Source organism: Phytophthora ramorum, assembly GCF_020800215.1.
Source record: "Phytophthora ramorum isolate Pr-102 chromosome Unknown Phyram_PR-102_s0004, whole genome shotgun sequence".
Lineage (NCBI taxonomy): Eukaryota > Oomycota > Peronosporomycetes > Peronosporales > Peronosporaceae > Phytophthora > Phytophthora ramorum.
The window spans coordinates 2,840,577-3,353,582 of NW_027150650.1; the positions used below are offsets into that span (position 1 = coordinate 2,840,577).

General features: G+C 53.2%; 138 protein-coding genes across 140 annotated transcripts; 80 read left to right on the forward strand and 58 right to left on the reverse strand.

Moving 5' to 3' along the window:
• Nucleotides 1-1,840: 1,840 nt before the first annotated feature.
• On the forward strand, nt 1,841-4,410 carry KRP23_5348 (uncharacterized protein; the record flags this gene model as incomplete). The annotated part of the gene is made up of 2 exons (XM_067890403.1): nt 1,841-2,375; nt 3,362-4,410. 2 exons carry the CDS (start codon nt 1,841-1,843, stop codon nt 4,408-4,410), a joined length of 1,584 nt encoding a protein of 527 aa, XP_067746954.1.
• Nucleotides 4,411-5,070: 660 nt separating this feature from the next.
• On the forward strand, nt 5,071-6,622 carry KRP23_5349 (UPF0565 protein C2orf69-like protein; the record flags this gene model as incomplete). Its single annotated transcript, XM_067890404.1, has 8 exons — nt 5,071-5,219; nt 5,284-5,379; nt 5,447-5,628; nt 5,703-5,780; nt 5,843-6,015; nt 6,092-6,186; nt 6,268-6,396; nt 6,472-6,622. The coding sequence occupies 8 exons, from the start codon at nt 5,071-5,073 to the stop codon at nt 6,620-6,622; spliced, it is 1,053 nt and encodes a 350-aa protein (XP_067746955.1).
• A 6,532-nt stretch (nt 6,623-13,154) lies between these two features.
• On the forward strand, nt 13,155-13,529 carry KRP23_5350 (uncharacterized protein; the record flags this gene model as incomplete). The annotated part of the gene is made up of 1 exon (XM_067890405.1): nt 13,155-13,529. One exon carries the CDS (start codon nt 13,155-13,157, stop codon nt 13,527-13,529), a length of 375 nt encoding a protein of 124 aa, XP_067746956.1.
• A 138-nt stretch (nt 13,530-13,667) lies between these two features.
• On the reverse strand, nt 13,668-14,981 carry KRP23_5351 (uncharacterized protein; the record flags this gene model as incomplete). The annotated part of the gene is made up of 1 exon (XM_067890406.1): nt 13,668-14,981. The coding sequence occupies one exon, from the start codon at nt 14,979-14,981 to the stop codon at nt 13,668-13,670; it is 1,314 nt and encodes a 437-aa protein (XP_067746957.1).
• Nucleotides 14,982-15,233: 252 nt separating this feature from the next.
• KRP23_5352 (Protein transport protein sec1) lies at nt 15,234-17,449 on the reverse strand (the record flags this gene model as incomplete). Its single annotated transcript, XM_067890407.1, has 5 exons — nt 15,234-15,330; nt 15,388-15,530; nt 15,607-15,678; nt 15,745-15,784; nt 15,852-17,449. 5 exons carry the CDS (start codon nt 17,447-17,449, stop codon nt 15,234-15,236), a joined length of 1,950 nt encoding a protein of 649 aa, XP_067746958.1.
• A 13,994-nt stretch (nt 17,450-31,443) lies between these two features.
• KRP23_5353 (DNA primase large subunit) lies at nt 31,444-32,995 on the forward strand (the record flags this gene model as incomplete). Its single annotated transcript, XM_067890408.1, has 3 exons — nt 31,444-31,896; nt 31,963-32,184; nt 32,261-32,995. The coding sequence occupies 3 exons, from the start codon at nt 31,444-31,446 to the stop codon at nt 32,993-32,995; spliced, it is 1,410 nt and encodes a 469-aa protein (XP_067746959.1).
• A 171-nt stretch (nt 32,996-33,166) lies between these two features.
• KRP23_5354 (uncharacterized protein) lies at nt 33,167-34,467 on the reverse strand (the record flags this gene model as incomplete). Its single annotated transcript, XM_067890409.1, has 8 exons — nt 33,167-33,256; nt 33,331-33,428; nt 33,488-33,605; nt 33,671-33,769; nt 33,844-33,919; nt 34,005-34,194; nt 34,261-34,336; nt 34,408-34,467. 8 exons carry the CDS (start codon nt 34,465-34,467, stop codon nt 33,167-33,169), a joined length of 807 nt encoding a protein of 268 aa, XP_067746960.1.
• Nucleotides 34,468-34,695: 228 nt separating this feature from the next.
• KRP23_5355 (uncharacterized protein) lies at nt 34,696-35,843 on the forward strand (the record flags this gene model as incomplete). Its single annotated transcript, XM_067890410.1, has 4 exons — nt 34,696-35,285; nt 35,364-35,418; nt 35,496-35,587; nt 35,654-35,843. The coding sequence occupies 4 exons, from the start codon at nt 34,696-34,698 to the stop codon at nt 35,841-35,843; spliced, it is 927 nt and encodes a 308-aa protein (XP_067746961.1).
• Nucleotides 35,844-36,411: 568 nt separating this feature from the next.
• KRP23_5356 (Peptide methionine sulfoxide reductase) lies at nt 36,412-37,008 on the reverse strand (the record flags this gene model as incomplete). The annotated part of the gene is made up of 1 exon (XM_067890411.1): nt 36,412-37,008. One exon carries the CDS (start codon nt 37,006-37,008, stop codon nt 36,412-36,414), a length of 597 nt encoding a protein of 198 aa, XP_067746962.1.
• Nucleotides 37,009-37,586: 578 nt separating this feature from the next.
• KRP23_5357 (Peptide methionine sulfoxide reductase) lies at nt 37,587-38,093 on the reverse strand (the record flags this gene model as incomplete). The annotated part of the gene is made up of 1 exon (XM_067890413.1): nt 37,587-38,093. The coding sequence occupies one exon, from the start codon at nt 38,091-38,093 to the stop codon at nt 37,587-37,589; it is 507 nt and encodes a 168-aa protein (XP_067746963.1).
• Nucleotides 38,094-38,844: 751 nt separating this feature from the next.
• Nucleotides 38,845-39,975, forward strand: KRP23_5358 (Alpha-ketoglutarate-dependent xanthine dioxygenase xanA; the record flags this gene model as incomplete). The annotated part of the gene is made up of 1 exon (XM_067890414.1): nt 38,845-39,975. One exon carries the CDS (start codon nt 38,845-38,847, stop codon nt 39,973-39,975), a length of 1,131 nt encoding a protein of 376 aa, XP_067746964.1.
• Nucleotides 39,976-40,224: 249 nt separating this feature from the next.
• KRP23_5359 (SPRY domain-containing SOCS box protein 3) lies at nt 40,225-41,166 on the reverse strand (the record flags this gene model as incomplete). The annotated part of the gene is made up of 1 exon (XM_067890415.1): nt 40,225-41,166. One exon carries the CDS (start codon nt 41,164-41,166, stop codon nt 40,225-40,227), a length of 942 nt encoding a protein of 313 aa, XP_067746965.1.
• A 293-nt stretch (nt 41,167-41,459) lies between these two features.
• Nucleotides 41,460-43,982, forward strand: KRP23_5360 (F-box/LRR-repeat protein fbxl-1; the record flags this gene model as incomplete). Its single annotated transcript, XM_067890416.1, has 8 exons — nt 41,460-42,350; nt 42,416-42,585; nt 42,661-42,948; nt 43,038-43,316; nt 43,390-43,533; nt 43,614-43,720; nt 43,793-43,864; nt 43,945-43,982. The coding sequence occupies 8 exons, from the start codon at nt 41,460-41,462 to the stop codon at nt 43,980-43,982; spliced, it is 1,989 nt and encodes a 662-aa protein (XP_067746966.1).
• A 316-nt stretch (nt 43,983-44,298) lies between these two features.
• On the forward strand, nt 44,299-46,308 carry KRP23_5361 (outer dynein arm-docking complex subunit 3; the record flags this gene model as incomplete). The annotated part of the gene is made up of 2 exons (XM_067890417.1): nt 44,299-44,344; nt 44,420-46,308. 2 exons carry the CDS (start codon nt 44,299-44,301, stop codon nt 46,306-46,308), a joined length of 1,935 nt encoding a protein of 644 aa, XP_067746967.1.
• An 83-nt stretch (nt 46,309-46,391) lies between these two features.
• On the reverse strand, nt 46,392-47,339 carry KRP23_5362 (NADH-cytochrome b5 reductase 3; the record flags this gene model as incomplete). The annotated part of the gene is made up of 1 exon (XM_067890418.1): nt 46,392-47,339. One exon carries the CDS (start codon nt 47,337-47,339, stop codon nt 46,392-46,394), a length of 948 nt encoding a protein of 315 aa, XP_067746968.1.
• Nucleotides 47,340-47,520: 181 nt separating this feature from the next.
• Nucleotides 47,521-47,907, forward strand: KRP23_5363 (Mitochondrial zinc maintenance protein 1, mitochondrial; the record flags this gene model as incomplete). The annotated part of the gene is made up of 1 exon (XM_067890419.1): nt 47,521-47,907. The coding sequence occupies one exon, from the start codon at nt 47,521-47,523 to the stop codon at nt 47,905-47,907; it is 387 nt and encodes a 128-aa protein (XP_067746969.1).
• Nucleotides 47,908-48,218: 311 nt separating this feature from the next.
• Nucleotides 48,219-48,461, reverse strand: KRP23_5364 (uncharacterized protein; the record flags this gene model as incomplete). Its single annotated transcript, XM_067890420.1, has 1 exon — nt 48,219-48,461. One exon carries the CDS (start codon nt 48,459-48,461, stop codon nt 48,219-48,221), a length of 243 nt encoding a protein of 80 aa, XP_067746970.1.
• Nucleotides 48,462-49,213: 752 nt separating this feature from the next.
• KRP23_5365 (Ribosomal oxygenase 1) lies at nt 49,214-50,668 on the forward strand (the record flags this gene model as incomplete). The annotated part of the gene is made up of 1 exon (XM_067890421.1): nt 49,214-50,668. The coding sequence occupies one exon, from the start codon at nt 49,214-49,216 to the stop codon at nt 50,666-50,668; it is 1,455 nt and encodes a 484-aa protein (XP_067746971.1).
• Nucleotides 50,669-51,443: 775 nt separating this feature from the next.
• Nucleotides 51,444-51,752, reverse strand: KRP23_5366 (uncharacterized protein; the record flags this gene model as incomplete). The annotated part of the gene is made up of 1 exon (XM_067890422.1): nt 51,444-51,752. The coding sequence occupies one exon, from the start codon at nt 51,750-51,752 to the stop codon at nt 51,444-51,446; it is 309 nt and encodes a 102-aa protein (XP_067746972.1).
• A 1,790-nt stretch (nt 51,753-53,542) lies between these two features.
• KRP23_5367 (Myotubularin-related protein 1) lies at nt 53,543-56,425 on the forward strand (the record flags this gene model as incomplete). The annotated part of the gene is made up of 1 exon (XM_067890424.1): nt 53,543-56,425. One exon carries the CDS (start codon nt 53,543-53,545, stop codon nt 56,423-56,425), a length of 2,883 nt encoding a protein of 960 aa, XP_067746973.1.
• Nucleotides 56,426-56,937: 512 nt separating this feature from the next.
• KRP23_5368 (Guanylate-binding protein 6) lies at nt 56,938-59,417 on the reverse strand (the record flags this gene model as incomplete). The annotated part of the gene is made up of 3 exons (XM_067890425.1): nt 56,938-57,120; nt 57,187-58,262; nt 58,340-59,417. 3 exons carry the CDS (start codon nt 59,415-59,417, stop codon nt 56,938-56,940), a joined length of 2,337 nt encoding a protein of 778 aa, XP_067746974.1.
• Nucleotides 59,418-59,597: 180 nt separating this feature from the next.
• On the forward strand, nt 59,598-60,868 carry KRP23_5369 (Presenilins-associated rhomboid-like protein, mitochondrial; the record flags this gene model as incomplete). The annotated part of the gene is made up of 4 exons (XM_067890426.1): nt 59,598-59,951; nt 60,019-60,481; nt 60,551-60,624; nt 60,698-60,868. The coding sequence occupies 4 exons, from the start codon at nt 59,598-59,600 to the stop codon at nt 60,866-60,868; spliced, it is 1,062 nt and encodes a 353-aa protein (XP_067746975.1).
• Nucleotides 60,869-61,119: 251 nt separating this feature from the next.
• Nucleotides 61,120-62,304, reverse strand: KRP23_5370 (Proteasome subunit alpha type-2; the record flags this gene model as incomplete). Its single annotated transcript, XM_067890427.1, has 6 exons — nt 61,120-61,221; nt 61,294-61,371; nt 61,441-61,850; nt 61,917-62,057; nt 62,198-62,224; nt 62,286-62,304. 6 exons carry the CDS (start codon nt 62,302-62,304, stop codon nt 61,120-61,122), a joined length of 777 nt encoding a protein of 258 aa, XP_067746976.1.
• Nucleotides 62,305-62,387: 83 nt separating this feature from the next.
• On the forward strand, nt 62,388-64,030 carry KRP23_5371 (putative protein S-acyltransferase 17; the record flags this gene model as incomplete). Its single annotated transcript, XM_067890428.1, has 9 exons — nt 62,388-62,450; nt 62,532-62,626; nt 62,699-62,866; nt 62,938-62,997; nt 63,077-63,102; nt 63,161-63,219; nt 63,314-63,373; nt 63,449-63,538; nt 63,599-64,030. 9 exons carry the CDS (start codon nt 62,388-62,390, stop codon nt 64,028-64,030), a joined length of 1,053 nt encoding a protein of 350 aa, XP_067746977.1.
• A 193-nt stretch (nt 64,031-64,223) lies between these two features.
• KRP23_5372 (Calcium/calmodulin-dependent protein kinase type 1) lies at nt 64,224-65,342 on the reverse strand (the record flags this gene model as incomplete). Its single annotated transcript, XM_067890429.1, has 1 exon — nt 64,224-65,342. One exon carries the CDS (start codon nt 65,340-65,342, stop codon nt 64,224-64,226), a length of 1,119 nt encoding a protein of 372 aa, XP_067746978.1.
• Nucleotides 65,343-65,917: 575 nt separating this feature from the next.
• KRP23_5373 (uncharacterized protein) lies at nt 65,918-67,750 on the forward strand (the record flags this gene model as incomplete). Its single annotated transcript, XM_067890430.1, has 1 exon — nt 65,918-67,750. One exon carries the CDS (start codon nt 65,918-65,920, stop codon nt 67,748-67,750), a length of 1,833 nt encoding a protein of 610 aa, XP_067746979.1.
• A 282-nt stretch (nt 67,751-68,032) lies between these two features.
• Nucleotides 68,033-69,688, forward strand: KRP23_5374 (uncharacterized protein; the record flags this gene model as incomplete). The annotated part of the gene is made up of 1 exon (XM_067890431.1): nt 68,033-69,688. One exon carries the CDS (start codon nt 68,033-68,035, stop codon nt 69,686-69,688), a length of 1,656 nt encoding a protein of 551 aa, XP_067746980.1.
• A 517-nt stretch (nt 69,689-70,205) lies between these two features.
• KRP23_5375 (uncharacterized protein) lies at nt 70,206-71,879 on the forward strand (the record flags this gene model as incomplete). The annotated part of the gene is made up of 1 exon (XM_067890432.1): nt 70,206-71,879. The coding sequence occupies one exon, from the start codon at nt 70,206-70,208 to the stop codon at nt 71,877-71,879; it is 1,674 nt and encodes a 557-aa protein (XP_067746981.1).
• Nucleotides 71,880-71,950: 71 nt separating this feature from the next.
• On the reverse strand, nt 71,951-73,645 carry KRP23_5376 (Cytochrome P450 94A2; the record flags this gene model as incomplete). The annotated part of the gene is made up of 2 exons (XM_067890433.1): nt 71,951-71,981; nt 72,936-73,645. 2 exons carry the CDS (start codon nt 73,643-73,645, stop codon nt 71,951-71,953), a joined length of 741 nt encoding a protein of 246 aa, XP_067746982.1.
• Nucleotides 73,646-74,371: 726 nt separating this feature from the next.
• Nucleotides 74,372-76,018, forward strand: KRP23_5377 (Cytochrome P450 86A7; the record flags this gene model as incomplete). Its single annotated transcript, XM_067890435.1, has 2 exons — nt 74,372-75,343; nt 75,800-76,018. 2 exons carry the CDS (start codon nt 74,372-74,374, stop codon nt 76,016-76,018), a joined length of 1,191 nt encoding a protein of 396 aa, XP_067746983.1.
• A 188-nt stretch (nt 76,019-76,206) lies between these two features.
• On the forward strand, nt 76,207-77,517 carry KRP23_5378 (NLR family CARD domain-containing protein 3; the record flags this gene model as incomplete). Its single annotated transcript, XM_067890436.1, has 1 exon — nt 76,207-77,517. The coding sequence occupies one exon, from the start codon at nt 76,207-76,209 to the stop codon at nt 77,515-77,517; it is 1,311 nt and encodes a 436-aa protein (XP_067746984.1).
• A 140-nt stretch (nt 77,518-77,657) lies between these two features.
• Nucleotides 77,658-85,878, reverse strand: KRP23_5379 (ABC transporter B family member 2; the record flags this gene model as incomplete). The annotated part of the gene is made up of 7 exons (XM_067890437.1): nt 77,658-80,787; nt 80,871-81,048; nt 81,126-81,384; nt 81,471-81,617; nt 81,706-81,751; nt 82,721-83,751; nt 84,706-85,878. 7 exons carry the CDS (start codon nt 85,876-85,878, stop codon nt 77,658-77,660), a joined length of 5,964 nt encoding a protein of 1,987 aa, XP_067746985.1.
• A 1,335-nt stretch (nt 85,879-87,213) lies between these two features.
• On the reverse strand, nt 87,214-88,491 carry KRP23_5380 (Esterase; the record flags this gene model as incomplete). Its single annotated transcript, XM_067890438.1, has 1 exon — nt 87,214-88,491. The coding sequence occupies one exon, from the start codon at nt 88,489-88,491 to the stop codon at nt 87,214-87,216; it is 1,278 nt and encodes a 425-aa protein (XP_067746986.1).
• Nucleotides 88,492-89,556: 1,065 nt separating this feature from the next.
• On the reverse strand, nt 89,557-91,047 carry KRP23_5381 (Phosphoethanolamine N-methyltransferase; the record flags this gene model as incomplete). Its single annotated transcript, XM_067890439.1, has 1 exon — nt 89,557-91,047. The coding sequence occupies one exon, from the start codon at nt 91,045-91,047 to the stop codon at nt 89,557-89,559; it is 1,491 nt and encodes a 496-aa protein (XP_067746987.1).
• A 1,110-nt stretch (nt 91,048-92,157) lies between these two features.
• KRP23_5382 (Phosphoethanolamine N-methyltransferase) lies at nt 92,158-93,705 on the reverse strand (the record flags this gene model as incomplete). Its single annotated transcript, XM_067890440.1, has 2 exons — nt 92,158-93,595; nt 93,653-93,705. The coding sequence occupies 2 exons, from the start codon at nt 93,703-93,705 to the stop codon at nt 92,158-92,160; spliced, it is 1,491 nt and encodes a 496-aa protein (XP_067746988.1).
• A 2,306-nt stretch (nt 93,706-96,011) lies between these two features.
• On the forward strand, nt 96,012-99,391 carry KRP23_5383 (Retrovirus-related Pol polyprotein from transposon 297; the record flags this gene model as incomplete). The annotated part of the gene is made up of 3 exons (XM_067890441.1): nt 96,012-96,938; nt 97,061-97,204; nt 97,280-99,391. 3 exons carry the CDS (start codon nt 96,012-96,014, stop codon nt 99,389-99,391), a joined length of 3,183 nt encoding a protein of 1,060 aa, XP_067746989.1.
• Nucleotides 99,392-99,754: 363 nt separating this feature from the next.
• On the forward strand, nt 99,755-100,351 carry KRP23_5384 (Transposon Tf2-8 polyprotein; the record flags this gene model as incomplete). The annotated part of the gene is made up of 1 exon (XM_067890442.1): nt 99,755-100,351. The coding sequence occupies one exon, from the start codon at nt 99,755-99,757 to the stop codon at nt 100,349-100,351; it is 597 nt and encodes a 198-aa protein (XP_067746990.1).
• Nucleotides 100,352-108,478: 8,127 nt separating this feature from the next.
• On the forward strand, nt 108,479-109,165 carry KRP23_5385 (Lysosomal beta glucosidase; the record flags this gene model as incomplete). Its single annotated transcript, XM_067890443.1, has 1 exon — nt 108,479-109,165. The coding sequence occupies one exon, from the start codon at nt 108,479-108,481 to the stop codon at nt 109,163-109,165; it is 687 nt and encodes a 228-aa protein (XP_067746991.1).
• A 775-nt stretch (nt 109,166-109,940) lies between these two features.
• KRP23_5386 (Phosphoethanolamine N-methyltransferase) lies at nt 109,941-111,880 on the forward strand (the record flags this gene model as incomplete). The annotated part of the gene is made up of 2 exons (XM_067890444.1): nt 109,941-110,084; nt 111,725-111,880. The coding sequence occupies 2 exons, from the start codon at nt 109,941-109,943 to the stop codon at nt 111,878-111,880; spliced, it is 300 nt and encodes a 99-aa protein (XP_067746992.1).
• A 225-nt stretch (nt 111,881-112,105) lies between these two features.
• KRP23_5387 (Lysosomal beta glucosidase) lies at nt 112,106-114,956 on the forward strand (the record flags this gene model as incomplete). Its single annotated transcript, XM_067890446.1, has 4 exons — nt 112,106-112,904; nt 112,970-113,197; nt 113,722-114,248; nt 114,663-114,956. 4 exons carry the CDS (start codon nt 112,106-112,108, stop codon nt 114,954-114,956), a joined length of 1,848 nt encoding a protein of 615 aa, XP_067746993.1.
• Nucleotides 114,957-115,257: 301 nt separating this feature from the next.
• KRP23_5388 (DNA repair protein RAD51-like protein A) lies at nt 115,258-116,687 on the reverse strand (the record flags this gene model as incomplete). The annotated part of the gene is made up of 6 exons (XM_067890447.1): nt 115,258-115,381; nt 115,447-115,535; nt 115,611-115,674; nt 115,745-116,220; nt 116,311-116,517; nt 116,637-116,687. The coding sequence occupies 6 exons, from the start codon at nt 116,685-116,687 to the stop codon at nt 115,258-115,260; spliced, it is 1,011 nt and encodes a 336-aa protein (XP_067746994.1).
• A 190-nt stretch (nt 116,688-116,877) lies between these two features.
• On the forward strand, nt 116,878-118,731 carry KRP23_5389 (uncharacterized protein; the record flags this gene model as incomplete). Its single annotated transcript, XM_067890448.1, has 1 exon — nt 116,878-118,731. The coding sequence occupies one exon, from the start codon at nt 116,878-116,880 to the stop codon at nt 118,729-118,731; it is 1,854 nt and encodes a 617-aa protein (XP_067746995.1).
• Nucleotides 118,732-118,742: 11 nt separating this feature from the next.
• KRP23_5390 (uncharacterized protein) lies at nt 118,743-119,579 on the reverse strand (the record flags this gene model as incomplete). Its single annotated transcript, XM_067890449.1, has 4 exons — nt 118,743-119,098; nt 119,164-119,276; nt 119,350-119,431; nt 119,498-119,579. 4 exons carry the CDS (start codon nt 119,577-119,579, stop codon nt 118,743-118,745), a joined length of 633 nt encoding a protein of 210 aa, XP_067746996.1.
• Nucleotides 119,580-119,713: 134 nt separating this feature from the next.
• Nucleotides 119,714-122,701, forward strand: KRP23_5391 (uncharacterized protein; the record flags this gene model as incomplete). The annotated part of the gene is made up of 1 exon (XM_067890450.1): nt 119,714-122,701. The coding sequence occupies one exon, from the start codon at nt 119,714-119,716 to the stop codon at nt 122,699-122,701; it is 2,988 nt and encodes a 995-aa protein (XP_067746997.1).
• A 4,608-nt stretch (nt 122,702-127,309) lies between these two features.
• KRP23_5392 (Transmembrane protein 41B) lies at nt 127,310-128,255 on the reverse strand (the record flags this gene model as incomplete). The annotated part of the gene is made up of 3 exons (XM_067890451.1): nt 127,310-127,648; nt 127,722-128,094; nt 128,152-128,255. 3 exons carry the CDS (start codon nt 128,253-128,255, stop codon nt 127,310-127,312), a joined length of 816 nt encoding a protein of 271 aa, XP_067746998.1.
• A 4,638-nt stretch (nt 128,256-132,893) lies between these two features.
• KRP23_5393 (Major facilitator superfamily domain-containing protein 12) lies at nt 132,894-134,435 on the reverse strand (the record flags this gene model as incomplete). The annotated part of the gene is made up of 1 exon (XM_067890452.1): nt 132,894-134,435. The coding sequence occupies one exon, from the start codon at nt 134,433-134,435 to the stop codon at nt 132,894-132,896; it is 1,542 nt and encodes a 513-aa protein (XP_067746999.1).
• An 8,921-nt stretch (nt 134,436-143,356) lies between these two features.
• On the forward strand, nt 143,357-145,348 carry KRP23_5394 (Mitogen-activated protein kinase kinase 3; the record flags this gene model as incomplete). Its single annotated transcript, XM_067890453.1, has 3 exons — nt 143,357-144,411; nt 144,474-144,534; nt 144,602-145,348. 3 exons carry the CDS (start codon nt 143,357-143,359, stop codon nt 145,346-145,348), a joined length of 1,863 nt encoding a protein of 620 aa, XP_067747000.1.
• Nucleotides 145,349-145,386: 38 nt separating this feature from the next.
• KRP23_5395 (uncharacterized protein) lies at nt 145,387-153,225 on the reverse strand (the record flags this gene model as incomplete). Its single annotated transcript, XM_067890454.1, has 10 exons — nt 145,387-148,359; nt 148,419-148,589; nt 148,651-149,883; nt 149,940-150,144; nt 150,210-150,337; nt 150,402-150,806; nt 150,880-151,245; nt 151,313-152,160; nt 152,220-153,044; nt 153,117-153,225. 10 exons carry the CDS (start codon nt 153,223-153,225, stop codon nt 145,387-145,389), a joined length of 7,263 nt encoding a protein of 2,420 aa, XP_067747001.1.
• Nucleotides 153,226-153,608: 383 nt separating this feature from the next.
• Nucleotides 153,609-154,517, forward strand: KRP23_5396 (uncharacterized protein; the record flags this gene model as incomplete). The annotated part of the gene is made up of 1 exon (XM_067890455.1): nt 153,609-154,517. One exon carries the CDS (start codon nt 153,609-153,611, stop codon nt 154,515-154,517), a length of 909 nt encoding a protein of 302 aa, XP_067747002.1.
• Nucleotides 154,518-156,172: 1,655 nt separating this feature from the next.
• Nucleotides 156,173-157,066, forward strand: KRP23_5397 (uncharacterized protein; the record flags this gene model as incomplete). The annotated part of the gene is made up of 1 exon (XM_067890457.1): nt 156,173-157,066. One exon carries the CDS (start codon nt 156,173-156,175, stop codon nt 157,064-157,066), a length of 894 nt encoding a protein of 297 aa, XP_067747003.1.
• Nucleotides 157,067-157,312: 246 nt separating this feature from the next.
• Nucleotides 157,313-157,732, forward strand: KRP23_5398 (uncharacterized protein; the record flags this gene model as incomplete). Its single annotated transcript, XM_067890458.1, has 1 exon — nt 157,313-157,732. The coding sequence occupies one exon, from the start codon at nt 157,313-157,315 to the stop codon at nt 157,730-157,732; it is 420 nt and encodes a 139-aa protein (XP_067747004.1).
• A 157-nt stretch (nt 157,733-157,889) lies between these two features.
• On the reverse strand, nt 157,890-158,648 carry KRP23_5399 (uncharacterized protein; the record flags this gene model as incomplete). Its single annotated transcript, XM_067890459.1, has 6 exons — nt 157,890-157,920; nt 157,987-158,057; nt 158,142-158,162; nt 158,243-158,306; nt 158,382-158,504; nt 158,590-158,648. The coding sequence occupies 6 exons, from the start codon at nt 158,646-158,648 to the stop codon at nt 157,890-157,892; spliced, it is 369 nt and encodes a 122-aa protein (XP_067747005.1).
• Nucleotides 158,649-158,773: 125 nt separating this feature from the next.
• Nucleotides 158,774-160,152, forward strand: KRP23_5400 (uncharacterized protein; the record flags this gene model as incomplete). Its single annotated transcript, XM_067890460.1, has 8 exons — nt 158,774-158,874; nt 158,945-159,080; nt 159,153-159,191; nt 159,260-159,308; nt 159,377-159,492; nt 159,562-159,633; nt 159,711-159,884; nt 159,958-160,152. 8 exons carry the CDS (start codon nt 158,774-158,776, stop codon nt 160,150-160,152), a joined length of 882 nt encoding a protein of 293 aa, XP_067747006.1.
• A 123-nt stretch (nt 160,153-160,275) lies between these two features.
• KRP23_5401 (TBC1 domain family member 5-like protein B) lies at nt 160,276-162,212 on the reverse strand (the record flags this gene model as incomplete). The annotated part of the gene is made up of 2 exons (XM_067890461.1): nt 160,276-162,018; nt 162,084-162,212. 2 exons carry the CDS (start codon nt 162,210-162,212, stop codon nt 160,276-160,278), a joined length of 1,872 nt encoding a protein of 623 aa, XP_067747007.1.
• A 142-nt stretch (nt 162,213-162,354) lies between these two features.
• Nucleotides 162,355-164,217, reverse strand: KRP23_5402 (DNA-dependent metalloprotease WSS1-like protein 2; the record flags this gene model as incomplete). The annotated part of the gene is made up of 7 exons (XM_067890462.1): nt 162,355-162,677; nt 162,740-162,791; nt 162,857-163,270; nt 163,338-163,374; nt 163,444-163,593; nt 163,655-163,843; nt 163,916-164,217. 7 exons carry the CDS (start codon nt 164,215-164,217, stop codon nt 162,355-162,357), a joined length of 1,467 nt encoding a protein of 488 aa, XP_067747008.1.
• A 1,139-nt stretch (nt 164,218-165,356) lies between these two features.
• Nucleotides 165,357-168,944, reverse strand: KRP23_5403 (putative ankyrin repeat protein L93; the record flags this gene model as incomplete). The annotated part of the gene is made up of 1 exon (XM_067890463.1): nt 165,357-168,944. The coding sequence occupies one exon, from the start codon at nt 168,942-168,944 to the stop codon at nt 165,357-165,359; it is 3,588 nt and encodes a 1,195-aa protein (XP_067747009.1).
• Nucleotides 168,945-169,645: 701 nt separating this feature from the next.
• Nucleotides 169,646-171,473, forward strand: KRP23_5404 (Cilia- and flagella-associated protein 53; the record flags this gene model as incomplete). The annotated part of the gene is made up of 6 exons (XM_067890464.1): nt 169,646-169,902; nt 169,977-170,063; nt 170,138-170,224; nt 170,282-170,390; nt 170,460-170,726; nt 170,790-171,473. 6 exons carry the CDS (start codon nt 169,646-169,648, stop codon nt 171,471-171,473), a joined length of 1,491 nt encoding a protein of 496 aa, XP_067747010.1.
• Nucleotides 171,474-171,578: 105 nt separating this feature from the next.
• KRP23_5405 (DDRGK domain-containing protein 1) lies at nt 171,579-172,742 on the reverse strand (the record flags this gene model as incomplete). The annotated part of the gene is made up of 4 exons (XM_067890465.1): nt 171,579-172,175; nt 172,255-172,321; nt 172,381-172,565; nt 172,644-172,742. 4 exons carry the CDS (start codon nt 172,740-172,742, stop codon nt 171,579-171,581), a joined length of 948 nt encoding a protein of 315 aa, XP_067747011.1.
• Nucleotides 172,743-184,171: 11,429 nt separating this feature from the next.
• KRP23_5406 (putative aminoacrylate hydrolase RutD) lies at nt 184,172-185,188 on the reverse strand (the record flags this gene model as incomplete). Its single annotated transcript, XM_067890466.1, has 1 exon — nt 184,172-185,188. The coding sequence occupies one exon, from the start codon at nt 185,186-185,188 to the stop codon at nt 184,172-184,174; it is 1,017 nt and encodes a 338-aa protein (XP_067747012.1).
• Nucleotides 185,189-185,732: 544 nt separating this feature from the next.
• KRP23_5407 (Paladin) lies at nt 185,733-188,716 on the reverse strand (the record flags this gene model as incomplete). Its single annotated transcript, XM_067890469.1, has 2 exons — nt 185,733-188,074; nt 188,146-188,716. The coding sequence occupies 2 exons, from the start codon at nt 188,714-188,716 to the stop codon at nt 185,733-185,735; spliced, it is 2,913 nt and encodes a 970-aa protein (XP_067747013.1).
• A 217-nt stretch (nt 188,717-188,933) lies between these two features.
• KRP23_5408 (uncharacterized protein) lies at nt 188,934-189,828 on the forward strand (the record flags this gene model as incomplete). Its single annotated transcript, XM_067890470.1, has 7 exons — nt 188,934-188,954; nt 189,021-189,075; nt 189,137-189,155; nt 189,224-189,283; nt 189,353-189,485; nt 189,554-189,661; nt 189,736-189,828. 7 exons carry the CDS (start codon nt 188,934-188,936, stop codon nt 189,826-189,828), a joined length of 489 nt encoding a protein of 162 aa, XP_067747014.1.
• A 980-nt stretch (nt 189,829-190,808) lies between these two features.
• Nucleotides 190,809-198,826, reverse strand: KRP23_5409 (uncharacterized protein; the record flags this gene model as incomplete). Its single annotated transcript, XM_067890471.1, has 17 exons — nt 190,809-191,220; nt 191,287-191,492; nt 191,718-191,870; nt 191,935-192,421; nt 192,494-192,624; nt 193,597-193,652; nt 193,716-194,094; nt 194,166-194,417; nt 194,505-194,710; nt 194,782-194,847; nt 194,927-195,033; nt 195,109-195,160; nt 196,123-196,146; nt 197,102-197,147; nt 197,212-197,313; nt 197,398-198,260; nt 198,331-198,826. 17 exons carry the CDS (start codon nt 198,824-198,826, stop codon nt 190,809-190,811), a joined length of 4,038 nt encoding a protein of 1,345 aa, XP_067747015.1.
• A 190-nt stretch (nt 198,827-199,016) lies between these two features.
• KRP23_5410 (putative aminoacrylate hydrolase RutD) lies at nt 199,017-200,084 on the forward strand (the record flags this gene model as incomplete). Its single annotated transcript, XM_067890472.1, has 2 exons — nt 199,017-199,456; nt 199,526-200,084. 2 exons carry the CDS (start codon nt 199,017-199,019, stop codon nt 200,082-200,084), a joined length of 999 nt encoding a protein of 332 aa, XP_067747016.1.
• A 294-nt stretch (nt 200,085-200,378) lies between these two features.
• On the forward strand, nt 200,379-201,435 carry KRP23_5411 (putative aminoacrylate hydrolase RutD; the record flags this gene model as incomplete). The annotated part of the gene is made up of 2 exons (XM_067890473.1): nt 200,379-200,809; nt 200,877-201,435. The coding sequence occupies 2 exons, from the start codon at nt 200,379-200,381 to the stop codon at nt 201,433-201,435; spliced, it is 990 nt and encodes a 329-aa protein (XP_067747017.1).
• A 251-nt stretch (nt 201,436-201,686) lies between these two features.
• KRP23_5412 (putative 2-succinyl-6-hydroxy-2,4-cyclohexadiene-1-carboxylate synthase) lies at nt 201,687-202,766 on the forward strand (the record flags this gene model as incomplete). The annotated part of the gene is made up of 2 exons (XM_067890474.1): nt 201,687-202,117; nt 202,190-202,766. 2 exons carry the CDS (start codon nt 201,687-201,689, stop codon nt 202,764-202,766), a joined length of 1,008 nt encoding a protein of 335 aa, XP_067747018.1.
• A 127-nt stretch (nt 202,767-202,893) lies between these two features.
• Nucleotides 202,894-204,006, forward strand: KRP23_5413 (putative aminoacrylate hydrolase RutD; the record flags this gene model as incomplete). Its single annotated transcript, XM_067890475.1, has 1 exon — nt 202,894-204,006. The coding sequence occupies one exon, from the start codon at nt 202,894-202,896 to the stop codon at nt 204,004-204,006; it is 1,113 nt and encodes a 370-aa protein (XP_067747019.1).
• Nucleotides 204,007-204,300: 294 nt separating this feature from the next.
• On the reverse strand, nt 204,301-206,307 carry KRP23_5414 (putative beta-lactamase HcpE; the record flags this gene model as incomplete). The annotated part of the gene is made up of 1 exon (XM_067890476.1): nt 204,301-206,307. The coding sequence occupies one exon, from the start codon at nt 206,305-206,307 to the stop codon at nt 204,301-204,303; it is 2,007 nt and encodes a 668-aa protein (XP_067747020.1).
• A 359-nt stretch (nt 206,308-206,666) lies between these two features.
• Nucleotides 206,667-207,686, reverse strand: KRP23_5415 (putative non-heme bromoperoxidase BpoC; the record flags this gene model as incomplete). Its single annotated transcript, XM_067890477.1, has 1 exon — nt 206,667-207,686. The coding sequence occupies one exon, from the start codon at nt 207,684-207,686 to the stop codon at nt 206,667-206,669; it is 1,020 nt and encodes a 339-aa protein (XP_067747021.1).
• A 237-nt stretch (nt 207,687-207,923) lies between these two features.
• On the reverse strand, nt 207,924-209,080 carry KRP23_5416 (Bifunctional epoxide hydrolase 2; the record flags this gene model as incomplete). The annotated part of the gene is made up of 3 exons (XM_067890478.1): nt 207,924-208,621; nt 208,696-208,831; nt 208,913-209,080. 3 exons carry the CDS (start codon nt 209,078-209,080, stop codon nt 207,924-207,926), a joined length of 1,002 nt encoding a protein of 333 aa, XP_067747022.1.
• Nucleotides 209,081-209,438: 358 nt separating this feature from the next.
• On the reverse strand, nt 209,439-210,637 carry KRP23_5417 (Bifunctional epoxide hydrolase 2; the record flags this gene model as incomplete). Its single annotated transcript, XM_067890480.1, has 4 exons — nt 209,439-210,166; nt 210,224-210,313; nt 210,380-210,425; nt 210,491-210,637. The coding sequence occupies 4 exons, from the start codon at nt 210,635-210,637 to the stop codon at nt 209,439-209,441; spliced, it is 1,011 nt and encodes a 336-aa protein (XP_067747023.1).
• A 141-nt stretch (nt 210,638-210,778) lies between these two features.
• Nucleotides 210,779-213,979, forward strand: KRP23_5418 (Exosome RNA helicase MTR4; the record flags this gene model as incomplete). Its single annotated transcript, XM_067890481.1, has 1 exon — nt 210,779-213,979. The coding sequence occupies one exon, from the start codon at nt 210,779-210,781 to the stop codon at nt 213,977-213,979; it is 3,201 nt and encodes a 1,066-aa protein (XP_067747024.1).
• Nucleotides 213,980-214,123: 144 nt separating this feature from the next.
• Nucleotides 214,124-215,143, forward strand: KRP23_5419 (putative non-heme bromoperoxidase BpoC; the record flags this gene model as incomplete). The annotated part of the gene is made up of 1 exon (XM_067890482.1): nt 214,124-215,143. One exon carries the CDS (start codon nt 214,124-214,126, stop codon nt 215,141-215,143), a length of 1,020 nt encoding a protein of 339 aa, XP_067747025.1.
• A 1,437-nt stretch (nt 215,144-216,580) lies between these two features.
• Nucleotides 216,581-217,674, forward strand: KRP23_5420 (putative aminoacrylate hydrolase RutD; the record flags this gene model as incomplete). Its single annotated transcript, XM_067890483.1, has 2 exons — nt 216,581-217,029; nt 217,113-217,674. The coding sequence occupies 2 exons, from the start codon at nt 216,581-216,583 to the stop codon at nt 217,672-217,674; spliced, it is 1,011 nt and encodes a 336-aa protein (XP_067747026.1).
• Nucleotides 217,675-218,371: 697 nt separating this feature from the next.
• KRP23_5421 (uncharacterized protein) lies at nt 218,372-219,727 on the forward strand (the record flags this gene model as incomplete). The annotated part of the gene is made up of 1 exon (XM_067890484.1): nt 218,372-219,727. The coding sequence occupies one exon, from the start codon at nt 218,372-218,374 to the stop codon at nt 219,725-219,727; it is 1,356 nt and encodes a 451-aa protein (XP_067747027.1).
• An 836-nt stretch (nt 219,728-220,563) lies between these two features.
• KRP23_5422 (RING-H2 finger protein ATL65) lies at nt 220,564-222,964 on the forward strand (the record flags this gene model as incomplete). The annotated part of the gene is made up of 8 exons (XM_067890485.1): nt 220,564-220,626; nt 220,710-221,830; nt 221,916-221,969; nt 222,044-222,175; nt 222,253-222,393; nt 222,485-222,681; nt 222,758-222,845; nt 222,913-222,964. 8 exons carry the CDS (start codon nt 220,564-220,566, stop codon nt 222,962-222,964), a joined length of 1,848 nt encoding a protein of 615 aa, XP_067747028.1.
• Nucleotides 222,965-223,417: 453 nt separating this feature from the next.
• On the forward strand, nt 223,418-227,124 carry KRP23_5423 (uncharacterized protein; the record flags this gene model as incomplete). Its single annotated transcript, XM_067890486.1, has 5 exons — nt 223,418-223,494; nt 223,597-226,568; nt 226,635-226,726; nt 226,785-226,889; nt 226,954-227,124. The coding sequence occupies 5 exons, from the start codon at nt 223,418-223,420 to the stop codon at nt 227,122-227,124; spliced, it is 3,417 nt and encodes a 1,138-aa protein (XP_067747029.1).
• Nucleotides 227,125-227,438: 314 nt separating this feature from the next.
• KRP23_5424 (uncharacterized protein) lies at nt 227,439-229,106 on the reverse strand (the record flags this gene model as incomplete). Its single annotated transcript, XM_067890487.1, has 1 exon — nt 227,439-229,106. The coding sequence occupies one exon, from the start codon at nt 229,104-229,106 to the stop codon at nt 227,439-227,441; it is 1,668 nt and encodes a 555-aa protein (XP_067747030.1).
• Nucleotides 229,107-230,157: 1,051 nt separating this feature from the next.
• Nucleotides 230,158-231,825, forward strand: KRP23_5425 (uncharacterized protein; the record flags this gene model as incomplete). The annotated part of the gene is made up of 1 exon (XM_067890488.1): nt 230,158-231,825. The coding sequence occupies one exon, from the start codon at nt 230,158-230,160 to the stop codon at nt 231,823-231,825; it is 1,668 nt and encodes a 555-aa protein (XP_067747031.1).
• A 696-nt stretch (nt 231,826-232,521) lies between these two features.
• KRP23_5426 (uncharacterized protein) lies at nt 232,522-234,910 on the forward strand (the record flags this gene model as incomplete). Its single annotated transcript, XM_067890489.1, has 2 exons — nt 232,522-233,895; nt 234,887-234,910. The coding sequence occupies 2 exons, from the start codon at nt 232,522-232,524 to the stop codon at nt 234,908-234,910; spliced, it is 1,398 nt and encodes a 465-aa protein (XP_067747032.1).
• Nucleotides 234,911-234,939: 29 nt separating this feature from the next.
• Nucleotides 234,940-235,692, reverse strand: KRP23_5427 (Triosephosphate isomerase, cytosolic; the record flags this gene model as incomplete). The annotated part of the gene is made up of 1 exon (XM_067890491.1): nt 234,940-235,692. One exon carries the CDS (start codon nt 235,690-235,692, stop codon nt 234,940-234,942), a length of 753 nt encoding a protein of 250 aa, XP_067747033.1.
• Nucleotides 235,693-237,006: 1,314 nt separating this feature from the next.
• KRP23_5428 (Superoxide dismutase [Mn], mitochondrial) lies at nt 237,007-237,666 on the reverse strand (the record flags this gene model as incomplete). The annotated part of the gene is made up of 1 exon (XM_067890492.1): nt 237,007-237,666. One exon carries the CDS (start codon nt 237,664-237,666, stop codon nt 237,007-237,009), a length of 660 nt encoding a protein of 219 aa, XP_067747034.1.
• A 769-nt stretch (nt 237,667-238,435) lies between these two features.
• On the forward strand, nt 238,436-252,952 carry KRP23_5429 (Dynein gamma chain, flagellar outer arm; the record flags this gene model as incomplete). Its single annotated transcript, XM_067890493.1, has 1 exon — nt 238,436-252,952. The coding sequence occupies one exon, from the start codon at nt 238,436-238,438 to the stop codon at nt 252,950-252,952; it is 14,517 nt and encodes a 4,838-aa protein (XP_067747035.1).
• Nucleotides 252,953-253,465: 513 nt separating this feature from the next.
• KRP23_5430 (uncharacterized protein) lies at nt 253,466-257,101 on the forward strand (the record flags this gene model as incomplete). Its single annotated transcript, XM_067890494.1, has 1 exon — nt 253,466-257,101. The coding sequence occupies one exon, from the start codon at nt 253,466-253,468 to the stop codon at nt 257,099-257,101; it is 3,636 nt and encodes a 1,211-aa protein (XP_067747036.1).
• Nucleotides 257,102-257,839: 738 nt separating this feature from the next.
• On the forward strand, nt 257,840-260,197 carry KRP23_5431 (RxLR effector protein Htp1; the record flags this gene model as incomplete). Its single annotated transcript, XM_067890495.1, has 1 exon — nt 257,840-260,197. One exon carries the CDS (start codon nt 257,840-257,842, stop codon nt 260,195-260,197), a length of 2,358 nt encoding a protein of 785 aa, XP_067747037.1.
• Nucleotides 260,198-260,622: 425 nt separating this feature from the next.
• On the forward strand, nt 260,623-264,209 carry KRP23_5432 (putative serine/threonine-protein kinase; the record flags this gene model as incomplete). The annotated part of the gene is made up of 4 exons (XM_067890496.1): nt 260,623-260,673; nt 260,750-260,800; nt 260,892-262,505; nt 263,469-264,209. The coding sequence occupies 4 exons, from the start codon at nt 260,623-260,625 to the stop codon at nt 264,207-264,209; spliced, it is 2,457 nt and encodes an 818-aa protein (XP_067747038.1).
• A 2,631-nt stretch (nt 264,210-266,840) lies between these two features.
• On the forward strand, nt 266,841-267,356 carry KRP23_5433 (Transcription factor GTE10; the record flags this gene model as incomplete). The annotated part of the gene is made up of 1 exon (XM_067890497.1): nt 266,841-267,356. One exon carries the CDS (start codon nt 266,841-266,843, stop codon nt 267,354-267,356), a length of 516 nt encoding a protein of 171 aa, XP_067747039.1.
• A 130-nt stretch (nt 267,357-267,486) lies between these two features.
• On the forward strand, nt 267,487-279,831 carry KRP23_5434 (Dynein axonemal heavy chain 6; the record flags this gene model as incomplete). The annotated part of the gene is made up of 1 exon (XM_067890498.1): nt 267,487-279,831. One exon carries the CDS (start codon nt 267,487-267,489, stop codon nt 279,829-279,831), a length of 12,345 nt encoding a protein of 4,114 aa, XP_067747040.1.
• A 62-nt stretch (nt 279,832-279,893) lies between these two features.
• KRP23_5435 (uncharacterized protein) lies at nt 279,894-280,612 on the reverse strand (the record flags this gene model as incomplete). The annotated part of the gene is made up of 2 exons (XM_067890499.1): nt 279,894-280,004; nt 280,061-280,612. 2 exons carry the CDS (start codon nt 280,610-280,612, stop codon nt 279,894-279,896), a joined length of 663 nt encoding a protein of 220 aa, XP_067747041.1.
• Nucleotides 280,613-281,632: 1,020 nt separating this feature from the next.
• On the forward strand, nt 281,633-282,526 carry KRP23_5436 (Aquaporin-10; the record flags this gene model as incomplete). Its single annotated transcript, XM_067890500.1, has 1 exon — nt 281,633-282,526. One exon carries the CDS (start codon nt 281,633-281,635, stop codon nt 282,524-282,526), a length of 894 nt encoding a protein of 297 aa, XP_067747042.1.
• Nucleotides 282,527-283,677: 1,151 nt separating this feature from the next.
• Nucleotides 283,678-287,974, forward strand: KRP23_5437 (Protein transport protein SEC31; the record flags this gene model as incomplete). The annotated part of the gene is made up of 5 exons (XM_067890502.1): nt 283,678-284,776; nt 284,838-284,945; nt 285,022-285,131; nt 285,202-285,357; nt 285,440-287,974. 5 exons carry the CDS (start codon nt 283,678-283,680, stop codon nt 287,972-287,974), a joined length of 4,008 nt encoding a protein of 1,335 aa, XP_067747043.1.
• A 155-nt stretch (nt 287,975-288,129) lies between these two features.
• KRP23_5438 (Ankyrin repeat domain-containing protein 50) lies at nt 288,130-290,943 on the forward strand (the record flags this gene model as incomplete). The annotated part of the gene is made up of 1 exon (XM_067890503.1): nt 288,130-290,943. The coding sequence occupies one exon, from the start codon at nt 288,130-288,132 to the stop codon at nt 290,941-290,943; it is 2,814 nt and encodes a 937-aa protein (XP_067747044.1).
• Nucleotides 290,944-291,180: 237 nt separating this feature from the next.
• Nucleotides 291,181-292,284, forward strand: KRP23_5439 (uncharacterized protein; the record flags this gene model as incomplete). Its single annotated transcript, XM_067890504.1, has 1 exon — nt 291,181-292,284. One exon carries the CDS (start codon nt 291,181-291,183, stop codon nt 292,282-292,284), a length of 1,104 nt encoding a protein of 367 aa, XP_067747045.1.
• Nucleotides 292,285-292,338: 54 nt separating this feature from the next.
• Nucleotides 292,339-292,803, reverse strand: KRP23_5440 (putative N-acetyltransferase san; the record flags this gene model as incomplete). The annotated part of the gene is made up of 1 exon (XM_067890505.1): nt 292,339-292,803. One exon carries the CDS (start codon nt 292,801-292,803, stop codon nt 292,339-292,341), a length of 465 nt encoding a protein of 154 aa, XP_067747046.1.
• Nucleotides 292,804-292,947: 144 nt separating this feature from the next.
• On the forward strand, nt 292,948-293,456 carry KRP23_5441 (uncharacterized protein; the record flags this gene model as incomplete). Its single annotated transcript, XM_067890506.1, has 4 exons — nt 292,948-292,976; nt 293,030-293,183; nt 293,250-293,321; nt 293,388-293,456. 4 exons carry the CDS (start codon nt 292,948-292,950, stop codon nt 293,454-293,456), a joined length of 324 nt encoding a protein of 107 aa, XP_067747047.1.
• Nucleotides 293,457-293,585: 129 nt separating this feature from the next.
• KRP23_5442 (Protein phosphatase 2C and cyclic nucleotide-binding/kinase domain-containing protein) lies at nt 293,586-297,795 on the reverse strand (the record flags this gene model as incomplete). Its single annotated transcript, XM_067890507.1, has 14 exons — nt 293,586-293,705; nt 293,780-294,096; nt 294,164-294,249; nt 294,317-294,396; nt 294,470-294,892; nt 294,965-295,121; nt 295,182-295,708; nt 295,781-295,873; nt 295,954-296,096; nt 296,163-296,544; nt 296,631-296,792; nt 296,885-297,085; nt 297,156-297,376; nt 297,447-297,795. The coding sequence occupies 14 exons, from the start codon at nt 297,793-297,795 to the stop codon at nt 293,586-293,588; spliced, it is 3,261 nt and encodes a 1,086-aa protein (XP_067747048.1).
• A 704-nt stretch (nt 297,796-298,499) lies between these two features.
• KRP23_5443 (uncharacterized protein) lies at nt 298,500-301,392 on the forward strand (the record flags this gene model as incomplete). Its single annotated transcript, XM_067890508.1, has 2 exons — nt 298,500-300,402; nt 301,361-301,392. The coding sequence occupies 2 exons, from the start codon at nt 298,500-298,502 to the stop codon at nt 301,390-301,392; spliced, it is 1,935 nt and encodes a 644-aa protein (XP_067747049.1).
• A 1,187-nt stretch (nt 301,393-302,579) lies between these two features.
• Nucleotides 302,580-307,130, forward strand: KRP23_5444 (DmX-like protein 2; the record flags this gene model as incomplete). The annotated part of the gene is made up of 6 exons (XM_067890509.1): nt 302,580-302,659; nt 302,732-302,855; nt 302,926-303,372; nt 304,327-305,778; nt 306,736-306,912; nt 306,975-307,130. 6 exons carry the CDS (start codon nt 302,580-302,582, stop codon nt 307,128-307,130), a joined length of 2,436 nt encoding a protein of 811 aa, XP_067747050.1.
• A 186-nt stretch (nt 307,131-307,316) lies between these two features.
• KRP23_5445 (uncharacterized protein) lies at nt 307,317-308,946 on the reverse strand (the record flags this gene model as incomplete). The annotated part of the gene is made up of 3 exons (XM_067890510.1): nt 307,317-308,037; nt 308,102-308,759; nt 308,829-308,946. 3 exons carry the CDS (start codon nt 308,944-308,946, stop codon nt 307,317-307,319), a joined length of 1,497 nt encoding a protein of 498 aa, XP_067747051.1.
• A 275-nt stretch (nt 308,947-309,221) lies between these two features.
• On the forward strand, nt 309,222-311,756 carry KRP23_5446 (Laminin-like protein epi-1; the record flags this gene model as incomplete). The annotated part of the gene is made up of 1 exon (XM_067890511.1): nt 309,222-311,756. One exon carries the CDS (start codon nt 309,222-309,224, stop codon nt 311,754-311,756), a length of 2,535 nt encoding a protein of 844 aa, XP_067747052.1.
• Nucleotides 311,757-312,562: 806 nt separating this feature from the next.
• Nucleotides 312,563-321,969, forward strand: KRP23_5447 (GRIP and coiled-coil domain-containing protein 2; the record flags this gene model as incomplete). Its single annotated transcript, XM_067890513.1, has 4 exons — nt 312,563-312,608; nt 312,732-321,346; nt 321,425-321,520; nt 321,595-321,969. 4 exons carry the CDS (start codon nt 312,563-312,565, stop codon nt 321,967-321,969), a joined length of 9,132 nt encoding a protein of 3,043 aa, XP_067747053.1.
• Nucleotides 321,970-324,375: 2,406 nt separating this feature from the next.
• KRP23_5448 (ABC transporter I family member 20) lies at nt 324,376-325,326 on the reverse strand (the record flags this gene model as incomplete). The annotated part of the gene is made up of 1 exon (XM_067890514.1): nt 324,376-325,326. The coding sequence occupies one exon, from the start codon at nt 325,324-325,326 to the stop codon at nt 324,376-324,378; it is 951 nt and encodes a 316-aa protein (XP_067747054.1).
• Nucleotides 325,327-326,269: 943 nt separating this feature from the next.
• KRP23_5449 (uncharacterized protein) lies at nt 326,270-327,115 on the forward strand (the record flags this gene model as incomplete). Its single annotated transcript, XM_067890515.1, has 1 exon — nt 326,270-327,115. One exon carries the CDS (start codon nt 326,270-326,272, stop codon nt 327,113-327,115), a length of 846 nt encoding a protein of 281 aa, XP_067747055.1.
• Nucleotides 327,116-330,652: 3,537 nt separating this feature from the next.
• On the forward strand, nt 330,653-332,844 carry KRP23_5450 (putative serine/threonine-protein kinase; the record flags this gene model as incomplete). Its single annotated transcript, XM_067890516.1, has 3 exons — nt 330,653-330,733; nt 330,801-331,209; nt 331,274-332,844. 3 exons carry the CDS (start codon nt 330,653-330,655, stop codon nt 332,842-332,844), a joined length of 2,061 nt encoding a protein of 686 aa, XP_067747056.1.
• Nucleotides 332,845-333,042: 198 nt separating this feature from the next.
• KRP23_5451 (uncharacterized protein) lies at nt 333,043-333,432 on the reverse strand (the record flags this gene model as incomplete). Its single annotated transcript, XM_067890517.1, has 1 exon — nt 333,043-333,432. One exon carries the CDS (start codon nt 333,430-333,432, stop codon nt 333,043-333,045), a length of 390 nt encoding a protein of 129 aa, XP_067747057.1.
• Nucleotides 333,433-336,389: 2,957 nt separating this feature from the next.
• Nucleotides 336,390-336,671, forward strand: KRP23_5452 (Crinkler effector protein 8; the record flags this gene model as incomplete). The annotated part of the gene is made up of 1 exon (XM_067895781.1): nt 336,390-336,671. One exon carries the CDS (start codon nt 336,390-336,392, stop codon nt 336,669-336,671), a length of 282 nt encoding a protein of 93 aa, XP_067747058.1.
• Nucleotides 336,672-337,055: 384 nt separating this feature from the next.
• Nucleotides 337,056-337,544, reverse strand: KRP23_5453 (uncharacterized protein; the record flags this gene model as incomplete). Its single annotated transcript, XM_067890518.1, has 1 exon — nt 337,056-337,544. The coding sequence occupies one exon, from the start codon at nt 337,542-337,544 to the stop codon at nt 337,056-337,058; it is 489 nt and encodes a 162-aa protein (XP_067747059.1).
• Nucleotides 337,545-338,740: 1,196 nt separating this feature from the next.
• KRP23_5454 (ABC transporter I family member 20) lies at nt 338,741-339,691 on the forward strand (the record flags this gene model as incomplete). Its single annotated transcript, XM_067890519.1, has 1 exon — nt 338,741-339,691. The coding sequence occupies one exon, from the start codon at nt 338,741-338,743 to the stop codon at nt 339,689-339,691; it is 951 nt and encodes a 316-aa protein (XP_067747060.1).
• A 273-nt stretch (nt 339,692-339,964) lies between these two features.
• Nucleotides 339,965-340,456, forward strand: KRP23_5455 (uncharacterized protein; the record flags this gene model as incomplete). The annotated part of the gene is made up of 1 exon (XM_067890520.1): nt 339,965-340,456. The coding sequence occupies one exon, from the start codon at nt 339,965-339,967 to the stop codon at nt 340,454-340,456; it is 492 nt and encodes a 163-aa protein (XP_067747061.1).
• A 220-nt stretch (nt 340,457-340,676) lies between these two features.
• KRP23_5456 (DExH-box ATP-dependent RNA helicase DExH1) lies at nt 340,677-347,310 on the reverse strand (the record flags this gene model as incomplete). Its single annotated transcript, XM_067890521.1, has 2 exons — nt 340,677-345,034; nt 346,023-347,310. The coding sequence occupies 2 exons, from the start codon at nt 347,308-347,310 to the stop codon at nt 340,677-340,679; spliced, it is 5,646 nt and encodes a 1,881-aa protein (XP_067747062.1).
• Nucleotides 347,311-349,226: 1,916 nt separating this feature from the next.
• On the forward strand, nt 349,227-349,898 carry KRP23_5457 (uncharacterized protein; the record flags this gene model as incomplete). Its single annotated transcript, XM_067890522.1, has 1 exon — nt 349,227-349,898. The coding sequence occupies one exon, from the start codon at nt 349,227-349,229 to the stop codon at nt 349,896-349,898; it is 672 nt and encodes a 223-aa protein (XP_067747063.1).
• Nucleotides 349,899-350,466: 568 nt separating this feature from the next.
• On the forward strand, nt 350,467-351,429 carry KRP23_5458 (uncharacterized protein; the record flags this gene model as incomplete). Its single annotated transcript, XM_067890524.1, has 3 exons — nt 350,467-350,621; nt 350,710-350,950; nt 351,025-351,429. The coding sequence occupies 3 exons, from the start codon at nt 350,467-350,469 to the stop codon at nt 351,427-351,429; spliced, it is 801 nt and encodes a 266-aa protein (XP_067747064.1).
• Nucleotides 351,430-351,481: 52 nt separating this feature from the next.
• Nucleotides 351,482-355,364, reverse strand: KRP23_5459 (uncharacterized protein; the record flags this gene model as incomplete). The annotated part of the gene is made up of 4 exons (XM_067890525.1): nt 351,482-351,991; nt 352,063-352,683; nt 352,741-354,835; nt 354,907-355,364. The coding sequence occupies 4 exons, from the start codon at nt 355,362-355,364 to the stop codon at nt 351,482-351,484; spliced, it is 3,684 nt and encodes a 1,227-aa protein (XP_067747065.1).
• A 3,699-nt stretch (nt 355,365-359,063) lies between these two features.
• KRP23_5460 (DNA polymerase alpha catalytic subunit) lies at nt 359,064-363,963 on the reverse strand (the record flags this gene model as incomplete). The annotated part of the gene is made up of 3 exons (XM_067890526.1): nt 359,064-359,126; nt 359,206-361,071; nt 361,147-363,963. The coding sequence occupies 3 exons, from the start codon at nt 363,961-363,963 to the stop codon at nt 359,064-359,066; spliced, it is 4,746 nt and encodes a 1,581-aa protein (XP_067747066.1).
• Nucleotides 363,964-364,129: 166 nt separating this feature from the next.
• Nucleotides 364,130-364,850, forward strand: KRP23_5461 (putative ubiquitin-conjugating enzyme E2 33; the record flags this gene model as incomplete). Its single annotated transcript, XM_067890527.1, has 3 exons — nt 364,130-364,474; nt 364,547-364,594; nt 364,689-364,850. 3 exons carry the CDS (start codon nt 364,130-364,132, stop codon nt 364,848-364,850), a joined length of 555 nt encoding a protein of 184 aa, XP_067747067.1.
• A 259-nt stretch (nt 364,851-365,109) lies between these two features.
• On the forward strand, nt 365,110-365,847 carry KRP23_5462 (putative ubiquitin-conjugating enzyme E2 33; the record flags this gene model as incomplete). The annotated part of the gene is made up of 2 exons (XM_067890528.1): nt 365,110-365,454; nt 365,518-365,847. The coding sequence occupies 2 exons, from the start codon at nt 365,110-365,112 to the stop codon at nt 365,845-365,847; spliced, it is 675 nt and encodes a 224-aa protein (XP_067747068.1).
• A 123-nt stretch (nt 365,848-365,970) lies between these two features.
• Nucleotides 365,971-370,791, reverse strand: KRP23_5463 (the record flags this gene model as incomplete). 2 transcript variants are annotated; one of them, XM_067890529.1, is made up of 13 exons in its annotated part: nt 365,971-366,669; nt 366,731-366,861; nt 366,925-367,012; nt 367,072-367,162; nt 367,230-368,351; nt 368,442-368,668; nt 368,761-369,069; nt 369,157-369,285; nt 369,352-369,576; nt 369,664-369,853; nt 369,943-370,089; nt 370,152-370,380; nt 370,449-370,791. In XM_067890529.1, the coding sequence occupies 13 exons, from the start codon at nt 370,789-370,791 to the stop codon at nt 365,971-365,973; spliced, it is 3,930 nt and encodes a 1,309-aa protein (XP_067747069.1). The 2 variants fall into 2 exon arrangements, with proteins under 2 accessions (XP_067747069.1, XP_067747070.1); XM_067890530.1 differs by lacking the exons at nt 365,971-366,669; nt 366,731-366,861; nt 366,925-367,012; ... (3 more) ...; nt 368,761-369,069; nt 369,157-369,285 and having other exon boundaries at nt 369,518-369,576; nt 369,648-369,853.
• Nucleotides 370,792-370,929: 138 nt separating this feature from the next.
• On the forward strand, nt 370,930-371,262 carry KRP23_5464 (uncharacterized protein; the record flags this gene model as incomplete). Its single annotated transcript, XM_067890531.1, has 1 exon — nt 370,930-371,262. One exon carries the CDS (start codon nt 370,930-370,932, stop codon nt 371,260-371,262), a length of 333 nt encoding a protein of 110 aa, XP_067747071.1.
• A 309-nt stretch (nt 371,263-371,571) lies between these two features.
• On the forward strand, nt 371,572-372,043 carry KRP23_5465 (DNA polymerase alpha catalytic subunit; the record flags this gene model as incomplete). The annotated part of the gene is made up of 2 exons (XM_067890532.1): nt 371,572-371,901; nt 371,981-372,043. The coding sequence occupies 2 exons, from the start codon at nt 371,572-371,574 to the stop codon at nt 372,041-372,043; spliced, it is 393 nt and encodes a 130-aa protein (XP_067747072.1).
• Nucleotides 372,044-372,719: 676 nt separating this feature from the next.
• On the forward strand, nt 372,720-373,298 carry KRP23_5466 (Receptor expression-enhancing protein 6; the record flags this gene model as incomplete). The annotated part of the gene is made up of 1 exon (XM_067890533.1): nt 372,720-373,298. One exon carries the CDS (start codon nt 372,720-372,722, stop codon nt 373,296-373,298), a length of 579 nt encoding a protein of 192 aa, XP_067747073.1.
• A 247-nt stretch (nt 373,299-373,545) lies between these two features.
• KRP23_5467 (uncharacterized protein) lies at nt 373,546-375,263 on the forward strand (the record flags this gene model as incomplete). The annotated part of the gene is made up of 4 exons (XM_067890534.1): nt 373,546-374,415; nt 374,481-374,559; nt 374,623-374,855; nt 374,925-375,263. The coding sequence occupies 4 exons, from the start codon at nt 373,546-373,548 to the stop codon at nt 375,261-375,263; spliced, it is 1,521 nt and encodes a 506-aa protein (XP_067747074.1).
• Nucleotides 375,264-375,323: 60 nt separating this feature from the next.
• KRP23_5468 (Epsin-3) lies at nt 375,324-376,117 on the reverse strand (the record flags this gene model as incomplete). Its single annotated transcript, XM_067890536.1, has 2 exons — nt 375,324-375,770; nt 375,833-376,117. The coding sequence occupies 2 exons, from the start codon at nt 376,115-376,117 to the stop codon at nt 375,324-375,326; spliced, it is 732 nt and encodes a 243-aa protein (XP_067747075.1).
• Nucleotides 376,118-376,407: 290 nt separating this feature from the next.
• Nucleotides 376,408-379,809, reverse strand: KRP23_5469 (Nucleolar protein 6; the record flags this gene model as incomplete). 2 transcript variants are annotated; one of them, XM_067890538.1, is made up of 1 exon in its annotated part: nt 376,408-379,809. In XM_067890538.1, one exon carries the CDS (start codon nt 379,807-379,809, stop codon nt 376,408-376,410), a length of 3,402 nt encoding a protein of 1,133 aa, XP_067747077.1. The 2 variants fall into 2 exon arrangements, with proteins under 2 accessions (XP_067747077.1, XP_067747076.1); XM_067890537.1 differs by having other exon boundaries at nt 376,408-377,736.
• A 16,901-nt stretch (nt 379,810-396,710) lies between these two features.
• Nucleotides 396,711-397,235, forward strand: KRP23_5470 (bZIP transcription factor 1; the record flags this gene model as incomplete). The annotated part of the gene is made up of 1 exon (XM_067890539.1): nt 396,711-397,235. One exon carries the CDS (start codon nt 396,711-396,713, stop codon nt 397,233-397,235), a length of 525 nt encoding a protein of 174 aa, XP_067747078.1.
• Nucleotides 397,236-403,781: 6,546 nt separating this feature from the next.
• KRP23_5471 (Phosphatidylinositol glycan anchor biosynthesis class U protein) lies at nt 403,782-405,476 on the reverse strand (the record flags this gene model as incomplete). The annotated part of the gene is made up of 6 exons (XM_067890540.1): nt 403,782-404,041; nt 404,116-404,240; nt 404,313-404,473; nt 404,551-404,697; nt 404,761-404,864; nt 404,927-405,476. 6 exons carry the CDS (start codon nt 405,474-405,476, stop codon nt 403,782-403,784), a joined length of 1,347 nt encoding a protein of 448 aa, XP_067747079.1.
• Nucleotides 405,477-412,500: 7,024 nt separating this feature from the next.
• KRP23_5472 (putative methyltransferase C3B9.04, mitochondrial) lies at nt 412,501-413,349 on the forward strand (the record flags this gene model as incomplete). The annotated part of the gene is made up of 1 exon (XM_067890541.1): nt 412,501-413,349. One exon carries the CDS (start codon nt 412,501-412,503, stop codon nt 413,347-413,349), a length of 849 nt encoding a protein of 282 aa, XP_067747080.1.
• Nucleotides 413,350-421,947: 8,598 nt separating this feature from the next.
• KRP23_5473 (putative methyltransferase C3B9.04, mitochondrial) lies at nt 421,948-422,712 on the reverse strand (the record flags this gene model as incomplete). The annotated part of the gene is made up of 1 exon (XM_067890542.1): nt 421,948-422,712. The coding sequence occupies one exon, from the start codon at nt 422,710-422,712 to the stop codon at nt 421,948-421,950; it is 765 nt and encodes a 254-aa protein (XP_067747081.1).
• Nucleotides 422,713-427,433: 4,721 nt separating this feature from the next.
• On the forward strand, nt 427,434-429,209 carry KRP23_5474 (Mini-chromosome maintenance complex-binding protein; the record flags this gene model as incomplete). The annotated part of the gene is made up of 2 exons (XM_067890543.1): nt 427,434-428,990; nt 429,060-429,209. 2 exons carry the CDS (start codon nt 427,434-427,436, stop codon nt 429,207-429,209), a joined length of 1,707 nt encoding a protein of 568 aa, XP_067747082.1.
• Nucleotides 429,210-429,331: 122 nt separating this feature from the next.
• Nucleotides 429,332-429,711, reverse strand: KRP23_5475 (Dynein light chain roadblock-type 1; the record flags this gene model as incomplete). The annotated part of the gene is made up of 2 exons (XM_067890544.1): nt 429,332-429,384; nt 429,459-429,711. The coding sequence occupies 2 exons, from the start codon at nt 429,709-429,711 to the stop codon at nt 429,332-429,334; spliced, it is 306 nt and encodes a 101-aa protein (XP_067747083.1).
• Nucleotides 429,712-440,250: 10,539 nt separating this feature from the next.
• Nucleotides 440,251-444,516, reverse strand: KRP23_5476 (Serine/threonine-protein kinase GRIK2; the record flags this gene model as incomplete). The annotated part of the gene is made up of 1 exon (XM_067890545.1): nt 440,251-444,516. One exon carries the CDS (start codon nt 444,514-444,516, stop codon nt 440,251-440,253), a length of 4,266 nt encoding a protein of 1,421 aa, XP_067747084.1.
• Nucleotides 444,517-445,891: 1,375 nt separating this feature from the next.
• On the forward strand, nt 445,892-448,094 carry KRP23_5477 (uncharacterized protein; the record flags this gene model as incomplete). The annotated part of the gene is made up of 3 exons (XM_067890546.1): nt 445,892-446,359; nt 446,695-447,090; nt 448,050-448,094. The coding sequence occupies 3 exons, from the start codon at nt 445,892-445,894 to the stop codon at nt 448,092-448,094; spliced, it is 909 nt and encodes a 302-aa protein (XP_067747085.1).
• A 5,419-nt stretch (nt 448,095-453,513) lies between these two features.
• KRP23_5478 (Acyl-CoA-binding domain-containing protein 6) lies at nt 453,514-458,745 on the forward strand (the record flags this gene model as incomplete). The annotated part of the gene is made up of 1 exon (XM_067890548.1): nt 453,514-458,745. The coding sequence occupies one exon, from the start codon at nt 453,514-453,516 to the stop codon at nt 458,743-458,745; it is 5,232 nt and encodes a 1,743-aa protein (XP_067747086.1).
• Nucleotides 458,746-458,852: 107 nt separating this feature from the next.
• Nucleotides 458,853-460,547, reverse strand: KRP23_5479 (Syntaxin-18; the record flags this gene model as incomplete). The annotated part of the gene is made up of 9 exons (XM_067890549.1): nt 458,853-458,969; nt 459,044-459,173; nt 459,235-459,356; nt 459,436-459,703; nt 459,772-459,848; nt 459,929-459,984; nt 460,055-460,124; nt 460,198-460,323; nt 460,446-460,547. 9 exons carry the CDS (start codon nt 460,545-460,547, stop codon nt 458,853-458,855), a joined length of 1,068 nt encoding a protein of 355 aa, XP_067747087.1.
• A 171-nt stretch (nt 460,548-460,718) lies between these two features.
• On the reverse strand, nt 460,719-463,370 carry KRP23_5480 (uncharacterized protein; the record flags this gene model as incomplete). The annotated part of the gene is made up of 1 exon (XM_067890550.1): nt 460,719-463,370. One exon carries the CDS (start codon nt 463,368-463,370, stop codon nt 460,719-460,721), a length of 2,652 nt encoding a protein of 883 aa, XP_067747088.1.
• An 872-nt stretch (nt 463,371-464,242) lies between these two features.
• KRP23_5481 (Parafibromin) lies at nt 464,243-465,733 on the reverse strand (the record flags this gene model as incomplete). The annotated part of the gene is made up of 5 exons (XM_067890551.1): nt 464,243-464,332; nt 464,416-464,492; nt 464,567-464,655; nt 464,725-464,941; nt 465,004-465,733. The coding sequence occupies 5 exons, from the start codon at nt 465,731-465,733 to the stop codon at nt 464,243-464,245; spliced, it is 1,203 nt and encodes a 400-aa protein (XP_067747089.1).
• A 99-nt stretch (nt 465,734-465,832) lies between these two features.
• Nucleotides 465,833-467,214, forward strand: KRP23_5482 (uncharacterized protein; the record flags this gene model as incomplete). Its single annotated transcript, XM_067890552.1, has 3 exons — nt 465,833-465,874; nt 465,954-466,163; nt 466,237-467,214. 3 exons carry the CDS (start codon nt 465,833-465,835, stop codon nt 467,212-467,214), a joined length of 1,230 nt encoding a protein of 409 aa, XP_067747090.1.
• Nucleotides 467,215-467,842: 628 nt separating this feature from the next.
• On the forward strand, nt 467,843-468,454 carry KRP23_5483 (uncharacterized protein; the record flags this gene model as incomplete). The annotated part of the gene is made up of 1 exon (XM_067890553.1): nt 467,843-468,454. One exon carries the CDS (start codon nt 467,843-467,845, stop codon nt 468,452-468,454), a length of 612 nt encoding a protein of 203 aa, XP_067747091.1.
• Nucleotides 468,455-503,320: 34,866 nt separating this feature from the next.
• KRP23_5484 (Esterase OVCA2) lies at nt 503,321-504,010 on the forward strand (the record flags this gene model as incomplete). The annotated part of the gene is made up of 1 exon (XM_067890554.1): nt 503,321-504,010. The coding sequence occupies one exon, from the start codon at nt 503,321-503,323 to the stop codon at nt 504,008-504,010; it is 690 nt and encodes a 229-aa protein (XP_067747092.1).
• A 148-nt stretch (nt 504,011-504,158) lies between these two features.
• KRP23_5485 (putative valine--tRNA ligase, mitochondrial) lies at nt 504,159-508,031 on the reverse strand (the record flags this gene model as incomplete). Its single annotated transcript, XM_067890555.1, has 10 exons — nt 504,159-504,415; nt 504,487-504,671; nt 504,744-504,829; nt 504,902-505,330; nt 505,397-505,720; nt 505,788-505,940; nt 506,015-506,146; nt 506,223-506,654; nt 506,729-506,928; nt 507,002-508,031. The coding sequence occupies 10 exons, from the start codon at nt 508,029-508,031 to the stop codon at nt 504,159-504,161; spliced, it is 3,228 nt and encodes a 1,075-aa protein (XP_067747093.1).
• Nucleotides 508,032-513,006: the final 4,975 nt, after the last annotated feature.

Genomic DNA, 513,006 nt, shown 5'->3' on the forward strand with positions numbered 1-513,006 from the left:
CAGAGAGGATATCCGCCATGACTCACATGTAAATCTGTAATCCCCACCGAAAAAGCGCAAGCATTCTACGTACTCGAACGATAGTTTACGAAGCACGGCCACGCTCACGATATTCAGAAGGTCGACGGCGCTGTGTCCTACGACTGCAGTCCACCCAAGCAGCATACAACTCGTACAACTCATGATCGAAGCTGTACTATCCGTGAAATGCCGTACCACACCACACTACGTTTAACGATAGTGGATTTTGGTGGTAGACTCCCGCGAATGGCTCACATCGAGTGCGACTTCCACATGGACCATGATACAGGAGGTCTCCTGTCCTCGGAACCGCACTAATGCGATCCGACCGAATTCGAATCGGCACTAACACTCGGCGTGTGTCTTTGCCGTCTGTCGTGTTGATGCAAAACCAACCACTGAGCTGTTCTGCTGCGAAATCCAATCCGCCACGCGCGAAATGCTTCGTCAACACCTTGGCGCGCGGCAATATTCGACGTCCGGTTTTGTGCTACTATCGACAACTCCATCGGGCGTTGGGGGTGCTGATCGCTTTCAATGTTGCCTTCGGAGGTGAATGCGAAACACGCAGTGCATCGTCGGTTGAGACGTAGCACGAACTCGGCTAGACCTAGCTTCAACTTGCACATCTCATATTGATTATTGCAGGTGGTGCGGTTTGCGAGCAAGCCTGCCTGGGCAAAGGACACTTCAAGCGATGCCCTTCCTGCCTGGCAGTGCAAGCGCAAATGGGAGGATGGCATTCAGCGACTAGCCTGGTTCGAGGCACGTTGCTCACTTGTCGCGGGCGGGCCAGTCAGTTGAAGACGGCAATGGAGCATCCGTTGTGGAGGCTTTCAGGCGGCAATCTGAGTTACGCAAGGTGATTGCTGCTGCGTGCAATGCCAAGGGCCCCACCGTGAAACAAGGTTTGCAGCTCGGATCTCCGTATATCGGGCGACAAGCAACTCAGGTTGACACGCCAGTATCATGCGACGCTTCAGCCTTTCGTCGCGTTCTCGCGGCGTTCGCGAAGACGAACGAGTTAAACAGAGGACATCGTTGCATACATATGCAAATGCAGGCATGCACTTGTACCACCAGCGCCACCAGCGACGTCGGAATAGCAGCTAGGAGGGCATCGCGCTCTCATCAACGAACGGGGCCTATTAACGAGCTTTAGTGCCCCAAACTCCGTTCGAGCTAAAGCAAGGCGATTGCCATTTTGGTGAATATACTGCTGGTGATGACTGGCCGCCACAAGAGCGGGCAGACTTTCGACGACACGAGTCTCGCATGAAAGCCACCTCCCAAATATTTCCCGGTATTATATTTTACGAGGTAGTTGCAACAGAACCGCCGTGAACCTCGCCACTTCAATTTCAACCGTTATTTACTGATGCAGGTTTTACCACTAAGACGCGCGGTGATGAGGCTCACACCGGCCAGGCATTTCCTGCGGCTGTATTAGTATAGCGCCTGAAAACCAAGCTCTCGCTATCAGCGCACCTGTACGCCACCATACATCCCGCCAAACCGACTTTATGATTTGGTGTCCACAATGCTCGACAGCCAGTAGTGTTCGGAGGCTTCGCGCCTTGATACGCTGACACCCTTCCGGGGATACGGTACAAACGCTTCGCTTCGAGCCAAGCAAGATCGCCGCGAGGAGCGACCGAGCCATTGGATCTTGCTCCTCCTCCTCGGGATGCTTGCTCCCGTCTACAGGAACGGCATCTTTGCTGCAGTGGCACCCAAAATCAGCCCGACCGCAGTCTCATTCTCCTATTTGCTTCCTCGGCAATACCTGCGACTCAACTTCTACCACACACTCGCCAGCATGGGCATCCACGCGCAGTACCAGCAGCAGCAGCACCACCACCAGCTCCACAGTCTCAAGCTCACGGCTACTATTCTCACCCACTTGGCCACGCACGTTCCGACCATCCCTGGACGACACAATACTAACCTCACACGGCTGCCAGGCATCCGATCGCTGCTTACCGCCAACGTACCGCACTCTATTGCCACCACGCTGCCACCGCTGCAGTGTGCCATGGGCCTCGTGGACCTTGGCACCCCGCTAACCGGGCAGTCTTCTGTCGGTTCCCCCACCAAAGCTGCAATCGGATCTCCGACCAGTCCCGGGATGACACCTGCCAGTCCAACGTGCCAAGCCGTCGTTACACCTTCCCAGTTCTCCATCAGCCCGAAGACGCGTCGTCCGCTGTCACTGCACGACTTGCTGTCTACCGAGACGTCGTCTTCACCCTCCACTCAACGAAGCAACAACACCCACTACCGCCGCCAATGCGGCATCACCGACTGCCACAAGTACGCGCTCACCGGAGGGTTCTGCATCCGCCACGGGGGCGGTAAACGCTGCAACTTCAACGGCTGCCAGACGGTGGCGCAGAGTGGCGGGCGCTGCAAAGCCCACGGCGGCGGCAGCAAGTGCAAAGTGGCTGGCTGTGGCAGCGTTGCTCGTCGCAAGGGCTTCTGCATGACTCACGGTGGCCGTCAGCAATGCAAAGTTGACGGCTGCTGCAAGTGCGCGCACGGTGGAGGCTTCTGCATCTCCCACGGAGGCGGCAAGCGTTGCTCCGCCAAGGCCTGCCACAAGAGTGCGCAGGCCGGAGGCTTCTGTTACAGCCACGGAGGAGGCAAGCGCTGTGCCGCGCCCGAGTGCTTCCAGGCCGCGCGCAAGGGCGGACTTTGCATCCGGCACCGCAAGGCCGCACAACGCGCCTGAGTTTGACTTCGACGTCGCAGTGACGTCAGACCACTGCTTTTCCAGCCAATTAAACGACACCGACCTTCACTCACCGTATTAGTAATGCGTATCAATTTTTAAAGTGCGTTCGTCAATCCACTTGGTTTCTTCATTCCACGTATACCACACCACGTATGCATTATGCAAGGATTTAGAAAAGGAACGCCCCGACCGTCATTTCCCCTTTTGACTCAAAACAGTCAAGACTCCGAGCCGCCGCCTGCCCAGACCGAAGAAGCCAACGCGTGTGTGGCTGTCTTTGCTCGTCCTCTGACCGCCCTCGCCGCTTCTCCGCCCGCTCGCGTCGCTCCCGACCGAGTTAGACTCTGCAACCTTCGCTCGCCCGACTCTCTTCCGTTCGCGAGCGCCATCAAGATGAGCGCCGCCTCAGCCGTCTCTACTACTCGCCGCACTGCCTGGCCGGGCATGCGGCGCAAGACCACGACGCCCATGGGTCACCCAGCGCGGCGTCTTCTTCTGGGCGCCTAGGCGCCGAGAAACCGCCTCCAGACGCGCCTTTGGAGCCGTGGCAGGCCCGGCACTCGCCCCTGTATTGGGACGAGAGTGTTGGTCTGTCACGGTTGCCAGAGCGCGAGCTGGGGGCGGCTGCCGCTTGTCGGGACACCGTCCTGGACAAGATCAGAGAGAGGAGGGGGCATGTGGAGGAAAAAGAGAGGGAAAAGGAAGACGTGGAGGATGTGGAAGACTCGCTCAATGTGGACGAGATGAGCGAGTTGTTCTCGTGCGTGGAGCAGGAGGAGACGTCCGGTGTGGACTTTAGTGTGTTTATTCAAGACGAAGATGCCATTAATGTGGAGGAGATCAGTCAGCTGTTCTCGTGCCAGGAATCCAGCAAGGAGATAACGGTGGCGTCTCCTGTGGATGTGGTCGACACGAAGGAACTGGAGACTCAGCACAAGTCGCTGGACCTCTTTGACTCGTTCGATGGCGTCGCAGTTAGCCATGAAGAGGATGAAGTGTCAGCTCTTTCTGATGTAGAGAACGTGGACATACTGTCGGAGATTTTCTCAGCGACGCTGGAGGATAAGAACGCAGTGGAGCCGGCCCCAGCAGCTTCGACGCCGACATTCTCGCGCGCGGATCGTGAGGACGCCACGAATGTCGATTTGGTGGCAGATCTGTTCGCCTCGTTAGAGGCGAGCAGTGGCGCTAGCCAAGATGAAGTAGCTGACCGATTGACTACGCGCGACTGGATCGACGCGCTCGAGGTGGACAACGTGGCCTCGTTGTTCGCAGACCTGGAACAGACAGAGATGATGCAGATGAAGACGGTGGTCCCAGCAGCCCCCGTCAAGGTGGACTCGCGAATCTTCGTGCCAACGTTCTCGGTGCGAATCGACGGGCTGCGATCTGAACGTCCAGCAGTGGGTCCCAACAGCAACCTGCTCGTTGGCCCGCCGGGCGTCCTGCTTGCTGGTCCGCCACCCCCGACCCGCAACGATGGCGTAGACCACCGGAAGCCCAAACGGACGCGGCCGTCCGCGGCAAAGCCGCCGCCGCAGGACATGTCGATCTCCGACACGCGACGCGCCAGCGCCGCCAAGCGTCAACGCGTCAAGGGCCGCTTCGTCAGCGACACGCACACCTTCGTCTCCATCACCGCGCTCCAGAAGTGAACACCTCCCGCGTCAAGTTCTCCCACACCCGACCTTCCTCCTCTTTATACCTGAAATGCATGCACGTTCCATCAAGACCATGTTACCGTGCTCCATGTAGCTAGACCTCCTCACTACCTCCCTCAGTCACCACCCTAACTACAATCTGGTTCTCCGCGTCGTATACGGCCACTGCGAATCCGTCGGGGTCATAAATGGAGATAATGTCTCGTACGCCAGGATCGATGGCACAGACGCGAGAGCTACTCGAAATCTCGATGTCTCCGGACGCACAGGTAGAACTTGCCTACTGCAGACGTACGGCTGCAGTCGGCTGTGGGAAATCCTCTTCGGTGTCGATGACTTCATCGGTGCTCCGAAATGTCGAGGATGGGAGCGAGCACCCATCTAGAGAAGCTAGGTTCCTTGGATCGCGATTGACGTAGAGTTATCCTCCTTTCTGTTTCCGACAGATATCTCTAGATGCGCTGGCCGGTAGTTGCAACTGTCGAAGTGCACGATAGGAGGCCACTTGCAGTTTTGAAGTCTCCATTGCGATCGTCGTCTTTCTTGTCTGGTTCTTATAAAATGTTGCAGACCTACGGGTTTGAGCTAATTATGCGTTCTTGGAAGTTCTTGTAGTGATTTTCTCGCACACACTCTCACACATTCCTCATCAAAATGTGGAGTTACATGGTGTCGGCGTTGGGCGTCCTGGGCGCCAGTGAACCTTCGCGTGGCGCCGCATCGCCTTGTTCGTCTCCCAGTAATCAGGACAGTGACGTCGAGCGCGCGTCCATCCGTCTGCGCAGTCGTGGCTGGCTCGACAGGTAAACAATGCGGTAGAGTCCATTCGCAACACCATATTCTCATTGTGTCCTGACATTTGCATAGAGAAAATGAGCTCTACCTGTCGGTCCCCAAGAGCGCTACTGCGCGCTGCAATGTCATTTTTTTCCCGGGGGACGTGCAGGATTTCAAGGCAGCCATGTACGCCGCAAATAACTGTTTTGCTGCTAATAATTTCACTCATGTGTATTTGCATAATGTTTCCTAGGTTGGATGGACCTTTTGCAGACTACAGTGACTACGCCTACGAGGCGGTGGCCGAGCTTCTGAGTGAAAAATTCGGAGACACATGCAACGTGTGGGTCGTGCGGCCCAGCCGCTTCAAACACGGAGCTTACAGTAGCTTCGACAATTTCGTGACGACCAATAACTATGGAGCTGCAACGGAGTGTACGGTAGAGCGACTGCAATGGTGCAGTGGTGCAGACACTTAACTGTAGTTTGATGTCGTGTTTATTTTGCAGATGACACGACAGCGTACGCTACAAAACACTTGGCTTCATTGATGCAAAACACACAAGCGACTCTGAGGCGCCAAGGAGGTGCGACACAGTCGTCTGTTTTTTTTTGTAGGGGATTTTATAACACGGTGTATCTATTGCAGTGAATGTGTCGACAGCACTCTCGATGCATCTTCTGGGCTTTAGCAAAGGAGGTATCGTGCTGAACCAGCTCGTGACGGAGTTAGTGCGGTACTCGTTCAACAAGAAACGGTCAAACAGCGGCCAAGTGCGACAAGGGTCTGCGTTTGCTAGCACGCGGCAATTTTTTTCAGCTGTGGGTGACTTTCTTAGTTGATGTTGACTGATTTGTTATACTGACGGCGCACAAATTGCTTGTATGTTTGTGGTAGATCAACTCGATCCACTGGTTGGACTCTGGCAATGGCTCATTGGAAGGTGCCTTACCTACAGAAGAACTGGCGTTGTCGGTGCTTGCGCGTTACGAGTAATCTACTATACGAGTACTGCGATTGCAGCTGTCGTGCTTGCCTGCATGCTAACTGATCTTTGTTGTCGTGATGTTTAGCCAACTGAGGCTGTTTGTACACGTGACGCCATACCAGTATGATGCTAGCAAACGACCATGGATCAAAACTGAGGTGAACAACTTCGTGAACAGGATGAATCTACTTGGCGCAGACGTTCAACTCATTATGTACGTGCGGGGTGTGGCAGCAAAGCCAAGGCTGTTTACTTGTCTAACAGGACGTGTGGGTTGAATTATTTGCAGATATCACGAAGGTGACGAGGCTTCAGTGTCATCCCACTTCCACATTTTGCAAGATTTTGAGGCTAGTCGCTCCTTTAAATCGAAGGGAGAAGGAGCCACGAACTCGACGGAGCACGCCGTCCTACCCGTTCGGATCCAGGTGTACAAATAAGCCTGTACGCGATATTTATTTATTCATGAACACCCGACCTGGCTTAAAACCTGTGCTTTTATTCTGCACGCGCTTATATGAGTTGGCTGCCCACGACTTCGCGTTGCGGACATGACCAACTGTGTAGGACCAGAGCCAAGCCACTCAAGCAAGAACAACGCATACTGCTAATGCGTCGGCTTGTATACGCTCTACTGCTGTGAATAGTTATCTTTACACCAAGCGTTCCTGCAGTTAAAGATCGGGTCAGACTTCGTTGGCTAGAGCGAAGAAGCTAGCCCAGCGCGAGGTTGAAAACTGGTGCGCCGCTGAAGAACTCATTTAAGCGGAAACTAGAATAGGGAGAAATATGCTGATCCTGAACAGCTCCACGCAATGGAGATGATTCATCAAAGAAAATATCTAGGAATGATGTAGAAGACAAAGCGAGAGCAATCATATGTTCGAGTAAATCACGAATGTGCGAGCGAGATCAGTGAGGACAGCTCAGAGTGTGGTTGAGTTGTACTACCTTGTCATCATAAAAAGCGTGCGCTATCGATGATGACTCATAGCATCGCTGATGAAGGACATTTTCGTCACTACTCGGTTATACCGCAGTTGATTTGTGTTACCTTAAGCGATCACTGGTACTCGTCAAACCATGAACTATGCAACTACCTCGACCCTTTCGCGGCTCAATCCGTTGAGTAGTAGTTTGCGTACGATATGACATCAGCAGCAGCCACGCACAAACGGATGATAACTGGACACTACCTTCTCAACAGCTGCCATCAGCACTGGGTTCTTCTCGAAGCCAAAAAAACTTCTTTCGCATTTCAGCCGTCGACCAATTCATCAGTAGCACCTCCGTAATGTGCTCGCACTCCCATTTCGGAGGTATGGCAAAACATGTCGAGCCATTTGTGCCAATTCTACCCTGTACACTTTTCGAGTACTTTGTCGAGAATGTGACAAGCCCGAATTTCTCGGACAACTTGCCACGCTCTCGGCCTTTTCCTTCCACTCGCGTTGGATTCCTATTGACCCGAAACCACCGTTCCTCATAACCTTCACGGCTATCGCTACCGTAAGCGTACGCACATTGGAATCAGCATTTTCATGCTCTGTTCTGCTCAACGCGCTATTGATTTGAGACATTCAAGCGGTATTCGCGAACGTAGAGTTTGCGGGTGGTTTTACGCACACACTCTGGCCTTCAGTATTCAGGAGCTTTTCAAGAATACACGCCATCAAATTCGGCCAATTATTCGGGTGTGCATTTGCTGATTCCGTGGATACTTCACCATACTTTGGGCTGGCCGATGTTGCGATCTCTGCCCACCCCTCTCGGGAATGAAATGCTTTCGAAGCCATCAAATACTTTCGTACTACCAAAGAACAATGACTGGGCCGCCACCACTGTTCCTGAAGACCACAACTCTTGTAGTAGTCTCAGACACAACCACCTCATTGACTCCGAGTGATCCAAGGAATCATCGTTATAGCGCCAGCAAGACGTTCAACATATTCACGTAATCCGCTCACAATAGTCACAATCACATTCCAGGTCGACAAATTAGCATATGGCCGAGCTCTTTCCAGGATACCTTCTCAGCTAAGGTGGCACTGTTCGAGCACCAGTGCTAAAAACTTCCTTTCCGTCATCATTTTCTACCATTTCGGTAAGATTGAGAACTGGACGTGTCTTGGCTCCGATCTCGAGCCACTTCTTGAGGGTCTTTTGCCACACGAGCACATGACGTCTAAGTTCTTCTCCATCGCTCACACTGAGCTTGACACCTTCTCCTTCACGTACAACCTTCTGGAATTCAGCGAATGTTGTGTGTTCTTTCAGCATGGTAACCATCGTTTGAGGATGCCTTGAGGTTATCTTGAACAAAAGCTCAGCTGCCATCTCCAGGTCTGCCCCCATCGATAGTTTCCAACGTTTACTCAGCGTTCTCTTATCGGTATGGGAAATTTCAGTCTTTAAAACTGCCAGTTTGATCTCTTCTGGTCGAAGCAAGTACAACGGCACTCGCACAACATCCCACGATCTGTCTTGGACTTTCTTCAGGAAGGGTGTATCCCGCAGCAACAAGAATTTTTTTTTGGAACCTTCGCCCATTGACCCTGCACGTGGTCCGAAAACTGCACGAACAATTCATGCGAGTCCCTTTTCTCGCGAGGATCAGTAAATGCTTCGCCAAAGTTATCAAGAACGATAAAAAGTGGCCCTAGCGCACGCACCAACTCTGCTGCAAAATCCTTCGTTGGCGTATCAAGAGATATTGCCGGTACACCCCCTTGTTTGGCTGTTTGATTGATGGCATCCATGAGAGAGTGATTAATGGTGCTCCCGGCAAAATATCCAGGTTTTCCATTGATTAGTACTGTACGACATTTGCACAATTCCTCCAAGAAAGCGTGGTGCTTTGGTTGGTCGTCAGAACTCTCATCGCGAAGTGTTTTTCGGCATTCATCGATGAACTGAAGAGCAAATTGAGTTTTCCCCATCCCTTTCAGATTGTCGACCAAACGAAAGTGGCAATTTCTGGACATGCAGTCGCTTTGGACACAATGGAATTGGAATAGTGGATATCCTACAGCTTCTTCGAGGCATATCTTCGACGAACATAGTGTAAGTGGCTCTCATCAAAACTGTGCGGTATTGTGAACTAGGCTTCGTAAAAACCCAAAATACCAACTGTTAGACTAACTTCTAAGCTGATGGATGGAGACAAGCTCTTATCGCTTTCAATCGATCCTGTCAGCGCTCGGTCTTACAAGCTGGTCCTTCTTCCTGGAATTCAAACGCACCTCCATTTACGGTAGTTGTCGTGTCGGGGATGACGATGGGGCAATGGGAAGCACGCACTTCCTAAGATACGGCCATACGTGTGCTTGGAAAACTGGGACATACATGTACCCTGAGTGATTATGGTCACTACACTGGACGTGACGATCATTGTTTGCTGCTCATACATGTACCGTACTGTACAGTACACTAAACTGTCAGTTGTCGCTAATACAGCGTCATCATTTTCGGTGCGGGTGATTTTCAGCCATAGAAAGATGCATCAAAGGATTGGAAATTGACACAATGCATTGAGTGCATGTACATGTACATGTATACTCTATTACACACGTATGCTGGATTATCGATTCGTTGGCACAACAAACGTACCTCGCCATAAACTCAATAGACGGTGTAATGTGCTCTAAGCATTGCTGTGCAATTACTCGACGATCGTAAACAACTTCGCCTCCGCCGTCCATGTACGCAATGAGAACTCAAACGTTGACGCCAAATTGGTGGCACTTGTCAATTTGCGCCGAAGTACCGCAGCAATGGCTCCTACTCCTCGCTTTTCACCACTTCATATGCGTGGATTGGTATGCGTCCTACTAGTACTGGCGATGATCCTCGTTTCAAGCATCAATGCAGCATCCGCCGACAGAAATCCAGACCAGCTCACGCATTTCACGATTACCGGCGAACGGCGATATCTTAGAGCCGACCGTGCCGCTGCTCAAGGCGAACCCGCGTCGGGCAAGAAGCGATTTTCTGATGCAAAGCTCAAAAAGACCCTGAATCGCGTCAAGCTTCCTCCGGTATCGATGAAGAACAGGATGTGGAACAAGATGCTAACTCCAATGTTTGAATCGCTATATGCGAAGGAGATCGATCCATCCCAAGTTTCAACGTATTTGGCAAAAGTAAAGTATCGCCCAGCGCGTGACCAGATCGCTGTGCTGTACAAAACATGGCATAGTAAACGCGCTGCGAACGAGCGTGACATTTTTCGTGGTGTAGCTGCAGCTTTAGAGCAGGAAAATAAAGTTCAATAATGCAGTCTAAATTTATCGTTCGACCACGAAGCACCAATGCTGGCGAGGCAGACAGCCAAATCCACCAACTTGACATTGTTTGAAACACAATGTTCTCCGTCATTCACCACAAAGCTCAGCCTGATCGAAGGACATTTTGTCGTCAGCAAGCCAGTTGTTTCGATCTGGGGTCGTCACCGACACTTTTTGACATTGCGCTCTCAACCATTTTTTCGTTTTAGAAAAAAAATCCGACGATGGGTTAGTCACAGCTGGGAATTCTCCAGCTCAAATGCTTCGTCGTCAATAATGGCACCTCCCTCTCCTTATCCGCCAGCGAGGATAATAACGGGCGAGAGTTGAAGGCTATCATCAAGCAACAGGACCCAGTGTAGTGCTCGGAGCCACCATTGGGAAGACAGCTCTCTTAGAGTGCGTGACGGTGTCGGCCGTGGCGGCCGGGAAGTGGCTGCGATCATGGCGAGCGCTGGGGCGATGTGCTGCCAAGGCAGCAGACAAATCGACGTGGTGTTTGACTACTGGTGCAAACAGCGTTGGAGAAGCAATGACATCTGCACGGTGGCAGTGCAGGCAAGGCTGGGGCGACGTGGTGACAGCTAAGAGGAGGAAGACAGAGTCGATCAGTCGATGGGAAAGCAAGGGAGCATGAGATGGTGAAAGGCACGCTGAAGTAGCGTGCATGTACATGTACGTGATGGACAACGTAGTGATGGAGGAGTAAGAGGGTCATAGGGAGCCACCGAAGGTAGCGGCTCTGGAAACCAAGCCAACAAGGCAATCTAACTGTAATGTCACTTCGCAATTTACTTTCAAGCGCTTAACCAGCTACACCCAGGCTACGTCAACTGTAGCGCCTACCACCTGGACATTCGCGTTGCCAAAACGGCAGACAACTCGTGGCTTAGTGTCACTGAAGCGCAACGTCAACAAGCTCAATGAGGCGTGGTGCCTTTCGAGATGTACAAGGTAATGACTACAAGAACAACCATTTCCTCGATGTTTGGAGGGGTTAAAAATGTCGGAGTACGAATTCCCGAGTGGCGACCCGACGAGCATTATATCCTGGTTCGGAAACCGGGAACTCTTGTTGCTGAGCCGACGTGGAAAGATTATACTCCGCCACCGCGCACTTTACTAAGCGGGATGGTGTTCTGCGTCCCATGCGTTGGCACTATTCGACAATTGTAGGAGGCTCATTTCACAACTACAGTAGTTTCGACGATGCAAGTGATCGCATCGTTCCGTTCGCAGCCAACATATCTGGAATGGGGATAACGACACTTGCAAGCAACTTCATCCGTTGGTGCCGCGAGACGTGGCCTGATGAAGCGAGTTCCAGCGAGAGCTGTGCGCGTGTCATATCATCTGCCCTACGAAGCCACTCGACGACGGAGTTACCCTTGCTCTCGCCAAGAAGGGGATAGAGAAAGCTGCCAATCAGGAGCTGGAGCCTGAAACCAAACTGGACATGGAATCTGAGTTAACGATGGATTTGAAATCGCTCATGGAATATCTGGTGGAGACGGTGGGGCCTCTGTTTATCGTCTTCGACGAAAACAGCGACTGGTTCAGTGGTTCGGGTGATCGGACACCATGTGCGAGGTTGTTCGCGTTTTATAATGACATTTTACGTGAATTGATGAAGGTCCGGCGCGTGTATATCGTTATGTCGGGCCACTCGGGGGTGTTGCAGCTTGTAAAAGACGGTACCACCGCACCGAGCAACCGAGTTTTAGACCGACCTATCATCTTCAGACGATTGAGTTTGCACGTGCTTCGGCCGACCGAGATTGAAGAAGTGCTGCGCAAGACACAAGTACGAAGGGGGAGCAGTAAAACGATGCTGCACCGATGGGGATTAACAACCGACAAGGACGTAGCAGAAGCAGCGCAATATCTGCTGATAAAGTCCTCGAGTAACCCCTGGGTCCTAATCAACCTTTTGATGACTTATCCGACATACGAGTTTTGAAGAAAGAGAAATATCCCGAGCTGAGCTTTTCGAAACGGAAAGAACTTCACCGTGAGCTGCGCAGGTACCGACCCCAGCTTCAAGAATGGCTCGTTGAAGGCAAACGGGTCGAGCTCACAGAAACGATTGATGATATCGAGAACGAGCGTGTGACGCCTGGACGAATTTCGCAGTGCTGCCGGCTCGGGTGGGAAGGCACCCAGGAAAACGCTAAACTATTCACTCCACCAGAGATCAAGCACGAGATTGCCACCGTGGTGTTTCCGTTGTGTGACTATGTGACCTACATTACTGAATCCTCGGATATCTGTCGCCCGATATCAATGACGTTTTCCTGTGGATGTGCCTCAAACGCTGGAGTGAGCTGTTTTCGGAGTCAAGCGAACCCAAGGACAAGTTGCTGGCGTTTTTCAAGGAAGAAACCATCTTCGGTGAGTACGATTCTGTACACTTCTCAGAGGATATTGCCGTGTTACCGAGAATTCGACCTGGCACACGTTGTGGTACTCTTGTGTATGCGTCACTTATTGACGATGCCGAGGCAGCGTATGCAAAGCACTGACCGCAGCTCGTGCGGGAGATTAGTGACATGCTTGATGGCAAGGATGACGAGTCTTTTTGCTTCAAGTTCCATCCGCAGTCGCGAAACATCTAAGACATACTTTCTGAGCCACGCGCACACTAGCAGTGGGGATATGTCATGAGGAATGCAAACAGTTCGACGGGATGTTCGGCAAGTTCGACTACGACACGAAGTTCTCTTTTGGCGTGATGACCAACGTGCTGGTGGTGTGTCTTATTGGCGGCTCTGGCAAGCTGAGAGCCAATGTAAAGGAGGATGGTACAATGGCGTCACCGACTGATTGTAAGCACATCAGTGAGGTGCTGCTGTCGGATCTAACGACGTCGGAGAAGCGAACAGATTTCTTTGGATCCGATTGCCAAGCGTGCTTTGAGAAGAAGGAAACACAGTTCTTGATGGACACAGTCGAGAAGGTCGTCGTGGAAATGGGTCCTGAGGTAACTGAGAGGCCTAAAGCGGTGAAAGTGCACTGGGGGTACGAAAGCAAGGAACTTGGGGCGAAGAGAGCGTATACCTGAAGTCCACCGTAGCATGGGGTGAATCGAGAACGCACAAACTATCGATTTCTCAACGCTCTTGATAAACAGAATACACTAGTACTTCGTGTTGAACCTTCGTTTGGCCCGCAAGGTGCATCCAGCATGAGCAAACACGTCTTAATTCTTGCCCTTCTTGCTGCGCTTCTGGGAAGTCGACGTCGTCTTGCTAGTGGCGGTCTTCTTCGTGGGCCCACTCAGAGGCGCGTTCGAGCTTGCATTCACGCTAGCCGTCTTCTTGACAACTTTGCGCTTCGTCTTGGAGCTGCGCTTACGTGTACCGCAGCATAAACCGCACGTCAGTAGGCACAGCGTCGTCGTGAAGAGCCACCACGCCAGTCGCAGCGCCAAGCGGGTCTGGAACAGCACGAGCGGCACCGCCAGCACGACCAGCACTCCATCAATCACCTTCTGTGCATGTCCAGCGACATGTTCATTCTGCTCCAGCAGCGTGATCGCTTCGATCCGCGCCAGCTTGGCACGACGAAGCGCCTCCTGCGAGTACTGCACCGCCTGCTCCTTGGCCTTGGTCACTTCGTTCTGCACGATCGGCAAGAACTTCTCTACGTGGGGGTTCACGGCCTTGTGCACATCTGCCAAGATGGGGTCCACCGTCTTGCGGACATCCACAAAGATCGGGTCCAGCGTCTCGGCCAGATTTTCCTGGTAGAACCTGCTGGTGGAGTCGCACGCCGCCTTCTTGGCCTGTGTGAGCTGGATCTGCACCTGTTCCAGCGTCTCCGACTGCTCGTCGAGCTTCTGCTGGGCGAACTCCACGGCCTGCTCCGTCAGTACCAGCGCGTCATCGTAGTACGACGACAGCAGCGAGGCCAGAGTAAGTTCCACTGTTTTGGCTTCACTGAGCTCCTTGAGCAGCCCCTGGTGCTTCTTCTCCACACTCTGGTGGCTCTTCTCGAGCGCCGAGACGCGCTTCGTCTGCTCCGCCACTTTGGCCAGCGCGGCCTTCAACTCGGCGTCATTTTGGGCCGCCGTAGAGCGCTCCTTGGCCAGCTCCTTCTCCAGTTTAGTGATGTCACTGTCTCGGGAGGCCGCGCGCGCCGCCTCGCCAGTGAGCTTGGCCAGCGCCGCCTTGAGCTCCTTCTCGGCCTTGTCCCCTGTCTTACGCTGGCTCTCCACGTCCTTCTCGAGCGCCGCCACGTCGGTAGAGAGCGCCGCGATCTCGTTCTGCAGCTTAAGTACGATTGTCTCGTGCTCCTGGGCCACATCGGCCAGCAGCCGCGTCTTGTCGGCGGTCTGCGTCTCGACCTGCAGCTTCAGCGCGGTGTTGGCCTGTTGCAGGCTGCCGATCTTGGCTTCGAAAGCGGCGACTACCGATGGAGCAGCGCACTCGGCGTCAGCTGGCGCCTTGGTGTCTTTGGCGTAGACGGAGACTGCGAGCGCCGCGGCGAGCAGCGTCCAGCGGGTTACACGCATGGCGAACTGAGAGTCTAGTGAGCCTTGGGGGGAATAAAGGTAAATGAGCTGTCGCGGATCGGGTATACAAAAATGAAGTGCGGGATGATGGAGCGCTCTGATTGGAACGTTTCGACCAATGAGATAATGGACGCCACGTCACGGGCGACGTGATAGATCTTGCTGCATTCGTGCTAGAAACTTCGTGGTTCTGTGCTATGATAATTGCTTGTAAATGAATGGCATGTTGGGGACTTGGTGCCTATGGATCGCTTACTGCAGTGCCGACTTCGGCTTTTCCATCTGTTGCGCTTCAACTTGAAGGTGAATTTCGCCGCTCGTCAGGGGCATCACCTCGGCTCCCTGCCCACTGTTTCAGATCGGCAGTCGTCAGAATGACAACGAGTTTTCAAAACGTTCAACTTACCTTATCGGTGGCGAAGGCAGCATCGGGTGGGCCTCCTTGAGCGTCGCGAGGAGCTCAATGAATGTCGCCGGTGCCAACAAGGACGTCGAGCCCAAGAGGACGTCGCGCTTTTCTTCGGTGCGAACTTCGTAGATGCTGCGGAGCTGCACCACCGTAATGAATAGCGCAAAATCAGTGTCGTCGTCTGAACCAATGAAGGGGTTAAAGTTATTGGCGTACCTCCGAGTAGGTGGCCCCACCGCTCACAAACACGATCATCTTTTCGCCAGAAAGAACTTCACTCTCCTGAACCTGTTCACGTGCACGAGTAAGCTACCAGCAGATGCTATCTCAGACAATCAAGATAATTCTACTCACCGGTGCAGCTTCCTGGGCCTTACCCTTGCCAGCGATTTTCCTGTAAACACGGTAAGACGTTAGCCTGCGATAAAGTAGGCGGCTATGGGTTCGAAAGCTGTGCATACTTCCGCAGGGACACTGGGCCAGCCTTCTTGTCATCCGCTGTAGGACTCTTGGGAGGTGGTGTGATAATGTACGGGTATTCTGTCTCGCTGAGGGTACGCTTTAGTGCATTCGTCACAATTGCTTTGATCTTCGGGTCGTAGCGTGCGTTGGAATACTCCACCGCCTCCGCCTTCTTCGTCGCCAGCTTCAGGTCCTCGCTCGAGATTAACGAATTGCCACTCTGCTTGTACAGCGCAGTGCCAGCCACCAGCTGCATATTTTCGAGGATGGTCTCGTGCTTCTTTGACAGCATTGCAGACTGCATGACCTTGTTGCGCTCGGTTTCCTTCATGGTATCTTGTGTCAGCGCAAACACGGCTGCAACTCGGAAGCGGTCTTTCTCAGTAAGCTTCGGGTCCTTGAACAAGTCTTCGAGCTGTTTGGAAATCGTAGAGTGTTTTAGCTTCTTTCCTGACGCTTCCACACCTGTGGCCAAGGACTGCTCGATGTTGGAGGCATCCAGTAGAGCCGTCGACGTAAAGATGTCCATGGCCTTCCCTGCCAAGAATAAGTGCTGCGACAGCTTTCCCAGCATCTCGCGGTATTCCGGTAGCTCACGAAGACCGGCCGCCATAGCGTGCAGATCCGTGCTTTTCCCTCGACCAAGTGCAGATCCTGCGTTCGAAGCCGACAACGCCGTCATACGTTTGCCAATCTCCGTGCTGACTTTCGCGATATGGGTGTGTCGGAATTCTACCCACTGCTTGTCGTTCTCGTTCAAGAATGCCGTTTTCATGGTCGTTCCAGCGTTCGTCTCCGCCTCATACGAGATCTGGTCGTCCTTCACCTCCAGTAAATCGTACGTCATGGCCTGGAACGTGCTCTCATGCATCAAGGGCGTCACCATATCCTGTCCGCGATCAATAAACAGCAGTGTCCCTCGTTTTGGTGCGTACGAGAACGTGCCGTTTTGTGCCAAGTAGTTGTTCATCTTGTTCTGGAACATCTGCGCCAGAGTCTCCATGCGCGGGTGACCCGCTTGATACCTCACGTACGGATACTCTTCCATCGTAGCACACACAGACACCAACTTAGAGCTAATCAGCTGCAGCAACGCAGTACTCTCATCTCTCTTCACCGTCGGAGAGTACAGTGTATGGAACGCTGTGGGCATCCCAAAGGTGAACGCGCACTTCTCTAGTGCCAGAAAATCCACATTGACTTCTTGCAGAGCCTTGAGTCTCTGCAGCAACGCAGGAGGGGCGTTCTTGAGCTCATTTAATGCGTCCTCCCCCGCGTGGTGCAGGAAGTAGAGGTACACGTCGTTGTATTTGGGTTTCGTGGCATCTTCAAAGTCCCTCGCTAGGCGACGCACGTTAGCAGCCGTGGGGGCCATGAAGTACACGACGTTCATCTCTGGGAAGGGCTGACGCTCGAGCTCCAGCCGCTCCAGCAACGACACACCACAGTCCGTGAGCTCGCTCATGCGTGCCACCTGCGTGAGCGTGCGCGTGGCTTCATCGTCCACGACCATGACGACCCACCCGCGCGTGAGCTGCGTCACGTGCTTTACCATTTGGTGCAGCACCTTGTCCTGCACCACCTTGCGCAGATCCATCGTCGCACCCGCTGAATCTTGAAGAGGCACTCGATGACGCTCGTGCAAAAAATGAATGCGTGCAGAGCTTTTTTTTAGATTGAATAGCTAGCGTGGTTCTGCTAGTAGTGCTGTCGACGTCAAGAGTCGGGGTGAAAACTGGACGTTGACGTCGGCGACGTTGACGTTAGATAGCTTGACATCCGCCAACACCCAGACAGTCCGAGTCCGTTTATTGGACAAACCAATTATGCTGGGCCCAATCAAAGAGAGGAGAAGATATTCGATTATTTTCGGACCGAATCTAACACTAAATTCGGGTTTGGAGAATTTCGACTTTAACACCCCGTCTCTGACTCAATCGGAACGGAAAACAGCACGTAGTGGGGGAGTTAGGCGAAACGAACTCCGCAGCTATGCAATTCAACCTAAATGAAAGTGTACCCACAAGCTTGTTTGTTTCTGCTCGAATTGGTGTTCGTCTCGACACAGAACACAAAGTAGTTGCTGAAATATCGCATCCTGAACAATGGCAACACTGCGGCGAGACCGCTTCACCTAGCGTACCATTTTCATATGAGTACCACCATTACGTGGACCACCTAGTAAATGGGAATTCCCAAAGCGCACAACAACACACGACACTGCCGCGAAGGTACTCCCTTTGACGTTCGAAGCAGGTTGCACACGTGTACAGCATATGCTCCCACTTCCGGTATCGTGGTCCGACACTATCCTAAGATTTGCTATGCATTATCGTCGGCTACTTAAAGACTCAACTGTGAAGCCCGGATGATGATATCATCCAGATCAACGTCGGTTCCATAGCTAGTGTCCTCCTTGTCCCTCTCATCTACAGCATTAAACACTATTCCAGTGTGGTGGAAACGGTTTTGAATGGTGGTCTTACCTTGTATTTCGAGCCAGATCTCCTTGCTCCATTGCATTGGCTGTAGCTGGTCGACAGTGTAAACGTCCTTCTTTAGCTCTTCACCGCGCTTGACCTTCTCGTACGCCCAACGAAGCTGCTTTCCCCTGTACGCGCGCTTGAACGCGGCGATGATTCCTGCGTCCATGGGTTGTAGGAATGCCGTGGTATTCGGTGGCAGGAACTATACGCGGACGTTAGTACACACGATATCGCCCAAGTGATGGGACGGTGCGTTGTCAAGCAGCAAAATGATCCGACGGCCCTTCGCACGCATGTCGTGATCCAGATCGAGAAGCCACTCCCGGAACAGTAGTCCTGTCATCCAGGTTTTCTTGTTCGAGCGGTACAAGAAGCCTAGTTGTGCCGCCGTGCTTTTGTTGAAACAGTAGGGCTGCTTTGCGTGACCAAGAAAGAGTGTCGGATCCATCAGCATTTGCCGTAAGCGCGAGAGTAATCCGCGTCTTCTTCTTCTTCACACCACACGCTGTCTTTGTGCAGATCGATCGAGCGGGGCCATTGCGTAGCACAGCCCCGTCTCGTCCATATTGTAGACGTCTTCGGGAGAGTATAGGTCCGTCAATTCCTGAAGCCGTTGAAGACCAACGCCAACGACTTCAGGGTCGACCGATGCAGCTTCTCCAGGTCGCGAGCGAGAACGAAGACCATGCCTGCGCTCGAACGCAGTGGGCCACCCGTCCGAAAAGAACAGCTCCCAAGCATCACATAGCTCCTTTTGTAAATCTCGCGTTTTCATTTTGATCAGCTCCCGAGAAAGACACACGTTCTGCGCCTCTACTTTCTGTATCCACTCGCATAGGCGCTCTTCCAGCGCCTCCGAGGTCACCTTCAGCGGTTTGCGCCGCTTGCCGTCCACATACGCCTTGCTCATGATTGTCGGGGCCATATTGAGGATGTCGGAAATGGTTGTTTGAGCTGGCGCCCGCTTCAGCTTGTAGGTAACTTTGGCCCAGGCAGAGAGCGCCACCTGGGTCATCGCCGGACACGCGTGTGCCTTCTTGATAAGACCTGTCTTCTGCTCTCTCTTCATCCAGCCCATGGGGCGGAGCGTGCGAGGAAGTGCTTGTGTTGTGATGTGAGATGAATGGTGCGTGGCGATTCCCGCCATAAGTGAAGCTGTGTCACCTGTCTAAAACGATTCTATCAGACGATTCGGGGTATTTTTCATAAGTGGTACCGGAACAGAGAGCGCTTACTGTAGCTGCTTGATGAGCCTGGAATGTACGTGGACGTGTGGTGAAGACTTCTATCAGGGAGAAGAAGGAGACCCAGACGGTCTTTCTCTCAGCGTATCCACGAGGTACCAATAGGGCTAGGTTAAGAAAATGGAATGTGAGAACAGCGACCTCTGCTCGTGATTTCAACGCATTTGGATGGAGACATCTTTTTAGAGACCCTAGTTCATCAGAAAAGTGCGCTCGACACCTTCAACAGACAACACATAGTCTTAACCCTTTCGTGGTCAAACGCGGCAAAATGCCGCGTTTGACGTGTTTTGCAAAAGAGGGTGGAAAACAATCCCCTCAAACGCGGCATTTTGCCGCGTTCTATAAAAAAAACCACATTGTTTTGTTTCTGCCAATCAAGCCTTCGGATAAATGTGGTTAGGTGCTACTTCTGCATGATTTTGGCTCGACTAATGAAACTAAATGGAGAATATTGTGGTACAGCGTATCGTTTTCGTCCACTTTGGTGTAATTATTGCGTTAAGCTTGTAGCTGCATGAAACGCAAGTGGGCACGCGTGTTGCGTTTCGCATGCTGACTTGATGGCTGGGCATCCAGGAGCCATCAATTGGGGTTGATATACACTATACTGAACTCAAGTGTCATACTAGCCTCCATTTATCATTCTGTTTTGCTATGCGGACTAGCTTCACCGACGCACAAGACAAAAGAATCGTTGCGCTTGCGCCTGAGTACGAGTCCCAGCGAAAAGGAGTCAAATGGAAGGAGATTGCACACGCCATGCGGGGCAAGCATTCGGCCAAGGCGCTTGAGAGTCGACTGCGTGTGCTCAAGCGCACCTACGGAAGGGATCTTGCGCGGTTCCCACGCTGCTTTTTCTCCACGGTGAGAGCAGCATCTCCTCACACGACCCTTTTTCATCCTCAAGCCCCTAGTCAAGCGGAAAGAACTGTCCGTGATGTTTTCAGCGCTGTATCGGCAGTGGACGTTCGACAACAAGCTGAAAAGACCGATGAGAACGCAGGTGAGCTGCTGCCTGCAGCGGTTTCCAGTGTAATTCAAATGATTGGGAACGTGCAACGAGATGACGTCTTCCTAGATGTTAGAGCTGGGTTGGGGAATGTTGCGGCTCAGTTTGCGGTCCAGACGAATGCGCGTCAGTGTTTGGGCATCGAAAAACGACCGGAGTTGGTCAACAGAGGTGTCTTCGGCTTGCAAACACATGCGTCTCGAACGCTACTACTTCATAAAGTTATCCTGCGCCAGGGGAATGTCCTCGACACGCCTCTTTCGACGACACCACCTTTCCAAGACGCGTCAGTGATTTTCCTGAATGACTTCCTGTTCGATGAAGCAGCAAAGCTCGTCGTTCAACGGGAGCTGAGCCTGATGCGAAGAGCGCGTTTGATTATATCTACCTCTCGCTATTGCCCGTGTCATCGTGAATCCTGCCGAAGAAGTTTTTGCGCTAAGTGGAAACTGACGGACACTACATACGGTCATGCAAGCTGGAAGTCCCCGCCGGTCCCGATCTACATGTACAAAATGCGGCAGTAGAACAAGACGGCGATGGACTGGTGGTCATGGCGTTCATGTCGCCGCTATGGAAGAAGCGACGTCAACGAGGTGAACAAGTCGCTGCTGCTGCCAACCACGTACATGAACTGATCGGGCACTGCTGTGCACGTGTTCATGCAGTTGCACCCACTGGCCCTCAACCAGCAGGACGAGCTGCTCGTGGTCACGGACGACGTGGCGCATCCGATCGGAGAGTGCCGCTTCAAGACCAAGGGCGGCCTGCGCGGTCAGAACGGTGTGCGAGATATCATCAAGTGCGTCGGCATGGAACGCTTCGCTCGTCTGCGCATTAGCGTTGGGGTGCCCTAGTGGTTAGCAGGAGGCAACAGCAGCACGCCGTTCGCACTCGTTCTAGGCCGATTCAACGGCGTCGAGCAGGAAGATGCAGGCCTCGGACGTCCCCATCGATAACTCCAAGCATGTGCTCAAGGCGCCCAAATGCGTGATCTCCTCCAGTAAACAGACGGGCGAGCTGCTGCTGCGTCGCCGCCGCGAGCGTCTGGCTCAGAGACGGCAGGCCGTGGCGGACGAGACGGAGCTGCTGCGCACCCATATCCTCGAGAACGTGCTGGTGCAATCCAGCAGCTGCGTGAGGACCTGGAGCAGGCGCAGATGTTGGACCAGCCCGAGCTGCTCAAGGACCTGGCCGACGAGCTCAAGCTACTGCGCCGCGAGGACCAGCGCGAGGAGCTGCTGCTGAAGAATTTCAAGCACACGCTGCGAGCGCGTGTGCGTGTGCGCGTCAAGAAGCACTTACAGGAGCTCAAGCACGCGGCCGACGAGAACGTCGTGGTCTTCAACTGCAAGCACAGCCTCATCCAGTCCGTAGTGGTCACGTGTTCCTAGACGACCTTCCTCTCAGCCTCCGAGCTGGGCTACGAGGAGAAATGCTACGTCGAGGAGGATGGCGACGAGGATGGCGACGAGGACGCCGAAGCCGACGACGAAGGGTGCAGCAGCAGCGCCAGCCAGAGCGACCTCGACCTCGGCGAGTTCATGGACGCCGACAACATCGACGTGGACTTCGCGGCCGCCCACGACGGTGAAAATGACTGCCCCAAGCTGCGCGTGATCCAGCCTGACGACGAGGAGACGGACACCATCGGCGAGGAGTCCAGTGTAAGTGCGGGGTCCTTCGACAGCGACTCGCAGGCCAGCTCCTTCGTCAAGGACAACCGCCGTCGGGCCGTGTCGTTCGGGCCGCTGCCGCTGTCAGGACTGGTCGAGGAGAACGTGGTGGAGAAGGGGATGACGTTGGAGGAGAGGAGCGACTCGGGCGAGACAGAGGAGGTCGGCGACAGCAACCCACCGTTGTCTGAGGATTGATCGGCTCGTGTTTGTTGGGGGGGGGGGGGGGGCGCTACTGCTTCACCTCCGCCTCGCTCGTATAAAGAGGAGCGCCGCTATGCATTGAAGCTTCGTTCTCCATTTACTATATTTTAATCAAGATATATACTCGGAAGCTGAAGATCGTGTTTCCGACTGGAGGAAGTTGCGCCTGTTCATTGAAAAATTTGCCTTGCGACCCTACTCTGCGGACTTGCTGGACATTGCTGGCTCGTTGTAAGTTGCAGACTCGAAGCACTTGACTGGCTTGGCGTACGTCGCTGGCTCGACCCACTTTGCTGGCTTGACATGCGTTGCTGGTGCGCTGAATCTTCAGGAGCCCGTCGTGTTGCAGTGTTGCAATTGGATTGATACTGCGACTTGAGCGTGGCCAACATTGACGACCTGCGGATGTTCCCATTGTTGCTGAAGAGTCCATTGGGGAGATAGAGCGGTGGTACTTATCCCAGCAAGTCCAAGTGCTCTGAGGACAGGTGAATGGAGTGCTGGCGTCACCATGTGCAACCCTGCACAGGCTCGCCGAATGTGTAAGACAGTAATCGGTTACCTCCGTCGGGTACCTGCCTTCGTAGCGACAAACTACGCATTCTCGCTTTCGTCTGCTCTTGCCCTTGAAAAGTTGCTTTGAAGACATCACCTCACATTGCATGTGGGGGCTTTGCTCTATTGCCACAGCGTAGCCACTGCTTGGCGGGGTAGCAGTGGCTGTTGCTACTGTTTCTCTAGCGACGCTGCTACCAAACGCCGTCCTGCCGTCACTCGGTGCTGCTTTCCACCTACCCGAAATGAGCTCTGACACTAATTCTGTAAGAAACGTCCTGTGGGGGTCTCGATCTCTTGAAGTATCAATTGCCATCCGTCGTGACAAATAGGCGTTGGTGCGCGCGATATCGACGAGTGCCAGAGCTAATTTTTTTATGCCACCGTCTGTAGGAATGGCCGTCGGCGAGAGAAAATCTTGCACGTATCAGGTCTAACCGGTCAACGCCTTGCATGTTTTGGTTGTACTCTGAGATACAGGTTGGGGCAGGGAACTGGAGACTTGTAGCTCCAATTCGCCGAGTCACCGTCGTTGTGGTGGACGGATCAGCATTGATGACCATTGTCACGATGCTGCCGTCGCACCATGACGCTGCGAGCACGCTATGCTCAACAGCAACTGACTGTTGATAATCGCCTCGAGCTGACTCCTCCTTTTGCAGGATAGTGTGATTCGGATAATGCTTGCTCCCCCCCCCGCACTGTTCCTCGTCCGTACAGTCCTTTCAGCCGTATATCCATCAGCAATTGGACACTTGTGTAGTAGTTGTCCATGTTAATGATCCGGCGGGTACAGAAGTAGGGCCGTACTACCTCAAGTACATGCTTCCGCGCTTGTTGGACACCATCTAACTCCTCGCGTAGCTGCTGCATCTCGGCTGGGGTCACCACATGCTGCAGGCGGTCGGCAATTTCACTGGAGACGATAATTCAAAGCAATCCACGTGGTCGAGCAGCACACCACGTTTATTCTGAAATGATACTTTCCACCAGGCTTTTGTGGATTGTAGAAATGAGATGCCGCCCGTGGCGAGACCGGCAAGCAATGCTGGCTTCGTCCAATGCAAGATCACGTCCTACTTCAACGTATCGCCCGCCGGTACATTTGAGTAGATTCAGCAAGGGTCGAATTCGGGCTGCTGGGTCTCGTGCAACCGCCACACCAGGCTCAGCGCGAAAACTCAAACAGCGGCGAATCAACTTGAATCTGCGCAGACTCATAACCGTATCCAAACTGGTAGATACCCCACCTAAAATCGCGTCTTCGGTCTGTTGCACCCAGTAGTTAGAATATTCTCCTTTGTCGGTGAGGGTAATGTAAAACATGATGCCGAGAAAAGTCATGAGCTCTTCCGTTGTGAACGGTTTGGTGACTCGAATCTCCTTTGCAGCTGCATACTGATTAGTCTCCAAGACAACTTGCTTCCAAAAGTAGACTGGGATGTAGGCGAAGAAACTCGAAGAGGCTGAGTGAGCAAATAGATGACTGTATTCAGGTAGTAATCGTGTCGTGATGCTGTCATCTGGGTGCGTGAACAAGTCGCTGGGGGCTTCCATTTCCAGTTCGGGCTCGAAACGCATACTCTTCACTGCCTCGACCTCTGAAAGACTCGCTGGCAAAAGCCGGTCGGGATCCCACCGCTCGTAGTCTTCTTCATCCGACGCTATTTCGAGCTCGTCAAGTGGCAAGTCCAGATTCAGCTCCCCTTCCACCACCGTATCGGTTAAATCACGCCATGCCGGCTTATTCGGTAGGCGTACCAGGGCCTGGTAATTATCGATACCCCGTTGTATAGTCGCTATTGGGAGCGCTTACACAGCATTTTGAAACTGAGTATCCAGCCACATAACTTGCAGAACAGCCCCGTTCTTTGGTTTCTTGACACGACGACATACTCGGCCCACAATATAGGCGGTGCCTACACACCTGTAGATCTTGGTTTTGTGGTTCTGCATCCACGGTTCTTTGGATGGCGAACATGCCACCAGCTGCTTCAGCAAGAGGTTCACAATGCTTGGTGTGGTTGGGGTGCTATTGCGAGGCGTAGTACTTGTTGCGGCGCTAGTCGATGTAGTTGGGGTCGCACTGCTTCGATCTGCACGAGGGGCGTTTTCTCGTCTTGGTGGCGCTGCCGCGCTACCAGCGCGAGCATTTTGAGCTGTAGCGCGCTGGTCACCGCCAGCACCTTCGATGCTGCCACCATCTTCAGCTGCCCACAGGGCATGAACACCATGACCAGGAACATGATGTGGCCACCAGTCTCCACGACCCGAAGAACTCGAAGCCCCACCTCCTTCCCAACGCCACCAACATCACGAGCTTGCACGCTAGCAGCCCGACCACCACGACCACGGCCAGTGAGCCGCTGTCCGCCCGCAACACCGCCATCACGTCCACGACCGGGAGCATCCCCCACGCTACCATCAGCAGCACCGCCACCAACATCACGAGCTTGCACGCTGGCAGCCCGACCACCACGACCACGGCCAGCGAGCCGCTGTCCGCCCGCAACACCGCCATCACGTCCACGACCAGGAGCATCCGCCACGCCACCATCAACAGCACCACCACCAGCACCACGAGCTTGCGGGTTGCCTGCATATACACAGTTGGTAGACATACGGATCAGGCTCCAAACTTGACGTAATTGCAGGGAAGTGGTGGTACCGACATTGTTGCATGAAGAAACTCAACACAGTTTCCTCCCCGAGCAAGAAATCTTGGCCCTCTCGTCCGTTCGCAGCGCAACCTGGGAGAACATATCGGTGCCTGTTGTCAAGTCCGCGCGGTGGCTTGGACGTCCACCCAGCCGCCTTCAGCTCTCTCCACACACCATGAAAGTCTAGCGTTGACACCAAATGGGGAGCGTGGCTGCTTTGAGCGCCAGCTTCTTCTCGTGTCCGGCGTCGCTTCCGTGTGGTGTTCTGTGCTTCCGCTAGCGCGCGCTTTCCCGGCATGTCGGGCAGGGGAAAAATCAGGAAATGAACGGCTCTCCCGGTTGTCGCAAATAGTATCAATTATAGAGGTTCGAACGTGATATGCTTCCAACTGAACTTAACATCTAATGTGTACAAAAGTTTCCAGTATATTATATTCTACGATTAGATCTGTCACTGACTCGAACTGATCGATGCAATACTTAGAACAAGATATATGCTCGGTTATGTATCAAAAGGAGGGCGATGAGTTGTGAGGCCCAGTTTGACAGCAGTGATTCAGTATGTCGACGTTAGCAGACGTATTTGCACTATAGCGGTCAATGAACAACTCTAATTGTCGTGTTACAGCCGGAAGGTGGCCGCGATTTCGCGCCATTATCCAAAATAGTGGCGCGCCTTTGGACTGCGGCCGATTCACACGTCTGCATTATCCTCAGATACCATATGGGATGGGAAATTTGACGTTGGGAACTCATCGCTTTTCATTGTTCTCATTGGCCAATCTTGACCAATCTGTGAAGCACATTGTTTTGTCCAATCAGCAACGTGGATATTCCAACGCAAAACGCGGCATTTTGCCACGTTCTACAGGCAACTTACCGTAAAATGAAACAGCAAGTGTCACGTCGTCAAGGAGCGTACTGTCTAGGAGCGCCCATCACCACGTCAAAACGCGGCATTTTGCCGCTTTCTATCAACTATTTGGATTTGCATCGAGACGCATCAAGGCGCGTGTTCACGAGGGGTTAAGAACATAATGAAATGTTTAAATTGGCTGGTTTTAAATCAATCACTGCCACTACGGGATTCGTTGTTTCGATTCCCCCCACTCCCAGTTCCGGTTGAGTCGGGTATAGTGTGTTAACTTCAGCCGGGGGCATGAAAACACCTCGGCTGACTGAAGACGATTCTCCAAACCTACGACCACACTAGCAACCCCGTACTGACATGGAGGACGCAACAACTGCGGAGGTACCGGCTGCGTCACCAGCTGGAGCCTCGTCACACGCCGGTGCTGACATGCCTGCTGGCTCTTCCGCCACCCCGCCTCCTGTCTCGGAGCAGAGTGTCCTGATGCAGATGACGCAGATGATGGCTATACAGCAGCAGGTCTTGCAGCAACACCAGCACCAATTCCAGACCTTTGTGGGGAGCGTTATTTTTTGGGGTCAAATTCGGTCAAGGTCAAATTCGGTTAACCCCTTTTCTGGTTCAACTGGCGGGCCAAATTTGAGATTGGTAAATCGGATCAAATTTTATCATGATAACAAAGGTGGATGGGTTTCGACCTATAGTGTGTATAGTATATGTTTGACAATAACGTGGCCAAAACTCTTTTCTGGAATACGTGCTAAAGCATTCCATTACGCTGTCACAACATCGCAAAAGTCCGGTTATTTGCTATCACCGCCTCCCAGAAAGACCACGCGAAGCTACGAGCAATGTCACGACCAGCGTAGTAGCGAGCGAAGTTACAGTAATGACAGTTTGTAACAACCTCCAAGGAGGAGGGAACACCTCATACTAGCTCGAGCGCGAATAAACTCGCTTTCGAATTGCCTTCGTACTTCGCAGGCACCAAGTTCAGGGCCTCCCATCCGCTAATCTTCAACTACAATGGCCAGCGAGCTACCTCTGACCGATTGCCAATTCGACCAATTCAGTTACGACGGATCTGATTGTAGTGATGCCTCAGATGAGACGATCATCCTTAAGTTGACACCAGGCGAAGCGTTGCGCTCCACGGGGGGTATACGAATGGAGATCGCCGTCGTCTGAGAGAAGGATAGCTTTAACTTCCAGACGTGAACAAGTCCATTACCTATCAAGGGTATTCCTATGACTGGTACTACGCGGAGACTTCTTCCACGAACTATCGGTGCAGTAACTACCGACGAACGGATTGTAAGGCCAAGTTGTTTGCGACCGACGCTAGGACCAAGGTGTCTGGCGAGCATGAGTTATATTGTTCTTATGATGTCCACTGTCCGAAAAGTTCAAGGTCGACTGTCGTCAACTGGAAGGAACAAATGATGTTGGCGACTGATGAAATTGGATTGGCCGACGTGACGCTCACGCCTCAGGACGTTTGTATTGAGAGTTACCGGTTTGGTATCGGTTATTAACCGTGAACCGGTTAACCCGAACCGGTCCAATCCGAACCCGCGCCGATTACGCCACCGACGGTTACGCCACCTGTGGGTACAAGATTGTAGGTACAAGATGGGCTTCGACGTGGCGCTCTCTGATTGGCTGAAGTAATTCAGTATCCAGTAAAGAATCAAGTAAAAGTGTGTATCCAGTAGGTTTAGAGATAGCGAGATGGATAGCGAGCTAAAGACCTCAATCAATCACTTTCGAATCTTCATCCTACCCCTCAAGTGGTTTCCAGTCTCCGCTCCGGTCTCGCCCAGAGTGCTGCCATCCCTCCGCTCCGTCAAGCTTCACAATGCCCAAGATCCATACCTTCCATCACTCTGCCAGACGAATACGTTTGATAAGCATTGTGTAGTGGAAGGGCAGCATGTCTACGAGACGAAAGTCTTATTGGATAGAATCCGTCTTGCTTTGCTGAACCTGTTTGAGAAACGTTTCGACGAGGTGGAGACCAAGATATTGTGAATTTGATTTCTGGATTTTAGTTTAACGGAGGCGACTCTTTCTCCGAGACAGAGATGGAAGTTGCGATGACGCGGCTAGTGGATGCCGCTACCGAATTGGAATAAATGGCGCGCCACGACCCCCAGTAGCTGAAGGCGAGGTGTCCGCCCCCAACACACCGGTTGTGCTGAATAGGAAGAAAATGAAGTCTGATGTCAAATCGATGGTTTACAGGAAGCGAACAGGCTGATTGGCCAAATGAGCTCAATCAATTAATCCAGCCGTACACGAAAAGCTTCTTTGCATCCAATGTCAGGCTGAGGTGAATAACTACCTAGCTTTAACGTCCCACTTCGACGGCTCTTGGAATGGTAAGTCTCTGCTGTGGTGGAAACTGAAGGCACCCAGCTTTCAGGTTCTCTCCATTCTTGCCAGAAAATGGCTGGGTTGTGTGTCAACGTCAGTGCCATCGGAACGCGCATTTTCCACCACGGAGAATGTTGTGATGGCGAACCGATGCTCTTGATTCAAAAGTGATCCTCGAGTTGATTTTCATTCATGAGACCTATGTCATAGAAACGGGTAGCTAAGTTTGCAATGCAATACGCATTTGTTTCGTTATATTTTCTCCACTTACTTGTCCCTACCATGCCACTACCCACACGCCAAAGGAGTGCGTGGCCCATGACGCAGAGCTCGTCCACTTGAGCACGTACAGTCTTGCACACCTGTAGCGCGACGTTTAAGCACCACCGCCGGCTGCGGCTCCAGTATTTTACGGGCATTCTCCACATCGGTGAGCTCAGCTCTCGTGGTATACCGGTAGGCGCCAAGGATGTAGTGCAAGCGACAGTGTTACAAAGGGTATGAGCCTCGAGCGTGCTAATGGGGCTTGTCCGCATCAATCAGAGACGTCGCAGAGGCACGGAGCTTGTCAACTATTTATTTCATCGACACCGTATCGTTCGTGAACACCATCGTATGCGGCTAAGCCGACAAGTCCGTCACCACGCCGCTATGAATCGCCAACAATCACCGTCATATTTTAAGGACATTCTGCCTGTCGTTTTAACACCAGCATCACTACAGACTCCTCGCTGTCAAACGAAAAATGACGCTGCATCCGCCGTTGATGTCCGGGCACATGTCCCCCAAGTCCATGTTCGCAATGTTTCTTCGACATATCACGTGTCTTTGCGTAAACCTGAACGCTGGGCTGGTCGTATGCCCGATGTGCCGTCGCGATCGAAATCGTGCTCCGTGTGTTGGCCGCCAGGGGCCAACTGATGCCCCTGGACCGGCATTCGTCCCGTTGGACAAGCACCTCCTTTATTACGCCGCCAACTACTTTGTGTCCTTCGCCTACTCCGTCCGTTGCTAAGCTGCCACGGACACTTACTGCGGCATTCCACCTAGCGTCAGTAGCTGCGCTCGTCTAGCCACTCGGGCGTACACACAGTAATGTCTGCCCTACGTATAGCCGTCAACCAACTCGGGCAGCTCGCACCCCTTGCTCGCTGCGTTCGTTGCTGGACAGAAGTCCACCGTTCTCTGCTCCCATTTTCATCGTAGTCGACAGGAAGTCCGCCGTCTGCATATTTTATCCTCTTGCGCTCCAGGCTGCAAATTCGAGTCTGAGCCCTTTGCTTCAGCTGCTGTTCGCCGACTGCGATCTAGTCCAGGTTCTCACTCGCACGCACGCACGCAGTATCCGCTGCGCCTGACCTGCCTGGACCTCCGGTACTTCTCTCCCGTCCGCCGCCGTCTAGCATCAATACCTCCTCCCCGTCCGCCTTTTCGCTCACTGCTCCTGCTCCAGTGCCGTACTTCTTCCTGTCAGTTGCGCCTGCTCCGCCGCCACTCCACCACTGTGCCATCCATCTTGCCCGATGGCCGCTGCCGCCATCGACCTGTTACAGACAAACTCGTCTGCAGAACTTCTTATTCCGATTCAAAACATATATCATTTCAAGCGGGCTTCCGAAGACAGTTGCTTTTGAGTGTTGTTTGAACATCACTTGGTCGTCGCTTGGAATCTACTGAACCGATCAAAATACAGTTTTAGTTCGTTTCGCCTTTTTACCAACGTTGGCAGGCCTAATTCACAGTCCAGGTTCCAATCAAAGGGAACGTCATATACTTTCATCCGCTCCTATGGCGCCGAAATGGAAGCGCGCCCCAGTATATCTCGTCTAAACTAGCTCGTCGAGCCAAGGAAAGACCGGATTCCATGAACATCCTGCGGTCTTGCGACGTTCATCCCGGCTTTGACCTTCTCCGGGCTCAGAACAATATCGGTCGGAATCGCGCAATTTGGCCGAGGAGCACCACTTGCTCCGATGACACTTCTTCATCTTCAGTTTGAATCCAGCCTGCTAAAACCGTGTAAAATCCTGTCGGACTCGGATCAAGTACGATGGAAAGCTGGTGCTAATAATGACGCAGTCAAAACGCCATGTAAGATTCACTATCACGGACTCCCTCAACTGCTCAAAAGCAGGCACGGCGTTGCAGAGGCCAAGACGTGTGACCAGCCACTCATAATGGTTGCCATAATTAGTTGCTGCAGCGCAAGTTTGTGAAGCAGCCGTTCACCCGGTTTGGATCACTCAGCAATCTTCGTTCATGTAGTCAATGACTAGATTCACACCAAAGACTTGACCAGCGCCGTGTTGCGGCTGCTGTAAGCGGCTATCAATTCGGTGTTGACAGCCTTCGTCATCCGAATCGCTCGTTCATGCACTTGGTGTATAGCACACTAATAATATAGTGGTGTACAAACAAACAAAAAGGTTACGTTCAAGGGGTACGTTCGGGTGGTTTTGGCGGGAAAGCGATCGCCAGCCGAGGAGCATTTCTTTATTGAGTGAGCGATGCAGAACGTGGGCAATAGTCGTCGGCGCGATGCGCAGGGTCCGCGGCAGGGTCTGTCCATGTTGTCTCTGTACAATGAGGCGCCACTGGTGGAGGTGTCGCTGGAACAGTTTGAGGAGTTCGCGATTGACCGGCTGCATGTGCTCAAGGCTGTGGAGAATTACCGCCTGCGCAGCGTGCAGATGAAGGATCGCGAGGCGAGGCTGGAGAAGACGCTAAACAAGCACATGCCGCTGCGATCAGCGGCCCCCAAACGCACGGGGCAGGCCGAGAACGACACGGCCAAGGACGTCCTGTCGCACTTCTTCCTGCGTATGGCCTTCTGTCAGACAGAGGAGCTGCGGCGCTGGTTCCTCACGCAGGAGAGCACACTCTTCCGCTACCGGCTGGACAAACTAACGAGGGAGGAGAAGATCCTGTTCATGAAGCAGAACGGACTGTCGTACGAGGAGGTAAGGGATAGTTTGATTCTTTATAGTGTGGTCAAGGGTGTTTTCTGATGTTGTGAGTGTTACTAGGCGACGATGAAGGAGATTGAAGTACGCCAGAGCAAGCTCAAGGCTGTTCGAGATGCCAACGACCTGAAAGTGCGAGGTCAGCCGCTACCGGCCTACTTCAAGGTGCCGTTCACAGAGGCGCTGGACCTCGTTGCTACTCGACGAGTGTATATCGAGGCGGGGACGGCCTACGTACCATTCGAGCACGTCGTGTCGATCCTATTCGCTGCCTTCCGTGCCAACGTACGGTGGTATTACTTTTTCAGGATATTGCAGTAGTTTGTGCTCACGTGAAATTGGTCCTGGTTTGTCTGCACAGTTGTCCAAGGAATTGTCGGGAGCTTTCCGCAAATATAACCGTTCACTGATTAGCAAGGACGACCGTCTTGCACCGGTGCTAACCAACCTGGCCAAGCACCATATTGATGCCGATTACTCGTCGACGCCTGTGCCTGGATCGGAGAATGCTATTAGGCCGGATATGATCGATGGCCTCGCGGCCGCCTCCATGCCGCTGTGCATGCGCTCGCTACACAAAGGACTCAAGCTCAGCCATCACTTGAAGTTTGCAGGACGCCAGCAGTATGGTTTGTTCCTCAAGGGTGTTGGCCTTCAGCTGGACGATGCCATCGCGTACTGGAAGCAGGAATTCTGCAAAAAGATGTCGGTGGACGACTTCAACAAAAAGTACGCGTACAACATCCGTCACAACTATGGTAAGGAAGGTAAGCGAAAGGACTATGCCCCTTCCAACTGCATGCGCATCATCACTGGTGACCCGCCCAAGAACGGCGAGTATCATGGCTGCCCATTCCGACATTACGAGCAGGAGCACCTTCGCAAGGCTCTGCAGGGTGTGCCGGAAGGTGATAAACAGGAGATCCTGTCTCTCGCAGAAAACCACCACTACCAGATTGCTTGCAAGAAGTATTTCGAAGCCACGCATCCTGGAAGTGACCCTGACGTCCTCATCAACCACCCCAACGGATACTTCGAGGAGAGCCGCAAGTACTATGCCGCAAAAGAGAAGGGGGTCACTGTCACAGCTACTTAGAGTGGCGACCCAGGTAGATTGGATTAGGCAGAAGAGAGACAGAAGGTTCGCATGCATTTTTTTAAAACTCAAATGTACACATTTGATGGTAATGTGATCATGGGTAATGTGATCATGCCTCGACGGCAAATCGTTCACTTCATCTGAGCAGGCACTTGGGTAATTGTGGCCTTATTGAGCGCCAGTATTGTTCAAATCAGCGTTCACAACTTCGCGCTTGTATTTCCTGATGGCCATGTCCGCGAAAATGCGGAACATCACCTAAGTCATGGAACAGTAACATGTGTAAGCTACAATTTTACCAGCATCGTGTTCAAGCAGTACGATTCACGTACCAGACGAGCCAGGCGACGGTCCGAGCGAAAGCTCTGCACATTGTTCTCACTCTTGGTTTGTTCAGACTCTGCCTCACTTTTCTCGTTGGCGTTGCGGGCTGGAAAATCGGGATGACATCAGATACTTATGTAAAGACACTAGCATCTTAAAACTTACTCGTCCGAACAGGGAGCAGCTTGGGGCCGCCGAGAATTTTCAACATTTCGAAGAAGTTGGTGTCGCCAGCTTCCATCACAACGTATTGGGGGTCAAGCACAAAGCTCTCTCGCTGGTGCTGTAAGGTCCAAACGAATTAGCTGACCTTCACAAGCCAAACGCACTAGATAGTTTTCACCGTACCACAAGGTTCTTCTCAAAGAAAAGCTCAGCAGCAACTCGGCCGTCAGTGTACCCGGTGTCTTGGAAATGACGGATTTGCTCTAGGATAGCGCAGAGCAGCTACTTTTCGGCACACCAATCGATCAGCACACGTAGATATGCAGCAGTCTACTCAAAGTACAGTGAAGACGTACGATTTCGTATGAACCCTTAACTTTGGTGTGGACGCGGAAGTAGCTGAGCACCTCGTCGTCCGGCAGCTGGAAGATCCTTCACAAATCCACAACCACTATCATCAGAACTCTGAGTGGCAACCAGCAAATGCAATACAAATAGCAACACTAATTCAACACACCTTGCTTTGGCGTTCTCTCCGAGTCGCGACCACCAGGCCATGAACCCCTTCAAGTGCTCGTCCACGAACTCCTTGTACTTCTTCATGTCGGCCTTCATAGCCATCCGGAGTCGAGCACGCTCCGTTAGGATCTCCTCATGGATGAACGTCGGCCACGGAGAAAACTGCTCCTTCTTCTCATCATCCGTCTCTGCAAGTGTATCACCTCCAATAAGCACCACGACAACCATGAACTGCAGAGTGCAGAAGTTCATACCCCAGTCCGAGCACTTGCTGGCAAACTCCGCCAAGTTCATGATGGTATGCGTCACGCCACAGCAGCTGCAGCCACCCTGCAGTCCCAAAAAAGCAGCAGGGAACTAGTCAGAACCATTGCCAGCAGCATTGATATCAACAGACAGACCTGGTTGACATATTCGAACATGGTGCGATCTACCACCCACGTGTCTTCGTACTTCTTCATTTCAATTGACTTATTCTCTTATCTTGCTTCCCCCGTGGCAGAATGGCGAATGAGATCATGCAAATGCGAGGCTGCCTCATACAGCAATAAAGTTCTTCCAAAGAGGAAAGGCGTCGAACTATAAGCAGCACCACCAGCCAAAACCGACCACTTCAACTATGTCACTAAAACGAAGCCCCCCCATTATGGCCTTCACGTCCTTTTCGACGAGATATTTTTTTGTCAGTCATGGCGAACGCGACGCCTTCTTCAGCCCGTGACGCTACAGATCACGAACTACCAAGCAAACACCCCGACAGTAACACTGACACCCAAGTACAGCCACCACCTTCATCTGACAGTCGCAGCGTTGATAATGACGGAGATCTGCGACGACAAGTTGGTCGACTGGTAGTTGACACCCAACAGACCATCGACTCGCACTTGACGCTCTTCCGCGTGGGTCTATTGGTGACTGTAGCGGCGTCCATAGCAGCGTCAGTCAAACTCAGCGGCTTGCTGAACAGAGTCAACAGCGTGGAGGAGATCCCGTTGTGGCAGTTCGCGAGGCGCAAGAAGCTGCGCGTGCGGATGGTCCGCCAATCGCGACGAGACCCGAGCGTGTTCTACGTGTACCACACGCCGTTCGTTCGACGTACAGTGCTGCAGGATGTGCTGCCACCGAGTTCTGTTGTGGGGGTTACCACTCAGAAGAAGAAGGAGAACGAGTTACTGGCGATTCGACTGTTTGGCGTGCAAATTGATGAGAGCTCGGAGGAGTGGGTCTGGTCCAATTTTGTGTCTTCGCATCGGTTCATGACCGTTCAACTGTTGCAGCGGTGAGTTCGCGCCGACATCATAAAAAGTATCAATGCCAGTTGCAATGACAGCTTACTGGTGTATCTTGCGGCCTACAGTATTAACATGGAAGGCGGCGAGAGCGTAGCTACGTGCAATGCCGCGTTGAAGAGGGTAAGTTGTACATTAATACGTCAGTAGGGTAAATTGGAGCTGGGGTTGATTTTGATGGTTGTTTGTTGCCGCTGAAGCCACCTTTCGGAGGCGACTTCGCTCAAGAGCTGGTATCCCATGGCTACGCAGAATGTATTCCTGAGATCCTTGAAAACTACGACAACGGATCGTAAGTTTCTTGCCATTATTTTTTTGCTTTCGCTCGATCATTTTCCTAACATTTGTTGATTCACAGTGAAACTGCCATCTTGTCGCTCGCCCAGCGTCTCAAGAAGCTGGAAGCCGCTCAGAAGTACGCTCAAGTTATGCAGTATGGTATTTGGAAAGATTGGCAAGACGAGAAGCTCTCAGAGCGCATGTTATCCGCCGGCAAACGTGCCACCACAAAAGGATTTAAGAAACTCGTCGACAGTATTCGGCATTAAAAGGCTTCAATTTTCACCTATAATCGGTGTACGTTGTAGTGTAGACTGTTATTCGGTGCGAGACGCATCGTCTTCTGATTGTACGGCTTTGACATTTTCGATTGCAGAGGATTTGTTCCTGTTCTTTTTACGTGGATATATTGTATCCTTATGCTGGAAAGTGAAAGCAATCTTCTCGTGCTGGAATAAATGTCCTTCGTGTCCGTCGAGCTGTTTTGTCAATTAAGTAATGTGGGTATACTTCATGAACGTACCAGTGCAATTCTCTCGGAAGGGTTTTGCTCCTACTCCGGAATACTGCGAAAGCAAGGCTCACATCCCATTCATTGCCAGCATTCCAGCTATCGAAATCTTCGCCACCGAGCAGTGAGTCATTTGTCACAATGCGGCAGCGTATCACGCGCAAGCTGATCATTTGTTCATCGATTGCTGTCGCTCTCGTCATACAGACGCAGAGGTGAATGCAGCCTTAGCTTAGGAGAGTCGACAAATAAGTACAATCGCGTTAAAAAGCTTCAATCTCATTCAAACTACAATGCACTTCCTCTCTCAGTTTTTTCCCCTCTCCCTAACCGTAGCAACGGATCGGAGTCTCACAGCCCTTGTCAGCGCACTGTCCTCCCTTCTCCAGGTACTTCTGGTGGTAGTCCTCGGCGGTCCAGAACCGTGTCGCCTCCTCAATCTCCGTCACAATAGGCTGACTCAGCGTCTTCTGGTACTTCTCTTTCGAGGCCAACGCGGCTTTGCGCTGCTCCTCGCTGTGGAAGTAAATGCCTGAACGGTACTGTGTGCCCCGGTCGTTCTTCTGCCGGTTGAGCGTCGTGGGGTCGTGGATGGCCCAGAACTTGCTCAGCAACGCGTCGTAGCTCACTGTCTGCTCGTCGAACACGATCCGGATAGCCTCCGCGTGGTTCGTGCGGCCCGAACAGACCTGGCGGTACGTGGGGTCGTCCACGCTGCCCTGGGTGTAACCCACGGACGACTCCAGCACGCCCGGGACGCGCTCGAAGGCCAGTTGCACGCCCCAGAAGCAGCCGGCGGCGAAGGTGGCTACGCTCTTCTTAAGCTCGCTCTCGGACTGGTTGTCGACCATGGCAAACACGCGGGACGAGTGCAGCACGCGTCTGATGCGGAAATGAGGAGCCCAGACGCACCGAGCGAACATCTTTTGAACTGTGGAAGAGGCCGGAATGATGGTTCTCTGCCGCTTTATCAACAGCCAATCAGAGCCGCTTTTTTTACTGGCGCTTCAACACAAGGACACTTGTTCGTTCTGGTCGCTGCCGCCTCGCCGCGATCTCGTTGAACGAGCCGTTCACGCGCACGAGTATAATACTTTGTATTAAGAATACACGCAGAGCTAACCTTTGAATGGGCAGCTGCAATGCAAATGTCGAGCACGCCACTGAAAATGAAGGGAAACATCATTCTCCGTGAAATACATCCCATTTTGCTGCTGCCGTTCGTGCAAAGTGCACGAAGATTTCCAGTGAAGCGGTTTCTTTTTAAGTGTATGCCTGCGCAGTCTTGCATTTCGCAAAAAGGTTCATCTGCACAAGGAGAAAATCCTACGAGCGGTTCGCCGGTTTTGAACAACTGAGCGAGGGGTTCCTGAGAAGTATGCATTTACATGTACCAAGCGTCCCCACGTATATATTTATTAGATGCTCGATTGTATTCGCCACGGACCGTACCATGGTATATGACTGCGAGGCGTTCAGCCGCATCTAGCTGCCTGTCGGATTAAGCACCACACTGGACATCGGAACCCTTGTCAGAGCAACTGCCGCCGTTTTCCAGGTACTTCTGGTGGGCCTCTTCGGCATCCCAGAATTGCTTGGCCTCCTCAACCTCCGTCACGATAGGCTTGCTCAGTATCTTCTGGTGCTCCTCCTTGGACGCCAGCGCGAGCTTGTGCTGCTCCTCATTCTCGTAATAGATGCCTGAGCGGTACTGCGTGCCCCTGTCCTCCTCCTGGCGGTTGAGCGACGTGGGGTCGTGGATGGTCCAGAACACCTTGAGAAGATCGTCGTAGGACACCTGACTCGCATTGAAGACGATCTTGATGGACTCGGCGTGGTTCGTACGTCCCGTGACCACCGTCTTGTACGTTGGATTGTCGGTCTTTCCTTGCGAGTAGCCCACCGTCGTCTCAATCACGCCCGGCACGCGGTCGAAGGCGCGCTGCACGCCCCAGAAGCAGCCAGCGGCGAAAACGGCGACGCTGTGCTTGGTGTTGTCGGTGGTCATGGCTATTATGGGGTGGGCACCTGATGCGTATCAAGCAAGAAGAGGAAATGAACACGTAGCGGGGGCGCTGCAGTATCAGCAAGCACGCTTGGTGTCCAATGAGAGCAAGGCGCCGTACTGGGTCAGGGTTCCTGCCCGCGTGATTGGCATGTTGGTGGCAATCTGTTCGAGTCTACATGTACAGACCGTACAGTACGGTACTTATTGTGCATGCGCTTTGTGCCCCGGGTTTGGCGCTCTGATAGGTGTTTTCCAGTGGGCTGTTTCCCAGTGTCCTGCAGATGGAGATGAAACCTTGATGAAAGCGTTCGATCCCGGACACGAGGAGCTCAACATTGGCGGAGAGTGCAACCGCCTTGGTCTCCGCTCCTCTTGCTGTGTACAGTTGGGCTGACTGACCCAGCCCTCAGTAATTTAGTGGTAAATTGGTGTGCGTGTTGTTGACGTTTAACTTTGGTTTGGAGGAGAAGGAAGAGAGAGCTGGCGGAGGAAACCTGGGTGTATTTGTACGCCACCCAGGAATGGATATTAGAGTTCGGTGCCGCAAGGCGTCAGGAACACAATATACCTCGTCGTGAATGCGATGCAGTGCCGTCGCTGCGCGTCACGCCAACTGTGACGTGTTTCCAGTCCAATGCGTCGCTGAATGCGAGAAACTGTCCGTCGGTTGCTTCAATGTTATCTATCCGATCACTTTGCAATTCGCACTCCAGCGCTCAAGTGCCTCCTCAACCTGACCGAATCTTCACCAATGACGGTGCAGACGATCCAAGTGACGCCGATCCAAGCGCCCGAGGGCTCCGCTGTCGACTTCGGCGCCGTCATCACCAACGTGGACCTGGAGAACCTCAGCGACACCGATTTCGAGGTCATCCGCAACGCGCTCTACACCTCGCACGTCGTCGTGCTCAAGAACCAGCAGGGCGTCTCTGCTCGCGCGCAGTACGAACTGACCCAGCGCTTTGACCCTGCATCGTCCACCTACGGCCACGGAAAAACGCTCGACGTCAAGCGCTCGGTGCTGCATCCAGATCTCAAGACCGTCCCGCACCAGCCTCAGGTTCAAATTATCGGACACGGGCACTACGATGAGTACGAAGGACTCAAGGACTTCACACTCAAGCACCCGCACCACAAGGTGTTCCACAAGACGGCGATACCCGAAAAAGACGATCTCGACTTCACGCGGTTCTACCGCTGGCATATTGACGCTGCGCTCTACGCGCTCAACCCGCCCAAGGTGACGTCTCTGCTGGCCGTGAAAGTGCCGGCAGGTCGTCGCCAAACGCTCCGTTACGACGACGGAACGGGCGACAAACTTGATGTGTCGCTCGGAACGACTGCGTTTGTGTCAGGTCAGAGCATGTACGCGCTGCTGTCCGACGAGGACAAGGAGTTTGTGCGTGGCGCCAAGGTTGAGTATGCTCCGCACCCGTACGTATGGATGTCGCCTGCTCGCTCGCGCTCGGACGGACTCGGCATAGTGTCTGAAGGACTTGAGTTACCACTGGATCAACTGCCACCCATTGACAAAAAAGACGTCAAGATCCTGCCCATATGCTGGAAGAACCCGGTCACCGGCAAGCTGGCACTTCAGATCCACCCGAGCGCTATCCGCACCATTCATCTTCCAGGCGGGAGCAAGATGACCGACCTGGAAGAGGTGCGTGAGCTGGTGCATCGCCTGCAGCGGCCTGCAATCGCGCCCCAGTATGTGTACGCCCATGATTGGGAAGAAGGAGACTTGGTGCTGTTCAACAATCAAGGAGTGATCCACTCTGTTGTTGGTGCATTTGGACCGGAGGAGAAGAGGCTGTTTCGCCAATGCAACCTCGCAAGCAGCGAGGGCGTCATGGGGCCTGATGGGAAGCTGTACGACTAATCAGCGAAAGCGTGTGTGAGCGAACGTCGTAAGCTATAACATGATCAATTTGAAGAAATGCACATGGATGCAATTTGGCGTGTAGCGTCGCGCGTGCACTGTAACCTCTAGCACCGGAATGATTCGATCGACTAATGTACAGTGCATGCGGCTTGGTATTTAGGTTGTGGGTATGTATGGACTCCTTTCGAGTCCCGAGAGCCGCATTAACGGGAGTAGATATGGTCAAACAATCAGCGCCGCTGGGTACTACGGCATCGGAGGCGACGCAGTCGGCAGCAATTTGATGTTCTGTCCGATGAACGTAAGTGAGAACACTGGACACAGCCGCTTGGCCTGGATACCGCTAAAGGCGACGCCGAGATTCCGTCCGTTAACGTAAAAGCTCAGTCGCCCGTACTCCATATCCAGTAGCACGCCCACCACGTCTCCGTCCTTGCACGGGTCTGCATAGTACTCAATTGTGTCGTGGAACTTGTGTCCGGTAGCACAGGAAATCCCCCAGAAGATGCCGCGACTCAAGATGCTGCTATTCAGCGCCACATCCGCCGCTGCCACGCCGACAAACACCCCGTCTCCCCCGCGTGCGCTTTGCAGCTTCACCTCCCAGTACTTGATGCCGCACGCCACCTCGCAGTTGCCCAGCACGGAGCCGCAACCTTTAGCCACCTGCACGGCGCGCGTGGCATCCTCCTGCAGCAGCATGTAGAAAGAGCACTTCTTCTTATCGAACTGCACCATGGGCGTCTGTAGCACCAGTACAGGGTGCTCCGGTCCCGCGCCAATGGTGGATTCCCCCAGCTTGAGCTGCGGCTGGATCTCGTGCTTGCGCACCGAGTCCGTCTGCACGAGTGCGACGGCGATGTTGGGGCTCAGCTCTAGCCGGTGTCGCACCGCGTCCACCATCTCCTGGCCCGAGCTCGTGAGCGCGAATGGCAGCGAGAACTTGACATGCTGCGTCTTGGAGAGCGCATAGAACGTGAACACTGGCACGGCCGCCACCAAGTCCGCGTGGACGTAGGCATGCCCCCAGGGGAACTCGACGTGCGCGAAGCCCCGACGGGCGTCCGGGTTCGCTCCTTCGGGGGACGCGGCACTCTGCGGCTCCTCCTCCTCGCTGTGCAGCGACCCGTAGCCGAAGGGCGTCGCCACGCGCGGCAGCGGCGGAGAACCTGGGGCTCGAGACACCATCAACTTGGTCTTGAAGTAGCCGTTTTCGTTTGATGCTGAAGTGTCGCTTGTCGAATGCCTCTCGCACGGGAGTCGTACTTAGTAGAAATCATCGCGCAGAAGGTGAAAAGACATGAGCCGACACCATGCAATATTTAATCATGTTCCACATGTGCCTCTTGCTTTACCGCGTCAATCCTGTTCTAACAAACCTGCAATATTCTATTTTCCTTATTTGAAGTGGTAACCCGCTGGTTGAAGCTGCCGGCTCCATACAAACCGCAAGTCACGTGCTTGGCATTCAGCAAAATCTAATGGGCGCCGTGTGCTGCCGCTACCAGCACCTGGAGGACCCATTGCTGTCGCTGCCCCGCGTTTCCGCCTCCGCCATGAGCGCCAACTTCAACCAGTTCTACGTGCCCGCACCGTTGGCTGCCGCCTCCTCCTCCTCTTCTTCTCTCTCTTCCTCCTCTTCCTCGTCCTCCGTAGGCCAATCCCTGGTCAACTACATCTCGTTCCCCTTCCCGTTTGTCTCCAAGCCCCCTACCGCCCAAGCCCATGCCAAACGCAGCAAGAGCAAGGCCAAAACCCACGACAAGAAGCCCCACAAGACGCAAGGTGGGCGCCACTCTACCGGTTCTACCGTGCCCTACGTAGGCGAGCACTGGCGCAAGACTCCGCGCGGGAGATTCGCCCCACTCACTCTACTCGAGCTGAGTGCGCGTAGTTTGTGTGCTCAGTTATTGGTACACCACCAAGATGCATTGCAAGCTGCCGTTCTACCGCCGGAACTCGCGGCCAGTGTGTTACAGTGGCTGAAACGGCACCACGTGCTGGATAAGCCGCAGTTCCAGGCTCTGGTGCCCTACCTGCTTCTGGAGTGGAACTTGGTCGACCAACAGGAAGTCGAGGACTCGTGGTTCGATGGTGTACCGGAGAAGACCCTGCAGCAATTGAAGAGCATTGATGTGTCGGGGTGTATTCATTTGCAACAGTTGGGCTCGGAGTGGGAACATTCGATGGTGAAGCTTCCAGAGCTGGTGGTCGCGGCGTTCCGAGGATGCACTGCCTTGACTGTAGAGTCGATCAAGATGATCAAGTTCTCGACAAAATTGACCTCGCTGGACTTGTCGGGGTGCATCAATGTGGATGACGGTTGCATCGAGGCGCTAAGCAGCTTAGCACATTTGAAATCGCTGCAACTGGTAAGCTATATGGATTTGTGTGTGTATGTGTGTGGTTTGGTTTGACTGATTGCAGCTTTCGTTAGAGTGGCTGCCGCAAATTGACTGATAGGGGGATCAAGCACCTGTCAAAGATGACAAAACTGGAGAAACTGCGCCTCGGACGCTGTAAAAAACTGACGAATGACGCCTTTGAAGGATTCGCTGGGTCGTTCCCGTATTTGCGCGAGCTGGATGTTGCGAACTGTCGTTTGAGGTAAGCAGTGTTCTGTTGTGGCAGTGCAATTTGGAAGAATGACTCACGGCTTGAAATGATTTGACTTTGGAGTAGTGAACGAGCTATGGAGCAGATCGGCCAGATCCAAAGTTTGGAAGTGTTGGTGATCCGGGGCTGCCAAGATATTTCTGATGACGGCATGGCACCGCTTTCTTCGCTGACTAACTTGAGGTACTTCGATGCACGACACTGCAGCAGGATCCATTCAATTCCCACCGAGTGGATCCAGCTCCAGGTTTTGCTACTTGGATACACTGCGTTTGCCGAGTCCGATGCAGCCGTTTTGCAATACCTGACCAACTTGCATGAGTTGGAGCTCCGCAAGTGCCGGATCATGAAAAGGTATTTACTACTGCGGAGTAACCAAATTCGCCAATGTAAAGTAGCTGATGTTGCTCACGTGCTTGGTTTTTTGTCGGTGTGGTGTGCAGAGGATTCCAATTCATTGGCCGCCTGAAACACCTTGAACGCCTTGAACTCGATGAAACAGCCTTGACGGATTCTGGGCTGCTGGAAATTTGCAACGGAGCTCAAAACCTACAAGCACTCAGCATGTCCAATACCGAGATCAGCGATACTGGAGCAGCAGGACTGGCAAAATTGAAGGAACTACGCATCCTTCGTCTAGATACACCGGGGATCACAAATAGAGCGCTGGTGAACCTGTCGTTTCTTTCACGGCTTGAACGACTGGATTTATTCGGCGCAAAGTACGTCGATTGAGGTGGGAGTGTCTGATGTTGGATACTACAGTACTCAATGTTTTTACTGTTGTGTTCTCAGCATTACCGATAATGGGATCATGCACCTCGTGTCGTTACACAGACTCCAGGAGCTGACAATTTGTGGAGGCAACATTGGAGACCGAGGTGTGGGGCTCATTTCGAGGTTGACGTCACTGACGTCTCTAAATCTGAGTCAAAATAGGTACGTAGTATGCTTGCTACACAGGAAATAGTTGCTGTTGCTCAGTATGGATGTGCTTGCTTGTTGTCACTGCTCACTAGAAATATCCGGACCAAGTCCCTGTTTTATCTTCGGTCGCTGACTGGTCTGCGATGCTTGAATTTATCCAACACGGGCATCTCGGCGCTATCACTTCGCCACCTGTCTCGTAAGGCTTCATGCCGAATCCTTCAGTCGTTTTGGTTCTTACTTTTTTGCTTGGTTTGCACGTGTGGAATAGCTTTGAAGGAGCTGCAGTCTCTGTCCGTCTATGGGTGCTCGCTGTCGCAGGGCCACATCGAAGTTCTGAGAGGTATGCCATTTCGTGTCAAGCTCGCCGGATCAGGCGTCTTCATTGGGCATCCACATCATTTAATTCTGTTGCGTGTGTAGAAATCTTGCCCGAGCTCAAGTGTTTGCGGTGCACTTGATGGAGATGACCGCTGTGACGACGGAGGACGCTTTATTCCAGTGAAGATACTTTTATGTATGTGTGGACGCGTTCGTGAAATATACTTCGAAGTACGTAAGCTTATGATCACTTGGCGTGGCAAGCGAGACTGCCGCGGGGGTTTCGAGTTTTTATATAGAGTGATGCATGAAGCGCCGCCTCGCATTCAGCTCCTGTCTGCTTGAGAGCAGCTTGATGAACCCTGGCTAGTGTCCGAGGTACACGCGGCGTTCCCAACGATGCAAGCTCGACAAGAGAATGCGCTCAGACGCATGGAACAAGACTATGACAGCCGTATGGAGGAGCAGGTCGAAGACCTCCGTGACAAAATGAGGCTACTGCGTACGTTTCTCATACTGCTGTGCAACAGTGTCTTGCTGTGGACTTATGTTATGATCGCATTATGCTGTGGAACAGAGGTAGACAGGAAAAGTAACGTCGATCTCCTCGAGTCCAGCAAGCAGACCAACAAAGACTACATCCGACAGCTCAAGAATGAGAACCGCGAGTTACGTAAAGCTCTAGCAGACTTGAAGCGATCGACCTCGTCGGTGACTGGGCCCGGAGGAGCTTCACAAGTACTGGGGCAATCTGCTGCTGTGGGAGGAGGTGGTCTGGTCGATGAAGCTGATGAAATTGCGGTGGCGATGCAGCAGGTAAACAAAATTCGCAAACAGCATGATGATCTAAGGCATCGGGTGCAGTCACAAACGGCATTGCTGGAAGAGCTGAAGGACGAAGTGAAAGATCTCGAGCTTGAGTCTAAGAAACCGAGTTTAGAGGACACACCAGAGACGCGTAAGATTCGCATGCTGGAGAATCGTCTGGACAAAGCTATGATCAAATTCAATGAGGCGCAAAGTATCCGCAAGACGTACGAGCAGATCGTGAAGCGCCTGAAGGATGAACGTATTGGCTTCGATAACCAGCTAGCCGCTATTGAGCGTGCTCTCGGTGCCAAGCAGCACGACTATGACGAGCTTGTGCTGCTATCGGCAGATGCTACGCATGCACGCGAAACGATTTTGCTGGAACTAGAGAAGGCGCGTAGTCAACACGAAGATGAAAAACGGCATCGCGAAAAAGAACTTCGAGAAAAGCAGCAATACGTGAAGATTCGCCTCGAGATGACCAATAGACTGGACAAGCGCGACAAACACAAGAGCTCTGTAGTAGCACGCGAGTCTGGAGACTTGAATTTCGAAGGTGAAAGTCAGTTGAAGGCGTCGTTGATGGCCACAATGATGCAGCAGGGTGTTGCTGGCGAGGAGAAGAAGGAACACCGTAGCAAGATCGATATCTTCGAGAGCGCTTTCCGCAAGATCAAGGAAGCGACTGGCGTGAGCGACGTGAACGAAGTTATTCAGAAGATCACGAGCCAGGAGAGCACCACAGACAATTTGCTGAACCTATCGAAGGAGAATCAGGCCCGATTGGAGAGATTACAGGCAGAGCACACAGTACTGAAGGCTCGTGTCGAAGAACTCAAGTACAGTGGTTCAGGTGGTGGCCACCGTCGGAAGCTCGTGGATGACCACGAGCAGAACCTTGTGCTAGCAAGTACCAAGCTGGAGCGTGCTAAGCTCAAGTATGAGAGGCTTGCCAAGGTGCTCATAGGTGTGAAGGCTGGCGTTGAGCATCTCGTGGATAAGATGGAAAGTGTGCGCGAAGATGACCAAGTTATCGTCGTGACGGACGAGACCATTGTGGAAGCGTTGCAGGAGAGTGAGACCACGTTAGCTCACCTGCTTAGTCAGATCAAGCTCATAGGCGCCGCCCACCCACCAAGCTCGACCTTGATGGACTCGTCGGCTATGACGCAGCAGAAGAAACAAGAAGGCTCGCGGTCAACAATGGGGCGGCCATCCCTGAAAAGCATGATCGCCAGTGGCAGTCTCATGCCGGAGGGGCTTGGGCTGGATTCCGACCTGCTTGTCGCTCGGCCATACAACCAGCGTATCTCGTTGCCAGGCACCGATGGTCTCACTGCAGAGGAATTGGAAATGGACGATATGGGAGGTGGTGCTGCGATCGGAGGCATGCTGCTTGACGACACAGAAGAAGCACTAAGCCGCGATCGTGTCAAGCGAGCGTCGTCTCAGGTCATCATGGCCCAGGACAAGAAGAAGAAGCGGGTGCTCAAGAAGAAGTTCAAAGAAAGTGGCAACGATTCGTCCGACGAAGAAGGCAGCGCTGGCAACGCGTTAGGCTCCAGCATCAACGGCGGTCTCGTTGGTCCCAACCAAGGTGACGGTGGGTCACGAGCTCCTCTGACACAGCGCAACCAGTCGCCCAAGAAGAAATAAAACTTGACGTCTTCAGTTCTGTTCTCCCACGGCGTTCCTTGTTTGTGTTTGTCCCTATCTACCGCTGTTCATAACCAAACCTCTTAGAAACTGAAGTGCTGGTCCGGGGTAAAGCCCAGCTCCTCGAGCGCCGGCAGCACCGCGAACTTGAGCATGGGCGGGGGTCCGCACATGAAGATCTGCACGTCCGGTGCAGCCGCAGGCAGATGCTTCTTGATCATCTCTGCGGACACGAAGCCCGTCGAGTACTGCCATCCGCCCTCGGCGCGGTCCACAGTGTACCAGAACTTGACGTTGTCATGCTTCGCCGCCATGGCCTCGATCTCCTCGCGACACAAGATGTCCGCCTCCGATTGATTGGCAAAGAGCAGGTAGAACTCCGTTTTGTCCTCGGGATCCTGCAGCGCGCGACGCACCACCTGCAGCATGGGGGTAATACCGGTGCCCCCCGCAATCATGCCGATCTTGGTGGCCTTGCGGATCTCAGGCACCACATCACGGACGCGATGTTTGATGTGGATCTCGCCCTTGCCCATATACGACAGCTTGCCCTTGGGGCCCGAGACCTCAATGGAGTCTCCAATAGCCAAGTTCTCCAGGTGCTGACTCATCTTGCCCCCGTCCGGGAACTTGGGGTGCACATTCTTGAAGTAAACCTTGACCACGAGGTCCACATACCCCTTGGTGTCGTCCGAGCTCACGGGCGTGTACGAGCGCATCACGAGCTTGTCGTTCTCGTCCGTGTAGCGCAGAGAGATGTGCTGGCCCACGGGAAGCCCCAGAACATGCTGCTCAGATGGCAGCGCGAAGCGGAAGCGGCGCGTGTCGTGCGAGAGCTTCTCCTTCTCGATGAGCGGCAGGTGCACAGTCGGGGGCAAGTCCCCGGCAGTCGCGGGTGCCTGCAACGTGACGGGCGTCGAGTCGCGCGGCTTGAGACGCGACAACAGCAGCAGAATCGTCGTGCCCGCCACTAGCGCAACGCCCAACAGCACGCGGAAGTCACCGCCCACCAGCTCCAGCAACGCGTCCATCGTTTCTCAAGTGAAGATTCCGATTGTGAGGCGGTCTGCGATGGCGTCATAGCATGCAAAAGATTGTGACATCAGAGGTAGAAGGCACTCGATCGAGGTGTCACTGTTGTATGTCACTAGATACCCTCGGGGTAGCGACGCTCTTTCTTGACGGCCGCAGAATTCATTCGACAGAGTGACCATGAGCGTGCGAGTGCAGGTTCTGGGAGGCTACCGACGTTTATTGCGCGCGAGTCGCCAGGCGTTCCGTGGGGACGCGTATGCGCTGCAGCAGGCGCGTGCGGCGCTGCGAGAGAACTTTGTGGCCAACCGCGACGTGAACGACAGTGAGCAGCTGGACGGATTGGTGAAGGGCATTGACGAGGCCGAGGGCATGCTGCTGCACCACATCGTACAGGGCCGTGCCAAGCAGGAGGAAGGCAAGGACGTCCCGCGCTTCGAGGTAAAGCTCACAGACCCGCAGCGCCAGGCCATGCGCAAGGACGAGGAGATCACGCCGCTTACGGAGAAGTCGGCTAGCGAGCCACTCGTCATGAACTCGGGCAATGTCTGCCAGCGCCCGTCGTAGACGAGACTCGGCGAATATATGCAGCTTTCTTCTTGCATTTTTGGGGTCAGTTGGTGATCTTGCGCTGCTAAGCAAGCTTGATGGAAAAGATGGAGGTTGTATTTCGCTGGTTACACGGCAGCTTCCTCCAGTCACGCGACGCACGCACTCCGCAACACATATCGACCTACATATAAAGCATCTATTCGCGAGTAATATTGGGAGGGCTGTCGTAGCTCCCTCCATAGCTGAGAGAAGCGTCGATGAGTTCCGTCTTTCTTCTTAAAGGTCTTGGTCCGTCCTTCGACCGCCGCGCTCGGATGTCGCGGATTTTAGTCCACCTTGATGGCGGTGCCGCGGCTGATCTTCCAGGCGTCGTACAGGTACTTGCCATTGAGCATGTCCACGAGCGTGCGTAACGTCGACTGCTGCTGCTTCTTGTCCTTGCCGCCGCTCTTCTCGTCCTCGCCGTCCTCCGTGAGGGCCGAGACCTCCTGGTCCGTCATGGCCTGCGACAGGCCGATCATAGCCACCAGCAACGACAGCAGCAACAGAATGTAGCGGAGCGGGCACATTGTGGATCGAGCGAGGCTTGAAGATGTAGGGCGGACTGTGCACTGCCAGATCAATCGCGAACTGAGCGACTTGAGTGCGACGTAAACGGCTGCGTAGAGGCGATGTCCCACCTCCAAGTAAAGGAAGCTGGTTGTCTAACACCTGGCTGGACGGAAATAGGCTGCTTCAAAATGTAATACCTGACTTAGCCGCTTACATCCGTTTGGGAAGGGTACATTGTGGAGATCATATGATCAACCTGCAATAATATATGAACCTATGCTGGAGCGTCTCACCGGGTTTTGTAGCCTTACAGTTTACAACTGGACAGGTCTGATCACGATCGTATGAAAATCCAGACGCTGCTTGCGAAAGATGGTCAGGAGGCACGCTTACGGCACGCGCGAGCTGAACACGCCGGTTTATACAAACTCCAAGTGGTTCACCAGCGGCGTTACTCATTCGAGCAAGCCGGTGGTCCAGGCAAGCGGAATGCGTACCTAGCAGAGCAATAAGGGTAAATGGCACGGACACTTTGTGTAGCTCCACGACAACATATTACGAATCAGCGTCTTCAATGTCTAGTAGTACTTCTATGTACTAGACGAGGGCGCGTTGCTCGAATACCGACTGCAGCCTACTCCGGTCGTACATCCAAACCTGCCCGAGGTTTCACAGCACTTCATCTAAGAATCGTGTTCCAACACCAAATAGTACCTACCCCATCACTCACTGTACATCTCTATCAATCCATCATGGTCGTCACAAACCAATGGCGGGCAAGACTGCAGCCAAGCCTCCGACTGCCGCTCCCCCGGCCAAGAAGCGTAAGGCTTCCTCGAGCCCCGTGCCTCTCCTCATCCAGAAGGAAGTGAATGCAGACAATGTGATCGACGCGCACGGCCTCGTGACGCAGACGGACGTGCACAGCGCCACCAAGGGTCGGATGCTGCTTACTTGGCTGCTGTACCCCGTGACGCCCGAGGAATTCTACGAGAACTATTGGGAGCAGCGCCCATTGGCCATTAAGCGCAGCTTCCCCAGCTACTACGACGGCTGGTTCACCAAGAAGGAGATGGATCGCATCCTCAAGACGCACTCGCTCGAGTACGGCGCCGATCTGGACCTGACCAAGTACGTGGACAATACTCGCCACACGCTCAACCCCGCGGGCTCGGCGACGGCCAAACAGGTGTGGAAGCACTTCGATGACGGTTGCTCCGTGCGGCTTCTGTGTCCTCAGAAGTTCTCGGACGATGTGTGGAAGCTGCTGGCCACTCTGGAGGACGAGTGGGGCTGCATGGCTGGAGCCAACACGTACCTGACCCCAAAGAACACGCAGGGCTTTGCACCTCATTTTGATGATATTGAAGCATTCTTGCTGCAGACTGAAGGTTGCAAGCACTGGAAGGTGTACCAACCGCTGAATGACAGTGAGATGCTCGCTCGGCACCCGAGCGGAAACTACAAGCCGGAAGATTTGGGCAAACCGGTGCTGGAAGTGGATTTGGAAGAAGGTGATCTGCTGTATTTCCCGCGAGGTTTCATTCACCAGGCACGGGCACACAAGGAAAAGCACTCGTTGCATTTGACAGTATCGACGGGACAGCAGAATACGATGGGCAACTTCCTCGAGGTACTTCTACCCCAGGCGCTCGCAGGTGCTATTAGTACGAATGTGGAACTGCGACGATCACTGCCCCGTGACTATTTGGACTACATGGGTGTCATGCACTCGGACCGGAAGGGCGACCCGGAGCGACAGGCATTCGCGAACAAGCTGAAGGGTGCGCTGAAGGTTGTGCTCGGTGAGGCCATGGGCATGCTGGACGCGGCGTCCGATCAGATGGCCAAGAACTTCCTCGTTGACCGCCTTCCACCTCCGCTTGAGGACGAGGAGGAGAACTGCACGAGCGACAACAGCCCGCTGCAGAAGATAACTGTGAACACCCAGCTGAAACTTGTTCGGCACGGCGTCGCTCGTCTCGTGATTGAAGACGGCAAGGCTGTTATGTACCATTGCCGCGAAAACTCGCGTATGCACCACGAGGTCCCTATTTCCCCGCTTGAGTTCGAGCTGGATGATGCGGAGAGCATTGAATTCATCCTGAGCAGCTACCCGGACTACTTCCGCGTGGGTGATATGCCGCATGAGGACCCACAAGATCAAACGGAGCTTGCCAAAGCACTGTACAAGGAAGGTATCCTCATGTTCCAAAAGTCGTAAGCTCGCCTACCAGAAACTACAGTTAGTCATTTTAGTCTACATGTATTTCGAACGTTTTAGCCAAACCGTTTTATTGTTTTATCCTCCACGACCAGATAAAGCTCAAGTCGACGGGAAAAAAAATAAGAAAAAAATAAACACACACACACCGCAACAGATGATGTTAGTGTACTTGCACACCCCAGACTTGAAGGCATTGATCAAATGACAGAATCCGTGGTAATCGGCCTACTGACGATTTTTGTGTCAGTAGGCGTGGCGAACAAATTCATAATGTGGCGTGTTCAGCCGTAGGCCACGTGCTGTATTGGCTATCGGTGTAAGCTTACTCGCTGGGCAGTGAGCCGCTTCAAGTAGTTGATACAGTGAGGTACGACAGCTTGCTCGCTACCAGTGAGTTGAAAAAGGCAAAGGCGTTCGAGACTGCGAGCATTACCTGCAGTGGTGTCCACTTGTAAACACCAGAGGACGTTCTCTACATGTAGTCGGGTGGCGGTCATCAAACTTAGTGGAGGGACTTCGGAACGCAATTGGTTACTGGCATTCATATCATGCACGTGCTCACCTATTTCGAGATATGTAAGCAATTTTGTATTCTGTTACAGTTCGTTCACACAACGTGCACACTTCGCGAATATGTGTGTCACAAATCGTAGTAATTTGACACAACTCTGTCATTTGCCCCTTTGTATTTCACCCAAGACTTGAAAACCACCTGAAAAAAGCGCTGCTCACCGATTGCTCGTAGCCAACGACTCGTTGTTTACGAGTAGTTTTAGATGGTGTAGTAGTTGGCGCTGTAGCGCTCCCAAAGATCTTTGTACTTTTTGCCGTACAATCGTGTCAGCTTGGTCTGGAAGCTGCTTGGAGTGTACCCGTACGCCTTCAGATTCTTGTATCTCTTGAACTCTTTAATACCGCTCAGCATCTGGTCGAGTTTCCACTCCTTGAAGAGGTCAACACCTTTAATCCTCTCTTCCTCGTCTTCGTCTTCGTCTTCACCGTAGTGGGATCGCAAGCGTCTCTTTTCGTTGGCCGCACCGATTGCATGGACCGAGAGCCCAGCAGCATCAGGAGAGGTCATCTTCGACAGTTTGGTCTGGTCGACGTCCGCACAGACTACGTCACAACTTGCAAGGAGTGTGGCGGCTGCCAGGAGCATGAAGTAGCTGAAACATATCGAGCTTGGGTACTTGGAAACAAAAAACGCCGTCATCAGTCTTCCTGAATTCATCGAAAACTCCATTTCCCTGTCGTTTCCTGGCGTTGGAAGGAGATCGGCAATCGATTCGACACCATAATGAGTCGACACCGCGCAGCCATCGTAAGCGGCATGATCTCTTCCTGCGGCTTGCCCGTCACCACCATGGACAGTTGGCGCTGTAGCACCTGAATATTCACCAAAAGCTCATGTTCCATCGCATTCATCTCCATCACGTCCTTCTCCTCTGCCCCAAAGCCTTCAAGTGACGACAACGAGCGTGTGGATGTGGGAGGGGGCTCCGCTTCCTCACTTGGCACAACATATCCTCCTCCTCGTTTTGCATCTCACAGGAACCTCATCGTCTTCGTCGTAAGTCGATTGGGAGACGAGATAGCAGATGCAGATGCAGACTGCACACGAGGAGGACTCCAAGTGACGCAAACCATTCTCCAGGACACGACCTGCTACACCTAATATTATATGAAACCAGACAGGTTTACCATGTATTGAGTACAACAATGTATCTACTGTGCGCTCTATCCTATCATATATCGCAGGATTATCAGGTTAGATGGATCTCTGCTTATTGTAGCTGCCCACAAGTCGACCCGACCTTCACGCCAGCATAAGCGCTGCCAGTTCTTCGCTCCCTGTGCGCCATGCAACCCACGCCCCGCGTCCGCGTGCGGTCCGCGGACGCTCGTCATCCTCTACCAGTGTCTCCAGTGGTCACAGCGTCCAGTTCGTCCCCGCGCGCGCCACAGTCGCTGCATCTCGAGCCAAGACCCAAAACACAGGCCCAATCCAGATCCGCCCCCAAGCAGTACCGTCGTCATCGCCATAATGAAACTCACCGCCGTAACGTCGTGGCCTGGGTACCCGACAGTCTGGCAGAGAAATGCTACAATTGTCAGGCCTCCTTCGGCCTCATGCTGAGACGGCACCACTGTCGCCGCTGTGGAAATGTTTTTTGTGATGCCTGTTCTTCCTCCAGGATGCCCCTGGTGAATTCTGGCTTTTTTGCACCTGTTAGGGTGTGTCAAAAATGTTCTGTCGCTGCTAAAAAGGCTCATGCCAAGATGGTGCAGGACCGGCAGAAAGCGAGAAATTACCAGCCCAGAAGACACAGCGACACGGCAGATCGAGAACGGGAAGCTACAAACAGGGGATTCTTTTCTTCTGCAGATGGGGTGAAAGATCGACAATGGGCGTCCAAATCTCACACGAGCACGAGAAATGGACGTAGTGGCTCCGCGGCGGATTTAGGATACTACAGACCGTCGACTTTTGGTGCTTTTCCGTTGACGGTGGAGAATTCAAGTCCGGGGAGTGATGTGATGGAAGGAGGGATCATCACGTCCAATGGACGGAGACATGTACCCATCTCGACCTCACCCCCATTTGCTAGAGGAGCGAGTAGTGGGAGCTACAGTGAACGGGAACGAACAGGCAGTGAAGATACGGATTATGCAGGTGGACACAACAGCAACGATGGATTTCTGCAGACACTGGCGGGGGAAGCGGTGCTCGTGAGGAATGAAAATGTCCGTGTACGATTCATGAATCGGCTGGATCATGTCGGGAGACTATACGTGACGAACTACCGACTTGTATTCAGCCCGGCACCCGACGGTGTTTTGAATGGTGAAGGTATTATGGGACGATTTCCGATGGAAGGCGCTAATGTCCGTGAAGATGAGCTGCCGTATGCGAGTGACTTACACACGGAGTCGCTAGTGGCTTATCAAGCAATTCCGCTGGTATCAATCGAGCGTGTGAAGCGCAAAGAGATGGTGGAGACTGATAGTGGGCTGCTCGAGGTAGCCTGCAAGGATTTTCGACGTTTGCAGTTTATATTTGAAGGCTTGGTATCGAAGCAAACGTTCAGCCAATTCGACCGCACATACTCGCTGGTACGAATGCATGCGCTGGGCGAGCCGGAGGGCAAAGTAGACGAGTTTGCCAAGTTTTCACTGGAAAGATTTGATGGCGTTAACGGTGCTGTGGATGGCTGGAGGGTTTATGACGCTGTAGCTGAATTCCACCGTATGGGTATTTCATCTTCGACCAATCGATGGCGATTGAGCTACATCAACGATCAGTATGAGTTGTGTCCGACGTACCCGTCCATTTTGGCCGTACCAGCATCTGTCTCTGATAGCGTGCTCGCGGTGGCCTCCAAGTTTCGCTCTAAAGGCCGCATTCCAGTGCTCTCGTGGCGTGACCGTCACACAGGCGCTGTGATCTGCCGTAGTAGCCAGCCGCTTGTTGGGCTCGGTCAAAAGCAATGTGACAAGGACGTATTCCTCATCCAGGCTATTGCAGCGACAAACCCCTCCTCCACCAAACTGGTGATCATCGATGCGCGGCCCTGGAAAAATGCAGTAGCACAAAAAACCGTTGGACGCGCTGGGTACGAGCTCACGGAGCACTACGAAACTCGGCACGCCACAGCCTCGTTAAAGTATGCTGACATGGTGGCATCGGAGCAGAACGCAGCGGCCGTCGCTGCTATATCTGCCGGAGTTCCGGCGACAGCTTTTGCCGGAGGTACGACTGTGACATCCATCAACGGGGATACGAATGAATGCAGTGCTTGGGATGATCGCGGTGGACAACATCGGGTATTGGAATCGATGGAGTCGTCATTAGTTCTGACGGAGTGCAAGCTAATTTTCATGGGCATCGAAAACATACACACGATGCGCAAAAGTTTCCACAAACTGATGGATCTGTGTACCACGAAACAGAGCAATGACAAGTGGCTGGACCAGTTGGCCTCGACCCACTGGTTGGGCCACATTTCTCGCATTCTGGACTCGGCTGTTGAAATTGTTCGTATCGTTAAGGAGCAAAAGTCGAGCGTTCTGATTCACTGCAGCGATGGTTGGGATAGGACCGCTCAACTCACAGCTTTGGCAGAGCTGCTGATCGACCCGTACTATCGAACCATAACAGGCTTCGAAGTGCTTATTGAGAAGGAGTGGTGCAGCTATGGTCACAAATTTCGAGATCGCACAGGACACGGAGCCAGCAACAACGCAAATGAAACCTCTCCAATTTTTTTACAGTGGATTGACTGCGTGTGGCAGGTCATGGCCCAATCTCCGAGCGCATTTGAATTCAACGAACGGTACCTCATACTAATTCTCGACCACTTGTACTCCTGTCGGTTTGGCACGTTCCTTTATGATTCTCAGCGAGAACGTGTGGAGCAGGAGGCTCGTCACCCGACGCAGTCGCTGTGGTCGTTTCTCAGCACGCTGGATCGCTCGGTTGTGCGGAACCCTTTCTACCAACCTCAGAATGCCCCGCGTATGAAATGGAAGGCAAGCGTCACCGCAACACGTCAATGCTTTGAGAGGACATTGGGAGGGGAATACGATAAGTCTCCCCGCTTGATTCCCCACATGACTCACAATGACTGCGACGTCCACTCAGTTACGGATGAGCATTATGATTATGGGAAAGTCAGGCGAGGTTTTGAGTCATCGGATGATTCTTCTGCTTGTTCCAGCCCCACCTCAATGGCATTTGGTAGCACGGTTGCTGTCGCCTCGTCACCAGCGCACTCAAAATATGATGCGACGGATGTAGAGGTGAATGCGGCCTTGGAGTCGACACATGATCAGTTTGCGCGTGAATTAGAGCGCCGTCGTATCTACAGCAACGACTCACTCGAAGATTTCGACAGCTGGGATGCTGACAGTGAATCGGATATGATGCTTGCGCAACCGTCTTGCTTTCATAAACTTGTACGGGATCTGGATGCTGGGTTCTCGTTTCCACATCCTCTGGAGGCCTCTGCATTGTCCAGCTTCCCGTCTTCCCCAGCACTTGCGCCGCGTTCCCAGTCTTTCTTCTTCGGACGTAACGTCGAAGACGGTGGCAATGGCGCGAGACCGTCGACCCCGAAGTCGCGCTCGTCGCTTACGTCACTTTTCATGCCAATAGTTGACCGCCCACCGTTGTCGGACGGACTGTGGAACACGTCCGATACGGATGCCATATCGGAGGGTGACGAAATGGGTCGCTATGGAGCCCTCGCGTCCTGCGAGGATGTGATCGTACCATCATGTTCCATGAAGTCGCTCAAGTTCTGGACCCACTACTATCTGCGATGGGATCCCGCTAGCCACTTTGATCGAGACGCATGTGTTGAGATTGAGACGCTGCACCTTGATCTGTTGATGCGACTAGAGGCATTAACGAAGCGTGCCCACACGATTCGAGACGATGAAGCTGAAAAGTGGGAACGTAAGGCCCAAGCCCAGTCCAACGACGTTCAAGACCTTTGTTCTGATGAAAGTCCTTCAACGAGTTTGTCGCCGCCGAGAGAGCCACCACGCCGCGAGCGGAAAGCAACCTCAGAAGGAAGCACGTCTTCTCAGGACTCAGGGCTCAGTGCAACTGCTGCTTTGACTCTTGAAAAGCAAATTGCACAGTTGAAGGAGCAGAGGCGTCGTAGTCTAGAGGAAGTAGACGCAAAGTTTCAGGAGCAGCTTGCTCGATTGCTTCAGGGGGGCTCTCCAGCTGAAGGGAATACCATGTAGAGATTCCTGTGGAGACTACGTGCATGTACAAATGATAAAGTTAACTTGAAATATACATAACGCAGATAAAGTGAGTATATTGCAAGCAAAGTGCACCCGATATGGCAATTTGCTCCACTTGGTGAATTCTTCGTATCTCTTACTTCGAAGTATAAGATTAAAAAAGTTGGGGCGAGACGTCACCCTGAACCTCAAAGCTGCTGCCTGTAGTGTCCACCGGGACTACATGTAGTGTCCTCCACACACATGTTCGTGAATTTTACCACGTGTTGTGCTTGCAAACTCGTTGGTACAGTTATCATGCGCAGCTTTTGGATGCAGCACCACCAATGCGTTAGCTAGATTTGCTATATCCTCCTCCTACTTATAGAAGTACTTCGGAGTAACAAACTGTTCGCAACCAGTGAAATTATACGTATAATAATGTACCAGGCAGTACAATTGGTGGGCGCGTACAGAGGCCAAGAAGGTTTCCGCTCTGCTTCGATGGGATTATAAATGTTTTTTCACTGTTACTGGATAACGCATTCCTCTCCACCAAAAAGCTGGCTGGCCTTGGCTTTTCTTCTCGCAGATTCAGCTTCTTTCTGACCTAGTTGTTCGTGAAGGGAGGCCACGAGTGCTTTCTTTTCCTCCAAGTCGCTTTGAAGAGCTCCAAGCTCATTCTCTTGCTCGCTTTTCAACGCGCGGATGTCCTGGAAAAATGAAATAAATTAGTTTCTCACGCATTCAGTCAGCACAACTGACAAGAACCACAGCACCTGAATTGCACTCTCCTTCAGCACTTCCTGCTCATCTTGGGTCTGTAGAGTAAGCTGCGAGATTTCTTCCTGGTTTTCTTTTTCGATACGGTAAAGCTCTGCAATCTGATCCGTATCTTGTTCACCGAGCTGACGCTCCAGCTCGAGGACCTTCTGCAGAAACTGTTGCTGGCCCTGTAACAAACCCTTCTCTTCATTGTGGAAGTTGAGCTCGTTCTCAATGAGCTGACGCTGGGCCTCTTGTCGTTCGTTCTCACGGCGAGCTTCGGCATCTCGGATGTCAGACTCTAATCGATTCCGCTCATTTTTGGCTTCCTCAATTTGCACGTCTAACCGATCGAGAGCCTCCTTATGAAGTGCACTCAATCGCTCAACTTGCAAGTTCGATCTATCAATTTCTGCCTGCTTGCTCTGAATCTCGTCATGAAGAGTTCCTCGCTCGCTAGACATTCGTTCAAGGATCGACTGGACTGCCCTCTCATAAGATTCTTTCTGTTGGCCAAGCATTTCTTGTGCTGCGAGGACTTTCGCCTCGACTGATCGTAAGCTTTGTTGAGTAGACGCAATTTCACTCACCAACTTGGACTGATTCGACCGAAAGAACATTTTCACCATGGAACCCCACTCGAAAATGCCCTCCACAATCTTTTCGATGAGAACACTGTTCAGAACAGAGTCTTTGCTAGGACCCAAAGCTCGCGCTTTGTATTGTGTCACCAACACGTCCAGCATGTCTCCAGAAGCTGTCAGCTGGTCCTGCAACGGTTGAGCTCCATTCCCAGCAATTGATACTGTGTCGTCAAGTGATTCCAGTTTTGGCTTGTACATGTTCAACTCCTGGATCAACGCCTTGTTGTAGGATGTCGAAGCTATATCATTTTCGGCGTACTTGCTCCGCAGAAATTCAAGCGTATACTCTGATAGCTGGAGCAAATATGTCTCGATGGACGAGAATGACGCGATATCTTCTCGCACAAGCTCTTTCTCAGCGACTTCGCGCGCTGCCTGATAAATAGAAGCCAACTCAGCATCTTCTAATGGGCTTGGACGGAACACTCCATTCACCATCACTGGGTCTGCATATAAAGATGGTCGAGATATTTAGTACTCCGTAGAATCTGAAGCTCATCAATTCATGTACTGCAAAACGTACTTGTCTTTTCGGCGATTGAAGTCTCCATGGATGTTTGAAATACCTGTTTGGCTGAATCCAGCGCTTGGTCACATTGCGACTCTAGTACTCGGTCCCACACAGACGTAATCACTGGGCTAGATCCACTATTGAAAGCTGCAACATAGTTTTCCGTCAGCGACACCAGCATCGCGCCGTTCAGCACCTTGGACATCATGGTCTTCGGTTTCAGCAGCGTCGACAATTTATTCCTCAACACGTCCATCTGCTCACGGAACTCCGGTCTCAGCGACTCGTACGGTTGTCTGATCAAGTCTCTCAGTAGCGCTTCGTCACTAAGTGGCCGCACCATCGTCACACAGTCTCTTGACGGGAAAAATGTCGACAGCAAAGATCGAATCCTGTTCTTCTGTACCACCTCGTCCGTCAAGGGTGGCTGCTGCTTCAGAGCACTTTCAAAATAATCCCTCGACGTCACCTCCCTGCCTTCTTCTTGCAATTGAAGCGTAAAATCTCTCACGACCCACAGAAAGTCCGGGAAAAACACGGATAGGTCGCTGCCGTCCTCTGTCTGGTCAGCATGAGCCTTAGCTTGGATGTACTTGGTCAAGTTCACCACCAGGGACAAGTCCTCGATAGCACTGGCGTCAATGACGCCTCTGCTGTTGTAAATGAACATAGAAGAGAGAAGCAAAGCCAAGGCGAAGATCCTCGTGTCCTGGGTCTGGGAGCGCTGGGTCGAGCCCAGTCCCTCCGTGTCCATGAAGACGATAGTAGTTTCTTTGCTAAGGTGTTTAAAGGCCGGGTGGCGTCTCTGATTGGCTGCGGGTTGACCCCAGATCCAGATGCCCTTGGTGCAGGCGTTGACCGTGGCTCCCACGTCGAACATGTCGCTCTCTTGATCGCGGCCCAGCAACAGATTCAGTAGGTACGACTTGCCCGTGCGGTAGAGGCCCGCAATGGCCACGACGGCGATGTCGCCGCGGATCTCCTGCAGATACGCGACGGCCTCGGGTGCGACCTCGAACGTGCCATCGTCACTCAGCGTCACGAAGGGCAGCGGCGCCGACAGCGCCGGAGCAGGAGTGCTGGTTGCCATCGCAATGGGGAATTAGCTGATTTGAAAAAGGCAACCAAGTGATTGGTATGATGTATGGTGGTTTGGAAATTGGATAGGTTTCAGTGCCAGATATGTACTATTCTATAGCATAGGCTTATAGAACCCATCGAAACGCCTACTTTAACTTCATCCATCATTTCATTGTCCAGGACCGTCGGCATGATGCTCCACGTCGCCCGAGGGCTGCGCGGACCTCGCCCGCTGGCTTCCCCCACTCGCTTCCGCAGCGATGTTCTACTGAGAACGTCCCACGTGGATACGCTCACAGCTCGTGGCACTGAATTGCGTGCTCTGGCGCGTCAGCAGCAGCAGAAAACGCTGCTTCTCAATCGCGCAGGTCGTCACGACCGCCTCCTGACGGCGAGTATGGGCCTCGTGTCTGGTGGGATCGTCGTCACTTCACTGGTCAATAAGCAGGAAGAATGTGGGGACTTGAAGGGACTCGTTAAACATTTGTACGGAGACGCCAACGACTTGTTCTACCGTGGGAATGGACGACAATTGGATGAGTCGGTACGGTTTTGTTTGGATAATTGAGTTTTGGGGCTATGCCTTACGAGTTTTTCGGAATGCTTTGTAGTGGTACGAAGACAATAACAAGAAGGCGGTGGCATCGCTGATTGCAGCTAATACGCTCGTGTTTGGATTGTGGCGTGTGTCGTTCCGGAATGCGAGACTGCACCAGTTCATGTGGAGACATTTCGCCAGCTCGTACGACGCGGTGGTGTATGGCAAGCGGTTCCATACGTTGTTGACATCTGCATTCAGTCACATCACGTTCCCGCACTTTGGTATCAACATGTTCATGCTGTGGGAGTTCGGACCTCACGTTTTGGCACCGAGTAACAACAATTCGGGGACGTGGTACAATCGAGCGGTTGCAAATTCGAGGGTGGCTGGGTTCGTGAAGGAGAACTATTACAGCTTCAACAGGGGCCCGGAACTTATGACAATTGAGAAGTTCATGGCACTGTACTTCACTTCGGCTGCCACGTCGTCTGCGCTGAGTGCATTGGTCTCCAAGCTGCGAGGCAATGGAGGAGGTAAGTGATCAATTCTGTCCTACTTGAGGGATTAGCGCACGTAGTCTAACAATCTTGTGCCCCCTGCAGTGTTCTCTATTGGCGCAAGTGGTGCTGTGTCGGCTGTCTTCACTTTTTCATGCCTCCTCTTTCCTGACCAGCGGGTATGCCTTATTTTCGTTTGTGAGTTTGCCTGAACTCCGCTGACATTGTGAGCATTGTTTATTTCTCTTGCAGCTACTGCTCTACGGGCTCTTTGATATGACTTCGGCACAGATGCTGCAACTGTACACCGCTCTCAATATCGTCGGTGCAGCCTTCCAGCGCAACCTGCGTGTTGACTGTGTGGGCCACTTGGGCGGTCAGGCTGCAGGTATTGCCTTTCACCAAGCTCCATTGAGCGATTAGACTCGTTACTACAGCATCATCAATAATTGGTTGACCGCTGGAAGGTCGAAACAAGCTTCGCGTTCTTCTTTATTGCGTCGTTGTTATTACTGCAGCCGCAAGAATACCTGTCTGTCACCACAGCTTGGCAGCCACACGTACTTTGCCAGAGCAACTGCATCACAAGTGACACAATAACCTCTGGGTCTAGCCTGCGCAGCGCTGAACCATCAAAACAAGGTGTCGGTCGACGCTGCCATTTGTCAACGAGCTTACTCCGCCTGCTCCAGGTAGTCCTTCACCTCCGCGGGTGTCAGCACGTGGAACTTCTTGTCCTCCTTGATGATGCCCACCTCAATGTTGGTCTCATCCATCTACAACAAACAAAAATCATCCTCAGTATCCAACCACCACCAGATCAATGGGAACGTCTCAACAACACCCACCTCGCCTTCAAAGCCTTCACGGAGAGTCAGCAATGCCGTGTGGATGGCATCCTCAATCTCCAAGTCGTCATTGTAACGCTGTCACCACCATAACCATAAAAGTAAGCAACTTACTCCAGCACTAACCCTCCCCATCTCTCAACGCACCCGCTCTAAGAACGTCTTCGCGCTGACCGAGTCCTTGCCAATAGCCGTGGCCTTCCAGCCAAAGTAGGCTCCGGACGGGTCGATCTGATACAGTTGCGGGCCATCGTCGTCGTAGCCCGCGTACAGGATGGACACGCCGAAGGGGCGCACACCACCCGACTGGGTGAACTCCTGCATGACAGCTGCAATCTCGCGCACAAGGATGGCGGCGGGAGCGTGCTCCTTGTACTTTTGGAAGTAACTCTGCGCTTTCTTGCGCGCCTTACGCACCAGCACGCGGTAGTCGGGGCCCAGGCCGCTGTACACGATACCCGCAGGCTCCGACAGGATTGCGATCTTCTTGTGCGAGTCCTCATCCACCAGAATCGTCGGCAGCTTCTTCTCCGTGGCAATCACGACGCCGTTTTTGCCTAAAAAACATAAGGTTCCACGTTAATACCCGGAAAACGCGAGTTTTCGAGGGGTTTGCGACGCACAGCGGATTCCCAGCGATGTCTTGCCGCCTGTATTCACGGCGTTGAGCGCGTATTCGATCTGCAGCAGCTTGCCCGATGGGTTAAAGGTCGTGAGACTGAACGAGTACGCAGAGTCCGCCATGGTCGATTTTGAAGTGGGTACTGCGCATCAGAGAGAGAGAAGGGTATGTGTCAATAGAGCAGACGACGAGCTACAAAGATGCTCTAAAACGCGGCGGTGGTAACCCTTCTAATAGTCGAGATACAAGCCGCGCTAGTGGCGCCTTGAAGCGCGATCTTACCTTGGTCGAAATCCTTCTCCTCGCTGACTGAAAGGGGGAGTGAAGCCTCAGATCGCGTGTACCCATTACATGGTACGAAATAGCACACTTGGATTTAGTATTAACATTGTTTTGTGTCGAATAAGGAATCTTAGGAGATGTGTTTTACTCTATTCCTACGAATTTTGCGACGCAACGTCACTTGGCAATAATGGGCGGCGCATTGACTCGGGTGCGGGACTATGTCGTCTTTGAGCGGAACCCGCTGGTGCAGGTGCGAGGCGCCGAAGCTTACCATAATTTCCATTCAATTCTGCGTCTAATGCTATCTTTGCACGTGTATTACCATCGCTAGATCCTGTACTTCGTGGCTATGGGCTCGTGCTACTTTTTATACCTGCGCGAGGCCCACCCGCTGCTGCCGAACGAATACGTGGCTTGGTATCACAAGTGCGAGGGCTAATAAGTAGGGGAAGTATTGGTAATGAAGAGCTGAGAGGGGTTATTGTGGCTACTTTGCAGATGGGTGGCGACATTCCTGTTCGTGGCGTCGATCGTGCTGTATGTGGTCATGTGCGTGAGCGACCCGGGCGTGATCCGATGTGACAATATCAGCGACTTCGAGCAGTATGTGAACCATCCAGTGCTGTATCCAGAGGGGAAATTCTGCCGCACCTGCAAGACGCTGAAGTAGGTTGACTGAAGTCGTTTTTTAGAGCTGAAGTCATTTTGATGAGGTTTCGTGGCTGATGTGTCTGTAGGTTGCCGCGGTCGAAGCACTGTCGGATGTGCAACCAATGCGTTGGCAGATTTGACCACCAGTAAGTTGGTTGAAGGGTGCGCACTAATTTGTGGCTGGTGCTGGTTCTTACGAGCATGTTTTGTTGTTATGGCGTGCAGCTGCAGTGAGTTCAGATTGAGGACACGTCATTGTTTGCAGATTTGTTTTGGAACTCACAGTGGAGGCTACTGTGTGATGTGAAGTTTGGTTTAACGGCTGTGTCGGAGAGAAGAACTACAAGTACTTCCTCGCGTATCTGTTGGTAAGGTGTAACAAACCGTAACTTTCGATTCGTGCACTTCGAGCGGCGATGGTGGTATGGTGCTCATAAACCGTGACAAACTCTTGCTGTATAGGTCCAGCTTGCTGTTTGCCTTGAAGGATTCTACGTCACAAGCAGTGTTTTCCTCGTGCAGGTACAACTCGTTCACCTCGGAGTCTTGATAGTTGAGTGCTGATACTGCTCTTACCTTTGAATACCACATTTACAGACTGAAGACTATCTTCACTCTACACGCGGAGCAGACATCGATGGCGTTGACAGAACTGAGAAGGCCAAGATTTTGCAGTCACTGATTGGAGTACGTTTGTCTCTCGGGGGTCCTTGTACAAAGTCGATTTTAATGTTGGACTTCCTACAGAGCAACCAAGCGCTGGGGTTCGTCACCGCTATGTGCCTCATGACGAGCGTTATCCTGTGGGTGTTCATCCTCATGCAGCTAAAGCGCATTGCTCAGAACGAAACGGCGAACGAGTCCTTTAAACGCGAGGACTTGCGGGAGGAAGCTGAGCTCGACGGTGAAACATCAGGTCGCCGAATGTTCCGCTTTCTCTTCAAGCGTTTGAGCTTCCGGAAGCGGCCAAAGCTGTCTGTTCCTCGCCGCGAGCAAAAGAAGACGCTGGACGCGTCGTGGGGAGGACTGTTCTCGCCCGACTCCATCATGAACACTGAGGAGAGTTTCTCTGTGGAAGACGTCAACTTCAATCCGTACAAGCTTGGCTCGTTCAAGGAGAACTTGTTGGATGCTCTGCACCTCCGCCGCAGTGCTGACAAGAAAGAGAAAACAAACTGAGCACGTCACGACTGGTTCAAAACGTCACAAATCAATAGAGAATGACGGAATAAATTTTGTGCAGAGCAGCAGCCAAGCGGTCCGAGAGGAGGCGTCGTGGTCATCTCCGGGCGCCGTCAAACAAGCAGTGTGCCTTCCTCTCGCACGCGTCTTCGTTCCTGCTTATAGGCCGATGGGTCGTCTGTCGTACGATCTAAAGAGAGACTGCAGAGTTGCTGTTCCTGGCGGACTCGCCCAGCCCGGACAATGCCTTGTTCATGCTGATGGTCGCCTGCACGGAGTGCACGGCCGCTTTGAATTTCTTGCGCGCGTGGAAGCGCCGCAGTTCGGTCAGTGCGCTGGTGAGCGGCACCGTGGCCACGTCCGTGCCTGTGATCCACTTGTGCTGCAGCAGCTCGGTCGCCGTGGCGCGGTCCTTGGGGTTCACCACGAGCATCTTGCTGATGAACTCCTTGGCGTCCGTGGACACATTGTCCCAGTACGGCGAGTCGTAGTAGTACTTGCCCTTGCGGATCTTCTTGAACAGGATGGGCTGCGAGTCGTCGTGGAACGGCGGGTAGCCGGCCAGCAAAATGTACGTGATGACGCCAATGCTCCAAATGTCGACGGGTTTGCCGTACGACGCGCCTTCCAGGATCTCGGGGGCGACGTACCCCGGGGTACCACACGTCGTCACGAGTCCTGCGTCGTCTTTGGTTACGGTCTTGGCAAAGCCAAAGTCGGCGAGCTTGATGCTGGCGTCGTCGTCCGCCGACATGAGCAGCAGGTTCTCGGGCTTTAGGTCGCGGTGCACCACGTTCTGGTCGTGGCAGTACTTGATGGCGTCGATGAGGATCTTGACGAGGTCGCGGGCCTCCTTCTCCGTGTAAAAAGTTTTCTCCACGATGCGGTCGAAGAGCTCTCCGCCGCCCACGAACTCGGTCACGAGGTAGTAGTACTCTGGCTCGACGAAGAACTCCTCGAGCGTCATGATGTGCGCGTGCTTCATCTGCTGCAAGATGGAGACCTCGAACTGGATGGCCTCGTCGTCCTCGTTCGACAGCTCGGCGCGCTTGATGCACTTGATGGCGAACTTCTGCTTGCTCTTCTTATGGACGCTCTCGCGCACGACCGAGTATGAGCCAGAGCCGATGACTTTGCCCAGCGTGTACGAGTCAGTCACTTTGCCTGAGCCTTGGCCCGTGGGCGTGGAGGACACGGCGGAGGATACGGCAGCGTCCTCCACGACGGTTTCGGTGGACACGTCGCCTTTGGGCGTCGAGAGCGCGTCGCCCCGGTGGAAGCACGAGTAGAAGCAGTCGAAGCAGCGCATTTGAACTCGCGACGGGTGAAGGTGGCGGGTCGGCGACTGCAGGTGGAGGAGCTCAATTGCGAGAGATGCGAAATAAATCAGATGATACGCGGACCCAGATTTATAGACGGGTGTAGAGGGGAATTGAGGGGGTATTAGGTGCTTGAGTTGAGTATGTGGATACAAATTGGGAGTATGACTGATGGTTTTAGAGACTGATTTAAAAGTGCAGCCATCCTGAAAAAAGGGCAGCCATCTTGAAAATCCATTCGTGCGCATGCATCGAATTCCCGGTAATCCAACCATCGACCACGAGGACACCCGTGGTCATGAATGTCCACCTCCTCATGCTGTGGCAGCCAAACAAAACCATTGCCGCCTCCAATGGCTATACCGTCAGCGCTACATGATCGATGGCCAGCGCCTTGGTGGGTGTGTGGCCTGCAATACTGTCGGAGCGTGGGAGCGTGCGCAAGACATATCTTCGCTTTGACGACCTCTCAGCATGTGCTTAGCATGCCTGTGCCACGCCGGGCTCGCCTTATTCGTCTCTGCAGAGTCACCGCCCGCTTCTCCACTCGAGAACTTGCAGCTGGATGCCTCCGACTCCCAGTTCCGATTCGAGGCCGGCACGCAGCGGGGTCGTTGACGACGAGTTTGCGGCAGATTCCATGCCTTCTATGCGCTCCCCATTGCCTGCAGGCTACTTCGGAGACGTCCAAGTCAATGAGACCAAGAGACAGGAGTACAGAGAGATCGTGCGCTGTCGAGTGAACTCCATGCTGGCAGACGAGCACCGCTACGCGGAACGCCGGGCCCAACAGCAACCGCTAGTGCAAGAGACGGAGTGGAAGTTCTTCCGACGCATAGGCGGTCTGAAAGTCTATCAACGGCGATTTCGAGGACGAACGAAGCAGGAGGTGGCGGTGGAGGAGGATTTCCCAGAAGCGGCGATTGCGGTGGAGAGGGGTAACCCGAGTATGCTGGCGGACGGCAGTGTGGCCGGCACGATCGAGGACATGCTGTACGGGTGGAGTGCCACGACGCAGGAGGAGATGATCACCGGGTTGTCGTACACAGCTCCGCCTCAAGACGCAGTTCTGCTTAATGTCGTGGAGAGGTCGACACTTGAAGACCCGCTGTATTCTACTGAACTGCTGTGGGTGCTGACCAAGCTCCCAATCCTGAATCCGAGAGATGTGTGTTTTCTCAAAGCTACGGGTGTGGGGGTCGATGGAAGGGGGAGGCCGTATGGCTACCTGGTGCTGCACTCGGTTGACATTCCCGAGTGTCCTCCATTCGACTACCGCAAGACCAAAGTTCTGCGGGCCAAGATGTTCTTCTCGTTCCTGCTTCGAGAAGTCACTCCGGGTTATGTGGATGTAATGGGGCGAGGCGTGTTCGACTTGGCCGGAGGCGAGCTGTTGAAGTTAGTGCTGCCACACGCCACGACGTCCGTCATGGACGGATTGCTCCGAGGTGTGGGTTGTGCCGAAGCCAAGAAGCTCACGTTACTAGCGCTTAGGAACCGCGACGAACGGCGGCAGGCCAAAGCCATCTCGAAGCAGAGCGTGTGCTCCATGTGCATTCGAGGGAAGAAGGGCATGCTGTCGACTGTGCGCTTGCGCTCGTGCGACGTGTGTGGAGTTCCAATCTGCAAGAGCTGCAGGCTCAAGGACAAACGCATGTTTGTCGGGAGCAGGCAGCCGAGTTGTGACGTCGTGTGTTGCCAGACTTGTGCCCAGCAGGCGAGGTGCATCACTGGAGTGCGTCTCGGGGAACCAGAGTTCGTTGTCGTGGCGGAATATTACCGCAAGAAGCGTCCGTCAGCATCGTCGCCGTCTTCTTCTGGTTTCTCTGCGGCGGCGCCTACGCTCTCCACGCCTTCGCTGCGAGCCTTCGATCGACGAACTACTCTGGACGCAGTGGTGGGCAACGAAGACGATGAAAAACCCGAGCCCAAGTCGTTGGTCTCCGATGGAGGTATCGCCCATTCGTCGGTCGAGATGACCAACTCGACGCTTGATGATAGCTGTGCGGGCTTCGACTTCGACGTCAGCTACTCGGGGACGCTGAGCGACCTGAACTCCGGCGAGTTCCAGGTCGATTCGTACACGTACGCCAAGCCGTACGACGAGCTAGAAGAAGAACCTGAGCCAGGTCATGGAGTCTCAGCGGAGTTGCTGAAGGAATACGCAGAGCTCGGCCACACACCGCAGAGTACGACATCAAGTGGAGTGAGGGCTTGGAACGAGAACTACCAGGTGAAAACCGACGCTACCACCCACGACTTCGGAGTGAACACGTCATCGTTCAAGCGGCGACCCAACAGCATGTTAGAATGGATGATGGAGCTGCAGTCCTCGGCCGAGGAAGCGTACATCACGGCGAAAGCCAACGAGGAGATCATGAAAAGGTCCATGCGGTAGGTAGGTTTAGATAAGCTCCGATCCAGCGATCCTGGACAATGGTTAAAACGTTATGCTTGACTCGATTGAACTTTGCTGCGCATCACGACATGCCCTCTCGATCTGCTACCACAGCACTGACGCAAGTTGCTGCACTCCTCGTCTGCTATGTCGAGAGAGCTTCCCGTGTGCTACATTATCTGCGTCATATCGCCGCTCCCTTCCCAGTGCAACTGCAGCAATTGCGGTTGCGGCACCAAGTCGCTCACCATTGACACGCATCACTCACTATCCAACATCCAAATGAGCCCGAGCCCGGAGCAACTGCAGTCCGACGTGAGGCCCGTGGGCATTCGACTATCTCCGGGCTGCTTCACGCCTACAGACCTCGAGCGCCGAACGTTCACCGAGCTGGTTCGCCATCAAGTACAGTCCCTCCTGCGAGAAGAGGCTCGCTACACTGAACGTCGAGCTCGACAGCAGCCATTCCTCCATGCAGGGGAGTGGAAGCAGGTCAAGAGGGAGCAGGGTCTCACGTTCTATCGACGGCATCCTAGAGGACGGTCCCTGCGTGAATTGGCGCTGCAAGAGGACCTCCCTGAGATCCAACGAGCGGTGGAGCGGGGCTACACGAGCATGATCTGTGACGGGCATATCGCCGGCACGATTGAAGATATGATGTACGGCATGACGGCGTCCTCGCAGCTCGATTTGATGACGGGGTTCTCGTACAAGAACCCGCCCAAGGACTGCGTCTGGCTTGGGACGGTGGAGACCGCCACCCCCAACGACCCGTTCCACACGGCCGACTTGATCTGGGCACTACCCAAGCTGCCACCGTTTCTTGTCGACCAGGTGGACGTGTGCTACCTCAAAGCGACCGGCGTACAGTTCGATGAGAACGACGAACGCTACGGGTATTTGGTGCTGCATGGAGTGCACATTGCTCAGTGTCCTGCATTCGCAGCACACGGGATCGCTCGAGCCAAAATGTACTTTGCCTGCCTGTTCCGAGAGCACGAGCCTGGCATTCTGAAGGTGACGGTCCGCGGCATCTTTGATTTGACCAGGAAGGTGAAGATGCTGACGGGGCTGGTGTCCGCTGCAACGACATCGATCATGATCGGCCTTCTCAATGGGGTGGGGATCGGAGAGGCCAAGAAGCTCACATTACTAGCTCGCCGCAGTTCCTACGGTCTTCGAAGCCTCGCCGATTCCCCCAGAGAGAACGTCTGCTACATGTGCACCAAGCGCGCGTCGTTCTTCGGTCGTGTGCGCATGGGTGTGTATTTGGTTGTGTGTCAAGTGTGTGGCGGCACTGTCTGCTCCGACTGCACGCGCGGCATTAAGCAACGCATTTTCCTAGGTTCTAAGCCGTGCTCCTTAGTCGACTGCTGCCCTAACTGCATCCGCGAAGCAGTAACCAAGACCCGCGTGCGTCCTGCCGAACCGGAGTTTCAGGTCGTGGCCGAGTACTACCTCAGAAAGCGCCCGCGGTCGTCGTCGGCACCAAAGGAGGCTGCAACGTCTCCGACTCACAGCGAAGAGATGAAAACCAACTCGTCGTCAGCAGATCTACCGACGAACTCAACCGCCGATGAGAGCGTGGGGGAGTATCGACTTGAGTTTGACGACGACCCCTTCTCCCTCGGGCTCTATTTGCCTGAGCTTCGCCGCAGCTCCAATGACGACGACAATGACTCAAGGTATGACAACCAGTCGGAACCAATTCACGACGCGGTGGACGGTTCGTCCACCACCCAAGTCTCGGTCTGGAGAGGGAATCACCACCTTTCCACGGAAACCGATTTCGTCCCAGCCTCCAACACAACCACTAGGGGTTACACGAACGGCACGCTGGCGGAGAGCATTGAGCAGCAGCTACGCGAGCTAAACATGCAGGCTGAGCGCACATACGTACGGACACTGGAGAGCATGAGGAGTTTACACAATGAGTGAAGTCTGTACGATCACAGAATAGGAACCAACTTTTGTGGAAAAGCTTCAACACCAGTTTGCAAGCTCAAAAGGGGTGCAGAGCCCTGGCCCAGTACGCGGAGTTCCCCAGCTCGAAGCAGGCGCCTGCACCTTCACTGGGGACTCAGATCTCGGAACAAGCTGACACTGATCACAGCGTTGTCCCACAGTCTCGTAGAATGGCTGGCGAAGCTACAGCACAGACCAGCGAAACGTAGGCAGCGAAACGATTTAGCGTAACCAAAGGATTACACAATTGTAGTTGTCGAAGCTGTGGGTAGCTACTGTGTAGCAGTCATCTCGAAAAAGAGATGTTTACCCGTCTTGGTGAGTCTACTCGATTAACGTTTGCATGGAGCATCTCGGGATGCTACACGGGAGCCCACATACCGGCAGTGCCACGCTACCCTCGCGTCATATTCAATTCCCTTCCCGTGGCCTGGCGGTGCTGGTGCTACCTCGTTTCCGCCACTCTGAAATTCGCCGTCTGGACGCCAATATGAGTCCGAGTCCTCGTCTTGCCGAGACCTACGCGACGGATGAATGGCGACCGGAAGATGCAGAAGGCAGGTCGCCCATGCTCCAGTTCCCGTTGTCGCCGGGGTGTTATCACCCCACCGAAAGCCAGCAATACTACTACGCTCGACTCGTGCGAGAGCGCGTGGACTCCCTACTAATCGATGAAAAGGACTACACGCAGCGTCGAGACCAGCAGCTTCCGTTCCTGGACCCGAGCGAGTGGAAGCAGGTGGAAACGAGTGAGGGGCTTCGCTTCTACCGACGACTTCGACGAGGCAGGTCACTGTCTCGATTGGCTCGAGAGGAGGCGTTCCCCGAAGTCCAAGAAGCGGTGGAGCATGGTTACACCAGTATGATCTGTGACGGACACGTCAAAGGTTCTATGGAGGACATGATGTACGGGATGACTGCAGCGTCTCAAGAGGACCTCATGACGGGTTTCTGGTTCAAGAACCACCCGAGAGACTGCGTGTGGCTGGGCACCGCTGAGGGCCCAACGTCCGAGGACCCGTTCCATTCCGCAGACTTCATTTGGGCGTTCCCGAAGCTGCCGTACCATGTTGATCTCTGCTACCTCAAAGCTACGGGGGTGGAGGTCGATGACAGCGGAGGACGCTACGGATACATGGTGCTGCATTCCGTGGACTTGACACAGTGCCGGCCATTCGAAGCTCGCAAAATCGCGCGGGTCAACATGTTCCTCACCTGTTTGTTTCGAGAGACCACGCCGGGGCAGTTGAAGGTGACGGTGCGCGGCATCTTCGACCTGGGGCAGAGTCGAGGGAAGTTCACCAAGAAGTTGGTGACGGCTGCTACCAAGTCCTTCATGGCCGGACTATTGAACGGCGTGGGGATCGGAGAGGCCAAGAAGCTTACGCTGATGGCACGTCGCAATCGAGACGCTGTCCGAGCTCCCAAGCTGTCTGCGTGCTCCGTGTGCTTCAAGACCAAGAAAGTGCTCTCGTTCAGGCACTTGCTCCAGTGCGGCGTGTGTGGAGCGACAGTCTGCTCCAGCTGCATCGCCAAGACCAAGCAACGTCTGTTCCTGGGAGCTACTGCCCCGTACTCGGAGCACGCGTGCTGTCGGAACTGTGTGCACGACGCAAGCATCATGAACGACGTCCGTCCGGCTGATCCAGCGTTTCAAATCCTCGCCGCCTACCACATCAAGCGCCTTCAGGTATCCTCATCGTCGGCATCCTCAGTGGATCCTCCGTCTCCATCACCTCGGTCATACGCGCTCGACACGATGTCTCACAACCGCAGAAGTAGTCGGCACAAGCATACACCCAAAACCACTTCGTCTGTAGACATGCCCACCAACTCCACAGCCGATGAGAGCTTGGACACGAACCCGTTCTCGAGAGAACTGGATGGCGCAGACTTCTGCTTCAGCTCCGACGAAGAAGAGACCCACAGCTCCGTTGTGGCTGAGCCCGACCAAAGTCCACCGACGTCGGACTCGGACAGCACGTTGACGGTCTGGAAGCGGCAAGGGCTCCCGGAAGACGACGACTTCGTACCTCGCTACGGACGTGCGCAGCCACGCACCAGGTTGGAGGCGATGCTGTTCCAGCTGAACGTCACGGCCGAGATGACGTACGCGCAGACACAGAACACGGCGATGCTGCTGCAGAGCGGTGAACTTGATTAATGGGATACGTACACTGGAAAATGAATGCAGGAACTGCAAAATAGCGTAAGGAATATACATGTTTATTGGATTCAACCGAGTGTTATTGTAGCGAACGAGCCGCTGGAAGTGATGATGTACATTAGGAAGCGAGCAAGAACGAGGTTCCTGCCACTTCAGGCTCGAATGGCGACGCCAGGCGTTCTCTGTACGTTCACCTTCATGCCGTACTTCATGCCGAGGCTGATGCCCATGGTGCCGCGGATGTCCTGGCCAGGCACTTGGACGAGGTGGAAGCGGCTCAGCAGACACGCCGTCACGACCTTCATCTCGATCATGGCGAGCTTGCGGCCGACGCATTTGCGTGGGCCCGCACTGAACGCGATGAATTTGAGCGGCGGCAGAACGAGGAGCTTGTCGTTCTCATCCAGGAACCTCTCGGGCTTGAACTCTGCAGCGTCCGGACCCCAGACACTCGGTAGCAGCGCCGAAGCGTGATACAGCAGAGTCGTGTCCGTGCCCTTGGAGACGAAGGTGCCATCCGGGAACACCGTGTCTTGTGTGCAGTGCTGCGTGACGCACGGAGCTGGAGGCTTCAGCCTCAGACTTTCACGAATCGTGGCCTCCAAGTACGTTACACCATCCAGTTCCTCCATCGAGGGCACGTAGCTCTCGTCCACCGCCAGCTTGGGCACTTCAGCCAGCAGTATTGTTCTCAGCTTGTTCTCCACTCGCGGGTTCTCATGCAGCATATGCATGAGCCAGCTCGTGGCGTCTCCAGTCGTGTCTTTACCAGCCAAGACTCCAGCCAGGGAGATGTTGAACACGTCTTTAGGAAGCACGGGCTCGCCGATCGTGTCCTCACTGTCCAGCAAGATAGACACGATGTCCTTGGCGACAGGTCCCAGTGGTTCTCCGCGAGCTGCAGCTTCCTGTCGCTGCTTGCGACGCTCCATCGCCCCGGAGATGCAGCTCATGACAAAGCTGGAGATTACGGCCATATCCTCTCGAAGACGACGCTCCGAGCCCACGTTGAGCCAGCGCTTGAGCTTCCAGACCCACATGGGCACCGCAAACCGCTCGAGCGAGATGTGGTTGGCGTCGTCAATGGCCGTCTCGAACGCGTGCTCTTGGCCGGACTCCAGCAGCCCCAACTGACTGCCAAACTCGATCTCGGCAAACGTTTCCAGCGTGAACTTGCCCATGACATGGTGCACGTCGATAGCTTCTCCGCTCGTGGCCGCCTGAGCGAACACCCGTTGCAGCGCCAACGCGCACTTTTGCACGATGGGCGTCATGTGGTCCCGCAGGGCTCTGGCCGTGAATAAATTCACCAGAGCCTTGCGCTGGAACTTCCAGCGGTGGCCATTGATGATGACGATGTTCTCGCCCATGAAGTCGTCCAGCAGCTCTCGCACCTGCGGTCCCTTGATGAACGTGTCGAAGTGCACCCGCAGAATCTGCTCAAAGTCCTCAGGTCTCGCTGAGAACAGCCAGTCGTTCTTGCCTGGTTGGTGCAGCACGAACGGTTCTCCATTGCGGGCGACGCTGGTCTCGACCAGCCAGTCCTGGAACCGGTCGAGGTTCTTAGCCATGAGCAGCGTGTGGCCTAGCACGGGGTGGGCCCCAGGCAGGTAGGGCACCGGTTTGACTGGCTTGGTGTCTTCATCGCCCGAGTCGGCGTCGGCTGCGTAGCTGGTGGCGACCGACGAGAGCGCGGCGACGGCAGCTGCGGTCAGCAGTCCGACCACAAGCGGGTGGGTGAGTACGGCGGAGGGCGACAGCATCGTGACTGGCCGATGCACGAACGCGAATGAGGTCTGGTGTCGGCCGTGGTGGTGGTGGGGGGGGGGGGGGGGGGGGTCATCCATTCAGACCAGAAGCGGAAGCGAAGTGTCCAACTTGGGCATCCGAGCCATTGATGACTCGAGGTGGATGGGGACTTGATGGCGCAGACTGCGCGGAGCGTTCCCCTTGGAACTGAAGGCGAAGTGGCGACGTGTCAAGTTCGAGGAAAGTGGCGTGCAACGTGGACTGTAGCCATCTCACAAACTTCAATGGTGTGTCACGCTGAAAGATCCGCCCCGTTCATGGTGACGATCTGTTTGTCCGTTGTGGACCACAACAGGTCGACTAGCAAAGATGGACACTTGTCCTTGTAGAAGTCGGCGCTGCTCTGACATAGCCAACGCTGCATTTGCCCGTGGCTTCCGACGTTGGTCGCGACCACGACACCTCAAGTGACCCCAGCCAAGTGGAACAACTACGTGAAGGGCAGAAGGACCATGATGTTGCTCAAATCCGTGTTGACTGCATGCCACTTTGGTCACCTGCGCCGTCTAGTGCAAAGATGCTGGCAAAGATGCCGGGCAATGACGCCACGGACGGCGTGATCCTCCTCACGAGATCGGCGGGCTCCGCTAATCCTCGGTCCTTCGTGTCCTTCGTGGCGAAGCTTGGCCACATCAAAATTCGCAGCTTCGAGCACAAGTCACACCTCACCATCCATTGTCATGCTGCGCCAGTGGCTCGTCAAGCATCGAGTGCTGTCACCGCTCGGACCTGCTGGGCTCGTGCTGCTCGCTGGAGCTGCGGCCGTGGCCGCCTACATCTCAACTCGGTCGAGTGGAGTGGAAGTCAAGGAGTTCGACCTCAAGGAGGAGGAGTCGACGGACAAACCCAGAGTGGTGCCCTACCTGCCGTCCAAGGTGCCGCTGCTGGGCAACATGCTGGAGCTGGCGGGCAACGCGCACCGCTTTCACAGCTGGATGGCGGAGCAGTGCGTCATCCACAACGGTGTCTTCAAGCTGTACCTGCCCGGCCAGAGCGATATGCTCGTCACTGCTGTCCCCGAGCACTACGAGCACGTGGTCAAGACACAGTTCGAGCACTTTAGCAAAGGCAAACAGCAGTACGACATGTTCGTGGACCTCATGGGCCACAGCGTCCTCATTATTGAAGGCGAGCGCTGGAAGTACCATCGTCGTCTACTCGTCCGGCTTTTCAGTGCTCGCGCGCTGCGTGAACACATGACGCCCGTGATCCAGCGCCATACGCGGATGTTGCAGACGGTCTTCCTCAAGGCCGCGGTGGCCAAGAAACCCGTGGACGTCTACATGCTCATGCACCGCTTCACCTTCAAGGCGTTCGCCGAGATGGTGTTCAACAACACTCTGGACAGCATCGACTCGGAGCACGAGCACCCGTTCGAACAAGCGTTTGACGAGGCCCAATCCATCGTGGCTGGGCGGCTGCAGCAGCCCGTGTGGTTCTGGAAGCTCAAGCGCTGGCTCAACGTGGGCTTGGAACACAAGCTCCGCGAGGACGTCGCGCTGATCGACGAGTTCATCATGAGCATCATCTCGACCGCCATCGAGACGCGCCGACGACGCCAAGAAGATCTCAAGGCCGGCAGACCAGTCAAGCCTGCCGACAAAGATATCGTGTCTATTGTTCTCGAGTGCATGGAGCAAGACGGCGACATGGTCTCACCTACGGACGTCCGCAACATCGCGGTCGCCGCTCTGGGCGCCGGTCGTGACACTTCAGCCGATGCCTTGAGTTGGCTGCTGCATACTCTTACGCAACACCCCGAGGTGGAGAACAAACTGCGTGCCGAGTTACTGGAGAAGCTTCCCAAGCTGGCCGTGAGCGCAACGTACGTGCCGTCCATGGACGAAGTGCACGGTCTAGTGTACCTTGAAGCGACCATCCGCGAGTTGCTTAGGCTGCAGACGCCGGTCCCCTTCACGCTTAGGGAATGCATCCATGACACAGTCTTCCCAGACGGTACTTTCGTGCCTAAGGGGACGAACGTAGGCATGTGCCACTTCGGAGCTGCTCGACGCACGGAGGTGTGGGGTCCCGACGCCGCTGAGTTCAAACCCGAGCGCTTCGTCGACCCGGTGACGGGAAAGCTGCTGCACACTCCGATGGCCAAGTTCAACGCCTTCAGTGGCGGTCAGCGCGTGTGCGTGGGCAAGGCATTGGCCATGCTGGAGATGAAGCTGGTGATCGCGACGCTCGTGGGCCGCTTCCACTTCTCCGAAGTCCCTGGGCAGGACGTGCAGTACGCCATGGGCATCACCATCGGCATGCAGAGCTCCCTCATGATGAACGTCCAACCAGTGATCAGAGGAGCTGCAGGCGCCGCCGCATAAGCCAACAATAAGCCGTTTTATATTTACCATGTATCCATTTGAAAGTTGCCGTTGATGAAGCGAGTCATTTTCACACGTTGCATAAACCTCTTGCACGCCATTAAAACGTCACAAACGTTCGTTAGATCGAATTGCTCCCCAATCGCTCCATATAATGACTGGTGTGTCACTCCTCGACTGTATCAATCATGGCGTGGGGTAGGAAGGCCGGTGTGGACGACTTGCTGCAGAAGCTGCTGCAGCCCAAGACGGCTAAGAGCCTCTACGTCATGAGCACGCGCTCCATCACCGACTCTGATGCCGTGCAGCTCGCGTCCGCGCTCCGCAGCAACGAATTACTCGAGGAATTGTACCTCTCGGGCCACGAATTGGGGCCGCAGGGGCTGCAGGCTTTTGCCGAGTGCCTGGCAATAAATTCCACCATGAAGCACTTGAGTCTCGGCTCGGAGAAGCTCGGGGACGAAGCGGTGAAGGTTTTAAGCGCCGGTTTGGCTCGGAACAAGCAGTCAGCACTGCAGAATTGGGACTTGGAGTTCAAGTCGCTCACTGTGGACGGCGCGGCGGCTCTCGCGGAGCTGCTCAAGACCAACACGTCGTTGACGACGTTGACGCTGTCTAGGAACCAGATCGGGGACGAAGGAGTGCAGAAATTGGCCGACGGGCTGGCTGGGAACGCCCTCGCGGCGTTGGAAGAGCTTCACGCGACGGACGTAGGCGTCACGGGAGCTGCTTTGGACCATTTGGCAGTGCTGGTGGCCAAGGACCAGTGCTCGTTGAAGACTCTGCAGTTGTCGTTCAATGCGCTGGAGAGCGCGACGAACAAGTTCTTTGAGGCACTGACGACCAACAAGTCGCTCAAGAAGCTGCAGCTTAAGGAGTGCAAGCTCACGGACGAGCACGTGGTTGCCCTATCGACTGCACTCAAGCAGAACAAGACGCTGGTGGAGGTGGATCTATCGGACAACGAGCTGACGCACGTTGCTTGTGCTGCTCTGGCTGAGGGTCTTCGTGAGAACAAAGCACTAAAGGTCTTGCGACTGGGTAACAACAAGTGCCTAGATGAAGGCGCGATGCTCCTCGCAGAGGCACTGGAAACTCACAACACGTCGTTGACGTACCTGGAGTTGAGCAACAATGGACTCACGAGTGCCGGCATGACGCCGTTGCTCAAGGCGCAGGCTGTGACGGAGCTGCACTTGTTCAACAACAAGCTTGGCGAGGGTCTGCGTGCGCTGCTGCCTGCGCTGCTGGCCAACTCGGTCATCGAGAACTTTGATATCGGAGCCAACCAACTGCACGAAGCTTTGAGCGTCTTGCTCTTTAATGCGCTGCACTCCCACGCGTCCCTCAAGACGCTCGAGATGGGAGGAAACAGTCTAGGCGACGAGGGACATAAGGCTCTCGACAAGCTGAGGGAAGCGAACCGCTCGCTGGATGTCGCTGTCGACAAGAACGCTCAAAACGAAGACGGCAGCTTTGATTTCCAGAACCAGCAGTAAGAGACTTTGCATTAGGGGTGCCTTGCTTTCGTTCAAGGCGCACTGTTTGATTAAATAGATGGACATGCAACGACAGTCGCTGTGTCCTTGATAACGGCAAAAGTTTCCTTGAGCACTGCTGCGTGATTCTGCCGGCAGTCTTAGTTCTCAATTTGCGGCGTATTGTTCACGCGCAAAGTCGCAAATCCAGCCTCAATGGACTCCACCGACAAAGCCTGCCGGAATTCCACGAGGTCTGCTTTCATTTCCTGCTGCCATTTCTGCACTTCGAGTTGAATCGCTTCCAGCTGTGTCAGTGCATTCACTTCGTCGTCTTCGGTAAGCTTGCGCACGTACTCGCTCCAAATAGCATAATCTTCTTCCAGCCTGAGCACCTTCTCGTGGGACTCAGTAATACTCGCCTCGAACATGTCAATTCGCGACTTCAGAGCCAGGTGGTATTCGTGAGAATCGTGCACCTTCTTCGCTGCTCGCATAATGCCAGCCATGCAGAACATCGCCGCTAAGAACACGATGACCGTGATGCCAACGGAGCCAGCCCAGCCGAGCTTAGCAGGAGGGGCTCTCCTTTCAGACACAGTGGACAACGGTTCTGGGGAAGGACTAGCTGCGTTCTCAGGAATCACTGAACTTGCGGCAGCCATACCATTGCCCGGTGTTGACATTTCCACCGTTTCAACGAAGCTGGGCACGGGCTGGCTATGCTTTGGTGACCCCTCTTTGACATCCTGATCTAGACGTAGCTTCGGAGTATCTTCAACTTCGTCGTTCCCGCTCACAGCTTTGGCAACCACATTCTTTTGAGCATTTGCAAAAGCGGGATTTAGTTTTGCACCCATCGACGTTGGAGGCGCGCGCGCCTGATAAGGCTCAGAATGCATATAACTCCCAGGCTCTGGTGATTGCGGTCTGTCGTAGTATCCATGAGGCGAGACGGGCTCATTCGCAGCAAACAGCTTCTCTGCAGCATCAAAGCGTCCGGCTTGACCATGATCAAGGAACAACTTGTGATCCTGGGAAATCTCTTTCCGATTTTCTGTGTACTCTTCCGGGGGCTGACTGCAAGCTTTGGCTGGATGCGGTTCGTTATCAAAGTCAAATGGCCCAGGCTTCAGCTCATCAAACTTCGGGCTAGCTTGCTCAACCATTTGTGGGCGACTGGAGGATCGATTTTGTAAACCACGGAAGAAGTTATGTTCTTCTAACTCTTCCGTAGTATCAGCATTTGCTGCCAAGTACAAATCTTGCTCAAAAATTTGCGAGCTAGTTAGCCCACCGTGGCTTTCACGTTGGCCAAGAAAGTTAATCTCCTCCGGTTGCTCATGTGGAGCATAAATTGGCGAAGCTTCACGTTCAAAACGGTCAGCGTGCATCAGCCTCTCAAAATATGAAGACTGTGCCCGTTTAGGCTCCTCCCATATTTGTTCATCGATCTTGTGCGATTCCCCAGCTGTGCTTGGAAAATCAAGGGGGAGTTGCTTGGAAGCAAATCTGTCTTTCACCGAGAGGTGATAGCTGTCTTCTTCTTTTCTCGTGATAGCGCGAAGGCGAGTCATTTCATCACGAACGTTCTGTAAACCTTCCACCGCATCCTTGGGAGGGCTGTTAGGTTTTGCCTCTGCAATGCTGTCTTTCTTTGAACTTTCATTTTCAGAATCGCTCGACATCGCGAGATGTTCCTCCGGTGGTTGTTTGGCCCGTTCGTACCAATCCACTTCCAGAACTTGAGGCCCATTCGTGGCAATTGGATGTTCATCTTCTACCCCCGCAGCATCATGCGTTTGATCATCGCTGAAGTGGTCACCGGTTTCATCGGCACAACCGAACTTATGTCGGGGCCCCTCATCAAGACGCCATTCGTCCAAAAAGCTGTGTTCGCCACTCTTTTCCAGCTGATCAATGTTGTCTTCAGGCACATTGTCGCTTTCACCACTTTGAGACCGGCTATCATCCAATTGGCGATGATTCCACTCGCTATCAGACTCGACCCGATCACTTCCATCTGTCAGATGACCCAAATCATCTACCTCGTCCGAGGTATAGCCAGCGTATCGGTTTCCACTCAGAGGAGGAGATGCCTCGGGGTCAAATGAGTTGCTGGGCACCATCGACTCGGGTGCTATTTCTGCTTGCCAAATTTGGGTCAAATTGTCGGCCGCTGGAAGCTCAGGGGATGACAGTTCAGGGGCATACGCTTGTGATGATAAATCCTCGCGCTCGTGACGAATAAACGTTCGTCGCCTGGGTCGAAGCGTTACATTGTCGGTGGATGGTGGTGGTGTCGGAGTTGCCATTGTACTCGGAATAGGCTTGCTGAAAAATTCATCGCTGGCACTTAACGGCTTCGACTCCATGTGATCTTCTTCGACGTTTGCCGTACTAGTGTCTGCGAATGGCCCGGTACTTCCGCTAAATGTTTTCAACTCAACTTTTTCTTCGTCCATGTTTGCCGCGCTGACAGGTGTAGATGGGCCATTACTTCCTCGCGCTTTCAATGAAAAGGTATCTGAGCGAGGGAGAAGAGATGGCCGTAGCTCTGAAGAACTGCTAGCTCTGGACGGTGAGTCCAAACGCTTCCTTCCGAGTAGACTGGGACTCCGATTTAAAGGACTCGGAATCTTCGATTCCTGGAGCTTCTTGATATTAGGATGCGGCAGTGACACCTCCCCAACGCCAGATGCACCTCCAGACCCCGCGGCGGTCAACCGGCTCGAAACCACAGCTGAAATGCTTGAAATCTCCCCAACTTTCGATTCCAACGGCGGTGTGGCCGCGGTCCCTGAATTACTTGTCGACTTCGAAAGGTATCCATGCATTTGTGAACCATCAAATGTCCCGGGGATGTCGTCCTGATTTCCATCGTCAAAGTTCGAAACAGTTGAGTCGACAAATAGCTGTCGCGGAACTGCAGTCTCGTCACCTCGAGTACTGGAAGGTGTCGCGACTGTGGTTTCGGTGTGCGTATACAGATCGTTGCTGCTGGTGTCTTGAGCCATGGTTTCTTTCTGGTCCCGCTGCGTAGGAGGAGGGGTCGCTGACACGTGAATCTCGATATTGTGCTCGCGCTTGTGTCGAGGCGACTTGCGAAAACTTGAGCGCTTATCCATAAAAGACGATCTTCTGCTGCGCGAGAGCACATCTGTCTTATTCGCCAGCTCCGGGAATTTCTTCAGAATTGCCATAGCCAATGGCGAGTCCGGATGCTCACTGACCAGCAAAGCCTTTGACTGTGTCGTTGGCATGTCCACCAATTCATCCACACGTTCACTCCTGTAGTTCACATCAAAGCAGTCGTCAGCCAAAGGTATTTAGCAACTAACTACAGCTAGTAATACAGTAAGTGACATCCTTACCACCGTGAAGAGAACGTCGTCAACACCTCACGAGCAGTTTTTCGGACATTGACATTCTGATCGTCCAGTCCTTGCCGAATCATCTCCAGCACGTCCGACTCCCACGCCATCACTTCGTCATCCGACCAGTAGACGAAAATAACCCTCAGCTGCTCCAGCAGCAGCACGTGAACTTTATCTTCAATTAACAAGTCAAAATAAAACCCGTCAGTACTATACAGAAAAAGTATCTTTCAGGATAAACGCCCACTCCACCTTGCGTCAACTGTGCGAAGATCTTCCTCATGAGCGACACGTCGTATCTCACCAGCTCCGACACTTTGCACAACAGCTTGGCCCCCGGCTGTCGGACCGCCGCCGACGAGTTCTTGGCCGTGTGGACGATCTGAGGTAGCAGGGCATTGGCCAGGTCCTGGAAGTCCCTCCCCGTGACTTTCACGATCCTCAGCAGGTGCTCGCACACGTCCTTCACCAGTCTAGACCGGATAGAAATAACCTGCATCCCAATATCTCTCTAGAAAATAATAAGTAATACAAGAAAACACAAATCTTAGTCAAAATATCATAAAATAACGGAGAAAGGGGCGTGAAACCGCGCACCGAGACGCCCACGAGCAGCCGAACCGCATCCTTGTAGCTATCAGCATGTCCGAGCGTCTCCACGGCCGTGGCCAGTTCCTCAATGGCCGCGGAAGCGTCCTTCCAGTCGAGATCTGGCTGTTGGAGCAGCTTCTGCGTCTCTTGAACCTAATGCGGAAATCGACGTATAAAACGATAGAAAGGTGACGTTAGACGGAGAGCAAGGGGTCGGTGCGCAGAGGAGAAGACACTGCACCTGTCGAGCGAGTCGCTCCATGCTTGCACGTGCGTCCTGGGGCCTCCTGGTAGCCGCCGTGTCTCGCTCTCCGCCTGTCCTTCGGAGCGTTCCGCTCTGGTGTCCGTGCGCGCGCAGTTTGAAAACGGATGTTGTGCGAAGATGGTTGTGTTACATTCGGACAACATGACCTATGAAACAGCATGAACCCTTTGGCTCGGAATATGGCTACAGACAACTTCAACGTGGTCAAGTTAGTGTATTGGTCGCCTTCATAGTGTACGTGAACTGTTGGTTCAATGCAATGGGCGAGAGGTCTATCCGTTAGTGTGCGTTCATCTGGCGCGCCACGAGGCCCTTGTAGATGCCGTTGGGCAGCTGCATGAGCTGGTCGTGCGTGCCCTGCTCCACGATGGCACCGTCATGGGTCACGGCGATGAGGTTCGCGTTGCGGATGGTGGACAGGCGATGTGCCACGATGATAGTAGTGCGTTGCTTGAGCGCCAGCAACCGATCTAGAGATGCCTGCACCACTCGCTCGCTTTCGTTGTCCAGCGCGCTGGTCGCCTCGTCTAGCAGCAGCACGGCCGGGTCGCGCAAGATGGCGCGGGCAATGGCGATACGCTGCTTCTGACCGCCTGAAACCTGCGCACCGCGGTCGCCAACGTCCGTATCAAATCCGTTCGGGAAGTTGCTGATGAAGTCGAACGCGTTCGCCTTCTTAGCAGCCTCAATGATCTCCTCACGAGTCGACCCGGGCTTTCCGAGCTCGATGTTCTCCGCGATGGTGCCAGCGAACAGCACGGGCTCCTGACTCACGAGAGATACATGCTCACGCAGCCACTTCAGGTTCAGCTCCTTGAGGTTGTTCCCGTCCAGCGTCACCACGCCGGCAGAAGGGTCGTAGAATCGCTCCATCAGCGAGATCGCCGTGCTTTTGCCACTACCACTGGCACCGACAAGCGCAACAGTCTGGCCGCGTGCTATCTTCAAGTTGTACTTCTTGTAGATCTTGGCATCTGGTCGAGCCGGGTACGAGAACTGCAGGTTGCAGAACTCGATATCGCCGTCCACGTGATCCAGTGAGCGGCCCGTGCCAGAGGTAGCGTCGATCAACGGCTTCCGATCGATAACCTTGAACACACGCTGGGCTGAGCGTCTGGCCTTCGCTCCATCCGAGGCGCCTTGTGCAGCCATACCCATAGCAAACGTGCTGAGCATGATCACCATGAGCACCATGAAAAACTCCTCGAATGTGATGATTCCGCGTGAGATCCAACGTCCGCTGACGAAGAAGAGGAACGCCAAGACCAAGAACATCGCTCCCTGCGATACACCAAATGCCATGCCTCCGACAATGCCGATTTTGATGTCGGCTTCCTTTGAGACGCTTAGGTAGCCCACGTACAACGAGTTCAGAGCCACCTCCATGCTGAACGAGGCCACCGTTCGAATGGACCCAATTGCCTCCGACAGCAACGACCCTGCTGCTGTATCCGCGTCATTGTTCTTCTTGTTGCCCGACGTGCCGGCCATTTGCTGGGCTTGGACATATGAAGACAGCACAAGCACTGGGAAGGCTGCCAGCAAAATGAGCGTCATTTGCCAACTGTAGAAGAACGCGATTGCGAAAGCGATCGTGAGCGTGGTGATGTTCACCAACCCTCTGTTCAGTGTTTCCGAGGTCATGGCCTGCAGCACCGCCGAGTCCGTGGCCAACCGAGACACTAACGCACCGGACGAGTTCTCATCCAAGTCGAACCAACCGATCTCCTGGTGCAGCATCGCATTGAACGTGGACAAACGCACTCGAGTAACGAGCTTCTGCGAGACAACTGCGAAGCCATAGTGTTGCATCGTCATGGATAGAGCGAACGTGATTCCCAGACCAACGAAGCCTAGAGACCACCAACGCGCGTGATCGAGCATCTCACTCTTCGTGTAGTCGAGCCGGAAAAAGAGCACCGTGACCTTCACTAGAATAACACCCCACACCGGAAACACGGCCGCATTTATCATAGCGCCGAGGGAACCAGCGACCAAAAACTTCCATTCAGGAAGCGACATCTTCCAGACTCGAGCCATTGAGAATGGAGGAAGGTTGGCATCACCCAATTCAAGATCATCGATCGGAGCAGCACCTTCCTTCTCAGACACGCTGTGTCGGCTAATCGACCGTCGAGTGGACCGACCAGAGCGAACGTTGTGGTCATCAGGGGACTCAAGGTCTTCGACCGTCATTACATCACTAGTGCCTTCTTCTTTCTCCTCGATCGCAACGCGGTTCTGGGCTTCAACCAGGAGACGGTAGTGACCATTTTCCAATTTCATCAATTCGTCGTGCGAGCCAATTTCCACGATGGCACCACCGCTGTGCACAGCGATGCGATTCGCGTTACGGATGGTCGACAGTCGGTGGGCAATGATGACCGTAGTTCGGTGTGAGTTGGCGAGAAGTTGGTCCAGTGAAGCTTGCACGATGCGCTCGCTCTCGGTGTCAAGAGCACTCGTCGCTTCGTCAAGTAGCAGAATAGCCGGGTTCTTGATGATCGCACGGGCGATGGCAATCCGCTGCTTCTGCCCGCCAGAAAGCTGCGCACCACGCTCGCCCACCTCCGTTTGAAAGCCTTGGGGGAATTCCTTGATGAAGTTGTACGCATTGGCCATTTTGGAAGCTTCGATTACTTGATCGTCCGTTGCCGAGGGGCAACCATAGCGAATGTTCTCCATAATAGACGTAGCAAAAAGCGAAGGCTCTTGGCCAACCAGTCCGACCTGGGAACGAAGCCACTTCACGTTCAGTGTCCGCACATCCACACCGTCGATGCTTACCGATCCGTTAAGCGGGTCGTAAAAGCGCTCGAGAAGCGACACCATCGTACTTTTACCGCTGCCACTGGGGCCAACAAGCGCCACCGTCTCACCAGGCTCGATTGTCAACGAGTAATTGCTGCAAACGTGAATCTCGGGGCGTGAAGGGTAGGCGAAGGAGACGTTCTCGATCTGAATACGACCCATGACCTTGTCCAACTTCTTGCCGTCTTCACTCAGCGGGTCAATCAGTGACGGACGCTTGATGGTCTGGAACACGGGGAACGCTGCAGCACGAGCCGAAGTGATCGCCTCGGCACTGGGAGCAGCCTGGCCGAGCGCCATAGCTCCCATGATAACAGCAAAGAAGACCGTGAGCACTCGCCCGCCATCGTAGCATCCGTAGTGATCGCATGTGTTGCCGTCCAGATTGTCGTTAGCCACCATGAGCGCGCCAAAGTACATCCCACCTGCGTATGTGCAGAATACCGTCCCAAACATAAGCCCCGTACCCCACCCGACGGCGAGCCCTTTCTTGATGCCAGCCTGTGTCGACAGACCCAGCGCTGACTCATACTTGGCTACGAAGTGGTCGATCGAGTTGAACATGTGCACCGTGCGGACGTTGCTCAGAGCCTCCTGCGCCACGGCACCAGCTTTGCCGTACGACTCCAACCCCGCCTGAGTAGCTGTGGACAAGACCTTCATGGCCAAGAAGGCCGTGAACGCGATGAACGGGGTGAAGGCCAGCAAGATCAACGCTAGTTCCCAGCCTTTGATCAGGCCGATGGTGAGACCGGAGACAGCCATGGAGAAGAAATTGAGACCGTCGCCGACTTTGCGACCCATGCCTTCCTGGATTGTCACCGTCGCTTCTGCGACTCGCGAACCCAACTGCATCGGTTCGTTCACGTCGAACCAGCCGATCTCCTTCGTCATGATTGCACTGACGTACTCGCTCCGAATACGTTTAGCCTGACGCGACGCTGTGATGGTCCAGCACGCAACTTGGAAGCTACCAGCGATGAAGACGGCGATGCCGACGAAGACGAAGTTGAGGGCGACGCTTTTGATGCCGGTCTCAATGTCGGCGCCCGGGTCCGCCGGGTTGAAAGTGTTGAGGACGTCGCCGAAGAGCACGATCTGAATTGGCTGCGAGATTCCTGCAGCCAAGGCTCCGATTGTGCCGAGAAACATCAGGAGTTTGTCGGTCCGATCAGCGTACGAAAAGAGCTCGCCCATGGACACCAATTGGCCTTCGGGCGCAGCTTTGTCCTTGGACGGCGACTCGTCCGGGTTCTCGACGCGGTTGAAAGCGGCATCCAGTCGATTGGTCGTGTCTGCGCTCTTCGGGGTCTCCGACGCCACGTACGCGGCCGCCATTTCTCAAGGTTGGCTCAGAGGTGAGACCGTGGACTGGGGAAACGGGACTGGGACCTCTCGACGCGTCCGAGGTGAATTGCAAAGTGATGCAGCTGTCGCGTCGTGAGCGCTCAAAACTGACGTGTATTTTTGGCAGCGCCGCAACCGGCATGCGGCTGATGCTGACAGCTGAAGTAATCCGACATCTTACCGCACGATCGTCCAACGGACGCCAGAATATAGGGCAAACTTGGTTTATATTGAGACGCTGGGGCGTAATCAACGGCAACACCACACCGACCGGGCTTTTATTGCTTCAGGCCAGCGTCAGTTAGTTCGATCGGTTGCGGCGCAGCGTAATCGTTGCCGCTCGAACAGCTGACCATCATTCATCTTGGTGGTAAGATCGCAGCTTACCACGGCAGCGAAGGATAGCGCAACTTGTCATGTGGTGGGTGGGTTGATTTGCAGGACGTGCACAGACGACGATGACCGCGGCCAGCCCAGTGCATGCACTCCACGGCTGCGTTTGGCCATCGAGGAAAGGCACGCACGTTTCGCTAAGCGACACGAACGAGGTTTTCACCAGCGTGCCGCATAGCGCCTTCCTCGAGGCTTCCCCGCGGACCCGGACAGTAACGGATTGGCCTCAGTCAGAGAAAAAAGGTGTCGTTGTGTGGTGCGTTTCCAACTTCTGGCCGAGCCATGCCCAAAGACCTTTATTTTTACCTGGTGCAGGCAGCGCTCATGCCAAGGACGGCTATGTGAGCATTAGACATACATCGGCAAATAGCAGGTTATAAAAGAGCAACACAACCTGCGCTGAGATCTCCGCCTCTTTCATCTATGGGTAGAAATCACCGGAAGGGTACGATACACTCTGTTTGGATCCACCACCGCCTTTAAGATACCATCAAGAGCTGCACCGACAGCGCCACCGTCAACAACCCCCTCAACAGCTTCGGCCAGCTTCGCCTCCGGCAACCGATGCTGGCTTAGCTGTGGAGATTTTTATGGTAGAAGCCGAGACAGGCCTAATGCTTTGACACTGTGTCCGTTTAGTACGAAACGAGATATTCTGGGCAATTGTTCGCATCAGCGACCATGCGGCCACGCAGCACTGTGTCATTAATTGGGAAGCATGAAATCGAAAATGGAGGTTGGAGGGGGGGGGGGGGGGGGGGGGGGGGGCTCTACACTTAACGTGAAAACTTCGCCAACAGCAAACAATCATACAGCGAGCGAGTTCGCCTTGACAGCTAGCTCAGTGCTATTCAATTACCGTTCGACAGCCCTGTGCACAATTCATTTTGCTCGAGCTCCTAAGAACCAGTCAGCTGACACCAGTGCACTAGTTCACATTTCCGGCTCCTGCTCGGCACCAGCACCAGCACGCAACACCGTGACCAGGTGCTTCGCGGCAAACTCGCACGCGTGAGTGATAGCCTTTTCCGCAGCAGGACTCACCGCAGTAGGGAACATCACAGGGTCGTGCACCATGTTCTTCAGAATATCAAACTCCATGTTCCTTACGCCTTCAGCCTCCGCCTTCGCCTTGAAACGAAGACCTTGCTCATAGAATCGCTCCAGATCGCCCCACTGCAGGAAAATGGGAGGCAGGTTACACAGGCTGTGGTTGATCGGGGACACCAAATGACGTTCCTTCGGGTCCGTCACGCTGCGCAGGTACGTTGCCAGGCAATTGTCGGCGAAGTTGGCTGCCAAGATGCAATACGGTGTCTTCTCGTCGTTGTCCGTCTCGCTGAAGTCCACCACGGGTGAGTAACACAGCGCCGCCGCGGGCTGCAGCTCCGGATTCTCCTTGCGCAGACGCATGCAGTTCGCGATAGACATCTCACCGCCAGCGCTGTCGCCACTGAATATGACGTGGTTCGGGGCAACGTTCTCGTGGTCAAGCACGTACTTGTACATGTCGAAGCAATCGTTCAAGGCCGTTGGGTACAAGAACTCTGGCGCCTTCCGATAGTTGGCAAGCAGCACATCCACCGACACATCGCATTCGTACTTCTCTTTGAGAATCTGCTTCAGCTTGGTGTGCTCCAGATTGGCCAACTCTACGTCCTGCAGTGGGTCCGCAATGCAGAACCCCCCTCCGTGAAAGTGGATTACCACGACTCGATGCTGCTTCATCTCGGGGTCTCGCATCCACATGTGCTCCATCCCGTTGGCCACCAACTTCTCTGGGACGGTGTTGTGCTGGCGGCAGCTCGACTTGAGGATCATCCTGCCGTGCATGGCGAAGGGCTCCCGCATCAAGTGGGTGTTCTCGTTCACGATGGTTTCGCCATAGACCACGGACATGTACCGCATCATCAAAATGGTGAGTTCGTAGGCGAGTGTCCATTCCGAGAAGATTGGCTTAAATCCTCTTGCAGCGTAAGCGAAGCACAGGGAGACCAGCTTGAGCTGCAACTTGACAGCGATGTACGGGACTGCCACGAACGATGTGGTAAGCGACCTCGCAACGAAGCAGAACCCAGTGAACAACACAAGGTACGCAATGACGAGTGATACAGTCAGGATTGGGATGGTGAGGTTCAACACGTTAAAGTGCACCAACAGGACGCCGATAATTGCCGTGTGCAAACCTAATTCCACTACGGCATCACCCATGGTTGTCGTAGTCAGACTCAGGTTGCTACTGAAGAAGGAAAAAATATAAATGAGCAAAACGAAAGCAGGGGCCGTCCCAACGAGCCTTACTGCATGCACTTCGTTATTACTGTACCGGGCCCGGAATCGACCATTTCAATGAGTCGGCGCTATATTGCTATGTTGTTGACGCGGAGTCTCGTGCCGCATCAACATGGCGCTGGTTTCAATATTTACGGTTTAATGGTACTCAGGTCACGTAAATGGTTCCTTGTCTCAACGTGGTTCTGTAGCACATAGCATGCGGAGCTTGCAGAACAGGAGGACCCTTGCATAGTGCAACTGATCCCGTTTGATCAGCGTGCAGTATTCAATTTTAATTCTGCATTGTTCTGTCTTATAATACGGGAACGGTAAGATAGATGTCCCATGTACACGTAGTATAAAGCTCGTGGGCCTTCCTCAAGAACCCCTCTCTTCCTCAGATTTATGATATCCTCTGTTGTCCCCATACTCCAGCATCACTATTTAAGATAGCGAAACTCTCCAGTCTGTCCAGGATCAAATCTTCAAGACTGCCTTGCGAAATTGGCAGTCGAGTGTGTTTACTACTGCACTGTGGATACGTGCTACCAGGTATTGTTCAGCTAACATGCAAGGTAAATCCTAAATATTCACCGTACTGGCCTTCCTGCCCAGTAAGGGCGGCATTCGAGGCCAAGGTTTGTGTAAGACCTACATGTAGTATATAATACTTCGCAGTACAGCGTGCGTTGTTTACTACAAGCACTGCAGCTACAGTAGAAGTTGAATCTTTCCATCGCAGTCCGTCTCCGGCTTGCAGACAACCACGTAGTCCGCGTCCCCCGCGAGCGACACCATCTCCGACGCACCCGCCTCCAGGCTGATCTTAGAGAACTTTTTCAGCTGCTTCACCTCGCAGAGGAAGTAGGCATAGTCCGTCAATTCATTCATGTTGAGGCTGAGACTAACTTTGATCTTACAGTCGACACCATGCAATCGCTTTCAGCAGCGCCGGCAAATGCTTTCACGCTCACCCCACCGCTTTGATACTCTGTTATCACCTTACTCCTTCTTGCCGTAGAACAGGCCCCACTTCTGGTCTCCCTCGCCGCAACGAACAATCTTCGCCTCCCAGCCGTCCACGATGTACTTGAAATCCGACTCGCTCGTCTCCGACACGAATTCATCCTTGTGTGCCAACGTACGACCCAGTTCCTCCTTCAACACCTCCACGAAGTGCTGCGTGCGGTCCTCCGCCACGACAGACGTGAAACCCACGGACTCCAACACCTTGCCGTACTGCGACGGAGACAGCAGGTGGTAACCGCGGCCTGCCACGTACGCCTTGAAGCGGTCGGTGGGATCCTGCTCGCCCTGGCAGTAGTCGGAGATCAAGACGCGACCGCCAGGCTTGAGCCAGCGGAAGAACTTGGCGAACAGCGCCTGCTTGTCCTCGATGTGCAGGATCGTGTCGCGAGAGTAGACGACGTCGAAGGAGGCGTCCGGGAATTCCTTCTCAGTGGCATCGCAGATCTCGAACTCGACATCTGCGCTCGCGTCTTGCATCGACGTCTCGAGCGCGCGGTGCACCATGTTGGTGGAGAGGTCGATGCCGACGACGGAGACGCCGAACTGTCGAGCCATGTAGAAATCGCCGCCACCGATGCCGCAGCCCACGTCGAGCACGCGCTCACCGGGCTTGAGGTTGAGTTTCTCGACAAACTCGGTCGTGGTGGTCTGTCCTCCGGTGCTCACGTATCCCTGCCCAAAGATCTTCTCGTAGCGTGTGATACTCTGGCTGGAGTACTGCTGTTCGTCGAGGAACTTCTGGAAGGTGGCGACAGAGTGGTCGTTGTTGTCAGCCGAGGTGTGCTTGATGGTCTTGGTGTAGCTGAAGAAGACTTGTCCGTTGTTCTTCTTGACCTTGCGGTAGACGGCGATGCTGCCAGAAGACTCTAGGTTGAAGTACCCGAGGTCTCCGGTGTCCTCGTTCGAGACGACGGAGCCGAAAGCTCCGACATAGAAAGCAGGGTGGCGATAATACGTCGGGTTTGAGTTGCGTTTAACATCTCCAGATTGCCTGAAGCACGACTCACGGAAGAAGAGTTTGCCGCCGGGGCGCAGCCACTTGATGGCCTTTTTGGCAAACTCCTTTACTTCGTCATCCCCCAGGTACATGAAGATCCAGTTGGAGAAGATGACGTCAAAGGAGTTGGGCTCGGCCTCGAGGTTCACCACGTCCTTGCAGAGGAACTTTATGTGCTCGAGATGGCCGTTGGTGGCGACGTTGGCCTTGTGGAAGTCCTCGATGAACTCTACCGCCGTGACACTCTTGGCTCTTTTGCCGATGATGGACGTGAAGCGGCCGATACCAGCAGCCAGCTCCAGGACGTCCTTGCCCTCCATAGTGGGGGCACGCTGCATGATCTCGGGCATCTCCATCTCGTGAAGGATCTTGGCGTTCGAGTCCAGCATCATGGTCTCGATGCACGTGTTGGAGCTGTGCTCCTTCCAGTAGGACTTCATCTGCTGGCGAGTGGTGTCGATCGTCATCTTGAATTGGCTTGAGGGTGCTTGATCGCCGCGTGGCAAGTTGCGAAGTGATCTGCTCTATCGACTAGATAGAAAAAGAGGTTTGGTCTCACGAGGGACCGGAAATACACAACCACCACGTTTGACTGGGCTGAACTATGGAGATTGACCCCCCAGCGGTAATTTCATAAAAATGGCCAGCCGCTCTACGCTTTTTGCTCAATGAGTACAATACGCGGCAAGCGGTTAGCTCAGCGCTGGACCCGCCTCCGCAAATACCGCTTGTCCTGTTTTGCGGCTCCCGGTGCATGTTTGCAATGGCTACGCTCGCTACGGAACCACTGCGTCGCCCCGCCTCCTGGGTGTTATCGGAGGAGTTATTTGGGCACAATTCGAGATTACTGTACCAGCTCGACCTCAAATTGTGGGGAATCCTGCTCGCTCATCACCCTGGCGTTTGCGTGTTTGAGGGTTGCCACTTGGGGGATTAATTCGCATTCATTTTGTCGGCCTCTTACAAAAATATAGATATAAGTAATCATTACCGTGAGAAACCGAATACTGGACCCACCTCGATGTGGCAACTGCGTGTTCGATGTACCGTCCATCACCCTTGAATTTCGTCCGGCAACTTCAGCGCATTGTTGAGGCTTGCTGCGGAATTACAAGATTCGATTGCAGAGGCGAGCCATCGCACCGGCAATTACCGCCGTGGATCACTTTGCGTGTGGCTGTCGTTGGACTGGCCTCGGAATGGAAAACCGAGTCTTCTGCGTCACCTTCGAGCTTGGCGGCGGAAATCCCTTTCTTCACGCAGAGTGCCTTCATTTACATGCGTTGGCCGCGCTGGATTGGCTCGCAGCACTTCTGCGTACGAGAAGAGGCCCGCAGCAGTGCAAGTGACGTCATGTAGCTCTGGTCGTCGTGTCAAGCTTTGCAACTCGACCACGATGCCGTCAATACCGGAGTATCGTCTAAAGAAGACCGCACACAGTAAGATTGACGATGATACGGTACGACCCAGCTGAAGCCTTACGGAGTTGGTCAACTTTGAATAAAAGAGTAGTTTCGATTGAAAGGCTTCGTGCTGGGCGAAACTATCTACGATCCTAGCAGGATCAAAGCCTGAAACTATGCCTTCTTGCCGTAGAACAGGCCCCACTTCTGGTCTCCCTCGCCGCAACGAACAATCTTCGCCTCCCAGCCGTCCACGATGTACTTGAAATCCGACTCGCTCGTCTCCGACACGAATTCATCCTTGTGTGCCAACGTACGACCCAGTTCCTCCTTCAACACCTCCACGAAGTGCTGCGTGCGGTCCTCCGCCACGACAGACGTGAAACCCACGGACTCCAACACCTTGCCGTACTGCGACGGAGACAGCAGGTGGTAACCGCGGCCTGCCACGTACGCCTTGAAGCGGTCGGTGGGATCCTGCTCGCCCTGGCAGTAGTCGGAGATCAAGACGCGACCGCCAGGCTTGAGCCAGCGGAAGAACTTGGCGAACAGCGCCTGCTTGTCCTCGATGTGCAGGATCGTGTCGCGAGAGTAGACGACGTCGAAGGAGGCGTCCGGGAATTCCTTCTCAGTGGCATCGCAGATCTCGAACTCGACATCTGCGCTCGCGTCTTGCATCGACGTCTCAAGCGCGCGGTGCACCATGTTGGTGGAGAGGTCGATGCCGACGACGGAGACACCGAACTGTCGAGCCATGTAGAAATCGCCGCCACCGATGCCGCAGCCCACGTCGAGCACGCGCTCACCGGGCTTGAGGTTGAGTTTCTCGACAAACTCGGTCGTGGTGGTCTGTCCTCCGGTGCTCACGTATCCCTGTCCAAAGATCTTCTCGTAGCGTGTGATACTCTGGCTGGAGTACTGCTGTTCGTCGAGGAACTTCTGGAAGGTGGCGACAGAGTGGTCGTTGTTGTCAGCCGAGGTGTGCTTGATGGTCTTGGTGTAGCTGAAGAAGACTTGTCCGTTGTTCTTCTTGACCTTGCGGTAGACGGCGATGCTGCCAGAAGACTCTAGGTTGAAGTACCCGAGGTCTCCGGTGTCCTCGTTCGAGACGACGGAGCCGAAAGCTCCAATGTAGAAGCCTGGATGGCGGTAATGTGTGGGGTTGGAGCTTCTCTTCAAGTCCCCTGACTGGCGGAAGCACGACTCACGGAAGAAGAGTTTGCCGCCGGGGCGCAGCCACTTGATGGCCTTCTTGGCAAACTCCTTCACCTCCTCATCTCCCATGTACATGAAGATCCAGTTGGAGAAGATGACGTCAAAGGAGTTGGGCTCGGCCTCGAGGTTCACCACGTCCTTACAAAGGAAGGTAATGTTCCCCAGATGGCTGTTGTTGTCGGCGTTAACTTTGATGAAGTCCTCGATGAACTCCACTGCTGTCACAGACTTGGCTCTCTTGGCGATTACAGATGTGTATCTCCCGATACCGGCAGCCAGCTCCAGCACATCCTTGTTTTCCATGTACGGAGCCTTGCCCAGAATCTCAGGCAGCTCCAGCTTGGTCAGCGCCTTGGCGTGCGAGTCCAGCATCATGGTCTCCACTGTGGCGGCCGAGCTGCAAAGGTACAGGACGTCAACAACGGTAATACAGGTTAAACGGTGAGTTAGTTACCTGTGGCCTTCCCAGTACGCCTTCATCTGCTCACGCGCGACTTCGACAGTCATGTTTGTGGTGCTGCAACCGGTTTGAGCTTCTTGGACTCTCGCGAGAGGATTGGAAATGGGGCTGCATGCATGCCGGTTGAACCTGCGAGTGCGTGCTCGCACCTGGAACACGTCTGATAACGGAGACTGTGGATTGGGTAGGTCTCACCAATCACATTGACAAACATCGCCACAGCAGCTTCAACACAGAAAACGCCCTTGCAAGGCAAAAGATATGGGATTGCATGATTGCTTGTGTTGACGCAGGCACGCTTGCTGTGATCCTGTCTCATTTTTTTCGTCCACAGAGAGTTTTCGTCTACAAACAGTAGACCAACACTCTGCCTATCATACTGAAATCAAGCCACCGTGCCCATCCCCAATGCTACGTCAGCACGGCCAACGCCCCAAGAACGTAAAGATCATGGGACAGAGTTTGCCTTGCGTGATCGTCTCCTCAAGCGAGGTAGATATACATGTAGGTCTATGTGATGCTGCACATATATTGACGGATAGGCAATGTACTTCCAGTGCCGCAAGAACGAGCTCGTCAATGGATCGTGACGGCTGCGCTTCACGCCAAAATTTGGGGCCAGCAGCGCCTGTGAGAGCACGAATGAGTGTTCGCGCTCATCAGAAATGAGCTCAGTCATCATTGCTACAGCAAAATTCATCTTCTCGTCGATTCGCGGCTTGGGCTCTCTTCTAGACCGATAATGCATCGTGATCACTTTACCAACACGAGTATTGAGCAACGGCATGTCGGAGACCAGGTGTGGGAACACGGAGTAGATTGTGTGGAAAGCAATACGAAGGATATGCCTTGCTATCATTTGAACTACATGTAGACACAAGATGTTGCTGTTGTAACATTGCCAGTGGCAATTGGTGCGCACCACGCCCTTCTGCAGCATCCTCCAAGTGCATCGATCTCTTTTTCACGAAGGGGGATAACAACAATCCATCCATTACCTTGCAAAGTTAGCACCAATTGTATCATCATAGACTTGCACTGTTTTTTTTAAAATACAAATCCACGTGCAAATCTTTTAATATGGGACCATTCTCTATGTACCGATATCTTTTGTCTGGTGTGCTGGTGTGAAGTTGCGCGCTCAATGGAGAAGACGGCGTGTTACACTTGGCACCCGAAAGTCCCCATGAGGCCAGTCCAGCGTTTTGTTTTTTATTAACGTTGTCCAAATTCGGATCTCCTATTGGCCAGAAAAGCACCCACATTTCTTCCACTTTTCTTTTTTATTCCAGCCCCCGCCGCCATGCGAAGAAGACTCCACCGGTTACAAGACGAGCACACACAAAACACGCAAGGGGCGGCACGGCACGACCAAGCCACGATGAGGGTTGGGTCCGTATCGCTCGGTGCTCAATGAGCGCCCCGTCGCCTTCAACTTGTGCGTCCCAAGGACCAACTCCTTGGCGTCCACAAGTTCTGCAATCTTGTGACTGATCTTAGCATAACGCTTGACGCCTTCGTAGTTCCCCACAGTCTTGCACACCTTCAGGGCGCTTTGATTGTCCATGAACAACTTCGATCCACAGACAGCGAACTCTTCACGGATTCTCCGGTTCCAGTTCTTACGCTTTCTTCTGCCACATACTCCACCGGCAATGGCACAAACGGAATCTTTTCTCCTCCGCTTTTCCCCATCAACAGCGCCGAAATGTACTTCCTGCTTACTGTGATGTCCTCGCAAAACTTCACGTCACGAGCCTCGACAATCTTTCCAGTTCGCAAATGAAGCAAACGATATCCAGTTGTCGAGCGGGCGAACCCCAGTAGTAAAGCTGGTTCCGCCTTGGGACATAATTTGTCCTTCCGCTTTGCAACGTACACAAAGCCCACAGAACCACAAACATGTAGCGGGGCTACACATTCGGTTCACCTCCTACCTTAGTGCAACATGCACTAAGGCATACATTCAGGTGACCACCACAGGGTGGTCCACATTCATAGCAAGAGGCATATGACTGGTAGAAAGTAACACCTTTCTACCAATGAGAGTCATTCAATAGATAGGGGTTCTGCCAGCCATCCAATGGCAGAACCTCTCATTAGAAATATCAGTTTTAGGAGGAAACCCCATTTACAATCAATACAGTTCTCATTTACCACCAAAGCTTCCGTTTGGTTCATTTATCTAGGTTTAAGTATACTTGTGGATACAAGTATACTGAACTTAAGTAAACTACTCCTACGCTTCCTCCTACACGTGCGCACACGTGTAAGCTTAAGTAGTGGGTCTAAGCAGACCCATTACACCTGGTAGCACTTTGTAGTCCGTCCAACCACCGACTAACACGTTCGTATGGAATACGAACGCGGGGCTGAGAACCTGCCCTCGGACAGTAACATGTCCGTGGGTAGCCCAAACACGTCTGCAACGCATGTTGCGCGTGCAGACTGCCCCCACCTGTCGGAACCAGAGTGGGAGGCCCTCCAACGACTGTCAACAGTCATTGGGGAAGCGGCGGTAGCAACGATGTTGCGAACGCTATCACCGACGGAGCAACACGGTGTTGCTCTGGGTTTCATCGTGAAGGAACAGCGTGAAACCGCTGCTCGAACTTCGGTGTCGCCATCGGCCACACCGCGCGTGGAGTCATTAAAACTCCACGTAAGCAGCTACGTTGGAAGAGAGGGCGAACCTCTCCTCCGTTGGCTTGTCGAGGTCGACACTGCCATTACGGCTCGACGTATCGTCGACCCGTTGTCGAAGGTTGCGTTCGCCATGTCATGTCTTGGCGGACGAGCGAGGTGTTGGGCGTACGGACGCCGACTCACAGATCCTACGTGCTTTAGCACGTACGAGGATTTCAAGGAGGAGCTCAAACAAGCGTTTGAGCCCCCGCAGAACGAGTTCCGATCGAGGGCGGAGTTCCTCGATCTGCAACAGGGCAAGCATGACGTGCATGCTTACGCCCAAAGAGCACGGTACTTGGTCTCGAACATCGTGACCAACCCGATTGACGAGGCGACAAAGGTCGTCACATTCATGAAGGGCCTTAGAGATGGGCCTGTGAAGACCTATCTCTTCCGAGAGTATCCAAATACTCTCGAGGCTGCAATTGCGCTTGCAATGCAAGAAGAGTTTAGCCTGCGGCAGGCTAAACTGCACGTGAACGCCCCACGGCAAATGCCACGACCGGTGGCAAGGCCGTCGGGAGGTCCCGAACCAATGGACCTCTCGAGTGCGACCGCTGCTGGTTCCCAGCAGCGTCGTGGATCAACGAATGTGCGTTGTTTCCGTTGCGGAAACATCGGTCACTATGCCCGCGAGTGCACAGCACCTGTGCACGCGACGAGGAGCCGTCGTGGCGATACTGGGTATCGTCACGGACAATAAAAAAACTAAAGGGACCAGCAGGCGCGGGGCGCCCTGCTGGTGATGCGATCGAGCGTGTCGACATCGGACACGCTGCAATGAAGATCGCTGCCCCCAGTGAGAGTCAATCTCACTGCAAGAAGCAAGATGACAAGCCGAACCTTGTCATCCTGAAGGTAAGCTCGAAGAGAGAGAAGTCTCTTCGTGCTCTAGTGGACTGTGGTGCGTCGAACAACTTTGTTCGACTGCAGAGCCTTCCAAGGCTTGACTTCGAGGAGGTGGAAACACCTCGAAGTCTATTGGAAGTGAGGCTAGCAACGGGTGTCGTTGTTAGAACCGAGAAGCGTATCGTACGCGTACGCTTCTCTTATCAAGAGAAGGAGTTCGTCGACGAGCTTATCGTCCTCGAACTGGACGATAAGTTCGATATGGTGTTGGGCATGCCGTGGCTTGCACGGCATGATCCGGTGATCGACTGGACGAAGCGCACGATCGTGCGCTTCGGGAGCAGCAGCAGCGCGACAGAGAGCGATGGCCCTGTCGGCGCAGCACATGCACCGCGTGGTGCATGCGGCCCTCCACTAGAGACAGCGCGGAATGCGGCTGTCTCCGGTCACCCCAAGCGAACGCCAACGACTGCGAGAGTCGTTGGGAGAAGATGTGAACCGAATCAGCAGGGCCTGGTTCAATCCGATTCGAGAGGGTCTCGAAGCGTCCGGGGCGACGCGGTAGTGTCGACAGGCAATGTCGACACACAATTGGTCGAAAGACACTCCGCCGTTAGGCGTAGAGGTAAAGAAGACGCGTCGGCTCTGGGAGCGGACGCTGCAAGCAGTGCGGACGGTTGCAAACGTCCCGCACCGGAAATGCTTGCGAGCTCGCGTGCAGCCGGGCTGCACGACGAAGCGGTGCGCGATCAAGCCGGGCTTGAACGCGTGCGCCCGCGGGTAGAACCCGCCGGCGAATACAAGGAACAACTGTCCACGGCCGGGCCTGGACAAGAAGAAACTCGCGGAGCCGGGCTCCGCACGAGAAGTGAACGGCGCAAGCGAGAAAAGCTGCGCAAGTCTCGGTCAGGGACCGAGACGCTACAAGCAGTGTCTGCCGGGCAGACACAGGAGTTGGAGACGACCGTCGAGACATTGAATGTCTTGACGCGTACGAGTATTGGTCTCCAATACAAGAAGATGAGGCTGAATAATCCTCCGACGTTAGCGTCGGAGTTGATGTCGCTCCCAGTCACAAGCTGGAAGCGTTTCGCTCGCGAACTGCACGATGGACGCATCGAGCAGATCTGCATCCTCTCGGACGTCGAGAGGATGACGTGTGAAGCAGAAGAGCTGAATCAGCTCATCTCTGAGGGCGCGGACGCCCTCAGCGCGAAGTCGAAGAAGGAACGCTTCGACGAGCAAGGCTGGGACTCGCTCAAGGCGAGCCCCTTTTACAAGGTCTTGCGTGAGTACAAGGATGTACTCCCGGACGACATTCCTGCGGAGTTACCGCAGGATAAGGGTGTTCAGCACGAGATTGATCTCGTGCCGGGAACGAAGTACTGCGTCACGCGACAGTGGCCACTGCCGCGTGAGCAAGTCAAGGCAATCGACGACTTCTTTGAAAGTCGTCGCAATGCAGGACAAGTGCGGGAATCGAAGTCCCCGCACAGCGCGCCTACGTTCTGTGTGAAGAAACCACAGGGCGGGTGGCGCATCGTTCATGCGTACAACAAGCTGAACGATGCGACGGTACCGGCACAGACGCCGATACCTCGAAAAGATGTGATCATCGATTCGATGACCTCGAGTACTATCTTCAGTACTCTGGATCTGAGAGACGGGTTCTATCAGATCCTCATGCGTGAGAGTGATATCCCTCTCACGGCGGTAAGCACTCCGAGCGGCATGCTCTGGGAGTGGCTCGTGATGCCACAGGGGCTGAAGAACGCCCCAGCGACGTTCAACAGGTGCGTCACGCACTTGTTGCGCTCGGTGCGCGACTTCGCACCGAGCTATTTCGACGACGTGTTCATTCACAGCCGGGCTGTGAATGGGAAATCGGATGTGGAGATGCATACAGAGCATCTCCGCAAGTTGCTTGAGCTCATGCGAAAGCACAAGCTCTACGCGAACCTGAAGAAGTGTATCTTCGGGGCGACCGAGATACCCGTACTTGGGTGTCTCATGGGGAAGAACGGCGTACGCCCTGACCGAGGAAAGGTCAGAGTGATCAATGAATGGCCTACGCCTTCAAACGTAAAGGAACTGCGGCAGTTCCTTGGACTCGCCACGTACTTGTGCAAGTACGTGAGCAACTACGCGGGCAAGATTCGCCCGCTGTCGCAGCTCTTAAAGAAAGAGGCTGCATAGGAATGGACTGCTGATTGTCAGCAGGCCTTCGAAGCAGTCACGCAGGGCTTGACTGAGGCGCCGATCTTGGCGGTGGCCGACCAAGATCGCCCATTCCACGTGGTGTGCGATGCATCCGATTTCGCGATCGGATGCGCACTGATGCAACTCGATCACGAAGGTCGTGATCGTGTGGTTTACTACCAATCGCGTCAGCTGAAGCCAGCTGAGCGCAATTACCCGGTACATGACAAGGAACTCCTTGCCATGAAGTATGCACTCGCAAAGTTTCGAGTGTATCTACTTGGGAGTAGACCATTCGTGGTCTACACCGACCACGCATCGTTGCGTACGGCGATCAAGTCGCCGCACATATCACAAAGAATGGCACGGTGGCTGTCATTCTTTGCTGAATACAACTTCCAGGTTGAGTACAAACCTGGAAGGTTGAATGTCGTGGCCGACGCGCTTTCGCGTCGACCAGATTATGCGGTGCAAGAGGCCGACGCCAACGCAGTTGGCGTCGTCAGGACGACTACACCCTCGTCGTCCTTGCTGGACGAAGTGAAGGCCGCATACGCACATGATGCGGATGCGAAGCAGTTGTTGGAGTACTTCTCCACACCTTCTGACAAGTCTCGTCAGAAGCTGGCCAAACACCTTCGTGCCCGTGTACACCGCTATCGTGTACACAATGATCTGCTGCTTTACAGCGCAGTCGACGACAACGCAGATCGCATTGTCGTGCCGGATGATCACGAGCTGAAGCTCAAGATCACGTATGAGTACCACGATGCCCCGACATCGGGACATCCTGGCCGTGAGAAGACATATTTGCTTCTCACGCGTGACTTCTATTGGAGTCACCAGTACAAGTGGGTACGCAAGTACGTTCGTGCTTGCGAGGTATGCCAGCGCGTGAAGCCTGCGCCCAACTCGCAGGCTCCGCTTCAATCACTACCGACTCCGTCGGAGTGCTGACAGTCCATTTCAATGGACTTTGTTTTTGGTCTTCCGCAAGACAACAAGCGGAGGACTGGTATTGTGGTCTTTGTTGACCGCTTCAGCAAGATGGTGCATCTTGCTGCAGTACCAGCCGAGGTGACAGCCAAACAGACGGCATGTCTGTTTGTCGACATGGTGTTTAGACACCATGGTATGCCACTCGACATCGTGTCGGATCGGGATCCGCGCTTCACAGCGCGATTCTGGCAAGAAGTGTTTACACTTCTTGGGACGCAGTTGTCCATGTCGACTGCGGATCACCCGCAGACCGACGGACAAACAGAGCGTGTCAACCGCGTGTTGGTTGACACCATGAAGAGCTACGCGCACTCGTTCCATCAATGGAGCGACTGCTTGCCGATGGCGGAGTTCGCCATCAACAACTCGGTGCATGTCTCGACAGGACACACACCGTTCTACGTGAATGCCATGAGGCACCCACGCGTACCGAGCGTACTCGGTGCGGTAGCTCCTTCCTTAAGTGGGGGAGGATATCCGGTTAATTCAAAACAACCGGATAAGCACGCTGATACAAGCAATGTATCAACTGTGACGACTCGCGCACGTACTGCGCGCAGTCATGGCGTCGACAACGCAGTGTCTACGACGGGCGTAGACACTTTAAACCACAACGGACATCACGCGCAGGCCGGGCCTGCTGCGAACAAGGAGCACGAACTGAACCAGGGGTTCAGCTCGGATGCAATGGACTTTGTCCAGCGTCGACAAGCCGTAATTCGGTTTGTCCAAGATGCAATAGCAGCTTCTGTCGATCGACAGAAGCTGAATGCCGATAACATCGGCAGGGGAAACACAAATGAATTCAAAGTTGGTTCATTAGTTCTGTTAGCTACTCAGAACCTAGCTAAACATGCAGTTTCCGATTTCGGAGCAAGCAAGCTTGCTCCGCGCTTCATTGGGCCATTCACCGTGTTGGCGAAGCATGGCAACGCGTACACACTGGACATACCGTCCAGCATGCGCTTGCACCCAACGTTTTACGTTGGGCGACTGAAGCCGTACGTGCAGCACGAGTCACCTACGTCTGGTGACTCGCCAAAGCGCTCTCGAGCGCGGCGACGCGCTTCGAGACGCCAGAGAGTCTCGTCCCGACCTCGACCTTTACGTTCGAGGTCGTCTGCGCAACCTCCGCGAGCTGAGCCTTTAACAAGCTCAGCTCCTGACGCAGAGCAGCGAACTGCGACGCTTGGAGACGCTCAACAGCCTCCAAGCGAGACTCAAGGTTTGGTTGACCAAACCCGGGGCGTCTACCCGCCCCCCCCACCCCCGTTGCGAGACGCACGCGGGGCAACTCGCTGGATCGTCCAGCGAATTGTTGGTCATCGGAACCAGACCCAAGGTCCGGTTCATTTTCGTATTCGTTGGAGAGGATTTCCTCCCCAACACGATACGTGGGAATCACGGAATGTCCTGATGGAGGACATTCCGGAAATGGTGACGGCGTACGAAGGCCGCCACCGCCACCTCCGCCGAAGGGCGTAAAACTTGGGCGAGCGCTGTAGTCGCCTACAGCACTCGGATAAGTGCTGCGATTATCCGCAGCACTAGAAGACGCCTGCGCCTGAAAACTGGCGCGCAGGGTCTTGAGGTCGTCAGGTACACACATGGACGTGTACCCGTTGACGTCCCGCTCGGTGATGCGTACTGCTCCGGGGTAGCAGTACTCACAAGCAGTGTCATAAGGCACTGCGCAAGGAAGTCCAATACCGACTGCACCATGGTGCAGTCGTTCAAGTTTACCACGCTTCGAGAACTTCTCGTAGCGCTCCCGCGCCTGGCTAATCCGGTCGCGATAGCCAGCGGGGTTCTTGTTGAAGTTTTCAACAAAGGCACTCCAACTTTGACAAAGTGCCTGCCACTCGGGCACTTTGCTTCTGCGAGAAGTCTTCTTGCTCGCAAACCATCGGAGCTCATGGAAGAGCCCGATGTAGTAGTCGCGCCTTTGATTCGTTAACGGATCAAAGTGTACTCGCTTCGCGACGTCATCGTCAACGATGGCGTTGCACGAATACAGCGCGTACAGATTCGGTGGCGCGGTCGCACCGAATCGGCTGCCGATCTCAGACTGAGACGGCATCCACGGCTCGCGCACTGGCTCAGTGTGCGAGGCCGCAACAACAGCGGATGGAGCAGAGTCATCTCCATCCCGCGGAGTCGTTAAGGCTCCAGCGGCAGCGAGCGGTGTTCCACTGCCGCTGCGCGAACGCTTCGAGCTCGAAGCGTTCGGGTCGTCCTCGCGTGGACGACGCACACCCACATTGGGGTCAGTGTGGCCCGGAGACAAGATGTCCTTGTCTCCTTCGAGTTCCCCCTCCTCGACTTCACTCCCGTAGTCGAGGGGAACTCCCTCTCCACCCGGAGAGTAGATACCCACTCCGGTTTCGACAGCAATGATCTTGCCTGTCTTGTTTCGGATGGCATGTTTCTCATGCCATCTCGAGTGGTATCCAGCAACAGAGAGGCGACTCTCTGTTGCCGCGCTTGTCGACATCGCCGTCGAGGCGATGCCAGTAGCGGTCGTGGCTGAGGCAGCGGCCGTCGTCGCCTTGGAGGCGACGACAGCACTTGCTGTTGCTGAAGCGGCCGGCGTCTTGGACGAAGACGTCGTTGGCGTGCTCATTGGGAATGAGCACGTGTTCTCCCGAAGAAAATACGGATTGACGTGTCGAGACCGGCACGTCAAATCCTAACGGGGGGATGGTGTAGCGGGGCTACACATTCGGTTCACCTCCTACCTTAGTGCAACATGCACTAAGGCATACATTCAGGTGACCACCACAGGGTGGTCCACATTCATAGCAAGAGGCATATGACTGGTAGAAAGTAACACCTTTCTACCAATGAGAGTCATTCAATAGATAGGGGTTCTGCCAGCCATCCAATGGCAGAACCTCTCATTAGAAATATCAGTTTTAGGAGGAAACCCCATTTACAATCAATACAGTTCTCATTTACCACCAAAGCTTCCGTTTGGTTCATTTATCTAGGTTTAAGTATACTTGTGGATACAAGTATACTGAACTTAAGTAAACTACTCCTACGCTTCCTCCTACACGTGCGCACACGTGTAAGCTTAAGTAGTGGGTCTAAGCAGACCCATTACAAAACACGTACCTTCGCCACATTCGGCACTGTCCCCAGCAATTTCTCCGAAGGAGTCTTGCCTTTCAGCGCCCTGGTCGGGCTCATGTTGTCGATGTCCACAATGTACTGCAACACCTCAGGCCATAGCCGGTTTGGCAAGTCCGCAGCATGCATTGCCGCCCGCATCTTGTTGACCAAGACGCCGTTCAACTTCTCTACCAGAGCGTTCTCCTCCGGTGTGTACGGATGTGTTGGAACAAAACGGATTCCACGCGTCTGCATGAATAGCTTCAACTCGGAGTTAACAAACTCACCGCCACCATCACTCGTAAAGGATTTGATCTTATGCCCAGCCGCAAGCAACTCGGTTATCAGCTTGATCGTGTTCGCGTTAGCATCACTCTTGTTCTTCAACGGGAAGCACCATTTGTAGCGTGAACCTTCGTCATGTATGAGCTGGAAGTAGCGCACATTACCGAGCCCCGGCAGAAACTTGCCCATCTCACACGTGTCCGACGTGAGGCGCTCGTAGTTGACCTTAGTACGCTTCTCTGCTGCGCTCGCCTTGTACGACATTCTCTTGCGTTTAGCCGACATGCAACTCAGGCACGAAAATGGCTTCTTGAACAATGCAACCGGGATTTTCATACCCGCTACCGATTTGTTATCAACCATGTGTTTTATAGCTGCCACGTGAAGGTGGCCCAGGCGTTCATGCCACAGCATCAGCTCGTTTGCATCCGCATTGACAGTCATCATCGCCATCCCCGTATCCAAGACGTCAAACTCCACAGTCTTCAGCCAATAGTGTTTGCCTCGCTTGACAAACACCAGACGCTTATGCGCTTTTGGTTGTTCCAGGAAGATTTTCCGCGGCGACTCCCCATTGGGGCTACTCGACATCTCCCAACCATTGTCCTCCATGACACCCAAGCTGATCAAATTCACCGAACCGCGCGGCGAGTACTCCACGTTCGAGAGCTCCAACTTCACCAACCCAGCAATGTTCTGGTTCTTCGTGTAGATCACCACTTGACCACTCATAACACCACGCGTTACCTGTCCATCCCAAACCTTGAACATCGTCTTCGATTGCTTCTGTGTAACGAAGCTGTCCCGATTGATGCAGACATGCGTTGAGGTGCCAGTATCAAGCATCCACTCACTAGCGTTTTTGCTCACTGTTGCCGGCTGAACCATGCCGACCATGACGTCATCCTCACTGCTGCTGCTGTCCTCGTCGCCGTCGTTCAGGAACTCCATATGCTCGATGATGCCGGGCTCCTGCTTCGTCTTATCCTTGGACCACGCCTTCTTCTTCACTTCTTTAGACTGGTTTGCCTTCACTTTAGCGTGCTTGTTCTTGTACTGGTAGCAATCCCTCTTCAGGTGCCCTGGCTTCTTGCAGTGATAGCACTTTGGTAGCGACTTTCGTCCGCTTCTACCACCTTGACTGCCACTACCCCCACCACCATTCATGTTCATCACTATACCACCATCTTGACCAGCTTGACTTCTGTTGGCCATTCGGTCACGTTCGTCACGCGAACGTAGCGCATTTGTCACTTGCTGCAGCGTGGGTGGATTGCCCTGTCGTGTCGGCAAGTCGAATTGTTCCACAAGTTCGCGGTGAGTCATAGCCACACCCATCAACAGCAGGCGAGCCATCTCATCGTCGCTAATCGCATGCTCACTCCCGACATTCCTCAACTGCTGCCTCAAATGCGTCATCGTGCGCAAGTAGTCCGCCATCAACTGGTCTTGTTGGTGAGAGCACTGGTAAAGCTGACGCCTCAACAGCACTGCATACGAGAAGTCCCTTTGCGTGTAGTCGGACACCAACGTCTCCCACATCCCGTGCGCCGTTGACAAACCACACACTTTTGCAGCATCCTCAGTCTTCCGCCCACCGCGCAGTCCTCGCAATATTGTAGCCCGCGCTAGACGGTCACGCTTGTCGAACCCCGCTTGCTCCACTTCTCCCGTAGTCGGTCGCTGCTCGTCGCCAGTCACGATGTTCCACGCGTCACGCTCGTCCAGAAAGAGCTCCAGCTCTGCCCTGTACAGCTCGAACGCTCCCTCGAAGAAGGGTGCCTTGCTGCTGCCTCGAATCACAGTCTGGTGCTGCGCAGCTCCGTTGTCCGCAGCTTGACCGCCTGCATTCGCGTTTCCACCTCCGGTATTACTTCCAGTATTACCACCGGCATTTCCATCATTGTTACTCATGTCGACTCAGTACAATTGCGTTAGGCCTTGGGCTCATAACCTTAGCAGCTTTAGCGCGTTGAGTGAGTACTTGAACGAAGAGAAGGAGAGGACGAACGCTTGTGCAGTTGCGAGTAAAACTCAAAGTGATATTAGTTTAGCCACGTGCCATGCACGAGGAGGAAAGCATCAAGCCCAAAACCCCCTTTCACTCGCAACCCAAGATACTTGGTTGCCATCCATGAAGGATGGCGAGCTCCAATCAATCAAGGTTGGCAAGTGGATTCCCAGCCGTACTGGGACCTGACCAGAGCGTGAGTCGCTAGGAGACATAGACTAACTCATAGTTGCGCGCTCAATGGAGAAGACGGCGTGTTACACTTGGCACCCGAAAGTCCCCATGAGGCCAGTCCAGCGTTTTGTTTTTTATTAACGTTGTCCAAATTCGGATCTCCTATTGGCCAGAAAAGCACCCACATTTCTTCCACTTTTCTTTTTTATTCCAGCCCCCGCCGCCATGCGAAGAAGACTCCACCGGTTACAAGACGAGCACACACAAAACACGCAAGGGGCGGCACGGCACGACCAAGCCACGATGAGGGTTGGGTCCGTATCGCTCGGTGCTCAATGAGCGCCCCGTCGCCTTCAACTTGTGCGTCCCAAGGACCAAAACTCTGCTACAGCCACACTTGCTCGAAGACGAGTGAGCGGACAAGTAGTTTTTTTTAATGTTCAGGAAAAGAGAAGTGCTACAAGACTCGTGAATGGGACCAGGAAGTGTTCATGCACGGTGTCGTGGAAAATGAGGTGGATCCGGGCCGCGGGGTCTTCGAAACCGACGTCATGATGTAGCAGACGAGGTACTCTCTGCTCCGTTCTATTTGCATGGGCAGGCAAGGTCGACAATATTCTCGTGGCTGTTGAATCTGTCATGGTCGAAAGCAAGGGCATGTGCCAGTTCCAAGTCCTGTGCCGCACAATCGAGATGATTTTCCCGCACGTCATGGACAACGAGGCGTTTGTGCCACAGCTCATGGTACAGCTAGCGGAGGCGCCGGACCACTCGCTTCTACACTTTATTCAGCTGGCAAGTGCTTCAGGTATGATATCGATGTGGACATCGGCGTAACGTTGTGAAGGACCTACATATTATGGACATTCTGCTGGGACGAGCGCTCATTTCAGAAATTGCCTTTGTTGGCATCCTTGATAGACATTATGAGCAGAAGGTGTGCCAGCAATGTCTTCGTGAAGAGAAATTTCGATGAGTCAGAAGACGAAGAGAAGATGTGCACGCGATGACAGATCGACTGATGATGGCTCGTGCTGCTGTCGACCGGAGCCAGATGTAGTCCCGCAAAGGACGATGTAGAACGACGTGTAGCGCTCGGAAATTTTGCCAACAGGTTGTGGAAACCCTTATCGAAGCCTACTTCTACACGTTCACGGGCGGCTACCGAGAAGATTCAGTTCTACCTTCGTAAGTGAATTGTTCTGCATTGGATCGCTTCTCAGATGCAAACTGGTGTAGCGACAACTGCGAATTGTGTGCACGAGCGATGGAGCACACTTTGTGAAAGCTTTGAGGTGCTGAGCGTGCAACAAAACGGTGTGAAGCAAACGGAATGTTAAGAACTGCGTTGATTGCCATTCTGAATAATCGGCTGCGTACGTCTTACGTATCACGTTCTGCACGATTCAGTCCGTGCTTCCGCACCTGGTATCCAACGAGCCGCTCCTGGACATTCTTGTCGGAAATATGATTGTGGTGCCATCCCAGATCTTGTTTTTGGTTGTGAAGATCGCAGACCGTTTCTCTTGCGTCAATGAGTGGATGGATTTCGCTGTAGCCATGCCGGACTGACAAAATCTTTCTTATGCCGTCTCACAAGCACTTTTGACACGAGACGGCGTGGACTATGGTAGTTGCATGCCATCAATGTCCTTCGCGCCTCCACCGACGCAAGTACAATTTAGCCGACTGAGTCAAATTGACGGAGGACAACATGATGGTTTACACCCCACTACGCGAGAATGACTGATGCATGTACATACTTTGGCCAATGGCCAGTGACCATGCAGCTATTGAAACCATCATCCAATTTTCGCGATTATAACCGACATCATGTCTTGGTGCCACTTGATCTTTTCTCCACGCGGGCTTGATGATGATCACGTCGCGACGATGCTCGCTGTTACCTCTGCGGTGATTTATCAACGGACGCGGCTGCATTGGACCTGTAACGCTACATGCGTTTGTTGCTGCAGCGTTCAACCAGCTGCTTGCAAAGCGCCGGCGATTTCCCTCCGACTTCCCGGTGCGTCCCCTCATGCACTACAGGTGAGCTCCAGTCTCAAGGAGCCAAGCACCAAAGCAGCTCTCGGCGATCGGGCTCGAATTGATACTGTACCAAAGAGAACCTCGAATATGCAAGTGGAGTGCAAATCCTGATTTCCGCGTGCTTTATGAGCACTCATGCGCACGTGATGAATTAACGTGAGAGATTAAAAAGTGCAGTTGCGACTAAAGAACAAGACCGCCTTGCGTCTTGAAGACGTGACCCTTTCCGGCTTGATGCACGTCGTGCCCTCCGAGGTTAGCCGGGCCGTTCAGCTTGCGTGGTTGAAGTTTCTGACGCCTTTACTTGAAGCACATCGTGCGCGATTGGCAAGACCGAGTTTGGTTTGATCTACTACGCAGGTTAATGGAGTTCAGAAGCTCCACGAGAAAGCTCATTCCCCAATTTCCAGTCGAGCGCAACACCGGTTCAAGCGAAAGGAATCGCAACAACAATGCTCAAGTCTTGGTTCGCCGCCGTGGCTTGCCTCGCCGTGGGCCTTGTTGCCCATGAGAGCACCCCGTTCGTCGCCGCTGATGAATGGGACGCCCAGACCGATGTGATCATTGAAAGCATGGACGAAGACCAGCTTGTGGGTCAGATGGTTCAGGTCGCCTTCTCGCGCTTTTTCAACAAGGACAAGACGTTCGACGAGGACAAGTTCCGCGCGTACGCCAAGCTCAAGATCGGCTCCTACCTCAGCGGCCCGTGGCAGTCGGGTTCGTACAACGGCAAGTACGGTTGGACTGCTCAAGAGTGGCGCGATGTTCTATCGCGAGCTCAAGAGATCGTCAAGGAGGAGAACGAGGGCCACCCGTTCATCTTTGGCATTGACTCGCTTCATGGTGCCGGATTCACCTCGGGTGCCGTCCTGTTCGGGCAGCCCATCAACGGAGCTGCTACCTTTAACCCGGACCTGGCCTACACCATGGGTCATATTGCTGGCCGTGACACGCTTGCTGCTGGCACGCCCTGGATCTTCGGCCCCATGCTCGAGATCTCGCAGAACCCGCTGTGGCCGCGTGTGTACGAGACGTTCGGCGAGGACCCGTACCTTGTGTCGACCATTGCTGAGTCGCTGATCAAGGGCATCCAGTCCAACAACGGATCAGCGGCCTGCATGAAGCACTGGATCGGCTAGCCCGACTGGCAGAAAGGAGCGACATTGATCGGCAACCGCATGCTGGAGGGCACCTCGACTTCCTGACGTACCAGCTCGAGTGGGTCACTGGCGAGGAGGGCTACGTGCGCTGGAGTCTGGACGGCAGCCCCATCTTCGAGGTCACCACGGACGCCTTCTCCAACGTGCCGCAGAACAGCAAGAAGAACAACCCGCAGAAGGTCATGCTGGAGGAGCCCATGTACCTCATCTACAACGTGGCGCTCTCGAGTTCGTGGGGGACGACGCCTCCGAACGCTGGGCGCGAATGCCGCGGCGACGGCAACGACCCTGTGGCGAACGCAATCTGCGACTCGTTCCCCATGTACATGAAGATCGACTACATCCGTCTGTACCAGGACCTGGGCGACGACCTCCCTGCTGACAGCTACATGCAGGTCGGCTGCGACCCTGCCAGCCACCCGACCAAGAAATGGATCGACGCGCACATTGACGAGTACGTGGACGACGACAACACGTGGAAAGAGGTGTCGGGCAAAGCTTTCTACACAAAGGACAACGACTGCACCATCGGTGGCAACGTCGGCACGACGGCGCTGAAGACGGGCAAATGCGTCAAGAGCCGCTGCCAGTGCACGTACTCCACGTCGTGGGGCGGTCCGCGCTGTACCACCGCGCTGGCGGGCTCGACGAGCACCAGTGCGAGCAGCCTGCCCAGTCGTGCGTACGGCCCGCCCATGGGCTTGTCCCTGGGTATTGCCGGGATTATCGTCTTCTTGTCCTTCATTCGGTGTACATGGCCATGATTGCCGTCAAGAAGGAGGCCGCGGCGCTGACCAAGACGAACGCGCAGGGCAAGATGGCAGGGAGCATGGTCGACGAGAACGGCCTCAACCACTCTACGAACCAGAGACCGAAGGACAACTACAGCCAGAACTTCGTCTAAGGTGCTAAGAAATGTAAATAAACTGCTGTGTATCTCCCATGCCAGTCTGGCCCTCTGAGCTGGTACACATCCGGTTTTTCGTCTCTCCACGTGTTTGTGGCTGCTTTTGCTAGGCGTCCGCTGTTCGAGCCTGGGGTGGCTTCACAGATGGCTACTGACGCTAGTGAACATAGGCTTTCATCTCGCTGCGCGGCTGACCAGTTGCGGTACGAGCAGAGAAATCCTGACCTGCGCTGGTCACTTCTCAATTCTCGTGACGGACAAGTCGAGTCGAATACGCCCCCACTCAGCACTGGAGGATGCGTCTCACAGCAGCTTTAGCTACTGCGGTGTCCGTCGTCGCTGTTGCCACGGCCAAGAGCAGCTCTTCCCCAGCCAAGTACCCCACCAAGTCCGGGATCAAAAGCTGGGTCGACCCTGACACTCCAGACGATCGCCAGACCTTCGTCAACTCTCGTGGTCGGAAATGGGACCTCGTCATGAGCGACGAGTTCAACGTGGCCAACCGCAGCTTCCGTCCGGGCGACGACCACATTTGGACTTCTTTGGGCAAACCCGACGGTGTGAACGGCGCGTTGGAGATCTACTCGCACAACATGACGAGTACCAAGTGCGAGGGCGACACGTGCTACTTCTACATTGAAGTGTCGGACGAACCGCAGACGATCTCGGTGTACAACATGTACAAGTACCCTCCTGGCTACGAAGACGCTCATTTCTACTACCGTGCCGGCATGGTGCAGTCGTGGAACAAGTTTTGTTTTCAGGGTGGAATGCTCGAGGTGCGGGCTCAGCTACCAGGTGCGGTCTCCGATAAGTCTGGATGATGGGGAACCTCGGTCGCGCTATCTTTTCGGCGTCGACGAACCGCATGTGGCCCTTCTCCTATGACAAGTGCGAGCCAGACGTGTTCAATCCGGACAATCAACGTATCAGCGCGTGTGACGATGACCCTGGCTACGGTTTGAACCCGAACCAAGGCCGTGGCGCACCAGAGATCGATGTGCTCGAAGGAGGTGGCTTGGCCATCTCTTCGTCGCTGCAGATTGCACCGGGGATGCCGGACGACTTCCGTCTCTTCCCTGCTGATGCAAAAGGAGCTGATGCGACCAACCCGTACTGTGTGTACACGTACGATTGTTTGACGCCTGGCGCGAACATGATGGACGTCCCGACGGCTTACTACAAGAAGGAGCGTGGCCACAAGTCGTGGTACCAGGGGCTCCGATACGGCGCCAACAACTACTGCCAGCAAGATGCCACGCTCAAGCAGGACTACGACACGGTCGTTGCCGCCGTGAAGGCTGGAATCACCGAGAACACGTGCACGGTCGATACGTGTCCGGCCTCCGCAGATGTGAACGGCGACATGAGCGTCATGGGGGACTCCAAAACCGCTCACTGGGGCATCAACTCGAACGGCACGTGCTACCCGCTCATGAACTCGTACATGGGCGCCTACCTGTGCGACCCAGACAACACCGACTCCAAGTGTACCAGTCCTCGCAACTCCACTACCCCCAAGTCCAACTCGATGAGCGAGTTCAACTACCAGATGGACGCTATCTCGTCCAACTGGCCCATTCACTTGGGCGGCTTGCCCCAACTGGATGGCCTTCGTGGAGGTGTTGAAGGAGGAACTGGGTCGTACGTTGGCACACAAGGATGAATTCGTGTCGGAGACGAGCGAGTCGGATTTCAAGTACATCGTGGACGGCTGGGAGGCGAAGATTGTTCGTTGCGGCGAGGGAGACCAGAAGTGGGGCCTGTTCTACGGCAAGAAGGCATAGTTTCAGGCTTTGATCCTGCTAGAATCGTAGATAGTTTCGCCCAGCAGGAAGCCTGAATAAAAGAGTAGTTTCGATTGAAAACGCCGCCAAGCTCGAAGGTGACGCAGAAGACTCGATTCTGCAATCGAATCTTGTAATTCCGCAGCAGCCTCAACAGGTTCAATTTATGGGTTCATTCGTGAGAAGCGTGGCAAACGACCCTCATTCGAGATTTTGCTTTGCCGAATGAAGATGCCACGCCAGCCCAAGTCGAAGAAGGCGCCGAGCGCTAAAACTAAAATGGCCTCTGTCGTCGCGCAGACGACGGCAGCAGAGCGCACGAAAATCGTCAGGAAGCTGATGGTTTTCGTGCGCTCCAAGAGGAAAATTGACTTTGCTGCTGTCGGACGCTCCTGTCAGCCCGTACGCTCCGGCAAAACGGTGAAAAAAATTCACGACAAGTTCCTACGAGGTGAAGTATGGGACCAAGTGGGTCCTAGGGTTATACCAGAGCACCAACCGCTACGCGTGAACCGCCAGCTGCACGATCTGTTGAAGACAAAACCTAGCCTCACCAAGCGGCAGCAAGCAGAGCAGCTGGGCATCAAGGCGTCCACGTTTTCGGAAATTACGTGCAAGATCAAGAGGATTCCGCCATCTGAAATCGTGTTCTCTTACGGGAATGCCGAGTTTGGAACCAGGTTTAAGCGAACGCTCGCGTTAGCGCAGGATACTATCAAAGGTATGGTGTATTCGCTTACAGAGTTAAGTATCGGTGGAATTCTGCTTTCTAAAGCTGAGACCGGCAAGATCTCGCTGCTGCTGGATAGAGGGCAGTTGCTGGCGCCTTACGAGATGCCACTTGTGGAGAAATTGCTAGACGCCAGCATCGACATTTTCGTTCAAGAAAGGGACTACAAGGTTACTCATCAGAAAACGTTCATCGTCGACAACATCTGTGCGATCACGGGATCTGCAAATCCAACAAAGAACGGTATGGAGTTATCATCAGAGAGTTTGACATATCATTCCCAGCCTGATCAGAGTGAGTATGGATTTGATTTGCTATCGTTAGCATGACTAATTTTTTCTTGTAATTTGTTTTCACAGTCGATCGTTGCATTCTGCAGCACGAACAAGAAACAAGAGAAGCAATTAAGATTGACAAGGCCTGGCTTGCAGCGGAATACGCACGTGTTGTTCAGAGCAAAGCGGGTACCAAGCGTCAAAGCTTTACTTCTCTTCTCACGGATGGCACGGCCTGCACAGTCTGCAAACAGCTGTTTGAGCCCCAAGTGAAGCCGAACGGCGCTCTGTACAAGACGTGCACCAAGTGTCGTAAGTCAATTAGCAAACGCCATGCAAAGAAGATGTCTTCGATTGACAAGACCACGTACTGCCGGTGCGGTGGGAGGCTTCCGTCGACTCTCCGAGACGACGGCAAGCCCTTCAGAACCTGCCAGGCTTGCCGGAAAAGATACCTCCACGATTGTGATCGACGGATCGCCCTACATAAATGCCGGAAGTGCGGCAAGTCACTTCCAACGCGCTACCGGTATACCCGCTGCGAGAAATGCTTAGCCAGGGCTCGGGAGAGCAGTAAAGCGAGGTACGAGAAAGCCAAGGCCGAGAAGCATTGTCACAGGTGCCATGGCAATCTGGCGAAAAAGGCCAGCGGTGAGGCGTACACCCTCTGCGAGCCGTGCAGGATCAAGATCAATGAAAGCATGAAATCGAGATACATTGCTGAAAAGGAGAAGGGTGAGATCGCCAAAATGCACCCTAGCTTCGCGGCAGAATATACCATCGCTCTGTAAAAAAAAAAAATTGTGTTTTTTGGAGTTTTTTTTTGCGTTGCACAGTGAGCACTTACTATCTTGAGAAAAGTAAAGTCGACCGCTTTCTGTCTCGCCGACATCGCCAACGGAGTCAACCGTATTTCGTTCCAAAACCCGTTCAAAAACGGGTAAACTGGGGCACAACAAGGCTGCTTCAGAACAACGACAGCGTGCTCCCAATCCCAGAGACATCGACTGTGTTCCTTACTGGTCACTCGGCCGACAATGTCGGCTACCAGTGCGGAGGATGGTCGCTCAGTCAACAGGGATACTCGGGCAACGGCATGTTCCCGAACGGCATCAGCGTGAAGGACGGTTTCCAGGCGATTGCCAACGAGACGGTGACGTACTTTAACGGCCTGAACTACACGGGCACCTACAACGAGAGCGACCTGGCTCAGGCCAAGGAACTTGCGAGCAAGGCCGAGTACACCATCGCGGTTATCGGTGAGCACTCGTACACGGAGAAGACCTACGGCGACATCAACGACCTCGACCTGCCCGCCGGTCAGATCGAGTACGTCAAGGAGCTTGCGTCGACTGGCACCAAGGTGATTGTTGTTCTGGTTGGCGGTCGCCCGCGTCTGCTTGGTGAACTGCCCAGTACCGTCCACGCTGTTGTGAACGCCATGCTGCCGTGCGAGCTCGGTGGCCAGGCCCTTGCTGAGATCGTTTACGGACGTGTGAACCCTAGCGGCCGCATGCCGATCACCTACCCGAAGGACGCCGGCAACATCCTCATGCCGTACAACCACCGCGTGAGTACGCAGTGCGCGTCGGGCGCCTACTGCGAGATGCAGTGGGAGTTTGGCCACGGCTTGAGCTACACGAACTTCACGTACTCGGATATGACCATCAGCCGGTCCAACGTGACGTCCATCACGGAGACAATCGACGTGTCGGTAGTTGTCACCAACTCGGGCTCTGTCGACGGCAAGGAGACGGTTATGCTGTTCCTCACGCAGCCGTTCCGCACGATCTCGGTTCCGGAGGTGAAGCAGCTCAAGAAGTTCACCAAGGTGGACCTGAAGGCTGGTGACTCGACCACGGTCAACTTCACGCTGTCCGCGGATGACTGGAGCGTGTACTACCCGCAGATCGGCAGCGGCCTGAAGAAGGTGGCGGAGGACGCCGACTACGTGATTGCCATCAAGCCGGAGACGGATTGCGATGTGTACAACGAGACCGCCGTGGCAAACCCGCTGTGCGCTACCTTCACGCTGGAGACGGGCGAACACCCGTACGGATCCTTCGAGTAAGTGGAAGTATTGCGAAGGTGTTGCTAGTGAACACACACAGTGATCGTATGAAATCCATGAAGTAATTGTACTTGATCTTCTTACCTATGAAGAAATGGTAGTCGGGTTGTTGTCCACTGCAAACTACTACTTCCATCCACTGACAGCTTTGATTCCCATGTGCGCGTCGCTGGAGAAGGAATATGCTGCGCCTGGTACGATTTACAACATCATATCGCCAACTGTGCAGTTTGTTCATATTAGTCCATTTCAAAGACCGACGAAACGCAGGAACATCTGAGGGTACACGCGTGTATTATCGCTAGTTGAGCTCGTCCTGAATTCCTTGCTCTGTGATGGAGTAGATGGCCTCCGACTCGGGCAGGATGGGGGAGTCAACGACCTTCATCACGCGGTTTTCACCACGACCCTTTTTCAGACGAAGTCTGCACGACCCGCGTATCATAAATGTTAGTTTTGAATTCCTCAGCAGATAGTGAGCGTGACATACCTAGTGCATGACGCATGGGCCATGATGTTGCCACCGATAGGCTGGAGCGGGTCTTTGGCGAACATACCGGAGTCGGGGTTTGCAGTCATCTGCACACGAACACAAATTATGATTAATATCCTTTCCGTGTACCTAGACACCAAGTCCAAAATGTGAAGACTAACCTGGTTGGTGATGACGACCGCAACACCGAACTCGTCCGCCATTCTGGTTAGCGCACGCAGGAACCTAGTATAAACGGATGAAGCAGTAAATACATCAGGACCAACCCTCATAACACATTCCGCCAGCAACATACTTAGCCAGCTCCTGCTGCCGAGCTGCCAGTTCTCCTCGGCCGGAGTAATCTGTCCTGAACAGAGCCGTCGCACTATCAACGATTACAAGTGCGAATCGTGACTCCGCCATCATCGCTGAGGCTTGCACCAACAACTGCATCTGATGCTCCGAGTTGTACGCGCGTGCAAAGGCAACATTGTCCAGCACACTGTCGCCATCCAGGCCGTATCTCTCTGCAATCGCCTGCAGTCTCTGTGGACGGAAGGTGCCTTCGGTATCAATAAACAGCGCCTTGCCCTCGCCGCCACCGCGATCCACAGGCAGTTGGCACGTCACACAGAGCTGATGACACAGCTGCGTCTTGCCCGTCCGGAATTCCCCGAACAATTCTGTTATGGACCCCGTCTCCACTCCCCCCTTCAGCAGTTCATCCACAGCATTCGATCCTGTAGACAGCGTAATTAAATCTTTCCTGCTCTCCAGCACGTCTGCCGCCTACATAGATAAAATAATAACTTTAGTAAAAAATAAAAATAAACTGGCATGGGCTCCGCCGCGTCGGCGTCGAGGTGAATAAATTCTCACCGTTGTAAATCCCACGTTGACCATGTCTCTGGCCGCTTTCAGCATCTTTTCGGCCTTCACTTCGCTGATTCCTTTGATACCCACGAGCTGCTTTTTCGTAGCCATGGCCACGGCGTCCACCGTGTACATCCCCGCGTCCTTGAGCTTGTTGACGTCCGTGGCATTGATACCCGCTTGTTCCAGGATGTTCACGAGGCGCGGGCCTTGCTGCAGTAAAAATAATTTAGAAATAAGAAATAAATACGCAATCGACAAAAACTTGCACTTGGCGATACAAACTCCAGGTCGCAAGTGCTCAAGCCCCGCAACGACAGAGACCAACGCACCATCTCGTGCTGCTCCACACCCATGTCCTGCTCCTCCTCCTGGTACTGCATGGCGATACTCTCGGCTCTCGCTGGAGACTACTGACGTCCACGACGCTTCCTACGTCAGTGGTGGAATGCGGAATGACACACTTTATCCCGCCAGCCATACTGACCATCACTCGTGCTCGTACTTAACAGTGATATCTTGAAGCGGCGCGGAAAAGGTTGCAGATAGCGAGCTGCAGGGGGGTTGAGCACAATGCACTGGATTGCGACGCTGTGTGTGCTGTGCATCGCATGGTGCGGCGCTTTTGCAGCGCCTATCGAAGAGATTGAGGTCGCGCTGGGTGTCGACGGCTCCGTAGTGGACGAGAACCGCCCGGTTGCAAGTGCTTTTAGCGCAAAAAGCGAAGAAATGCAGCCACAATCGACTGCTGCGATACCAGAGAGTGTAAATTTGCAGGATAATGTGGCAGCTGTGATGACGACGTTGCAGCAGGAGTTGACGGCGGTGGAGGGGATGGTGAAGCTGCAGGAGAAGAAGCTGCAAATACTCGAGACGATGCGAACTGCTTGGCTGCAGGAGATGCACATGCAACAAAATACAGAGGTGCGACGTAGAGCGAAGGTGGACGTGGCTCAAGTGATCGAGAGGAGGTTAGACACTGCCATTGCAGAGCATGTAGCAGAGCTCCACGACTTTGATGAGGTTTTCGTTGAACGAGCGGCGATGGAGCTACAAAGGCACGTTGCCGACGTCAAGATGGTGAAAATTCGCGCAACGAGTGCAGTGGAACTCATTGCAGTTGCGTATACGGACGGATTGGTGGTGTTTAGCACGTCTGCGGGGGAGGAGCTACTGAGGATTCGTACAGAGAGACAAGGGCTCAAGTCCATTGCGTTGGCCTTGCAGGATGACCAGCCGTGTGTTGTTGTGACCTTTGAGGCCCCGGCGATCGCGCTGTATGCGTTGAATCTCATTGAAAAGAGCCACGGAGTTGAGAGGGATACCGATACCACTCAGCCATTTACGATATCGACTGGACCTGAATACCTCCTGAGTGTAGGAGAGCAGCAAGACGTGCAGATGTCAGCGCCGGCCACAGCTGTAGCGATTGCGAGGTCATCTCGACAATTAGTGGTGGCAGTAGCGCAAGTTGATGGGGTCATCGATTTCTTGGCACTCAATGGGACGAGTTTGCGCCAGATGAAGACGAATGCTGTCATCAGTGCAATGGAAACGAGAAGGAACCTCCTGGCATTCAGCAATGGGACATATGTTGTTGTTTCATCCATGACGCGTGCTCAAGGGTCTATCTATCATACATGCCCTGGATCGTCAGCGGGTGTGTCATCGATTGCGTTCGATGCGGTGCACCCCGACATTATGTACGCAGGCACCTACCGAGGTGAAGTTCTTGTGTATGCTGTTAACGCTGGAGCACCCGCTGACGGTCAAGGCTGCCGGTTGCTCTCTCGGTCTACTCTCACGAAACGCCCTCGTGAACTCACCCCGGTAGCGCTTGCCACTACGAGGACGTACGTGGTTGCAACAGGACCACAGGACATCACTGTTTTCAACGTGTCGATATCTCAAAAAATTGGTGTCTCGCTATCACGAGTGTGCACGAACCATCTAGACAAAAGGGTTGATTTACAACAAGATTTGCAGTCAAACCACGGAGCTACCCTTCTTGCGATGGCATTTTCAGAGGGGATATTGGGCTCGCACCTCGCCCTCCTCACTGCAAATAGTGATGGATTGAACAAGTTGGTTCTCTTCCACAGCCTGCTGCCCAACGAAAGGGAAGTGCCTGACTCCCAGTGGACGATGTTTCTGTATGCAGGCACCGTCATCGTTGCAGTCGTTGGCTCCCAGCTTTTTATTCGATGGCAAAGGCAATCAAGTGTGAATCCTTGGGACTCGATTGGGAAAACGCACGATAAACCCTACGGAAAATACGGTGGTCTAAAGGGCAATGAAAGCGTGTCTGGCTTTGACGGAGAGGATTTCGGTCGCTACAACTCCCTCAGTGATGAGTTGAGGAGAAAGATTACACAGGCGAAAAGAGAGACTACCCACCGACCGATCGATGATGAAGCCGATTACTAGATATTCGCACTTCAGTCGGAAGGGTGCGCTGCAGCTGCTTGATTATATCGCACATTACTCTCTTGAGTCATCTTGATGAATGGTGCGAGCTGAAACTTCAGGTGCGATAGAGCGGTAGGGTGTGCCTGGAGCAGTTCCAGCGCCAAGTTTTCGGGTAGAAAGCCGCATCTCGCTTCGTCATAAAGAATGAAATGCTTCTTGAGCCACGTGTAGAGCTTGTCAAAGTGCCGCGGATCCGTAACATGCAGCAGTTTGTCATCTTTCATGACGATATTGGCAACTCGCTCTGAATGGTCTTTGAGCAGTTGAAACAACTCTGACCGGTCAATGCCACGCTCATTTGAAGCAGCGTACGTATGGTAGAGATCTTGGAAAACAACAGGTCCGTGAACTGTTTGAATACCTACAGCACACACATATCGGGCGACGTACATCTAAACTGCTGCTGCGCCGACCCATATTGAATCATCGTGCTCAGTGCAACACAGTACTGATGAAAGGAGAGCTCAAAGCTTGCGGCGGATCCATCTTCATCGTCTGCCCGACTGCATTGAACGGAGATGCAAACAGTGAGGGGCCAAACGTACTGTGTGAAGCGATTTGACTTTGATCACTTACGCTTCTGGATCATATGCATTAGCGCAGAAGATGTTGAGGGTCGCATGATGCTCTTCCAGGACTTCTAGAGCCGCAACAGGGACTGTGCATTCAAAAGTAGTTGTCACGTTAGAAACAAAAATCACAACTTTTACAAGGCGATGCTTACACGAAGTCTCCGCTGCGAGATCTTCCCAACGTGAACGCGCTGGTTTCTGTTGCTTCTTTTTCCTTGCTATTGCTTTTGGCATCGTAACTTGTTGTGTGAAAGTTTCATCCGTTCGAGGGGTGGTTTCGCTGATCCCACAGGACAGCGGAAAATAGTTAAAGGCCAAACACACGTGAAGCTCTCCATGAGAAGTTAACTACCTAGCGCACAATAACTATGAGTCGAGTGCACGTGGTTGTTGTCCCGACTGAAAACGAGAAGCCTGGTCTTCAGCAGGATGAGTCTGACCCAAGACTACAGAAGTTCATTAGCTGGATTCCGTTCGACTATTTAGTGGACCAACTGAAGCAAGACATGGGGCGCTACTGGCAGCTGAAGACTACCAAGTACGAGCTTTGTGACCCTCTTGGCAACGTGCTACCAGACGACAAGCCATTGGAGTCCTCGAATTTTTACCCCGCGGTGCTACAATTGAGAAGACGTGAACGTCCCGTCCCGATGACAGCTAACACGACTTCCTGCAGCACGAATGCGATGGACCCCTTCTGGATCCACGACCAACTCTTTGATTTGTTCGTCTTCAACGCGCTACAGAATCGTCAGAGCAGTACACTTCGAATCACAAGCTTTCAATTCAAGCAGATTCTTCAAAAAGCTACATCAAAGACTGTATACCAGCAGAAGAAAAAACTATTGTTCGACAAGCGCGTGACGCTGGCTTTCCGTGGAGCCCAGCCAAATCCTAGTAGTAGTGGCGATGGAGGTGCAGGTGCAAACTTCGATGAGTTTCTGGACGCACTTGTGGATGTGGCATGCTTCATGAACCCGAAGGAACTATCCAAAGAGTCATCCCTCGAGAAACTCGCTACGGAGCACATTATTCCATACCACGAAACGGAGCAGTGTTCCGGTGGCACTGATACGCTGTCGTGGGATCAAATCGAAGACCTAATGACTCGCGACAAGGTAAAGTGGGTCACGCAGAGATTCACAAAGTCAATCGGAGACCTGGCAACTTCGTACAGCCCCAATGTTGGTCTTGCGCACCACCGTTGCATACTGGGGTATCACGAGTTCCAAAAGTTTGTCCGTGATGTGATCCCAACAACCGTGCCGATTTCTTCGACGGAAGTATGCAAAGTCTTCATGCGATACTGCCGAAAAGAGCAAGTTTACGATAAGGAGGTAACTGCAGTCGCAGAGTCAAGTGTCCAAGGACCCGAGTACTCCCCTGTGAAAGAAGAAGTGTCTGCAAGCAACACTTTGCCTCGTTTAGGAGCTCCAGTGCTGGAGATCACTTGCACCAAGATGATAGATGCCATTGGATACATTGCGCTTTTTGCGGTTCCTCGCCTCGTCAAGGCGAAGAAAAAATTGCCGCCAAACTGTGCTAACATCGCGCCGACAACCAAGCTCGGCATTCAATCACTAAAAGCTCTTCTTCACCACATGTCCAACAATCTAGGAGCGAAAGGTGGGACTTTCGTAAGGAAGAACGCGGAGTTTAACCGAGCGCGAGTGCACTTCCTACTTGAATTCAACAAAATGCACCGAGAAGACTCATTAACCGATTACCAAAGTGAGTGTGCTGCACTACTCAAGACACACAGGACCCAACAACCTCAACAAACTACAACATATACGCCCCCGAGCACAAACCAGGATCAAGAACCAGCAAAACCAGACGATATGGACTTTGATGCCGAATTCAGTTGGAACTTGGGCGCTGCACAAAGTTTTGACACTGAAGGCTCCGCATACGACAGCGAGTCAAGCGAAACCTCGCCAGTTCCGCGGGCATCCGTCCGACAGGTTGACCCTCAAGTACTGATGGAACAGAGAAAACGTGAGCTGGAACAGTTGAACGCTTTATCAAACGAAGCGGACGAGATTTATGCCTTCCTAGCGGGAGAATTACAGCGGCATGCACTTGCAAAACGGTCGGATGGGTCTGACACAGTACCGCACATGCTGGACGTCTGGGTGTCAGCAGGTGAAAAATACTCGGACGTCATCAACCATGTGGAGACATCCTCCCAGCTCCGTGCTACGTTTCTCGCTCGCTTTGGTCGCTCGTTGTATGTTTTTGCCTCTCAAGTGCTCAAGAGCACGACTAAGGTATACAACTACGAGGAACTCTTTTACGTCACGAACGCGCGAGTATACTCGACGAGTTCCGATCTCTGGCGAGATGGATCGACACTATTCACTCTTGACCTGGCAATGGAGACTTTGTCGCTTGCGTCTGGAAAACTTACACAAGCCAGCGAAGAACTAAGTGCACTGGTCACATCCGCCAGGGAGAACGACCCTCACAGTGGAAGTGATGATGATGTATCGAGTACCGGCAGCGATGGAGGTGAATTTGGAGAAGATAGCGAAGCTTGGACTGCTAGTGCTCTTTTCGACAAGTATCTCTCTTGTCTATATCTCCGCGCTAATTGTTTGGCGGCGTACGCAGATGTGATAGCTCACAACAAAAAGGTTTCTGCGGACTATGAGCTAGCTTGCCGCTTTGAAGAAGCAAAACGGAGCGATGAGAAATATACGACGAGGGACGTGTTCTTTAAGAGCACGACCGTTCTCTCAAAACTGTCGTCACCGGGCGAGTTCTACTGGGAGGCCAAGAAGCTGTATCGTTTCCTCCTACAGCATTCCAAAGGAGGACATAACTTTTCGAGGAGTAGACTTCTCCATAACATGGCGATGGTACAGTTCAAGCTGGCGACACAACTTCCTCGGGGATGTGACCCCGAAAAACAATTGTTAGACAATTCGTTGGTGAATCTCGATGCTTGCGAGCAATTGCAGGACCTTGTTGTAGAACCCAGCGCTCTCAGGGAGAAGCGCAGCTACATTCGAGCTATCTTAGCTGCTCGACGCAAATTCTTTTTGGCCGAAACCCCAGCAGATGGAGATAATCGAGATGAGCAGCAAGAACACGAGGAGGTCATTGCGCCATTCTACCGCTTTGTCCTCGCTGCAGCATTTGGCGAGTTCGATTCCGACAAAAAGGGAGTGGTTTTACATCCTGAACTCTCACTTCTAAGCAAGGCGTGTGGACATAGTGCCGTGTCGGCAGAATCTCTGCAATGGCTACTGGAGAATTTTGATCACGTGGACAACGGATTAACGGAGCGAGGAGTGCTGCAGTACTTCTGTTGGTTGGCCGAAGGAGGTATTGAGATAGTCGTTGCAATATGAACTACTGACATCTTGATCTAACTAGCTCTTCTCATTATGGACAGACCCTGCCGTATTCTGCGAGATCATCGATCTACTGACGGCGAAGCATACGGGGGCGCACAATGTATCCATATTTTCTGGAGATTGCATGTATCCACGAAAGCATTCGACTGTGAAATCATCGTCAACAAGCGTACGTACACACGATTATTCCAATGAACACATTACTTGGGACTAATACGTTTTCGTTGCACAGCGAAAGTCAACACTAAGCTCATCAAATGAGAGGGATCGCTTACGAGCAAAACGCACGGGGGTCGCAGACTGCATAGTTGTTCTAGGTGGGAAAATGACCAAAGCACCAGGCATCGATGTCACTCAAACAACTGCACCGTCCGATATTCGGCTTGAGCCCGAAGTGATCGATATGCTGCCGTCTCGTGCAAGCCTCCCGGAGGAGCTGTCGAAATTCTGCTTCCCAGACGACATTTACCTGACTACACAGCCATTCTCGCCGAGGGTTTTCGACATCGTGTTGACTGGTACGTGCAAGAAACGGATATGTATTGCGTTGCAACTTCCCTCATTGTTTCAATTGTCTTGATCGCACCAACCATTGCAGACATTAAAGGGGTGCGCTCCTATGGTTCATGTCTGCACTTTTGTGAAGAAAAGCACCCCATGGATGTGCTTTCACTCATATCCGCGACGGAGAAGGGCAGAACTGTGAATTTGCCGTCTTGGGTGAGCTTGAAGGACATTCAGCAAGGGCAGACCAAGTGGAAGTGCTATGCACCAAAGTGCCTCTGTGTCCTATCCAGCTCACCCTTGTTCCAGACGTTCCGAAACTTTTTGGTATACCTTTACAGACTTTCTCTCGCCAGTCCCACAAGTACTACTTTGGAGTCGAATGTATTCAACTTTCTCGAGCGAATACCTTTGCCGGCCGCGAATTCAACCCAGACAGTCCTCAAACTTGGGGATACGACGTGCTTGCTGTCTGGCTTCCCACCAAATTTGCCGCTTTTTTCACCCACAGAAGTTGACTTCACGATTTTGTTTCAGTGCCTCAACCCCGACAATATTCTCAAACTTTACGGCTACTTGCTGACCGAAAAGAAGGTCGTCCTGAGCTCAGCCAACCGGCCAATCTTAACGCACGTTGCAGAGACTCTGAGAGCGTTGCTGTATCCTTTCGAGTGCCAGCAAGTCTATATACCAGTTCTTCCGTTGGTAAGTCATGCATTGAGTGAAACTAATGTATTCCCTTGGACTAAACCACCACTTCCTTGCTGTTGCTGCAGGCGTTGGTCGAGTTTATCTGCGCACCTGTTCCATTCTTCATGGGAATACGATCTGATCAACGCCTAGAACGACTGATGGCTGAAGGTGTCATCTTAGTTGACCTAGATAACAACGACATCCGGTTGCCACCAAACGAGGAGCTACCAATTCTCACTGACGTGAAGTCGAGGAAACTCCTTCATACGCTACGGAAATTGTCCATCTGGCCCGCAAGTCAGCGCACCCGGCACAACTTTGGACGCGGCCTCAATGGCAACGAGCGGCCAATGCCTACATCTTTTGAGCCTTCGCAACCTTCAGAGTCTGAAGTGGGGCAGGCTATCAATCTCTATGATGATATGACTGAGAAGTGGACCGAGATACAAACGCTCTTTTCGTCATTCGCAACGAGGTGGGTTTACTGATTTTCTGAGAGCCTCGGATGCATCTTTCGCTGATTAACATGCTATATTCTTCGCACAGACTTTTGAAAGAGGTCCGGAAACACTGTACGAAGGCGCCAGGAAGCAGTTCCAGTGAAACTGTGGTCTTTGACGAACGGAGTTTTCTAGCCATGCATCCCAGTCTTCGCGACTTCTGCACGCATTTGTTCCAAACTCAACTTTTCCAACGCTCACTTGAGACCATTGGGGCATTCTGGTGAGTGCAACGAGCAGTCAAAGTAGCATTTGATGGTTTTCATCGTCTAACATGAACTACAGTGATGCTTCCAGTACGACAGAGCCTGAACAGTATTGGAAAGCTGTCCGAGCGAAAGGAATGCTGCGGAAGAATTCTGAAATAATTGAAGACACAGCCAAGTCTCAGCGTCGACGCGTGGTACAAGCACCCCTACCAGCTCGAAAAAATATGAGTTTAGTCTCTGACAAGACGGCAGGAGATGGGTTTCCAGCATTCAATGGACAGCTCTACGACGATTTACTTGAGGAGCTTAGTGATTTTGGGGAGATCGAATCTTCAGCGTCCGATATTACAGCGCAGCTGGTTCGTCCGTTGGCTTCACTATCCTCGCTGCGTTTATCACCGCAAGCGCAAACAACGGCAATTCTCACGTCGCCATCTTTTCATGACGGAGATATCGACGCGTTTCAGTTGGTGAATGCAGCAAGAAAGCGCCTAGAAGGTCGGCGCGCCAGCGAGATTGGTGAATAGGCAAGTGGATGTTCGCTCGTCATCGGAGCTTTAGGAATACGCGCTGGTGTAGTTACTACTCCTGTTTGCTCCAACGAGTGACAACCCATTCAAAGATCACCCTGAATACGAATGGTAGCGTGCTTGTCGGCGGGGCTTCTTGACAGCTCGGAAAGCCTTCAATTTATATCTGAACATGGTAAAAAGAAATTCTCTTCGAACCGATGATGAATACTAATAGCAACGTGTCATCGACCTGGTTCAAGTGCTGCACTAAAATTTATCACCTGAGCACGCATGTTTTATTATTTCTGTGTGTGGGGTCTTCTGAAAAGACTGAACCAACGTCTTGAGCCTTACCACGGTAAGCAGCAACATTGCTATGTTATTTTGTGGGAAGTGAGCACCTATAGCTAACGATTTGTTGTGAATGGAACATGGAGTTCCACAATAATCACTTTCGGCAGCACCGGTTTGTCGTGCAGACATACTGCTTCAATAACGTCGAGTTTCAGCGCCATTCCACCATGGTTCGATCTCGTAAAACTGTGCGTTGAGTACAACAACACACTAAGTATCCTGTTTGTCCAAATTTCAAGACAGATACAGCTATGATAGCATTGAAAATTGTCAAATTAAAAAAAAAAATCGCCACAAGAAGCACATGAAGCAGAGCATACTACATGAGTTGAAGAGTGACTGAGCATCTTAAATAAATGCGTAGCGTGTACTTCAAAGTAGTTGCCAGGGGACGAGAAGTTTGCACTTTACTTTTCTAATAAGTCATCCAACGTTATCATTACGATATATCGAATGACTTGAAATCCCAAGTAAGTTCGTCATTCGTTAATTTGCACCTTCAGCTCAAACCTAAAGCGTTCGAGGCCCATGCCGATCACCATAGAAACCGCGCTCCGTGGCGCATGCAAGAACGGCGAGCTCGCCACCCGAAGTTACAAAGTCATTTTGCCGAGTTCCTTCGACGTCTCGTGAGAGGAGACCACGGCGCTGCCGAGCCAGAGGCCGAGAACAACGAGAGCGAGGGACTCATCCTGGATGAACTGGTCGGACGTGGTGATCCTACTGGACCCCGCTGATGGCTTGCATCAAGGGAAGACGCCTTGGAGTGATGAAGTTGCTGCTCGGGAGAGGAGCGAGTGTTGACAGGACGTTGCCCAATGGAGCGGGAGCCCTCTACATGACTTGTGAGATTGGGGACCTCGAAATGGGGAAGATTCTCATCGAGCACGGAGAATCCATCGAGGCGGTCGACAATGAGCACTGGGCTTCTCCCTGTGTGCTACATTCAGAAACAACGCAGCTATGGCGAAGATGCTCGTGGACTAGGCAGCACGTGTCGACAGGCAGATTCCAGGGGACGGAGCCACGGCTCTCTATCTCGCAAGTGAGGATGGGGCCCTGGAATCGGTTCGAGTGTTGCTCGATCATGGGGTTTTCGTGAATTTGGCGAACGTGGAGGGGTTCACTCCACTGATGATTGCACAGATGAAGGGCCACACAGGCGTGATTTCACTACTGAGTGCGCGTGGAGGGAAGGCATCCAGTCCGATTTGGGAGTACGTATCGTAGTTGTGGAGACAAGGAAGACTAGCATCACCCGTGGTTGGTGGTGCAACTGTGGTAAACGGGCAAGCTTTCACAGCAAGTGTTTGCTTATTTTGTCGGCATTGGCGGCAGTAGCTCGTCAAATGGTTCGTCGTGAACTTTTTAATGAGTGTTTTAGCTTCGAAAATTGTATTTATCGGAGTCGTACTTGGGCAAAGTTGCTGTGCTTGTTGTGGTCGTTTAGCAACTCACGATCTACTCGTTCGCATTCTTTATCTGCTTGGGAGCAGACGCAGAACGCTGTTAATTATGTTCTTGGAATATGCTGTGCTCCCAGCCTTTGAGCCTAGACGTCGAGCATTATGCCTCGATGGTCATTACTCCACCGATGTCGCACTAGTAGTTGAACGCAGAAAACGGTAGCTTAAAAGAACGGTGCTGACAACACGATTGAAATCATGTTGTACTAAATCCAAACCGAGCCAAAGTGAGCTGTGCAATTAGAACCTTGGCGACTAAGCTTGTCAAGTAGAATCTACAGTTACAATTCACCACGAAGCAAAGTCAAAGTACCAGGCGAGGCGCTCAGCACTGAGAAAACTCTAACACCTTGCTCGCAGTACTTTACTGCGTCTTCTTGTTCTCCTCGAATGCCTCCTTCTCGTACTTCTCAATTTTGCCCTTAAATAGCGTCGGCAGCAGGGCCACAAACTGCAGCAAGAAGAGCACGGCAAAGTTGACGGCGTTGCTGCCGCCTGAAGCACCAGCGGCACTGTTGAGCGTCGCACCCGTCGAAATGTGGAGGAAGTTGGCCGGGACCAGTCCAATCAGCGTGGCCAGGAAAAAGTACTTGAAAGGAACTCCCACCAGCGGGCACGCGATATTGACGAACCAATTGGGTAGCAGCGGCGTGATCCGCAGGAACAGCAAGTAATAGAACAGGTTCCCCTGGTTCTGAGCAATCTAACCAGCAAAAAAAATACAAACATGGGTCAACTCCATCCTCCAGCTGAAATGAGACCTCAAGAATACCCACTTTCTCCTTGAAGCGGCCGATCATGCCGGATAAGAGCCGACTAAAGACCCCGCGACCCAAAAAATAGGACAACATGAAGCACAGCGAGGCGCCCGTGGTGGCACAAAATGCCACCAAAATCTGGGCTTGCAGAAATGGGTACATGGCACCCGATAGGATGCTCAGTACAATGGGTCCGGGAATGGCGAAAGTCTGCAGCACGATGTAAACGATGCAGAAGCTGCTGAGCACGAAGCCAGCGTGGTGCTGGCGGTACTGGCTGGCGCACTGCCACAGGCCCTGGACAGTACCCATTTTGTCATTGCGCCCATTAAGCCAAGTGGGTAACACGCCCTGGATTACGTAAGTGACGGAAATGGGTTCGCACTCAGAACTGCCCATTTTTGGCAGGTTAGTTTTGGCAGATTAGGTCAACATCGCCAAGACGTACAATTCGGCCTCGGGCGCAGACTGGAAGAACAGGTAGACGCCCGTGACGGCGCTGAGCACCAGCAGCAAGAGCAACCCCACGTGCGAGCGCGACTGGGTCTCCATGGTATTGAGGGGGCGCTGTTGAAAATGTCTGACGTAGCGTCAATTGGGCACTAAGTGAGGGATCAAATGTCACTATTGATTTTGGTAGCCGCTAAATAAACAAATTCTTGTGGCGAGCTTCTTGAAAACCTCCTATGCTTCTTCTGAAAACTCTAATAGCAATGCTGTGAGGGGAAAGTCTCTTGAGTGTGCTGAATCTAGAATCGCGGCCCATTTGGCTTCATTTTCTGGGACGATCTTGATAGCTCGAGCCTCAGGTGCTGCCTGGAGGTGCGTGTTATAACTGCAGAAGGGCGTCCTCGATTCAAGGGTTAGACCATTGTGACTGCCTGCATATACCTTGCTGCGTCAGGATACACTGTTCGTGCTTACTTTTCCAGCGTTGGTGTGTCTAACTCTGTTGCTGCGATGGCATTTCTGCCATTAGAGTGGCGATGTTATTTTCCAGGTATTGCTACATAACCACAAGAGAGACTGTGTGAGCTCGAGTTGCGGTCTACCGAGTGAAGCCTACATCGTACCATGTCCTTCACGCGCCCAAGCAACTCCGACTCCAGACATCCGAGCTGTAGGTTTTCAACTGATTTAGTATCCAATCCATCCACTAACTTGCAAACGCAAGTTGAACAATGAGGGAGGCTCACCAGATCTGAGAGATATCGACACATCATTGGATCGGGCTCAGTAGGGTCATCGAAAGTAGTCGCTTCGTTCGTCTTCATCTGTCGGGTGACGGCAACTCGAGACTTCGAGGCCCGATGCATCTCTTTTTGCGACTTTGGCTTTGATTTGGCTGGCACAACATCGACGCTCTCAAGGCATTCTTCAAGTTTGGCGAGCGTGAACATTGCTCTTGCAGTGCTGCGGAAAGCATGTCTTTCGGCCGTATAATAGACGGAGTTAGATGCCTTATGATATGGTTCGAGTAATGCAAACCTACCGAACATTTTGCATTAGGGGCTCCATGGTGTCAAGTTCTATATCATCAGCCGGGCACACGACCACGTCTTGGTCTTCAGGAATCCTACTTGTGGGGGATTCACCGACTCGTGAGTTTCCACCAACTCCAGCTTCGTCTGTATCGTTCGAAGATAGGTCGATATAAGCCTCGGGCGAGGTTTTCATCGAACTCTAATGGGTTCTTGAGTTAAGCACATTATTTTGATGATCAAGGATGCACACTAACGTACGTACCGAGTACTTAGGGATGAGGTTCGTGTTGGTAGCGTTGGTCTGCGACTGCGACTGATATAAAACCTCCTGGCGCCGCTCAAAGCCGTGGTAGGAGCGGACAGCATCCGGGCACGTACGGTGCACGTAGTCGTGTATCCAGTGCAAAAACTCAAAGTGCTCTTGAAAGATGCCCTGTAACAGTTTTCGGGTGGGGATCTCCTACACGACGACAGTCTACGAGGTTGGCCCCTGTACGCATTTCTCTCTGCATCTTGAAAGCACGCACCTTTTTGATGTCACAGAGGTGGAAAGTGCGCCGAAGCACTCTAATATTGCGCTCAAACTCCATTTCAGTTCGAGCATGGAAATTCAGCTGCTGCAGGTTGACTTTGCCTGGATACAAGGCATCGAAAATTTGGCAGTAAGCGATGCCATCTGCGAGATGTTCGATCTACACTTTCACAGCATACAGTTCCGATTATCACCCCGAGCGTGCCTGGTCCCCACAACGATAGAGTTGGTGCTTCGCCCTACCTTGGTGTAATCTGTCTCGAGGAACTCATTGAGCCATGCAAGCAACTCCAAGCGGCCAATACCTCGCCACTTCAGCTTCCGAAGACTCATCTCGGGCGACACAAGCGTAATTGTGCATACCCTGCATCAGCAACGGTCTGCTATTTCCATCGGTTTGTTGACATCTTGATCGCATCTCAACCGCTTGGTCAGCCGCACGCATTGAAGAACCCTACGCACAAATTCCACTGACACAACGCTGAACTCCAGCAATAATAAGCTAGGTAACAAGCTGGAAGAAAACCGGGGGTACTCTCCTGTTTGTATGTTGTAAATTGATACTACTACGCTGTTAGACGTCACCAAAGCCTGCAGCACAGCTCGTGTTTAACTTGTAAGGTAGTCAGGAATATCAATCAGGATAACACCCCTGAGGAGAGCATCAGTTTTTACTGATGTATATTGGAGTCACTTAGTGTTTTCTAACGGCGTCCCATGTCCGTTCTAACTACCGTCCTCGAGACGATATCTAGCTTTCCCTCCAAAAGCCCAAGATCACGCTTTACCGTATCGTGCCGACAGCCAAATTGGCAGGCCGCCACAACAGCCTCACTTTATGGTGAGGAGTGCGAGAAGACCACCGACACCTAAAATGAGCAAGGCACCACAGAGATAAAAGAGCCCAGTAGGTTCATAATAACCCTGTTTTTTGCCCTTCGTCATAACCGTTTTCAGCTTGTTGAAGTTGGCTTCAGTGGCAGGAGCCTTCTGCAAAGCCTCGACCGCCTTTGGATTTTTCTGCAAACTCTTGAGTGTGTTGAGAACCTTCGGCTGGCTCTTCAAAGGCTCGACAATTTTCATGACCTCCGAATTCTTCTGCAAGCTGTTGACAAGTTTAGGATCCTTCTGCAATGCGCCAGCCTTGTTGGCGAGTCCGCCACTCTTCTGGAATAGGCTCTTAAGATTGCTGAATCCTGGAATTTTGAACGCCCTCTCTTCATCCCCCGTATTGATGTCTTCAGCCCCTTCATTTCTTGTTTGATTGCCTTGTAGACCGCGATGCACTCTCAAAACCGGGCGGATTGAATTGGTCTCCTCAACTGTACTTTCAGCATGAGTGAGGCTGTTGGAGAAATTAATGACCAGGAGCAACACCAAGAAAAAGCGAAGCTTCATTTGAGGTTTCTGTTTCTGAGTTAGGTCTTGTTGATTCGAGGCGAATTGCGAACTGAACGCCAAGTTTATCCTAGCATTTGTAGATGATATGCCGCCGCCGACAAGTACGAGAGATGCGCACAATCACTAGACCGCATAATCATTGCGGCCGAAGTAGGTGAAAAAGGAAAATATGTTGATTGGCAAGCTCGAGGACTCCTTGTTTTGTTTCATGCGTAATCTGCGTGGATAAAGTCCAACTTGCCTTTGAGCGGGGTATAACACTGTGGGCTTCTCAAAACCAGGCATTGTAGTACATCAGCCAGAATGCTAAAATCTGTCATATCTCGTTGGCAGTGTACATGTACCTTGCCAAGCTTTGTATGTGCTTGGCTGCTCTGTTTGCGTTTCGTGAAAGTGATTGCGGGCTAAGTGTAGTCGTGTCGTTGACTAATCGAAGCTGAACCAAGACCGCATCATACTGCGAACGAGTCATCAGCTCATAATTGATTGCAGTACCTTTACAGTGTACGGCATGTCCGATACGTCCATGTGGGCGAACGACTTACGCTGTGTCGGGTCAGCCGATATTTTGTACGGTTATATTGGTATCTGCTCTAATTGAACCACAGTATACAATCAATCTAGAATACCCATGGAATTCGGGGGCTGCTACAAATATTCAAGGCGCCCGCCCGCTACTTTCTGTTTTTGATAGCAGCCATTCCTACGTTTATGCAGTCCATTGCAACGGCATAGCGCAAACATGCACACTCCTGGTATTGCGGCTAGAGAGGATCCTTGCTCTCAATTTCCCAAGGGTTTCCTCAATTCGCGAGCTTAGCCAGGTGGAACGATACCGATGTTCACAGAAAATGTAAAGTGAGTCTCCATGCACAAATGCCTTTAACATGTCGATGTCAAGATACTCTGCTTGAAGCTGTCTATGCATCGACACCTCAAAAGGCCTAGTGTTGCTCCATACCATCCTATTTCCCTATTGATCTGGAGAACAATTTGCAGAGATACCGAAGTCAGCTCCTCGTCCGGGTTATAATTCCTCAGATATCGTCGAATATTGAGCGACGCCAATTGACAACTTCATTAATCAGATCTGCATTCATGTTCGCTAATACTGCGTATCAATTACTTGTGTTGCCACTTTGAATCAAGGTTTCATACATTTACGCCCTCGGGTCATGAATACGTGCATGCCTGACTCATGAAGGTGTTCATAAATGCAGGAACAGAATGTCGAACACCAATATAAAATCGTGACAAAGTTTACTTAGCTATCGTAATTCACTCAGGTTGCATTCATAAACCAGCTCGTTTTCTCTGTCTGCACACCACGCGCTGGAAGTAATTGCGAGTGGCTGAGCTTCTCGGTCGGCAAACAAATTGCCCGGACGATCTCCGTTTCTCTTTTTCACGATGGGCGGCATGTGGACACAAGTGCTGCCCATCAGTAGAAGGGTTTGTTTCTATATGTTCAGCGTCATGGCGATGCATCGCTAAGGAAACTGCGGCATTTGGGGTTGGAGCCTCCAACTTGGAGGTCATCTTGATCGGTTTTGCGCATTGTATGTGGCCCATGCTGCCTCATGATAACGATAGCTTTTGATACTATGGCAGCGGTCGTGTCGATCAAAAATGAAGTTGGTAAAGTGTCATTTCGTCATTCATAGCGGTTTAGCTATTCACAAGCGAGGGGATGCGCTACACTAAATTGGCGGTAGTCGTCGGCTCTGTGTGCTTGTTATACAGAATAATACTCGCGAAGAGCCGCTGGAAGGCTTAAATCGCGCCGTACCCGGCAGATTTCGCTTGGTCGTTAACTAGGAAGATCTCAGCTTCGTCTGATGTGCTGCTGGAAGCACTCTCCACTTTGCGCCTTCTTCTGTCACCGGACCCACTGCAGTGCGTCATGAACATGACCGTGCACAACCCGACAAGCGCTGCGAGTGACGGAAGGATGCAGTACACTTGGCGCAGAAACTCGCCGTCTTCGTCTGGCAAGTCCTGCAGCTTCTGGCGCTCGTTCTGGATAAAGAGGATGGCGATGCCGTTCGAGATCTTGTCCGTAAAGCTCATGGCCCCGTACACGAACGCGCCGCTTTCGACATTGTTACCAACGAGGTCTCCAGTCAGACACACGGAGGTGACCATGATGATGGAGTTGCCCATACCCAAAATGACCGAGAACGGGTAGACCCAATTGGCCGTGGCCGGGGTGAGGAAAAACGACAGCGCAAGGGCGATCACAATCAATCCTGCTCCCAAGGCAAAGGAGCCCGTTCGCCCCAGACTCTCGTTTAAGTAACGCAGGAAGAACGTGGCCAAGAATCCCGCGAGATACACGAGCAACGGCACAATGGCAATGGACGTGGCGGACATGTCGAGCGTCACAATGAGGTAGAACGAGATGAAGACCTGCGTCACGTTCACCACGAGTCGCGTGCACATGTACACGAGTCCGACCTCGTAGAACATGCCGATACCAAACCACGAGCTCCATGTCATGTGCTCAGACGCCGCCCCCACGACTTCCACGGCCGGGACAGCCATCTCTCGATCACACGGGAATGCTCCAGGTCCTCTCTCGCCGAGGTCCGCCACCACGGGACTCTGCGCCAGAATTTCTCCTGCATTTTTCTCTTCTTCTTTCTCCACCGTCAACTTCTCAGGCGTTCCAGCCAAGAAAACCACGGTACAAATTCCCCCCACCAGCAGCGAAGTGTAGGCCAGTAACGTGAATTTCTCTGCATCCGGAACTCCCAACGGCGCGACGACCCTCAAAAGCACCAAAAAGACACAAAAGACCAACACGTTGGATAAAATCGTGAAGGCGTAGCGTGTGCTGTTCAACACGCAGCGGATGTTGTCGTCATGAGAGAGCTCTGGAACCATGGCCATATGGGAGACCTGGACCGTGGCCCAGCCCACGTTGAAGATGCTGGCAGCTGCGCTGTAGTAGACGAGCAGCACCATGCGACTGGGAGCGTCGGAGAACCAGCGAGGCGCGCAGGCTGCGAAGACGAAGAAGAAGCACAAGACGACGAGTAGCGAGCCAATAGTCAGCCACGTCTTGCGGCGCCCCAGGCCCAGCAGCGGCAGCCCCGAGCTCTTGTCGGATAGGACGCCCACTAAGGGCGTCGCGAGTCCGTCGGCGATCTGACCGCAGAACATGACGACGGCCGAGTCCACGGGGGACATTTGCACGGCGTGGCGCAGGAACACGAGCAGGTAGGAGAACCACGTGGACGCGCACATGTCGTTGAGTACGTGGCCCACGCCGTAGCTCAGGAAGCGCAGCGGCGTCCACTTGATGGGGTCCATGGCGAGATGCGGAATGGCGAGGAGAATGCGGAGTGACGTGTGGACGCGAAGGAGGTTCCGGTGGTGGAAGTGGGAGCGACGGGACTATTGATAGCGAACGAGGCTCTGCTTGATGACGTGCAACGGATTGAACGCGAGTGTGTGGCGTAGCGGTGGGATGATAGATGATAGATGGAAAGTGGAGAGTGTTCAGTGTGTGGACGATGCAGTGAATGACTGGGGTTGTGTTATGCGATGCACCTGTTATACTTTATTTTAATGCGTACGCAGGGTAACATGGTATTAGTTGATGCAATTTATTCAGGCCGGATTGAGAGTCGGAGGAATTGGCGGTGGAGCACGTTCTTGTGGGTTGATTGTACTGGCATCCCAACACGATGCTGGGATGCGGGTCACATCACGCAATGCGATTACTACAAGTTCATGTGCCTTGTGGCCCGAGGTCCTGGGGCAGGCAACCAGCAATGTTGAGTTGGGCCGTTACGACGGAACAAGCCAAACAGTAAATACCTGGGTGTCGGTATGCTGAGTTTTCTCAAATCTACGGGTGTCTGTGGCTCTTACTTGTTCTATGGACGTTAAACTTCAATAAGGGATATCATTTTAGATACCGGAAGAGAAACAAGACGCTTACACAAAAGAAGATTAAACAAATGGCATCAGTCAAGCTGTTCACGCTTTGAAACGGATGGTACAATAAGCTCACAGAAAACTGTGCAAATACACGCCATTTGTGCAACACAGCTTGCAGCTCTGTTGTGATCGGTTAATAATGATATAAGCCATTTAACAGTAGGAATGTGAAGTAATCATGAAACCGCGTAATAGGAGTGCATCGTGAAGTGCCCATGGAGACGAGTGTGGAGTTCTGTGTAGACCTGACTGGCTTGCGAAATGCTATTCAATTGCTTGCTTCTCAGAGAGTTATGCAAATCTTACAACTCTACCGCGCAAATGCGAAACGTGCACAAACTTCTACCCGCCAGCAAAGCTTCATGACAACTAGTGCTGTACATGCTGTCTACAATGCGGCCAGGTTGTCTCTACTAGGAGACAAAATTACTCGCCCTCCGTCGTGGCACAACTGCTAAGTCCGCCAACTGCATCAACCACTGCTGGTGGAGCAGGCTTGTAGCCGTAGCCCATCGAGGCACTGCCACAGATCTATTTGCCACTACTACATGTACCTAAACACAGCGCCACGCAAATCCTAGAATGCATACGGTTTGCCTCGACTCCATTAGAGAAAAACCCTCAGCTGGCCTTCAAAGTCTGTACAACTAAGATGGTCTGAACGACTTCCTCTAGCATGTGTGCGCAGACGTATCAGTACGTGTCGCCGTCTCGCACGGCATACACGCCATGAAGCTAACTTATACCAACCTGGCGTGGCAATGCGTTGTCATGCTTCTCACTGCACGTTGTATCCTTTGCAATCTCTCTTTGATTGTATCTTAGTCTGCATCCTGAGCGATGACAGCTATCGGAAGCTCATCTGAGTGGTTATTTTGTGACAGACAAAATGAGCGCGCCTGTTATCTCAACGATCAAGAGAAAGCATATTTATATTAAAAAAATGGAGATCTAAGTTGAGTTCTTCTGTTGTGCACGTAAACCTATTAATTGTAGCAAGCTCGGTTGGATTCAAGAATGGGATTGAGCACCTCAGCCGCAAAGCATACTTCCCAAATAGAAAACAGAAGATGCTTGGCTGGTCGACACCTCTCGCACAAATCCAGGTGAGCACAGATGCCACTTGCACCAACAGCGAAGTGATGTTTACTGGTTTGCCCCTTATCGCCGCCCCAGCAAAGCTACTGTTTGTTCTGAATCGACATGTAGTTTCGAAACTTTTTTGTTTGTATTAAATACCCGAGATTCCAACACCCCCCTTCAAATACATTGCTCTCTGTGTTTGAATTACCGTACCATGACGATGATGCAGTGCGCGTCCTTGGCGATCTGTGGTGAAACTTGGTCGCTTTACTTGATTGTTTGAGTCCGGAAGCGATCGTAATGCCCACACTAAGAGGCTTTCGACCACTGATAACTGGGGCTACTCAGATGCTCAGTTAAGACTGTCCACCACACCGGTTATCGCTACGTTTAAGCGCATCGACACGTCGACTAGTACCTGACCATGTCTAAAGTTTGTCCAGTGCGCGGCACACCGGACACAATTCACGCCAGGATTAAGCTGTTCTATCCTTACCACCCAGCGCAGTGACCGTCTTGAATCAGCCACAGCTCGTTTCCGCCGCAGAAATCAAGGAAAGTGAAACGAATCCCGACAGTGGTGCCCACTTCACCGGAACTATCGTACGGTAGGTATCAGAAAGACCCAATTCCTCGCTACCTTTCCGTCCACTTTACATTGCGAACGCTTTGCTGGACTCCAGATGTGTGCGACGAGGCATGATGTGTGCAATTGTCGAGGTATCATCAATTGTCAGCGGCATTTTGTTCTGTATGTTTGACTGACGCAAGCAAACTTTCTCCTGCATGAATACTTCATCATCCTGCACAACGAGGGCGTTGCTAATCTACGAAGGTCTGTTGGCTTCAAGCTGCTGGCGTCAGACCAACGTGCGTTCCGATGCAAGGAAACTCCCTGACCACCATTTGTCGCTCCATCCAGGCTGGATGATCCAGCACTGCGCCTATATCACAATTGCCAGCAGGGCTCTTCCAACGTTCTTGCTACAGAGAGACCGTGCTTGACTGAGTTAACACCTCGCTACCTGAGCACCATCCGTGACTTAGAGCCCCTTCGAACACACATGTTACTTTTGGCAACACTATGTACCAGCAACATGTGCCTCAACGGGGGCGACAAAATCAAGTGCACGATATGCGTGTACCCTGGCAAGCCCTGTGGTAACTCTCGAGCCATGAAGTCGAATAAGGCAAACTAACAACCAGCATTGACTCGAGTGTAAACGCTAGGTCCGTCAAGGGCAGCAACACCCTTTTTAATTTCAAAAAGATTAACCCTTTCAACCCTGTAGTACCTCTCGAAACCCGAATGTACAAATCTGGTAATGAGTGGGGTCGCATTGCACGAAGAATTGGAATTGGTTCCGACGATAAGATGCTGCTTGGTCTCAGCTTCAAATCCGAGAACGACTTTGTTACGGTGGAAAGGAGGAAGCATTAAGGTCAGCCCCAGGAAATCGACCTTGATGGTGAAAGCAAGATCTTAGTCTGACACTTCAACCCAAGTTCAGCTGGCACGACGACTCGATGCTACTGAGCCTCTAGTTTCATCCTTCCAGATGCGGAGACTGTGCATTAGTGTTCTATATCGTCAAGTGATAGCCGTGTATCATCTGCCCGCAGATCATCCTCACCAAAAGCGATCACTGTTTGCACCTACAGGGTATGAGCTGCATTCTCTTTCGCGCGCTAGCGATGGCCCATTCACCATTTGGCCGTCTCGCGCTCACATCAACTACGACTACGATAAGCAGCTTTTGATCGAGCGCCAGCATGGATCAACAAGTCAAGCCAATTCATAACTCCGACGAAAAGCCGACTTGCCTATACCCGAGTAAGCCATGCAGTAATCCTCGCGGCGTAAAGCGGAACGGTGAATTGCACAACTTTTGCGACTTTCATCGAGACAAAGCCAACTTTAACCAACGTCGACTTGAGCACAAACGTAAATACCAGCATGAAGCAGCTCCTCGGGCTACTTCACCACCACTGGATAATGTCCATGAACTTCCTGCTCTGTTGCCGTCACCACATGCACTTGGCAACGAACACGCGGTGCCGTACCACGCGACAGTCATGGAACCGGATGACATCTATATTCTCCAAGAACTACTGAAGGGCGAGAGCCCTCCGACTGATTATACTGGTGTTGAACGCCAGCCCTACGGCGAATACGAAGAATAGCTGCCTGTAGATTGTCTTGAGACACCAACAATGACCCAGTGGAGCAAATTAAGCACGTAAAATTGTGTATTCGATTGTACTACGGCAGTCTGTAAAAAGTGAGCAAAATGGAAATGCTTATTCACATATATATATATATATATATATATATATATATTTTAGCGAAATGCGCGTCAGAAGTATGGCAAATGTCTTGATATTGTCTGCTATGCTTCATTCCCACCAGGTATTTTACAACAAGAAACAAATACAAACATTCAACACGTTCATTTGTCAAAATCCTTGTCCATTTTGTAACGAACACTATTGGTATGTTTGACTTCTTGCCTGCCTGGTTTTGCTGTGCCCCTCAAATTGACATCCGGCTGTCGGTGCTGCTGTCGGTAAAGTCTTGCATCTTAGTGCTCGTTCCTGCGTTGACAGGAGATAATTCAATATCCGCCTGCGAAAGGAACTCATCCAGCACATCCAACTCCAAGTCGGAGGCCCCCGTATTCGACAAATCGGGCAGTGACAGTCTTTGTGCGCCAAAGTCTTCGTCTTGATTGGGCCAACCTCTCGCTGATGCTGCCTCGCTGTTTCTCGTTCGACGACGTTGTTCAAGTCTCCGCTGGTTCACGTTAGCTTTCGCGCGATGATACTCGCAAAGGCGGTGTAACTCGCCATTGCGTTTCATAACCCGAGGGTTTTGACATCGTTTGCTGGGATAGCAGCAGCGTTGATTATCATTGAATTGTTGAGACTGCTGGTTATCAACTGGTTGTGGGTACTGGTACAGTTGCGAGGCATCACGGGGTTGGGTGGAACTCATTCTTGAATGGCGCGTTGGCGAGTAATTGGTAAATGAAGATCCAGGTCCGTGTTGGCGGTGCGGGGAAGCGCCAGGCGAGCGTTGCGGCGCAAGTTCGCAGTTCGTTTAGATCTGTCGTTAGCAGTCGAATGTTACTTGCTACTTTTCAAGACATGTATCCCTTTCAGATTCGTATACCGTGGACTTGTAGTGGTTGTGAGGACGTTCGATTCCAGGTACGTGGAAACACAACAGCACCAACGGTGTTGTGTCTGAACATTTGTACCCATGTAGAAAGCGATGCTGAACATGGCCACGTTCCTCTGGAGTTTTTGAGGCGACAATACCCACCATTTGTTGGAGAACGAGTGCGTTGATTCTAACGCCATCACGTACGTGGCGTGTCATCTGCCAAGATTTTGTGGCGGCACTAACATAAAGAGTCGAGGTGGTCAGTCTCCGCAGGCTATCGACAAGTACAGGTATCGCCATCATCGCTACCAACAGTTTAATCAAATCAGTCTTCGACGGATTGGCTTCGTCGATAGATTTTACTGTTAGAAACATAATTTTTTCTTAGAGTGGGGCATGGGAGTTGAAAGTGCACGAAGCACCATTGTTGCTCACACGCAGGTTGTGCATTTGTTCAGTGCGGTAATGTGGAACTAGCCTTTCTCAACTTTGAAGGGCTAGTAACTACTATGATTTCGGTAACATTCTGGCCTTGAGGGGTGAGCCTGCGCATTGTTCAGCAAGTTCGACTGTCCACATTACCACGAGCTCTAGCTTTATTGCGTTGAAATAATCAATTGATTACCGTGAACCAAGCAGACGCGCCACTGGTGTCGACAACAACTTTTGCATCACGTGAACGCTTAAAATCGATTAATGGGACCAGCAAGTATATTCAATCATGCGAGCTGAGTTCTCCTTTCTCTCTACTTTGCACCGTCTTCTCAGCAATGAAATCTGTGGTCGAACGGAAACAAGTTCGTGGATACGTCCGCTGTGCCGCCAGCTCCCTCGATTGGAAGATCCTCCAAACTACTCTGTGATAGCAATTCGCTCAAAAAGTTGAGTTCGTCTTCTGCTAAAACAGAGTGCAGAGGCGGGGAAGCCACGCACGGGTCCACGTCAAATTGAGGTTCTGATCCAGGAGGCAGCTTTGTGTAAGTTTCGTTTACAGGTAGCGACGAAGAGCTGCTGTCGCGCTGTGATCGCTCCATTTCCTGCACCTCCCACTTGCGTCGAGCCTCAAGCCGTCGCTGATTCAAGTTGGCTCTGTCGCGGTGAACTTCACAGAATCGATGCATTTTGCCGTCGCGTTTAATAGCTCGAGGAAGTTCGCACCGCTTGCTTGGGTATCGACAACGACGTTCTTCTCGGAGGATAGTGGTGTGAAAATCAGCGTCCATTTCGAGCAGGTCTTGTTGATACCCGACACTGAAGCCAAGGTTATCTGCTGATGTCGTAACTTGGATGTTTGAGGGGTCCATGTCCATGGCCGTCGCTGAGAGTACGCGGGAGGGATCGCGCGTTGGGCTTGCTCTTGGCAAGGACGTATCGAATTAGTCTATGTTGCAGCTAACCAGGTGACCATGGCATTTTCGCCGTGATCCATGATGTTGCTGATTACCAGAGGATCAAGTTGGTAACGTCAAGCGTGAATGGGTGAGCTCGTTGTGGCTCGACATCTTCGGCTGAGCTGTGCCACACGAGCTCCGCAAGAATCCGTTAAATTGCGTCATTAGTGTGAAGTGCTAAGTTTCCAGCACTGTAATTTCCTGGATACTGATTTCCAAGGCGAGTGTTAACCCATTGGAGTGCCCGTTCGCAGTGTTTGAGTCAAATACTTCTAAATGATCACTCCAGTTTGGTTGCTAAAAGAACAGAGGCCCTAGCAAAGACGGCGAAGGGAAATCTAGGACAAGGAGAAGCTGACACAATACTTCGATTCATGACATTCATTCCTAGCTCGATCCGCGTAGCGCTTACTTAGTGTTTCGGTGCGTTGTGGTTCACTTGTCGATTAGCTTTGTAGTTGCTGGTTTCAGGATGTCCTCTCTTTTCTAACTAGTCATCGTCGTTGTCCACTACAACCTGGGCTCTGGAGCGTTAATTGCAAAGTAAGAGAAAAGTCATAGCACACAAAGCAGGGGAACTTGTTGAGCTCAACTTCGAAAAGCGCGTTAATCGTGGGGCAAAATAGTAGTAAATCGGTAGCCACCACAAAAGCGCATCCTAGTTCCAATCTGAAAGCATCGTTCGATCGAAACAAAAAATTAAAACTTCGCACAGTAGTCGTCCGTGAACCTGTTGCCTAGGTAGTTTTATTGCTTGGCAGCCTCTCCAGGGGACAACAACCGATCGAGGTACTCCAAATCCTCGGGGTCCAAATCGTAGTGCCAGGTGCTATTCGACAGCCCTGGTGCGTCTTGAGATGACCTTGGACTAGAAACTGTTGATCCCTGCTGTCGAGCCGTCAACTTCCGCTTTTGATCGACTTTTCGCTGGTTAATGTTGGCTTTCGTGCGATGGTAGTCGCAAAAGCGATGGCGTTCGCCGTTGGGCTTGAAAGACCTGACAAACGCGCATGGCTTGCTTGAGTATTTGCACTGTGTCGTCTTATCCACTTGGATCGGATCGATGAAAGTTGTAGCAGGCATCATGACAAACGAACTGCCTTCTCGAGAATCGGGTGTCTTGCGCAAATTCAGAAGTGACCAAGGACGAACAGTTTGCGCAGTGACGATAGAACATCATTCACGCAGGTGATACCCTCAAACCGGGTGGTGTCCTGATTATTCACATGGAAGCGACGTGATATAGTTTCCTTCACTCGCTGGGTTCACCTGAGAATGTGGACATCAGTTCAGACCTGCTATTGTTAGGAAGTGCAGGGGCTGTTGCGCTACCAGTCTTCATGGAACCCGTGAAGTCTTCTCAACGAAAGACTCGGCGATCAGATGGACCCATCACTACTCCATTGGAATGTTTTCGGCAAGGAAAGGATAGCGAGTCGATGCGAAATGCCCTCGCAGAACTGGCCATGAGGCTTGTGGATGCAGAGGACCGCGAGGAATTTCGGAAAGCTGACGGTGTCACTGCTATTGGTAGGGTTGGTTCCTTCACTCTCGTCCTTTTGCAGATTACTGATTGGGGTTGACGTTCGTGATCAGTGGATCATTTGGCACGCATCTCGGAAGAACAGGCGACGCAGAATTATGCTTGGAGAACATCTGAAGTCTTCGGAACCACGTCCGTTTGCAATCATTCAGCAGGTTGATTGTCCTTTGGCTAAGCATGACTGTATTGTGCAGGTGGGAGGAGTTTGAAGTTCTCGACTCGCTCCAGTTTACACGTAAGTGTCTCTGCTTTTGTCCGAACTTGAGCGTAGTTTCTGATTTGTAGCATGTGTACAGTGGTGGCAATCTGCCACGCAAGCATTGAATCAGAAATCGCAGCGGAGATGCACGAACTCGGTGCCCTCGAAACTCTTTTCGAGGTGCTGAGCTCGCTACCGCCACAGCTCGAAGATTTTGGTCCTTTCATCCTCGAAAGTTTTAGGAATCTCTGTGCTTCCGACGAGAGTCACACCGAACTACCAGCCAACTTCGTGCAGCGCATGTGGGAGCTTCTCCTTTCCAGCCATGGCGTCCAAGTCTCCTCGTACTGGCAAGAACTAGCAGCTGAAGTGCTCACGAACATAGCAGCGATAGATCCTGTGCGTGCGGCTGCAACGCCAGAAAAGCTCTCCTCAACTTTATCGCTCCTTTTGAAAGCAGTACCAGTCCCCGAGACTGCAAACTTCGGTATCGGCGTGTCCGATCTGCTATGCACTTTATGTTGCGACCAAGCGTGTTGTCTGTTGTTGATCTGTGAGCTGGACACTCGACGACCACGACGTCGATTACGACACAGTGGAGTTGTCTATCTGGCTGAGCTCACCGAGCAAGCAAAAGACGACGCGCTCAAGCAGAGCATGGAAGCACTAGTCCACAATCTTTCATGGAGCGATCCAGCAGGTAAACGCAGCATCCAGAAGCTGGCGTTGTCGAGCTACATGAACAGGTTTGCTGTACAACCAGCCATAGCGTAAAAATAGTGGACTAAGTAAGCATTCAAGTAACCTCGTTTTCTGATCTCCTGCCACGTCTTGGCTCATCGTCTCATTCGCTCTTTGGTAGTTCGTGGGCTGCAGGGTTTGCATTGTCATTCCGAGCTCCACGCCATGTTTGCCACCGCTTCATCCTTCCCCGTCCGAAATGGACAAGGCTACGGAGCTGGGAGTCGCTCGACCCAACGAGAATTCAATGCACGAGGTCGCATCGGCTCCGTTCATGGAAACGCAAGCCCAAATGTCCACGCGAGTGTCCGCGCGGCAGCTTTTGCAGCGCGTCAAGCGCGTCAGTTCCGCCAGAAGCGAGGTCCTTCCCTTTTCACAGTTGCTGACGATGAAGCGTACGGCGAGAATGAAGCTCAAGTTCGGGAAGCGAGTCCTGTTCTGGTGCCGCACCCAGTACCAGGTCAGCCTAAGCGCAAGATGAATCTGCACTTGTCCCTGGACAAGTTGGAGAAGCTTGTACTGCCCATGATGATGGTGCAGCCCGAAGAGCCCAAGACAGACTGCGGACCGCGCAGAAAGAGCGTGCTATTCGATGATGACAGCCTAGACGGCCAGAGTTCCGCAGTCTCTGCTGCAAACTCGGCCCGACCGCCTACCGTACGGCAACGTCGTGCTTCGAGCGTCACGCTCAGCATGAATTCGCCCGAAGCTGCAGAATTCATCGAGGTGGCGCACGATGGCCCTCAAGAGTTAGGAAAACGCACAAAGCGCGTCAAGAAGCTTGGGAAAGGAGCGGGTGGCACCGTATTCCTTTCACTGTACTTGCCGACGCTCAAGTTGGTCGCTGTGAAGGAAGTGGTCGTCTACCAAGAAGAAGATCGGCACATGGTCAAGCGCGAGCTTCACGCGCTTCACGACAACCTTGCTTCGATTGACGCGGACGCACCACTTAGTGGATCGGAGGGTTTGAGCAGCTCCGATATGCTCAAGCACCACTTCCTTTCGGGGTTAAAGTCGCGCAACTCTCTCTGTCCATACCTCGTCACGTTCTACGGAGCGTTCCTCAAGCCTGCGAAATGCGCCGTCTCCGTTGTGATGGAGTTCATGGACATGGGCAGCGTGCAGGACCTACTGGACGCCAATATCACTGTGTCAGAAGACGTGCTACGCCACGCCGCTTTCTGCTGCATCACTGCTCTCGACCACATGCACAGCCAAAGGTTCGTTGAAAGCCACGGAGTGTGTAGAATGCGCGACAACTAATACATTTCTTTGTCTTCAGAATGGTCCACCGCGATGTCAAGCCAGCAAACATCCTCATGAACCGAAATGGTGAATTCAAGGTACGCCCGTCGATGCCTGTACATGTGTCAGACGTTCACCAAGCTGACGTGAATTTCTCTCGTCAAGGTCGCCGACTTTGGGCTGGCAGGCACACTCGCCAAATCCAACTCGTTTTTCTCGGATTTCACCGGAACGATGATGTACATGGCGCCCGAGAGGATATCGGGGGCGCAGTACACTTGCGTGAGCGATGTGTGGTCTCTCGGTATTACCCTCTTTTCACTAGCAACTGGGGCGTACCCGTTCACGGTCGACGATGGGTTCTTCGGCCTTGAAGAGGCTATTTGCCACGACACTTTGCCACCGATGCCGAATCGTTTCTCTCCGGTGTGTCGTGACTTCATCAAGCGGATGCTGGACCGTGATCCGGATCGCCGACTAAGCTCCGAGGCAGCACTGACGCATCCATTCATCAGTGGCTACGTGAACAGTACGGCATTCCGGAACTTCTCCCAAGTATGGCACAGCATGGAGATTAAGCGTGCAATCGATCCAGAGGACGCCAGGACAATCGTCAATCTTGCTGTCGAGTACTCCTACCGATACCCGAGCATGGTCAATCTACCACCTGAGGTGACAGGAGCAGAGTCTGCTACAAACATTTCACCATCAAGTCAAGGACCGCCCGAAAAACACTCGTTCTTCCACCGGTTCAGCAAATTTCTAGGCCAGGCACCCCCCAACAGCAACATAGCACCTCGTGGTCCAATCGAGCGACTCGCAGATGAATGTAGAGTGTCGACGGAGCATCTTCTGGAACTATTCCATGAGGTAAGTTTTGAGCTGCTTGGTCTAGCAGTTCTTGAAAAGTAGTAACCATCTTGAACTCGAATGGTTTACTAGGCGCTGAACTAGCTCCGACGGTCAATGATGTGGAACTGAGCCGCTGTCTCACGCTGCATGGCGAGGTTCTTTTCCATCTTGGTGACGACGGACTTGGTTGTCAATTTCAGCTTCCCCACCACATTCCTCTCTCGCAGCTCCAGAAGCTGCTGGTTAATCTGATCAAGAACAGTTTGTTCCTTAGTTGTCTTGGACTCCACAAGGTCTGCTAGCTCAGGGTTGTTTCGTGCTGGTAGATGAAATCGTCGAGCACAGCCTGAGCTACCATAACGTCCTTCATCAGTCTCATCACAGCATAGCCAACGCTTTGCGCGGTGCATCATACAGGAAGCAGGTACAGCTGCGGGCCCTGATGAGGCGTTGCGTCGGGTCTCACAGGTTCGACCACACGCAAATTCGTAAGTTCCGGGGTGATACACACACGAGTAGCGGTTGTTTTGCTCTTCCGAGTACTTCTGTCGGCACAACCGGCACTGAAGGACACGCCTCTGGTGGTCGTGCATTATCGACAGTCGCGATGGAATGATTGCTGCCTTGATCTCGCGGAGCAGACTTTGTTTCTTCAGCATAGGAGAAGTGGTGGTCATAGTGAGTCTCTGCTTCTGCAGTAGAAGCTCATGCTTCATCTTGAAAGAAGCTCGCACCCTCGTTCTCTGTGAGCAAAGCTTCGTCCACCGCTGGAACATCTCCTTTACAAGCCGTTGCTGGGAATGACCAAACATCATTTTGCCCAGCTCAGCGCGTCGAAGGCGCATGCGAAGTGCTCGACGACGTTTCCTCTGCAACACACTCACTTCCTTGCTCTTAAAAATGCGCTCTTGCTCCAACTGCTTGATTAGTGTCTCCAGTCGAACAATTTCGCGCTCACTGCACTCTACCAACGCCCGTCGCACGATTGAATCAGTTAGCAGCGCGAAGTACTGCGTGTGGAGTCGATCACGTAGATACGACGTTCTAAAGCGCTGCACTCGACCATGAAGCACTTCAGAGTCGATGGTAGCATTCAGTTTGTGTACTCGTTTGTGCTTCAGCATGGCCTTCTCCTTCTCCTGAATAGCACCAGAAAGCGAAGTATCCGCCTCTTCAATCCGCGTGCGGCACTTGTCAGCGTATTCTCTTTTGGACTTCGCATCATTAACAACGTGCTCCCTCTCTTCTTGGATTCGCTTGACTTCACGCTCCATACGTTTTAAATTCTCTTCTAGTGGCAGCGCTCGGTGCTCCCAGAATTTGGCTCGTTCAATAGCGTCCATCCACTCAACCTCTGCGCGCGAGAGTGCGTAGAACGTCTCCACTGTCGCGATCATTCGTTCCTGCACCATCTTCATCTCGAAGGCTCGGCGCTTCTCCGTCGCAACCTGCTGAGCGTCACGTAGTCTATCAGCCAGACGGCTCGCCTCCATTTCGGCTGTAACTCGTCCGTGTACCAACTGATCAGCGAGGTACTTGTCGAACTGCCGCTCCAGAGCTTCAGCTAGAGCGTCAGCGATTTCTTTCTCGCGGACCTGCATCGACAGCTCATCTTCGGTCTTGATTTGTCTCCATTCGCGATGTAAGCGGTGCTGTTCATTCTTACCCAACTTAATCTCAAGACGACGAGCGGCTTTGTCGTTCACGCGATTCCTGTCTTCAACCATCTTTGAGTACTTCGTCTTCATAGCCTCGATCTCAAGCTGTCGGGTGTATTCCCTCATCTCCATCTCAGCGGTCGCCATCGCCTTCCTCTCCTGCATATAAAGCACTATTTCTTCGATGTAGAATTTCCGACTCGAGCGTTCTTCAGCCAGCATCTCCTTGCGTCGAGCTTCATGTAGAAGTCGCTCTTCCTCTACCAGACGTCGGAGTTCGTCACGGCGCGCCATCTCATCTCGAACTAACTGCAGCTTAGCAAACTCCTGCCCCCAAGTGGCATACAGCAAAGAGTACTTCTGTTTCCTTGCAATCCACAGCCGATCAAGGCCCAGCAATTGCACAACTACTGCACCATCAACCCGAGCTTGATCGGTAGTCGCTATGATGGCGTTCCCTTTTGTACGAAGATAGTCTTCAGCTTCGTGTTTCGTCTCCTGAAGCCGCTCTTGGCAGAGTTCTTCGATCGTATCTCCTACCAATTCTTCAAACACTTCGCGTGTTAAACCTTCCACTGCAATAGCGTCCCGTTCACGTTTGCTCTCCTGTCGCAGTTGATTCTCCTTGGCTAGCAGAGCTTGCTCGATGCTAGCCATGGCCAAGCGTTTTTCACTTGCTCGAGCAACTCGCTTAGCATCCAGACGACTAGGACGTTGTGAAAGTGGTCGTCGTATCCGAGGAGGGTATACTCGTCCTCGCCGCTGAAGCTTCATCGCCTCTTTACGACTCGATTCAAGACTTGCTTTACGTCCCTCCATCTCGTACATAAATTGAGACTCTAACTCGTCTTGACAAATCTCTTTGGTCAGTTTGGCTTCTTCAACTTCCTTCTTCACGCGCCACGCCATTATTTCGCGAATCTGCTGGTCTTCACTCTCCATTTTGTGACGCTCGGATACTTCCATCTCTTGCTCTATCCGCACAAATATGTGTGCTCTGTCGTCTTCATCGGCCATAGCAAAGCACTCTTCCTCCTTGTACATGGCTTCGTAGGCTAGAATCTCGTCCATGGGAATGTAAAGGGTTGCTTCCCAGTGTAGCGGTATCACCACCACGCAACTATCCTCTACTCGATAATACTTCACCTTGACAAATCCATACTTGGTTCGCAGTATCGAGTTCTGCGTCTGACAGTACAGACGATTCATCAATTCGTCAACCTTATTGCGCTCTTCAACAGCTTTATCAAGTCGTTCCTTTGAAGTAACCACTTGCTGCTTGACAAACTCGAATTCTCCTTGAATTCGCTGGTAGATAGCGTTCATCTCATCACTGCTTTTGATAAGAGCGGGGGCATGAAACTCGGAGAATTCAGCCTCCTCTTCGACACCTTCAATCGCGCAGTATGCCGCCTGAAGTGTCCAATGAGATTAGTTGTCCTGAATCTACAACAGTGTTGAAAGAAACGTACCTCTCGTTCTTTCTGGGCTGCAGTTAGTCTTGCTTTCGCTTCGTTTAAACGCTTCAGTACCGCTTTATCTTCTTCAATCAGAGCCTCCGTTCGCGCATGATCGGCTTCGATCAGAGGAAGCTTCTTCAGCACCGTCTCATTTTCGAGCTGTACGTTCTCTAAAAATGCACGCTACACAATTCAAGTGTAAGCGTGAGGGGTAAAATGGTTAGCGTCAATGCCTTCATGTTACCTGTATCTCGAGTCGATTGGTGCACTCCCCATGCTGGCGGAAGATCTGCTGGATGCGAAAATTGAAATTGCGAAGTCGGCCATGGAAGAGGATTTCGTCCTGGTGCGAAGAACGGTGAATATCCTGGACCAATCGTGGATACAATGGGTCCGAGCTGTCAGCATTTCCTAGAAGTGTCCCGCGATTAATTCCGTGGCGGTAGTTAAAGTCATCAATGGACTTGGGGTCCAGGCGATCATACAGCATAGACTCCTGTTCTTCCATCGATCGAGCTTCTTTCTCAAGCCGGAGACGTTCGTTCTCAACCTTACTCAGATGGCCTGCATCCTTGAACCGAAACGCGATGCCAGTACTCGTCTGTGCGCGGTGGATTCGGACATCTTCATCGAACTCTGGATCTCCTCCTCGAGCCTGGTCGGGGTCATCACTCGATTTGGACATTTCTTTCCCACACTTCTTGCATTTCAAGCCGAAGTCGTACTTTGTCCCCCATGCTTTCAGCTCGAGATGCTCGCACTTGAAGGCTTGTTCAACTGCAGCTTGAAAATTCGGGATCCGTAATAATTCTTCTTTTGCTCGCTGCTCTTGGTTAGACTTCAAAGCTGCCAGTTCTCGCTCGTTAGACTCGTTGACCTCCTTCACGAGCTCTTCCTCTTGTCGGATCCTGAACTCTCGCTCCTTTCTCGCCTTGATCCGCTTGTTGATAACGCGCTTTGTTTTTCTTTCCCAAGTCTTCTTCACTAACGCTAATTTTCCCTGGACAAACTGTTGCGCAAAATTCTCCTTCACTTCATGCATCACAGAGGCGGAACCTCCAGCGACTTGTTGTCCGAGTACGTTCAGCTTTCTTTGCACTTGAAAATCAATCTGGGAAGAAACACTCTCGTTGTATGTCGTCAGGCGAATAGCGTCTGCGTAGAGCAGCTTCTCTCTTCGTGCTAGCTCACGGTGCATCTGCTGAGACAGGATGTCATCTTCTTTGGCCTCTCGAGCAGCAGCCTCGTTCTCCTCCTGAATATTCTTCTGTGTCTCTTGTTGCAGCTGCTCAATTTTCGCATCTTTCGCGACCAAGAGAACTCGAGCTTCTGCCTCTTCCCTGCGTTTGCGACGAAGTGCCCTAGCACATGAGCTAGCCAAGAAGACTGCATTTGCGTTGTCCAGCTGATACCACTCCGTCTTCTCGTGTATCGTCGTCTCCATCATATCTTCAGAGTCGCTGGAAGGACCACATAGCTAAACTGATATCAACAAGACAACAACGAGGACAGTAAGCTGAACATTGTACGTACCTTATGCATTACGTGGAGTTTTGTTCGTGCTTCACGCCACTCGTACCGGACCCCCACGACCATAGTCTCTTTCCGGTACGAACCAGCCATAGGTATTGAGCTTGTAGCAGCTTGAGATTTGAAGCTGCAGTAGTCACCTAGGAACCTCTGCGCAGCCAGTCTCTTTGGCTCCATCAACGCAGATTTCCGTGCTTGAAACCCCATCCTGCAGCAACCGAAAACGCGTTAGAATTCTTGTACTGAGTCAAAGAAAGCAGGGCCACGACCCACCTGGACTCTTCTTTTCTCTGTCCCTGGAACGAAGAATCAACCACGATCGGAGTGCCTGCAGCCAGCATCTCACTCTCGCTAACTCTTCCTTGACGAATAGCAATGCTATAGTCGATTTGTACTGCGATCTAGTTGTGTACACATTGTCTAGTGAGTATTCAACCGAACAGACTGAAAGGCTACAGCACGAACCTCTTTTTTAATCTCAGCACGTAGCATGTTCACATACTCGGCCCGTTTGAACCGCTGGAAATGGCCGTGAAATAAAGTGGAGTCCCACATTTTCGTCTTGCTTCGCTCCACTTGGATCAATTCTTGAAGAAGTTCTGTCGCCCGCTGACTGCTTGTCTTCTTTGACTGCATTCGCATCGTCTTGACTAGCTCCGATACAAAGTGCTTCTCTTTCTGAAGAAGTCGTATGCGTGTTTCCTCTTCTCTAAAATCTTCTAGTCGCTCTTCATATCTGGCCACGTTGTTTATGACGTAGCGACACAACTTGCGTTTGGGATCGATAATACCTCGATGAGAGATCTCCAAACTAAAGCAGAGACGTATGCCTGCAAACTCGAAAGTCAAGTTGTCTCCATCTCGCAGAACCTACATATACATACAATTCAAAACGTAGAGTGTTAGTCCAGGGCTTGCAGTATATGGGCAACTTATCCCGTACTTTGCCACCAAGGTCTCGAAAAGTGTGGTGCTGCAAGGAGTCCATTTCAGGGCCAATGTATAATTTCCAATCTTCTGGCGTTCCTGGGAGCTGTTCACGGTCCTCCGGGTTATCTTTTGTGTTCTCATCGTCGACGATAAGCGCTGATCTTTGAATACGGACGCTCATTTGTATTCTGTAGAAGCAGCGCTTTGGGAGATGGAAGCACCCGGTGATCTTCCCTGTTGTCTCTCCTTCAGCTAGCACCATTTCATTTTGCTCGATGGAGTACGTCAAACCCATCGACTTCTTCGGCATTTGGTGACTCCACCACTCGAGTTGACCCTTTAAAGGGAAAATACATCGCCGTAACCTGTTACCATCTTGCTGCAGAGTGGGCAAAGGTTAGCATATGGACCATTGCCAGCAATAAATTCCGGTGTATGACACTCACATGGTACTTCTGGATTGCGTGAACGACATCATTGCGGAGTGCGATGTTCTGGAGATCCACAAAGCGATCTCTGACTTTAACCAGACGAGCTTTGGCACTGTCTAACTCCTGTTCGGCTAACGATCGGAGCTCGTTCACTTTCCAACTTTCGATGGCTTGCGTCTTCGCCTTCTTGTAGTGCTCATGCACAGGCGCAACAGCACTTTTCAAAATCTCAAACTTGCTCTCCATCGTGACTTGGTTCAGTAGCTTCGTTGGGTCGACGAAGGGGCTGGCAATGTGGATTGGCATGTCGCTCGCTGCTTGGACTGTAGCTACTGGCACGCCGTCAGGCTGAAAGATGGCTTTTCCGACTATCACAGGGAGTTCGTGGCGCTGTTTTTCGATTGCATCAATCTGCGCTTGGACTTCGGACAGTTTTTCTTCCGCTTCTCTCAGCATCGGCAGAAATGACGCCTCGGATCGATGGACGATCGTGGTTCGCTTTTGAATGTTTGCGATCCGAGAGTCCAAATCGCCAAGCTGCTTCATGTAGACGGCTCGGCGCGTCACTAGCGTGTGGAACTGCTGCTTTTCATGCTCGGACGGATCGCGTCGTGGCGGACCTGCAAGTACCTCATTCAAAGCGTCCTGTTCCGCTCTTACTTGCTTGATCTCTTGAAGCAAGTGATCCTTTCGCTCGAGAATTGTCCTCATGTCGAGCCCCAGATTTGTTTTCGCCTGCTCTACTTGCTCCAACTTCTCACGCAGCATCGACACCTTGGATTGGATTTCCAAGAGCCCAATGCGTTTCTGCTCGTTCTCAAGGATGAATCCCGGCGTTGTCGAAATTCCTACCGTGTGCTCGTCTGGGTATACATCAGAATTGTAAGTATTAAAAAACACGATCTCAAAAACTACCACGTACCAAGACCGGTACGATGTCCTCCATCCGTGGCTGAGTTCCATTCACCCGGTTCAAAAGCTGTATCGAATATCCCAATGGACGATGTGGTCTGTAGGCGCTCGAACGCCTGTTGAGCATCCACGCTTTCCTCTTCCTCGACCATCTGCATCTCTTCCTGCATTGTCTCCACTTTCCTATCATACTCCTCCTTGTGCTCTCGCTCGTGCGTTTGCTGTTCTGCGAATTCTCTCGCTTCCACTAGTTGTTTCTGCCAGAACTTCATGTTTCGCTGCCTGCGTTGCACCAGCAAATGCTCTGCTTTCTGCTCCTTTTCCTCCAGTTGGCGCTGTTTCTCCTTCATCGTCTTATCAATCCGTTCACGGCGACGCTCTTGGATTTCTTCTAACGCCTTGACCTGCTCTTTCCTGCCTGCTTCGGTTTTCAGCTCTTGAAATCGATTCAGAAGCGGAGCATGGCGTTTGTTTCTCTTCTTGAGTCCAAATTGGAGCTCTTCTTCCATCTCGCGAGCGTCTTTCAGCTCCTCCGCAACCCGTTGGTGAACTCGCGAGTACTTGTGCGTCTCAGCATCCATTTCATGAACGTGAAGGACATGTTGACGCAGAAGGCGACGGCGTCGCAGCGGAGGCAGCTCCGCGTACTTCCAGGCTGTAGTCAACGCCTTCTTTCCCCCCTCAACTGTCGTCTCTTTAAACTGTCGCGCTGCGTCCTTCGCTTGATCCACGAGAGGTCCGAGCATCTGGTAGCCCCTCAGGAGCTCCTGCTTGTCCGCCAAGTCGTCTTCCTCCTCCTCCTCTTCGTTGCCCTCGTCTTCTTCCTCCCAAAGCTCTACACAATGACACAATACACAGCGTTAGAATGGGAGCAATAGTCTACAAGAGCCATACAAAACTAACGTACTGATCATCTTGTCCATGGTGAAATCCTGCGCCGCTCGCCCTCGAGAGACCCACTCGGCCAGTGCCTCCTCCCGAAGCTCCTCCTCCTCCTCAGTTTCTTTCTTCGCCATTGCAACGAAGCTCAATCAATTTGTACAATTAGAGAAGCAAGTGCAGAGGTTTAAAGCTGCATCGCGCCGCCCACGACGACTCGAAGCCCGATACAGATTCTACCACAAGCGACCCGTCGCCGACACAATACCACAAAGGCAAAACATCGCGGACTCTGTCGCCAAAAAAATGCACGTATTGCTTGGCTGCTCGCTGGTAAGTTCCCAGTGGTAACCTGCGCCTTAGTTCCCCCTCATGCATTGCCAATGCATGCACGTTGAAGTGATCTCGAGCTGTCCAATCGGAGACTGTACCCAAAACTTGGTACAGTAATGACGTCACACGAGACCAGTTTGGACAAGAGACCGAGGAATCATCTCTCCATCCGATTTAACAGCGTCTCATGCCTCCGTCCGTCGCCAATTACAACAGCGTGGGCGCAGTGGATCGGTGGGCCACTTCTGCTATGGGCTCGGACGATGCCGCCCGCCCGAAGCTGCAGTTGTGGCTGCGCGTGGGCGTTTTCGCTGTTGTGTTAGTGACGGTGACGATGCTGCTGTCAGTGCTGCCTGTGCACGAGTATCTGGTGGCCACCACGACATGGGTGCAAGGCCATCTGATACTAGGCACGCTGGCAGTGACGGGGGTCTTCTGGGTGGCCATCCCTCTCTGTCTACCGTCCACGGCGCTGGAAATGGTGGCCGGGTCGCTGTTCGGCGTCCCCCACGCGGTGTTGGTCATCACCGTGGGCAAAACGGGCGGCTCGACGCTCGCGTTTTTGCTGGGGCGCTCCATGGGCAAGGAAGTGATCGGTGGCTACCTGCGCACCAAGTTCCCGACCTTCCGCGCGTTCTCCGAGGTGCTCAACAGTCCGAGCTGGAAACCCGTGCTGCTGTATCAGCTGTCCAGCATCCCGAACATCGTCAAGATCTACAGTTTGGCCATCACGCAGGTCTCAGTGGGGAGGTTCGCATTGTCCTCGGCAGTTGGGAACGTCCCGCACGCCATACTGTGGGCGTACATTGGCGAACAGGCTACGGACATCGCCGCGATTCTCTCAGGTGATGCCAAGATGACCACGAGTCGGATGGTGATGGTCGTCACTGGCGTCTCGCTTACTGTGCTGGCCATCACGTTCCTCGTGGTGTACACCAGGCGGCAGTTGCGGGAGCTGCAGAAGCGCGAGTGCCGCAGCAGCAGCGAGGAAGGACTTTTGCTCGCCATCGAGATCGACCCGACAACTCCAGCCAGCGCCAAGAGCTCGGCGCAGTGCGTGCGTCCGTCGACACCCACGCACGTCGTCTGGGCTTGACGGCCTGGTTAAGGCCTTATTAATGCAATGTATTTCTGCTCGCGGCTTCACAGCCATCCTCCTCCCTCTTACGCGTCCGTCCCAAGTGAAGGCAGCGACGGGAACACCAGCAGCTGTTGTATTACGGGCACTTTCGTCAAATCGCCGGCGCCATCAAGTTGTCGTAATCTGCGTTGGCGTTAGCACCAACCAGACAATATGGTGTCCTTTACCCGTGGCCTTGGCAAGCAAAGTGCATTCCTAGAAGCCGGCTTACGGATATCGTTGTAAATATCCACTGCGTGTTTCGGCTTAGGGATTAGCTGCGGGTGGCTTTAGATATCTCACTTGCAGCTTCAATGAGGAACGCAGCTGAGTCGTACATGCCTTGAACCCATTTTGGATGCCCCTACGATCACCAACAAGTGGATTTGCGGATTCGAACCAACTGAGCCATGGTTGTCGTTGTCCCAGGCTTTGAGGCGACTAACACGCTGGATTTATCAACGCAGTCAGCGGATAAATGGCTACTTCGAAGTGTACAAACGTTGCCTTTCCGGCTGGGGTCCGTGCAGATGGCGGGAAGTGCCCGTGCAATGCAACACGACCGGCGTAATCGATGAAAAATGCATGTGAATTGTCTGCATCCGTGTTTCTTTTGCATTTGTAAAATGAGGATACGCGTACATATACAGTCGTCAGCTCAAGGAACAAGCGCGCTGTTATGCAAGCGCGTCCAGCTAGGATAGGCCAGCAACAATGCTTCGTTGCTTTACACTGCCTTTGCATTTAGGATCCATTATTGCCTCGTTGTAGGTATCGCACAGCCCCGGTAAGCAAACGTGGTGGGCATCAGGGTGTTGGGGTGCTATTCTTGATGCTCTAACTGTCGCTGGTGGCCTCGATAATGGGTCCAAAGCCGAGCAAGGAATACATGTAACAGAACCGTTCTGAGGATACCATCGTATTTTCGTCGGTATTGCAATCCTCTTGCATGCTTCAAAAGCGTAAATCATGTCTCCCGAGTTCCTCCGATGGACATCGAACTGCACTCAGTGGATTATTAACCTCGGCATCCCCGAAATCAATACCCGCCCTGGATTTCCGCCGTAAACTAAAGAGGCCGCTCCTTCTAGCTCAGCTATGGCGATTTCATTAGGGAGCTCGCTTGTTGGAGAGAGCTGTAGACGTCGAGTCGTCATTTCCAGTGCTCTTTTCAAAACGGCATGCATATTACCTGCCTTTCCCGGTAATGGCCCGAGGCGTAATCCACGCGCTCATTTCTTATGCATTCACCAGTAATCAAAAACTCAAAAACCTGCGTTATTGTATAATATAAAAATATAGGAAATCGTATTTAGTGTATATTCCAGACGTATTTGTATGTATTAAACAAACCTTTCTATAAAACAAACAAAGCCTACTTATCGCTATACGCAGTTGTACAGATGCTGCAGGATGATACAATAGAGGGTCTACTTCCCTTCGTCGTTGTGCAGAGACCGCACTAAAAATAGCATGTCACACACCAGTCGACCGCGCTCAACTATCGAGCGCCAAGCATTGCACTTCAGAACCGAGTGCCCAGCCATCACCTCCAGCTTTAGCCATTCGCGCATTGGGGTCTTATCCACATCGGCTTATTCGCTTTAATCGACCAACCACAGGATCACCAAATGGCAGGAAGCTGGTGCCCGGACGCTCGAAGGCGATGGCTCAAGACCGCGGCCTGCACGGCGCTCGTGTGTGCCGCCACCTACGCACTGCTGACGCTCGTGCCCGTGGCGCTCTACGTGGCTCGCAGTATGGCCTGGATCCAGGCCAACCCGACCATGGGCGCCATGCTGCTGCCGCTCCTCTTGGCCGTGGGCATCCCGCTGTGCATCCCGTCGCCAGGCTTCGAGATTCTCGCGGGCTCCATGTTCGGCCTCGCCACGGGCACAATGTTGTGCGTGGTGGGCAAGACCGTCGGCCAGTTGATCGCCTTCCTGGCTGCCAAGCACCTCGGCAAGGACCGCATCAGCGGGTACATGCAGACCAACTTCCCCGCGTTCGCGGCCTTGGCGACGGTACTGCAGAGCTCGAGTTGGAAGCCGCTGCTGCTGATCCAGGTGGCCAATGTGCCGCACCTCGTCAAGTGCTACGGACTGGCGATCGCAGACATCTCGACCTACAGGTTCGCCGTCTCGTCGGCGGTGGGGGGACTGCCGTACGCCGTTTTGTGGGCGTACATTGGCTACCACAGCAAGAAGCTGGTGGCGGCCAGCGACGACAACGCCGTGGAGATCGGCGAGACATCGTTCCGGCAGCGGATGGTGATCGGCGTTGGAGGTACCGTGTTCACCGTGGTGGGCATGTGGTGGCTCGTGGTGTACACCAAGAAGCAGCTGCACAGCGAGCTGCAGCGCGTCAAGCACCTGCACCGCTCCAGCGTGGACAGCGACGACACGTGCATCACCATTTCGTCCTCGGAGGACGACGACGAGGTCGTTCAGATCGGCTTGCTGCGACCCGAAACGCTCACCACCGTGCTCACTACTGCTCAGCCTCGCTCCTACGACGACATCTGAACCCAATCAAGCATGTACACTAGCTAGAGAAACCAACCAATACAAATGTACGATATTCAATTGAAATCTTCCAGCGATATGACGCTCCCCATCAGCGCTAGTCGAGTTGTACACCAACGTAACACCAATTCACGCCTCTTTCGTGTGGCCAAAAGCTCGTCATAAGTACGAAAGTCAACTCTTGCACACTTGACCTTCTGAACAGAAGTAAAAGAAGGCAACACGGCGACGCTTGCTCTCTTGGCAATGGACTTCGACGCCACCATCGAGCGCCTCAATGCGCTCAAGCTGCAGGAGCGCGGCTCTGGTTCTGCACCGCAGCAGTTCGTGAGCGCAGAACAGACGCAGCTGCGGAGACTCCAAGAAGAGACCGAGCGTCGCGTGCACGAGCAGAACCAGCATCTGCAGCACTGCCATCACGAGATGCGCGACATGCAGACGCGACTCGAGGCCGCCGAACACCAGAACCAACTGCTGAAGGCGGCGCTGGGCGAGCTGGACACGTACAGGCACCAGGCGGAGACGCAGCAGCTCGTGATCGAGGAGCTCCAGACGCAGGTCAAGCAGCTGCGGCTCACCAACTACCGACTGCAGTACGTGGTTCAGCAGAACGAGCCCAGAGGACAAGGATCATTCTTACCGCCGCCACCACCAGACATTTTCTGAGAGAAGACGAGGCGATGTAATATGTAGAATCGACCGTAGAAAGAGGAAGATGCCGCTGCAGCTCAGTTAGTGCGGTGCGTTGGGTCTTTTGACTTCCTGGAAACACGTGTGCTCTAATATTAACACGAGAGAACACGAAGAAGCACGTGGTATTCACTCACTTACTGGGCTGGAGACGAGTGATTAGCCTGTCGGAAGGATGTGAAATACACGTGAGAACGAGAATGTGCCAAGTCTCCGTTGTTGCTACGCACGTCTTCTGAGCCGTCGCCTGCGTGGAAAACATGGCCGCTGCTACGTAGAACTCTTCCACGAACTTCTCCATCTGCATAGCAGTAAAGATCACATTCCTCGTCTGCAACCAAATTCAAGGCTGCATTGAACATTGTAACCATAAAAGATAACTGACCTCGTCTTCCAGGATTGCGACCTACAAGAGCAATACACAAAAGCAAAACTCCGAGTCAACCCTATTTCAACCTCTGTAGTCTTCGACTTTCATCGTCTCACCTCCTCTTCCAGCGTGTAGAGCTGCTCCACCTCCGCCTCCGAGCAGTACTCGTTCATGTCAATCCTGTCTCACCAAACAGCTCCTAATCATCAGAAATCTACCAAGATGATCCAAAATCTTCTCTCTCTGCGTCCTCACTTGATTTTCATCACATCTTGCTGCTGGTTCAGCGCCGAATGCTTGGAAGCGCCAGGCTTGCGCTCGTTCGGCATCCATCGCCGTTGACTGCCGCGTTCCTCCCGACGTAGCAACACCTGCGGCCTGCCATTACAGCACAGACGATAACTATATATGAGATTATTTATTCGCCACTAGAACACAATAAAGTATCACATGACGCTCTCACACGTAGCTCTGCACGGCTGAGGGCTTAGCCACTGGAACTTCTCGCGGCCGCCGCCTCATGCTCGAATAGGGTACTGTATACCCGTTGGGTTACGCTGTAGCTTGAACATAGAACTATAGGTCACCCTAAAGGTTACGTTTAGGGGTGCCATACGCCAACCTGTGGCCCACACTTTAGTCGCGTCATGTTGCTCAGCGTGCTGCGTCGTCCGTCCGTGCGGCTCCAGCTGCTGCCCCGAGCGTCTCGCAACGACTCGTCTCAGCTCCTGCGCTTCTTCAGCTCCACGTATGTGTATTCCCCGCCTCAATCGGCCTGGAATTAGAGGAATTGCCGCTCAAATTTGACATGACAATAGTGCTCCGACGCCGCAAAAGCCCAAGGAGGACGAGGAGGAGCCCCTGACCAACAGCAAACTATGGGACAAAGTGCTGGCGGAGCACCCGGAGCAGGCCGAGCAGCAGGGAGACCTGTTGTACGAGTACCCGCGCAAGGTAAGCGAGGTTTCGATGACGAAGACTGTTGTGGAAAACTCAAAGATTTGTTTGTATTTTTGTGGTATGCAGAGCTACTTTGGCTTCATGTCGGCTGGATCGCTCGCCCATGTTCGTGGAGGCCAAGTTTGGATTCGAGGTGGACAATTGTTGATGATTTTTCGGTTTGGTTTGTGTAGATTGCGTTTTGGTCGTGGCTGAAGGGATACGAGCAGAGTCTCGTGGAGAGTGAGTTGATGAAGGAAGAGGTGGACAGTGGGTGAAATGGCCTAATGGTTGTGATTTGGTTATTGTAGTGCACCCTGTGCTGGGTGAGCCGACTTTCTTCTCGTTCATCTCGGACGACTTCGGCTCCTCGGTTGGCTTCGGCATGAGTATTCTGCTGGCTGGTCTCATTGGCTTTCACGCACGGGTACGTGGAGATTTCGTGCAAACATGCTATTAAGTTGATGCTAACCCAGTGAGTGATGTGCGCATACAGCGAACGGTGGCACGTATTTCGGTCGTCGCTGGCGGTGACAAGTTGCGGTTTACGACCCACAAGTTCTTTGGCGTAAGATATTCTGTTGGTGAAGCTGTCCTCTGCTGGCATCGTTGCTAACTGATGTCTCCGTCTTGCGATTGATGCAGGATATGGGAAAGCCGATTGATGTGCCTATTTCGTACGTCTCGGCGCACCCGAACACCAAGAACAACATCATTCTGAAGCTGGCCAACACGCGTGGCTTTTTCCTCGTGGACGTCAAGGGCAAGTTTTACAACCGCGAGAAGCTGGAACGGATGATCACCTTCCGCACCAACTTTGTAAGTGCTCATGCCGATAGCGTTCTTGTGGAAGGAGTTTGCGTCTAATGTTGTGGTCTCTTGTGTTTTACAGAAGGAGCACGAGCAGATGATGGAGAAAAAGACTACGATCGAAGTGCGCACAGACCTGCCGCGCGTGGACCTCAAGGCTGAGGCTGCGCAGACAAATGACACGCGAAAGATCCCCGCACGGCGCTCGAAGGCTAAGCACGGCAATCTGCTCGGCAAAAAGCACTCCAACTCGAGGAAGGGCGGCAAGAAGAAATAGAGCGGAACTCTTTCGAGAGCGGAGTAGATTCTGTGTCACTTGGACAGCAACGCCTATCTCGTTTCGAGTCCGATCAAGAATGACAGCAAACACAACTTGTTTTAAGTTAACTGTGCAGCACTCTTACGCAGATTCCATCGAGGCTTCCACCGCGGCGGCGATGAGCAGGGCATCGTAGAGCTCGCGAGCGTTGTCAATAAGCCGAGTGGGATCGATCCGGTCGGAGATATCCCGCAAGCTAAGCAACACGTTGGTCGCATCCTCCGCTGCCAAAATCTCCTCGCGAAATTCACGGACAACAGCGACACAAAGCAGGTTGATGAACGAGAAGTCACTGGGTGTTAGACTGAAGATAGCATCCCAGATCTGCCACACTTGTGGCGTCTCGAACTCACGCGCCATCAGCACACGCACCCAGCGCAGCAGAAAAATCTGAGGCTCCACTCCGAGTTTGGCCAGGTGCCTCGCCGTCGGAGGATCGCAACGACTCAAAATATGATGATGGATGCGGTTCATCTGGTCATCCAGAGGCGATGATGGGAGCTGGTCTGCAGAGCTTAACGGCTTGTCAGCTTGCGACTTTGAGTTTCTGCGTCGGATCGAAACATGCGGGCAGTAAGTGCCAGCCATACGCAGCATCATCTCCTCAAGCAGCAGATAAGCGTCATGCTCAATGAACTCCGCAGCCGTGAGCTCACGCACGATTTCACCAGCAGCGTCGCGACAGCACTCGTAGTACTTTCCGGACCCCCCTGCGAATGGTGCCAACCGGAGAAAAGTGTCTCGGTCGATGAACGAGTCATCGTTCTGGATGTTGATGAAGCTTTCGACATAGACGTAAGACGGGTCCTCCTCTTCAGTGCTGGTGTCTTCCATCTGGTCCTTCATAGGCGAAGTGTTGGGGAAGAAGTAGGAACCGCTGAGTCGTCCATCGGCTTCAGCCTCGTACTCCGTAGCGACCACCTCCTCCAGATCGTCTTCCTCCAGAGGCCACTGCTCAATGTGCAGCAGGTACACAAGGGTAGCGAGCAATTCCCCCATGCCTTGGTTGTACGAAATCTCGGCGTGCGTGGCAGAATAAACGTACAGCACTCGGATCATCAGACACTGGGCGATGGGGTCCCGGAAGTAGGGCATGTCTCCGCGCGTGCGTCGTACGTCCTTGTAAATACTGTACAGCAGGTTGTCCGACGAGGTCTCGCACGCAGCGAGGAATTCCTCAGGTCTCTGTTTCCCGACGAGCAGATCTCGGAACAAATGATGTTTGAGACGTTCACTCTCATAGCGTTGTCGCTTGTCACGGGTGATCGCGCTCCACTGGTTAAACGGCACGTCTCCAGGTATGTAGTCGAGCCACACCTTCCACGTGAGACTCCTCATGCAGGACCAGGACAGCGCTCCTTTGGCCGCCTGGAGGCACATGTCCTCCCTGGTGGAGCGCACAAACACCTCCAAGAACTCGTCCACCCTGGCTTTCACCCCGCGGGACTGCAGCTCACACAGCGTGACAGCTGATGCGTTGTTGGTGAGCCGTCGACGTTGTGTCAACTTGTCATGCATAACGCCGTCGTTACTCACGCGCTCAATGGCAGCGCAGATGGCGTCGCACCAGTCACTGGCGTCGCGCACGTGGTCGGCGCACAGGAACCACGTCTTGTCCTTGGTCACGACCATGAGCACCTCCTCCAGGCTGTCGATGTGCGCGCTTTGCAGGCGGATGCAGCCCATGGGGGACGCGTCGTCCTTGTGCGGGTAGTAGTACAGCCCCAAGTCATTGGCGCTCGCGCCTGCCAGCACCACCTCAAAGGGCCTCCACTCCGGAGGCTGCCCCACCTCCAACAGCAGCGGTCCGGTCTTGATCTTGGGCTGCGCACACAGAAAACGACAAGTTAATCGGAGGATTTTTATTCAAATTAGAGATTGGGGCGTACCAGGAAGCGGTTGGCGGCCGGTGCGGGGACGGCGAAGGTCTGCAGCAGACGCTCCCATACGTTGGCGGTGGACTTATTGCCCCCAGCGTCAGAGCGCGGCGACGACAACGGGAAGCGCAGCACCTCCATTGCAACAATGCTGGTCTGGCTAACGGAGCTCTATGCCTGACTGGTCGGCAGAAAATATCGAAGCTAGATTTAGGGTTGAAGATTCGTCTTCACGACCTTTCGAAATCGGAATACAGAGGGGTTGAGAGATGGCTACATCTGTTTAGGCAATTACAGGAAGCAGCACTTCCAGTGTCGAGCGTCCGATCCAAAGCAGTGCGGGGTCTTCGCGGACGAGTACGAATTTGTCGGATTGGTCCTCGAAGCCGAGAGCTAGTAGAAACTCGAGGCACTCTGGGAACTTGGCGACTTGACCGTCGAAGAGGCGATTGGCTTTTCGGATGGAGCGGAACTTGGTGTCGGCGGGGTGGGAGATGATGTTGGACACGATCTTGTGGAGCAGCGATGCGGCCTTGGAGATGGCATCTGAGCTGTAGTGAACTTGGAGGTGCTGCACTGCGTCATGGATTCGACGCTCGCGATCACCTGTAACGAGCAACGTGTCAGTAGGGACAGGACTTTGCTGTTGAGACCGACCATGCACGCACTCATAGCCAACGTGGCAACTTCTTCGTCGACAGTTTTCTCGCGCACTTGCGGCTGTTGTTCACAACATTTTAGCATTAGAATTGTCATGTGGACATTAAGACAACGGTGCGTCTTACCGTAGGTGACTGGGAGTTCGGGATTTCGACTGGTATCTGTTGTGATGCAGTTGGCTCGGCCTCTGCTTCTGCCATCTCAACATCTTCTGACACTTCGGTAGCAATAGGTTGTTGGTCCTCTTCAGCAGGATGAGCTGGATCGACCGGTGTCACTCGCTGCTCTGGGGCAGATACAAGTTGCACGGAGGCACTCGCTGTTGGTGGCGCAGAATTCAACAGGCAGCTAGTTCCAGCAGATCCACCGCCCAATCGATGGCCGCTGGAACTGCTACTCTCTGATTCAACTCCGTCGTACATTACTGCTCGGGAACCGCCTACGGAGGCTCCGTGAGAGCTGGTCCAGTCCAGCTCATTGCACTCTTTCTCAACTTGCCGCATCAGTTGGTAGAACTTGGAATCGTGCTCCGAGTGAACCTACAAACCGAACAGAGAAATGTTAGCGCTCTGTTCAATTTTCGACAATCACAGCAGGTGGGCTTACGTTGTGTGAAAGCTCGTGGAATAGCACGTTCTTAATGCTGACGATGAAAGGAATGAATCGTTAGCACGTTGGCCGCATCCTGCACAGCCACTCCTTTGGCACTCACCTCAAGAACTTACGGAACCCCAGTAAATCATCTGTGCGCAATCGGAGCAAGATCTTCTGACCCTTGTTCTGGTTCAGGCCAAGTACACACACAGGATCCACTCCCACCTTTCCGTCTGGCGGCATCTCCGCCAAAACCCCGACACTCCACCTGAAAATTGCACCACATCGTCAGCAACACACCAAACCAATCAATCACACTCAACACGTACTTGTGCTTATCCATGACAGCCAGGATCCCCCGATCATTGGCCAACTTGTCCAAAATCTCTCGCGCTTTATCCACATCACCAAAATTCGGCAACGGCGTAACAGCATGGAAGCGGTAGCTCGTCGACACTGCGTCCTTGGCCTGCAGTCCCTGGTTGCGTTTGGATATGTCCACCACTCGTCGATTCTCCCTGGCAATAAGTGACACTCACAGTCAGAAGGTTCCGTCTTGCTCCTGTGTCTATGGTCGCCCTCTCACTCACCGAATCTGCATCTCCCTCTGCACTTCGTCCTGCGTTTGCTTCATGTGTCGAATCTGCGTCGCTGAAGCTCCCGCAACCAGCAGCAGAGGCGCCGCGACGTCGCTGCAGTCGCACACGTCCGTCAATGGCTTGGAGGCGTCGCTGCAGTCGAGGCGTCGGCGCTTCTGGAACAACCGCTGGGCGTCCGGCTGCACGTCCACCAGGCGCGCGATCTGCGCTTGCAACTCGCCAATTGTCGTTGCAGAGGCGGAGACGGGTAGAACGAGCGTCTGCCCCTTGAAGTGCAAGCTGAGGCTCGTCATGCCGATGTGAGCACTATCCGGACAATTCGACAATGAGTTCATGTTGAATACGCGAGCAACGTCTTCGAGACAATTCCAGCTACGCGCACTGTCGGGTTCCAACACTTGTGAAGTACAAACGTTATATCCACAGTCTCCGGACATGGTGGATATCCAATAATCACGTAATCGTTTTCTTCACCCAATCACATGCATTATACGTTTTCATTGGATAAAAACATGAAGCATCGTCATGGCTACTTTTGAATTAGAATTGAAGTGTCACCTTCTTGCCGTCGTCATCTTTATGACGATGGCACGCACCGCGCTGGTTATGGCGCTCGGGGCGTGGGCTAGTCGCTTATCTTACGAGAGGATCATCTGGCCATCCTCAAGATTTTTTCCCAGGCTCAACTCCTCTTTTCTGAGATTTCCTCCGTTTGTCATCGCAGGTTCTACGACGCGTAGTGCGAGTGCGCCATCGATTGCACTCGTCTGGAAAATCAAATGCAGAAAGTGTTGGCGGCTAGTACGCTACGGGGATCGGAGCGATCATCTGGTGTCCTAGGACAATCAGCGTCTGACGGATGCGGTATTTACGGTTTACTATGGAGCCGTTGATGCCAAGGAATTCCAGCAACACGAAGTGGTTTTAGGAAAACGAACGTGAAGCTGGTGACCAAGATCGCAGAGGAGAATTTATACCAGGAGGTGTCGTTGATAGTTACCAGTGTGCACGCCGTAATGGATGCGAAGGTTGACAAAAAGGTCACGACGCCAAAAGGCGGCGTGCAAAGCGTCCGAGAAGTTCACGAAATGCTTGGTCAAGTGCACGTACACTGGGAATCAATGAGAGTACATTGAAGTATTACAGTGTTAAGCCGCCAATCCTACTCTGAAACCTGGATTAATGGTTGATTTGGACGAGAAATTGCACCAGTACACGCGGCTTAGATAACTGCATCCCACTTACGGCAGGCTCTCGGATTTATCGCGTGGTCTATCCAATCCTTATCCTTACCACAGGCTGACGTTTGCAACATTTCCTGGCAGCACCTTTTTGTTTAAGAAAAAGAAATTGTGAGAGTTTTTGTTTAGTTGAGATGCCAGGCCAAGTCGTCCATATAGGAAAAAAACTCATAAATGTCCAAACAGTATTATCATTCACCAGCCTTGAGGGATTGCAACATCATCGAGCACTTGGTCTTCCATTGGTGCACATCACTGCTCGGGCTCATAAAATACTCGGCCAGCACACGATCGATACGACGATGAAGCGAGAAGCCTCGGAACACAGACTTCACGCCTTCTACAGGGGGTAGCTGCTTCGGTAGCTCTGCAACATACTCATGCGCTGCTGAAACCGTAGCAGCGAGCTTAGCTTTGATAGCCTTTTCTAGTTCTGCCTCGTAGTTGTCAACGTAAAGATCCTCGATGCGTTCGAGCAACAGCTCGTAGGTTTGGACGCTCACGCGCTTGCTTACATCCGCCTTGCACTGCAGCAGCATTTCTTTCATCAGTTGAATCAGATCGTCAGTAGGCAACTGCATATTATGTGAGACCTTCACTGGTACAATAGCGATTGGGTGTTCGAATGCAAACTCTTTCAGTCGGTGCACAACCGTGAGGAGCTTCAGCCGTCTAGATCGCTCGAACTGACACATGTCCTCAACGAGCTTCCACTGAGGGTCTGTGAAACCGCTACGGCGTAATGGTAGTTTTCGTTCTTTTAACACGTGATACTTCACGGAATTGTTGTCGATTGTTGCCCACGGCACTGCACCGGTCACCGCCTCAATGATGCACATACCTAGAGAAAATACATCCGATTCAGACGTCGCCTTCTCTCCTTTCAGACATTCTGGAGCCGACCAACGAATTGCTGCCGTGGCGACAACATTCCCATTACCGCTGGCAGACGTACTCAACCCGAAGTCGGTCAGCTTCGCCTGGCCATCGCTTCCCACAAGGATGTTATTGCATTTGAGATCTCTGTGGACGATGTTTCGCGCATGAAGATATTCGAGGCCCAGTGCAGCTTCATATAGTTTTTGCCACACCTCGCTTGGACGTGTCTTCAGGTAACTATCCAATTGACCAAGCTTCGCGTCTTCGCACACGAAGAAGGGCGTTCCGATGTGGCACCCCCCGAACAGTTTCACCACGTGCGGGTGGCTCAGTCGGAACCATATACCCACTTCATGTTTAAACTCTTTATGACGCTGACTTCGATCAACGTGATCATCCCCCGTGTGCATTCGCTTGACGACCACATCGGAATTGAGCCACTTCGCTCTTGAGACGTCTCCAAATCCACCACGAGCAAATTCAATCTCGTTCTCCAGCTCGTACCACCCGATAAACCACTCCGGAGGTGAAACGAACAGTTCGGTCGAGCGCTTGGTGAAGAGATCATCGTACGCTTTCTGAATGATCTCACGCTGAGAAGGGGAATATTTCTGGCTTTGTGACTCGTGGTACAGCAAAGTAACCAAATCGTCGGGATCCACGTCGCGTAGTAGTGTCAAGGATTTGTCCACCTCGGATACAAATAATTCCATCTTGCGTTTGGTTATGTCGGCCCAACGAGTTGCGAGTTCCTGGTACATCTCGCTAGATGCTTCGAACACATTCAACCAGCGTTCCATCTTCTTGTAGAAGAAATCGAGCGATCCATCGTTGGCACAACTCCGAGACAAGCGCTTGATCGCAATTTGAGACTGTGAATTTGAAATTGACCACGCTGAACTAGAGAGTGAGTTCCGAGGCCCAACCGCAGATTTAATGTCCTCTAATACTTCGATAGCGGCATCATGGGCACTTTGCGTTAAATGCTGGTCTGGGGTAATTACCTTGTTGCACATCACATCAAGAACGTGTGCTACCTCACAATAGTGCAGAACTCCCAACTCACGGACAGTGTCTTGAATGTTGTGAAGGGTATCGAAGATGTCGTCGACGGATACGCTTGGCTCCTGTTCTGGTTGGCCCGATGTCGAAAGCGAGTCAAGTAGTCTTTTCATTCGACTGACGACGTTGGGAATGGTGGGTGGTGACGAAGGGCTGATGATGTCGTCAATCAGTTGCTTCATGTGGTTATCGACACCGATGGGAGCCTGTTTCCACCTGTCAAGCATTCTCAGACATTTTCCGAGATCACAAACATCGGACCCGAACGTCTTTGTTTCTTCCATTGACACATTCGCTAGCTTCGCGATATCATCGCTGCCGATCAGCACGTTCTCCAATCGGACATCCCCGTGCACAATACCTCGCTCGTGCAAGAACTGCAACCCCAGCGCTGCTTCGTACAGGTATTGAAGACATTTTTTCCAATCCATTGCATTCATTGTACCAAAGCCATAGCCACAACCATGTAAGAAAGGAGCAAGAGATCCACCTGCCATGTGCTCGCAAACAAATAGGCTGTACCCTTCATGCACTGCACCATACAGCTTCTGAATGTTTGGGTGTCGTAGCGCATACCACCGACCGACTTGTTCATGGAACGCTGTACTACCATCATCTGAATTGGAAACCCATAGCTTGAGCACTACCTCGGCGTCTAGCCACATCCCATGGAAGTCTCCTCCGATATCTTTCCTGTCGTTGTAACCTCCGAATTCAATTTCAGTAGCTGGGATAACGCACTGTTCAGGCAGTTTAACCACACTGTTTGAGATGAATTGATCGTTGTCAAGCAATGAAAGCAGTGTATGCTGAATGGATACATGTCCATTTCGAACCGCGTAATCACGAGCAGTTTTGTAGTTCTTGTCACGCAGAGTTGGGTCTGCGTCCAAGCTTAACAACTTTTCCACTGTAGTGCGGTATCCTCTAAAAGCAGCTTGTATTAATGCAGATTTTCTCATATTGTCTACTGCATTCACGTCAGCCTTAGCCTCTGTCACCAGGAACTCCACCATGTCTAACCAGACGTCAGCAGATCGACAAAGCCACATCAACGGTGTTTCCCCACATTTGTCTACTGCATTCGCATCAGCCTTAGCCTCTGTCACCAGGAACTTCATCACGTCTAAAGAGACGTTCCTGGAATCGCTAGCATACATCAACGGTGTTCTTCCACCATTGTCTACTGCATCCACGTCCGCCTTCATGTCCGCCACCACAAACTTGAACACATCCAACGAGGCGTTTTGTGACTGGCAAAGATACATCAACAGTGTTCTTCCCTTTTTGTCTACTGCATTCGCGTCCGCCTTCATGTCCATAACCAGAAACGTCACTGCGTCCAACGAGGCGTTTTGTGACTCGCAAAGACACATCAACGGCGTTCTTCCACCATTGTCTACTGCATCCACGTCCGCCTTCATGTCCGTCACCAGAAACTTGAGCACGTCCAACGAAACGTTTTGTGACTGGCAAAGATACATCAACAGTGTTCTTCCGTCTTTGTCTACTGCATCCACGTCCGCCTTCATGTCCGTCACCAGAAACTTGATCACGTCCAACGAGACATTTTCTGACCAGCCACAATGATACATCAACGCTGTAATGTCATTCGTGTCCTGTTTGTCCACCTCTGCCCCATGCTCCAGTAAGTAGTGCATCACGGCCAAGTGACCTTTCTGGGTCGAGAACATCAATGGCGTCGTTCCCCAATCGTCGAGTGCCGCGTTCACGTCCACGTCTCCCTCCTCCAGCAACACGCGAACCGTGTCGAGCAGCCCACCCTCACATGCGGCGCGGTAGAGCCATTCCTTGTCGGAGCGCCTGCCCGGGGCCATCTCCACTAGGCGGGGGGAGGGGCTCCAAATTGGCTAATAGCCATTTCGAAAAGCGCTCTTGCCTCGTGGTCTTTTGGGCACCGGGGGTTTCAGCAACCGACTTTAGGATCCAGATGAGCTTCAGACCGGAGCCTCCAGTGCAGGCTGGAACCGCATCCTGAAGACGGGCAGACATGAGGGCCTTCCACCTGTGGTCGTCGTTCAGTATTGTAGCTCGGTGCACACCAATTCGCGTTCGTGAGGTCCTCAACGTGATCTCTCTGTGGACGATGCCTTGTGGCCTTGAGCTTTGTAAGATGCACGAAGCGGGGGTAGATTAGCTAACTGAACCGTTCTTGGTTCTCGGTGGCGCGCACGAACGTCCTCTTGATGACAACTTGTGCGAGATGCTCGAGTAGCAGAGCGTCAACTCCCAGCGACGAAAAGGTCGCAAGCGCTGACGCGCTCATGAGGCCTGTTCAATCGTTGCCACCGAGAAGAAGGCAGCTTGAAGCCTATCCGGGTATCCTTCCGCAGAGAATATGTTTGAGCACGGGGATCCTGACGAATATGTGGTGCAGCAAGTAGCAGCAGCAGTAGTTGCTGCCTTTCGAGCATGCGAAAATAGATAATGCCGTGTCTATATTGGCTACAGTCGAAGTGGCTGTGCGTCCCTTGGCGGGCATCTTCGCGTTCCTCTTCCTTGTCGTGGTCATCCCTCCATGGCGACGCCTTTCAGTGGCACACACCGTGCTGGTTCTGGCGCTCGGGGCGTCGGCGACTCGCTCATCCTCAAGAGACGGCAGCGAGAAGACCATCTGGCCAGCTACACGACGTCCGTCCAGGGCTTTGCCAAACTCAACTCCCGCGCCGAGTGGGAGGACTCTTTGCACGACAAAGGCGAGTCCAAACAGGTTCAACGGGCGGTGGTTCACCTGAAGAACCAGCATGAGTCGCAGCTCCACTCGAGGAGACTTCGGTACGGTGTCGAACGGAGCCCTGTAGGGTGAGATCGAAGGGTTTCACGTTTTACTTAACACGTTGATGAATTAGACTGGCTGAGTTGTACAACCGAGAGATGGAAGAGTGGAGAGATGCGTGTCTCGCTAATGTAGAGACGCCGGAAGATCGGAAGCAGAAGTACGTTTGCAGAGGCTGCTGATAGAGCTTTGCATTTGAAGCGCTGACGTCTTAATATGTTGGCTGTTTTGTAGTATGATCCAGCGTGCGTTAGCGCTAAAAGAACGACGAGAGAGGGAACGGCAGGCTATTGTCGAGGAGAAGAGGATGCAGCAGTACCGGTGAGTAGATCTGGTCTACTCTTGTGCAGTCATTGGAACTGATGTCGGGTTTTGTAGCGAATCCTGCGACGACTGTCGCGTGGAGGACTCGAACAAGGTCCAGCAGATCGTGCTGAACGACCGAGACAAGCAGCTTGAAGAGAGAAAGCGGATAGCTGCGCAGGAAGTACGTGTTTGTATCTACATTTTCTCCGGCGATGGCTTTGCGCTGACACTTCTCTTGCCCCCACTCCAGCGCGAACTGGAGGAGAAAATGACACAGCTGTGGGTGGAGGATCGATTGAAGAAAGAGGAGCGCGACCGCAGGGATGTTGAAATGGCCTTGAAGCGCAATGAAGAGATGAGGAACATACTGGATCTGCAAGTCGACCTAGAGCACAAACGGAAGGTGGAGAACGAAGAGCGCAAACGGAGAGAAGCCTACGAACAGCTCAGCGAATGGGAGCATCTGAAGCAGGTTGAAGAGGATCTGGAGCAGAGAAACCGCGAGAAGGAGATATTGGTAAGTGACTGAATTGTGACGATTGTACTGCTGTTGGTTGTACCGACATTACTCTCTTTGTAGCGAGCGTTAGATGTCAAGAAGTTCAACCAAGAGCGCGTGGAGGCGAATCACCTTGCTTCAAAGCGCGAGCGGCTATACGATCAGCGCCTACTAGAGCAGGCACTAGCGCAAGAAGCAGAGACCCAGCGTCACGAACGGGAACTACAAGACAAGTTTCGGCAGGATCAACTCGAGTACCAGCAAATGCTTAAGCGGCAGATGGAAAATGAGGCGGAAGACTTGTCGTATCTGGACAAGATTCGCAAGGACATGGAGAACGAGGTGTGGGCGAAGCGCGATGCGCAGCACAACGCTGAGGAAGCTGCCCGCCAAGAACTACTCCGCCAGGTCCTTCTTTCGCGGTCCAACCAGATCGAGGCGAAGCGCACCAACAAAATCCAAGCCAAGGAAGACGATACAGCGTATATGAACCAACTCAAGCGTGATGCAGAAGAAGCGCTACAGAAAGAGCTCCGTGAGCAGGAAGAACGACGCGAAGAACTCAAGCGAACGCAAGCAGACCTGCTGCGACAGCGGGAGGAGCGTCAAATGGCTGAGGAACAGAAAAAGCAGGCCGACTTTCTGGAGTTAAAGCGAATGCAACACGCTGAGAAGCAGCACAAAGAGCGCGTCAAGCAGTTCTCGAGCCACGTGCCGACCACAAACTTCCGCCGGAAAAACGCACAATGGTACTTCGATGCATAATGCAGTAGTATCCGGTGCACACCATAGCCTCCTCCACTTGTCAGCAAATACATTTCAGCATGCCTATCCTCTGCTAGTCACAACGTGAACTTCTCCGCAGCATCTTCAAGTGGACAAGTCGGCACCCGCTCCCTCGGGCTGATCTTCACTGTTCAGCCAGTCTAGTGAGCTCGTGGCATTCTTGTCAGCCTCACCGTCTAATCGGATGAGCTTGTTGCACTCCTTGGAGAGCTCAGCAAAGCCAAGTCGTCCACGTCGCTGAATGAACTTGGCCACCTTGTCCATCTCTTCTTCCGTGATGTAGATGAACTTGCCGCGGTCGTCCACAATCCCCGTGAGGCGGTTTGACGCCTGCAGGGACTCCACACGGTCAATAGCATCCTGCGTAGCCAAGTTGAACTCCGACGCGAGGTCTTCCAGCAGCACCACCTTGTGCGACTTGATAAAGTCCACGAACTTCTGTAGCAGCATCTGGCTCTCTTCGCCGTCCTCCGTGAGCTTGGTGCCCTGCTCTTCGATCGTGAACATGTCTTTCCACTGGTCGAACTCCTCCTTTTCCTTGCGCTCCTTCTCCTCCTTCAACTGACGCTCCTGGTCCTCCAGCGCTTGCTCAATCTTGGCGTCTTCCTCTCTCTTCTTCTGATAAGCAGCTTCCTTTTCCTCTGTCATGCGTTGACGCTCCTCACGCTGCTGCTGGTCGAACTACAAGACACCACGACATAATTCCGAACGTTATGTCGCCAATTCAAACTCCTCTCTCCTCAATCTCATCAGTCCCTACCCGACGTAGCTCTTCTCGCTCACGTCGTTTAAGCTCCTTCTGCAGCTCCTTCTTGGTCATAGCTCTCCTGTAACACACCAAAACGTTATTGACATAATTCAGTATACTTATGTCGCGATCACATACGGCTCCTCAGTGTCTTCCACTGCATCGTTTGGAGCCGGAGCGGCGGCCTCCGCGGGCGCAGCAGCCTCCTCTCGCTGCTCATTGCGCTTCTTCCGGTCTTTGCGCTTGCGGAGCGCCGCCAAACCTCCTCTTTCGCCGCCACGGACTGCCTCTGCTTGGTCAGGAGCTCGTTCATCCGCCACTTTCTATAGACATTAAATTATCGTGTTAAAGGGGGAATTGGACACTGGAAATTAGATGAGCAGACGCAGGGAAGAGCGCACTTTGGGGCCTGAGAAGAAGCCAGTGAAGAAGAGCACCAATAGCACCGTGGCACCCAGTCCCGCGAGCGAGATGACGAGGAGAACGCCGTCCGACAGCATCGCGACACAATTCCGTATGCTAGGACTTTGCGTAAGTACGGTTATTTTAAGTACGATTGCCTTCAACTTGATAATGTTGCTTCGCTGGGCCGAGTGCACATTGCGGGTCACTTCTTCATCTTCTCGGACGCAAAAAGTTTCTTTTCTCTCGGATTAACTTCGATCAAGGATTGAGCTGTGTAATATCCAACTTCATTGTGTTGTCGCTTACAGGGCTCTCTATGATTTACATGTACTAGCACTAGGTCAGACTCTGAGTCTAGTTAGTGTTGTTGTAGACGTAGTACGGCTCATCCTGGTACTCCACGTCACAGTACGGGAACGCGGTGCCGTCGTCCGAAGGCGTGAACAACTGCTTGCCAGCGTGGATCATCACGTAGCACCCCACGCTGCCACACACAATCATAACCAACATTGACACGGCCTTATCGAGAACGAACACCTTCTTCCAAAACACGCGCAGGTAGATCAGCACCGGCATGATCATGCAGTTGACCGTGTGTGCAGTGGAACCCGTGAAGTCCTCAAGGTCCAGGAACTTGTCCTGGGCTGCCACCGAAATGATGACCATGAGCGCGATAATGGCGATACGGAGGGCCATGTAGCTCAACGTGTTCTTGGTTCCCTTGTACGGCTCACGAAGCTGCTCCTCGGTGATCTCCTCGCCGAACTCAAGCGCCACGCGCAGGTGGGACATCCGGCCGTCCGACTTCTCCAGCAGACTAGAAGCCGACACCCGACGTCCGGACAGTTCCTGGGGAGTCGAAACCTGTACGTAGGACTTCTTCTCCTGCAGCTCCAGGTCCTCGTCGATCTCGTCTTGGCCCTGCTCGGCGTTGAAACGCACAATTGGAGCAGTCTTGTGCATGCCCAAAACGAGGCGTTCGGCCATGTAGAACGCCGGCATCATCATAGTGGAGAAGGCGATGGAAATGTGCACCTGCATGAACAGGTAGGACATGACGACAGCGCCGCGGTTGGCACTGAAGCCGAGAGGAGCTACACCCAACGGGTTCGACGTGTCCACAATCGAGTACAAAATGTTGCCGGAGATCTGACAGCCACCAGCAGTGTAACCGGCCAGAGCGATCGCGAAGAAGAATGCTGAAATGATCAACATGGTGACCATGACCACACGGGGCATACGCTGCGGCTGCGAGTGCTCGCGCTGCAGGTCTGGGATCACGATGGAAGCGCCATAGGCGAGCGCGAGGTTACCAAAGCAGGTCAAAATCTGGTGCAGGGAAGCATCAGGCTTCGGGATCGACGGGTGGCCGCGCATGTTGTACTGCAGAACGGAGACGGCGATAATGTCGGCGATAGCAGTGCCCATGCAACCGGCGAAGGCCATGCCGGCGCTCTCCTTCAACGTCGGGATCTGTGGAGATTGGATCAGACGACGGCGGCAAGCGGACCAAGGACGACGCCGGCACCGACGATGCAGCAACCCAACCGACACTGGCAGCACCAACCGACAGCAGCACCCGAGAACCCGTAAACACTACACCTGCATAATACATGCCGCGTCAACCGCGGCACTGCATAATCAAGCACCAGTGGTTGGTGCTGGAGAGCTGGAGGGCGTTGCCACACAGCACGCCCCCCCTTGCAAGGCGAGTAGCGCTAGAGAGCTTCGTCTAACTGCTAAATGAACTCACTTCGCAACTTACTCTGAAGCGCGCAACGTCATAAAGAATTCTTTAACGAACACAAGTACAAGCATCGCAATGCCAGGCATGGTGGACTACGAATACGACGCAGAGGGCGACGTCAGGATGACCGTGCCTCAGCCGATCTTTGAGGTGGTGGCTGCACCGGAGCTTGCCGTGTGGAGCCAGGCTGCTATCACTACGTTCATTCGAGAGCGCAGGCAGTATGAGGCCAAGATCGCTGAGCGGTGCTCGACCACGGGCGAAGTCCAAGAAACCGTGGCCAGGAGTATCCGGACGTCTTTGAAACCCCGGGTACTGGAGCATGTGGCTCACTACATTCTCAAGAAGGAAGTGGAGAGTGTGACCGACGCTATGCTTCTAGCAGAGATGAAGCGTAAGGTTGGAGGAATGGTGAACGACCGAGTCCCCGATGTGTCCCGGCTCTTTGCTGAGCTGAAGATGGACTTGGAAGAGGTCGATGTCGAAGCCCGGATCGCAAAGTATTTTATGGGCTTCGACAGACTGGTCGAAGACAACGGTCTAACTGGTATGTTGGGCCGTGGACCAGCTGTTGGTGAGGCGGGTCGGCAGAGACTGAAGATGAGATGCAAGCTGCTACTGACACACGTGACCCCCGAGATTTTGAAAGTCGACTTGACTCGGTTGGTCGAGTTGACCCATCGCGAAGCGAAGATCGATGACCTCGCACTTCATGACCTGATGATTGAGCGAGCGACACGTCAGCAGCAGTACTATTTGATGCAGAATGAGATGAAGCAAAGCTCCAGTCTGCGACCGAAGGAGGACGGCGGTGCGGCAGCCAAAGCGCACGGTCGACCTGCAAAGCAACTTCTCAAGCCATCGAGCATCCAGGGCGGTGGTCGGGGTGCCGCGGGCCCCCGGAAACCTCCTCGCGACGGGTGCTTGGTGTGTAAGGGGCCTCACTGGGCCCGAGACTGCCCGACGGCAACAGCGGAGCAGAAGGCCAACGTGGAGAAGATGCTGCGTGAGAAACGGAGTCGTGCGCAGGAGCGTGTCAAGAGGATCACAACCGATGGGGAACCAGCTTTCCGCAGTGCTGTAATCAACGGTGTGCTGGACGTTCCTTACTGCCCAGACACGGGCTCTGACGTCAACATTATTGGCCGCCCAGTGATGGCCGAACTCAGGGAGTTGTTGCCAGAGCTGTCAACGGTGATTATTGATCCACCGCTGGAGGTTGTCGCTGCTGGCGGCAATGCGATGCTTTGTCACGAGAAAATACATCTCGATGTGCAAATCGTAACGGCGGCGGGGCCATTGCGCTTGAGCGGCATTGAGTGCCTTGTGCTTGAAGCACCCGAGGAGGAGCTGTTGCTCGGCAAGTCGACACTGCAATCGATCGGCGTGGACCTTGATGGGGTTTTCGAGCAGTTGGCTCAACAGCACATTGAGGCCGCCGAGTTTGAAGCTGATGACATCCCGTGCGAACACATGGATGTGCTTGGAAATAGTGAGGACAATGAGGTCGATACATTGTTGCACAACATGGTCGATGAGGCCATTCAAGCCGGCTTTGAACCGGCTATGGCGGATGAACTACGGCAAATGGTGCTGGAATACTCCGACGTCTTCAGGGTCCGCCTTGGCCGTGATGAAGCTGCAGATGTCCAACCACTCGAAGTGCGGTTGGAGAGCGGTGTGCAGCCGTATCGTAGCGGCGTTCGGCGCTATCCTGAGGCTCAGCGCCAATTTCTTCGGGAGTATGTGCGAGAACTGGAGGATGCAGGACTCGTTGAGCGGAACACCCAGAGTCGTTGGGCCTGTCCCGCGCTGCCAGTAGCTAAACGTGGCACGGATGAATTTCGAATCACTATCGACTACAGGCCCGTCAATCGGCTCACGGTGCCACTGGCTGGTGCTGCGCCGAATCTCGCCGTGGTGACGGAGTCCGTGCGTGGGTCGTACGGATTTGGTGCATTTGACTTCCACAAAGGGTTCTGGCAGATGCCTCTCCATCCGAACAGCCGGGAGCTGTTCAGTTTCGTGACGGAAGACGGCGTTTTCACGCCATCCCGCGTGCCACAGGGAGCTTGCGACTCTGCAGTGCACTTTCAAGCCCAAATGCACGAAGTACTGAGGGACCTATTATTTCGGAACGTGCTTGTCTGGATGACGACGTGTTGCTGTACGCATGCACTGCTGGAGCTTTTCTGGAGAGTCTTGGCAAGTTTTTCGCCATTCTACGGCAGCGAAAGTTGAAGTTGAACGCTCGCAAGTGCAAACTTTTTGCGAAGCGTGTTAAATGGTGTGGCAAGGTGATCGATGGAGCTGGTGTCGAGCACGACCCTGAACGATTAGCCGCACTGCGGCAGATGCCATTGCCACCGACCGGTGCTGCGCTCCAGCATTTCCTGTGCGCACTGAATTGGCTGAGAGACTCGATGGTCGATTATGCACGCACAACTGCGCCGCTGCAGGAAAAACTCGAGCACGTGATGCAGTCTCGTGGGCGTCGTAAAGCTCAGCTAAGTGGAGCTGTGGTGGAATGGAGTAAGGAAGAGGCGGAAACATTTCGGAAAACACTCGAGATGATCGAGCGATCATGCAAGCTGGCGTTCCCGGATAAAAGGGCGACGGTGTGCTTGTTCTCGGACGCCTCGCTGACTGGGTATGCACTGGTGTTGACCCAGGTCTTGAATTGGCAGGATGGAGTCCCGGTTGAAGAGCAGCAGCATGAACTGCTGATCTGCCGAGGCGGACTGTTCAAGAATGCGCAGAGGAACTGGTCGATCGTCGAGAAGGAAGGGTATCCGATCGTGAAGGCGTGTGGGGACCTGGACTACATGCTCACGCGTGAGAAAGGGTTCCACGTGTACTGCGACCATTCAAACCTTATTCAGATCTTCACACCTGACAGAGAGGTGAAGCAGCACGTGAAGGGGAAACTGCAACGCTGGGCGCTGAAGCTAGTGGGCTGTCGCTATGTCATCCATCATATCGCCGGCGAGAACAACCTTTGGGCGGATATCATATCACGCTGGGGGCAGCCTGCGCCTCCTGATACAGTCAAGTCTCTGGCCGTTAAGCGAGTGACTACACGGTCGGCTCAGGCACTGTCTGAGCTGCGTCCACTACAGGACGACGAGTTCACGTGGCCGACGCGCTCTGAGATTGTTCGAGCACAGCATCAGTATGAGGGAGATGCACCCGACAGCGCCGTGATGACTAGTGACGGGATTGAAGTGGATGACAAGCTGTGGCTGCCTGCACAAGCAAAGGCGGTGTTGAAGCGTCTGTTTGTGGTGGCGCATTGTGGCCCCCAAGGGCACCGAGGTGTGAATGTGATGGTGGAGCTTTTGGATCGCAGGTTCGTCTTAGCGAACGCTCGCCAAGCGGTGATTCGGTTTGTCAACCAGTGTCTCTTGTGCAAACATGTCAAGGGTGGCCTGGTGATTCAAAGGAACTGGACGGTGGACCGACCAGTAGCAAAGCGCAACGAATGTCTGCACCTGGACTACCTCTACCTTGGAGAGAGCTATGGCGACACCAAGTACGTGTTGGTCCTCAAGGACGAGCTCACCCACTTCTGTGAGCTTGTGCCGGCAGACGTAGCAGACAGCCAAACTGCTGTGGCAGCCATCCTTGACTGGAACAAGAGGTTCGGGGCCCCTCCAACATGGATGTCCGACAATGGTTCGCACTTTAAGAGCGAAGTTGTGGGGCTGCTTGCGGAGAGGCTCGGTGCGAGCCACCAGTTCGCGCCAGTGTACACACCTTGGATTAACGGCACCGTTGAACGGGTCAACCGTGACATCCTTCAGGTGCTGCGTGTCATGCTGTTGGAGAGTCGCCTGGATACCCGCAACTGGGTGTATCTCCTGCCCATTATACAGGCAAACCTGAACCACACTCCGGTGTACTCACTGGGCAACTGTGCCCCTGTGGAGCTTTTCACTGGGCTACCTGCTGTTTCCGCTCTCGACATTGTGGCTACACCTACGGAGCGAGTGCTGCGAAATCTACCCATGGAGAAGGCTGCGCTACGCGAGGCGGTTGAAGAGCTCCGACGTAGCCTGCACGGACTGCACCGTGTTGTCCGTGACCGCCGCGAGCAGCAGCGTGTGGCCGCGATGGCACGCTCTAACGGCACTGTGTGCAATTTTTCTGAAGGGGACTACGTCCTCTGGTCGCGAGTGGACAAGCGACTGCAGGGGAACAAACTGCTTGTGCGCTGGGTCGGACCTTTCCAGGTCACCAAGGCCCTCCCGCACTCGTTCCTCATCCGCCATTTACTCACTGGGGCTGAGTATGATGTGCATGGCTCGCGCTTGAAGTTCTACCACGATGCTGACCTCGACGAGACGGCCGAGATCCGTGAGCATGTGTCTTTGCAAGGCATTATACTCGAAGTTCGGGATGTAGTTTCACACCGTTTCAATGCTACGTCTGGTGAGCTGGAGCTCCTGGTGGCTTGGCGCGGCCTGCAGGACATCGAGAACTCTTGGGAACCTGCCCATTCGATCAAGCGTGATGTTCCAACGCTGGTCTCGAAGTATGCGACGGAGAACAGCGTGGCTGAATTGCTGTAGAAGTTTGGGGGTCCAATTTTTCCTGGTTGCTGAGTTACTGCTGATCCTTTCGAAAGGGTACGTGTTGAACACGTTGCCGTTGAAGTTGGGCGCATACGACGGGACATGGATACATAAGTTCAGAATCAATCACAGACGAATGTGACACGAAGGTGCTCTGAAGGTGTCTTGTCGTCTTGGGGGGCAGTGTGGAGATTGGATCAGACGACGGCGACAAGCGGACCAAGGACGACGCCGGCACCGACGATGCAGCAACCCAACCGACACTGGCAGCACCAACCGACAGCAGCACCCGAGAACCCGTAAACACTACACCTGCATAATACATGCCGCGTCAACCGCGGCACTGCATAATCAAGCACCAGTGGTTGGTGCTGGAGAGCTGGAGGGCGTTGCCACACAGCACGCCCCCCCTTGCAAGGCGAGTAGCGCTAGAGAGCTTCGTCTAACTGCTAAATGAACTCACTTCGCAACTTACTCTGAAGCGCGCAACGTCATAGGATCAGACACACCGGGATGACCATCAGCGCCATGAAGATGATCCAGAACGTCTGACTGAAGCAGTCCGGGAACAGCACGTCGAGCAGCGTGCTACCAAGCACGAGGAAAGCGCACGGCACCAGCACGCACACCCCCATCTGCGAAACCACAGTGAAGAAGCGTCCCCACTTGCCTAGAGCCCACTCGCCGAGGTCACCGTAAGTTCTCACTGACGACGGAGCTGCGAGCATGGCCTTGGACAGCTTCACGGCCGCGTACGTGTTGGCGAAGATCATGACTGCCAGAGCAATCGTAGCGTAAACGGGTCCCGCGCGCGCGTAGTTGGAAGGCATGGCAAGCGAGCCGATGCCCAGCACGCAGCAGAAGAGGTTGAAGGACGCCTTGGCATCGTCCATCGTGACGAAGGCGAACTTGGAGACCATCGTGGAGTGAATGACCGGGGCGAGTTTGTTGTCGAGGTTCTGCTGCTGCTGTAGCTGCAACTTCTTCGAGTAGAAGCGAATTCGAAAGTGAGTGACTTCGACGGCGGTACGCCCGGCAGCTCTGTCAAGGTGAGTTTCTACTGCGGTTAAATCGTCTTTCGCGCCCGACGTTCATCATACGAAATGTTTAGATGCAGAGCGGCGATCGCCACTCAGGAAAGCTCGTGTGGCGCAGCGTTGTGCAGTTCCACAGCAAGCAAGAGCGCGGCACTCGGCGATATAATCGGTGTGCGTAACAAGCTTGCGCGCGTAGAGTGGTTGGCGGAGACGAGGTGCGTGTCTATGCCTTCCCAGATTTGCAAATCGAGCACGTCGACGTCATAGACGCTGAAACGCGAAGACCTTTTACAGCCTTTCAAACTCGCGAGGGTCGCGAGCTGGGGAATGCAGCGCTTCGTGGAGCTGTCTTCTGCATTATCGATGCGATCTTCGAGCTCGTCATGAAGTTCTATTGGTGACTCAGTGCCGTGGTGACTCAGTGCCGTACCACCGATCTTTTAATGCCCATCATCCTTTCCTGTGACGCGGCAATTGTTGGTAAATGGAAGTGTGCCCTTGGTTTAACCAGAGTCGTTTGTTAGATTGGGCGTAGATGTCAGTCATAAAGGACGACCACCACGTCGAACTGCAACCTTGAAGCATGTTTAGATGTTTGAGGGGAAACGAGGCTGCGTCACATGAGGCACATTGAAATTCAAGCAAATGGTATTATTACTTGAACTTCTTAACCCCGACACACGCGTGTTAGCGGGTAATAAGAGGCTCCGCTGGTAATGGGATCCGACAGCTCCATGAACTTGGAAAGTCTCAGGATTTTTACCCACACTCTCACTTTTATGATTTTCGGGTCTAAAGGTGAGAAGAAAATGTGTCGCTCATGCGTTGGCTTTCTTCACGAGTTTAAGCTCAATACAACACCTGTTTCCTATCATACTATGAAATACTACTCAACGTGCTACTGCAGCTTAGTTGGTGTCGTTGCGGACGTAGTACGGCTCGTCCTGGTTCTCCATTTCGCAGTACGGGAACAAGGTGTCGTCGTCCGACGGTGTGAAGAGCTCCTTGGCGGCGTGGATCATGACGTAGAAGCCCGCGCAGCCGCACACAAGCATCACCAGCATCGACACGCCCTTGTCGAGGATCGACATCTTTCTCCAGAAGATGCGCAGGTAGATGAGGAGCGGCATGATCATGCAGTTGACCGTGTGGGCCGTGGCTCCAGTGAAGTCTTCCAAGTCCAAGAACTTGTTCTGCGCCGCAACAGCGATGATAACCAGGACCGCGAAAATGGCAAGGCGCAGTGGGATGTAACGCAGTTTGTTCTTGGTGCCCGTGTACTCGGCGCGAAGCATTTCCTCTGTGATCTCCTCAGGAAATTCGAGCGCCGCGCGCAGGTGGGACATACGGCCCTCAGACTTGTCAAGCAGACTCGAGGTCGACACCTGACGGCCAGTCAGCTCTACCGGGGTCGAAGCCTGGACGTACGAGTACTTCTCCACTAGATCGAGGTCCTCTTCAACCTGTGCCTGGTCTTGGTCGGGGTTGAAGCGAACGATAGGGTGGTTCTTGTGCATGCCCAGGATGAGGCGCTCGGCCATGTAGAACGGCGGGAGCAGCAGCGTCGAGATTGCCATCGTAATGTGCATCTGCATGAACATGTACGCCATGACGACAGCACCACGGTTCGGGCTAAAGCCAAGAGGGGCGAGGCCCAGCGGGTTCGACGTGTCCACGATCGAGTACAAGATGTTACCGGACAACTGGCAGCCACCGGCGGTGTAACCAGCAAGAGCGACGGCGAAGAAGAAGGCCGAGATGATCAACATAGTCACAAGCACCACACGGGGCATGCGCTGCGGCTGCGAGTGCTCGCGCTGAAGATCGGGGATGACGATGGAAGCTCCGTAGGCAAGAGCGAGGTTGCCGAAGCACGTGAGCACTTGGTGCATCGAGATATCAGGCTTCGGGATCGACGGGTGGTCACGCATCTTGTACTGCAGCAGCGAAACTGCGATGGCATCGGCGATGATGGTGCCCATGCAGCCGGCAAAAGCCATGCCGGCATTCTCCTTGAGTGTTGGGATCAGGCAGATCGGGACGACCATGAGAGCCATGAAGATGATCCAGAACGTCCGGCTGAAGCAGTCCGGGAACAGCACATCCAGTAGAGTACTTCCCAAGATCAAGAAGGCAATAGGCACCAGCACGCACACACCCATCTGCGAGATGACGGTGAAGAAGCGGCCCCACTTGCCCAGAGCCCACTCTCCCAGATCACCGTAGGTCTTGACCGACGACGGAGCCGCGAGCATGGCCTTGGACAGCTTCATAGCTGCGTACGTGTTGGCGAAGATCATGAAGCCTAAAGCGATGGACGCGTAGATGGGCCCGGCGCGAGCGTAGTTGGACGGCATGGCGAGTGAACCGATACCACAAACGCAGCAGAAGAGGTTGAACGAGGCCTTGGCGTCATCCATCGTGACCCACGTCGTCTTGAAGCCGGGAGTCGCCATCGTGGAGTGGATAGGAACGAAGACCGGAGTGAAGCTGCCGTTGCGTTGCTGCTATGCTTCGTAGAGGAGGCAAATTCCGAAGTGGCCAACGCTGAGGAAGGTGAGGACGGTGCGCTCTGAGGCTCGTTCATTTTCGCTCCGACTCTGTGGACAGACTTTTGCTGGTGTTGGGGATGTTTAGATGCCATGGTCCTTCGCATGATTAGACCCGTGAAACCGGGGCTTTGCACGATCGCCCTGGAAGCACCTCGTTGCGTTGCACCACTCTGTAGGCAAGTTATTGCTGTATGTAGCTGCACAACAACAAGACTAGCGAAAACATAGATGCGTTTTTGTCCTCTCCACCACCAATTCCATATGAAAGCGGCGTACCGCAAGAGCGAGAGCAGCAAATCTGAAGCAGACATATCTTCGACATAAACTGTGAAATCATGGTCCAACTTGTCTCCGTACCGGTACCGGTATGCGCTGGAGTTCATAGCTTCCATCACGGAGTCATGGCGGCGCAACAGAGTTCTTCTTATGCCTGCAGCAATTGGTTTTCTCCTCCTTTGTGTTCGGGACCCGATGGGGATCTCTAGTTTCACCCTCGTCTCACGAATCATAGTCGTCTACAATGCCCATCATCTTGCCTGTGACGCGGCGCGGGGATGCTCTGCGGACTTGGTGAGATTGCACTGTTGTAGAGGATGTGGATCATATTGTGACCTACAGATAGAACGGTGTGCCTGACAGGTTGTGGGCAACTTGGATATTTGCGGTGATCCAACAATGTTAACGGCGCGAATTCCGACGGTCGGGACTTGACAGCATCCAAACACTGTCCAAGCAGGCCTTTCTGGTGCGAAGCAGCAGACTTCTTGGCCTCATCTATAGCGGCGTCATAAGCTTACATTGACAGGGAGGGCCGTGACGCATCACTGCGTAGCGAACGGCTCGATCGAATCACCTCCAATGCTCGCGATTTCTGTGCAAACGGCTTGTCAGTTGCACCCAGCAAAGCCAAGGATCGGAGCATGCACAGATTGATGTTGGAGCCTTCGATTTCGACAGGAATGTCTTCAGACTTTCACGAGATGCAGGGCTTCCTCAAAGGAGGCTACGTGCGAGCTGAATTTTATCACTTGCACATGTAGAGCTTCTACTACCTCTTCAAAGTTCCGATATGTTCTCAATACAGTACAGAACTCGTTGCCATCCCATCCTTTCTCAATGCCTGGTTGCACTTGAAGTCTCTTTGAACGACACCTCGTTCGTGCTCGCGAGCTGCCCCAGAGCACGTCCAGTTCGCTGACTAGGTGCAAGTTGGTCGTTGCCGTGTGGAGCTCTTCGCGTACGAGTACTTCTGCTGTTCGAGGTCCTCCCCCACCTGCGTTGAAGTAGACGATTGGCGGAGTCTTGTAGAACCCAAAACGAGAAGCTCGGTCACATAGTCGTTATCGATGTCGAAAAGGCGATGGTAACATGAAGTTGTATGGCATAGAGCCGTATTACGTTCGTAAACTAGACTCTGCAGAGTGAGTGGTCAAGTGCTAGAACACTGTCTGCAAGCTTCTTCAACACGATAAAGCTGAATTTCGTTCAGATCAATGTGTTACCGTCACATATGCATGTTCAAAAGCAACCAAACCTTGCTGTAAAGGTAAGACAGCTACTTACCAGGCTTCATACCGAGAAAAAAGCAGATTCTGCTCATCAAAGAGTGCATCGCTAACTCGAAGTGGAAGAAGCGGCAGCTTCAGCGAGTTGAATGGTCTTGATGACATCCTCAACCACCTCATCGAGGTATTGAATGATTGCTCCATGTCCAGCATCTTCGTACATGCTCATTCTGGAGTGATCGCTGGCCAAATGCTTGTACAGTGTCTGCGTCTCCTGTGCAGGAATAACAACATCCTTCGAGCCGCCGAGTACCAGGACCGGAAACTGCTGATCACGGATGAAGTGTAGACGTTCGTCCGAGACGAAATGCGAGAGCACGGCTGATCCTTGGCCAACGAAACCAAAAACTCGCGGAGTCTCGCGATTCTCGACGAGGTACTTGTGAACCTCGAACAATGCTTCGTAGATGCTGCGTGAGGCGTTCTCCATATCTTGCGAAAGGAATTTGGGCGGGTACAAAACAACGAGAACGTTGTGGGTCTCCAAGTCCGGGTCGCTGTGGTCGAGAGTCCTCGTCATGGGCAACACTCCATTGCAAACCGGAATATACCGGCCTCGAGTCGTGCACAGCAATGACAACGACTTCACGCGTTCTGGCGCCATGTGCGCCAGCTCCAGTGAGATCATCCCTCCCATGCTGTATCCGACAACATGAGCCTGTTCCCATCCCACGTGGTCCAGTAGCGCCAGCACGTCTTCAGCCATGTTGCTCGTAGTGTAAGGACCCATCGGTGACGTTGATCCGCCGACACCTCGGTTGTCGAGCGTTAGGATTCTCAGACGTTTGTGTGGCTGCATCGCTTCCCATTGCCGCAGCATCGTCTCGATCGTCGGTGTCCAGGTCTCTTTCGTGTTGAGAAACCCCATCACCAGCACCACCCGAACCTCATCTTCATCTGCTTCCTCGGTCAAATTCGCCCATTGTAGCGGGTGCTGATGTAAGACGAACTCCAGGATGATGCCTGTACGAATCCTCACACGTCGAACGTGGCTGCTGTTGAAGTGGTACGGTGCTGTGTACGCCACTTCCAAGTGACGCTGCAGGCGAAACCCAGCCTTTTCCATTGTGCTGGTCGCGGTTGTGGTGAGTTTGGCAGGCATTGCGCTGGAGTCGATCGTCAGGACGCTGCAATTCCAGGAATGGTCTAGCGGCCGTAAGAGAAGCATATCGGACTCGTCGCCAAATCGATGATGTCATGGAAAAGAAGGTCGATGTCATCTTGGTCGAGAACTCGCGCAACATCTTGGATGACGGAGGTGACTAGCATCTCAGCTCAAACTCTCACCAACATTCTCAGGCGATGCTAAGCATGCTATTCAATCCTTTCTGGAAACCTACTACAATACCAAGGTCAGTCGTCACTGGAAACCTTTGTCTGACGCCACCCTTGGTTGCATCAACCTTGTGTCAAATCCGTTGGCAGCAGTGCGACGGCAATGGAAATTGCTGGCCTGTTCATCGCAGAAGTCTCCTGTATTGGTTGTTACTGTGGGGCTTGGCGCGGCAAATTGCAAAGTGACAAGAAGCAGCAAATCTATTATAGGCTTACAGGTTCAGTTTACTTAGCTTCAAATTTCAAATACGTTCGGAAGTTGTGGCACAAAGTGGTTATTCCAATCGCGAGACAAGCTTTCGTTTGCGGCGCCAGCGCCAGCGCATTGAGGACACGTGTATTTCAGCGCCAATTTCCTCCTCGAAGCAGAGGTTATCCAATAGTTCATACAGCGCGCTGCCATAGCGCTCATTCATCCATGTGACAAACAAAATACGCTGGAAGAAGTTCGTGCGCTCCTCGAGCAGATACGAGGCAAAGCACACGAGGTAGAAGTAGCGTTCGAGGTAATTCACTGCACGCAGCATGAAGAAGTCGCGTTTAGAGCTCGGAAGATCACGATCAACTGCCAGGTCGCGACACTGGCTGATGCAGTCACGCAAGTTCTGCATGTGCTCGCACTGGTCGATGGCGTAGTCAACCACTAGTTTGCTGTCCGACCCGTTGTCCAGTGTTTTGAGTAACTTGCGGATAACCACAAATTCGCCCGTAATTGCAGCGGACTGGCGGCGATGACCCGCGGTCCGTGTGCCGAGAATACCCATAAGCTTTCCTGGGGATGCGAGTAGTGACGACGCGCTATCCTCCAGCACCGCACGAAGCATGTATACACAGACAAGCGCTGTCGTTGTGCGGCCTCGTCCCATTTGGCAATTGCAAATGACAGCCGTCTTCAGCTTCTTCTGTGCAGCCGAGTTCGCCTGGTCGGAGGGTAACTGCAGACCCAATTCATTCATGAATGCAGGCAGCAGTAGGCGCACCATATCATCCAAGTCCTTTTCTTCCGGTGCAGTTTCATCCGACACTGGAATGCGAGCATAGCGCAAATCAAATCCCGTGTGCTGCGTGGCGTCGTCGTAGACTTCTGTTAGGGTCTTCACATCAGCCTGTGGGTTGATGTGTTCCATCGTCTCATCGTTTGTCATCTCACGAGGTTCGTACCAATACATAAACAACCCATTGTCCTTCCGGACCTTCGTCTGAAGCTCGAGCTTGACCTGCCGTTCGATCGCTGTGATTTCGTCCACTTCAATACCAGGGTATTCCACATTAACCATTAAATCATCTTGGTGGCGCACGCAGAACGGGCGTCCGGTGACGTAGATAACAGCCTCCTCTCGCAAGTTAATCCAGATCGCGCGGTCGAACTCTCCACGCAAATTCTCCACCACATCGACAATACCTTGTTCCAGGCACTGCGCTGTGCCAAAAATCGGCTCATTTGAAATGCGCCGGTAATTCGGGACGTTGGTAGTCAACTCGAACGGGATTCGTGCTATGCCAAAAAAGTGGTCCATCTTCAGAACACAATCGGTCAGGACTTTGTCGGATTTGTAGCGCACGCCGCCCAGGTCGTCCAGCAGGCGGAACAGGTTTGGATGTTGTTGAAGCCACCTCGAGAAAGATGGCTGCGAAGGGTCAGTCTCCTCATCGGTATCCGGTGCGGGTTCATCTCCGTTGAGCTTCTGGTGGGATTCGATCATGTACGCACCAAACACAACGAGGTAGAAGTACCTCTCCAAGAAACTCATGGCGTGGTGCAGATAGTACGAGCGTTTGGCAGGCTTCGCCTCAGCATTGGACAAGTCGCGATACTCGTTAATGACAGTACGAATATTGCAGATGGTCGCGCACTCGTCGATAGCAGCATCCACCCATCGCTTTGCCTCCCTGCCGTTCTCCAGGCGCTTTTGTACCTCGCGGATCACAGCAAAGTTGCCAGATTCGATCGCTTCTTCAGTTGGCGGTACGCCAGACACCAAAGCCTCCATGTTCAAGTTATGCCGCTCGCAAATCAGCCTTCCGATCACCATCGCCGTCGTAGTGCGACGCTTTCCCATCTGACAGTTAAAAACAAAGGCGGTAGCCCCATCATCTCCTGTGGCCTCCAGCAGGTTCATCAGCATTTCTACATCCCCGTGTTCCGGGGCATTTTCCCGCTCGATCGGGATGCGACGATACTCCACGCTCTGAATAGTGTCTTTGTATTTGGCCACATCAGAACTCGCATACAGCTCCGGCAACGTCAGGACACGGTCAGGCGCTGCAGAGTCAACCACGAGCTCATTTTCTCTCAGTGTCATCTCGTTCCAGTACTCAAATCGGTTGTCTGCCGCTTTCAGTTCCTCCTGTAAACTGCTCTTCAGAGACGACTCTAAAACCTGAATTTTATGGCCCGTAATACCAGGGACCAAGTCATTCTCGTTCAGCTTCGCGCTGCGCCTCGCCGTAAACGGCCGTCCATTGACATAGATCACCGCTTCCTCCCTCAAGTTCACCCACACCACTTTCGTGAATCCATCAGCCGCCACTCGACTCAAAATCATCTGAATCCCCTCCAGTGATGGCTGCGCGGATCCATACAACGGCGTGCCTTCCAACCGTCTAAAGTTCGGGGCTTCAAGCAAAAAACAGCAACAACAAAAATCAGCACCGCTTCATCCCAGCAATACAAAAACCTCCTCTCACCCATATCTCCGTCGGGGGTGTCCAGCACATGACAATTAGGAAACCTGTCTGTCTTGAGCACGTATTTCTTGAGCACTTTGGTGCCCTGCACCAACAGACTGTGCTGTCTCGTGAGCGTCTGTCGCTGCGTCTTGCCCCTCACAAGCGCCTGGATGCGGACGGCCGCCTCACTCTGCTGTCTGCCCCTCAACACGCTGGCGGACAGCGTCGTCTGGCCTCTGACCAGCGCGTGCAGCCGATTGGCCGCGTCGTTGAAGTAAATCTGTGGCTTGGTGGGCAGTTTGTCCGTCACGAGGCTCTTCTTGCTGTCCCTCTTGGTATTTGCGGGCGGCGAGCGCACCACCATCTTGTGCAACTTAGCGGCGGCTCCGCTGAGGTAACTTAAGGGTCGGGAGTCGCTTGAATTGCTGGAAGAGCTCTCGCTGCTCGCGCTCTCGCGTCGCAGCTTCTGCAGCAGCAGTGCGCGCACCGGCGCCAGCAGCAGGCGTAGCTCGCTCTCCGGATCCTGCGCGTGCTGGATCTCGGCCGCGCGCGCGCACACGCCGTCCAGCAGCGCGTCCAGCTCCTCCATCCTTAGCCCGGCGAATTGCGGAATGACGTGGCGCCAGATCGAAATTTCACGTTAAGTCGACCTGATTTTCTGGATGATGTCCCTTTTCGCACTTAATATGAACAGCTGGGCCATCATCAGAGATGCTCTATGTTTGAGGCGGGCTTCGCTTGGATAAAGTATGGGCACAACATGGCTACACTTGGGTTTTGCGAAACGGTTTTTGGACGAAGTGCAAATGCAGGCCAAACAGTATGAGGTGCGGTGTGCTTCGTGTTGGGAGTGTGGAGTGGGGGCTGAGTGTTTCGTTGGGTTGTGACTGCAGGAGCGCATTCTCAAGCTGCAGGATGCGCTGGAGATGCAGAAACTCAAAAACACATGTAGGTTAGCACATGCGGATACTTTTCCGGGGTGGTGCTGACTGAGGTTTTGGTGCTGCAGCGCAACTGGGGCGAATTCGGTGTGGCTTTTGTCTCCTTTGCAGGCTGTGGTCGGTGTATTTGATGCTCAATGGATGGGTGGGTATAGGACGCTGGAAGATCAGCTGGATAAAGTGCAAATTGCACTGGAGGAAGAGCGCGAGGAGAAGTGCGTGCAGCATTGAAGGTTTCTGTTGGGAAGAGCTTTGGTGACGTGGTTGTGGCGGATGCAATGCAGAGAGACGATCCTGAAGAATCGACAGACCAATCGACTGCTGATGGAGCTGAGAGAGGAGCGCGTGCAGAGGCTGCAGGATCTGGAGGAAATTTACGCGAAAGACAAGAGACTGGAGGCGATGGCAGCGGAAATGGTGCGTTGATTTGTTGCTACTGCAAGCAAGTGATATATATCTTAATCCATGAAGTTGAATTCCAACAGTCAGCTGCAACTCACGGTATCAGCCAAGTGAACGAAGAAATAGCGCACAAGGATGCAGAGCTCGTTGGTCTTCGCGCGACAGCACGCTGCAGTGCCAAGCTACTTCAGGTTTGCTGTGACTAGTGCGAAATTTGATCAAATTTGCCTCATCGATGCTTGTGGATACATTGATGCTTCTGTAGAAAGCAGAGCAAGACTTCCTCGTCACACATCAAGACCTAGAAATCACGCAACTGAAGCTGTTGGATTGCAAGCGGCACGTGCAATTGTCGTGAGCTATGCAGATTTTGGTTACTGACAGTATTTTCGTTTGTTCTACCTCAATGTATTGTTCAGCAAATTGTCTGTGAAGGATCGTGAGGTCCGTGTCTGGATTCAGCGGTATGAGCAAGTAATGATGGATCTGCATGCTTCGCAATTCCGGTTAACGCAATTGGCCCGAGGTAATGTTGCGCTTGGTTTCGAGTAAGGTGGAGAGGTAGACGACATTAATGAAGATCATCTCGATTCTGTGTGCTGTTGTCAGATGCAAGCTCGAAGGAAGCCGCGCTAACGGTACTCGCGCTTGAAATTACGTCTCAAAGATAGCACTGTGCAAAGTCTCTTCCTCGCTAACTAAGATGAATTTTCTGTTGATCTTGCCGAACTAGCGAGGGCATGCAATTGACCTTGATAACTCTCCCAACGGGGTTGTTAGTCTTCGCGCTCGTCCGGTGGGATTGATGAAGCCTGTTGGGCTGCATGATCGCGCTGTTCGGAGATATCGTCGGGATCAAATTCCAAATCGTGCCCTTGGAAGCACAGCCAGCATTACAAATTTGCAACCTGCATATCACTTGAAACCAGTGCGTTCAGCTGGTTCGCTTCCCAATGTCCAGTCCGAGTCAATGGCAGCTATCAGCCGCGACTGCTTCCAGTGTACAGCATCGACGCCACCGACTAAAGCAAAGAAGAATCGGTGAGGACATATTTCGGATTCGCTCCAACTATACCCACACTAACACCTTTGCTGCCCCAGAAAACCCGATTTCACTCGAGACGAACGCGACTCCATGTACGAATCAAGCTTGATGCACTTCGAACACACATACTTACACTAACGTGCTATGTTCATACTTCGTCATTTGCTTTACAGAGAAAACCAGCCTGGGTCAAAGTATTTGGGCTATGGTCTAGGGCTCCTCAAGAAAGACCACATAGTATCGACTAACAACTATAACTAATTATTTAGACCACTCATGTGACCACCACACTATCACGAGGATACCGTCGAGAAGCTTCGAAGTCGTTCGTCGGACGACGTCTTACACTGTTGAGCCACCCGAGTGATGGCAGCGACAAGGTCTGTGGTCGCCCGCGCCAAATTGATCCCGTACGACTCCACCAATCCGTGCGTCTCTTGATTGCCCTCTTGCTTCACCGTGATGCCACGGAAACTTGACGAAGCGAAGTGATACACATTTAACCTTGCCAACGGTGGTAATTCGACGCTAACAGCAAACAAAGGGGTCATCACAGCCGTCGTCCTCTTCGCGAGAGCAATGTACACTGCTTGCAAATACGACAGAACGACCTCGGCCAAATCAACGAGCTCTGGCAACGGCCGGTGCTCGTTGAACAAAATCGCCTCGCACACAATTCCGCATAACTCAATCAACAAAACACAGCTGTATACATAAGTGAAAAAGTGTGTTAGCGGATACAATAACCTTCAGACCATGGGATCGACGTACCTGATTGAGCTCATCACTGCCTGCTCAGCAGGTACGAGCTTGATAAGGCATTCAACCATCCATTCTAGGCATGGGTGAAGTTCATCCAGCTGGAAATCGTAAGAACTCAGACAATCGATGCTGCTATCAACGCCATCCTCTTCAACTCGAGTTGCATTCGGCATATTTGCGTTCAAATTGGCGTGGTTTAAAACAGCACGCATCAGCTGGCACAAGGGTACCATCGTTTCCAACAAGCACGTAGTTCCATCTCGCAATGCGAAGTCGAATGTTTTACGCATGAAATCATCCAGTACAAATCTCCGAAGCTGCTGAAGGCGTCCACAACTCTGCATGGAAGGTCGTGCTCGCGAATGCTCGAATGACCTCGTACACTGACAATTGAAGAAACCACACGACAGGTAAAAGGCTTCGCGTCGAACAGTCCTCACATCAACTTTCAGCGTTGAGCCGTTTGAACCTTCATCTCCCGGGTAATAGGTATGAATTCCAAGCGGTCCATCCGGATCCAAGATATTCACCAACAGAGTTCGTAGAGGCGACGCGCGCCACCCGCTCTTAAAAGTCTGGTATATCTCGGACGTCTACATCATAATGCACACAATTAGTTTCGAATGGATTGAAATCCAGAGCATACTTGCACCGTACCTGTGCGAACCAATGCAGCAAACTTGGATATTTCTGCCGTGCAAAGAATAGTTGAACGCTGTCGACGAATGTCATAGCTTGTTTGCAAAATCCCTTCCGAAGCTCTTCGTTCAAGTCTCGCACCCCGCTGCGCTGATCTAGTGTGCGTTCGTCTTCTAGTCGCTTAATTGCTTGCGGATACTCGGCACTGTTCACCTGCCGAAATAAAAGCTCCATAGCATTGAAGAAGAGATTGGTTTCTCCGATAGCCATTTCGCCACAATAGAACAAAAATGCGTCCATGCATTGATACGTGAACCGGAACATCGTCGTGAACCCGGTAAGTCTTTTGTCGAAAGACTTGATTGTGTCATCCATTTGGTGATAAGAGCGTCCACTTGTAGAGCTCACTCCAGCCCGACGAAGGAATAGCTCTGCAAACCAATGCCAGTTGTGGTTTACCTGGTCAATTTCGTCACATGCTCGTCGGAAGTTTAACTTGTATGCCCTGGATAACAATAAAAAGAATAAGTTAAATGTGCACGTTGGAGCCGAACGCAATATCAGCAGCAAAACTTACTCGAGAAATGAGACGAATATTCCAGTCTGAGGGTTCATCATTTTCGCACGAAACTGGTTCATCTCGTGCCGGTGAAGCGCAGGCGCAGCAGCATACGAGCACCACATCGTGCCAGCACTTCTGCAAAACGACTGGAACACATCCAAATGAAGATCATATAGTGCTGCAACATCACGAAGCTTATCATTGCCGTCTCGGACTGCCGTCGGGAACTTGGACATGGATGCTATCCCACGCAATAGCTGCAGTATTTGCTGGTCCATGGTACAAAACCCAACTGGATTTTTGCGAAGCAAATGATAAATAATTCCATCCGTCAACATGATCCAAGAGTCTGAATCTCGAACTGGATTTGTCACTACTTCCATCCCCGAAGACGCTTCTGGCAGCGAAGTATTGGCAATCGAGAAAGGCGTGTCTTCAAACTTTAAAGTAATCGGTGTCGAATCAAGAGCTGAAACATCAAGCGTTCTCATCAACCACGCAGTGGCTAACTCGTGGTCAGATCCACTTTCTCTCAGGAAGACATTCCCAAGCCATTCCTTCTTCGGATTATACTTTAGAGTTGCACTCAATATGCGAGGGGCAAGGTTTCGAGACTTAGCGGACGCAGACCTCACGTTGCTCCAAAGAAACTGGACTTCACACGTGGATATAGTCATACCCAGCAAATCAATTGCGTAGAGTTCGCCAAACGCTGGACCCTCCGATTGTGGGTAATTGAGCACGAGTTGCTGCAACACCACTCTCAAATTGACTGTAATGAGCTGAATCGCTTTTGGTTCACAGTTTTTCACAGTCCATGATGGTGTTGGCCGGGGATTTTGAGCAGCACCGTAATCATCCATGTCCATGGTCATCAACACATTATCAATATAATCGAATTCGCCAAACTCAAGCGAGGCACATCGGTTTGGTTCGTCTGTAGCACGTGGAAGTACAAGCTGGAATATCTCCATAGCAATCTTCAGATCGCAATCTGCGATTACCTTCTGAGTAGCACCACTCAAGCACGCCTCCAAACCAACACTGAAAATATGCTCTAAGCTTTTTTCAACTGCAGGTCCAAATGCAGGTCCGATGCTGGTGGACGATGAGGGTACCTCCACCAGCTTTCTGACCAAATCACGCATTTGGTACAGTGACGACATGGCAGCACCTAACAGCCAGCACAATCGTTAGTAAAGGCATCAACATACAGATACAAATGAGGGTTCCTCACTCCGTAGCCGATGATGCTTCTCCAGTTCACGCGTTTTGAAAGCGTTGGTGCCACCTGCAGTGACAACGGGGTTTGCTTGTCGATTCTTCACAGCTGACACTAGCTTCTCGTTGAGGCCCCGAAATATCACGGGAAATTCAGTGGAGTTTTTCTCCAACAACAGTGACCCGAGGGCGTATAAAGCCTGAGCCGCAAGTACTTCACATGCAGGCTTCCCTGCCGACCAACGAAGAATTTCATTGCAGTAGAAATTCACCTCTCTTTCCATGTATCTGACATCCTTTTCGGCTCGGTTGGTTGGGAATCGCTGTTCATCACCACACTCCTTACAAATGTCAAGGACTGCGAAGGAAAGGAGCACTGTCGTCCTTATTAGTTCCTGTAGCACAACACAAAATATTCAAAAAGTCAAAAAATAGAGCTTGACTGAAGAATACTTCGGCAACGAACCTTTCCCGCGGCGGGTGTCGTACGAGGTTGGTGCAGCGCTCTACCAGGCGATGGCTTAACCGGCTGAGCTTCAACTCTTGTTCGCTGTTTTGGATCCCAGATCCAATTTGTTTCTGTCGATTTTGCCGCAGCTTGTCCGGGTAGTGCTACTGTAGAGTTCTCCATGATGTCAACTGTAGACGGGATTACATTGAGAATGAAGCTGCGAAAGCGACGTCGGTGAACACGTTTTTCAAGCTTGAGATATTGGATCTGTATCGACGAAGACGATAAACAGCCACAGCATTGTCATCAGTACTCATAAACGGCCAAATAACAGGGCAAACAAAGCTTTCATACCCAGATGATTTTGCACAGTGCAGTTGTAGAGTCAAGTTCGTCATCAATGATGGTTTCAGCGAACGCAGTCAGTTGTGTTGTCGAATTTCCAAGTTCCTTGCATTGGGAAACGAACTTCTTAAGGAGCTGCGGAAGCTCAAGAATGTCATCTGGTACGTTTGATGAATCGCTTTCCCACAGTTGCCGCAGAATAATTTCTATGATATCTGTACAAGTCACCACAGCAGGAATAAGTGGAAAGCCCGAGACGACGATTTACGCGTACAAGTGGACCAACCTTTGTTAGGATTCCACTTCTTCGAGAATACCTCGATGCGCTTTAGCACGTGCTGCTTATATGTGTCTGTGGTTGTGGATCCATCAGAATTTGTTTTTAGTCGCAACACAGATCAAAAAGGAATTAAGGTGCATGTTCAACCTACCTGCACATTGTTGATAATCTGGTTGCGGGTTGGACAGTTGGAATGGAAGGAAATCCCTTGTTTCGGGATGGAGCAGATCTTTGACAACCGCCCATCGAGCGTCAGGTCTGTTGCACACAAAACAAGAAGAAAGACACCAGTAAATTCGTAATCCCATGTGAGTTGAGAAGCAAATCACTTACAGAGTGTCTTCGCGCCCATTGACTCCTTCATCAATGTACACACGCGACAGCACTGTCAGCAGGTCCCAAGTCGATTCTAACGCCAACAACTGGCTTTCTAACACTTCTTCACGGAGTTCGATGTCATTTTCATCAGTAGCCTTTGGAGCGAAATCTCGTAGGTATCCTCCACAAGATTCACTTCGAACGAAGCAACGAGCTAGCTCGTCAAAATAACGTTGTCGGTAAACCGCTTGCAGCAATGCCCAAAACTGTTTCTCTCTTGTAAAAAGTGACTCTTGTGACTGATCTAGACCAACCGCACTGGTGCAGCAGCTACGAACCAAAAGCCACAGCGACAAGGCGGGTAGTTGGCCACTCCAGGAGGTATCGCTCTCGCTCAGACGATGCGATGATGGCAGGTAAAGGTGCAAATCAAATAAGAAGAGCACGACAGCCAGAATGACTCGGTTGACCGGCAATATTTTTAAGAAGAGGTCTTCAATCGACTGCTTGGCCATTGCGTCTGGCCCCAGCAAGCGAGCGCATGTAGTTCGGACAGCCACAAGCAGCGTAAGGCAATACCAATAAGTGCGCGAGATCGCTGTCAAAAGCGGTGTCGTTGCTGCATCTCTGGAAGCAACCTCGAAAAAAAAGAAATAAGCTTTGCAGCCGCCGAACAATGCTTCACAATCAGGCAAATGTCGAATCAGCGTCGCAACTTCCTCCAATACTGTTTGAAAGTGAGTTGGCAAAGCTGATGGTGACAATGCTTCCAACGCTTCCAGCAACTGTGCAGCAAAACTTGCGATTGCGACATGGAACGCTTCTTCGAGAGAAACTAGCGAAATCCATTCGGAGGTGTTCGTGTAATCGTCTTCATCAACAGCATCCAGGCCCCCTCTAGAGAGAGAGTCCATGAAATCGTTTTCACGCAGCCGGAGGTCATTTAGGATTTGGCGAAGGCGAGCTGTCCGTCTTACAACGATATCACGAAAGCTCTCTCTGTCTTCGAACTCCAAAGCTTCGCCAAACAACAAATGGCGAGGAACCAATGGACTGCAAATCGGATACCCAAAAGCCAGAAGTGCAGCTTGTCCTTGGCGTGAGATATCCTTGCAATTATCCCCGATTGTGGATAAGCTAGGATCCTCGGACACGGCTTCGAAAACAGTTTCCCAGTTCACTGGTTGTTGTTTAGAGCTGCTTGGAGGGATGATGGGCATGGCAGGTTCTGCTGGTCGCAATCTTTTTTCTGAGCTAACATCATCGAAACCAATGCCAGCTGGGAATACTGTCAAGCTAGCGCTACGCACACTTTGCGAGGCGGGTCTAGCGAAAATTGATTCACGAGAACGATTTTGCGTTGACTGTCCACCAAACCGTTTATCCCGAAGATGCATTCGCTGCGCTTGAACGGAGACACTATCATCCCGACTTCGCCCATTTGGCTCGTGCATATTTCGACCGACCCCACTTGGCAAACGCATTGATGATGCCCCCGGTGATCGCACTATGGTACCAATACGCTGCTGCTTCTTGCGGGCAATTTTGACCCAGTTCCAACGAGGATCGGATGGAAGAATATTTCTTTGTCTCCCAATTAGGCGAAAATTTGACCTGAAGGTGCTTGCCTCGCCGTGCCGGAAGAAATCATCTAACGTCGTGCTTGTGACCAACTTTTTGCGATGCTTCACTTTCGTTGCCATAGGAACCTTCGGTTGATGTACTTTGGTTTTCGAAACGCGTTTGAATTGGCTCTTTTGGTGTCCCATACTGATGTTGATCTCTGGAGGAACGTAGTCGTATGAAAAATCGACTTCGTTGGGAACTCTCTCATTCGGAAGAGCGGTTGCGTCATAATTGTCAGCAGAGTGGCTGGATTCACCACTATCAGACGAGTATGCAGCCTGGGCTGCCTCCTCTAGAGGGATTTCTTCTCGACGCTTCTCGAACGCGTTTTCTACAGCGGTCACAACGTTGCGTATCCACCGAGAGCATTCTTTTAACTCACTTTGCCAGCTGTCGAATCTGGATTCTAACCCTTCTAACGCGGCAGGCTGAGATAACAAATCATGTGTCAAGTTTTTTGTAGACAGGAGACGCTCACTTCATGCAGCTTACCGCCTTGCCACGTTTCTTGTTTACTTCTTCAATAATCTTGTTCATCACATCTTCTCCAGCATTAACTAGTATCTTCGTCACAAATGTGTCCAGCTCGTATACCTTTTCTCAAGACAACATGAAGTACAGTTAGCTTTAATTTTTCAATGAGCCACGCACATTAGCTCACGTAATCGCCTGGCTTGCCTTTTTGTAGAGACTTCGAAAATCAGGTAGAGGCAACTGTTCCAGTTTCACCACTTTCTGGTTGACCGATGCCTGTTCCTTGTGAAAATCAGCCATGTGTCTCTGCTGTTGAGCAAATGTTTCCTGTAGTTGTACCATTAATCCGTTCTTCGTTTTCTTCAGTCGCACGCCTGTTTCGCGCGCAACATCCTCGGGAAGATCAGCCGGGTCTCCTTCCGGTTGAATAAATGTCCTATCAGCGTCATTTCCGTCGTGTTCATATCCTCCAACATAACGCCGATGAATTGATTTGTGCCTTCTTCGTCTACGATGGTGGTCAGTGGATCTGCTATCGGTACGGGCTTGCATGCCATCTTCATCAACAAACGACCCCTCGGATTGTACTTCTGCGTGCTCTTGTCGTGTTGGTGGTTCTGGGCTAATATTCCTGTTGTCTCCCTTATTATCATCCCCATCGCTGCTCTCCTCATCGCTGCTATCCGAAATGCGATGTCGTCGTCGCCGTCTTGCTGACCGCTGCTTCACTGGAGGGCTCTGCATCGTGTGAGCAGTTCTCGTCGATTTTCCGTCCCCACTCAGAGGCTTGCTCGACATTTCCAGTTCAGTTGAAGTGCTGTTTGTGAGTATAAACGTATCTTCGTCAAGTTTGCGCGCTTTCGCTCTTCCAGCTCCTTCGCCACCATTCGGCGCACTATCTTCCGGATTTTCGGACACCGGCTGAGCACGGGCTGCGCGATGAGAGCGCTTTCGCTTTCTGGTATGTGACGCAGCCATCCCATTCCGATCGGCATGGGTCGCAGCCCACTCGCGCCTTTTTTCCGCCTCCTCTTGTTTCTTCCTAAACGGCTCATCAATGTACTCATCTGAAGCACAGAAACAATCATTAGCCATAAAACACAATGCCCACCATTACAGCAACCAGCTCAACCGTACCGGAGTAAAGTTCTCTCTCGACAGGTACACGATTGGACTGCCGGTCCAGGAGCGCTGATGAGTGCACGTACTCGCTCTCAATGTGCTTCTCAAAACCACCCAGCACGTAGCGGACGTCATAGAAAATGTCCTCCGACTGTTCATCTGTCTCTGTCTCTCGGTGGACACGCACGATGCGTCCAGGGCCTCCCAACTTGTTGATGCCCGGCCACGTGCGAGAGTCCACTTCCACCAGTGTCCCCACCTCCAGCACGGCGTCCTCTTCTTCTTCATCAGCCTCTTCTTGTTCTTCGTCTTGTGTTTCCTGCTGCTCTTCAACTGTAGGCCTTTCTGGCGTCACGACGGCAATTTGCTCCAGTTTCTGCTCCTGCTCTTCCTGCGCGCCTTGCTGGCTGCTGGCAGCGGCGGGCTCGTGTCGCTCGTCTGCAAGCGCTTGATCCTCCAGCATCTCCTGCTCTTCCTCGTCCGAGTCGGCGACGAAGTCCGCGTCCTCCATGGTCAATTAGCAGCGTTCCGTCTTGGAAAAGAGCGTCCAAAACGTTTTGGCGGGAAAGAGTGATGGTCTGTTCAACCGGTAATACCGTTTAAAACCTGTCACAGCGCGGTATGCCGTAATCACTTCGTGGCACAATCTCCCATCACCGCTGGCAGATCGCCTCCGACCCCATATCAGACAAGGAATCGCCATGAAGCTCGAGGAGGTCGCGACGTTCTCAGGGCTGGGCCTGCACTCTGAGCGCCACATTGAGGCGCTGCGCTCGGCGCCCAAGCACTTCCCCAAGGACCGTATCCAGAAGGCGACGTTGCCCTCGGGGCTCACGATCGAGTACGCGATCGAGAGCAGCGCCCATGAGCCAGAGCCGGAAGATCTGCCGGAGGAGCGACTGGTGATGATCAACGGCTTCATGATGACCAAGGAAGGCTGGGCGCCGATCATCGACCTTCTGTTAGATAAATGGGATGCCAAGAAGCAGGGCAAGAAGCTCCAGATCCTGAGCTTCGACAACCGCGGAGTTGGCGGCAGTGACGCACCTTTGACACGCTACACGACGAGTTTGATGGCGCAGGACACGCTGAGCTTGCTGGACCATGTCGGCTGGGACTCGGCGCACTTTATCGGCGGCAGGTACAGGAGGAGGAGTGCAAGGTTTAGTGAACTATAGACAACGTTCTGATTGTGGTGTGTTGACTGCAGTATGGGCGGCATGATCGCCATTGAACTGGCAGCGACGGTGCCGGAACGTGTGCGATCACTGGCGCTCCTGGTGACGACGCGCGGAGCGTATTTGCCGCATCCGAGGATGTGGAAACCTTTCCTGGGCTCCGTCTTGGGGGGATCGATGAACTGCGTCATGGAGCTGCTGTACCCGGCTGCCATCCTGGACAGGCCCATTGAGGGCCGTAAGGATGTCAAGGTGCAAGACGTGCTCATGAAATACCACATGACGCCACAATCAGACAACGGTTATCCCCCTCTGTACGCGCTGGCGTCGCAAGGGTTCGCGTGCTTGACGCACTACGTGTCGGATGAACGCCTGGAACTTGTCGCCAAATCTGGCTTCCCAATATTGATCATCGGTAGCAAGCAAGACATTCTCATCCCACCCGAGAACTCTGTCGCGCTCATTGAGCGTCTGAGGGGCGAGCATTTGGAGACGCTGTTTTTCGAGACGGGAGGGCACGGCGCCTTCTTCCAGTTCACAGAGGAGATCGCAGACGGCCTTGCTCAAACCATGGAGCGCGCGAAACTATGAGCATCATGTAGACGACTCCTTCGACTCGCTGCTTCAAGACGCGAGTTCGTAGTCGTGCGTGTGGATTCCGTTGCACACAGCAAAGAAGAGTATCGAGTGTATGCAGTGTAAATAAAAGCTCACATCATGACTCGCCTCTATGGCTTTTGAATTGAACACGCAGCCAGTATTGCGATCGTCCAGCATAGCAATGATCTGTTCCACCGCCTCGACTGCCGAAAGCGAACGCCGAAGAGCGCTGTACCGCTGCTGCGTCGTCTACCGCGGGAACAATCAAGAAGAAGAATCACGGCCATGAAGCTCGAGGAGGTTCCGACGTTCACGGGGCTGGGCCTGGACTCGGAGCGCCACATCGAAGCCCTGCACTCGACATCCAAGCACTTCCCCAAGGACCGCGTCCAGAAGGCGACGCTGCCCACGGGGCTCAAGATCGAGTACGCGATCGAGAGCTCTTCGGAGATCGACGACCTGCCGGAAGAGCGATTGGTGCTGATCAACGGCTTCATGACGCCCAAGGAAGGCTGGGCACCGATCATCGACCTCCTAATTGACAAATGGGATGCCAAGATGCAGAGCAAGAAGCTCACGGTCATGAGCTTCGACAACCGAGGCGCTGGGGGCAGCGGTACACCGTTGGTTCGCTATACGACGAGTATGATGGCCCAAGACACGCTGAGCTTGATGAGCCACGTCGGATGGGATTCTGCACACATTGTCGGCGGCAGGTAGAGTGCTGGGGTGTTGTTGAGAGGAGAGTGACGAGATGCTGACTTGGTGTTGTGCTGTCTGCAGTATGGGCGGCATGATCGCTCTCGAACTGGCAGCGACTGCGCCACAACGCGTGCGTTCGCTGACTCTGTTGGTGACAGCCCGTGGGAAGTACAAGCCGCATCCGAGGATGTGGAAGGCTCTCTTCGGGTCGATCTGTAAGGGGTCCATGCAGTGCGTCATGGAGCTGCTGTACCCGAGTGTCATCCTCGACAACCCCATCGAAGGTCGAGCCGATTTGACAGTGCAAGATGTGCTCAAGGACTACCACTCGACGCCGCTGTCTGACAACGGGCTGCCTCCGTTACACGCCGTGGTAGCTCAAGGCCTCGCGAGCTTGACGCACCACGTCTCAAACGAGCGTCTGGCACTCATCGCCAAGTCCGGCTTCCCAATTTTCATCATCGGCAGCAAGCAGGACATCCTGATGCCGCCCAAGAACTTCTTGGAGCTGGTCGAGCATCTCAAGGGCGAGCACGTGCAGACGCTGTTCTTCGAGACCGGGGGACACGGAGCTCCTATCCAGTTCATGGAGGAGATAGCAGCTGGCCTCGAGCAAACCATCAACCGCGCCACTCTCTGACCGGCTTGGACGTGACAATGGCAAGAGCGTGCATGGACAACGAGGCAGGCGATGAATGCATCGCCCTACTTGCTTCGAAAAGCGCGTCCACAGCCTTCGGGCAGGCAGGATGACTCGAAATACAAGAAACGTTATCAGCATATGGTAGCGGCATTGCACGCGTTTCCAGCATAGTCGGGTCTGCGCGTGCTCCTCGCCAACGAGTTTGCGCAGTCATTTGAGATTCGACTGACGAGCAACAAACACGCCAAATGTCGTTCGAGCCCGAGGTCGTGTCGGCCGTGGGCATCTGCACGCTGCGCCAAGTGGACGCGCTGTACGCCGCCCCCAAGTATTTCGGCGAGGGCGTCGCGCAGGAAGCTTTCGTTGCAACGGGCATCACCGTGTCGTATGCAGTGCTGCACCAGCCTCCGATGAACGCGTCGGTGGGGTGCGAGCAGGTGGTGCTCATCGCTGGCTTCATGCAGCCCAAGGACACGTGGGCGCACTTCGTCGACTCGCTGCTGCCCAAGTGGAACCAGAAGCAGCGCGGCGTGGGGCTCGACATCCTCGTGATGGACAACCGCGGCTTCGGCGGCACGGACGCGCCGTTCGGCATGTACTCGACGCGCAGCATGGCGGAGGACATTCTGGCCTTGATGGACCACATTGGCTGGCGGTCCGCGCACATTGTGGGTGGCAGGTGCGTTGCCGTTGTGGTTGCAGCTCCTTTGCTAGTGTCCTGATGTTGCTGTGGTGCTGGTCACTCTGTTAGTATGGGCGGGATGCTCGCCCAGGAGCTTGCGCTGCTTGATTTGCGACGCGTGCGGTCGCTGACTCTCGTGTCGACGAGCCGCGACAGATACAAGGCCAGCGGGCGGTCGCTGGGGCTCATGGTGCGCAAAACCTTCTCGCTCACGGTGCCGGAGAAGGCCAACAACATGGTGGACACTCTGTTCCCACAAGAATACGTCGCCAGTACGAGGATAGCGGAGACCGACGAGCCTGTGCGCAAGGCAATCGCCCGCATGTATGAGCTGCAGCTGAAGAGGTGGCCCGAACCAGGGCTCAGCGGCGTCATGGGGCAGACCGCCGCCGTGCAGACACACTTCGTGTCAGACGAGAGGCTACAGAACATGAACGACGCCGGCTTCCCCATTCTCATCGTCAGTGCCATGCTGGACGACGTCATCCCCGCGGCCGAGTCCATCGTTTTAAAGGAGCATCTCAGCGGCGACCACGTACACACGCTCTTCTTCGACAAGGGCGGGCACGGCGCAATTTGCCAGTACGCCGACGAAATCGCGGACGAACTGATCGAGACGATGCTGCGGGCGTCGCCGCCATTGTGAAAGTAACGACGAGGGCTTCCCCGTATTGGCAGAGCTGCTACCGCTAGTCGAAGTGTAGGCAGCCTCCACTAAGCAGAAATGGACAATTCACCCCATGACTTCAAGTGAGCGATCCCACTTCGGAGCGATGACTGATGACTCGGACATGTCAGCTACGCTTGCAGTTCTGCCAGAATTGTTGTGTGGACTTGTCCTGCACCGCTGGAAGCGCTCATTTCTCGTTTGGACCAAGCCCGCACACGTCGAAAACGGAACCAAGATGGTGTTTTCACGGCTGGAACAGCACATGACGTCCAAGTACGCGGCGTTCCGAGTGTACACATCGGAGACCGTGCTGAAGGCTAAAGTGGCGACGGGTATCACGATGGGGTACCTCATTCAGGAGGTGGGCAATGACAGGACCGAGGGCGAAACTCGTTTGGTGCTGATCATGGGCTACGGCTACCGGAAGGAGGAGTGGGCCCCTCTGGTTGACGGACTGCTCACTCAATGGGAGCACAAGTACCCTGGCAAGACGCTTAAGGTTCTGACACTGGACAACCGCGGAGTGGGGGACTCGGATGCTCCGTGGGGCAAATACTCGACTTCGGGGATGGCTCAAGACACTCTGGCTCTGCTAGATGTCATCGGGTGGCAGACTGCTCACATTGCGGGAGTTAGCATGGGCGGCATGATCTCCCAGGAGATTGCGCTGGCTGCTCCGGAGCGAGTGCAGTCGCTGTCGCTCGTGGTGACGAGTCCGGGCTCGTTCACGCCCGATGCTTCAGCGTACCCTGCCATCCTCACGACGCTGGTGTCCTCCGATCCGACCAAGGTCACGAACGCCATGTTGTCCTTCCTGTACCCCGAGCCATTCCTGAGCAGCAAGAACGAGGACAACGGCACCATGCACGACGTGGTTTTCAAGTACCACAAGGAGGTGGCGGCTACCCTGGGTGCTCCTTCGGCTTCTGGAGCTTTGGGTCAGACGGCAGCTTTGGTGCTCCATAGCGTCTCGGACAAGAAGCTGCTCCAAATTCGAGACAATGGGTTTCCAATCCTCGTCATCGGAGCGAAGCTAGACCAGTGCATCAACGTCTCGCACTCGATCCACTTTAGTGAAGTGCTTGCCAGTGACCACACCAAGTTTGTGCTCTACGAGGATGCAGGCCACGCATGCTTCCTACAGCACATCGATGAGATTGCTGGAAATCTATTGGAGGTTGTTCAGAGTGTCAACCTGCCCGCGGCAGCTAGTTAAGCCTAGCAGGAGGTATTCGGTAAAGACCATTGATCTGGGACCCAAACCAATGATCTCATATTACGAAATACATTTGATATGGGGAATTGCTTTGTTAGCGGGTCAGCTGTGAACGATGCCATGCCTCGGATACCGAAGGAAGGTAATAAAGAAGTAAATTTGTATCAACCTAGTCGTTGGGTAAGCAAAACTCACCGTTCGGAGCTCACACTGTGAGCCACACGCTCACCATGCATTGGCACAACACAATTCAGCCGCTCGGCGTAACACCAGACGTAGCACCGAGAAATGCACTCACGACTTCCGGAACGCTGCACAGAGAAAGCGATGCCCATCGACACTCCAGTCCTGTGTCTGGCACCGCTTGCTGCAGTACAGCGCTTTGTGGCACTTAGCGCATTTTTTGAGCGCTTCGCCGGGCTGTTGTCCAGCTGCACAGACCCAGCAGATCGCGTGAAGCGTCTGTACCTCAATCGTCGAGGACGGATTATCCACACGCAGCATAATGGACCCGTCATTCGCGAGTCGCACATAAGGGTTTAGCAGTCGCAACGCACGGCCTGGGACGAGTTGTGCCATCAGCAATTGTGGAGCGTCATAGACGGCAATCCGCGCTGGTTCTCGCTGCGAGTCCTCGATAACGAACTGAAATGACGATCCATTGAAGCTCGGCACCGAGACCACAATGCACTCGATCACTCGCCCAGTGAACACATGATCTTTCAACGCACTGAACAGCTCGTCGATCGTCGCGGGGGTAAAACTGTTGTTTGCCTTCGAACTCACCGACGATTGCCGAGGTGGAGTGATAGACGATGGTATATTTGTGCGTCCTTTGGTGTTGTAGGCACTTTCAGCCATGATAGCAATACTTTTCCGCCACATCGATCGCAGCATGGACGTATCCGAGCGGAGTTCCAGGTGTCTTCTTGGACCAGACACGAGCTCACCGCCCCATTTTTTCGCATTCGGTGACTCAGCTGTAGCCTTCCCCGCGAAAAGTGGGGTCTCGCCTATCTGCATGAGCATTCTTTCCAAGGTCCTTCGATTCGGCGATTCTTGTGAGTCGCCACGAAGAAATGGAGGGACATGTTCGAGCAGGGCGACCCCCTCTCTCAAGTGCGCGGCCGCAACGCTGCCAGCCTTTTTGATGACTCCTTTCGTTTGCTTCTTCGTTCTCTGCGGTCCGTCAGTTATTTTCCTCAATGCGATCAGACCGAGGATAAAATGTGCTTCCGGCACCTTGCGGTGACCGTCCGCCGGCGCGTGATTAAGAAACCGACTGAAAAGCACCTCTGCCCGCTCCAGCTCCTCGGTTTGGTAGTACGCGACCGCTGCTTCGTATAGCACTCCAATCGTCTGCGGGTCGCGGTCATCGTCCGGATGCGGCAGCAGGCCCAATGCGCGCTGGAACAACTGCACGCCGCGTTTGATATCTGCACCAGCATACGCTTTAAACATGTAGGCGCACGCAGCGCGTCTGCATATCATTAAATCCTCGGGGAACTGAAGCTGCATTGATTTCCAGAACGCCACAAACGCGGACGCATCCGGAGGTTGCAGCAACAGTGCCATATCCGAATTCAGCAGTACGCCCACGTCTTGTAAACAACTCACCAAACTTTCCGCACAGAACATTTCTTCCTTGGAAAAGACGAGTGTAGCATCTTCGATCCGATAAGCTTTGGCTGCGAGCTGCACCGCACGAATCATATCATTTGGGTCAGACGATGTCAGATGCTGCATCGCCTCCAGCATCATCTTCTTCGCGGAGAGTAGTCGCTTGCCATAAGACGTGTCAATCGCACGTAACTCATCGAGTGTTGGTGTCGTATTCTGTCGCTGGATACGTGGTTCATTGAGCACCCTAGGCGTAGTATCCATATCCAAGATCCCCAATACTTTTTGTGGCAACGATTCTCGCTCCGCAGCCAACTTGCGCAACTGATCGGCAGACTCTGCAGCGGGAAAGAAGCCGAACCTGCACGCGGCGTCTGCCCACCGCGCCGCAGTCTCGTACTCGTGCAGCGACGCATGCAACCCAGCGAGATTCGACATGGCCTCATTGTGCAACAACTCGGCGCTGCGTCGAAACGTCTCTCGCGCTCGCGGGAGATCTTTCGGTACGCCGTGAGTCCCGTTCATCAAGCAAAGGCCGAATTGGTTTAACCCCGCGGGTGCACCCAAGTCAGCGGCGCGCTCCCAGTATTCGCGTGCGCGCACCTTGTCTTCGTGAAAGTAAATGCCCGCGTTATAAAAATTGCCGAGCGTAGCATTGGCTTCGCCAATGCCAGCGCTCATGCCATCGTTTGTTGGCGAGGTGGCTACGGCCTTGTTCAACCACCGAATGGCTTCGGAGACGTTTTTGTCTAGGCCCCGAGGGGGTTCCACGAAGATCCCCCCGGCGCGGGGCCTGATTCACTCGACGATACCGCGTGTACCTATGCCATCGGTTCTCAGATGGACCACGTGGGTCTTTTACGTTGGATGTGGACATCTGGGGACCTGATAGTAAAACACTAAGCGAGAGTTTTACTTTTAATGCAATTGGAAACTTTACCACGGGAACACAATTGAAGTACTTCGTAAGCTTAGCCGATAGAGAGGCTTCCACTCAGCATCGCCATCCTAGAAGTGACTGCCGTAGCTTTGCATCGTCCTCAGCTGCGAAGAAACAGCTTCGTCAAACCAACAGCAACTTCTTCCGGGTACTGGATGAAGACTCCGTGGCCTCCTTGCTCAAAGAAAAGTGTTTCCACGTGGTCCCCCTTCAAGTGTCCACGCAGCGTCTGCATTTCACGCGGAGGGATCAGGATGTCCATGGCACCCCCCACGAGCAGAATGGGGAAACCGGATGCGTTGATGGCCGCAAGACGCTCGTCCGAGATCCAATGCGTACGGATTGCGAGAAGCTGGTTTACCATTCCGAGGAAACGCGGCTTCACACGTTCCTTGGCACGAGCCAGGAGGTATTCATACATGACTTCGCGTCTCGTTTTGTCACCGAACGACATCGATTGGTCCAGGTAGGCATCGCTGAAAAGCAGGTTTAACTGCGACTTGGCGATGTCCTCGGGCTCCTTCGCATTCAAACTCTCCTTCATGGGCTCCTTGGAACGAGGGTCTTCCACGTACTTGCCTCGTGTCGTCACCATGAGCGAGAGCGACTTCACGCGCTGCGGAGCTGCCAAAGCAAGCTCCTGAGAGATCATGCCGCCCATGCTGATGCCGACGACGTGAGCAGTATCCCACTCGAGAAAATCCATGAGGGCCAAGGCATCTTGAGCCATGCCACTCGTGGTGTAGCGCCACCAAGGCACATCCGAGCCTCCCAGCCCTCGGTTGTCAAAGCTCACGAGTTTGACGTTGCGCTTGTGCTCGACGGCATCGTCCCAGTTGTGCAGCAGCATATCGATCAGCGGTGTCCACGCCTCCTTGATGGTCATGAATCCCATGATCAGAACCACGCGCTCTTCCGGTGCGTCTTCGACCTTGACTTCGTTCTCGTGGATTGCATACTCGACGGCGATGCCCGTGGACAGAGCAGCCTTGTGTTTGGCACCAGGACCGAAGTGCTTCGACTTGGAGTAAAGGGCATCGACGTGGCGCTGAGTGTTCACTCCCCTAGCAGATACCAACAGGGACAGTCGATCTTCGGATTCTTCTTCGGAGGACGCCATGACTTTTGGACTGGATGTGCTCGATGGACGGAGGAATCGCGAATGAGCTTGAGGTGAGCAAATTGATAAGCAAGTGACTTGCCAAGGGAAGGCACAGGATCAGACAACTGCGATGTGCATTGGATGTTTCGCACCGCACAACGTTTTCATCAACAATTCTGAAGGACCTTGAAGTTCACGGCCTTTATAGCATTTGAATTTGTGCAAGGTTACCAAAGGCTGACGTTGGCCCAGTTCTTACGGGCTGGTTACCTTGTCCAACCACGCGGACAGAATGGAGTTGACGGCTTCGGGCTGCTCGAACAGGATCCAGTGGCCAGCGTCTTCGACAATTTCCATCTGGAGGTTCGGCATCACCGTCGGCATGGCCTTGGCCATCTCCGGCTTCAGCACCGGATCGTCCGCTGCACCGATGAACAGTGCAGGGTGCTCGATCGTACCCGGGAGGTCCTTTTCCGTCTCGAAGTCGATCTTCTTGGTGCCGTACACCCAATTGGCGCTCGTGAACTTGCTCTGCGTATACTGGTCGACATAGAACTCCATCTCCTCCTCCGACAGCATGACCGATCGGTCTCGGAACATGGTGTGTTCCAGATCAGTGTTGACGACCTTGAGCCACTCGTGCAACGGCATCATCTCCTCCTTCGGGCCGTACTCCGTCTTGCGTCGGAAGATAGCAGTCAGAAGGCGACGCGGGGACGCGTCCAGCACCTTGCCCGAGTTCGTAGCGTCTGCCAAGAACTGCTGGTATTGGAACTGCGGAAGGAACTTGCACATGTCGTCCAGCGACAGGTACTGCTTCCTTGGCGGAATGAAAGGCGTGCAAACGCCACAGACTGCGATGACACGCTCAGGATGGTACAAGCAGAACCGATAACCTGCGTACGAACCCCAATCATGGCCCACCACTACAGTTTTCTCAATCTTCAGAGCGTCTGTTGTCAACAAGGGATAACAAGGCATGAGGAAATGTCTGCAAGACTTGACATGATAACGGCGCCCAACGTACCGAGCAAGGCAACGACGTCATTGGTGATATTCTTGGTGCCGTACGCCTCCAGCTCCTGAGGCGTCGAGCTCTGGCCGAAACCGCGGACATCAGGAACAATCAGACGGTACTTCGACGACAGCGCTTGAATTTGGTACTGCTCGGCAACGCGTACACGACCAACATTAAAATCAAACCAACCGTGATGAATTGTATCCTTGCACAGCGAGCAACGCACCCGCCACCCGAACCAGAGGTCAGGCCAACCGTGCAGCATGACGACCGGAGTGCCATCCCTCGGACCGACATCGACGTAGTGAATCTTGACTCCTTCGCGTGTGGTGGTGAACTTGTGCGGCCACTGCTTCCAAACGGATGAGTCCAGGTACGCTCGGGCTTCGGACATCTCGATACTCGACTTGCTGAGGGCTCGGAAATTTGTCAACTGAGCTCTCTGCACCAGCAACTCGAGCGCTGCGCTGATCGATTAATTTTGGTCATGCAAAATGCATGCAACTGAGACTTGGGTTCTCTTAGGATTGTGATCGATCGCCACAGCTGGATAGACAAGACAGCGGAGCATATTTAGGTCAGGTAATCCTCCAACAAAAGGCAGGCATCCGGTGTTTCAAGCACCATTCCTCATGAACTTCTCACGACACGGTTGATTTGCTGACACCTTTGGGGCTCGCGACAAGAAATGCAATCCATTGACCAGTCCAGTTACGTGCGTGCCTGCTCCTCGCTAAGTGTTGACGAAGCTTTTATAGCTTCGCGACAGGGTTCCCACCGGCCGCTCCGGCCGCAATCGTCGCCAGCCACTCCGACAAGATTTCGTTCACCTCTTCCTTCTGCTCCCAGAGAACCCAGTGACCGGCATCCTTGATAATGCGCGTCTCCAAGTTGGGCAGGAACTTGGCCATGCTTCTCGCCATCTCGGGCTTGAGCACCGCGTCCTTGGCAGCAGCGATGAACAGCGCGGGGTGCTGGATTACCTTCGGCAGTCCCTGTTCGCTCTCAAAGTCGATTTTGCCTGTCGCGTAGACCTGACACGTACTGGCGAACTTGCTGTGCGAGTACTGCTCAATATAGTACTCAAGCTCAGGCTCAGACAGCAGCGTTGACCGTTGCGTGAAGACCAGGTGGTCCATGTCCGAGTCGACGGCCATCAGCATCTTCGGCAGCGACATCCTAGTAGAGCGAGGACCCATTTCCGAGGGTTTGCGGAACATGGCGGTGAACAACCGACGCGGCGAGGCGTCCAACACCTTGCCCGAGACTTGAGTGTTGGCCAGGAACTGCTGGTACTTGAACTGCGGCACCTTTTCCACAATAGCTTCCAGCGGTAGATACGTCTTCTTTGGCGGGTCGTACGGGGTGCAAACTGCACAGACGGCAATGACTCGCTCCGGGTGGTACAAGCAAAACCGCCACGCGTGATGGCCTCCCCAATCATGTGCCACGAACACAGCCTTGTCGATCTGGAGCTCGTCTGCATCAGAGTTCTCATCAGCCACAAGTCCATAACAATAGAGATTAATTCGCTCACCCAGCAGCGCCACCAGGTCGTTGGCGACGTTCTTGGCCCCGTAAGCTTCGAGATTGGTTGGGGTCGAGCTCTGTCCGAATCCACGGACATCTGTGCATTGGAAACAAGAAATGAGCTTGGTCCGACCCCCGCCCACCCTCTCATTGGTGACCTTACCCGGTACAATAAGTCGGTACGTCGAGCTCAGCGTCGAGATCTGATGCTGCTCGTACAATAGCAATAAATATTGTTTTTCCATCTCAACCGTCTATTTTCCACGCCACGCACCCGCCAGCCGAACCAGAGATCCGGCCACCCGTGCACCATCACGACCGGTAGACCATCTCTTGGCCCCACATCCACATAGTGGACCCGAACGCCCTGGGGCGTCGTCACGAACGCGTGCGGCCACCGCGCCCACACCTTCGGCTCCATCGTCTCCAAATGAGCTCTTCAACTTCGTCTCGTAAACCGTAACCTCCGTACCCAACACCCCGTAACCTAACGTTAATTTGGGTTCTACTTTATTTTGGGTCGTCTGCTTCCGGCCCAGCCATTTTCCAATTGCCATCCGCCATGGCCGACGAGGACTTGGACCTGTTCGGCGCCTTCGACGACGCGTCGACGACGCTCACAGCCGAGGAGCAGGCCGCTTCCAGTGCCCAGAAGCGCAAAGAAGCCCCGGAATCCACGGCCAATGACGACAAGGTGGCGTCTCCGCCCGCCAAGAAACAGCAGAGCGAAGGTCGACCTGCGTCCACGGCGCTGCAGGTCGTCGAGGGCAAACGCATCGACGCGACGCCCGTGGAAGACGGTGACAAGAACTCTGGCGTCGTATCCACCGGTACCCAGCAGAAAAACCTCATCTCGTTCTCCGTGTATCCCCAGGGGTACGAGGCTAAGCCCACGGCTGGCGCAGCGGCCCAAAACCCGGCCAAGACGTACCCCTTCACGTTGGACCCGTTCCAGCAGCAGGCCGTGGACTACATTGAAGCGGGCGAGTCGGTGCTAGTGTCGGCTCACACGTCGGCCGGCAAGACAGCCGTGGCCGAGTACGCCATTGCCAAGAGCTTACGGGACAAGCAGCGCGTCATCTACACGTCGCCCATCAAGGCGCTGAGCAACCAGAAGTACCGAGACTTGGAGGAGGAGTTCGGAGATGTGGGCCTCATGACGGGCGATATCACCATCAACCCGTCGGCGACGTGTTTGATCATGACGACGGAGATCCTCCGAAGTATGCTGTATCGAGGGTCCGAGGTCATGCGCGAGGTGGCGTGGGTCATTTACGACGAGATCCACTACATGAGAGACAAGGAACGCGGTGTCGTGTGGGAGGAGAGTATTATCTTGCTGCCGCACAAGGTGCGGTTCGTGTTCTTGTCGGCCACCATCCCCAACTCGAAGGAGTTTGCGGGCTGGATCTGCCACATTCACCACCAGCCGTGCCACGTTGTGTACACGGACTACCGTCCCACACCCCTGCAGCACTACGTCTTCCCCGCGGGTGGAAGTGGACTGCACTTGGTGGTGGACGAGAAGGGAAAATTCCGCGAGGACAACTTCCAGAAGGCCATTGCGACGCTGTCGGCGTCGGCCGATGATGCTGCATCGGAGCTGGCGTCGTACGGAAGCAACACCAAGCGACGCAAGGCGCAGAAGCCCAACCCGAAGAAGAAGGTGGGCACCGACGTGTTCCGCATCGTGAAGTTGATCATGGACCGCCAGTACGACCCCGTGATTATTTTCTCCTTTAGCAAGCGCGATTGCGAGGCGTACGCGCTGCTGATGTCCAAGCTGGACTTCAACACGGAGGAAGAGAAGCAGTCGGTGGACCAGCTTTTCAAGAACGCAATGGACTCGCTATCGGACGACGACCGCGCGCTGCCGCAGGTGGACTCGATCTTGCCGCTGCTTCGTCGCGGTATTGGTATTCACCACGGTGGTCTTCTGCCTATTCTGAAGGAAGTGATTGAGATTCTCTTCAGTGAAGGTTTGCTGAAGTGCCTCTTTGCAACGGAAACTTTCTCCATGGGGTTGAACATGCCTGCCAAGACGGTGGTGTTCACGAACTGCCGCAAGTACGACGGCAAGGACTTCCGGTGGATCACTGCCGGCGAATACATTCAAATGTCTGGACGTGCTGGTCGACGTTCGCTTGACGCGCGTGGTATCGTCATTCAAATGCTGAGCGAGCAGATGGAGCCGCAGGTAGCCAAGGGTATTCTCTACGGCCAAGCCGACCCGCTGTTCAGTACGTTCCACCTCGGATACAACATGCTTCTGAACTTGATGCGTGTGGAGGACGCCGACCCGGAGTACATGATCAAGCAATCGTTTCACCAGTTCCAGAACGAGCAGGCTGCGCCAGCGTTGGAGGAAGCTCTGGAGCGTGCCAAGGAAGAAAAGGACCAAATTGTGATCAAGAACGAAGAGGAGGTTGCGCAGTACTATTACCTGTCCCGATCTCTCGTGAAGCTCAAAGAGGACTTTCTGGCTATCCGCAATAAGCCCGACTTTGTCGTGCGCTTCCTCAATGGTGGCCGCTTGGTGAAGCTCTACTGCCCGGACAGTGATGATGGCACGAGCAAGCCCAAATGGGACTGGGGTGTCATTGTGAACTTCACGACCAAGAACGCAAGCGATTCGACGTCGGCGACGCCTGACACGATTGTGCACGTGCTCTTGAACTGTGTTGCGGACAATGGTAGCTCGGCGAACAAGTCCAACGACGCCACAAATGGTAGTACAGTATCGGAGCTGCCGACGCCGGCGCCCGAGGGTATGATGGGACTGTCAACTTCGACGCAGAATGAGATGAAGATTTGCCCCGTACCGCTAGAGATGCTGGATCTGCTCTCGTCGTTGCGTGTGTACATTCCCAAGGACCTGCGGACACTGGAGAGCCGTCAAGCGGTGGGCAAGTCGGTGAAGGAAGTTCTGCGTCGATTTCCGCAGGGTGTGCCGCTTTTGGATCCGCGTGAGGATATGGACATCCAGGACGAACAGTTCACGCGTGTGATCGAGAAGACGGTAGAGGCTGAGAAGAAACTTAAGGGCTCGGCGTTCCACAGTGCTACGGATAAGGAGGCCCGATTCGCTCTGTACAATTTGAAGATGGAGGGTGAGGCCAAAATGCGTGAGCTGGAGCGCAAGATCAAGGAGTCTAAATCCCTGGTATTGCGTGACGACCTGCGTCGCCGTCGACGAGTGCTTCGACGACTAGAGTTCGTAGACAAGGAGGGTGTGATCCAGCGCAAGGGTCGTACTGCTTGTGAAGTGTCCACGACGGACGAGCTGTTGGTGACGGAAATGATTTTCAACGGCCAATTCAATGACCTGTCGGTGAACAATGCGGTTGCGCTCTTGAGCTGTCTTATCAACACTGAGAAGAAGAAGGAGAGCGACAAGCCGCCACAGGCAGAAAGCCTCGAAATCCCTGTCCGCCAGCTGCGCGAGACGGCCCAGCGCATAGCGAAGGTGATGCAGGACGCCAAGATCACGATCGACGTGGACGAGTACGCCGGCGTCTTCAACACAAGTCTCGTGGACGTGGTGATTGCCTGGTGCCAGGGCGCCAAGTTCTCCCAGATCTGCAAGATGTCCGACGCGTTTGAGGGTACCATTATCCGTTGCTTGCGTCGTCTTGAGGAGTTACTGCGGCAGCTGACATTGGCAGCGCACTCCATCGGTGACATCGAGCTGGAGAAGAAGTTCGACGAGGGCGGCAAGAAACTCAAGCGCGATATCGTTTTCGCTGCCTCCCTCTACCTGTAGTCTCCTACACCCAATACAGCTTCATGTTTCGTATTCACCTGTCGTGCAGCTTATTATAGTTAAACACATTCGAGCACTTGAACGACAGTGGAGTCCCGCGAGGAATAGAAGGCGATTCCTCCGTCGATCAAGCAACATCCAGTCATGGCGTCCTCAGAAGAAGAATCCGAAGATCGACTGCCCCCGTTGGTATCTGCTAGGGGAGTGAACACTCAACGCCACGTCGATGCCTTTTACTCCAAGTCGAAGCACTTCGGTCCTGGTGCCAAACACAAGGCTGCTCTGTCCACGGGCATCGCCGTCGAGTATGCAATCCACGAGAACGAAGTCAAGGTCGAAGACGCACCGGAAGAGCGCGTGGTTCTGATCATGGGATTCATGGCCACCAAGGAGGCGTGGACACCGCTGATCGATATGCTGCTGCACAACTGGGACGATGCCGTCGAGCACAAGCGCAACGTCAAACTCGTGAGCTTTGACAACCGAGGACTGGGAGGCTCGGATGTGCCTTGGTGGCGCTACACCACGAGTGGCATGGCTCAAGATGCCTTGGCCCTCATGGATTTTCTCGAGTGGGATACTGCTCACGTCGTCGGTATCAGCATGGGCGGTATGATCTCTCAGGAGCTTGCTTTGGCAGCTCCGCAGCGCGTGAAGTCGCTCTCGCTCATAGTGGCGACACGAGGCAAGTACGTGGAAGACCCTCGTTCCAAGGAGCCCATGAAGGAGAGTTTGAATGCGAAGGAGCCCGAGGACATCGCCAAGTCGCAGTTAAACCTGCTTTTCAGCGATGCCTACCTGGACCAATCGATGTCGTTCGGTGACAAAACGAGACGCGAAGTCATGTATGAATACCTCCTGGCTCATGCCAAGGAACGTGTGAAGCCGCGTTTCCTCGGAATGGTAAACCAGCTTCTCGCAATCCGTACGCATTGGATCTCGGACGAGCGTCTTGCGGCCATCAACGCAGTCGGTTTCCCCATTCTGCTCGTGGGGGGTGCCATGGACATCCTGATCCCTCCGCGTGAAATGCAGACGCTGCGTGAACACTTGAAGGGGAACCACGTGGAAACACTTTTCTTTGAGCAAGGAGGCCACGGAGTCTTCATCCAGTACCCGGAAGAAGTTGCTGTTGGTTTGACGAAGCTGTTTCTTCGCGGCTGAGGACGTCGCAGAGCTGGAAGTTAAGGGAAGCATTTTTAACATGCTAGGCGGTGTTGAACAAGAACAAGTCTACACGTAAAATATCCTCAATCTTGGTAGCTTATGCTGTGGAGCAGATATATTCTCAAATCAACCTGACTGCGCTCTTAGCACAAAAAGTGAAACCCTTTGTGTACTATCGCAGCACAACCACCCAGCTAAGACTCGTAGTATTATCGTGTCTAAAGCCCTCAAACTCAAGCTCAAGCGCCTTACTTTTGAGTGAAGTCCTAATCCCATATAGAACATGTTGGGTTACAGTTCTTCTCCGCCTTCCAAGAACCGCAAACCGCAAATTTGCCGTGTCTCGTGGAATGGGGGGTATTAACATTGGCACAAATGAGCAGTCCACGTTTTAAAAAAGAAAAACGCGATAGAGTTTGTCTACCCTGACAAAAAGTCTGAAGAGGAAGCAGATTATATCAGGTGAACGACCATACAATACTCCGTTCTTCGCATCTGCAAAAACTCCGGCTCCAACTCGTCCGATTAATGTTTCTTGTAATACACAAGAATTAGTAAGTGAATTATTAAAATGATTCAGATGAGCTAGAAAACGACGATCTTGAGACCGGTGATGCGTGAGCAAGAGTTCAAGTAGACCGAGAGAACCCCCTCGCAGCCGTGCTAAGAAGAAGAATGTTCGCTTTTACCAATAATGAAGACGTGCTTGCGTCTTTAACAGCTTAGTGATTGTTGCGGCTGCCATCGCCTCTGCAGCTCCTGTATTTTTGCTGCAAGAGGTTTGTATTGTGCTCGAAGCGCGGTGTGGCAGGGTCTCAAGCACTTTTAGACAAGAAGACGTGTGAGTCAACACAAAAGTGGCCAGCAACGTCGTCCGATAAGCTACCGATGCAGAACGCGCATAGATCTCACGTGACTATTGTGCCTGGCGCGGCAAACACCAGATCAAAGGAACGGCCACGTCGTAGTCTTCACCCCCTTGAAACTTTTCACGCACTTAACAGAGCCTGTCGCTCTCATCGCCACTCACGATCTCCATGGTGCCACACCTCTTGTCGCAAACACAGCAAACGCGGAGACACAATGTGTATCATGACCAACATACTGCTTTGCAAAATGCTGTCGCCTCTTCCAAGACCAGACTCCGGGAGTCCATATCCCTCATGGTCCAGACCTCGACAATTGTGTGCTAGTCTAGCAAAGGCTGCTCCACTTGCCGCATTGCCAGTGGCAATCTGCCATCGGCACCCAAAGCACCGTGGTGATCCCTTGCACCGCGTTTCGTCTCGTTTGCAAGGTCCATGACACTTGATACCACGGATGCAATGCCATGGCCGCCAACTGATCCTGGTCGATCGCTGGACCTCACAGTGTGCTCGACGCAATACTAAGAAACCACCCGCGACGCAGGCGCCAAACAACTCGCTCGAGACGATGAAGGTTCCGATGGAAATCCCCGTCGTCACTTCCCCGGGCCTCACCTCGGGACGACACATGGAGGCGCTACTGTCGACGCCCACGCACTTTGCGGAGGAGCACGTGCACACGGCTGAGGTAACCACGGGCATCACGATGGAGTACATGCTAGAGACCAACGCGGACGCTCGGAGTCCGGCCTGCCGGAACTTGCCCGAAGAGCGGTTGGTTCTGATCATGGGCTTCCTGCAGCTCAAAGAGCTCTGGGGACCGGTGATCGACATACTGATGAACAAATGGGACGCTAAGAAGCAGGGCAGGAACTTGACCATCTTGACCTTCGACAACCGAGGAGTGGGTGGCACCGATGCACCATTGGGACGATACACCACCAGTCAAATGGCGGAGGACGCGCTGAGTCTGTTGGACCATCTCGGATGGGGATCGGCTCACTTTGTCGGCATCAGGTGAGCTGCTCAACGTGATATCCCAGGGTATCCACTCCGCTCGCCGATAATATCTCGTATCTGATCCGTTTGTTGTGCTGTAGTATGGGTGGAATGATCTCCATCGAGCTCGCGTGCTCTTGTCCGGAGCGCGTGCGGTCGCTGTCGCTGTTGGTGAGCTCTCGCGGTATGTTCTTTCCGGACCTGCGAGTGCTGAGCCCATTGCTCGGTGCTATCTTCTCACCGACACACTTGGGCGTCGTGAAGAACACGGTGGCCATGAACTACCCCGCGGACTTCCTCGACCGCCCGATCGGCGACAAGGACGTCCGCAGCGTGCTCGAGCGGCACTACGCCACCCTCCCGAACCGGCACAAGCCGGCCGGCTACAAGGCGCTGCTGTGCCAGGGGCTGGCCATCCAGACGCACTACGTTTCGGACGAGCGGCTGGACGTCATCGCCACTGCGGGCTTCCCCGTGCTCGTCGTCGGGAGCATGCGGGACATCCTGATCCCGCCCGAGGAGTCCGTGAAGCTGTTGCAGCGGCTGCCGGGCGACCAAGTGCGGGCGTTCTTCTTTCAAAACGGTGGCCACGGGATCGACACGCAGTTCGCCGAAGAAGTCGCGGACGGACTCGTGGGCACCATCCAGCGAGCCAGACTCTGACGCAAGTCGCGATGACCAAAATCTGTCTGCAACTTTGATAGGCAAGTTGAAGTGGATTTGTGTAGTGAAACAAACAACACCTGTATTTCGTGACAACAAGATGGCCGTCGGACACTGAGGCTGTCCCAGCGAGCAGCAGCGAGCCATGCAGCAACCACAAAAGACTGTCTGTGGCCCACAGTGGTGCCGAGATTGCACTGCCCGTCGTGTATCCTCTTGCCATCAAAACAAAGTCGAAGACAGATCCATGATTAGGCCCTGAAAATTTGAATATTTTGCCGTGGGATCGAAGGGAATTCTCAATTCGGTGGAACTGCCCGCGTCGATAGATGGTGTCCGCAATTGCCTGTGGTTAAATTTACCAGGACCATTGCAGCCGGGCGTCGCGTTGCGGTGGATTGGCCAGCATTCAATGGAGAGCGGCTTTCTGGACAGGACCGTCAGTCGGATCGGCGCGTCTATCTGTTCCCAAGGATGGTGCGTGCTGCGTCCGGGGACAGCTGCCCCTTCGGTCAATTTCCACCAATTCTGGGCCAGGGTTCCTAGCGCACTTGAAACCTGAAACGGGACAGGGTTGAAGCGATGCGGTAACCCGCAGAGTCGGTTCAGAGTGCCCACAATAGGAATTCCTCATTCCTTATCATTAGACAAAACGACAACTCAGCGGCATTCCGCGTACTCCGTTCGTCAATAATAGATGAGGGAGAGCTTGCCTCCGAACCGCATGAGCATGTCGCTCATGAACCAGGCGGACCCGAGCGGCCGCGAGCTGCGGTTGTGGCTGCTTTCGGCCGCGACGCACCGCGGCATCACGTACTACCGCATCGCGGGGCGCTTCACCTCCAGCGGCCAGACGTGGGAGGTGAGCCACCGCTACTCGGACTTCCTCACGCTGCGCGATCAGCTGGTCAAGTTCCTGTCGTCGTCCACGGACAAGTGCCCGGGCTGCCGCAACTACCTGCACTCGATCCAGCGCTTCGACTTCCCCAAGAAGCACCTGTTCGCGTCTCGGGCGCCCGTCGTGGTCAACTACCGCGTCAAGGCGCTGCGCTCGTTCATCAACTTGCTGGCCTCGTGGGCCTTTTCCAAGACGCCCAAGTGCCCCACGTGCGGGGGCTTCGCCTTCGACGTCGTGCGCAACTTTGTGCTGGAGGGAGACGACGTGTCGGCCGACGCCGACATGAACACGATCCGCGAGTCCGTCACCGTGGAAGCCTTCGCTGACCAGAGCCTCAGGAGCTCGCGCGGAACTGCACACATACGTAAGAACAGCTGGATGATGACCGGGGACCCGGATATGACTCAGAGTATGCACTTGCCACGGCCTGGACCACCCACGTTGAGAGAGGTGCCACCCCCAAGACCAAGTACGAGAGCCAGCCAGCCAGTCCAGAAAGCTACGAACCAGCAACCGAGCCAGCAACCGAGCCAGCAGTCGAAGGAGCGGCGATACCACCACCAACGCAGTCGTCAGCAGGACGACGACCCGTACGACGCCTTCAACGACTACTTGCCGGAGAAGCAGTCCAAGGTGAAGAAGGCGACGCAAGCGGCCATGGAGCAGAAGATCCAGAATGGTAAGTTCGTGTCGAGGCCACTGCAGGAAACCATCGAGGAGCGGCATCGCCGCCACCAGCAAGTGGCCGAGGACGAGGCCACTGCGTACCAGCAGAAGCTGCGGAAGCACCGCAGCGAGCCGCGCAACCTGTCGGCGGCGCCGCGTCCATTGGCAGAGAGCGAGCTGTCGGTCGGTACTAGTGCCTTTGAGAGTCCGCACTCGAGTAGGAGAGGCGCGAGCCGCGGCGGCTCCAACGCCGAGAGCTTCGTCTCGGACGTGAGCATGGCGGCCGAGCCCATCTTTGTGCACGGCGACGAGCTGCAGCGCTACGGGCTCGCGGACGACGACAGGAAGGCCAAGAGCGCTGCCAGCAGCGTGTACTCGGGCGACGAAGAGCTCGAGCTCACGGGCGTGGCCATGGCGTCGTCCCCGGTCAGCAAGAAGAGCAGCGCTGACAACCTGTGGCAGCCCTGGGAGCTGGCCCGCGTGGCCTAAGTCGCCACACTCTATGACCTGGCAACAGCCCATTATATCACCAGGTACATTTTATTCATTCGCTTGGCGCCCGGGAGTTAGTGGAGCGGACATTCGATCGGTTGCATGGCTTGGCAATACAGGGTAACGTTGAAGTCGCCGTGATCGATGAGAAGCCAATGTCTGCGGCAACCACAAATCCACTTTCATCTTGCTTTTGCTTGCACTTACCATCGATGGAGGCCAGTGCATTGCCGGCGTTAACCCCGTGCCCTCCCGCAGTAAAAATCACAGCAAGCCACGTGGGTGAGCGGTAACAATGCAAGCTGCCGCTGCGAGCCATATCTTGCTGACACAACATTGCACCGTTGAGGGCGACAAATTTCCAACGTACCGTAGGAAGGTGACAGAAATGATAATCTAACGCTATCGATAATGTCAGGGTATTTGTTCTAGAGAGAAAATTGTAAGCTAATTGCAAGATGAGCACTATCTATTTACACGATTTATGTAAAGATAAAAACATTGCAGCTTTTGGATTTGCGATTTGTGTCGCTTGCATTTTGGTCTTTGATGGACCATAACGGACCAGAAAAACGGCAGTTTGGCTAGCTAACCCCCGCCGCCCCTGCACAAGTCACGACGCGGGCGTAAAAATACTCCAGCGCGCCGCCCTTCCAGCCGTCACAGACGCCCCCCTTCCCTCGGCTCGCACAGGCATCTCAACTCTCCGTCGTCGTGTCCGTCGCGCGCCTCTCGATGCCGACCAGAGTCTAAGAGCGAACCAGCATGTACGTCACGACGTTATTTACGCGTCTTTTTTCACTCCTGGAAGCGTATTATACGCACGAGTGCTCATGCTCGACGTAATTTTCACAGAATTGTCTCGTATTCACGTATTGGACACTCGGAAGCAATCGGTACGCATCCTGTAGGTAGAACGCTCTCCCTCTTCTTGGGGCGTTTATTTAAGAATTGGATATAACTGACATCATTATTACAGAAGCCCCGCATGGAGTCCAAGGCCGCCGATGGGACGCGAGCTTCCTCCAATTCCAAGGAGGGGCTGTGGTGGCGCTGGACCCACGGCAAGAGCGGCACCACGGCCTCCAGCAGCCATGTAGGCTTGCCCTACGACACCAGTAGTCACCCCAATAGCAGTAGCAATAGTAAGACAGCAGCGTGGCAGAAGCGCGCAACTCGGACGCCCAAGGAGGAGAATTCTACCCACTCCCCCTCCTTGGCCTGGACTACCTCCCCTGACGCCGCCGGGGGCTCTTCTTCTTCGCCTAAATTCTTCTCAACTACCACATCGATACGCAGCTCTCGGGCTACGACCATTCCCGCCAAAAAGAAGGCGGCCGCGTCCTCACTCTCCAGTCGCGGACTACGAGACGGCCCAGCCAAGAAAGCTTCGTTGGGTGCGTCGTCATCGACTTCGACGTTCGTGTTCTCGACTCGAGAGGACAAGCGTGCAGCTTCGGCAGATGTATCGTGGTCTATGGGGAAGAGCAAGCGCCCAACGGCCAGGAAAGAGAGGAGGAGTGCTAAAAGCTCCTCGTCCATGCTGTCCAGCAGTCGAGCTGGAACTCGCGTGGTGGCGACGCGCAACACCCACTTCTTGCCGGATGTGTATGAGGACACGGAGATGAGAGCTCCAGATGCAGGTGCTGGCATGTTTGGGTTTTCGATGCAGCAATCCAAGCCGACTAGGAGTTCTGTGCGTGTAGTCTCCAGTTTTACTTCGGCGCGGACCTCAGGCCTTTCCTCGACGAGGAACGAGAAGTCGGAACGAGCAGCTCTAGCAGAAACCCCGATGTTTGATTTCGATTTGAGGTGCACCAAGCCAGCGTTCCCGCCTAGCTCCCCCTCGGCGACTTCAACGGCATCGACGGCCTCATCGTTTAGCTCGCAGTCGCTCTCTACCGTGGACCCCCTCGTGAACTGTGCTCGCGCCGTGCTGCAAGATTGCATCAGGAAGCGCAAAATGGAGCAGAGCAGCGCTCAAAAACGCTCTATCGAAGGATGTCTCGATGGGGATCTGCTGGAAAGCAAAGAGTTTGGGTGGCACTTTGACTCGGTGTCCAAGCACAGAGAGTACGGGGTCATGAGCCCAGGATCAAGGTGAGTCAGTGCGTCCTGCTGTGGAGGGCTGCATTTCCCATACGCTGTCTAACACCATTGTTGATCTTGCCTTCCCATCAAGCAGCAGTAGTAGCGATGACGAGCTTAGCCAATTGTCATCGATGGATCAGTCGTTCTGGTGCGTAGCTACAGCAGAATCTACCTGGGATATATGGATCGCTTTCTGATGTGTATCATTCTGTCTTTTTACAGCACGGACAAATCTGAGCGTGGCTGTGATAGCAAATTGGCAAAAGAAGAAATGTACCGACAGATCTTGGTTGGAGACTACGACCTCAGCAGCAGCCCCGAGTTTCAGTGCTTCAGTCCGATGATTGAAGAAAAGTGCGTAGCTTTTGAAGTGGTGCAAACTACAGCGGAATGGTGACTAATTTCCTGTCCGTGTTTGTCTACTTCTGAAGGGGACTTCCGATCGAGGTCCGGTACCAGCTCCCACTGGCATTGGGTACGGCCAACGAAACCAACAAGGAATGCACGATTTGTCAGCTTCGCTATGGCATTGGCGATCACATTGTGACGCTTCCATGCCAGCACTTCTTCCAGTACGTGTTGGACCGTTGTCATACTTTTAGAGCGCTCGTACCACAAGGCTGGCCCAATGCTAACATGACCTCGCTCTTTCAATCTCCATAGCGCGTGTTGCGCAGACAAGTGGCTGTGGAACCACACGTCGTGTCCATTGTGCCGAACCGAAGTCATTTTAGACCAGGACACAGAAGTCCCCAGCACGAAGCACAACTTTACCGAATGCTCACCTGTCGACCAGGAACGAATTCGCCGCCAGATGCGCTCTTCCTCGCAGCACGCAGGGTTTCGGCCCGTTGTTCCAGGTATGAAGCGCCTATCGATAATCTGTTCATCTGAGTTACTGTGCTCATTGCATCGCCAATGTTTTCTTCTCCGTAGTGGAAATCGACCAGCTCGAGTTACAAGTTTCACGTATGGCCATCGGCGGAAACTCAGAGGTTGAAGAAGAGCCGAGCTATCTTGTTTGGTACGTTTGCTGGGAATTTTGCGCCCACCTGACACGATCCACCGAGCTCACATTTACCTCGTTGCAGCCCGACTCCTCATCTCGCCACGAACGCGCAGGACGACTGCCCTGGCAACTGATGAGAGCCTTCACAGCGAGACCAGTCTCCTGGTTGAGAGGTTTCTGCACAAACAACAAGAGGTGCACGCACTGCACCTCAGCGCATTGTTCTCCTCGGGGGTATTTGTATGGTGTTGTAATTGACCCCCCACACGCTCTGCTTCCTGCCAGAGGTCACACTTTTCACACACAAACCGACTCAGGAACTAAGGCCATCCAGAAAGAACCCAGCCTCAAATTTTGCTTGGGCTCCTGTCATTTCGTGCCGTTGGTGGGCTGCAGGACGCTGTAAGCGAGGAGGACACCGGCTCACATCTAACAAAATCACAATAAATAGCACAGCATGAAACAACGTCCAACATGACTTCGACATTATGTACATCACACCACGCGACACATTCGTGCAACAACGAGCGGTTACCGACATCCAGTCCACACTTTTCAATCCAAGACGCAGAGGATCGCAGGAGACAATGGACGGCGACGATGAGCCGGCTATGACGTACTTCTTGCCCAACGGCATCGCAGACGATTCGCCCCCCAAGAAGAGGTGCATCTCCTCTCTCTATTCACGCGTCTCCTGCCTTCTAAAGCGGTATATTATGACAAATATCGACATTTTACTTACGCCGTACTTTTTCTTATAATATAGCCGCATGAAGGCGAGTTTTGGGTCTATTGGCGGACGCAGCGCCACCGCTACGACCAAACAATCGACGTCCACGGCTATTGGCAGTGCAGCGGTGGTCTCAGCGGCAATAGGGGCCTCGGACTCGAGAAGCGATGTGGACTGCAGTGGGCTCCATACTCGACCACGTCCGACGCTGGATGTGTCGCCTTTTAGCTCAAACAGAGGCTCCACGTCGCCTCCCAGAGCCACCAACTTCTTGCTGTCGGATTTAGGGGGAGAGATCCACACGCCGCGGGACTTCGGGGGCTCTGGGGGCTCCACCCCCACAGCTAGTCGTCCGTTTGGGTTCCCAGGAGCTTTTGGCCCTGGACTGAGTGATGGAGGAGCAACTGGAGGAGCTGGCGCCATTGGATCCCCCACGTCCATGTTTGATAAGGGCCAGGACGTTGCCAAGAGCTTCTCCATGCAGGGAGAAAGCAGGAGGAGCATAACCACAACGGGATCTTATGCAGAAGACGCCTCGCAGCTGTACCGAGGAGGAGCTTCCAACTTGTCATCGTATCTGAATACTACAGATGCCGACAGTCCGTTCGGAAGCAGCTCGATGCGGACGTGGACGTCGTCGGATGTGTCGCAACCACGTCGTGTGCTCCAACGCCCACCTGGGCTGGCCGGACCGCCTGGACTTGGTGAATCAAATCCGATGGATGGAGTGCAGCCGCGCATGCGATTTGGGGGTGGAGGTGACATGATGCAGCAGCGGGTAGCTGCTCCTCAGTTCGGACCTTTCCACCCGTCAACGCCCATGACTGCAAGAGGGCCAAACGGAGCGTTTTCGAGCGGTGACGACCAGTACGGAACCAGCTTGCTGTCCAGCCTGAGATTATCGACGGGTGTGTTCGGCGACAGCTCGTTGAATGACCAGACTGATGGTCGAGTCTTGCCGAACCCGGATCTTGCCGAGCTGAACACGCATTCGGTGAAAATCGGCGAGATGGATGCTACGAGGGTTCGACAAGCGGTTGATTCTTCGTCGATGCATTGGGACAGGGAGCCAACGACTTCCAGACGAATTGATATCCAGGCGAGGTCTAAAACGCCGCGGAGCCCTAAAAAGGCTCGAGATGGAAGGAGGAAATCGGAAGGGCGTTCAGATTTGCGAGCGAAGGCTTTGGAGTTCAGCATGGACGCAATTAATGCTTTAACGCCGAGCTCTCCCATGAGGCCGAGACGTGCTGACCGCGGTCGTAAAATGACGTCGCCTGAAAGTGCACAGGAAAGTTCGCCGTCTTCTTATGATAGCAGCCGCAACAGTGGTGATCTATCGGCACCAAGAGGTAAACGTCGCAATCAGGCGGCCGATAAAGGAGCAGCTTCTGCGACCGGCGGTGGAAATGACAATCGCAAAAGAGGAACGACCAGCCAAAATGACGAACCTGGTGCTTCTCTTGCTCCCCCACCAGGTCTGGATTCAGGTGAGAGCCCCGTGAAGCTAACTTTGCGGGAGTCCAACAAGTCAAGGCGCCGGGAAGACACCAAACCTTCGAGTCGCAGTACCTCGAGAAGAAACTCAACGCGAGGCAATGACAAAGGGGCAAGCACTACTCGCCGTCAGGTGTATCGCGAGAAGCAGGTAAAAGACAACACTAAAGAGGCTCCGCCATCGGAAGAAACTGCCCCGATCGTGACTTCACCAAGCACAACATCGAAACCACCCCAGGAAAGCCAAGTGAGCAGTGATGGTCAAAAGTCCGAGGTGGGGGCTAACGAATCGAAGCAGGACCCGACCCTCGCTGCTGAAAGTATTGTTTCTTCAACAAAAGCTGAACATTCTCCCGAGGCTGCAACGTCTACGAAAACAGACTCAGAGATTGTCGCTGAAGTAGCCGATACACCACCGATGCAAACTGACAACAAACATGGTGCTATAAAAGTTGATGACCCAAATAACCCAGTCACCGATGAGACGGCAGTAGCTACCAACACTTCTCATGAAACAACGCAAGACGAGCGGGCAACTAGTACCGAACGAGAATCTTCGTCATCTAGCGACGTACCGGAAGACGCCCTGGGCTTGGTTGACGAACCATCCGAGTCGCACCACGGCAGCAGAGCGAATGTATTTGACTCGGAAGAAATGTTGTCACCTATCGAAAGGTTCGAATCGGATCCTGGGCGAGACCGAGCATCAACTGGCCGTCAACTTGCTGTACCAAGCAAAAAATCGAAGCGAAAAAGTGCTGTCCCAACTCCTGCTACTGCTGATATCAGCCCGCCGGAGCTTGAACCATTGCAAGCCCCGACAGTTGAGAAGAAGCATGCGGCAAAGGAACCCCGGAGGGAGAAGTCAAAGAAAGACAAAGGCGATAAGAAAAAGATGGCCCGAAGCAAGAAAGACAAGCGCGGTTCGTCTTTGCTTTCAAAGGTTGCAGATGCACTCAACGAACCTGCGACTGAAACGCAGGACAAGATGCTCGAGGCCCTGGTCGCCCATACGACTCCTCTTTCAGTGCGAATCAGCCAAGGGTTACGCAAGGGAAGTTCGGCAGCAGCTTCAGCTGGACTAGCCGCTTTTCTTGGAGCACGTCGAGGCTGCATCTGGGCTGCTGGTCGTTTGAATATCAAGGGAATCCTGACGACCATATTTTCGTATGTGGAATCGGTGCTGGCGGTGGTGTTTAGTGTGGTTCTGCTACTCTCGCTGCATGCGGCTTCATGGTTTATCCGTATCCATCGAGTGGCTTTTCGCGCGATCTTGACCCATCGTCATATCGGCTTTTGCTTCGCATTCCTCTATGGCTTCCCGTTTCTGGTCCAGTATGTGTTCCCCTGGGCACCTCCTTGGGCACCAGTGTGCCTATGGTACGCGTTCCTGGTTCAGCTATTTTGTACCAACGGACCCACGGCCATGGTCACGACGTTCCGGGTCATTCTACCTCTCGTTTTCTTGGTCGAAGGTATTTCCCACCACAGCTTCCTGCTGGATTTGAACGGTACGCCTTGGCTGTTATCTCGTTTATCGACTACGACACATAACTGACGTTCTTCTTTGTGTACAGGCGCGGAGCTTTTGCTGACCTCTTTCATCATCTCGGCGCTGAAGACGAGCAATTTGTGCAGCCCAATTTTCTTTCTCTCACTGGCGACGCAGGTATGGACTGAAGTACATTTATTATCATTTCGTGATGACCCTGACGTTTTCTGTGTAGTGTCTGCTAGCTGTATTCTTAGGATCGGAGCTTGTCGTGCAGTGGCTTCAACTAGCTCTCGCGCTCTACTCGCTGCATGTTATGGCCACAACTGACGACGAATGGGTACGGCCGTTGCCCAGCTGACGATTAACATTTTCTGTTCCTAACCCGTTTGTGTTCCTTGCAGCTCGGTATTGGCGACGAGGAAGACGAACTGGCATGCCACCCAGTGTCCATGCATCACTCGATTGCAGACTACAACCACCACCCAGCACCTTCGAGTGCTGTTTCAATCCAGAAGACCAAGCGACTAGACCGCCGCGCGCTGGCGTACGTGCGTGGCCGCAAGCTGCGCTAAGGTAACAGGATCATTACTTGTGTTCTCAAAACTGCACTTAATACATATTTTCCATGTTTGACTCAGTAAAGTCGGCTTCATTGATGACTGTTCTCACGGATGTGTGCCATATTTCATTTGGTCGATACATACAGTATCACACCCCAAGAACAAGCCCGGCAGTGAGTTGTTGTTGATGAAAGGCATCTTGATTAGGATTTATGCACTTTGCTAACTACGGGAGCCTGGATGAATGGTTGGGGTAGGTGGCTCGCTGTGGAGAGGTTCTCCTTTTCCTACTACTACTGGTAGTGTACGGCCGTACGGGCGAGCATCTATGCCGACGGACAGTCGACGAACGCGGCGGACTGGTCCGTGGACGTGACTTTGCAGAAGCGGCAGACGTCGTCAATGCAGCCCACGCCGCCGCTCGCGCACGACGTGTCCGTGAAAATGTTAATACCGACCGAGGCATCGCCATCGGATACGACCTGCGTGCAGGCTCCGCCTGAGGTCAAGGTCGCGGTGGTGGCAGCGGGCGTCTCCGTCGGCGTCTCGGTCGTGGGGACATCAGTGACAGCATCTGTGGGAGCGTCCGTCGGAGCCTCGGTAGTAGGAGCATCCGTCCTTGGAGCATCCGTGATGACATCGATCGGGGTGGCCGTCGAAGAGACCACGGTAGTCGAGTACCCAGCGACGGACGTGCAGTCCGCGAAGGACGTCGACTGGATCGTGTCGAGCACCTTACAGAAGCGGCACACGTCGTCGATGCAACCAACGCCACCGCTCTTGCATGTAGCGTCCGTGACGATGTTGATGCCCACAGAGGCGTCACCCGACGAGACGACCTGTGTGCAAACTGGCTGGTCCGCGACGGGGGCCTCCGTGGGGGTCTCGGTAGTAGGAGCTTCAGTCGAGGTCACCGTCGGAGTATCTGTCGTGGGAGCGTCCGTCGTGGGAGCGTCGGTCGTGATGGCCACCGTGCCGGAAATCGTATCACAGTTTGTGAAGGCCGCCGACTGCTCCGTGTACACGACTCGGCAAAAGCGGCACACGTTGGTGATGCAGCCGATGCCGCCAGTGGAGCACGACGTGTCCGTGACGATGGTGATGCCGACCTTGGCGTCGCCCTCAGAAGCAACCTGTTCGCACGTGCTACCGGAAACCGGCGCCTCTGTGGGAAGTTCAGTGGGAGCTTCTGTCGGGGTCTCCGTAGGCGCGTCGGTCGGAGTCTCAGCGGTGGTAGGCTCCGCCACGACGGTGGCTCCGGCGATAGCGCTGCAGTCCGTGAAAGCTGCGGATTGCACCGTGGTCGTCACTCGGCAAAAGCGGCACACCTCGTCGATGCAGCCAGCGCCGCCGGCGGCGCACGACGCGTCCGTGACGATGTTGATGCCGACAGAGGCATCACCCTCGGCAACCACGAGAGGGCAGGAGGCATCGGTAACAGTGACAGGATCCGTGACAACTACAGCCGTCGCGGGGACCGTCACCGTGCCGTTCGTGACGAGAGTGGTCGTGTTGAAGTCTGAGCAGCCCAGGAATGCAGTCGACTCCGGCGTCTCCTGCACCTTGCAGAAGCGGCAGTGGTCGCCGAAGCAGCCGAGGCCTCCGTACAAGCAGTCCGCGTCCACGACGGCTGCGATACCGACAGCAGCGTCGCCTTCGGAGATTTCGCAGGGGCCCGTGGTGACTGTCAGCGGCGTCATGGACAGGAAGTTGGCTCCGAACGACGAGCAGCTCTCGAACTCCGTCGACTTTGGCGTGTCGATGATCTTGCAGTAGCGGCAGTGATCGTTGTAGCATCCGAGTCCGCCGTTCGCACACCCGGCGTCGTCAACGACACGGACACCGAAGCTCTTGTCACCGTCGGAAACCTCGCAGGCGACCGTATTCTCTTCATCGCCTTGGGCCACGGCATGGGACAGTGCGACCAAGGTCAATGCGCAGAGAGCGACGGCCTTGGCGTAGGCCCGGGTGGAAGCGCTGCGTGAGTAGACCATGGTTGTCGAAGGTGAAGCTGGCTGAGGTTTGTTGTTGGGTGTCTAGCAATGTCTGGCCAACGACACAAGTTGGGGAATGAGATGAGTTTTCTGAAGGCGAAGAGCGGTTCTCCTCAAAGAGATTGCTGGAAGAGGTGCATCTCTGGTTGGCACACGCCTCAGCGATGTCGAAGCAGCTATATTTGCGGATGCTGTTCCTGTGCTAGTTGACAATAGCCCAGAGAAATTTCGAAGACTGCTCCGATGAGGTTTCGCTCGCGCCGACTGTGCTGTTGCTGCCGCCTTCCCTATGCGATGATGTAGTATTCCGCAGTTCCAGTGGAGCAAACAAAGCATATCCGGATAGTAAACCCTTCAAAGCACAATTAACTCACCGTCCAATGACCCTTGCGTGCATGTATGTATTGCGCATCAACTGGTCTGTTTCTCTTTCGTGTTTGTCGGTCGTCGAGTGGCTCCTTGTTCGTGATACGTCGACTCCGTACGAGAAGATGCGCGAGATTTGGCGACGCTGTGGTTGTGAGAACACACCTCGCTGGACCTGTGGGCACTTAAGCGAGTGCTAGTGTGCCTGTGCCTGGGTCGAGTCGAACTCTCGCACCGAAATTGTGCGTTAAATACATGTATGGAGATCGTCAATCAGTATCGAAACGCTGCTAGATTGGTCCGACATTGATGAACGCTTGACATCTTTACTTTAATAGTCCTCGAGTGCTATGAGACATAGAAATCGTTTGAAGGAAAGTTGCGCGAAGATGGCATGTGCCAGTTTGGTGTTTTTGAAACTACCAACGGTATGTTGCGATGAGGAAGTTTGCACTTCGGAGATCCTAAACATAATGCAAGCCTCAAACATCAACTCGGGCGTCCATATTGGAGGAGTAGCGCCCCAGCCACACAATTGTCATGGGACTTCGCTCTTCCAGCAATCTCTTTGAGGAGAACCGCTCTTCGCCTTCAGAAAACTCATCTCATTCCCCAACTTGTGTCGTTGGCCAGACATTGCTAGACACCCAACAACAAACCTCAGCCAGCTTCACCTTCGACAACCATGGTCTACTCACGCAGCGCTTCCACCCGGGCCTACGCCAAGGCCGTCGCTCTCTGCGCATTGACCTTGGTCGCACTGTCCCATGCCGTGGCCCAAGGCGATGAAGAGAATACGGTCGCCTGCGAGGTTTCCGACGGTGACAAGAGCTTCGGTGTCCGTGTCGTTGACGACGCCGGGTGTGCGAACGGCGGACTCGGATGCTACAACGATCACTGCCGCTACTGCAAGATCATCGACACGCCAAAGTCGACGGAGTTCGAGAGCTGCTCGTCGTTCGGAGCCAACTTCCTGTCCATGACGCCGCTGACAGTCACCACGGGCCCCTGCGAAATCTCCGAAGGCGACGCTGCTGTCGGTATCGCAGCCGTCGTGGACGCGGACTGCTTGTACGGAGGCCTCGGCTGCTTCGGCGACCACTGCCGCTTCTGCAAGGTGCAGGAGACGCCGGAGTCGACTGCATTCCTGGGCTGCTCAGACTTCAACACGACCACTCTCGTCACGAACGGCACGGTGACGGTCCCCGCGACGGCTGTAGTTGTCACGGATCCTGTCACTGTTACCGATGCCTCCTGCCCTCTCGTGGTTGCCGAGGGTGATGCCTCTGTCGGCATCAACATCGTCACGGACGCGTCGTGCGCCGCCGGCGGCGCTGGCTGCATCGACGAGGTGTGCCGCTTTTGCCGAGTGACGACCACGGTGCAATCCGCAGCTTTCACGGACTGCAGCGCTATCGCCGGAGCCACCGTCGTGGCGGAGCCTACCACCGCTGAGACTCCGACCGACGCGCCTACGGAGACCCCGACAGAAGCTCCCACTGAACTTCCCACAGAGGCGCCGGTTTCCGGTAGCACGTGCGAACAGGTTGCTTCTGAGGGCGACGCCAAGGTCGGCATCACCATCGTCACGGACACGTCGTGCTCCACTGGCGGCATCGGCTGCATCACCAACGTGTGCCGCTTTTGCCGAGTCGTGTACACGGAGCAGTCGGCGGCCTTCACAAACTGTGATACGATTTCCGGCACGGTGGCCATCACGACCGACGCTCCCACGACGGACGCTCCCACGACAGATACTCCGACGGTGACCTCGACTGAAGCTCCTACTACCGAGACCCCCACGGAGGCCCCCGTCGCGGACCAGCCAGTTTGCACACAGGTCGTCTCGTCGGGTGACGCCTCTGTGGGCATCAACATCGTCACGGACGCTACATGCAAGAGCGGTGGCGTTGGTTGCATCGACGACGTGTGCCGCTTCTGTAAGGTGCTCGACACGACCCAGTCGACGTCCTTCGCGGACTGCACGTCCGTCGCTGGGTACTCGACTACCGTGGTCTCTTCGACGGCCACCCCGATCGATGTCATCACGGATGCTCCAAGGACGGATGCTCCTACTACCGAGGCTCCGACGGACGCTCCCACAGATGCTGTCACTGATGTCCCCACGACCGAGACGCCGACGGAGACGCCCGCTGCCACCACCGCGACCTTGACCTCAGGCGGAGCCTGCACGCAGGTCGTATCCGATGGCGATGCCTCGGTCGGTATTAACATTTTCACGGACACGTCGTGCGCGAGCGGCGGCGTGGGCTGCATTGACGACGTCTGCCGCTTCTGCAAAGTCACGTCCACGGACCAGTCCGCCGCGTTCGTCGACTGTCCGTCGGCATAGATGCTCGCCCGTACGGCCGTACACTACCAGTAGTAGTAGGAAAAGGAGAACCTCTCCACAGCGAGCCACCTACCCCAACCATTCATCCAGGCTCCCGTAGTTAGCAAAGTGCATAAATCCTAATCAAGATGCCTTTCATCAACAACAACTCACTGCCGGGCTTGTTCTTGGGGTGTGATACTGTATGTATCGACCAAATGAAATATGGCACACATCCGTGAGAACAGTCATCAATGAAGCCGACTTTACTGAGTCAAACATGGAAAATATGTATTAAGTGCAGTTTTGAGAACACAAGTAATGATCCTGTTACCTTAGCGCAGCTTGCGGCCACGCACGTACGCCAGCGCGCGGCGGTCTAGTCGCTTGGTCTTCTGGATTGAAACAGCACTCGAAGGTGCTGGGTGGTGGTTGTAGTCTGCAATCGAGTGATGCATGGACACTGGGTGGCATGCCAGTTCGTCTTCCTCGTCGCCAATACCGAGCTGCAAGGAACACAAACGGGTTAAAGGTGCCCTAACCCTGCAGATTAAACCGTTTTATGTAGGTTTGAAAGGCACGCATTGGTTGATAAGGACTATTTCACCTGAGTAATGTCCAATCACAGAAAATGCAAGCAGCCTCCCCTGCAAAAAGCGATTTGTGCGATGAACCTCTTAGGCTCCTTTTTCCAGTCGACCAACGCTTTTCAAGGCCATGTCTACCCCGCTAGCGATCGTGGATTTCGTGCTGCGGCGGCAGCCAGACGCCGGGGCCCTGCACCAGCTCGCAAGAACCATCAGTAGCTATCTAGGCCCGTCTCCAAGTCTCTATCTCAGCCAGGCGTGCTACTTCGGCTCCCTCCAGTTGCTGGACTGGATCTGGGACTGTAGCTGCACTTCAACCGCCCACAGGACGTCCACATGGTCCCTCAGCAATTTCTTGCGCTCGGATCCACACTACAGTCGCTACCAATTCGCCCAGTCCATGAAGGTGGCGGCAAATCGCGGGGACTGGGAGATGGTCAAGTGGTTGTTCGCCCACTTCTCGGACGGTCAAGTGCCCTGGGAAGTGGCGGCTGCTGCTGCCTGGAGTGGGAACCTGCCCATGCTGCAATTCCTACTGGTCAATGATGCTGGACGTCGAGATGTAGAGGAAGGTGGAGGTCAAAAGAAGAGGGAAGTGGAGGCAATGGAGCGTGAGATTCAGTCTGAAACTGTTTCGGAAGGAAATCCCCGAGGTGGTGGGGAACACGTCGTGACCTGGGGTCCATGGGTGATGGCGAGTGCTAAACGTGGTAAACACTCAACCATTGTGCAGTGGCTCAATGAGTATGTGTTGGGGGAAGAAGAAGATGAACAAGGCAAAGACAAGAAACGTGAAATTGTAGCTGCTCTTGAAGACGGTGACGATGCACTTGCCAAGGCCCTGATGCCTCCAGGTAGATGCGTACTGGACTACGCTGCTCAGTGCTCACGATTAGACTTGATTGAGATGATGCTGGAGTGCGGATACATTCGGCGGGACCGAGGTTGTGCGAACTCGGCCATTCGGAGACTGGCAGTCACAGGACGTTTGGATCTCATGCAGCAGGTAGTGTTACTTCACTCTCCGCCCCCAGAAGACGGCCCTCTTTGCCAAAATGCTTGGGCTGATGCGATTCAGATAGCTTGCGCTAACGGATACCTTGCGATGCTGCAATGGCTGATGGAGCACCCACTCGGACAAATTCTTCGTGATGATATGAGGCAACAGCGGAGGTTTACTGATCTGGTGTACGCAGCGGGTTATGATGGCCATACCGACGTGATACAGTACGTGTATGACATTGGGGCTAATACTGAGGTTTCCGATCCAGAGATTGTCGGTTTGTACAGTGATATTTTGGTCAGAGCTGTTCGCGATGGACACTACGATACGACCAAGTGGTTGGTCGAGCATGTTCGATTCCCTGAGCGTGATCGTCCGGTCGACTACATTATCGAGATTGCTGCAACATGGGGCCGTTTCGATATCCTGAAGCTTTTACACGAAATGGCCTTGGTAAGGATGAACGATCTAACGGAGACAGAACAGAAGCAATCGGACCAGGTGAATGCGTGGTGGGCTCGATCTCAGGATAAGGCCATTAATGAGGCTGCAAAAAGTGGTCATTTGGAAGCGTTGCAATGGCTGCTGTCGAATCGTTCAGGAAAGTGCACAACGTCCGCAATGGATCATGCTGCGGGGAACGGCAAACTTGAAGTGGTAAAGTGGCTGGACGCCAATCGATCAGAAGGGTGTACCGCGGCAGCGATGGACCGTGCGGCAGGTATTGGTTGCTTAGACATGGTGAAATGGCTTCATGCAAACCGAGCTGAGGGCTGTTCAACAAAGGCGATGGATATGGCTGGCCGCAATGGCCATTTGAAGGTGCTGAAGTGGTTGTACGCAAACCGAATGGAGGGTTGTACAGTCGCTGCGATTGAAAACGCCTTGGTTTACGGGAATGTAGTTGCGGCCAATTGGTTGCGCTCTCATTTTCCCGAGCTTCGACCAGTAACGGTGGCGATAACGTCGCACACGCCAAATCTGTTTGAGGTGCTTCTCTTTCTGCATGAACATTTCCCCCACATTTTGACTCCAGAGCTTACCACAAAGTGGATGCTAGATCAATCTTTCCGACGAGACCAGGTAGACATCGTTGCCTGGTTGGCTAAGAACCAGAGCTCAAATCAATTGCTGTAAAACTGGCGGGCGGATTTACGATGGTCCCCGAGACAGCTGTAGTTATCACGGATCCTGCCAATGCTACCGATGCCGCTTGCCCTCTCGTGTACGTGTATACTACCAGTAGTAGCAGGAAAAGGAGAACCTTGCCACGTACCCAACCATTCATCCAGGCTCCCGTAGTTAGCAAAATGCACTAATGCTCAACACCGATAGGCTTTACGAGACAATCAAGATACTACCTTTCACCTACCAACTCTATGAGATCATTCACCATAGATGGCGTGAACGACTTTCCGTCATGGCACGCTGCGTTCATTCAGTCAAACGACCAGTTTGCAGTATTTTGATGTTTTCTGTATTAACGCATTAGGCTGCTGTCAGTTTGGGCTCCTAGAGAGCCTCACCAAACACACAAGCGTCCATTTAGAAGGCGCTCTTAATGATCTTCTCGAACTCTGGCTTGAGCGCGGCGCCGCCGACGAGGAAGCCGTCGACGTCGTGGAGCGCAATGAGCTCCTCGCAGTTGTCGCCCTTGACAGAGCCGCCGTAAATGATGCGGACGCTCTCGGCCACGGCGGGGGACACCTTGCCGGCGATCCAGGCGCGCAGGTCCTTGTGGGTCTCCTGGGCCTGGGCGGGGGTGGCCACCACGCCCGTGCCGATTGCCCACACGGGCTCATAAGCGATGACGATGCGGTTCCAGTCGGCCTCCGTCACGATGTCGGCCAGGGCCTGCGTCTGGCGAATGAGTACGTCCAGCGTCTTGTTGGCCTGGCGCTCCTCGAGCGACTCGCCGATACAGAAGATGACCTTGAGGCCCAGGTCGAGCGCGCGCTTGGTCTTCTTGGCCACGACCTCGTCCGTCTCGCTGTAGTAGGCGCGACGCTCCGAGTGGCCCGTGATGGTCCACTCGAGGCCGAAGTCCAGCAGCTGCTCGGCCGCGATCTCGCCCGTGTAGGCGCCCAGGCCCGTGAGGCTCACGTTCTGGGCCGACACGGCGATCTTCTTCTGCAGTAGCGACTTGGCCAGATCGATGTGGATGGCCGGGGGAGACACCACCACCTCCACCTTGTCCGACGTGATCTCCACCTTGTTCAGCAGCGCGCACAGGTCCTTGACGGACTGCACCGTGCCGTTGCACTTCCAGTTGCCACCGATGAGGTACGTACGGGCCATTGTGAGGGAGGTTCGAGGAGCTTTGTGAAGACGCGAGGAGATTCGATAGTGAGAACTTGATTGGGGGAGCTGGCAACCTCTTGAAGTAAGGATACGCGGTCGATATGCGACATGCTGGATTTTGAGCAATCCATGCCACGTCACTGTCGTGGCATTTTATATTGATGTTTTTGCGGGACACAGTTTTTGGCCCCCACCAATTTGGTCAAGCCATTGCAGCGTTCGATAGTGAAAAGCATGCTCCCATCGGAAGCGTGTCCCTGAAAAACATGTATCGTCTCGTGTTTATGTCATAAAACTTTTCTGCTTGGAATGTTGCGTTTTTCTGGAAACCGAACGTGGATACCTTTGCCCCAGTCTCGATTGCTGCCCTCGAGGTCCGACACGAATGCAATCGACAATCAAGACTCGTTGCGGCGTGCCAAATTAATCACCAGCCGCGCGCCGGAGCAAAGACCCGCAGGGTTGGACGTGGCCGCGCGCTCTCGCCCGCTGCGATTCAATACAACCAAGACGAGGGCAAGCTTGCTCGCAGCGGATGAAATGCTTCGTGCATTTCTCAATCTATTACGGAAGACTACCTGGCTCGAGTCAAGCGAGCTAACTGATGGCAATGAACTTGCAGAGGGGGTTAACTTGGGAGGTCAAGCGAACGCCCACGTCGGTGGAGACGATGGTTGCGAAGTGCAGTCCACGAAGGCTGCGGACTCGGCCGTGTCCTGCACCTTAATAATGAGAGCATGCCATCGATACAGCCGACACCACGAAGCGCCCATGGTCATGGCGACGCCGACGGTTGTGTCGCCGGGCGAGACCATCTGCGTTGGTCTGTAGGAGTGTCGATTGGAGCGTTTGTAGGGGCTTCAATCGATGTCTGGAAGCAGCAGTGGTTTTGCACTCGAGGAAGATGACCGAGATGATTGTTGCAAGTTGGGATTTCAGCGCCTATCTGAATGCTAGCGGCAGCTATAGCTGGAGCAGTGCATCACAGGCGAGAGTTTTCAGCATTATTAGCATGTCGCTGCGTGTGTCGATGACAGTTAACGTTGTGCCGTCTTGGAGGCGGTCAAAACGAAGACTCGAGAAAACTTGTTGATTGAAATATTATATAATATAATTCTAAAAAAAACAAAAACTCGTTTTGGATCCGAAACTCCTCCCATTCTTTCGTTCAAGACCGAAGGAATCGAGACCTACGACAGCAACAGACATCTTACATTGATCAATCCTGTTTATTTTGTGCTTAACTTTCACTGCAGCCATCGTCTCCAAATGATGGATTAGCCAACCCTTCGAGCTCATCAAGAAAGCTGCTTACTTCTTGGCCACGAGGTAGCGTTCCTCGACGTTCTTCCAGTTGACCACCTCCCAGATGGCCTTGAGGTAGTCCGGACGCACGTTCTTGTACTGCAGGTAGTAGGCGTGCTCCCACACGTCAATGCCCAGCAGCGGCACGTAGCCCGTCGTGGAGCACGGATCTTGATTCGCGGACGTGACGACGCCCACCGACTTGGTCTCGGGCGAGTAACCCAGCCAGCCCCAACCGGAGCCCTGCACTCCCGCGGACTTGGCGGCCATGGTCTTCTTGAAGGCCTCAAAGCTGCCGAACTCCTGGTCGATGGCCTTGCGGAGCTCTCCGTCGGGCTCGCCGCCGCCGCCCTGGCTCGTGGGCGCCAGGTTCGTCCAGAAGATGGAGTGGTTCACGTGGCCGCCGCCGTTGAACTTGAGTGCAGGCAGGAGGCTCAGCATCTTGGCGTTGTCGTTCTTGGTCTCGGCCTCAGCGTACTGCTCCAGTGCGGCGTTGTAGTTGTTGACGTACGTCTGGTGATGCTTCTGGTGGTGGATCTCCATGATCTGGCCAGAGATGGACGGCTCCAGCGCGCCAAAGTCGTACGCGAGGTCCGGCAGCTTCACCGTGGCGATGGAGCGCGTGCCAAAGGCGCGGGAAGACGAGAAGACGCGAGAAGCTAGCATGGTTTCTGAGGACGTGTGCGTCGGACGATCCAAAAGCTCGAATGACGTACGGAATCCTGTTAAACGAGGGGTGGAGAGACGAGCGGGTGGGGCGACATCTGAATTTGAGGCGGGTTTTGGACATGAACGGATGAAAACGGACGAGGTCAGCGGTCGACGTGTCCGACCCTTACCCAATAAAGTGCGATTATGGGACGATGCCGGTACAGTGTACCGATATATGTCCGGACGAAGTGTCCCTGTGGCTGCTTGTAAATTGTTTCGAGAGAGGCGTTTAAGTCGGGACGCAGCATGTTGAAGTGCCTCGCGTGCTGACATTCGATTGGCTGATCGATGCGGTTGTTTTAGCTGGGCGGTATCAAGCACTCCCGATGTCCTTGGAGAGATGATGGTTATCAGCCTCGAAGAACGCTGCCGGAGTAGATGCATTGGATTGTTGGCAACTGGCTGTGGGCTTACATTGTCGTCATGGGAAGCGCACAAACCCGACTCGTGAGGCGTTGAAAAGCTAACGTTAACGTCGATCAAACCACCACCATGTTGAATGATAGAATTCGATCGTTGGGATCTCGAGCACTACGCCGTGCTGTGAACTTCACAGCGAGACGTTGAGGTTGTCAAGGTTGTCAAGTGGTTGCATCCACTGACGCTGGCATTGGCAATGCGACCTCCCCTGCAAGTCACAAATAGCAGTACCTGAACTTTTGAAGAGCCGCGACCGCATATCCTGGCCAACTAACTCACTTGAGCCGCAGTCGTCGACGTCACGATGGCGTTCCAGGCTCGACATCGCTGGATGATCCAGCGTCTGCAGCTTGGGTTGGGGTTCCAGGACGAGGCGCAGGTGGAGGAGCTCATGCGCGGCAACGGGATCATGGAGCAGCTCACGCGCTTCTTCCGGGGCGACGGTCCCTCGAAACTCTTTTTCTACTACCAGACACGAGCTCCAGTCTCCACTAACGACGACGGCGTCTCGGTTACAATCTCGGGCTCGTCTTCCACTGGAGAACTACTGCAGCGGGACAAAGGCGGCGGACGCAAGGAGCTTTTCGTGACGGACGGACTGGACGACACGTTGCAAGGCCGCGCCGTCTTCTTCACCAAAGTGGCGCCCGAAGCTGCCGACGCACAGGACGAGGGCCGAGCAATGTGGACCCATAACGAGGCTAATGGGGATGAAGACGCAACAGATCCAGAGACTGTGGACACTCCTGGAAGAGATGGAAGCTATTCGTACGATACGGCACCTCGACTGCCGCTTGACCCAGCAGTCGCCAATGACCACTTGCTCACGTATGGAGTGTTGGACTCGTCGGTGCTGCTGTCCATTGAGACGCATCTAGCGCAGTTGTTTGTGCCCATGTTGACAGCTAGAGAGGAACGTGAGTGGGGCCAGGCGCAGAGCGACGCGCGCAACGAGTTCATGCTTGGACTCAAGAGCTTCGTCACGGACGTCCAGGAGAACTTGAAGGCGATGAACACGGGTTTGGATCTGCGAAAACCGGACAAGAGGTACGATCCGTCCGACACGCGCAGTTTGTCCAAGTTGTCGTCGGACGATAGCGCAGTGCAGCACTTTGTGGAGTTGGTGAAGGACTGGTGTAAGCAGACGGAGGCGTATCTGGAAGATAACGACCAAGGGCGATGGGAATCGCACGAGGCGGGGCCAGCGACAGAGCTCGAGTACTGGAAACGAAGGCTGCAGAGGCTGATGGGCATCACGGAGCAGCTCAAGACCAAGGAGTGCAAAATGGTCACTGGAGTGCTAAATGTCGTTTCCAAGCTGCAGGATGGAGCGATGGATAAGCTTGGAGTCGCGTCGCTACTGCGACAGTGGAAACTGATTGACACGAATATCACGGAGGCGTCGAACGAAGCGAAAGACAACGTCAAGTATCTGGCTACGCTGGAGCGGTTCATAGAGCCGTTGTATACAGGGACGGCGACGTCGGTGGTGGACGCGCTGCCAGCGCTCATGAACTCGGTTAAAATGATCCACACGATCGCGAGGTACTACAATACGACGGAGCGCATGACGAAGCTCTTCATGAAGATCACCAACCAGATGATCACGTTATGCAAGAGCAGCCTCGTCGGCCGCGAGCCTCCTGAGGCGATTTGGGACAAAGACCCTGAAACCCTCCTGCTTGGACTCGAGGCCTGTCTAAAACTCAACGAGGCGTACCAGGAGCAGTACCGCCTCACCAAAGACAAGTTGCTGACCATGCCCAAAGGCAAACAGTTCGACTTCAGCGAGACGCAGATTTTCGGCAAGTTCGATCTGTTCTGTCGGCGCCTTGTGAAGCTCATCGACATGTTCAGCACCATTCACCAGTTTCGAGCTCTCGCTCAGCACTCGCTCGAGGGAATGGATGCGTTGCTGGCGTCGTTCAACACCATCATCCGCGAGTTTCGTGCTCACAAGCATGACCTGCTCGACTTCCACAACAACAAGTTCGACCGCGACTACGTCGAGTTCAACATCCAAATCGCCGACCTTGAAGCCTCGCTCCAGCAATTCATCAACGTTAGCTTTGACTCCATCACGAGCATTGAGCAATCGCTGCAGCTGCTGAAGCAGTTCCAGCAGATTTTGCAGCGCGAGACGCTGCGCAGTGACTTGGATTCCAAGTTCACAGTCATTTTTCACAATTACGGGCTGGACCTCTCACACGTGCAGGAGCTGTACGAGCGCCATCGACATGATCCTCCCGTGGCACGAAACTTGCCTCCAGTTGCGGGAAATATCCTCTGGTCGCGCCACTTGCTGCGTCGAATAGAGGAGCCGATGCGTAAGTTCGAGAGCAACCCCACTGTGCTGTCGACAAAAGACTCGAAGAAAATCATCAAGACGTACAACAAGGTGGCGCGAACGCTCGTAGCCTTCGAATACCTTTGGTACGAAGCATGGTGCCGGTCCGTTGAAAGCGCTCGAGCGGGTTTGCATGCCACCCTCATTATTCGACATCCGGAAACTGGTCGCCTTTTTGTAAACTTTGACAAAGAGATTTTGCAGCTTATCCGCGAAGCTCGCTGCCTCGATCGCATGGCGATCGAAGTGCCCGAAAATGCCCGCATGGTCATGCTGCAAGAAGACAAGTTCAAAGCTTACTACAACGATCTGAGCTATGCGCTTCACGAGTATGACCGTGTGACGGCAAAGATCATTCCTGTCACAGCCGTGTTGCTGCGTCCTCACCTGGAAGATCTTCAGCAGAAACTCCGACCTGGGCTGGTCACCCTCACGTGGACGAGTATGAATATCGACGCGTACACGGCGGTGGCTCATGCAGCCTTGCAGCGACTCGAGGAGCTTATCTCAAGCGTGATCGATGCCATTGAAAACCGCATTGAAAAGAACCTGGTGGTCGTAGCGAAGGCTTCGCTCGTCCACCTGCCCACCGACCAGTCCTTCGCACTTGATGATTTTGTGCGTATGCAAGAGAAGCACGTGGCGAATGTAACCCGCCAGCTTGCGGCCAAGAACGTCGAGATTGAAAATGCTGTCGAGGATGTGCTGCGGCTTATCTGCGACTACAACCTAGACGGCAGCTCCTCGACCTCTGGGGCTCTCGCTAACGTCGGTGTCCCAGTTGCACCGGGCTCCGCTCAAATCCAATGCGATGTAGAAGCCATGGAAACGTTCAGGAGTTTCTACCGGAACCTGTTTTACCGTTCGCTAGTGACGTGCACCAAGCAGTCGCTGGATGCCATCAAGAAGCGCGTTTGCTCGAAGGCTGGTACGGGGTTTCTCTTCCTGGAGAGACCTTTCTTCGAGGTTGACGTCCAGCTTTCTGTGCCATCCGTTCGGCTGAGTCCGTCGCTGGATGACATCCAAAAGGCTATCAACCGATCCGCTGTGGCAGTACTGCGCTGCTCGAAAAGCCTCTGTGAGTGGGGTCAGCAAAGCGTGTTTCCAGAGACTGCGAGGACGAGTCTGTTCGAGCGACTTGGGTGTGACACGGAGATCATCAAGGTGGCAATTCTTCTGACTGGCGCGCTGCATGGCACGAAGAACCAGGTGCACGAATATCTCTCGGCGTTCAAGAAATACGACTGGCTGTGGAAGGAAGACATGGAGTTTCGCTACAACCAGTTCATGCAGCGCAACCCGCTCATTCAGGACTTCGAGACGGAGCTGCGCCATTTCATGGCAGTAGAGGCGGAAATCTCGCTCATCGCGCCCGTCCACAACATCGCGGTGCTCTCTTTGAACACGAAGAACCTCAAGCTGCAACTGCGAAACGAGTGCCGCCAATGGAAGGTGCAGTACTCCGACAAGGTGCATCAACAAGCCCGAACTGCGCTCTTCAATCTCACTGATTATATTCGGACGACGACGTCGAAGCTAAGCACGCGAGTCGAGTCTCTTGACGCTCTGCGCTTTGTCATGGGGGTCTTGAAGGAGGTGCGTGAGCGTGAGTCGGCTATCGAGATGGAGCTCAACCCGATCGCTGATATGTACGACATGCTTGAGCATTTTCTCCCTGGAGGCTACATGGACAAAGAGGAAATGGATCAAAAGAGTGTGCTACGCGGTTCGTGGCGTAAGCTCGTCGACTACGCTGAAGAAGTAACAGACAACCTCTCGGAGGTGCAAGGTGGGTTTAAGAAGCAGCTCATCAAGGACGTCAAGGATTTCCAAGCCGATATAGCCGTTTTCCGCGGCGACTACGAAGCCAATGGCCCCATGGTGTCTGGTCTCGAACCAGCGGAAGCCGTCGAGCGTCTCAAACGATTCAAAGACCTGCTCGGTATTCGGGATCGGAAGCTCGAAGTTTTCTCCGCCGGAGAGGAACTATTCGGCATGCGACCTACAGAGTACCCAGAGGTTGTCCGCACTCGCAAAGAGATGGCACTGCTGGACCAACTGTATGGCCTCTATATGGACGTCGAGAAAACCATGGACGAGTTCCGCGTTATTTCGTGGGTGCAGGTCGGGGCGAACGCGGAGCGTATGAGCGATTGCTTTGCTGGTTTTGATCTGCGCTGTAAGAAGATGCCTAAAACCTTGTGCGAGTGGGAGGCGTACGGGATCTTACGGAGGGTCATCGCCGAGTTCCTTGAGGTGCTTCCAATTGTCCGTGAGTTGACGAGGGAAAGTATCAAGCCTCGCCACTGGGAAGAGCTTATCAAGGCTTGCAATGGCCAGCGGCTACCGTACGACAGCGACTCGTTCAAGTTTCAGGACGTGCTGGATGCGAAGCTTCTGACGTGGAAGGAAGACGTCGAGTACATTTGCGAGAGTGCGCAAAAGCAGCTACAGATCGAGCACAAGCTCCGTGATCTGACTGATCGCTGGTCTGGCACAACCTTTGAATTCAGCGAATGGAGACAACGCAGCGTTCCTGTGCTCAAGGGCTACGGCCAGATTATCGAGGATCTTGAGGAAGGCCAACTCCAGCTGCAGGCCATCTTGAGCATGAGGCACGTGGTGTTTTTCAAGGATCGTGTACAGTCCAAACTTGCGCAATTATCCGACACAGCCGACGTTCTCGAGCTCTGGGCCAAGGTTCAGACGTTATGGATGTCGCTCGAATCGGTATTCACCGGCGGTGATATCGCCAAGCAGATGCCGCTCGAGGCCAAGAAGTTCGCCAAGATCGACAAGGACTGGCTCAAAGTCATGAGTAAAGCTGCCGAAGTGGGGTTTGTGGTGTCGTGTTGCTCGAACGAACTTCTACGCAGTACCCTTCCGTCACTATTTGGCGAGCTCGAGAAGTGCCAGAAGTCGTTGGAAGGCTACCTCGAGCAAAAGCGCAAGAAGTTCCCGCGGTTCTACTTCGTGTCCAACCCGCTGCTGCTGCTCATTTTATCGCGAGGGTCTGACCCAGCGGCCGTGCAGCAGTACTACGAAAAGATATTCGACAGTATCAGCCACGTCGTGCATGAAAGGCCAATGTCGGCAACTGATGACGCGAAATCGTCCGCTGCGGCAGCTTCTGCGTCGAATCCAAATGCGAAGCGCAAGATCGTCGAAATCAAGTCGTTAGTCGGCAACGACGAAGAAACCATCTCGCTGGTACAGCCAGTGATCCCCGACGGCAATATTGAAGACTGGCTAGGTATGCTGGAGAAGGAAATGCGACGCACACTCAAGACGCTGTGCCGGCAAGCGGCTGCCGAATGCTCGTCGGGTTCAGTGAGAGAGTTCGTAAGTAAAACGTGTGCCCAGTTTGCGTTGCTCGGCATCCAACTGAGCTGGACAGCCGAGTGTCAGGATGCGCTGCAGCGGTGCCGCACAACCAAAGGCATCATGGCACAGACGGCGAAGCGACATGGTACTATGCTGTCCGAGCTGTCTTCGTGGTGTTTGACAGACCTGGGGACGAAGCTCACACGCACTAAAGTGGAGACGCTGATCACGATCCAAGTACACCAGCGTGACTGTTTCCTGGAGCTGTGCAGACTCTACAAAGAGAAGAAGCTCTCGGATGCCAACGATTTTGAATGGCTCAAGCAAGCTCGGTTCTACTGGCGGGGTGGCAATCAGGGTGCATTTGACTCGGTGGGGCCGGACGCTTGCTTGATTTCGATCTGCGATGTCGACTTCAAGTACGCTTTTGAGTACTTGGGCTGCAAGGAACGACTGGTGATTACCCCGCTGACAGACCGAGCCTACATTACACTATCGCAAGCGTTGGGCATGCACCTGGGTGGAGCGCCTGCTGGTCCTGCAGGAACTGGTAAAACCGAGACTGTCAAGGACCTTGGACGCAGTCTTGGCGTGTACGTGATCGTCACGAATTGTACAGACCAGCAACGCTATTCGGACATGGCGAAGATCTTCAAGGGCCTCTGCCAAGGTGGACTTTGGGGCTGCTTCGATGAGTTCAACCGCATTGAACTGCCAGTGCTTTCTGTGGTAGCACAGCAAGTGCTTGCGATCACAAACGCTAAGCGGGTGCAAGCTCCAACCTTCACCTTCCCAGGCGACCCGCTAGCTATTGGGTTGCACACAGATGCAGCTTACTTCATCACGATGAATCCGGGCTACCAGGGACGCCAGGAACTCCCAGAAAATCTCAAGGCGCTCTTCCGAGGAGTGGCCATGATGGTTCCAGACCGTGAAATCATCATGAAAGTGAGGTTGTGTGCCGTAGGCTACGACGCATTTGCGGAGCTTGCTCGCAAGTTCAAGACGCTGTACGCTGTGTGCGAAGGGCAACTGTCGAAACAGCGCCACTACGACTTTGGTTTGCGAAATATTCTGTCGGTGCTGCGTTCCGCCGGTGCCACCAAGCGCGATAATCTATTGGCAAGTGAAGAATTGCTCATGATGACCACGCTGCGAGATATGAACCTCTCGAAGCTCGTGGCTGCTGATGTGCCTATCTTTTTGTCTCTCCTCCGCGATATTTTCCCGGGCGTCGAGCCTGCTCCTTCCAGTGGAGGGAAAAGCAGCAGCAATGAGATTGCTGGTGCCGTCGAAGATTATCTGCAAAAGACGCAGAGCTGGCCACCACCCGCTACGTGGAGCGCGAAGGTGACTCAATTGTACGAGACGCAGCTCGTGCGTCACGGAATTGCGCTTGTGGGGCCTGCTGGGTCAGGCAAGTCCGAGATATTGCGTACACTACAGACTGCGCTGGGGTTTCATACACGAACGCCGCATAGGCAAGTGCGTTTGAATCCAAAGGCCGTTCGAGCAGAGGAACTCTTCGGCGAGACCGACCGATTGACAGGAGAATGGGTCGACGGCGTTTTCGCGGCCATTTGGGCCAAGTACAACGATCGATCACGGAAGGATGTGGCCTGGTTAGTGTGCGATGGTCCAGTTGATGCCGTCTGGATTGAGAACCTCAACACAGTACTGGACGACAACAAGCTGCTGACTCTGGCTAATGGCGATCGATTGCCTATGACCGACAACTGCAAGCTTCTCTTTGAAGTCGAAGACCTGCGCAATGCTTCGCCCGCCACGGTTTCTAGGGCAGGAATTGTGTACGTGAGTGATACGGATCTCGACTGGGAGCCCGTAGCTCAACGATGGCTTCGAACGCGACCGGAACCCCAGCGTGCAGCCCTTGCCAGAAGCATACGCACACTTGTTGGGGGAGGAGGAACTACACCTGGGGCTGGATCGGGTCACCTTTTCGAGTTCCTGACTCGTCGATGTCAACCGGTGATGATCGCACCTCGAGTGGCTTTGATGCAGTCGTGCTTAAACCTTTTGCAGTCTCTGTTAGAGCGTTCTGAACTGAGCGAAAACTCTCCTGCGGATATGGAGCTGGAGTTGGAGCGGTTGTTTGTTTTCGCACTTGCCTGGGCGATTGGAGGCGTACTGGACCTGGAAGATCGTATAAAGCTGCACTATTATCTGGTTGAAAAGGCCCCCGCTGCGACGTTACCCCCATCGACTACTGCACCAGCGCCAGGATCCGCTACCCCCGAGTCAGCAACAACGCATGAAGGACAACCAAAAGGGTCTAGCTTGCCAAATACCAGCCAACCGCTGACCATTTTCGATCACTTCTTGCACCCTTCGACACTCGAGTGGGAAAAGTGGGTGCTCGACAGTTGTGAGAACCTTTTAGCCCGAACTAGTGGCGTTGTCAACGCCGGGCGCCTAATAATTCCGACTACCGATACTGCTCGAGCGCTGCATTTGTTGGAGCACCTACACGGTAGTCAACTGCCCGTACTATTGGTTGGTGAGCCAGGTACGGGTAAATCAACACTCATACGATTATTTTTCGAGAGCCACGCTTCCGGCGCATCGGGCAGTAGTCAGAGTGGAGAGGGCATGGCGTCCAGGACCCTCATCTTCTCGGGTTCGACGCTAGGTGGCGCCTTCCAAGCTACGATAGAGGCTGACTTGGAGAAGCGCGGAGGCAAGACCTTTGGTCCATCGAATGGCCAACAGCTCACGTTGTTCATGGATGATCTCTCCATGCCGGCACTTAACGAGTGGGGAGACCAGCCCACGCTTGAAGTCGTACGCCAACTAGTTGAGACTCGCTCGTTGTGCTTCCTCGATAAGGACAAACGCGGCGATATTAAAGTCATTGAAGGGCTGCGCTTCCTCGCAGCGATGGGTCTCCCGCGTGCCGGGAAGAACGACGCACCAGCTCGCCTCAAACGCCATTTCTTCATCCTGAACTTGCTTCCTCCGTCGCCGGACGTTGCGGAAGCCATCTTCGCACAGCTCACGCGTTGGCGGTTCATCCCCGACATGGATAACAGTGCGGCATCCAGCGGCATCCCAAAGAAATCTCTCTCGGACTTGATCACTCGCCTCGCTGCAGCATCCGTGCAGCTTTGGCTGTGGCTGCGTCGAGCTATGCCTCCAACGCCACAGAAATTCCACTACGTATTCAGTTTGCGCGAGCTCAGTCGGAGCTTCCAGGGCTTGCTGCGCGCCCCACTTGAAAGCGCGACGGCCTCGGAGAAAACGCTTATTCGCCTGTGGCAGCACGAAAGCGAGCGCGTATTTGGTGACCGACTGGTCTCGGGAGAAGACAAACAGCGTTTCCGTGACGAGCTCGCCGTCGTCGCAGAAGGACTCGTGACCAAATCCGCTGGGCTGGCTTCCGGCGCTGCTACCGGCAAAGACAAAGTGTCAGCTAATTCGTCGGACGGGCATCCACCGCCACAGCGTCAGCACTCCGTGCAGTCGGTATGGAACCCCCGGCCGGCCACAGTGTACGTTGATTTCCTGCAAGACCCGCCTCATGACGAATTCGGGGAACCTGTGGGAGAAATGCCACGCCATTACGAGCCAGTGGCGAGTTTGTTGGTGCTGCGAGCACGAGTAGAGCACCTCTTGGCGCACTTCAATCGCGAAAACCCAGGGCGCGCGCTGCCTCCTCTCATTCTGTTCGAGGAGGCTCTGTTCCACTTGGCCCGGTTGACACGAGTGCTTGGTCTTGCACAGAGCAACATGATGCTCGTGGGTGTCGGTGGATCTGGCAAACAGTCATTGGCGCGGCTCGCAGCTGCGCTTAGTGGGCATGAACTGTGCCAGCTAGCGGTCACCAAGGCTTACACGCTTGCAGCATTCCTTGACGATTTACGCGGCTTATGCAAAACTGCAGGCCAAGCTGGTAAGGGGGTGGTCTTCTTACTCACGGAAGCCGATATCAAGGACGATTCGTTCTTGGAGCAAGTGAACGCGCTCTTAGCGACAGGCGAAGTGCCCGGTTTGTTCCCCCGAGACGAGTTGGTTGCGATGGCGAGCGAGTTGCGAGGCGTTATGCAGCGTGAATGCCCGGGAGGCGCTGATACTCTCCCCAACCTCACTCGTTTCTTCCATGACCGGGTTCGGAGAAACCTTCACGTGGTTCTGTGCCTCTCGCCAGTGAGTTCTCGCTTCGCAGACCGATGCCGTGAGTTCCCGCACCTTGTCAATGGCTGCACCATCGACTGGTTCTTGCCGTGGCCTGAGGAGGCCCTAACTGCTGTGAGCCAGGGCTACCTGGAAAAGTTCTCGCTTGAGACTCCGCCCAGTACTAAAGACGCGCTGGTTGTGCAAATGGGGCGAATGCACCAAGCTGTTGAGAAGGTCAGTGGCGAGTACTTCACGCGCCGACGGAGGCGTGTGGTGCAGACTCCTCGCAGCTTTTTGAGCTTTCTCTCGACGTACAAAGAGCTGTACGGCGAGAAGCTGAGCGAGGTGCGGCATCAAGAGGGTGCAGTGAATCTCGGACTGCAGAAGTTGGGGCAGGGAGCGCAAGACGTGGAGCGGATGAAGGTCGTGCTGAAAGAGGAAGAAGCGAAGCTGGTTGTGGCTGAAGCAGCAGCCAACAAGATGCTGGAGACCTTGCAGGTCAAGTCGCTCGAAGCTAAGAAGGAGAACGACATCGTCCAGCAGATCCGGGAGCAATGTTTGGCTGAGGCAGCCATCATTTTGGCGGAGAAAGAGGCGGCTGAGGAGGATCTCAAGCGGGCTCAGCCCTTCCTGGACGAGGCTGAGCGCGCTGCGAGTAGTATTCGCCCCAATGACCTGAACGAACTCAAAAAGTTGGCCAAACCCGGCGATATCATCAAGTTGATCTTCGACTGCGTCGCTATTCTTCAAATGGCACCACTGCTCAAGGTCGAACGTGCACCGGTGACTCTGGGCGTCGGGAAAGAGAAGCACACGTGCGATTTCCTGCTGGACTCGTTTCAACTGGCCAAGTCTGGCATGCTCGCAGACACTCGCTTCTTGCAAAACATTTTCTACTTCTCCAAGCACCAGAAGGATCAGATGAATGACGAGACGTTGGAGTTCATGACACCGTACATGGACCTTGTCGGGTTCAGTGCTCCTGTGGCGAAGAACGCTTCAAAAGCGGCAGAAGGCTTGTTCTGCTGGGTTAAGGCCATGAGCATGTACCATGAAGCGTCCAAGGTGGTAAAGCCCAAGCTTGAGGCGCTGCGTATTGCCGAAGGAAAATTTGAGGCCGCACAGGCTCGACTACAGAGCTCAGAGGACAAGCTCCAGAAGTGCCAGAACGTGCTTACACACTTACAAGAGGACTTTCAAACGCAGATGGCGGAGAAGGCACGAGTCGAAGCCTTTGCACTAGCCACCAAGCGCAAAATGGAGCAAGCTACGGCACTTATCGGTGGACTTGGGGGCGAAAAGGTTCGTTGGACTGAAGACTCGAATCGCTTTGTGGAGAGAAAGCAGCATCTCGTGGGAGATTGTGCAGTAGCTGCAGCCTTCTTGTGCTACTGCGGGCCATTCAATCGTGAGTATCGAGACCTGCTGTTGCGTGAACGTCTTCCGTATGAACTCGGAGCTGTGCCCCCTCCAGCAGCTCCAGCTGGAACCAATGCCAGCCCTACCAAGCCACCGTTCACGATCCCGCTGACGCGCGGCTTAGCACTCGAGGAGTTCCTCGCCGACGCCGGTACAGTTAGCGACTGGAAGCTGCAAGGGTTGCCATCAGACCCGTTGTCCATACAAAATGGTTTGTTGGTTGCTCGAGCGCCACGCTTCCCACTGCTGATTGATCCCCAAGGCCAAGCTTTATCATGGGTGCTTCGTCGGGAGGCAGAGCGTCTACCATCTATGGGCGTTATCTCGGTCAACAGCCCGAAACTGCGTGAGATCCTTGAGCACTGCGTGGGCGAGGGCAAAGCGCTGGTCTTGGACGGTGTCGATGGCGCCGACCCAGATCCAGTGATGGCGAATGTTCTTGACAAAAACTTTGTGGTCCGAGCCAAGGGGAAGTTTGTCAAAATCCTGGACCGCTTGTGCGAGTACCAGGATGACTTTGCCTTGTACTTGACGACGCGGGTGCCGAACCCACACTTTTCTCCAGAACTACAGGCGCGGACGCTTGTCGTGGACTTCACTGTGACTCAAAAGGGACTTGAGGAGCAGCTACTTGCACAAGTTATCCGCCAGGAGCAGCGTTCGCTTGAAGAGCAGCTGGAACGTGTTCAGTGTGAGCTAAACGCGAATGCCAAAGCTCTGGTCGCTCTTGATGCGCTCCTACTTGAGCGTCTATCGGCTAGTAAGGCCAACCTTCTAGACGATGTTGAGCTCGTGTCGGTTCTGGCAAATACGAAAGCTAAAGCCACCGAGGTGAACGATAAGATCCTAGCCGCCGAAGAAGTGAAGCGCGGTATCGATGAAAAGCGAGAGCACTACCGCCCAGTCGCCGCACGCGGTTCCGTGCTCTACTTCGGTATTGTGGATTTTGCAGCCGTGAACGCGATGTACCAGACGTCGCTGGACCAGTTCCTGCAGCTATTCGTCCGTGCAATCGAGGAAGCCGAGCGGTCTACTCTCGCGTCAAAGCGCGTGATGTACATCCTAGAAACCCTCACGTACATTGTATTCCGCTACGTCAATCGTGGCATGTACGACCGCCACCGACTGAGCTTCCTGCTCATGATAGCGCTCAAAATCCTCGTTGCAGGAGACTGCGTGACGCCGGCCGATGTGACGCTTTTCCTCAAGGCAGGTGCATCGCGCAAGTTGTCGAGTGACCAGCCCAAACCGTTCGGTTGGATGCCGACGGGTGCGTGGCTCAACGCAGTTCAGCTTGCGAGTGAGAAGCCCCACTACAGGAACCTGCTTGGCGATCTCGAACGCAGCGAAAGTGCGTGGCGCAAGTGGTTCGAGGATAATGAACCGGAGCGTTTGGCCATACCTGACTACGAGGCGCTTCTGTTTGACCCACGAGCGATCACTGCCAACCTGAACTTTCATCGACTGCTACTGGTACGCTCTTTGCGTGAAGACCGCACGATTCCAGCGGTGCTCGACTTTATCCGGGCCATCGAGTTCATCGAGGGGAGTGTTGGCTCGGGTTTATCGCGTCTTCCTGCGCTGGGGCCTCGCTACGCGGAGCCTATCACCGACACTGTGGAAAGCGTGTACCAGGAGATGCGCGCCGAGACTCCGGTGCTGTATTTGCTATCGCCTGGAGCGGACCCGACCGAGTCAATTGAACAGCTTGCGCGACGGAAGCGACAAAGCGTCACCACAATCTCCATGGGTGAGGGCCAGGAGGCCGTTGCAGCGCGTACGGTGGCCTCTGCGATGCTCAATGGCTCGTGGGTTCTGTTGCAGAATTGCCACCTCGGTCTTAACTATCTCGACTCGCTGTGTGAAGCCCTTACAGCTGCGAACGGTGGCAGTTCAAGCAGCAGCAATGCGGCTGCGGCTCCTACCCGAGCTCCAGAGTTCCGGTTGTTCTTGACATCCGAGCCGCATCCAGATTTCCCCATCGCTCTGTTGCACCGAAGCACCAAGGTGACGAACGAACCTCCTGCTGGACTTCGTGCCGGGTTGCTCCGTAGCTTCACCGTGTTGGTGGATCAGGACAAACTGGATCGCCTCGAGACTCCGTCGTGGCGCTCGCTTCTCTTTGCTGTGTGTTTCTTGCACGCAGTGGTGGTAGAGCGCCGCAAGTTCGGCTCGCTAGGATTTAGCGTGCCGTACGAATTCAACGCTGGGGACATGGGCGCTTCACTGAGCTTCTTGGAGCGCCATTTGTATACATCTCCGGCACCATCATGGCCTACGGTGCAGTACATGGTAGCCGAAGTGCATTATGGCGGTCGAATCACGGACGAGCTCGACCGGAGGCTCTTCCGAGCCTACTGCGACGCGTGGTTTAACCCAACGCTGCTCGGGAGCTCCTTCTCCTTCAATCCTGAGGTAAAGTTGACTGCAGGAACAGGGGGTGCTTCTTCGTCCGGCCAGTTATTCAACTACTGTGTACCGGATTCCTCCGTGGCCGAGATTGAAGAGTACCAGCGATTTATCGCGTCGTTCCCGAGCGTTGACTCCCCCGAGGTGTTTGGATTGCATCCTAACGCTGATCTCACGTACCGTGTCAAGGAAGTGTCTGCGCTGTTGGGCACGATCGTCGACACTCAGCCTACAGACGCTGACAATGGGTCTGCAAGCACCTCAACAACCAGTAAAGCGGCCGTCTTAGAGACACGAGAAGACGTTATTCAGCAAAAGATTCGCGAACTACTGGCAGCTCTCCCATCGGGTGGAGAAGAGGCTCTGAGTGAAGAAGCGCTGGCGCAGGCGTTGCGCTCCAAGGTGCTCGGCGGTGGGCTGGAGCTCCCGTTGAACTTGTTCCTGTGCCAGGAAGCCCGAGCTCTTCGTCATGTTCTGAAATATGTTCGAGCATCGCTTGTGAAGACGCAGCGTGCGCTCGCGGGCGAGGTGCTATTAACTGCATCACTGCGCGAAACGAGCCAGGCCTTGTTTGACGGTAAAGTGCCTCCGTCGTGGGTGGCCGACGAGCAAGCCTGGCTGTCCGCCACACTGGGACTCTGGGTCTCGGGCCTACTTGACCGGGTTACGCAGCTACGCGCGTGGCTGGATCGTGGCCGTCCATCGAGCTTTTGGCTTGCAGGTTTCTCGAACCCGCAAGGGTTCCTCACGGCAGTGGCCCAAGAGTCGACACGCGCACACGCAAGCGAGCGTTGGGCCCTGGACGACGTGGTTTATTACAGTGAAGTAACGGACTACGAGCGTCTGGAGCAGATCAAGCAGCCGCCACGCGAAGGTGTGCTGGTGCATGGGTTGATGCTGGATGGGGCTGCGTGGAACCGGCCGGATGGGACGCTGGTCGAGCAGGAGCCCAAGCGGTTGTTCGCACCGCTGCCTGCCGTCTACGTCACGGCTGCAACGAAAGCGCACAAGAAGACCCGAGCCGCACAAGACCACGGACCTTACGGAGCCTACGAAGCACCTGTCTATCGATATGCTAGACGTACGGACAAGCACTACATTTTCTCCGTCCCACTTGCATCCAGAGACCATCGGCCGTTGCATTGGACGCTACGGGGGGTGGCGTTGCTCTGTTCCACCGACCAGTAACTAAGTTGTTCCTCTAACTTTAAATTCAAGAATCTCTTCGACTCAACGGTTTGAGCACAGGTCTAGGACAGCTTTCAATGAAAACGCCAAGTCATTCCGCTGGACCGTCGTCTTACCACGTTACCACCTGTGCGATTGTTTCAACCCCACCTAAATGATCTCATAAAGCCACATGACAGTCCCAGCCCGTATTATTTTGGTTTTGAGACGACAACCAGTGAGGGACAAGGTTGAGTTCGTTTGCTGGCGTCTTGTCCAGTGAACGGATAGCTGCTCAGAACACGCGACTGAGGTTCCGGTGCTTCAGTTTGGGGAAATAAGGGAAATGCATGAGCGCATGATGCCATCTCCCATGTTTCGTACAGCAAAAGATAAGCTTGGATGAACTCTGGCCGAAAGTGTTAGATCTCATGCAGGTTCGTGCTCACGGCTTCTCTCGCGATAGGTAAATGCATTTGGTGAAGACTCATTCTTCGACCTGCGTCCTTCGACACAGACGACCAACGCATCCGCATGGTGTACTCAGGTGGAGTACGCTCCTTCGTCCAAGCCGCTGCAGTGTGTGTGCTCGCACTGAGTGCCTTGCCCACTGTCCGTGCCGGAGCGCCAACCTCGTCTGTCTCCTGCCAAGTCTCCGATGGTGACAAGAAGTTCGGAATCCAGGCAATCGTCGACGACACATGTACGAAGGGCGGCCTCGGTTGTTTCAACAAGAAATGCCGCTTCTGCAAGGTGCTGGACACCGACAAATCGAAGCACTTCGACACGTGCCTGTCCCACGGCGTCGCGTTCACCAGCACAACGCCCGTCATTGTCACTCAAGGGCCCTGCCAAGTTTCCAGCGGCGATGTTGCCGACGGAATCTCGGCTGTGACGGACTCAAGTTGCTTGGTTGGCGGACTTGGATGCTACAATGACCACTGCCGCTTCTGTAAAGTTGTGCAGACGCCTCAGTCGGCCGGGTTTGTAGCCTGTTCCAAGCTAGACAAGTCGTACAACAAGGTTGCGGCGATGGTGACTACTGCAGCTCCTACCGTTGTGGCCACCAACGCTCCAGCTACTTCTCCTACTGTAGTTACTTCCGAGCCACCGACTACTCCCCCTACCATTGCTCCGACTGCGACGGATGCTCCTACATCGACTCCTACGGATGCCCCAACTTCGACTGTTACGGACGCGCCAATGACGGAGATTCCTACCACGATCCCCACCGAGGCCCCTACAGTGACGGACGCTCCTGCTTCAGCCCCCACTGGTGCCCCAACTACGGATGCACCTACATCCGAACCCCCAACTGTGGCAGTCACGAATGTTCCTGCTACTCTGGGGAAATGCACTATCGTACCATCGGCTGGTGATCTCGAATTTGGTATCGACATTGTCACGGATCCCCTATGCGCCTCGGGTGGCCCTGGTTGCTTGAATGACGTGTGCAGGCTCTGCAAACTGAAGACGACATCCCAGTCGGACGCCTACATGGACTGCGCGCTGGTCAACGGAGCAGTGTCGGCGACTCCATCAACGACTGTGGTTCCTGATGCCACGACCGAAACTCCGAGCGTGGCGGTGATTGCGACAGACGCCCCCGGCACCACTACGACGGACGCCCCCGACATTTCAACAGAAGCTCCTATTACAGATGCTCCGGATGTTACACCGGAGGCCCCCACTCCTTCGGACGCCAGTACGGACGCGCCAGTCATTTCTACCGATGGCTCAGTGTCGACGGAGGCCCCCACTCCATCGGACGCCAGTACAGACGTGCCGATCATCTCTGTTGATGACTCAGACGCCACCACGGACTCGCCGGCAACGGATGCACCGGGTGCCAGCACCGACGTCCCTGAAACCCCGATCGTGGTTACTGAAGCTCCTGCTTCGCCGACCACGTGCACACTCGTGACTTCAGCCGATGATACCGAACTCGGCATCAGTGTTGCTACCGACCCGTCTTGCAAGTCGGGTGGGGCCGGCTGCATTGACGAGGTTTGCCGGTTCTGCAAGGTTACGACTACAATTCAGTCTGCCCTTTACGTCGATTGCGCGTTGCTCGAGGGTGGATCTCCCAAGTCCGAGGCTCCTGTGGCGGACTCGACCGTCACACCGACTGATGCTGCTACCATGACCCCTGACTTGACGACCGAGACTCCAATCACGACGGAAATCCCTGACACCGATGCCCCGAGTACGGAGACCGAGACTCCTGCTGTCACTGAGGCCCCAACTACTGCCACCGAGACGGACGCTCCTACTACGGATGCCCCTGCTGCGACTACTGGCACACTGTCCGAGCAACCGACTTGTGGCATCGTGGCTGCGGGCGGAGACATCGCGGTCGGCATTCACATCACAACGGATACCACGTGCAGTGGTGGTGGCCTTGGCTGCATCAACGACTTGTGTCGGTTCTGCAAGATGGAGACCACGCCTCAATCTGAAACCTATGTCGACTGCTCCACGCTTGTTGGTTTTGCGTCCGACTCCGAAGCTCCTGTTACTACTGCTCCTGTTGCTATCACCCCCGCCCCGAAGCCTTCGTGTGAACTCGTCGCTTCTCCAGGCGATGCTTCTGTCGGTATCCGAGTTATCACGGACGCAACGTGCGGCACTGGAGGAATTGGTTGCATCAGCGACGTGTGCCGCTTCTGTAAGGTGATCACCTCGATCCAATCGGCAGATTTCATTGACTGTGTTCTGGTTGATGGTTACACCACTGAGACCGAGGCCCCGGCGGCCACCACCACGCCTGATGCGACCACCACCACGCCTGATGCGACCACTAGTGCTTCTTCGTCCGAAGCGACCTGTAGCCGCGTCGCTTCCGAGGGTGACTTTGCCGTCGGCGTCGGCATTGCTACTGATGCTACTTGTAGCGCTGGAGGTGTCGGCTGCATCGACGACGTATGCCGCTTTTGCCAGGTCACTGCCACCGTTCAGTCCGCGGCATTCGTCAGCTGTTCGTCACTTCCTGGCTACTCGCCTCGTACCGAAGCTCCGGTTGACACTAGTACGACATCTCCGACTACCGATGCTCCGGTTGCCCAGGCATCCTGCAATCTCGTTGTTTCAGCAGGCGATGCGGCAGTTGGCATCAGTATCACTGGAGACGCCATCTGCGCCGTCGGCGGTGTGGGTTGCATTGATTCTGTTTGCCGCTTCTGTAAGGTGACCACTACCGTCCAGTCCGCTGCTTTCGAAGATTGCACTTCGATTGCTGGCTTCACACTTGCTACTGATGCTCCGGTGGATACGACGACACCTCCAGATGACTCGACCACCGACACGTTGGCTCCTACCACTTCCGCTTCCTGTACTCTTGTCGTTTCCGAGGGTGATGCCGCCGTTGGCATCGACATCGTCGCGGACGCTTCGTGCCAGCTCGGCGGCATTGGATGCATCGACAGCGTTTGCCGTTTCTGCAAGGCGAAGACGACGGAACAATCCGCTGCCTTCGTTGATTGCCCAGCCGTGATTTCAAGCTCCACTGCGCCATCCAACTCAACCTCAAAACCCGCGGATGTTGCCGTGAGTACTTCCGACGTAGCGTCGGGAGCTTCCAGTTTGCCTGCGGATGCTTCTGAGGCCCCCGTTGACACCACTGCTACGGATATCCCCCAGACGACAACATCTACTGATGGTACGACGACGGAAACTCCTATCACCGATGCCCCTGTCACCTCTCCGCCCACTGTTGGCTCGACCACCTCTGGATCGGACGAGGACGACCGCGATACTGAAGCTCCTTCGGCAGGAGGGGATAGCGCCCAGCCGACAGAAGCCCCCACCACAACATCAGACCCTATCGACACAACGGGTGATACCGACGTTCCATCGACTGAAGCTTCGCAGGGAAGTGTGGACACTACCAGCTCGACGAATGTGACGGAGTCACCCGATGCTGTCACCTCCAATGCTGTTCAAGGCTCTACCAAGGACGATAACGACACGCTGACCGAGGCTCCCCAGCCTGCCGCTGTGGCAGATACGTCGGATTTGCTCACTGACGCCCCTAAGACTCCCACTGAGGCTCCTACGAAAGCTCCTGCTGTCGACGGCGACGTGGATTGGGAGGGCTCGGAGTCGGAGTCAGCCGAAGGGGATTCGGATTCGACCTACGATGACTCGGATGAGTCCTTGGGGGAAATTTAAGTAGAGCGGCTACACACAAACCTGGACTACGAATGCGTAGACACATTCAGGCTATGGTACCGTCTTTAGTAACTATGAAGGCTAGCATTATCTGCTGGTGACTCGGTGTACTCGTCATGCATTGAACTAAAAAGACCAGCAACCGGCAACTAACTATATCAATTGAGATAATTCATGATCTAACTCACGTTTTGCCTTGATCCATGTTGAGTGAACTGATAGTGTTGAAACAAGGATCTTCGTCAACCTCACATAGAGCAGCCCCACCAAACCATTTGGCTCGGTACCTTTTGCTAAGTGCCCATAGTTCTGAAGCTTGATTCGCATCAAACTATCAATGGGGGTTGGTTTCGCCCTGGAACTCGAGTGCGGACGACAGACGGCTTTCGCTGAAGCTTCTTTTGCGCCACGCTCAACGCTACGCGCAGGCAAAACGGACGTCGATCTGATTGTTTCCGATGCGTACAATCCCATGGAAGAGATGAGACGTCTTTCCATGATCTCACTACTGGGCCGGTGTTGCAGTAGATGCAGTCGTTTCAATGAAAACCAATCACTAAAAATGCCCCACTCCGATGAAGCCCGTAACGGAAGCAGCCACGAGTGTCACCGCCAGTGGCGAGCCTTGATTGTCGTGCAAGTCGAGCGTGACTGGGCCACTCATTATTCAACTCGCTTTCTCGGGTGCAGTTCACCTCGACCAAAACCAACCGGACCGGACTAGTCTTCTCAAACACCATGGTGTACTCCAGCAGCCGTACTGGAACGCGAAGCCTCATCAAGACGGCAGTGCTTTGCGCACTCAGCTTGAGCGTCATTCCTTCGACCTACGCGACGGGCTCGCTTGATGCAAGCTCGTCTGGTGATGTCTGTGGACTTTCAGACGGAGACAAGAGCGTCGGCATCCGTGTCATCGACGACAGCTCGTGCGCGTCGGGCGGCCTGGGCTGCTACAATGATCACTGCCGCTACTGCAAGCTCCTGGAGACTCCGCAGTCAACGTCTTTCGAGAACTGCACGACGTTCGGCGTCGATTTTCCGACAATGGCACCCCTAGTTGCCTCCGTGGGCACCTGCGAGGTGTCCAGCGGCGATGCAGCCGTCGGCATTTCGGCAATCGCGGACCCGACCTGCTTGTACGGTGGCCTGGGCTGTTTCAATGACCACTGCCGCTTCTGCAAGCTCGAATCTACCGCGCAGTCGGAGGCTTTCGTGGACTGTACGGCGTCCAACAGCACGGACGGTACGTCGACCGAAGCCCCGGTCAACCCCACGACGAGTGCTCCCAGCACCACGGTTGATACCGACGGGTGCTCGCTCGTGCCTGCCGATGGCGACATCGAAGTTGGCATCAGCATCGGAACGGATCCGACGTGCAGCGCTGGTGGCCTCGGTTGCATCAACGACGTATGCCGGTTCTGCCGAGTCACGACGACGACCAAGTCTGCCTCCTACCTTGACTGCGCCCTGCTCGGCACAAGCGCTGTCAGCTCCGGAACCGCAGGAGTGGCGGAGGTCCCGGCTGAGACCCCGACTGCGACGACCGAGACTCCAACTGAGACCCCGACCGTGACGGTAGCAGCTGAAACCCCGACCGGAACGACGGCAACTGAGACTCCGGCCCCAGACGTCACGACGGAAACCCCGGCCGCTACGACGGAGGCTCCTGCTGCCACCGATGCCGCGACCCCAGGCGTCACGACGGAGGCTCCTGCTGCCACCGATGCTGCGACCCCAGGCGTCACGACGGAAGCTCCGGCAGCTACGACGGCTGCGCCCACTTCCACGACGGCAGCTCCGGCTGCTGATGCGACGTGCACCATCGCGGCCTCAGTCGGCGACGCCGCTGTGGGTATCAGCATCGTCACGGATGCTACGTGCGCTTCCGGCGGCATCGGCTGCATCAACGATGTTTGCCGTTTCTGCAAGGTCACGACCTCCACTCAGTCTGCTGCCTTCACGGACTGTGCGCTGTTCGCCAGCGACGTCCCGACCTCGGAGGTGCCGACCGCGGACAACGTGGACGGTTCTGACGTACTTGATTTCTCCACGGACGACTCCGATTTTTCGGACGCCTCGGACGCGGAAACTCCTGTTACGACGACGGATATGCCTACCGAGACGCCATCGGCGACAACCGCGGTTCCCGACGTGACCACCGAAGCTCCGACGGCTACAGTTGAGACCCCGGCCGCGACGACGGCAGTTCCGGATGCCACCACTGAGGCCCCGACTGCGACGACGGCGGCTGTGGTCCCCGATGCCACCACCGAGGCTCCGGCTCAGCCGACATGCCCTCAGAAGGCCTCTGAGGGCGACGCTGCTGTTGGTATCAACATCATCACGGACACCTCGTGCAGCTCCGGCGGAGTAGGTTGCATCGACGATGTCTGCCGTTTCTGCAAGGTGACCACCACCACTCAGTCGGCTGCCTTCGTCGATTGCGCCACGGTCCCCACGACCACAGAGGCGCCGACGGAGGCACCGACTGAGACGCCTACGGAGGCACCGACTGAGACGCCTACGGAGGCACCGACTGAGACGCCTACGGAGGCACCGACTGAGACGCCGACCGAGGCTCCGACTGAGACGCCGACCGAGGCCCCGAGTGGTGCAACGTGCACTCAGAAGGTCTCGGAGGGCGACGCAGCAGTTGGTATCGACATCGTCACGGACGCTTCGTGCAGTGCCGGCGGCGTGGGCTGCATTGACAACGTGTGCCGCTTCTGCAAGGCGACCGAGACCCAGCAGTCCTCTGCCTTCGAGGATTGCAGCACGATCACTGGAGTTGCCGCTGAGGCTCTGACAGGAAACGCGGAGGCTTTCTCGGCCAAGCAGACGCGCGCTGACGCGCCCGAGCCCGACAACGTGCCGATTCTCAGCCAGTACCAGGCCGGAGCCTTCGTCGGGGGTTGCGTTGTCGCCATTGCGGCCGTGGCTCTCGTAGCTCGCGCCGCCAAGAAGGCGAACAACAGCAACGCCAACCCGAACGATGGCGACAACGCGGACGACGCCGAGAGCGGCCAGCACGTGTCCCCCGGCCCCGTGCCCACGGAGGACGACGACGAGGTGACCACCATCTCGACTGAAGCGTAAATGACTCTATCCATCTGCATACTGCAACCACCAGTCTAGCAAAGCGTAGCGACTCTATTAAATGAATATCCTACATCTTCACCACCTGAAAGTTGCCTTTTTTGGCTTCAACTTTGCTCCCCTCAATATAAGACCCTACTTAACCATAACTTAATTAGCACTTAACAGATACTTTCCCGCGCCTAATTTTTAGGGGGTCGACCATAATTTCTTCGAGTGGCCGTCGGCGCGTGTGGCTCGATTCGTTGCTCACCTGCGATCGCCCCAGGGCCTCTACCGTCACCCGAAAGCCCGCACCAGGTCAACAGTTTAGCTCTGCACGTGGCAGCGCGAAGGAAGCGGCCGGAAACATCCTCCAGGGCGCGAGACTCAAAGGATTCCGCCTGAACCTCCAGTTATTCTAACTTGGGGGTGCGGAAGGAAAGATGCACGCCGCGTCATCGCCCATGGAGCCTCTGAATAAGAATATTCTACTGGTACAAAGCGAGAAGGATGTGCTGTGATAACTGGTTACTAAAGTTCAATCTGGCAATATTTGATATGCTACGACAGGCAGGAGAAGTGATCGCGGAGAAGTGGAAGATTGGAGAGAAGATCGGAGAGGTAATAAGGGAGAATGAAGTGCTGGAGGGGTCTTGTGGTAATGAGTCATTATTTTTTTTACTAACTATTTTTTATAATTTTTATTTATCAGGGCACATTTAGTCAGATTTACTCGGCGTACTCGATCGAGAGTCGGGATAAAGTTGCCGTGAAGGTGGAAGCTCCGAGCTCGCTCAAGCCCGTGCTGGAGTGGGAGAGTTTGATCCTCAAGAGTCTACAGGACTGCCCCTACGTGTGCAGATACTATTATCACGGGAAACATGGAGATAGCACCGTGCTGGTGATGGAGCTGCTGGGAGAGAGTATGTCTATGCTGAGGATGTCGCCGGACTCGATCCATGGTGTGCCACTTGCCAAGTCGGTCTCGGTGGGATTGGAGATGCTGGACTGCATTGAGGCGTTTCATCGCCATGGATACGTGCATCGGGATATTAAGGCGTCCAACTTTGCGCTGAGCGCTATTCCGGATCGGAACCCGACGAAGCAGCAGCGGTACTATATCATTGACTTTGGACTGTCGAGGCAGCATCTTGGTGAGGACCGAAAGGTGCTGACTGCGCGTCAGGTTGCCGAGTTTAGAGGCACGTCCATGTACGCGTCGCTGAGCTCGCACCGTCGACAGGAACTGGGGCCTAAGGATGATCTTTGGTCGTGGTTCTATCTTGTGATGGACTTTATGCGCGGCGAGCTGCCGTGGGCCGCTGATGCGCAGCTAAAGAACCGCCAGACAGTGCTTCGCCTGAAAGAGCACTATACGGAAACAAACCCAAGCTTGCTGGTGGAGGGTCTTGCAGGCGCTGCCGAGTTGCTGGAGATGATGGATTACCTGCAGTCACTCAAGTACGGGGACTTCCCGGATTACGGTAAAGTACGCAAACAGCTCCAAGCTGTCGGCGAAAGCTCTCTAGTGTCAGAAAACAGTGACGACGAGGAAGCGAACGCTGACAAAAAGGAAGCGCTAGCGGTGGCTGCTGTCTCTGCAATCGATTGGAGCACTATCGAGCCCGAGCGTGAACGAGCGTTGCAGTGGGCTGATAAGGCAGACGAACAGAAGAGCAGTGACGGAGCGTCAGACATGCTACTGACGATTGCCAAGCGATACAAAACTTTCTTTGACAGTGAGGGGCTGTCATTTGACGAGCAGATGAAGGTGCAGAGTGCGGTGTATCGCATTGAGAAGAAGTCGCGGGTACGCTCAAGTTTTCTAGCCCCTCCACCGATCCAGAGCTTTGTCAAGCGCCGTCAGTCCGAACAAAAACTGCGCTCGGACGCACTCCGTAAGCGTCGCGAGCGTGATTTTCAGGTGCGCCAGTCATTAGAGATCAAGAATGAGCAGCAGTTGGCACTAGCCACCTCTGTACAAGGGTCTAGCGAGGCTGCACACGGAATTGTCAATGGAAATGGAACTTCAGAGGTGCAGAATGGGGCCAAGGGGTCTGTGCTCCAGCCAGTCAAATCGGAGAGCTCCATGGAGGTCTCGGATAGCGAGGACGTAGAAGCGAAGCGAAGTGAACAAACTACAGATACAGCAGGCGCTGCCGCTGCGTCTCAAGCCCATGGCTCGTCAGTGCCGATGCCCCACCACCAGCTGCCAACCATGACGGCTCCAACCCCTCCTGGCCCTCCATCGCAACTGTGGGATCGCAGTTTGAACCATGGTGCGCTGATCCGTCCACCTCCCCCCCCACTTGGAATGCTGCCTTCGGTACAGCGTTCTGGAACGTATGGGCATCCACCACCCCCTCCTCCGCCTCCCCCAGCTGGGCGGTATCCGCCAAATGGTGGAATTCCTCCCCCACCTCCAGGATTTCCGCCTAGTGGAAGTCTGCAAGGTGCAACAGCACACCCTCCGCCACCTCCCCCGCGAAGTGGTAATTTTGAGCATCGGTACACTTCTACACCTGACCGACACTTTGATGCCCCGGTGGAGTCAAAAGAAGATCATGCGTACAGCTACCAGCGATCGCAAAGATCTCCTCGAGAGGGCCAAGCTGCTGCCCCAAGCCGACGCTATACGTCAGAAACCAGAGAAGATCGTGGATACGGATCTCAGCGACCTCAAAAGTCTCCTCGAGACTCCGTGTCTGAGCGACACTATGATACCCCAAGGGAGACGGGAGAAGATCGTGGATATTATCAGCTGGCGCAGAAATCTCCACGGGAGAATGGCTCTGTGTCTGCTCGGTACTATGGCGGCCAGGTGGAAAAGAGAGAAGACCGTGGTTATGGCTACCAGCAGCCTGAGAAATCTCCTAGAGAAAGTCATACTTCTGCGCCTAATCGACACTATGACGTTCCAGTGGAGACAAGAGAAGATCGTGGGAAGCAGTATCCTGTGGAGAATTTGCATGCCCGACAGGAGAAAGAGCGGCACCACGAAGGAAAACGACCCCGCTCTCGCTCACGGTCATCTCGACGTGGAGGAAGTCGCTCACACCGCCGTTCTTACTCTAGATCGTCGTCACGCTCACGTTCACGATCGTACTCGGCTTCTCCCTCGCGGTCACCATCACCACCTCGCCACGCACACCGCCGTAGCAGTCGCGATTACTCTGATCGGCACCATGAACGCAAAAAGGTGGAAACAAAGAAGGGGTACTCACGCAGACAACGTTCGCGGAGCAGCTCAAGATCGCAATCGAGTTCATCTCCATCTCCGCCCGCCAAGCGTTACCGACGACGATCTTCTGACCTGGGTCACTCCAAATCCTCGCACCGGCACTCGTCACACTCTACGTCGCGTCATCGTTCTCATTCAAAGGACTACCCGAAGGAACATCCGAAGGGGTACTCGAAGGAATACTCGAAGGGCTACCCGAAGGACTTCCCGAAGAAATATGCCAAGGACTACCCGCCGAAGGAATATGTCAAGGAATATGTCAAGGATTACCCCCCGAAGGAATATGCCAAGGACTATCCCCCAAAGGAATATGTCAAGGACTACCCCCCGAAGGAATACGTCACGGACTACCCCCCAAAGAAATACGTCAAGGACTACCCTCCGAAGGGGTATGCCAAAGATTACCCCCCGAAGGAATATGCGAAGGATTTCTCTCCAAAGGAACACGCGAAGGCCTACCCTCCGAAGGAATACGTGAAGGGCTACCCGAAAGAGTATGCGAAGGAATACCTGCACGAATACGAGAAGGAACACCCATATCCCTCGAAGGACTACCGGAAAGACTACCCGAAGGAGCACCCGAAAGAGTACAAGCGCCGCTCCCCTTCACCCGAGCGCCGGCACTCGCGTTCCCGAGAGCCGCACCGTTCTCCTTCGCTCGACCGCCACCGGTCGCACTCGCGAGACTACGGACGAAATGATGGGTCTTGGGGCGCTGACGCCCGTTTCCAGGCCGTCCCGACCCCCGAAAAGCACCGTCGATCCTCGCGTTGGCAACAACGGTCGTAAGAGAAGATCAGGGACACCCATGGAACCTCGCAAACAGTCTATTTGGACCAATACGAGTGACTTGTCGTGGTCACCGGCAAGAGACATTTGCGCATGCAGCCTCTGCTAGGAACTTAAATCTGACTCGTCCTGCAAGCACGGTATGGGTTGTATTGGTTCCAGAGCAATACGCAATACGAATGCCACAGTGCTAACTTGTCCGCTTGATGTTTCTTGCTTTTTGATCAACGCTGTAGGCGTCACTTTCTGCTCCAACTCGGCGCAGTAGCACATGTCGACTGCTCGCATCGGGTTCGATTTTTATTATGAACAAAGATCGCGACACTGGTTGAATGAACAAGAGGGGGCCAATGCCGCGAGCAAGTCGAAATATGCATTATTAAGTGAGCTGCTTCAACACTTGAGTGATTTCCGTGTTGCTGATACCGCATTTGACGTGCAAGCGGCCTAATGCTGCGTGTTCAGAACGAATGATGAGCTGCTGAAGTATTTTTCATTTCTTTCAAACGGCATGCTGACCTGGTGGTTGAATGCTTAGTGCCTATGGTTGAAAATCTCGTCGAACACTCGAAGCTTATTATGATGCCTGCACAATCATTGACGAGAAGAAAAAAAATCTCAGCATGGGGTTCATGGCGGTTCGTCAATGGAGCGATTTTGGCACAATGTGTTTGCGACTGATATTCACTCGGGTAACTGTAGAAACGGACCTGGACAGCTTTGGAGTACATACTGTGGAAAAGGCTAGTTCTTGTCACGATTGGAACGTGCAATGCTGAATTTCACTGAGCGCTGATGCGTAGCATCGAAGTGCAGTATGTTGCTAACCTACCGATATCGAATTGAAATCACCGCAAGCACACCTTGCATACGTGAGAAATACCTGCTCTCGTCCAAACCCAATGCAGTGGGCTCGTTTGCTCAAAGGATCGTACGGGTGCTCGCTCGTTTCCAGTGTGAAGGCAGGTTGACCAAGGCGACACGTCGCAGTCTGTCTCCGGCCTATGGTGATCAGTATTCGGCGCCTTCTGCCACCTTTTTTATACCGCTACCAATCTGGGTAGTACACGCTCTAGTCATCTACAGATAGCGTGAACTTGACCGTGGTCGACCCAGCCGCCTTCAAGTTCTCCCTGGTGATCTTTAGAGCTGGGGACTGAGATTGTGCGGTAAGATTGAGTGAGGGAGAGCATCACTTTGTCGACCATTGAGCCCGAGTTCATGACCACGACCGACATGTCAATCGTGTCGGAGCTGGACATCACTGTGATTCATTCGGCGGGCTCAACCCTCTTGGCAGCCGATATCGTTCGTGGAGTGGCCGGCGGTCGGAAGCATCGTTTTCCAGCAGCACGATCGACTCCCACTCCGTGCTCTACGCAGGAGCTTTGTCGTTGCCAGTCTGGTTCATTAAGTCTGCGCCGGGGTAGCGTTTTCGTAGACTCAACCGGAGCTCGAGCTCTACCACCCCGGGTGCTCCTTCAAGCGGTTCAAGTCCGACAAATCAGTCGTAAGCAGAGCCTTGATGTCATTGATGAAACCTTGTTTCTAAACGCCATCGTCGTGTACGCTTGGCTGATATTTGCGCTGCCTCCGTGGTGCGAGCGACGACTTCAAGTGCTCCATTTCCACGACGTCTGACACCACGATACCTTCGTAACTCACATCTTGACGGAGTAGGGCATTCATTGAATTCGAGTTGACAATGGTGGGAATGCCGCTCGCAGAGATGTATATCTCCATCCTTGAATTGTTGGGAAAATGTAGGCGAGCAGATCGAAGTCAGAAGTCGTAGACGTGGGATAATTCGCGAGTGCCATCCAGCGTCTTGAACGTGGTGCAGATCGGGACGCTCAAGCAGGCTCCATCCTCAAAAGCATGGACAGAGAAGATCAGCTCGTGGATCATATAATTAAAGTCGGCATGTACCGCTTCTTCGATGCGAATACGGCATTGTGTGGTTGGCTGTGGCAATTGGACTCGGCAGTACGGCTGGACTACCCAGGAGTGGCGCGATGTCCTGTCGCGCGCTCAAGAAATCGTGATGAAGTAGAACGACGACCATACTTCTTCCCTTTGGCATTGACTCAGTCCATGGGCGACATTCGTCACAGGATTAGGAGATCAGCACAGCCAATCTCAACTCCGATCTGATCTACTATTGCTGCATCGGCGCTCAGAATACGCTTGCCTCCTGAACCCTTGGTCCTATCCTTGAGCCCTCGCAGCAGCCGGCATTCATCCGCATGAGATGCTCTTGTGAACAGCGAGGACTGTGGCAATTTGAGCATTCTTGATACTTTCTTCTTTCGGTTTGTTTGACCCGGTGTGGGAAGTGACAACCAGAAGTCTTGATCGGAACGCGTCCTGTTCGTCGCGAATTTTGCCGAGAAGAATTGCAGCAACGTTGGATTTCACGACAAGAAGCAGATTTCTCGAACATGAAAGACGCGTCCGTCGTATCTGATCGTATCGATTCGTGCGCAAGCGCTTCCTCCATCTCCCAGATCAAATGTTGATCCTTATTGTTAGTCATCACTCTATAACTTTACCAAGCAACCACCCCCGGAATTTCCTGGCCACTGACTCACAAACATTCTCTAACATACTCACGCCAAGTCAAAAGCCAAAATGCCGATGCCTGCGGACCTCCATGCCAAGTGCGCGCGCCTGCACGCGGACCTGTCGCGCCACTTGCTGGCGTGGCCGTTCCTGGCGCCCGTGGACCCCGTGGCGCTCAACGTGCCCACGTACTTCGACGTGATCGCGCACCCCATGGATCTCAGCACAATGGGCGCCAAGCTCAACGGCGGCGAATACCGCGACCCCGCCGAGTACCGCGCCGACCTGCTGCTCATGTTCGCGAACGCCGTCGAGTTCAACCAGGACGACGAGCGCGAGGACTCGGTGGCCAACATGGCGCGCAAGTTCCGCGGTGTGGCGCTGGCCCAGTGGGACCGCTTCTTCTCGGAGGCGGCCACGGCCGACTGGGCGCAGCAAGCAGAGCTGCAGCTGCAGCAGCGCTTCGTGCAGCGCGCCAAGGAGAGCCGCGTTCACAACCGGTGGAAACGGGACTCATTCGTGGCCAGACTCAACCGAGACAAGTTGGACGAGCGCACACGCCTCGCAGCGTCCAGTGCCGAGTAGTTAGGTCTAGCTTTTGAGAACAATTTCTTTAGTTTTTAGGATGGATGATGCATATTTGCATGTTTCTCGGAGAGTCGTCCGTTATCTTTTTTTCTTTTTGCCGTGGAGCAGTTTAGCTTTTGTTTTCGGGATGGAGGGGCGACGTCATGTGGCCAAGGGCAGTCGATCGAGACCGCCGCAGCTCCCGGGCAACTCGATTTATGACCTGACGCTGGACGCGACGTTCGAGTTTGATGGTGGGTCGGGATTCGGAGCCACGTTGCCGTCCAACACACCCATGAAGGCGGTGCCTGGAGCACGGGCAGCAATGAAGTCGCCCATGACGGTGGGAGTGGATTCGGCTGCGAGCCAGAAGTTCACGTTCACTACTGCAGAGGAATACACGTCGCCAAAGAAGATCCCAGTGTTTCCGGGGACGCTGCATAGCCCGGAACGCAAGCACAAGCCGCATCGAGCCAAACCTCCACCTGGACACGCAGCAAAAGAGGCGCAAGTGGCTTCACCTGGGGCTAAAGCAGCGAGCGATGCGTTTCCTGCGCCAACTGGAGTTTCGTGGGAAGGCGAGGTTGGACGACCGAAGCGGGAGGCTTCGCCTCGGCGTTTTCTCCGCACTACACTTGCTCGGTCGTATGGCGAGCAAGGAGGCGAAGAAGATGAAGAAAAGGCTGCTATCAACCAGCGGGATCGGCGTCCGTCAGAGTTCATAGGCCATCATGACCCGGTAACTGGGACGTCTAGCGTGATCGTAGCAGACGCAGCTGCTGAAGCGGCGGCAGCATCAGCGACAGCTTTTCTTAAGACAGGCGAGGATACTATCGCCTTCTTTGCGCGCAATGGATCGGATAGCGAGATCAAGTTTGTGCATCTAAATCGCGCGGAAACTGGGTTAACGTTCCGACCGTATGATCTTGTGGTCGTTGCACAGGACGACGTGACTCCGAATGAGCACTTTACGATGTCGTCTAGCGGACTTGTGCACGTTAGCACTGGCAGTCCCTCCGAGTTCATTGCGCTGGCGGAGTGGATGCGTCAGTCTACGATGTTCAACGTGCTTACGTCGTTACGCTTCTTTAAGCACTACCTCGTAAACAAGGCGTTTTCACTTTGGTGTGCCAACGTGCGCTATAAGCTTTACTGCCGCCAACGCAAGCGGCTGAGCACGAAATTGTTTTTGGCGAAGGAAAGCTTTTGTGTTCCTTTGCTACAGGTAAAGAAGGTGATGAGCACTGAGCTGATGGGTGTTGTTTTGCTGGATCTGCGCGCTCAAAAGACGTACGAAAGCTCGGCTTTTGTGGAGTACCAGGGCACTAAACGTGCTGAAGGCTCGAAGCAGTTTGAGGTATGCATTGAGAAATTGCAGTCGATCATTCAGCGTGTCTGCTCCGATGTGAAAAATTTGACGAAATCGTCAAACCCACAAGAGGATTTTATGTCCGATATGTCACTGGGGGCAATGGGAACCAGTCAGGAAAAGACCAAGTCGATTGTAGCTGTCAAGGCGGAGCAACAACGACGACGGAGACTCTTTCGCCGAGCCGCTGAGGAGGCAGGCATGATTGCGGACTTCATCCGTCTTATTGACTGCATCGCTGTTGAGAGTCTTGTGATTCTGGCTGTGCAGAGCTGCGCCAACTTTCTTTGCGAGCTGAACAAAGTTCCCCGTAAGACAGGACTCTTTGAGACGACATTATTTTTCGGAGAGCAGTCCACCATTTTTGCCCCAACAAGTGAACAAATTCAGCACATAGTAATAGCTATGACGGATGATATCGTGAGCACCGTGAATTCAGTCTCGCGTGTGCTATACCTCCGACCATTTGCTGCCTATGTGGGAAACGTTGTTGCGGACGCGCCGCACGTGGGCTCTACCATTACGAGCAGCGTCGCGTTCGGGCAGATCCGTAAGGAACTTGTTGCCAAGATCGCAAGCGATTATGCCGAGGCCTCTGAATATGTGAAAATCTTTGACAACGTGCGGCCTATCTACGAGTACGACAAGGTTTGGGACCTGGAGGAGTATTCACAACGTGCCCACACGGTCACCACGCTCAAGGCAGACATGCTACAAATTAGCACGTGGGAGAAGGAGCTCGAAAAAATGCGAGCTGGTCAGACTATCGGCATTCTACACGTGGAGAGCAGGAAACTGAAACAGACATTAATCCCCATGACGACAGCTAAGTTGGATGCTATGAAGGGTTTAGTGAAAGACTTGGCGCGTGCACGATGTAAAACTCAGCTGGGTGAGTACAAGCAGCGCATTCAGTCCCTGCTACAGCGTCCACAACACTTGAAAGAGTTTGCCGGGCATGTGGAGCGTGTGCAAACTTTGAAGTCAAAGCAGAAAGCGCTCGCAAAAAACACGAATGTGGTAGACGAGCTGTACCGTCTTCTGGGTACCTACGGCGTACGCATCTCATCAGAAGACATGGTGCAGTTAGATGACCTACGTGGTGTACAAGAGAGCTATAAGGAAGAGACTGAGGCTGTTGAGGCTTTCGTAACGAGTCGTTTGGGTGAGATGACTCAGCAGTTGGACGCTAATATTCAGCGCCTCGACGAGCAAGTACTTCAGTTGCACAACCAGCTGCAAGGTGGACTTTTCATTGATGCAACTCACTTCGAGGATCCATCAGTGGTTAAGAATGAACTGGAAAGTGTGAAGCAGCGGCTCACTCAGCTGGATGAACTCTCGAAGCAGTATACAGAGTATCAGTCGCTGTTTAATCTTACGCCATTTAAGTACCTGAACCTGCAGGCAACACAAGAGTACTTTGCCACAGTCGACTCACTTTGGACGGCAGTTGAAAAGTGGAACGAGCTGTACTTGGGTGCCATGACTAGCCCGTTCGTAGAAGTGAATGCGGAGGAGCTTTCAAAGGATGTCGCTGTAGCATTTAAGGATGCCTACGCATTGCACAAGAAATTGAGCAACGATGTTACTGCCGTGCTCAAGGACCGCACGGCTGAATTCAAGCTGAAGATGCCTACCGTTCTTGAACTGGGCAACCCAGCAATGAAAGATCGTCACTGGGAGAAAATCTTCAAGGCACTGCGGCAGCCTTGGTATCCTGGTATTTTGTTTACACTCGAAAACCTCGTAGCGTATGACGTGCTAGACATGAAAGACCTTGTTGGTGAAATGTCGGCAGCAGCTTCCGGCGAGGCCCAGATTGAGGCATCACTGCTCAAGATTAAGCATGGGTGGGAGCAAATGGAGTTCACTTGCGTAAGCCACCGCGACCAAAACGACGTGTTCATCCTTGGAAGTCTTGAAGATATTCTAATGCTGCTTGAAGATAATCAAGTGGGTCTTCAAACAATGATGGGGTCACGGTTTATCATGGGCGTGAAAGATGAAGTGGAGCGCTGGGGCAAGCGGCTGTCGCTCCTATCGGACACACTGGATGAGTGGATCGCTTGCCAGCGCAGTTGGATGTATTTGGAGACCATTTTCTGCGCCGAAGACATTCAAAAGCAACTTCCTGTGGAGGCCCAAAAGTTCGCACTCGTTGACAAAAACTGGAAGTCGACTATGCTACGAACAAAGAACGACCCCAGTGTGATTAGATCGGTGGAAGGTGGATCTGAGCTCTTGGATCAGTTCCGTATGTCGAACAAGTTGCTTGAAGAGATTCAAAAGTCCCTAGAGGACTATCTCGAAACCAAACGCATGGCATTCCCACGATTTTACTTCCTATCAAATGACGAGCTGCTGGAAATCCTGTCACAGACCCGTGATCCACGCGCAGTTCAGCCGCACTTAGGCAAATGCTTCGACGCTATGAAGAGTGTGCGCTTCGATGATACGCCCGGTTCAGCTAGTAACGTTGTAAACGCCATGGTGAGCGGTGAAGGTGAGCTCGTTGTGTTCCCTAATCAGGTTATAGCAAAGGGTCCGGTGGAAGCTTGGCTTACTGAGGTGGAGAAAGCGATGCGCGCAAGTCTGTATGAGGACGGTGTCAAGGCGCTTATGAACTACCCCATCGAAGATGCTATTGATCGCAAAGATTGGCTATTCGGATATTCAGCGCAGATGATCATTCTCGTTGATCAGGTCTTTTGGACGCGAAATGTCACGGAAGCCATCGCACAAGTTGAGAGCGGCAGCGATCCGCAAGCTGTTGGCGAGTTCCTACAATTCAGCTTGAAGCAGATTGATGGTATGGTGCAGCTTGTGCGTGGGCCACTGACGAAACTGCAACGCATTCTCATGGGTGCTGTCATCACTATTGATGTGCACGCTCGAGATGTAGTACGCTCATTGTCTGATAGTAACGTATCTTCGCTGAGTGACTTTGAGTGGACTCGACAGCTGCGGTACTATTGGGAGGATGACGTGAAGAACTTTGTGGCTAGACAAACCAACACGCGCTTCATCTACGGATATGAATATCTTGGCAATTCACCGAGACTTGTGATCACGCCCCTGACGGACATTTGCTACATGACACTCACGGGTGCACTGCATCTACGTTTAGGTGGCGCTCCTGCTGGACCAGCCGGTACAGGCAAAACAGAAACCACGAAAGATTTGGCTAAAGCGCTTGCAGTGCAGTGTGTCGTCTTCAACTGCTCGGATGGACTGGATTACAAGATTATGGGACGATTTTTCTCTGGCCTCGCTCAGGCTGGTGCATGGGCATGCTTCGACGAGTTCAACCGCATTGATATCGAAGTTTTGTCTGTGATTGCTCAGCAGGTACTTTGCATTCAACAGGCCATTGTAGCTGACGTGGACGAGTTTGAGTTTGAAGGCAATCTCATTAGACTCAACACAGGTTTTGGCGTTTTCATTACAATGAATCCGGGTTATGCTGGACGTACGGAGCTTCCAGATAACTTGAAGGCACTTTTCCGCCCCGTTGCTATGATGGTGCCGGACTACCGTTTAATTGCCGAGATCGTGCTTTTCTCGGAGGGGTTTGCGAATGCTTTGCCGCTGTCGCATAAGATGACTCAGCTTTACTCGCTCTCCAGTGAGCAATTGTCAAAGCAAGATCACTACGATTTCGGTATGCGAGCCGTCAAGTCTGTGTTGGTTGCTGCTGGCCAGTTAAAACGCAAGGAACCCGAAATGCATGAGGATCTGCTTCTCATCCGAGCTATGCGAGACAGTAATGTACCTAAGTTCCTTGAGCAGGATCTCCCATTGTTTCGCGGAATTATTGCAGACCTCTTCCCAGGCGTTGTGGTGCCTTTTGTCGACTATGGGCTACTCCAGAAAGCCATTGAGCAACAGTTGGACCTGCTTCACTTGCAACAAGTGCCATCATTTATCACGAAGGCGATTCAGGTTCACGAGACGCAGTTGGTCCGTCACGGTATGATGCTTGTCGGTGAAGCTGGTAGTGGAAAGACCACGAATGGATACGTGCTGGCGAGAGCGCTGACTCAACTCTACCAAGATGGTGTTGTTGACCGCGATGGGTTTTACAAAGAGGTCCAGCGTCTCATCCTCAACCCGAAATCTATCTCCGCAGGGCAGTTGTATGGTGAGTTCAATCTCCTAACGAACGAGTGGACTGATGGACTAGTACCGAAGTTGGTTCGACAGTGTGTACAGGAAGCCGCTGAGTCTGACAACCGCAACTGGGTCATTTTTGACGGACCCGTGGATGCTGTTTGGATTGAGAACATGAATACGGTGTTGGACGACAACAAGACATTGTGCTTATCGAACAGTGAGCGAATCAAACTGCCCCACACACTTCACATGATGTTTGAGGTACAGGATCTCCGTGTAGCCTCGCCGGCTACTGTCAGCCGTTGTGGCATGGTGTATATGGAGCAAGTGCACGTAGGATTGACATCCTTGGCGCGAACCTGGAAAGTGACGACGTTGGAACCGATTCTATCGGCCTATCCAGAGCTGTGCGATATGCTTCTCTTGTTGATTGAGACTCATGTTCCTGTGGCGATTGATTTTGTCCGCGAAAACTGCCGAGAAAAGGTGCCCAGCAACAATGCTAACCTGATGCAGAGCTGTCTCAATCTCCTGGCATCCTGTCTCGCTAGCGGTGCTGTGCAAACCGCTGGTGCTAGCAATTTAGCGGGACTTATGCGCATGTATTTTGTATTCGCTGTTACGTGGTCTGTCGGAGCAAACATCGACGACGCATCGCGTCCAAAATTCAATGACTTCTCCATGGGCCAATTCCGTTCACTGATCGACAGCAGTCCTGACGGCACACCCGTGACTAATGTGTACGAAGTGGTAGTAGATGACTCAACTGGTCAGTGGGCCTCGTGGATCGATAAGACCCCGACTTTCACGTTTGTTCCCGGAGCGTCGTATTTCACGATGGTGGTGCCCACGCAAGACACGACGCGCTTTCGGTATCTCTTGGAGAAGCTCATGCTTTCAGATCATCACGTGCTGTATAGTGGCGAGACTGGTGTTGGCAAATCTGTTATTGTCCAGTCGTTCTTGGATGATATGGCTAAGACAGATAGCTGCATTGCGTCTACCATGAGTTACTCGGCGCAAACCAAGCCTCGCAACCTAAACGAGATGTTCGAGCTAAAGCTGGACAAAAAGCGAAAGAACTTGCTGGGTCCACCTGTTGGAAAGCGCATGCTATTCTTTGTGGATGATTTGAATATGCCGGCGCTCGAAATCTATGGCGCGCAGCCTCCTAACGAGTTGTTGCGGCAAGTTATCGACCAAGGTGGTTTCTACGACACATCCAAAATGTTCTTTAAAAATGTGAAGGATGTGGTGTTTGCCGCCGCATGTGCTCCTCCTGGAGGTGGTCGCAGTGAAGTGACCCCGCGTCTGATGCGTCATTTCCACATGGTTTGGATTCCCAATCTCTCTGGTGAGGTTATGCAGCGGATCTTCTCGTCAATCCTCGGCGGTTTCCTCGGTGCAGAGTTGCCTGCAATGGCGCACATGGCAGCACCTATTGTGAGCGCTTCGGTGCAGCTGTACCAGCGCGTGGAGCTCGAGATGCTACCTACACCATCGAAGTCACATTACACGTTCAATCTTCGTGATCTTTCCAAAGTATTCCAGGGTGTGCTGATGGCGAAAAAGGAGAATGTACCGAACGAAGATGGCCTGCTAACACTTTGGCTGCATGAAGAAGCACGAGTTTTCCGTGATCGTCTGGTAGACGCTGATGATCGAGATTGGTTTAATGTGGCTTGTTCGCAACTACTCGAGGAGAGGCTCCGAGTTTCGTGGCCTCCCGCTCGCTTCGAGAATATTTTGTATGGCGATTACCTTACGCGCGAAAACCGTACGTACCGACCGATTGAAGATCTCGGACAGCTCAATTCACTCCTGTCAGAGTATCTCGAAGAGTACAACATCACGTTCCCGAGTCAGATGCACTTAGTGTTTTTCAACGATGCCATGCACCATATCTCGCGCATTTGCCGTGTTTTGCGACAGCCTCGCGGTAATGCTCTACTCGTTGGAGTTGGTGGCTCAGGTCGTCAGAGTCTTACACGTCTTGCTGCATTCATGGCGGATTACAAGTGTTTCTCGATCGAAATTACTCGTGGATATGGCGCCAATGAATTTCACGAAGACCTCAAGAAGATCCTTATGACTGCAGGCGCTCAAAACCAGCCTGTCGTTTTCCTGTTTTCGGATGCTCAAATCGTTCATGAATCCTTTCTTGAAGACATTAACAACGTCCTTAATACTGGTGAAGTGCCGAATCTTTATGCGAGCGACGAAGTGGAGAAAATTGTGGGTCTCGTTCGTCCATTGGCTCAGCAGGTGGGCAAAGTTACACGCGAAGATATTCTCCAGTACTACGTGACTCTTGTTCGTGATAATTTGCATGTGGTATTGGCATTTTCTCCTATCGGCGCTGGCTTCCGGAACCGCTGCCGCATGTTTCCGTCTCTCGTGAATTGCTGTACCATCGACTGGTTCAATGCATGGCCAGAAGACGCTCTTAACTCAGTGGCGAACCGCTTCTTCGCTACGAACGCTGAGGAGCTCGGTATTGACACACATGTGGACACATTGTGCCGCATGGCCGTGACAATTCACCGCAGTGTTGAAGAAGCTACTCTTCGGTTTTACGCCCAGCTAAAGCGTCGTAACTACACCACTCCTACGAGTTACTTGGAGCTGATTCGACTGTACGTGGATATGCTGCGTACACATCGCCAGCTCGTACGTGCGAAGGAAGCACGTTACCGCGGTGGCTTGCAAAAGCTTACGGAGACCGAGGAAGTCGTAGGCAACTTGAAGAGCTCACTTACTGAGTTGCAGCCGGTATTAGTCAAAGCTCAAAAGGACACATCGCTGCTGCTTGAACAGGTGTCAAAGGATCAGGCAGAAGCTGACAAACAGCAACAACTAATTCAGGCTGATGTCGAGGCTGCTAACAAGATTGCTGACGAAGTGAAGGTGATCAAGGACGACTGTCAGAAGGACTTGGATGAAGCTATGCCCGCATATTACGCGTCAATCAAAGCGCTGTCACAGTTGAAAAAGGATGATATTACGGTGTTGAAGACGTTCACCAATCCCCCGAGACTTGTGGGTGTCACAATGAACGCTGTGTGCCTTCTATTCGGCTCAAAGCAAGAGTGGAACGAGGCCAAAAAGCTGCTTAACGATATGAAGTTTCTGGACAAACTCAAAGAGTTCGACAAGGACAATATTCCGCCGAAGACGATTCGCCAGCTTCAGAAGTTTATGACTGACGAAGAGTTTACACCTGAAACGCTGAGCAGTATCTCCACCGCTGCAACATCGCTTTGTATGTGGGTGCGAGCCATGTATACGTATGATACCGTTGCCAAGAACATTGCTCCAAAGAAGGAGAACCTTAAGGCAGCCGAGCAGCGACTCGAAGAGGAGCAAAAACAGCTTGATGTCAAGCAAAGCGGATTGAATGCGGTGCTCAAGAAAGTAGCTGACCTGAAACGAACACTTGAGGATGCCCAAAAGAAGAAAGTAGATTTGGAGAAGCAGTCGGAGAAGACGCAGGCACAGCTCATACGCGCTGAGCGGTTGATCGACTCGCTGGGCGAGGAGCAAGGCCGTTGGAAAGAGTGCGCTGAAAACCTGGGAAAGGATATGATCAATCTAGTCGGTGACATGATCCTGTCCGCAGGCTGCATCGCGTACCTTGGCCCATTTACATCGGAATACCGTCACGAGCTTCAAGCGAAATGGGTCTCGTTCTGCAAGGCTAGCAATTTACCGGTTGATAGTCATTTCTCCTTCCAGCGCGTGCTAGCCGACCCCGTTGTAGTACGTGAGTGGAATATCATGGGCTTGCCGGCTGACACCTTCTCAATTGAGAATGGGTTATTCACAACCATGGGGCGCCGCTGGCCGCTTATGATCGATCCCCAAGGACAAGCCAACAAATGGATCAAGAACATGTATAAAGCATCAAACTCACTCCAGATCATTAAGCTATCGCAAAAGGACTTCCTGCGTACGTTGGAAAATGCGATCCGGTACGGCTCGCCCGTGATGCTGGAGAATGTGGAAGAGGACCTGGATCCTTCATTGGAGCCCGTGCTATTGAAGCAAGTGTTCAAGCGTGGCGGCCAGAACCTTCTGCATCTTGGTGACAGTGATGTCCCATACAGCGACAACTTTCGGTTCTACATCACCACAAAGCTTGCAAACCCGCATTACATGCCTGAGATCTGCATTAAGGTTACAATTATCAACTTTACGGTCACGCTGACAGGACTCGAGGACCAGTTGTTGGTGGACGTTGTGCGAAGTGAGCGTCCTGACCTAGAGCAGAAGAAGAACGAGCTTACAGTGAACATTGCAGCCGATAAAAAGCAGCTCAAGGAGATCGAAGACAAGATTCTGTACATGCTTGAGAACTCCAAGGGTAACATTTTGGATGATGAAGAGCTCATCGACACACTAGCTCACAGTAAGGTAACATCTTCTGCGATTAAGACTCGTATGGCTGAGGCAGAGACGACATCCTTGGAGATCGACCAAACTCGTGAAGGGTACCGCTGTGTTGCTGTACGTGGATCGATTATCTACTTCGCAATCGCGAATCTTGCGCTTGTGGACCCCATGTACCAGTATTCGCTGCAGTTCTACCAGAAGCTATTCGTGATGCGGCTTCAAAACTCGACCAAGTCCGAAGTGCTGGAAGAACGTTTGGAGATTCTCATGCAGGATATCACCGTATCCATGTTTGTAAACGTTTGTCGCGGGCTGTTCGAGAAAGACAAGATTATTTACGCGTTTATGATCGCATCAAGTATTCTTTTACATCGCGGGGCGATCTCTTCCAGCGAATGGAACTTTTACCTGGTGGGCGATAAGAGAAGTTCAGCCGTTCAAGCCGCACAGGCTGAATCGTGTGGTCTTACGCGTCCGTCTTGGCTGTCTGACAGGGTGTGGAAGACTGTCGTTGGTATGAAGGATACTTCTCCGGCATTTACTGACCTGGCCTCGTCCGTTGGACAGCACGCAACGGAGTGGAAACGTGCAATGGTTCTGGCCGACTTACCGCATGCCGAAGCACTACCGGAACCCTGGGAATCGACGCTTACGAACTTCCAAAAGCTGCTAATCTTGCGCGTCTTCCGAGAGGAAATGCTCGTCTTTGGAACGCGCGAGTTCGTCGGACGTGAGCTGGGCAAATTCTTCACCGAGTCTCCACCGTTCGATCTTGGAGGCTGTTATCGAGACTCAAAGCCGGAGACACCGCTGATCTTCGTACTTTCACCGGGCGCCGATATCAACGACTACCTTTTGGAGCTCGCCAAACAAGAAGGCAAAGATGGAGCTGGTCTGAAGATTATCTCGCTTGGGCAAGGCCAAGGCCCGATTGCTGAAGCTCTCATGAAACAAGCTAAACAGACGGGTGATTGGGTGTGTCTGCAAAACTGTCATTTGGCTGTATCATGGCTAGGACGGCTTGAGCAGATCTTGGAGCAATCAGCGACGGAGGAGATGCACGAGGAGTTTAGGCTGTGGCTCACCAGTATGCCAAGTTCTCGGTTCCCCGTGCCTATCCTGCAGAATGGAATCAAGATCACGAATGAGCCTCCGAAGGGTATCAAGGCAAACCTAGGACGTACGTTCCTTGACATGAAAGAGGCCGATTTCGAAGGCTGCACGAAGCCGCGTGAGTTCAAGAAGCTGCTATTCGCGCTAGCCTTCTACAACGCTGTGTGTCTTGAGCGACGCAAGTTTGGTGCTGTTGGCTGGAACATCCCGTACGAGTGGATGAACAGCGACTTAAAGACAGGAATGCAGCAGGTACGGCTGTATCTGGAGGAACAGGAAGAGGTGCCGTACCTGACGCTGAACGTCATGGTAGCGGACATTTCCTACGGTGGTCGCATAACGGACCGCTGGGACAAGCGAACGAACTCGAGTATCATGCGCAAGCTCTTCTGCAAAGGAGTCATGGACGACTCGTACAAGTTCACCACCTCGGGACTCTACTATGCGCCAGTCGAAGGCTCTCTGGTTACTGTCCGCGAGTACGTGAGCTCACTGCCGACAGCAGATGCCCCTGACATCTTCGGTCTTCACGCCAACGCAGACATCACATTCCAGCAAAAGGAAACTGGTCAGCTGCTGGGCACGATATTGAAGATGCTGGGTGGAGGTGGCGATAGCGGCGGCGGCAGTGCCGCGCAGAGTAATGACAGCATTGTTATGGAGATGGTGCTAGCGATCCAAGAACGCATGCCCGATGCGTTCATGGAGAGCAAGGCGCACCCATCGACCTTCCAAGAAGCAGCAGGCGGTAGTCGTAACTCACTGGGCGTGTTCCTGTCGCAGGAGATGATCCGCTTCAATGTGCTGATTCAAGTCATGAAGACGACACTTGAGATGCTCAAGCGTGCGATCAAGGGGCTGGTGGTCATGTCTGGTCCGCTCGAGAAAATGTACAATGGGTTTTTGATCCAGCAAATTCCAAGCGAGTGGGAGAATGCTGGATATCCGTGCCTGAAGCCGTTGGCCTCTTGGATAGAAGACTTCGTCATACGAATCACGTTGACCAACGACTGGCTCGTGCAAGGGCCGCCGTTGAGTTTCTGGCTGTCAGGCTTTTTCTTTCCACAGGGCTTCATGACAGCCGTCAAGCAGTCATTCTCTCGAGACAAGAAAATCGCCATTGACGCGCTCGTTGTCTCGTGCGAGATCATGGCACAGGACAAAGAGAAGTACAAAGCTGCGCCGCCTTTCGGCGTGTACATCTTCGGGCTCTTCATGGAAGGTGCGCGCTATGACCGCAACACGCGAATGATGGCCGAGTCCATCCCGAACGAGCTCTTCGATCGCATGCCTGTTATCTGGCTCAAGCCCATGCGACGAGAAGAGTACAAGCCGTCGGACGTGTACGAGTGCCCGCTGTACAAGACCTCCATCCGCGCCGGCACACTCTCCACCACAGGCCACTCCACCAACTTTGTCGTCGCTCTTGACGTTCCCACAGACAAAAGCCCCGACCACTGGATCCGCCGTGGCTGTGCAATGCTCTGTATGCTAGACACCTAGTCAACAACAATGTGAGACGAGATAAAAATCAACTAACTTTACAATTGTCGTCTCCAACTTCTCTAGTGGGTCGTCCCCACTCGTCGCTTCTTCCAGACTGCAATCTCCTGGTTTGCCTGCACCCTCTCCTCGGCCGACAAAGCATAATAAGACCTTTTCATCTCGCGTTCCCACTAAAAAATAATGTCAGTAAAAAGTCTCCAACAAGTACTAAAAACTCATATCTCACCTGCTTCACTTCCCGGACCGAGTGCCGCGGGGGCTCGTACGTGTGCATGGCCTTGAACTTCTTGTTGTGTCTGGCCAGCAGCGCCTCGACGTTGTTCACCTCCGTCTTCTCTCTCTTCCTGCCTGTCTGCTTTCTATTGCCGGCATCTTTTCTCTCGGCCAGCGGTTTCCTCTTTGTCTTTCTCTCCTCGGTGTTCACTGTAGCCACTTGAAAGGGCTCCTGCACCGCTCGCATCTCCTTGAGGCTCTTCCGCTTGGTCTTAAGCTGCTTGTTGTGCTGCAGGACACTTTCTCGGCGATTAGTGCCGTCTGGCTGTCGGTTCTCCTTGTCCATATTCCACTTTTTGTTTGATTTGGGTTTTGCTCGGTCCTGAAGTTGCTCCTGGAGGTTGCGCATCGACTTGGCCAGCTCGGCGCTGGGCTTCGAGTGCTCCGGGTGGGGGCAGTCGAACCACGGGTCGTGCTCACCCTCACGGTAGGGCGGCAGGGCCGCGCTGAGGTCCCGGAACGCCTGCGACGCGTCGAACTCGAACAAAGGATCCACGCGCGTCATGGCGGGAAGGTACAAGAGTGATTGTACCTTTGAATTTGGTTTAGATGCGCGGGAAAATCGGTCGTACTTAAGAGATATCGGATTGACAACTTGTCGACCGGCTGGATGGCTACATTATAATTTATGTATCCATTTGATGCGGAGCGTTGAATGCCGTACGAGGCTGCCGACGTCGGCACCGTTCGCTCGCCAGTCCAGAATCTAGACTCTAGATGCCAGTCCTTGCAGCCACCTTGAACTTAGCGGGGAACGCCTTGTGTTTCCTCGGATTGCCGGGCGTCCCGCAGCGGATTAAAACGATGGCCGACGATGTTGTATGATTCTGAGTATGGTCGCGATGATGACGGCGTGGGCTGCCCTGTTGACCACGCGAGTGCCTGGCGTTAAACGGTGGTCGACATCTTTGCTGTAACTTGCAGGGAATGCAAATCGCATTGTGTCCTGCATCTAGGCGGCGATTCCGGCGTGTTGCGTCCGAGTCTGAACCTCTGAGCGCGGCCATCCGGTGGTTCAGGAAGGCGACTCGAAAGCCTCGATTCGAGGCGATGGACGGGTCCAAAGCAAAACGCTCCCACTCGAGCGCGAGATCACCGGATTCGACTCCGATGGATGCTCCTCATCGGGTCGGCGTTAAAAAATCGGAGCCGGGCTCTTGCGCTTCAGCGGCTCGCTAACTCACTTCAACGTGCCACGTTCGTATACAGTACCGGCGTCGGTGTCGGTCTCGTTAGACTTTGGCTCGAGGAGGGATCCGTTGGAATGACTGCCTTGAACTTGCACGCGAGGCGCATCTTCGTGCGCTCTGCTGCTGAGTGCGCTGGCGAGGACCTCCTCGTGTCACCGCCTTGCCATCGTCTTCGGACTATCCGCCTGCCACTCGAGAGCTCACTTTTCAATTCTCCTTCGAGGGCGCAACCTCCTGTCTTCTCCACTTCGCGTCTCGACTATTATTCGTGCCTACACCGAAACAACGTCAACACTACCCCCGTCAACACTCCAATCTTCACCCCAACGACGACCATGGCAAGGAACTCGCACCTTGAGAAGAGCGACCACGGGTACCTGGAAGCGGGCACCCCGGAGCAGGGCGACCTGCAGTACCTTACGCCCGTGCACAACGTACCGTACATGGTCAAGAGCCAATTCGCCAAGGAGATGATGGCCGAGTTCGTCGCCACATTCGTGACCATGCTCTTCGGGCTGTCGTGCATGACGCAGACCGTGCTGAGTAGCGAGGCCAGTGGCAGCTTCGTGACTATCGCGCTGTGCTGGGGACTCGCCTTCTTCTTCGGCATCACCATTGGTGGCGGCGTGTCCGGTGCACACCTGAACCCGGCCGTGACCACGTCGCTGGCGCTGCTCAAGCTGCTGCCGTGGAAGAAGGTGCCGTTCTACATCCTCAACCAGGTCGTGGCCGCCTTTGTGGCTGCGCTCTTCGTGTACATCTTGTACCGGCCAATGTTTAATGAGGTGGACCCGGACCGGACGTCCACGCACACCATCTTCGCCACGTTCCCGCACGAGAACGTGGGCAACTTCACGTGCTTTTTGACCGAGTTCGTGGCCACGGCGCTCCTGATCCTGGGCATCCTGGCGCTGCTGGACCAGCACAACCGCCCGATCGGCCCCAAGGCCGCGCCCGCCGCCGTTGGAGCGTTGGTGAGCACCATCGCCATGGGTTTCGCCATGAACACGGGGCTGGCCATCAACCCCGCGCGCGACCTGGGGCCTCGTCTCTTCATGCTGTGCGCTGGCTGGGGCTCGCGCGTGTTCTCGCTCAACCATTACTACTTCTGGGTGCCGATTGTGGCTCCGATCACGGGAGGCGCTACGGGCGCCTTCGTGTACGAAGCGATGATCAGCTACCACCACCCGGAGAAGAACCGTGGGCCGCACCCGGAGTACCGATTCTAAGGTAGTGAGCGGCGGCGGCAGGAGTGTTCGTTTGCATGAGAACTTCTCTCTCATCGAGAAGTGCATTTGTTTGTGGTACACTGTTCAATATATTGGTTGACTTTTGCAGACTTGTGTAGTGACTGCTGCCCATAGTACGGAAGCCTGGTGGTATTAACTTTTTACAGTTCAGCTGCTACTCTTTACTGCCCGGAGTCGAATCCGGTGATCTCACGCTCGAGTGGGAGCGTTTTGCTTTGGACCCGTCCATCGCCTCGAATCGAGGCTTTCGAGTCGCCTTCCTGAAGCACCGGATGGCCGCGCTCAGAGGTTCAGACTCGGACGCAACACGCCGGAACCGTCGCCTAGATGCAGGACACAATGCGATTTGCATTCCCTGCAAGTTACAGCAAAGATGTCGGCCACCGTTTAACGCCAGGCACTCGCGTGGTCAACAGGGCAGCCCACGCCGTCATCATCGCGACCATACTCAGAATCATACAACATCGTCGGCCATCGTTTTAATCCGCTGCGGGACGCCCGGCAATGGGCGGCAGGGCCGCGCTGAGGTCCCGGAACGCCTGCGACGCGTCGAACTCGAACAAAGGATCCACGCGCGTCATGGCGGGAAGGTACAAGAGTGATTGTACCTTTGAATTTGGTTTAGATGCGCGGGAAAATCGGTCGTACTTAAGAGATATCGGATTGACAACTTGTCGACCGGCTGGATGGCTACATTATAATTTATGTATCCATTTGATGCGGAGCGTTGAATGCCGTACGAGGCTGCCGACGTCGGCACCGTTCGCTCGCCAGCACAAGGCGCTCCCCGCTAAGTTCAAGGTGGCTGCAAGGACTGGCATCTAGAGTCTAGATTCTGGACTGGCGAGCGAACGGTGCCAACGTTGGTTTGCGTCGAGAGTCTGTCAGTACCCGGTATCGACCGACCCCGCCAATATTGCCACCGATCTAGCACCAAGTAGGTTAAAGAATGCCTGTAAACTCCATTGCTTCTGCTCAACAGCATTGCTGTCTCCACAGAAACGATCAAGAGACCCAAAAAGGGAAAGATGACCAACAATAGCAACTTCAACCAACGTCCTATGTATGCCACACGATTCGTACTTAACACAGTTTCCCGCGCTCTAGCCTAGCAATAGCGACTGGCGGCAATGGAGCTCAGTGCTTGGCGTGAGGTTGTGCCTTACGGCGACTATCTGCAGCCGATCCACCTACAGATCGCGGATCCCAAATCTACACACGCATCTTCATCGTGTGGCAAAGAATCGCCGTCTCAATCGTCCCAGAACACTCGCCAGACCAGTCAAACGCCCACTGAAGCCCCCACGAGCGGAACTCCGAGCCTTCCAGCGCCTCCAGAGGTTTCCAGCGCTGCTAAAACGACCCAATATGCAGATGATTCAACGCAGAACACAACGGAGGTCCTAATTCTGCCACCTTTTGGTAGTGAGATTCTTAATCAAGGCGAGCAAATGGCTCTGAACGTCGGAGGACCGGTGTGGGCCATGGACTGGCTGCCATCCAAGCCAGCAGCCGACGCGGCGGCAGTAGCTGCTTCTCTGGTCAAGAGCAAGCAGAAGAAGCCTCGACGGGCCTCTGCAGCCTCGATAAACGGCTCCAAGAGGTCTGCAAAGGGGAAAGAGAACAATAAAGTCGAGACCCCAGAAGGAGAGACGACCGCAGCCTCTAATGGCAGTCCAGAGGCAGAAGAAGGCGTTAAATTGGAGTGGAGATTCCTTGCCTTGGCCACCCATCCGCCGTGCCAGGTGGAGGATGGGAAAGTGGTGAAAACCACGCCACCAGATCATTATTATGATGTGCCGGAGAGTGGCCGCAATTTGATTCAGATTTGGGCGGTGCCGGTGCGACGACCCAAGGCGACAGGAACAGGTCAGCACAAAGGAGAGGCAGCCAAGAGGAGACTTGTCAAGCCGAGGATGGTGCATGCAATAGACCACGACTATGGCGTGGCGTGGGACTTGCAGTGGTGTCCACTGGTGAAAAAATTCCCCAAGACGGATCGCCGGCAGAATATTTTAGGCATATTGGCAGCGTGTTTTGGAGACGGAACTGTACGGGTGCTGGAGGTTCCTGGGATACCCGAGGAAAGGTTGCAGGTGGATGTTAGGAAAGAGGCAGTGGTGGAGAAGAACGTCGCGGTTATGGTCGCCAAGCTGCCGCGTATTTTACAGCTGAGCGTGCAGTGGTCGCCGCACAATTGGAATATGCTTCTATCTGGTGGATCAGACGGTAAGGAAGGATGGAGGATATGCTGCGGTGACTGCAAGACTGAAGTTTGTATGTTGTGTAGGGTCCGTGTCAATGTGGAATATAAAGTCAGCGATTAGTGGGAGTGATAGTTTGGGGGATGATCGCGTTGAACCAGAACCTATAGAACCGCAACGGCGATTTCAAGATGGTAAGCTCGGCTACACTGCAGCATTCACCATTCATTCAGCGGAAGGTTTAACTATATTGTGTTTTGAACGACACAGCCGACACAATTGGAAAGCAGGAAGCGTTTGACTGGGGTTGTGGCTGGGTTGCTATACGTGCCGTTGCGTGGTCTCCATTTGGTGAGCATCTCTTCGCTACAACTGGAAATGTACGGGCATAATTTGCGCGGCTTCATTCCAAATGGTATAAAGACTCAATCTCGTTATTTATCGTTACAGGACTCGGTATTTAAGGTATGGGATATTCGTGAGCCTCGTGTGTGTCTTCGCTCGCATCGAATTCGGTCTACCTGGGGCCTGGCGCTTCAGTGGATGGATCAGACGTCAATCCAGATCTCGGGCGACCAGGGGTCTGTTTACATGTATGATATCCTGGTACGAAAAGCTCTTTTGGTGCTGCGAGGAGGTTTGTATGATTGTTTTGCTGACATTTAAATATTCGATGTGATTTTCACAGAGTGGCAGCTACCAGAAACTGCATTTTCACCCTCAAATCGACTCTCCTGTGTGGGATTTGCAATTTGCTCGGCGTGGCCCCATGCCCCTGCTCATTTCATCCTGTACTTCTGGCAGCATCCGCGCTGCCCCAGCCAAAAAGCTGTATCGCGCGCCCCAGACCTGTGTGGAAATATGCCGTCTATCTGGTGAAAAGGACTCGAGTGTTGAGAAGCCATTCAAGTCTCTCACCTTGTCTTTGGATAAACATTCGGTGGTGGGGTCTGCAGATACTGGAAGTTTAAATACGCGGGAGTTTTGCGAGCGGGATGCTGCTCTACACCGCCTGCGTCTCTCGTCATCCACAGCAGGCGATTATCCGTGCTATATGGCAGCTGGAGGCCAAGCAGGCCTTGTCATTCTGCTTGAGATGCAGGAAGTGCTAGATACGTTGATCCCTACGTTTTTCTTGCCACCTTCCAAAAAGATTGGCCGGCCTAAGAAGACGATGTTTGCTCCCGTGGGTGGTCGCCATGTCTCTCAAACAGGATCACCTATCGAGACTGAAGGCGTACCAGTACCAACACCAATACCAGTCACAACAGTTAATGCGGGGCGGAAGGCGCATACGCTTGGCAGCTTTGCCAAAGCAAAAGGCATGCGTACAGCCTTGAGCAAATACAAGAAGAAGTCGTCCGGTAAAGGTAAGGCGAGAGCAGGATCCCGTGCTAAGGCAAAACTCTCCGATAAAACCTTTATACAGGACGATGGAGAAGTTGAATTTGAAGACAGCATTGAAGATGAAAAAGAGCCTGAATTCGAAGAAGAAGAGGAAGACGAGGAAGAGGACGAGTCAGATTTGTCGCTCATGATGGGGGAGAGCTCGGATGACGACCGTATCAGTGTTTCGGACGATGAAATCGAAGAAGAGGAGACGGCTACTCCAAGTACTAACCCAGAGGAGGCTCGATTGATGAAAGAGTACCAGTTGGACTTGTCGGAGGAGGACGCGTACTTGCTAGCTCTCCAGATGTCCAAAGTTGACGATGTGGCAACTACAACTGTGCTAGAGGCTAACGCAAATGCACCCATCTCTTCTGTGGTGTCAGCGGTGTCGGCAGTACCAGGTGAATCACAGGAGAAAGACGAGGTTGGTCAGAAAGATGGTATCAAGACAAAGCCGAAGACGAAAGCCAAGTCAAAAACCACAGCTGCAGCAAAAACAGCGGCAAAACCGAAGACTGCAATGAAGGTGAGAGCTACTGCAAAACCGAAGGCCACAATGAAGGTGGCAGCTACAGCAAAACCGAAGTCTACAACGAAGGTGGCAACAACAGCAAAAACGAAAACAGCAGCCAGGAAACGTGCAAGACCGTCTAAAGCGACAACCGAGACACTTGATATCGCTGCAGAAGTCGCTCCGGGTGTTAAGGCTAGCGACGCCAACCAACGTGATGATAGTGGCGAAGCAGAATGCAAGGCTCCGACACCTTCTCCAGCGCTTGCAGCAGAAAAAGAGAAGGCAGTGGCTCCAAGTGCGGCAGGGACCCCGTTCGCGCCGAAGAAAGTTAAGAGAACTCAGCCCAAGAAGACACCTGTGAGGAAACTGATTCCAAAGTCGAAGAAGGACAGCCCCATGTTGCGTGAGGCAATCAACCAGGCAATGGCGTTGCAGGCGTTTGAGTACCAATTGGGTATGTCCGAAGAGTACGCGCTTAAAGAAGCTCTTCGGCTTTCTGAAATGGAGGGCAGCAACCGGCGTTCTTCACGAACCAAGCAACCAGTTTCGCATCTTACGTCTGAACCAGTGGGTACAGCTCTGCCAACGCCGACGCAACCGAAGCAGAAAACTCCAGCTACTCCGCGCACGAAGGGACCTCAGAACAAGACGAAGAAGACGAAAGAGCTGAAGGAGCTGCAGCCAAAGAACGATGCGGCTTCTGGAGAAGACCCGCAGCGCCAACGTCCACAAACTCCTCGTCGACTGCACTTCTCACCGCTCAACGGTAGCGAGGGTGGGGACCATGCAGTGATACCTGTATCAAACATCAATGGCGATACTCCAACAAAACAGCCTGCTGCACCTCATGTTGACTCAGTACCTACCGCAAAGGCGTTGCCGAAGAAACCATCGCCCAAGAAGTCTCCAGTAGTCAAATCAGCAAAAAAGCCGTCACCAAGGAAATCTCCAGTGGTCGAAGCAGTTCCAAAGAAGGCATCACCGAAGAAAACACTGGCAGCGGGAGTCGCGAAACCCGAGCAGAAGCAGCCCGCAAAGTCACCCGCCAGCGCCAAGAAAGCTTCGTCCGAGGTAAAATTGCCAGCCTCCGCAAGCGTCGCCGATGCTCCAGCTCCAACTCCGGAAGGTAAAAAGCCAGCTAAGCGCTCCAGAAGCACAGGAGCCAAGGCCTCTGCTGGTTCGAAGGCCGTGAAGAAGCGCAAGAAGACCACGGCTCCACGAAGCGGGCAACGAGACTCTGACGCTGCTCAAGGTGGCCCCATGTCCGAAGAGGACGCTCTCCTGTTGGCATTGAAAATGTCTGAAATTGAGTATTAGTTTCTTAAAAAAAAAGCAGCAATTTTCCGAAAACACTTTTTCAATGCGAAATTCAAGAGTGGTCCCTGCTCGGATCCATTGAGAATGGATCAATGGGTACATGACCTGCGGTGACCGCGCATCGATGACATTCAACAAATCTCTTCCTGGCGCCAATGTCTTCTGCTGCGTTGCTCGGCTGGTGGTCTCAGCTGAGCGCTACGTTCTGTGCGACCAAGACCGTGACTGAAGATGATATTGTCCGCAATATCTCCGTAGCCGACGGACAGCCTCAGTTGATTCTGGCAGCAAGTGACGGTCGAGTGGATCGACTCAATCTGTTGCTTCAGTACGAAAAGGCAGAGGTGAACGCTGTGACAGAAGATGGAGAGACGGCGCTGACTATTGCCGCAAACAAGGGACAAGTGGAGGCTGTGAGGGTTTTGGTGGAGTTTGGAGCAGATGTGGAGCTCCCCGGCTTGAAAGGGTGCACCCCATTGGTCTGTGCAGCTCTGGGAGGACATGAAGATGTCATTCGGCTGCTGTTACAGAAGAAGGCTAAGGTGGATGCCCAAGAGTCGAAGAATAAAGATTCGGCATTGATTTGTGCAGCTGAACTAGGACATTTGGAGGTGGTCAAGGTGTTGATGGAAAGCGGGGCCAATGCGGACCTCGCTCGTGGTAATGGGGACACGGCTCTCCTCGTGGCAGCTCAAGAAGGTCGTATGAAAATTGTTCTAGTGTTGGTAGATGGTGCGGCCGATATTGAGTTGAAGGGTGGAAATGGGGACACGCCGCTCATTCGAGCAGCCTCGTGTGGACAATTGGACGCTGTTCGGATGTTGATCCAGAAGAATGTTGTGGTCAATGCTCAGGCGGGTAATGGGGACACGGCACTCACTCGAGCAGCTAACAAAGGACACTTGGAAATCGCCAGGGTATTGATTGAAAGTGGGGCAGATGCGGAGCTAGCTGATGGTGAAGGGTTCACGCCTTTGATCTGTGCGACAAAAGAAGGCTATCTGGATATTGTTCGCCTTCTCATTGATAGTGGAGCTGGGGTTGATGTGGCCAATACCGAAGGAACCACACCGCTGATTCTTGCTGCTGAAAGAGGCCACACCGATGTCGTAAAATTCCTGGTTGAGAGCATGGCTGCGGTCGACTATCGAACTGCGAATGGAGACACTGCTTTAATCCAGGCGGCGTTTCTTGGTCGCTTCGAAGCAACTCGTGCTGTTGTCGAGGGTGGTGCTGCAATTGATCTAGCGCACACGGATGGGTATACGCCTTTGATGTGTGCAGCACAAGAGGGCTACGCGACGATCGTCGAGCTTTTGCTTCAGCACGGAGCTACAGTGAATGTTCAGGCCGTGAAAGGAGAGAGAGCCACGACAATCGCCGCCTTGAATGGCCACGTGGAAGTCATCCGTTTGCTGCTGGAGCATGGAGCCGATGTCAGTCTTGGAGATAGCAACAATTGCCCTCCACTGCTGGTAGCTGTAGATTCTGGTCATGTTGACATGATCGAACTGCTGCTCACTAACCAGGCGAGTGTTGATGCCCAAGACAATGATGGAGACACAGCTCTGCACGAGTGCATCTACGAGAAGCAGCTGGACTGTGCGCGAGCTCTCTTGAAATATGGAGCCGACCCGAATTTGCCAAATAATGCTGAATTCACGCCTTTGATGGCATCAGCGCAAGCAGGGAATGAGGAGTTTGTAAAGCTGCTCGTCGAGAGCAATGCCAATGTGGATGCGACAGAGAATAGCGGACGGACAGCGTTGTTGCTTGCTGCAGAGGACGGGCACCACGCAGTGGTTGAAACTTTACTAAACCACGGTGCGGCTATTGAAGCAACCGACGAGAGCGGCCAGACCGCACTAATGAAAGCTGCGTACCGAGGCCACGAGCACATCTTGCGTGTGCTTCTTGAAAATAACGCGAATACCGCTAAGGCAGACAACGCAAACCGTACCGCCTCCGACTACGCTCGGATGAACAACCGCATCGATGCTGAACGTGTGATTGTGGATTATCTCCTCGAGCACCCCGTTGATAAAGGAAGTGGCGATTCCTCGAACACCGGTGTGGCATTTTTGAGCGCTCCCGTCGCTCGTAAGAAACCAGAGTGGTTCCTTCCTAGTCGTGAGATCCGGAAAGAGAAAGACCCATTCAGTTTTGGTTCGTTTGGCAAGGTCTATCGCGGATGGTGGCTGAACTCGAACGTCGTGGTCAAGTGCGTGGTGGTGGAGTCTGACAAGGAGAAGCAAGCTTTCCACCGTGAAGCTCGAATCTGGCACCACGCTCGACACCCGAACATCCTGCCGTTCTTTGGGGCCTCGGACGAAGGCAAGCCGTACTTCTTCGTCTGCGAAGAAGCGACGAACGGCAATTTGATGGACTATCTGTACCGTCAGCGGAACGAAGGGCACGTGCTCGTGTGGCGCAAATTACACGAGGCAGCGTTGGGACTGCTGTTCCTGCATGAACGCGGCATCATACACAGTGATCTGAAGTGCAACCAAATTCTAGTCAGCAAGGACGGAGTTGCGATGTTGACAGATTTCGGGCTGAGCTTCGATTCTGCTGATGCGAGGGGAGTTGGCGAAACTCTCGGCGCTATCCGGTGGAAAGCACCCGAAGTGATCCGTAAGGTCGACCCCAGTATGCCAACACTCCAATCGGACATTTACTCGTTTGGGATGTGTATCGTGGAGGCCGTGACGGGCCAAGTGCCGTGGGGGAATCTACCTGACCCGGTGGTGAAGTTCCACGTGAGTCGCGAGCAGTTCCTCCCGAAACCCAAAGCTTTCCGAGATGATGGCCAGTGGGACTTAGTGAACGCCTTGTGCGCTTTCGACCCGGCAAAGCGGATGAAACTTTCAGACGCAGTCAACAAACTGCAGCATTTCGCGCAAGAAGAACTCATCCAAGAGCGCATTGCAGAGTACAACGAGGAGACCGCCAGCGAACTCGGTCTCTAAAAGACCGCAACATTCCAGACCACTTCAATTTCTACTGCAATGTTCGGACACCACCGGAATACTTACCACGACACAACTAACCAAAACTTTAAAGTACAAACTCTGATGACCTGAAACGCTATCTATACTCCTGAATGCTTACCATCTTCCCTCACTTTATCTCTGTATCCCGTAGACTAATCGATCCAGACCGTCGGTTCATTCTTCAATTTGCCGTCTACCGCACACTGCTCCAAGATGGCTCTATTGCACTCGACTGTCGAGGCGCGCGACGTGCCCGTGGTCTCGTACGCCGACTTAATCGCCAAGAAGGACTTGTCGCCCATCATCGAGGAGGCCTTCGGCTACGAGGGCTTGGGCATCCTCGTGGTGAGCGGTGTGCCCGAGCTCAGTACCAAGCGCGGCGAGCTGCTGCCCTTGGCCTTCGCCTTCGCCAACCTGCCGGACGACGTCAAGGCCCAATGCGAGCTGCCCGAGGCCTTCTACAGCCTCGGCTGGAGCCACGGCAAGGAGAATCTGCAGGGCAAGCCGGACTTGGCCAAGGGCTCGTACTACAACAACCCGGAGACCAACGACCTGGCTAACGGAGACCAGCAGTTAATGGCCAAGTTCCCGTCCTTCTACCACCCAAATATCTGGCCGAAAGAGCTGCCCGAGCTCGAGAAAGCGTTCATGAAGCTGGGCCAATTGATCGTGGACACGGGCGTCCTCGTGGCTCAACAGTGTGATACGTTCGTGGAGTCCAAGTGTCCTGCATACGAACGGGGCAAACTGCACCGCGTCATTAGCACGGGCAAGTGCTCGAAAGCCAGGTTGCTGCACTATTACGCCCTGTCGGAGCAGCAGATTGCAGCACAGAACGAAGCCAAGACGCTCGAGGACTCTTTCGCCTGGTGTGGGTGGCACAATGACCACGGAGCGCTCACGGGACTCGTGCAGGCCATGTTCACGGACGCCAAAGGGGACACGGTGCCCAACCCGGACCCGACTGCGGGGCTGTACGTCAAGAACCGCCGTGGGGAGATCCTCAAGGCGAACATCCCGCCCGGACACTTGGTGTACCAGATCGGAGAGACGTCGCAGATCCTGTCGGGCGGAGCGCTGCAAGCTACGCCGCACGCCGTGCGAGGCCCACAGGCCACGGGGGTAAACCGCGAGACGCTGGCTGTGTTCATGCAGCCGCTGCCGGGTGAGAGGATGGCTGTGCCCAAGGACAAGGACCCTCTTGAAGCTGGCAAGACTGAGAACCTGCCCAAGGGAGTACCGCCGCTCCTCTCTCGCTGGAGCAACGACATGAGCTACGACGACTTCACACAGGCCACCTTCAAGGCCTACTACTAGCTCAAGTGAGCCATGTTAGAGCCCCGTTAATCAACCAACTAACTCAACCATTCCTCAATGCAGAGCGTACTCCATCACGAACGCAGTAGCCGGCTCCAGGCGACGGTAGTAGCCTTCGATCTGAGCTTTCTCGACGAAGCCCAGTGCCTTGTAGAACGCCAGCGCCTCGTCGTTCCCAGCATGGACATGAAGTCGCACCCCGTCGACTTGCTCCGCTGCCTTGGCCTGGTCAACAACTTTCATCACCAATTGGCGACCGATTCCCTGCCGACGAAATCGCGCAGGAACCGCCAGCGTACGAAGCTGCACCACGCGTTGTCCGTCCCGCTCCAGTTCGAGATCGGCGATCGCTGCCCCATTGACGACGTCTCCATCGACCGCAGCCCACGACAATCGGTGGCTGTCCTTCTCCGCTCGACGGTAACAGAAGCCAGGAGGCTGCACCGGTAGCACCCCCAGATTGAGCTTCTGCACTGCACGTACAAGTGCGGCGTCGTCCGTCAAGCAGCGCAGCTCCATTGCTATTGGTTGGTTGGTTGGGGAGAGACGATGGTGATGGCCTTCTCGAGCAGCGGAGGCCGTGCAGCGCTGTGCTTCCCGAGGGATGGCAATTGGTTCCAAGGATACTTTGCCTGTGCGTCGAGTCGCGCGCAACTCGGTCTGATGGGGGAGGAGATCCCTGTGGATGACTGGTGCGTACAGGTGTTGACGGAGTTTCGAGACGTGAGGCTTGACTTTTGTGCAGTGTGGCGTGTCCTGATGGAGGCTATCAGGAGTATCGCCTTACGGTCATGCACTTTGCGCTGGGTAAAGAGGTGGAGCTGGTCGTGAGGAAGACGGGCGGAGACTTGTGCCAGCTAGACAGCGACGAGATCCAGTTCCAGCCCTCGATGCTGTTGGTGAGTTGTGAATGTGGACTTGTTGGTGGAGTAGCTGTGCTCTGACCTGTTGTGTGTGGAGCTAAGACTGATGACAGGGCTGTCGAAGCTATCGAGATGTATTTCCCCAGCATCGCAGAAAGGGTTGATCATGATGCGGTGCGTTGTGAAGTATCGCTCGCTCATAGCTTGCAAATGTTTTCTGATAATGTGTATGCGGTGCAGAGTGTGCTGCGGGATTGCACTGTGTGCTTCGGTGAGATGACAATCACCACACTCACCTTCCAGACGTGAAGCAGACAGATACGAGCGCGCGTTGATTTAGCAAGAACATATACTTCAATTTTTGGTGGTTTTGGAGCTGCTCGCGCTGGCAGACCTTAGCAGACAGCCAACTCGTTCGTGCAGCGACTTTATACATGTCTAGAATCCGGCGAGCCAGTCGATGTCGCCCGTATAGACGCTGCCGATGTTCAAGTCCTCGTGGCTTCCACTTGCCGCGATCTGCTTGAATTCTGACGCAGCTTCTGGCTCCAGTGGTGCCTACACGGTAGCAACAGCAAAGGATCAGGTTAGGATCTGCTTACAACTTAGTGAAAATATATCCTTTCACGTACCGAGAACGAGCCCATCTTTGTGGCCTCCCACGAGGTTCCAGCGAAGAAAGGATGCTTTTTGATCGGCTCGCAAGCGCTAGCGCGGACTTCCGAGTATCCGAGACGCCGTGCGAGATCGGGGCTCAACAAGCTTTCAACAATGTCCTTTACCTCAGCGCTTGTGTGTTGGGGCCAATCCAGCTCGTTCGGGCGGAACGATGCTATGTCATTTAGGATCTCCAAGTCGTTCTCGTTCGTTCGAGTGAAGGGAGTCGCGCCAGTGAGCATTTCGTACATGAGCACACCAAGCGCCCAATAGTCCGCAGCGATGTTGTGGCCTGTCGTGTAAAACGCCGTTAGAACGACATTCCTGGACTAGTACAAAACATGGAGATGCTCGCTCACCTTCACCGGTAATCTGCTCTGGGGCCAGGTATTCAGGGGTACCGCAGACAGTGTAAGTTCTGCCTCGACCAACGTACTTGGAAAGTCTGTTGAAAGTAAACGAATAGTGGGATCAGTGACTGCAGCATCTGAATAAAATCGGAATCTTCATACCTGAGGTTGATCATACGAAGGTTTCCACTGCGGTCAACCATCAGGTTTGTGGGGTCGACCATTCGCGAGACAACTCCCTCCTACATAAAATAAAACAGCAAATTGACTGTAAGTCATCGAGGAAAAACTAAGACGGAGCGTTCGACAGCTTACCGAGTGCAAAAACTCGAGAGCCATCACCACTTGAGCAGCGTAGTAGCGGACGAAAGATTCTCCGTGCGGCTCTCCGTCCAAGAAGCTTTCGAGGGTGCCCACGATTTGCGTGTCGTACAGCATGTGAATGTCCGACTCATTTGAGTTCATTCCGTGGAGTTGGGGCACCAGAGCGTTCTTTTCGTACAGAGAAACATAGATGTCACGCTCGCCGCTAACGTGCTTCTGCATGCCGGCATCCACGATCGCCTGCTTGCTGACTGAGCGGAGCGTTAAGTACACCGGCGGCGATGAACCCTTAACCTCCACCAGACGAACGGTGTTTGTCGGATCTGAAATCACGCTGCCAACAACCTCCAGGTTTTCTACGGACTGAGGCAACGGCGCATTGGCTTCGTCGTCAAACTGGACAAACGTGTTCGTCTGCAAGACAAATCCACCAGTTAGAGTCATGGCATTCGCTTACAAACCTGCTGCTAACAATTTGTATCGAACCGTTGCCACTTTTTGCGACTCGGAGATTCGCGTCTTGCGTGATCGCCGAAGTTTGTCCTTCTCGAGAATCGAAGACAGCTTGCCAACAGCCAGCTCCAGTGCATCCTTTCTGATGAAGAGGCACTCCGTGCGCTCGAGGGCCCGAATTGAGCGTTGGCTACACAGCATCAGTTAGCACACACTGATCTAAGAGTAAAGTCCAGCAAGCTTGCAGTACCTGATCGACCGTCTGCGGACAAGCGCGATTTCACCAAAGTAGTCGAACGTCTTCAGTTCAAGTGGGGCCACGTTTTCCATCTTGGAGGTTGACTCGATGCGGCCGCTCGTGATGAGGAAGAACCCAGGCTCGGTCATTCCTTCATGGAGGACGACTTGGTTAGGTTCAAACACCACAGTGCGCATCTCCTCGGCGACCAAGTTAGTCTGAGCAACAGTCAAGGGACGTAGCAAGCTGATCTGACGAAGTCGTCGCACGACGTCACGTAGGGGTCGACCACGCATCAAGATCGAGCGGAAGGCAATCCGATCCAGCGCCCACAGCGTTCCCTTTTCCTTGGTGACAACCGTGTTTACGCGGGGCTTCGGGTAGATTAGTGCCAGCTCGCCAAACGTTGGGTGAGACTCGGTAGTGGCTTTGTAGACTTGGACAACATCACCATACTCTTCTGGAGTGGAAACATTTTCTGGCGAGTGTTCAGGAATTTCGTCCTTCAAGTGGCGAGCCTCGAACTTGCCGGTCTCCACCTGGCATGTCAAAGTAGCGATGCACAATGATTAAATTTTCGATTGAAAGTACAGTACAAAGTGCGTGTTTACCAGATAAAAGGTATCGCCAGGCACTCCTTGGCGCATCACGATATCACCATCTTTAAACTCGATTTTCTTCAATACGGAGATTACTTCGTGAATCTGAAAAACAGAAGAAGAAAAGAAGTGTAAGCTGAGTCCATCGGTATGGTTTCAACAAGACTGGTTGACCCCATGCTTACCTTTTTGTCGCTCAGGTGGTTAAACAAAAAGCTGCCTTGGACAGCCTTTTTTATCCACTCCTCTTCTTCCTCTGACTTCCCCTCGCTTTCAACCAGATTCGGAAGTTGACCAGTCTCGTCGTCATCATCCATAAACGCTTCGGCTAGCGACAAACGAATCGCATCCGTCCCGACAATTGTATCCCTGCGAGCATGGTTTTTCGTGATACCTCTCACAGGTCTCTGCATAGACTGCAGATCCAAAACCTCACCACCAACGTAGATACTGCCGCGCGGGCCATCGCGCTCCTTCGCTGGGGTAACCCCGTCCAGGTAGATGCAGATCGCAGTGATGTCATCCGTTCGAACTTCAAATTGAAGCCAACGGTTGTACGCCTCCTCCACGAGAGCATGGCAGGCCTCGGACGGGTTTTCGTACTTCTTTACAATGTCAACAACATTTTGGCTCGTGAGAAACTCGAACACACCGTCACTCGCCACGATAATAAACTTATCGTGCGGGTTCAGTCCCTTGCACAGGATTTCAGGCTCAGCCGTCACTCCAAGCTCTTCGGAAACCAGATCTCCGATACTGCGTGTGAATGCAGTGCCCTGTAAGCGCAAATCAACGAAGAAACAAAGTCAGAGCCGACCCATAAATCAGGAATCAAAATAAGAAGACATTCATCGCAGCTTACAGGGTACTGTCCGTAGGGATGCCAGATCCGCGGAGGATCTCCATTTTCGTCGATCTCGTCGCCGAGGGATAGGCCCCAGTTCTCGTGGATAGGCTCCAGGCCTTCCACCTGGTCTACCGTCAAGATACGAGCTCCGCACTTCTTCACACGAACGCGCTCATCCTACAGCGAAATGATTACGATGGTAAGCTTTTTGAAAAGAAAAGTGAAAACGCTCGGAGCGTTTCACATCCTCTCTTCCACCCACTTCTTACCTTGCGGAAGGGAGTCTGGTCAATAGACAGCGGCTTGGCGACTAGGTTCGCCTCGCCCTCGCGAGTCGAAGCCTTCAGGTTCTCCTGGGCAATGATAGCTCTCGAGTCGCCGACGTTCGAGACGTGGATCTCGTTGCCGCAGAACATCACGGAGATGGACGTCGTGCCGCTCATCGAGTCGTCAAAACTCGCCTCATGCATCTACAAAAACAGCAAAACAACACAGAATATAAGTTTCCTCCTAACTCTCAGCAGAATTGCAGCGCCCTACAGCTCTGTTGGTCTGCACGTGGGCCCGATTTAGAGCAGGTAGGATGCCCATGTTCTCATCCAAGTTCTTGATGATGTTCTCCGGCAGCTGCTCCGCTGCGAACTGGGAGCAAATATCTCCATACTGTCCGTGGCCGTCAAAAACAGCGAAAAAGGCCTTCTGGTCGTCCCCTGCAAAGTGCGTCTCGCAGTAGTAACTGTCCTGGTTGGCCTTCTTCCTAGCTGCAAAATGCAACAAAAAAAGTTAGTGTTTCAATCTCACTGTACCCTGTTCTACCTTTTTCCAGCCTACCTTCGGGGTAGTAGCCGCGCTTCGAGTAGTACGAGTAGCGCAGGTTGTAGTCTCCGATCTTGACGTGGTGCGTGTTCTCCAGGTGCTTGTTGCTGGGCCGGTGGACGGGCACGAAGTCGTCCTCTGGCTGGTGCGTCTGAGGTAGGGCGTCCGAGGATGGCGACTGGGAGGGAGACGAGGACGACGCCGGCTCTTCATCCTTGACGCGAGGCTCCGTGTCCTCTGTGTCCGCGTACTTCTGCGGGGAGGAAGGTAGGGCGGCGTAGGGCACGGCATGCACCTCGTCCTTGTCGGCTCTCGAGAGCCGCGTCACGACGGCCGTGGCCTCTGTAGAGCAGCAGTTGCCCATGCTCGTTCGTTATTCCACACTGGTTGCCTTTTGGCCCGAGGCAGTGCGGAAGAGATGCAGAGTGCAGGCTGGCTTCGCCCCGTCGTCTGAGCGGGCACTTTTGACCAGCTGAATAGCGAACACCTGATATGTATAAAGATATGCAAGGTGTATAAATCTGTGGAGGTCAAAGCAAATGTTTTATTGGGACTTTGCTTTTTGTGATACTATGTCTTTTTGCAGTGTAAAAGATTTCACTTTCAAACACACTATTGCGTGTGTATAGGCCGAAAGTGGACTGTATCGAATTGACTGCGCCAACGTTTGGTATCAAGTTAATCCAAATGCCGCGGTCAATCCGGCTCATCGACCGTAAACGGGGCAGACATGAAATTCGAACCTGATGAAGTCAGCTAAGTTGAACTCGTTTTGGCAACATTGCCTTGGAGGCAAACAGCGCTTCGTGTCGGGGTTGCCATGCTGGTAAAACATGTATAATAGTCCGCGCCCGTTGTGTGCAGGAGCGAATAGGGCGTCCCCCCAATGGGACCCCCATGTGCATCGGTCATGTCTATCGGGGCCAAAAACGGCAGGTCCGGGATGTCGCTGCATGGACGGCACGTCGCAAATCCCCTTTTTACCGAACTGACACAAATCTCTTCTCAAAACCGATATAACCGGGTTTTGGTCCTTGTTCCACAAAGTTCAACGTCCCAAGATCGGCGATGGCGGTGCGGACCTGGAGCTGGACGCGCATCGATGGCCGCAACGTGCTGGCCGTGCCCACGCGCACAGAGATCCGCCTGTACGATAGCGACGACTTCATCCTGCTGTCCCGCCTGGCGCCCTCAGGCCACCGATCGCCCGTGGCTTTCGTGCGGTGGAGCGCGTTCCACGGCAAATTGGCGTCGCTCTCGGCCGAGCTGCTGCTCGTGCACGCGCCGCAGCGGGACCCGAGCGAGCGCGGGCGCGTGCACTTCGCACCCGTGTGCAGCTTCCGCCTGGACGCGCCCGTCCGCGCGCTCGCGTTTTCCCGGAGCGCCGACGAGCTGTTGTTCTGCGGGCCCAAAGCAGGCGTGGGCAAGTTGAACGTGCGGAGTCAGAACCAGATCGAGGACCAGGCCCAGATAATATGGGAGACGCAAATGGAGAGCTGCGACCTGGCCAAGTATTCTCCCAGCGCGTTCGTGTTCGCGACGCTCAAGATGAAAGAGACGCACGTGAAGGTCTGGAGGATGCACAGGACGCTGGGCGAGCCCGACGCCAACCAGAGACTTGAGAGAGTGGAGACGCTCACGCACCCCGACCCAGTGGTGTATTTCTCGTGGAAACCGTCCACGACGCAGTGGCATTCAGCCTTGGAGACGGATGGCACGAGGAAAGCGCAGTGGTTTGAACCTGCGAGGATCTTGTTGACGTGTACAGTGGCAAAGACCGTGAGGATTTGGACGGAGAGTGGAGAGGGAGGAGGGGGCGTAAGCTTTATGCCCGTGCTGGTGTTTGAACCCACGTATCTGATCGATAACGTGCGCTGGGTCATGTCGAAGAACAGGAATATCAGTGATGAGAATTTCCAAGTCGTGAACGATGTGCACGACAAGCACGCGGACTGGATTTCAGGGGTGGACCAGAGTGGCATTTTGAGACTTTGGAGGGTGGTGGGGCTTTTGTCTTCGACCCCATCCGTTGAAGAGACGACGTTGCAGATTAAAGTCAACGGAGAAGATGACCGACAACAGCGCGGAAAGCCAGCAAACATGGCCGTGCGGCTTGGGGAGGTCTGTGTGATGGCGTACTTTTCACAGAACTACTTCGGCATGCCTTCTAAGCTGGGCATTGTGCTTCAACGAGCCGATCACATTATGATGTCGTTCCACGTCGCTGTCGGTGAGGGGGACCGGCCGTCGCAGATTTTAAAGAAGTCCTGGTATAGGAGTCATCTCGGCTCCATCTCGGCGTTGTCCGCGCATCCATCTTTACCGCTGATTGCTAGCGTAGATGCACATTCGTCTGAGCACGATGGCACCTGGAGAAATGAAATCCTCGTGTATTGGATATCCTTTTCCGCGTTCTCTGCTGAATCGCGACTCATTCCGTCGGGTGTGCTGCCCAGTGAAAAAGATAGTGGAGAGGTGCTATGTGTTCAATGGGTGCCAACACTGCACTTCGACGCAACTCCGCTACTTCTAGTAGCTTTCAAGTCCGGTGTTATTGATGTATATGGGCGTTCAGCTAGAGCAGAGGTCGCAGTTGTGTCTTCTCCGAAGGTGCAAATGCCTCGACAGAATCGGAAACTTACGCGATCACCCAGCTTATCCCCTTGGACATTCTACGATTATGTGACGGGGGAATCCGGATTCGAGTACGAGGTTGCGTGTGAAAAACCAACGAATATTGAGCTTGGGGTCCAATTTGAAGAAAGAAAGGGAAAGCTGGTTGTGTCACGGAACAGCTCCAGCAACAAATATCTCAGTGAAGTGGTGGAAGGTGATGAACTTGTAGGTATAAACAACAAGAGCGTCGTGGGAAAGGATGTGACCGAAGTACTTGCGTTGATCAACGTGATTCCGTCTGACGAGTCACTGCTCATGCGTTTTCGAGCAGCCTGCGTGCAAAATTATCAGGGAAGTACGGGGCCATCAGTTTATGAAACTATTCCTCAGTCGGCAACGCCCGCTCCTTTTCAACCAAAAACGCGTAGCAGCAGCAATGGAGGCGAATTGGAAACACCTGAACATTCTGTTGAAGAATATTCATCCGATCTTCGACGAAATTTCTTGTCATCATTGGAGAAACAAAACCCACAAAGCCCCCGCAGCGTGGACAGTGTTATTCACGCAGGAGCGGTATCGATGTATGGTGGCTGGAAACAACTGCTTCATACGAAAACAGCATCCACGCTCTCGCTATTGTGCGTGTGTCCTGCTTACGCAGACGATGGCGAGTATGTAGCTGACTCTGTCATCATTTTTGGAATAGCATCGTTGCCCGGGAAATTGTGTGTGTGGAAAGGTGTTCGCGATGGTGCATATCACTCGTTTGAGCTGGTTCCACTCCAGATCCAAGACCCAGCAATCGAAAAGAAAAGTAACATCACCTCGATTGCCGGTGAACGGGATTATCGTCAGCGCGCGTTTTCCACCAAGCGAATCCAAGGCCGCAACAGTTTGAATTCGCTGCTTTTTGTTGGCGACGCTACTGGCAATATTGAGCATTGGCGATGCCAAATTGTAGGCGATATTATCCATTTTACGATGATGAGTTCGCACCCTGTTTGTAGTAGTACTTCCCCCCGCTCGCCAAATGGACATCAAGTGCGCGAGCCTTCAGGGTCATTTTGTCGACGTGGATATGTTTCTGCTGAACAACTTGAGAATTCAAGACAAAGTGGAGATGCTGATACGATGGTAGCTGACGGAATTAGTCACATTGAAGTGGATGATCCGAACCGACTGGCCGTGCTGCATGCTGACCGACCCGAGGATTTGCATGTGTTTGAAGCGGAATCCGGACTTGGAATTTTGCGTCTGGAAGGGTTCATTCCGTCGAATGGTCGAGGGCATATATTGGGTTTCTGCTGGTGTAGCTCACACGTCGAGTTTAATGTTGATGCGCTAGCGGTAAGATACGAATCCGCGATTGTCATCTACCAGTACGATACGAATGTGCACCGCTGGTCGCAAGTTGGGGATGACATCGTGAGTCCACTGCCTCTGTTTGATTGTACACGCGATTCATCTGCTTTATTGATTGGGGGTGGCCATCTCAAAGAATCAAGGCCGGATCAGCCACCATGTCAACCGATTTCTAACGAGATGCCGGTGGTCATTGGTAAATGGGACGAGCCAGGAAGTCTTTTGCAGTACTCCATGGACTGGAAAGCTGTTGAATCTCCCCAAAAGCTTCCGGTATGGCATCCATATGTACTACTTACCACGATGTTTGGCATGCATGCACGTGTTGGAGAGAAAGACACCTCACTTGCTGGTGACCAGGCGTCCTACGAATTCTCGAGAGCCTTCAAGGATGCTACCCAAATGCTGAAACTGCTCGCGAAAGTGATGAAGGATGAACCTTCTGCTCGTGCTAGTGCGTCCAGTGGGGTTCTCTCATACACTGGTCCCGCACGTTCTCAAAGAGCAGATGCGAGAGAAAATGGATCGAATCGTGCTCGAAAAAGGCTGGAGTCTATTGGTAGATACTCGACGTCTATTCATCGAAGCGATAATATTGATAAAGCAGAGAACCTGTTTGCGGCCCCCATGAGCAGCAGTAGTCAAAGGAGATACAATTACGACAAAGAGGAGTCGTATCCTGATGAAGATGATCCGCGTACTTTGACATCGAGCGAGGCAACGACACTGTTGACAGCAATCGATTCTATGCTTCTGGGCAAAACACGTTCTTTGCAAGCAAACGCGGCTGTTTTGTTCTCCACGTTCAGCGAAGAGCACCTACTAGAGATGAAGGCACTGCTAAATTTTGTGGATGCAATTCAGTCTCTTGGCTTTGATCTTGACGCTTCAGCAGCAGACCTGGGAGCAAAGCGCTTCTTCTCGATGCATTTATTCTCAAAAACTTTGAGAAATGTGGTGCTTGCTCACACGGGCAGCAATTCTCAATCGACGAGTAACCCTCAAAACGGAGATGTAGATCCATTTTCGTTAAAATGGAGAAATTCGTATAGTGAGCGTGAAAGTTGTTTATGGCTACCAAGTTTGGAAGAAACACCTTCCTCTGGACTGCTATGGGCTTTACATTCGGACGCACAGCAATTTTTGTGGGAACATTGTATTCAACCCAGCATGCAATGGGATGACATCCGCCCTCTCTGGTTGGGACTCTGGATCAAGGATGTGAAGGATCTGCGAGGAATTGTTGAGAGGTTGGGCCTTGTACTGAAAAAGTTGATTCCTCTCTTTTAATCACATTGCTTCGCTGTCCGTAATGTCAACAGGTTTGCGAAGGTTTCCTATGCACGGACGAAAGACGCGATGGATGTTTGTCTGTTGTACGTGGCATTGGGCAAGAAAAAAGTGCTGAGTGCATTGGCAAAGCTGGCGCAATCAGACTCAAACAAGGTAAAGTCAAGTTGCGCCTTTTGTGGTTCTGTGTCAACATATTTCACCTTATCCAAATGTATGACTTCAGACGCTAGCCTCGTTCTTAGAAAATGACTTTTCTGATAAACGCTGGAGTAATGCAGCAATCAGGAACGCCTATTCTCTTCTCAGCAAGAAAAAATACGAGGCGGCTGCAGCATTTTTTCTGGTATGTGAACCGCCACGCATTCAAGACGCTATTCGTGTTCTTGCAGTGCGTCTGGGAGATCCGAGCTTGGCACTAGTTATCGCAAGGATTGTGGAGTATAATGCAGACGACAAGCTTCAACATGATTTCACTACTAGCCAAGCTGGGATTACGCCTGTGGGGGACATAACCAAGCAATTGCTGGAGCAAGACGTGATACCTCTTTTCCGCCGAAAGTGTGAGGTATGGCTGGAGAGCTGTGCATTGTGGTGGTTAGAAGAATTCGAGCACGCGTGGGCTGTATTGCTTCCTCAATTTCAAGACGTAGACGTGTGGGGTGACAATGAAGTGACTCTCCCTACGAAGAACAACCTTATTTCGAGTGTGCTGCGAGCGACACATTTCTACGTAAACCTTACGTCCCTTACGGTCTACTTCCAGCATCTTCATTCAAGCGTAAACTCTTCTTTGCTACGCTGGGCCAAGAAGAAAATGCACCAACAAGCTTTTCCTGATGCTCCAGTATCTCCAGCCACCACCTCTTCGGGCAAAACACGTCTTCAACTTGCCTCGACTGCGGATATCGAACATTCATTTTCGTTCGTGGCGTACGTGTGCAAGCGAAGTGGCTTGAGTGATACGGCTCTCGTAGAGATGCTTCAAGCGCGGCATCTGGTTAACCTTCATGCTCGCTTTGAAATTTCTGCTATCGATGGTGGAAATGACCCAATTCACGATTTTCTGTTGGAGGACGAATCAAGCGGTGCATCAGGAAGTCCCACTTCGCCTCGATTTCGGTCGTCGCTGAAAAGCTGGAGGCGAGGCAGTAAATTATCCTGCATTACGTCTCCTATTGCCAGTATAACCCCGAGACAGGCAGTTTGGAGTGCGTCTCCCAGACGAATGAGCTTTCTGGACGAATTCAGCCTCCCCCACATCGATCCACTCGTGGCGGGGAAGAAGTCACCGCTCCATCGAGCAAGTTCTGTTTCATGGTCAAAGGCGTTTCAATCGGAGAAATCAATTCCAACGGCCCCGTGGCTGAAGGCACAAATCGCTGATATCGAGTGTAGGCGATGGGCATCGTCCGCTTTTGTAGGGAAAATGATTGGTATTCGTGTGGCACGCGAGATGATCAGTCACTTTCGTGTTGAGTTGGATATGTGGTTTCGGCATGGCGATGGCAGCGACTCTCCTACACATGCAACGACCATATCAACAGCTCCAGGACAGCATCACCATCACCGAGTGAAGCTACATAGGGAGTTTTTGGACGAGTTGTGTTCTCCGCTTTGCGAGCAGTTCCAAGTTGATCGCAACTATGTTTATGAAGCCGCGCTTGCGGTGATGCACCCACACGCGTACCTTCACATAGTTGAAGTGTGCTTTCTGCTATCGGAGCTGGGTAGAGTGTCGGCGTTGCGCAAATGGGTTGAGTACGTGTCCTTGTCGATGATGCACTCGTGCTCTACGTTTGCTTCGTGCTGCATCGCTGAAGACGTGTATCGCGACTGGGAAGGTCTTACGATTCAGCTGTGTTATATACTGAATCTCGACGCCCATTGCCAGATCAGCATTCCGGCTCAGGTAATCGCGCACATCAGCGTTGCCGTTCGTACGGGGATTATTTTCTTGGGTTGGGCGCGGCAACGAACCGACATCGTTCGCCAAGCTGTTAGCTTGCCGTTTTATACTTACGGAACGATCAACGTTCCGTCAACCGCTGAACCCGGCCCCCCTCTGAGCTCGTTTGCATTCGAGAAGAACCTTCGGTTACTGTGCAGGCTGTTGCAGCGTCCTACAGCAAATGCGAGTGAGCTGCGCAAAACTCGGATATTCGAAGGAAATCTAGGATACACTTTCCTGGGCACTGTCGCGGCGCGCCAAGTAAGTGACGATAATATCTCACTCTTGTCATGGGGAGGCATTGAAAACGCAGCAAGTCAGAACCAGTTCAAAATTCGCAAGATGTACACTTTGATTCTCATGGTGTCGGTGCTTCGCACACTGTACGCACGAGCCACGGTATTTCTCAGCACGTATCAAGATGGGATTGACGCAGACGACGAAGGAGCCGTTGAAGCAGACATTTCAAGCTCGCTGTTTACTCCGCAGAAGCTGTGGAAGGCACTGGGCGAAGGTCCATTGGAAGGACTGAAGCGGTGGTATGCGCTCATCGAGTCTCATTTGAGATGCGAGTTTGACTACTCAGTGAAAGAAGTGCCGTGTCTTTGTGGCCTTTACGGGTTAGATAACGCAGCTTTTGAGGAAGCTGCGGCTGCAAACGTTGATTGGAAGGAAGCGAAGCGCCAAGAAGATAGTAGTGATAACACGTCTATTAACGATGGCGATGACGACGATGCCCCAGCTGTTGACCGAGAAGGCGGCAAGGAGAATGACGTTACCGTTACAGCCCCGGTCGGGTCTGTTGACACAACTGAGGATGAAAGCCCCGATAGCTTACTTGCTTTCCTTCACGAAGTTGGAATGAGTGTTGAACAGCATACGGCGCTGGTGAACGCAAGTGATGATTATGTGTTATTGCTGATGCAGAATGCAGATATTGGCGTGTGTACAACCTTACGACGCTTTCGCATGGATCCGCGGGTGTATGTGAAGAGCTTCGTCCTGCGAGATGCTTTCAACTGGTTCGCTCGTCACCAGATATTTAGCAGCGATTCTAAAACCGACATCATTGCGCAAATTCATGCGTTCCTCTCTCGATGCTGTCAGCAGCGCAAGTTGCGACTATTAGTTGCGCATCGAGGCGAAGATACTCAAATGTTCCCGTTAGATCGTCATCACGGACGGCCGCATATAGATAGTGACGCCAACTCGGCAGCGTCAGTCACTAGCGAGATGCCCTTGCCACAATCGCGATTATCGAGCGCAGTTGGCTCAGTCAACTGCGAGTTGCCTACGTCGCAATCACGGTTGTTAAGTGGTGCACTTAGTTCGGAGCCGAGCGACGAATCTCTGCCGGACGCATTTTACCTTCAGTCTATGATGTTTGTGGATCCGTGGGAGGTTGAAGCAGAGTGGAATGTGCGGCGATACATGCATAATGGACAGCATCCATTGCATGTAGAGCTTGGGTGGGACCGCCTAAGCCCGATCTGTCTAGAAACGTGCGATGAAATCGTTGACTCGGTGTTTGAAGATCCTGACCTCGTGGCGATGTGGAGAACCACAGGCGGAGAGGGTTGGCTTGTTACAGCAATTACCCAATACCGGCTTGATGGTTTGCACTCATATCGAACGCTTCATCAACATATTCAACGCGGTCTCGCTGGAAAAGATGAACCAAGAATCCCGCTGCTCGTCGAAATTTATTCCCGCAGCCAGCGAAACGCGATGTTTCAAGAAGCGGGCTTGCCGCATCGTTTTGTTGGAGTTATCATGGTGGAGCTGGTAGAAGCGAAAGATTTAATTTCGTGCAGCTGGGTAGGAAATTGGAGTGATGCGTACGTGTTTATGGAGCTCTCACATGCAAAAGAAAAACCGCGCGAGACAGCAGAAGAGTGGAGTCTACAAACATACCGCAGCGCGGTCGGTGAAGGTGGTGTGAATCCTCGATGGGACCCAGTGGATAATAAGTTCGTGTTCCGCTTCGCTATCCCCACCCACGGAAGACACACTACCCGTCCAACTACAGGTGTACACTTCTGCAACGGGGGTGGCGGAGGCAGTGCACGCGGTGTTGATGCACAGTCCTGCCGTGTGGCGTCACGACTTTGGAACGCAGAAATCGACGATCAAAATCACGCTGCAGTTAAAGCTCTGGAAAAGCTGCTTCCTTCCGTGTTTTCGGGCCCACCAGCAATGCTGCGGTGCGCCATGTACCAGAAAAACAAGGTTTTGAGCCACCAGTTCATGGGGAGAGCGAAGGTAAGTTTATCCGCGCTGCGGCTGGGTATTATTATTGAGCTGATGTGTGTTTCGATATTTAGGTTCCTCTGGACGAACTGACGTCTGGCAACCCCATGGACTGCTGGCTGCCACTTGAGGACACCACAAGAGGCTCATTGCACGTGAAGATATCTTTGTCATTCCAGCTTATGTGTTCGTCCATGGCTGGCCAGCCGAACTCCAAGGACTTGCGGTGAACCAGACTCGCTCGTTTTGGATATGAATGGGTTATGAATAATGTTGATGTTTATTTTCAAGCCTACAATTTGACAAGGGAACCGTACTACAGTATGCTGTACAAGAAAGCGTTTCTCAGTTGCCACGCACACATCTATTGATTGGGATTCGTACTACGTCAATGCAGCTACCTTGCTGACACACATCTAGTTTGCCGGGTTCATATACCGGACGTTTCCATCTTTCGCGCCTATAGTGACAATGGCAAAGCCGTCAGAGACAGTGTTGAAGTCTGTCTTGGTGCTGATGCTAGTGTCTTTGTAAATCGCCTTCTGGCACGTAGCCGACGGCGTGACTGTGACCTCGAGCGTTGTCACTGCTGCAAGCGCCCCGACGCATTTGGGCAAATCGTCTTGAGTAGCACCAAAGAACTCGCGTACGGGGGTACTGAAGTTCGTGAATACGCCGTTTTGCAATGACGAGAGCAGCTCGCAAGAGATGAATGCCGAGGCCACCTCTGTTGTCGTCCCGTTCAACTTCGAGGTCTGGTCACATCCCGCCAAGTCGGCCACCAAATTATTAATCGCAGTGGCATCTTCGAAGGTGCTCTTGGCTGTGGCGTAGGAGATTGCTCCAGTAGCGCTGCTGTCGGCGTCACACTGCAGGGAATACTTCTTCAGCATATTCTGGAGGAACGGGTCGACCTCGTACTCGACAGCAAATTTGTCCAAGTCTTTGAAGGTAGTACCCATGCCCTTGAAGAACGCACCGAGGTCCGTGTGCTTTTCCACGGTGGTGTCTTTGATTTTCATCGGAATTGTGGCGGTCGGGGAGATCTTCAGCTCGCTGTTGCCTTTGCAGGATCCGGTCAATGCAATAGTCTGATTGCAGCTCTGGGAAAATTGGTACACCATGTCAAGCGTAGCGCTGCAAAATCACAACATTGGGTAAGCAAGTCTTTTCACTACTCGAGACGTTGAAAGGAACGTACTAGTGACTGAGGAAGATGGGGTCAAACGCAGCAGCGCGGGTCTCGTAGACTCCTCCAAGAAGGCTATGCAGCGTCAGCTGGACCGAGTTTTGGACGTCCTTGCGCAGTGTGTCCATCGCCGAAGATCCACTACTGCTGGTTCCGTTAGCTTCACTGGCATGCCGGACCAAATCTGCGAACGTCGTGGGTCCAAACTCCAGCGACGAGCCGTCAATGTCCCAGTCACCTCGCGGGAGGCATTTTTCACATTTTTTGCTGCTCGTACAGGCATGCGCAGCCACGCTGCTGTTGGCGCAGTTTCCACTCGGAATGGCCTCGCCATTCACCACGTACGAGCCAGGACTAAGGTCGTTGCCTCCACACCCGCCGAAATCCTGCAGGATCGGGGAGCAGGATTCAATTGCCTGACATTCTGTGCTGGTGGAGACACGCTTGGCGGCGTCCTCGAAGATGTTCCAGTACGGCAGCGTCAGGTCGCTGAACGTCGTGTCGAGCGAGCGCAACATGTTCTCATATCCGAGCAAGTACTTGCGGTACCATGCGGGTGCACCGCACGTGCCCACAACCTGCTCCAGACTGCCCGAGTCCATGTAGACCTGCGTGAAGAACATGTGGTTGCCCGACGTCATGGCCTTCTCCACCGCGCTCAGATACAGCTCTACAAGTAACAGACACCAAAGGGGTCAATGGCACGTCCGACAAGTCGGATACAACCACAACCTCGCACCTTTCTCATCGCTGCTGTATGCCGCCCAGCTCTTCCGCACTCTCGTGGCCACTTTCGCCTCCACATTCTCACCTGCAAGCAGCGCCAGCGCCAGCAGCAGGAAGGTCCGACGTGCCATTGCCACTAGTCGCTCGTCTTGGTGTCCGTAACATATAGCTGCTGGCTCTTTACGCTGACTACTGGTACACTTGTGTCCGCCACACCGTTATTGAGTAAAATGTACCAGTCGAAAAAGATGGAAATGATATGTCGACCACACCAAACTTAGTGTTCCGTACATCAATGTACCGATCGAAAACTGCGGAAAGGATACGGCATAGAAATTGCTGGTGCCAATCACCCGACTTGTCACTTGGATATCTTTCCAGCCGACCGACAGCGAGACCCCCCGACATGACGACGACGTTCGACGACCGCACGGCGCTGGAGGAGGCCATCGACCAGTGCTCGAACACGGTGCGGATGCTGCAGGACAAGATGCGCAGCGACAAGAGCGGCGCCGTCCGCATGGAGGACGTGGCGCAGGAGGTCAAGAAGCTCGTGGGGCTGCGCAAGGAGCTGCAGGCCTGGAAGCAACAGGACGAGGAGGACGAGAACAACCAGCAGGTTGAAGAGGAGACGCCCGAGCACGAGGACGTCGCTGCTGAGGAGGTCGAGGAGCTAGTGCAGCGCACCGAGAAACTCGAGGGAGTCGTGGCCCAGGCGGACAGCAAGCTGACTGAGCTGGAGACGGAGGTGACGCAGATCGAGCGCACCAAGGAGGCCATGAAGTACCTGGTGGGGCACAAGGAGGAGAGGAAGGTGGAGACGGAGACAGTGGAGAAACCCAAGAAGAAGAAAGCTACAAAGGTGAAGAAAGAGGTGGAGAGTAAAGTGGAGACAGAGACTCCTTCTTCTACAAATGTTGAGAAGGAGAAGAAAGAGGAGAAGACGGAAAAGAGAGCGCAGATCTCGGAGAAGATGGAGAAGCTCGCGGTGCAGCTGGAGGATGAGCGTGTCAAAGTGCAACAAGCTGAGGAGACGGCGGAGAAGCTGCAGCAGTCGGTGGACGCGCTGACGGAGGAGAAGAAGATGGCCGTGGCCCAGCTGACGACGGAGCTGGAGGCTGAACGCGAGAAGAGCCAGGAGATGCACAAGGCGGAGCATCGCCTGCAGGAGAAGCTGAACGACACCGTCGCCTTGATTACGAAGGAGAAGGATGAGGCGATTGCTACACTGAAGGCAGAGCTGGAGACGGAGCGCTCCAATTTGGACAAGGCGAACCAGTCCCGCGAAGAGCGGAACAAGCTGGAAAAGTCTGTGACTACGCTGTCTGAGGAAAAGTCGGAGCTGGAGAGCAAGCTGCAGACTGCGGAAGATGCCGGGAAGACCACCCGCGAGGAGCTGGAGAAGGTTCAGGCTCAGCTGATGTCGATCAAGGATGAGAAGGAGACGAGAGAGACGCATCTGGGCAAGCTTTGGAAGAATATTGAGGATCTTCAGCTCGCGAACAAGGAGCTCACCGAGCAGAACGCTACGATCGAGGCTGACGCGAAGGCGATGCGTACTGAGGCGGAGAACACCATTGCTGAGCACTCGTCGTACCAGGACAAGACGGAAACTTTTAAAGCCGAACTGGAGGCGGCCACTGCGGAGATTACTACTCTTAAGGCTGACAAGGAGAAACTGGCGAGCGACTTGAGTGCTATCGTGTCGAAGTCGTCAAGTTCTGAGGAGCGTGTGCAGACGCTGGAGCAGGAGCTGGAAACAGCGAAGAAGGCCGCTCAGGAGGTGTCTACTGAGCTAGGATCCCTGCGCGCGTCGTCCCAAGATGCTGATTCGAAGATTGCCAGCACTGAGGAGCGTGCTCAGTCCTTGGAAAAGGAGCTGGAAGTGGCGAAAAAGAGCGCCGAAGATGCGTCTGCTGAACTTGGCGCTCTCCGCTCGTCGACGAAGGATGCGGAGTCTAAGGTTTCTAGTTCGGTCGAGCGTATTCAGACTCTGGAGCAGGAGCTGGAAACGGCGAAGCGGAGCGCCGAGGAGGTATCCACTCAGCGCGACGCTCTCCGTGCGTCGACCGAGAAAACCGAGCAAACCCACAAGGAAGAGATTGAGAAGCTGACTGCTCAAATCTCTGAACTTGAGGCGGCCACGGGTGGTCAGAGCGAAGAGCTGGTGGCGGAGCTGGAAAAGGCGAAGAATGCTGCCAAGGCCGCGCTTGCGGATAAGGAGGAGACTGCTCGTCAACTGCTCGAGATGAAGGATGAAGTCATCCGCCTCAAGCTTGAAAACGAGAAGGCTCTGAGCCAGGCGGCCGGAAACTCCTCGCAAGTGAAGAAGCTGGCGGCAGACCTGGAAGCTCGTACGACTGAGCTGAAGAAGGCTAAGTCTCAGTACGATGGTCTGGTGTCGCAGCGTACGAACGCTGAAGGCCAGCTTCAGGACTTGCGCGGTGTGGCTGCGACGAGCGAAGAGCTGCTCAAGAAGGCGCGAACGTCGCTGCTTGAGGCGAACGAGGAGCTCAAGAACGCTCGCGAGCACACAGTCAAGTGGAAGAACTCGGCGCAGGCTGCCAAGACGCTGATGAACGCCAGGATTGCCGACGCCGAGAGCGCTGCCAAGCATTTGAAGAAGGCGCGTGCCGATGCGTCCGCGGCTAGCGCGGCTCGTTCGCAGCTCTCGTCCAGTCTCGAGGCAAAGGAGAAGAAGGTGGCCAAGACCAAGCAGGAGCTCGCCAATGTGCGTGTGGAGCTCGCCGAGGCTCTGGAGGCCATCGAGGTCGAGCGCACGCAGTCGAAGCAGGCACACGCCTCACAGGTCTCGAAGCTCCGCGAGATATCTGAACAAGCTGTTGCGCAGCTTAACAGCCAGGTCCAGTCGTACCGCTTGATGCTCATGGTGCTCCTCCCGATCCTCGTGGCTGTGTTCATCTACGCAATCTCGAACTAAGCTGTAGTTGTTTGCATTGACCCAGTTCTAGGGCCCGGAGAACGAACGAACACTCCTTATCTTACCAACATGAAAACCACTTGCCGAGACCTTAGACAGCTCCTAAATGTTATCGACGTTTATTGATACATTGAATTGCCAAGTGTCCACCTGCTCCAACCAGATGATACGAATGCCCCTAGAATGAAGAGACACTGACAAGATGGCACAGGCCTCAAAGCTGAAGCTGGCGATGCAATGAAGCCTAGACTATTCACTGCGCTTGCAGCGCGGGAAGGTGGCGTGCGCCCCAGGAGCGCTAGACTTGCCTCGGGATGCGCTGAACTTCAAGAGTTCAGCTTCTCCCGGCGTTTTGGTGAAATGGCTACACAAGTGGGAAGATCGCGACATACTATCTTCAAGTGCAGCGTCGCCTGCTCGTTGGGCGGAACTGGAAGGGTTCTTTTTCAGAAAATGGGTCGGCAAAATTGCCAAGTACTGTTTGCGTTGGATGCAGCCTCCATTCGTTTGCCAGGTTCTTGACACAACAATTGTTACTTATTAGTTTAGCTAGCAAAATCGCCACTGCGAAACAACGTACATGTACTCGGAGTATATTAACTGATAATAATTGCTCTTGCTGGAGTTGCTGCTCTTCCGCCAACCTAGAAAAAATGGGTCTTTCTCCGCTCCTTCTATGCCGCTGACGTCACACGGGAGCCCAATCGTCTTTTTTCGTGTCAATTCATGATTTCGACCAATACCGCACGAGTCCATTCCGCAATCCTCCTGTCCACGCGGCACTCCTCGCTCCCCATTCGTGCAGCATGATGGCGGAGGAGAGCGAGGCCTCGGCCGCCGGCTCGCTTTCTGGTGCGTGGGTCCCTCCTCCTCCGCGCTCGTTCCTCTTTCTGCTGCTGCGCAGTCCGCTCGTTTTCCCCCCGTTCCGATCATTAAAAGTGCCCAAACTGTCGTGTGGTTGTGCCCTGATGCCAGGCGAGCAGATCCAGCGCCTCGAGACGGAGAAGAACGAGCTCATTTCTAAGCTCAAGAAGGCCGTGGGAGTCGCCAAGGCCATGAAGCAGCAGATGGAGGCCAAGGATGAGGAACTGCAGGTCGCGCAGTCCAGAGTCGCAGCTTTTCAGGTGGAACTGCAGGCCCAGCAGGACGCGCAGGACCAGGGCGCAACGACGATCAGACAACTCAATGACGAGCTGCAGCAGGCCGCCACCAGGTTTGCGCAGGAAGAAGCGCGCGTGATGGTGTTCCAGGAGGAGAAGAACCGACTGACGAACCAGGTCGCGGCCATGCTGGAGCACAAGCAGCAGCAGGAACGAGAGACGCAGGAACTTGTTACGGAGAACCATTTAGTGCAGACCAAAGTGGACGACTTGATGCAGCAGGTGACAGGCGCGCGACAGCAGCAGGAGGACACGGAGCAGATGTATCTGGAAGTGGCGTCCAAGCTGAATCAGGTACTGAGGGAGAACGACGTGCTGCAGAAAAGCCTGGAGAAGGCGACACATGACGCGGATGGCGCTACGGGCGTAGAGACACAGATTGCCACGCTGCAAGCCGAGTGGAAAGATGAATTGGAGGCGAACGCCGAGAAGTGGGAGCTGGAGAAGCAGCAGCTCAAGCAGCAGATCGAGTCGTTAAAATTTTCCACCGACAAGGCGAACGCGGAGCTCGCTGATGTTGCAGAGATTCGCGAGCAACTGTTGATACACGTCGGCATCGATCTCACGTACGAGAGCATCGAGGCGCTTCTTGATACCAAAAACAAAGAGATCCACATGCTGACGGAGCAACTTGCGACTGCAGAAGGTCCGCAGGAACAGGCTATTCGTGAGGCTGTCAGTGCTGCTGTCACAGAAGCAGAAAACCTTCGCACTCAATTGGATTCGCTTCAAGCCCAGTACGACTCCCTGACTACTGAAAAGCTCAAGCAAGAGCAGACTGTCGTGGAACTCCGCGCGGAGCTGGAGCGTGTGGCTGAAGAGCATTCATCTGCACTTAGTGCCGAAGCAGACAAACACCAACGCGCTTGCGAGTCGCTCGAGAAAAAGCAAGCAGAAACTGAAGCGTTGATTACACAGCTCGAGGATGCCCACACTCAGAAACAGCAGCTACTCGACGATTTCTCTGCGATCAAGAACAAACTTGAGGCATTTGCTGCTGCATTACGATTAACCAAACCTATACCCACCGAGGTTGATGGTGATGTCAGTCGTAGCTCCCGATTAGCAGAACTCGAGTTTTATCTGGACCATATCCAGGAGCAACTCGCTGGTGTGGCGAAGCCAGAAATGGAGCACCGTCAAAGCGAAGCAGACATTCTCCAGGAAAGGATACACAGATACGAGGCGGAAAACCAACAGCTTGTTTCTAGGCTTGAAGATTGCGAAATTGCTCTAAAGGAGCGTGCCTCGGAGATTGAAAAACTGGCTGTTAGAGGCCTCGACGATTGCTCTGACACCAACAAGTACACATCATCAGGGGAGGATGCTGCCTCGGTTTCATCGAATGGTGAAACAGCCGAGAGCTGCAATGGAGACTCTAACCTCGAACGTGAGTTGGAAGCCACAAAGGCTCAACTACATGCTGTCGAGGCAGAAATGGCCGCGTGCAAAGCTGAAAATCTGCGCATGATTTTTGAGGTAGCGAAGACGGCGGATGGTGTATCGAAACTCAAACAAGATCACGAAACGTTACTGGAGACGCACCGCGAGCAAACGTCCGAGCTAGACGCAATTTTTGCACAGCTTGGACCTCTGAAATCGGACAACCAAACGCTCGGGTCGAATCTCAAGAGTACATCCGAGGATCTGCGATGTCAACTTGAGGCTTTTGCTATGCAAAAGGAAGATTTTCATTCTGTTATTGCTGACCTGAATAGCATTGTAGTCAAGGCTGAAAAGGAAAACTGCAAGATTAAGCGGGATTTGGATGATATCAAGACCGAAAACGACGTTCTGGAAGAGAGAATTAGTGAGCTGAATGCTGTGGTAGACAGCAAGACTGAGCCGGACGAGTGGCAGGAGAAAGATCGTGAGGTCGAGGAATTGCGCTCTTCATTAGTCCAAGCTAAGGTCAATTTCTTGGATCAGAAGCAGCAGCTCACAGCTCTTGAGAAGAAATTGGTGGAGGTATCAAGGTCGAGCGGCCCAGCGTGCGCGGTTAATAGCGCCTCTCTTGACGCAGAACGTCGGGAATTCGAAGCAGCTTTGATTGAGATGATCGAGATGGAACAGAAGCTTCAAGTTGCCTACGAGGCGAAACAAGGACTTGAGTCCACGCTGCAAGAGCGTATGCAGGCTAAGGCAGAGCTTGAAGATCGGCTTTCTATTGCGGACGACAAGATCGCAGAGCTGGAGCAGCAGCTAGAGCAGAAAGTAGCTTTGATTGCTACAATCGAAGAGCAGTTGCGGTCGGTCGAGGAAGAGCGAGAAAAGCTGGCCGATGAATTTGCGAAGACCAAGTCGAAACTGGAGCGAAGTCGGGGTAAGCTGGAGGAAAAGACTATCGAATTTGAGGCTTTCAAGACGACGACCAACATGTTGAAGGATGAGCGCAGTCGATTGTTTAACGAGATTGCTATGCTGAAGGACAAAATTGCAAAGTCTGAAGTTCAAAAGGCTGCAATGGCTGATTCGCAGGAGCTTGCCAACGAAGAGCTCGAGGAACAGCTCAATGAGCTGGCAGACAGAATTGCCGAGATCGAGACAGAAAAGCAGGACCTCCGTGCAAGGCTTGAGGAAACTGTATATCGATCCGAAGAAGACATTCACCAGTTGAGGGAGAGGCTGTACATGCTGGAGGAGGAAAAGTCTGGTCTTGATGACGAGAATCTGAAGCTTGAGGGTACCATTGGCTCTCTGGAATCAAAGCTTAGCACTCTTGAAGAGCAAAAGGCGAAACTGGAAACGGCGAATGAGTCCAGCTCCCAACAATTGACTCTTTTGGAGGAGAGAGTGGAGAAGGCAACAAATGAAATTGACGCATTGTCGGCTGAAAAGAACATTCTGGTCGAGTTGCAGCAGTCTCTCGAGGATAGAGTGTCCGCGCTTCACGAAGAGAAGACGAAACTTGAAGTGACCTTGGAAGAAACTACTTCAAGCTTGCGTGGTGAACTGCAGCAGGTGACTACACAGGTTGAGACTTTGCAGGATGAACTCACTCAATGCACAACCAAGAAGGACGAGGTTATGACTACGTTGAGTGAGCTTCAAAAACGTGCTGAGTCGGACAAGTTGACAAGTGATGAAGTCTCCGCTAAGCTTGAGGCACAGATCGCTGAGAATGCGACGTTGGAGAACAAGATTGCAGCTCTGAAGCAGATGGCAGAGAGGGCGTTGCAGACGTTACAGGCCAATCGCGATGAGTTGTCCGAGGCTGAGTCACGTGCTGCTGTATTAGTGGAAGAGCGCGACTCCGTGAAGGCATTACTGCATGAAAAGGAGTCTGCATTCAAGGTGTCTACTGTCCAGTGTGAAGGTTTGCAGCAAGAGGTCGAAAAGTTGGGCAGTGAGATCGAGGATCTGCAGCACAAGCGTTCGGAGGACTCCAGTGCAGCTGAGGAGATCATTCGCGGTTTGAAGGATGCCGAAGCGCAATTGACGAAATCCTTAGAGTCTGCCAAGCGTGACCTGGCTGAGGCTGAGTCATGCGTGATGGTTCTGGTGGGAGAGCGAGATGCCGCAAGAAAGGATCTGGCCGCTAAGGATCTAAAGATCGAGATGCTGACAAGCCAACAGGGAGAGCTAGACCTGGCAGCCCAAAAGCTAGAAAACGAGTTGAACACTCTTCGAAGCAAACGTTCAGCTGAAGCGGAAGCAACAGAGGAGACGATTCGGGAGCTCACAGCGTCAAAGGCTGCAGCAGAGGAAGTAGTTCACAATCTGAAGGATTCGTCAGCTCAAGCAGAAGAGTCTCTGCTGGCGATCCAGGAGCGGCTAGCCGAATCTGAATTGCGTGTTGCAGCGCTGGAGAAGGAACGCGACGCCACTCGTACTTCTTTAGACGAAAAGGAGTCGACCCACGTGACGCTAAACGCACTTCAGGAGGATTTGCAGAAGCAGGTTGATACGCTTGAGACTGAGTTGAAGGAGCTGCGAGCCGTAAGCGCAACGGAACTGGAAGCTGCAAAGGAGACTATTGCTAGTCTAAAACATGCAGAGGCCGAAGGAGAAGAGACGTTATCAGCAGTCCGTCAGGAGTTAGCAGAGGCAGAAGGATGCGTGATGGTGCTAGTGGAAGAGCGTGATGCTGCGAAGAAAAAACTGAGCAAGAGAGACCTAACTCTTGAGGTTCTCAGTTCCGAGCATGGAGAATTGCAACTTAAGAGTCAATCAGTGACCACTGAGCTGGAGGCCTTGCGAAGCAAAAGTTTAGCGGATGCTCAGGCTGCAGAGGAAATTTCGCAAGCGTTGAAGGAGGAAGTGAAGGGCGCCACGGAATTATTAGCGTCAACTCAGAAGGAGCTGACCGAATCCGAATCGTGTGTGACTTTCCTGACGTCAGAGCGGGATGCAATCAGCAAGACTCTGAGTGATCTAGACGCCGAACACAAATCGTTAAGCGGTCAAAAGGAGGATCTGTTACAGCGGATTGATACTCTGGAGACCGAGATGACGAACCTGCAAAGCCAACACTTGGCCGATGTAGAGTCTGCTGAAGAAACGATTCGCTCTCTGAAGGAGTCGGAAGCGAAGGTGAACGATTATCTCGAATCAGTTCGCCAGGACTTGTGTAAATCGGAATCACGTGTGGTGTCTTTGACCGGGCAATATGAAAGCACACAGCGTGCATTAAGTGACAAAGAAACAGAGATCCAGAACCTCACCTCTGATGCCGACAAAAGCCGAGAGCTCATCCAGGCGCTGGAAGGTGAGCTGCAGGAGCTGCAGAGTCAGCGCGAGACCGAGACGCAGACGGCCGAGGAGACGATCCGCAGCCTGAAGGAGTCGGAGGCGCAGACGGCGGATACGCTGGAGGCGATCCGACAGAAGCTGTCCGAGACCGAGGCCCGTGTTGTGTCGACGGAGGAGGAGCGTGAGGCTGCGAACAAGGCCCTGGGCGAGATGGAGTCGCACCGCGAGGCTCAGAGCACGGAGGCGGAGAGTCTGCAGGAGCGCATCCAGACGCTGGAAGGTGAGCTGCAGGAGCTGCAGAGTCAGCGCGAGACCGAGACGCAGACGGCCGAGGAGACGATCCGCAGCCTGAAGGAGTCGGAGGCGCAGACGGCGGAGACGCTGGAGGCGATCCGACAGAAGCTGTCCGAGACCGAGGCCCGTGTTGTGTCGACGGAGGAGGAGCGTGAGGCTGCGAACAAGGCCCTGAGCGAGATGGAGTCGCACCGCGAGGCTCAGAGCACGGAGGCGGAGAGTCTGCAGGAGCGCATCCAGACGCTGGAAGGTGAGCTGCAGGAGCTGCAGAGTCAGCGCGAGACCGAGACGCAGACGGCCGAGGAGACGATCCGCAGCCTGAAGGAGTCGGAGGCGCAGACGGCGGATACGCTGGAGGCGATCCGACAGAAGCTGTCCGAGACCGAGGCCCGTGTTGTGTCGACGGAGGAGGAGCGTGAGGCTGCGAACAAGGCCCTGGGCGAGATGGAGTCGCACCGCGAGGCTCAGAGCACGGAGGCGGAGAGTCTGCAGGAGCGCATCCAGACGCTGGAAGGTGAGCTGCAGGAGCTGCAGAGTCAGCGCGAGACCGAGACGCAGACGGCCGAGGAGACGATCCGCAGCCTGAAGGAGTCGGAGGCGCAGACGGCGGAGACGCTGGAGGCGATCCGACAGAAGCTGTCCGAGACCGAGGCCCGTGTTGTGTCGACGGAGGAGGAGCGTGAGGCTGCGAACAAGGCCCTGAGCGAGATGGAGTCGCACCGCGAGGCTCAGAGCACGGAGGCGGAGAGTCTGCAGGAGCGCATCCAGACGCTGGAAGGTGAGCTGCAGGAGCTGCAGAGTCAGCGCGAGACCGAGACGCAGACGGCCGAGGAGACGATCCGCAGCCTGAAGGAGTCGGAGGCGCAGACGGCGGATACGCTGGAGGCGATCCGACAGAAGCTGTCCGAGACCGAGGCCCGTGTTGTGTCGACGGAGGAGGAGCGTGAGGCTGCGAACAAGGCCCTGGGCGAGATGGAGTCGCACCGCGAGGCTCAGAGCACGGAGGCGGAGAGTCTGCAGGAGCGCATCCAGACGCTGGAAGGTGAGCTGCAGGAGCTGCAGAGTCAGCGCGAGACCGAGACGCAGACGGCCGAGGAGACGATCCGCAGCCTGAAGGAGTCGGAGGCGCAGACGGCGGAGACGCTGGAGGCGATCCGACAGAAGCTGTCCGAGACCGAGGCCCGTGTTGTGTCGACGGAGGAGGAGCGTGAGGCTGCGAACAAGGCCCTGGGCGAGATGGAGTCGCACCGCGAGGCTCAGAGCACGGAGGCGGAGAGTCTGCAGGAGCGCATCCAGACGCTGGAAGGTGAGCTGCAGGAGCTGCAGAGTCAGCGCGAGACCGAGACGCAGACGGCCGAGGAGACGATCCGCAGCCTGAAGGAGTCGGAGGCGCAGACGGCGGAGACGCTGGAGGCGATCCGACAGAAGCTGTCCGAGACCGAGGCCCGTGTTGTGTCGACGGAGGAGGAGCGTGAGACTGCGAAGGAGGCGTTGGTTGCGAAGGAGGCGTTTGTGTTGGAATTGAGTGATGTGAAGACCACGTTAGGCGAGAGAGTTCAGGTTCAGGAGGTTACTATCATGGACCTTGAAGCTCAGGTGAAGGCTGAGTCGTCCAAGTTGTCCAGAGCGACGCAGCAGGTTGAGGTGCTTGAGAATCAAGCCCACCAGCTGGAGTCACAACTCCGTGATCAAGTACAAACTGCCAAAGCTAACTCAGTGAAGGAGGTTGACGCTTTGAAGGAGCAAGTGGCATCGCTGTCCGCGTCGTCCACCACAGCCTTGACTGAAGTGGCTACCCTACGCGAACAAAGGGCTGCCGATGAGGAAAGCCACTCTGATACCATGACACAAAAAGACGAAGTAATCTCGACACTGAAATCGAAACTGGAAGAAGTGATGGCGGCGTATAAGCGGTTGAAGGCCCACCTACAGGAGCTGCAGGACAGGTTGGCACAACAGACAACAACCAACGACAGTATGAAGACGTCGTATGATGAGTTGAAGGCTCAACACTCTACCTCTGTGGAAGAGATGGAAGCGTTCAAGCTGGAGCTCGCCACAACCCGTGAACAATCCAATGCATTAGCTGAAGAGCTGCACCAAGCCGGCGCAAACTTTGCCGAGTCCGAAGCACAACGCGAGACTCAGATGGAGAACTTCAAGCAGCGGGTTTTGGCGTATGATGACGAACTCGCACAAATGCAAAGGCAACGCGATGTGGCATTGCACGAGCAAAAGGAAACGCTGGAGGCGGCTGCTGCTGCGCGCGACGAAGCTGCACAGATGAAATTGTCCGAGTTAGAGGAGGCATGTGCAAAGTTATCGGAGACAATCGAGAAGAAGGAGATCGAAAAGCAAACGATGACGGAACGTTTACTGACGCTTGAGGAGGAGCAAGCTCAGACTGGAAGCAACCATAAGGAGGCCGGAAAGAAACACGAAGCCGAACGAATGGAGCTTGAAGCGCAACTGTCCTCAGCTAATGATACGATCGAGAAACTCCGTTCGACAGCCGATTCCAACGTTGGTCTACAACGTGAAACCATTTCACAGCTTGAGAACCAGCTTGCCAAGCTCAAACTTGAGGTAGAAGTCGAGACGGAGGGAGCTATTGCTGCACGAGCTGCACTCGAAACGTACAAGAAGCGTGCGCATACGGCACTCAAGAAGGCGTCGAGTGAGAACAAGCTAAATTTGAAGAAGACTGCGCAGAACACAACCAAGCTCGAGCAGGAGGTGGTGGCTGCGAAGGGTCGTATTAACACCCTTGAAACGGAGTTGGAGGAAACACGGAAACGTATGGCGGAGCTTGAGAGTGCTGGAGAAGCCTTGGCGCAGAGCGCGCGTAAGGCAGTGGAGACTGAAAAGCGTTCCCAGGAGGCTGCTCTGCAGTTGGAAATTGATAGTCTGAAGGCTGAAGTCGCAAGGCTGGAGGAGGCACTTGGAAACGAGCGGGTGCCTCTTGAGGCCCAGATCAAGCAGCTCACGGATCGCAATGAAGCTTTGAACGACGAGATTGCTTCTCTCAGGGAAAGCGTTCGTACACAGAATGAATCGATAGACCAGGCTGTTGAAGCGAAGGAGAACGAAATCAGCGACTTGTCAAAGCAGCTCCAGGCTGCCCTTGCTGCCGCTGCTTCTCTCGCTACTAACGAAGCGGGACGTCACTCATACTCGCCTACGTCGTCGCCGACAGAAAAGGAAAGGCGCTCTACCGCGTCCTCTTCGCGATCATATGACGGTGAAGGAAACAACAGCTTCCTGCATCAAACCACGATGGACGAGCAGCACGCTCATATTGCCGCTGCGGTTGCAGACTCGTGCCCAATTCCGCTAGCATCGAAAATGGACCAGCCCAAGGCAGCAGAGGATGACCATGAAACTGCTAGGCTGAAGCTTCAGCTGAACGAGTTGGAGAACCAAATGCACCTCTTCCAGAAGAAGGTATGCCGCGTCATGTTGTCCAAGATGGCTTCTGTTCTTCGTAATCTGACTAACAATTGTTTCATGATATGTGTGCAGTATGAAGACACATCCGCTCTGCTGGAAGAGGCCTATCGACAGAAGCAGCGACTGCAAGAGCTCAGTGAGCGCTCTACTCAGGCAATTAACATTGAGGTAAGGAGTCTCATCACAGCTCTGTTACTTTGTTACTTGCTGAGTGACTCACGATCTCTGCTTGTTTTGTACAGTACCTCAAGAACGTCGTGATGAAATACATCGAGAGCCAAGTCCCGAGCGAAAAGGAACAGTTGGTGCCTGTTATCTCGACACTGCTGAGCTTCAGTCCGCAAGAACAGCAGAAGGTGAAGGCGGCGCACAGCAAGGCCAACGAGGAAAGCGCGGGCCTATTTGGCGGCGTGTTCTCCCTCTTCGGTGGCGGCGCAGCGTCAGCTCCGACTCCAAAGCCACTTGCGACACCGGCCAACTTCAAACCTTCGCCCACGACTGCCAACCCAACCGGAGCAGCACTCGGCAGCAAGGACAAAAACGGCGTCCTGTCATTCGGCAGCGAAGCAAGCGACGACGACGAGCTCGCGACCCCGCTGAACCCGTTCGCCGCATAGTCGTCTTACAATGTGAGTGACGTCAGAAACTACTAGCGCGGCTCCCGTGAAGGTGAGCGAGCGCACTTTAGATGCATAAATGCATTGGGAAGATATTATAACGCGTATAGATTTGTTGTTGTCAACTGTGCTATGAAGGCGGGTCGTGCGCATGAATTCCGTTCGGACGTTTGACAAAGTTTGCTGAAGCTGGAGTTTTATCGACTCAAGAGTGGGCGATTGGGCCAACCATTTCCAGCGCAGCCACGTCGCTGAATCCTGACGTCGTGTCGGCCGCAAGAAGTGCTTTCTGAAGATCAATCAGCCGCTGAGGCAAATCAAACTGGATGTGCTTCATCATTTCCCCGACCTGGAACCAGTCGTGCTGACCGTTAAACGGAAGCCTCCAGCGAATGGCTGTTGTGTACGGCTTGCGCGCTTCATCCACGTCAGTAAGGACCCAGTGCCCCGGGTCGCTCGGAACGTGTACACTATTCCGCCAACAGACATCGCCATGGCAGTAGCCGAAATTGTGTCAATGGCCCACCGCAGTGAGGATACCCCGAAGCCAACGCCATTCACGCACGTTAGAAACGTGTTCAATGGTGCAGACTGGAGTCATCTGAAACGCGTAACATACTTTACCAGCCAACATGCGTGCATCCAGCGCACCAAACGTTTTTGGCTTCGGTCGGTAGTATACCAAGTGCCTGGGGACTTACACGCTTCTGTGCCTTACACGCTTCTGTGCCTTGAGAGACATGGCATCCTCGACGCTCAATTCACCGAATTCTTTCGTGTCAGGCTGGTAATGGTGGAATTCGTGTTTGAAATTCAGACCCAACTCAAACGGAGCAAGCTGCTATACTTCGGGTTGATGCCGACAAACCAGTTGGAAGATACAGTACAGGTAGAACCGGCACTTCCCCGTACCCGGATTCCCCGTCACAACGAGATTGGCATCCAACTTGACTTCAAAATATTCTTTCTTGTGCGCATTAAACCAGCAAAAATCAATAAAATGTATTAAAAAATGGCCTTACACCAGTCTTCCACCGACTTGTACTCTGCAATGGCCTTACTAAAGTCTTCCACCCACTCCCACTTGCTTATCTGATAGCACCTTCATCCAGAAACCTGGTGCTTTCTCCACTTTCTGTCTCTCCATGTCGGGCTGCACTTAATCGACAATTCTCTTTGTTAGTGGAAACGCTTACACACGAATTTGCTTTATCTCCTTCCATTCTAGCGTGCGCATTAGCACGCCAGCTACACGCGACCTATGTGGCCTCTTTGGAAGCACGACAAGGACGTGCATTTGATCAGTGACGGGCGGTTGTATTCTTTAACACTTTGACCAGACCGAATTGCCCTTGTAGTTCATTCTTTTCATGCGTTAGCTGCTCAATTGTAAGGGTCACCTCACCATTCTTCATCTTCTGGCGATCGTGCACGTGAAGATCTATTGATTGGTCGTCGGAGGGAGTGGGAACGTCATCTTTGTCGAGTTCGAAGACACCGAGTTGGTGGGGAACTTAAAAAACCGACCAAGAAGGAGAGCCTGACGACCATCATGTGCCGACGAGAAGGAGCTGGAGTTGTCCAGATGGGGCGACGAAAACAGCGGGGGCGTGAAGCACATCAACGCGATCAGTGATATCTAGGGCAGCATGGAGGAATGCGCCTGTCGAAGTACTGGATGCCAACGAACAGAGTGTGGACTAATCGATGAGGTGGAAGCTTCCAGACAAGAACGAGCGGATTTGTTACCTGTAGTTAACGACAGCAACAATACGCTGGATCCAGGGCTCCTTGTTAAGAAGACACAGCTTGTACTGACTCTGGCATCGAACACAGCAGACAGGAAGTTGCTAATCGACTGCTAGTTTCTTGGGGCCTGACATAGTCGAGCACAGCTTCCTTGAATTTCTGTGCTGTCACTACCGTGGGCAACCCAAGTGGATCAGTCGGAAGCGATTCACCCTCGGGTTTGTCAGCTTGTGCTTGAGCAATTTGAATCGCGCGAATAAATCCCTCCACCTTCTGCCACTCGACAATCACTGGCGGGTGACCAAGCTCTAGTATCTGGCCATAGAGATGGTCCTCTCCGTTGGTCTTCAATATTTCTTCGAGCTGCGCGTCGGCATTCATCATGGCAATTTCTCTTATCACTCCGGGGGTAGTGAGGGAACTGAATCTGAGAGCGACTCCACCACTTCCTTTCGCAGAGAGGTTTTGACATATTTGAGAAAACGTTTTTGGCTCGGTTGTCGTTGATTGAAAGGAAGACAATTGAAGACTGCAACTCACTGAGCGGATAACTTGGCGAAGCCCTCTTGTTTCGTGCTGAGTCAGCTGAACGACGCAATGGAGCGGTATATTCCCTTCAAAAACGTTGAGCGAGTTGAGCTACAGCCTTTGCTGCGCTTACAAAGAGTCGATATCGACGCCACCCAGTCGACCAGCAGCGTATCCGCCAGCCCGGTTCTGAGCGTTGGCCAGATCGAACTCCCCGCTCGCACCAACGGCCTCAGTCTCCACGCGGTCGTCCTCAGCCAATTCAGTACGCAGCCAGTTCTCCACCGCCTTGTACATCGGGACCTTCTGGCCGTCAGTGCACTGCTCAATGGGGCCATAGAAACCCACTCCGCCGCGACGAATGTACAGCACATGAGACGCCCAGACGTCCGTGCCGTCGAAAATGTGCGTGGCCAGCAGTACCGTGGCCTGCCTGGTCTCCGTCTCCTCCTTCAAGAAGGCCAACACGTTCTCGCGCGAGATGATGTCGAGCATGCCCAGCACCTCGTCCAGGATGATCAACTGCGACGGTCGCAGCAACGCCAGGAACAGCTGCACACGACGCCGCTGGCCGTCCGACAGGCGATGCAGACGCCACTTGGGGTCGATCCGCAGCACCTTCAGCAGCTTCACGCGTCGCTCCGGGTGTTCACTCTGCAGCTTCACCATCATCTCCTCCACCGCCATATCGGCCGAATAGGCCATGGCATGCGACGCGAAGGCCACGGCGCGTTGGCCCCAATCTGCGCTCACGAAGGTCCTCAACGCATTGAGCGTCGTATCTCGGAAACTGTCCCGACCAAAGACCAGCGCCGTGTCGTCCGCAGTCAAGTGTTTCCCAGCCAGGATGCTCAACAACGTGCTCTTGCCAGCCCCATTGCCACCCACCACCAGCACTCGCTGGCCAGACTGCAGCGTGAGGTCCACGTCACGTAGGACGCGATCGTCCTCTTGTTGGGGGTCCCCGTTAACTGGGTCGTGTTGCAATCGGTTCACAAGGTGTCCACCGATTGTCACCTTGGCGAACGCGAAGTTGAGACGACGCAGCTCCACAGGAGCAGCAGCAGGATTGGGGGCCATCAGGGATCCCGAAAACTAAATTTACAATCGATAGATTTGTTTGTGTGTTTTTTTTTTCAAATCGATAATACTTTTCGGGATTGAGCTTTGAGCTTTCTTGGCTTTTGTATGTCATCCAACAGTTGACGCATATCGGTTCTCCGGCATAAGAAGAAGATGACCAAGCAGACGAAGGGCAGAGCAATCTGTGCGTACTCTGGTTGCACCAAGCCTGCTAAAGCCAATAGATGCAGATGCGTGGAACATGATTCACAGCCTCAATGTACTCACCCCGAGTGTACCAGATTGGCGCTGTCGAAAGGGAAATGCTTCGCTCATGGCGGACAACGTCACTGTTCACATGAAGACTATGGCAGAGCTGCCCGACGGAAAGGACTTTGTGCAGCTCATGGAGGACGAGGCAGACGGTGTTCGGTTGGAGACTGCACGAATGCTGGTCGCATTATAGTGTGAGTCAAGGAAGAGAAAACGCCCTGGTTGGATGTGGTCTGTAAGGGAGCTCATGAAGAGATCGGTGCGAGAGCTGGTTCCTTGCATCCTACATCTCGTCTAGAAGCAATGTTATGATCTCCGCGGTACCTCGCAGCGTCTTCGAGAGTTGAAAAGTGTTCTTGCTTTCTTTCAGCACTTATTTTCTTGGCACTACTAGAAAGTAGTGTTTGAAATTCAATTCAATCGTTCCCATTCCAGAATTTACCGGGTTTGGATGTAGGTGGGGAAGGTAAAACTCTTCTGTTTGATCGCTTTGAGCTGCGCTTCTTCTTGCTCCTCCCCGTTTAGGTCTTGAATCGGATCGAGATGGAAAAAGTCGCTTCAACTTAGAGTGAATGTGCTACAGTTTTGGAAGACACCCGCTCAAACCATCGTAACCGCTATAACCTATCGGTCTCCTCTCCAACACTCCATTGCAAGGAGCTTCTCGGCTACCCGCTCGGCTTGAGCCATGAGCGTAGCCCCCCGTGCAGCGCCCTTCATTTCGAAGCGGTCCAGGACGTTGTCTCGTAAAGGCAGCGTCCGCGAAGAGGAGGCAATTGCTGTCGGCGCTGTAGTCGTGATGCTGCGTGACAAAACGCAAGACCAGAGCGCTGCTGCTTACCGGCCACGCACCGGACAGAGCGGCCAATACGACGCCAATCCAGCAACGACGCAGAATGACCAGTGCTTTATGGCAGTTCTGGCCCCGAGTTGTGACGCTGCGATGGCTTTGCTGCAAAGACAACCAGCAGGAACGTATTTGCTAGTGACGGAGGAAGATGCGGCCATTACCGTGTACGTCAAGTTTCGACAAGCTGTGAGAGCTTTGACGTTAGTGAAGGGCAAAGAGGTCAAGAAAAATGACGACGCGATTCATCTGGCCAAGCTACGCAAGAAGGACCTGGATGTGTTGATGCAGACGCCTGTGCACACCTTGCGCCTATCTCCAGAAGCGTATTTCCTAGTGGAACATTGCTGGAAGCGCTTTTTGCCGCAGGTGCAAGCTATTGTATTCGAACTGTGCTGTGAATCACATCTGGACGAAGAAACGAAACTCGAGGACTGGACGCCTTCCATGATAGTACCCTCTCCGTACTCTTTGGGTATAATGCCTGAAGCGTGTGGGTTTTACATTCTTGCGGTACCTGGTAGTGGTGCAGACTCCTCCATATCCAGTGTAATACACGTCCGCCAAGTGGAGTTCGACTTTAACAAGTTCACGATTACCGTTGCAGATGGCACGCTGAAGCCGGCAGCTCTTCTTCTCGCGACGTCCTTCTCGTCCAAACGCACGTTTGAGGCGGACTTCACGTAAGTTCTGGTAGGTTTGTTACCGTTAAGAGTGGCAAGCATACATTGACGCAATGCTGTTGTTGCCAACAGGTTCAGTGCTATCCGCGACAACTTTTTATCGCCGGACCAAGTCATTCTCAAGGAGACCTCAGTGAACGCACATTTATCGCAGCAGTCTTCACTTCTAAATTGCATTGATATCAGCTCAAACGACAAGGAGCTTTATGTGCTCACAGCAGCCGAGGCAGCCTGTGGGGTAATTATGCCACACGAACCTCTTCCAGATTCATTTTTGATCGTGGTCCATGAAATGCACGTACATTTCGGAAGCGTTGCCACGTGTTCTACAACATTGGCCAAGCCCGCACACTGGGCGACGCAGAAAATGAAGTTGGTTAGCCGCATTATCCCGGTTTTAGTGGAACTTCTGATTGCTTCAGCAGCCTTTTCGGAGTCGAGCGGTTCTACTGATCAAATGGATGCTCACGCCGTAGCTGCTGAAAACAAGAAAAGGCAGATGCTTGCTCAGTTCGCCCACGCCATGCGATTCGATATCCTCTTCCTGACGGCAAGAAGTGATGACTCCGTGGTTTGTCGCTTGGCCCACCAGATTTGTCAATTACTTGGAGCTCGCATTCGTATCCCTGCTGCGCTCGTAGATTTCATCCGGGACCTTGTGGCATTGTTTCCTGTTTTCCTGCGACTGTTTTTGCGAAATCAAGGCATTGTAGCCCTTTGGAAGAACCTTCACCACAACGATCTTGATAAGGAGAACGCATCCGATTCGCGAGCGTCAAAAACGTTTCGTTCTTTTAGAGCGCTTACATCGTCGACAAGTGTTGTAAATATGCTCCATGAACAAGGCGAGCGAAGGTCATCGTTGTTTAGTTTGGGGTGGAAGTCGGCGACGAAATCGAGAAAATCGATGTCTCTTGGAACGAGTTTTAGGACGGCTCCATCTCTGAGCTCGAGGGCTCTTGCATTTTCGCGACTTAGTCCTCTGTCCGTACAAGTATACCTCAGTACACAGCTCCGCGAAGGCTATTTCACGTTTCCAGACATTTGGAAACAGATTCCTGCGCTGGTTAACGTTGGATTTTGTTGTTGCGTGGGACGGAACTTCAGTGAACCAATCGCAACCAGCCACCATGATTCATGGTCAGCCATTTCTGAACCATCTTCTGTATGTGCACGTAAGCGTCTGAGATCATCCGCGAAAATGGTCACATTCGAGCTTGTACTGCAAGTCTCATTGCGGTTTTTGTACTACAGGACCTCGTTTGGAAACTGGGATCGAGATGTTGCCCTCCTGCTTCGCCTTGAAGATGTCCACCAACATTTTTCTGACGAAGTTATCGCTATTGTTCGTCGGCGAACTGAAACACAGGATATCAACAAAAAGGAAGCACTTTCCTGCGAACTTCGGGTGGCAATCACTTGTGCATCGACGCTTTTTCGGCTGGAACGAAAGCGAAGACAAGAAATAAGCTCCGCTGTCGAAGAGAAGAGGTACTTGGCTTTCATCTATTCATTCAGAACTAAACTTCGAGAATTAAATGAGCGCCTGAAAGAAGAGGCCAATTGCGACAGAAGCAAAGCGGAGGGATCTGAAGAGGATGACGGTATACAAACTAACGACACTGATTGCCACTTCCTGCTTGCCTTAGCTGAGGTTTTCAAGTGGATTCCAAGGGCTTTCTTGGACGAATGGATTGTGCTTTCTCTAAAAGAACTGCTGCAGGCAGTGAATGAGCTGAGCAATGCTATCAAGCAGACTCCTTTGCCGCTGCTTAAACACCTGCGGTATGTTCGCGATATCCACGAAATCTTCCAGGTGTTTGCAGTGATGTTAAAGCGAGCGAGCGACCCAGATATTCAAACCATTCTTGTGCGTGCTCTCAGTCTGGATTCTTCAGTCATTTCACTTCTTCGGTATGCGCTTTTACCCCATAGTCTGAGCTTGAACGGTGGGCGCGATGCCGTTTGTATTCAGGTGCAAGTGCTAAACTTTTTGAGCGCTTTCGTAAACCTCGACATGGCATTGTCTGTAGTAACCGACTGGGAGTCGAAGAACCGTAAGCCATGCGAAGAAGGCAGCATGGATGAAGATGGAGAGGTCATTGAACAGCTAAAGGGAGAGCTTCTCATCCGAGTGTTAGGTACCCAGAGGACGATTCAAGATGGAGATCAAAGTGATCAGACGTTGTGGGACCTCATACTGGAATTGATGTTCCCGTGCTGCGGGGTTAACACAGCTGCAAACGTCAACGCCACGCCACGCATGCTCAGTATCGCTGCATCGTTTCGATCGGCAACCACACCACCGATACTGCTTACAGCCATTTCAATGAGCCACTTCCAGATGAAAGAGGCTTTCTTACTCTTGCAGCAAGCACTATACACTGCACAGGGAGCGAGCTCTCATGTCGACTACGAGAGCTGTGTCACCACTCATCTGCGACGCATTGAGCAGTTCTCCGACCGTATCATTGCGAATGAAGGCCAAGAAGAACCCAACATGGTCTATCGAATTGTGGAGCTAAACTTCCGGTGCTTGATTGTTCTGGCCAACCGGAGATCTCAAGTCCCAGCAATTCAAGAAGCATTTGACCGCGTTCATGTGCTTTCAAGTATTTTAACGCGGCTTCAATCACAAGAACCACCCCAAAGTGACCCCATTAGCGCACGATCTCAGCGCGAACGTAGTGAATCAGCCGCCAGCGATGAGGTCAGCGTTGTAACTCCCTTTTTGCCTCCACTCAAGTTCCCACGTCAGTTTACCACTGCCAACGCTGATGTACCAAGCATCCAATGTGGTATCACCAAATTGTCCCTACCAACACCACCACCTGCCACTTCTGAAGTGAATATTGCGCACAACTTCATCTTAGCTGAGCCAGGGCTTCACGCTCTGGCAGTAGTGCTGCTGGCATCGTTCATCATTGTCGACCCTAACCTGGAAATTGATGAAAACCTGTGTCCGCGGATATCTGTTGCGAGTCATGTGGCAGCAGAATCTGCTAAGCCGAGGGATCTGCTTTGGACACTCCAACAGCACTTGCTGACCGTTGAAGTGGATCACCGATACTTAGAAGCGCTGATGGTTGAGATGCAAACGCTACAAGCTTTTGCGTCTACTGAACGATTGTCAGCGGTTCGTTCGCTGTTGCGATTGCTGTGTCCGAATCGCTTCGATTGTAATCTGTACACGACCCAAGCAAGAGAGAAACAAGCACGTGAATACATAGCAAAGGGTGCGTTTTCAACTGTCTATCGCCAGCACCCAGCGCTTCCTCGGCCTGAGGCTGTAGCTGTTAAAGTGGTCGAGCACCAGAGAAGAGCAGGCGAGTTGTGTGCTGTCAGCGGCTTGTTCAACGAAGTTTCAATCCTGTCGAAGCTACGTGGGGACCTGGCAGCAACGCAACTCTTGGACTTTGGGAACCATCACGCGGAACAGAGTTTTGAAATCATGTTGGAATACTGCCCGTGTTCTCTGACGGAATGGAGAGCCACCATCAAGAGGTCAAACTCCGAGGTTCCCTTCCGTTCCTGCTTGGTGATGATCCTACGTGTGTTTGAAGAAGCGTGCAAATGCCTGACTCGTATTCATCAAGCGGGCGTCTGCCACTTTGACATCAAGGTAAATCAAAGCAGCTATGATTCCGGTAATGCTTGAGTTGGGCTAACTCGTGATATTTGCCTACCAGAGCGACAACATTCTCGTGCGATCGAGTGCACATGAGCTGAGCCGCATATTACTAGACAATGATGATGAAGAGCATGCGGAGAACGCACCTAGCAACGGCTTCAAGGGGTGGTTGTGCTTTGCAGACTTTGGAGAGTCAAAAGTCGTGGATGCCGACAGGGTGCTAGCTAGAACCTTCACGTTCTCGTCCTTCTCGTCGGGAGTTGCATCTCCTGTTGCAGTTCAAAAGCGAGCCGAGAGGTTCGTTTCATTGTCTCGAACGCGAGGGACCGAGGCTATCAAGAGTCCTGAGGTTCTCAAGATCAAAGGCAGTGAAGAAATCGAGGTGAAAGTCACTCTCGCCAGCGATATTTGGTCTCTCGGATGTTTGCTGTACGAGTTGGTGACCCAGGAGTTACTCTTCCAGAACGGTAGGACCATCACAATAGCGTCAACTGGCTTAGTTTTCAGGTTCTGACAGTCTGCTCGCTACAGATGATTGGGCCGGCTTGTACGCGCACCTCGTCGTAACACAAGACCAGCACGTATTGCGTGCAGACCACAAGCAGAAGATGATCTCGGCGCTTCAGCCAACGTGCAGCGACGAAGAAGCAGTGGTGACGAACTTGACCGAGCTCTGCAGCAAGATCTTGGTACGAGAGCCAACCAAACGACCGAAGCTGGAAACTATCGGCGCGCAAGTCCGCAAGTTGGTCAACGACGTGCACAATCTGCCAGTGCCAGCCAACGACGAGTCCTTGGCCACTAATCTCAACCAGTCGAATAGGGAGTCGTCTGAAGCTCCACGAACTGTGGCAGCGCTTCAGCCATTTTCCAATGCTGCACCAAGCCGGAATCGTGGTGAAGACAACGGCGTGATCGTCCCCGTTCGTCTGTTCTGGAACTTTTTCATCGCTGCTGAAGTCGCTCAGACGCAGAACTCTCCCATACTGGCAAGCTGTCTGGGTAGTGGCCAAGGTCCAGCCAGCAAAGACGTCCTCGTCATGGAAGCCTTCGAGTCCAAGTACGAGGCCGATTTCGTCCACTTCGTGTACTTGAGTTGGAGCGAGAGCGCACATTCACACAGCCCCAGCTCTCACGAAAGATCCCAATACTTGATAGAAGAACTTCACGAAGAAGAGCACCGGACGTGCTTCCTCGTCAACCCAGGGTTGCACCTATTCCAGCAGCTCATCCAGCATGCTTGTCAATACTTCCCGGTGCTCCAGCGGCGTCTCCGAGAAGAGGCTGGCAGCGTCCTTTTCGTCGCCTTGGGCAAGGACGGCGAGGCCACCAGGGAGTTGCAGCATGTTCTGACGGGAATGCTGCTCTTCTTCCTGCGCAGCGCCTTCGACATGGCTCCGTTCGACGTCCTCCGCTGCTTTGCTCGAGACTGCGCGCAGTTCTTCGACTACCCTCGACCCGAGTTCATGCAGCACCTCACCACGTATTCCGTCGAGCGCGTCGAGGGCTCTGCGACGTCAAGCATCGTCCAATGTCGCTGTGGCGCCAGCGTGCTCACAATTGCGTCGTCAGTCCTGACTGGCGCTCTAGCAAGCCAGCACTGCACTTGCAAGGCCAAAGCGAGCAGTACCAGCGACTGCCCGTGCTTCCACCCGTTCCCAGTCATTGAAGACCAGGGTGACTCGGAGGACGACGTGTACCCCATCGACGCCATGTTCGTCCACGACGCGGCTGAAGAGCGGCTCGTGCAGCCACTCGAGACCCGTTCCAAACGACGCGACGAAGTGCGATGGGTTTCCGTGGACGTCGCGTCCGTCGGGAGGACTGAAGGCAGCACCTTCCGCTGCTCTCGTGGCGCCGGATCCAAAGCCGGCAGTGAGCGCCGCATGTCCCGCCTTGAGAAGCTCACGCGCAGAGTCAGCAGAGTGACGGGCAAAGAGGTGGCGGTGCCCCATGAGCTGGTGCGAGGCCTCCAGCGCCGCGGGAAACCCTCCGACGCATCCTCCTCCGACTCGTGGGAACTGTACGAGTGCCAACTCTGCCGTCTGCCGCTCTGCGCACTGTCCGAGGACAAGGTCGCAGTGCCCATACTGCACCACTAGCTAGAACAGTTTCAAAGGAACCAATATAAGAGGGACGAAGGAGCAGCAGGGTGGCCTCAAATGGAATATACTGTTCTTCTCGTATTAAATACAACGGCTCGATTCCTTGCTTATAAAATAACGTTGTCGACGCGCGGCCGACAGCACGTGCAGCTTCGCTCTCAGCGTCTTGGCTGCGGGTGTGTCTCTTCAGTGGGTTTACTTGAACAGCGACGGGTGACTGAGGTTCATGCTGCGGCGCCGCTTGAGGCCCTGCAGCTGGTCCTCGCTGCGCGCCAGGATCTGCTTCACGTTGCTGATGTACTCCTGGCAAGGGCCGGGCAGGTCCTGCGAGCCACGCGTCTTGGCCAGCAGTAGGCACTCCGAGTGGCTGCGGCGGCGGCGCAGCGCGTCCTCGTGGTGCGTGGACGACGGCGCAGAGCGAGGGCCTAGCAAGGGGCTGGTCATCGGGCTCGTGTCTTGCTGCGGCTCCTTGGGGTCCTTGGTGCGGCTCGTGTCCACGCTTAGGTCCATAGGCTGCCGCGCGTCCTTAGACGTCGTGGCCTGAAGCATCTCACTGGTGCTGGAAAAACGACGGGCGAACTCCATTGTTCAGAGTGTTGGTGGCTTGGCTTGGGGCTGGGGCTGGGCTCGGAGCAGTGCGCGCTTGGGAGCAAATTCGAGAATGAAGCGAAGTCAACGCCGAGGAGGGAGAGGCGGCCGGTCAGAAAAAGAACCCCATCACCCCCCGTGCATAGCGTTTGATGTGTTTGGACAGGGGAACGAACGCGTATCCACGATTGGCTGTAAAGATGTCCAAGCCAAGTTGAAGTATGTAGAGGGTGCGTTTTATTCTTGGATGCTGCCGGTAGCCGTTCGTGTAAGGAGACGGCTTTTGCAGGCGCGCTTGATCGTCAATGAGAACACTTGCCGGCGCTGCCCAACACCAGAACGCGGCGACAATTTGCGTATCGTGCGATGACTGTTGAAGTAGTTGCCGGCTGGGAGCGCCCACCGGCATTGTCAGAAGCGAAAAACAGGAGGCTGAGTATGCAATCCCCAGCGCTCACTTCGGGCTCCGATTTTGGGCCTGCCGTTAGGAAATAGAAAATCCCTTTCGCTACCGCCTGTCTGCACTTCAGAACATAGCCCCGGCGCGATGAATGGGGCATTTTTCTTTCTCCTCCAAGCAGAAAATTGCGGTCCTGCGGTCTCCGCTACGCTCCTCTCTGCTCTGTGCTCGATCGCAGCACGGGGCGCTAGCATGGCTGCCTACCAGCGCGACGACTAACCGCATGCATGTGCGGCATCGCAGGGACCAACGGATACCGCCGTTGGCTGCACGTGGTTTTAACTTTTGGCTAATCCAATTGGCTAGAAAAGGGTTGTGCGCAGCTTCAAGAGGCGCGACTCAAAAGCGATCAAACCGCTGCGGCTTGTTGCCGGTGCTCAGGCCTGCAGCTCGCAGTCTGCGAGAGACGTTGCTGCTGCCACTCGCAGCCAACGTTCTTTCAGGGCTGTAGAGTACTTCTCGAACCAGCGTTGTTATCCTCGATGGACGACAGGGCCACGAACTCCTGTCAAAACCCGAGGTGGGGGGGAGGCAACCACAATTTCAGCAGTGCTGGACGCCCATCACGGTCGGCCGTTATATCTACACTTTTGGTGCTTGGACTTACCGACGAACGCAGTGCGTGTAGCCCAATCACAGCAGTGCTTGTACAGCCCAGCCCTCTGAGCCTCTTTCGCAGCCGAACACCCGCTGATAGCGCCTGGATGGTGGTGGAGTCGGCTCTTCACCGACAACGAGCGTCTCGTGGCTATGCCTACGTCGGAACGACTCTTGGAAAAGGTTCATGGCAAGCTTGGTGAAGAGCACGCTCTCTGCAAGGCCACGCCAACGCAGTCCCTGCAACCACCCGAGTGTGTCCCGTGGGGGATGCATTGATCGTTTTGCTCCCCCCTGGGCATGTGTGGCCAGCGTGCCGCCACGTGCCGCCATCTACCGCCATTCACAATCATACGCGCAATCAAAAATTCAGTTGGTTATCCGGCGTATCATCCGGATAAAAAAAACGGGCATTTCGACGATCTGGCCGGCGCAGAGACCCGCTCTGCGCGTGTTTCTATTGCGCGCAAGTTCCGGCGTGCCGCGTGCTTGCACGGTCAGCTGGCAGACATGCACGGGGCAATTGCGGGAGCACCAGAACGCACAGCGCCAGCCTGGGGTCCCAGCTGCAGACCGAGTCGCTCTGCCCCATTCCTGGAGCTTGTGGCTGAAGCTGAAGCGGTGACTGAAGATGATCGTCCGCCTTCGTTGAAGCTGTTGCTCGCGTCAAAGACGTGATCAGCAGCGCCATCGACATGCACACGCCCATTCACGCCCATTCACGTACATTCACGTACGACCGCGGTGGAGTCCACGCTCGCAAAGAATATCAATTGGGGGCAACTCGCTAGCAGCTTCTACCGGTCCACGCACCTAAAAGCCTCTGTCGGAAGTCAAGGAAGGACAATTCGACGCCAATTGAAATCCAAGCAAGACATTTTCTCTGGACGGGTGTGGGGAAGCGAGCTCGCTTCTATCCTCGATATGTCGGCTTCCACAACCGCACCGCTACCAGCACTGCTGAAGGCATCGACACTAAAAATGATTTCCCTCAGCAGACTGGAGCTGTGCGCCTGCAGTTGTTACGCACCGGCAAGCCCTATCTGTGCGTCCCGAGACACCGAAATGTCGAGCTTTCGGGTAGCTCACGCGTCTGTGCCATCGATCCTGGTGTACGAGGCTTTATCTATGACCCGGACGGATTCGCTGTGGCCGTGTACGACGCGGAAAAGCAGATCGACAGGTGCTTCGCCACCATCGACCGCCTTAACCCCCGCAAGACCCGCGAGAGAAACAAGCGCAAGCGGCAGCGGATGAACAAGGCCATTTACGCTACGCACCAGGAGATCAGGCGTAGCGTGGAGCACTTGCATCAGAAGGCCACCAAGTGGTTATCCCTCACCTACCGCGAGGTGCTGCAGTCCGTGTTCCGAGTGTCGGAGATGGTACGACGCCGAAGTCGCCCCGATGGCCGTCCTCGCGGCATCTCCAGGAAGACGGCTCGGATGATGTAAACTTGGTCGCCGTACAAGTTCAAGAAGATGCTGGAGGAGAAGATGGCCAGGACCGGAGGCCGACTGATTGTGCGCACCGAGCCGTTCACTAGCAAGACCTGCTCGCTCTGCGGGAGAATCAACCACGGGTTAACGCGACAGAAGGTCTTCAGGTGCCCGCACTTGCGGCTACGTGTGCGACCGGGACACTAACGGGGCTCGTAACATCTACCTGATGAACGAGCACATGCTCAGCAAGAACTAGCTCTCCGGGTCTGGGTTCTCAAGCGGTGGAGCCTGCACTGTGGTGTCCCTGGGGGTATTCTCAATCTCATTAAGTCCCGAATCAAAGGAAGTTGTAGTTAGGGCGTAGTGGAGGAGGTCTGTAGGTCTAACTATAATCGAGGCGGACGGGTTACGTGCATGTTGTATTGGCAAAGGGAAGAGCGAAGGGCGCCGGAGAGATGAAGGACGAAGAGAAGAAATGCGAGTGGGTGGAGTCCGGCTCAGAGGACGTGAAGAAACTGAAGAAGGGCGAGGTGACCTCTGCAATCACACGTCTGGCGACCGAAATCAACAAACTACATGAAGAGTTTAGTCTGGAGAACAAGTTGAGGAAAATGCAGCCCCCAGTGGCCGAACAAATCTATGTGCTGGTGCGGGTCCCATCGGGAAAAAAATCACTCGAGTGGTTAAATGGTTTGCCGACGAGCCTGTTGGTATCCAAACGAAGAAACTTAGAGTAGGGATCGTATCGTGAGGTATTCGCTTTTCCTCCCGGTTTGAGCCCGATTTTCTCCATACACAATGTTGCAACTTTTGTGCATCCAGAAACTTTGTCGTTTATGTGAGGCTCCGCCCGCACACCTCTTTGCCTCGTCGGACACGCGTTTGGTCACCTCCATCGGCACGAGCACACTCGACGAACTCGAACTTCACGTTGCTATCTATCCTGCTCGGAACCGAAATATAATATGGTCCCAACGAGGAGTGAAAGAGACTACTGGACCAAATCTATGTTCTACGTGTATTATCAGCGAAAGTCAGCTGCAGTACTTGCACGAATGGCCACGCTAAATCCGTGTAAAGGACGGCATCAGAGAGTTGATAGCGAAAACCCCGTATTGTTCTTACCTGGTCGGAGCTTTGTCTTTGCCCGGACACTCGGACACTTCTGAAATTGGTACGAGGACACTCATCACCGATACCAACTCCAGCTCGACATCATCATCCTCAACATTAGTAGGAGTATCCTCCGTTTCAGATTCAGCCCGTTCCTCGTCAGCTTCAGACACCAACTCCACATTGACATCATCATCACTGTCAGCATTGCTCAGATCTTCGTCCGTCCCCGAGTCGGAGCTTGGCTGCTCATCATCAGCCTCGGACACCAACCCCAACTCGACGGATTCCTCATTGTCACTCGTTGTTGCTGATTCCGTCTCTGAATCGGAACTCTGCTGTTCGTCGCCAGTCTCACATACCAACTCCAACTCGATGGCTTCCTCGTTGACATTCGTTAGCGTAGGATTTGTCACGGGCTCGGGACTTGGCTGATTCTGCTTAGTCTCCGGCAACTTGGCTTTGCCATATCGATTCGTCGGCATAACATTTGCCATTGGATCAGGAGTTGGTTGATCTTGCTTGGTCTTCGACACCTTGACATCCATTTCATCGTTCGTCGACGCACCTTCCGCGCCTGGGGACTCCGTATTTGCCTGGACATCGTCCGTCTCCAATAGTAGAGCTTGCTGTTGTTGAACCACGCACCTTCGTTTGCTGCGTCGTGGATTTTGCTGAGTATTTGCTGTTCTTTTTTGTTTCCTCGTCGCTTTGAAGTTTAGTGGCGCCATGTTCTCAGTCTTCCCGGTGCTCTTAGTCGCCTGGTTCTCCTGCTTTTTGGTTGTACTCTTAGGTCGTGCAGTCTTAGCGACAGCAGATTTGTCCGAGGAGGCCGGTGGTCTTGTATTACTCGACTTCTTCTGAGCTGATCGGGTCCTGGGACCGATATCGCTAGTGGCCTCCTTCTCCCCCTTCACTTCCGAGTCAGACCCCGAACCGGTATTTGTTGCACGACCCGAACGCGTTCGTGGTGGTGGTCCCCTCTCAGATCCATCAGTTCCATCAGCTTGGCTGTGGTCGTAGCACTTGGCATTTGCCCAAATAGGTTCTCTGCACCGCGGATACGAGCATCGCGAACCTTCGTTATGCTTGGGACATAGTCCACCTTGCGCAGCAAACATGGAGCAGTCTGAATATGAACACCGATAGTCTTCTCCATGTGCAGCACATAATCCCTCTTTTTTCTTGGCTCGCTTACTCCAGCCTGCCTGCGAGCATCGATCGGCTCCTCCATGCTGAAAGCACTTGTCGCCAGTAAGAGCACTTTCGTGCAGTCTCCAACCGAACACCGTCTGCCTCGTCCTCCATGAGCTGCACAAAGTCCTTTCCGTCGGGCAGCTCTGCCAAAGTCTTCATGTGAACAGTGACGTTGTCCGCCATGAGCGAAGCATTTCCCTTTCGACAGCGCCAATCTGGTACACTCGGGGTGAGTACATTGAGGCTGTGAATCATGTTCCACGCATCTGCATCTATTGGCTTTAGCAGGCTTGGTGCAACCAGAGTACGCACAGATTGCCCTGCCCTTCGTCTGCTTGGTCATCTTCTTCTTATGCCGGAGAACCGATATGCGTCAACTGTCGGATGACATCCAAAAGCCAAGAAAGCTCAAAGCTCAATCCCGAAAAGTATTATCGATTTGAAAAAAACACACAAACAAATCTATCGATTGTAAATTTAGTTTTCGGGATCCCTGATGGCCCCCAATCCTGCTGCTGCTCCTGTGGAGCTGCGTCGTCTCAACTTCGCGTTCGCCAAGGTGACAATCGGTGGACACCTTGTGAACCGATTGCAACACGACCCAGTTAACGGGGACCCCCAACAAGAGGACGATCGCGTCCTACGTGACGTGGACCTCACGCTGCAGTCTGGCCAGCGAGTGCTGGTGGTGGGTGGCAATGGGGCTGGCAAGAGCACGCTGTTGAGCATCCTGGCTGGGAAACACTTGACTGCGGACGACACGGCGCTGGTCTTTGGTCGGGACAGTTTCCGAGATACGACGCTCAATGCGTTGAGGACCTTCGTGAGCGCAGATTGGGGCCAACGCGCCGTGGCCTTCGCGTCGCATGCCATGGCCTATTCGGCCGATATGGCGGTGGAGGAGATGATGGTGAAGCTGCAGAGTGAACACCCGGAGCGACGCGTGAAGCTGCTGAAGGTGCTGCGGATCGACCCCAAGTGGCGTCTGCATCGCCTGTCGGACGGCCAGCGGCGTCGTGTGCAGCTGTTCCTGGCGTTGCTGCGACCGTCGCAGTTGATCATCCTGGACGAGGTGCTGGGCATGCTCGACATCATCTCGCGCGAGAACGTGTTGGCCTTCTTGAAGGAGGAGACGGAGACCAGGCAGGCCACGGTACTGCTGGCCACGCACATTTTCGACGGCACGGACGTCTGGGCGTCTCATGTGCTGTACATTCGTCGCGGCGGAGTGGGTTTCTATGGCCCCATTGAGCAGTGCACTGACGGCCAGAAGGTCCCGATGTACAAGGCGGTGGAGAACTGGCTGCGTACTGAATTGGCTGAGGACGACCGCGTGGAGACTGAGGCCGTTGGTGCGAGCGGGGAGTTCGATCTGGCCAACGCTCAGAACCGGGCTGGCGGATACGCTGCTGGTCGACTGGGTGGCGTCGATATCGACTCTTTGTAAGCGCAGCAAAGGCTGTAGCTCAACTCGCTCAACGTCTTTGAAGGGAATATACCGCTCCATTGCGTCGTTCAGCTGACTCAGCACGAAACAAGAGGGCTTCGCCAAGTTATCCGCTCAGTGAGTTGCAGTCTTCAATTGTCTTCCTTTCAATCAACGACAACCGAGCCAAAAACGTTTTCTCAAATATGTCAAAACCTCTCTGCGAAAGGAAGTGGTGGAGTCGCTCTCAGATTCAGTTCCCTCACTACCCCCGGAGTGATAAGAGAAATTGCCATGATGAATGCCGACGCGCAGCTCGAAGAAATATTGAAGACCAACGGAGATGACCATCTCTATGGCCAGATACTAGAGCTTGGTCACCCGCCAGTGATTGTCGAGTGGCAGAAGGTGGAGGGATTTATTCGCGCGATTGAAATTGCTCAAGCACAAGCTGACAAACCCGAGGGTGAATCGCTTCCGACTGATCCACTTGGGTTGCCCACGGTAGTGACAGCACAGAAATTCAAGGAAGCTGTGCTCGACTATGTCAGGCCCCAAGAAACGAGCAGTCGATTAGCAACTTCCTGTCTGCTGTGTTCGATGCCAGAGGCAGTGACAGTGGGGTACAAGCTGTGTCTTCTCAACAAGGAGCCCTGGATCCAGCGTATTGTTGCTGTGGGAGATCCAAACATGCTGCCAGTTGCGCGCGTGTATATGCCCCGCGGTCTTCGTTCCAGTGCTCTGGACGAGGTGATGCCCAAACTTCCGGGAAGTTTGTGGGGGTAGACCAAGCGAGGCTGCACGTGGTGCTGCTTGATTGCTCGGTCAAGGCTTTGTGAAGGATGAAACAAGTGCACGAAAAGTGGTTAGCTCACATGACAATGTTGACTTCCATTCAGGAAAATATTGACGCTGATCCTGAGTGCTTCGTCAGTACAAAACTCTAACGCTTTTACACGCTACGTCGAATTCCCATCCGAGTCTATGTAGTTCTAAGGAGAAGTTACTACGCGTCCACGTACATGCCTTCACTCTTGAGCAAGTGGCTGATGGCCGTCACCAACTCACTCTGAGAGATATCCACACTAGGGTCAGCAATTTTCTCCATCAAAAGTCTGTCGAGGTGCTGACGAATGGACTTGATCAGAACACCGATACGAGCGACGGCATTGAAGCGAATGAAGCCGTCCAGGGTGAGCAGGTTCTTCTCGTGGATGACCTCGAGTTGTCCGCCGAAAAGAAGCAGCGCGTACGGGTTGACCATAGTGCTCTCGCGAACGAAGATCTTCGAGGTCTGCACCAGCTCGGTGTACAGCAACCATGGCGAGTCGTAGTTCGATTGAGAGAAGTTGCACGACGACGGATGCAGGAACACACGCTCGCTCTGGGCATCCTCGGTTGCAGAGCGCACAAAGTAACGAATCTGCTTCGCGTTGTGATCTTCCTCCACCACACCATGCGCTGCCTGGAAGTACTTTTGCTCCGGGTACACCACTTGCGCCACGTTAGCGTACAGCCCGGCACACAAAGCAGCCTTGATAATGCGAGGAGCATCCGAGTTCTCGTTGAGGTTGTCGACACTCGACGACTCGTAGAAGCCGATGTTGTCCAACTGCTGCAAGTACTGGTGCTTCAGGTCCAGGATAGACTCCATAGTATCGTACGAAAGGCCAATGTCTTTGCAAAAAACCCGCCTCATCTTCTGGCCGCGTAGAGGTGCATAACGCTCAACTAATTTCCACAGCAACAGATGATCACTCTTCCAGCCACCGCCCAGCTCCTTCTTCAAAGCATCCTGCTTAGCACGCATTTCCGGATCGGACATGCTCATCAAGAACGGGTTGCGGCTCGAAATGCAAGCCGCAATGATAGCTACTGGTCCAATGCAGCGCAGAATCGACCCGTACACCAAGAATTTGCCGATACGTGCATCCAGCGGGAGCATGGCCAAGTGATTGCCAAGCGGCGTCAGCACCACCTCCTCGTCATGAATATTACTGGTGCCACCACGCAGTTTGTTCTTGGGCGACTCGCCAACGGTTCGGAATGCCGCAATATCGACCAGCTCCTGGATAGCTGCGTCGATCGCATCATCCTTAGGCGGCTCGATTGCCTTGGACAGGAAACCCTTGATCGACCCAAGCTCCAACTTCTTGATCTGTAAGCAAAGCTGCTCCAGAGACACACGGTGGATCTCAGCAGACAACTGCGCCTCCATCGCAGTAAACCGTTTACGTGAAAACAACCGGTAGCAGGTACCAGCCTGCACACGTCCTGCACGACCCTTACGCTGGTCGCACGCAGCGCGAGCTGCCCAGCAGTCAAGAAGCTGTGAGCGCCTGGCACGGTTATCGTACACCATCTCCTTTACCTTGCCGGAATCAATCACTGCCGTGATGTCGTTGATAGTAATCGAAGTTTCGGCGATATTGGTGCTGACAATCACCTTCGTCTTGCCTGCAGGGGCAGACTTGAACACCATCGCCTGGTCAGCCCCAGAGAGTGAACCGTGAAGGGGCAACGCCCAAAGCTTCGACGAGAGCCCGCCGTGGCCATGCATTAGCATCTCTACCAGACGCTTGATCTCAGCAGTACCCGGTAAGAAGACAAGAATCGCCCCATGCGCGCCACCAGCTTTCTCTGCCTTTTCGAAAACAAGGAAGCGCACCAGGTGCACAATGAGATCGTAATCAATCTTGGAGTCATCCACGCGCGCAGCAATTTCTTCAGAAGTCATCTGTGACAGCGATTTTTGTTTCTCTTCCTCGCCTTCACCATCGCTGCCCTTCTTCTTGTATTTCTTGTCCTTCAGCAAGTACTTCGGCACGTCGTAGTGAGTCTGGTCCAACACCTCCTCGAGAAAGTTGCATTCCACCGGGTAGGTGAATCCGGGAATATCCAAGACGGGGCACGGTGTCCGCGTAATTGACGAGAAATATTTCACGAACAGCTCCGAGTTCATGGTGGCACTCATCAGAATAACACGCAGCTCAGGGCGCTGAGGCAGCAAGTCACGAAGAATTGACAAGAGAAAGTCCGTATCCACGTTTCGCTCGTGAACCTCATCGACAATCACGTGCGAAACACCCGACAGCTGCCGGTCATTGAGAAGACGCCGAAGCAGAACACCAGTTGTGCAGAACAGCAAGCGCGTGTTAGACGACTTCTTTGCGTCCATGCGGATTTGGTAACCAACGACGTCTGCGATTTCTTCACACCGCTCCTGAGCAACACGAGTAGCAACACCAATAGCGGCAATTCGGCGGGGCTGCGTGCAGATGATGTTGCACTCTCCACCAGCGCCGCGGTTGATGTATTCATCCAGAATGAACTGCGGGATCTGCGTAGTCTTACCGCAACCAGTAGCACCGCAAATAAGCACCACCTGGTTATTCTGCACACACTGAATCACTTGCGCCTCCTCCTTGCCTGCGGGAAGTTTCGCTCGAGCAGCAAGCATTTGTTGGAAGTTGCGCTGTCCATCCTTCGCCTTCCTCAATTGTAGCAGCTTCCCACTCATGCGGCGTACCGCTTCAACATCGACGCGCTTAGGCTGGTGGTGACTCGCACTCTTGTAGTTTGAACCGCGGCCACCCTTCTTTTTCCGCTGTTTTGACTTGTCATCTGGTTTGCTGGGAGTTTGAGGAGGCTCAGCTGCAACCTCTTTCACCGCAACGGGCTTATGCAGAAGCTGGATCCTCGCTGGGCTCTTGGACAGCCTCTTCTTGTCTTGCAAATACGTGTCGGCTGCAACGTAGATGTCGTACAGCATAGGTTCACCCATGCAATGCACACAACTCTTCAGTGCCTCCCCGCAGGCAGCGAGTAGATGCGGCTGGTGCTTCGCATCGGTTGAAGTCAGCGTCAATAATGGCAGCTCAAACGGATACCTAGAGCTGCTAGGCAGGTAAACCTGCAGTCGAAGAGCGTCTGTCACTTCAAACTCAAGCAGCTGAGTGTTTGAGCCATCCTCTAGTGTCGTAATCTTCACCTTGTCGTCATAGATGGCCTCTAACGCAAAGATCTCGTCTTGGCGTTGGATCAGCAGCTCCTCTTCATCGCCAGGAGCCTCCACCGCACCGTCGATCTCTTCCAAGCCAAACTGCTTCTTGACATGCGGAAAGAGTTTCTGCAGCAAGGCGAATAGTGTCGCCATGGACGGAGCCTTCAGCTCATCGTCACTCAAGGCGGGGTGTTCTTGCAGATACTCGTTTGCCACGGCAACAGCATCACGGCGGTCGTACCCAAATTTCATCAATCTCTGAACCAGTACAACCGTACGTGCCGGTTCCGACGACGAGGTGCTTAGCACCACATCAAGCTGCGTTCCTTCCGGGTTAAACTTCTTGGGCAGATCTCCCTCAGGAATGTTCAAACACAGCCAGTCAAAGATGGCCGTCATATGCGCATCGTCAGCATCACCCGCCACAGTCGGACAGCTCTGCAACGCTCCTCGGATCTGCGCCGGCGTAAACCCAATAGCCTTCAGTCTCTGCGTCGCCTTGGCCTGAAACTCGGCCTCCTCCAGCTTCCTCTCAGCATCGTCACCGTCCTCATTGAAGCTCTTCGTCTGCATGCCCCCCAACTTCCTCAAAATGCCTTCAATCAGCTCTCTACACGGTGCGCTCATCATCACCTGCTTGGGCAAATTGGCTCTCTCCCTGTTCTCCCTCGAGCGCTGCTTCTTGTTCCTCGCCTGGGTCCTGGCCAATTTCGCCGCTTCAAACTCCTTGTGCGACGCAAACTTCCTGTCCATTGTCAACGTCACGGGCATCTCCTTCTCCTTCTTCGTCTCCTGCACGTCCTCCTCCTCTCCCCACAGATCCATGCTGGTCTCTTTCTTAACCTCACTTTTCTCTTCAACTTTCCCCTTTCTACCACCAACTTTCCCCTTAGGACCTGAACCTGAATTTCCGTCCTGCGCGCCCAACGCGAGCCATAAATCCCGGTAAGGGTCCGGTAATTTACGCTCAAATGGCCGCAGCGGCTCCACGTGCTTGAGCGCCAGCAGCGCGGCACAATGCTTGGCCTCGTCCTGCGTCTCGAACTCCTCCGCGGGACAGAAGCTCAGGTCTTTGCCGCTGTCTTTGGCGTCGGGCAGCACGCAGCGACAGCGGAACATGGTGGTGTCACGCGTCTTGGCGCGTGGGTAGAAGGCACCGCGCCGCTTCTTGGCCTGGCAGAACTCGTGCAGCAGCTGCATAGGTGTGCGCTGCCACTCCTTGCACAGGATGCCCTGGCGCAGCGTATCCCCTGAGGAGACACTCACGGTGCCGGCGCCGCGCTGACGGTGTCCAGGCTGGCGCTGTCGACCCATGGCGGGTAATTTACTTTTGATTTGTTTGTCAGCGACCCATAATGCGACTGCAAGTAATTTAAATGCAATTACTTTAAATACAAGTAATTTAACCATTTCAAACCGAAAACGAAGAAGTCGCTATGGTGGCCACCGAAGTTGCTCAAAGCTCACGAAGTGGCTGCTCGAAGCAAGATCAGAAGCTCGCAGACATAGGATAAACTACATGTAGTTTGGTTTCCGTTTTGGCATGTCATACTGGAAATTTCAGAGCTTTTACGGACGAGGTTGTATATGGGGATTAGTGGGAGGACAAGGCAAGCGCAAAAGAGCAAAGACGGCGGGGTGGGGCATGTCTTACAGAATAAATATAGCAGTACATGTACACAGACTAGTACTCAATCTTGGAGAGCTGTAGCGCTAAGAGCAGTTGATCATCTTCGGGCTCTGTAGCTTCCTCTTGAGTATTTCTGCCATGCTTGGGGGTTCTCGATTGTCGCCGTCCATTTGCAGGGGTCTTTGGTTCCGTTTTGCGCGGCAGGATCTCATCATTTTCACGCCCAGCGTTTCTACGGCGTGTGGCTGGTATTCTTCCGCTTGCGACTTTTGATTCTGTTGTATCGCTGGCAGATCGGCAATGCTTTAGGCACTTGCTATCCAGCCTGGCACGATATCTGCACCCTGGATTGGAGCAAACCCTTGTCCCGCTATGCGCGATGCACATACCGTTGATCTTGACGTGCTTGTTGCACTTTGAGTGAGAGCATCGAGTTCCTCCGCCATGCCTTTTGCACTTACCGCCAGTATCAGCACGTTTTTGACACCCACCAAAAGAACATTTCCTGCCCCCACCGTGCCTAAAACACGTGCCTTCAGTCAGCGCACGGTTCGTGCACTCCGGATGACAGCAATATACGGTTTTTCCATGTGTATCGCACTTGTCCACGACTTTCACCTGTTTGGTACACCCAGCGTGTGAACAAAACTTGTTGAGGTCACTTGGGTTACCAGGACTCATGTTCTTTTGCTGGGAAGGGGAATGTTTGGTACTCCCACGATATGGGTTGCGACTTTTATCGCTCAAGTCGCCTTCTGTTTCTGTGCTTGGAGGTTTAAGTACTTCAGTAAGTGTCGACTCCTTCCCGTTGGCCGAGTTGAAATCACAATGTGCTTTGTCCTCCTCCCTTGACACCACAGCGTCATTGTCCTTATCGTCATCACTTGCTGGTTCTTGGGTTTCACCAGTCAACGTGTCACGAAGATAGTCAGGCACTTCTGCAATTGGTATCAAAACACCCATCACTGACACAAGCTCCAGCTCGACTTCTTCTTCTTCTTGGCCATCAGTTGGCGTATCCTCCGTTTTTGATTCAGCATGCAGCTGTTCCTCGGCAGCTTCAGACACCAACTCCATATCGACATTATCATCACGGTCAGCATTGCTCAGATCTTCGTCCGTGGGATTCTGTTTCTCATCATCAGCCTCGGACACCAACCCCAACTCGACGGGTTCCTCATTGTCACTCGTTGTTGCTGATTCCGTCTCTGAATCGGAACTCTGCTGTTCGTCACCAGTCTCACATACCAACTCCAACTCGATGGCTTCCTCGTTGACATTCGTTAGCGTAGGATTTGTGACGGGCTCGGAACTTGGCTGGTTCTGCTTAGTCTCCGGCAACTTGGCTTTGCCATATCGATTCGTCGGCATAACATTTGCCATTGGATCAGGAGTTGGTTGATCTTGCTTGGTCTTCGACACCTTGACATCCATTTCATCGTTCGTCGACGCACCTTCCGCGCCTGAAGACTCCGTATTTGGCTGGACATCGTCCGTCTCCGATAGTAGAGTTTGCTGTTGTTGAACCACGCACCTTCGTTTGCTGCGTCGTGGGTTTTGCTGAGTATTTGCTGTTCTCTTTTGTTTCCTCGTCACTTTTAAGTTTAGTGGCGCCATGTTCTCAGTCTTCCCGGTGCTCTTAGTCGCCTGGTTGTCCTGCTTTTTGGTTGTTCTCTTAGGTCGTGCAGTCTTAGCATCAGCAGATTCATCCGAGGAGGCCGGCGGTCTTGTATTACTCGACTTCTTCTGAGCTGATCGGGTCCTGGGACCGATATCGCTAGTGGCCTCCTTCTCCCCCTTCACTTCCGAGTCAGACCCCGAACCGGTATTTGTTGCACGACCCGAGCGCGTTCGTGGTGGTGGTCCCCTCTCAGATCCATCAGTTCCATCAGCTTGGCTGTGGTCGTAGCACTTGGCATTTGCCCAAATAGGTTCTCTGCACCGCGGATACGAGCATCGCGAACCTTCGCTGTGCTTGGGGCATAGTCCACTTCGTCTAGCAGCCATGGAGCACTCTGGATATGAACACCGATAGTCTTCTCCATGTGCAGCACAGAATCCCTCTTTTTTCTTGGCTCGCTTACTCCAGCCTGCCTGCGAGCATCGATCGCCTCCTCCATGCTGCAAGCACTTGCCTCTGGACGGCCGCTTGTCGCAGCCTGGCACGGAGCAGCGAGCACCTCCGCCGTGTTTAAAACAGCGACCTCCGATGATACCGAGCTTGCTACACTCTGGGAAGCAGCAAATGGTGCCTCCACCGTGTTTAAAGCACTTCCCGTTTGTTAAAACCCGCTGTGTGCAGCCCAGAGAAGCGCACGATCTCCCTCCGCCGTGCTGGATGCACTTGCCTCCGCGCCTTGCCCACTTGCTGCAGTCAGAGTACGAACAACACTTCTTGCTGGGCATCTTCTTGGCTCGCTGGGGCGTCGTGGGTGTCAGCCATCCGTCTTCCTCGCTCGACATTTAGTGTTGATGTAATTTACATTTGGATCGCAAACGTAAATTACATCGATATTAAATGTCGATACTTCAAAAGTATATTACAGTTGCAAGCGTTGGTGAGCGACAAATAGGAGCTCATGACAACCAAGAGCAAGCGGGCTACAGTCGACAAGGGCCTGTGCACCTATCCTGGCTGTCACCAGCCCGCGAAGGCCAAGCGAAGGTGTGAGCAGCACGACCCGCGCACTCGCTGTTTCCAGTCCAATTGCACGCGAATCGCCCAGTCCAAGGGCAAATGTGTGGCCCACGGGGGAGGCCGGCGGTGCTCGCACCCAAACTGTGGCAGTTCTGCGCGATCTAAAGGACTGTGTGGGGCGCACGGAGGGGCCATATTGTGCTCCCATCCAGGTTGTAACACTAGGGCGAGGCTGAAAGGCAAGTGCCACGCCCATGGAGGAGGCATTCTGTGCTCTGTGGCAGAGTGCACGAAGGCTGTGAAGGCCAATGGCAAGTGCGTGGCCCACGGCGGGTTCAAACTGTGCACCTATCCAGAGTGCAACAAGCAGATAAAGAGCTGGGACAGGTGCATCGCTCACGGAGGAGGCACTCGGTGCTCTGACCCGGACTGCAACAAGTTTGCAATTACCAAGGGAAAATGCGCAGAGCATGGTGGAGGGCGCCAGTGCAAACATGCTGGCTGCAGTAAGGGGGCTGTGTCGACGGAAGATTTTTGTAGTAGACACGGAGGAGGCAGACGCTGCTCGGTTGAAGACTGCACGCGACATGCTCTGACTGGAGGCAAGTGCTTTCAGCATGGAGGAGGCAATCGATGCTCGCAGGCAGGATGCAGCAAGCAAGCCAGGAAGAAAGGAGGATTCTGCGCTTCCCATGGAGGAGGCGATCTGTGCTCGTATCCAGAGTGCTTCATGTTTGCGACACAAGGTGAACTGTGCCCTAAGCATCATGAAGGTACTCGGTGCTCGTATCCTCGATGCAGAGAATCTATTTGGGCAAATGATAAGTGCTACGACCACGGTCAATCTGCCGATGGGTCCGAGAATGGATCGCCTCCAAGAACGCGCTCGGGTCGTGCAGCAAATACTGGTTCGGTGCCTGATTCGGAAGTGAACCATACTGAGTACGTCAACCCAACCACCGGATCAGCTGAGAAGAAGACGAGTAATACAAGACCGCCGGCCTCCTCGGGCGAATCTGCTGTCGCTAAGACTGCACGACCTAAGAGAACAACCAAAAAGCAGGACAACCAGGCGACTAAGAGCACCGGGAAGACTGAGAACATGGCGCCACTAAACTTAAAAGTGACGAGGAAACGAAAAAGAACAGCAAATACTCAGCAAAACCCACGACGCAGCAAACGAAGGTGCGTGGTTCAACAACAGCAAACTCTACTATCGGAGACGGACGATGTCCAGCCAAATACGGAGTCTTCAGGCGCGGAAGGTGCGTCGACGAACGATGAAATGGATGTCAAGGTGTCGAAGACCAAGCTAGATCAACCAACTCCTGATCCAATGGCAAATGTTATGCCGACGAATCGATATGGCAAAGCCAAGTTGCCGGAGACTAAGCAGAATCAGCCAAGTTCCGAGCCCGTCACAAATCCTACGCTAACGAATGTCAACGAGGAAGCCATCGAGTTGGAGTTGGTATGTGAGACTGGTGACGAACAGCAGAGTTCCGATTCAGAGACGGAATCAGCAACAACGAGTGACAATGAGGAACCCGTCGAGTTGGGGTTGGTGTCCGAGGCTGATGATGAGCAGCCAAGCTCCGACTCGGGGACGGACGAAGATCTGAGCAATGCTGACAGTGACGATGATGTCAATGTGGAGTTGGTGTCTGAAGCTGATGAGGAACGGGCTGAATCTGAAACGGAGGATACGCCTACTAATGTTGGCGATGGTGATGTCGAGCTGGAGTTGGTATCGGTGGTGGGCGTCCTAGTACCTATTTCCGAAGTGCCTGACCGACTAAAACACAAATACACCGGGAAAGGTGAAGAGCTATCAGATGAAGAAGGATATGAGTCCCCCGCAGGTACACAGAAGAAGTCGACGCCGAGTGTCTCTTTCGCATCGATGGACCACGAAGTAGAAGGCATGGACAGTGATGACTCGGAATGCTTTTATTAATGAGCCTCTCGTGTCCACTGACACGGCAGATACAGTGAGCTTGGCGCAGTGAAAGTAGTTTACCGAATTGCATTCACACTTGATAGTCCACCAAAGTCTAAGGGCACTCACTCTACTGAATGAATGACGACGGCCAAGAAGGCGAAAGAGCAGGCACCAATTGGAACTGCTGAGTCTGAAATGACTGCTTTTAGCGTTAAAGTTGAGTACTCAGAAGTGTGTGCAACTGCGTCATTTCCTTTAGTGCTCCACTTTGTAGATTTTCCAAGCTTCTTGAGAAGTGTGTAGTTCCGCATTATGAGGCATCCCTGGGCAACGGCGTGGTGTACTTTGTCGCTTCTTCGATGGAGTCAAATGTCATGCTCAATGTCTTTGCTCTCAGACAACTAATTCGTAGCGCTCACTTGCCTTTGTTTGTAAATTTCCAGCTACCGATAGCAAAATAATACACTCGCTAACTTTAGTCCTACCAATCACGACTCACTAACTTATGTGTCGCATAGTGAAATCAAGTCATTCTGTATTTTTGACATCGAGCGTTATGGTCTCCGCAGACCCAGCGTCTGCAATGCCGATACCCGACCCTCTGGGCTCGCTGCTGCTGCCGGAGATGAAGGTGACGAGCACCGAGAACTCGCGGCAGCTGGACAAGCGCTTCGCCTTCCTCTGGACCTCGGCACATCGACTAGTAGTGACCAACGCGGCGCTGGCCAACCACATGATGTACGTGTCAAAAGTGTCGAAAATGATATGCAATAATCTGGTACTTTACAGTTAACACTGAAACGTTTTTGACACCATTTTTTGACAGCGCATCAATGATGCAGTTGGCGAGAGCAAGCCACGCCCAACTGCCGCAAACGGTGTTGGACTACATCTGCGAGAAATGTGGAGGGCTATTGGTGCCCAGTGTATCGGCCGACGTGCGCGTGGTTTCCCAGTCGCTCAAGTCGCCGGCCAATCGTCGACTGGCGAGGCAGCATCGCCGAGCCCAGCAGCAGAACGGCAGCAAGGGACCTCGTCTAGTACGCGAGTCGCTGTCGACAATTGTGGTGCGCTGGGCTAAATGTAGTGGTACTTTGTTGCGGTCAGGAGGTTAACGTTGTCATTTCTGGCGTTTTTGCAGAGGGTGACATGCCATCGGTGCAAGCACGCCAATGACCGACCGGGTGCTTCTGTTGTGCACAAGCCCAAGACGAAGAAGCGAGCGCGAGAGGATGCGCAGGACAAAGAAACTGATACTCCAGAGACGAAGCGGCTGAAGGCGGAGGGTGGCGAGGCTGCTACGATGGAGCAGCGTACGACTGCGGGATCTACTGATGCTGACACTACTGCTGTAGCTGTAGCTGCTTCGGTTGAAGTGAAAGTGGCCCGTACGAGCGTGTTTGCACCACCTCCTAGCCCGCCCCGGAAGCTGCTGGATGGACCTAAACGGAAGAAGAAAAAGAAAAAAGCCCAGCCGGATGCAGCTGTGGTTGCTGTGAAGAGCAGTCTGAGCTCGTTCTTGCAGGGATTCGGTTCGCGCAAGTGAAGGGTCTCGGTAAATATGAAGTTTGCTTTTGACGATGTGTGCGGCTGATTATTTACATGTGTGACGGGGTCGACGAGAACGAAGCAGTTAGCGAGTCCAGTCGGTTGAGCTGTGTACGGAAGTCATCGGCGCTGCTCTGCATACTCCAAGATTGCATCGTCGACGGGTAGCGCGCACTTGTTGGTCTGGAGTAGCTCTTCCGAGCCGAATTTTCTCGCTCCATCCCTTCCTCTTCTTCCTCCAACGATATTGCAAGTCTGGGGGAAGGACACTTTTCCAGTGTGAGTCCAGCAGACTCGAGCTCGTGTTTGATCCCAGCATCGATAGGCTCTGCTGATTGTACAGTATGGGGCTCATTGGTTTTGTTGTTGATGCTCCGTTGTCCCTCTGGCAGTGGATGTGCAGGAACACTCTGTTCGGTAACCTTGTGTCCTCGTCGTGCTTCAGCTTTCCGTTCCTTTGCCTCTCTTGCTTGGATTTGATTTCGCTCTGTCGCTTTGAAGATCTTGCCCAGGATGCTGAAGAGCTTCTCTCGCGGTGGGTCCTTCTGCTCCTCCAAGATCTACTCAGCACAAAAGCACAAGCCTCAGTGGAAAAGTAATTAGCAGCTCAACAAGCGTCAAGCTCACGTACCCGTCGAGTATCCTGGATCGGCATCTGCACCATCACCAGCGTGCGGTTTTGCAAGAGTCCATCGTAGAATTGGAGAAAGCCGTCGACGGTGATGCAATTTCCATCCCAGAACAAGGCCTGCAAGCTCTTGTTCTTGGGCAACACGTCGCCAAGAACCTGCGCCAATGCGTCGCCACACTCGTTTCCAGTGACGTCTAGCATTTGTAGATGAGCGTGCGGCTTCGCCAGCGACTGAACTGCCGCCGTAATGATGTGGGTGCCGAAGACGTACGAGCCCTCACACTTGAGACAGAGCTCTTTCAGGCGCAGAGGTTTTGCAGCCGAAGAGTATGCCAGGAAAGAAGCTGACGCAACTCCGGCGTCACTCGCTCCCAGCCAAGCCGCCGTATTCTGCATCTGGTTGTCATTGTAGTCCAAGGCACCTCCAAGCAAAAGCGACAAGGCATTCGCACCCGCTTGCTCCATGACACTTGGCTCCGATGGCGCTACACCATCGCTGTAGCATTTCTCGTTCTGCCGTTGGCGCTTGCGGTGAGCGTCCCGCTTCACAAACCCATTCCCTTCCAGACTCAACGAGTCCAGCGTCTTGCATCCTCGAATCGAGTGGAGCAGCAGCAGCGCCTGCAGCAGACACAAACAAAGGTCAGATCGAGGTTCAAAACGTGCGTTTCCACTCACAGATTTGTCGTGCAGACGTGTGTGATCCAGTCGCAGCGAGGTCCTGGTAGCCCACGGCGATTCATCCAGTAACTGGGCCACAACCTCCGCGCGGTGTCCACTCAAATCGTTATCGCTCAAGTCGACCATGCAGGCCCAGCTTCGGTCGGTGTTCGCGAACATCGGTGCTAAGATGTTGCGCAGAAAGTGTTTGCGGAGACCATCCGCGCGGTGCACTGTGCGGCCGTTCCTGCGCGCCGCTGCGGTTTGAGCCACGACTGCGGCTTCCGAGAGTGCCAAGAGGGTGCCTTCTTTCTGTAGCTGCGGGGGCAACAACTTGTGAAAGTGCCGATATCGCTTCATACCACGCAGGAAAATTCTTGCCAGGCTTTGGGATTTCCCCAAGATGACGCCGAGGTCTTGGCTTGCCTGCGTGCGCATCTGGTTGTACGACAGGTCGAGCTGCTCAAGCGAAGATTCGTGCAGCAACGTGTTCTGCTTGAGCGCCTGAATAAAAATGTTGATGTCGAGCTGCGTTCGAGAGACATCGAGTCGCCGAAGCGCGAACGTCCCGATGATCCACGTAGCGAGGGACCGTGTGCCTTCAAGTCCAAGATGGTTCCCTGCCATGTTCAGCTCCCGTAACGAGGCTGCAAAAGCTGTGCTCGTGGTCAAGGCATCCACGATTCGGCAGCAGGACACTGTTGTCAACCTGCAGCGCTCAAGTTGAAGCAGTTCCAGACCATTGGGAAGTAGTTGGAGAATGGTTGCGAGCTCAGTGGACATTGCAACGGTGAAGCGATTGAAGGAGAAGTCTAAACGTCGTAGCTGCAGCTTCTTCTGGTCGCCATCCTGTCGCATTGTCAATCTCAGAGCCACATCCTGGAGAATGCGCAGCGCTCGTACGGACAGCTGCACGTTCGTGAGGCTGAAGCCTTCGACCGTGCACAATGGCGACATCAGCGCCCGAAAGAGCACGGTCAAACTCGCTTGGCCCATTGCGAGGTCGCTGATGACGATGTCGGTGAAGCAGCGCGAGCGCTCCAGTGTTCGTGATAGAGCTTGGATTTCTTTTGCCTGGTAGCCGGACACGGATCGGGAAGAAGAAGGGAAGCAGGCATCGACCACAGAACGCGCAAAAGCTTGTAATGTTGACGACGGATGGTCCTGAAGATGATCGTAGCCGTCGACGCCGGGCGGGAAGCCAAGACAATACTGGAAATCCATGCACCCAGATGTCGTTGCGCACTCTTCGAGACGAGCTGGTACGCTGTCACGGAAGCGAATGCCAAGATCGTCGCAAAAAGCATGGTACGCCGTCGCCATAGCAGCAAATATCTGGGTTTGGTTGTTGGACCCCGTTGGTTCTGCGACTTCCTTCTCACCATTCTGGTTGTCATGTGAGTACGTGGCTTCATCTTCATCCGGGAAAAACTCGTGCCAGTGACAATCAGGAGGCAGCTTGACTGGTGGCCTCAGCCGGTCTGGAAACGTGAGGCGAAGAGCGTGCAGCAGCCGCTGTAGAAGCCTCACGAAGTTTTCTGTGTGTGTACCAGGATCGAAATGCAGCATCGTCGGCTCTTCGCTGCATCCGTTCGCCTGCTTCTGCAAGATGACGAGTCGGATAGAGATCGTGGAAGTGCATCCGCTTGTCGACGCGTTCGGGGCCATCGAGGCCTGAGCTGGTAAGGACGACCGCAACGCAGTGAGCTTGTGGACGTGGATGAGCTGGTACTCGCGGCGCAGTGCAAGAGCCTTGCTAAACGTTTTCTTCTTCTTGAGGATCCACAAACGGAGCGCCGAAATCACGAAAAGCCTGGGGCGAAACTTGGCTCCCGACTTGTGCAGCATCACCCATTTCATCAGCAGCGGAGTGTCACTTCGTCCTGCAAACAACCTCTCGATGATCGCAGTGTCCTGCAAGCTGAGCTCTGTGTAGCTAAGTCGGTTGATGGGCCATGGCGTCGGGTCGAACGTGGTCTCCTCCTCGCCACAAGCGACTGGTGTCTTCATGACGTCGATGGCCTCAGTCGGCAAGCAAAATATCACAATAGACAGACAACCAAAGAGCTCGCCATTATATTTGGACATTGAGATAACGGCCTCAAAGACCTCCCTAACAACACATACACATCATGAAGATAAACAAGAAATGCAAGTTAGCTCTGCTACTAGTCGTCAACGGACTGGATTTCATTTCTCGGCGTGGATGCAACAGAAGCCAGCAGCAGCAGTGAAGACGGCGGGTCCGTCCTTGTCGTTGAAGCGCATTTCGGGAAACATTTAGGTCGTTCGAGCTTCGTGGTCGAGGTCCCCAATGTCACTACCGTCTTGTTTCGTCGTGGCTTGCACCCTCTTTTCTTCACGAACTGCACAAGGTTGTCGCTTTGGACAAGTTTCACGCTAGTGTTGGTGTGCAGACGCTGAGTGGACGATCCCTTGAAAAACCACTTTGGGAACTTCTCGAGGTTGCGGCCATGCGTCCGCTTGAGCGTCTTGAGCCGCTGCCGGAGAACTTCCTTGGATTTCTTGGTGTCTCGCATCTGCAGTGCCACTTGGCCCCACATAATCTGACGCCCTTTGCGCTGATACACCAGCGCCAACTGGACGAGTTGTCGGTCTTCAGCGTCAGTGAAGTCGGACATGGCGTCACTTTGCTCTCGCCAAAGAAGGCATGGCGGACTGGATGACTCATTGACAGAACTTGACTACACCTGGTCAAGCTCCATCAACTCGAGAGATGGCTGACCGTCCCAGATTGCGTCAGGGCCAGAGTTTGTGAAACAAGTGACTCGAAGTCTGGAGTTTACAGTAAATATTCAGGTGTTATCCTCCTTGCCTATACTTCCCTCATTCTAGAATTTAAAGCGTCGAGAGTAGGTGGGGGAGGTGGCGCTCATCTGTTTGATCGTTGGAGTGAGAGGGGCTGCGTTCTCTGTCAGGGTCGAGGTGGGGAGATTAACGTCAGTAGATGAATTGAAGAAGGCGGTCAAGGATAGGAAGTCAATCTCCTTCAAGGACTTCGAAGCGGATAGTCTTCAGTTCTTCCTGGCCAAGAAGGTGGAGGACGCAGATGGGATGGACGCCATAAAGATGAAGGACGAAGAGAAGAAGGGCGAGTGGCTGGATTCCGACTCCGAGGACATGAAGAAGCTGAAGAAGGGCGAGGTGACCCCTGCAATCACAAGACTAACGTCTGAAGAGCACGAACTACAGGGGAGTCTGGTCTGGAGAACAAGTTGAATAAAATGCAGCCACCAGTGACCGATCAAATTTACGTGCTGGTGAAGGTCCCGCCGGCGACGTCGTCGGTGCAAGTTACGTCTCCTGTGTGGCAGTGGGAGTTGACCGGTACGCCATGTCCCGTGCTTTCCTTCAACAGGGAGGAACCCACCATTCGCATTCCGGAAGAGTACGCCCGAAGCAGTTGGCTTAACGTGAGAGATGGGGGGGGGGGGGGGGGGGGGGGGGTCTTGTGCAGCGTTTGCATTTGCCTGTTTCTTGGATCGATCTCAAGACGATTGGGATGTGGTACGGATTCACTGCCTTAAGTCAGTTGGTTCCTCGCTGTGGTGCATTATGTTTCGAGGGGTGTCCGAAAAGCGGACGTGCTGTATTAGCAGCTCAGAACTGCCTTCCCTCTTGCTCAAGTTGACGGAGAATACGATCATCTTCTTGGATGGTATGTTAAGACTCAGGATGATGTTGCCTTAAATTCGTGCGGAGGTTGGCACAACAACAACGGAGAGCACCGTTGCCTCGTGATTGTCAGCTCAATGGTAACGAGGGGGGAGGATTATCGGCCTGATCTGTACAAGGAGATTCCGGCTGACATATCGAGCACCTTGAGGAGTGTGACAATGTCGTCGTCAGCCACGGAATGGAATAGTCGCGAGTTTGTGGATGAAGAACAACGGTTCGTGCTGTCATCATGGACATTAGAAGACTACCAGCAGGCCGTGAAAAACGATGTCTTGTTTTGAACATGAGAGGAAAAATGTCGACTCCTCGACAGAAATATTGACTCTTGAAGAACGGAATGAATTGGTGAAAGCCAAATTCTTCGTTGTTGGACGAAGCGCACGAATGATATTCGATGTGACCACTGAAAAGGCTAAAACATTGTTAGATACAGCGCTTTTTAGTGTACCAGACACTGAAGCGTTGATGGGTCGACTGGCATATTCTCCAGCAAGGCGACGAGCCGTCTTTTGTCTTGGTATCCTCCTGAAAATGTCCAAGCTCACCCACGATCTGGACTCGTGAGTTCATGTGTGGCGAGGGAGCTTGCTTTTCGCCCTCTTGGAAGGCGAAATAGCCAACAAAGTACGAGCACTCACATTTTGTCAGAAGACCAACTACAATTCCGACTGGTTGGGCGGAGCAAAGCGATTCAAACGGCAGAAAAATGCTTCAGGGGCATTATCGACAGTGCGAAGAGTGGCGACACTGATCGCACAATGCGGCCAATTCCTGTTTGCTCTGGTATTTCTGGTCTGGGGAAAACGCGGATGTTGGAAGAAGGTGACAGGGTTTTGCGAGAAGTGATGGAGTTGGATATCAAACACATTGACAGCGTGATTGTTCCGTATATGGTCCAGTTTGCACCACAGCCAGTGCAGCAATCGATGCTGATTGAAGCATCTTTCTCATGGCGGTTGTTGTATCAATTTTTCCTGAATAGCAATTGCTCGCATTCACTCGACAAATGGTTTTAAGCTGCGACTGCCGTGCAATGGAGATCAACTAACGATTGTGAGTGTCGTCGAAGTTATTGAGCATCAGCTGCGTGACAAGAGGAAAATTGGAGATTCTACCATGTTGTACCTGTTTCTTGGCATTGATGAATATCAAAAGATTGAAAGCGTGGGTGCTGGACAACGAAACGTCGATGTGCCGCTCCTGCATGAACTGGTGGACGACATAGGATACGTTCTGTGTACCCAGTTGAATATGGTTTTGCGACCCATGTTTGCCGGAACAGATTTAGGTGTGATTTAATCGATGCCAATTCTTCGCATTACCTGACTAAGCAGCCTCCGATGACCCTCTTGACACTGGATGAAGTGTTCGAGATTGTGGACAGTACTCCCATCTACTGATATCCTAAACGTGTCGCCACCATTTGCTCTTTTTAGTGGCGTTCCACGGTGGGTTGTCGAATATCTGACAAAGGTGAAGAAAACAAGCGAGCAGGTGAAGGTCGTGGACTATGTTCGAACCTCAACCATGGCAGTTATGGGAACTGTTCGGAGCTTGCTTTTATGCGTTGAGAATCAGTGCGTTGGTGGTGTTTGGGCGCTCGAGGGTTACGCTGAAAGACCTGCTGCCTGGCACGGTGATGGCTGCTAAAACCGCGCGCCATTTCTGTGAAACTTATTCCTTCGAGAGTGTTTCGCTGTATGGATCCACTTGATGCTTCAACGCCCCGATACATCTCACGTCGTGATAACCAGCGGAGAAGAAAACCGACTGGACGTCAAGTGGCTGCATTGCAGTGAACGAAGGCGACGCTGGTATCGACATATTTTTCGCTCTGAAAGATGCGACGACGGGTGAGTCTATTATTTTTGTCGACCAGAAGAAACGCCGGATTGGTAAATTTCAGCAAATTTTTGCCAAGCGAAGCAAATGATTATCTAGGCGAGTTGAGTGTTTGCCCAGATTTTCTCGCGAAAAGAGGTGCGCGTTTGGTCCCGCGTCGAATCTGTCGACGTATACTGTGCCAGATGATTGCTACTTCTTGAACCGAGAGGAGAGTGTATGGGACTTTGGCGTATCATCCAGCGTGTTTGTCTGTTGTTTCAATCAAGACAGTAAAATCGCTCTCGACACAGCATTTGAAGGTGAATCGAAAGAGGCTGACTAGGTCGTTTCAAAAGTATTGGAGAAGAGGAAAGAACCGAGTGGAGGATTCCACAATGCCGAGGAACTGCGTTCTTACGTTGAGACCAATCGGTTGAAAGTTAGTCTTGTTCGTGGAATTTTCATCGTAAACGTTTTGATTCAGTTATCGATGCCATCTTGCTTACCTCCATTCAAGTACTCAACATATCGTGCAACCACGTTAAAGCCGCTTGAGCGGGCCACATCAACACCCACCACGACTACAGATATGCATGCGCAGGACCGACACGGCGCAGTCCATTTCCAGCGAGTTCATCGCAAATATCTATGCTCTAGGCATGCTTTCTGACGTAGGAGCTTCAGTTGTGACGACACCTGGTCTAAAGACGATGTTGAGGATTAATAGGAGTTGAGCACCATTTTCTATGCATTACTACAGCGGATATAGTTTGCCCATGCATAACCTCCGTAGTGCTCGCCTGGATGAATTCCTATCCTTATGTAAATAGCGTCTGCCAGATGGAGGGTTTGACCCAGTTGTAGTCGTCTCGGTGGACAGCCTGTGCAGCACAACAACCGAAACCAACGCGTTAGGATACCAAGAAATGGATGAAAAGCGAGACAGTAAAATGGGCGTACCTCTTCAGCTTGGGAAAGTAGCTTCTTCAGCACAGCACGGTGGCGACCAGAAAGCGGGGGAGGCTCTGTCGTCGCGGTCGTGCTTGATGCACGCTCCTTCTGCGCTTTAATCTTCTTCACTGCACGTTCAATGTTGAACAGAGACTCAAAGTACTTGAGTTGGGTGTACAGAGCGCTATCGGGATACTCGAGAGTGGTCGTCGCCCTGCAGCCAGCCGCCGAGCAAATGTTTCCGTTGCCACGGAGAGACTGCTTCTGCGTCCGCGTCTTGCACGTCACATCAGAGCAAATCGTCCACGCCTCGTAATACTTCTTCGTTGCTTCACGCGTTGCGATGTGGAGCCGGTTGGAAAGTACTGCCTCGAGGTCATCGCCTACGTTTCCGTAAATGCCCTCCTGATCGAAGCCCCAGAAATCTGTCTTGCACACGGGGCAAAGCAACCCACTCGCCAACGAGGCGTCCTTCTCGGATATACCGAATACGCCCGGGAAAGCGCTCGCCATTTTGCATCGATCGCACGTGATCTCAAGAGGAGCACAATCCTTGAAACGATCCGCATCAGTTTGAAGAACGCTGGGGATCGCATCACCGCCGTCGTTCTCTTCGCCGAAGTGGTTGGCAGAGTGAGAGAACTTGGAGGTGTCGAGACCCAAGCAATGTGCCAGCTGGGGGCTCGACGTTCCTTCGATATGCGCACACAGTCGATTTACCGGCGGGTGAATCTGCGATTCGAGGTACCACTCGACGTCAATGTTGAGTTTTCCTCCAGCGCGCCTCACCTCGTCCGGGTGGTACGCACGGCGGCCGCTTCCAGGCTCTTCCTCTTTACACAACACATACGGAATATGTGTGCCAGCTCCGACCGGCTTCCCTAGAGCACGCAGCGCGAGCGCTACTTGCACGTGGTACTGCTTTGCACGATCTGGGTACTGCTCGGGTTGCTTGTTCAGGTTCTTTGTAATGACATACTGCTCGATGGGCTCCTTGCCTGAGCGCATGCGTTCTGCCACCTGCTCAAGGTGCTCGTGGATGCTCTCCACAACATCGTCACGAGAGTTTCCGGACAAAATGAAGTCCAGAATCTCATTACCCACTGCCTTCGAGATGACACACCAGTCACGACGGACCATGTCAAGACCCTTGACTTCCTTATCAAAGATGGGCTCGGAGTTGGGCTGTTCCTTGAGTACTAGTGCTGCATACTTCTTTTTGTTCAGAAGCAGGATCCTCTTGAAAATGTAATCCACCTCAAGCTCCAGCAGCTTGAAATGCTTGTTACACTGGACCTGAATCTCACGGCCAATGCGCTTGGCCTCGCCAAGAGTCTCAGTGCGCGAATCCACCATAATGGAATCCGTATCACCGTAGATCACGTCGTAGCCACATTCCTGCTCTGCCACCTCCTTGGCACGCTGCAGAGTCTGCCGGCCAGTCGATGTAATCAGAGCGGCAATGGGCTTGGCGTAGAACCGCGAAAAACGAAAACCCAAACAACCATACATCGAGTTGGCCGTCAGCTTGATGGCCTTCTGACGAATATCGAGCATGATAGCCTTCTCAACGTTGCCCTCCTTCTGCTCGATTTTCAACTCCTTCTTCACTTGCTTACGTGACTCCAGCAAACGCTTAATCACAGCTGGCAAAACACCAGGTTCACTCGCACTGCTCGGTAAGGCCGGGATATCAGAATCAGCGCTCGCGTCAGCGTTGTCAAGGTTCTGGTCCAAGTCTTCGTCGTCCACAACCTCGTCGTTTTCAGGCTGGGGCATAGGCTTCGACTTTTTTTTCTTCTTGGTAGACGAAGGTACACCGGGCACGTCCTCGTTCAGCTGCCGCTCAACGGTGGTGAAACAAATATTGTATTCCTAAAGCGATGATCAAACACGACACAGTTAGCTCGCCATTCCCGACACATCAATTTGATCTCGAACAGTACGTACTCGGATAATGGATGGATACAAACTCATGAAATCCAGCAGCACCACGAAGTTGTCGTAGAGACCCTTCTTCGGTGCAAACACCATACCGCCGGCATATGAAGCCTCTCGCCTCTTGTTCGACTTGTCAGCCTCTGTCCTTGTCTTGAACTTCTCCGGGACGATGAATTTGTTCTTCGACCGGCTGAATTCGTGCAAGAGCAGATACTCAATACGCTCGGCACGTTTGTTTGCCTCCAGTGTACGCGTCCACAAGTAACCACACAGGTTCGCAAGTTGCTTCGAGAGCGGCAGAATTTCTAGCTTGTGCATGAGATGCAGCACGAACATAGCATCGTCTAGTGTATGCCGAAGGAATTTCACGAAATTGTCGGGGCCGCCAAGAAGAATCTGAGGAATCTCAGTCATCTCCACATCCAGTCTCTGCTTGTGCAAAAGTCGTTCCACCAGGTACGAAAGCGTGTAGTTGTTCTGGGAAGGCAGAAGCTCCTTGGAAGACACGTACGTATCACAGAAAAGTCGGCCATTGACCATGTCGTCCATTCGGTACTCGTTCCAGCCCTCGCCGATATTCATAGGATTCAAACGACCACGACGTAGTCGAGTCAGCTTGGACCACAACCCACCCAGATGGAAATTGTCGATCCGTGAAATCAGCAGCTCCAATGCGTATTTGTGCAAGTTGTGACCGACAATAACGTCTGGATCTTCTCGTTGAACACGCGTGAGAAAGTAGCTGAGCATCACACGCTCGTTGATCTCTACGCGCAGACGCTCACTGTTGATACCTAGCGCTCCATTCTCCATTTTCATGCCGAAGCGATCATCTCTCTGAACTGCTTCAGCGTATGCCTGGGGAAAACCGCTATTTCCATCCAGCGGGCGAATGGCAGTAAAATGTGATAGAGTGTGTCGTCCGCCCTTCGTACCCTTGCCAGCACCGTCAGAGCTGATACCAGTCTCCGTGATCGCAGAAAGCGCAACCACCTCGTGCTTGCCAGAGTTAGGGTTGCAGACACTCTTGAGACTGAGACTCATAACAGTTAGAGGAGGTGGCGTCATTCCACCCGCAATGGAACTCACATTCTTCGGATCGAAGGTCTCGAACTCCATCTTACAGAAGCTGACACCTTCGTTGGACTTGCGGACGTTCTTGATCTCCACCCACCCTGGGCCCAAAAGGCGGCGAGTGAGCAGGAAGTTTTCCAGTGGACGAGTAAATGCTCCACAAATACGAGTATAGGTTTTTCCGCCGCGCGAGCAGAAGTCCGATGGCGGTGCCGGATACCTGGCAGGGTACTTCACTTTGAGGAACAAGTTCTTGCCACGCGGGATGTTGGCCTCTTCGAACGCGTAGTTACGCTCCACGAGCTTGGTTCGAAAGACCTCCTGATCGCGCTTGTTGGTGATACATGAAGGAATTAGCACGTTGTGGATTTCCTCGTGCATGCGCATCCACGCTTCCTGCTGTTCGGTCTTACTCAACTCCTTTAGAGGAGTGCCCTTTGGAACAAGATACATGTATCGCTGGAGGTTGTTCACAACCACGCAACAACTTCTGAAAGTTGGCGGTTGGTTTGAGCCTTCCGGGCTCGGGATCTTTATCTTACCGATAAGGTAGATCTTGCCTGGTCGTTCCCGCACTTCGACTGCATCCATCCAGTACATCTGGATCGAGTCTGCCGTCGTGGGAGGAGCCTCTGGCTCTGCATCATCACCCGTCATCGAGACATCGTTGCTCTCACCGGCAACCTGCCACCATTCTGCCACCTCATTCGACGGTACCGCTGAGCTCATGCCCACGTTGTCAGGCTTGTGGTTTTGCTCTACGGGCGCAGCCAACGCTCTTGCAGTAGGTGCCGACGTCTGCAAGCGCGCCTCACGTGCCTTCCGAAGCATCACTTCTCTTTTGCTCATCACCGGCTCAGCCTCCTTCTGCTGTTTCGTAGCATCCTCCTCAGCATCGTCCGCGCTCGTTGCGTCATGTTCCTTATCATCCGCACTCGCTTCCTCCATGAGTTCATCGCCATCCACATCCGGCTCGTACGAGTTGTCACCATAATCCACAGGAGCGTCCTCCTCGTCCTCCTGCACACCGTTATCCGCACTCGCATACGAGTTGCTACTCGCCGTAAAGGGTTTTGATTTCGCAGTGAATCCCGATGCCCCGCTCGAGAACGCCGACGACCCCGACGAGTACGACATGGGGCGTGCATATGCCTGCCGCGACTCCGTAGGGTTACTCGTCAGATCATCCAACATACTATCCAGATCAATGTCTCTCTTTGCACTAGCGCGGGCCGTCTTCGCTCCTCCAGGGGCAGCTCCGTTAGTGTTATTTTTCTTGCCGGTCGAGGCGGAGAAGAACATGTTGGTGATCTTCTGCCCTTCCCCTCCTCCAAGCTTCGCGCGCTGCATCTTCTTGGCTCGTCGCACGTACGACGAAGACAGCGCCCCGGCACTGCGCTTCTTGCCGGCGGCCGCGTCTTCGTCGTCTCTCGCGCCATTGCCGCCGTCCTCCGGGTCCGACTCGAAGAACTGTTCCTCTCCGTCGTCGTAGTAGCCCATCTCTCCGTCATCATTCTCCACGAAAGGCAACCCTTGGCGGCGCTGGCGCACAAGCGCCTCATACTCGTTCTCCGTCACGGCCTTGTAGATGCTCTCCTCCTGGGGCTTGTACTGCGCCAATCGCGAGCCGCCTGCGCTGGCCTCTTCTTCAACAGCACCTCCGCCTTCACGCATGCGCTTGATCTCTTCTAGCGCCTGCTTGCGGCTTGAGCTGCTGCGGCGCGAGCCGGCACCCGCACGCCGAGAGCTCATGTTTCCTCGCGGCTCTTAATGCGGAATGGTGGTCACCAACCGCGCCAAAAACCGCCAAAAAGTGAAATATAGGGCGAATTGTAAGGAGCATTAATACCCAATGAGATGTATTGGCGGGATCTTTTCCCGCCAGATTTTAGTTTTATCCCACCTTTATCGGACGGAAATGGCGTCCGCGATGGCGACCAAGCGGCTGCGCAAGGAGTACCTGGCGCTGCAGAAGAACCCGGTGGAGAACATCCGCGCGGCACCGTTGGAGAAGAACATCTTGGAGTGGCATTACGTGATCTCGGGCACGGAAGGCACGCCGTATGAAGGGGGATTCTATCACGGCAAGCTCAAGTTCCCGTCCGAGTACCCCATGAAGCCGCCGGCCGTCATCATGTGCACGCCCAACGGCCGCTTTGAGACGAACCGCCGCATCTGCCTCAGCATGTCCGACTTCCACCCGGAGACGTGGAACCCGCTCTGGGCTGTTGGCTCTATCCTCACGGGGCTCTACTCGTTCATGGTGCGCTGCCAGTGAGGAGAATATTAAGCGAAAAAAAGGCTGATAATGCGACTGTTGTGGTTATAATTGCAGCTGGAGGACAAGATCACGACGGGCAGTATCGAAACGACGGAGGAAGATGTAGGGATGTGGGGCTGCCATGATGCTGGACTCCAGTAGCTGGAGTCCAGCGGCTAGAGAGAGGAGCTGACTGCCGTATATTTGTTTCCTGCAGAAACGAACGTATGCGACGGTGTCTCTCGAGTATAACTGCAAGGACAAGAACTTCCGTGGGCTGTTTACGGAACTGGTGGAGCTCCAAAATGCCAAGCTGAAGGAGAAGGCGGGCGATGTCAGCAGCGAATTCACCGAGGGCGTCACTGCGGCGCTGGACTAAATCGAGTCTTCTAGTTACTACCTGCATCTGCAGGTATATATGCTTGCTCGTCGAGGCAATGCGTCCTACGTAGTTTATGACGAAGATTGCTATCTACATGTTGTAATTTCACGGTGAAATGAAAACTTCACCTTCCTGCTTTCCGAAGTCGCTGCATCAGGATGGATGAGATGTATCCATCTCACCTAAACGCGGCTATCATTTCGATACACGGTTCACCACGTGGATAGTCGTCTTCAGTGTATCGTATCGAGCCATCATGGCGTCCGCGATGGCGACCAAGCGGCTGCGCAAGGAGTACCTGTCCATGCAGCGCAAGCCCGTGGACTACATCCAGGCCGTGCCTGTGGAGACCAACATCCTCGAGTGGCACTACGTCATCACCGGCACCAAGGGTACGCCGTACGAGGGTGGCTACTACCACGGCAAACTCAAGTTCCCACCCGAGTATCCCATGAAGCCGCCGGCCGTGATGATGATCACGCCCAATGGCCGCTTCAAGACCAACCAGCGACTGTGTCTCAGTATGTCGGACTTCCACCCAGAGACTTGGAACCCCATGTGGTCCGTCAGCTCCATCCTCACGGGCCTCTACTCGTTCATGGTACGGCGATCTACTTTATACTATTGTTTGTAATTCCATAATAATTGGTATGTGATGTTGTAGTTGGAGAGCCAGGCGACGTTGGGTAGTATCAGCACTTCGGATGCCCAGAAGAGGAAGTACGCGGCGGCATCGTTGGAAACTAATTGCAGTAACGCTACATTCCGGAAATTGTTTCCGGATCTGGTGGTGCTGCAAGAGGAACGTGAGAAAGATCACGAACTGCTTCGACAACTTTCGCCGCCAGGGGAGGGGGCGTCAACAGGATCGTCAACGAAGGCCGGGGGTGCAGGTTCCGAGAACGGCGGGGCGATAGAGGATTGGTCCACGACAGTGTACCTGGTCGGCAGTGTGCTTATGGTGGCCACTTTTGCGGCATACTGGCTGTCGTAAGCAAGCAGTATAGGAAGAGACGAAGAGTTGAAAGAGTAAAAGGGGGGAGGAGAATCGACATGGAGTTTGTATTGATGCTTGAGGTGTCTATTGTCTGTCAAAGCGTGAAGCAGGTTGACAGCTTCATCGGTGGCATTGTGCTGCCAGTGGGGAAGATAGAGACGTGGCGGGTGGTGTGAAGGATGGGGGTGTAAACGCCGCCGCCATACTTGGAGCAGACGGCCAAGCTAGCTCAAGAGTGTGGAATATACGCTTGGAGGTCGCACGCATTTCGCGCGCATTTTCGACGAAGCGAGCAGTCTTGTCCTCCATTTCTCTGCCAAGTGATCCAACAGTAGTTTGCACACTGAGCAAGTCGCTCTTTTGACGATTTTTCTTGCTGCTTGACACAAGTGAGCCTTGTGCATCGGTGGCTGCTTTGATTTCTTCGTAGTGGTGTACGTTGATAACATGTTGGCTGACGTTCCAGAGATCGTAGAGCGTGCGCTGGCCAAGCAAATGCACAAGAGTACAACCAGCAAACTGCACCCCATCTCCGAACATTTCTCGTAGCGATAACGCAGCAGTTTCCTCCATCGTAGCACCTCCAGTACGAGGATTGTTGCAGCTCAAAAATTCAAGAGCACACCACACATGATAAAAACTGGAGCTGTTTGGCATCTTCTCGGGCTGAGACTCCGGTGCGGCTTCCCACTCATTAGCAATCCCTGATGCTGTCAGCATGGAGTCGATGCGTTCAAGTGCACACTGAAAAATGTGCGGAGGGTGCTTGGTGGGGTCACCTGAATGTAGTGTTGCTTTCGACTGCATCGATCCCGAATTCTAGGCACAGCAAATTAAACAATAAGCTAACGATACGAAGTCCACATGCTCGCTCACTTACGAGGACATCTCCGAGTATTAACAGAAGCATCAACGCATTGCCAACTTCTCGAAAGCAATGAAATACTTGCGCTTCAAGCTCGTCAGAGTCTAGAAGGTGCTTGAACTTGCCCTCAAAATACCCGTAGCATCCTGGTGGTGAAAACATTAGTCAAAATCTTCAGCATTCCAATACATGAAGTCCGAGGCACGAACCTTCGGTCCGGTACATGAATCGTGGTAGGCGAAACGGCGGGATAGTGGATCCCAACGCTGGGATACACAGTGCTAATACGTCTTCAATCTGTGGTGCAAAAACTGTTAAGTAATATTTAGAGAATTGGTGCCAAGTTCAAAACCCACCTTGGTAACCAAGAAATCGATGCAGTCATTTGCAACATCGGCGAGCTCTCGTTTCGAAAGTAGCTTGCACAGTGCCTCAACGTGTGGTTCTCTGAAAGAAAAGGAAAACCAACAAAGTTAGAATTGGTCTATCCCATCTTGCGAGCTCGCAAGCTTACCCGAAAAAGGAACGATGCCCCCCAGTAATGGCTTTCTCAAGAGCACCATATTTGGCAGCTTTGACTACTGCTGAGTTGCCGACCTTGCTTCGAAATATACTCCCTCTAGACAAGCGGTGATTCTTGGCTTTCCTCAGGCACTCTTCGTGCGCGAATTGATCTCCAATCGTCATCGTCAGTGCCTCATGGAGTGCCATACGAATGAATCGACGATCCCCGAATTTAAGACTGAAGTGCTGACAAAGGTCAGTGCGAATTGTTTCCAAAACCTGTTCATGAACGCGAGAACGAATCATTTTTTCTGTAGGCGCCGAATGCTCCAGCAGGCATTCCACGCTTTCATCGTTTGATTCCCCCAGCATATCGACAAATTCATCGAGCCCCAAACCCGATAGTGCCTCATGCGTCCTTTTCAACACTATCAACATGTCAAGCATTGCGACGTAGCATGTAGCATCACTTGCTTCAAATTTGGTGAACCAGCCTTCCAAGTCCTTTCGTAACAGAACGTCAACTCGCTGACCTAGCTGAAAACTGAGATCGTACCGTTGTCCAAAAATGTTCACGCATCCACGTGTGAGGATTGATTCGTACTTGAAATCCTCTTCTTCAGCGTCGAGCGCTTTACTAAAAGCGGACAACGTCGGATTAACCTTCGTGGCAGCAACAGTTTTGATGGGCATGCTCAAGTCCGCTTTGGCACATTGACTCCATCCTCGACACGCGTGTTTTGCTGACAAAAACTTGTAGTGTAGATATACTCGCTCTGCCAGTAGGAACACAAAATGATCAAAGCACAACTTGCCTTCAGCTTCAGTTTCGTCGTAGAGATATTGCTGCTGCAGCTCGTACAGTGAATAATTTGCGGTGTCGTTGTAGATGTCTAGTATCGCAAGTACAGGCTCCACATGCGAAGTCGCACCATCCAAGCAGTGCTCAATAAGTAACCACGGCAGCGAGATCTCGACGGGAATCTGGACTGATTTAGTCAATTCCAGATACAACTCTCGAAACCAGACATGGGAAAAATCCGTCATTTCACGGAGCGTTGCACTTAGATTCAGCAAGACCGGGAAAGCTCCCGCGCGGTGATAGAAAGCTTGCATCAATTCCGCATCTGAGCTGATCACAACCCAAAATAAGCATCACTGACGTTAGAAAGTGTTTTCTAGTCAAGCATGGCTGCATCAATTTCAGGTAATGAGATTTTACCTGTCTAGGTCCTTCTTAAACGTAAAAAAGGCTGAGGAGGTTGAGGACTTGGAGTTCAGGTCGCCCATGGAGCGCTTGGCATACGTCGAATCAATTGCGGTTCGTAGCATCTGAATCTGGCACAGGGAGGCGCTCGTCGTACGATCGGGGATCTGGGAAAATTTCCGCTCTTTGTGCTTCTTCTTGAAGTCGCTTGTCAGCAGTTCGCTATCAACCCAATCGCCGCACTACCGCCGCACACCACGAGCAATTAAAAGTTAGCCGACATTGATCTGGGATAAACCACTTGCATAACCTAGATAGAATTGCGCTTGTTCACCATTGCACGTATGTCGTGAAGCAACTTCGTGCACGCCAGTTTCCGCTTATCCGCTCGATGCAGTATTGGAAGGAGGGTATGTTGGACGAATACTTGAATCTGATGGTATACTGTACGGCGAACACATTTCGCAAGCTTGAGCTGAGAATCGCACAAAATCTGCCCCACCGATTTCACGCCATAAATGAGATCTGCCATCGCCTGCCACTCCTCGTCAGAGTAGTTGTGCTTCGTAGCACGTTCATATTCCAAAAGGGGGCTATCCATGGATGCGCCTGCTTCACGTAGTGTTTCACTCCTTTTCGGATTCTGTCGCCAACGTCACCACACAATTCGATAGGGTGGGTATGTCTTGCTTGTGCTATTCCGCAATCCAACATTATACACTCATCGTACCTGGTATTTCCAGGCAAGACACAGTAAAAAACTGCTCTTCCATTTGCTCAAATGCGCTATTCCGTCGACCAGTGCTTCGTACAACGCATCGTTCTGCTCTTGTGTGCATTCATGAGCAGCTCCCTGAACCTGGGGAACATATGTAGGCGTCAGTATTAACGTAGACCCTAACTTCTTTTGTGAAGATAACCCAACCATATTCAGCGCGTGCATCAATCGCGGAAGGTAAGTCTCACAAGTTGCTTTACAGTCTCGAGATGCTGTGACCACATCGAACATACTATCGCGGGTTTTTGAAGATGTCATCCCGTTCATTGACTCCGATTTGTGTCCGCCTTGTGAGTGTTGTGCTTTCACGGGCTTAATGCTCGTTTCGTAGACCATTGGGATTACGGGAAATCGAGCAATAAGTTTCACCGCCTGAGAATATGGCATGGAAAAAAACGTGAGCCATTGTCTACCAAGCTAGCTGCACACAAGGAAGAGCCTACTTGAAGCTTTGCGTACCGCCTCGATAACCTTTTTGTCGGCCCCAGGCAGCGTGTTCGTTTTTCTCCACGTGTCCGAACTCTCCAAAACTGACATAAGATACGAAAGTGCTCGAAGGTATTTGAACTTGGAATTTGGCGTCGCGCACGTATCGTTCTCGATATGGCTAACGCAATGCCTCAACAATAAATACGTGACCTGGTCGTATCTAATCTTCCAAAAGAATTCGCATTCGTTAATTTTCAAACTGGATTTGCACGTCCACCTCACAACAAGGTCAGATAAAGCGCTACCTACCGCTTTACGTTTGTCAAGTTATGTCGCAGCGAATCCCAAATGGACCCTTTCGCTTGGTACGATCCCCCCATGAGTTCCTGCAGCCGCAAAATATCTTTTTCCACGAGGTCGGCATCCGGAAGATCGTCTCGAACATGCAAAAATACCCTGCATATGCATTCAACCAGTGAGTCCTAAGTTTACGAGCCTTCTCACACACCCGCGCCCACCTCTTAAAGACAGAGAAGTCATTCCTAAGACTGCTCTTAGTATCGTGAAAATGGTTGAGCTGCAAAATGACGTCCATAATGTCCACGAGGGCGTCCATCAAAACGTCAGGAATCACTCGCGTCATGTTCTCGTGCACCGTCGTCCTCTGGATGTTGTCGCTCAGCAGCACCACCGCCTGCGAGCAGAACTCGTTCAGCTGTTTGATCTTGTCCATTTGCGGCTGCAGCACTGCATCAAAAATGTCAACAATATTGTATACTATAGTATTTCTACAGTACTACAGCTACAGCCCTCACCCGTAAAGATGGCGTGGTAGTATTGCTTCGTCCGCTTGGGGTCCGCCTCGTCCGCCACGACGCCAGGCGGGAAGGCTCTAGCACAGCTTCTGGAGCAATATATAGCGTTCACGAGTGCTCGCCCTTCCGCGCATTTGCTCTGCAGCTGGCGCACGATCTTCATCTCCTCGGCGAACACAAATCCGACCGCCTCTTGGTGCGAATATTCTTCGCTGGCGGGCGCCGGCGACATGGCGAATGTCAGCGCGTCAGCGCCGCAGCCGCCGCCAGTCTTGCGATCGGTCTGTGAGGCTGCGAACGCCCGCAGCGCGCTCAGTGACGAGCCTCCGCCTCCCTGCTCCATACTCTGCGTGTGGAATCGACGACTGCAACCCTTCAAGATATTGTACACTAAAATCACATGAAACCTATCGTTTCGCATAGTGTGGACACTATCTTATTGCATAAACATCAGCCCGAGCACCAAGTATATAAACGAACGATGGCGCTGCGACGAGCGGTGACTTTGATGGCGGCCGGCTCGAGGCACTCGCTGGGTATGTCGACGCAGTCGTCGCAGCTGCAGCTGCGCTTCTACTCAGGTGACAAGGACGCGGACTTTGTGGCGCTCCACCCGAGCGGCAAGCCGCATATCACGAACACTCCAGCGGCCGTGAGCGAGGACCTGGACGACGAGGACGACGAAGACGACGAAGACATGGTGGCTGTTGGGCCTTCAGGGGTGGAGTATGGAGGACCCACGCGCGGCGGAAAGCTGAAGGAGCCCACGCGCTTTGGCGACTGGGAACGCAAGGGCCGCTGTTCCGATTTTTGAGACTGCGGGCGTTTGCAGAGTCTACGTCGATCGAGCTAGTCTTTGAGTAGAGCTCCAAGTCAATCCTGCAGTCTTGAAGCTGCACATACATGACTAACCACCTACAGCGAATTCGTTTCGTATCGAGATGTTCCAGTCAGTCTCTGCCTCTCTTTTTTTAGGATGGTACCTGCCTGCGGAGCCACAAAGCTGTACACGCAACGCGGCAATCAAACCGTGATCTTGTCATGCGTCATGCAATACACACCATTGCCTCAATCGGCTGCTTCATGTAGCTGCGGGTAAAATGACCTCCGGCTTCACGTTGCAATGCGTGAAGCAACGAAGAAGTATTACGAGGCGTGGACGATTTGCTCTGATGTGACGTGCAAGACGCGGACGCAGAAGCAGTCTCTCCGTGGCAACGGAAACATTTGCTCGGCGGCTGGTTGCAGGGCGACGACCACTCTCGAGTATCCCGATAGCGCTCTGTACACCCAACTCAAGTACTTTGAGTCTCTGTTCAACATTGAACGTGCAGTGAAGAAGATTAAAGCGCAGAAGGAGCGTGCACCAAGCACGACCGCGACGACAGAGCCTCCCCCGCTTTCTGGTCGCCACCGTGCTGTGCTGAAGAAGCTACTTTCCCAAGCTGAAGAGGTACGCCCATTTTACTGTCTCGCTTTTCATCCATTTCTTGGTATCCTAACGCGTTGATTTCGGTTGTTGTGCTGCACAGGCTGTCCACCGAGACGACTACAACTGGGTCAAACCCTCCATCTGGCAGACGCTGTTTACATAAGGCATCTATTCCATGTCGTCCTCAGCACTACTGTAGATCACAGCTTCTAAACACGTCATTGTTCGGAATCACTATTATAGTGACTTCAATATATGACGCGAGTGTGTCGGCGGTACAATGTGCCGGTTATGTGACTGAACGTATCGGTTATGTTCCAAAATGGCGTAGCGTCCACGTCAGACCTCTCAAATTCGGTGGACTCGTGGAACCAGCGGTCCCCGCGGTCAACCCATTCCGTGGCCGACTTTCTCGGAATGCAGTCGCAGTTGTCTATCTCGACTTGTAGGCGTCTGATCAACGCCATTATGCCTTCTCCAGACAGCTTGATATGTGCTCTCTCAAATCATACCGACATCACCTCCGCCACCTCGTGTGTCCGCCCAGGCCCGATATCTTTTCTGCGATGGATATACCTCACCCCTGACGCAAGATCGCATATTTTCTGGAATCAGATATAGGTTAGCTTTTGCGCAGAACTCAGTCGCGAATAGTACACATGGAGCTTCCCCACACTCTGCACATGTTGGTTTTTGTATGCTCCACAAACTCCGCAAACATTTGCGCACTCGAGTCAACCGCAGTATCCTGGCCAGCCGTCACTCTTGAAAAAGGCTCGCGTGCAGATCAACCAAGTCAAGACCCAAGTCAAGACCCAAGTCAAGACCTCAAGACCATCATGGAGAAGGTGCAAGTGTACATGGACAAGTGGGCCAAGGACCTGGACAAGTTCCCGGTGCTGCAGTCGGCGCAGGACGCCACGGGCGTGGAGAAGCTCTACCTGGTGGCGGGTGGCGCGGCGCTCACGCTGCTGCTGCTGCTCGTGGGCTTCGGCGCGGGGCTCATCTGCAACCTCGTGGGCTTCGTGTACCCGGCCTTCTGCTCCTTCAAGGCCATCGAGACGGACGACAAGAAGGACGATGTGCAGTGGCTCACGTACTGGGTCGTGTACGCGTGCTTCAACCTGGTGGAGATCTTTGCCGACTTCCTGCTCTACTGGATCCCCTTCTACTACGCCTTCAAGCTGGGCTTCCTGCTCTGGCTGTTCATGCCGTCCACACTGGGCGCGTCCTTCCTGTACATGCACTTCTTGGCGCCCTTCCTCAAGTCGCAGGAGAGCCGCATCGACCGCGCCATGAAGGAGGCCGTCAGCAGCAGCGGCGCCGTCATCTCGGACATCAGCGGCGTGGCTAAGGACATCGGCCGGGACGTGAGCAAGGCCATGGCCGCCAAGATCGTGGACAACGCCGCCCAGTAGACGGCGTAGGTCGATGGCAATATCAGGAGAGAGAGAGAGAGAGACATGTGCAGCAAAGACGGGAGGATTATGACGCTGGGATTCTGGCTGCACTGCCCCGCACACTCATAAGTTAGCTTGCTTTTACTTTGATGAATCGAGTGGTTGCCTATTGCTTGGCTGTTGTGTCTGGAGAAGGTTGCTACAGACCCTTTTAATCGTTGCACTTTGCCCGTCTATATCTACGGCTGAGCCGCCGCTTGGAGCCATGAGCAGCGCGTCGTACGCCGCGTGGGCCAAGTTCGACGTGGAGAAAGAGCTAGAGCGTGTGGACGCGCGGGAGCAGCGCGACGCGCAGCACAAGCAGCAGCAACGGCAGGTGCAGGCCAAGGAGCGCGTCGAGAGCTCGGCGACGCAGGAAGCGCAGCAGTCGGCCGACGTCTTGGCGGCGCAGGCGGCGGTGGCGGCTCTCAAGGCCAAGAAACGCAAGGGTCGAGACAAGAAGAACTCGGGTCGTGGAGCTGATGAGAGCGTGGAGAAGGCGGCGAAGCTGCAGACGCAGGCCGCGCTCTTCGCTCACAAGCACGAGCTGCTACAGCAAATCATGGAGAACCGTCGACTTGGGGACAGGATTCTGGAGGAGAAGGGCTGGGAGCAGGCCAAGAAGCTCTTTGAGAAGGCTCTGAGTGCTGTGAAAAAGCTGGAGGAGGTGGCTCCGCAGCTTCTGCAAGCTGAGGAAGAGCAGGCGCGATTGCTTGGGAAGGAGCCGTCGAATCAGCTTGAAAAGAAGCATGAAAAGAGTCATGATCATGGTAAGCAGGACGCGGAGGACGGACATTCGTGTGGCCAGAGTTGCAGCCATGAGAAGAAGGCAGATGCGGTTAAGAAAGCTGCGGAGCCGCTGCCCAAAGCCGACGACTTGATGGCCATCGTCAAAATGTTTTATAAAGATGTGTACATGGGGATCGGCACCTGCGATCTTGCGGGAGATCGACTGGCGGCGGCTACGGAGGCGTTCAAGGAAGTGCTTCTGCGAGATGACGTGCATTTATCGGCGTGGCTGAAGCGAGGCGAAGCGTTTGAGCGGATGGACGCCCCGTTGTTGGCTATGCTGCACTACAGCCGGATCACCAACCTGGTGCGTGCTTTGTCAAGGCGAAGTCACGGTGTTTATTGATGCTAATGCGCTATTTCTTGTTACAGGATTCCGATCATGTCGACGCAATGGAAGCTCTGGAACGAGTGAAGACGAAGCTGCTAACTGAGGGCGATGCTAGCAGCGGTGAGAATATACGTAATATACAGAGTATATGTGCGAGCCTTGACTAATTATTTTTTCGTACAGACAAGAACGCGATCCAGAGTGCCGTATCCAGGAGCACCGAGGGACACACTTTCCGAGAAGTTCTTGAACGCATCGAGTGGGTCTTCGAAGAGGCCAATGTGCTGGTTGTTGAGAACTTCTATGACTACTCTACGACAAAGTACCAAGTTGTTCTGGGCTGTATTGAAGCGTTGCGAGCACGCGCTGAGATATATGCGGCAAATGAGGAAACAGCATCCTCCGTTATCGCCGAGGTGAGTTTACTCGTCCCCGCCTGCGCAGTATATCTGTGGTCGAGCTAACGTTTGCAACTCCGCGTTCAGATCGAGATGTCGTGCCACCTGAACATCGCAAGCGGCTGCCTCGAGATGCAGCGCAACTACACGATGGCGCTAAGTCACTGCGAGCAAGCACTTCGTCTGGACAGCAACCGAGCGATCTCCCACTTTCGCACGGGCCAGCTCTACCACGCACTGCACAGCTACGAGAAGGCGCTTGAATGCTTTGAGTCAGCGAAGGCACTGGTCTCTGCTGTCGCGACGGGTCAATCCCAAGAGCAACGCAAGAAAATGCTAGCCACGATTGTCAAGGAGACCGACAAGTGCGAGTTCGACCGCAGTCAGTACGATATGGGGTACCTGCGGTCCATGGCAGCCAAGTGATGAAAGCGCTAAGTGAAAAATAGTAAACGCGAAGATTATCTAGGCTCTTTGCCTGGCAATTCAGTGCATCTCTTTCTCGCTCTCTTCTGGTGGATGCGTGACGATTCTTGATGCGATATCATCGTTAGCACTTGAGCCAAAAGACGGCGTGTCGGTGTATGCTGGTGGCCGGGATTCATCGTGGCGTACCATCCCGGAGCTGTCCGCCCTCGGTGTCGGGTAAGAACTACGTAGGCCTCTCGATGACAGACTTTGGTGGAGCTTTTCAGCTTTCTGGCGCGCTTGTAGCAGAGCATCGTCGTCGTCGAGCAGAGCATTGATCTCCGCTGCGGTTTTGCGTACGCCAGCGCCAACATCCAGGTTTTGGCTGAACTCGTACTGCTCGAACTCGTACTTGTTGTACTCCGCAGCCAACTCGACGAGAAACGAGCATCGAGCAGGAGATCGGGAGTCTCTGAGCACTTGCTGGGAGCCGTTGATCAGCAAGTAGAGCAGCAAATTCAGTGCCTTGGACAACACCAAAGAGTTAGTCTGGGCAAGTCGCGCGTCCTCCAGCGGAAAAAGCTCACCTTTTTCATCAGGTTCGGGTTCTGTTGATGGTCGATGAGGATCTCCCAGATTCTCCCTTGGATGTACGGGCAGTCCACCACGTTGTCGGTGCGCGACGCCAACTCGTTCATAACGGAGGTGGGAATTCCCGTTACTTGCTTCTTGGTTGAAAATGGTGCCAACACCTCGTCATCCACCGGCAAATGTTCGTCCAGCAGCATTTCCACGGGTGACTTGGGCTCCCCATTCAGCGCCGACTTGACGATCTCAGCCACTTCATCAAAAGCAGCTCGCAACCGATCCATAGTTTCCTACTCTCGGTGTTTTCGAGAATGAGCTCCAAGCGCTCAGCCCTAAAAATGGTTCTGCTCGAACGGTTCAAGAAAGCTGCAAGAAGGCTATGTGTAGTCCAACTTGAAGCCAACCACATTGCAATTGTGTCTGCGATCTGTACCAACAGCAAGCATAGTTTTGAGACAACTTGAGAACAGCGATGGCAGAGATCACGCGTGCATTAATTAGTTCACTACAGGACATCCGTCCAAAGAAACCAAGAAGACAATCAAAATGCATCTATATTGTGGCTGTATGAACCTTATGCGCTTTCAAACGGCTGCAGTGCGACGCCGACGACCATGCCATGGCTGATGCTCTGCATGTCTGACATGATCTCAAAAATGTTCGGAACGGCGTAGCTGCGGGTAGATTCGTTGTCAAGGTCGTCCTCAGCCGCGTCGGTGTTGGGGAGGGGGATCTGGTAACTAGCTGTGATGGCGCGGAACTTGGTCGGCAGGAAAGCCTGCGGCTTCCACGTGATCAGGATCTCCGTCGTGTCGACGCCGTTCACGAAGAAGAAGGCAAGATGCCCGAACGACCTCTGCAGGTCTTGGAGCAGCTCCTGAACAGGGTCGAACCCGATCATGACTGGCACGGAAGTCAGGTCCATGTTCTTGTACACCGGCGCAACAAACGGGTGCTTCTTGTCACCGTCGACACGAATCCGCTTGGTTGGGAGGTTCTCAGTGGCAAGCTGGAGCATGGCGTCAAACTCCTTCCTCGACGAGGCAAAAGCCGCCTTCCACCCAGAGGATGACGCACCTGATGCCAGCCACGACACCAGCACACTGTACGAAGCCTGGGCCAGCGAAATCAGCCGCTGCACAACCACTCTGTCGGGTGTGAACCGCGTCCAGCTCGACAAGCAGTCCATGTCCTCGTAATCTGCGGCAATGAACATGGCGGGGTGAGTAGCTGGGCTCGTGCTAGAGGCCTCGAAGCGCTTCAGAATCTCGCGACGCTTGTCGTCGTCCAAGGAGCTATTCAAATCCACAATGAACGGGGCATTTTGCCAGTCGAAGCTCGCAACGCGCTTCAAGAAGCGGAGGAAGCTGGACAGAACTGAGTGAGGCGTGGACGTAGAAGCCGTAGTCAGGAACACATCCGCCACAAGCAGCTCCACCGCCTCGATGGGGAGCACATTGCTCAATGCCTTGTCCGCCACCCATCGCTGCACCAATCGAACCGTGGGGCCAAAAGATGTGTTCTTCGTGTGCAGCGCATGCACCGTACTGGAGTGCTTGGACAGGTAGTCGGCCTCACGCTTGGCGGACACGTACTCTGGTAAGTGCACAAGAGCCAGCTTCTTCACTCCGGCAGCACCAGTCACAACGCTTAGCTCCTTCTCACTGCGAATCACCAGACGGAACACGTAGCCGCTCATGAAGACGTCCACACAGTCCTTAGCCACCTCACAACGCAGTTTGAGACGCGACTGCAGCTCATGACCAATGTGTACGTAGAACCCAGTCTTCGCGTGCATCAAGGCCTTCTTTTCGTTCGGCCAGGCCGACGAGCGTTCGAACTTCAGGTGCAGCACCAGAGGCTCAAGAACAGTGTTGACGTGAGCCATCGGCGCAGCATCCATCTTCTCACCCTTCGAGTAGGCCAGCGGGTGCGGCTGGACCGGGAACAAGCTCGTGTAGCGGAAAGCAGGGTGCACCGGAAGCACGTCCGAGACCTTCAGCGGCAGCGAGTCCAAGCCACGCAGCGTCTTCGCAAAGCTGTTGAAAATCACCCACAGCTTGGACACCGAGTTCATCGTAGATTCGAACGACGCGTTGGTTGCCTTCGCCTTTTTCAACCCTGCGGGCTCCTCCACGTCAAGCGCAGAGTACAGCGCAGCGTTAGAAGTCTTGATCTGTGCCGAAGTGAGCTGCGGGCAGTGAGCAGGCACGATGAAGTTCACAATCGCGTCGAGCACGCGGTGGCGGTTCTCCGTGCTGATGCCTTCCCACACTACGGCTTCAAGGATAGCGCCATCCTTGAAGCGGCGGAGCTCGGACTTGCCACGCCAGAACTGACGGAATTGAGTGCTAGCCACCTTGTCATCCGCGGACGGGCCCTTATCGACGATACGCAAGGCATTGTCCGAGTTGATCCGCAGTCCAACCGCTACCTTGCGCTGCATCGGAAGCGAGCTGTCCTGCACCCCCCACTCAACAGAGTCCTCGGCAATCGGTCGAATCAGACTAACACGATCCGTCAGCGCTCTCGAGAGCACCGATTCCAGCTTGCGCAGCCAGAAGCGCTCCAGACCCATATCATTGATCGTGCGCTTTTCCTCCACAGTGTACGTGTCTTCGTCGGCGTCGTCCACGGGGGCGGGCGCGGGGAACCAGTAGTACTGGTCGTACCGCGTCCAGAACTCGTTCTTCTTGATGAACAGCGACCGGAAGTCGTCCATCGTGCAGTGCTGAACGAGTCTCACAGACTCCGCAGCCGCGTTCTGCAGTTCCTTCCACGCACTCTGCGTCACACGGCCGAAGAGGTTCAGACGGCCGGACGAGTCCAAGAACACCAGGTCGTACGCCCTGCGGAACGTCTGCATACCCTCGGTCGTAAGCACCACGCCTCCCTCCGTCGGCGGGAACTGCAGCGGTTCACTCTCGAGCTTGTGCACAGCGATAAACTGCACCAGCACCTTGAACATCTGATCCGACGGGGTCTGTGCAGTGATCCGCTTCTTCTGGTACAAGTACAGCAGCAGCATGGACACCAAAAAGTCGTTGATCGAGTCCATATTCTTGTGGAAGCCTCTCTGGCGCAGCCACACCTTGGCCAAAATACACGCCTCTGAGAACTGCGGGGCCTCTTTCAGCGCCGCGTGGAGCTCTCTCGTGTGTCGCCGCACCATCATATCCTCCAAGATCGAATTGTTGTACATGGGGGTGCTGCACTGCTTCATCTCCTGCTCCGTCATGTTGGGCTCATGCCTCACATTGTTCCTCGACGGGGCCAACTTGGCCAGCTTGAACAGCCCCGGGGTGGCCACAGGGATGACGCGGACACAGACGTTGGCCCCCTTCAAGCCGTTCTCGGCCAAAAAGGCCGCGCTCACCTTGAGCAAAGCTACAGGCTTCTCGTAGTCTCCGTGCCAAGCCTGCAGCGTCACGTCCTGGAAAAGGTCTCCATGGGCCTGCAACTCGGCGGCCAGGACGCCCACGTACAGGTTCCGCTTGTCCGTGTATCTGTAGTTGGCAAAGTCCTTGGGCAGGAAGCAGTCCTGCGGCATTTCAACCGCCAGGTCCACGGTCAGGACACCGTACTCAGCGCTTTTCTTGCTGGCATAGGCCATGGTCTGCAAGATGTAGCTGCCTACAATGTCCAGGCGAGCAGGACGCTGGAAGGGCAGGACGATCTCCTTGCGTTTGACGTGGTTGCGCACCAGCAGACCGCGAGCCTGCAGTGCGTCCTGTGTAACCTGCTGGTCCTGCAGGCTTTGCAGGATCTCCTTCATTTGGAACAGCAGCGTCTGCAGACCAGCGGCCGCTTTGGCGCTGGGCTTCCGGCCTGCAGCGGCCAGCAACTCGTCGACCTGCAGGCGGAAGAAGGATGCGCGGTAGGACGTCGTGGGGTCCGCGGCGCGCAGATGGCGCAGCTCATTGGCGCTGGGCAGCGCGTACTTGGACAGCGCCTTGCGCAGGTCCGTCGAAGCCATGGAGATTGACACACTGCTGACCCTTTGACTCTGCGCCACCAACCGATATGCTATGACGCTTTAGAGGGAGTACTGTGGGTAACAGATGGCTAGCGGTATTGTGTCTGATAAGGTAGCCATCTGGGTCTGCTACTGAAATGAAGAGACCGACCACAGCAAACCAACGCACGTTGCTGCTGCTGCGATACGACTCGCAAGCAAATCGTACGGGGGGGGGGGGGGGGGGGGGGGGTTACTAGCATTGCAATCTATTATTGAGAGGAGTCGAGGCATATTTGACTCGACTTTGTTGGTCATGTTGATAGTATTTTCAGCATTGAAGCTATTACATCGATCGAATTCAGGGTCATATCATGAATATGAAATGCCCAGAACGTGTGCGTGAACCGTAAGCTTGGCCACTGCGTTCCTCGCTCCTCGCTTTTATAGGTATTCATGACCCATACCGTGGTACCGAAAATACTAAGCTATGACAGCAGCTCATGTATTATCGTTATGATCGATATATGACAGCTTAGCATTTCAAGCTGTTTGTCGCTATGATAGAGCGACCAGCCCGAAGGAACCAGATAAATTAGCGTTGATCTACACGTAGATCTTCGACGTCTCGAGTCTATTAAATAGTGATACTTTAGGGTAGTGCCAGCGTCAGTGGGACGACACCAAACATAATATTACTGATGGATGAATCGCGATCTAGGCACACCCTTCGAACGAGGGGCTTCTTGCGCTCGTGTTGAGCCCTGTCCACAAGGAGTTGTTAAATATTCGCGAAGTGGCAGCCTCTCCCAAAAAAATATACAAGTCCGGTACATTTTGTTGGCGGCTGCGATAAATGTATAGGAAATCGCTTGTCGCTTGTTAACCCAATATTCCACGAAGGGCGTCCTATAGGTAAGTAGCCTACAGAGTCCGAAAGGGCTAATGCCTGAGCCGGCTATCACCATGCAACGCTCCCCACCTCCAGAGAAGCACACGGCGACACTATAATAGGAAACTTTTCTGCTACGATTTGTCTTTAGCAAACTTGGACGGTGCTCAGTCTCGTCATGCAGGTCGCATGACGTGACATCCGTTGAGCAGCTCTCGAGTCGACGCAGCATTCTCCTCAAGCTTCGCGTCTGTGCTGGGAGGGCCGCCAAGGATAGCATTTTTGGAGGTAGCGGGTAGCTCCTCAGCAGCGAACAACGGGGTGTCGGGACTCCTTCAGCGATCTTCCTCCTCCTCCGTGGAGGACAGCGCTCGCACGCTGGAGCTTCGAGACGGGAGCTTCGACGAGTGCGCTTGAGGGAGCGAAATGAAAAGTGAGAGCTTGCTGGAGCTTCGAGGGTGGTGGGTTCATGAGAACAATGTTCAAGTGCGGACAGGCTGTAGAACAATGCGTGCGGCCTGCAATGGTAAGACTTGGGAGCTGCACGGACAGACCTTCCCATGTCTGGACTGGGCAGCAGCTCTCGCTTTTGATCAATACACCACCGCAAGAAACCTTCGAGAGCAACGACAGCTTCCCTCGCTAGTGTTTTACACTTTCTTACACTTGGTGAAACACGAAAGCTCATCATGAGAATAATAGCCGACGTATCAGATCTGGATTTCTGACTTGTCGGAGTAGGGGGGGGGGGGGGGGCAAAACAGAGTACCGGCAGTTGTATTTATTAAACATGTACGAACACCAATAATTTTGGATTGTGTACGAAAATTGGGACCAACTTTAAGATCTGATAGCGCAATAGTACATGTAAAATAGTTCTGCCAAGTTCTGCCTGCAACAGTGGCCTCGATAATCTATCAAAGGCATATACTGCCACTTCATGGCCGTGATTCAGCGGAAGTCAATGCGCGGAGCCACAGACAGCGAAATCCGATGGATTAAAACAGCATGAGTTCACCGCGAGCGCATTCACTGCGGCACAAGCGTTAAAGTTTACGAAATTCGTTGCTTGTCCGAGGCGATGACAACGACCGTGTTGATAACAAAGCACAGATAAAATGTCGTGGCTTTGTGTGAGGAGAATGCACATGTACGTTGGTTGGATGCCACGATTCGTGCGTCGGACGAGATGGATCATCCTCCACTGGATAATCCATCGGGACGTCGTAACATGTAAGGACCGTGCAAATGTCGTCTCGACTCGTCAACAGCTACATGTGCACACACGAGCTTCGAGTCGAAAATTTCGACACGGTGAGACCAGCCCACCACCGACATGGTTTTGTCCAGTCCCGTACGAAAAGGTCCCGGTGGTCCAGTTGTACGTGTGCCGCCACCGTTAGTCTTGTTGAAGTGAAGGCTCGGCTCAGCTCAATGGCCACAGCACACTAAACCTGGTATATCTTAGTACAATGTCACACTCTACAAATCCAGAATGGTTGGTTTGCAAACTCCTAGTGAGCAGCAAGGCATATTTTTTTTCTGCTTTTACACTCTCTCCACCTGTGGCTTCCTCCTCCAGAATCTCTCTGCGTGCTATCCTTCGTTTTCCTAATCCTCTGTATGCTAATACTGCACGGTACTTCAACAGGCTGCTGCTTTTTTTGTTCGTCCTCGCGTTGAACTCCTTCAATTTGCGACTCTTTTGCATCGCCGTGTCTTGGCTATCCCAAACAATTTGAAAAAAACGTGCACGCCCCACAACGTCCACCAGATCTCGCTTCGTGGAGGTTTGGTGTGGCTTACCGATCCAGACAAAAAACGAGCTCAGTCAGTGTCTCGCCGAATTTATTGGCAAGAAAGTTCCGGTGCTTGGACTTCAACGACGGTCCCAAATGGTAGGTCGCACTCACCTTCAGAATGCAAAAGCGCCGATGACTGTGTTGCTGGGTCAAGGATGTAGCCAACTCAACAACTCGGGCTGCCAATTCGCCCTGACGCGTCATTGACGGGCTGGACGACAACACACGAACAACGCGTTGTTGATATGATCTCAAATGTTACCTTCACACGCGCTTTGAGCGCTGATGGTAACATTTGAGATCACACGCGCTTTGAGCGCTGATCTAGATTGCCTACTATCTGTTCTACATGTGCAGACTTGGCGTACAGATAAACGCTGGACAACTCGATCAGAACGGACTTACCCAAATGTAGGAACGGGATGCCGGCTATGTCGACCATGGTGTGTTTACCCGTCTTTTTCGGCAGGAGGACAGACCGACGATACTTTGAGGACACTAAGGTAACTAAGGCTTCCTGTTGTAAGCAGCCATGTATTACCAAGGCAAACAAGGAGCTAGGGTAATTCGTCCGGAAATTCCGTGGAGCTGGCCGACGATTGCCTTAATCTCAGCGATTATCTCTTTTCGAGTATGTTCAAATGCCACGCGCTAATCAACTCCTGAGCTCAGCCAACGTTAGATTGTTTCTTAATCTAAGCCACGACGACTTGTCGTTAATCGGCCGTCTATTTGATGTGTATGTTTGTCTATAGACGCCTTTGGCAGTTCTAGAAGATCTGCCTGTCTTCCTCGAAGATTTTTTCACTTCGGTCTTGCATGTGGTGGGTGTTCCATATCCGCTACAGCGGATCCTCTCTGAGGTCATGTTCGGTCGATCTGGGTCTTCACGCCAAGTTGAGTATTTCTTGCTCTTGCACGGTAAGCATCCGTATCCGCTAAGAAGGGTTAACCCTCTCGGGCACAGCTGCGGTCCCACCGTCGGTATCGGGTCTTCACGTGTAGAGTGACCAGCTCTTAACTCCGTGTGGCTCCGTTTCCGCTATATGTGGGCCTTGCTGAGGTCCTTCTGCTGTCGATAAGCGGGCCGTCATGTCAAGAGGTTCGTATATGGACTGCTGTGTTGCACTCTGGGGAGGGGAAATCATGAGCATAGAGGGGTCCCATCTCCTCTGTGCTTGGTGCTTGAACGAGAACGCGAGGGGCTCACCAGACCCGATGCGTCTTGGTGTGTGAGATCTTGAACACGTGGGGGGTCACCAGGCCCTCCGTGCTTGGTGTTTGGGTTGCGTAAGCGCGATGGTTCACCATGTCAACGCGCCGTGGTAGTTGCTTGTCTGGGGCGCTCCGAGGGTTACCAGGTCCTTGGTGCTCCTTGGCTATGAAATCTTCTTGGGCGCTAAGGGATCGCCAGGTCCGTTGCGTCTTGGTGTGGGTCTTGGACACACGTGGAGGTCACCAGGCCCCACATGCTGCGGCGATGTTGATATCAGTCTTGGTGGCAGACACCAGGCACGGCGCCGCGTCCGTGCCCGGCGCACAGAAACACCCCATCTCCCATTCCCGGCCCCATGCTGGGGGGGGGGGGACTTCGTCCGAGAAGCGAGATCTTCCGAAGAGGCGCTGGAGGTATTCTTGAAACCACGAGGGCGCGAAAAGCGAAGTGAAATAAGCTACGACGACATGTATGACTCATCCTTTATGCTGTACATGTACAGCTGTAGCGCAAACGGACTCATACACTGTAAGCTGCTGGAGTAAACGCTGCATTCCCCCGGTCCGAGCATTGTTCAAAAATGGAAAGCCTCGGAAACTGTGATCACTAACCTTGAAGTTGGAGAAAACATCAAACGACTATGCCATCATCTTGGCTATCGCGAGAAAAAGAATAAGCAAGTCCTGAGATCGATCTTGACCGTATCTTATCGAATTCTTAGCGCAGTGCCGTACATGTACGTACAGACATCCGCTTGCCGGGTTGTCGGGTGTAATCGCATAGTGCAGCCCACTCTAATACCATGCACATGTTGTATGTACATGAGAGACGTATGGAGGCACTTTCGGTGCCTTGCCGAGTTCGCTTGCATCGGATGAACCTGTTGCTGGCGTCATCGTCGGGCTGGAGCTGACAGCGCTGGAACCGATCAGATGGCCTTAAGGACGCCAAAATAGGCAAAGTTGCTGAGATCAGCCTCGATGTGTTGAAGTTGGCCTGTATTTATAGTGGGACGCATGGGGCGAGTTGCACCGTCAGGCAGACCCCAATCCTGCGACCGCTTCCTTTTTTCCATGCTAAGCGGGTTTAAAAAAGAGTGAACATATCCTGACCCCCACTCCAAAGGGATGCTGCGGGGGTTCTGTTGATGGCTCTCTCCAGCAACAGTGTCCTTGAAAGAGCAGCCTCACATCTGTACATGTACCGCAGGACGTTGCTCACTACGGTAACTTAACAGGTATGAATATCCTCTCGGAAGCAAGCCGTCACCGAGCGAAACATGACGCCGCCTTCTTTTCTCCTACGTTGCAGCCTGGACGTAGCCTTCCCACGTCGAATGCATCGATTGCACCTCATGGTAAAATGCCTCGTTTGTGGTGTTCGTGGTCTGGCCTCGGCGGCACCAACGGCGCACCTCCAGAAAGCAAATGATACTGAAGGATGTAGATCCGATCCCATGATTGCTTCAACCTACCTAGCCGGTTCACTTCAACGACCTCCACCAATGTACATGTATATGCCGCTGCGAGTGGCTACATGATTAATACATGTAATTAATACAAGCGGATTTCACTAGTGTGCCTTGCCACGTTGGCCTTACTTCAATCTTCATGGATAAGATCGTCGCTGCACACCAATGTACCAATGAACATGTAATGGGGTCGCATCGGACCTGGTTGCGCTTGTCCGAGTCTCCAGGTGGCTTGGTGAGCTGAGTAGCCGTAGGGGGCGATCATCAGCTCACACCCAGCACTCAATCTACTGTGACGACGCCTGCCCCCTCAGCTTTATTTTCGGGCTCGCGCAACCACCTCTTCCAAGTCCATTGCCACAAGATCGACTGTTAGACCAAGATGATCCGACTGAGGGCGACGCTCGCGCCCTTAATCCTATTGGCAAGCCTCATCGGCCCTCTGGCGTTCGACTAGGCATTCCACAATTCGGAGTCCGTCTCTGGTCCTGCAACGCTCCCCTCAGCGACAGAAGCATCCGACGCTGCATCTACATGAACTTCGAATTCGCTGGACATTACCACGTCCTCGACTAGCTTGAAATACTGTACACACTCGCCAAGGTGTCGGACGGGGAAAGCACGACCAATTAGCCGTACCGGAACGGGGTGGGGGCTCGCTCCATCTCAGAAGACTCCGTTTGTTACCGTGAAGCACGCTCGTGGACACGCGCTCGAGCAACTTTGCACCGATACCTGTTGGAGAGAGTGCCCGGTCGAGTGAGTACTCAGTCGCTTGCGGCATGGAATGAAGTGGGCAGAACGACGACTGCCACTGGAAAATCGGCGCCAGGACGGTAGTTAGCCATAGGATCCGAAGTGACATCAATGTACCTCACTGAAAAACGAAGGCCGCTGCTGTCGTGAACTTGGCTCTGGCCCTGGGAGTATCGAAAGAGTTGTGAGCAATCACAAAGGTGGTCAGGACTGCCGCCAATTGCGCCAACTCGGTGGTCGGCACGGTGAGAGCCGTCATTTTTCGTTACGTCCGTTTATCATGTAAAAACCTGGGTGTCTTGTTGGGTGGGCTTGCAATACATGTAGCAGATCAAAGTTCCGGGCGATATTTTGCTCGTCAACTCGGAGTTCTCTCAACGCATCTGGGAGACATGCGTCTGAGGCAATGAGCGATGCCGCATCAACTGATCGCGGCATCGACCAAGAAATTTTCGCGAAAAAAATCGACTGTCAACGACAACGACGTAACCACTGTCAGACCCGCCACACCTCTCTTTTCACAGCTGATACAAGCACATTATTTGGTCTGCATGCTCACTGCCTTGCATTCCGAAGGCGGTGATTTCTCAGGGTAAACCATCGTCCTCGACCAGCTACGGCGAGAGGACACATGCAATGATACCGTAGCCAGCAGTGCAAATTCTTGACGTTTATGCTCCGACGGCATACACAGCTTTGCATTTTGTTCGCGCCATCAACATCCTCTTGGGACCGAAGCTTGAAATTTCCTTCCCTAAACTGGTCTCCCTGTCATGTTTGTCATTAGGTTCTGCGGGAAGATCTTTGGGCAAGTCCTGCGACGCTTTCTCTGAGAGCTGGGCGGTGGTTGATGCGCCTTCCGCGTTGGACCACATGATCGAAACGAGTTTCACTACGTAGCTTTGGTTTGCCCACGGTCGTGGCTAGAACAATACGACGCACCATGTATTCAACACTCGCAAAAAATGCAGTCGAGAGCGGGGTAGCGGGAGGATCTCGTTTTCGTACGGTACGTTACTGTACTCGTGCATTTCGGTGAACTACATCATGTAGTCTACATGTACAGATCTGGTCCGTTGTTGAAATGGTACGGGAAAGGAAGCGCTCAAGGGGAATACGAAATCAAAACGTTCTACTGAAATCGGCGCATGGCTTCGCTGCAGTTTAAGGTGCACCAAATGTTGAGTTTGCATGCACTGTCGACCTTTGAATGCTCGGGTATCAGCGACCGCAGTATACTGCGGCGAGTGTTTGAATTTACTCGGTTAGAGAGATCATCGGTGAGCTGATCTTCAACCGTCTTGCCGCCACCTGACGATAGGAAACCACAGCAGTGCACAGCTAGAGATGAGCGCTGTGCGCTTGTCGCAGGCGTCGTGCTGCTCCTATTCACGAGAGTCGCATCGAGCTGCCATTCTACTCCATTGCACAGCATTGTTAAATACTAGTCCGATCATAGCCAGCCGAATGCATTGAGGTTGGAAGGACGGTCGCGCATCGGTCGCCCTGCCGCCGTGCGAGGTGCAAGTACCATGCCGACGACGCTGCATCCGTTAAGATGCTGCTTCGACTTGTATGTCCATGCACAGTATTCACAGACATCGAGTTACCGCCACATTTTCGGAAAAAAGATGTGGCGGTGGTCACATGACGAGCATGGCCGCCGAGCTCACTGTGTCTTGCCGGATTCAATGGCTGTAACGCTTGCATGGCGGACTACTTCAACTACAAACAGTACCATATGCTATTCTGGAGACTGGGCCAGCTGGTCGTACATGTAATTAGCCGCTGCAGATGAAATTTTTAGGCAAAAACAACGAGATACCCGATCAGAGGCGGTATCCAAACTATCAAGCACGAAAGAGCCCACACTACCAAAAATTGCGCTACTGCTGCGGTTTTCGCTATGTCGACACCGCACACACACGGAGCGAGCGCTTCGCTCCCTACCGATGTGTGCTGTTCGACTGAAATATTCGCTAGTGCGCCTGTTTGCCACGGCGTAGCGGAAATTTGGATCACTTCGCAATGCGAGAACGACACTTCATAATCTTGCACACGTTTACGAGCGCGATTCTTTGAGCTATGTACTTGGCAGAAGAGCTCTTGCCGCTTGCTTTTATTATCGAACCCTCCAATCCTGAAGATGGCACCGATTCCGCATCACCTTTCCGATTCTTGTGGGCTCTCAGCTGTACTGGTATTAAAATAGCGTGGCGGGTTTGCAATCACCACTAGGATACGTAACTCTTCTCGGCGGTCGAAGTATAATAACACTGATGTGGCACAGGTATAAGACAGGAAATCCGACGCACGGCGACTTTGCTTCAAGAAATCGAGGCGTTTGGGGCGAAGCAAAACTAACGCAACGGTTGTTGCAGCTTCACGCTGCAAGCCACCTTCTTGTAAACAAGATGCTTCGGCGGAGAGGAAGTCAGATGTTTGCGACCAATTTCATCAGTGAGGCATCACTGCCGACGGCTTCCCGACACCAATAGGCTATGGTGGCGTGCTTCGGTGAAGTTAGGTTTACGCCTATACATCATTCGTAGCTCGCTCGTTATTATATATAGTTCATGTTGTGGCAGATTTCACGCTCGCAGTGCATGAACTGCATTGTCCGGGACCCCATCCTAAATGATTAAGACGCGTATTTTTAAGCTTTTTGAGGAAGTCCATTTCTCTGTTTATGGTGGTTTAGGCCCAACGTCTTAACCCGTTGTTTGTATGGAGAGCACGTTCATATCCGCAGCGATGGCACTCGTCTTGCTGCTGTACGCGCTTCAGAATTTGCGCCAGACTTCAAGTTGACATGGCTCCATAAGATGGCCATCGTTGTGGCCTATCCTTGCCATCTTCAAATACAGCCATACAACCGCTACCCGCCTGCACAAACTGATGTTATCATCCGTGATTGGGTATCACAGCACCAGAGCTCTGTTGCTCCGTATTCTATCTACTTTCTAAGAGGGAATTACCCACCCAGCATCAGGTTAGGCAAATATCGTGTCTTGGCAGTATCGCGTCCCAGAGATGGTTGTGGGCCGGGACACTTTTCGTTGTTCGTCTACTCTCGCCAAGCAGACTCAACGTTGCATCGCAGCCGATCCCGTCCTGCATCTTGCAGGTGGGGCTGGTAATAGCAGCCAATCGATGAGCCGGCTTGGTGCAACCAAACCGGGCCAGCCCCTTAAAATGTGCACGATTTGACTTACCATCCGGGTGATCAGAGCCCAAACAACCCAGACCCCATTCCATACAACCCCAGTCGCTCTCCAAATCTCCAGCACCGGACCAAGCCAGCGGGAAGTCCGACTCATTACTCGTTTTGCAGTCTCCGTTGCACACCACTTCATATTAGCCATTATGGCCAGGTCGAGACTCGCTCTCGCCCTACTGGTCCTGCTTGTCAGTCTGGTTAGCGCGACCGCTTTCGACTGGACATTTTGGAATGACGATGACGACGCCACCACCGCTCCCTCAAAGGCAGCTACTACGACCCCTTCGACCACAGCCCCGATTAAAACGACCATTTCAGGATCTTCTTCCACCTCCGCTACGCCTTCGGGATCGTCTTCGGTTGACTCGACCCGTCCATCGACCAACGCACCCACCACGTCTGGTTCCTCCGATTTGACTGCTTCTGCCGGTGCCTCGGGCTCATCAGAACTGGACGCGTCAGGATCGGGATTTATCGATGCCGCCTCAATCGAGGTGAACGCTGAGCTGGCCTCGGCTGTTACTGCTACCAGCGAGGTCAAGTCGACGTACCGCAACTGGGTGGGGCCTCGCGCCGTCTCCCCCGACGCCGCGTGCTACCGTGAAGCACACATCATGGACACTTGCCCGACCAACTTCGACCGGAACGAGGTTACCAACACGTGCTGGGCCGAGTGCCCGATCGCCTACCCGGTCGAGTGCGGCATGGAATGCATCCGTCAGAACGATGACTGTGCGATGGAGACTCTCAACAAGGTCGGTGCTATTGCTAACACGGCTCTAGCCATCGCTACCGTCGGTGCATCGCAGAAACTGTGGCAGATTGCGAAGGGTGCGACGCGCGCATTCGACTGCGCTAATATGATGATCGGTACGATGAGATCCATCATCCGTTACGTGCGTAACATCAAGACCACGGACCCGCAGGCCTCGACGGACAAGATTCTCAACATCCTGTACCAGTCGAACAACATCGTGACGGACCTGCCGATGGCCATTTACATTTGCATGGGCTGGGACTTGCCGAGGCCTCTCGATGTCTCGGGTCGTGTGCTTACGACGATGAACTGGATCTTGCTGAACGCCATCGGGTACAAGGACGACCTCGTGTCTAGCTGGAGCAAGTTCAAGGCTTTCTTGATCGGCGCCAACTTCACGGAGGCCGCCAACAAGATCAACGAGACGGAGATCGGAACGCTGAGCGACGCCCTGAAGGCCAACTCCACCTGCGGCTACGACCTGCGAGTGATGACGGACCGTACGTGGAACACGGTGAACCAGCTGAAGGCCGACAACCCCGCTATCTCGGAGGACGACCTGCGTCTGAAGATGCAGGACACTCAGCTCGTGAAGTACGACATCGCCACGGCGACCAACAACTGCATGGAGCAGCTGATTGAGGAGTCCGACGAGGCAACGGCGTACAAGACCCGTGAGAAGATCCGCACGGCTTTCAGTGGCATGATCGACCAGCTCGTCTCAAAGGGAAAGAGCAACAACGGCTCGAGTGAGGACGCCAATCAGTTCATGTATGTTGCTCTGAGTAAGACGCTCATTTCGATCGCCGTCACGGGTTTCGACCTGACGGGTGTCACGGGTTTGATTGCCGCATATCTACAGAAGGTCTGTGGTCCGACGAATTTTATGGGCGAGATCGACGACGGCACGGACCCGAAGACGCTCGGGTTGACCACGATCCAGAAGGCTTTCAATGGCAGCACCATGGCGTGGACTCGTAAGGGTGACGGCCAGGTCATTGTCAACTTCAAGAGCACTGACACCAAGGACGTGAGCGTGAATATCATGTCTGGTGGTGACAAAATCGATGAGCTGGACGTCAAAGCTGGAGGCACAGCGCAGTGGACGTCTAACGTCACAGCTCTGGCTGGCAAGACGTTGTACTTTGATCGCTGGCGCCCGGGTTTCTTGGGCCTGCCTGGTACCGGAGGCGGTTCGTTGCTTCTGTGGATCCCCCACGCAGATGAAGGCGGTCACTTGGAGGTCCAGGCAAAGCTGAACGTGAGCTAGCCGAATCCCAGTACCCAATAGAGCAGAATTAGCATTAGTGCAATAATAGTAACCATGGAGTAGTAATAACAAATTAGATGTGAATATTTTCTCAGTATCGCGGCGAGTTCCTGCGTTCATCTTTCTAGTCGCTTTCAATAGCTTGGAATGTCATAACGCTGAAGCAGCAATGACTTCCTCTTACGTGTGCGACTAGCTAACAGAGGCCTGCGTAGGGCATCATCCGATAGAGTGCATCTTTGAGTGACCAGCTAAAGCAAAATCGGCACAGTATGCCCGTCGGACAGGGAGCACAACTTCGAATGTGCTTAGCCATATGCGCAACCAAGGAAGTAACTTTAATTTCGTTCAAACTGGCGAAACCAGACTTGAGGAGAACTCTACAGTAGTGTCCTACAAGTTTCTCCATGTACCCCAAGTAAGCGTTCACAAGCGTACTGCAAGGTTGCATGTTAGCTAGCCTGCAGTTGGAGGATACAATTTGGAACCGTTGGCTTTCATGGTGCGGCCAACCGGCTCCAGATCTTGGCCAGGATCTGCTTCGACTTGATACATTCAAACTTCAAGGATGCAGTCACAATCGCATGAAAGCTAAGACGGACTTTCTGGCAGGCAGTTCGGTGCAGACGTGTTAACTGCGCCAGCGACGGACGATTGAAAGGAGGCGTGATGAACACGTGCTTTCGAGAAACATGTACGCTATCCTCGCTCGGCAACTTAGAGTCTAAGCCAAGAACATCGTTGGAGCGTGCGAAGCTCGCAGCGAGTTGGCTACACAACGAGCCGGTTGAGGAAAATTTACTCCCCATCGCTTGAGGCTTCGGTCGGTGCACAAATTTCCTGCGCGGGCTGGTCCGCCAGCAAGTCAGGCCAGTCCTCAGCTTCAAGGCTTCCCACCGTTGACGAGACCACCTTGCGAAGCGCCAGTAAACCGACTGCGCGGGATGGGAGCCCCATCTCCACTTCATGCTAGGCAAGCAAGAAAGAGCTGTGCCCTCCGTGGACAGCAACTTCAATGCGAGGACTTAACGGATTGACAGCAGTGGTAGACGACGATGCGTCGACTCTTTTTGACGTGAGCTGCGCGATCTGCAAGGCCGCTACATGTACTATACATACGGTGAAGCTTGGACCGTGCAAAAATGAGCACGCGGCAATCAGGCGACACTTCATTTTTGGCGATTTGAAGGCTCAAGAGCAGCGCAACAAACGATGACACGATGCTCAAACTTTGCTTGGCTCAGCCAAGCTGTGCAGGTATGTGTGTATGTCTATAATACAGTGCCACAGTTGCTTTTTATTTCTTGCCAAACATTGAGGGGCAAGACTCTTTCTGCTCAAGCTCCAGCGTCTTGCTTTGGTTGCAACCTTGAATGCCTTTGATACATGTATATACAGTATCATTTTTTGCCGAGAGACACGACGCTGCCATTGAAGCCTTCAATGCGTGCGCGCACCATAACGTGGCTGAACAAGTCAGGTGGACAGCAATGGCGATTGCAAGGATGTCGCACTTTATCGTTATCCCGCCAGGGAGCAGAAGCCTCAGACGTTTCAGTGCATTCCCCAGGTCAACCGCTGTGGTTCTGCGATTCACACTGTGAACGCGCCGTCGGATGAGCGAAAACAACCACCACTGCGATAGACAGCGTCAAGACAACCGCTCCAAGCGGAGGAGGCTATTCGGCGACATGTAGTCCGAATGAGCAGCGCTCGATCGCGCACACCGAAGCCCTGCTTCAAGCAGGCAATGTTTGACTGTACCAGGCGGCAAATCTTGCAGCGAAATATTTCGCGTGTAGAGCCTTGGTCGACTGCCTGGTCTGCACAGTGCACGACCAGACAAAATCGTTCGTGCAACGCGACCTCAAAGTTCTAGCTGCCTTCGCCGTATCCAACAACTATATGTACGGCGATTGTTGATCTGTTGCTTCCGACGCGGTGTGCGTCACAGCCGAGTGTTGCCGGCACAGACCAGCTCGACATGTCAACATGGGGGGCGTTCGCAGGCTGTAGCGGGTACGACATTGATTCCACCTTCACATTTTACGACGAGGATTTTGCGACGAGGAATTGGGAGTCCCATGACACAAATGTTTTTCTGGCCAACTTCTACATGTACTCGGAGCGAAAATGTATAATAGCTCTTGTACAGTACGTACAGGGCGAATCCGCTGTATCGCAGTGCGAACTCACCTGCTAGCGTATAGACAACGGATTGCGGTATCGCAGTACGCACCCCTGCAATAAAACAATTGTCGCCTTTGCGCTGGCGACGGGTAAGTGACTCGAGCTGCTCATTCTTTTACTTTGGCGGGTGCCGGGTGCGGTGCTTGCAGTTCTTAAATTAAACAGTGGTAAACCGCACTGCTGGATATGAACTTTGCAGCTTCTGGCCAGGAACCAATTCAACCACTGCATGTACCAGATGATACGCTATACTAGTATAGTGAATGGCGGTTGCATGTTCAAGCAGCAAAGTGTGACGACCACTCTTACTTTTATCAAACCCGCCGCTGCCTTCAGAGAAGGTTAGCTATAGTCGTCCAGCGCGTCCGCGATGCATGAGTACTAGTACAAATAGCGGTTGCAGCCGTGACATTTAAAATTGTGATCGAGCATGATCATATGATAGGACTCATATCATATTAACGTAATCCTTACTATGGTTTTTAATATCATATCAGATGAGTCGGTGTCAATAGACTTGCAGGAATTTTTGCCCCGGGCGGCCATAGTTTCAGGAAAAGGTACTATTGCCACCCTCCAGGTGGTGTCAATACACGCGGAGGATTTTTTGCCCACTTTCGGATTTTGCTGTATTAATTGGCTCGGGAATTTCAAAGTGGGCAACTTATCCTACACTGCAGGATAAGTTGCCCACTTTGCGACGTTCCGAGCCAAACAAACAGCAGCGTGGAGGATCGGCCTTTCCGAGGCATTATTATTTCAGCAACGACATTTGTTTTCCTTTATTATAAGCTATGGAGAGGCTGTGGTTCTCGTACAGTTAATATATAAAATAACACGTTCCACTTCCGGATGCACGTCATTTTCTGAGAAAAGATGCCCTGTCGGTGGACCCCCATGCGTTTCGTGGTGGAAATGCTGAAACGAGGTCTTTGCGTCACGGAAACCCTATCGCTCAAGGACATCGCAAGGATAATGGGGGTCGACCGTCGAGTATTTGGCCGCATGGAGCAGGACATATTGGGTAGACTACAAACTGCAGTTGTAGACTACTGGTTTTCTCGCGACGAAGCTGCACCTCAGAAGCTCATTGATTTGCTCGACGGCGCAGAGACCTCAGTAGATATCGCTATGTTCATCTTGACGCATCCTGAACTGACCGACGCTATCATCCGTGCCTCCCAGCGTGTCACGGTTCGTGTTCTCGTTGATCGGGCACAAGTCACCGAGAAAAGCTCAGCTATGATAAAAAAAACTGGTTGAAAACGGGGTCAACGTATATCACGCAGGCCCCAGACTCATGCACTGGAAGGTAGCGATTATCGATGGAACCGTGTTGACGATGGGAAGCTGCAATTGGAGTGTGGGGGGAATGACGTTGAATTGGGAACATACTGTTGTATTGCGTGGTCCTATTGTTGGAGCACACGCCGTTGAGTTTGACGAACACATGTGGTCTGTTGCCGTGCAAAACAACTGGCAAGTTGAGATAGATAGCCGCGGTAATTTTCATCTGTAGCGTCAAGCGATGGTGACAGCAGTGCCGCAGCGGGTACTCCGAGCTGGCAGTTTGGTTTACAAGGCACGGGCAACTACAGCACGGTCGCGTTCGATGGAGCCCGCCATGCAGAGACGTTTGAGACGCGCACGGCTCAGGCGCACCTTGATTCGATCAAACGTGAGTTCGAGCTGCTCTGGGATGAAGGACGGATTTGGGTTCTTCTGATCGTAAGTGCGCCCGCTGACAGAGTCTCTTTCTGGCACAGTCTCTTGATAGCTAACACGACGGACTTGTGCGTGCTTCTCTACGTTTATTGCTTGCGTGAACAGTGTAACCTCGTGAGCACTAGCTTGCAACTTGCGGTAGACGCGTATCTCTCTCTTGGTGTCGGCGGTAAGAACTTGGGCTCGACGTACATGCTTCAAGAACTAAACGTGACTGTTGTGCAGGCAAAACGCGCGAGTGCGATAGCATGTTCTTCGATGACAACGGCGGGCTGTTCGAGCAGTCACTGCGTCTGGTGACTTCCACTGGGACGTACTTGGTGCCGAACTGGGGCGCACTGTATGTGTTTTACGTGCTGCCACGCTTCCAGTTCTCCACGGTCTTGGACGTGCCCGGACTCCTGATGGACGACGAGTGCGACGAGGCGGCGTATGAATTGCTTTCCGGTGATGAACGCGTAAAAACTTTATAATTTTGCCCACTTTTTTCCTGGCTCGGAAAGTCGGAAAGTAGGCAACTCGTCCTCCACTGGAGGATACTTTGCCCACTTTCCGACTTTCCGAGCCATTTAAACAGCAACGTGGAGGATCGGAGGTCTGCTCGACATGATTATGCGTCGGTTTATGCCTCGGTCTACCGACATTTGCTTTCGTCCAGACCGGTAAGAAGGACAGTTTGGTCGTGTGCGAGGAGCATCCGGGCTGGAAGCGACGGACGGTCGCGCATTACTACGCCATGGACGAGCGGGGGGAGAGCTTGCAGCCCAGGTGTGGCATTGTGGCGCCGATCGAGCATTGTGGCGCCGATCGAGCATTGTGAAGGCGCTTGCAGAAGGCTGCATCACTCGCATGATCGTCGACGAGCAAACCGCGCTCCAAAAGAAACACTTGTCGTGGCTACACAAGTTCAAGGACGCCGGGATCCCTGTCAAGACTGGGCGCGTGCCCAGCTTCATGGTCCACCATAAGTGGACCATCGTCAACAACGAGTTTAGCCTAGGAGGCTCGGGCAACTACAGCGCGGTTGCGTTCGATGGATCCCGCCACGGAGAGATCTTTGAGGCGCACGGATCAGGCGCATCTTGATGCGGTCAAGCGCGAGTTTGAGCAGCTCTGGGATGAAGGACGGGTGCTTCAATGGGCGTCGAAGAATTCTGCTTGCTTCGTGTACTTTGGGGAAACCCTAGACGAAACGATGTATCACCCGGGAAAGGAGGACGACGACGAGGAAGAAACGAAAATGAACCCCCCCGGGAGAGCAGGACGAGAACGTTGTTGATGTGTAAGAGGTGGTTGAACGTGACGTGTTTGACCGTAGTGGGTGCACGTGCTTCTTCATCAAGAGAAACTCCCAGCCAGCCCCTCGCACCCAGGCCGCTGAGCGACAGCCTCGTGGGTCTTGTGCGCCCGCGCGCACCCACAGGCCGCCACCAGGGCGACGGCGCGGGTCTCGCTACGCCTTTTCAGGCGGCAGTTAGTCCGTACACATCCATAAAAATCGAGGTTCCTCGCGCGCCGATCCACGACCACTACAGAGCTGCCAGGGACGCTCTGCTCTCATTAACTGGCGTCGAAGTCGGTGGATCAACGGCAGACAAGCCGCATTCGACCTCGAGAACCGAGATGAAGCTCAGTCCGGATAAACTTAAGGAGATGCACAAACGTAAACGTGTGGATGCCGGAAAGTCGCGTCGTCGTGAGCAATGCCGAGCCAACCAAGCTCGCTATCGAGACAAGCAGCGCAACGCCCAGTTGCAGCTTGAGAAGAGCGTCGAACTGCTCCACGCAGAGCTCGACACGTTGAAACGCAGATATCGAGATCTGTCGTCTTGGGAGAGAAGCAACCAGAGTCCGTGGTCAATTGTGGCCGAGGTCTTTCGACTACTTGAGAGCAGCTTCCGCTTTCCGTGGCGCACAGCAAATGCCCAAGAGATGAGTCACCTCCAGAACACGCGGCAGATCTTGGCAGTTCTGGAGAGGTCGTTCGCACATGACGCGGCTATGGGAAAGTTAAGTGGGGCCAACGCGCTCATGAAGCAGGTACGATGTTGTTCACAGTACTTCGGTGACCCGATCCTGACGGCATTGAAACAACTCAAAATCAATCGACCGGATGTAACGATACGAGTGCCTTTCGACTGGAGTTGATGTTGGAGTTGTGCCGAGGCGCTCGAAGCCTTGATCGAGTTGTTTGACGCCGGCATCGACATGAGATGTAGGTATACCATTATGGTCCACATGAAGATCGTATGCGTGGGCTCCAGCTATTGCTTTAGTGGCAGTGCCAATGTCGGCGACACGGGTTCTCAGCTCTGTGAGACAATCGAGTCAAGCTCCCACGCCCACGGTCCTGAATGCATTACCGCTTTACGACAACAGCTTCTTTGGCTACGCGGTGGCTGAAACTGGCAAGACACACCAGACTGCGATCCCTATCCACGCTTTCTGTCATTCTCTTAATGAAAGAAGAGCTCGAGAGGAAAAAAGCAGGCCCCGGAATCAATTCTCGAGCGAATGGTGTTAGCTGGGTAACGCCGGAATGCATATCGAAGACCAAGGCAACGAACGGTAAAGCAACAACGTTATTTAGGGCCAAGGTCAAGAAACTTCAACAATCGATCGTCACGGTGCCGTGACGATCGACCCTGCCCTGAAGCGCGTGAGCCTCGTCAGGAATGAGCTGTCGATGCGTGGGTGCTGGAAACCCGGCACTCAGTAGTGGCCTTGATTGCGAGGCTGTATTGTTGATTTGTTTAGTCGGGCGGGCGTACTCCCGCTTGCGTTTAATTTTTCGTGCCGCTACGCTCTGCAAGCGAGTGACGAATCACGCGTGTCTTGAGAGCCTATCCAGCACGTCTTGGTATCGTCAGTGGGGGCTACAGTAGTTTACAACGCACCGATTTCCCTCGTTTGAGGACCTCGAGTCGAGGTACAGTATTGTCGCCAGGGCATATGCTGGTACGTGAACACGCATCGTGGCTAGCTCACGTTCAGATTCGCCTCGACCTCCAAGTGGCCGCCTTCATTTGCGTGAGGTACCCAGAAAAGAAGTGACCCACCTCCGAAGCCTGGCAGACCCAGGAAACCAGGCCGCCAACGGTCCAGGTACAACGTCTTGCCAGCCAAAGCTGTGACGTTGGAAGTCCATTGACCAGTGCCTCCAGCTTTGACATCTAACTCATCAATCTTGTCACCACCAGACATGATGTTGACGGTCACGTCCTCGGTGTCAGTGCTCTTGAAATTGATGATGATTTGGCCGTCTCCTTTTTTCGTCCACGACATGGTGCTGTTTTCAAAGGCTTCCTCGATGGTGGTCAGCCCGAGTGTCATCGGGTCCGTGCCGTCGTCGATCTCGCCCATGAAATTCGTCGGACCACAGATCGTCTGTAGATATGCGGCAATTAAACCCGTGATACCCGTCAGATCGAAACCCGTGACGGCGATCGAAATGAGCGTCTTACTCAGAGCAGTGTACATGAACTGGTTTGAGTCCTCACTCGAGCCGTTGTTGCTCTTGCCCGTTGAGACGAGCTGGTCGATCATGCCACTGAAAGCCGTGCGGATCTTCTCACGGGTCTTGTACGCCGTTGCCTCGTCGGACTCCTCAATCAGCTGCTCCATGCAGTTGTTGGTCGCCGTGGCGATGTCGTACTTCACGAGCTGAGTGTCCTGCATCTTCAGACGCAGATCGTCCTCCGAGATAGCGGGGTTGTCGGCCTTCAGCTGGTTCACCGTGTTCCACGCGCGGTCCGTCATCACTCGCAGGTCGTAGCCGCAGGTGGAGTTGGCCTTCAGGGCGTCGCTCAGCGTCCCGATCTCCGTCTCGTTGATCTTGTTGGCGGCCTCCGTGAAGTTGGCGCCGATCAAGAAAGCCTTGAACTTGCTCCAGCTAGACACGAGGTCGTCCTTGTACCCGATGGCGTTTAGCAGGATCCAGTTCATCGTCGTAAGCACACGACCCGAGACATCGAGAGGCCTCGGCAAGTCCCAGCCCATGCAAATGTAAATGGCCATCGGCAGGTCCGTCACGATGTTGTTCGACTGGTACAGGATGTTGAGAATCTTGTCCGTCGAGGCCTGCGGGTCCGTGGTCTTGATGTTACGCACGTAACGGATGATGGATCTCATCGTACCGATCATCATATTAGCGCAGTCGAATGCGCGCGTCACACCCTTTGAAAGCTGCCACAGTTTCTGCGACGCACCGACGGTAGCGATGGCTAGAGCCGTGTTAGCAACAGCACCGACCTTGTTGAGCACCTCCATCGCACAGTCATCGTTCTGACGGATGCATTCCATGCCGCACTCGACCGGGTAGGCGATCGGGCACTCGGCCCAGCACGTGTTGGTAACCTCGTTCTGGTCGAAGTTGGTCGGGCATGCGTCCATGATGAGTGCTTCACGGTAGCACGCGGCGTCGGGGGAGACGGCGCGAGGCCCCACCCAGTTGCGGTACGTCGATTTGACCTCGCTGGTAGCAGTAACAGCCGAGGCCAGCTCACCGTTTACCACTACTGAACTCGGATCAATGAACGAACCCGGTCCGGCAGACGCGACCAAATCGTCGAGCGACGAAGAAGCAGCAGTGGACTGAAGGGACGAGTCAAGCGACGGGGATCCCGTTGTAGCTGGAGCCGCCGTCGGTGGGGCTGCCGTTGTCGTGGGGGCACCCGCCGAGGAAGCGGAGGCAGAATCGTCGTCGTCATCCCAAAATGTCCAGTCGAAAGCGGTCGCGCTGATCAGGCTGGCAAGCAGGACCAAGAACGCTAGAACTAACCTTGACCTAGTCATAGTACTGAGCGAATCGTGTCACCGATATGGCAAAATGAAGAATGAATCGATGTCTAACCTGATGGCCAGACAGCGAGTTTCACTGCGCGCACATATACTAGACCGCATGTATAATAAACTTCTGATGCTTTGACACAGTAGTTGCTTGGGAATTCAGCTTCAGCAAGGTGTGGGGATAGCTAACCTTATTCGCAACACCCGATATGCAATTGAAGATAGCAAGGATAGGAAACTTCGATGTGCCATTTTGGAGCCATTTCAACTTGAATTATGGCGCGGGATCGATCGCTGTGATCACGAAAAAATGCTCTCTATACACACGTACAAGCCGCGAAAGTGAGTTGCTTTAACGACCGACCACCGAAGAGAAAAGCAAGCGCAAACTGCTGAAACCCCACACAGATGTGGTGCAGATCGTGAAGATGGAAGGTAAAAGGCAGACTTCAAGGAGTAGAAATTTTAGTGCTTGGTTGTTGTTGTTTTTTGCCATGGAGCCTATTCAAAATTTCCGTCGCTTTACTGGTACATGAGCACTTTAGGGGAAATGGGCAACGATACCGCTCGGGTCTAGCCGAGCGGTATTGTTGCTCAGCTTACCGATAGCATGTGCGCTAATGTCACCAGGCGTACTCAACGCCTGAGATGATTTTTAGGACAGCGCCGTCTCAGTAAAAGCAACAAGCAACTCTACTGGTCACCACAGTGATGCGAGAAGAGGAGGTGGTTGCAACTGAGGTAGGAAACAAAAGAAAAACCTACCAACACGAAGAAGTGGGCAAGTGTCTCGCTCTCATCAGGCCAGGAACGACCGATGAAATTACAGTCTTAGGACGCGTGGCTGTAAGTTTGTGGGGGAGCGGAGGAGGACCACTGCTTTGGATGTGTCGGTGCCTTTCGCAAGGACCAGAACCGCCGGGCGTCGAGCAGTGGGTGACACTTCTATCCTCCACCGTATTGTCCGCCTCGCTCTGCTGCAAGATGCTCATTGCTGTTCCTGCAGACTGCCGTCGTTCTTCTTGTACCGCTGCAGCGAGCACCGGTATCTCGCCCGCACTGTGACCATCGCGTAATCGAACTAACCGTCCACCAGTCCGGCCGTGATGGCGCGCACCACTCAGTCCTCCTCGTTCACGGCCAGCACCGACGGGATCTCCTGGAATCCGGCGGGCAGCGTGCACAGCGTGGCAAGAAGAGCTCATTCAAGATGGCATCACGGAGCATTACTACAGCAGTAGACAGATTTGTTCCTGGCGCGATGAACTGTGTGCATTCTCGAAAGTGAAATGATCAAGTGCTGTATCCAAACACACCTTACTATCAGTTGCTGTGCCAGGAAGAGCATCCTGATGCGGTCAAGCAGCTTATTTCGGAGTTACCGTTTTCACGAGTTCAGGTTTGCTGGTCTCGGAATAGCAGGGCGCCAAAACTTGACCTGCTGAGTGGTTGGACTGCCGTCGATTGCCTACAGTATGAGCAAAGCCCTACCGACCAAGGCAGTCGAACAACCGATTGCGGCGGCACCGGCTATCGACGAGACCAGCTTGGACGCTCCTATCGACACCCCCCGAGCGCGACAAGCAGTGAGTGACATGTCTTCTCACGCTTATTTACCACGACCAACTCATTGTTGTGCCCAGATCCCTCGAGATGCAGCTGTCGTGGTCGTCCGTCACACGGCACTTCAGGGGGCAGTTCACTTGCATGATCCGATTGACCCTCTCGAGGCTGACCGCATTGTACGTCTGCAGCCTCCTGTCTTCGGTCATTAATTGCTGTTTTGACCAGGTGTGTGCTATCTTCTCTTGCTTCGCAGTTTGCACAGGCCGTGAAGGGGCTCACTGATCAAATGCTCTTGCCGATACTCACAAGTGGTCAACATGTGCTTGAAGGCGGTGATCTCGCCTTCCAACGCGATACGGAGCCCGTCCCTCCATCGAGTGATCGCCATGCATCAACGCTAGTTCACAGGAGAGTCAAAAGACGCAAGCAAAGTTACGCAGCGGCAGTGAAATCATCCATCTACGGAAATTACGCACCATCTCGCGCGTCGTCACGCACAGGATCGCGGCTGGATGGCTCGCGTTTCGGAGGATCTCGAGCCTCAGCCTCAGTTCGTGGAGCGTCGAAAATGCCAAAAGTGTCGCTGCTATATGGCTTGGACAGTGGCGGCGAGTCGCTGATGAGCGCATCGTGGATTGGCAGCCAACAAGGATTGACTGGCACCACCAGCAACAACGCGGCTTGGATGCAAGGCGCAGGTTCCACCAGGAAAACCCCATCGCCGCCATCATCAGTGGCAGGCACCGCACGGATGGCGGTAGACTTCGTCGAGCTGCAGCGACGATCGGATATTGAACGTGACCTGAGCACACGCGAATCGCTGCGACGCTCAAACGATGAGACTCTCCGCAAGAGAGATCTACGATTGAAGCTGCGCTCTCTGGCTGACCCAGTCATTTCTCTTGAGACGGAAGAGGCGATGATAGCGGCTCTGGGAGCCAAAGGGCAGCGCTCTCGTTTTCAGCAGAGTCGGCAAGGAACCCCGCAAACCGCATCGTCACCGTTGAACGGAAAACGGGTTGGTCTCAAGGGATTTGATGCCGCAACGCTGGATAACAACGACTCCACGACATTCAGAACTGAGGACTACGAAGGCCTCGCTTCCGACGCCGTATTTCTTGGGAAACATGGCGAGCTGTTAGTCGGCGAGAACTGTTTCGTTGTTGAGCAGAAGTTGCGCCAGGAACTGCTGCTCGATCTCCAAACGCGAGGGGTAGTTCAACCGCGTATCCAGCTCATTCAGACCCCGAAGCTGGAGGAAGAAATCACCTCGAAGAAAAATTCCCCTATTACTCAGCAACAATCTCGTTCACCGTTGAGACCACCGGGGGCTCCGTTTTCCACGAAGCAGGGAATAGTCTCGAGCGGCAACGTTTTTGGAGACCAGGTCGGATCTTTCGAGTCTACGCCGATCCTCGCGCTTGATCTACAAGCGACACCTCTCGCCAAAGGTGTCGTGTTAAAGCTCCCCGATGGCCTAGTCGCTCGGACAGCAGCCTCCAAGAGCCGAACTGTCGTTCCCAGGCAGGCGTTGAAGAAAGCAGCTATACCGGAGAGCGTACCGAATGCCACGCTTGAAAAGAAACTCAGTGCCTTATTCAAAGCACCTGACGCAAGTAAATCCGCACTTGCGTCATCTCAAAGTGACTCTGTACTCCAAACACAACAATCACTGCCCGCAGACACGTTAACAGCTTCCGCTCCAAGCATCCAGTCCACCCAAGCGACTAACTCGACCGGTGGTGAGAGCCCTGTGCTGCCAAAACATATCGTACGTATCACTGCATGCTTGTAGTATCGTCTCCGAAGCGTGCTCTAAATTCTGGCTCAACTGTAACAGCACAACGGGGAAAAGCACCTCCAAAGTTTGCGAACACGGACCCCAGCTTATCCAAGTCGGCTCTCTCGCAAAACGCCCTCGCGGGGTAGTATGTTCCTGGATGACGACGACGACTATGGCTGGGGTGTTGAAGGCACAGAAAATCTGTTTTCACTCCACAAGGTTAGTAACTTCACGTCGTTTGCCACCATCAAACACGAATATTTAATTGCCTGATACCATCACAGCAACATTCGTCAACAAGCAGCTTGCCAAATGTGAAGTACGTGCGAGAATTTCCAAAGCCGTCACCGGGTCGAATCCAGCTTCATGGGAGTGTGGCGCAGGACATCGACTGGAAGCTACCTACTCCTCCCCCATTTTTGCTTTCCACCAGCACACCAGCTGTCCAACACAAACGATGACGTACCAGCATCAAACAAACCGTGACATCTTTTCAGCTCGAAGCACGTCCCATTCAGAACTATGTGTAGAGTTCGAGATCCACTACTGTTGAACGTCTATCCACGCGTTTCAACTTCCTTGGTCTTCTCCTCTTTCAGGCGGCTTGCCCGGTACTTGTCCACTTCCTTGTCACGTTTCATTGTGGCGGCTACGAACGCCGTAATGATCTGGGAATTAAAGATCTGGTACACCAAAGTCTGATTGTAGAAGAAGTTTGCGTTGCCGGATGCCGGGAACAGCCACAAAAACCACATCACTGGCAGCATGCACGTTGCCACACCCAGACCAATAACGTAGACAAATCGGTTTTCGATCGCTGTGAAACACAAGGTGAAAACGTAAGCAGGCGATCAGATACGAATATTGCATTTGTCAGATTGGCACGCGTACTCATTATTGTCTTGGGGTGCAATGCCAGCATAGAGAGGAAGAACCCAAAATCACCAAAAGAGGGGTACGCCTGGAAAAGCGTGAAAATGCCGATCAGCGCACAGGCGTAGGCTTGAGGTCGGGGTCTAGATACATCATTTCCACTACAAGTGTTAGCAACGCTGGTTTCACATGGAGAGACACAGTGCTAGACGTACGCTAGGCGAAGGTAGATGGGAACGACGTAGATGACCGGGTGCAGGTGCATCACAAACAGGAAATACGGAATAAAGCGGTCGAAAACTTCCATGAAGAAGTACCAGAAAATACCAATATTTGGCGTCAAATCCGAGTACTTCGCCACCCAGACGTATGTTTCCTTCATCAACCGCAAACAATTAGCCATCAACCACCTTCCACTAGTCAGCATCCATCGCATGTTTAAGTGGCTCGTACCTCGAGGAATCCCCAGTCTCCGCTCAAACTGAACGACAAGTAAAGCAGCACAGCCAGCCAAACGGCAAACACCACCAAACAGCGCACCGCAAGAGACACCAACGATGGCTCCTTCACACTCTCATCACCACCATCGCGCTCTGCAGTCTGTAAACCAAAGTCTAGTTTAGCCACAACACATTTCCCCACATCACCAGAATCCCCTCTCACCTTGGCACTACGGAGCAGCAGCACAATCGGTACCATCAAAAAGAACGGATACACCGACAGGTACGTCCCCACCGCCACGCACATCATGGAAGCCACAACCGCCCCTAAAACCCCATCAACTCATTAATACACCACAAATAACTACCAGCCACCACAAAAACTCTACCTTCCGACGCAAATACCAAACTGTACAGCACCGCCAAGTGTGTAAATGACACCGTGGACATGGCTACACTCGACCCAAGCGAGTACGGGTTCAGCAATGCAATGAAAGCAACCGTACTAGGCAGATTCTCGGGCTTAAACAGCGGCGAGACCGGTATTTTACTGAGCCAGATCTCCTTCCCGTTCATGTTAAACCGCCGTCCTTCTTCCAGCTTCAAATTCTCCCCACAGAGACGTGCAAAGCCCGCGGCAATGAGTAGATCCACAGAAATGAACATGGCACATGTGATGAGGTACTGTAGAGCTTCTGGAACCAACTGTAGCGCCGGATACAGCAGCGCGAAGAGCAGCGGCGGCTGATGATACACGTCCCCCGAGTAGGGCGAACCGCTTGCGCGGAAGAGGAAGGCGCCCTCCTGCAGGCGGCGCAAGGACGACACGCACGTCGACAGCTCGGGCCGCGACGAGAGCGTCGAGTGCACGCCCGGCAGCGAGAGCAGGAGGCCGCGCACACACGCGCCCAGCAGCAGCACGAGCGCAAATCGCGTCATTTTTGGATTTGTCCGAACTACATTATTACTGTAGAATGAAAAAGTGGATTTTCAACTTGAAAGTTTCAAGAATGGTTGAAAATTGGCGGAGTTTCACACTTTTTTTTCTCGGTTTGACGAACTCTTTGATACATGTAGTTATAGCGTCGTGGTCCTAGCAATCGATAGTGGTTTGAGGTAGGTCAAATCTCAACAGACCACACGGAACTCTTTCAACGGCGAGTGAATTATAATTCAGGATATCATGGCATCTGTACCCGTGTTGGTAAAGCAAATGTGGTTTCCTATCTGCCCCGTAAACGTGAATTCGTGCTTGTTGCCGGTTACGCGGTGGGTTGTGACTGGCGTGGGCTTCCCCACCCCAATTCAGGCCAAGTAGGCCATGCTAGACGGAAGCTCATTCTGCAACTTCCCCTCGAGTGATCAAGTTCACCAGCTTCTTGACCAAGATCGGGTCCCCATGCGTTTTGGGAAGTTCGTGCTGCTTGTGGTGGCGATCACTCTCGTGGCGGGTGGTGACGCCGCCCCCGCAGACAAGACCAAGGCCTCCGTAGCCGCTTCGGTCGGCTCTTCGGCGGTTTTACTTGCTGCTGGAGAAAGCAGATTCCTGAGGACGACTGGCGAAGGGGATGATTCTATCGATGGTTTTGATAAAGAAGCGGTGGCATTGGATGCGGAAAACGAGGAAGAGAGGGGCTGAAGGAGGTTTTCAAAAAGCTTCTCGTGGAATTTAAGTTCTACGGCAAGGAGCTGCCTTTAATCGTTTGGTGGGGATTCCGGATGAGTCGTTGGCTTGGCCTCAAGGTTCCACCTGCGCAAATCTACGAAAAACTCAAAGTTTACCGGGCGCCAGAGGGGAGCAGAAATTACCGCGTTTACGTCGCCTATTGGAAGTTGTTCGAGAATAAATACGGGCCGGCGTTTAATCCGCTGATGCGCGCTAGCCCTTAAAGCACCGTCGCCTTAACAGGAAGAGAAGGTTCTTGCGTCAACAGGTAACGAGAATGCCGCATAACTTCATGAACGTGACAAGAATGTTAGGTGACATTCATATAAGTCAGCCATCTTCTAATCATGCGTTCCGACCCAGGGGGGGGGGGGGGGGGGGGGGGGCAATACCGTAGCAGGCCAACAATAATATTTACCATTTTTCGCATCAACCAGTGATCATGAATGTATGCAGTCGATTGAATGTTCCACAATACTACTGTATAGTATCTCACACAAAGACACCTAAGGAATTCTTCCTAGCTACGATCTCCAGTTCCTTATACTAAAGTCTCCGATTTTGGCTCGGAAATTAGTAGCGCCGGCACTTGGTGTACACTTTCAGTAGCCAAAGACAATACATGTACAACAAATTACTCTTTCATTGGACGATGGGTAGGAAAAGCAGCGGCGAGCGAACGTCTTAAGAAATTGACGCTTAACAGCAAGAAAGTGGCCATCAAAATGATCGTTGGGTTGATACTGACATCTACCAACTTACTATTACTACATGTCGTTTAGTACACTTTGAGAATAACAGTAGCCAACAGGAAGTACTGTGTCAAGCACGTGACGGTGCGTATACAGTCTGGCTTTTAATCCGATAGTGCACTTGCGTTCTTGAATGATTTCGTAGATTTAGAGCTGGAGCCCACACGGAGCACTTAAGTACTGAGGAGCTGGTCCTTAGTCACGACAATGCGAAACGAAACGAGGAACGGATCCAGCTTTGCGAGTCAAAAGTATCTTGTTGCATGGCATCGATCGCCAAACTACCGGTACAGGTAGATCAAGAATCTGTAATCGGCTCACGAAAGGAAGTAGCAAAAGTAACGTTGGAAAGCTCTTGAGGCTCGAAAAGACAAACTGACGACTCGAAACCACAACGTAATGCCACTGCGTTCTTTATCGGTGCCAAAGCCCCACCTACTGGAAAATATATGCCTTGACTGGCTTCTCTTTCTCGGCTCGTCTTGCTTTAAAGTGGCTTCGCTTTGGCTGGAAACCCGCTTTTGGTGTGAATTGGTGGTGCCGGTTAATGTTTCACCTCGAAACTCACAAATTCAACCCAACTTGGGATTGAGATGGAGTGTCAAAATGCTCACCGCTCTTTCCATTGCCTGTGTACTCACATTGGTTCGCACACGCTGAAAAGCAAGCGCACAAGAAGGCAAGAAGTAGAAATCCTGGCACTTGCCCTCTCCCAAACGTAAATCCTGCCACGGACTCGATCCCGATTCTCCCACCGCGCTGCCGTGATAGTTATCTGCCAGGGCACCGACAAAAGGCGAGGCACGCGAGCAACAGCCTCACCATGTTCAAATGGCCAACAGCACAAGCGTAACGCACCGATGTCGAGCATGAGGCTATAACGGAAGTTCAATGTGCGTGGTACCACGCTTTCCAGTGTCGACTGTAAGTTCAATTTCAAGCTGTCGATGGAGCACTGTATCGACCACCAACTCGATAGTTCGTTGCAGCGGTAACAAACCGCCTCTTGAACCGGCCTCCAAATCCCAAGAAGCTCTGAAATACACGCACAACAGCTTTCAATCAGCACGAAGAAGCACCCCCTTGTTCCCTCGCAACCACGTTACATCGATGCTTCCAGACGCGCCTGGGAGAGAGGGGGGGGGGGGGCTGGTTTGCATTTGCTTGTTTTCGCCGTGCGCTTCTTGGTCAGGCGCCGCCTCTGCGATCCAGTCCATAACTGCAGCCAACCCGAGCTGAAAGTATCCGCTCAAAATGCGCGACCACTTCATCGACACCGTCCCGGAGCAATGGCCACAACATCAGCAAACTTCATGACATGGTCATGCTCGTGTAGCCGCGTAGCCACTTACGCGTAACCTAAGTGTCCCCCACTTGCCTCGTGCTGGAGATGCCGCTCGACCACGAGGGCGAGTACGTCGCCGACGGAAGTTCCGCTGGAAAACCAATCCTCCCCTCCGTCGGAGGGCTTCCGAGTGCTCTCAGTCCTGTTGGTCCATCATGCACCCTCCTTCGCAGCGAGGTATGCAGCTTAGGCTACGAGGAGGTGCAAACGAGGGGTTGGCAGGGTTTGAGTTTCAAAGCCTCAAATTGAGGACATTATCATTCCGGTGTCGGAGTGGAAGACGATCGTTTGGATGAGAGTGCATAGATGTTGCCATGGTACATGAGGCTCAAGTGCCAGTCCGTCAAATAATAGCATGAACGTGCACAGAGTTCCCCGGCAAAGGGAGTACATGTACACTGCGTGCAGCAATTTACCTCGCACAGATAGTACGGATCTGCAGAAGATTTGCTCTAGCTCCCGCTAGCCATTACTGATCGAAGTTACATTTGACGGGCTTGCTGGAAACATGTATGCGTGCAGGTTGCGCACATGCTCTGCTATTAATCGTTTAGTTCGGAATAATTCAGTGCATTTGGTTCTTGATGAAACTCTGTGCTAATCATGCAGCCTCGCCTCGCCGTCCTTATCGGCCCCACCTTTCTCCCTTTGTTGGGGAGCTCTGTAGTAAGTCCGAGCTCGTTGCTGGTAGCTGTAACGCCACTACAACGACAATCACTGCGACAGTATCCGTACAGGTGCATGTATTCCAACTCTCGGGATTTGTTTTTAGATGCTGACGGCACGCTCGTCGATGGTTGCTAGCTGTGTGCAACGAGGCCATACTGGCGGTACACTTTTTTGGCGTTGTGCCGCGCATAATCTTACAACAACGATGGCTACGGGAAACTCATGCGATTGACAGGATGAAAATATATTGATCAAAGCCTGGCTCGGCTAAAAAAAACCTATAAAGACTTTATCATTCTTCATTGACGCCGGCTTCCGAATGCAGTTGATTTTGCTCCGCCTGATACAGTTCTGTGTCGGGGTAAGTCTGAAGGCTGTGTTTGATGAAAGGTGCATGCACAGCAAGCCAGCGTCGGTACACATGAACATGTAGACGGAAATGCGTTAAACAGCAGCTCTGATGGTGCACATGGTACATCTGATAAAGCTCGATACGTATTACTTCAAGTATAATACTTCGTTCGCTAATCGTTAAGAGGCTTTGGGATCCTTTCCCGTGATCTGCTTAGAACATGATTTCATTGGTGAGCTGGGCGCGCTGTGCGCCGCACGAGCTAGTGACGCAGCGTTGCTCACTCATTAAAGTCTGTTGGTCGCACCAGGTAAGGCACAGGAGACTGCCCACTATTAATGGCACTAACACAATTAATCTATAGAGCTTCATGCTTTTAAAGACGATATCTTACAGAACAAGCCCTATTATAGATGCAAGGCTTTCGTTTGCCGTTCTTGAGCCGGTCAAGTAAGGACACATCCGCCAGAGTCTAGATTAGACCCCTTGCAGAAAGGAAACAGGGTTTGATTGGATGCCCACACAAACTTCTACGTCCATCGCCGCGCACTATTATACGCTTGGACGATCCGGATATTCACTCATCCTGCGTCAGCCTGTCTTGCCACCGACAGCGTCTAATTGAAGACAGACATTACATGAAGTTTGGGTGATTTCACAAACCGTTTAATTCGCCACAGAGCTCCCGATCCCCTTCAACATCTTCAGGTGATGCTCCCGTCCTGGTGTTGCAGGGTCAAGCGGGCCGGCTCGATTGCAGGTAAGCTTACCGGTACGATCTCAGACCGTTTCCGCTAGACGACACGATGCATTCATTGTGCAATTTGCCGCATCAGCGGCACACCCACGCAGCGAAATTCGATCGTTACCCGCTTGGGCTCTACATGGTTCGGTGGAGAGTGGTGTTCGTCCTGTTGGTGGTAATTGCTTGCATCACCGGAACCACAGGGTTTGATTTGTCCTTCTGGGACGACGACGACGATTCATCAGATGAACCTCCAGCTTCGACCCCCTCCTCGGGAACCTCCTCTTCCGATGACGATTCATCAGATGAACCTCCAGCTTCGACCCCCTCCTCGGGAACCTCCTCTTCCGATGACGATTCGTCATCCCTCGATAGCGCTACGAACTACACGAAGGCTACACACGCCACTGCGATCAGCACAGTCACCTCGACGTACCGAAACTGGGTGGGCCCGTGGAGCATTTCTCCGGACCCTGCGTGCTACCGAGAAGCACATATCATGGACAAGTGCCCGAGCAACTACGACCGCAACGACGCGACCAACACTTGCTGGACGGAGTGCCCTATCAACTACCCGGTCGAGTGCGGCATGGAATGCATCCGACAAAACGACGACTGCAAGCTGCAAGTGTTCAACAAAATCAGTGTTATTGCGGTGACAGCGTTAGATACTGCCTCCATGGGCATCTTCGGTAAGATTGAGAAGGTAGGCAAGTACGCGAAGAGAGCTGTCAAGTGCGCCAACTCGATGATGACCGTGGTGAGAGGACTCGTCAGATACATACGCAACATCAAGACGTCCGATCCGCAGACCACGGAAGCCCAGCTGCTCGCGATCCTGTACCAGACGAACAATGTTGTGACGGACATACCCATCGCTATCATCAACTGCTTGGGGAAGACCGTCCCGCGAACTCTTTTTAACAGCAAGTATTTATTGGCGACTACCCAGTACATCCTGAGCCAAGTTCTATCCAACAACGCGACTATCATCTCCAGTTGGAAGAAGTTCAAGGCCTTCCTCACGGGGGCCAACTTCACGGAGGCTGCCAATGAGCTGAACTCGACGGAGATTTCGTCACTCGTGACGGGCATGAAGTCCAACTCGACTTGCGGTGCCGACTTAAAGTCGCTGGTGGATCGCACGTGGTTCACCGTGAATGAGTACCGGGAGAAGAACCCTGACGTCACCGACGCTGAGATCCGCCTCAAAATCAGCGAGTCCGACCTCGTGCTACAAGACGTCCCCACGGTAACAAACAATTGCATGAGCCAAATGATATCTGAATCCAGCGAAGCGACCGCCTACAAGACGCGCGAGACTCTTCGCAAGACTTTCGGGGTCATCATCAACGACCTCATCAACTCGGGGGAGAGCAATAACGGCACGACGTTGAAAGCTAAGTATGCCGCGTACCAAGCTCTTCAAAAGGGGCTGATTATTCTCTCTGCGAGTGGGTTTGACGACCTGGATATATCGACTCTGCTTATCGCGTACGTGCAGACTGTCTGCGGGCCCACACAATTCATGGGTGAGATCGATGACGGAGCGGAACCAGCCACCCTGGGCTTGCACACCATCAAAGGCGCTTTCAAAGGAAGCACGAGCTCGTGGACCAGGAAGGGCGACGGTGCGGTTATTATTAATTTCACGAGTACGGACACAAAAGACGTCAAAGTGAACATCATGTCTGGTGGTGACAAGATCGACGAAGTCGATGTGGCTGCAGGTGGAAGCGCAACGTGGACGTCGACTACCAAAGTGCTGGGAGGCAAGACGCTGTACCTCGACCGCTGGCGTCCGGGCTTTTTGGGTCTTCCTGGCACAGGAGGCGGTTCAGTCGTACTGTGGGTGCCTAGGGCGGCCCAGGGAGGACATTTAGAGCTTGAAGCAAAACTGAACGTGAGTTAGATGTTATGAGATTGCGTAAAGAGACTCAATAGAGCTGTTCCGAGTCAATTTTCCCACTAGTTTTCACGGGTCGAAGATGAAGCAGCGATACATAGCTATCAGACATTGCGTCGATTCGAAAATTGCCAGTATAGTCGACAGTTCCGCCTCTTTGTGTGCTACAGTGCTGTGTTTTGGGGTCTAGTGGTAGCTCTGCTACGTGAAGACGTCATGCAACGTTGGCATCTTTTTCGACATCAAAACCTCATTTTCGACTTGTCAATTCAATCCACAAAAAACTTCATTTATGACAGCGAAACCACAATAGTTGACTTCTCACTAAGTACGAAGTAACCATATCTTTGTACTTTCAGTTTTATTGTGTTGCCTTCACAATAACGGACACTTGGCAATCTATTGAACTTGTAGTTTTTAATATTGCATTGCCTTCACAATAACGGACAATTGGCAATTTATAAAACGGTCGCAATAACTGTAATCTACAATTATTGACCTACTCCGCAACCTCACTCTCAAACGAATATGGCTCCGCTGTGGCGTCGGCCGGGCGTGCTGCTGGGCGGCGCGACACTCTACGCGGGCGTCGCGACACTCTACGCGGGCGTCGCCTTCGCCACGTACGTGACACTCTACGACCCCTCAAAAGCCGGCAAGGCCGCCGCCCCACCCGTGGACGACGCCCGGCGCCTGCAGGTTTTCGACACGAACGCGTCGAAATACGACCGCGAGGTGGCCTGGGACGAGCGACTCACGGGAATCTCGCTCCTGCGGCGCTTCCTGCTGCGAAGGTCCCGCGGCCGTGTGCTGGAGGTGGCGGCCGGCACGGGCCGCAACGTGGCCTTCTACCCGGCACGGTCGCAACTCATTCTGACGGACGTGAGCCGAGCGATGCTGGACCAGGTGTCGGACGCGCAGATGCAGCGACTGTCGAGCTGCGAGCTGCGCGTCATGAGCGCGAGCGAGCTCCAATTCCCGGACGGCCACTTCGACACGGTGGTGGACACGTTCGGGCTTTGCAGTATGGACGAGTCGGTGCGGACACTGCGGGAGATGCAGCGTGTGTGCAAGCCGGACGGCGGCCGCATCCTGTTACTGGAGCACGGCCGCAGCAGCTACGCGTGGCTGTCGAACATCCTGGACAAGTTCGCCGACCTGCACGCACAGAAGTGGGGATGCCATTGGAACCGGGACATTCTGGCGCTCGTGGAGCAGGCCGGGCTGGAAGTGGAGACCGTGCACCGCTTCCACTTCGGCACGACGTACTACATCGTGGCCAAGCCGGCCTCCGGTAACAAGGAGTACTTCAGGCGTGGTATTAACCCTTTAAACGAGCTGCATATGTGTTTTGCAGCTGATGCCCGAGGTGCCTAGCTGCATCAATACACATTGCCTCTCAGCTTTTACATGTACATGTACAATGCATACTGCACGTCCCCCGTCTCATACTGGTCGTCAAATCCCCAAAAACAGATCCCAAAAACTGCCTTTCACGCGTTTCTGCCCGAACAGAAGGAAAATGCGTGATAACTAGCGAAATGTCAACCTTGAAGCGGCGTTGATGCGTGTACGTTGAAACTGGGTACCGAGTGAAGCGACGGCAAAACTCATGCCGACACCGTTTTCTCATCACCGGAACGAGTGTTCGTTGCCTCCAGGACCGACTTTTAGCTCGCCTTTTGTCACTCTCCAGTACATTTTTTTCTTTGGGTCGAGCGCCAAGGATTCGCCACCCATCTATCACTACATGTATAATAATACATGCACATGTAGCGCGTCAGCTTGTGGCCATCCGTTGCTGCTCTGCTATGTAGTCATTCGTTAAGATCATTCGTATCAAGATCGTCACGGCCAACTCATACATGTATAGGCCTCCTAAAAGCGCGGTTGACGTTCGATGCGTCAGTGCGGCGGATATACATCCGGAACAGCACCAGCAGATCTTCGAGCCGGGTTTCAATTTTGTGCTGTAGGACCTACAGTGTAAATTGGCAGGCCAACCTGCCTAGTACTTGTTGCGGTCGAACTTCGGTCTCGCAACAGTGGACGTTGTGCAATGGTCCAATGATTGCATCCTAACTTTGCATGCGGGAATGTAATCTTGCACATGGGTCCTCAGATACATGTATGTATCACTAGAGAGACCACACTTAGGAACAGGAACGCTGCACCTTTCAAAACCATTCCAAGCATACTGTCATTCAAATAGATGTAGCCAGCCAGCACACCATCCACGGACGCGTCCTATTCCAATCTAGCACTGAGCTGGTTAGCATGCTCGAACAGGCTCGCGTATTATTATACTACACGCAACGGTGCGAGGGTCGAATCGATTCTCTTCGTTGATCTGCACTCGGGTGACGCAATGTCGGTAGAGCATGTTCATTGGCACCTCCGTGTCCATTGTGAGGGTGACGCAGCGTTGGTCGCTTCAATGGGATTCACAATTCACGACCGGTGTACGGTGTAAACGCTGTAGGCCCAACAATTGGTCCAGTACATGTACATGTACACTCACGATCGCCTTCGCGCTGAACGAGTCAGCACTAATATATTGCGTGCTTCAGCTATTGGAGACGGAATTGACTCATGCCAGACATTCACAGGAGGGGGTCATCACTTGATTCGAGCTACATAATACTTGGTGGTCATTTACGCTTGGTGAAACGTAGCTATTATTTGAATACTAGGCAATAGAACTGCGGAAGTTTCACCAAAATTGCTGATACGATATATCAGTGGACGCTCTACAGCATAGCGTGGTGTAGTCGCTGGCAGGCGCTTCCTTCAATTGAGCTGAGGATAGAAAAACTTTGGTCCCGGTTCTTGTGAAACTTGTGCATTGTTCACAAGAACATCAGATCAATTGACATGCAGCATCCAGCGTCAGATCCAGTCTTATTAAATACTATAGCGTGTTTGAAAGGATGATGCTCGTTGTTCCCAGCTTACTAGAAACGACTCTTGAGTACGGGTGGGATTTTGCAGGATCAAATGAGACTAGCATTGATAGCACGTTATGAAGAAGCAAGTGTGAAACATCCTGAACCAGTCACCACGATCTACAGTGGCTACAGAAGCGGCGAGCTCTATCTTCGGGGAGACCATGCCCCTTATAAAAACTCCAGTCTTTCGACTGACCTTCGACATAGGAAGTCGTTAGCATGGCTAAGTGACATCAATGTACCTCACTGAAAAACGATACAGTAATACCGACCGCAGTGGTCTAGTGTCTAGATTTTGACGGTACCTCTACGTTCAGTGACTGAGCGGTTGGCCCAGTCGTGCTCAGCCCTCTTTCTATTAAAGCGCCAACCACGCCAACTGAAGATTCCTCGAGCTATCTAGCGTGCACCTGTTCCTGCTGATGTGGTCATCTATAATAGCAGTCTGCGGCTTACACGGCTATCTACGCTCCATATCGAGCCCAACATAGCAACCTAATGCCTCCTTGCTTCAGATTCTCTTTTGTCAATAAGTTTTACCATCACTAACCTACATGTACAACATTCACTTAGCGACCGGACAGGCTACGCTGCTTCACAACTCGCTTGCCCAAACTACACGACTGCTTGGCCTGCGCTACAATCGACACGTGAAATCACGGGTGAACCTACGTGCTAGGGAGAGTTCATTCATGTAGCATAGTGCAATACAAAGCAATCACCATTGATGTTGGTATTCACCTAGATACTAGCAACTCCGATCTCAGTTTTCACGACGTTGCCACAGCAACCAATATTCTTCTTCTTCGTTAGCTCTGTAACCGGTGACTCCGACTCGATCGATAATAACGCAGGGGGGGAGAAATGAACACACACAATTTGTCATTAGCGAAACAACCCTTTTAACGCCACTTGTGTCGAGTCCTGCGGTGTTTGCGCTTCCTCTTCCTGGAGTGACTAGCAGAAAGCATCTCCCATTCGTCTACTGCCGTAAAAGTCTGGTGTGCAGCAATGACAAACCTCAGTGAAGAAGATTAAGGTGATGGAGCTTACCATTTAGGGGTTGCATGCATGCAAAACGATTAGTACCGCTAAATGGGCGGCTGTGCTGTGCTGTTCGAACAGGATCCTCTCCTCAGCAAATGATAGCCACACATTGTTTGGGTTGTTGGATCTGTCAGCCACTCACGCCGACTCGACTCGGCAACAGAGCAAAGCGTTGAAGTAGGCAAATATGCAGCGTAAGTGTATGGCTTTTGAACACTTCAACGACATTGCTTCAACCAGAAGTGCTACCGATCACCGGACTGACAATACAAATGTGCAGTACAATGCTACAGCACAATGGTACAGCAGCGATGGCGCGAATAACACGACCAAAATGTGGACAAGTGAATCCTAACTTCAGCCACACACCTGAGGTTCAGGGGCTTCCCGTAAGCACCTCAAAAGCGATTTGTTGACCCATTTTGCCGACTGGTTTTAAGCGCGCTCAGAAAGTGTCCTCGACGACTAGCATTCGAGCTCGAGAGCGGGCCCCCGCGGTACCGGTACGTGTGGTCGCACGCCTGTACCATTTCTCCAGTGAGCCGGAGGCTGGTGCGTCCGTTTTCAGGGGCGTACGTGCATCTCATCGCTGTGGCCAATGCGCTCGTGAAAAACCTGTCGACGCCCACTGCGTCAGAAGGCATTTACCGACATGGATAAACAAGGACGTGGCGTAGTCGACGAGCAGATCCCAACTGTGATCATCAGTTAAAGCAGATGGCCCCTATAAACATTCGTCGTGATCACACAAGCAATTGTTGCTGAGCAGGAGCGACCTGAGTTTGGGCAATCGCAGTGGCAGAGCCAGTGAGCTGGAGCGAGACCTCTATACGAATGCTAGCAGCTTGCTTGCTAGGTCCTGCACGGCTCATGGCCCAGTGAATGCGCGGTGCGTTGTGGTTTCGTGGCGTGGTGATTCGTTCAACGCCAATGAATCGCTGGAGCTCGCGATCTTAGTTGACCTTCTCTGTCTAGTTTTACGTTCCGAGGAAGCGGATGGCAAAAGATGAGCTTCTAAGTCGCCTGGTGCTGTGTTGAAGCAATATCCTGCTCGTGGTCGCCTTCTTGGTTAGAGAGGTCCACACCGATGTTTTCGAACAGGGCGATACTGGTAGTCCGACCTTTTCCCCACAATGCATGTGTTTAAAATACAGATTTCATCTGATGCAGAATCAAATTGCCTAATTATTGTACAAATGGCACTGCTAAAAAGTGCCAAAGCGACCCCAAGTCGTACTAATACTCGTCGGGCTGTTGGAATGCTCCAGGCACATAATGGGCAAGTACGAAGCACGCACGATTTACAGCAATCCGTACTCGAGTACGATTTATAGTTGTCCGTGCAAGACAGGCTGCACGAATTACAGTTCCAAGAAAGACTGCAAAGCGCAATATATGTACATGCCAAATAACACAACGATTGGTCCTCTATACCAGACGTTAGTTTCTAGTTCTATTGTGTCTGGTCAAACCCGATCAAATAGTTTGCGGGGTAGTGTGATCTGGGAACTACAGCATTATACTAGTACTTCCTCCGGGCGTGAATGATTGGGACACCTTGCCTCACTCAGCGAAGTCATTTGGCAGACGGCGGTGGTGGTGGTGGCGCTAATTAGGTACATAAATAACTTTTGCCCAAAGCTTCATCATATTCAAACATTTGTTGGTGCTCAAAAGACAGTTAGAAAGCGTTGCTCAAGCCGCGTCGATTCCACCAAGGAAAAACAGACGTTGCCGTCTGCTTTTATCTGCGTGTACAGGCAATCATCATCCACGACCTGAGGAAGCACGAAGCTGCGGTAAACATTAGAAGAATTGAGCTGGGATCACTGAGGAAGATTGACCCACAGGTGGTCGTGATGCAATGCCGCTTGTTCTTGGTATTACTGCATGTACATGTGCACGACAGTATGGTGCAGATTTAAGGCTTCTTCTCAGTGACGCAGCACTCGTAAAGCATTTAGCCGCGCTCATTGGTGCTTTGGTGGTGTAAGAGGAGACATTTTCACCAGAATGAAACATTCGCATGATAATACTGTACATTCCATTGTACAATACACGTACAATTGAGCACACGGTACGGTTTTGCACTCAAATCCCTCTCTGTTACTGCTTCGGCAGAAAATATCCCCGTGATTTAGGTTGAGATGTGATGTGGTTGTTCGTTCAGTCCATGTATTAATATTCTATGAATACTATTCATACATGTACGGTGTCTGGAACGTGGATCGACTCAAATTCCAAACACTACGAATACATGTACGGTCGATTAGACGCACAAGCGTACAAAGACTCATATTAATAGGAAGTTGCCCAATTGTGTACAGTAATGGGCGTCTCTTCTCAACGAAGTCCTACCGATTAAGACCACCCGGTTAAAAGATTCCTAATTCTCAAAACTTCTTCGAATCCCAGTGTCACCTGTAACTTCTCGAATTCCAGTGTCAAATACTCTCGGTGTGCAATCTCGCCCTCCAATGAGCGCTCAGAGAGTATGCATATCAACCGTGCATCACCGAAAAACAAATCATCAGAAATAGGTTGGTAATGGGCATTTACGTCTTTTAAATACAGCGATCTTCAGGTGCCTCCTTGACGAATTGAGAAGGTAATCAACGCTATGTATTAATAGCATCTCCGAAGCAGCCAACAACTTTGCTGCGGGGATGCCACATAGCGTTGATCACCTTCTCAATTCGTCATATTTCGCTGTACCAACCGCACGAAGGTGTCAGACATCTTGCAAACGTACCAGTGTTGCATATTTGCCCGCAAAAATGGGGACTTTCATCCTGGTTGTCGCCCTTCCAATGTTCACCCGGCTTTGCACCGTCGTCTTGCAATCTAGCCTTGAAAAGCTCGCCTTGAGATCAGGCTTGCTACTGAAAAAAGGGTTAAATATGCTATCTCGAGATTGTGACGGATGTTGCAGTGCTCAACTACAAAAAGGAAATTCCGGTCCGGAATACGAAGCCCGAGAAAAGAACCCAAAACGGTGCTCTCAAGCCTGCCGACAACGTAGCGGGGGCCAGAACTGCTCCCCGGTCTTGCTCAGCTCCCATCCAGCCTACGATTTTAATCATGATCGGGCACTGCAGTCGCCGGCGACCGGCTCGATTGCACACCCATCTCCTTTCTTCAGCAAATCGCCCTACCTGTTGATCAACACAACCCGGTCCTCGACAGCAGGACTCCGTTGGGAGCCTGGGGCTTTCAAACGTCTAAAGAGCTCATTCTGCTTTTTGCGCTCTCGGACACACTTCTCAAACGTTACGTGCCCACCACAAGCACTTCAAGATGATCCGATCAAAGATTGCATTCATCCTTTTGGCTGCCATCGCCAGCACCACCAGCACACAAGCTATCGATTGGACCTTTTGGAACGATGACAAGGATTCCACTGCCTCCTCTGGTTCCTCGGCGGTGACCGAAACGCTGTCACCCGAGGCGCTCAGCAGTATGATGGGTTCCGACTACATGGACAACGTCAAGAAGATGCTCGCATCGAGATCGGGATCGGAGTCGTCGACCGATGGCAGTTCCTCGTCAAACACGGCTACCACCACCCCGCCGTCTTCCAACGATGCCTCGGCCTCGCTCGACACCACGGCGCCGCTGACTGATCTGGCATTCTCTTCGTCTTCCTCTTTGGACCTGGAGGTGCCCTCGGGCGTCACCGTTGCGACGCACGCCGGCGCCACCAGCACAATCACTTCTACGTACCGCAACTGGGTGGGGCCCTGGAGCCAATCGGCCGACTCCGCCTGCTACCGAGAAGCTCACATCATGGACACTTGCCCTAGCAACTACGACCGCAACGAGGCGACCAACACCTGTTGGACGGAGTGTCCGATGGACTACCCGGTCGAGTGCAACATGGAATGCATCCAGCAGAACAATGACTGCGGACGTCAAGTCGCCGCCAAGGTCTCTGCGCTTGCCATGTCCACCTTGAGTATGGCTACTTTTGGTGTGTTCGGCGAGCTCGCCAAACTGGGAAAGAAGGTGACTTGGGCAGTCAAGTGCACCAACTCGCTGCTGACGGTGACGAGAGCTATCATCCGTTTCATGCGTAACCAAGCGACGAGTAACCCGGAAACGTCGACGGACAAGCTTCTGCTGCTGCTGTACCAGACGAACAACGTCGTCACGGATCTGCCTATTGCCATCTACGCGTGTTTGGGCAAGGCTGTGCCTTCTGGTCTTCGCCTCTCGCAGGGTCTGATGGCCACCGCTCAGTGGATCCTTCTGAATATTCTCGCCTACGACGATAGCATCGTGTCGAGCTGGGACAAGTTCAAGGCCTTCATGGAGGGAGCCAACTTCACCGAGGCTGCCAGCGAGATCACCGATGGAGAAATTTCGGATCTCGAGACGGCCATGAAGCAGAACTCGACGTGCGGCGATGACATGCGGTCCTTGACGAACCGCGTCTGGATGACTGTGAACGAGTACCGGGAGGAGAACCCCGCTATCTCCGATGCCGAAGTCCGCCTCAAAGTCAGCGAGTCCGACCTTGTGATGTACGACATCGCAACGGTGACCAACAACTGCATGAGCCAGATGATCTCGCAGTCCACGCAGGCCACCGCGTACAAGACGCGCGAGACGCTCCGCAAGACCTTCGGAGTCATTATCGACGACCTCATTAAGTCTGGCAAGAGTGACAACGGCACGTCCATTGATGACAAGCAAGCTGCTTACTTGTGGATCGATAATGGCCTCACCACTCTCTCAGTGACGGGCCTGGACCCGACGGATCTGTCGACGTTGCTTTCTGAGTATTTGCAGACCATTTGTGGCCCCACTCGCTTTATGGGAGAGATCGACGATGGCAATGAGGCAGCCACCCTCGGCATGAATGCGCTCAAGAAAGCTTTCAAGAACACGACGATCTCGTGGACGAAGAAGGGAGACGGTGCGGTGATCATCAACTTCACCAGCAAGGATACAGAGGACGTGACTGTGAACATCATGTCTGGCGGTGACAAAATCGACGAAATTGATGTCGCTGCGGGCGCCACTGCCCAGTGGACGTCCAATATCACGGCACTGGGTGGCAAGACGTTGTACCTCGACCGTTGGCGTCCGGGTTTCCTGGGCCTTCCTGGCACTGGCGGTGGATCGCTTGTGATGTGGGTGCCTATTGCGCCTCAAGGAGGCCACTTGGAGGTGGAAGCCCAGCTCAATGTGAGTTAGATAGATAGAGTGAGTTTGTTGTGGATGAAGCGTTAAATGGCGCTAGAACTCGTCACCGATTGTAGACGAGTAAGTGATAGAAGCATACACTACTATAATATAGTACTTCGAAGTAGATCAATGCCCACTTGGTTCCTTACACGGTGAAGTTTACTGCAGTCAACCCTATCGGATGCCATCACGTGTTGCATGTACAGTTTGACGTGGTGGTCACTCCGTCAACGAACTGGTTTCACGTCCTCTACAATAGTAGAAACGCGTTCCTTGTGAAAATTTGCACGATGAAGCCATGAAGATTGCAGGATTTGCTGTACAAGTCGAAGCCACAGCAGAAAACACGGAATTCCTTCATAGTTGACCGACGACAGAGCATGTTCATGCGGTTCTACCATGGTGGTTGGCGTTTTGTGGGGTCGACAAGTTGTCGACGACGCCTGCCACATCGATAAGCCCTTCCGCCGCTTGCAGGTCGGAACTGGTAGATGTATCCCACATTCCCGTTTACTGTACAAAAAAACTTGGACGACAGAAGTGCCATGAGCTGTTCACAAGGAAGCTTAGCCTCAGTAGACTGTAAGATCGATTTACCGTTCAGCTTTGCTGCACAACTCCAGCACCAACCACGAGATAGCCTACGAATTGGCGAGATTGGAAGCACCATGAGTACCGAACACGATAGGAATGAACGGTACATATAGACTGTAGATTGGTCGCAATGATGACGAACCAAGCTCGTACAGTGCATTTGTACTTCTTTATAGCCCCTCAATCTGTCTCTGTATCACTCGCCCTCCTTGTTACCGGAGGCCGGCTTGGCCACGATGTAGTACGTCGTGCCGAAGTGGAAGCGGTGCACGGTCTCCACTTCCAGCCCGGCCTGCTCCACGAGCGCCAGAATGTCCCGGTTCCAATGGCATCCCCATTTCTGTGCGTGCAGGTCGGCGAACTTGTCCAGGATGTTCGACAGCCACGCGTAGCTGCTGCGGCCGTGCTCCAGCAACAGGATGCGGCCGCCGTCCGGCTTGCACACACGCTGCATCTCCCGCAGTGTCCGCACCGAGTCGTCCATACTGCAAAGCCCGAACGTGTCCACCACCGTGTCGAAGTGGCCGTCCGGGAATTGGAGCTCGCTCGCGCTCATGACGCGCAGCTCGCAGCTCGACAGTCGCTGCATCTGCGCGTCCGACACCTGGTCCAGCATCGCTCGGCTCACGTCCGTCAGAATGAGTTGCGACCGTGCCGGGTAGAAGGCCACGTTGCGGCCCGTGCCGGCCGCCACCTCCAGCACACGGCCGCGGGACCTTCGCAGCAGGAAGCGCCGCAGGAGCGAGATTCCCGTGAGTCGCTCGTCCCAGGCCACCTCGCGGTCGTATTTCGACGCGTTCGTGTCGAAAACCTGCAGGCGCCGGGCGTCGTCCACGGGTGGGGCGGCGGCCTTGCCGGCTTTTGAGGGGTCGTAGAGTGTCACGTACGTGGCGAAGGCGACGCCCGCGTAGAGTGTCGCGCCGCCCAGCAGCACGCCCGGCCGACGCCACAGCGGAGCCATATTCGTTTGAGAGTGAGGTTGCGGAGTAGGTCAATAATTGTAGATTACAGTTATTGCGACCGTTTTATAAATTGCCAATTGTCCGTTATTGTGAAGGCAATGCAATATTAAAAACTGCAAGTTCAATAGATTGCCAAGTGTCCGTTATTGTGAAGGCAACACAATAAAACTGAAAGTACAAAGATATGGTTACTTCGTACTTAGTGAGAAGTCAACTATTGTGGTTTCGCTGTCATAAATGAAGTTTTTTGTGGATTGAATTGACAAGTCGAAAATGAGGTTTTGATGTCGAAAAAGATGCCAACGTTGCATGACGTCTTCACGTAGCAGAGCTACCACTAGACCCCAAAACACAGCACTGTAGCACACAAAGAGGCGGAACTGTCGACTATACTGGCAATTTTCGAATCGACGCAATGTCTGATAGCTATGTATCGCTGCTTCATCTTCGACCCGTGAAAACTAGTGGGAAAATTGACTCGGAACAGCTCTATTGAGTCTCTTTACGCAATCTCATAACATCTAACTCACGTTCAGTTTTGCTTCAAGCTCTAAATGTCCTCCCTGGGCCGCCCTAGGCACCCACAGTACGACTGAACCGCCTCCTGTGCCAGGAAGGCCAAAGAAACCCGGACGCCAGCGGTCGAGGTACAGCGTCTTGCCTCCCAGCACTTTGATAGACGACGTCCACGTTGCGTTCGCCCCTGCAGCCACATCGACTTCGTCGATCTTGTCGCCTCCAGACATGATATTAACCGTCACATCTTTTGTATCTGTGCTTGTGAAGTTGATGATGACCGCACCGTCACCCTTCTTGGCCCAGGAGCTCGAGCTTCCTTTGAAGGCCCTCTGCAGCGTGTTCAATCCAAGCGTAGCGGCTTCGGTGCCGTCGTCAATCTCGCCCATGAACTGCGTGGGGCCGCACACCGTCTGAAGGTACTCGGAAATCAATGTTGAGAGGTCTGTGGGGTCAATCATCGACGAGGAGAGAGTGGAGAGACCGGTATCGATCCATTTGTACGCGGCCGCTTTCTCATCCAACGAGGTGCCGTTGTTGCTCTTGCCACTCTTGACGAGGTCACTTATAATAACGCCGAAGGTCTTACGCAGCAATTCTCTGGTTTTGTACGCAGTCTCTTCGCTGGTTTCGGAGGCCAAATGCTGCATACAGTTGTTCGTAACGATCGGGATATCGTAAAGAACCAGGTCGGACTCGCTGACCTTCAAGCGGATCTCATCGTCGGATATGTGCGGATTTACTTCTCTGTATTCGTTCACAGTCAACCAGACACGGTCTGTCAACGACTTCATGTCGCCTCCGCAGCTCGAATTCTGTTGCATCGCCGTTTCGAGCGACTCAATCTCACCCTCCGTGATCTCTTCAGCGGCTTCCGTGAAGTTGGCTCCCTTGATGAAGGCCCGGAATCGCCCCCAGCTTGAGATGATATTGTCGTCGTAAGTGAGGGCTTGCAACAGCATCCACTGCGTGGTGGCCAACACGATCTGCGAGAGCCGAAGACCTGAGGGGATGTCCTTCCCCATGCAGGCATAGATGGCCATGGGTATATCCGTGACGACGTTGTTTGTCTGGTACAGCATCAGTAGCAGCTTCTGTTGCGAGGTCTGCGGGTCTTCCGTCTTCACGTTGCGAACGTATCGGATGACACCTCTCATCACCAGGAGCAACTGGTTCGTGCACTTGGCAGCCCACGTGATCTTTTTGCCCAGTCTCGCCAGTTCACCGAACACACCGAAAGTGGCACTACTTAAAATGGCCATGGCCAACGCGGAGACCTTGCTGGCGACTTCGAGACCACAGTCGCTGTTCTGTCGGATGCATTCCATGCCGCACTCCACCGGGAACTCGATCGGACACTCCGTCCAGCACGTGTTGGTTGCCTCGTTGCGGTCGAAGTTGCTCGGGCATACGTCCATCACGTGAGCTTCGCGATAACATGTTGTGTCTGACGAGATACTCCACGGGCCCACCCAGTTGCGGTAGGTCGACGTGACGGTACTTACGGCTGTAGACGGTGTGGCAAACTTTTCTAGAAGGTCCTTGGTATCGATCGACCCCACCGTCAGCGTAGTCGGTCCAATAGTTTCTGCAATTGACGAGGGACTTGATGTTGAGCCATCATCATCGTTCGAGAAGGTCCGACTTCTGCATTCTACTCTGGTGCTGGCGATGAGAATCAACAGTACGAGCACTATTACAGCTTGGGCCATCCAAAAGTTTATGCGTGTGGAGGAAGCGAGCTTGATCGAGTGAGGCCGAGACTGAGAAATGGAGAATGAGCGGTGCTGGCAAGCGTATGGAGAAGGACTGTCGTTGGACTCGTCGCACGGAGCTGAGCACGAGATGAGCACCATGTTATACACGCTTGCATGATCCCAGAGCAGCGAGGGTGTCCTGCTGAGCGCTGTACGTGTACAAGTCGAGCTGGCTGTGTCATCTCGTGCTGTGACAAAAATCGGATGTGTTTGAAGTAACGGGATTTTAAGCAGTACATACGGCTGAGCCGACTAACGGAGCATCGCTACTGCACGAGTATTGGGAAGCTCATCGCCTTATTTACCTACGACAATGTACACGAGCCCCGTTACGTATAGACATTGCTTTCCCACTGTAACTGCGTCGAAAATTAAGCAACTAAACCATTAAATGTAGTGCCAGCCAGGCGCGCTCGTGCAGTGGTGCTTGGACTCGTTGGGTCTCATTTACGATACAGAGTTTACCCTTGATTTGACTTGTCTGATACTGCCAGCGTGCCAGCGAGGAGCCAGTTGTCTGCGAAAGAATTATTATTAATAACAGTAAGTCTAGCACAATCCCGTGTACGATCAAGCAGTTAGGCGTCATGTTGTTAAATCCTGGTTCTGTTGTTCAGGCATACTTGTCCCCTGCAGCTGTTGCAGAACAAGAAGCTTCGATAGTATTCACTTCAGTGTCGCTGTTGTTCTTAATGCCACGTGGTTTCTCAAATCTCACTGAGTTGTGAACGCTGCAGCTAATAGGACACAAGCCTTTGCCTCCACGCGCGCGTTTGAGCACAGCTGCGGATGTCCCTCAGCTTAAACGTCAACCCAAAGCTGCACGCATTATCCTTTCCTACGTCATGACGTACCGCACCATCGAGCGGCGAGAAAATAGATGCCTGTACATGTATTCGGGGAGAACAAGCATTTGCATGTACTGATTTACTGTAGTGAATTGTTGCGAAAATGGTGTCATCCTAGGCTTGTCTAAAACGTGTAGGCCATCAAATCACCAAAATGGGAGGAAATCACACATACAAATATCAAGTACATCCATGTTGTGGTATTGCAGGAACTGCTGTTTGCGCATTTCCTGGAGATTAACGGGGGGGCGTCGGATAAACCTGCAGCGACTTTCCACGCATATGATTTCGTCGAAGTCCTGCACACGCCACGCACGCCACCAAGAACGCCTACACTGGTCGTGCATCCTCTACAGGACACAGATTGATAACATTTAATAACAACGGCCACTGCTAGTCAAGCACAAGTACCGGGTAGTATGTACCGAAGTTGCAGAAAAGAGAGATGGCCCTGGTCGACTGCACCTCACCTCACAGGCGAGCCGCTTATTAATGACAACGCTCAGCTGCTACATACTAGTATTAAAAAAGAAGGCAGAGACTACATGTATCGAGATGCTGACTAAGATTTGCTCCCTAGACATGAAACATTTTTCGATTACGGTCGGAGCCTGCGCTATTAATGCAGTACTAGTATAAATGCTGGTACAACATGTAGCCTATGATACTAGTATAGCCATCGCTGAGACACTTGGCGCAATGGTGCTTAATTAACGTCCCCTACAAGGACACACATTTCTTTGTGGATCATAAACACCAGCGAAACAAACAATTGCTTACCGAGCGATGTTTGCCGCTGACCCGAGGCTCATCTGCTGCACTGTGCTGTGCATCATACATGTACGCAATATGGTAGATAATGAGACAGCTTTCTGTAAGTTAGAGCGCGGTGGTGGGATCAGCATGATCGCACGACGAGCGCTATTATTATAATAGTGAATTGAACTCGTTGGAAAAATCGACCTGACAGGGTACAGAGTGGGTATTTCTAAAGGACGCTGTTCAATGCTGGTTGTGCAAGCGTTACGGGCTGTAACTTACGACGGCCGAGCAGAACCATTTTCTCGACTGGAGATCGAGCGGCTTTCCGCTATTTTCGAGCTCCTGCGCATTACCATCCCCGTCCGGGTTCAAACACTCATCAACACCGAGACTTGGCAAGTTGCCAATGGCAAGGCAATTCGAGTTGTCGTTAACACGGCAAATCGCACTGTAATGCCTACATTGACTCGCTCATCCTCCCTGGGACAAATCTGTTAACGATCGGAGAGAGTACCAGCCCACCCGCGATGTGGGTTTCACACGGCGAAAGCCGCGCGGGGCGAACCATAGTTATTTTTTTCTGGCACGGAGTGGACGGGAAGAACGTGCCTGAGGGGTTAGCTACCACATACTCACCCGTGGCAGCAGCAATGTCCAAATCGAAGCACCAGTCTCCATTGTCTCAACCGGGCAGAAACGAACGCGCCCAGAGAAACAGCACAAAATGGTGTTTCTCTGGGTAAACTGGTAAGGAAATGTACCAGTACGGTAACTTCGCAAATCGTACCTAGTAGAGGCGGTTATAAAATGAAGCACAAAAATACTAGTTTGTCAAAAATGCGGAACCTGTCGGCTCTGCTGGCGGCTCCGCGCGACGTGTCAGCTGTGCCCGTGCTGGACGAGGCGGCATTTAGCCTGGGCAAGTACCGCGATGGCAGTACACTGAAGTTCCGCGGCGTGGTGCGCGACGTGCACGACCCGGAGCTGGTGCAGCTGGCGACTCAGCAAGGCTTGGTGGAGCGGGTGCCTTTGACGGTCACTCTTTCCCCTCATGCGAGTGACTGGGCTACGCGCGCATATTTTTCGGTGGTTGACAAGAGTGGTGGTCGCTGCAGTGAGAATGATGGTCCTTCAACTACCGTCAGCAAGGGCGTCAAGCGCTCCAGCGCTGCGGTGGACGAGGAAATGGATGACGGAGGACATGAGGGGGACGAGGAGGCTCATGCAAAGAAGCCCAAAGCGGTCGAGGAGAAGCAGACGACGGAGGACACTTTGCTGCTGCCCCAGGCGGTCAACATCTACGTTTACGACGGCCAGTACAAAGACACGCCCCTGGACGCCTTCAAGGTGAACGAGGCTTTCGAGTTCGTGGGCATCTTGGACCTGATGGTGCCCGGCACTGACATTAAGAAAGACGACGCCGAGAACGTGCTAAGTGCCCAGCAGCTCGAGGAGTTGCAGATCTCGGACTGCATCGACGAGGTGCAGCGGAAGAGCCGATCGGGGGTTGTACTGCACTGCTGCCATGTCAGTGGCTTGCAGAGCGTGCACCACGTGCGCCCCCACGAGTCCGGCGAGTTCTACAAACAGATTCATGAGAGCAACGACTCCAGGACCAAGTTTTGTCAGGAAGAGTGGAAAAAGCTCGGTCAAGAGGTGGACGTTGCCGCGATGCGCAAGCAGATCGTTGACTATTTGGCACAGGCTGTGCGCGGGGATAGGCTCGCTGCTGAGTACTTGCTGCTGGGTCTGCTGTCGCACGTGTATTCGCGAGCGGACCCATCGACGCCGCTGGGCAATTTGTCGCTCAGCTTGACACTGGGAAGTTCGTCGACTGCAGAACAGAAGGATACATTTATCACAGCGATCCAAAAGGCGCTGAAGTCACTGATGCCCATGGTGGCACGTGTGGATTTGTCGCTGAAGGAGCTGAACTCGACCAGGTTCATGCCACACAAGGACTACGACCGAGAAATTCTGCTGGGCGGTGTGCTGCAGGTGGCGAATGGCACGACCATGCTGGTGAACGAGACGGCGTTGACTGCGGGACAACTGAATGAGCAAGGTGTGAAGAACATTGCGGCGCTGCAATCGCTGATTGACAAGATGCTCCTGCCGTACGACTTCCACTTTTACAATATGGACTTCCCGCAGGACGTGGCAGTTGTCACCGTGTCGGAGGGGAAGAGTATTTTGCCAGTGACTGCAGCTGTGCCTATTGTTGCGACGGATGGTGCAGATGAAGCACAGTCGCTGCCGGAGGAGCAGATATTAGAGTGTTTCCGGCTGTTCCTAAGCGTGCTGCGCTCGTTCACAGTGTCCATCGGAAACGAAGAGGCTGAGATGGCCGAAAAGCACTACGTGGAGTGCCGCAAGTCGCAGCAAAAAGTGGCGGTACGTTTTTCTGCTTGGCGCCAATTGATCTCTGATATCTAATGGTGTTTTATGCGTACTGTGCTGCAGCTCGAAGACCTGCACCGTTGGCTGCGTCTCGCTCGCCTGGTGGCTCTGAGTCGCGGGGAAGGACACATTTCTAAGGGTTCCTGGGACGCGATGCTGGCCCTGGAGACTCAGCGACTAGCACGTAGCCCCAGCGACACCGCTTCCGCGTGAAAATGAAGCAAGATAGATGAAAACGCGTCGCATTTTGGAGTAAATTATAGAATTGCAGTCCAAGACTCGTGGTGGTGTCTGTAGATGTGAGTGGCGTACCGGCAAGAGCTCAGGCTTGGAGTTTATCCACTCGTTGGAGTCCATCTCTGGATGACCACGACCAGGAAGTCCTTCTCTGTAAGTGACAACGGGAAGCGTGTGAGGCGACATCACCACTGAGGGAAACATGTCCTAGATCTCTAGACTCACCGTGCGCAATGAGCAACTCGAGCTTCTTGACGCGAACACGCATGTACTCCAGATCGTTCTTGGGGTTCAAGTCGCGTACGACGCCTCGAGCCTTTGTGGTGAGCTCCTTCATGTAGAGCGCGTACTTTTCTGCCTCGGCCACTTGCATCTGTGGATGGCGACGCAGCACGTTGCCATTGCGGTCGGCGATCACGTAGCCCTCCACGCCTTTGTGGTTCTTGATACGTTCGAGCGTCTCCTCCACTTCAGACATGCTGCTGTTCCTCGATCTGCTAAAAGATATCTACCGGTATGCGTCGCTTGGCCGGCCGGCCGTAACTTCTCGGAAAACCACGGGAGGCGCCTTCTACAAAGCGCACGTTGCTTATGACTGTCATTCATTTCGATGCTAATAAATGGATGCCCCGAGAGCAGTGCACGTATTCGTGCTCGTAGTGATTACAGAGACGTTGCGTATTATGAGGCGGTGCGAGCAACAAACCGATATCCAACGCTGGTGATACTGTTGGAAGCAGCACCGGAAACGGATTTGACGTTCCGACTCTCTCGGTCGGCACTTCAACCACTCCTCAACCCCTGCAAATTGCAGTGCTGCGCTCAGCGCAGTGCGATGCTTGAACATGTACGGGCACCTGTGTGCGCATTCCATTGAACAGCCTGCTTCGATCGCTGAAGTAGCAACTCTACGAAGGCATCTCTTTCCGGCTGCACGTCAGACCATCAGCTCTTGTAGCACAGCTTGAAAAGGCTAATTACAGCTTAGCTCCAGTCGCGCGACCAATCTTCACGTTGAAGTGTTCGTCGACGCTCACTGTGTCAACGTGCACCGGCTCAAACGGATGCCAAGGACGCGGCGACTGCACCAAAACATATCCTGCAGGTGACATCGCCTGATTACAATGGAACGAGCATTGCTGCATACGCATACCGTATATTATTGTTTGGATAAGCCACTTTTCGTACAACGAAATGGTTGTTTTTCCGGTGGCAAACCGTTAAACCCACTTGCATACGGCTGCGCGTTAAACGACCGACACAATGCCGAGGAATACAACTGCGTAGCCATGTTCGTCTCCAAACTATCTTCCCTTCTAGAATAGTAAATGCTGCACGACCTCCTGACATCGTGGTATGGTGTTTCAACTTCCTCGTTCAGATGTACTTTACGAGGCACGATATGCTGTCACGCAGAACGATCATTTTGTGCAGTCTCGCTGCCCCTTCTTCGAGGCAAAGGCTACCGCAGCCATACTATCGCAAGTCGAGGGCCCAATTCCATCTTACCTCAGCTGTGTTTGTGTGAAATGGCACCGGCTCGGCAAACAGGAATCGACTGACAAGACGAGAACTACAAAACGACTTCATAGTGCAATTTGCCACCTCCGACTCACACGCGACACCAGCAACAGGAATCACCAGATCGACTGCACAGCTTTTGAATGAATCGGTTATGGGTGACTTTCCTCCTGTTGGTTTTGATCTCCATGACCTCCGTTGCCTCCGAAACCGCCGAGTTCAGCTTTTCGTTCTGGGATGACGATGACGATTCGTCGGAAGCTTCGTCGCAAGCCACCGAGATCCACTCGTCATCAACCACGGCACCTGTTGCCCAGGCCTCTCCTTCGGGGCCTTCGCCCTCATTGGCACCATCGAGTGATTCGCCGGCGTTAACGTCCGGATCTTCATCGCTCGCTGCTACGCTCGCCGCTGAACAAACGGCAGCATCAGGCTCATCGGCGCTCGCAGCGCTAGTCACTGCCAATTACTCGATCGCTACTCCTGCCACGGCGATAAATACAGTCACCTCAACTTACCGCAACTGGGTGGGGCCGTGGAGCATTTCATCGGATGCTGCGTGCTACCGCGAAGCCCACATCATGCTGACGTGCCCGACGGACTACAACCGCAACGACGCCACCGATACTTGCTGGACGCAGTGCCCGATCGGTTACCCCGTCGAGTGCGGCATGGAATGCATCCGCCAGAATGACGACTGCAAGCTGGAGATCTTCAACAAGGTCAGTGTTATCGCCGTGACGGCTCTGGATGCCGCCTCTATGGGCATCTTCGGAAAGCTGGAGGACATCGGGAAGGGCATTAAACGGGCTGTCAAGTGTGCCAACTCGATGATGACTGTGATCAGAGCACTCGTTCGATATGTTCGAAACATCAAGACTTCTGACCCACAGACTTCTCAAGCCCAGCTACTCGCGATCCTGTACCAGACGAACAATGTTGTGACGGACATACCCATTGCCATCACGAACTGCTTGGGGTGGACTGTCCCGGGAAACCTGCTCACGTCGAAATACGTTCTCGCGACTTCGCAGTACATCCTTTCGCAGATTCTGGCCAACGGCGACGAGATCATTTCGAGTTGGGACCATTTCAAGGCCTTCCTGAAAGGTGCCAACTTTACCGAGGCTGCCGATGGACTCAACTCGAGTGACATCTCGTCCCTCGAGACAGGTATGAAGTCCAACTCGACGTGCGGGGCTGATCTAAAGTCCTTGCTGGATCGCACGTGGATGACTGTAGAGCAGTGCAGGCAAGAGGACCCCGATATCAGCGACGCCGACGTTCGTCTGAAGATCAGTAACTCGGACCTCGTTCGGTACGACGTTGCGATGGTGACCAACAACTGCATGCCGCTGATGATTGAACAATCAACCGAGGTGACAGCGTACAAGTCTCGTGAAACGCTACGGAAAACGTTCGGAGTCATCATCAACGACCTCATCTCAAAGGGAACGAGCAACAATGGCACCACTCTGAAGGCGCAGCACTACACCTACAAAGCGCTTCAAATTGGTCTCAATGTGCTCTCCACCAGCGGGTTTGACGACTTGGACATTTCGACGCTTCTCGGAGCGTATGTCCAGACTATCTGCGGCCCCACCCAGTTCATGGGAGAGATTGACGACGGCACGGAAGCTGCCACGCTGGGCTTGAACACCATTGAGGATGCGTTCAACGGCAGCACCAGCTCATGGAAACGGGTGGGCAACGGTGCAGTCATTATTAACTTCTCCAGCAGCGACAAAAAAGATGTAAAAGTAAATATCCACTCTGGAGGAGAGGAGATTGCCCAAGTTCCTGTTTCCGCGGGCGGAACTGCGACGTGGACTTCAAATACCACCGCGCTGGGCGGTAAAACGTTGTATTTGGACCGCTGGCGCGACGATGCTATTGGTATTCCTGGTACCGGAGGTGGCTCATTGGTACTGTGGGTCCCTAAAGCATCCAAAGGTGGCCACTTACTATTAAACGCGCAACTTAATGTGAGCTAGAGTGTGTTGGTAGCTACCTACCATTATTCCCCGAAGAGCGTCCTATAGGTACGTAGTCTACAGAGTCCAAAAGGGCTAATGCCTGAGCCGGCTATCACCATGCAACCCTCTCCACCTCCAGATAGGCACACAGCGACACTAGTAAACTTTTCTGCTATGTCTTGTCTTGAAGCAAACTTGGACGGTGCTCAGTCTCATCATGCAGGTCTCGTGACGAGACATCCGTTGAGCAGCTCTCGAGTCGACGCAGCATTCTCCTCAAGTCTTACGTCCACGCTGGGAGGGCCGCCAAGTATAGCATTTTTGGATGTGGCGGGTAGCTCCTCAACAGCAAACAACGAGCTCTCGGGACCCCTTCAGCGATCTTCTTCTTCCTAATGGGGGGTTAAATAAGCATTGCTTGCTCACATGTAATGCAAGCCAAGTTCTTTTGATTGGCTAATAATGGCGAAAGGTGGTGAACTGTACTCCCCCCGTTGAAGTGCAAATGTAAGCGCAGGATAAAAGCACTCGTAACCAGAATAAGGTTTGCCTCCGCCCCATGGGTGGGAAACCCTTAGCTGGCCTTCAAAGTCCATCATCTCTATTACATAGTCCTAGCAGTATTCATACATGCCGTCGCCCTTGTACGGCACGCGCGTCACGGGCTAACGTACACCTAATCTGGCGTGGCAGTGTGTTGGTGTGTTCATGCTTCCCCACTGCACGCTGCATCAGTTGCAACTTTCGTTTGGTCGTTGTTGTGGGGTCCTTGCGCTGCGTCGGTTTGCAACCTGGTTTCGTATTGGATCGAGTGCAAAACTGGATGAGCTCTGCTACCGTTGCTTGAACGGAGAGGGTTCCTTCGAAGAATGGATACAAGTGTGTGGAATTGTCTAGTAGTACTTCGAAGTGCATGCACAATGTGGATTGGGTGCTGCGTTTACCGATTGAGAGAGGGTACAGGAGCTGCTACGGGAAGCGAAAAAATGGTTGTAGAGTTCGCTCGCACTCGTTGGCTGGCGGGAGATAGAGTCTAGGACTCCGTACGGCCATGCTACCGGAGCCAGGTATTTGGCAAAGGCATACCGGTACATATCCTAGCTGTCTTTCACGGCTGGGAAGGTACGGTTCAATTCGACAACTAACGGATTGTCCACGTTGTCAAGCCGCAGCTACTAGGGTGGTTTATGTCCGCTCAATGCTCATCAAACCAATGACTACCGTGGCAACTTGAAGTGGGCCCAAGAAGCATCCAAGCAACGCGAATGAAATGAAAGAGTGCAGCAGTCTCGATGCGCTCTGGTGAAGTTGGATGGACGGCGCGATGGAACCACCGCCACCTCTGCCATTTGGGAAAGCCGAACGCCTTTGAGATTGGCTCTGCGTGCAGTGCCGTACGACTTGAGTGCAGCGCCGTACGAGGAAGACTCCCAGCATTCGCGTGGCCGCAATACAGCGCAATCGGCTTCGAGTCTGTAAGCGTGAGCTTGCACTGCGCTTGTCTTCAGAATTCAGCTTTGGCAGATCCTGGTCACCATCCCCCGTTAAACAATGCGCAGCGCCGTGCTGGGCTTGCCCGGGATCCGTGTTGTGCTGGATTTTTCAGACGGCTGGGGACCAACGATGCCTTGGCCCGGACGAAGCCTGCTCGGCTAGATCCGATCCGAGTGCGCTGCCACATGACCTCCCGCCCTGAGCCCCCACATGCCCCCGAAATGCGAGCGATGAACGGCGCGACCAATTCATTTTGCGTATTGCTCAATCAAGCTTCGTAACGTCTGCATTGAGCGGTAAAATGGCTCGATCAAGCGTTGTGCTCGTGTTGCTCGTGGTACTCACCAGCATCACCGGTACAGAGAGCATCGACAGGACCTTCCGGGACAACGAGGATATGAGTTCAACATCGAGCTCCTCATCACTGGACGAGGACACAAAGGAGCCTCCAACACGGGCCTCAGCCAGTTCATCGGCATCCTCTTTATTTGAAATGACCACCAAAACTCCCTCAGCAACCACGACGGCCACGTTCGACAGCGCAGCGTTACTGGAAATGTATGCTACCCCTGCCACGGCCATCAGTACCGTCACGTCGACCTACCGCAACTGGGTGGGCCCATGGAGTATCTCGTCAGACACAACATGTTATCGCGAAGCCCACGTGATGGACGTATGCCCGAGCAACTTCGACCGCAACGAGGCAACCAACACGTGCTGGACGGAGTGTCCGATCGAGTTCCCGGTGGAGTGCGGCATGGAATGCATCCGACAGAACAGCGACTGTGGTCTCGAAGTCGCCAGCAAGGTCTCCGCGTTGGCCATGGCCATTTTAAGTAGTGCCACTTTCGGTGTGTTCGGTGAACTGGCGAGACTGGGCAAAAAGATCACGTGGGCTGCCAAGTGCACGAACCAGTTGCTCCTGGTGATGAGAGGTGTCATTCGATACGTTCGCAACGTGAAGACGGAAGACCCGCAGACCTCGCAACAGAAGCTGCTACTGATGCTGTACCAGACAAACAACGTCGTCACGGATATACCCATGGCCATCTATGCCTGCATGGGGAAGGACATCCCCTCGGGTCTTCGGCTCTCGCAGATCGTGTTGGCCACCACGCAGTGGATGCTGTTGCAAGCCCTCACTTACGACGACAATATCATCTCAAGCTGGGGGCGATTCCGGGCCTTCATCAAGGGAGCCAACTTCACGGAAGCCGCTGAAGAGATCACGGAGGGTGAGATTGAGTCGCTCGAAACGGCGATGCAACAGAATTCGAGCTGCGGAGGCGACATGAAGTCGTTGACAGACCGTGTCTGGTTGACTGTGAACGAATACAGAGAAGTAAATCCGCACATATCCGACGATGAGATCCGCTTGAAGGTCAGCGAGTCCGACCTGGTTCTTTACGATATCCCGATCGTTACGAACAACTGTATGCAGCATTTGGCCTCCGAAACCAGCGAAGAGACTGCGTACAAAACCAGAGAATTGCTGCGTAAGACCTTCGGCGTTATTATAAGTGACCTCGTCAAGAGTGGCAAGAGCAACAACGGCACCTCGTTGGATGAGAAAGCGGCCGCGTACAAATGGATCGATACCGGTCTCTCCACTCTCTCCTCGTCGATGATTGACCCCACAGACCTCTCAACATTGATTTCCGAGTACCTTCAGACGGTGTGCGGCCCCACGCAGTTCATGGGCGAGATTGACGACGGCACCGAAGCCGCTACGCTTGGCTTGAACACGCTGCAGAGGGCCTTCAAAGGAAGCTCGAGCTCCTGGGCCAAGAAGGGTGACGGTGCGGTCATCATCAACTTCACAAGCACAGATACAAAAGATGTGACGGTTAATATCATGTCTGGAGGCGACAAGATTGACGAAGTCGATGTGGCTGCAGGGGCGAACGCAACGTGGACGTCGACTACCAAAGTGCTGGGAGGCAAGACGCTGTACCTCGACCGCTGGCGTCCGGGCTTTTTTGGTCTTCCTGGCACAGGAGGTGGTTCACTCGTACTGTGGGTGCCACGGGCGTCTCAAGGAGGTCATCTAGAGATTGAAGCGACAATAAACGTCAGCTAGAAGAGGATCTAATAATACTGTAGAATTGTAAACATAATTCAGTGAGATCACGGCTGAAAAAAATTATCAGCTGTGCTGGCATGCAACTGCGTATGAGCACTGTCACATTTGCGGCGACTGGCGTGCTGGTGCCGACCAGGGGGGCCTCGATATCAAGTTACTAGGTCATATAGCATTTTTGCCTTCATGCTACGTATTTAGTATTATCAAAATATTGCTCAGTTTTGGAAACTAATACTAACATAGCAGGAACGGCATCGCTCGACAAATGGTTTACAGGTACTATCAATAGTAATTTGTATATACTATATTATATACAAATTAGTAGTACTACTCGACTGAAATGATAAAATTGTAGAGTTGCGCAGTACTATACTATATACAGATGGACGGCTCGCGGAGCAGGTAAACTAGCTCAGCCACGACAACTCTGACTACTCAAAGTCACCGCACGCATTCTTACAGAGAAACTCACAGAATGTAGCCTAGTGAGCGCAAGCCACTCCGTACAGTATTGTACACGTAGTATAATACATGTACTTCGAAAGTAGCTGTCGACACGAACAGTCGACAGATCGTCGGGCCGTGGGTAGCAGACACTTGCAACTCTATAAAGACTTTTTAGTATTGCATACTCTTGTACTCGTGTGGGCTGTCCATCCTGGCGCACCTTGAACTATGTAGACTTGCCAAAGGAAATTTGCAGTGAAAATGTGCAATTATTTATGTGTTAATACATGGCACGAGTCTAATGCACATGTGCGCTCGACAAGCTGATGCATGTAGGAAGTATTCATGGACGCGAATGGGGTCCAAATCCAAAGCGAACAGCTCGTTCGTCTCCAAATCTTTAGGGTGCGGTGAGTTGTTCCAATGTAGCCAAAGTTATGCCAAGGTTGACCGTCGATCAAACAGAGAAGTTCCGGGGCTCGCGCCCTAGATTTGGAGTTTCATCAGTTTTTGGTACAACATAGCGTCATACTGATCGAATAGAACGATTTGGGATTACCCGCTGCAGCTCCACGTGGTATCGAACCTCAGTAGCGCGCGGCTTTCGTGGTTACAGTATCACGCTCTAGAAATCGTGCTTTCAGTTTCAATAAATATGGATATTATAGACGCTCTGAAAGCGAAGAGGACTTTCGCCTGCAGCAAACACAGAAATGTCGCCGGACGTTCAGCATTCTACAATGTAAAATTTACATGTACAGTGCCTTCGAATCATGTACAATCCGTGATTGGGTGCTACGCTGTGTTCTCCATAGATCGTCCAGCTGAGAGGATACGGGACCTGCTGCGGGCAAGCGGGCACGAAGAGAAGAGCTTCCGGTTTGCCTGTACACCATGCACGGCACAGGACCCACAGCAGAGATCTGTCGTGTGCAGTTGCTTTTTGGCTGCCATGCGGACAGCTAAGGAATCCCAGGTTTGGGAGCGATGGCATCTGGATGAGCTGTTGTGTGCGAATGCCAATTGTGAGGGTTCGGCTGTTCAAGTTGACACGCCGGATCTAGAGTGGTTTATGTTCACCATGTGTGACGCGTAAACGCTGCTTGCGTAGAATATCTGTAAGCTACTAAACTTACTACTACCGGTAATATGATACAATACTGCACTGTGATCCCACCAAGTTTCATTTTCATACATGTACTTAGTACATGTGTATTATCATCGTGCAATCTTCTGAAGAATAAAGCACATGTATCCTTAACTAAACGCACAAAATGCATGGCTTCCAAGCCACCGACACCCCTATCTTACGACGTGACGCATTCACGGCCACGGGGGCGGACAAAGGGCTTTCCACCAGCTGTCTGGTCAAAATATCTTCAAAGGCTTTTAGTCAACAAACGTAGCTTCCCGTGTTTCAGTGGCAGTCCATCACCATCCCGTGGTGGCTCGCAGCCGATATCTGCACAGGGTTGCAATGCTTGCCTGATGGCGAGGCGTGAAGGCTGTCGGCTGAATTCGGACACCACTACAGATGACTCAGGCCGGATCCGATTTCCGCTCCACGCCAGCGGCGAAAAGAATTCATTCCGCCGGACCCCACACAAGCCCTCGCCAGACTTGATCGTTGCCTTCTACAATGGCTCGACTCAAGGTAGCGCTCGCCCTGCTCGTTGCGATGGCTAGTTTTACGACTGCGGACGGCATCGACTGGACCTTTTGGAATGATGACGACAACTCTGGTTCCTCGTCACTTGATACGGAGACGCCGCAAACCACAAAACGCCCGACAACATTATCCCCTGACACGACAACGCTTCCAACTACGGCCCCACCTCCCGCGGCTCTTGTGTCGGGGTCGTCTTCGTTCGACGGTGCAGCGTTAGCGGAAAACTACGCTACCCCCGCCACGGCCACGAGCACAATCCGGTCGACGTACCGCAACTGGGTAGGCCCCTGGAGTATTTCACCGGACGCCGCGTGCTACCGAGAAGCGCACGTCATGGATATGTGTCCGAGCAACTACGATCGCAATGACGCGACCAACACTTGTTGGACGGAGTGTCCGATGGACTACCCAGTCGAGTGCGGCGCGGAATGTATCCAGCAGAACAGCGACTGCGGCATCGAAGTGGCCAACAAGGTCTCCGCTGTAGCCATGTCCATCTTCAGTACTGCGACGATGGGCGTTTTCGGCGAGCTGGCCAAGCTGGGGCAGACGATTTCTTGGGCCGTCCGGTGCTCCAACTCGCTCATGCTCGTGATGAGAGGCATCATCAAATACGTCCGCAATATGAAGGTGGAGGACCCGCAAGCCACGGATCGCAAGCTGCTCCTGCTGCTGTACCAGACGGGTACGGTAGTCACGGATTTACCTATCGCCATCTACGTTTGCATGGGCAAGGCCGTGCCTCCAAATCTGAGGCTGTCACAATACGTGATGGGCACGGCTCAATGGATGTTGATGCAAGTGCTTGCCAACGACGATGACATCCTGATGAACTGGCAGAAGTTCCGTGCCTTCATGAAGGGGGCCAACTTCACGGCGGCCGCTGAAGAGATCACGGAAGGCGAGATTAAGTCACTGGAGACAGCAATGAAGCAGAACTCTTCGTGTGGCGGCGACCTAAAGTCTCTAACCGACCGGGTCTGGATGACTGTAAACGAATATCGACGAGACGACCCCGCCATCACGGACGATGAAATTCGCTTGAAAGTCAGCGAGTCTGACCTGGTACTGTACGACGTCCCCACTGTGACCAACAACTGTATGAAGCAAATGGTCTCCGAATCCAGCCAAGCGACCGCCTACACAACGCGCGAAACACTGCGAAAGACCTTCGGAGTGATCATCAACGATCTCATCGAGTCCGGGAAAAGCGACAACGGCACCTCGTTGGACGAGAAGCAGACTGCGTACAAAGTGATCGACACTGGCCTCTCCGCAGTCGCCGCCATGCTGGTCGACCCCACGCGCCTCACGCTGCTGCTTTCCGAGTACCTCCAGACGGTGTGCGGCCCCACCCAGTTCATGGGCGAGATCGACGACGGCACGGAAGCTGCCACTCTGGGCTTGAATATGCTGCAAGACGCCTTCAAAGGCAGTTCCATGTCGTGGACCAAGAAAGGAGACGGCCAAGTCATTATCAACTTTAAAAGTACGGACGAGGAGGACGTCACGGTGAACATCATGTCTGGAGGAGACAAAATAGACGAGGTGGATGTCGCTGCGGGCGGCAAGGCCAAGTGGACGTCCAATATCACGGCGCTGGGAGGCAAGACGCTGTACCTCGACCGCTGGCGTCCGGGTCTCTTTGGGCTTCCTGGCACAGGAGGTGGCTCGCTGGTGCTGTGGGTGCCCAGGGCGTCTCAAGGAGGCCACCTAGATATTAAGGCGAAACTCAACGTGAGCTAGAGTGACCTCCGTTGCTGCCATCAAACCATAACGAGTCAATAGAATCGCACAACGACCAAGTCGGACACGAGTATGTTTCGATCACAACGTCGGAGGCTGCAACAGGATGGCGATGACTGTGATGTTGTCATTTGAGTATCGCCGGATGCCTTCTTGGGCCAGCTCCTGGGCTGCGAGTTGCAGGTCTCCATGCAGTTCCACACGTTGACGGAAAATGTCTGCGGCTTCTTCGCTGGTCAAGACGTCCCAAAGCCCATCGCAGGCCAAGAGCAAGAAGGCGTCTTCAGTGACGTCTACTTCCACGTCGTGCACATCGGGCCGTGCAGTCAGCAACGCCGGCACTTTTTCATTGTCGCGGAAGGCGCGACCGAAGCTTACAGAGCTGCTACTGCTAGCTGCAGGGTCGAGCATCCCCTTGAATTCAAGGTCACCGAAAGCGCGCGTGATGGCCATCACGCCGTTCACGCGGTTGTTCACCACGCGTCCGCCCAGTTGAATGACTCGCTCGCGCTCTGGTTCCAGCGTCAAGCGGTGGTCCTGCGTGAGCTCAACCGCGCTACCATCGCGCTTGCCTAGAACGAGGCGGCAGTCTCCCACATGCGCAATCGTGATGAGGATCTTTCCGTTCCGTGCTGGACGGAGTACGAGGCCCGTGGCGGTGGACCCGCTGAGATCATCCTTATGCAGCAAGTAGTCGCAGACGGACGCATCCAGCGACTCGAAGCAGTCCTGCAAGTCTTTCGCCGCGAGTGAGGGTGCTTCGTGGGATCGGAATATCCATGTGTGAAGCTGCTCGTGCAAAATGTTGGCGCATTCCTCGCCTCCGTGGCCATCGTAAATTCCAACGTATGCAGTTTCAGTCGCCCACGCAGGCGACGAGCCGCTAACGCTCTCCAGAGTAGCTGCGATGGCAGGAAACACCACCCAGCGGTCTTCTTGTGTATTGCGCCGGCCCTCTAACGACGATACACCGAAGCGTAAGCCAAGCGTGGGGCTTTCGCCGTAGAAACGCTGCTCATCGTTGCCCCCGGTGTTCCGAACCAAACTTGAATAGGAAGCAGTAGCTCTGCAGCCCATGGAGGCCATGCTAGACTTACTACCGTTGACCACTTCACCTCTGTTAGCAAATAAGGATGGCGAACCTGCTGCGTCGACGGATGTCTTCGTCAGTGGCGGCAATGACAGCGTCGTGAGCAGCAGTTCGTCGAGGAGCTGCGGTGACTGTGACACAGCTAACTCGTCGTCGTCGTCTGAAAAGGCATCTTCTTCATCCCCGAGAATATCGTGTGCCATATTGCTGCTGTGGTGAGCATGGGCCACAGTAACAGCACCATTGCTCGAGTGATCTCCGCTCGGAGGAACTGCCTCTAGGGCATTCTTGTTGCTTGCCTTCTTGCGTGAGAACAACAGCGAGCGATAGTCGATTTCTTCGTTCGAGAGCACTCTACGCTCTTGGTCCGTTTCCATATCAGTGGCTGACTCTGATGTGACAGCGAACACTTTGTTCGCTTTGGTCGGATTTCTCGCGTTGATCGACTTGGGCGACTGTGCGAACACCAAACTCGAGTTCTCCCACTCGGCTGAGCCTGGCGCTGTTTGAATCGGGACTGCCGTCTTGTCTTTCGCTGCTAGACTCTCTCGAGCCCTTTTGAGTCGCTTGAGCATTTGCTTGCGGATGTTGACAAGAATAAGGATGTGGTTCGCGCCGACTGCATGCTCAATCTCATCCTTGGACACCGTGATAGGCGGCGACGGACGCGAAATGGCGTCCAGTGCTGAACTATGCGTTTCATTCTTGGTAACCCACGGATGAACCATGACATCCAGCAGCGTTAGTCGCTTCTGTGGGGCCTTTATCAGCATCCCATTGAGCAAATGCGCCAACAGCGGGTCAATTGCCGACGGGAACACGAGAGGGTCGTTCTGGATCCTTTCGAACATTCGCATGGCACTTTTGGCGAGGAACGGCGGGTTCCCGAACTTGAGCATGAATATGGTGGCTCCAAGAGCCCAAACATCGGCAAGCTGGCCGGAATACTCCTCCCCGGAGCACATTTCGGGCGACATGAAGGCGGGCGTGCCAGCTACATCCGTGATCTTCTGCTTGCTGCCGTATAGCGACTGAGAAATGCCGAAATCTGCGATTTTCACGACGTCTTTCTCTCCGACAAGCAGGTTTTGAGGCTTGATATCGCCGTGAACAATTTTCTGCTCGTGGAGGTAAGCTAGACCAAGAATGACTTGAAGGAAGACACTGTGCAGGTCCCGGTCACGCAGGTTCTCCAACATACCTTGAGGGTGCTTCTTCTTCTGGAATGAGAGCATGTCTCCGTGCTTCATGTACTCGAGCACGAGGAAAAGCTTGTTCATCTTTGGATCATCCATGACTTCGTACAGCCGCAGCACGTTCGGGTGGTTTAGCTTCTTCATGATCGCAATTTCACGCTTAATGTCGTCCAGTTTGCTCTGCTTGCCCAGTTTATCTTTCTTCATCACATCGCGATTGATGAACTTCATCGCAAAGAGTTTGCCTGATAGTTTCTCCTTGCAGAGCTTCACTTCCGCGTAGCCTCCCGTACCAAGAGTCTCCAGAATAATGTAGTTGTTGATCATCGTTCGCGAGTTGAGCCAGTCGCCGAATTTTGGTACCGGATGAGGCAAATTGTGCTGAGGTAGCTGAGCCTTCTTCTTCTTCACTACCTTCGTGTCTCGAATTGCAGCGGCAGCAGGAGAACTGCTTGGAGACGGCGCAGATTTGCCTGGAGACGGATCACCAATCATGACAAGAGGGACGACCGCAGGCGCAACGTTGCTTACGATGCCTGAACGGTACGACGCCTGCTTTATAGGCGATGTAGACCCGACGGCCATGTGGAGATTCGCTCCTGCACTCTTTGTAGGCGACATGTTGCCTTGACGGTACGAAGGTGGCTGTGGAGTTCGCCCTGGAGGGAGTGGGGTAGTCGGTCCTGCAGCTCCAGTGTTCATATTTGTTGCAGAGCTGTTGTTCACGGGAGGTATGATGGAGAGACCATATAGGTGACGCGAGTTCAGACGAGTTGAAGGCGATTGAGCTCCCGGCGAAGCCTCTGCACGTCTTGATGGAGAAGGACTTGGTAAGAGATCTCCTGCTGGAGGCTCTAGCCAGTCTTGAACGCAGTCGTCCGATTCATCTTCATCATCACTATCGTCGCTGCTATCGGACAGCACATTCTCGACGTCGTCCGTCAATTCAAGTGCTGGACGGAATTTTGGCTGGAACCCTGAGGATTTCATGGCTGGTGGAGACGCTAGCGGAGTAGTGACGACCTTTTCATTGCTTTGCACAGTAGAGTTCTGTATTGCGATACTTCCACGTGCTAGAGAAGGTAGCGTCGAGTTGGTTTGGTGTTTCTGAGAGCTCCCTTCATGCGTAGCTTTGGCCGGACTGCTACCTGTTGGAACCTTAGTCGTAGGAGCGACAACCACTGCACCTGCTTCATCGCCGAGATCCCAATCCTCCACTTCCTCGTCATCCGCCAAATCCTCGTCGTCGACATCTTCATCTCCATCGCTGCTGCTACTGTCAATTTTCCGCTGCACCTGAGCCCTTGTGTTTGAACTATTATTTTCTGGCGATGGTGGCATGCCGACAACTGGAAATGGTTGCCGCTGCCCTCCGTGCGTCATACTTCGGTCACCTGGAACCATGACATGTATAGGCCTCCCCCTTCCTCTCGTAGCTGGGAGTGATCCACGAGGCACCGAAGCTTGAGGTGCTCGATACCCAACCGGAATGGGTCCTCCTCGTCCTCGAGGTGGCTGGCCCGACACCCAACCGGGGCCTCTCGCTACTTGAGGCTGTTGCAGAGGTACAAGGATCGGCTTTTGACCCGCACCAGGGGCTACTCCCTGTCGAGGCGGCATCTGCACTGCACCTTGCACGCCGCCACCTTTCCGGCCTGAAGACGCGGCATTTGGTGGCTGGTTTAGCTCATCGACGGGGTTCTGAGAGACCACTTGGTCACGCATTGAATACGACACGTCTGGCAGGATGGAGGCGTCCTCTGCCTGCTTGTCACCGAGGATGGCCGGACGCAGTCGCGTCTTGGTCGGACTTGCGTTGATAGCGTCAAGAACGGCTGGATTGGTCTGCTCTTGGTCGGATAGTTCGTTTTTAGCAATCCCTGCATCATTTCCATCGGCTTCCATTGCGAGTTTCAGCAGTGCGTCGCCTGGTGGTTTGCTGTGGTCTTCTTTTTCGTCGGGTGAGGCACCACTTGCTTCGTCTACAGGTGTCTGTCTGCCGCCACGTTCAAGGGCGTTTGCAGGAGACCGAGAGAGTGGCTTGCTGGCCACGCAGCCCATTCGTGATGCCTATCAACACTGTGTTCTCTTGTAGGCCATCACTCCGTCGACAGCAAAAGGAGTAGTGTAGAGCAGCGAGTACAAAACGCTATTGTGAGCGAGCAACAGTTTCACGGAAGGTGGCCAGGAATAAGCTCGTCCATGATCGCTCCTTGCTACCCGCAGATCACTGCTGACGGAACTTGTTGGCAGTTCGCAGCACCATCAGTAAGCTGTGACCGGCTTTCGGTTGCAGCTCGTCACGTGACCTGAAGAGCCGGTAGCGTAGGTGCATGGTGTATGGCTGAGAGGTATCCGATTAATCAAGGAGTGCTACGCGTAAAGGAGCATTGGTGTCGACTTGACTGGTGGATTGTGCGGTGGCCGGAGACCTTCGTGAACGGATAATCTGCTCGGAAGTGCATCTAGCGGTTCGGCGTGGAAGAGCTATGTCGCCCTGATCCGATGCGGAGACTCGGGCCTTCAAGGTGACCGTTCTCGCCACTCAACTCGACAAAAATCAACGTCACGGTGCACCATCAGCTTTCAGGGAATGGTCGGCCGACATCGTGCTGATCGCTTGCTGCAGTGACACACTCGACTGGCGGAGTGCGCAGCTTATCCAACCGGTGGATATCGCTCTCAAGGGTGACACGGTGCAGCCATCAGTACGTCAGTGCAGCGTTGGAGCGAGTAACTCGTCGATCGTCTGGACGAGCAAATGGGGACAAGCAGCACATGGCTGAAGCTTTTCCAGCGAGAGTCGGTGCTGCATGCAGCGTTGCGCTTGAAAGTTCCGAGTGCAGGAAGCAGTGGGTCAACCGAACCGATTCGCAAGACGCTGGCGGATAGAGTCCGGCCAACGTGTCGACGAAAGCTTCAAGCAAATCCCAGTGGAGCCCGACTCGACTCGCTAACGACGATGGCGACTTGAAGCAAAAGGGTGCCGCGCAAGCAATGCGATCTCTATCAATCGAATCGATTGTTGGCCTCAATAGCGGTGTATACCGTGGCGTGCGTGCGCAAGAAAGCCTCTTTAGGAGCACGAAGCAAGTGGGGACACGAGAGAGATCTTACACACCAACCGCCCATCTCTTTTGCGACTGGCAAAATGCAACAGATACTTTACCTCGAGTCGACGCGACGTTCGGATACTTTGGGTCGACGTCGACCTAGCGTTTGGTTGCTTGTGGACCGGATGGTGCAACGTCCGATGCAACTTGCACCCGTCAGGCCTCCGGTCAGTCGGTTGATGGCGGCATCAACCTCCATGACGTCCCCACTACAAGGCCACTAGCCACTGCTGTCCGCTGCGACCGCACCACTTTCGATCGATACTCCGCGTGGTTCATTCTACAATTCACTTCGACCAACGAAGACCTGCGTCCTCGGTGTGATGAAAGTGTGGAAGGCAGTGACGCTACTGCACGCGCTAGCTGTGCTGGCCGTGCTTGCCGCGGAATGTGACCCAGCGTTCGGAAGCGACGAGGTCTCGTCGTCCGGCTCGGCATCCAAGTTTGTCGGCCAAGTGGAGGCTGACGACGTGGCCACACAAAACGCAGCGGGCGTCAACTCTTCGTCGCCAACCAACTCGACTTCACTCTTCACAACGTCGTTGCTAGCGTCTGCCAATGCTTCGGCGGCAGTGAGCGTGACGCAAGAGGACAAGCAAGTGTCAGTTGTGACCACAGCGCCAGCCAACTCTGAAAACGTGAAACAAACTCTGACGAGCTCAACCTCTTCGGCTACTTCGTCGGTCTCGACGACCATCCTGGAAGCCACGCAGTCGTCTGATGCCACGACGGCGGTGGCTTTGGACACGACGTCGACAACGACATCGTTGCTGCCAAACTGGGTGGGCACGGTAGACCCGTCCGACGACGCCTGCTACCGAAAAACATACATCTCCAGTACGTGCTCCGCTGGGTTTGCGTACGACAGCATCGCCACGTGCTGGGCCCAGTGCCCGCTGAATTACCCCGTGCAGTGTGGCATGGAATGCATCCCCCAGAACGATGACTGTGCGCTGGAGGTCATCGACAAGATCGAGTCCGTCGCTAAAGTGGCGCTGAACGCCGCTACCTCTGGCGAGTCGGCCAGCTGAGCACAGCCAGCGCTGCGGTACAGCAGGGCGTCAAGTGCGGACAGAAACTTTTCACCGTCGTGGACGACATCGTGGGCTACGCCGAGAGGCTGCAGACCAGCTTCCCAAACGGCACGGAGGAGCAGATCATCTCGCTCCTGAACAACTCGGACATTGTCGTCAAGGACCTACCCACCGCCGTCTGTGTCTGTCTCGGCTTGGATGTGCCGACCGACTACCTCAACCTGGCGTCCGAGGTCGTGAGCATTGTCGACAAGGTGCTCATCCAAGTCGTCGAGAAGGGGTCCTCACTGCTCAGCGTCGACACGTTCAAGACTTTCATTAGTGCGGTCGGTGCCGGTAGCTCCGTAGAGTCGCTGAACGAGGACGCCGCGTCGACACTGGAGAAACTCATCTCGGAGGGCAAGACCTGCGGTACGGAGCTGCAGTCGATCATTACGAAGGTTACGCAGGCTGTTGCCGACATCAAGACGGCCGATGCTACGTCTACCGTGAGTGCGATCCGTCTAGCGATGAGCGACACGGCGCTCTTCTTGACCGAGATCCCTACGGTGACCAACAACTGCATTCAAAACATCACGGGCGACGCGTACACTGTACGAGACCAGATTAGGACCGCGTTGAGTCTGATCACGGACAACCTGGTCGACTCTTCCGACGACGGCGGCGGCAACGCTCTTTCTACTGCGGACTACATCCTCAAGGTGGCAGACATGGGCCTGGACGTGATCGCAATGTTCGATCCGACGGGCATTGCTGCTATGCTCGAGGAGTACATTCAGCCGGTGTGCGGGCCCACGTCTTTCATCGGTGAAATCGACGACGGATCGCTTGCCGACGTTCTAGCACTCGCTGCCGATGGTGATGCATTCGCCGACAGCTACGGTACTTGGACACACGCTGGTGACGGCGCCGTGAACATTGTGTTCGAGAGCACGGACACGGAGGACGTGACTGTGGAGATCCACTCGGCCGGTGAGACCGTCGACTCTGTGAAGGTCAAGAGCGGCGAGACCGTGACGTGGAACTCGACAGTGTCTGCGCTGCAGGACAAGACCATGTACTTCGACCGGTGGCGTCCGGGTCTCCTTGGCCTTCCCGGGTCGGGCGGTGGCTCATTGGTGCTGTGGGTACCGCGCTCATCAGAAGGCGGCCACATAGATCTCGTTGCCACGATCAATGTTAGCTAAGTCAGATTTAATAGTAGTGTCGAGTACCCACAGCGTGAGATGAAGAGTCTGGGGAAATAAAGGCAATTGTGTGTGCTTCATGTTTCTTCTGGATGGAACTGCGTGCTGCTCGAGTTCGCCAACGCCCTACGACTGCCAAAAGAGGAGGATGAGCGCTCTCGAGAGACCGCCGGAGATGTTGTTGTCGATCTCTCTGGCGGTAACGCAACAGCGCGATCGTGAAACATTAATGCAGGAAGACCCCGTCCGAAACAAGCAAGTTGCTGTGCATCGACAAGATCATTCCCGTAGTTACGTCGAGCTGAATGCCAGCCGCGAAGAACCAAAAACACGCTGCAGTCTGCTCTTCAGGGTAACTTAAGGATGGTTGGTGCCGAGGACTTCCACGTCACTGGCGCGCCCGAGCAGTCAGGGCCAACGCTCGCGGGCGCACCATACAGATCCGTGCATGTGACTTCTCAACGCAGCGAGGGGCCCATCTTCGAGCACAGGACAGCCGCCTGCGTCCACTTACAACACTGAAACCGGTCCGCCTGCCCGCCAAGTCGTTGAGATTCTTGCTGTTCGACGCACAGTGTTCGTGAACAACTTGCGTGACATCAGGCGGGGCTGTATCTTTGCTGCCAACTCGTAATCCCTCCTCACTCATATGCCCTGTAGCGCGACGCCTCTTTTCTATGATGGAGCGGGTGCTGGTGCTGGTCCCAGCCAAAGTCTGTGATTGCAAGACGGGCGTCCTTAGATGAAAGTTTGGTGGTCGAACAGCGACGCACCTGAGGGGCAACGTGCGACAACTAAGTGGAGACTTCCGCTGGCCCATGTGGCGTGAGGAAGACACGACGACGGTAACAATCAAATGGGTTTGATTGCTCCGTATCCATTTCCGTCAGCCAACAGCGTCCGAAGGCGAACACGTTGTGGAAATTGACGAGGAAACGATAAAGCGCTTGTCACTACAGCACGGTAGCGCCTTTTAATACCGAAATGACGTGCCGTTGGGACCTCGGTTGTAGTCTTCGTGGCGGCAGCACGCGCTTCTTGCTGCATGCACGCTTGAACCTTGCACGTATGGCCGTCATGTGTTCGTTCGCAGTCCCGCCATGACTTTCTTTGAACTCAACCAGTTTTACGGTTGACCCGTTCATTGAAGGTGTGATATTCAAGTGTACACAGCACTGCTACAGCAAGTTGCAGCCCCAATTTGAGGTCCTGGTGGGGGGAATGCCTGGGCCGCCGACCGCCGACGTGCTTGAACATCATGTTCAACCAGGGTGCCTGGCTGCAAGCACCTCGTTACCATATTGGTATTATTTTGTCGGAGGTGAAGTTGGGCTCGTATTCGTTAGCAACACTAGGCGTCTCAGCGGCTTTGCTCTGGTCGTACCCAGTTCTACCAGCGGCGGTATGAAAGGAGACCAGTCTGGAACACGTTTTTTTTTCTGACTTTCCTTCTGAGACTCTCTCAGTGCGAGAGCCTATCCTGCCCTCCAAATCGTCACCAGGCCCAGAAGGGTGATGTCCAGTGAGAACCGCCCGCAACAAACATCGGGCCAACAAGATGCAGGCGAATTTGGGTTGCTCACTTTCAATTTTACAGTGCCACTCGAAAGAGTACATGTCCTGCAGAAGAGCCTCGACCATGTCGAGGACGTGGCTGCTGCTCATCGCGATCACCTTGTGTGTGAAGATGGCAACGGCCTCCTACTCCAGTATCTCAGCAGACACCTCGGCGAGCAGCGACTGTGAAGAACTGAGTATCACTAGACCGCACGACAGCACGCCACGCCCGACCGAATCTGCATCCGCGAGCAAGGAAGGTGACGCAAGCAAAGCCAATGAAGATACCAAGAAAGACGGAGCGAGCAAAGCCCACGAGGAATCCTCTTTTTTCGCGTACACGGCCGTGCCGGAGATGACGTTCGACGTTCCTACCAACGGAGCCGTTCCTCCGAACTGGGTGGGGCCCTCCATCGGCGACATGACCGACATGGCCTGCTACCGGAAGACGCACAAGAAAAACTCGATGGACGGGTGTCCGAACGGCTATAACTACAATGGGCACAAGTGCTGGGCGCAGTGCCCGATCGCCTATCCAGTGCAATGCTTGGCTGAGTGCATCCCACAGAATGACGACTGCGTGTTGGAGATTATGTCCAAGGTCACCAACTTGGGCTACGTCGCACTCAACATGGCTACTGCCGGCGTGTTCAACGCCATCTACAAGACGTTCAAGACGGTCAAGAAGGGACTCATGTGCGCTTTCAACGTGTTCAACATCGCTGAAGGCATCTCGCGCTTCATGCGGTTCCGGCAGATGATGACGCCCAACAGCACCAAGGAGGAGATCCTCGCCATGGTGTACCAGACAGACCTCTTCCTGGTGGACCTGCCGGTCGCTGTCGGCGCGTGCCTGGGATACGACGTCCCAAAATCCGCGTACGTTGCCGATGCGGTCGTCACGGGCGTAGAAACGATCGTCAAGCAGCTCATGATCAACCACAACTTGATCATGAGCTCGGCCGACGCCTTCATGCGGTTCTTCCGCAACACAACGGCGGGGAATTCGACCAGGGATCTGGACGCAGAGAGTATCGCCAACCTCACGTCGCTCATCGACTCCAGGACTAGGTGCGGGTTTGAGCTCAAGCGCCTCACGGACCGCGTGGTCGCCAAGGTGGCCGATATTCGGGACGACGACCCGTCCGCCACGAACGATGACATCCGCACGGAAATGAGCAAGTCTTCGCTCGTCCTGAGCGACGTTCCCACGGTCACTAACAACTGTATGGGCGAGCTATTGCAGACCAAGAAGCCGTACGTCGCGTTCCAATCGCGCGATATCATCCGCAAGACGTTCGGGGTCATCATCGACCAACTCATCGAGAAATCGACGACCGATATGGGCAAGGCCATGGCGCGTGAAGACTACATGGTATGCATCGCCAACTTGGGTCTTCAGGGACTGTCGGCGCTCGACCCCACGGGCATCGCCTACCTGATGTTCAACTACGTGCAACCCGTTTGCGGCCCCACCGAGTTTATCGGAGAGATCGACGACGGGAGTCTCTCCGATGCTCTTGGCCTCACGACCAAGGACGATGCTTTCCGCGGCAGCGAGGGCACGTGGACCAAGAAGGGGGACGGCGTGGTCTCAATCACGTTCGTGAGTACGGACCCCAAGGACGTCAAGGTGTCGATTCACTCGGGTGGCAAGGAATACGCTTCAGTGCAAGTCGACAGCGGCAAGACGGTCAAGTGGAACTCTACGGTGGGGGAGCTGCAGGACAAGACGATGTACTTGGACCGCTGGCGTCCGGGCTTCCTCGGTCTGCCGGGCTCCGGCGGCGGCTCTCTACTACTGTGGGTGCCGAGATCTTCGGAAGGCGGCCATTTGGAGATGATCGTCAAGATCAACAAAAGCTAGGGTAGTTAGATAGAACTCAATCAATAAATTATAAGCGCGCGCGTTGTTTGAACTCACTGAGCTATCCGTTGCGGTTGACTCGTTTGTTTGAACCGGTACCGCCATCGCAACTTGAAGCCAATCTCGTCTCGATCTCAGCTGGTGGGTCTGAGAGCCGAATCTCCACCCCCGCGTTGGAGGTTTTCGAGATCACTTGTCGAATAAAGACAACAGTTTTGGTGTAAGAATGCTACGAAAGAAACTCGCAGGCGGGTGGGCTAAGGCGGTGATGAATGAAGACACGAGAACTGGGAACATTTGCTGGTTATCCGCACAAACTGCAGTCTGCAATTGACAGACAGTTAGAAAGGGATGACCAGGACTTTACAGAGCGAACTAGCTGGCGTTGATTTCTACGCTCATATCCAAATGGCCCCCTGCCGACGATCGAGGGATCCACAGCAACAGCGAACCTCCACCTGAGCCAGGAATACCAAGAAGCCCTGGCCGCCACCGATCCAAGTACATCGTTTTGCCCTGTAGTTTACCCACTGTTGACGTCCACGTCGCCGTATCGCCACTGGGAACTTTGACTTCCGACACGGGATCGCCGCCCGAGTGGATCACCACTCTCACATCTTCCGTATCCGTGCTCACGAATTTGAGCAAACAACACCGTCCCCTGCCTTCGCTCACGTGCCGTCGCTGCCACTGAAAGCGTCGTCTTGAGTCATAAGACCGAGTGCATCAGCGAGGCTTCCGTCGTCAATCTCGCCCAAAAATTCTGTCGGACCACAAATGTTCTGCACAAATTGCGACCTCATGTACGCGACGCTCGTTGGATCGATGGAGCCCAGCACAACTTACCCCATGTTGGAGGCCTGGAGCATGTACTCATCAGCGGTGAGAGAGGCCCCTAAATCGTCGATTTTCCGATAAGATGATCAATAATGACCCCGAAAGACTTTCGAAGCACGTCCCGCGACTCGTACGGAGCTTCTTTTGTCTTTGCGCGCAAAAGATCACCCAAACACTCGTTCGTCACAGTTGGAACGTCGTTGAGCACTAGCGACGAGCTGCTCATGCTCGAGCGAATGTCTTCTTTCGAGATGTTGGGCGTTTTGGCTCGAAGGTCGTTGACCGCTGAAATCACTTGCTCCGTTAGCGCTTCAACTTGTATCCGCAAGTCGAACCGGAGTCAACCTCGTTGTCGACTTCCTGTGTGGAATTCGCCCCGCCCGTCGTGTGTAGAAAGCTGAGGAGTTGTCTGCTAAGCTCATATCGTGTCTCCGTTCGTGATAACTTGCTTGGCGATATTCTCGGCCATTGGTGACTACCATGTCTACGTACTTGGCGTTGGCAGGGGCTGGAAGCCCGAGGCATGTGCAAATAGCGACTGGCAAAGCCACGAGAAAGACGTCAGAGCTGTAGGCGATGGCCAGCATTTCTTCCGTTGTGCCGTTGGCATTTGCCTGTCGGTAGCGCAGGTACCTGATGAGCTGCTCACTGACGGCATAAAGATTCGACGCGCACATGACGCCACGTTTGATGGCGTTGTAAGTCGACAGAATCGAGCTACACATGCCTGGCGTCGCCAGATTCACTGCCACATTAAGCACCGACGTGGTTTGTTCAGGATTGCAAGCGAGCAGTCGTCGTTCTGAGGAATACATTCAGCCGCGCACTCAACCGGATACGAGAGCGGACGCTGGGCGGCGTAAGATCCGTCTTCGTTGGAGCAACTTCGCGAGCATGCACCAGCAGCATCAGTGGCGTACGTCTTCCGATAACACGACGTGTCGGTAGGTTTACCAATTGGAGGGCCAAACCAATTCGGTGGTGGAGTTGCTACTGGAGCGATCGTAGCAACTGGGGCGAGTGTCAGCGGAGAAGTCGATGCCTCGGTCGGATTCTCTCGGTTGCACGGGGAGTATCCAGAGCATTCACTCGGAGTCAATGGTGAGTCCACTGGCCGGTTAATGCCACTGCTGGCGGAGGGGAGAAGCTGGTGACCGACGAAGCTCGCAACGCGATGAACACTGCAAACTTTGGTGCTACGAACGCGCACAAGAACGACAGAAACTTCCTCCCCAAGCTGGAAAAGCTTGGCCGTGGTAGATAAAGCGAAAAGGAAGATGCAGTCCTGGCGTTTCTCGGTAGCAGCGGCAATAGTCGAATCCACATTTCACCATTGTCAACGAGTCTCTCGTTGCGCCAATCTTGTCCTCTTCGTCTACAACGAGCCGTTACCACCACGTCGCCTCTTCCTGTCTGTGTGCTAATTGTGCAGAGGTCGGATCGTTCGAGCATGCCGTAGTAGCATGCGCTCCTTCTTCTCCAAGCGCAATGTGGGGACTCGATCACGGAAGCGGAAGCAGGTCGAGGAGGTCACCGCCGATGGAACTCCGACCGTTTTCCAAGGAGATGAAGGTCTCGTTCAACTGCACGCAGAGACGGCAGAACTGCTGAGACTGGTCAAGACGCAACCGAAGTCCACGAAGAGAAGCTCCAAGCTTAGCACCGGGGCTACCTCGAAAGGAGGAAAAACTCGATTGACCATTGAAGTTCTGGACGATAGGGACGACGAAGAGGAGGCTCCAAACGACAGCAAACCCGTTGAAGAGGACAAAAGGAAGTCGCTGCCAAAGTCACCGACGCCCGTTGATTCTTCAGCGTTTGATGCTGAGGAAGCTCGGATTCGACAGGGCAAAGACACGTTTTACCCGGACATGAGACCGTCGAAGCACGGGGTGGAATGGCAAAAGAGCGCTTTCCAACGTGAACAAAACCGACAGCAGGAGATTCACAGCAACGAGCAGCTCCGTGTGGAGCAATCCGTCAGGAAGAAGCAGCGGAAGCGGGACCAGACACTGGAAAATCGCTTGGAGACCAGCGCCACTTTGATCCAAGCGCATTCACGAGGATTTCTCTGTCGGCGGCGAAGGTGGCAGGAGAAGCAAGCAGCTGCAGTCGCTGCAGCAGATGAAGCTGTGCTGGAGCCCGAGACTGATCAATGGCACGAAGTGCGAGACGTCGAACGCGGAGAAGTCTGGTACTATAACGCAACAACGGGTGTCAGTCAATGGGAACCCCCAGCAGGACAGGCGTTCACTCCAGCTGCTCGATCGTTCCCGGAGCTGCCTGCGTTGCATACAAGCGGCAGCATGAAAGCCATGACACGTACCATGAACCAGCGTTCCTCGTCGACAATTGGTGGGGCGGATTCGCTGCCACCTCTGTCACCAGCGTGCTCCTCGGCTCGGTCGACGTCTAGCGATCAGCAAGAGCAGCATCTGCAGTCAGCTGCACGCCGCTCGAGCGAAGCGAAGAAGACGGTGAGGTCGCCACGCAGTTTGCCTGCGCTCCAGCCAGAGTACGTCACATCCTCGCCAAACCCATGGGACTGCGACTCCGTTCTCGCCTCGGAGCGTAGCATTTCCAGCGAGCGGACACAGGATCTTGGCTCTCCACGGGGGTACCCAGACAGTGAGAGAGATGAACCACTTTTCGGTAGGCGACGATCACTTCCTCCCGATCTTGAAGACCGTGAGGATGATGACGACGACTTAGCCCCTCTTGCTACGGAAGACGCCAGCAGCGACTGGCAAACCAACGACACGCTTTTCCGAGCTGATGGCACCAAGAACAGCAAGTTGAGGGACACGATTCGCAGCGCCTTGCACGTGTCCAAGTTCGACTCCATCTCGTCGCTCATAGCATCCAACGTCGTTCTGCGTCGGAGATCTGTCCCTGGTCGAGCCCCACGCAACCAGGGAGGTCCTGCAACCCCAGGCAGTCGTCGACGCGAAATTGTGCTGGGTAAGCGCGAAGAACCCGTGTTTGTAGCGGTGCTAGCTCGAGATCGAGACAACCGCGCGGGGCGTTCAAAAGCCGAAGCAGGACCGGAGTCCCCGACCAGGTCATCAGGTGTCCGAAGTAAGGCGAAAGCAGCAAGTCGAGCTGGGCGCCCGCCTCACATCCGGGATCTGGTCGATCCTGGCTTTCATGACGATACTTCTAGGAAGCAGCAAGAGGATGAAGAAGGCGGCAACGCGTCTGATCCGGAGTCAAAAGAGTATGCTCGACAAGAAGCGGCACGGGTATGTTTCAATTGCTGGAGCGCTAGCAATGGACGCCACTGCGAGTTGCATCAAGATCCACGAGAAGCGACTCGAAAGGTGCGTGCCACTGAAAGTGCCCTCATGTGTGCCAACTGGGAACTGGATCAGCTACGTCGCAAGTATCGCGCTGAGGAGATTCAGGAGATTTTCATGAAGCAGCGTGCGTCTCTGCGCTATGATCGAAAGCTGAAGCAGTACGTCACCGTCATTGAGTGTCGGCATCCAATCTACCGCGCGTTGGATCTGCTTTTGACTTCCTGGAACAAGACCATGCGCCGGAAGCTGCATACGCGTTCTTGGTTCCGTTCATTTCTCGAACAAATTCGAACAGGTCGTCTGCCTTCAACTCTCGGTGGGGGCAAAGACACCAACCGCCCACCGTCACTTTTCAAGCTGAAAAACACCCTTCAAAACACTCGGTGGGTCTCAAAGTACTCGGAAAGCGTGGCTGAATTCCACCCCAAGGCCCCCGTGACTGCCAAGGACCGCACTGGTCAGCATCCCGTTCCTCTGCGCGATGTCATCATGATTCACCCCGCGCGACCACAATTGCGTCACTGGATTCTCGTGACGGAGTACACGAAACCTGTCGCGCTTTATCGGCCACGAGTCTACGAGCTGCCACCACCACGTTGCGTACCCATGCCGGTTCCTACTTTCCTCGAAAAATTACCGCTGCCTGTGCCGAACGTACACATCGATGCAGGCCACAGTGCGAGTTGGCTGGAGAGGTTATCAGCACGTATGGCCATCGCAGCACTGCAAAAAGCGGCGCTGCAGATTGGAGCGTGCAGTCCGCCACACGGCTCCACCGATGCAAGACGCACCAAACACGTACGACCGCTTGTGGTGCTCTTCGCGACTTTCTCACGCAAGCCTACACCAGGCAACAGAGATGTGGGCGGATTGTCGGCCGAGCTGCTTATTCACATGCTCGTCACTACGTACATCCCGGCGCAGTTTGGCAACTTCGTCGTGTTCGACAGGCGCGCTGTAGCGCCACCACCTTCACGTGACGAGACAGTGGTGTTCGCGTGCCTCATTGTCGAGCCCACCGCGCCTGAGTTCGTGTTTCGAGCTCTGCAACACGCTTTGAATGTACGAAGACCGCCCTGTATCGTCATAGCGGCTCGGATACTTGTCATTTCTCAAACAGATACCGAAGAAACCAAACAGGAGCTTGTGCTGCTAGAGTCACGCCGATTCCCGCTGAATCGCCCTGAGCAGACCGGAGAGGAAGACGCGAACGGATTTCGCACGTTTTGGCTCGTTGATCCATTTGCTGTGCCGGATAGCGTACCTGGGGTGCAAGTAGCGCCGTCTAGTGCCATCTTGGCACCGAACATAGCATCGATGAACGCGACAGTAACCACCCGCGTCGACCGCACCTACCCGTTCTGCGTGCCCACGACGCGAGAAAACACGCCCGTGGAGTTCATTCACCTGCTCTGGATCGGCCATTCGAGTCGAAATCAACCCCAGGCTTTCACGACACTTGGAAGACAGCAACCTGGAGACTTTATGAGAAACTCGGATCCGGACGGCCCACTGGGGTCGTGCTCCTGTGTCGTGTACCGCAGCTGGGCTTACATGCAAGACAGTCCCTACGACGAGTTCGTCACTGAAGATGGCGTAGCGTACTGGTACGATCGCAACACGGGCGATACCTTTTGGACACGTCCCATTTTGCCCACGGAGAAGTATCGGGGCAAAGATGGCGATATCGATGGTGTCATTACAACGGGAGAAGGCGAGGTTGCCACTCTTGGTGTCGGGCTTGGTAACTCAGCAGCTGGTGGGGACGCTGACGCCGCGAAAGACGGCGGAGCTGCGCGATACTCGCAGCAAAACCTCCGGAAGTATATGGCGAAAAAGATGGAGGCTCCCGAAGAGAAGGAGCGTCGTGTAAAGCTCGTGACTGCCAGCGCCAAGAAGCACGACATTGTTGTTGATCTCACATCTGACAAACGTTTCGCTCCAGTTTCCGCCAGCAAGGGAGAGCTCACGCGAATCCAAGTACCACAGCTTTCCTTGAAACGGCAGCAACAGCAGCGCGGTAGTGCTGGTAGTAGAGCGTCGTCAGCCAGTTCGACAAAGTCTCGCGTACAACTTGCAGGAGTTTCGACACACGAGACAGTTGAGCCTGATGGAGGAGGCATGCCTCCACTTGATTCCAATACGAAGCAGATGATCGATAGCATCACACAAGCTCTAGGCTCGGCTCTTCCAGCACTTAGTCAAGCAAACGGAGCAACCAAAGGATCTGGTGTCGACATGTTGCAGCTTGGCATCGGCCTCGGCATGGGACTTGGTCTCCGCGTTCAGCAGGCCACCTCTCCGACACGATCAGTGATAGGACCAGGAGCACCATCCACGAGGTCGGAATTCTCCCGCATACCCCAACAAAGCTACCGCGACTTCGACGAGCAGGATGAAGATGACGACGATGAAGGACCTGACTCCTCTCGGTCTGAGTCGAGCTCTGTCGGGACATCTCTTCTTTCGTCGAGAAGTGGGTATTCCGTAGCACCATCCGTCGACATCTCGCCGACACCGGATGATGTCGACGTCAATGGAAGAGGACCCCATGTAGGCAAGAAGACACCGGGATACGTGACTCACCCACCTCCTGGGGAAGGCACATCGTGGGTTCGCAAACCTGTCGATGCATCCGGGGAGAGCCAAACAGCAGTGGAAGGCTTTGGTGGTGCGTTGCATCAGCGAGTTGCTTGTCTTCCGAGGGACTTCGTTGCAGCCGTAACTAGCACCAAGACTTGTCAAATGCAAGCCAATTACCTCCCAATCGTCAAGAACACGAATCAGCCGAGGAGCGTCGGCATCGTTCATCCTCGTGGAGCACTAGAGGAATGGCTGGCAGTCGGGTACTCTCCTTGGACAGCTGGCCATGCAGTCTTCGGGACACAATTCATCGAGGATCTCATGCTCCGCCCGGAACTGGTACAAAATGCTGCCGATTCTGCAGCTCCAGCAGCAGGTGCAAACGCTCCCACGAAGCCCACAACGGTTCAAGTGGAGAAACGCGACGCTGTGTCCCAGGATGTCAAAGAAACCGAGCAGTTGGATTCCATCTTCAGTCTCTGTCGTCACGGCAAATATGACGAAGTCGAACTGCTGCTCAATAGTCCGGACTGGTCAATAGGCATCGAAGCAAAAGACGCTACTGGCAACACGTTGCTTTCTGTGGCCTGCCAGAACAACAACAAGCGCATTGCAAAGCTGTGTCTACGCCGCGGGGCCGACATCAATACTCAGAACCTGAATGGACAGTCGCTGCTGCATTACTGCCACGAGTACGGGTTCCACGAACTCATGGAGTACTTGATGGAGAAGGGGGCGAGAGACGATCTTCTGAACGCGGACGGACTCACATGCTACGAGGGTCTGAGCCAGGAAGTTGTAGATGCCATATAGAGCATAATACCGAAATCGCTGGGTTAGTCAGAATTGTAATAAGCAAACTCACCGTTCAATCGAAGTACAGACCACCGATTTGCTCAACTGCCCCTGCCGCGTGTATTTTAGCTGTTAAAATAATGCAGCATGTGCAAGATAACAGAAAACCCCAAATAAAAGCAGAAGATCATGAAGCCATAGCCCTGTCCAATCTTTTGGGTCTGCTCCAAGATGCGGTTGCTCTGAACATCGAGATAACAAAGCGTGAGTTGTACTTGCAGATTCTCCGCATACCATTTCCAAAAGTAAATTCTACCTGAGTGACGTTGGATTTCGTCTCTTGGGCATGCTGCTGGATAAGTTCAATATCGGACTGTTGCTCCATGATTTTGTCGGCGAATTGACCCATGAGATTTGAAATCTCAGCCATCTTTGACTCCATTTTCCTGTAGCAAGCAGGGTTAGTCTAGACCATAAGCACAATCGCACACTAGCGTTGCAACTCACTTCGCATCCTCTAGGTTCTCTTGGAAATGGCGATGAAGCATCACGTTTTCAACGCGGAAGCGGCGGTCCTCTTCCTCCGTAAACTCGAGGCCATCACTATGAGAAGCGAAAACTGGCGCTTGCTGCAATGCCACAGCATCAGATAACAAGTTAACACAATTGTGGCGCTATTTCGGTTGCCTCGCGAAATTCAAAACCTACTTTAGCTGCTGGAGTCGCTTTTCGCGCCTTCGGGGAGATTCCCTGACGGATTTCTGTCTTCGCTTGCTTCACTGGGGACAAAGCAGCCAGCGGTGATGAAGGTCCACCAAGAGTCGGCGACTTCGGTGACGTCGGCAACGAAAGCACCGGGTGTTCCTCCATTTTCGGTGAGGTAGCAACGGTTTGCTTCTTGATTTCCTCCTTCCTCATGAGCACAATCTTTTGCTCTAACGCATCCAGGCCCTGGCGATCATCTTCTGGCAGCAAGCTTCAGCAACCTCAACACAGTGAGTTGCCCGTCTCTCATCCTAACGTATTTCTTTCCGAACAACTCACCGAGACGACAGCAAAAATGGCTGCTGGTATCTTTTCTTTTGCATCTGCTTCGCCCCATCCGCGATACTCTTCAAACGCTACAGTCGCCAACAAAAACAACAAAAAGCTGTCAGTTCATTACTCACATCATTCTCTTCACTCAACCATCACCCCCTACCTCCAGCAAGTACGCCACCACCTCTCTTTGATACTCCGCAACACTGGACACAGCAGCTTCACCAAAAGAGCAGCATCTCAGTAAACCCTTCAAGGCTCCGGTTTTTTCTCAACAACAAAAACTCACCTTGAGCCTCCACCACCGTCTTGAGAGCATCAATTTTGTTGCTGCAGTTCTTGATGAGCTCCACCAGGTCCTAAAGAGCAGCAAAAACAATATAATAATAATTAAAACGTGCCCAAAGCAAGTGCCCCCTTTTCAGCTCTCACCGCGTCCAGCTCATCCTTGTCCTCCTCTGTCATGCGGGGCCCTTTGGTCCGGACATAGCACTTGGGCAGCAAATACTTGGGTTTTACCGTGCGCAGCAGCTTCTCCAACTCCGCCAAGCTGCTCCGCTATAAGAAAAATAGCACGATAATTTTCATTATTAGAATAGAAATTGAAAAAAATGATAAAATATTGATTTACGGCTCGTAGAAAGCGCACTAAAGACGAGAAACTATGTTTACAGACGCACCAGGTCCGTGGCTTCCACGTAAAAGACTCCGGGGCGTCTATCGCTGGCCTGGGGATGCGCAGGCGCCAGCTCCCGGAAGTGCGAGGTGACATCCACGCGCATTTTGTCCCTGACGTGGCAGGATAAGAATGCCAGCTTAGGATTGGTCATTAATTACGAAAGTAAATGCTGCAACCTTTCCAGAGATGGCTACAGAGATGAGATGGCTACAGTATCCGAGTTGAAGTGGAAATACATGTTTTAGTAGGCTGAGCGCTGGCTGTGACTGTGCTATTACTTTTCCGTGAGCTGCCGAAATCCTTTCCACCAGTTCGGGGCCATGAACTCGCCTTCGTCTGTCTGGCCTTCCGACTCCATGACCTTGAGCACGACTTTAGTGGGGCCGTCTTCCCAGATCTGGTTGGCGGCCGTGAGTTTCGTTCGAGCGACGTCCCATTTGCCAGCAAAGTAGGCGCCGATACCTTCGTGGAAATTGGAAAAGAAGGCGGACGGAATCCCTTCCTGCAGTGCAGGGAAGATGGCGTCGGAGCCGAAATCGACGGGCTTTTGCCTACCTTCGGCGCTGACCTCAGGTTGTACGCCCTCCGCTGGATATCGCCCGATGTCGAAGGTCCACAAGTCCATGGGGATCTCACTACCTTTGACAGCTACTCGGTCGATTTTCCGGCAGAAACGGCGGGCTTCTGCTGATAACTCGTCCACAAACCACTCGGAGATGAGCATTGGCACGTCGAACTGCCCTGTTGCGGCCTCGAGACGCGCTGCCATGTTCACGTTTGGTGAGAGATACGACGCATCGATTTTGTATCGAGATCCGATGGCACCTTCGATGGCCCAGCCAATGTGCAAACCGAAGCCCAGATGTACCTCGAAGTTGTCAAACGCCGCGAGCAGCTTCGTGTCGTTGCAGTACTTGTGCAGTGTGCCATGGTGGTTGGCATTGTGGATGTCGACCCGCATCTTGAGTACAGCTGTGAGCGCGCTGTCTACTAACTCGGTCGGTCCAACGCGACGGATAGCAGTACCCGAGCCTGTGCTCTTGACGTAGATGCCCTCACGTTTTCTTACCTTTTCAGCGAGCAACATACGAGGCTTGTCGGCAGGGTCACGCGGGTCACGCATTCCTGGTAGCGTGCCATCGCAGATCTTCCACGCCAGTAAAAAGGCCGATCCAATGTTTTTGTTTGCAGCACCGTGGAATATCTTCGCGTCACCATGGACGATCTCAGCGATAGTGTTGATGTACGTGATCACATCCTCCTCGAGGATACTACACGTTTCGGTGAAGTGCTCGATGATACCGAAGCCGAACACGGACGTGATCTTCTTACCCGGGATCATCACGTCCAAATCACCAGCGCCCCCCATATTCTTTGCGATGATTTCTGTACCAGCAGCGCCAAAGCCCACCTGTAATAATCGTCCGATCTTGCTGAGCGTGTCTTCCAGCATTTTGGTCTCGTAATCCGTGTCTCCCGGTGCATCTGCCTCGTAGTCCTCGCGTTTTGCCTCTGTCGATCCCAATGGATTCTCAGCAAGCTGCGTCACGAGACGCATCATACGCTCAATGGGGCCGATAACCATCGACTCGGCGTCCTTGGTCAGCACGAAGATGGACACAGCGAAGCAAATCATCACCACGATCGTCTTGGCAACATTCAAGTTCGCTGCGTTTTTCGTGTACGAAGAGATGTCATAGGTTACGACCGAGTGGCAGGAGCTCGTGCCGCTAGCTGCGTCGCAATCAATGCACACGTCGTCGACATAGCACCCTAGGTTATCCACGGTCGCTAGCTCCGTAGAACGATACTTCTGACTCGGGTTGTCGACGAGATGCGAGGCAGACCATCCTGTCTTCGGGTTTTTCTCCAACGACTGGTTTGATGCGAATGACCAATCGGTTGCATCACTATTCAGCTGCTGGAACCTGATCGCCTTCAACCACGTCTTCAGCAAGGCGTTATCGATGTTGGCTAGTTCCATATGCACGAGCAGGCCGTTGGAGTCGCGAACATATTCGCTAACGAGGCTTTGCATGCGGTCCAAAGTGATCGAGCCGGTCTTGTTGTAGTCCTGGGTGTAGCGATGCAGTCGTTCGAACTGAGACGTCTGGAAGTCATCCTGCGTCAAGTCCACCGTGCCATCGATAATAGGCGAAACGATAATGATGAGCAGGACTAGCACGATCAGCTTTCTCGTAGTTTTTTCAGTCAACACCTTGCCGATTTTTGATGGCTCCGATATCTCCACTTTCTTCGACTCGCTGTTCTTGTTCTTCTTGACTACGCGCAGAATACGCAGCATCCGAAACAGTCGGACAAGCCGCACTATTCGGCCAGCTTTCGTGCCGGCACGCGATGCGCGGCCTGCCTTGAGGGCAGCTGCCTGCGAGGCGTTAGAGGAGTCTGACGAGCCAACAACCTGCACCCAGATCCAGTCGACATCAGGGATCACTGACAGTGTGGAGATGAAGTCCAAATAAAAGGAAAAGCCCCGGCCATGGTTGAAGTAGTTGGGTCGGCTGTACACGTTCAGGATAAGCTCGATGGCGAAGAAGATGAAGAGCGCAAACAGCGTGTTGTACGTTGGTGTGTCGCCGCTTTTGGGAAAGAAGCTCACACGAAAGTCGTCACCAAAGAGTGCGAACATCGTGCATGCTGTCATAAACGAGCTCACGTACTTGTGCTCGACAAACGCAAGCACCTTCTGCTTCCGAGTGAGAGGCGGCGGAGGAACCACATCCTCCGGCGCAACTTTGTTCAAGCTTCGGTTGGACGGGAAATGTGATAATGTCATCGCTTGCTTTAGCACCCGTTTGGGCCCAGCGCCACCATTGCTGTCTGATGCCCCGCCAGTAGAAGAACCACCGCTGCCGATCTGTTTCACGGGGATCCCCCGCTGGCTGCTCGACGACAGTGCCGGCATCTGCGGTCCCGCACGCGTGTTTTGACCCTCTATTTGCTCCTCACTACCGGTTGTCGCCAGCACCGATGGCTGCTCGTCGTGCTTCTTTTTGCGTTGTCGTAGCGCCACCTTTGCTGAGTACCCACCCGCCTCCAGCGTTGCGAGGTGTGTGTCCGTCCTAACCGCGGCTGTGGGATTTACACAGCAAGGCCGGCGTCCGAGAGATGGTTGCCTGGACTGGAAACACCTTCCGCAATCACTTTTCACAGCACAGTAGAGCGGCCGTAGTGCGCGAATAGCTTGTCACGCGCTCACCGCTCTGCCTTTGGCGATCCCGACAATAATTCTTCAGGGCCGCAGCTACAAGCGACAAAATGCCACGATTGCCCTGAAAAGCACGTCGCACCACATCTCGAATTAGAGCTCAGCCTTCATGCACGAAAACGACCAGCGCAGTCGTTACTATATATTCAGCGTAGGCGACTGAAGCTTCACCTCTGCTATTCCGGGGCCAACGCCAGCACAGCCCTCGAAGACCTGGTTCAACAACGTGAAAAACGACTGCAACAATGGACGCACGGGGAGCATCAGCCGTATTAATCTTCAAGCGTGACTAACTTTGGATATGAAGGACAACTGCAACAGCACTTGCCCCGATCCTGCGGGGCATTCAAACGATGTCAATCTTGTACACAAAGTAAATGGCGCAGTCGATTCAGAGGCATGGGCATCTTGCTTGCGTTGTTAGTCTGTTATGGCTCTACTGGCACCCTCCCTGCGCCAGCAAACTGTGACACTATTGGATCCTTCGGTTTAGCCGCCTACTACTGCAGTGGGACCTCGAATGATGTGAAGCAGTATCATCAACTGTTGACCAGCTCCACGCGTACCTCTTACTGCAGCCTATGCTTGATGAAAGCGAACAAGTAGCGCCAGAACTCTTTGGCCGCCACCTTGTCCAAATGCCGCTTGTCCGGGTGGATCTGTTAGATTGACGAGTATCCCCATTAGTCTCAAGGCTGGGTATAAACGTAAGAATAAAGCAGAGACCGTGGCTACAGCTTACCATAAGCACCTTCACATCCCACTGCTTAATGTCGGGATTAAGCTGGGATCCCTGATTGTAGATGTGAACTCCGCATACTATAGCATAGCATCAGATCAACGTCAGTAAATGCATCGTCCTCGTTTCGGAGGAGCTCCACCTGCAAGCATACCTTTCTTGAACACCTCGAGCGGGAATTTCCACTTCCAGCCCTTAAACTGCCACGACTGCCCCGACACAATGACGCCGACAACGGAGCGCCTGTATCCATCAACACATCCATTAAAACCCGACACATCAGTTCACAGCATTCTCCCTTGATCGACGCACCAGTCCTTCTCCCTGAAGCGGCTGACGGTGTCCACCACCTTGAACGTGTACACATGTCCGTCTTCCTCGTGGGTGATCATCATCGACTGTTGCTTGCGGTGTCCCTCCTTCTTCTTCTGCATGTTGGGCACGTAGACGCCGTCCTCCAAAAAGTCCTTGGCATTGAGCATCGTAAACAAATCCGAGAAGCCCGCAGGCACCACAATAATCGGCGTGCCTACATCAAACCCCCAAATCCAAATCAGCCACAACCTCCTCCCCTCTCTCTCGTCAACGCACCCAAAATCTTCTCTTTCACCAAACGATGCAGAGGTAGCTGTTCCTTCCTCGCCGTCGTCGTGGGCAGCAGCGAGGCTTTACTAGCCTTCTCGATCTTCTCCTTCGTCTCTGCGTTCACGAGCTCCAGAGTCTTGACCACGTTGTCGAACTTGGTCTTGTGGGCGTCCAGCACCGTCGTGCGGCCTCTGATGACGTATTCCTTGGCGTGTATCCTCTTCATGGCCGCGTCCGCCTCTGTCTCCTTGTGGCTCTCGTGCTTGTGCTGGTGGCGGCTCTCGAGCTTCCGCTTCTTGGCAGCTCTAGCGTCTTCTTCAGCCGACGATTTCCTGTCCTTGTCAGCCCGTTTAGCACCCTCCGAAGAGGCGGAAGCGGCCGTAGGCTTCCCGTCGGCGTCCAGGATCTGCGCCGAGCCTTCAATGTCTCCTTTTAGGTACGACACGAGCTCCTTCTTGTCCACGGTGGAAACCATGGCCGCCTTGTCCTCCCTGCACTTGAGTACATAGTCGCTGAAGCTCAGCGCCGCGTGTTTGAAGCACGTCCAGACGGCTAGCAGGTCGTAGCGCTTGTCCAGCTTCTTCGAGTGGTAGGCAGTGGCCGCGTGCTTGGGCAGCCGTTGCAGCTCGGCGCCGGACGCGTCGAGGAACACCAGGTCCTCTCCTTCCACGGCCACGGGCTTGCCGCCGATCAGGTGCGCGCGCAGCGCCGCGAGCGGAGCGTCGTCCTTGGCCATAATGCGCAGTGCAAGAGTGTTTGTAGGGGAGGGATAAAGTAGTGTGGACCACTGTATTTTGAGATGGATGCATCATTTCAGCACAAATTGATACTGAAGATGGAGACTCCGCACGTGCTGTTGTATTTCGATGTGAACAAGGTCTGTTGCAAGGGAAAGAGGGTTACTATGCAGAGTAAGGTGAACGTGCAATGGCGGGGCTGATTTGTGGTGTCTGTAGACTATGATCATGCACGACCCAGTGCAGGGCAAGACGCTGCCGCACATTCTCAACGATCTACTGACGGAACGGGCCTTGGGGAGCGTGATTGACGGCCCCGACGGAGATTCCAAGTGGGTCTGGAACGGGGAAATGGTACTGACAGCAGCGTTGGACGTTGGAGCGCAGAACGACGGTCAGGTGTCCTATGGGGCCTTTCTGAGAGCCAAGGTGCGCTTGTGTCGGTTGTGCCCCCCTGTAGGCGGTGAAGAGAACTGAGTGTGTGATGGTTATGGGACTGTAGTTCCCCTTGTCGGGAGACCCACAAGTCGCCCAGAAACATAAACACTTGAGAAAGGTGCTGCGTCAAGATTTCACTGTCGGGGGAAACCCTGGAGAGGGGTTGAAGAGGGAGCATGACGAACTGCTGCAACATTTGCTGCTGCCTCGTGCCGCGGCAAGTGGAGCGCAGATGGAAGAAGTGGGGCTTAGCGAGTCGCCGTACTGCTTTGTCGTGCCGGCGTTCTTCAGGTTGTTGCAGCATCTCCAGCTGAAGGAGGTGAAGTTCAACCTCATTTTCAGGACCTACGGAGATGACCTGCATCGTGTGGCGCAAGAGTTCAACTGCTTTTGTGAGGGACGTCATCCGTGCTTCCCGTTAGTGAAACCTATGGATGGATCGGATGGAGGAGTTGATCGTCGGATCCAGCTGCAAGGGATGCCAGGTAGAGAGATGCCAAGATTCGGAACGTTTCTGCGAGCGGAAGGCACCACGGCGCTGATTATGGGCACCTTTAAGCAGCCTAAAGTCGTCGACGATGCAGATCCTCTGGCATTCTACACTTCTGAAGCATCCACTGTTCACATTGTGCAAGGGCTCCCCCAGATTCATGATCTCCTCTCTCAACGCTGGCGCGATTTGCAAGCCACCTTGGCGTTACGCGACTTTTACCCGTATTGGTTCCACAATAGTGAAGACGCTACTACTGGAAAGCTTTTGGTTCTGGATCCTTCAGACAAAACCGAGGGCATCCACGCCATGTTCTTCGACGACAATATCCTGCCGCACGAAGCGCACATCGTGGATGCCCGGTTTACAGACAATGCTGTGTTAGCTTTCGGCGATACCCGTGAACTCCATTTGATGCGCGTGGAACCACTTGACGTCATTCAGAGCGATACGTATTTTATACAGCGCTTTGAGACTTCTTTGCGGGGATGGAGACAGAAGACTTCGTGTGGTTTCTGCACGACGAGTATTGGGCATGGGTTATGCTTGTGATGCCAATCTTGAATACGGCCGAGCCCGAGTGTCATCACGAAAATGAGATAATATGCAGAATACAGAATCCCGTTGTGCTTACTGGATTGCAGGGTACTAATGCCGTGCTTTGTATCAGCGGTCTCAGGTAACATTTAGTGCATGTAGACGCTAATGCCAATAGAAGCTTGTGATCGATGCCTTAGTAATTTTCTCTTTTTGCTCGCGTCGCGCACTCACGACTTCAGCTTCCGAAGATCTTTCACCAGCTTTTCAGCAAGACCAAGGTGTTCTATTACCAGCAAAACAATCACCCTGCGTGTCATTTGCTCCAGGAAAACGATCTCGACGCTCTCACTCTCGTTGTCTAAGGAAAATTCGGTTGGCGGGGCGCCGCCAACAGTCTCGATAAAACAAAGGTTAATCCGTTCATATGTACAAGATTACGTGGCTCCTTCAATTGTACATGATTACGTGGCTCCTTCAAGAAGAAGTCCTCTAGAATATCATCTGGTACCGATTAAAACATGTCCTCTATCCCAGGATGGGATACGATTGTGCGGCATCGGTTGCGCCCTTCTAATGCTGCCTACTGTACCAAGGCTCACTTCATAACTCGCCTTCTAGTACTCAAAACGACCCCGACACCATGCGTTTGAGTTCCATCCTGCTCGTCGCGGCAGCTGTCTTCCTCGTTAGATGCGACGCTGTGTCGACTGCCACCGAGTCGGAGCAGAACACATTCTCTGCTGTGACTGCCCCAAGGAAGAACGCAAGATTGCTGAGAACCACCGAGATGGAGAAAGACGATGATCTCGATTCAGATGATGAAGAGAGAGTGAACTTCAGCTCCATCACGAAATGGTTCAATCCAGTAGATGATGTTGCGACGGCGGCGGCAAAAAAGCTTCAGCCACAGCAGGTGGCTAAGCTGAGCAAGCTCGACGACGTGAAACCCAGTTACCTGAACAACCCACTCCTGAAACCAGAAGGAGAGGCGTTGAAGTTGGCACAAAAATTTGAGACCCAGATGATGGCTCAACTGGGCAAGACGGATAAAGCCCTCTTCAAGAAAATCAATACGACACCGGGTGCCGCTGAAAGAATCAGCCGGTGGAGACTGGCTGAATGGGATCCGACCGACTTGGCAAAATTCTACAAGAAGAGTTACCCACTTCGCTTCAAACCGAAGACGCCGGAGAAAGAGGCCTGGAACCTATACGCAGCGATGGTTCTGAGGAGGGACTTTAGTGTGAAGTGAGGACTTTCGTGGGCAGGGGATGATTCAGAGTTCCTACGTTAGTTTTTGATTGTTTGCAATATACGATGACTTCCACGGGATTTCTTACTTCGTGGGGTTCCTTCTGCAGGAACACCACATGGGACTAAATCTGGCGAGGATGACGAGGGAATCTACACATTATACTTCAGCTCACAATTGGTAATTGGGCTATCATCTACTTGAAGTATTTGATCATGAAGTAAACTAATAACCCGAACAATGCAGAGCGATAGCGACACTCCCGATTGCCCATGCCACAATGATCGCAAGAACAAGTCGTAGTGCAGATCCAGGTTTGGCTATAGTTGTTATTTCTGTCGGGGATTGCACGCAAAGGCCCTTAAAGACTCCAGGGACAAAGTATTCATCCACCCATGAGGCACCTGTAGTAGCAGTTTGAACACCTCCACATGCCCTTGCTGTGCTGCAAAAAATATCGGCGTACAACCGGATCCATTCGTGCTGTTCAAGCTCGCTCCCCGCTTAATCTTCAAAGCCGTGCGTACCCAGTTTATGAGTAAACTACTGCTGCCACCAGGAAACGCAGATCACTAAGGAGTCACCGACGAGGATGTCACTTATCGCCGTGTGTCCTTGGTAAGCTGCGTAGTGCAGTGGAGAGTTGGAGTTCTGGAAGGGGGCGGTTTTTTTTCATGCTTTCATCGGCTATTTTTTATTGCGTGCATTTTCGGTTTCTTTTTATTCCCCGCCAGCTATTTTCCATGCGGAGGGTGATATTGTATGCCACCGGTGTTATTGTATGCCACCGGCAAAATTGTATGTCAGATTTTAACACAAGATTTTTTTGGAGAGGTGGGTGGAACAACTCCTTTTTTCTAGTGTTTTCTGTTTTATCTTCTTTTTCTGAGTTTTTTGCTTTGAATGAAATGCAGGCATACAAATGTAGACGCGGTAGTGCACACACTACTTACCGATCAGCTTCGAACAATGATGTGCCCCATCCGAAACGAGTAGTTGATCATAGTGGCAAGCTCTTCAGCCTCATATTCTTCCTCTTTCTCAATTTCGTGAAAATCCACATCCCAGTGACGTTTACCACCGCGCAAAAACGGTGGCTTGATTGTTCCGACGAAGTCCCGACTGATTTCAACACCATCGTCACCTGTGTTGGTCCAGGTTCCCAGAACACTCCAGTTGATAACACTCGCGGGCTTATCGACTAATCTCTTGATCAGTGCGGTCATACTATATTGTGACCTCCTGAGACCGTCGCGTTCCAGACACTTAGCTTTCTTTCGAGGACGCCCAGGCGGTCTACGAGTTGGCAAACCCCGGAGCATTGCGCTCAAATCCACTGCGTCCACTAGCTTTAAACAAGCTAGTACGTGTGCGCACAGCCATCCAGATTGGTAAAACGACTTGCAGTCGCATTTGAACTTTTGGCGAATTGTCTTGATTTCATCCACACACCAAGACGGAGAATCCCAGTTATGCTCAAACGACACTCGCTCGATAATTGTCACGCGGTGGAGAGATAGATATCGAAGCTGAACGTTTTCGATCTTCTCGTGCGCTCTCATAATTCCGCCGAGAGAACGCTTATACAGCTTTGTTCGTGCTGTATCGACGTTAAGACCGTGCACGTTGTCATCTTGAACCACGTAGTAATCAGCGTTGAAGTAGTACTCGCCGATGCAAAGGATTGCTCGTTTCGATTTTCCTCGGTGCTTCGGAAAGTGGTTCTCATGAGCACAAAGGTTCATTGCAGCTTGGAGTATCTCTGCTCCGACCGGGCCACTTGCGTAGTGACATATGATTTCCGAGCCAAAGTCCATGGCGCATTGCGTTAGAATTCTTGGCAACGTCCCGGCTAATACATGGCCAGTAGCAGCGCGAAGGTGCATGACACTACTTGCTTTGATGGCGTGATGATGGGACTCTATTGGGTTTTGGTTGGGCACGATCCCAGGCTCGTCACTGGCTGTGAAGAACCACAGATCCCACGGATCAACGAGGTATTGGTCCTCTAACCAATGAGCGTATTCCGTTTCCCCTAGAGCAGCCCAATTCGATGTTACCAGGTTAGATAGTGCTTCGAATTGGTCGAACGACCGCGACAGACTCAGATAGTCGAGCTGCGGCTTGATGATGTTCTCGTAGCGGTCAGAGTCTGTTAGAAGGCTCTTCTTTCGTCGAGCATTTCGATCCAAATGTGGCCAACAGTTCAACAGCTTAATGTCCGGCCACACCTGGCGGAATGCATTTGCAATCTCCGAAGAATGATCCATTGATCCAAACTGTACGTCCAGGATTCCCCCGAAAAATTCCTTGGTGCGATCCTTGACGACTGTAAAAAGTCGAACGTATGCGTACGCGGTCTCAGTCCGAACGAACATGAACGCAGCCGGGTAAAACTTTTGCTGATATTGGTGTGTTGCAGTATATCTCACTCCATATGTTCCGAAGGAGACAAGGGTCCAACCACCAAAATGAAGCTTGTACGTTCCATCGGTGGCCATGAGTACTTCTTTCCGTTGGCCCAACAACATGCGAGTAACCGTTCGAAATAATCGCCTCGATGTGAAGATAATCCCCACGGAAGTCTGTCCAATCTCCAATGCGTCCGTAAAGATGTCTAAAACGAGCAGTTCGTTCTGGTATTGCAAGGGCTGGTGGCTAACCCGGAGCGCGTCATCCTCCACAAAGTACCTCATATCCTTGAAAAATGTGGTCTTGGTAAAGCACATTCTTGGCGATGCCCACTCCATGATGTCTGCATATGTCGTAATGTCAAAATCACCTCGCTTTCGGAGTTTATGCGCTCGGTTTTTCAGTTGTGTAACTGAAGGCAGCAAAGTCAATGTATCTTCATTGTCGATGTACTTTGTTTGCAGTGTGATCAAGCACTGACGCGGGCCCTGACCACCAAGAAGTAGGTTGTCAATCTCCGAAAGGAACGGCTTGTGGATGCCAGTGCGCTGCGCCATCACAGCCACTTTTGCGGTAGTGTGAATCCCACTTCGAAAAAGGCGGAACTGTCCGTTGCGCTCTTTCTTAATTCGAGCTTCTGCAGTGCAATCAACATGAGTTGTACACGACAATCGCGTGGAGAAGCGACTGTTGCCGGTTACAGAAAATCGAGCGTTCTCCAACCCGTCGAGCTGCGCCCGGGCTTCGGCCTTCGTTATGAATGTGACTGGGTGAACAAACTCTTCTCGACTGTGAGGTATGCTGGATCCGGATTCCATGCTCGCTACGAGAGATACACCTTCGTGTTCTTCGCCACCACTCGCGTACGAATAATTGCTGTCACTAGCCGATAGTTCAGCAGCACTTGCGCTTGTATGGCTCTGCAACAGTTCATTGCCGCTGCCACTGCTTCCAATTGATGCAGGTGGTTGTCGTCGCGGGGTTACTTCACATGCAAAGTCCTCGCTTTCGCTGGATGACGAAGCTATCACAGGTTGGCTAGTCGGAGTCGGTGTACTACTATCTTCACGCGCACTTTGGAGCAATGGCGAGGGCACCGTGGTAGCGGGTTGAGTCGTGGGAATGTCGCTGCTGCTTGACGACAGTGACCGCCGTGAACTACTTTGAGCATCACTGACACGGGGCGGTGATTGCGAGGGTACGGCCGTCGCCGGTTGAGTGTTGGGGACGTCGCTGCTGATAGCTGACACCAACCGGCGGGAATGCCTTCTTTGAGCTCTACGCGAGCGCATGGAGCCTAGCGGGTCACAACAAGCGGAGCAACTTGACAGCAAGGGAAGATGCGGAAAGCTGATGTGGTGGGAGGCTTCTGTTGTGGCTGGATCGGTTGGAACTTGAGCGGTTAGTCTATAGGCAGACTGCTTTGAGGCTAATTTGAAAGTGAGCAAGACTCCAACGAGAGAACACAAACGCATGTCAGCGAGCGTGAGCAGCCGACGGAGACGTCAGCTGCAAAGGCGCTCTATATTGGAAGGATAGCGCACGAATGTCATTTGTTTTCAGTTATTGAGCTTCAGAAAATTCTTTGTGGTATATTATCTGGATTTAGTAGAAACCGCATTGTAAGCAGCACAGATAATTTTTTAACGCCAGAAAGAAATTTGACTTAAACGTTACTACCCTACAATGTACTGAAACGAACAAAATGAAATTTGCAATGAATGAAATTTTCTGGCTACAACCCAATCAGAATCAATCGCTATCCTCAGATTCGTCGTCGCTTGATTGGCTATAATAGCCTGCAAGATTTGGGCTTGGCGTGGTGGAGTTGAAGTTGTCGACGAATTCCGGTGTCCTTGGTCGGCGCGGCGATGGAAAGCCCCACATCTCTTCGTCCTTCGTGTCGGAAGCGGATTCAGAGACCAGCTCGCGGCCCTGTCTGATCCGGCGCAGCGAGGTCGTTAGCATATCGATCTCGCGCGCTTGGCGTCGGATCGTCTCTTCAGCATCGCGAAGTTGTTGTCGAAGGCGCCCGATGCCGTCGTAGGCATCGTTGACGGCGGAGCGAATGTGCCTGAGAGCTCGCATGGCAAATGCGAAGTGAACATCGCCTCCGCTCCGCCGAGCAGAGATTTCATAGAGAACATATCGTCAGATAAAGTATGATATTATCAAGTAATTTCTATGTAAAATTCCAATCAGTTTCCAAAACGTGCACTTCTTGCCCTTTCGTCTCTGTGCATCCTCATTTGAACGCTACATCAATTTCGTACAGCTACGAAATCAATAATAGCCATCGAAATACAATGTAACTGCACTCATGGAAAAAAGCCACCGGTAATAGAAAGTAGCCGGTGGCGACATGAAAAGAAGCTTTTCCCGTTCTGGAATTGTAGCAATATAATCGCCAGAGCATTATCTCTCGACTCCCATTCGAACCCCAGCGTTGAACGTACACCATATTCGGACGCGTCCTTCTCACTTATTAATTCGTCACCATCCTCTACGAGTCGTGCTACCACGTCCTCGAAGCCGCTCCAGCACGCCGTATGGATGTCGACACGGAACCGCTGGTGTCCAAGGTCCTTCAACCGCGCTAACGTCTTTTCGACTTCCCCAGCAGCTTCATGGCTTCCTGTTTGGCCTGCCCACCACTCACTAAACTCGTCCCTGTCGATCACGCCGTTGTCATCACGGTCTAGCACGTGAAGCGCTTCCCGGAAATCTCTTTCTGTGAGAACGCCGCCTAAATCCGCCACGAGATGACGCAGCTCTCCTGCATCAATTCACCCACTGTTGTCGTCGTCATAGCAGGCGAAAGCCACACGAACCGTCTCTCGCAATTCCTTGTCCTCGACCATCGCGGCTGCGCAATGTCTTCTTGGATCCTCACTCCTGTTAATGTACCCGCCAAAACAGAATGGAGCAGAGCTGCGAATAGCAGAGAGCAAGATATTGCCTATTGCCCTCGTTAACCGGCTAAGGTGGAAGTACTGTGCTAACTTTGCTTAGTGTCAGCATGGTTTGACGTATGCACGAAAGAGTGCAAATCAGGCCATTGGAAGATCAGGTCAGGTTAGGTCAGGCAATAAACACGCCATGCAGCTAGCACTTTACAAAACGGGCAAAGTGTTGGCGTACAGGATTCCTTTGGTGAACATATACATAACAGCAAACTTGTAAACCGGTATCTGCGGAGCGCAGAAGTAGCTTAAGGAAGTGTGCGTACAGAACATTTCTGAGTAAGTATGTAATACTGTTATCAGCCCATCGGCTAAGCGACACCTCATGAACCGCCCGGGATCAAGCCATACTGAGAACAGATATTATTATGTAAGGACAGTATATAACGGACGCCTCTTAAACGATTCCCTCATTCCTTCTTTTTCTAGGTATCCCTCACTTAGCAGAGTTTTGCGCCACGTCTTTGGTGGAGATGATGCCGCCTCGCTTGCGTCGATCGGTCAGGCTTCAGACCCGCGCACCTGCTGCGACAACTTTACGGCCATCATCTCAACGGCAGTCTCCAGAGTCGAACAATTCTCCTAACGGTAAACTATGGTGCTTGAACATTTATGGGCTACATAAGAGGCTAATATTGTACACTTGGCCAGACACACCGACACTATCTCAATCAGAAGCCAACACACGCTGTGCGTACGACGGAAAATGCAACCCTCCTTTCTACACAATTGAATATGAATTTCTTACTGAACCCTGCATCGAGTTCCGAAGACTTGCTTAGTGAACCGCGTGCCGATAACTCGAGTAATTTTGACGCTGGTTTTGAGTTTGGGTTCAGTGATTTTGACGAAGTGGGTTTTACGGCTGGCCCCCACGCGTGATGACGACGGCGATCACAATATGGATACAGACTCTAACCGCAAAACTGGTCGAACCACTTGATGAATCGGTGGGTACAAGTATACACGCGTCAACAAATCGATGGTGCAGTTGTCGTACAGATGCAGTCACTATCGATTACAGTGTAAGGGGAAATGCGATTTTGTTTTTCGTCTACAAAGGTACACAAACTTTGTCGCCCATACTTGTGGACGTTTTGGGGGAGATGCGGATGCCGAGGATGATCAGCCTAGCATTGTGCGAGACGTCACTCTGGCAATGAAGCGGGACGTGGATAGAAAGGCTGATTATTTAACGGCTACTAGATACAGTGTTTGGGAGATGGTAACAGCGAAATTTTGTGGTACGCGCGATCAAACTACAGAGACTGGAAGCTTGACACGGGAGTACGTGCTCTGTCGTGTTAACCATGTACGCGCTGAAGAATTTGGTGGGTCTGTGTTTGGTCTGATTGAAGTTTCCCTATGGTCTCAGGTCCTTGCAGAAAGCGGAACGGCTACAGACACAACATTTCACCTCTTTCACTTTTCCTACTACGGCAAAGCCAGCAAGGCTCGCGAAAGTCTACTCGGTTGGAGTCACCCTGTTCTTCTCAATATGTTGAAGCAAAAGAAGATGTCCGTATTCGTTGACAGTACTTTCCATTGTGATCCGTCACGTGCGTCAGAGCGACAACGATGGATGCACCAGATCCGCCAAGCGAAGGTCCGGGCGAGGAATTTGCGCTAGCGAGACTCACCCAGGCTTACGCACGATACCGAGAATCAGTAGCACGGATGAAGGCTTCAGTAGACAACAACGCGGATCTCGATGCTCCACTAATATCATGTGGCTACCGTGGTTTGGCCAAGCTCAACATGCCGACATGACACCCAAATAGATAGTGTATCGTAATACGCGCGAGCACACACTGAAACTAAACACTTATTGATGTATTGATTTCCATAAATTTCTTGAAGCTGTAGTCGGATTCGCTACAGATTGCATCATCTTCGTTTTCAGAGCTATCGTAAGGGATTCCAGCCTGTAATACCCGAAGAAGGATTTCAGGCGCTGATGAGTCCCGACTCCAAAACACCAGTCTTCTAGAGTCACTTCGAATCAAATTCAGCTCACCATCTTCACTGAAATCGTCAGCAACGCGGCAATGAAGATTATTGCTTGCCATATCGGGGGCGATATCAGGCAGTTGAACAGGCCGAGGGAGCCTGATTGGAGGTCGTCGAGGTTGTTTAGCTCTTCCGTACTCAAGATCAGGTATAATATTTGCGTATCGACGGGCTAATTGCTCGATACTAGCAGCAAAAGCGGGAAGGTTAGTATGTGACCCCGGAATGGCTGCGTTCAATTCGTGATTGAAACGCTCTAGCGGGTTGTTGGTCCTACACACGACGTTGCGCGTGTAAGGGTCCACATTCCAATTTTTCGGCGGATATTTGACAATCCACGTTCGCTGGAAATACCCCAGAACTCGTTCCACTTGTCCATTGAATAGACTATGCCTGGTGCGGCACACGTGTCTGTAATGTTGGACTTCACCCGGGCCACGCCTTGCTTCACCACTTTCAGCTGAGGAACAACGGTTGACATGTCCAATACCCCACTCCTCAATGCAATTCTAGACTCGGCTTCAGGAATTCTGTACTTTCTCATTTCCCGCTTGCAAGCCTCTTTGAAATGGAACAGACACTCAATTGGTGCTGCATTCGGATAGTGATCTCGAACAGCCTTGATCGACCTTGCCTCAAAACCACAGTAAACGAACTCAGGATCCATACAATACATTCGTCGGTGAAATCGAATATGAGCCGCATCGCATGGAATACGCAGCGTATTTTTTTAGAAGTACAGAAAACTAAAGCACAAGGATAGTATCCCTTGGTCGCTGGATCGTACGTGGTGAATACAAGGATGGCAAATACATCACATAACCTCGAAGCTATTGTGTTAAACGCCTCGCCAGACGTGGCCAATTGATCGTTATACTTTGCCACAAGAACAGCTATTTCGACGCTTCTGCGTAGAACCTCAAGAATTCCTGCAAAACTTCCTTGTTGTACGAGATCTGCATGCACACGAGCTCTTTGTTCATGACTACTTCGTTTTAACGAATGCGTGCAGTTTGAAACTGGTGCTTCAGATTATCTCCCGACCGTTGCAGTTGAAGGTACCTTAGCGGACTTGGAAGTTGTAGAACAGGATTCTGCGCTCACCTTGGCCGTTGTATTCCTTTTCACCTACTTCGTGGTTCGTAAGACTGTGTGTCTCTTCAGGCGTCTCACATCGATAATCCCTGGAGTCGTAAAGAGAAGAGTAGAGTCAGGTGTTTCTCTCATCAAATTGACGCGAGTGGGCTCCTGAACCTAAAGCCATGATCTCCGAAGCGCCAAGGCTCCTCGACCACATAACCACTTAATGTCGCTAACAACTAGGTCGTCTCCGACCAGGGACGGGCTTTCCCGAGCGTACACCTCAACGAAAACACTTCCGCTATCCTCCGCAAACTTTCAGAGTGCTTGGTGGCCTCTCAGTTTAGGTTTAGTTGCTCTCGTACTGTGCAGTTTGAATATGACCAAACGTTTGTACATATCGACAGCAGTACTGAAAGAATAGTTTTAGTGTGAACTAATATGCCAGGAATGCGCAGTGTACAACACCCAAGTAAAACAGCAGTGCCCTTGATATAACATTTTGCATTGGAGAGAATCAATCGATCAGGAATATACTGTTTCGTAGTGCAGCGGAGCCTTGACGCGGTGTTTTGCATTGGAATGAACAAATAGGCTTGTAATATACACGATACAATAGTCAAGTATGACAACAGCGCCCTTAAATAACGTGTTTGCATTTTCCAGTATAATTAAACCCAATATATAATTGACTTTTCTGATCCACCCATTTGTGCACTACGCAGATTTTGCTGTTCGCGGAAAATACACTTTCGCCTTTAGCCCGCCCGTCTGATCATGTCAGATCGAAAGGCATTATGCCAAGCTTGCGTCCTCCACCTTCGATCTTTAGACCGTTACGTGAGCGACCAAGCAAGCCGCCATCTGCGAAGCAGGCTTTTACACGAGGTGCTACCAACACGAGTGAGCTTCTTGGATCGGCAAGAGCGATTCTTGACCAAATTCCTCTACGGCGTATTACTCTCGATGAGTTAAAACGCTTTCTAAATCCCCAGGTTTTGAGAGGATCCCAAGAAGGCTAATATACAGCAGAAGACCAAGCCCAGCCTGAGATGCGGCCTCGCCAGCTACATAATGAAACCAGTATGGCGAGCCCAAGAAATCCACCGGCGCCATCGACCCCACCGGCATCGCGTCCGAGCACTTCACATGTCGCCGCGACCGCGACAGTTCAAGGCTCAGAGTGTTCCCTGCAAATAGCGGAGAGGAATACCCGTTCACGGTGCTTTGGGGGCAGCGTTTTGTCGAAGGTGAGGTCGAAGTGCAAGTCCAGTGGATGCTCACTTGGGAGCCTGTCGCTAACCTGAACAGAGCTGTTGTTGCAGCATTGTAGCGAGAGCTACAGGGTCAACGCTGCTCAAGGCGCATCTAGACACTCGCAAAGTATACTCACGACTATTCGAAAGGCGAATACAAATAAGCTGGTTTACATCATTGGTCTAATTGCTTAATATCTTTGTCTTTAAAATACGAGTGTCTTACTGCATAGTACACTACCGTTCAACATCAGTAAGCTAAAGGCTCAGCACGGTCAGGCTACAGGTTCAACGTCAAAAGGATACAGAATACCCACACCATTAGGTTACCGAGGACCCACATCTATAGGCTACGAACATCAACACAACCCACCTAATGCACAACGAAATAAATCAAATGCATACAAGTTAGAAGTTGTGATCGTATGCAGCGACAAGAATCAAACGAGCGACGAGAGAAAGAAGGCGAGGTGTGGTATTTATCCCTTTAAACTATAGGCAAATAAGCGTTTTATGAAACATTGCACGAGTTAGTACAGTAACAGGTGAATTATGAAGCAAAACATACAGTGTGCACAGTACACAAGCCTTCAGCGACGTTACAGTATCCATGGGGGCGTTTCAGGTCTCCACGCTTCCGGTCCTCGGCTGCTTCGGGAAGCTTCTAGTCTCTGCGTGCTTCTGGGTGCTTCCGGTCTCCGCGTGCTTGGTGTCTTTGCGGCAAATGCTGGACTGATGCTGAATTTGTCCGCCACGCTGTTTGTTTAGAGCAGGTGAGATGACTGGCAATGGCAGTACCATGTAGAGACGGGCGTGCTCGGAATCGTACAAAGCGTAATCATGCGATAATATACGATCTTTTGTGGTCGTGATCTTACTTGACCTGATCTGCCTTTGATCAGTTAAGAATGCTGTCGAATGCACTGCGCCTGCTATCATGGAGGTTTTTAGAAATCTGTCTGGAAAACGTACGTGCTTCTTACTTTTTCCAGTTGATGTCAATTGAATGGTCATCTCAGCAGCATATTTACGGTGCTACAGCTCCGTCGACTCCGCTAGCACCGATCTTGGAGGTCATGTCAGACACGGAGCTGAATATTACATGGTACTGCATGACCTTGGATCCTCTGGCCAAGAAATGGGACTAAGTGGGTGTTACTGATCGTTTATGTAGGCCGCCACCACGACCTAACCTGGACGAGGTTGTTTCAGTGTCAGGATACAAGATCAAACTTTCTTCGCCCGCAGGACCGCAAAAGATTGCTCTGGCAGTTGCGTTCCCAACCGAAACTTTGATTGGGGGACTAAGTCCCGATTCCGAGTACGTCGCGGAAATATGCGCCATCAACCTGCATGGAATGAGTGAGTTTAGCGCTGAATCCCAACCTGCCAAGACACGAAGAGGTAAGTTTACGCAGTATGCAACGTTGAGTATCATTTTGTTTTGATATATTATGTCCACACTGCAGCAAAACCCTCAGCGCCCGTGTTATCTGTCACTGATGTCGGGCCGACCGAGTTCACCGTGATGTGGGCTCTAGAGGACAACGGCCGCCACCCTGGTATTTCCTGTGTTATTTTTTACCTGTCATCTCCGGAGCCTGACGGATCTTGCCACTGGGAATCAATTGTCAAAACTGACCACCACAGTATCGAGTACGTACAGATCAACGTAGACTTGCTGCTCCGTTGACTCGCTGTCTGATAAGCCTCATCATTCTTTGGAAATTAATTCATTCTAAGCTCGACGACAGTGGAGAAGTTGCTATCTGACCACCGATATAAGCTCCGAGCTGCTGTAATCGGTGACGACGGGCTGGCAAGTCAATGGCGAAGCGTAGCGCTTCCAGTGCAGTGGTGGGTGCGGTCAACGCTATGCGAGTTTTCGGTATGTGCCATCAAACTTTCAATCTGCGCGTAGGATCGATATGTAACAGTCACTGCTGTAGGATCTAGCAAGATGGAGGCCAACGATAGCAAGGAGATCGATGGATAAAGCAGTGCACTACAGACCGCAAGACAATCTGAAGAAAGTTGTGCATATGCACCGACTTTTATAGGGAAATCGATTCTCCGATAATATACTCTGATTAGAATCCTTTAGAGTGCTCTCAGTAATGGGTAGCTCTGAGCTCAGCAGAAGTGCACAGAAGCAGTGTACGTACACGCACCCGAGCGTCAAGATTAACCACTCCGCTGAGCCGTTCATGCCATTGGTACCGTGCATCTAAATCTGAAGCTGAATATGCGTTCCATTGTCAATCGCTAGGAGAAAGTCATAATGCTTGGAATGCAATACCTGACTCCTCAGCTGTGAGCACGGGCTGTTAAGAAATATATGTACGTCAGTCGTCGCGATTTTCTTCCTCCTTATCATCATCGCCCCAGCAAAGGACTGGACTCGGCCAGGTTGTAACGGGCCAGATGAGTGCCCGTCACTAGCTTACACGTAGCGGTGAGAAAGCGTTCACTAAGCTCAGGTATACTGAGATCAAGTACTTAGTCTGGGGTAAAATCAACTCTGTTTTATTAATGGGACCGGGGAGGGTAGCGTGATACCTCTACAAATCATTAAACTAAGATAAATCATAAATATGTCGATTATGCCGTTACAAATCTTCTGTGTCTGTGGCCTAGGCATCAGATTCTGGATTTGCACGGCAATCAAAAGGCAAGTAAAAACGATCTAGAAACTGGGTTGACTCTTCATTTCATCAACGCTGGAGAGCAACCAATTGCAATCGAATCAAATGCACAAGTTACGCCAATGAAGATCCTAAAAATCAAGCAGATCTCGTGCTTTCCCCTCGTATCCTTTATACTCCGGTAAGTGGTGTGGTTGCTTCAGCAGAAGGCGAAGAGTGAAGGACAATGTGAACGAGAATAAGACTGGTATATCCTCTTGCTAAAGTATGCAACTCCGACGTGCCAACACTTTGTCATAGTACTAGGGATTTGTATCCCGACCAGCTAAGTGTATTCCAGATAAGGGTTATTATCCCCGCTTGGGAGTTCCAGTCCTCACTTTTCAACTTCTTCTAAACCACCTCCCAGACCGACTTCCTCCTCAAGAACCCTCTCTTACCTTACTCTTCGCGCTATCCTCTGCTGCCCTATTCCTCTGCTAATCACTACCTTAACACGTTTGCAAACACCACGTACTATTCGTGTGTCGTAAAATCCACAAACTTGACTGCAGAGTACACTAATCTCCCACGAATTTCGAGTAGAATTTCTGCTCTGTAACCTACTCTGTTCTACTGAAGAACCTATAATTTAAGCTGATGCTTGACTGCTCTGCTTTGATGAGTTGATGATTCATTTAGTTTATTTTGCAGCTCAATCTGCTCATAATTTACACTTCCACTCTAACTAACTTTCACTATCTCTAATATGCGAGAGCACCTCTCACAACATCTAACTCACATTCAGTCTCGCATTCAGATCCAAATGTCCACCTTGAGCTGCGTGAGGCACCCACAGCATCAAGGACCCACCCCCGGTGCCCGGAAGACCCAGGAAACCCGGACGCCAGCGATCCAGATACAAAGTCCGACCACCCATCGCTGTGACGTTGGACTTCCACTGGGCTTTGCCGCCTGCAGCGACGTCCACTTCGTCGACTTTGTCTCCTCCAGAAAAGATATTCACTGTGACATTCTTGGTATCGTAGCTGGTGAAATTGATGATGACTTGGCCGTCTCCTTTCTTCGTCCACGACATGGTACTGTTCTGAAAGGCCTTCTGGGTGGTGTTCAGGCCGAGAGTGTCGGGGTTTGTGCCGTCGTCGATCTCGCCCATGAACTGCGTGGGACCGCAAATGGACTGGAAATACTCGGAGATGAAACTCGAGACACCACTCATATCGAAGCCCGTGGCGACCCACATGTTGAGACCCTGGTTCACCACCTTGTACGCGTACTCCTTGGCCTTGTAGGACGTGCCGTTGTCGCTCTTGCCGGTTGTGATGAGGTCGTTAATGATGACACCGAACGTCTTGCGGAGCTTGTCACGCGTCGTGTAGGCGGTATCCTCGTCGGACTGGGAGATCATCAACTCCATGCAGTTACTGGTCACCATGGCGATATCCGTCTTCACGAGATCCGTGTCCTGGATCTTCACTCGCAGCTCGTCCTCCGTGATAGCAGGGTTCTGCTCCCTGAGGGCCTCAACCGTAGCCCACGTGCGTTCGACCAGTCCCTGCAAGTCGTGGCCGCACGTCGAGTTGGATTTCAGCGCATCTTTGAGGTATCCGATTTCTCCCTTGGTGATCATCGCGGGAGGGGCCGTGAAGTTAGCTCCCTTGAGGAAAGCCGTGAATGAACTCCAGCTAGTAACGAGCTCGTCGTCATGGGCCAGGATCTGGGACAGGATGAACTGGATGGATCCCATGATTCGGTCGGCCAGCCACCACATGGGTCCTGCCTTTCCGCCTAAACACATTTTGATAGTGATGGGCAGCTCGATTACAACAGCGTTCGACTGGTACAGCAACGCCAGGATCTTGTCTTTCGAGGCTTGCGGGTCCGCAGTTTTGATCCCACCGACGTAGCGAATAATGGCTCGGATATCACCGACAAGCATGCAAGTACACATGACGGCAGTTTGGATGCCTTTGGCCATCTCCGAGAACTTGCCGAACCAGTTGTCCATGACGCCGTTGATTCCGACGTTGAAGACGGAGCTGACCTTGTAGAAGATCTCGCGACCGCAGTCGTCGTTCTGGCGGATGCATTCCATGCCACATTCAACCGGGTACTCGATCGGACACTCCGCCCAACAAGTGTTAGTTGCCTCGTTGCGGTCGTACCCGCTCGGGCACACGTCCATGATGTGGGCTTCGCGGTAGCACGCACTGTCTCCCTGGACCGTGCGCGGGCCGACCCAGTTGCGGTACACCGGCACGACGGAGCTCTTGGCTGTGAGAGCAGTGGCAATGTTGTACGAAGCACCAGACCCATCCGTGACTGTAGCAGCATAATTTGACGATGAACCCGAAGAGACCGTAACAGAAACCTCGTCCACCGACGACACCACCGAGGCTCGTGCTATCTCGGACGATCCCGAAGACCGTGACGAGCCCCACGAGCCCGACCCAGAAGCCGACAATAATCTGAAGGCGTCAGCGAATGACACGGAGCCCGACTCCGAAGCAGAGGCCGACAGTGCTTCCACAAGCACAGAAATATCCTCATCAAATTCCAACGACGAAGAACCCGACAGTCCTGCCGACCTGGACCCCCGAATTATCGTAGGCGCAGTCTTTGTTGGCACCCGTGTGCCGTATTTGGTGACGACGACAGCGTTCGAGCCAGGTGTAGCGGCGATCAAGGCCAAACTGGCGAAAAGCGCTTTCACCCAAGCCATTTCGTGCCTCTTTAACAAGTGAGCAAAAGAGTGATATGCGCTAGATGCTGCAAAATGAAGAATGAGTTCAACAAGCTGGGGTTCTTTTTGGTGAACTATGGACTCGACTATTGTAGTACATGTCCAGTGTGGGATGGTCTGCAATTCCTTTCCGCTCCTGCGGGTTTCCCGTTAACGTACAATCTTTTAGAGCTGATATTATTATTTCCCGCTGGATCATTTACCTGAAATGTCACGACAATTCCCTCTCGTGTTCGAAAGCCTGGCAGTTTATCGGATCCCTCTCTCAACTCAACTGCAGACGAAAGCTGATGTTTCTCGCGTCAAAGATGGAGCGGTGATCCACCCAGTTCGTTGCCGCTTCGAAATGCTTACTAGTACTTCAGCACCTCGACGTATTCCGGTGGACAGAACTCTACCTCTTGGATGGACCTCACCTCGTCTGACACGTGGTCAGATTGACTCAAGTGTCATTGCTGCGTCTTCCTTTCTTCTTTTGCACTACATTGATGCAGCAGCGTAGTGGCTTCAATAGCGACACACTATGAACACTTACACTGAGTTTCGCAAGTTCCCGAATACATTTCACGTGCTGCATTCGGTCAATATGTGCATGTTTGGCTGGGTCGGCACTCATTACTCGCAGCCTTTCGCGAAATTCTAAGCACTGAGTGCCGCTCGAACTACAGTGAAATAGGCGCTGGCTGCTCCAGGCTGGCAAACTGTACAGTGCAAGACCATTTCTCCGGCTTAAATGTATCATTCCGCAACGTGCCACAGAAGAAAATCGGCCGCCGTCGACGGGGCCTGCGCCGGCGCTGTGATTTAGCACGTCGAGCCACCTCACTGTCGTCATAGGCCCTGATTGGGCGAGCGGCTTCACCACGGCCGGGACGTTGTCGGTGAAAGTGCGTCGCGCTCAACAGCATCTGGTTTCCCAGATGATAGACGTGTACATGTACAGGCACAGATGTAGATTTCCAGAGATCTTTGGGTGATGTAGCAGTTCGTGCAATTTGCCGTGACTCAATGTCTGGGGCTGATCGAACAGAGCTCGCACTTACGAAGTGTGATTTTGGTTCCCAATTCTGAAAAGCTACCGCTCTTTTACGGTGATTAATGGGAGGCAGACGAACGAACCGCTATAGTACTTTGTAAACCGAAGTGTTTTTGGACTGTTGTAATACAATGCCATTTATACTCATCGCCAAAGATTTTTTCAGAAAGTCTGAAATGCAGAACAAACAGAGCCGTTAGTGACTAAGTTACATACCCTTGTCGGGAGTAAAACGAGATTTGCCGGTGCAGAGCCCAAGGTTTTCGCGTGTTGTCAATGGTAACACGCGAAAGCCTTGTTTGGCAACTTGGCAACCTTGATATCGAGCGGGTTCAAAGTCCATCGACGACGTTATATACCACGCAGCGATTTAGCAAATCTAGGCCACCTCACAGCAAATACCTTATCTGATTGGCTGTGGTGGCCTTACACGTACTAATAGCATGAATGCAGACCGAACATGGTCTCGTACAATCGCCATCGATGAGGTTCACTTCAACAAGAAACGTTGCAGACGTGCTGCCATGGGTGCACCGGCGTCTAAAGCACACGTCCGGTGGGCTAAAATGTACAATTAATATGAACGCACCAGCACTGCAAAAGAATAAATGCACTGGAATCCTGGTGAGTTTCTTATCAACTCACTGAGCTACGTGGGGATATTCATTAAGCTGGACTTTGAAGTTGCATCGATAACGACGTCTCCGTTTGTTGTGCCGGCACCTATCGCAGTCTGGTCGTGTCATGTCAGTTCGGTGCTGGACACGATGGGAGGCAGAGCTCAGCATGATGATCCGGCCCTACACCACGGTGTTGGTTGCGGTTACATCGAAGGCGACAAGATCCTAGTCACCGGAACGGTCCTGGCGGGAGCCCAATGAGCAATCCTCGTCAACAACTCCCGCGGGCAAAGCAGCCCCAAAGCAATCAAAAGCTTTTTTATAAGCTATTGCGTGGGGACAGTCTCACATATGTAGCCCACATAAAACCTATCATCCTAACTTATATTATTCAAGGAAGGATTATATGAGACGGCGTGAAACAAAATAATGCTAGTTAACCATTTAGAAAATTACGAGCTGGGCACACCATCGTAAAGAGGAGAGTCTCAGCTACACGTAGAGCTCCCCAGCACCAAAATCCACGTAGTCTTCGCTGAGTGAGGGTCTCTGAAAAAATGTGTTGCCTCGAGATCTGGCCGAACTCGATTTTTTTTATTGATTGACTGGGGGTAAACTGAACCAACGGAGCCGTTGCGCCTATTCCGAGCTCCTAATTCGACTTCTTCTTTGTTTTAGACGCAGTATTATGAGCACCAAATTCAGAAAATCAAAAATCGAGGTGTATATTTAGGATTTTGGTAGCGATGGAAACAAGAATCATTTTGATTTACCGAGAACAAAACACTGCCCGGGCTCGGAAATCGCATCAGTCACGACGTTTCCTTACGTGGTCTTTTCTTCACATGTGACGGCTCCTTCGCCATGGATGCTTCGTCTCGACCACTGCGATCTCCTTCAGCTGGCTGCTGCTCGGTTTGCATTGCCTCGGCTTCATTACCGGCACTGTTCACTGCAGCTTCACTTGGTGGATCACGCTTCGTTGCTGCTTCTCTTTCAAGCTTCTTTCTCTTGGCGGATGCCTTTTGGCGTGCAGCTCGAGCCCTCTTGATCTCGTTTGCTTTCCGTTCGTCTTCGTCGTTCGGCGGAGCGTACAGTGCATCGTTCACAAACTCTTCTGGAACGTACGGACGCACTTTGTTGTACAGTTGCTGGATCTTCTCGGAGTTTGGCGGGGGGTTGGGCAGCAACTCCAAGTGGCTAGTGAACAGTACACGCACGCGATCCGCATCCACGACAATTCCATCGTATTTGCGCCGCAGATCTTGAAGAACTGGTGAGGACCTGGGACCTCTCTGGCAAGCCACAACCCCGGGGGAATCGCTCTTCATGACGAATATCTGAAACTTCTGGATATCCTTCAGGTCCTTGTAAGCCTCCTTCACTACCTCGCGGTACTCTCTGAACGTATTGTTCTTATTCGGCACGTGCACGAGTGCTGACGTAGCCGATGCGTCGTTGACCGCTTCTAGGAGGCGATCCATCGTCCATATATCCACCCGACTCAAGTGCTTTCGCACGTGCCCGAACCCGCGGTCGACTGCGTTCTTGGTGTGCCCCTTAACGAAGAATTTCAGCTCCACCGTCTCCAAGTCACCCATGTGTGCCAGTGCGAGCAGCGCCTTCAGCACGTAGTTGTTTTTGTTCTGACCGCCACAATTATCAGCGTAGATCGTTAGCTTCCGGTGACCGCCTGGTAACACGATCTTGTGGATGAAGTGATGCAGCAAGGAGTTCACCTCGTCTGTACCCTTGCCAGCTACCGTCTCGTCGTAGATGTAGTTGTATTGGATGGTCTTGTTCGCGTAGTAAATACCAAACATGTTGACACTCCGCAGCGACAGGAAGTACCACTGCGACGGCGTGCTGGTCACACTTGGTAATGTGAGGTTCTGACTGTAGTCTATAATGAGCACCGCGTGGTCTTCGCTTGCAGAAGACAGATCCTGTTTGTACGCTTCCCTTAAGTCCCGAGTAAATCAAAATGATGTTAGTTTCCATTAGTCTAAATCAAAATGATGCTTGTATCCCGCAGGTACAACGAACCTCATGTGTCGAGCTGCTTCGGTGTGTCGCCCCAGTTCTTCTGTCAGCTCAGCAGTAACCCCGCTCCGCATCCGCGCGCAGTAGATGCTACAAACGTCGCAAACGTTGCTGCGCTGGGACCTGATGCGAATTGTCGGACAATGCTTCTTCAACAGCTGCCTGAAAGTACTCGGTCTTGGCTCGCGTACTCGCAGCCGAATCTCCTCGACATAGTTGTGCATCTCCATGTAGAGCTGACCCCACGTGAAGTACGCTGGTAGCAGGGTGTAGTCAGCCGAGGAATACTGCAGCTTCACCACACCGTCCACAGTCGATTGCTTTCTCACCCGGACGGGCACCACCTCCCCCACGCTCTTCGCGAAGTCCTTGAACCAGGAGATCAACCAACGGAGATCAACAGCACTGGCGTTCTGATTCAGCCGATTGCCGTGTGCCTTCACAGAGAAGATGCCGTCATTGATGCGGTTCCTGAAGCGTGTTACTGTTGGGGTTGATACCCCGTACGCCGCGCACCAAGCCGCACGACAGACATGCCCGACGAGAGGAAGGTAGTAGTGATACTGATCCCGTACACCGGTGCCACGATGGCGCTGCACTGTATCCGTCTCCTTGAGCACCGCTAGCGCCGTCATAATGCTCTGCTTTCGCTCACCACCAGTCATCTGGGACAGCGAGCATAGGAACTATTCCAGCTTAGCTGCCTTCCCCTCAAGACACCTCTTCTTGCAAACGTCTTCGCGAATCAGACGAGTAACCTCGGATGTCAAGTCGCAGTCAATAAAAATTATGCTTGTGTCCATGTCTTCGCCCCCGCCTTGATCCTCTTCGCGCTCGTCCTCATTTTCCGCAGAGCTTGCGTCGTCTGGGTCAGGCTCCCAGCTGCTGTCTGCACTACCGTCACTGCTGTAGCCACTAGAGCTGCTGGCGGTCTGGTCTCCCCCAGTGGTGGCAAATGCGGCGAGCTCTTCCATGCTTCGTTGCCGATACACTCCAGTCAAATTTAGAGATTTTGAAAAACCTCCCTCCTGAAAAATTTCACTTAAGTGCGAAAAGAGAAGCGCCAACTTCCAAGCCGTTTATCTCGAAAACGTTAAAAGGTTAACTAGCATCGTTTTGTTTGGCGCAGTCTCATATGATGTTTACGGCTAAATATGTAATACACATAAAATATCCACTTTAGAGACTAAGAGGCCAACGGCCGACAAACTATAACACACTCAATTTACCCTTTCTTATATCAGCCGCCTCACTTGCACTCCTCCTCTTTCAACGACCTTTACAGGTAACGAGCCCAACGACTGACTCAAGCGCCAACGACCGCGATTTTCCGCGCCTTGATGGCCGGAACTTCGTGCTGTGGATGACTCGAGTAGCCGCCGCCCTTGAAGGCAAGAACGTGATCGGTTTTGACACCCAAACCGATTGTGTGGGCGACGAGGACTACGAATTCTCCTCGGATGAAGACCTTAACCCGGGGTTGGCGGGGGATGGAGGCCGCGCTAGGCGCCGTTGGGACACCCAAGGCCAACGCCATAGATGATTCCTCATCGAGTGAGCTCTAGTTCGACTCAAATTCGGAGGTCGCCACTGCTGGAGACGACTTGGAAATGGTGAAGGTACAACCACCTGATTTAGTCATTCACTTCTAAAAAGTGTGATGATCTGAAGCGAGCTGAGAAGCTGAAGGCTAAGAGCCTGAAGCTGAGCTCGAGGAAGCTACGGCTCGATGAAGAATAGGCTGAAACCTTTCTCATCTAAACCATCGATGACCAACACGTTCTCATGGTGAAGGATGTGGCTATGGCGTACGAAATTTTTCAAACGCGTTGCAGCAAGTATGAAGGTTCTGCCATCCGCGATGACCCGTACAACATCCAATCGTACCTGATGGTCGCAAATACGAGGAAAGGTCATATTGAGGGTATGGAGGGTTACCGGTTTGGTTGTTGACCGTGAACCGGTTAACCCGAACCGGTCCAATCCGAACCCACGCCGATTACGCCACCGAGGATTGCGCCACCTGTGGGTACAAGATTGTAGGTACAAGATGGGCTTCAACGTGGCGCTCTCTCTTTGGCTTAAGTAACTCAGTATCCAGTAAAGAATCAAGTAGTGTGTATCCAGTAGGTCTAGAGCAGCGAGAAGGCTAGCGAGCTAAAGACCTCAATCAATCACTTTTGAATCTTCATTCTACCCCTCAAGTGGTTTCCAGTCTCCGCTCAGGTCTCGCCCAGAGTGTTGCCCCCCCCCCCCTCCGCTCCATCAAGCTTACGGTGTCAAGATCCATACCTTCCATCGGGTCCGACCTCATGGCTTTCACCATCGACTAGGGAAAATCTATGAAGGCAGCCGTGGTAGCCACGAAGAGTGTGCTAATCGACCAGCAAAACTCGCTCTATATGAATCATTCCCTCCCAACGGAGTGGAAGCCTGAACTGGCAGTCGCAAGTTGATTCCGTACGAAGACCTGAAACAGCACATCGAGGTTCGGGATGAGCTAGCGCGGAATCGCCTCATCCCCAGGCAAGGAACCCCAGAGTCTAAGAAACTCGAGCTGAGAGAGCTCTTCAAGCCACAGCACCAATTCTGATGGTAGCAGATCTCCAGGTCCTCGTAAAATCGGAGACAGCTGTCGTGGCTTCATTGAAGCACACGTACTACCACCGTGACCACGATACCGTCGACTGCTACATCCTGCATCGTCACCTACGTAATAGCCGAATCAAGGCTGGTACGGTTCTTCCCGCCAACTTTAAGCTCATGGCACCACAAGGCACGCAAACTCAGCACCCTTACAAGGGAAACTACAAGGGAAACCGTGCCAACAACTCGCGGGCCAACTAACAAGTCGTGGAAACAACAATCGTGTGCCAAATTAATATCGTCAAGATCGCCATGGAAATCACAGCCGCAACACCCAAGAATAGCAAAACGAGTTTTACAGTCGGCACAACCAAGACGCCAATGGATCCGACAACAGCGAGTATGGCATAATTGCTATTACAACGCTCGGTTGTTCCCGGAAACTGTGGAGGCGGGTCTCACTGCTCCCGTCAACCACCAGGATCCAAAGTGTACGATATTATGACTGCACTCGCTACGCAAAATCCAACAGGGACTGGTTTGTGAGTTTAAAACCGACCGCGGGTAAGTCCATCACGGTGGGGGGCAATCATCAGATTTCTATTGCAGAAACAGGTGACGTGAAGCTAACCATCAAAGACACGAAGGGAAGAGACCGAGGCATTGCCCTGGACAACGTGCTGTACGCATCGGACCTCAAGTTTAACTTGCTTTCAGTTCGTGAAGCTATTGAAACGGACTACAAAAGCAACGTCACGAACGCCTACAAATGCGTCCTGTTCTACGACTGTGGAAGCAAGTTCTAAGCCAAGACTGGCAATGGCACTCGTCTCTACCAATTCGAAGCTCGCCCGGTGAGCACCGACCACGCAGCCCATGTGACCAAATCAGGTACGTCAGATAATATATTTTACTTTGACACAAACGAATGGGTCATACTAGCGTTCGCAATATGCACGAACTGGCTAAGGCGGACATTGTCAAAGACATGGGAATGTCGAAATTCGATCCAATCAATGATTTTTGGTGCTCCTCATGCACATGCGTTAAGGCACATCGTAACCCATTCAGTAAATATACCGTTGCAAGGGCGAAATTCCCTCTTGAAAAGGTCCACACAGATATGGCTGGCCCCTTCCTGTGCTAACACTATCAGGATGTCAATATTTCTTGACCTTTATTGATGACTACTCGTGCTATATGTTTATCTACATCACTTGGCGCAAGTCAGACCTGAACATCTGCTACGAGGGTTCCCGAAAGAAAGAACATGCTTCGCACAGATGTGGACCAACTAGCATATCATGCTAATATGCCCGGTGAAAAAATCCGGAACCTCTAGAGCGACAACGTTCGTGAATATGGGAAACGGGGTAGAATTATCTTCGAAAAACATAACACACACGCGCAGTTCACCACTTTATACACACCACAACAGAATTATTTTGCACTGCAGGAAGCACCGTTACCAAGAGGCGTAGTGCGCTAAAGGTCAACACCGTCCGGGATATTGTCTTTATGGCTGAAAATGCAGCAGCGTCGAATCTGGTGAATGATGGAAAATAGGAGTTTGGTGATTGTGATTCGGTTCCGAAGGATGTATGTTGTGGAAGTACAAAAATCGCTTGTACATTGTTCGTGCTCAACACAATATGGTTGCGCCGGAACCTACCCGTTGACGTCTCGCGAAATTGAAGTTGCCTGTATAAATCGCGTAATGTAGGGATTCAGAGTGGATCAACTCCTGAAATATGCGAGTCCAAGAAGTTACCACTGCTATCGGCATGCATACAGTGAGCATTGTGGTCGTAGATTCTCAGATCGCCCCACGAGAAACGAGGTCATTGCTAGCTTCCGTATCGATTTATATTAACAATTGTACACGTCTGGGTTTCCGTTGACGTTATAGGCGAATATTGTCGAACGATGGCTAAGCTGGCAATGCAGACATGCATGCCCACGCAAAGGCAGAGTGAATTCTGTGTTTAATCAGTGAATGTGAATGCGCACTGAATATAACCGTTGAGAGTGCCGCCGCGACGCCATCACAGCTGACTCTCAGCGACAAGGGGTATTATGTGACCAACATTCTTGGCCGTGCTAACTTGTCTCTTTGGCGCTGTGTTCTTCAAGCGGTGAGAAATCTGGGTTGAGAAGCGCGACCGGCAAGTGGGACCTTAGCCTTAGAGGAAGCGTTAACGCGCTAACCACAACAAACGCCTGGCGTCTCTGCTGTAGGCTTGCCTTCCTGTCGTTTCCGGTTACCGAGTACCAAACGACTTGAGAACTTCCAGGTTAGAGTTAAAGTGTCTGTATTAACCTCACTTGTAAGGTTCTAACTACTGTAAACTATCTGCATACTGAACTCCTGTCTAAACTGACGACCTTCCAAATGGGTGGCCCCCATTTGATCCGCTACGGTAAGTCCGACTCCGTACCTAGTGTGATGTACACCATCGTACTTAACGTGCTGCCGAGTGCCACACGTGAAGTACGTACTTGTACTTAAGGTGATCAGTGTGAACCACACCGAAGAACAATGGGTCTTCCCCTTTCAAAAGTTCATTTGCTGGACAACGGTGTAGGCATGCGTGGCCCCATTACATGACCGCTCGAGAGAGAAAAACGATTCGAGAGCGGCAGCTAAAGGAATGCTCCTCTCAAGCCTTATATTAACGCGCAAACACCAACTTACGTGGCTGCAGTCCGCAGATAGTCGAACCAGCCAGGCGAAGACTCCACTACGATCAACCCAGAGGCCCTTCTTGAATGCACAGTAGCCTCTGCTTCGCCAGAGTGACGTGAAGTCAGAACAGAAGAACTCACTCAATTATATCGCGCGCTGGACTTACGAGCGCTGGCTGGGGAGCTGTCGCCAGAGCATCTCTCGGTATACTCAGACGGCAAAGGCAGACACGGCTTCCTCAAATACATATTCATGGACTTTGGTGAGTAAAATTGTCGGCAGCTAGCTTTTCATGCCACTCACAGGCAGACTCGCTTATATTTGGCGTCACGCAGTGCTGCCAGTAGCGGCGACGCACACTGCCAGATGCCCGTCGAAAACGGCTGTGCCTTGGGGCTCCTACCGTCTTACCCCATACCAGACGCTTAGGCATTGAAAAATAGTAGAAATCACATGTTCGAATGCAAACGCTAGGCGTTGTATTGAAGTGAATGAACAAAAGCCTGAAGAACGGGAGAACCAAGATCCAAAGTTTTTTATACTAGAGCCCCCTCACTTTTTAAAGCGAAGAGCAGGCCAAGACAAACCGTTCGAGAGGCTTCTGGAACTCGGTAGGTATACGTACCAATCACCTTGCAATCGTGGGCCAGTGTTTTCACCTCGATGTTAGCGTTATGCAGGCGTGCAGCTGCGAACATCTCCAATTCACCTGCACTCGTCGAGCCCTCCACGATTGAAGACAAGTATTCTTCGTCAAGCAGTCCATCCAGCTCTTCTAAGCTGGACATGTACTCCGTCAAACCCGTGGTGTAGCCAGCGGTAGTCTCCGCCAGACTGCTGAAGATAATGGAGAAGGATGAAGCTGATTTCGTGTGGAATATACCACAGAGGAGGGTAAACGCACACCTCCTCGCGATCATCGTTTTCATTGATGAAATGCTGGTATTTTCGCCACCATTCTTCTTCCTCGAAGCTTGTGTCTAGTAGCTCTTGTAGCGGAGGATGCAGGTCTCCATCATCGAATATCTGGCGCGCAACCAGACCACAAACACGAAAAGCTTTCTCGATGGCCTCTGCCGTCTGCAGCTCCACCCAATCGAGAACCCACTGGGCCACCATTTTGTAGCCAGGCACCTTGGGATTACCACGCTTGGTTTGTAGTCCATAATCATTCAATGCCTTGCAAATGTAGGCGTTGAACTTGTCGCCATAGAAAGCTTGAAAGCTTCGGTTCACCGCTACGTCCAGCGGCTGCAGCAAGTTCGTCAAATTCGGAGGAACCAACAACACAAAAATATTGTAACGCTGCAGTTGTTTCTCGTTGAAAAGCGTGACGTAGCATCCATAGGAATCGATGATGTACAGAACAGGTTGCCGATAGAACCGAGTCTGCTTTCGGCTGCAAATAACAGCTTCAGCATGGTCCATCAGTATCTTGTCGTTCCACATCCCAGTAGTATTTACGTCCACGAGAACGGAACTTTCTAGCTCACCAAAAGCTTTGGCTTATTCTTGAGCTTGGAGAAGAGCAGATGAGACTTCAGGAACTCGCCAGCCTCGGTGATTGCAAACGTGGCAATAAACCGCTTGTGGCTGCTACCTCCCTTCCACAATAGCACCTCCCTGGCACCCCGGGGTGCAATAGTTGCGTTGGGCTCGGTCTCAAAGTATCTCGGTACTTGGTCCACGTTTATTATGTTGCACGGTTCGATTAGGTGCTCGCCGATCAGACTTTGTGCGTCGTGGATGAACTTTAGGCACACCTCCTTGGCATCGGCAGGAAGCGTCCGCGTGGTTGTGTGGCGACACGATACAAGCTTGTACCGGTTCTTGAATTTCGCCAACCAGCCAGAAGAAGCCCTGAAAGTCGGAGGCGAGGAGCCCGATGAGTCATTTCCAGCCAGGCTCCGGTTTATATTAAGGGCTTGGAGCTGAATATATTTATCTTTGACACGAAAACCCTTCTTGTTCCTGCTTTTCACCCAAGCATGCAGTTGTTCTTCCAACCGCTGGTGCTGCGGCTTTCGTCCAGCTCCGGGAAATCGACGCATCACACGAGCGCAAACCTGTCGATCCTTCGAGACAGCGTCCAGCTCCTCTCTCTTGTTGTACCAGTCTCGTACGATGGATGCCGATGAAATTTTGCGCTTCTTCGCCAATGCGTGAAATCTGCGCCCAGGTACATCTCTTTCGTACTCGCTGAGCACAGCTCGTTTAAAGTCAAGGCTGTAACTGACTCATTTCTTTTCGACTGACCATTCTGAGTGATGAGACTTGTGTGTCCACGGAGTGTTGCAAAATGTGCCACCAGCAGCCGCCTACCAAGCAGAGATGGTTGGCTGTGACGATAGGTCTGGAGGCGCGTTATTGGCACTGCCGATGGCAGCAATAGCACATGGTAAGGTAGGCGTTCTATTTCGCCATGCTTTCAATTCGAGGGTCTGGTGACCGATGTGTGTTTTGCACTCCTTCGAAGTTAACGCCTAGGCATCTGGTATGGGGAAGACGGTAGTACCCTCTCTTTGGTCACCTAACAGTGCTTTGCGGGCTCTGATACCGACGCCTCTACGGGGCTGCAGACACCCGTCTCTCTTCACACTTGGGGGGCTAGCCGTCCACACGCGTTGGCTTGCTCTTGAAGACGCTTAACTATCAGGAATATTCGCTGTCAGTCACCCGTACCAGACCGGTACGTAAACTTCGCTGCTCCGGCTGCTTGTACACTCCGCCGACAGTCTCACTTCTCTGCTAGGCCGCGGATTTAGCTCTGCCGCTGCTCTTAGTCTAACATATACATGCATTTCACTCGTCGCTCGGTCCTTATCCAGCAACTACGCCTCTTCGAGAGAAGATCGCAACTCACTGCGACCTTGTCTGGATCTTGTCGCGTCGGATTTTAGTTGCCCGTCTGGGATGAACGTCTTCCATGACTCTACGCTGGTCTTTACTGTTCTGCTGGTGTTCACTTAGCTGGTCTTCTTGGCTTATTGGCGTCAGGATCGAGGGAGACACGCCCAAGGGATTTCATTCCCTTACTACACCTTAAAGGTCCGCTACGGACAATTCACATCTGGTAGTGAAAGGGTTTAATGTGATTCTGGCGAGTCGCGCTGCCGGTGCTGCCAGCCTCCATCCGCTGGATCTTCTTCCAGCTATGCTCCAACACAACTTACATCCCAACGCGATCATTGCGTGCGCAGGCTGCTCATGACAATCCCGCCAGTCGAGAAGGCGCGCGTTGGAAGGAGCTCGCCCCAACCAAACGCAGGCAAGTGCAGCGATAGACGAAAATAGCGCGCTACCAGACTCGCGGAATCAGCGCAATAGCGGTGATCGCTGCATACAGAACTTCCCTTGACGTCCTGCATCGCGCAGGCTGCGCGACGAAGCCCTCGTTCGTGCGACCAATGCCGCTTGCGAATGTCGTGATGTTTATCTAGTACACGCTCAACGCAAGCCTTCTTAGTTCATAAACGTAGTTTAGCCCTGAAAGATCCGTCTTCAGTGCCATGGGACTAGAAAATGCGTTGTCCAAAAGAGAAGATCGCCAGTTTCGCGCTTGATTTGCTTCTAGTAATCAGATAGCAGTTGCTATTTGGCCCGGTGCGAAAGTAATAGCTATTATTATATAGTAGCAGTTTCCGTCCCACGCCAAAATACTAGTTCCTATAGTATTAACGAAGGCATCGCTCTAATACTCAAACTAAGTTTAAAAAAAGTGTGCTATCCTTTCACCAGCCTCGTTTTCGAGGGCTTGTTTAGAAACCCCCTCATTATCGCACGGATTCCACTCAAATTGGAATGGCAGAATCAACGCATTGAACACGTTAATTGGTTCGAATTTGGGAGTCAAACCCGTAAAATTGACCGGGTTGCGCGGACAAATATAGGGTGGGCTATCCTTTTGGCCAGCACTGTACCGTGCGCGCCAAATCGATAGGACCCCGAATTTCGGAGCAGATCGTTGCCGATAACTCGGCTTCTACTGCGAATTAGAGACTGCTATTTAGATATGTTGCTGCTGTCATGCATACCAAGAGCAGGCTTGCGCTAACAACTGCGAATTCGACACCCTTGGCAGGGCTGGTATACAGATTGCAGGTTTTGACAAGAGCGACAAAATATAGTACCATATCCTTTTTCTGGCGAAACCTACACGTTTTATGCGACTTCATACAAATTTCTATATTAAAAGAATGAATGTCACTACTGGTCAGATGAATGGAGGAAACTTGTTGTTGAGCAGCTCACTGCTGCTTTAATCGTGGTTGCCAGCCTCTCATTTTTCAATGGGCCGTGGTAAAGCCCTCACCAACCAAGAGTATTGGTGGATCATCGGGCTCCACGACGGCGGGGTCTCGCTACACGACATCTCAAGAAAAACCGGCCGCTCTCGCACCTGTGTGCGGAGGGCTATTAAGACCGAGCGAGGACCGCAGACCGACAGCGGCTGCGACAAGCCAAGGGCAGGGCGTCGGTTAGCACTAACCGAGAGGGAAGTGCGTGCGCTGGTTCGCACGGCGGCGTCCGGAGAACACTTCGCAGCGGAGCTCAAGACCAAGCTCGCGATCAAGGCCTCCGTGCGAACAATACAGAGGATGCTTCAGCGTGTGGACCATCTGGTCTACACCAAGATGGACCGCACGCTGCCCTTGACTGCGGCACACAAGGCCGCTCGAATGGCGTGGGCTGAGGAGCATATACTGAACCCAGGTAAATTTGTTCGTGTTGTTGCTTTATTGTGTTGGCGATTCTAACTAGCTGTCATTGCATGTAGGAATATGGCAATATACTGTATTTTCCGATGAAAAAAAGTTCAACCTGGATGGACCAGATGGTTTCAAGTACTATTGGCGAGACATGCGACGGCCGGCTCAGTCATTTGTGCGGCGTCAGAATGGTGGAGGGAGCGTCATGGTCTGGGGGGCATTCAGTGCCCAAGGTAAGAGCGAGCTGGCCGTATTAAGAGGGCGACAAAACTCTGGTGACTACATCTATACTGTGTCTGAGTATATGCTTCCTTTTGCTCATTCTAACCATGGTGTTGACTTCATTTTCCAGCAAGATAACGCGTCGATTCACGCGTCGCGTGAGACGACGGGGTTCTTGCAAGAAATGGAAGTTAACACCATGGTGTGGCCGGCTCGCTCTCCAGACTGCAATCCAATCGAGAACGTCTGGTCTGTAATGGCGGCTCGGGTGTATGCCCATGGCCGCCAATATAATACAGTTGTCGAGCTGGAAGCAGCCATCATGACTGCGTGGGACTCCATCGAGCAGGAGTACTTACTCAAGCTCGTGGAGTCCATGCCTCGCCGTTGCCTTGCTGTCATCAAGCAGAAGGGTGGCCTTACTAAGTACTAACTTTTAATATAGAAGTTTGTATGAAGTCGCATAAAACGTGTAGGTTTCGCCAGAAAAAGGATATGGATGAATATACGCGTCTTTCCGACAGCTAACAAGGCAGGATTGTTACGCATCCTTATTTTGACCAATTACATAACGTTATTCCACTATTTTGTCCAATTAAAAGTATTAGGGTTAGGGTTTCCATTCCGACACTTTCCGACAAATATTTGTCGGAAGTACTGCCAAAATATGAATATCTACATGCGAATACCAAGGTAAAATATATTTTGCAAATATTCTAGCCATTCATACGATTAGGTGCAGTCCTAGAGTAGGAACATGTTGACAGGACAGTCAATATACGGAAAACTCGACACTTATACGGTTTATTCGACACTTGTACGGGTTACTGGACACTTGTACGAGCTATTCGACACTTGTACGGATTAGTCGACGCACATATAGTCCTTTTAACAAGCATTTCTAACAGTAGCGAAAAAGAAGAAAAGGAGCCATGAGTCTCACGGCGTTCGTCCCTACGAACACTCAGAAAGCGCGTACCACCGCGATTGCAGCTTTCGAGCGGATGCTGGAGGAAGAGGATGTTAGCGTAGAGTTTCTCCATGCTAGCTTTCTCCTTGACACCTCCGGTAAACGTTTAGCGGTAACAATGGACCGGTTCGGCTTCTATCTCGCTACAAATGAAGGTAAGAAAGGTAAGCTTGCTCGCAACACTGCGACATCATATCATAGAAATGTAAAACTATGGCTCTTCGACAAGTATCCACACCTGCGTGTGCCTACTGAGTTGATCTTATTGAAGCAAGGAAAAACTCTAGATAAGCATTGCTTAAAACGAGAGAAGGGCGGCTTAATTAACAAAGCTCCTCCTTGTACAAAGGAGGATTTACAGTCTTTGATCCGCTATGTGTACAGCACAGCACGAGTCAATGCTGACTACCAAGACGCTGCACTTGCATGCTTGATGTGGCATTGCTTTGGACGATCTTCGGATCTGGGCTACATCAGAAAGCAGCACGTGTCAGTGTCAGCGGATGGCACCTTCTACCTTCGGCTACTCCGCGTCAAGACGTCAGAAGAGCAGGGACTCACCTTGGTCCCGGACAAGGACGACTTCCTGACGTGTCCTCTGCATGCGTTGGCTATAGCGCTGGCGACGCAGGACGCTCCGTGTGCAGCGCTGCTCGACCAGCTCCCAGAACTAGTGTCGGAAGGCGCGATGCCGCTCGACATGGGTGCCCCGCTGCATGACTTACTGTCTGTCGAACTTGCCTCCCTCCAAGTGTCTGTGGTGCCCGCGGCGGCATCGCTGCCGGTATCTTTAGACGCAAGCTGTTCCCCAGCTACCGCCGTCTTCACTCCGCCTACGAGCACAGAGACACAGACCACAACCGTTTCAACGCAGAAGAAGACACCCAAGCGGGGAGAAGACAGTGTACAGGCGTATGTGAACAGGATGCTGAAGCGTGTTGCTGAGCCGGCTGGAGCAGCCGCCGACTTGACCTCGCACTCATTCCGGCGCGGTGGAGCCCAGCACGCGAACGGAGACGACCGTCTTGCTGCCCAGTGGATCTTTGACCGCGGTGCATGGGATATGACGAAGACCAACAAAGCCTTCGCGTACATCACGAACACAGCGCGGGAGGACAGGAAGGTTGCTCGAGTCTTGAGCGGCTGGAGCGCTGACGACAATCCAGCGATCATCGACATCGTGAAGCTGGACCACACGACTCAGGAACAACTTGGACGTTTCCAAACGCTCCTATTCAGTTCCTGCTCGGGTCTAAAGGATCAACGACTCAACGTAAGCAACAAGGTTCTCAGTGTTCTCACTGCATACCTGATCCGGTACTACCCGAGGTTGAAGAAGCTTTCTCCAACTGCCCCCATCGTGATGCGTGTGGATGAGTGCATGGTGGCTGTTGGCATCCAGACCGCCGACATGCTCGCGTGGTCTGTCGCCCTGAATGACGATGCCTCTCAACCTGTCCAAGAATCAGAGCAAGATACAAGCAAGTACACAAGCCCAAGAATCGATCACCTTTTAGATGTAATTGATGAGCTTATTGCCTCGAACAAGGCCATGGCTGCGCGCATGACAATTGTCGAGGCTGCGCTGCTTCAGTCTAAGGGGCTACCAGAAACGACTGAAGAAGAACAATCACATGAGGCGTCAAATCAAGAACCCAAGCCTAAACGCAGAAAGAAACAAGCTACGAACCTGTCGTCAATGTGGTTCGAGTGGTACACGCGCTTGCCGCGCGTCTGGGACTCCGCCGATCGCCAGAAGAAGTCGGAATCCCGCCACGTTGTCGCCTTTATGAAGCTCTTCCTCGATCAGGGCTTCATCCTTGACGCCAAGACGGTGGACTTCAAGGATCACGTGCTGGAAATTGGTCGTCTCGCTGAGCGCAACGTGCTCGAGTACTTGCGGGGTAATGGCGTCAACGCCAAGGGAGCCGGGAGCGTGCTTCGCGAGATGCGGAAGCTGCTTCGATCTGGTGATCTTGACGAGCGCATCATCGCTTACAGGTTTCTCCTCGCGACTGAGCGAATCCAAGATCCAGCTCCTGTGGACACACAAGACATACTCTCAGTGACAGGTCACGTGTGATAAGTGTGAGCAAGAATACCAGAAAACAGAAATGCGATAGGCTGCTGAGTAACCATGTACATGTGTCGGATAACCCGTATATGTGTCGACTAACCCGTATATGTGTCGAGTAACCCATATACGTGGTGATATATGTGGTTGTCGAGTAACCCGTATATGTGTCGAGTAACCCGTACATGTGTCGAGTAACCCGTATAGTACGAACATTCTCACTTTGGAAAGCGACGAGCGATGGACACGGTCACCGCGATCACTGATCAACAGAAGTTGGAGGCTGTATCGCTATGGAAGCTGGAGGGGTGGACTACCACTGAAGCGTCCAGACACCTGGGGGTTTCTCGATCAACGCTGCTGGGATGGCGCGCAGCTGAAGAGAAACTCATAGCAGGCGTCAACAATGTCACCACTACTCGATCCGGTCCCCCATCATCTACACACGTTTATGAAGAGGACCTCGTGAACATGATAAAGCTCTCTAGCGATATCGACGCCCAGATGACGCGAGCTGCTATCGTCGACGACTGTGCAGTAAAAGTTCCTGGGTTCGTTACCCGTACGAGAGGAGCACAACTGTCGTGGTTAAATAGATTTATCAAGCGCCACAAGCTTAGTGAATTTATCGTCACCTACGATTTCCACATGCAGCCCAGCAAGAAGAAGAAGTTCAAGGTCTCCCCTCCTGCGGTATCGGATTCTCCCGCTAAAGTCCCTCCAGCGCCGCTGAAAAGGTCGCCTAAAAGCTGTGAGGCGATCCCAGATTCTCAATTGGAGGTGCCTTTATCGCCAATCGGAGCTCACCATTCTCCATTGGAAATGCCATCCGCGATTGATAAATCGACGGAACCGCCCAAGATTATATCATTGGTCGACAGCACTGAAGAGGCGATGGAATATGATTCTGGTGGAGAATATGATAACGCGTATGTGGACCCATCCAATATTGTCTGTGAGACTCGAACTCCCAGCTTTGCTCCTGGAAAAACCAACATTCGCTTGGTTGTTCAGCGAACCGATCTGGAGACATTGGAATGTGATAATTGGCTAAATGATGTTGTTATCACGTACTACATCAGGGAACATATACCAGTGTATGGGAGAGCCTATATAATGGACGCGAATTTCTTTGGATATATATTTGCTGCGTTCAAAAGTTCCGGGCGAAGCATGAAGTCGGCGTACAAGGAGTGCTGTGGAGTTACGAGTACATTTCCCTACGATAGCTACGATCACGTGATTGTTCCGATTAACATGGGATATCACTGGACATTTGCTGTTGTACAGAACCCAGTGCACGCAGTCGTTGGTTTACGACGATGTATTGTCCACGTGGACTCGCTCGGTATTTCGAAGATTGAAACAGTCAAGAAAGTTGTGGGTGCGTACTTCGATGAAGAACTGAAATCGAAGTACGCAGATAAGGACGCAACAGCATTCATCATGCGAGGCGTTCACACAAGCCCGAAGCAGACAAACACGGACGACTGCGGAGTGTTTCTTCTATACTTCATGAAACGTGTTATTGAAGCCTTCCTGCAAGGTGACGTGCTCCTTCTTCTTGACATCGACAAAATCTGCACGGTGTCCAGATCGACGCGCTTTAGTCCTGCAATGTTCAGGAAGGAAGTCACAAACCTTCTCTCTTCAGGAAACAAGTAGCTGTAAAGCGAATAGGAAAATCATTTTGCTTGATTGACTTTATATAAAGCTCGCACCTGTAGAAACCGAAGCCGGCAGCACACGCAGGCGGCAGAAGCAGGCAGCACACGCAGACGGCAGAAGCAGGCAGCACACACAGACACACACAGACAACAGCACACTCAGACAGCAGAAGCAGGCAGCACACGCAGGTAAAACTGTGAGAAGTTAGTAGCAGCAGGTAGAGCAAAACAGATAGGAAATGCCAACAGTAGGGAATTGGACCCCCCCGCTCGTTACCATCCGAGCGCTGCACCAGCAGTGTTGGCTAAGCTTGGCCGCGTCCTTAAAAGCAGTGAGGTGTGTGTGGGGGGGGGGGCAAGCTGGCTGCGGAGCTTGGACGAAAAAAGAGAGACTGAGAGCATACTGGGGTGCGGCGCCGAAGTGAGCTGTGAGTGTCCTCGTGTTGCTCCGTCATTGGCCAAGTAAAACCTCGGTGAGGTTTTATAAATGAGTGGCTTAGGGATCTTATGTCACTATTGCGAGAGTTGTGCCATTCTTTTGAAACCAATCGCTCCTAATTGTGGCCCCCCCTGGTGAGATGCAGCCCTCACTAATGAATTTGCCGGCCCTCGTGCACATTGCTATGGGGCCTAAAAGCATGCATATATGAAAAAGTCGATTTTCTCGGCCCAGAGGCCTCTACAGCCCATTTCCTTGCTGCTGTGAGTTCTCTTTCGAAAGCTGACTGACCCCCTCTCACACTAGTTTCTCTTTTATTTCCGATCCCACTTATTTCCGATTACTATCCCGTCTTTGTCTAAATCCTGAGTGTCGGAAAGTGTAGGGAAGTCGGAACGGTTGCGATATGGTACTATATTTTGTCGCTCTTGTCAAAACCTGCAATCTGTATACCAGCCCTGCCAAGGGTGTCGAATTCGCAGTTGTTAGCGCAAGCCTGCTCTTGGTATGCATGACAGCAGCAACATATCTAAATAGCAGTCTCTAATTCGCAGTAGAAGCCGAGTTATCGGCAACGATCTGCTCCGAAATTCGGGGTCCTATCGATTTGGCGCGCACGGTAGTTCCGAAGTTTAAATAGGCAATTTATCCGGGGTTTTATAAAACAAATTTAGCATTCGAATTTTGTCAACAAAAAAAACGGGAATGGCGCGTCCCATCCGCGTGCTCTGCCTACACGGCTGGCGCACCAGCGGCCGCATCCTAGAGCGCCAGACCGCGGCCCTCCGTCAGGCCTTCGGTCCCAAGGCCGAGTTGGTGTACATCGATGCGCCGTGGGCCGCTTCGGGCCCCGCGCCGGAGCTGGTGCGCTCATTCTACGGCGAGGCTGGGCCGTTCCACCAGTGGTGGGACGCGCTCAAGCGCGAGGAAAGCGCAGAAGCATACCGTTACGAGGGCTTCGAGCACTCGCTCGACTACCTCACGGGTCAAGTCCAGGCGCTCGGACCCGTGGACGCTGTGCTGGGCTTCAGTCAGGGGGCTGCCGTGGCCACGCTATTGACAGCACATTACCTGTCGCTCTACGGCCACGTGCCCTGGAAGGCCTGTGTGCTGGTAGGGGGCTTCTACCCACGCACCCCCGAGACGCAGATGCTACTGGACCAGGCCAAAACGTCGGCGGACGGAGCCATCGATGTGCCGTCAGTGCACGTGATCGGGAGAGCGGACCCGTTGGCCCCCAAGTCGGAAAAACTGGTGCGCAGCTTCACGGCCAACAGGCGAATCCGGTTCGAGCACGACGAGGGACACAAGTTCCCGTCTCCGCTCAAGTACAAGCAGATGTACCACGATATCGCCCAGGAGGTGCTGGCCATGACGGGTCAGGCGTGGGCATGAAAGCCGTCTGGGTGATGATAGAGCTCTCGAGGTTTTGGTTCGGGTGTCATTGATCACCTTTGAGTGCATCTCGAGTAGTTGGTCTGTTATCTCTGCTTGTGTGATGTTGGTTGATGGGGAGGGGTCTATTTGGTTTGCTACTGACGACTTAGTAGAGGCGCTGGAGCTCACGCAGAGCGGCCAAACTCTTCTCCGCCGCGTGCAGGTCTGTTTGCAGTTGAGTGAGGCGCTGTGCGTCCTGAGCTTGCACGGTCTCGGGCACCTTGGAGGCGTAGTGAGGCCCCCGCTGGCGGCGGACGAGAGCTTCGACTGCGGAAGCACTCTTCGAAGCGCGTTTCTCTAATCGGGAGATCTCGCTGGCCACGCGCTGCGTCGTTTCGGCATCGTCCGGTACAGCTAGCATAACTGCACCAGTGCACACACGAACGACCAAGAGTTAGAATGCACCGCGTCGTATAGGGCAAACCGAAACAAACCTCGGCAGGAGTCTGAAACAGAGTGCGTGAGCACGTGTGGAGAGGGCGAAGGCGGTGATGATCCATCACCGGCGAGAGAGATGTCAATATCCACTCGGCCCTGAGTTTCGAGGTCACGCTGCGTGTCCTTCAGTTCGGAGTGCACGGTGGCATTGGAGCACACGATATGAACACGGGGGAGCTCGCTATGGTAGAACAAACCAAGATAACGACAATTAGCGCGGTCGAACCAAGCTCAAAAGTTGCAATGAGCGTACCTGTCACCCGCCGGGGCCGCGTTCGGTGCCAAAACCTTGACGGTGTGACGTAGCGAGCGGATTCCATGGATCACGTTGATGACGAGCTGCAATGGGGGGTTGACTACGGATCAGAAACTGCTGCACAATGGATAGAAGCAGAGAAAACAGTAACTTACCGCCATCCTCTCTTCGGCGTCGACATCGATCCAGGCGCTCATATGAGCCTCCTCCGGATACTCGGAGCACAAGATTGACGTCTCCACGTCCTGCTCGCTTGGCGACGTATTGAGCGGGTCCGAGTCACGGATGCGCTGCCACAGCTCCTCTGTAACAAAGGGCGTGAAAGGGTGCAGCAGACGCATGGAGTAGTCTAGGCAGCGGTGCAGTGTGGCTTGGGCACTACGCTTTCGCGCAAACTGGTCTTGCTCAAAAGCGGCGGCATCCTCATGTTCGTTGGTCTGCAGACGGTTGCCGTATAACACTGGCTTACTGAACTCGATGTACACGTCACACAACTCCTGAACAAAGAATCTCTGGATGGCTGCGACGCTCGCTGCCAGTTGATTAGCGGCAATTCCATTGTTTACCTCGGTCACCACTGCAGCCTATAACAGCCAATACAACATGTTATCATACCCGTCTGTACAAAGCATTCTCACCTGCGCACTTACCAGACGACTCATAATCCAGCGATCGGCGAGGGTCATATCATCCCGCAAGAGCGAAAGATCTGCTGGGTTGTCCGCTGTAACCTTTGCATCTTTGGTAGTCTCCAGTAGCGGCAGAGCGTAGCGCACAGCATTCCACACCTTGTTGCAGAAATGGCGATAGGACACAACGCGCTGCACGTCCATATTGATCTGCCGGCCTTGCTGAAGGTATGAAGCCAGCGTGAAACGCAGTGCATCCGCCCCACACGTAGGGATGCCCTTCGGAAACTCCTTCTTCAGCTCCTTTTCAGCCTTTTTCAACTCGCGCGGTCCAACATTTCCACCCTAAGCATTGCATTCTGTCAGTCCAAATCCCCAAGACAACGTCGATTTGTTGCTAAGCGATGTTTACCTGCAAGTCCGTGAGTAGCTGTTCAAGGCTAATGCCATTGATTACATGCAGTGGGTCAACCACATTGCCAAGGCTCTTCGACATCTTGCGACCAGCCTTGTCACGCACCATAGGGTGCAGCAGCACCTTCTCAAACGGCACCCGCCCGGAAAACTACACAGGTGAAGCAGCAGCACGTTAGTACATTGTGTAGCACCGTAGCGCGCAAATACACAGGGAAAGTGTACCTCTTCGCAGAGCATGGCCATCCGCGCAACCCAAAAAAAGAGGATATCGGATCCTGTCTCCATTACATCCAGTGGGTAGCTAGAGCTCAGATCCTTCGCCACAGCGTCGTCGCAGCTCATATTGGGCCATCCCTAACAGTACACGTACAACAAGTTACTTTAGTATACAACACCAACGCGTGTGCCCGCGCTTTCAGCAGCAACTAACAAAAGCCGATAGAGGAAGCAAGCCTGAGCTGAACCATGTGTCAAGCACATCCACGTCCTGCTCAAGATCATCGTTCTGCAATTTGAATCCTAGTTCAGCCTCTGCCTTCTCCCGAGCTTCATCGAGAGATGCCGCAACAAACCACTGGTCACTAGCATCAGCTGTGCCAGCAGTTCCAGGTTTCAGGCGATACGCCGGAATGCGGTGGCCCCACCAAAGCTGGCGGCTAACGCACCAGTCCTGGATGTTGTCGAGGAAAAAGAACCATGTGTGTGCGTGTGACTTCGGCTCGATAGCCATCACTCCGTTGCGGACGTTGTCAGCTGCGCGGCGAGCCATGTCACCGCAGTTCACGTACCATTGCGGCATCAGCAGTGGCTCGATAACATCCCCTGAACGCGAGCAGATCGACAAAGCAGTCGGGTGGTCAAGCTGCAATATCACACAGCAAACGGCCACTCAATACGACTTCCGCGAAAAATCTATCCAGGATTGTAGCGTCATACCTTTTCCACATAAAGACTCATTTCCTGCAGCTCTTCGACAACAAGCTGGCGAGCGTCGAATCTGTCCATCCCCACAAACCGCTGGTCAATGTTGCCGCACAGCTTTCCGTACTTGTCGATCACTTCAACTTCCGGCAGTTTGTGACGACGGCCACACTCGAAATCCTTCGGGTCGTGTGCCGGCGTCACCTTCACGACACCTTTTCATTAAAAAGAACAGAAATAATCAGAAAACTTCTTTCATGACGTTTTTCAATGAAAATGCGTTTATACCTGTGCCAAGCTCCATATTCACCAGCACGGCATCCGTCACAATCGGAATCCGCTCGTGCGAGAACGGATGCACCACATGCTTCCCATGGAACTTCGTATACCTCGAGTCCTCAGGGTGCACCGCCACCGCGACATCACCAAAGATCGTTTCCGGCCGTGTCGTGTCCACGTCCAAAAACTCTTCCGAGTCCGCCACCTGATACCTGAATCTGTGCATGACGCCAAACTCCACCGCCCTGTTTCTCCCGGGCAGCATCTTCTTGGTGGCCTTCTCCAGCTGCTCGGAATCCACTTCAATGTCCGAAATGGCCGTCTGCAGCGTTGGACACCAGTTCACCATCCTGCGTCGTCTGTACACCAGTCCCTTTTCATGGAGCTTCACAAACGCGTCCGCCACGGCCTGCGACCGCTTGTCGTCAAGCGTAAAGTACGACTGGTCCTTCTTCACAATAGCTCCAAGGTGGTCGATCTGGCTCATGATCTTGCCTCCAAACTGCTCGTTCCAGTGCCACACCTCGTTCACGAACGCTTCCCGCCCCAGGTCGAAGCGGGACAGGCCACGCTCCTTGTGCAGCTTCCTCTCCACGACGCTCTGGGTCGCGATCCCTGCGTGGTCCAGACCTGGCAGCCAGCGCACGTCCAGACCGCGCATGCGGTGCCAGCGCGCGATGGCATCCTGGATGGTGATGGTGAGCGCGTGGCCCAGGTGCAGCGCGCCCGTGACATTGGGCGGCGGCAGGATCATACTGAACACTTTGGGGTTGCTCTCCAACTGTGGGCGCAGTGCTTGTTGCCAGTGTTGCTGCCATCCTTGTTCGACAACTGTCGGATCGTACGAAGCCGCTAGTGGCGCATTCTTCACGCGCGCGCGCAGCTCCTCAGACAGCGGAACGGACGCGGAATTGCGTACAGATAGACGTGCCGAAGAGTGGAGGTTCGAGTGAGGCGCCAGGCAGCGAGAGCGACACGCGGCGTGGCGCACCACACGCGCGCATAGAGAGCCATGGAGGCTTCCGCGCCGAGCAAGCATCCTTGACACACCCGAATGCTGTGGCTACACCTACTGCCTTTTTCTTTTTACCAATCAGCAGTTGGAACCGAAATAATGTGCACCACATCATATTGTTGGCGACATGGTTACATGCATAATAGTTTTGTCCAATAAACGGATTCGGACCGTCTGGATGTCGGCAGATGTCAAGCTTAACTAACGTCGACGACCCTGGACGTCGACAGCACTACCCGGAAGTGCGCTTTTGGCTCGGGCTTGTGGTAAAAAGAAGTCCGTGCTGTGTAGTGCGCTATGAATAACGTGGCTACCCTCCACCCTAACTGAAGCGCCTATGCGGTCCGTGGTGCGTTCAAATAAGGTTTGATCAACGCGATGCAGAAGTCGAAAGCATAAACCTCTTAAAATTGATATACTACCTCTTAAAACCGATGGTCAAGCCACTTCAACCAGCGATCGTCACGGCACCGTGACGTTCGACCCTGCCCTGAAGCACGTGAGCCTCGTCAGGAATGAGCAGTCGATGCGTAGGTGCTGGAAACCGGGCACCCAGTAGTGGCCTTTGATTGCGAGGCTGTATTGTTGATTTGTTTAGTCGGGCGGGCGTACTCCGTCTTGCGTTTAATTTTTCGTGCCGCTACGCTCTGCAAGCGAGTGACGAATCACGCGTGTCTTGAGAGCCTATCCAGCACGTCTTGGTATCGTCAGTGGGGGCTACAGTAGTTTACAACGCACCGATTTCCCTCGCTTGAGGACCTCGAGTCGAGGTACAGTATTGTCGCCAGGGCATATGCTGGTACGTGAACACGCATCGTGGCAAGCGCTACGCGAGGATGTTGTTCGAAAGCTCTGACTGGGGGAGGTCTTTGATTTTGTGCTCGTCGCAGTTGGACCTCGAGTGGAAACACAAACTCAGCTGGCACTGTCCTGTGCTTGGCTTGCAGAGCTGGACTGGATTTCCTGTGTTTGATTGCTGTTGGGGCTGCTTCGCTCGTGGCAATTATTGGCGAAGGTGATGCTGCGATTGCGGAGTTGCTTATTGGTTTCCCTGAGCAAGCACGCCGAGATCAGTGCGGGATCGTGTCGCTCTCGATACATGATAGTAACCCACGTTGTGGTCCACAATCAACATCTTGCGGAGAGGCTGACCTCCGGCTTCCATCGCGACCAGCAGTGAACTGACACGACACACGACCAGACTGCGGTACAGGTAGTTGTCGGCACAACAAACCTCGATCTGTACATTATCCACGCATCTTCAAAGTCAAGTTCAACATCTCGCGTGGCAAGCAAGTTGATAAGAAAGACTCCCAGATGTAGTGCATGTATTCCTTGTACAATGTGGTGGTGCATCCATACATTAAGTGGGTACCACGACACCAGTATCACCCACGTCTGCAGCATTGTTAGTCGAGGTGACCTTCATCGAAACCGGATGGCGATTACATGAGACCATGGTCGGTCCGCAGACAAGGCCATCAATACCAATCAGACGTGGCATTTGCTGTGAGGTGGTCTCGATTGACTAAATCGCTGCGCGTTATCTAACGCCGTCGATGGACTTTGGACCTGCTCGCTATCGGGGTTGGTGAGCGTCAAGCTTTGAGCCCTGCACCGGCAAATCTCGTTCTGCTCCCGACATTTGTTTGCCTACCGACCTTCTGCATTTCAGTTTCTGATAAATAAGGCTGTAAAAGATCGCAATGATGTTTTTCAAGACCGGCATATGAAATTTAAGCCCGGTACTGTAGCTTCAACATTAACGCGAGCCGCCTAAAGATGTTTGAAAAGGCAATCGCCGAGAATGGCTCATATTTTGAATTGTGTAGTTAGTTCTCAGCGCCAAACTGGCGAGGCAGTGTTTACAGTGCACCCATGTCCAATGCGGCTCGGTATGCACTATCGCATTACACGATGCACACCGCTTACATGGTATTAATAGGCTCATTGCGATCTCCCATTTGGCTGACTTCACTGATTGATGGTCTCGGTGGGCTTTTGCGTGTCCTTGAGCTATTAACTATAGTTGCACTACAGTGCACCCGATGGAAAGTTGGCCGCGTGCGCTGCCGCTGCCCTCGACTGCTCTTTTGCAGACCGAAGCTCGTTGTTGTGCAGCTTTTGCGTTTGTAGTCGTACAAGTCGCTGCTCACAAAAGACATTTGGAGCATATCCATCGCTTCTGACACTCCTCGGCATCAACAGAAGCGTTAAATCATATAAAACGTTGAAAATTAGGCAAAATCCTAGAAATTGCTAACAGAGTTCAACATCTCAGTAGTACTACGAAATAGCTTGCTACCCAGCGGGAGCCACCATCAAGCACTGTAAAGAAGTGGTAGCTTACCATAATAGGGAACCAAACTCACACTTCGTACATGTGCTGTGTCGATCGACGCCAGACATTGAATCACAGCAAATTGCACGAGCTGCCTGATCACCCAAGGTTATGATTATGAAGGTCTCTGGAAAGCAAGATCTGTGCCTGCACGTCCATCATCTGGGAAACCAGATGCCGTTGAGCGCGACGCACTTTCATCGACAACGTCCCGGCCGTGATGAAGCCGCTCGGCCAATCAGAGCCTATGACGGCAGTGAGGTGGCTCGACTTGCTAAATCACAGCACTGGCGCAGGCCTCGTCGACGAGCACGGCACCGCCGATTTGCACCAGTGTCCACGCTGCGGGGTCCGATACATTTAAGCCGGACAAATGGTCATGCGTTGTACAGGCAAATCTCGTTGGGCAGTCTGGAGCAGCCAGCGCCTACTTCACTGTACAGTTTGGGCGACATTCGCTGCTTAGAATTTCACGAAAGACTGCGAGTAACGAGCGCCAATCCAGCTGAAGATGCACAAATGAACCGAGTGCAGCATGTGAAATATTCGGGAATTTGCGGAACTCAGTGTAAGTGTTCATAGTGTGTCGCTATTGAAGCCACTACGCTGCTGCATCAATGTAGTGCAAACGAAGAAAGGAAGACGCAGCAATGACACTCGAGTCAATCTGACCACGTGTCAGACGAGGTGAGGTCCATCCAAGATGTAGACTTCCGTCCACCGGAATAAGCATTCCAAAGCGGGCAATGAAGCCAATGATGCGTCACGCACAAACTCGTGTAACGCGGGAAACACCAGCTTTCGTCTGCAGTTGGGTTGTGAGAGGGCTCTGATAAACTGCCTCACGAAAGGGGATTGTCGTGATATTTCAGGTAAATGAACCAACGGAAAATAATAACGCAAAAAGAGACGTTTGTTCGTTATGTAATACTGTAGCGGGAAACACATGCGGAGCCGCAGGAGTTGAAAACTGCGATAGGAATTGCAGGTCAGCCCAATCAACGGCAGGTACCATCTCGCGCTGTACTAGTCGAGTCGCAGTGCCCAGATCATGCAGCGCCCGAACCGCACCGACCCATCACATCGCTCACCAAAAAGAACCCTAGCTTGTTGAACTCATTCTTCATTTTGCAGCATCTAGCGCATATCACTCTTTTGCTCACTTGTTAAGAGTCACGAGATGGCTTGGGTGAAAGCGCTTTTCGCCAGTTTGGCCTTGATCGCCGCTACACCTGGCTCGAACGCTGTCGTCGTCACCAAATACGGCACGCGGGTGCCAACAAAGACTGCGCCTACGATAATTCGGGGGTCCGGGTCGGCAGGACTGTCGGGTTCTGCGTCGCTGGAATCTGATGAGGATATTTCTGTGCTTGTGGAAGCACTGTCGGCCTCTGCTTCGGAGTCGGGCTCCGCGTCATTCGCTGACGCCTTCAGATTATTGTCGGCCTCTGGGTCGGGCTCGTGGGGCTCGTCGCGGTCTTCGGGATCGTCCGAGATAGCACGAGCCCCGGTGGTGTCGTCGGTGGACGAGGTTTCTGTTACGGTCTCTTCGGGTTCATCGTCAAATTATGCTGCTACAGTCACGGATGGGTCTGGTGCTTCGTACAACATTGCCACTGCTCTCACAGCCAAGAGCTCCGTCGTGCCGGTGTACCGCAACTGGGTCGGCCCGCGCACGGTCCAGGGAGACAGTGCGTGCTACCGCGAAGCCCACTTCATGGACGTGTGCCCGAGCGGGTACGACCGCAACGAGGCAACTAACACTTGTTGGACGGAGTGTCCGATCGAGTTCCCGGTTGAATGTGGCATGGAATGCATCCGCCAGAACGACGACTGCGGTCGCGAGATCTTCTACAAGGTCAGCTCCGTCTTCAACGTCGGAATCAACGGCGTCATGGACAACTGGTTCGGCAAGTTCTCGGAGATGGCCAAAGGGATCCGAATTGCCGTCATGTGCTCTTGCATGATGGTCGGTGAGATCCGAGCCATTCTTCGTTACGTCCGCACGATCAAAACTGCGGACCCGCAAGCCTCGCAAGACAAGATCCTGGCGTTGCTGTACCAGTCGAACGCTGTTGTAGTTGAGCTGCCCATTACTATCAAACTGTGTTTGGGTGGAAAGGCAGGACCCATGTGGTGGCTGGCCGACCGAATCATGGCGTCTACCCAGTTCATCCTGTCCCAGATCCTGGCCCATGACGACGAGCTCGTTACTAGCTGGAGTTCATTCACGGCTTTCATCAAGGGAGCTAACTTCACGGCCCCTCCCGCGATGATCACCAAGGGAGAGATCGGATACCTCAAAGATGCGCTGAAATCCAACTCGACGTGCGGCCACGACTTGCAGGGACTGGTCGAACGCACGTGGGCTACGGTTGAGGCCCTCAGGGAGCAGAACCCTGCTATCACGGAGGACGAGCTGCGAGTGAAGATCCAGGACACGGATCTCGTGAAGACGGATATCGCCATGGTGACCAGTAACTGCATGGAGTTGATGATCTCCCAGTCCGACGAGGATACCGCCTACACGACGCGTGACAAGCTCCGCAAGACGTTCGGTGTCATCATTAACGACCTCATCACAACCGGCAAGAGCGACAACGGCACGTCCTACAAGGCCAAGGAGTACGCGTACAAGGTGGTGAACCAGGGTCTCAA